This window comes from Oikopleura dioica, chromosome PAR, assembly GCF_907165135.1.
Source record: "Oikopleura dioica chromosome PAR, OKI2018_I68_1.0, whole genome shotgun sequence".
NCBI lineage: Eukaryota > Metazoa > Chordata > Appendicularia > Copelata > Oikopleuridae > Oikopleura > Oikopleura dioica.
The window spans coordinates 6,688,533-7,182,781 of record NC_137293.1 but is presented as its reverse complement, the minus strand read 5'-3'; the positions used below and the strand labels follow the sequence as shown (position 1 = coordinate 7,182,781).

At 42.0% G+C, this 494,249-nt stretch overlaps 147 protein-coding genes, 11 long non-coding RNA genes and 2 other non-coding genes across 182 annotated transcripts in view; 85 read left to right on the top strand and 75 right to left on the bottom strand.

Annotated features, from left to right (window-relative positions):
• Window positions 1-662, top strand: part of LOC145702255 (uncharacterized) — a 1,032-nt gene extending 370 nt beyond the window's left edge. Inside the window, exon 2 of the mRNA XM_081779475.1 lies at window positions 1-662. This exon is cut by the window's left edge and continues 108 nt beyond it. Coding sequence (XP_081635601.1) covers window positions 1-662 — 662 coding nt within the window.
• LOC145702258 (uncharacterized) lies at window positions 573-5,265 on the top strand. The gene is made up of 5 exons (XM_081779478.1): window positions 573-1,054; window positions 1,100-1,227; window positions 4,712-4,748; window positions 4,939-5,061; window positions 5,171-5,265. The coding sequence occupies exons 1-4, from the start codon at window positions 707-709 to the stop codon at window positions 5,014-5,016; spliced, it is 591 nt and encodes a 196-aa protein (XP_081635604.1). The 5' UTR covers window positions 573-706; the 3' UTR covers window positions 5,017-5,061; window positions 5,171-5,265.
• On the top strand, window positions 5,175-7,182 carry LOC145702259 (coiled-coil domain-containing protein 186-like). The gene is made up of 6 exons (XM_081779479.1): window positions 5,175-5,576; window positions 5,616-5,899; window positions 6,091-6,280; window positions 6,343-6,464; window positions 6,515-6,983; window positions 7,031-7,182. Exons 2-5 carry the CDS (start codon window positions 5,708-5,710, stop codon window positions 6,554-6,556), a joined length of 546 nt encoding a protein of 181 aa, XP_081635605.1. The 5' UTR covers window positions 5,175-5,576; window positions 5,616-5,707; the 3' UTR covers window positions 6,557-6,983; window positions 7,031-7,182.
• On the top strand, window positions 6,907-7,538 carry LOC145701554 (V-type proton ATPase 16 kDa proteolipid subunit c-like). Its single transcript, XM_081778768.1, has 3 exons — window positions 6,907-6,983; window positions 7,031-7,220; window positions 7,335-7,538. Exons 1-3 carry the CDS (start codon window positions 6,907-6,909, stop codon window positions 7,536-7,538), a joined length of 471 nt encoding a protein of 156 aa, XP_081634894.1.
• A 561-nt stretch (window positions 7,539-8,099) lies between these two features.
• Window positions 8,100-8,645, top strand: LOC145702266 (small nuclear ribonucleoprotein G-like). The gene is made up of 3 exons (XM_081779484.1): window positions 8,100-8,236; window positions 8,285-8,365; window positions 8,419-8,645. The coding sequence occupies exons 1-3, from the start codon at window positions 8,167-8,169 to the stop codon at window positions 8,496-8,498; spliced, it is 231 nt and encodes a 76-aa protein (XP_081635610.1). The 5' UTR covers window positions 8,100-8,166; the 3' UTR covers window positions 8,499-8,645.
• Window positions 8,646-8,715: 70 nt separating this feature from the next.
• Window positions 8,716-11,094, top strand: LOC145702247 (RUN domain-containing protein 1-like). The gene is made up of 6 exons (XM_081779466.1): window positions 8,716-8,886; window positions 8,935-9,742; window positions 9,789-9,979; window positions 10,021-10,173; window positions 10,219-10,349; window positions 10,397-11,094. Exons 1-6 carry the CDS (start codon window positions 8,761-8,763, stop codon window positions 10,515-10,517), a joined length of 1,530 nt encoding a protein of 509 aa, XP_081635592.1. The 5' UTR covers window positions 8,716-8,760; the 3' UTR covers window positions 10,518-11,094.
• A 19-nt stretch (window positions 11,095-11,113) lies between these two features.
• On the top strand, window positions 11,114-12,455 carry LOC145702254 (iron-sulfur cluster assembly factor IBA57, mitochondrial-like). Its single transcript, XM_081779473.1, has 3 exons — window positions 11,114-11,277; window positions 11,347-11,676; window positions 12,001-12,455. Exons 1-3 carry the CDS (start codon window positions 11,118-11,120, stop codon window positions 12,420-12,422), a joined length of 912 nt encoding a protein of 303 aa, XP_081635599.1. The 5' UTR covers window positions 11,114-11,117; the 3' UTR covers window positions 12,423-12,455.
• A 2-nt stretch (window positions 12,456-12,457) lies between these two features.
• On the top strand, window positions 12,458-13,724 carry LOC145702257 (glutathione S-transferase kappa 1-like). Its single transcript, XM_081779477.1, has 3 exons — window positions 12,458-12,731; window positions 13,119-13,487; window positions 13,529-13,724. The coding sequence occupies exons 1-3, from the start codon at window positions 12,494-12,496 to the stop codon at window positions 13,600-13,602; spliced, it is 681 nt and encodes a 226-aa protein (XP_081635603.1). The 5' UTR covers window positions 12,458-12,493; the 3' UTR covers window positions 13,603-13,724.
• Window positions 13,725-13,852: 128 nt separating this feature from the next.
• Window positions 13,853-15,211, top strand: LOC145702265 (uncharacterized). The gene is made up of 3 exons (XR_014134301.1): window positions 13,853-14,462; window positions 14,686-14,761; window positions 14,802-15,211. It is a non-coding gene; the product is annotated as an uncharacterized LOC145702265 (long non-coding RNA).
• A 14-nt stretch (window positions 15,212-15,225) lies between these two features.
• On the top strand, window positions 15,226-15,997 carry LOC145702261 (uncharacterized). The gene is made up of 3 exons (XM_081779481.1): window positions 15,226-15,583; window positions 15,626-15,751; window positions 15,792-15,997. Exons 1-3 carry the CDS (start codon window positions 15,312-15,314, stop codon window positions 15,889-15,891), a joined length of 498 nt encoding a protein of 165 aa, XP_081635607.1. The 5' UTR covers window positions 15,226-15,311; the 3' UTR covers window positions 15,892-15,997.
• Window positions 15,998-16,016: 19 nt separating this feature from the next.
• Window positions 16,017-16,827, top strand: LOC145702263 (protein SYS1 homolog). Its single transcript, XM_081779482.1, has 5 exons — window positions 16,017-16,131; window positions 16,194-16,344; window positions 16,390-16,446; window positions 16,488-16,618; window positions 16,662-16,827. The coding sequence occupies exons 1-5, from the start codon at window positions 16,063-16,065 to the stop codon at window positions 16,719-16,721; spliced, it is 468 nt and encodes a 155-aa protein (XP_081635608.1). The 5' UTR covers window positions 16,017-16,062; the 3' UTR covers window positions 16,722-16,827.
• A 28-nt stretch (window positions 16,828-16,855) lies between these two features.
• On the top strand, window positions 16,856-21,280 carry LOC145702250 (protein Aatf-like). Its single transcript, XM_081779470.1, has 5 exons — window positions 16,856-17,255; window positions 17,316-17,602; window positions 20,340-20,600; window positions 20,690-21,028; window positions 21,072-21,280. Exons 1-5 carry the CDS (start codon window positions 16,865-16,867, stop codon window positions 21,225-21,227), a joined length of 1,434 nt encoding a protein of 477 aa, XP_081635596.1. The 5' UTR covers window positions 16,856-16,864; the 3' UTR covers window positions 21,228-21,280.
• On the bottom strand, window positions 17,855-20,104 carry LOC145705096 (degenerin-like protein asic-2). Its single transcript, XM_081782550.1, has 12 exons — window positions 19,884-20,104; window positions 19,737-19,841; window positions 19,579-19,694; window positions 19,345-19,534; window positions 19,240-19,294; window positions 19,050-19,181; window positions 18,752-19,006; window positions 18,477-18,674; window positions 18,344-18,434; window positions 18,198-18,299; window positions 18,039-18,156; window positions 17,855-17,994 (listed from the first exon to the last, which is right to left on the bottom strand). Exons 1-12 carry the CDS (start codon window positions 20,016-20,018, stop codon window positions 17,902-17,904), a joined length of 1,590 nt encoding a protein of 529 aa, XP_081638676.1. The 5' UTR covers window positions 20,019-20,104; the 3' UTR covers window positions 17,855-17,901.
• Window positions 21,279-23,663, top strand: LOC145702249 (dynein regulatory complex subunit 3-like). Of its 2 annotated transcripts, none has more exons than XM_081779468.1 (8): window positions 21,279-21,376; window positions 21,421-21,579; window positions 21,622-21,845; window positions 21,886-22,423; window positions 22,462-22,485; window positions 22,952-23,200; window positions 23,244-23,384; window positions 23,456-23,663. In XM_081779468.1, the coding sequence occupies exons 1-8, from the start codon at window positions 21,314-21,316 to the stop codon at window positions 23,564-23,566; spliced, it is 1,509 nt and encodes a 502-aa protein (XP_081635594.1). In that variant the 5' UTR covers window positions 21,279-21,313; the 3' UTR covers window positions 23,567-23,663. The 2 variants fall into 2 exon arrangements, with proteins under 2 accessions (XP_081635594.1, XP_081635595.1); XM_081779469.1 differs by having other exon boundaries at window positions 22,462-22,486; window positions 22,956-23,200.
• Window positions 23,664-23,687: 24 nt separating this feature from the next.
• On the top strand, window positions 23,688-25,417 carry LOC145702253 (uncharacterized). The gene is made up of 3 exons (XM_081779472.1): window positions 23,688-23,769; window positions 23,812-25,166; window positions 25,214-25,417. The coding sequence occupies exon 2, from the start codon at window positions 24,134-24,136 to the stop codon at window positions 25,160-25,162; it is 1,029 nt and encodes a 342-aa protein (XP_081635598.1). The 5' UTR covers window positions 23,688-23,769; window positions 23,812-24,133; the 3' UTR covers window positions 25,163-25,166; window positions 25,214-25,417.
• Window positions 25,418-25,952: 535 nt separating this feature from the next.
• On the top strand, window positions 25,953-30,942 carry LOC145702246 (uncharacterized). Its single transcript, XM_081779465.1, has 7 exons — window positions 25,953-26,203; window positions 26,297-26,427; window positions 27,275-27,576; window positions 28,560-28,688; window positions 28,785-29,129; window positions 29,203-29,719; window positions 29,790-30,942. The coding sequence occupies exons 1-7, from the start codon at window positions 26,195-26,197 to the stop codon at window positions 30,211-30,213; spliced, it is 1,857 nt and encodes a 618-aa protein (XP_081635591.1). The 5' UTR covers window positions 25,953-26,194; the 3' UTR covers window positions 30,214-30,942.
• A 6,495-nt stretch (window positions 30,943-37,437) lies between these two features.
• LOC145702264 (uncharacterized) lies at window positions 37,438-37,804 on the top strand. Its single transcript, XR_014134300.1, has 2 exons — window positions 37,438-37,671; window positions 37,718-37,804. It is a non-coding gene; the product is annotated as an uncharacterized LOC145702264 (long non-coding RNA).
• A 216-nt stretch (window positions 37,805-38,020) lies between these two features.
• Window positions 38,021-39,243, top strand: LOC145702260 (uncharacterized). The gene is made up of 4 exons (XM_081779480.1): window positions 38,021-38,275; window positions 38,424-38,600; window positions 38,660-38,822; window positions 39,050-39,243. Exons 1-4 carry the CDS (start codon window positions 38,206-38,208, stop codon window positions 39,144-39,146), a joined length of 507 nt encoding a protein of 168 aa, XP_081635606.1. The 5' UTR covers window positions 38,021-38,205; the 3' UTR covers window positions 39,147-39,243.
• LOC145702248 (uncharacterized) lies at window positions 39,221-43,606 on the bottom strand. The gene is made up of 6 exons (XM_081779467.1): window positions 43,223-43,606; window positions 42,727-43,176; window positions 42,492-42,673; window positions 41,874-42,426; window positions 41,409-41,827; window positions 39,221-41,354 (listed from the first exon to the last, which is right to left on the bottom strand). Exons 2-6 carry the CDS (start codon window positions 43,016-43,018, stop codon window positions 41,217-41,219), a joined length of 1,584 nt encoding a protein of 527 aa, XP_081635593.1. The 5' UTR covers window positions 43,019-43,176; window positions 43,223-43,606; the 3' UTR covers window positions 39,221-41,216.
• Window positions 43,607-45,186: 1,580 nt separating this feature from the next.
• LOC145702252 (phosphoribosyl pyrophosphate synthase-associated protein 2-like) lies at window positions 45,187-50,290 on the bottom strand. The gene is made up of 10 exons (XM_081779471.1): window positions 50,186-50,290; window positions 50,044-50,137; window positions 49,931-50,000; window positions 49,725-49,880; window positions 49,331-49,473; window positions 46,362-46,496; window positions 46,093-46,165; window positions 45,760-46,048; window positions 45,522-45,718; window positions 45,187-45,482 (listed from the first exon to the last, which is right to left on the bottom strand). Exons 1-10 carry the CDS (start codon window positions 50,250-50,252, stop codon window positions 45,378-45,380), a joined length of 1,329 nt encoding a protein of 442 aa, XP_081635597.1. The 5' UTR covers window positions 50,253-50,290; the 3' UTR covers window positions 45,187-45,377.
• A 267-nt stretch (window positions 50,291-50,557) lies between these two features.
• LOC145702245 (uncharacterized) lies at window positions 50,558-61,166 on the bottom strand. Of its 3 annotated transcripts, XM_081779464.1 has the most exons (13): window positions 61,077-61,163; window positions 60,552-60,614; window positions 57,518-57,670; window positions 56,550-57,029; window positions 56,125-56,502; window positions 55,718-55,858; window positions 55,355-55,523; window positions 55,220-55,311; window positions 54,915-55,140; window positions 54,791-54,873; window positions 54,551-54,602; window positions 52,134-52,216; window positions 50,558-52,089 (listed from the first exon to the last, which is right to left on the bottom strand). In XM_081779464.1, the coding sequence occupies exons 1-12, from the start codon at window positions 61,101-61,103 to the stop codon at window positions 52,137-52,139; spliced, it is 1,944 nt and encodes a 647-aa protein (XP_081635590.1). In that variant the 5' UTR covers window positions 61,104-61,163; the 3' UTR covers window positions 50,558-52,089; window positions 52,134-52,136. The 3 variants fall into 3 exon arrangements, with proteins under 3 accessions (XP_081635590.1, XP_081635586.1, XP_081635589.1); XM_081779460.1 differs by lacking the exons at window positions 50,558-52,089; window positions 52,134-52,216 and adding an exon at window positions 53,746-54,090 and having other exon boundaries at window positions 61,077-61,166; XM_081779463.1 differs by lacking the exons at window positions 50,558-52,089; window positions 52,134-52,216; window positions 60,552-60,614; window positions 61,077-61,163 and adding exons at window positions 53,746-54,090; window positions 58,195-58,393.
• A 3,900-nt stretch (window positions 61,167-65,066) lies between these two features.
• Window positions 65,067-70,566, bottom strand: LOC145702242 (M-protein, striated muscle-like). 2 transcript variants are annotated; one of them, XM_081779457.1, is made up of 10 exons: window positions 70,468-70,566; window positions 70,215-70,394; window positions 66,582-70,176; window positions 66,359-66,541; window positions 66,203-66,316; window positions 66,067-66,159; window positions 65,862-66,022; window positions 65,688-65,818; window positions 65,564-65,643; window positions 65,067-65,521 (listed from the first exon to the last, which is right to left on the bottom strand). In XM_081779457.1, exons 1-10 carry the CDS (start codon window positions 70,482-70,484, stop codon window positions 65,267-65,269), a joined length of 4,809 nt encoding a protein of 1,602 aa, XP_081635583.1. In that variant the 5' UTR covers window positions 70,485-70,566; the 3' UTR covers window positions 65,067-65,266. The 2 variants fall into 2 exon arrangements, with proteins under 2 accessions (XP_081635583.1, XP_081635584.1); XM_081779458.1 differs by lacking the exon at window positions 70,215-70,394 and having other exon boundaries at window positions 70,468-70,557.
• A 92-nt stretch (window positions 70,567-70,658) lies between these two features.
• LOC145705552 (actin-related protein 2/3 complex subunit 1A-like) lies at window positions 70,659-73,046 on the bottom strand. The gene is made up of 6 exons (XM_081783038.1): window positions 72,969-73,046; window positions 72,133-72,611; window positions 71,970-72,085; window positions 71,805-71,922; window positions 71,474-71,651; window positions 70,659-71,434 (listed from the first exon to the last, which is right to left on the bottom strand). Exons 2-6 carry the CDS (start codon window positions 72,161-72,163, stop codon window positions 70,777-70,779), a joined length of 1,101 nt encoding a protein of 366 aa, XP_081639164.1. The 5' UTR covers window positions 72,164-72,611; window positions 72,969-73,046; the 3' UTR covers window positions 70,659-70,776.
• Window positions 73,047-73,825: 779 nt separating this feature from the next.
• Window positions 73,826-74,690, top strand: LOC145705551 (furin-like). Its single transcript, XM_081783037.1, has 3 exons — window positions 73,826-73,936; window positions 74,142-74,361; window positions 74,422-74,690. The coding sequence occupies exons 1-3, from the start codon at window positions 73,928-73,930 to the stop codon at window positions 74,688-74,690; spliced, it is 498 nt and encodes a 165-aa protein (XP_081639163.1). The 5' UTR covers window positions 73,826-73,927.
• Window positions 74,691-74,886: 196 nt separating this feature from the next.
• On the top strand, window positions 74,887-77,653 carry LOC145705550 (furin-like). Its single transcript, XM_081783036.1, has 7 exons — window positions 74,887-75,221; window positions 75,261-75,374; window positions 75,534-75,721; window positions 75,761-75,925; window positions 75,971-76,481; window positions 76,532-76,765; window positions 77,217-77,653. Exons 1-7 carry the CDS (start codon window positions 74,889-74,891, stop codon window positions 77,400-77,402), a joined length of 1,731 nt encoding a protein of 576 aa, XP_081639162.1. The 5' UTR covers window positions 74,887-74,888; the 3' UTR covers window positions 77,403-77,653.
• Window positions 77,654-79,472: 1,819 nt separating this feature from the next.
• Window positions 79,473-82,623, bottom strand: LOC145702350 (uncharacterized). 2 transcript variants are annotated; one of them, XM_081779573.1, is made up of 4 exons: window positions 81,298-81,424; window positions 80,501-80,624; window positions 80,056-80,362; window positions 79,473-80,009 (listed from the first exon to the last, which is right to left on the bottom strand). In XM_081779573.1, exons 1-4 carry the CDS (start codon window positions 81,364-81,366, stop codon window positions 79,718-79,720), a joined length of 792 nt encoding a protein of 263 aa, XP_081635699.1. In that variant the 5' UTR covers window positions 81,367-81,424; the 3' UTR covers window positions 79,473-79,717. The 2 variants fall into 2 exon arrangements, with proteins under 2 accessions (XP_081635699.1, XP_081635698.1); XM_081779572.1 differs by lacking the exon at window positions 81,298-81,424 and adding an exon at window positions 82,244-82,623 and having other exon boundaries at window positions 79,475-80,009.
• A 3,938-nt stretch (window positions 82,624-86,561) lies between these two features.
• On the top strand, window positions 86,562-88,801 carry LOC145701553 (endoglucanase E-4-like; the record flags this gene model as incomplete). The annotated part of the gene is given in 10 exon segments (XM_081778767.1): window positions 86,562-86,673; window positions 86,716-86,796; window positions 86,843-86,961; window positions 87,309-87,549; window positions 87,620-87,690; window positions 87,743-87,762; window positions 87,836-88,157; window positions 88,348-88,476; window positions 88,521-88,632; window positions 88,674-88,801. Coding segments are annotated over 10 exon segments (1,275 nt in total), but the record flags the coding sequence as incomplete, so codon positions are not given.
• Window positions 88,802-97,412: 8,611 nt separating this feature from the next.
• On the bottom strand, window positions 97,413-103,825 carry LOC145703226 (uncharacterized). Of its 2 annotated transcripts, XM_081780557.1 has the most exons (8): window positions 103,743-103,825; window positions 103,365-103,544; window positions 103,172-103,248; window positions 103,012-103,120; window positions 99,504-99,624; window positions 99,299-99,371; window positions 98,218-98,636; window positions 97,413-98,041 (listed from the first exon to the last, which is right to left on the bottom strand). In XM_081780557.1, exons 1-8 carry the CDS (start codon window positions 103,792-103,794, stop codon window positions 97,747-97,749), a joined length of 1,326 nt encoding a protein of 441 aa, XP_081636683.1. In that variant the 5' UTR covers window positions 103,795-103,825; the 3' UTR covers window positions 97,413-97,746. The 2 variants fall into 2 exon arrangements, with proteins under 2 accessions (XP_081636683.1, XP_081636682.1); XM_081780556.1 differs by lacking the exons at window positions 103,012-103,120; window positions 103,172-103,248; window positions 103,365-103,544; window positions 103,743-103,825 and adding an exon at window positions 99,672-99,997 and having other exon boundaries at window positions 97,415-98,041.
• Window positions 103,826-104,324: 499 nt separating this feature from the next.
• LOC145705913 (adiponectin receptor protein 2-like) lies at window positions 104,325-105,795 on the top strand. The gene is made up of 9 exons (XM_081783413.1): window positions 104,325-104,353; window positions 104,433-104,499; window positions 104,587-104,621; window positions 104,666-104,799; window positions 104,842-104,953; window positions 105,024-105,146; window positions 105,189-105,399; window positions 105,448-105,584; window positions 105,660-105,795. The coding sequence occupies exons 1-9, from the start codon at window positions 104,344-104,346 to the stop codon at window positions 105,785-105,787; spliced, it is 957 nt and encodes a 318-aa protein (XP_081639539.1). The 5' UTR covers window positions 104,325-104,343; the 3' UTR covers window positions 105,788-105,795.
• A 108-nt stretch (window positions 105,796-105,903) lies between these two features.
• On the top strand, window positions 105,904-107,311 carry LOC145706088 (cilia- and flagella-associated protein 161-like). The gene is made up of 5 exons (XM_081783602.1): window positions 105,904-106,082; window positions 106,391-106,631; window positions 106,682-106,794; window positions 106,849-107,033; window positions 107,076-107,311. The coding sequence occupies exons 1-5, from the start codon at window positions 105,971-105,973 to the stop codon at window positions 107,223-107,225; spliced, it is 801 nt and encodes a 266-aa protein (XP_081639728.1). The 5' UTR covers window positions 105,904-105,970; the 3' UTR covers window positions 107,226-107,311.
• Window positions 107,312-107,518: 207 nt separating this feature from the next.
• On the top strand, window positions 107,519-109,001 carry LOC145705311 (uncharacterized). The gene is made up of 4 exons (XM_081782769.1): window positions 107,519-107,791; window positions 107,982-108,060; window positions 108,111-108,441; window positions 108,591-109,001. Exons 1-4 carry the CDS (start codon window positions 107,687-107,689, stop codon window positions 108,886-108,888), a joined length of 813 nt encoding a protein of 270 aa, XP_081638895.1. The 5' UTR covers window positions 107,519-107,686; the 3' UTR covers window positions 108,889-109,001.
• Window positions 109,002-109,106: 105 nt separating this feature from the next.
• Window positions 109,107-110,840, top strand: LOC145705309 (uncharacterized). Of its 2 annotated transcripts, none has more exons than XM_081782765.1 (6): window positions 109,107-109,305; window positions 109,381-109,545; window positions 109,593-110,136; window positions 110,177-110,315; window positions 110,397-110,585; window positions 110,628-110,840. In XM_081782765.1, exons 1-6 carry the CDS (start codon window positions 109,185-109,187, stop codon window positions 110,757-110,759), a joined length of 1,290 nt encoding a protein of 429 aa, XP_081638891.1. In that variant the 5' UTR covers window positions 109,107-109,184; the 3' UTR covers window positions 110,760-110,840. The 2 variants fall into 2 exon arrangements, with proteins under 2 accessions (XP_081638891.1, XP_081638892.1); XM_081782766.1 differs by having other exon boundaries at window positions 109,176-109,305; window positions 109,365-109,545.
• Window positions 110,841-110,861: 21 nt separating this feature from the next.
• LOC145705310 (leucine carboxyl methyltransferase 1-like) lies at window positions 110,862-112,245 on the top strand. The gene is made up of 4 exons (XM_081782767.1): window positions 110,862-110,942; window positions 110,993-111,579; window positions 111,625-111,901; window positions 112,121-112,245. The coding sequence occupies exons 1-3, from the start codon at window positions 110,882-110,884 to the stop codon at window positions 111,895-111,897; spliced, it is 921 nt and encodes a 306-aa protein (XP_081638893.1). The 5' UTR covers window positions 110,862-110,881; the 3' UTR covers window positions 111,898-111,901; window positions 112,121-112,245.
• LOC145705312 (cytochrome b-c1 complex subunit 6, mitochondrial-like) lies at window positions 112,174-113,045 on the top strand. Its single transcript, XM_081782770.1, has 4 exons — window positions 112,174-112,316; window positions 112,537-112,644; window positions 112,695-112,768; window positions 112,809-113,045. The coding sequence occupies exons 1-4, from the start codon at window positions 112,253-112,255 to the stop codon at window positions 112,875-112,877; spliced, it is 315 nt and encodes a 104-aa protein (XP_081638896.1). The 5' UTR covers window positions 112,174-112,252; the 3' UTR covers window positions 112,878-113,045.
• Window positions 113,046-113,105: 60 nt separating this feature from the next.
• On the top strand, window positions 113,106-114,194 carry LOC145705307 (electron transfer flavoprotein subunit beta-like). The gene is made up of 4 exons (XM_081782764.1): window positions 113,106-113,382; window positions 113,430-113,615; window positions 113,661-113,838; window positions 113,885-114,194. The coding sequence occupies exons 1-4, from the start codon at window positions 113,119-113,121 to the stop codon at window positions 114,016-114,018; spliced, it is 762 nt and encodes a 253-aa protein (XP_081638890.1). The 5' UTR covers window positions 113,106-113,118; the 3' UTR covers window positions 114,019-114,194.
• LOC145705306 (uS5 assembly chaperone PDCD2L-like) lies at window positions 114,194-115,612 on the top strand. The gene is made up of 4 exons (XM_081782763.1): window positions 114,194-114,409; window positions 114,560-114,792; window positions 114,869-115,112; window positions 115,229-115,612. Exons 1-4 carry the CDS (start codon window positions 114,241-114,243, stop codon window positions 115,555-115,557), a joined length of 975 nt encoding a protein of 324 aa, XP_081638889.1. The 5' UTR covers window positions 114,194-114,240; the 3' UTR covers window positions 115,558-115,612.
• LOC145705305 (uncharacterized) lies at window positions 115,607-117,082 on the top strand. The gene is made up of 2 exons (XM_081782762.1): window positions 115,607-116,434; window positions 116,481-117,082. Exons 1-2 carry the CDS (start codon window positions 115,659-115,661, stop codon window positions 117,049-117,051), a joined length of 1,347 nt encoding a protein of 448 aa, XP_081638888.1. The 5' UTR covers window positions 115,607-115,658; the 3' UTR covers window positions 117,052-117,082.
• Window positions 117,083-117,117: 35 nt separating this feature from the next.
• LOC145705304 (enoyl-CoA delta isomerase 1, mitochondrial-like) lies at window positions 117,118-118,256 on the top strand. Its single transcript, XM_081782761.1, has 4 exons — window positions 117,118-117,421; window positions 117,463-117,639; window positions 117,754-118,015; window positions 118,064-118,256. The coding sequence occupies exons 1-4, from the start codon at window positions 117,128-117,130 to the stop codon at window positions 118,147-118,149; spliced, it is 819 nt and encodes a 272-aa protein (XP_081638887.1). The 5' UTR covers window positions 117,118-117,127; the 3' UTR covers window positions 118,150-118,256.
• Window positions 118,257-124,975: 6,719 nt separating this feature from the next.
• On the top strand, window positions 124,976-129,071 carry LOC145703020 (uncharacterized). Its single transcript, XM_081780326.1, has 7 exons — window positions 124,976-126,332; window positions 126,390-126,728; window positions 126,773-126,880; window positions 126,927-127,204; window positions 127,294-127,742; window positions 127,782-127,920; window positions 128,711-129,071. Exons 1-7 carry the CDS (start codon window positions 125,019-125,021, stop codon window positions 128,910-128,912), a joined length of 2,829 nt encoding a protein of 942 aa, XP_081636452.1. The 5' UTR covers window positions 124,976-125,018; the 3' UTR covers window positions 128,913-129,071.
• A 42-nt stretch (window positions 129,072-129,113) lies between these two features.
• On the top strand, window positions 129,114-129,946 carry LOC145703021 (uncharacterized). Its single transcript, XM_081780327.1, has 2 exons — window positions 129,114-129,293; window positions 129,336-129,946. Exons 1-2 carry the CDS (start codon window positions 129,114-129,116, stop codon window positions 129,594-129,596), a joined length of 441 nt encoding a protein of 146 aa, XP_081636453.1. The 3' UTR covers window positions 129,597-129,946.
• A 171-nt stretch (window positions 129,947-130,117) lies between these two features.
• On the top strand, window positions 130,118-132,792 carry LOC145705905 (uncharacterized). The gene is made up of 5 exons (XM_081783405.1): window positions 130,118-130,263; window positions 130,485-130,594; window positions 130,636-130,895; window positions 130,939-131,206; window positions 131,255-132,792. Exons 1-5 carry the CDS (start codon window positions 130,121-130,123, stop codon window positions 132,775-132,777), a joined length of 2,304 nt encoding a protein of 767 aa, XP_081639531.1. The 5' UTR covers window positions 130,118-130,120; the 3' UTR covers window positions 132,778-132,792.
• Window positions 132,793-132,814: 22 nt separating this feature from the next.
• LOC145705919 (zinc finger HIT domain-containing protein 1-like) lies at window positions 132,815-133,756 on the top strand. 2 transcript variants are annotated; one of them, XM_081783420.1, is made up of 3 exons: window positions 132,815-133,297; window positions 133,341-133,476; window positions 133,527-133,756. In XM_081783420.1, exons 1-3 carry the CDS (start codon window positions 133,120-133,122, stop codon window positions 133,732-133,734), a joined length of 522 nt encoding a protein of 173 aa, XP_081639546.1. In that variant the 5' UTR covers window positions 132,815-133,119; the 3' UTR covers window positions 133,735-133,756. The 2 variants fall into 2 exon arrangements, with proteins under 2 accessions (XP_081639546.1, XP_081639547.1); XM_081783421.1 differs by having other exon boundaries at window positions 133,341-133,477; window positions 133,534-133,756.
• On the top strand, window positions 133,733-136,290 carry LOC145705908 (arylacetamide deacetylase-like). The gene is made up of 8 exons (XM_081783409.1): window positions 133,733-133,864; window positions 133,909-134,363; window positions 134,467-134,575; window positions 134,622-134,706; window positions 135,332-135,471; window positions 135,514-135,745; window positions 135,791-135,922; window positions 135,967-136,290. Exons 1-8 carry the CDS (start codon window positions 133,787-133,789, stop codon window positions 136,083-136,085), a joined length of 1,350 nt encoding a protein of 449 aa, XP_081639535.1. The 5' UTR covers window positions 133,733-133,786; the 3' UTR covers window positions 136,086-136,290.
• A 67-nt stretch (window positions 136,291-136,357) lies between these two features.
• Window positions 136,358-137,223, top strand: LOC145705916 (uncharacterized). The gene is made up of 4 exons (XM_081783417.1): window positions 136,358-136,587; window positions 136,632-136,796; window positions 136,841-137,040; window positions 137,082-137,223. The coding sequence occupies exons 1-4, from the start codon at window positions 136,374-136,376 to the stop codon at window positions 137,187-137,189; spliced, it is 687 nt and encodes a 228-aa protein (XP_081639543.1). The 5' UTR covers window positions 136,358-136,373; the 3' UTR covers window positions 137,190-137,223.
• A 585-nt stretch (window positions 137,224-137,808) lies between these two features.
• Window positions 137,809-139,729, top strand: LOC145701552 (tissue alpha-L-fucosidase-like; the record flags this gene model as incomplete). Its single annotated transcript, XM_081778766.1, has 8 exons — window positions 137,809-138,201; window positions 138,245-138,472; window positions 138,535-138,703; window positions 138,745-138,834; window positions 138,883-139,094; window positions 139,136-139,336; window positions 139,381-139,491; window positions 139,535-139,729. Coding segments are annotated over 8 exons (1,467 nt in total), but the record flags the coding sequence as incomplete, so codon positions are not given.
• A 311-nt stretch (window positions 139,730-140,040) lies between these two features.
• LOC145701551 (receptor-transporting protein 1-like) lies at window positions 140,041-141,240 on the top strand. The gene is made up of 6 exons (XM_081778765.1): window positions 140,041-140,163; window positions 140,210-140,306; window positions 140,389-140,519; window positions 140,560-140,886; window positions 140,928-141,041; window positions 141,082-141,240. The coding sequence occupies exons 1-6, from the start codon at window positions 140,062-140,064 to the stop codon at window positions 141,238-141,240; spliced, it is 930 nt and encodes a 309-aa protein (XP_081634891.1). The 5' UTR covers window positions 140,041-140,061.
• Window positions 141,241-141,273: 33 nt separating this feature from the next.
• LOC145705910 (uronyl 2-sulfotransferase-like) lies at window positions 141,274-142,953 on the bottom strand. Its single transcript, XM_081783411.1, has 7 exons — window positions 142,777-142,953; window positions 142,315-142,673; window positions 142,162-142,270; window positions 141,962-142,077; window positions 141,660-141,867; window positions 141,535-141,614; window positions 141,274-141,489 (listed from the first exon to the last, which is right to left on the bottom strand). Exons 1-7 carry the CDS (start codon window positions 142,928-142,930, stop codon window positions 141,388-141,390), a joined length of 1,128 nt encoding a protein of 375 aa, XP_081639537.1. The 5' UTR covers window positions 142,931-142,953; the 3' UTR covers window positions 141,274-141,387.
• A 1,127-nt stretch (window positions 142,954-144,080) lies between these two features.
• On the top strand, window positions 144,081-145,564 carry LOC145705918 (neuronal calcium sensor 1-like). Its single transcript, XM_081783419.1, has 6 exons — window positions 144,081-144,187; window positions 144,226-144,319; window positions 144,362-144,474; window positions 144,825-144,932; window positions 145,086-145,180; window positions 145,348-145,564. Exons 1-6 carry the CDS (start codon window positions 144,124-144,126, stop codon window positions 145,462-145,464), a joined length of 591 nt encoding a protein of 196 aa, XP_081639545.1. The 5' UTR covers window positions 144,081-144,123; the 3' UTR covers window positions 145,465-145,564.
• A 9-nt stretch (window positions 145,565-145,573) lies between these two features.
• LOC145701550 (surfeit locus protein 4-like) lies at window positions 145,574-146,870 on the bottom strand. Its single transcript, XM_081778763.1, has 5 exons — window positions 146,698-146,870; window positions 146,493-146,656; window positions 146,152-146,449; window positions 145,727-145,920; window positions 145,574-145,686 (listed from the first exon to the last, which is right to left on the bottom strand). Exons 1-5 carry the CDS (start codon window positions 146,840-146,842, stop codon window positions 145,600-145,602), a joined length of 888 nt encoding a protein of 295 aa, XP_081634889.1. The 5' UTR covers window positions 146,843-146,870; the 3' UTR covers window positions 145,574-145,599.
• Window positions 146,871-147,547: 677 nt separating this feature from the next.
• LOC145705926 (late histone H2B.2.1-like) lies at window positions 147,548-147,952 on the bottom strand. Its single transcript, XM_081783429.1, has one exon. The coding sequence runs from the start codon at window positions 147,941-147,943 to the stop codon at window positions 147,581-147,583; it is 363 nt and encodes a 120-aa protein (XP_081639555.1). The 5' UTR covers window positions 147,944-147,952; the 3' UTR covers window positions 147,548-147,580.
• A 186-nt stretch (window positions 147,953-148,138) lies between these two features.
• LOC145705924 (late histone H2A.3, gonadal) lies at window positions 148,139-148,606 on the top strand. Its single transcript, XM_081783427.1, has one exon. It carries the CDS (start codon window positions 148,180-148,182, stop codon window positions 148,549-148,551), a length of 372 nt encoding a protein of 123 aa, XP_081639553.1. The 5' UTR covers window positions 148,139-148,179; the 3' UTR covers window positions 148,552-148,606.
• Window positions 148,607-149,305: 699 nt separating this feature from the next.
• LOC145705920 (histone H1-like) lies at window positions 149,306-149,985 on the bottom strand. The gene has a single exon (XM_081783422.1). It carries the CDS (start codon window positions 149,932-149,934, stop codon window positions 149,440-149,442), a length of 495 nt encoding a protein of 164 aa, XP_081639548.1. The 5' UTR covers window positions 149,935-149,985; the 3' UTR covers window positions 149,306-149,439.
• Window positions 149,986-151,364: 1,379 nt separating this feature from the next.
• Window positions 151,365-151,710, bottom strand: LOC145705925 (histone H4). The gene has a single exon (XM_081783428.1). It carries the CDS (start codon window positions 151,675-151,677, stop codon window positions 151,366-151,368), a length of 312 nt encoding a protein of 103 aa, XP_081639554.1. The 5' UTR covers window positions 151,678-151,710; the 3' UTR covers window position 151,365.
• A 184-nt stretch (window positions 151,711-151,894) lies between these two features.
• Window positions 151,895-177,598, top strand: LOC145705922 (histone H3). Of its 2 annotated transcripts, none has more exons than XM_081783424.1 (2): window positions 151,895-152,343; window positions 177,588-177,598. In XM_081783424.1, exon 1 carries the CDS (start codon window positions 151,916-151,918, stop codon window positions 152,324-152,326), a length of 411 nt encoding a protein of 136 aa, XP_081639550.1. In that variant the 5' UTR covers window positions 151,895-151,915; the 3' UTR covers window positions 152,327-152,343; window positions 177,588-177,598. The 2 variants fall into 2 exon arrangements, with proteins under 2 accessions (XP_081639550.1, XP_081639549.1); XM_081783423.1 differs by lacking the exon at window positions 177,588-177,598 and adding an exon at window positions 170,109-170,120.
• LOC145705094 (uncharacterized) lies at window positions 155,993-156,437 on the top strand. Its single transcript, XM_081782548.1, has 2 exons — window positions 155,993-156,096; window positions 156,143-156,437. Exons 1-2 carry the CDS (start codon window positions 156,050-156,052, stop codon window positions 156,435-156,437), a joined length of 342 nt encoding a protein of 113 aa, XP_081638674.1. The 5' UTR covers window positions 155,993-156,049.
• Window positions 156,614-158,795, top strand: LOC145705907 (kelch-like protein 38). Its single transcript, XM_081783408.1, has 9 exons — window positions 156,614-156,753; window positions 156,929-157,057; window positions 157,098-157,239; window positions 157,282-157,437; window positions 157,483-157,742; window positions 157,892-158,169; window positions 158,214-158,383; window positions 158,428-158,561; window positions 158,602-158,795. The coding sequence occupies exons 1-9, from the start codon at window positions 156,629-156,631 to the stop codon at window positions 158,729-158,731; spliced, it is 1,524 nt and encodes a 507-aa protein (XP_081639534.1). The 5' UTR covers window positions 156,614-156,628; the 3' UTR covers window positions 158,732-158,795.
• LOC145705904 (uncharacterized) lies at window positions 159,032-163,575 on the bottom strand. 2 transcript variants are annotated; one of them, XM_081783402.1, is made up of 7 exons: window positions 162,822-163,575; window positions 162,617-162,777; window positions 161,916-162,573; window positions 161,426-161,870; window positions 159,693-160,793; window positions 159,578-159,631; window positions 159,032-159,468 (listed from the first exon to the last, which is right to left on the bottom strand). In XM_081783402.1, exons 1-7 carry the CDS (start codon window positions 163,548-163,550, stop codon window positions 159,362-159,364), a joined length of 3,255 nt encoding a protein of 1,084 aa, XP_081639528.1. In that variant the 5' UTR covers window positions 163,551-163,575; the 3' UTR covers window positions 159,032-159,361. The 2 variants fall into 2 exon arrangements, with proteins under 2 accessions (XP_081639528.1, XP_081639530.1); XM_081783404.1 differs by lacking the exon at window positions 159,578-159,631 and having other exon boundaries at window positions 159,037-159,468.
• LOC145705923 (succinate dehydrogenase assembly factor 3, mitochondrial-like) lies at window positions 163,597-164,078 on the bottom strand. The gene is made up of 2 exons (XM_081783425.1): window positions 163,930-164,078; window positions 163,597-163,881 (listed from the first exon to the last, which is right to left on the bottom strand). Exons 1-2 carry the CDS (start codon window positions 164,040-164,042, stop codon window positions 163,650-163,652), a joined length of 345 nt encoding a protein of 114 aa, XP_081639551.1. The 5' UTR covers window positions 164,043-164,078; the 3' UTR covers window positions 163,597-163,649.
• Window positions 164,115-165,625, bottom strand: LOC145705091 (uncharacterized). Its single transcript, XM_081782545.1, has 4 exons — window positions 165,522-165,625; window positions 165,166-165,475; window positions 164,556-165,122; window positions 164,115-164,509 (listed from the first exon to the last, which is right to left on the bottom strand). The coding sequence occupies exons 1-4, from the start codon at window positions 165,579-165,581 to the stop codon at window positions 164,115-164,117; spliced, it is 1,332 nt and encodes a 443-aa protein (XP_081638671.1). The 5' UTR covers window positions 165,582-165,625.
• On the bottom strand, window positions 165,680-167,856 carry LOC145705915 (protein lifeguard 4-like). The gene is made up of 5 exons (XM_081783416.1): window positions 167,708-167,856; window positions 166,471-166,565; window positions 166,273-166,422; window positions 165,961-166,231; window positions 165,680-165,916 (listed from the first exon to the last, which is right to left on the bottom strand). Exons 1-5 carry the CDS (start codon window positions 167,778-167,780, stop codon window positions 165,759-165,761), a joined length of 747 nt encoding a protein of 248 aa, XP_081639542.1. The 5' UTR covers window positions 167,781-167,856; the 3' UTR covers window positions 165,680-165,758.
• On the top strand, window positions 167,880-172,531 carry LOC145705903 (ATP-dependent RNA helicase A protein-like). Its single transcript, XM_081783401.1, has 6 exons — window positions 167,880-168,058; window positions 168,189-168,419; window positions 168,461-168,882; window positions 168,928-171,516; window positions 171,563-171,726; window positions 171,772-172,531. The coding sequence occupies exons 1-6, from the start codon at window positions 167,977-167,979 to the stop codon at window positions 172,196-172,198; spliced, it is 3,915 nt and encodes a 1,304-aa protein (XP_081639527.1). The 5' UTR covers window positions 167,880-167,976; the 3' UTR covers window positions 172,199-172,531.
• Window positions 172,640-173,607, top strand: LOC145705914 (serine/threonine-protein phosphatase PGAM5, mitochondrial-like). The gene is made up of 3 exons (XM_081783414.1): window positions 172,640-172,845; window positions 172,889-173,232; window positions 173,277-173,607. Exons 1-3 carry the CDS (start codon window positions 172,673-172,675, stop codon window positions 173,531-173,533), a joined length of 774 nt encoding a protein of 257 aa, XP_081639540.1. The 5' UTR covers window positions 172,640-172,672; the 3' UTR covers window positions 173,534-173,607.
• Window positions 173,690-175,261, top strand: LOC145705909 (co-chaperone protein HGH1 homolog). The gene is made up of 8 exons (XM_081783410.1): window positions 173,690-173,856; window positions 173,897-174,027; window positions 174,069-174,288; window positions 174,325-174,615; window positions 174,656-174,737; window positions 174,818-174,881; window positions 174,927-175,009; window positions 175,083-175,261. Exons 1-8 carry the CDS (start codon window positions 173,713-173,715, stop codon window positions 175,205-175,207), a joined length of 1,140 nt encoding a protein of 379 aa, XP_081639536.1. The 5' UTR covers window positions 173,690-173,712; the 3' UTR covers window positions 175,208-175,261.
• On the top strand, window positions 175,315-178,378 carry LOC145705906 (uncharacterized). Of its 2 annotated transcripts, XM_081783407.1 has the most exons (9): window positions 175,315-175,457; window positions 175,511-175,612; window positions 175,758-175,889; window positions 175,952-176,526; window positions 176,740-177,003; window positions 177,047-177,152; window positions 177,198-177,451; window positions 177,500-177,649; window positions 177,798-178,378. In XM_081783407.1, the coding sequence occupies exons 1-9, from the start codon at window positions 175,332-175,334 to the stop codon at window positions 177,799-177,801; spliced, it is 1,713 nt and encodes a 570-aa protein (XP_081639533.1). In that variant the 5' UTR covers window positions 175,315-175,331; the 3' UTR covers window positions 177,802-178,378. The 2 variants fall into 2 exon arrangements, with proteins under 2 accessions (XP_081639533.1, XP_081639532.1); XM_081783406.1 differs by having other exon boundaries at window positions 177,500-178,378.
• A 21-nt stretch (window positions 178,379-178,399) lies between these two features.
• LOC145705917 (ropporin-1-like protein) lies at window positions 178,400-179,669 on the top strand. The gene is made up of 6 exons (XM_081783418.1): window positions 178,400-178,528; window positions 178,603-178,772; window positions 178,816-178,928; window positions 178,974-179,056; window positions 179,101-179,190; window positions 179,238-179,669. The coding sequence occupies exons 1-6, from the start codon at window positions 178,407-178,409 to the stop codon at window positions 179,302-179,304; spliced, it is 645 nt and encodes a 214-aa protein (XP_081639544.1). The 5' UTR covers window positions 178,400-178,406; the 3' UTR covers window positions 179,305-179,669.
• Window positions 179,670-179,880: 211 nt separating this feature from the next.
• Window positions 179,881-181,260, top strand: LOC145705912 (2-(3-amino-3-carboxypropyl)histidine synthase subunit 1-like). The gene is made up of 4 exons (XM_081783412.1): window positions 179,881-180,220; window positions 180,262-180,504; window positions 180,549-181,055; window positions 181,096-181,260. Exons 1-4 carry the CDS (start codon window positions 179,970-179,972, stop codon window positions 181,208-181,210), a joined length of 1,116 nt encoding a protein of 371 aa, XP_081639538.1. The 5' UTR covers window positions 179,881-179,969; the 3' UTR covers window positions 181,211-181,260.
• LOC145705927 (uncharacterized) lies at window positions 181,245-183,882 on the top strand. Its single transcript, XM_081783430.1, is given in 11 exon segments — window positions 181,245-181,349; window positions 181,395-181,594; window positions 181,638-182,035; window positions 182,080-182,368; window positions 182,415-182,539; window positions 182,585-182,588; window positions 182,590-182,693; window positions 182,775-182,965; window positions 183,007-183,207; window positions 183,252-183,419; window positions 183,465-183,882. Coding segments are annotated over 11 exon segments (1,794 nt in total). The 5' UTR covers window positions 181,245-181,301; the 3' UTR covers window positions 183,531-183,882.
• A 34-nt stretch (window positions 183,883-183,916) lies between these two features.
• On the top strand, window positions 183,917-185,334 carry LOC145705900 (serine/threonine-protein phosphatase 4 catalytic subunit). The gene is made up of 9 exons (XM_081783399.1): window positions 183,917-184,004; window positions 184,045-184,182; window positions 184,222-184,323; window positions 184,363-184,425; window positions 184,465-184,561; window positions 184,609-184,694; window positions 184,739-184,857; window positions 184,906-185,031; window positions 185,081-185,334. Exons 1-9 carry the CDS (start codon window positions 183,942-183,944, stop codon window positions 185,208-185,210), a joined length of 924 nt encoding a protein of 307 aa, XP_081639525.1. The 5' UTR covers window positions 183,917-183,941; the 3' UTR covers window positions 185,211-185,334.
• Window positions 185,335-185,726: 392 nt separating this feature from the next.
• On the bottom strand, window positions 185,727-186,531 carry LOC145705902 (uncharacterized). Its single transcript, XM_081783400.1, has 3 exons — window positions 186,164-186,531; window positions 185,957-186,118; window positions 185,727-185,919 (listed from the first exon to the last, which is right to left on the bottom strand). The coding sequence occupies exons 1-3, from the start codon at window positions 186,518-186,520 to the stop codon at window positions 185,734-185,736; spliced, it is 705 nt and encodes a 234-aa protein (XP_081639526.1). The 5' UTR covers window positions 186,521-186,531; the 3' UTR covers window positions 185,727-185,733.
• A 776-nt stretch (window positions 186,532-187,307) lies between these two features.
• On the bottom strand, window positions 187,308-194,168 carry LOC145701549 (WD repeat-containing protein 64-like). Its single transcript, XM_081778762.1, has 20 exons — window positions 194,033-194,168; window positions 193,679-193,970; window positions 193,345-193,413; window positions 193,122-193,247; window positions 192,686-193,080; window positions 192,423-192,639; window positions 190,430-190,517; window positions 190,190-190,390; window positions 189,931-190,105; window positions 189,796-189,890; window positions 189,670-189,753; window positions 189,563-189,624; window positions 189,082-189,517; window positions 188,749-189,038; window positions 188,464-188,709; window positions 188,262-188,423; window positions 188,062-188,217; window positions 187,780-187,815; window positions 187,577-187,738; window positions 187,308-187,533 (listed from the first exon to the last, which is right to left on the bottom strand). Exons 1-20 carry the CDS (start codon window positions 194,134-194,136, stop codon window positions 187,363-187,365), a joined length of 3,567 nt encoding a protein of 1,188 aa, XP_081634888.1. The 5' UTR covers window positions 194,137-194,168; the 3' UTR covers window positions 187,308-187,362.
• Window positions 194,169-194,441: 273 nt separating this feature from the next.
• LOC145704879 (uncharacterized) lies at window positions 194,442-201,190 on the bottom strand. The gene is made up of 4 exons (XM_081782344.1): window positions 195,434-201,190; window positions 195,171-195,358; window positions 194,875-195,129; window positions 194,442-194,831 (listed from the first exon to the last, which is right to left on the bottom strand). The coding sequence occupies exons 1-4, from the start codon at window positions 201,069-201,071 to the stop codon at window positions 194,592-194,594; spliced, it is 6,321 nt and encodes a 2,106-aa protein (XP_081638470.1). The 5' UTR covers window positions 201,072-201,190; the 3' UTR covers window positions 194,442-194,591.
• Window positions 201,191-207,652: 6,462 nt separating this feature from the next.
• On the top strand, window positions 207,653-213,763 carry LOC145704880 (maltase-glucoamylase-like). Its single transcript, XM_081782345.1, has 7 exons — window positions 207,653-207,929; window positions 207,994-209,126; window positions 209,228-209,497; window positions 209,541-209,641; window positions 209,684-209,956; window positions 209,996-210,149; window positions 210,225-213,763. The coding sequence occupies exons 1-7, from the start codon at window positions 207,695-207,697 to the stop codon at window positions 213,720-213,722; spliced, it is 5,664 nt and encodes a 1,887-aa protein (XP_081638471.1). The 5' UTR covers window positions 207,653-207,694; the 3' UTR covers window positions 213,723-213,763.
• A 293-nt stretch (window positions 213,764-214,056) lies between these two features.
• LOC145703011 (GTP-binding protein 1-like) lies at window positions 214,057-215,842 on the top strand. The gene is made up of 4 exons (XM_081780315.1): window positions 214,057-214,461; window positions 214,502-215,369; window positions 215,412-215,582; window positions 215,628-215,842. The coding sequence occupies exons 1-4, from the start codon at window positions 214,172-214,174 to the stop codon at window positions 215,823-215,825; spliced, it is 1,527 nt and encodes a 508-aa protein (XP_081636441.1). The 5' UTR covers window positions 214,057-214,171; the 3' UTR covers window positions 215,826-215,842.
• A 2,189-nt stretch (window positions 215,843-218,031) lies between these two features.
• On the top strand, window positions 218,032-218,475 carry LOC145704924 (uncharacterized). Its single transcript, XR_014134523.1, has 2 exons — window positions 218,032-218,177; window positions 218,215-218,475. It is a non-coding gene; the product is annotated as an uncharacterized LOC145704924 (long non-coding RNA).
• Window positions 218,476-222,459: 3,984 nt separating this feature from the next.
• On the top strand, window positions 222,460-223,302 carry LOC145703874 (uncharacterized). The gene is made up of 2 exons (XM_081781272.1): window positions 222,460-222,918; window positions 222,962-223,302. The coding sequence occupies exons 1-2, from the start codon at window positions 222,509-222,511 to the stop codon at window positions 223,227-223,229; spliced, it is 678 nt and encodes a 225-aa protein (XP_081637398.1). The 5' UTR covers window positions 222,460-222,508; the 3' UTR covers window positions 223,230-223,302.
• A 370-nt stretch (window positions 223,303-223,672) lies between these two features.
• Window positions 223,673-224,626, bottom strand: LOC145701548 (uncharacterized). The gene is made up of 4 exons (XR_014134276.1): window positions 224,498-224,626; window positions 224,304-224,387; window positions 224,150-224,235; window positions 223,673-223,723 (listed from the first exon to the last, which is right to left on the bottom strand). It is a non-coding gene; the product is annotated as an uncharacterized LOC145701548 (long non-coding RNA).
• Window positions 224,627-225,689: 1,063 nt separating this feature from the next.
• Window positions 225,690-230,919, bottom strand: LOC145701546 (glycine receptor subunit alphaZ1-like). Its single transcript, XM_081778761.1, is given in 15 exon segments — window positions 225,690-225,747; window positions 226,932-227,037; window positions 227,083-227,127; window positions 228,324-228,391; window positions 228,436-228,490; window positions 228,712-228,745; window positions 228,900-229,004; window positions 229,071-229,111; window positions 229,172-229,250; window positions 229,328-229,368; window positions 229,593-229,652; window positions 229,792-229,908; window positions 229,968-230,056; window positions 230,612-230,699; window positions 230,883-230,919. Coding segments are annotated over 15 exon segments (1,023 nt in total).
• Window positions 230,920-246,284: 15,365 nt separating this feature from the next.
• Window positions 246,285-262,598, bottom strand: LOC145703716 (protein O-mannose kinase-like). 2 transcript variants are annotated; one of them, XM_081781110.1, is made up of 10 exons: window positions 262,419-262,598; window positions 257,946-258,039; window positions 257,697-257,824; window positions 250,224-250,357; window positions 249,617-249,867; window positions 249,015-249,228; window positions 248,568-248,696; window positions 247,947-248,104; window positions 246,863-247,023; window positions 246,285-246,602 (listed from the first exon to the last, which is right to left on the bottom strand). In XM_081781110.1, the coding sequence occupies exons 1-9, from the start codon at window positions 262,451-262,453 to the stop codon at window positions 246,940-246,942; spliced, it is 1,227 nt and encodes a 408-aa protein (XP_081637236.1). In that variant the 5' UTR covers window positions 262,454-262,598; the 3' UTR covers window positions 246,285-246,602; window positions 246,863-246,939. The 2 variants fall into 2 exon arrangements, with proteins under 2 accessions (XP_081637236.1, XP_081637237.1); XM_081781111.1 differs by having other exon boundaries at window positions 246,285-246,612; window positions 246,874-247,023.
• Window positions 262,599-266,209: 3,611 nt separating this feature from the next.
• Window positions 266,210-267,268, bottom strand: LOC145702772 (inter-alpha-trypsin inhibitor heavy chain H3-like). The gene is made up of 3 exons (XM_081780038.1): window positions 266,811-267,268; window positions 266,458-266,768; window positions 266,210-266,413 (listed from the first exon to the last, which is right to left on the bottom strand). The coding sequence occupies exons 1-3, from the start codon at window positions 267,229-267,231 to the stop codon at window positions 266,324-266,326; spliced, it is 822 nt and encodes a 273-aa protein (XP_081636164.1). The 5' UTR covers window positions 267,232-267,268; the 3' UTR covers window positions 266,210-266,323.
• Window positions 267,269-267,461: 193 nt separating this feature from the next.
• On the bottom strand, window positions 267,462-268,516 carry LOC145704232 (uncharacterized). The gene is made up of 4 exons (XM_081781676.1): window positions 268,021-268,516; window positions 267,877-267,976; window positions 267,593-267,834; window positions 267,462-267,551 (listed from the first exon to the last, which is right to left on the bottom strand). The coding sequence occupies exons 1-4, from the start codon at window positions 268,147-268,149 to the stop codon at window positions 267,516-267,518; spliced, it is 507 nt and encodes a 168-aa protein (XP_081637802.1). The 5' UTR covers window positions 268,150-268,516; the 3' UTR covers window positions 267,462-267,515.
• An 18-nt stretch (window positions 268,517-268,534) lies between these two features.
• On the bottom strand, window positions 268,535-271,672 carry LOC145701545 (uncharacterized). Its single transcript, XM_081778760.1, has 2 exons — window positions 271,591-271,672; window positions 268,535-271,548 (listed from the first exon to the last, which is right to left on the bottom strand). The coding sequence occupies exons 1-2, from the start codon at window positions 271,625-271,627 to the stop codon at window positions 268,535-268,537; spliced, it is 3,051 nt and encodes a 1,016-aa protein (XP_081634886.1). The 5' UTR covers window positions 271,628-271,672.
• An 831-nt stretch (window positions 271,673-272,503) lies between these two features.
• On the top strand, window positions 272,504-273,729 carry LOC145702473 (uncharacterized). Its single transcript, XM_081779705.1, has 3 exons — window positions 272,504-272,750; window positions 272,788-273,395; window positions 273,435-273,729. Exons 2-3 carry the CDS (start codon window positions 273,147-273,149, stop codon window positions 273,726-273,728), a joined length of 543 nt encoding a protein of 180 aa, XP_081635831.1. The 5' UTR covers window positions 272,504-272,750; window positions 272,788-273,146; the 3' UTR covers window position 273,729.
• A 1,941-nt stretch (window positions 273,730-275,670) lies between these two features.
• On the bottom strand, window positions 275,671-277,037 carry LOC145703669 (uncharacterized). Its single transcript, XM_081781054.1, has 3 exons — window positions 276,923-277,037; window positions 276,348-276,601; window positions 275,671-275,955 (listed from the first exon to the last, which is right to left on the bottom strand). Exons 1-3 carry the CDS (start codon window positions 276,985-276,987, stop codon window positions 275,843-275,845), a joined length of 432 nt encoding a protein of 143 aa, XP_081637180.1. The 5' UTR covers window positions 276,988-277,037; the 3' UTR covers window positions 275,671-275,842.
• Window positions 277,038-279,427: 2,390 nt separating this feature from the next.
• LOC145704378 (uncharacterized) lies at window positions 279,428-280,681 on the bottom strand. Its single transcript, XM_081781830.1, has 3 exons — window positions 279,937-280,681; window positions 279,771-279,884; window positions 279,428-279,690 (listed from the first exon to the last, which is right to left on the bottom strand). The coding sequence occupies exons 1-3, from the start codon at window positions 280,009-280,011 to the stop codon at window positions 279,544-279,546; spliced, it is 336 nt and encodes a 111-aa protein (XP_081637956.1). The 5' UTR covers window positions 280,012-280,681; the 3' UTR covers window positions 279,428-279,543.
• A 1,245-nt stretch (window positions 280,682-281,926) lies between these two features.
• On the bottom strand, window positions 281,927-284,156 carry LOC145701544 (uncharacterized). Its single transcript, XM_081778759.1, has 5 exons — window positions 284,075-284,156; window positions 283,329-284,011; window positions 282,696-283,031; window positions 282,098-282,655; window positions 281,927-282,055 (listed from the first exon to the last, which is right to left on the bottom strand). Exons 1-5 carry the CDS (start codon window positions 284,154-284,156, stop codon window positions 281,927-281,929), a joined length of 1,788 nt encoding a protein of 595 aa, XP_081634885.1.
• A 528-nt stretch (window positions 284,157-284,684) lies between these two features.
• On the top strand, window positions 284,685-291,284 carry LOC145704617 (uncharacterized). The gene is made up of 10 exons (XM_081782080.1): window positions 284,685-284,891; window positions 284,956-288,093; window positions 288,198-288,785; window positions 288,881-289,388; window positions 289,432-289,789; window positions 289,831-290,211; window positions 290,254-290,600; window positions 290,642-290,818; window positions 290,861-291,012; window positions 291,060-291,284. Exons 2-10 carry the CDS (start codon window positions 285,066-285,068, stop codon window positions 291,167-291,169), a joined length of 5,649 nt encoding a protein of 1,882 aa, XP_081638206.1. The 5' UTR covers window positions 284,685-284,891; window positions 284,956-285,065; the 3' UTR covers window positions 291,170-291,284.
• Window positions 291,285-291,286: 2 nt separating this feature from the next.
• Window positions 291,287-292,422, top strand: LOC145704647 (protein FAM3A-like). The gene is made up of 4 exons (XM_081782118.1): window positions 291,287-291,491; window positions 291,532-291,750; window positions 291,792-292,112; window positions 292,159-292,422. Exons 1-4 carry the CDS (start codon window positions 291,321-291,323, stop codon window positions 292,237-292,239), a joined length of 792 nt encoding a protein of 263 aa, XP_081638244.1. The 5' UTR covers window positions 291,287-291,320; the 3' UTR covers window positions 292,240-292,422.
• Window positions 292,423-292,507: 85 nt separating this feature from the next.
• Window positions 292,508-293,574, bottom strand: LOC145701543 (pyridoxal phosphate homeostasis protein-like). Its single transcript, XM_081778758.1, has 4 exons — window positions 293,172-293,574; window positions 293,011-293,127; window positions 292,702-292,964; window positions 292,508-292,660 (listed from the first exon to the last, which is right to left on the bottom strand). Exons 1-4 carry the CDS (start codon window positions 293,408-293,410, stop codon window positions 292,518-292,520), a joined length of 762 nt encoding a protein of 253 aa, XP_081634884.1. The 5' UTR covers window positions 293,411-293,574; the 3' UTR covers window positions 292,508-292,517.
• On the top strand, window positions 293,547-295,703 carry LOC145700961 (lysosome membrane protein 2-like). Its single transcript, XM_081778185.1, has 8 exons — window positions 293,547-293,699; window positions 293,762-293,780; window positions 293,909-294,080; window positions 294,129-294,516; window positions 294,558-294,698; window positions 294,782-295,161; window positions 295,220-295,384; window positions 295,425-295,703. The coding sequence occupies exons 1-8, from the start codon at window positions 293,657-293,659 to the stop codon at window positions 295,614-295,616; spliced, it is 1,500 nt and encodes a 499-aa protein (XP_081634311.1). The 5' UTR covers window positions 293,547-293,656; the 3' UTR covers window positions 295,617-295,703.
• LOC145700962 (uncharacterized) lies at window positions 295,686-296,552 on the bottom strand. Its single transcript, XM_081778186.1, has 3 exons — window positions 296,404-296,552; window positions 296,228-296,360; window positions 295,686-295,915 (listed from the first exon to the last, which is right to left on the bottom strand). Exons 1-3 carry the CDS (start codon window positions 296,475-296,477, stop codon window positions 295,775-295,777), a joined length of 348 nt encoding a protein of 115 aa, XP_081634312.1. The 5' UTR covers window positions 296,478-296,552; the 3' UTR covers window positions 295,686-295,774.
• Window positions 296,553-297,191: 639 nt separating this feature from the next.
• On the bottom strand, window positions 297,192-298,112 carry LOC145700964 (uncharacterized). Its single transcript, XM_081778187.1, has 3 exons — window positions 297,985-298,112; window positions 297,724-297,828; window positions 297,192-297,680 (listed from the first exon to the last, which is right to left on the bottom strand). The coding sequence occupies exons 1-3, from the start codon at window positions 298,078-298,080 to the stop codon at window positions 297,564-297,566; spliced, it is 318 nt and encodes a 105-aa protein (XP_081634313.1). The 5' UTR covers window positions 298,081-298,112; the 3' UTR covers window positions 297,192-297,563.
• A 135-nt stretch (window positions 298,113-298,247) lies between these two features.
• LOC145700960 (uncharacterized) lies at window positions 298,248-303,432 on the bottom strand. Of its 2 annotated transcripts, XM_081778184.1 has the most exons (11): window positions 303,228-303,432; window positions 302,874-303,084; window positions 302,611-302,806; window positions 302,473-302,561; window positions 302,103-302,429; window positions 301,934-302,031; window positions 301,545-301,665; window positions 300,738-301,007; window positions 300,346-300,525; window positions 300,055-300,218; window positions 298,248-299,394 (listed from the first exon to the last, which is right to left on the bottom strand). In XM_081778184.1, exons 1-11 carry the CDS (start codon window positions 303,242-303,244, stop codon window positions 299,208-299,210), a joined length of 1,860 nt encoding a protein of 619 aa, XP_081634310.1. In that variant the 5' UTR covers window positions 303,245-303,432; the 3' UTR covers window positions 298,248-299,207. The 2 variants fall into 2 exon arrangements, with proteins under 2 accessions (XP_081634310.1, XP_081634309.1); XM_081778183.1 differs by having other exon boundaries at window positions 302,874-303,432.
• A 2,358-nt stretch (window positions 303,433-305,790) lies between these two features.
• LOC145705035 (UDP-glucose 4-epimerase-like) lies at window positions 305,791-307,979 on the bottom strand. 2 transcript variants are annotated; one of them, XM_081782482.1, is made up of 8 exons: window positions 307,884-307,979; window positions 307,740-307,839; window positions 307,469-307,631; window positions 307,331-307,427; window positions 307,020-307,289; window positions 306,761-306,982; window positions 306,576-306,717; window positions 305,791-306,483 (listed from the first exon to the last, which is right to left on the bottom strand). In XM_081782482.1, the coding sequence occupies exons 1-7, from the start codon at window positions 307,975-307,977 to the stop codon at window positions 306,599-306,601; spliced, it is 1,065 nt and encodes a 354-aa protein (XP_081638608.1). In that variant the 5' UTR covers window positions 307,978-307,979; the 3' UTR covers window positions 305,791-306,483; window positions 306,576-306,598. The 2 variants fall into 2 exon arrangements, with proteins under 2 accessions (XP_081638608.1, XP_081638607.1); XM_081782481.1 differs by having other exon boundaries at window positions 306,586-306,717.
• A 23-nt stretch (window positions 307,980-308,002) lies between these two features.
• Window positions 308,003-310,492, bottom strand: LOC145705034 (splicing factor U2AF 50 kDa subunit-like). Its single transcript, XM_081782480.1, has 10 exons — window positions 310,355-310,492; window positions 310,203-310,263; window positions 309,922-310,155; window positions 309,721-309,881; window positions 309,406-309,677; window positions 309,271-309,357; window positions 308,968-309,047; window positions 308,779-308,875; window positions 308,521-308,692; window positions 308,003-308,477 (listed from the first exon to the last, which is right to left on the bottom strand). Exons 1-10 carry the CDS (start codon window positions 310,482-310,484, stop codon window positions 308,239-308,241), a joined length of 1,533 nt encoding a protein of 510 aa, XP_081638606.1. The 5' UTR covers window positions 310,485-310,492; the 3' UTR covers window positions 308,003-308,238.
• A 19-nt stretch (window positions 310,493-310,511) lies between these two features.
• Window positions 310,512-311,689, bottom strand: LOC145705031 (queuine tRNA-ribosyltransferase accessory subunit 2-like). The gene is made up of 3 exons (XM_081782478.1): window positions 310,957-311,689; window positions 310,774-310,914; window positions 310,512-310,730 (listed from the first exon to the last, which is right to left on the bottom strand). Exons 1-3 carry the CDS (start codon window positions 311,687-311,689, stop codon window positions 310,534-310,536), a joined length of 1,071 nt encoding a protein of 356 aa, XP_081638604.1. The 3' UTR covers window positions 310,512-310,533.
• Window positions 311,690-311,716: 27 nt separating this feature from the next.
• LOC145705032 (inositol monophosphatase 1-like) lies at window positions 311,717-312,951 on the bottom strand. Its single transcript, XM_081782479.1, has 5 exons — window positions 312,697-312,951; window positions 312,520-312,652; window positions 312,296-312,476; window positions 312,143-312,253; window positions 311,717-312,099 (listed from the first exon to the last, which is right to left on the bottom strand). The coding sequence occupies exons 1-5, from the start codon at window positions 312,943-312,945 to the stop codon at window positions 311,928-311,930; spliced, it is 846 nt and encodes a 281-aa protein (XP_081638605.1). The 5' UTR covers window positions 312,946-312,951; the 3' UTR covers window positions 311,717-311,927.
• A 24-nt stretch (window positions 312,952-312,975) lies between these two features.
• On the bottom strand, window positions 312,976-316,638 carry LOC145705030 (uncharacterized). The gene is made up of 4 exons (XM_081782477.1): window positions 316,545-316,638; window positions 316,401-316,504; window positions 313,239-316,356; window positions 312,976-313,191 (listed from the first exon to the last, which is right to left on the bottom strand). Exons 1-4 carry the CDS (start codon window positions 316,626-316,628, stop codon window positions 312,988-312,990), a joined length of 3,510 nt encoding a protein of 1,169 aa, XP_081638603.1. The 5' UTR covers window positions 316,629-316,638; the 3' UTR covers window positions 312,976-312,987.
• A 108-nt stretch (window positions 316,639-316,746) lies between these two features.
• On the top strand, window positions 316,747-317,607 carry LOC145704660 (uncharacterized). The gene is made up of 4 exons (XM_081782134.1): window positions 316,747-316,912; window positions 316,951-317,185; window positions 317,231-317,354; window positions 317,398-317,607. Exons 1-4 carry the CDS (start codon window positions 316,865-316,867, stop codon window positions 317,465-317,467), a joined length of 477 nt encoding a protein of 158 aa, XP_081638260.1. The 5' UTR covers window positions 316,747-316,864; the 3' UTR covers window positions 317,468-317,607.
• Window positions 317,608-317,765: 158 nt separating this feature from the next.
• On the bottom strand, window positions 317,766-320,558 carry LOC145704627 (bifunctional coenzyme A synthase-like). 2 transcript variants are annotated; one of them, XM_081782093.1, is made up of 5 exons: window positions 320,145-320,558; window positions 318,629-320,098; window positions 318,285-318,588; window positions 318,038-318,178; window positions 317,766-317,907 (listed from the first exon to the last, which is right to left on the bottom strand). In XM_081782093.1, the coding sequence occupies exons 2-5, from the start codon at window positions 319,580-319,582 to the stop codon at window positions 317,786-317,788; spliced, it is 1,521 nt and encodes a 506-aa protein (XP_081638219.1). In that variant the 5' UTR covers window positions 319,583-320,098; window positions 320,145-320,558; the 3' UTR covers window positions 317,766-317,785. The 2 variants fall into 2 exon arrangements, with proteins under 2 accessions (XP_081638219.1, XP_081638220.1); XM_081782094.1 differs by having other exon boundaries at window positions 318,629-320,093.
• Window positions 320,559-321,493: 935 nt separating this feature from the next.
• On the bottom strand, window positions 321,494-325,980 carry LOC145704620 (centrosomal protein of 131 kDa-like). The gene is made up of 10 exons (XM_081782084.1): window positions 325,679-325,980; window positions 325,359-325,636; window positions 324,472-325,318; window positions 324,099-324,425; window positions 323,671-324,051; window positions 322,648-322,808; window positions 322,368-322,601; window positions 322,191-322,325; window positions 321,680-322,150; window positions 321,494-321,634 (listed from the first exon to the last, which is right to left on the bottom strand). The coding sequence occupies exons 1-9, from the start codon at window positions 325,967-325,969 to the stop codon at window positions 321,970-321,972; spliced, it is 2,835 nt and encodes a 944-aa protein (XP_081638210.1). The 5' UTR covers window positions 325,970-325,980; the 3' UTR covers window positions 321,494-321,634; window positions 321,680-321,969.
• Window positions 325,981-326,008: 28 nt separating this feature from the next.
• LOC145704646 (thioredoxin-related transmembrane protein 2-A-like) lies at window positions 326,009-327,203 on the bottom strand. Its single transcript, XM_081782117.1, has 5 exons — window positions 327,111-327,203; window positions 326,959-327,069; window positions 326,732-326,921; window positions 326,486-326,692; window positions 326,009-326,440 (listed from the first exon to the last, which is right to left on the bottom strand). Exons 1-5 carry the CDS (start codon window positions 327,153-327,155, stop codon window positions 326,190-326,192), a joined length of 804 nt encoding a protein of 267 aa, XP_081638243.1. The 5' UTR covers window positions 327,156-327,203; the 3' UTR covers window positions 326,009-326,189.
• LOC145704619 (transcription elongation factor SPT5-like) lies at window positions 327,199-332,037 on the bottom strand. Its single transcript, XM_081782082.1, has 14 exons — window positions 331,811-332,037; window positions 331,556-331,733; window positions 330,417-330,612; window positions 330,120-330,372; window positions 329,866-330,077; window positions 329,633-329,824; window positions 329,307-329,588; window positions 329,080-329,260; window positions 328,827-329,031; window positions 328,466-328,782; window positions 328,160-328,424; window positions 327,876-328,119; window positions 327,570-327,828; window positions 327,199-327,525 (listed from the first exon to the last, which is right to left on the bottom strand). Exons 1-14 carry the CDS (start codon window positions 331,976-331,978, stop codon window positions 327,316-327,318), a joined length of 3,162 nt encoding a protein of 1,053 aa, XP_081638208.1. The 5' UTR covers window positions 331,979-332,037; the 3' UTR covers window positions 327,199-327,315.
• LOC145704666 (calcineurin B homologous protein 2-like) lies at window positions 330,956-331,536 on the top strand. Its single transcript, XM_081782140.1, has 3 exons — window positions 330,956-331,136; window positions 331,180-331,350; window positions 331,390-331,536. The coding sequence occupies exons 1-3, from the start codon at window positions 330,956-330,958 to the stop codon at window positions 331,530-331,532; spliced, it is 495 nt and encodes a 164-aa protein (XP_081638266.1). The 3' UTR covers window positions 331,533-331,536.
• A 42-nt stretch (window positions 332,038-332,079) lies between the features above and the next one.
• Window positions 332,080-334,128, bottom strand: LOC145704631 (G-patch domain and KOW motifs-containing protein-like). Its single transcript, XM_081782100.1, has 9 exons — window positions 333,987-334,128; window positions 333,656-333,945; window positions 333,464-333,611; window positions 333,270-333,419; window positions 333,038-333,225; window positions 332,915-332,993; window positions 332,639-332,846; window positions 332,421-332,593; window positions 332,080-332,375 (listed from the first exon to the last, which is right to left on the bottom strand). Exons 2-9 carry the CDS (start codon window positions 333,833-333,835, stop codon window positions 332,173-332,175), a joined length of 1,329 nt encoding a protein of 442 aa, XP_081638226.1. The 5' UTR covers window positions 333,836-333,945; window positions 333,987-334,128; the 3' UTR covers window positions 332,080-332,172.
• Window positions 334,129-335,541: 1,413 nt separating this feature from the next.
• Window positions 335,542-336,495, top strand: LOC145704656 (uncharacterized). Of its 2 annotated transcripts, none has more exons than XM_081782128.1 (4): window positions 335,542-335,844; window positions 335,889-335,962; window positions 336,024-336,165; window positions 336,206-336,495. In XM_081782128.1, the coding sequence occupies exons 1-4, from the start codon at window positions 335,721-335,723 to the stop codon at window positions 336,427-336,429; spliced, it is 564 nt and encodes a 187-aa protein (XP_081638254.1). In that variant the 5' UTR covers window positions 335,542-335,720; the 3' UTR covers window positions 336,430-336,495. The 2 variants fall into 2 exon arrangements, with proteins under 2 accessions (XP_081638254.1, XP_081638255.1); XM_081782129.1 differs by having other exon boundaries at window positions 335,889-335,968; window positions 336,030-336,165.
• Window positions 336,496-337,018: 523 nt separating this feature from the next.
• Window positions 337,019-337,524, top strand: LOC145701542 (uncharacterized). The gene is made up of 3 exons (XM_081778757.1): window positions 337,019-337,229; window positions 337,269-337,382; window positions 337,426-337,524. The coding sequence occupies exons 1-3, from the start codon at window positions 337,071-337,073 to the stop codon at window positions 337,522-337,524; spliced, it is 372 nt and encodes a 123-aa protein (XP_081634883.1). The 5' UTR covers window positions 337,019-337,070.
• A 528-nt stretch (window positions 337,525-338,052) lies between these two features.
• On the top strand, window positions 338,053-338,674 carry LOC145704963 (uncharacterized). The gene is made up of 3 exons (XR_014134534.1): window positions 338,053-338,112; window positions 338,165-338,278; window positions 338,327-338,674. It is a non-coding gene; the product is annotated as an uncharacterized LOC145704963 (long non-coding RNA).
• A 3,276-nt stretch (window positions 338,675-341,950) lies between these two features.
• On the top strand, window positions 341,951-342,955 carry LOC145703721 (uncharacterized). The gene is made up of 4 exons (XM_081781115.1): window positions 341,951-342,067; window positions 342,111-342,467; window positions 342,512-342,774; window positions 342,823-342,955. Exons 1-4 carry the CDS (start codon window positions 341,962-341,964, stop codon window positions 342,877-342,879), a joined length of 783 nt encoding a protein of 260 aa, XP_081637241.1. The 5' UTR covers window positions 341,951-341,961; the 3' UTR covers window positions 342,880-342,955.
• LOC145703722 (uncharacterized) lies at window positions 342,893-343,526 on the bottom strand. Its single transcript, XM_081781116.1, has 4 exons — window positions 343,462-343,526; window positions 343,316-343,420; window positions 343,150-343,270; window positions 342,893-343,095 (listed from the first exon to the last, which is right to left on the bottom strand). Exons 1-4 carry the CDS (start codon window positions 343,484-343,486, stop codon window positions 343,005-343,007), a joined length of 342 nt encoding a protein of 113 aa, XP_081637242.1. The 5' UTR covers window positions 343,487-343,526; the 3' UTR covers window positions 342,893-343,004.
• Window positions 343,527-343,631: 105 nt separating this feature from the next.
• On the bottom strand, window positions 343,632-344,781 carry LOC145704058 (uncharacterized). The gene is made up of 5 exons (XM_081781482.1): window positions 344,658-344,781; window positions 344,516-344,608; window positions 344,377-344,467; window positions 344,174-344,331; window positions 343,632-344,112 (listed from the first exon to the last, which is right to left on the bottom strand). Exons 1-5 carry the CDS (start codon window positions 344,689-344,691, stop codon window positions 343,919-343,921), a joined length of 570 nt encoding a protein of 189 aa, XP_081637608.1. The 5' UTR covers window positions 344,692-344,781; the 3' UTR covers window positions 343,632-343,918.
• A 647-nt stretch (window positions 344,782-345,428) lies between these two features.
• On the bottom strand, window positions 345,429-347,168 carry LOC145704355 (uncharacterized). The gene is made up of 2 exons (XM_081781807.1): window positions 346,064-347,168; window positions 345,429-346,021 (listed from the first exon to the last, which is right to left on the bottom strand). Exons 1-2 carry the CDS (start codon window positions 347,128-347,130, stop codon window positions 345,508-345,510), a joined length of 1,581 nt encoding a protein of 526 aa, XP_081637933.1. The 5' UTR covers window positions 347,131-347,168; the 3' UTR covers window positions 345,429-345,507.
• A 3,163-nt stretch (window positions 347,169-350,331) lies between these two features.
• On the top strand, window positions 350,332-350,403 carry TRNAA-UGC (transfer RNA alanine (anticodon UGC)). The gene has a single exon. It is a non-coding gene; the product is annotated as a tRNA-Ala (tRNA).
• Window positions 350,404-350,478: 75 nt separating this feature from the next.
• Window positions 350,479-351,466, bottom strand: LOC145704316 (uncharacterized). The gene is made up of 4 exons (XM_081781766.1): window positions 351,118-351,466; window positions 350,903-351,034; window positions 350,725-350,861; window positions 350,479-350,681 (listed from the first exon to the last, which is right to left on the bottom strand). Exons 1-4 carry the CDS (start codon window positions 351,410-351,412, stop codon window positions 350,523-350,525), a joined length of 723 nt encoding a protein of 240 aa, XP_081637892.1. The 5' UTR covers window positions 351,413-351,466; the 3' UTR covers window positions 350,479-350,522.
• Window positions 351,467-352,460: 994 nt separating this feature from the next.
• On the top strand, window positions 352,461-353,263 carry LOC145705019 (uncharacterized). The gene is made up of 3 exons (XM_081782469.1): window positions 352,461-352,718; window positions 352,761-352,935; window positions 352,980-353,263. Exons 1-3 carry the CDS (start codon window positions 352,552-352,554, stop codon window positions 353,211-353,213), a joined length of 576 nt encoding a protein of 191 aa, XP_081638595.1. The 5' UTR covers window positions 352,461-352,551; the 3' UTR covers window positions 353,214-353,263.
• Window positions 353,264-353,382: 119 nt separating this feature from the next.
• Window positions 353,383-354,934, bottom strand: LOC145705090 (carbohydrate sulfotransferase 13-like). Its single transcript, XM_081782544.1, has 4 exons — window positions 354,841-354,934; window positions 353,794-354,798; window positions 353,587-353,751; window positions 353,383-353,424 (listed from the first exon to the last, which is right to left on the bottom strand). The coding sequence occupies exons 1-4, from the start codon at window positions 354,889-354,891 to the stop codon at window positions 353,383-353,385; spliced, it is 1,263 nt and encodes a 420-aa protein (XP_081638670.1). The 5' UTR covers window positions 354,892-354,934.
• Window positions 354,935-355,346: 412 nt separating this feature from the next.
• Window positions 355,347-355,851, top strand: LOC145705082 (uncharacterized). Its single transcript, XM_081782538.1, has 3 exons — window positions 355,347-355,439; window positions 355,508-355,756; window positions 355,829-355,851. The coding sequence occupies exons 1-3, from the start codon at window positions 355,391-355,393 to the stop codon at window positions 355,849-355,851; spliced, it is 321 nt and encodes a 106-aa protein (XP_081638664.1). The 5' UTR covers window positions 355,347-355,390.
• A 2,245-nt stretch (window positions 355,852-358,096) lies between these two features.
• Window positions 358,097-359,496, top strand: LOC145703257 (endoglucanase E-4-like). The gene is made up of 2 exons (XM_081780592.1): window positions 358,097-359,108; window positions 359,153-359,496. Exons 1-2 carry the CDS (start codon window positions 358,147-358,149, stop codon window positions 359,493-359,495), a joined length of 1,305 nt encoding a protein of 434 aa, XP_081636718.1. The 5' UTR covers window positions 358,097-358,146; the 3' UTR covers window position 359,496.
• A 75-nt stretch (window positions 359,497-359,571) lies between these two features.
• LOC145702433 (uncharacterized) lies at window positions 359,572-362,080 on the bottom strand. Its single transcript, XM_081779657.1, has 5 exons — window positions 361,757-362,080; window positions 361,064-361,680; window positions 360,690-361,012; window positions 360,405-360,646; window positions 359,572-360,364 (listed from the first exon to the last, which is right to left on the bottom strand). Exons 1-5 carry the CDS (start codon window positions 361,832-361,834, stop codon window positions 360,056-360,058), a joined length of 1,569 nt encoding a protein of 522 aa, XP_081635783.1. The 5' UTR covers window positions 361,835-362,080; the 3' UTR covers window positions 359,572-360,055.
• A 1,418-nt stretch (window positions 362,081-363,498) lies between these two features.
• Window positions 363,499-364,040, top strand: LOC145704843 (uncharacterized). The gene is made up of 3 exons (XR_014134504.1): window positions 363,499-363,728; window positions 363,776-363,844; window positions 363,910-364,040. It is a non-coding gene; the product is annotated as an uncharacterized LOC145704843 (long non-coding RNA).
• A 273-nt stretch (window positions 364,041-364,313) lies between these two features.
• LOC145705046 (dystrophin-related protein 2-like) lies at window positions 364,314-365,789 on the bottom strand. The gene is made up of 6 exons (XM_081782493.1): window positions 365,595-365,789; window positions 365,198-365,554; window positions 364,862-365,154; window positions 364,627-364,813; window positions 364,455-364,580; window positions 364,314-364,412 (listed from the first exon to the last, which is right to left on the bottom strand). The coding sequence occupies exons 1-6, from the start codon at window positions 365,787-365,789 to the stop codon at window positions 364,314-364,316; spliced, it is 1,257 nt and encodes a 418-aa protein (XP_081638619.1).
• Window positions 365,790-369,584: 3,795 nt separating this feature from the next.
• LOC145705045 (uncharacterized) lies at window positions 369,585-370,716 on the bottom strand. Its single transcript, XM_081782492.1, has 5 exons — window positions 370,536-370,716; window positions 370,193-370,491; window positions 370,052-370,148; window positions 369,738-370,001; window positions 369,585-369,695 (listed from the first exon to the last, which is right to left on the bottom strand). The coding sequence occupies exons 1-5, from the start codon at window positions 370,714-370,716 to the stop codon at window positions 369,619-369,621; spliced, it is 918 nt and encodes a 305-aa protein (XP_081638618.1). The 3' UTR covers window positions 369,585-369,618.
• A 115-nt stretch (window positions 370,717-370,831) lies between these two features.
• On the bottom strand, window positions 370,832-372,843 carry LOC145703327 (neogenin-like). The gene is made up of 5 exons (XM_081780673.1): window positions 372,178-372,843; window positions 371,616-371,902; window positions 371,287-371,572; window positions 371,044-371,244; window positions 370,832-370,999 (listed from the first exon to the last, which is right to left on the bottom strand). The coding sequence occupies exons 1-5, from the start codon at window positions 372,807-372,809 to the stop codon at window positions 370,924-370,926; spliced, it is 1,482 nt and encodes a 493-aa protein (XP_081636799.1). The 5' UTR covers window positions 372,810-372,843; the 3' UTR covers window positions 370,832-370,923.
• A 1,286-nt stretch (window positions 372,844-374,129) lies between these two features.
• On the bottom strand, window positions 374,130-375,126 carry LOC145704650 (uncharacterized). Its single transcript, XM_081782122.1, has one exon. It carries the CDS (start codon window positions 375,065-375,067, stop codon window positions 374,405-374,407), a length of 663 nt encoding a protein of 220 aa, XP_081638248.1. The 5' UTR covers window positions 375,068-375,126; the 3' UTR covers window positions 374,130-374,404.
• A 1,518-nt stretch (window positions 375,127-376,644) lies between these two features.
• Window positions 376,645-377,451, bottom strand: LOC145705040 (C-type lectin galactose-binding isoform-like). The gene is made up of 4 exons (XM_081782488.1): window positions 377,420-377,451; window positions 377,189-377,285; window positions 376,856-377,148; window positions 376,645-376,771 (listed from the first exon to the last, which is right to left on the bottom strand). The coding sequence occupies exons 1-4, from the start codon at window positions 377,449-377,451 to the stop codon at window positions 376,645-376,647; spliced, it is 549 nt and encodes a 182-aa protein (XP_081638614.1).
• A 236-nt stretch (window positions 377,452-377,687) lies between these two features.
• On the bottom strand, window positions 377,688-378,985 carry LOC145705038 (SET domain-containing protein 4-like). The gene is made up of 3 exons (XM_081782486.1): window positions 378,486-378,985; window positions 377,919-378,445; window positions 377,688-377,866 (listed from the first exon to the last, which is right to left on the bottom strand). The coding sequence occupies exons 1-3, from the start codon at window positions 378,953-378,955 to the stop codon at window positions 377,688-377,690; spliced, it is 1,176 nt and encodes a 391-aa protein (XP_081638612.1). The 5' UTR covers window positions 378,956-378,985.
• Window positions 378,986-379,042: 57 nt separating this feature from the next.
• Window positions 379,043-381,252, bottom strand: LOC145705036 (uncharacterized). The gene is made up of 8 exons (XM_081782484.1): window positions 380,666-381,252; window positions 380,457-380,607; window positions 380,209-380,426; window positions 380,029-380,164; window positions 379,878-379,984; window positions 379,625-379,839; window positions 379,293-379,583; window positions 379,043-379,252 (listed from the first exon to the last, which is right to left on the bottom strand). The coding sequence occupies exons 1-8, from the start codon at window positions 381,250-381,252 to the stop codon at window positions 379,050-379,052; spliced, it is 1,908 nt and encodes a 635-aa protein (XP_081638610.1). The 3' UTR covers window positions 379,043-379,049.
• Window positions 381,253-381,334: 82 nt separating this feature from the next.
• LOC145705028 (uncharacterized) lies at window positions 381,335-382,329 on the bottom strand. The gene is made up of 6 exons (XM_081782476.1): window positions 382,277-382,329; window positions 382,076-382,235; window positions 381,939-382,025; window positions 381,827-381,896; window positions 381,626-381,781; window positions 381,335-381,585 (listed from the first exon to the last, which is right to left on the bottom strand). The coding sequence occupies exons 1-6, from the start codon at window positions 382,327-382,329 to the stop codon at window positions 381,359-381,361; spliced, it is 753 nt and encodes a 250-aa protein (XP_081638602.1). The 3' UTR covers window positions 381,335-381,358.
• A 329-nt stretch (window positions 382,330-382,658) lies between these two features.
• Window positions 382,659-382,731, top strand: TRNAR-UCU (transfer RNA arginine (anticodon UCU)). The gene has a single exon. It is a non-coding gene; the product is annotated as a tRNA-Arg (tRNA).
• A 61-nt stretch (window positions 382,732-382,792) lies between these two features.
• Window positions 382,793-383,991, top strand: LOC145704651 (uncharacterized). The gene is made up of 6 exons (XM_081782124.1): window positions 382,793-382,931; window positions 382,981-383,116; window positions 383,165-383,242; window positions 383,470-383,647; window positions 383,687-383,771; window positions 383,814-383,991. The coding sequence occupies exons 1-6, from the start codon at window positions 382,881-382,883 to the stop codon at window positions 383,925-383,927; spliced, it is 642 nt and encodes a 213-aa protein (XP_081638250.1). The 5' UTR covers window positions 382,793-382,880; the 3' UTR covers window positions 383,928-383,991.
• A 126-nt stretch (window positions 383,992-384,117) lies between these two features.
• Window positions 384,118-384,610, top strand: LOC145704676 (uncharacterized). Its single transcript, XR_014134477.1, has 3 exons — window positions 384,118-384,293; window positions 384,336-384,395; window positions 384,439-384,610. It is a non-coding gene; the product is annotated as an uncharacterized LOC145704676 (long non-coding RNA).
• Window positions 384,611-384,643: 33 nt separating this feature from the next.
• LOC145704669 (prefoldin subunit 1-like) lies at window positions 384,644-385,537 on the bottom strand. The gene is made up of 2 exons (XM_081782144.1): window positions 385,362-385,537; window positions 384,644-385,193 (listed from the first exon to the last, which is right to left on the bottom strand). The coding sequence occupies exons 1-2, from the start codon at window positions 385,494-385,496 to the stop codon at window positions 384,981-384,983; spliced, it is 348 nt and encodes a 115-aa protein (XP_081638270.1). The 5' UTR covers window positions 385,497-385,537; the 3' UTR covers window positions 384,644-384,980.
• A 7-nt stretch (window positions 385,538-385,544) lies between these two features.
• LOC145704626 (splicing regulator ARVCF-like) lies at window positions 385,545-388,544 on the bottom strand. Its single transcript, XM_081782092.1, has 9 exons — window positions 388,423-388,544; window positions 387,958-388,354; window positions 387,711-387,912; window positions 387,495-387,668; window positions 387,227-387,451; window positions 386,950-387,180; window positions 386,749-386,902; window positions 386,487-386,705; window positions 385,545-386,408 (listed from the first exon to the last, which is right to left on the bottom strand). Exons 1-9 carry the CDS (start codon window positions 388,456-388,458, stop codon window positions 386,229-386,231), a joined length of 1,818 nt encoding a protein of 605 aa, XP_081638218.1. The 5' UTR covers window positions 388,459-388,544; the 3' UTR covers window positions 385,545-386,228.
• A 560-nt stretch (window positions 388,545-389,104) lies between these two features.
• Window positions 389,105-391,058, bottom strand: LOC145704645 (translation initiation factor eIF2B subunit beta-like). The gene is made up of 5 exons (XM_081782116.1): window positions 390,734-391,058; window positions 390,176-390,441; window positions 390,044-390,134; window positions 389,659-389,786; window positions 389,105-389,249 (listed from the first exon to the last, which is right to left on the bottom strand). The coding sequence occupies exons 1-5, from the start codon at window positions 390,993-390,995 to the stop codon at window positions 389,151-389,153; spliced, it is 846 nt and encodes a 281-aa protein (XP_081638242.1). The 5' UTR covers window positions 390,996-391,058; the 3' UTR covers window positions 389,105-389,150.
• A 221-nt stretch (window positions 391,059-391,279) lies between these two features.
• LOC145704654 (protein lin-7 homolog C-like) lies at window positions 391,280-392,554 on the bottom strand. Its single transcript, XM_081782127.1, has 4 exons — window positions 392,446-392,554; window positions 392,250-392,404; window positions 392,086-392,205; window positions 391,280-391,911 (listed from the first exon to the last, which is right to left on the bottom strand). Exons 1-4 carry the CDS (start codon window positions 392,508-392,510, stop codon window positions 391,670-391,672), a joined length of 582 nt encoding a protein of 193 aa, XP_081638253.1. The 5' UTR covers window positions 392,511-392,554; the 3' UTR covers window positions 391,280-391,669.
• Window positions 392,555-394,344: 1,790 nt separating this feature from the next.
• Window positions 394,345-397,386, top strand: LOC145704643 (uncharacterized). Its single transcript, XM_081782115.1, has 7 exons — window positions 394,345-394,455; window positions 394,534-394,639; window positions 394,688-394,966; window positions 395,331-395,435; window positions 395,483-395,577; window positions 395,626-395,715; window positions 395,763-397,386. Exons 1-7 carry the CDS (start codon window positions 394,348-394,350, stop codon window positions 395,838-395,840), a joined length of 861 nt encoding a protein of 286 aa, XP_081638241.1. The 5' UTR covers window positions 394,345-394,347; the 3' UTR covers window positions 395,841-397,386.
• A 46-nt stretch (window positions 397,387-397,432) lies between these two features.
• On the top strand, window positions 397,433-398,431 carry LOC145704664 (NADH dehydrogenase [ubiquinone] 1 alpha subcomplex assembly factor 2-like). Of its 2 annotated transcripts, none has more exons than XM_081782138.1 (3): window positions 397,433-397,676; window positions 397,745-397,862; window positions 397,984-398,431. In XM_081782138.1, exons 1-3 carry the CDS (start codon window positions 397,468-397,470, stop codon window positions 398,086-398,088), a joined length of 432 nt encoding a protein of 143 aa, XP_081638264.1. In that variant the 5' UTR covers window positions 397,433-397,467; the 3' UTR covers window positions 398,089-398,431. The 2 variants fall into 2 exon arrangements, with proteins under 2 accessions (XP_081638264.1, XP_081638265.1); XM_081782139.1 differs by having other exon boundaries at window positions 397,740-397,862.
• Window positions 398,432-398,467: 36 nt separating this feature from the next.
• Window positions 398,468-401,154, top strand: LOC145704624 (serine/threonine-protein kinase WNK4-like). Its single transcript, XM_081782091.1, has 7 exons — window positions 398,468-398,600; window positions 398,642-399,218; window positions 399,292-399,419; window positions 399,465-399,937; window positions 399,981-400,204; window positions 400,250-400,423; window positions 400,468-401,154. Exons 1-7 carry the CDS (start codon window positions 398,551-398,553, stop codon window positions 400,732-400,734), a joined length of 1,893 nt encoding a protein of 630 aa, XP_081638217.1. The 5' UTR covers window positions 398,468-398,550; the 3' UTR covers window positions 400,735-401,154.
• Window positions 401,155-401,395: 241 nt separating this feature from the next.
• On the top strand, window positions 401,396-404,697 carry LOC145704623 (uncharacterized). Of its 5 annotated transcripts, none has more exons than XR_014134476.1 (11): window positions 401,396-401,706; window positions 401,836-401,903; window positions 401,956-402,379; window positions 402,421-402,535; window positions 402,577-403,250; window positions 403,312-403,464; window positions 403,509-403,748; window positions 403,793-403,873; window positions 403,950-404,004; window positions 404,182-404,253; window positions 404,295-404,317. XR_014134476.1 is itself a non-coding variant. In XM_081782090.1 (11 exons), exons 1-10 carry the CDS (start codon window positions 401,422-401,424, stop codon window positions 404,210-404,212), a joined length of 2,097 nt encoding a protein of 698 aa, XP_081638216.1. In that variant the 5' UTR covers window positions 401,396-401,421; the 3' UTR covers window positions 404,213-404,253; window positions 404,295-404,697. The 5 variants fall into 5 exon arrangements, 4 of the variants coding, with proteins under 4 accessions (XP_081638216.1, XP_081638214.1, XP_081638215.1 ...); XM_081782090.1 differs by having other exon boundaries at window positions 403,950-403,975; window positions 404,295-404,697; XM_081782088.1 differs by lacking the exon at window positions 403,950-404,004 and having other exon boundaries at window positions 403,315-403,464; window positions 404,295-404,697.
• Window positions 404,698-404,763: 66 nt separating this feature from the next.
• LOC145701541 (uncharacterized) lies at window positions 404,764-407,827 on the bottom strand. Its single transcript, XM_081778756.1, has 9 exons — window positions 407,623-407,827; window positions 407,304-407,578; window positions 407,024-407,257; window positions 406,741-406,982; window positions 406,574-406,697; window positions 406,047-406,530; window positions 405,754-406,005; window positions 405,113-405,708; window positions 404,764-405,027 (listed from the first exon to the last, which is right to left on the bottom strand). The coding sequence occupies exons 1-9, from the start codon at window positions 407,816-407,818 to the stop codon at window positions 404,764-404,766; spliced, it is 2,667 nt and encodes an 888-aa protein (XP_081634882.1). The 5' UTR covers window positions 407,819-407,827.
• Window positions 407,828-407,937: 110 nt separating this feature from the next.
• Window positions 407,938-410,560, bottom strand: LOC145704622 (receptor for retinol uptake stra6-like). Its single transcript, XM_081782086.1, has 6 exons — window positions 409,302-410,560; window positions 409,108-409,257; window positions 408,748-409,061; window positions 408,493-408,703; window positions 408,167-408,452; window positions 407,938-408,119 (listed from the first exon to the last, which is right to left on the bottom strand). Exons 1-6 carry the CDS (start codon window positions 410,512-410,514, stop codon window positions 407,960-407,962), a joined length of 2,334 nt encoding a protein of 777 aa, XP_081638212.1. The 5' UTR covers window positions 410,515-410,560; the 3' UTR covers window positions 407,938-407,959.
• Window positions 410,561-424,639: 14,079 nt separating this feature from the next.
• On the top strand, window positions 424,640-426,234 carry LOC145701540 (fumarate hydratase, mitochondrial-like). The gene is made up of 5 exons (XM_081778755.1): window positions 424,640-424,717; window positions 424,797-424,940; window positions 424,984-425,886; window positions 425,934-426,048; window positions 426,092-426,234. The coding sequence occupies exons 1-5, from the start codon at window positions 424,640-424,642 to the stop codon at window positions 426,232-426,234; spliced, it is 1,383 nt and encodes a 460-aa protein (XP_081634881.1).
• A 1,006-nt stretch (window positions 426,235-427,240) lies between these two features.
• Window positions 427,241-428,740, top strand: LOC145701539 (complex I intermediate-associated protein 30, mitochondrial-like). The gene is made up of 5 exons (XM_081778753.1): window positions 427,241-427,402; window positions 427,447-427,552; window positions 427,625-427,732; window positions 427,780-427,938; window positions 428,681-428,740. Exons 1-5 carry the CDS (start codon window positions 427,278-427,280, stop codon window positions 428,738-428,740), a joined length of 558 nt encoding a protein of 185 aa, XP_081634879.1. The 5' UTR covers window positions 427,241-427,277.
• A 986-nt stretch (window positions 428,741-429,726) lies between these two features.
• On the bottom strand, window positions 429,727-431,869 carry LOC145701538 (uncharacterized). The gene is made up of 4 exons (XM_081778752.1): window positions 431,811-431,869; window positions 431,540-431,683; window positions 430,321-430,630; window positions 429,727-430,274 (listed from the first exon to the last, which is right to left on the bottom strand). The coding sequence occupies exons 1-4, from the start codon at window positions 431,867-431,869 to the stop codon at window positions 429,984-429,986; spliced, it is 804 nt and encodes a 267-aa protein (XP_081634878.1). The 3' UTR covers window positions 429,727-429,983.
• A 1,057-nt stretch (window positions 431,870-432,926) lies between these two features.
• On the top strand, window positions 432,927-433,223 carry LOC145704679 (uncharacterized). The gene is made up of 2 exons (XR_014134480.1): window positions 432,927-433,047; window positions 433,092-433,223. It is a non-coding gene; the product is annotated as an uncharacterized LOC145704679 (long non-coding RNA).
• Window positions 433,224-433,632: 409 nt separating this feature from the next.
• LOC145701537 (uncharacterized) lies at window positions 433,633-435,609 on the top strand. Its single transcript, XM_081778751.1, has 5 exons — window positions 433,633-433,740; window positions 433,841-433,900; window positions 433,948-434,238; window positions 435,300-435,482; window positions 435,526-435,609. The coding sequence occupies exons 1-5, from the start codon at window positions 433,633-433,635 to the stop codon at window positions 435,607-435,609; spliced, it is 726 nt and encodes a 241-aa protein (XP_081634877.1).
• Window positions 435,610-435,860: 251 nt separating this feature from the next.
• Window positions 435,861-437,034, bottom strand: LOC145701535 (uncharacterized). Its single transcript, XM_081778750.1, has 3 exons — window positions 436,338-437,034; window positions 436,096-436,280; window positions 435,861-436,048 (listed from the first exon to the last, which is right to left on the bottom strand). The coding sequence occupies exons 1-3, from the start codon at window positions 437,032-437,034 to the stop codon at window positions 435,896-435,898; spliced, it is 1,035 nt and encodes a 344-aa protein (XP_081634876.1). The 3' UTR covers window positions 435,861-435,895.
• Window positions 437,035-437,536: 502 nt separating this feature from the next.
• Window positions 437,537-438,350, top strand: LOC145704653 (uncharacterized). The gene is made up of 4 exons (XM_081782126.1): window positions 437,537-437,664; window positions 437,707-437,920; window positions 437,963-438,104; window positions 438,146-438,350. The coding sequence occupies exons 1-4, from the start codon at window positions 437,571-437,573 to the stop codon at window positions 438,311-438,313; spliced, it is 618 nt and encodes a 205-aa protein (XP_081638252.1). The 5' UTR covers window positions 437,537-437,570; the 3' UTR covers window positions 438,314-438,350.
• Window positions 438,351-438,867: 517 nt separating this feature from the next.
• On the bottom strand, window positions 438,868-440,884 carry LOC145704633 (cyclic nucleotide-binding domain-containing protein 2-like). Its single transcript, XM_081782102.1, has 8 exons — window positions 440,756-440,884; window positions 440,345-440,527; window positions 440,134-440,304; window positions 439,773-440,091; window positions 439,630-439,725; window positions 439,177-439,354; window positions 438,987-439,127; window positions 438,868-438,943 (listed from the first exon to the last, which is right to left on the bottom strand). Exons 1-8 carry the CDS (start codon window positions 440,874-440,876, stop codon window positions 438,890-438,892), a joined length of 1,263 nt encoding a protein of 420 aa, XP_081638228.1. The 5' UTR covers window positions 440,877-440,884; the 3' UTR covers window positions 438,868-438,889.
• A 1,839-nt stretch (window positions 440,885-442,723) lies between these two features.
• On the bottom strand, window positions 442,724-445,060 carry LOC145701534 (uncharacterized). Its single transcript, XM_081778749.1, has 8 exons — window positions 445,038-445,060; window positions 444,443-444,675; window positions 444,097-444,402; window positions 443,967-444,052; window positions 443,717-443,914; window positions 443,185-443,238; window positions 442,875-443,135; window positions 442,724-442,829 (listed from the first exon to the last, which is right to left on the bottom strand). Exons 1-8 carry the CDS (start codon window positions 445,058-445,060, stop codon window positions 442,743-442,745), a joined length of 1,248 nt encoding a protein of 415 aa, XP_081634875.1. The 3' UTR covers window positions 442,724-442,742.
• A 1,608-nt stretch (window positions 445,061-446,668) lies between these two features.
• On the top strand, window positions 446,669-447,745 carry LOC145701533 (uncharacterized). The gene is made up of 3 exons (XM_081778748.1): window positions 446,669-446,885; window positions 446,931-447,355; window positions 447,408-447,745. Exons 1-3 carry the CDS (start codon window positions 446,677-446,679, stop codon window positions 447,743-447,745), a joined length of 972 nt encoding a protein of 323 aa, XP_081634874.1. The 5' UTR covers window positions 446,669-446,676.
• An 8,478-nt stretch (window positions 447,746-456,223) lies between these two features.
• Window positions 456,224-467,973, top strand: LOC145701532 (uncharacterized). Its single transcript, XM_081778747.1, has 10 exons — window positions 456,224-456,752; window positions 456,816-457,005; window positions 457,048-459,482; window positions 459,527-459,757; window positions 459,826-460,728; window positions 460,786-461,246; window positions 467,060-467,230; window positions 467,272-467,551; window positions 467,598-467,763; window positions 467,804-467,973. Exons 1-10 carry the CDS (start codon window positions 456,275-456,277, stop codon window positions 467,943-467,945), a joined length of 5,457 nt encoding a protein of 1,818 aa, XP_081634873.1. The 5' UTR covers window positions 456,224-456,274; the 3' UTR covers window positions 467,946-467,973.
• Window positions 461,569-466,561, top strand: LOC145704641 (uncharacterized). 2 transcript variants are annotated; one of them, XM_081782113.1, is made up of 7 exons: window positions 461,569-462,560; window positions 462,758-463,055; window positions 463,103-463,436; window positions 463,480-463,636; window positions 463,709-465,846; window positions 465,889-466,211; window positions 466,252-466,561. In XM_081782113.1, exons 1-5 carry the CDS (start codon window positions 462,537-462,539, stop codon window positions 463,781-463,783), a joined length of 888 nt encoding a protein of 295 aa, XP_081638239.1. In that variant the 5' UTR covers window positions 461,569-462,536; the 3' UTR covers window positions 463,784-465,846; window positions 465,889-466,211; window positions 466,252-466,561. The 2 variants fall into 2 exon arrangements, with proteins under 2 accessions (XP_081638239.1, XP_081638238.1); XM_081782112.1 differs by lacking the exons at window positions 461,569-462,560; window positions 462,758-463,055; window positions 463,103-463,436; window positions 463,480-463,636 and having other exon boundaries at window positions 463,789-465,846.
• Window positions 467,974-468,024: 51 nt separating the features above from the next.
• Window positions 468,025-470,185, bottom strand: LOC145701531 (tubby protein homolog). Its single transcript, XM_081778746.1, has 9 exons — window positions 469,619-470,185; window positions 469,454-469,576; window positions 469,211-469,297; window positions 469,034-469,167; window positions 468,869-468,987; window positions 468,542-468,616; window positions 468,399-468,493; window positions 468,241-468,354; window positions 468,025-468,198 (listed from the first exon to the last, which is right to left on the bottom strand). Exons 1-9 carry the CDS (start codon window positions 470,183-470,185, stop codon window positions 468,103-468,105), a joined length of 1,410 nt encoding a protein of 469 aa, XP_081634872.1. The 3' UTR covers window positions 468,025-468,102.
• Window positions 470,186-470,277: 92 nt separating this feature from the next.
• Window positions 470,278-470,941, bottom strand: LOC145701530 (uncharacterized). Its single transcript, XR_014134275.1, has 2 exons — window positions 470,807-470,941; window positions 470,278-470,433 (listed from the first exon to the last, which is right to left on the bottom strand). It is a non-coding gene; the product is annotated as an uncharacterized LOC145701530 (long non-coding RNA).
• LOC145701529 (uncharacterized) lies at window positions 470,806-473,817 on the bottom strand. The gene is made up of 3 exons (XM_081778745.1): window positions 473,713-473,817; window positions 472,161-473,600; window positions 470,806-472,117 (listed from the first exon to the last, which is right to left on the bottom strand). The coding sequence occupies exons 1-3, from the start codon at window positions 473,815-473,817 to the stop codon at window positions 471,698-471,700; spliced, it is 1,965 nt and encodes a 654-aa protein (XP_081634871.1). The 3' UTR covers window positions 470,806-471,697.
• A 222-nt stretch (window positions 473,818-474,039) lies between these two features.
• Window positions 474,040-475,168, bottom strand: LOC145704642 (uncharacterized). The gene is made up of 6 exons (XM_081782114.1): window positions 475,099-475,168; window positions 474,922-475,052; window positions 474,812-474,876; window positions 474,601-474,768; window positions 474,305-474,559; window positions 474,040-474,261 (listed from the first exon to the last, which is right to left on the bottom strand). Exons 1-6 carry the CDS (start codon window positions 475,158-475,160, stop codon window positions 474,049-474,051), a joined length of 894 nt encoding a protein of 297 aa, XP_081638240.1. The 5' UTR covers window positions 475,161-475,168; the 3' UTR covers window positions 474,040-474,048.
• Window positions 475,169-480,857: 5,689 nt separating this feature from the next.
• On the bottom strand, window positions 480,858-482,364 carry LOC145704678 (uncharacterized). Its single transcript, XR_014134479.1, has 3 exons — window positions 481,964-482,364; window positions 481,131-481,505; window positions 480,858-481,072 (listed from the first exon to the last, which is right to left on the bottom strand). It is a non-coding gene; the product is annotated as an uncharacterized LOC145704678 (long non-coding RNA).
• Window positions 482,365-482,554: 190 nt separating this feature from the next.
• Window positions 482,555-484,384, bottom strand: LOC145704638 (uncharacterized). The gene is made up of 3 exons (XM_081782106.1): window positions 484,298-484,384; window positions 483,620-483,971; window positions 482,555-483,393 (listed from the first exon to the last, which is right to left on the bottom strand). The coding sequence occupies exons 1-3, from the start codon at window positions 484,361-484,363 to the stop codon at window positions 482,819-482,821; spliced, it is 993 nt and encodes a 330-aa protein (XP_081638232.1). The 5' UTR covers window positions 484,364-484,384; the 3' UTR covers window positions 482,555-482,818.
• A 1,218-nt stretch (window positions 484,385-485,602) lies between these two features.
• On the bottom strand, window positions 485,603-492,321 carry LOC145701528 (uncharacterized). Its single transcript, XM_081778743.1, has 12 exons — window positions 492,238-492,321; window positions 491,217-491,290; window positions 491,113-491,174; window positions 490,155-490,284; window positions 489,275-489,329; window positions 489,028-489,093; window positions 488,631-488,733; window positions 488,121-488,164; window positions 487,817-487,930; window positions 486,828-486,931; window positions 485,725-485,844; window positions 485,603-485,666 (listed from the first exon to the last, which is right to left on the bottom strand). Exons 1-12 carry the CDS (start codon window positions 492,274-492,276, stop codon window positions 485,603-485,605), a joined length of 975 nt encoding a protein of 324 aa, XP_081634869.1. The 5' UTR covers window positions 492,277-492,321.
• A 192-nt stretch (window positions 492,322-492,513) lies between these two features.
• LOC145701527 (uncharacterized) lies at window positions 492,514-493,993 on the bottom strand. Its single transcript, XR_014134274.1, has 3 exons — window positions 493,876-493,993; window positions 493,370-493,423; window positions 492,514-492,728 (listed from the first exon to the last, which is right to left on the bottom strand). It is a non-coding gene; the product is annotated as an uncharacterized LOC145701527 (long non-coding RNA).
• Window positions 493,994-494,249: the final 256 nt, after the last annotated feature.

Below are 494,249 nucleotides of genomic sequence, written 5' to 3'. Positions count from 1 at the left end.
ATGTTCCATATTCTGAAGCAAAGGAGCCAGGAAATGATCCAGCCCATGACTCTTCTGAAGTAGCAGTGGTAGAGAAGGCAAGAGATGACGAAACGAAGCTAATCCCTGACACTGAATCGATTCCCCCGCCTCAAACTGAATCCGAAGAAATTAAGAGGATACCAGAAGAGAAGCTTTCCGACCCAATCGTTGCCGATTCTGAAAAAGTCACTGTAAATCACGATGAAGCAGAAGATGTTGTCGATCATCCACTGTCTCCCACTCCTCTAAGACCAGATTCGCAAGCGAAAAAAGAGCCGGAAAAGAACGCCGCTATTTCCGATCAATCCAAATCCAGCTCTCCAGAACCATCCCTTGCCGAACCCGTCAAATCCACCGAATCAAAGCCGCCTCTCGCCGATCCTCTTTCCATGGACAACGAAGACCTTCAGCACGCAGGAATCATGGCCGAGCTATCTCAGCTCAAATCGGAACTGGCGAACGCGCACGCGAACATCTTCCGCCTCAAAACGCAAGTTGAAAATTTAAACGAACTGAAACCCATCGCCGAGCAGTTCGTCAAAGTCTCTGGCGGCAGCAAGGATCCCCTTTCCTGGTTTCAAGCGTTGAAAAAGACGACGCTGAGCGAGCGCAAGCCGCTACTGTCAAATCAAACGAACTAGTGCGTAAAATCCAAAACCTGGAAAAAGAACGCAACGATTCCGTGATGAAATATGCAATGGTCGAAAAACGAGTGCTGGACTCTTCGAGGGCCGCCGAAAACGCCACGAAAGAGGCGGCAAAAGCAAAGGCTAATGAAGATAAGATGAAAATCGAAGCTGAAAAGTGTCGGAAAACGGCGGCGCAGGCGACAAAGGACTGTAACGCGATGAAGGAGCAGTTCGTTGCCAACTCGAATGTACTCAAGTGGACGCAGGAAAAGCTGAAGAAAGAGACGCAATCTTTGGAAGAGGAAAAGGCAAAGAATTCGAAGCTGATGCGGGACATCAAAGAGTCCAAAGAGGAAACTGAACAAATTCGAAACAACACCCAACAAATCATCGCTACCTATCAGGTCTGAAATAAAAAATACGAGCAGAGACGCAATTAAATGTCCTAGAATTCGGAAGAAGTTCGCTCAAACTCGCTCGATGGCGAGTTAAAATCACTCAAGTTCAAATACGAAGAGCTCCTTGAAGACAATAAACAAAAAACCGAGAAGCTCTCCGAAATCACGGAAACGCTAGCTAGGGTTCGCACGCAAATAAATTTCTTGATTTTCAAGTTGCTTTAAACTCGTTTATATGAAAATTTACAATAGTAATATTGCCATTTTGAAGAAGTTAAAATTCTTTAAAATATATAAAAAGGGTTTTTCAACCCTTTTTGCTAAGAAAAAATATTAAATTCGTCTTTAGGCACATTTCTAGTGAAGCGGCACTAACGAGTACTCGATATATTGTAGTAAATGCCGTAACGAACAATCTATGAAAGTTTGGTTAAAATCGGTTGGTACTCCTAGGCGCCGTGGCTCTTGAAAATATGAAGCCTGCAAGTCTTTGATATTGTCTTGGAGGACCCCCTTGGAGGACTTCATCTGCTGGAAGACCAATATTATGAATATTCAATATATGGCCGTGCTCGGCCGGTATATGGCCACCCATGGTCAACTTTGGTCAAGTTCGGCCGGAGGACCCCGGAGGACCTCCTTGGTGGAAGACCATCAGCTTGAAGACCAATATTCAAAATTTTCAATATACGGCTGTTATATATAGCCCCGTTCCTTGATTTTTTAATTTAAGGGGCTTGACGGCCCTTCGGGCCGTCTCAGCCCCGTTCCTTGATTTTTTAATTTAAGGGGCTTGACGGCCCTTCGGGCCGTCTCAGCCCCGTTCCTTGATTTTTAATTTAAGGGGCTTGACGGCCCTTCGGGCCGTCTCAGCCCCGTTCCTTGATTTTTAATTTAAGGGCTTGACGGCCCTTCGGGCCGTCTCAGCCCCGTTCCTTGATTTTTAATTTAAGGGGCTTGACGGCCCTTCGGGCCGTCTCAGCCCCGTTCCTTGATTTTTAATTTAAGGGCTTGACGGCCCTTCGGGCCGTCTCAGCCCCGTTCCTTGATTTTTAATTTAAGGGGCTTGACGGCCCTTCGGGCCGTCTCAGCCCCGTTCCTTGATTTTTAATTTAAGGGCTTGACGGCCCTTCGGGCCGTCTCAGCCCCGTTCCTTGATTTTTAATTTAAGGGGCTTGACGGCCCTTCGGGCCGTCTCAGCCCCGTTCCTTGATTTTTAATTTAAGGGCTTGACGGCCCTTCGGGCCGTCTCAGCCCCGTTCCTTGATTTTTAATTTAAGGGGCTTGACGGCCCTTCGGGCCGTCTCAGCCCCGTTCCTTGATTTTAATTTAAGGGCTTGACGGCCCTTCGGGCCGTCTCAGCCCCGTTCCTTGATTTTTTAATTTAAGGGGCTTGACGGCCCTTCGGGCCGTCTCAGCCCCGTTCCTTGATTTTTAATTTAAGGGCTTGACGGCCCTTCGGGCCGTCTCAGCCCCGTTCCTTGATTTTTAATTTAAGGGGCTTGACGGCCCTTCGGGCCGTCTCAGCCCCGTTCCTTGATTTTAATTTAAGGGCTTGACGGCCCTTCGGGCCGTCTCAGCCCCGTTCCTTGATTTTTAATTTAAGGGCTTGACGGCCCTTCGGGCCGTCTCAGCCCCGTTCCTTGATTTTTAATTTAAGGGCTTGACGGCCCTTCGGGCCGTCTCAGCCCCGTTCCTTGATTTTTAATTTAAGGGGCTTGACGGCCCTTCGGGCCGTCTCAGCCCCGTTCCTTGATTTTAATTTAAGGGCTTGACGGCCCTTCGGGCCGTCTCAGCCCCGTTCCTTGATTTTTAATTTAAGGGCTTGACGGCCCTTCGGGCCGTCTCAGCCCCGTTCCTTGATTTTTTAATTTAAGGGGCTTGACGGCCCTTCGGGCCGTCTCAGCCCCGTTCCTTGATTTTTTAATTTAAGGGGCTTGACGGCCCTTCGGGCCGTCTCAGCCCCGTTCCTTGATTTTTTAATTTAAGGGGCTTGACGGCCCTTCGGGCCGTCTCAGCCCCGTTCCTTGATTTTTTAATTTAAGGGGCTTGACGGCCCTTCGGGCCGTCTCAGCCCCGTTCCTTGATTTTTTAATTTAAGGGGCTTGACGGCCCTTCGGGCCGTCTCAGCCCCGTTCCTTGATTTTTTAATTTAAGGGGCTTGACGGCCCTTCGGGCCGTCTCAGCCCCGTTCCTTGATTTTTTAATTTAAGGGGCTTGACGGCCCTTCGGGCCGTCTCAGCCCCGTTCCTTGATTTTTAATTTAAGGGGCTTGACGGCCCTTCGGGCCGTCTCAGCCCCGTTCCTTGATTTTTAATTTAAGGGGCTTGACGGCCCTTCGGGCCGTCTCAGCCCCGTTCCTTGATTTTTAATTTAAGGGCTTGACGGCCCTTCGGGCCGTCTCAGCCCCGTTCCTTGATTTTTAATTTAAGGGGCTTGACGGCCCTTCGGGCCGTCTCAGCCCCGTTCCTTGATTTTTAATTTAAGGGCTTGACGGCCCTTCGGGCCGTCTCAGCCCCGTTCCTTGATTTTTAATTTAAGGGCTTGACGGCCCTTCGGGCCGTCTCAGCCCCGTTCCTTGATTTTTAATTTAAGGGCTTGACGGCCCTTCGGGCCGTCTCAGCCCCGTTCCTTGATTTTTAATTTAAGGGGCTTGACGGCCCTTCGGGCCGTCTCAGCCCCGTTCCTTGATTTTTTAATTTAAGGGGCTTGACGGCCCTTCGGGCCGTCTCAGCCCCGTTCCTTGATTTTTAATTTAAGGGCTTGACGGCCCTTCGGGCCGTCTCAGCCCCGTTCCTTGATTTTTAATTTAAGGGGCTTGACGGCCCTTCGGGCCGTCTCAGCCCCGTTCCTTGATTTTTTAATTTAAGGGGCTTGAGATCGGCGTTGGACTCTGAGGTGATCAATCTCAGTTATGTCCCCAACCCCACCCACACCCATTCGAGGTTTAAATACAAATTATTCAAGTTTTTTCTTTTATTATGGTTTTTATTTAGTTTTTAGAGTTTTAATTTCTTTATTTGCGGATTTATCATCTTGCTTCGACTTTTTCGACTCGAAAAAATCATTTTTGATTTTTTAAAATGATATTCTTGGTTTTCTCAGGCTTAATTTTGCAAAAATGAAAAAATCGATTTTTCGACCCCTATACCCTTAATTTTTCGAAATTTTTTTGATTTTTCTTGATTAGGACCTCAGAAATATGTCCACAAAATTTCATCCCTCCAGATCAAGTGCAAAAAGTCCATTTTTCCACTGGCGCAACCCCAGTGATAAGACTTTCAGGAGTGATAAAGAAGGGTTCCTGCGTTTCGATTAAGTTAATTTTTTAAGAATGACCCATTCACGGTGATTTGATTTATCTGCGAAAATTTCAAAATCAGGGTCGAAAAAAAAATTTTTCGAAAAAAGTTACTTGAGCCAAGATCTCGGCGAGCGGCGGCACTTCAGCACACGAGCGCCACCCATCCATCGCGGCGCGGCGCGCACACCGGCGATTTTTCGCCATTTTCTCGACTCTAGAACTCGGGTTCTAGTGGAGATTTTAAATTCTGATTTCAGATTTGAAATCAGTGGAATGAATAAGGGGGGGACACTAAAAATGGTTATTTGTTAAGCATTTTAAAATTTTAAAATTATTTGGGTGCGAACCCTAACGCTAGCCAAAGTACAGTCAGATTATGACGACGCTGCGGCGAAGGTAATTGGTTGTAAAATGCACGTCGTTCATTACCACCGTTCGTATTCATTTTTTATTGAAAAAAGCATGAAAAAGAAAAAGATAGAATCATCATTTGCATGAGTCATTTTGTCTGTCAGGATTCTTAAATAAACTTTGAGAATCGGCTCGTTCGGAATCTCAATTTTGATTATTTTTGAACGACAAAAAGGCGTCAGCTTTTCTCTCCCAGGTTACCTGTCTCGAAGAGGAAAACGCAACTGTGTGCGGAACGAAATGCTATGGCTAGAACGCTCAACGGGCAAAAGAGGATTTGACCGAGCTTGGAGCTAAGGTAATTTTGAAAATAGGTTGAAATCAAGGAAGAGAACGACTCTTTTGTCTTGTCTCCGACTTGTTTATTGATCGACCAGATTGTTGTTTATTCACGTTTTTATTTGCAGTATGCGCAAGAGCAGCAGTTGTTAAAAGAAGTCACGGCCGAGCGCGACAATTTGCTGGAAGAAGTAAACGGGGCAAAAGAATGCGCCGCAGATCGCCAGCAACAAGCTGAAACGCTCAAAACCCGCGAGGCCGAACTCCTTGCTTCAGTCCGCTCATTGACAGAAAACAACGGTACCTTTCGACAGGAGCTTGAAGAGAAATCAAAGCGGCTAGAGACGCTGGAAAAGTCAAACGCTGAATACGAAGAGCTCAAGGGGATTCATGAAAAAGTCACGACTTCGCTGAAAGAGTTACGGGCTCAGTACGAGACCGAGAAAGTCGGATCTGTTGATGAGCTTGCAGCGGCGAAAAAAGCTGCTGAAGATGCTAACAGCAGAGTCAAAGCACTAGAAAAGCAGAACCAAGGTAAGCTCCTGCTTAAGCTCGATGTTTACCCATTTTTAGCCATCAAAAAAGAACTCCGACAAGCGCTGAAGAAAAACGAATCCTCCGACGGGGAACTCACCAGAAGCTCAAGTCGTCTAAGTCTGGATTCAATGGGCGAGCAGCAGGGGCGTCCTGTGGTCGAGCCACAAAGCCCAGCAATGAGCCGGACGCAGAGCAGAACGCAAAGTCCCCGCCCGAGGCTCGACACTGCCACTAATGGCTTCGACGATTACGGACTCTCGAATATCGACAAAAAAGAGCTGATACATCGACTTGTTGAAAATCAAAAAGTCAATGTCAAGGAATGGATTAACTTTTGCTCAAGTTTACAATGATGTCGTATTGCGAAAAGCCCAAAGGTGCACTATTTATTGATGCCACCTCCACGGCTGAAATTAATCGATTTATCTGGCGCCTCTGGATCCCTTTTCCTCTCAGCATTCTATCAGAAATTAGTCATGTTTTACTTAATTTATTCTAATCCAAATATAAGAGAAACGAAAAGATCGACTTCCTGAATGACCACGTGAGTCAGCTGACGGAAGAGCTGAAAAAGAAGACAAAACTGTTGCAAAGCTTCATGCTCAGGGAACAGCATGGAAGGATGAAGCCTCCTGGGGCGGAGCAAGAACTTGCGCAGAGGGTCAATAGACTTCTCGCTGGAGCACATGTCGTTGCACCAGGTCAGTAGAATAGAGCTTGGAGAAGATGTTTTGGAGCTTCAAAAGTTGACATTTTGTTTCAGATAACTTGGACGTGGTCCTGGAAGTTAACCGTAAACTTCAATTAGTTCTGGAAGACACTTTATTAAAGAATATGATGCAGCAGGACAATATAAAGATGTTGGGCGAGGAAATCGATCGCCAGGTAGGTTATTCTATCGATTTGGGTGTGACTTATTCGCCCGCGTGTTTTAGCACAGCTCCTGCCGCTGCAAGCCTAATAGGATGCATCGCTGACTCCCTTCTTCGAAGTTCTTCTCCAGCCAAAACGCCCAAAGCACAACTACTGTTTCGTACCTAGAGAAATTTGACCGACCTGCTCTTGCCTCGCCCTTTTAAGTTTCTATGCTTTAGTTTCTCTTTTTTCAGCACGATTTTCATCGACCTCAAGCAACTTTTGACAACCTCAAAGTATTACTTTCTTCTTTACTATTTCTACTATCAGTAATTCACCAATTCCGAATCGCTAGTTCAGTCCTTCTGGTGTTATTCCTTTCAAAGACCGGTATTCAACTTATTTATTTTATTCTGTAAATTCGAGACGCATCTTCATTCAACTACCTATGTTCACGCAATCTTCCTTTAGAATGAGTGTTTCCCCCGAAAGACCGATCTACTCCCCCTTCTTCTCCGTTATGGGAGCCACCAGCGCTATGGTCTTCAGGTAACAACTCAACCTTCTTTTGTTCCCTTATCAAGCATTTTCTTCAGTTCCATGGGCGCCGCCTACGGTACCGCGAAGTCGGGTGTTGGTATTGCCGCCATGGCCATCATGAAACCAGAATTGATCATGAAATCGGTCGTTCCCGTCGTCATGGCTGGTATCCTCGCCATCTACGGTGTCGTCGTTGCCGTCCTCATCGCCAACACAATCAACAAAGATGGAACCACCATGGCCAAGGTAAGAAATCTCTAGAGCTCGCTACTTCTCTAGATGCAAAATAAAAGAGCTGCTCCTGAGAAAGAGAAGTCAATAGAGATTGATAGAGATAAAGATATATAAATATTATGTGAGGACTTGACGAATATGGGAGCTGGTCTTTCGGTCGGCCTTTCCGCCATGGCGGCCGGTTTCGCCATTGGTATCGTCGGTGACGCCGGTGTCAGAGGGACAGCCCAGCAGCCAAAACTCTTTGTCGGTATGGTCTTGATGCTTATCTTTGCTGAAGTCTTGGGTCTGTACGGTCTTATCACTGCTCTCGTCATGATGTACGCATAAACTTATCTACCAAGGTAGTCGCTACTCTTCCTTGACTTCGAAATTTGAGCCAAATTTAGACTTCATCACTCCCAAAACTCGGGATGTAAAACGCAAAATTCATCGAACCAAATCACCATGCGACGATCTCCAAAGGTGGTTCATTTGTTCTGGCTCATACCTCCTAGAAACTTTCCATCTGCCATCTGAGCACATCGTCCTCTCCATTCAACTCTAGTTTTCATCTCTTGCTTGTAAAATATATATATTCCTCTTCTTGTTACTGCAAAATTCTATTTTATTCTGAATTACGTTCAATAACAGTCTTTTAATAGCCCCTAGTAAAACACACACATGTCACTACTGAATAACTGTACTTTCAAAAACGAAAAAAAATCAAATTAAAGTTAAAGCCGTCAACTCTAGTTTTGTTGGCAGTCAAAGTCGAATAGGGCAAGTCTTTACTTTTATCAAGAAAACCATTTATCGATTTATTATGACAGTATTACAGTATACTAATTATAATTATTGTGAGACTCTTTTTTCACTTTTCATAACCCTTCATCGTGCAATTTAAATTCGAGTAAAAGCTAAAACGATCGTTTTTCTTTTTTTTCAGATCGCTTAGAATTTTGATTTCATCACCAAGATGAGCAAGGCACATCCTCCAGAGCTCAAGAAATTCATGGACCGAAAGATGTCCATCAAGGTCAATGGAGGTACGAGACAGCCTCTCTTTTTTGTTACGTGGCGAATTTCAATTTTAGGTCGAAAAGTGGAGGGCGTTCTTCGCGGCTTCGATCCCTTCATGAATCTGGTTATCGACGACGCCATCGAGTACAGAAAAGGTTCGCGCTTTGTTTATCGATTATCTGTCCAATTCTGACAAATACAATTTCAGATAACTCCTCCCACACCATGGGCATGTGTGTCATCCGGGGCAACTCCGTCCTCATGATCGAAGCCATGGAGCGAATCTAACCGCATCCGAATAATAAAAACCGCCTCTTGTTGACATTTTATTTTTGCACTGTACTCAAGTGACCGGGTAAGCCACTCGCGATGCTTGAGATCAAAAACCAGTTCATTTCAATAAACAAGTCCTCCAAGAGAGAAAAAATAGTAAAAGCTAGAGAAATCCCCGAAGATTTTGCTGGGTGAAGATTCTTTGTTGACTTCTTGTTTGTTTGTCCCTTTAATTTGCAAGTACAGTTACAATTTTGATGCAGGCTTGGAATTCAGAATGGAGAGAGAACCACCAGTGGGTTGCTCAGACTCAGAAAATGAAAAAACTAGGCTTGAGATGCTTGAGTCGGAGCGAAATGACTTGCAAAAATCGATGATAACTTTGACTTCCCGTCTTGCTCAAGTAAATAGAGTCTTAGTTGGAAGAGCAAGGAGTATAGATAATTTTAAGGTCGAGTTTCGTCTGAGCCAAGCTCTCAACAACCCTGAAGCAGATCGCGACTGTATTTTAAAAGATTTGTCTGATTTTGTCTCTTCCTCGACCTCTTCTCTTCCGCTCAACTCCACTAACGACAGTGGAGAGGACTCGTTAACGAAGCTATCAATAGCGCTGAAGGACCAACTCGATGAAGTAGAACGATTAGCCGCTGGAAAAGGACTCAACAATCATATAACCAAAGATATCATCCAAGGACAGCAGGAGTCTCTTCGAATTTTAAGCGAAAAGCTCGGTTTGAAGGGCGAAATCGCCACCACCGAGCAAGCAAAACAAGCAGCCGATGAGGCGATGAAAAATCTTCTGATGCCGCAGATCGAAAAAGAACAACTCGTCGACCAGTTGCAGACGAAGGTCAAGGATCTGGAACGATTCATCGAATTCATGCAGCAAAACAAAGAAGAGAAAGATCTCGACTTGCCGGATCCAGCGAGGCAGAAGGCCAACTCGGGCATCATTACAAAGGGCGTCCATGCGTTGATAAAAATCGGTACATTGCTACCCTACCTCCTCGTCAAAAACCTCACTTGCGGAAAGGCGAAAATCGCGTCCAAGTACCACGACCCTCCAGATACGCCTGAGGAAGATCAGGATACCGTCATGACGAGTGCGCCCAAACCGCTTGATCCAAAAGAAATAAAGCCGAAAGAAATTGAAGATTTAATTCATACTGTCAATTTGGTCAAGCTCGCTTATCAACGACACAATATTGCGAAGGGTAAACGATCAAGGGGATCTGAGTGTGAGCATATTGCGACAATGGGTAAGATTCTTGCTGCGTTTCTTGATTATCGCTAATCTAAACCTAGATCGACTGGTATCAGTTGTTCGCAAGCAGCTCTCAAACTCGATCGCGGCAATATTTGCTCACCATTTCGACTTTGGCTCCTCGTATTTGTCCTCCGCGCTTTCAACAATTACTTATCCAGTTTACGGCTGCTTCAGAGACAAAGACTCCAACTCGCACGCTGAAGACGACTCCTGGCAAATTTTACTAAAAGTATAAATTTCCATGTCATCATTATTTTATCAAATACGTAGTTTTTCGAAGTTCGGGGAGGAAATATCATGACAAAAGCGCCTAATTCAGCATTGCGACATGCATTTGGAATGAAAGATCCGCTTCTAGGCCGAAACGAACACGAAAGATCGCTTCTTGAGACCATTCATAACGTCAAAACTTCCCATGAAAAGGTAGCCCAGCAGCTCTTACTCCCTTCCTCTACTCCGCTATTTTAGTTTAAAGCGTACAACTCTTCGATGTTTCGCGCAGTAATCTGCCACGGGCTCAATGAGCGTTGTCTAACTGCTTGGCTCTACTGCGTTTTCAAAGCACTAAATGAAGAGTATCAACCGGACGCTTTTCTTAGGTAACTTTCTTCCTTTCGAAAGAAGATTTTCTTATCATAAATCTCAGGCAACATGGATACGATCAATTCCTCTCTGTTCTTCTACCCCTAGAAAAGCTCCAAAACGGCTTCGATTTGCCGGCCAATCTGGCGATCAAAAATTTGAACGATATCAAAGACGCTTACTGACAATTGAAGCTACTTTACCTCCTGTCTTCAACAACATTTCATTCTCTCAACTTCATCCGAATTCTTCATCGGGCAACTAGCAATTCCGAATGTTTACCTACCTATTTTTATCACTGTACACTGCATCTTGTCTGACTTTTTCTTCACTTCTTCGCCAAAAACGTTCCTACTTATCCTCTTCAAACGATCATTCTTCCTTCACGCGAATCCATTCAGATTTTCTTTTGCAAAAAATGGTCTTGGGTCTTCTGACAAATGTCCGATTCATCGCCGGCGTCGGACTTGGAATTTTCATCAACCAAGAGCTCGGAACCGAAAAAGTGCGCTTCTATGTCAACAACCCCCAAGTCGCCATCGACGATGCTACTGAACATCTGAAGAGCTTCAGGAAAAATGAATAAAATTACTCTCCTTTTCATGCACCAATTCATGTTTTTTTTATCTAAAATGAAACTTCCTCACTCTTCAGTTCTTTTCAGTTTTAGAATTCAACTAAAACTGTGTTGATTTATAATTGATAATGATTATTGATATTTTATGATTTTGCTGATATAACAAATAAATAAACAGAGCACAAAGTAAATCTTTTCTCCCTTTGAGATGTTGAAATCGGCATTTTCGCGGCTTCCAAAGAGATATTCCTCCGCAAGAGCTGTTGATTTGTCAGACTGGCGGTCGTTAATTTCTGTTAGGGGCAAGGATGCCAAGGCCTTGCTTCAAGGAGTCATCACAAATGATATTTCAAACTTGCAGCATGCCGGTGAGTCAGCAGTTAATCTTGAGAGACGCATTAATTTTGAAAAATTGACAAATTAACATGCCAAATTAGGTTCAATGTATTCCATGTTCTTAAACGCAAAAGGAAGAGTCTATTTCGACGCGATTTTATATCACTTGAACGACGATGAAATTTTAATCGACTGCGACAAGACTCTTTCCACGAAGCTAAAGAAGCACTTGTCGATGTACAAAATCAGACGAAAAGTGAAAATCGATTTTGTCGAAAGCGAATCTATTTGTCATATTCTCCCCGGAAGCGAAGACCTTGATTTTGGATTTGTCGACCCGAGGCTGGAAAAAATGGGAGCAAGGGTGCTTTCCAATCCGAATTTACCGACGATGTCATTGGAAGAATACCACTCGCACAGATATAGACTCGGTAAGCGACTTTTGACATGATATTTTGACTTTTAATACGTCAAAATAGCTTATCTACCGAATAAATATTCAATAAGAAAGGGTTGTTTTGGGGGTGAACAAGGAAATAATTTAAATATTTGATCAGTTAGGCTCAGAATGAGCCTTTTTCTTTTTTGAGTTAATGATTTAACAACGACTGTATTTATTCAATTAACCAGATTATTCAAGTTGAAACCATGGTAGTTCCAAAATTCATGAACTTTTAGTGGAAGTGGTACGCTGCGCAAATATTAGCTGGGCGTTTCCAAGCTATTTTTTGCTCTTCTTGATTCATTCAATTCAGGAATTCCAGAGGGCGGAGAAGAGATTCCATTCAACAAAGGCTTCCCGCTCGAGTGCAACTGCGATTTAATGAGCGGCGTCTCCTTCCACAAAGGATGTTACCTCGGCCAAGAACTGACCGCGCGCACTTTCCACACTGGCGTCACTAGAAAACGAATCGTTCCATTAAAACTCTCTCCTGGAAACGAAGCAAAAGATATTAAAGCAAAAAGAAGCGCAGGAAAAATTTTAACAGTCGATTCTGATGGGAATGGATTGGCCATGTTCAGAACTGATAATTTTGACAAAACGGTGAAAGTTGGAGACGAAGAAATCGTCGTTTCAAAGCCGAGTTGGTGGGAGAGAGAAGGAGACTCGCTGGAATTCGGAATTTCAAACCATTTAAAGCATCTTGACTATTATTCATTTGCTGAAAATTTCTAGCCTTGAAGAATCTTCAATACTGATAAAACCTGATCTTCAAAAATTAAAGCTCATATTTTTTCAGAAAAAAAATGGCTCTCCGAAGAATCGCACTTCACTACGACTGTATCAGTCCCTACAGTTGGATCGGCTTCGAACTTATGATGCGCCACAGTCGAATTTGGAACGATCCTTCTGTTCAAATCGAACTCAAGCCGACTTTTCTCGGTGGAATCATGCAGGGATCGGGTAATAAGCCTCCTGGTGTCGTTCCTGGAAAAATGGTCTACATGGGAAGAGATTTGATGAGATTGAATGAGTTCACAGGAAGTAAGTAATTTTTCATTCTGGGGAAGCAAATTTTGTATCTACTAAATTTTTATTCAAATAGATAGGAATCTATTTACCAGCTGGTATACCCAGGTGACCTCTTTTCAACCAAAATGGTGCGTTCCGAGGCGCCCTCTTTCGGAAAATTTCCGGATAAAATCCAGCTCTCCTTTTTAAATTTCAATCACTCAAAAATTTATGATGATAAAAATGATGCAAAAGACTGTGGATTAAAATGAATGTCTTGGATCTCAATCTTCGATCTGAGAATTTTTTAAAATTGTAAAATAAATGCCTTTTCTTGTACTGTCAAGATAATTGTGTCCAATAAAAATGATAGAAAAATTTGAAGAATATTTTTTGTATTGCAGCTAATTGTGATTGTAGTGGAGTTGAACATGCTTTCCGACCCATTCACGACCCTCTTCAAAAAGGGCTCCATCAAAGCCATGCGAGCCATCACAGCCATGGACATGAACAGCCCCGAAATCGTCGAGCGAGTTTCGACCGAGGTCTGGAAGAAAATCTGGATCCACGACCTCGACATCACCGATGAGGCCGTCTTGATGGATGCATTCGCCAAGGCTGGCCTTTCGGAGGAACAAGGAAGAGAGTTCTTGGGACTGGCGAGTACGAAAGCGGTGAAAAACAAGCTCAAGGAAAATACGGAAGAAGCGCTTGATGCTGGTTGTTTCGGAGCGCCATCCTTTATCGTCCGACAGGAAGGGGAGGAGGATAAGATGTTCTTTGGACAAGGTAGCTTTCTTGCTTTCAAAGAGGGGGTAAATGCTTTTCAGATCGAATTGAACTGCTCTGCCATGAGTTAAATCTGCCATACCACGGCGCAGCGAAAGAAGGCAAAATATTCTGAGCGTCGTTTTGCTGGCGCTAGAAGTTCCTTTTAGTCCTCACTGTGTCTTTTTGAATTATTTATCGTTATTCTTTTTCGGGAGGAGATTCACCCGCTGATTCAAATAAAAAATAATGCTTCTATCTTCTCTTTTCTTTCTTTTTCGTTTTGAACTTGCAGCAGGCTTATCTACAGGGATAGTCCGAAAACACACAGAGAAAAACGAAAACGATTTTCCATTGACCAATTTCGAGACTTTGAAAAAAGTACCTCCTTTGATAAAATTTAACTCATCTGCAGGGGAAACGTCATGTATGAGAGCAGAAATGAGGATTGCCCTTTTTCTTGGGCAATCTCAGTTTTTAATAAGCGCAGAAAACGTCTCCGGAAACTGCTCGGAGTTGACCATTGGCTGGCCTTCTCATCCCTTTCCGGATATTGGGGAGATTAAACTTTTGTTCAAACTTGACGAAAGAAAAGATGCCCTAAGATTTGGTTCTTTTTTTCCTAGAATTTTTTTTTCTGAAACAGGCAATTTTCAAAACCAACCTGAGCCACGCTGGATTGCGCTACATCGAAGTGAGAATCGGCTCCGACACATTTTCCTCCGCGATCAACGATCAAGAACTCGGCGCGCCACTTGGTTCAAGTTTTGTTTGCCGAACTGGCTTTGAATTTAGTTAGGGCTGCTAACCTACCAAGAACAAACCAGAACAAAGGAGGAGCATTAAACTTTGATAGACCTAACTTGTCGCGATTAATATTTACTCCTCTATGTTCGATGTATTCGCAGCCCGTGTAGACTGTGTCCTAAAGACAGGCAAATGTGCGGCCTCATGTCCGAAGCTGTTTTTATTCAATTCAGCGACGTTCACTTCCAGGTTCGAGAAATTATTCATCGCTACTACTCGTAGTGCCGTATCCCTTCATGTGCTTCTTTTTGCTAATTTCTTGTCTACTTTTCAAAATGGAAGAAGTATGATTGGTGCGTAAAGACTCGTAAACTTGTGTCGAAGCTTATCTTGTAATTCTCATCGGTTTGAAACGTTTCAGAATACAGATATTTATTGTTTTTGCTGCGTCATTCTCCTCAGAAAATTTTAGCCTTTTGAAATCGAAAGCAAGTCCGGCTTCGACCCCAACACTTACTGCCTTGGCGACATGAAGCTTATTTTTCCTGGTTTGCTGATTTTTCCTTCCGAAATGATAATGCGTTTTAGTTGTCATAATCTGCGTTGCAATTGGATTCAGTGTGCTGACAGCGCTGGCCTTGTACAATCACAGTCAGAAGCAAAAACTGACGACGGAAGTTTTTCACGAACTGTAAATTTATTCTGTTGCCAAAGAAAAATATATTCATAAAGAATTTATTCTAAACTTAAGTTCCGTATTGTTGTTCATATCATTTTATTGAAAGGTTGGAGAAATAACGAATTCAAAATTCCCTCTGTTTCATTTTATCCCATTTTTCATCATTTTTGTCACTTTTCCTCTTCTTTTATTTGAACAGTCCTCATAATTTTAAAATTCAAGATTCTCGACGCCACACGCTTTTCTCAAGAGATCATCCTATCACGCCCCACTAGTTTTTAAATAACCTCAATTATTTTTTCTAAAGACACGTTGCTTTACTCATTCAAGGAGTTTATTATTTACAATTTTAGGACCCCAATTTGACTATAAAAACGTTTTACAAGTCCTGCGCGTATTTGACAATCAAACACTTCAGAATGACGGAAAACGACAGCGGGACGGGATGGTCGATTTTAGGCTCGGATTCAGAAGAAGAAATGGAATACAAGCCCGACTACGTGACCCACCTCTACGCTCTCCAGCAGAACAATGGATACGTAGACCTTCAATGCTCAGATCGTCGAACAATAAAGGAACGCCACATTCAAGGCGTTCACATTGCTACTGTCCAAGCGACAACTTCCAGATGCGTTTTTAGCCCAAAAGTGCAGCAAGCAAAGCCGGTTACGAATATCCTCAGACCTGTCAAGTAAATTGCCATCGTTTTTTGCTCAATTCTAACTCATATTAGGTTCAGTCGTATTCCTGTAAACTCGTCAAAAACTCCGACTCCAAAGTCAAAACGCGGGCGCGCTACTCTCCTCAATCCTGGCGACAAAGTCCGATTAATGTTCGACTCCTTCCAGAAAAACCACTCGTAAGCAGCATCAATCGGCCATTTCACCCGATATTTTCAGCCCCGTTCAAAGCCCGAATCAGATAAAAGTCAGCACTGCCGAAAAGACAGCCAAGATCTCCAACGAAAAGACTTCTTCATCCGAAAGCCCCCTTTTTTAAAACTCTTTCATCCCATTTTCTTCACTCTACTCCTTTGTTGCTACACCGAAACTGTTCAATTTTGTCGTATTTTACTATTAATTTTTGAATTATTAATGTTATCATTCACAAAATCGATCAAAAGCAAACCATTCAGAGACAACATCTGCTCGGGTCTCACTCGTGGTGACCATGGGTAGCTCTTTTCGGAGCTATGTGTGGGATCCGCCGCTCATTCTCGGCCAAATGGCCACTGTACAGGAACGCTTTCACAGATAAAAGAAGAATCAGAAATAGGGCAAGTTTGTGAAAGCTGAATAAAGTGCATTTACTACGTCTCGCTCGGTTTTATGCTGACCCTCGCTTCTTGGCTCTTCGGCCTTCCGCCCAGCTTGAGCTACATGTTCGATTCAAACATTCTTCATTTATCTAACTACACCAATACTCTTGTTGTTTGTTGTCATGCTATTTCTGGTAGGCCAGTTTGAGTAGCTCAGAAAAAAAATTGGTTTTCTTTAGCGCTTGGTGGTTCTGTTGCTCTGTGGTACTTTGTCAAACGCGCCAAGCAATGTCTAGGTAACAAAATGACCTCTATTTCTTCCCTCAACCTTTTCAAGACTTTACCTGTACAATGCACCTATTTCACCTTATCGGCTGCTTCATCTACCGCGGCTTTCCTACCACTGTTTCTTGGTGGCTAATTCAACTCGTTTGCATCACTATCATGGTCGTCATGGGCGAGTATCTGGTAAGAAACCAACCTTCCAACGCTTCTTATTCCGTCTTTCTAGTGCATGAGAACGGAAATGCGAGAAATCCCGCTGCTAGGAGGTACTAGGCACAATGTATGACCTCATTTTTTATATTCTACTTTGTTCAATTACAATATTTCTTCTTTTCTGTGAAAAAATAACCTTATAAACATGCCACATACTGAAAAATTGAAAAATTTGCCAAATAAAAGAGCTCCCAAAAAAAATATCAGAAACTTAGAATGTCAAGTTCAAACTTGAAGGACTTTCTAAAAGAGTTTGATACTTCCGAGCAATTGCTCCCTGGAAATATCGACACGGAAAAGGATGAATCGGAAACGGCGGCGATCGTAACCGAGAATGAAAAATCGCATTATCTCAGTGTTGGACGCTCGAAATTGAGACCTGTGGCGGAGCCGACAGATAAAAAATACGCGGGAAAGAAAGTGACAAGAGAAGAACTCGAACAAGATTCGGAAAGCGACGATGATGAGGAAGAGGAGTACGACGATGATTTCAGCGACGAAGAAGAGGAGGCAGCCATGCTCGCGAAAATGAACAGTGGAGCGGCAAAAGAAATGGAAAAGGAACAAGAAGAAGAGGAAGAAGAAGATATGTCCAAGTACTTTTTAGGGAAGGGTTTTTAACAATTCAGTTTGAAGAAAGTAGGTTCCCTAAAAAACCGTTTCTTAGTCCAGGGAGAGCCAGGAGAAGATGAAGAAGACTACGACGAAGAGGAGGAAGAAGACGACGAGAATGAAGATGAATCAGACTCTGGTGTTCCGAAAGAAATCGAAGGAATGAGCCTTGAAGACCTACAGAATCGACATGATGCTGACGACGAGAGTATTGCTTCGTCGGATGCTGGTGATATTGGCGCGCTAGAGGATTTGGATATTTTTAAAAGAAGGGAAGAAGAAAAGGAAGCCTCGTCGACGCAACTTTCAGAAGCAGAAATCGGAAGGGGGCTAATTTCACAGGTATTTTTTTTTTTTGTTTGTTGTGCTCGTAATAACTGAACGCATCATTGAATTTAAATTTTATTCCTTCTAGACCTTACACAGTTAAAACAGGAACTTTAGATTGCGTTAGAGCATTTTGTCAGGGTTGCATATTTTTCCGAATTCAGATATTTAAAGACATTTTTTTTCAATCTCTGGCGCCTCCAAATATCACAGATAGATCTTATCTAAGCCCTTATTTTTCCAGGTCAATGCATAATTTTCAGGATTCGGATGAAAACAAATTTATTCCAAAAGAGAAACTGTTCGGTAACGTTTTAAAGCGTATTCAAGCATTCAATTTTCGTTTCTAACTCGCGGCTGCGTTCGTGCTCACTACTTTCCCTTGAGATCAGAGACTCTCGAATCGCCTGAAAATTCGTTGATTTTTGGCCTTTATTATTGATAAATTTACCTTTTTGCCGCTGTGCCACATGTAAGCAAAGAGCGTTTCCAAGATGCTGATAACGCTTGCTGCCGATAAGCCTAGCATCAGCCCCACTGTTCCTCCAATGTCCGAGAAAAACTCAAAGCTGGAAGATTTTCTTTTCATTTTCTTCATTTTTAAGTTTACCTGGTGTACTCAGGAAATTCAGTTTCCAGTTCGGTTTCGAGATCGGTTTGATAAAGCAAGAACGAGGTGACCTTTTTTCGAGCTGAGTCTGTGTTATTTCCTCTTGATAAATTATTCTCGCTCAAGGAGAGCGGCTCAACCCTAACTTGATTTCTGGAGGATCGACAGCGAGCCGATTATGCTCCGGTGTGTCAAGCCGCAAGTTCGCATACTGCATATTCGTCTGATAGAAAACCTCTTGAAGCATTTGTTGGTTTCATAAGATTGACGAGAACGTACCGTAGTCGCATTCTTCAGTGCAGTTGCATCGCATGTGATTGAAAGCTGTAAAATGAGTGGAAACGCAAAATGCGTGTTCAGTAAAAGTGCACATTTTCACTGTTTGCTGGAGATTTTTCCAGCCCCAGATTTCATCGGCTCCGAAGGGGCCTGTGAAATTTTTCGCCATTTCTATCACGTTTTTCGGGAAGTAAGGGGCTTACGATGGGTTGAAAGACAATCCCAGTTTTCGCAATTTTTAGGCCGTATTTTGAACCCATATTCTACGCACTTGCAGCTCTTGATCACGAGGTCGATCAAGCACTCGTAGATGCAGTGTTTCTTTGTGTAAAGGTTGAAATACTTGAGAACATCCGATTCCCTTTTCATGCAAGTGCTGAATGGGTACGGAAGCTTCTTGTGCTTCCTTTGTCTGATGGAGACGATTGGAACTGAGCCAGGGTTGAGGATGACGCTGTCATCCGGGTCGAGCGTCTCCTCGTGACGAGGACTGATGTAGACAGTGCAGCCATCTATAAAGTGTGCCCAGCCTGAGTCCAGATTTCACCACTTGAATTTTAAATGCCAACTTGCCTGACCCCCAGTCGCTGGAGTTATACTGCGCGACAATTGACAGTGAGCTCTGTCTGCCAAATGCTGCTGTTTGCTTGTTCGGGTCCTTGAACATTTCGGCCGTTGTTTCCATCTGTTTGCAGACGCCATAGACTGTCTATCTTGAGTTCCTCTCAGTTTGTGCTTATCGATCAGTTTCTAATTTAGAAACTTTCCTGGACGTCTTTCCATTGCTTTTTGCACGGCTCGTTCATGAAACGGCAGGACTAATTTTAAAAAGTAGCTTTGCTTAATAATTTATTAAAAAAGCACTCACTAGGATCTCTAATTCTGGCCGAGTTACTTGCATAAACTTCTCGAGGTCGATGGAGTCCAGAATGTTGTCATTAGAGTCTGTTATTTCGTTCCAAAACGATGAAAAGTCTTCGCCGTGATTGTCTCCGTAGAAACCGTACAGAAAAGTTGTTACGTTGTGGACATGCTCGCTGTAGACATTAATTAAAGCCCTTAACAAAAAAAAACAGTGTGTGCTTGGAAGTACTGAATGTACTTCCGTGAGTGCATGGAGTTGAGGCAAATGGTAATCTTCGGAAACTGATTTATCCGATTGTCATGTGCGACGCTAGATTCGAAGGTTTCTTTCGTTATTGTTGGGTAGTTGTAATACTGAATTCATTGAATAATCTTTTTTCCTAAGTGAGGCCTTACTTTCGTGGAACACATTACTACATTATAGACAGTAACAACGATTCCAGCGAGCAAAAGAATGCTCCACCATGTCTTTCCAAGTGGCGCTCCTTTTCCGCTGAAAATCTTAAACCGATTATAAAGGAAGTATCAATGATTCGAGTTTACCCAGATTATTTTGGTCTCCGCAGTTTCCAGTATTTGCTTGTCGCACTTGCACGGCTCTCGAATGAACTGTTCTCTCTTGATGTACTTGTAAATGCTCGCTGATCCCCTCCGAAGCCTGGACCGAACGGGCTTCATTTTTCCCTCGTTGAAAGTCGAGTACTTTTGGTAAAGGATTCAAATTTCAAGTGAGATTCTTTCAGCTCATTTTGAAGCATTTACGTTCCTCGTCTAGGTCGCTTCCCTCCTTATACGGATTCTCTGTTATCATAATTAAGTTTCCAGCTAATTTGCTCAGAAAAAAATGAGTTCAGTTGTTCTTTTATAATCAAGTTTAAATGCATACTTGGGATCCATTTATTCTGATCAATTATTGACGCTTCCAGCCTGCGTAAAAGGCTAAGATCTTTTACTCTGGGATCAATTTACTTCGATTTTCTTGATCATCTTGAATTTCAGATCGAACTTCACGACCAACTCGTCCAACTTCGCATCCGCCTTCAAAAACTGCTCGCTCTTTCAGCTCAACTGCCACCACCAGAGCAGATGGAACAGTTTAATCTCGAGTCCAGCGCAGCCATCAAAGCCAAATATGCTCAAGTCCAAGAAAAAATCCTCGAAACATTCGTCAGCATGGCCAAAGTAACGAAGAAACTAAACGAAAGTAGTGCGGAAGTCAAATGTGAGCGATTTAACTCGGATTCAACATTTTCTAACAAGGTAATTTCGTTGAGGAAATTTCTGAAGCAATTTTCATAATAAGGGGACTACAACCTCCTATTTTACAATATTCATCATTGATTTTTCAGTTCTGGGGGGTAATTACGAATCAACGACAAACTGTCTTCGCAAAAACTTGGGAATCAGTCCAGCACAGTGGCGGGAACGATCCGAACAAGGCGGTAAATGCGATTATGGCTGACCCAGATCGACTTCTTCGCCGTTCACGGCTGCGAAAGTCCTTTACAGCTAGGCGACTTGGAGTTGAAGAAAACGATGCAGAGCAAGACGAGGAGCATTACGACGACACGGGGCTTTATCAAAGCATTCTGAGGAACCTGATAAACTCAAAGGCGAATTCGACGGATCCAAACAACACGACAGAGTTGAATAAACATTGGTTGAAGCTTCAGAGGCTTGAGAAAAAGGTTCTGTTGATCTTTTTCAGCTTTGAAATGACTGAAATTTTAGACGAAAAAAGTAAACGTAGACACGAAAGCTTCGAAAGGCCGGAAAATCCGCTACAATGTTCACCAAAAACTCGTTGGCTTCTTCCCCAAAGCTGACAAGGCCGAGTGGACACACGAAAGACGAAATCAGCTGTTCCGCGGCGTTTTCCAGTTTTAATTCTGTTTCATCGTTTCTAGAACTGTTGACAAGAAATGGTCGAAATTTGAAAAGTTGCTCAGTTAGTTTTTTTCAGCGCTTCAAATATGTCGCAGGTCGAGCCCGATGTGATCTGTCATTCCATGCTCAAGCGAGCAGTACATGATCAGGTAAGCTCTTTTCAGGAAAATCGAGAGACTCACTGAAAATTTAGGGGCCGCGCGGCGAGGCTGGCAAAATTGCCGAAGAAGAGGGGATCCCCTTCGCTTCAGTCAAAGTCCTCCGTCTCGACTTCCAAAATATCATCAGAATCGAGAATCTATGGCAATTTACCAGTCTAACGAAGCTGCAGATAGACAATAATAAGATAGAGGTAATTTCATCAATCTAACGCCAAACTAACGCCATCAATTAGCGAATTCAAGGGTTGGAAAAATTAGTGAACCTCGTTTGGTTGGATCTGTCTTTCAACAAAATCAGCAAGATCGAGGGACTCGAGCACAATACGAAAATCGTCGACTTGTCCCTCGCAAATAATCAAATTGAGCGAATTGAAAACTTGGACGGGCTCACGGAGCTCCAGACTCTTTCTCTTTCAAATAACAACCTCACGGTTATTAATGATGTATTTTATCTCAGGTACGCTCTAATCCGTTTGTTAAATCACCAAACGTTCTAGGCCTATTCGTTTCCCTGCGCTCCGATCCTTGGCATTGTGGGGCAATCCTATCGAACAAGACGAAGAAAACTACCCGCTAATGTCACTGGCGATTTTGAGCAACATTTCCTTCCTCGACTTCAAGATGGTCGACGACGCTCTCAGAGAAAAGGGCCTCGAAAAATACGAAATCAAGGTTCTGGAGACGAAAGACAACGAAATCAAAGAAATAAAAATGCGCGAAAAAGCGGAGCAAGAAGCGAAAGAGATTCAAGACAGAGTCAATGCGTTCGTCAATCACGTGCCGCAGCTCTTCGACCAAATGTACGAAGAAGACGTGGACGGAAACATCATCAATCAGATTCCAGAAATCATGGAGGTCGTCGAAAATTTCAAAGAATCAATCAACAAAGTCTGCGACACGATCGTTCAAGAGGGACTCGTCAGGCTCAAGACCAGAACTGCGGAAATCGACGACTTGTTGGAATCGAGAAAGGCCGCCATCGATAATGCTAACAAAAAGGCTACACTTCTTGTCGACGAATTCCTTGCACTTCAGGTTTTCCCCCCTCTTATATCGTTTTAACTCGTATTCAGGAGGCTAATGCAACATCAGACGACCCAGGGTGGCTATTTTGGATTTGGGGGTTAGTTGGAATTGGATTGGATCCAATCCAATAAGGTTTGGATGGAATTTGGATGGCCAGGGTACCGGATTTGGTTGGGGAAAATTGGGCAATTGGGTGAAATTGGGGGAATCGGATCCAATAAAAAATATATCTCTAAACTATGCAAAGTAGGGTCATTTTCATGATAAAAATGAACATTCTCAGATAAAAAATCATTGTTTTGGCTCTGTTGATCCTCCTTTCGGATAAAAACTTACTGTTATCTTTCTTTTCAAAGTACTAGAAGCCTTGGAAAAATTGGAAACCCAATTAGATCCAATTGGAATTGGGGATTATTGGGAAATTGGGTAAAATTGGATTGGATTGGATTTTGGATGGATAGCTTCCACTCAAAATTTATTGGATGGAAATTGGATGGCCAGACCCCGAAATTTTGTCCAAAATAGCCACCCTGAGACGACCTGTCGAAAAAGATCGACGAGCTGGACTGGGAATTGATGGAGATCGAAGTGACACTCAACGAAAAAATAGACGAAACCATCAAAGAGTTCGAGCGATATTTCAGCGACATGTGCGCCAGTTTTTTGGAGTACACATCCGGCCAGTACACCAAGATCAGAGAGATCCAGGCGCTGCACAACGAGCGAATGCAGGAAGACTCACAAGTTCAGCTCGAGCGGTTTATCAAAAACGATGTTCCTGACGATGTAAGTTTTCTTTTCCTGGCCCAGTTGTTAAATGCATCTTTAGTTCTCCGAAGAAGTTCGAATGCGATTCGTTGACAAAGAGACAGTAACAAATGCTCTTGCCTCCTCTCATGATGCTCACATGCTCGCGATTGATACCTCAGAAGATACGCTCAACGCGCAAGTTAATGCTAAACGTGAATCTGTAAGTACTGGCTCAAGATTAAGGATTCAACTTCCATCCATTGAAGACATAGAAGAGAACCGTTTTTTTAGTTTATGAAATGGATCCAAGACACCGAGCTGACCAGATCTCGCTGCCGTTACAAAGAGATTGCGAACTTGCTGGACCACTTCAGAGAGGAACTATTCAATTTGGAAGACTGAAAACCGTCTGTCTTCCGAAAATTCAACCCTTGAAAAAACCTGCATATTATATTTTTTCTTACGACTCCTTCGGAATATATTTTATTTTTATAATTTACCTGTTGTCTTAACCACATGTTTCTAGAGCTAGATAATGACTGTGAGAAGTTCGAGCTTTGGGGAGGTCAATAATTTCAAGTCGATTCTCAAAAATCTTGATTTCGGTAAAAAATGGTTGAGAAATGGTTGAGTTAATGATTATTCAGATAAGCAGCGTCTGAAAAAAGAGCTGATAAAAGACCACGACGAGAACTCGCTGAAGATTCTTGAAGCGTACAAAGCTGCCAGACAAAAATTGCGCGATCAATTCAAAAGACTTCAGCGAGAAAATAGAAACCGGGCGAAAAAGCGACACAAAATGATTTGCTCACTTGAGAAGGCAAAGAGAGCAATGAAGAGATCTTACGCCGAGGCGACAGAGACCTGCGACGCTGAGGCTGAAAAAATGGAGGATCTATTTGGCGAGAATTGGGCGAATTACTGCGAAGAAATCCTGGCGCCTGATGGAAGAACATTTGTGGCAGAGGAATGTTCTCCTACTCTTGGGTTTTTCGAAAGAACAAGCGCTATGAAAGACCTTTGGACTACGGAAGATTCAGAGGAGATGGAGAATGTTTATATGGTACGAGAAAAGGGAAACGAGAAAACTTGATGCCTTCAAGAAAGCGTAATAGAAAAGCTCCTCCTGGGTTCGCCAAGAAAATCAACGAAGAAGAGCAGGTATCGGTTGATGAATCCTCTACTTGCGATACGAAAGATGAAATTACTCGATCCCCTCTTCGATCCATCGACACAAATGAAAAGCTGACGGTCAGCTTGACCCGCAAGACTCCATCCTTGCCACCTGGTTTTGAAAATAGCTCATTGGAGAACCACAGTGAAGAAGAACCGGATGAAAACACACCCTCTACGAATCCAGAAGATATCATCAGAAAGATAATCATCGAGAAGACTACGACTCCATCTCGCTCAACGCTCAAGGCTCCTCCTGGACTCAGCAAGCCCTTCTACAACCGTGGCTCTCTTCCAAGCACTCCCAAGTTTCTGAAGGAAGTTTCAAAGCGAACCCCTCCCGGTTTATCAGTAGACGCAACAGAGAAAGATGAAGAGGATACAGCGCCATCAACATTTACTCCTCCATCGTTTCTTCAGCCAATAGCATCAGCAGTGCCAATGTTTGGCCAACAGATGAACCCTCTTTTTGGCACTTTCGGTAGCTTCACAAATTTTGCTTCAACGCCAATGCTTCCTTCATATGTCGATCCTTCGACTGCCTTCAACTTATACAATCAACTTGGAGCCAAGAGCTCTGAAAAGGACTCTGAGCCAGATCCGATAACATGTCAGTGGAACGCTTTAGCCACCGACCAGGGTATGAGCGAAAACGCTTCAAATGCCCCAGAAAGTGGAATAGAGACTTTACCAGCAAGCAATCTTGAGACTTCCGCATCACTGACTGTAACTCCTGAAACGAAAGAAGAAAGAACCGCTTCCAGACTGACGAACAACTCGATTGAGACAGACCTCAATCCCAACGCACCAGAATTCAAGCTCTAAAAACGTAAGGTTTTCATTAAAAATCATTGGTTTTAAATAACTCTCCTTCAGAAATCCCACATCCTGCCAGCGTGGCCGCCAATTATCTAACGCAACATCGAAATAAACGTCACTTTCCTCACTTTTACATACTTTGAATTTTCACAACAATTAACTGCCTGAATTATTATTGCCAATATTTTCGATGCTCTGATGTACATACTGTAAAGTTGTGAACCAGATCTACTTCAAATAAAGTTTCCTTATCGATCGCCAATAAAATTATACCACCGATGAACCTATTTTCATGATCATCGATTCAGCTGTTTTTCTTGTTTGCATGAAGCATGAAAATGAGCATTTCAAGGGCAGATAAGGACGATAGACGGACTTAGATAAAAATCGCTGTTGATTGACTTGAATTCGAGGGTAAATCCCGGATCCGGAAGGTTCAATTGAAGTATGGATCAGGCCACTAGAAACGAACTACTCCGGTAGGATTTTGCAACGTTAATCAAGGCATTATTTAGTAAATTTCGAAGATAAGAGCCGATTTTTCAATAATTTCTAGTCAAAAAATCTATTTTGAAGCAAATTAATGGAAATAAATTCTTGAATTTCGCTCAAAAAGCAATAAAATTACACCAGAAGCGTAACTGTAGGAAGACAAAGACAGTATTCATGCTAAACATATCGCATTTTAATGAAAATAAGCATTTTTTAGGGGAAAAATTGAAAAAAATAAATCCAGAAATTTGAAAGAATTAACGCTAGAATCACGTGAGAAACCGAACTTCCATCGATATTTTTCTAGATTGGTCCTGTTTTCCCACTCGCGATCGAACCAAATTTGCAAACTCGTCACTTTCTAAATAGAGCGCCCACGACCATTCCGCCCACGCGTCCCTCCGCCTCGCCAACTCAAGCTCCAACTCAGCTCAGATCTCGATTTCTCCTTTTCGAGTCGACACAAAACGCGAATTTCTACGAATTTCCGACAGCAAGAAACCTGATAAAGCAAAACCGACCCTTCCAAAGTCACTGGGATATGCTATGACAGTGGTAAGTGATTTTCCCTTATAGCTGAAAAGAAGAAAAGCTTCAAAACCAGAGATATCGTTTTTTTCCCCGCGTTTTCTAGCTCGAATTTTATAGTGCACATTACAAGTGAACAGAGAGACCGAACACGTGATGAGTGTTTCGAAAGTTTTCGACGATTTGGACCCGATTTTGGACCAACAAGGCGGCCTAAAGAATCCTGATTCTGCTGTTGAAGAGCTGATAAGGTACAGAACGCTGAATATTACAGTCACTACTTTTTACAAAATAAAACATACAGTCCCCTTACAGTCAATCCCTCCCCATTTTGAAATTGAACAGAAAAGAGCAAAATTATCGACCGAAAAGTGGAAAAAATAGACAACTGCGCCGCGAGTCTGGTAAAAATGTACTACACCGCATTTGAAAAACACCACACTTCCTCGTGAGCTGATCCTGCTATTCGTTGGTGTGGTAGCATTTGCTTTCTTTCCCAGAGAAAAACTGAAAAGATGGTTGTTTTTGAGCGCTTGTTACTGTATTTACTTCGGCAGGAACTTGTTAATTTATGCCCAGCAGGAGTAAAAAGACAGATGACTTTTAGACCTTGTGTTTTCAATATTCCTTTCAAATTGTTACAGTACAAGGTGAATACAGTTGGCAGATTTCCCGACGAGCTAAGCGCCCCTGGCACGTGACTGTACCTCGTCGCCGCCCTGTATCTTAGCCGGGGCACAAAGAGATGCATTTGTAAATTATTTATTCGACTTTCGCATCGTCTTTATCTGTTAAACGAATTAGAGGTTTTCCGAAAGTTATCATTTCAAAATCCATGCTAAGGTCGACCCCCTTGTAAATTTAAGAAGTCCTGTACTTTTAGTAAACCTTATACATAAATAAAGGCCTTAATTTTTAGGAAAACTTTCGCCAATTCAGTAGAAATCAATAGATCAGTTTCTAGTGCTCGAATTTTACGCTCATCAATTTCAAAACGATGATAGTAATTGACAAATCTAATGAAAACAACCCCAGAACCCAACATCTCTCCCTTCTTTGGAACCCAAATTTGACCCAATGAATTAATAATTTATTCAGACTGATGGACGCTGTGCAAAACGAAGACTTTGATATTCAACTGTGTTATCTGTTAGTGCTCGCTGAGACTAAGACTGCCCAAATTTTGACTGCGTTTCTCAATAAAGGCGGTTGGCCGACGCTAGCTCGTTGGTTGAACGGCTATATTGAACAAAAACACTTTGTTGGAATTCGGCAGATGGTCAAAACGTACCGTAGTCTGCCAGTGACGCACTCCCTCCTCAAAAAGCCCATCGAGACGGGCAAGATGCCCGGCAAAATGATCCGCTCGCTCAGAAAGCATGACGACGAGGTCATAAAAGGAAACGGTTCACTTCGCGCTCCAGAACCTTATCATCCCTTTTCCACTGTTGAAAATGACTGTTACGCATTTGACACTTTGACTCTTAGCATGTTGCCAAAAACTAGAATTTTAGTTGATCCCCGCCAGACTGGAATCTTGTTGGACAATGGAATCTCCTTCATGTACTCCTTGATCCTTTTTTTACTATTTTCTTGATTGTCGATCGAAGCAGAGCTGCTAGAAATTGCCAAACGAGCATAGTTGCCATCAAAAACTAAAGAATTTGACGATGATGTCTTTGTAAATTCAAGCTTCGGTCGACAACTAGAAAATCCTCCACGGTTGATTATTCCTATCCCGAAAGGAAAGTTGCATTGATCCTTTTTTTGTGTGAATTGCTACTTGCAAGAGATTAATATTCAGCTAAAGAGATTCGCGAGAATAAGACAGGCCTCAGAAAATAAAGGCGTGATGAAGAATTGTTTCCCAGTTCGGAGCGCATATATTTGTTTAATTGATAATTTGACGTAAGCATTTCCTCAACGACATATCTACTGCTTCAAGCATAACAATGAAAATTTCATCCTTGAGGCAAATCAATTTTCCTCTAAAAATTCAGGGTCACTGCTGACCTTATCGCAGTGGAAATCTTATCAACCGTCAATGTTTTAACTCCCCTTAAAGCGTTTAATTATTTACTCATCGACATTAGCTGCATAATCAAATTGAAACGATCAAGCAGACATAAATGCCCCAATACTAATAAAGGCGTAGAAATATTCTTCCTTCAAGAAAGCGGTCTCTCAGGGGCATTACTGGCATACTGTGACTCTAGTAAGTCAGCTGACAGTTGAGACATGAACTGTGCTCATGTCATTTGAATGTCACTTTCAAGGAGTCATCTCTGCCCCAAAAAGCCCTATAAAATTCTCTATCAGTCGCATTTTTAATTATCATCAGTCCCCAAAATAACCTTCGAGCAAAAAGTGAACCTTCTATCAGCCGTTTCGAGTGAAGTCTTTGAACTATGGAACCAAATAATCAACGAGGAAATGGCACGCAAAGAAAAGAAAGCCAAGATCAAGAAAGAAAAGAAGGAAAAAGAAGCTAAAGAAAAAGGACAAGTTAAACGTGAGTAAAATTGTTGAAATAATTAGCGCTTTTAACTGGAGGGTTGTTAGGATTTCTGCTAAAATACAGAGTAGTTTTTGATTGTTGCGTTTGTAGTTGTGGATAACATGATTGGAAACATGTTTGATGCTGCGCAAGATGAAAAGAAAAAGGCAAAAATTGACGAAAAGAAGCGCAAAGAAGCCAAGAAACGCCGTCGAGAAGAAGAAGAGAAGAAAAACTCGCTCCTGAACAACATTATGAACGCGATGCCTGGCAAGAGTGACAACCCAACAACCTCGGAGACAGCTGCCGCGGTGCCCAAGACGAGTAGCAGCCCCGAACCTGTGCTGGAAAAACGACCGCGAAAGCCTGGTGCAAAGACTGTCCGATGGACCGATCAAGCATCAGCTCGACCGCTCGAAATGGTCCGAGAGATTGAAATTGACCCACAAGAAAGAGGTAAGTGTGAATGCAAAAATATGACCCTAGATAAGAAAAAGTAAATAAACCATTTCGCTTACAATTTATTTAGCCAATGTGAACTCCGAGGCATTCAAACGTCAACTGAATCTCGAAGCTTTCCGGGAAGGAGAACATCTCCACTCGGATGCTCCTGTGAATGTCTTCCACGGCGTGAACCAGGGCGACACAAAGCCCAAACGTCAATGGCGCTCTCCTCGAAAAATCTCCTCGTTGATTCCCGATCAAGCGCTGAAAAACATGGACCGCTTCTCCGCGAACTCCGACGAAAAGCTCAAAGCTGAAGAACGTACTAAAATGCAACTGGCCCGATTGTACGTCGCCTCCGCTATTCCTGACTCTCCAAGTGAACCGGACATTCGCGCCCCAGTGCCTTCTCGAGACAAAGTCAAGATCATCCCTCAGCTGACCGAGGAGCAAGAGATGAAGCCAGATATCAAACCACAGCTCGATCTCGAGGACTTGAATAAACCAGTCATGGATTTGTCCAGCGTCAATCTTAACTTTGACATCAACACGATTCGTGCTGCAGTTTCCACCGCTAATTCTTCCAATCATCAGAGCTACCCGTAAGTTTTTACCTTCTGCCCTCCTCCTTGATTTCACTTTTATATTTCCATTAACTAAAAAACTCTTCAGGCCCCGAGTCTCTCCCCCAAGCCAGAATCGCTACTCAACCTCTCCGCCGATCGAGTCCAACCGTTTCGGCGGCCGAGGACCACACGAGCCAACTCCGCCTCGTCGCCACTCTCCTGCTAACAATCGCTACGAGCCGTATCCAGATCGTCGTGGTTCCCCCGGTCGAGGTGATCATCGGTCTGGCTTTGTCGATCACCGAAACCAGGGCGGCTTCAATGGCAACCACCGTCAGTATGATGATCGCCGGGATTTCGATAATCACCGCCGAGGAGGACCGTACAATGACAATCATCACAATCGTCATCAGCAACATGGCGGTGGACATCGTGGCTACCGAAACAGCCCCCCTCCTCGAGACAACTGGGGAGGCCCTCGGCGATCGCGATCTCCTCCACGGACCTACATTCGCGACTACCGCCGCTAAAGTATTTACAAGGCTCTGTATTTAAAACAAAATGTGCCCAGAACCGAGATTCTTCTGTTCAACTTTTTTATACGTCTTAACGACCACTCTATTTTTTCAAACTTTCAAACTCGCGTCTGCTTCAATCCTTCTTCAAATGAATCTTGTGCAAACAAACTCACTTCTTACAAGAAAAAAAACTCGAACGGTGCCCTAACTTATTATTTGGAATGAATAAAATTTATTCCATAACCAAAAATGACACAAAAATGAATATGTTTCCCGGGACATATTTTTTTATTGATATCAGGATAAATTTAGTTGCATGGTTTATCAAGTTCAAGTTTTTTATTATTATTTAATAGTTTTCAAACAACAGTAGTCTTTCAACACTCAAAATCGCAGACCTTTCTCAACAACCCACTGAAAACAACATCACAAACTTCTGTGCAAATGCCCTCCTCAAGATTTTTTTCACATAACAAACTTTGACCTGAAAACATAGCGTTTAATTCATATCCCATCGATCTTTAACTGTGGATAGATATATTTAGATGACTAACTAATAAGTAATTAATACTGAGCTAGTCTTTCCCATCGTTACCAAAATATTCAACTACAATGCAAAATTCATAGTAACAAACTTCACCATTTTTGTCTATTTACAAGAGAGGCGTTTTTTTATCTCCCCAAGACTGTACATTGCTCCTTCTTACAAAAGAAAAACTTGCAAATAAACAAGCTACTATATAATAATCCAAACGCAGCGCAAGTGTCTAAAAACGCTTGTTCTGATAGTCTTCACTTTTCCTTTGAATTCTGCTTCTAAAGCAAAACCAAGAGTGCTATATCTTGAGCGCGCTAAGATGACAGAACGGGTCAATTTATTAATAACTTATGCATTTGTCTTCAGTAGAAGCTCGCTCAACTAAGAATAATTTGGGCATTAGCCTGTGACTTCTAAACACATTTTCTCATTCTTCTGTAAAGCATATACATTTTATGACACAGTATCGCGTTAACAATTCATCTAATTCTCTCGTGGCTATACTACAAACATCTGTTAAAAGGGTACTGAAAATGTACAGTAAAAACTCTTTCATAAGCCCAACAATAGGGGCAATAAAACGAGTATATTCCTTTAGGGATTGGATAATCATCTAGAGCTCTATTCACTACTCTAATCTTCCTCAGATTTTACTCAGAACTTTTAAGTCTAAAGATTATTTCAATCTTTTTGGGGCTAATTTATTCATTTTCTCATTCAACTTTGCTCCTTTCTCACTTATTTATGAACGAAACAAGGGCAGAACATGACTTTGATTGATAGAAGACCGCAGATACCAATGTATCTTTGTACAGTATGTATTGTTAATTAAAGCAAGAAGTGAGATTTGAAGGGATCCCTGGAGGATTAGGCCTAGTGCAGGCTCCAATGAGGAGGGCGCGGGAGACTGGGCTTGCTGGCAGCAGTCTGAGATCTGGTACAGATCAAGACACGAATCATAAAGATAATCGCGACGAAGAGCATTCAATCTTGTGCAGCCAATCTTTCCAAAGAGAGAGAAAGAGAAAGCTAAAGACTCAGCTTGAAGCAAATTGCTTTGGCAAAAGGGTTTATGACTAGGGATATCGCACAAATTTTCAGGTACCCGAAAAAAGGGTCCAGATCAATTTTCAAATTGATGAACTAGTAGAACTTTGGACGGCGATTCTAGAGGTGCAAAAATCTTTTCATAATTATTAGTCATTATCGTAAAAATGACGTGTCAAAGTGTGATTTTTTCGATCTTGGTGAAGCTTTCAAGATCTTTGATTTTTTAAATGCTAGACTAACATTAATTTGAACCAGAATTCCAAATCTGCAAAAATTTTCACTGACGCATCTTCCAATCGCTAGAAATGAACTTCCGGGAGTTGTTTTTTTCTCTCTCGACGCTTGTGGCGCTTTTCTGTTTTCAGCTGCGCGCTGATTGGTTGACGCTCCTGAAAGCCTTGTTCACAAAAAGGGTCGGTGAGCATTACTAAAATGATGATTTCTCGGGACTGGAGCGTTAAAATTCCATGATTCTTGGACCAAAATAATCCTTGAAGACCACTCTATTTACCATTTATTCAAAAATTATGGAAGATGACGCTGTAGAGAGTTTCTGAAGGTTGTATGTAAAGTCAACTCTGGCCATTACGAGCCTTTTTCGTCGGGAAGCATCTGTCCAAGAGGTGAAAGAAGCGTAACTTTTGCTTGCTATTTCTCGAAAACTGTTCTCTCAAGGAATCAGCAAGAGATAAAAGCGCATCTTTGAAGTTCTTTTCTGTTGTGGAATCGGCGAGGCAAAAACTGCGCGCAGAAACGAGAAATTGCGCCAAAGATTCTTTCCGAATTCTTTTTGCGGTCGAGGACGATGAAGGAACTCGTTGTGTCGAAATGTGATCGACTCTCAGTCGAAGATTGACACGCTGGAAGACCTCCGTGCGTTCTTACGAAAACAAATGTCAATGCTCAAACAGCTGAAAATGAAGATGGGCTCGGTTACCAAGGAAAAACAATCGGTCCAGTCTGAACTCTCGCCGAATCTGTATCTCTTCAAAAATGCCAAGAAGAAATTGAATGTCTGAAGCATATGTCGGCAACTAACGAGGAGATTCTTAGGGAAGCAGCTCGAACAAGCAATTTGAACAGATGGAGTTCGAATATGAAGAGCTCAAGCTCAAATTCGAAGATCAAAACGAAAAGATGGACAAGTTCCGCGACATGTTCGCGCATCGCCGAACGTGAATCAAACCTGTTCAACAAAAAGAAAGAGAAGAAAAGAAAATCAGTTTCACGCAGAGTTGCAGATTTTTGAAAATTTTTTCTGAGCTGAGCCAGCAGAGCTGAGGTCAAGATTGAGCTGAGATGAGCTGAGATGGCCCTTTTCGAAAACAACTGAGCAGAGCTAGACTTTTTCAAAAAAATTGAGCTGAGCTGAGGTGAGCTGAACCTCACCTCAAAATTGCTGAACTGAGCTGAGCCTTCGCTTCTATTCGGAATGCAACCTTCCAAAGTCGAAGTTAAATGGTCGCTCATTTTGCTCCGAAGGAGCGCAAAATTATGCATAAATCCTTCTAGATCGGCGGGTAAATCAAAACCATAAAAGAGGAAAAAACTAATATAATATGAATTTTTAAAACCATGGGTGTGGGCGGAGTTGGGAACAAATTGATCAACTCAATTTGATCAAATGTTGATCAAAAACAACAAATTGATCTACTCAGAGTTCCCGGCCTTTGTCAAGCCCCTTAAATTTAAAAATCAAGGAGCGGGCTGAAACGGCCCGAAGGGCCGTCAAGCCCCTTAAATTTAAAAATCAAGGAGCGGGGCTGAAACGGCCCGAAGGGCCGTCAAGCCCTTAAATTTAAAAATCAAGGAGCGGGGCTGAAACGGCCCGAAGGGCCGTCAAGCCCCTTAAATTTAAAAATCAAGGAGCGGGGCTGAAACGGCCCGAAGGGCCGTCAAGCCCTTAAATTTAAAAATCAAGGAGCGGGCTGAAACGGCCCGAAGGGCCGTCAAGCCCTTAAATTTAAAAATCAAGGAGCGGGGCTGAAACGGCCCGAAGGGCCGTCAAGCCCATTAAATTTAAAAATCAAGGAGCGGGGCTGAAACGGCCCGAAGGGCCGTCAAGCCCCTTAAATTTAAAAATCAAGGAGCGGGGCTGAAACGGCCCGAAGGGCCGTCAAGCCCCTTTAATTTAAAATCAAGGAGCGGGGCTGAAACGGCCCGAAGGGCCGTCAAGCCCCTTAAATTTAAAATCAAGGAGCGGGGCTGAAACGGCCCGAAGGGCCGTCAAGCCCCTTAAATTTAAAAATCAAGGAGCGGGGCTGAAACGGCCCGAAGGGCCGTCAAGCCCCTTAAATTTAAAATCAAGGAGCGGGGCTGAAACGGCCCGAAGGGCCGTCAAGCCCCTTAAATTTAAAAATCAAGGAGCGGGGCTGAAACGGCCCGAAGGGCCGTCAAGCCCCTTAAATTTAAAAATCAAGGAGCGGGGCTGAAACGGCCCGAAGGGCCGTCAAGCCCTTAAATTTAAAAATCAAGGAGCGGGGCTGAAACGGCCCGAAGGGCCGTCAAGCCCCTTAAATTTAAAAATCAGGAGCGGGGCTGAAACGGCCCGAAGGGCCGTCAAGCCCATTAAATTTAAAAATCAAGGAGCGGGGCTGAAATGGCCCAAAGGGCCGTCAAGCCCCTTAAATTTAAAAATCAAGGAGCGGGGCAACGGGATGTCTCAGCCACGTCCCCTTTATTTCTGAATTTGAGGGCTCGCCGGCTCTTCGGGCCGTCTCAGCCCCGTTCCTTTATTTTTTGAATTTAAGGGGCTTGCCGGCCTTTCGGGCCGTCTCAGCCCCGTTCCTCTATTTTAGAATTTAAGGGGCTTGCCGGCCTTTCGGGCCGTCTCAGCTCCGTTCCTCTTTTTTTGAATTTAAGGGGCTTGCCGGCCTTTCGGGCCGTCTCAGCCTCGTTCTTTAATTTTTTAATTGAAGGGGCTTGTTTGCCCTTCGGGCCATCTCAGCCCCGATATTTTACTTTTGAATTTTAGGGGCTTGCCGGCCTTACGGGCCGTCTCAGCCCCGTTCCTTCATTTTAGAATTTGAGGGGCTTTCCGGCCCTTCGGGCCGTCTCATCCCCGTTTCTTAATTTTTTTATTTTTGAACAATTTTTTACGGAAAAGTGCGCGAATCTTAAAGGAACGGTCTCATACGCAGTTTTATTATTTGTACTCAATTATACAGTATAATTTATACTGGATCAGTTGTCATAGCGGACTTTTGCCAAGAAGTCTGTTGCTGAAGTCTGATAAAAGCTCCAAAAATATGCAATTTTATGGAAAATAGCATAAAATAGTAAAGAGAAAAGAATGTGAGTCGGGCTAGCTTGGCCATGCAGCGCGCGCGCCCCCGTGCGGCCGCCTCCAAAATGACGCAACGCCGCTCAGAATTCACCTCGGAAAACTTTAAAAAATCATATTTTCAAAATGCGAGGTGCGTCAGTGAATTTTTTTTCAGATTTGGATTTCTCAGCGCAATATCTATAAGGAAAAAATATAAAATCATTAACGACAAAACAGTCCTCGTACTGATCCGAAAAATGAGCTTTTTGAAGGCAATTTTTACGAAAATGACTCATTATTATGAAATGATTTTGGTAGCATTGAAATCCTCGTCCAAAGTTCTACTAGATCATCTGTCTAAAATTTGGTCTGGACCCTTTTTTCGGGTACCTGAAAATTTGTGCGATATCCCTATTTATGACCGACGGCCGAGCATTGTTTACTACGCTCCGACTACTACCCAAGTTCATGGCCACATACTACTAAAAAGGTGAGAATACGACAAAGAAGACTTTTTACTTAGAAATTTTTTTCCTCAAGAGAGTCAGTCGATTAAAAAGGTAAAATAATTTTCATAAAAAATTGGATCAATTACAGCTCTTTTTAAAATATACAGTAGCTCTCTAAGGAATACAACTTACTGTAGTCCAAAAGGATGTACTAACCCTAACCCTCTTTTTTCGCCATTTTTATCACCCGCACTAGATTATTACTTTCTAGCGTTTTAACCTTTCCTACCGACAGCACGCTAGTCAGGTGATCTTTAAAAATTCTTCCCATTTCACTCATTCGTTTTCCTTTTTTACTGCTGCTAAAATTACAGCGTTGCAAAAATTATTATTCACTAGCCAAACGATCCCTGCGAAGCACCAGAGTGCAAACACCTCCAGAGACTAAAATTTGCTTTGGCCAAGCAGTCAGAAAAAGAAAGGAACTGGAAAAAGAGAGAGAATTCCAAGAAGAAAGCGATAAAAACTATCAGTCAAAATGACGCCTGACAAGTCTCTTCGGGGACTTAGGTACACTACTTTTGCCATCTTAGGTAAGAAAAAAGCGAGCTTCTACATCCTTGGCTCGCAACCTGAGTAGAAAACCTGAGTCAGGGTCTGAAAGATCAAAAATGAAAAGCCGCGTAGCGGCTTCGCCAGAAGTTTAAAATAAGATTGAATGATAATTTTTCGCGGCTTTTAATTTTTGATCTTTCAGACCCTGACTCAGGTTTTCTACTCAGGTTACCCAGCCCAGTCTACGTCACAGCTTTGAAATTAGCGATAACTTCAATTAACGATCTTTGTTAAAAAAACACGGGGAAGAGTAAAACCTGTGCCATAAAAAGCCATCGATCAAGGTTGATTCAAATTTTACGAATTTCATTAATTGGCAATAAAACTGCTGGATTAGCGCCAAAAACAAGAAGTGAATGTCATTCTTTTAGGAATGAAACAAATCAGGGTCCAATAAAAGCATGTCGAGTTCTTCTTCATTGGATTTATTTCTTACTCCTTCGCCCCTGATTTGACATTTAGTTAGTAGCATCATGAGTTCATCTGGTTCATGTAATCACGGTCATATTTAATGCGCATTATGATGAGTAGTATCGATCGCTTCATTTTTATCCGTCGGGCTATATTAGTAATTCAGAATAAAAAGAAGAACGCTCGCGCAGAATTGATAAAGGGTTAATGACTGATGAGTTCTCATCAATTAAGTTTTTTATTTTTAAAAGACCAGTTTTACTCCCCAAAAATTCTTTCCTAGCCAAATTTTAAAACGCCCCTTTTGAAAATTCAAGCGTCACTTTTCCTTATCACGTGGCAATAAACGTCTTGTTAAGCAATTACAGTCACGAGCATCGTTTCACGCCTGTGCGTGCAGTTCACCTCGGCAGATGTGGTTATCACACCGGGAGTTTCGAGCTCCTCCTGTCATGGGCCGCTTACTCCGTATTTTTACTGGACGGGACTGCTCTTTCTTCAGCTGATTTTGTCGACTACGAGCATGGTGGCTTTGGATAGAAAGGAGATTTCTTTGTTCACGCTTACTTCTTATTTAAGGCTTCTGAATTTAATAATCAAGAAAATACTGATATTTCCCTGTATTTGTCGAAAAAAGTAGAAGTGTAAATTTGCTCCGGTCAAATTTGACCTTTATTGTCAAATTTGAGTTTCAGCCAAATAAAAAATTTGAAATTCTGAAGCTTTTGAAAGTCCGCTACTGGCTTGGCCGTCGTCTATTTTGTCATTTCCGCGTATTTCGGATTCTTGCTTGTTTCGCTGAACAAATTGGACGAAGATTACATCAGCTTTGAAGACTATGCTTACGAAGACTTCGATTTTCCCAAAATCCCAATTCAGGAATTGGTTTCTTTCTTCACTTCTACAGATTTGGTTGTTTGTTGTTGAAACCACGAAACAGTGTTTCCAGTACTCGTTCATGCTGACGCTTAGCTGGACAATGATGATGACGAGTCTGTGCGGCGTGATGGGCATTTACGCTTGCAACTGCGCCAAGAATGCGATTTTAATGAACCGCCGAGTGTTCTCACTTACACGTGATCTGCGGGCTCACGCGGAAAAGCCCGACGACTTGAAGATTGATATTCCACCGACATACGATGGTAAATATTTAACGCCTCGATTCCATCAAATCATCAATTATTTCAGAACTGTTCCCGGACAAACCAGCTCAGAATGATCAGAACCCACAAGATCCGCCGCCCTTTAGCGCCACCTGAGAATTCACCATGAAAACGGCCATGTCTTCATCCTTATCTTTGATAAAGAAAATTTCAAGTTCAATAAAAAAATTTATCTGTAACATTATTCTAAGAATAAATTGATACGAAAAATCTTCAAAAATGTTAAATCAAAAATTGCAAAATCTTTTCGAAATACAGTCACTGAGTACTGCATGGCATGAGTAATTCAGAAGGTCAACCACTAGCTTCGCCCTCCGGGTAGGAAAATTAACAACTGGTTAAAAACAGATCCGAGGAGATCCGAAATTCTGATTTTTTGAAAAGCGGAAATTTTTACTTTTGTTGAAAACATTTCGAGAGCCGCTCTCAAGTGAAAAAGATCCGGCTTTATTTAGCAGCAGAAAATCAAGGAGGAAAATAGAGGAAAAAGAGGATTTTCGAAGAAAGAAAACAATGGTACTTTGGATAAGGCTTTTTGTGCTTGTAATTGGAATAAGCGGAAAGAGAGCAGCAGATTCAGAAGGTACTGTAGTTGGTCTGTACTCAATTAAAACCGAACTAGAACTCATTTAAAATTAACACCCTTCCAGTCTGGATATCTTATTCATAGGAGAAACAAAACGCTCTCTCCCTTAATCATTTCTGGACAAAAAGAGATAGCTCAATTTCAGACATGGCAGCCAACCGATTATCAACCGAAGAAAAAACTTCTATTAACCAGGCGCAGGAGGAACTGACCACAGAAGCTGGCAATGATGATGAACCGACGATGATGCCAGGCGTTCCTCAAGCACCGCAGAATCGCGATTATGCGGACTATGAGGAAGAGAAACGTCAAGATCAGGAAAGGGTCTTATGAAAAGAAATCGGAAGATTCAAAGAATTTTCAAATGACCTTCGAAGGAAATAGATTCAAAGGAACCATCATTCAACGAGCCGGACGAGTTCAAAAACGTCATCTCGCCCGATTCAGGAGATTTGAGCTCTCTTCAGTACTTTGGCGCGATCATTCTCGCCTTCACTCTAGCCAGCGTGGTTATTTTCTATGTTTGGAGATGGAGGGCGCAGAGGTAAGATTCTTGTCCAAGCGCTTTCTGGCAAATTGATTTGTCAAGAGATGAACTGTATCTTCCGTTAGTATCGCAGAACCTCGACAATTGAAAAAGAGTGCATAGCAGAATAGGTTGAATCAAGCGCTGCTCTAGGGATTAGATCTTGCAAGGCTGGGTACTAATTGTTTTCCTGCGAAACTAGAGCTAGAAAGGGCATCATCAACAACATTTATTCCGGTTTTCAGAACGAACAACCGTCTCTACGAACCGACCGCTTCCTCCTTCAACAACCCAATCAGCTTTCCTGGCACCCGTTATTCTGATGACTCGACGCAACTTTAGAACAAATGTTTTCTTTGTTATTTATACACAAAAACGCAAATCTTCAACATTTTAAAGTTAACAAATAAATCGATAAATCACAAGAGCACTTTTTCAAATGAATAGTCACTATCATATTTTAGTAATTTATTAGTAAACAGGTCAGTTTAAATAGTGAGTGAATATAATAGTGAAATTTTTAAAGTGTGCAAAAGAGAGAGATCAACATTTTAACGGGTGTAGGGCGGCGACGGTACAAATTTGCGACGCCGGTACAAAAATTTTTGTACCGCCGGTACAAGCCAAAAGTAAAATTAAAGAAAAACTGTGCGCTTCGCGCTCGAATTGAAGGGAACTCCTTACTGGTATTATACCTATAATAGGCTTTTGATATTTCTTGCTAAAACAATGGGAACATAGTAAATTAGTACCCCAGAGTTCGAATCTGAAGTCAAAAGTTCGGATGACCCTCGGTTCGCCGGGATTTTCCCCTCATCCTCGGTTCGCCGGGACTTTTTGGCCCAAATCCCGGCGAACCGAGGATGAACATTTCGATGTCTCTTGAACGCTAATTTTTTTGTTGATTTTGCTGGGAATATTGTGATCGTTCATGCCCAGTCCTTCAAAAAGTACAAGGCAGACATAAAAAAAGAAAAAAAAAGAAATTATCAAATCCAAATGTCCCTTACCTTCAGTAACCCTAACTAACCCTAGCCTATCCCACTCGGGTGATGTTGTTCTGTCATTTTGCCCAGTGCCCCTAACCCTTACGTATATCTATATAAAGTGAGCGACAACAGGTTCATCCTAGACCCATCTTGATAAATTTTCTAGAACGTTTTTCTTCATCCTCGGTTCGCCGGGACTTTTTGGCCCGAATCCCGGCGAACCGAGGATATCCCGGCGAACCGAGGGTATCCGAAAAGTTCATAAAAAGTTCATTTTCGGGGTCAAATAGGGTCATTTTTGAGTGATGACTCATCATTTTTGTGATTTTCAACCCCTAAAATCTGGGGAACCCCCCTAGGAACCCCTATTTTTTGATGTATCTGACTCAGTTTTTTGTGCTCTTTCGAATGAGCATGCTTACAACCCCGTAGCTTGGATGGCACGAAAAATCAATTTTTGAAAACTTTGGGGTACTTAAAAAGTACTAAATTTAAAATTTTTGAAATTTATTTTTGTTGAAATGTTGTCAGAGCACAAAAATCTATACGATAGGTGAAAATTAGCTTCCTACGACTTTCAGATAAAAAGTTGATTTTTTGTGCGTTATGCCTAGCTATACCGTATAGCTGAGGTGGAGTTCTGTCCAAAAATGAGCGTTATAATGGGTGGAAATAGGTTTTTATTGTCAAAAATATGATTATTTGTACCGGCGGAGAGCTTCATCTCCCCAGCCTGGGGAAATGAAGCTCTTAGGCTAATGAAGCTCAAATTCTACTTTTAAATATTTCAGAAAAAACTGCTTCTTTAACCGTGAGTTACGATCCGTGACCCTATAATGAAAACAAGAAAACGGTCAAAAAGGCTGAGAGTGGCAGTAAAAAACCTATTTTCTGGTAGACAGAACAAGCATATTGGATACAAAAAAAATCCTCGAGTAAAATCGGACAATTCCGGAGATTTGGTGCGTTTCAGCGAAAAAAAAACTTCCGGAATTGTCCGCTAAGTCTGTATTTCGTTTATTCTCTGAGTCTTGGTTTAGCGAAAGTGAGTGAGTGAGTGAAGAGCAGTTCTGAGCGTTCCTTTATATAGGAAACTAAACTCAAATGGTTGAAAAGTAAAGTTACACGAAATAGACGTTAATCGCAACAGATAAGAGTAGAACAGTATGATAGTAAATAAGTGAGATTGAATTTCATCAATGTTGTATCCATTGTGATGAGAAAAGATAATATGAATGGAGCATGAAATAATTTGGTTTTATAGAGATAACTGGAGTAGATTAAGATTGGTAGTATTTATACAGTTAGATATTGAGATAAAGATGACATGAGCTGAGCGGGCTGATTTCAATTCCCTCGTTTGAATATAGTCGTATGATTTTGAGCCAGCGGCGCGCGCTGAACAAAGCGGCGCTGGAGACCATTAAAATCCGTCATATGAATTACGAACCATATTTTGTTTCGTACCAGACTTTTGTCTATTTAACCATGCCAGCGCTCTTTTTTCATCACCATCGTCGCGTCTAGCAGCTTTTATAACTTGTTCTTCTTCAAACCCCATCTAAATCGCAAAATTAAAGAATAATTACTCATTTTTGCTGATATTAAAATTTACCGCTTTTAATTTTTGGATTAGAGTTGCTATCGCAGGCTTGTAACTCAAAGTGATTGAATAAGCTTGAGGAAGAAGATACCATGTTTCACTCTTCATGTTGAAGTTTTCATTTACATATCTTGCTAGGACCATGCCGTTATCATCACAAATAACATAATCGTTGTTCAAACGATGGAGAATTTCCATCATTTCGAAAGAAGCGTAGTATGGCCGGTCGAGTGGAATTTCGATTTGATTTTTGAAATTTTTATATCCAGATTTTAGATCCTTGATGAGAGTATTTTGGAGAACGTACTTATAGTGTTCAACTCGGTCAAGCAGCATTTGGTGTATCAAGACAGTTCCGTCGGATCTCATAAAAGCGCCGGTAACAGTCAGTGGACGGGTGAATTCCAAGTCGAACCGATTGTGAAGGAACACTTATCAATCATAAGTTTTGGAAAACGAGTGATAATGTGACCTTACCTTCTTCAAAATCGAAATCAGCTTTTGATTCCGATTGATTTTTGTCGACCGAGTGGTCTCCGTTGTCGATCATGTGCCACCCAGTTGGATGAAAATAAGTTTTGAACTTGATTCTTTTGAGAAGCGTTTCGATTTCAGTGTGTTGAAAAGACTGTTCTTCTTTTTTGGGGTTGAGAGTTAATCCGGCCAAGCTGCGGGGATAAACAATCATTGTGATTGCTGTCAAAACTCTTTCCATCGAAAAAGATATTTTCATTGTATAATCGTCAATACCCAAGTCATTTTTGAGTGCCCATCTGATAAGATTACTGACTGAAATTGGCACACAAAGATTCGTGTCTTTTTGGTCGACAATTCTCTGCGTCAGATTCTTAAAGTCTTGGTTCATTTGCTTCGTGTATTGACCCTTCCAATTCGCGAGGACTTTCGATTTCGTTAGATTCGAATCGAGAGCGAAATCAAATGAAGTGTTTTTCAGGGAAATGATTTTTGAAACGCTTTTGATTTGTTCGATTGACGGTTTTCTTGACAAGAACCATTCCGCCTTGCAAAACTAAAATAATAAGATTAAAAATATTTTACAAGTCAATTCTTCGTTTTTTTATCAAAAAATAGTACCTTCAGCTCGTTTTCGATTTCTAATCTAATATCATCCGTTTCAATTGGCATAAACAAAAGACTCCAAGCGGTTTTCCAGTCACAAAGGGTCCAAATGTGCACTGGAAACTCAGGTGTTCCGCCTTTGCCACTGGCTCTACTGTCCAACTGCTGAATTTGCGTAAAAGCCGCTGTACCTGCCCCTAAAAAAAATCGGAAGGTTATAATGTTTTCATGTTCAGAAAAATAAACTAACCAATCTTGAAGGGCGCATTAAATTTGTGGCCTCTCCTTGTATAACCCATCTGTCGAAATCTCTCGCTTTTTGAATATACTACGATGATGCCGAAATCTGTCCACACGGGTACAATACCAGAGTCTTCCTTTTTTAGGAGAACGTTCTCCGGTTTTGCATCAAGATGTCGGATCCCTACGTCTTGCAAATATTTTAATCCCTCCATGACTCCTATTGCTATTTCTTTTCTCTCTTCTAATTTCAAACTGTTTTCTCTTAGCCGTCTTCTCAAATCACCATCACATTTCTCCATGACTGTGATCCAGCCAATACAATCCCGTTTCTCTTTATCTTCTTTCAAAAAAATCTCAATATTTGAGAAAATTTTTATAACATTTTTGTGAAACGGGATCGCACTGTTATTATTCTCGTCTCGATCGCCCGGATATCTTTTTTCTGCAACTTCGCACTCTGAATTTTTATTTTTCTAGCTTCGAAGTTCAATTTAATAAATTACCTCCAGAAAGATGAATTTCAAATTGGAGCTCATCCGAATTCTTAATTGATCGCCCAGTATTCGAAGCTGCTGGAAACTTCTCCGTAAAAAGGGCCGAGTCGAAACATTGGACTCGAACGGCGACATCCAACTTCCCAAAAGTTTCGTTTAAGATAATTGCTTCTCCGCCAGCATTTATTTGTTTCTTCTTCAAAGTTGGATCAAGAGGGGCTGACCGGACTGACAAGAGTGTAATATGGGCAATGTGAGGTGCGAAGTCCGAAAGAATGAGGCAAGTGCAGGTGGGTAGGATTAGACACAAATGTAGGACATGCGAGGAATATTGACATTGATTCTTCTGCTTTAGTCCGAATGTTTTGAAGAGAGGCTTATTTATCCGTCTTATTTAACCCTGCCCCGCCAAATGCACCTCAGGAGGTGCATTTTTCGATTTTTCAAATTTTCAATCGTCCATAATTTCTTCTACATAATATCATTTTCTTTAAATAACCATCTATTCAAGAGAACCCTTCAGTATCCTAGACATACTATGAGAGTCAAAGTTCAACCCTAGTTAAAGACCACAAAAAACGGTGTCGAAAATTGCATTTGGCGGGGCAGGGTTAAAAGGCCAAAACTAATGCTACCTAAGTTATTATATTAATACGGAAATACATTTTAAACGTATAAGCATTATATAAGGACATATAATATCTCATATTTAAGCATATTAAACAACAAGAGGTAACTGAGTTGGTAGGAAATTTCTTATTACTTCGGTAGACATTCTCGTAATTGCGATTTTCTCCGAGATTTCGAAAAAAATGAGAGCTCTGGGAGCTTGACATAAAAAGCATTTCTTTTCCCACTGCCTTTGACCCACTGTGGCCCGGTCGTTAAATGAAAAGGCTACAAAGCATGAGGCCTCGAGTTCGAATCCGAGGCCTTTATGCTCTCTTGTGCTCGATGGGATTGGCTCGGATGAGAATTCACAGCTGTGACACAGCTCACTTCACACGGTGCCTGAAAACCTGCCTCAGAAAAAAGCTTAAAATTTAAAAATCTAGGAGCCATCAAATCTCCATATTTGCAGGTTATCCGGGGGTTGAGCTTGATCGGATTTAGCAGCTCAAATCACTCATTATGTTTGCAGATCAGCCAAGCCATCAAGTCACCGTCAAGTTGAGCCGAGGTGCTACCTCTGCGGGAGTTAGCACATGGCGGTTGGCCCTCTGCATCTCCGTGCATTCATCTGTCTAATCCTCCTTCCTTGAAGCTTGTTCACCTTTATTCTCCCCTACTTAGCACCTTACATTGAACATATTACACTCTGGTCAGTACGGTCCACCCCGATCAAGAATCCATTCTCCCTCTTCTCTTTTTAACTTCGATTTCTCAAGTGTTTTTCCTTTTAAATCTGGATTTCGCTTGAGAATTTTCTCATGAAACTTAGTGACAATCCACTTTTCTCGAGTTTCCCAGAAGTTTTCTCGGTAATGAGTTGTGCCTTCTCCATCGTCAAAAGTAACCTCGTCCCATTGAGAACTTTTATCATCTTGAAACTCCATTCTCTCGACGGACAAGATTAGTCTGTCCAAATCGTCCCTCGTTGTTGTTCTCTTCAAACGCTTATGAAAACCGTCAATCCACTTCTTAATGACCTCTCTCGTCAATTCTTTTGGATGCCCCGTTACTTTCGTCATTTTCGAAAAGTTATATTTTCTTACAAATTTTTCTGAAAGCTAACTCTACTGAATAATGTGTTGCCGAGTTATAGCCGTTTTGCCGAGTCAGATGAGAATCTATACGCTGCATCGTTAAAAAAAAGTAGTTAAAAAGTCATGGGAAACCTATTCATCTGCGAAACACCTGCTGATTTACGTCTGCTTCCTGCCATAAATTCGGATTAGCGTAAAAATGAAAATCCTCAATAATAAAACCACATTCCACAAGAGCATTTTTTCGTGCTCTTGGTCAAATTCGCAACTGGAGCGAATTGTGTTTATTCTAATCGTTCGTTTCGTTCAGTAAAATTCTAGTTCTCAGTTTTCAGGCACTCAGTCAGTAAGATGGTTGTAAGTTGTGTTGCTTAGCATAAATACGGTGTTTTCATAATTTTTATGAATTGATAGAATTTGAACTTTTTTGAGAAAAACCTTCTTTCACAGTCAAATATTTAATCGTGTCGGTCGACGCCGGAAAACATGAGGCTCATACTTTCTCCGTGATGAATTCTTCGCATTGCTTCGGACAAAAGCAAGGACATGTCCACGACCGTGATCTAAGAAAGCTTTCAAAAAGAGAGAATGAGAAGACTGACCTTTCCAGACTCCTCCATCGGAATGGAGTTGGAAACAATGATCCTGTCGATTTTGGAATTGTTGATTTTCATCAAGGCTTCGTCGTTTTGAGATTGTCCCAAAACAGCGTGCGTCGCAATTACAATCACCATCTTCGCTCCGTTTTCCTTCAACAATTCAGCGCAGTTGATAAATCCTTGCGGCTCATCCAGGATATCTTAGCTTCAAATAGAACTCTTCAAAGTTGGAAGAAAGTACCTTCAACAATCAAACAGGTCTTGCCACAAACATCTCCGACAACATACATGCTCGGTTTTACCTTCTCACTGGGCATCGGCGAGTCCACGTAATCATTAACGACCAAGTTCATGCTCTCCGTTCGCGTTCGTCTGGAAGCCGTGCCCGAAATCGTTCGACTTCGGGTTCTGCTTTGCTGGGAAAATGAACGCTGTCGTCCGTTCTTCAAGTCCTTTTCGTCGAAAGACTCTTCTTCGTACTCGTTTTCCAGCGAGCCGAGCTCTGGCGGAGGAGAACCTCGTCCGTCCATCTAAAAAAGACAGTTCATTCTAGCTTCATTGAAATTGTTCTTACATCTCGATCATGCTCTTCGTGAAAGTCTTTTCCGTGAATAACAGCAATGTCCACTCGTAGTCGCTCCGCAAAGCTAATAAAAACAGTAAGCTTCAAAGCCCGTGAAAATGATGACTATCTTGAGACGATTGTTACGAAGTTTCTAGAACAGAATTTTTGAATTTTTTCTTTTTATAATCCCGTTTTATTTTATCAGTAAAAAGAAAATCCATCCCTTTTTAAAGTAAACAAATCTGTTCTAGAAACAGTAATTACTCCCAAAATTCTACCTTTGCGCCCGTTTGGCATAAGCAGGAGTTCTAGCAACAACACAAGCATCAGGCATTTGTCGCATCTGCCTATCCAGTTGGCAGGGAAGCCCGATGTCGATTTCCAAGAGTCGCTGGATCAGGTACGGCGACGCTCTGAAAATATTCATTATTTCTTCTTCAGGTGAAATCTTTGTTTCGTGGAAGTCACGTTTAAATTCGTGGAGACACGGATAAAACGCTATCTTTCTAAAATTATGTTGTGATATGTGTCTTGGCGAAAAGAACATGTCGCAGGGGCAGAAAGACGCATTCTTATCGGGAAAATGGAATGACTACTCAAGCAATTCTAAATTTGTCATTTGCGAAATGAAATTGGCGACTTTCTTGGACTTTCAAAAATAAAAAATGCAATAAAATTCGAATGGGCCGCTATTCAGCTTCTGATTGGGCGTTTCAGCATATAACGGTTTCTGATTGGTTTTAGATTTCAACTTTCAAGTTTTGTTGCATTTTTACTGATTTGCTCCGATATTTTAAATTCTATGCGCAATGAGAATTTCTAGAACCGAATTGTTTACACAAAAATTATTTTTCAATTTCTTTTTACTGATAAAATAAAAGGTGACAATCGATGTACCGCATCTGCGGATGTACCGCATCGACGGATGTACCGCATCGGCGGATGTACCGCGCTTGCGGTAGGTCGGCCGATGCGGTACATCGGCCAATGCGGTACATCGATCGTTTTTTTGCAAAAATGCGGTACGTCGATCGTTTTTTTGCCGAAATATTTCTAGAACGCGTTTTTTAGCTAGTGAGGATGCGGTACGTCGATCGTTTTCACTCATAATGCGGTACATCGATCGTTTTTTTGTGAAAATGCGGTACATCGGTCGCTTTTCGCATTCAAAAAGTGATAAAAGCTTTCGACTCTTACTTATGAATTTCTGGTCGACCCCCTGTCAGCCGAAGATTACGGCCAAAAATTTTAAAGGTGTAAAGAAATTTTTGAAGACTGAAATTTTCGACTACAAAAATGATCATCGTCGGTCATTTCTTCTTCAGAAATACCTTTGGTAGTACCGATAAAAAAAGCGTAAAGCGTGCGGGCGAAGGGTTGTTTGTTGCGGACCCAACGCCGCGATCACACAGGGTGCACTACCTGCGCAACCCACTGTACTTATTTGCCAAGACGCTTTTTTATAAAATATTAGACAGAATCTACTTATATTATTATTGGCAATAATAATTTATTGCTCATATACTCGGTTTCCTGAACGTCGTTTTTCATTTTTTTCGAGCTTTCCTCAAGATTCGTCAATTAGTCAACAGATAGAATTTATCTTAGAGAGATCCTCAAGAACGATAAATTGAATATTAAGTACTAATAATAGAAATACTTTCACTTATGATTACCTCTACTGTCACTACCATAGCTTTTTCTGAACAAGAAATGACCATTATTTTGCTCCAGTCTTCAAAAATTTCTTTACACCTTTAAAATTTTTGCCCGTAATCTTCGGCTGACAGGGGGGTCGACCAGGAATTCATAAGTAAGAGTCGAAAGCTTTTATCACTTTTTGAAGGCGAAAAGCGACCGATGTACCGCATTTTCACAAAAAAAACGATCGATGTACCGCATTATGAGCGAAAACGATCGACGTACCGCATCCTCACTAGCTAAAAACGCGTTCTAGAAATATTTCGGCAAAAACGATCGACGTACCGCATTTTTGCAAAAACGATCGATGTACCGCATTGGCCGATGTACCGCATCGGCCGACCTACCGCAAGCGCGGTACATCCGCCGATGCGGTACATCCGTCGATGCGGTACATCCGCAGATGCGGTACATCGAGTGCCATCAAAATAAAAGGGGATTGTAAAAAGAAAATTTTTAATTTTTTCAAATAAACAATTCTGTTCTAGAAATCAAGTCCAAGAATGGTTGGTAAATTAGCTTCTTATTCGCCGAAAGGTCGAAAATAGCTTTCTGATTGGTTTAAATAATCCTCAAGAAACGACGAATATCTTATTCTTTCCCAAGAAAAACCACAAAAACGCTGCTCTTATCAATATTTGGGCGCACTCGTCTAAACTCTAGTTTTAAAAGCTCAATTTCTATTCAAAAATGAAATTCCACTTGACAAATGTCACAAAATCGCCAGAATTTCAAGCGATAAGCCCAATCCCACAACAACTTGTTATCACAGAAGCGCCAGGTGTCCGACGATAAGAAAGCCATATAAAAACTAACTCGAAATGGTTGAAAATCGACGTAACGGATAACGATACGACGCAAGAAAAGACGAAGCAATAATGAAATTGACATTTTTCGCACTCACAGGATTCGCCAGCGTTTTCGCCCAAGAGAATAGCACCGATACTAGCGTTTTGGACGAGCGGGCGAAGCTGTCGAAGTTTAAGTGCAATGGAGAGCCGCTTCCACAGCTCGCCTGCGACGGAGAATGTCAAAAGGGATTTCCAAAGTGGGAGACGCGATCTGGCCCGCCCTGTGTTTATGAACGGATCAAAATGATACACGATAATGAGCTACTTTGGGTGTCAAGGTCCTGGAAGAGCTGATTAATAAACGAAAAGCCGCTATGCGGCTTCGTTTCTGAAAAGCCGTTAGAACCCTTTTTGATCCACAAAAGAACGCTGAAAACCCCGAAAACTTCAAATGCCGAGTGGTCTGCGGGCCGGGCTACATGCCCATGCAGCGAAGAATGAAGTGCCACGGCAAAAATGGATGGAAGCGAAACCCTGGAAATTGTAAGAATTCAACCCTTAGCGCTCCTTCATCTTTTAGTCATTAAATGTCGAGTCAAGAACCAACGAGTGATTGGAACTTCGAATGGATTCTTGGATGCCCTTTCCGACTCACAATAATTGACGAAGAAAGTGTCTTACAATCATAACTGTACATAATACTCAAAAGTTATTTCATACTCAAATACTGAGCGCGAATAAAACCCAACTCTTACCTTAAATTTTCGACGGGGCAATCGAAGTATCCTTGAATTTCTTTCTGATGCAAGTCCAGCGTTAAAATATGATCGAAGCCGGCTTTTGACAAAGATTGGGCGATGAGTTTCATCACGATCGAGCCTCGTTTTCGCATTCTGCACTAGAAACTCGTCAAATATCAAGTCGCAAGAGAGCTAGGGTTGAGAAAAATGCTCGATAACTTGCGGCTATTCATTGAAAAAGACAGTTTCGGATAGGAAAAGACCGAGAAGCCGCTTGCGGCTTCGAGTTAAAAGAATATTAGCCGCGCGTCTTTTATACCCGAAGGCGCAAGCGGCTTCTCGCTCATTCTTTCTTCTCCAAAACTGTCTTTTTTCAATCAAAAGCCATTTATCCACCAGAGTAAGTTACCTGTTTCGAATAGGGCAGGTAGGGAAGCACTCCAATAACGGTCTTTGCGCAGGCAGACTTGCAAGCGTACGCCATCAGCATCATTTCCATCAAAGCATCGTTGACGTTGTGTGAAACGGTCTGGATGATGTAGGCATCCGCCCCTCGCACAGATTTCTATTTTGAAAACAGGTTAAAAGACGGTCTTTTTCGCGGCTTTTTTGTACCTCGATGTCGACATTGGTCTCTCCATTGGCAAAAGAGAACGTTTGCGAAGGCGCAATTTCAATTTGAAGCCTGAAAAGTCGAGTTTAACGCCTATTCTTCACGAAAAACGAACCTGGTAGCGATCTTGGAGGCAAGTTCTCTGTTGGTATTGCCCGACAAGAGGATCATATTTTTCTTTCCCGCCCGACGACGATTCATTTTCTCGTCTAAATTTCCAACTCAAATATTTATTCTTCAATTCCCAAAAGAATTACCCGAAAGCGGAACAGACTGGGCACAGACTACTGTAGCAATCTGCTTGTTACTGTTACTGTTAGTCATTTTTACAATTTCTGAAGAAAAATTCAAGCATTTTTTCAGCGAGAACTTCACAAATAAGAAAGAAGGGCAGACATTAGGAATTTTCCACTTTTCAAAAAATTCTCTCTTTTGGGAATTCGTTACTCACGGCGGTGGGTGGAGCTTCAGAAATTATGACTCATCGAAAGAAGAAATTCATTTCAAGAAACTAGAAAAACTCGATTCCGGAATAATTTTTATATTTTTTCATAAAATAAAAATTGACTTGATTATTTGAATCTCGCTTGTCATGTTTGTTAAGACTTCTTCCTGCAGAAAAACTAGAATTTTACAGTTCGCGTAATTTTATTAAATGACCTGGCTTCAGATAATTTTTGAGGACGAAAGGTAGATTTCACTATAATAAGGTATATTTGACAGTATTGCCCGGGTACATACAGTAGGGGCGGGAATTCTAGAGCAGTAGAGAGGGAAGGTAATCTTTTGTCGCAAATTTAATTGTTGAAATTTTGAATTTTCGAATTTTGAGAATTTAAATTTTGATAAAAATAAAATGGAACGCATGGTCTATTTGTCACGTGTTTGTTTGAGGCGAACTTGATGAAGACAGGCGCTTTTTTCGTTATTCAAAAAGCCTAGAAAAATAAAAAAGACGGGTAGGGAATGTTAGCAACGCGCAAAAAGTATAAATTAGTACGATTTTGAGGATCGAGCAAAAATAAAAATTTCTCTTCACTTTCTTTCGTTTTTGATGTTGTTAAAAACAAAATTGTTGAATTAAAAATTGTGCCAGCGAAAAAAAAATGAATGTACAGAATGTTTGGCGATGGTTTTTGATGATGATGAAGAAACAGTTAAATTTTAAACTTTAAACAAGCTATTTATTATTAATAAACAAGCATGAAAATTTTTTATCAATAAAAATTTCTTTCAAAGAGTTTTGATAAGAAAACACAGCTGATTTTTCCCGGGAAATTTTTAGGACTGAAGATTTTGAGATTTATAGAAGTATTTTTTAACCCGGGAAAAAGCCTGCTGGAAACTGTATTTTCTTTAAAACTCTAGAATTCGAAAGAATTGAAAATTGGCGTACCCGAAACTTTGTAAATTTGTTCAAATTTTGGGCTACTAAATTGGAACTTTTCAAAGTTTCGACTGCCCGCGGCTATTCTCGCGTTCTGCCCTCAGGCGAGTGAAAACTAGAGTTTAGTCGAATGCAGTCAGAAGTTAGATACCCTCAACAAAGTTTCTGTGTAATGAAAAATAGTAGATTGATAGGTCGACTACAGTCCGTTGTACAGTAGTTTAGCCAAATATTTATACTTAGAAAAAAGGGCGGAATATGTTCATTTTTTGGAATTTTGAATAGCTTGAGTTTTGAAAGTTCAGATTTAGGAGTTTTTTTGGTCTAGAATGGGATGAGTTGACAGCTTAAAAAATGGCACGATAGAAAATAATAAAATAGATAAAAAGTTAATTAATTATAATTGTTGGTCTTTTGCTTTTGTGAAGGAAAAGTTGTGGTTGTGGAGTCGAACTAGAACTAGAACTGGCAGTGTAGAACTGGTCTTTTCCTCTTTTGACAGAGGCTGCACTGTTAGATCTATCGCGTTTTGGGATTTTGTACTTTTGGGAAATTGGAATTTATCCGGGTTTGCGTGTGAGCGTTTTTTGCGGTTTTTAAAATAAGGGGAGGGAGCGGGGAAATGTTGATTTTTATACAGGGGAGGATAGATAGTAATAGTCGTTCTCGTTTTTGAAAACAAGGAAGAGATTTTTTACGAGACTCAAGCGGCGAGTTTGAGGGAAGATCGTTTGAACTTGCCTGGACGACGATTCGGATTCATGGAAGGCGAATCTGAAGGCGAACAGTCAGCTACAGTTCTAGGAAAGTTGATTTACCATTTATTCGGCAACGGGGGCGGGAGTCGTGACTTCCTCCGTCGATTCTGTCTTTTCTTCTTTTTCCTGAGCGGGAATTTCGCCTTGAAATTTTAGTTTTAGTTTTAGTTGTTGAAAAATATGGCCTAAGCAAGTTTTTCCAGTGCGGTATTTTTACTGTGAGAAAGCTCTGGTAGTTATAAGTATCATTTTTAGAGAAGAAAAAGCGTGTGTCAATGAATGCGTGTTCCTTCGCGCGTGCCCAAAATGGTGAAAAAGAGACAAACTGGCAGCGTGCCCAAAGAATATACGCCGGCGGTCTTTACCGTCAATATACAATATACTCGGACGCGGGTGGAGTCTCAACGGCCGCCCAGCTATAAAAGTAATAATAAGCGACGAAAAAAAGGAGGAAAAATAATCGATCGGCGCGACAGCAGGAGTGCTTGTAAATAATGCACTAACGCTACCAGGCGGCTTTACGATGCGTCTGGGGGTATTTACAGTCAACTGTGGTCGAAGTTTTGGAGCAGATCGATTCCACCGTCGAGCAGGAGTCAGCGGAGCAGCAAATCTGAGCCGACTGAGTAGCCTCAGATGACAGCCCGCTGATCGCGTTTTCAATGCTTAATCCAGGATCAGCCAGCGCTAGCCGCAGAATCAAATGGACATGATTATCAACCTCACTAATGAGCTACTTTCCCACTTTTTTACTGTAATTTTCAAGCAATCCCCTTTTCAAAACCATTCAAAATTCAAAATATAAAATACGAAAGCCAATATTTTTATTGAAGAAAAATATCGAAACCGCGATAACTAAATTAACCCTTCGTCTTTGACAGTTGAAGAGCACTGGCCCTTTTGAAGTGTGTATGAAATATCTACCATGAAAAAAATGGCGAGCCCCTTGAAATTTTCACATCAAACACAAACAGGATTAAAGTGTAATCCTATAAATAATTCGAAACCCACAATTTTAGCAGTTCCCAAACAAGCAAACTTCCGTTTGTGCTTGATTCAAATATCAAAATACCCAACTTTGAGTTTCAACCGTCAAACACACTTGAAAGGTCAATTCCGATTGGGATTGTTAATTTGACCTTGAAATTCGGCTATTTCTACAGTACAGGCTTGAAAATCAGGGGGCAATGAAAGTAGGCCTCCTGTAGCGCGAGGCTGGTGATCCTCGACCCTTTTCCTTTGTTCGATCAGCTCCTCGATGTCACAGGCACCCGCTACGTGAGCAGGGGTTGATGGGATAAAGAGCTTTTCTTCGCGCTCCTCATCGCGATCGTCCGCGCTGTAGATTGACCCGTTCGAGTTAAACCTCAACACGGGCATCGCCATGGGCGGCGCCTGATCGAAGCCACACGCCGCATTCGACAGATCCGGTACGGACAGGGACTCGAACAGCTGCACCTTTTCGGGCACAGTCATCTCCGACGGCGAGCTTAGTCAGGGATCGAAAGATGGCGAAATATATCGAATATTTACAGTCAGAAGGGACAGGCCCCAAAACGAGTGCATTTAATTTGCATAATGCGATAATCAATGATTCTTTTTGGGAAGCTGCCTGTGTGGAGTAGTGAACTAGTGTATTAGTTGTACTAGTGTTGATCTGATATTAGTTGATCCGAGATGAGAAACACGGGTCTTAGTTATAAATCTCGATCCCTTTCACGAACTTGGAAGTGGCGAGGATTGTTAGTCGGTGTTGAATTACCGGAGTCAACGAGGAGATCCGACAGCGACGCCGTGACTTGTGACGATTCTGCCACCTGTTCGGCTTGAAACGTCTGTGTTTCTTGGCTCTCGCTTCTCATGCTCCCCGAGAGGGCAAGAGGAGTTTCTTCCTCCTCGACGACGGACTCTTCCAATTTAGCTTGGAGGGACTTGACGTAGGCTAGCAACGCTTCGAGGTCGGTTTGAGAGCCGACGGAAATCTTGGTGAAGGTATGCACGGAAGAACCACTGATTCCTAGTATTGTCCAAAGTTGAGCGCGGTTGAACTCGCAATTGAAAAGAGACAAATAGAGTTACATCAGTAGTCCGTCCAGTAGCGAGATAGGTGGGTTAGGTGGATTTTGATTGTGGACTGAGCGGACTGACCGGTTAAAAATTCAAACCAAACAAACTTCTTTCCTGGAAAGAGGGGTGCAACTTCAACCAACGACAGCTCGACATCAACATCAATTTCAACTTGGCAAAATCCATCAAATAGTATTTTATGCCTGACATAAGATATTCAATAGATGGAAGTGGGTGGAGGATTAAGTTGTGCAGTTCTTTGTCCGAAAAAGTAGGCGAATGCCAAATCACGCTCGATTATGAACACGATTTGCGTATTTGGCTTTAAAGTTTTTGGTAAAAAAACGGGCTTGATTGGAATACATTCATTGACAACACGGTAAATTCGTGCAATTTTCAGGCCGGTTTACCTGACTCCTCCGCGACCGGCGCCGATTCCACTACTGCTTGTACAGTCGTCGCCTGAAAATGTACAGTCAGATCAATATATGAATATATGCGCAAATAAGAGGCAAGTATGAAGATTTGAAGATTTGCTGATTGCGGAATAATCAGACTCAAACATACTTGCCCTGGTCTCTTTAAATATGTGCATATATAGACAGTTATTACTGTACATAGCGAATAACTGCCAGGTGAATGATAATTACCTCGCTCGGCGTCGTTTCCTCGGGAGTAGCTTGAGTTTCTTCGACCTTCTCTTCCTCAACTTTCTCCTCGCTCTTTTCTACAACTATTGAACTTTGAAACAAACATTTTTGCGTGTATCTTTACCTGGCTCACTGACGGTCTTAGCTGGCTTATCCTCGGCTTTGGTTTCGTCGGTGGCTGCGTCGGTCTTCTCTTCGCTAGTTTCCTTCGCTTCCTCCTTGGCCTCTTCTTTCTCGACGGGCTCGGCAGTCTCAGACTTCTTTTCTTCGACCTCAGCCGCCGGCGTTTCCTCGGATTTCTCCGTCACATCGTCGGTCTTTTCAGCTTCGTCAGAACTTGCTGGTTCTTTCTAAACAAGCAGGATGATGCGATGATCAAATATGATGCAGATTTCTTAGATGTTCTTTTTGATTGCGGGTTTTTCTTACCTTTTCTTTCTTGTCCTTAGATTGGAAGGGACCAGTGATGTTTCCAAAGATGCGTTTCAAAGTATTAGCTCGTTTTTTGCCCTCTGGTTTTGCTAAAAAATGATGAAGAGCAAGATAGAAAGAGTAGTCATTCACCTTCCGTGGATTCCGCTTCCTCCGATGGCTCAGCAGCGTTAGCATCGGTTGCACTGGCAACGGCATCGTCAGCGGTTTGGGCGGGTTGTTCGATCGCCTCGTCGTCAGTTTGGTCTCCGGTCTTTGCCTCAGCGGGGGTGTCAAGTGAATCGGTGGTCGTCGCCTCCTCCTAAATTTTGAATTCAGTTCAAACGCATCCTGCTGGCAGGGCTCTAATCACATTTCACAGTGAGTTACGCCACTCAAGGAAAAAAGGATAGTCCGAATACACAGCGGCGCGCTCGCCCGTGACAGATTCGCGCGGATTAGGGATGATATATTGACCTTTTGGGAGTTCGAAAAAATATCTTCACTTTTTCTTACCTTTTCATCTTCAGACTGAGCGCCGGCTTTCTTTTCTGCAGCACCCTTCTTGCCGCTCTTGCGTCGTTTCAGGCCGCTGACGAGCTTCGAAAGTGAACCTTCTTTTTTGCCCTCCTTTGCTTTCTTGGTCTGTTCCTTTTCCTAAAAAAGAAAGGTTAACAATCTCGAAAACTGAACAAGATGAAACATCGTCATTTAAATAATACATTGACTAATTGAATCAAGATTTCAAATATTCAAATCAGCTTTTCTAGTTCAAAAAGCAGATCAAGGGAAAGTTGATTTCCGTTGTTTTTCTTTGTTACCTCGAGCAACGAGTAGAGATACATGCTCGTGAGTGGAAACTGAACCTTATCAAGAATCAAAAAAGGCCTGTCTTATCGGATAAGTTTGTTTGTTTCTGTTACCTTTTCTTCCGTTGGCTTGTCCTTTGCCTCGCCCTCGGTCGTATCAGCAGTTGACTCGACTGTGGCTGGCTCAGCAGCAGGAGTTTCTTCCGTTTTAGCAGCGGCGGAGTCGGTAGTGGCTTCTTCAGTAGCTTCAGCAGCTTCTGGTTTCTGCGCATCGGTGTTTTCCGCGTCAGGAGCAGCAGCTGCCGAAGCATCTTCCTCAGCCTTCGCTTCGGTTTCCGACTTCTTGCCGTCCTCGGAAGCGGCCTTTTTGGTATCCTTCTTTTCGGGGCTGACGAAGTAGCCTTTGATGTTGTCGAACCAAGTGTTTCGCTTGCCCGCGTCATCCGGAGTCTTTTCCTTTTTCTTCTTTTTATCGGCCTTTTGCTCGTCCGCCTAATTTATGGTCAGCTAATCAATCAATAATTTATTTAATTTATTACCGCTGGTGCTTCTGAAGTGGTGCCTTCCTCCTCGGTAGCAGTTTCTTCAGTAGCAGCAGCAACGTCTGGCTTCACCTCCTCAGCATCTTCCTTAGTAGCTGGAGCATCGTCTTTCTTTTCGGCAACATCAGCTTCTGGAGTAGCTTCGGTGGTGCTTTCTTTCGCCTCGGCTTCGACTTCCGCTTTGGTCTTTTCTTCGTCAGCTTCAGTCTTTTCCGCAGCCTCTTCGGTCGCTTTTTCTTCCTCGGAGTTTTTAGGAGTGTCTTCAGTTTTCTTTTCGCCTTCTGCTTCCTTCTCCGCTGCTTTTTCGGAAGAAGCCTCCTCGGTTTTCTTCGCCTCGTTGGTTTTCTTTTCAGTCTTCTTTTGCTTGTTGAAAGAGAAGCTGGGCATCAGCTGTTTGAAGTTTTTCTTCTTGCCCTTGCCCTTCTTCGACGGAGACTTGTTCTCGTCGGTTTCTACGCTGTCGCTCGTAGTCGGTTCCTGATTTTGAATGTTACAAATTTGAAAAGAAAGACAGCCTTCTTCCCATAAGTCAACTGTAAAAAAGCAGCAGCATATGGCGGCACGGCCGCAACAAAAGGGCGCAAGCATTGATTTTTTGAATAATTAGCCGTCAACCGATGTCTAACATAGAAAAAACGCCGCCATTGTTGACAGCACGTACACAATTTAAAATATTCAGTATTCGCAGTTGATATAATTCAGTAACAAAAAAATCAAATTTGGAAAATTGAAAATTAGTCTTCCTTGATTTCAACGAAGAATTTTTCTTTTAGCTTTTCAAATGTTTCTAATTTCTTTTAAAACCCATCGATTCTCAACTTTGACAATCGCGGATCTTCGGGAAGATACTGATTGACCTCTTTGACATTAATTTATTAATCTGGATCGCCCGAAAAAGTACGAAGCTGGACAGGGATCAATCAACCCCTCCCCCGCTCTTTCTCTTTTGAAGTGATCAAGCTTACCTGGTTCTCTTTTCCGTTCTCCTCTGAAGTAGCAGGCTCGAGCGGCTTGGTCGGGGCCTCGGCCGCCTTGGGAGTGGTCCCGTTTGGTGCATTCTCTTTGTCTGCTTCGGCAGCCATGTCAGCCTTAGTTGCGTTGACGACTTCTGATTCTTCCTGTAATTGAAAATGTTATTCGGTGCAAATCTGTATGAGTATGAATGTGTAGGGCTTGTAGTACGGTCGGGGAAGATCACGCGCCGGAGGGCAGAACGCGCGCCGCCGCCAAAGGGATGAATCGCAGGAGAGCGAGCGCGCTGGCCCGCCCCCACGAGGACAATTCTTCGGAACGCGCCGCGGGGCAACTCGCCGATGACGTGGCCGGCGCCGACGACCGTCAAAATCTGAGAAGCCAGCGATCAGGTGACCTGGTGGTGGCTTGGGCGCGCGCCAACTATCGCTCGATGCGGCGCGCTGCTTATCACGGAAATCGCATCAAAAATTTAAATGCGAGCTTCCAACGGCTGAGAACTATTCCCTGGGGAGACGAGTTACTGGCTAGCGATTACGAGAATTACTGATTGACAAACCCTAACGCATGTAAAATCAAAATTATGCTCATCAAATCGTCAATTATGAAGAAAACCTTGATTAAATGTTTTGAAATCCATGAATTAAAAAGCTAAATTTGAAAAACTTACCAATGGGGTCACAGCGGGAACAGATTCAGAAACCATATTTGTGTAAAATTTTAAATCCGCTGTTTACTGTAATAGTATTTCTCTCTATTTATGATTCAATCAACCTCTCTTTGAAAAGGACTTATTTACTTCTTTAGTTCGAAAATGAAAATAATGAAAAATGCGCGTTTTGTCCGACAGGTTGCGTCCTGCGAGGAACAACGGGATTTTTCGCTGCAAAAAATTAAATCGCGGGGGCGCCCGATCGCGAAAAAATCTTGGGTGGCGCGAGAGCGAGCGAAAAAATAACGATACAGCGAAAATTTCAATATTTTTGATGCGCGCCAAGATTTTTGCTTTGAATTTGGCGCCTTGCTGATGATGCGAAATTTATGCTAATTTCACTGAGTCAGCAAGAATTTTCTTTTGAAAATCATCAAAGAAAAAGAAGGTCAGTCAATTTGAAATTGACGATTTTCAACGGGTTATGGAAAATGAATACGTCAATCCTCATTATTGACGGCTAATTAGTAATTACTACATACATTGTAATTACTGTATTCAAGGCTGAACTTCTATTCTCAATCTTGAATTCATTTTTAGCAAAAGAGCATTTTCAATTCCTAGTTGAGAATAGAAGTTCAATTTGGAATACAGTAATTAGCCGTCAGTAATGAAGTTCGTTGCCTATTGACGTATTCAGTTTCAATAAACGTTCAATAACCCGTCGAAAAAGACGTCAATTTCAACTGACTTCATTCAAACGAACTAAAGCGATAAAAGCCTGAGTATTTTTTACAACTGAAATTTCATCGCTAAGTCCTTTTCAAATTTTAATCTTGAATAAAGAATAAAGGAGTGGTAGGTGATTGGCAAAACCCCGCTGTGATCCGCATTCAGCAAATTAGTCCCCGAGATTAAATTTTCTTCTCAGGGGTCCTCCAAGCGAAAAAAATCCCCTGCGAAGATCTCTTTTTATGACACCCATTCCAAAAATAGGCTTAGATTACTCGCCTCTCCCAGAAATTAGTGGGAAACTAATTCCATGAAATCTTAGGGGTCAAAATTTTAATCCAAAAAAGGACAATTTTTTGCAATTAGAAATCCGCCATAATATTTGAATTAAAATCGAGAAGCCTCTTGCGGCTTCGAGGCAAAAGACGAAAAAGCCGCGCTAAGCGCGGCTAAAATTTTTCATCTGATCGAAGCCGCAGGCGGCTCCTCGATTTTTTAAAATCAAATATTAGGGTTGATTATTAATCGCTAAAATATTGTCCTTTTTGGAATTAAAATTTTGACCCGTAAATTTTCAAGGGAAGAGCCAGTTCTTTTGACAGTTCAATTCAGAATAAGGTTCAAAGAAAATAAGCTGGACTTACAGTTTTGCGACAAAGCTTCATTATAAATCTTTTATTCCGTGCTTAGTGGGCTCTGGTGTGTGTCTCTGTGGTTTGTGATCTGAGGAAGCAAAAGAAAAAGATCAGAAGCTCGAATTTATCGCTTATCGATACTGAACCACGGCGAGGGATCACACTGCCGCGGATGACGTTGGCGCGGAGGAATTTGTCTCTCTCCTCGAAAATAAAAATAACTCGACCTACTACTCGTCGTAGTAGTTGTTGAATAGTAGAAGATAGCAGAACAAATAGCCCAAGAATGGGGATAGATTACTACCCGAGTACTTGAATACTCAGAGCTCCCCTGTATTCTCATACAGACTCGTGCCTAAGAAAAACAAATATCACTAGCCAACACTATTGAAATTTATAAGGCGGAACTCATTATTGTGCCAAAAAGAGTGAAAAAGAAAGAAAGTAAGAAAAAAGTGGAAACCTAACCGAGCTTGAATGAGTTTTTGAATTGATCCAGAACTGAAAATAAACACCCAAATGTATTCAAAACAAAAAGGGCGTTAAATTAACCCTTCTGCGCGCTAAGGTCAATCTGAGCTCGGCAACCTGTGTAGAAGACCTGACTCAGGGTCTGAGAGATCTGTAATGAAAAGCCGCATATATTTCTAAATTCTGGCGAAGCCACTTTGCGGCTTCTTTTTAAAATATAGCCGCTTTGCGGCTTTTCATTAGAAATCTTTCAGACCCTGAGTCAGGCTCTCTTCACAGGTTGCGGAGCCCAGATTTTGCGAATAAATGTAGCTAGTTCAAAAATTCAGAATTGAAGACTGAAAATTTTGAGCTGCTTCTTATCAAAACTTATCATTACAAAGGTGGCTATTCCCAAAACAGGACGAGTCGAGATAATCGCCTTAGAAAAAATAGCAGCTCATCTGAAGCTTTCATCCCTTCGACGGATTATTATTATACCTGCGTTCCCCTTGATTAGCTTTTTTCCTTCTTCCTTTTTTTGATTAGACAACTTACCAGTTTTTTAATTTTTCCTTGGAGACCAGGCTCGCCGAGCTGCGCGTCCCCAGGGGTGTACCCCTAAAGTTCATTTAGCACAAGTTCAGTAGCAGTAGCACAGTTTCAGTAATCACACGCTACGTAGACGGCCTCCGAGGACAATAATCACGCCTGAGGCCAAAATCCAGATGGCCAGCGGCGCGATTTTAATTTTAATTTTGCTAGATGAAAATTGCCACACTTCCGAAATTAGCCGCCATTGATAGTATTTTTTATCGCCATATGTTCAATTTCGGGCCTACTTGAAATCAACAAGGACTTCTTTTTATCCAAAACGGGTCTCGAAATGGCTTTTCCACGCAAACAAGTTAATTTAAAACGAGTAAAACTTCAGTAAACCTATTTTTTCTGCTTGATTAGCTGGATAAATATCACAAAAGGCGGCCTTTACCGAGAAAATTCGGTGACCCGGATAAAGCCCTGATTTGATCCCTCTAGCTTAGCCCCTATTATGGCGGGTTAATAAGTTCTTCCCAGTCGTACCTTGGTTGTCGAAACGGCGTTTCCCATATTCGCACTAGGGTTGTTGGTTTCGCCTTGGCAAGTCTAAAAATAAAGAAATCGGTTAGTCGAGAAGAGGAGCGCAAGGTGCTTGAGACTATTTAAAAACGAGTCTCTTCTTGAGTGAGTGATAACAGCAAGAATAAGCAAGGAGAAAGAATAAGGGTGGGAGTAAGTTTCTTATCAAATCAATGTTTTACTATCAGAAGCCTGTGAGTAACAGACTTCCTTCTTTCGAATGAGAAAATTAGTTAAATTATTTTATCATTGAACTGAAAAAATGAGTCGAAAAATGAATCGGGTCAATCAGTCAAAAAAGAAAATCAATAATTTTCATCAGGAATTATTCTGTTACGGGCGAAAAAGGGATGACTCATGAGTTGACGGATTAGGCGGTAATTTCAAATTTATGCGCTCGGCGGAACATTCAAAAAGGCGGCTTTTTGATTGATTCTTTTAGAATTTTAATAAAAAAGCTGCCGAAAAATTCTGAAAAGGATAGAAGAATTGGGAGAAATTGGAAATGAATAATTTGAATTTCGTAAAATTATTTCCACAGTTCAGTTATTTTCTTTTGCAAATTGCAATTTTCAATTAGTGTGCCTTGTGATGCTGATTAAGAAAAATATGCGTGGGAGCGACACGACTGGTATGTCGATCGTTTTGCTTTAGCGATCGGTTGGTGGCGTCTCCTGATAAGTACGGCTCATCGTCTGCTCCTGTCTCTTTCTCTCTCTTTCGTTCTGCGATAACTGATAAACTGATAGGGGTATTCTCTGTCTCCAAGAATCGAAAAAATAATGAAAAAAGAAGCTAAAAGGAGCCGCCCGCGTTTGGAAAACATTGTCGACTCGAGGCCGGAAAAAATACCTCCAGCAGGGTTGCTCTTTTTGGATTGAAAAGACGCCCGCCCGATTCTCTTAATTCAATTTATCGTTCAATTTTTCAACCCTTTTTTTTATCGAAGCCAAATTCCGAATTCCACAATGAATGACATTGACGAATGAAATTCCATTTTTGAGGGTGATTTTTCAATAGCAGTTTTGTTTGATTTTAATAAATTTTGAGGCGGATTGAATTTGATGAATCACTATTGCCTTTTTCGCCTGAATTCCGATCCGAATACAAAAATTCGAATGAATTTATTTCCCAGTCTTTAATTTTGATTCAGAATCAGGCTCAAAATTAACTACTGGGAAGTATATTCATTCGAATTTTTGCATTCGGATCGGAATTCAGGCGAAAATAGGCAATAGTGATTTAATCACTATTAATACTAGTAATTTTCTATTTGATTCGTAAATTTAAAATAGAGGGGTGATCATTTTAATGGGAGGTCGCCATTTTAACGGATTGAATATTCCTCGAAAATGTTCCCATTATAACGGCTTCCCAAGCTTTTGGCTAGAAAATCCGTTAAACTAGGATCCTTTTGAGGAATACGAAATCCGTTAAAATGGCAGCGTCTCAGAGGTATTTGCCCGTTAAAATGCGGACCGCGTATTTTAATATATTTCTGTTAAAATAGAGTAAACCCAATTTGTCAAAATAAAAATCAGACAGAGTCCATTAAATCTGAACTTATTCGCTCCGCCGTGATTGAGAAAATGACCTTTTCTTTAATCGCCCATCACGACCTGAATGCATTCACGGCGCAATTTATCGGTCAGCAGAGTCGAAAAAAGTCCGAAAATATTTTTGGACAGAGGCCAGGAATGAACACTTCATCCCTTCACGAGCTCTTGAATTTTTTTAAAAATGAAGTTAACAAAGTTATCTCCCTTCAAAAACCGTTAAATATTCAATTTTAGGTAAAATAAAAAAATTAAAAGGAAAATTCTAGTGAAGAAATTTCTTTTGAAAATTATAAAAAATAACAAAAAAAAAAATAAATTTGATGAAAAAATTTTCGGTTTCTTCTCCTTTTCAATTCTCTCAAAGCCGTTTTTCTCTCTCTTTTTTCATTTCAATGTTAGAATTTGAATTTCCGTTTTCGATTTTCAGGTTCGTTTTGGCGGGGCTGGGCTGGGCGATTTTCTGCTTACTGTCTCCCGCTGACAAGATCAATGGTGTTTGAAAAAAAATTTCACGAGCCGCTGCCAGCTAAAAATACACCCGCCATCGATAGTTTTCAAAATGAAAAGCACTTTTTTCCTCTTGAAATTGAAATATTCGGATATCTAAAGCCAAATCGCTGATTCTCTCTGATTCATTCATTTTACTACAATCAGATTACTGGGGGGCCTGTCCTGCCACCCTGGTTTTTTCAGAATTGCTCTGTGTCTATCAGTAATGCTCAGCTAAAATAGATCTCTAATTTAGGTTTTGATTCTGAGACGAGAATTGGGAGGGAGGGCGTAGTAGTAATGAGTGGAGAATTTGCACTCGTCTGCATTGAACGGCAGACGTAGTAAAGATAAGGCTCCGGGTCAGAATAATATTAGCCAGGAATTTGAAGATTTGCGCAGATCAAATGGCAGATGGAAAGGGGGCGAACGCTGGTAAGTTATTTGGGGCAGGGGGTTACTGTTCTTGCTTAGTGTTTATGAGAGCGGGTTACAGTCGATTTACAGGATTATTTTCATGTTAAAAGGTCCTTTTTTATTTGTTCCGAGGAAAATTAAGGGGATAAAACATTGATAATTTTATTTATTATAAATGATACTGTTATCGACCTGACTGTACTACTGTATATTATTAGGGGTATTTAATATTCTATTTTATCATCAAAAAGATTTTCTTCTGTAAATTTTCATCAAAAGATCTCTTATTTTATTCTCTTCAGAAGGAGTTTTCAAGATACTCTCTCTTTGTGTGTTGTTTCATAACAAAAAAACCGGCTGGTCGAGCGCCGCTAGAAACGATTTTCGAAAAAACGGTCGCGCGCGTTGGTGGTGCTGCCTGGTGCCACTACCGCGGGCGGCGAATTTGGCGCATGAATTGTGAGCAAGCGTGATTAACGCATGCTACTACTCGAATCGGAGTAGAATTTATGCAGATGCGTAAATTGCTGGCTCCTAAAAATGTGTTATTTGAACTGATGAATAAAAAAAATGGATAAAAATAAGCACTTGATTCTGTAGAATGACTGTAATTCTCGTAGGGAAATACAAAAATACACACAATCAAAGACGGATAAGAGCTTGGATTTATGGCCCGTGAATGATTAGGATTTTTATGAATTGGATTCGATCAAATAAACGCAATTAGAAAATAATCATTCTCTGATTCTCTGAAAATATTTCTTAGATTTGAACTGACTGATGCAAAAACAATTCTTTTCATCTTCAAACACTTACTTCTAACTCTTGTTTTGTTAACTCTTGCTCCTCTACTTGCCGCTCTCTTTCTCAATTTTCTTTGTTGTCTTCAATTTGCTATGAGCGAGAAATGTGTTGAATTCTCGTTTTTCGTTTTTTTTCCGTGAACAATAAAAGCCTCGCAAGAAGAAATGCTCCATTTGTACGAACGAGGTCCTGATGGATTAATATTTAATTCTATAAAGGCAAATCAATACATTTATGCATTTCAGCTTATCCCCATTTCTGCCTTTGCCTTTGCTTTCTTTTGTCGTCATGGATTTGTTTTGCCATAATCTGCCGCAGATAATCTTCCTCACACCTTCCACGAAAAAAAAAGTGTCTTCCGATACCGCTAGAGACTCATCCGACGGCTCAAAAAGACCGCCTTGATGAGCTCTATCTAAATCTAAAAGAAAAACTTCTGAAAAATGGTACTAGAAAAAAGTTATCGAGAAAAAACCACTTTTCGGCTACTTTCAAGCCTCCAAAAATGGGTACCCAAAAATTTTTTTTCCAAATTTTTTGAAAAATATTATTTTATAGACCCAAATTTACAATCAAGGAAAGTTTTAAGGAAATCAAAGGACCATCCCTTTTTTTTGGCCAACCCTAAATCTGCGAGATAGATTCTATCAAGCTCCTGCTCTCTCTTTGTACATACAGACATAGATAGTAAATTATTGATTTGTTGATTTTATAATATGCAGGAGAGAACTCAGTTTGTTGCAAATGTACAATCAGCGCACGAATTTACAGGCAAAGTAACAGGTGAACATTCTTTTGGTGATATGAAAAGGATAGTTTATGAAAATTATTCTACTAGGTAAACGTAGGATTGCTTAGGGTCAGCTGAAGCAGCCCAATGGAATTTTACTCAGCAGCTTGCTCGACAGCAGCTTCTTCTTGGGCAACTTCCTCAGCAGCGGGAGCAGCTTCCTCGACAGGGGCAGCATCCTCAGCGGGAGCGGCCTCTTCAGCGGGGGAAGCTTCTTCAGCAGGGGCGGCTTCAGCTTCTTCAATGCCGGGGACCTCGCCAGATTCGCCTTCGGCCTCGGCATCAGCCTCAGTGTTGGCAGCATCGATTTCGGCTTGGAGGGCGGCCTGCTGTTCGGCGAGTTCTCGTTGCTATCAATTATTTTAGCTTCATGTGATTAGGCTTGATCTTACCCGGGCAGCATCGAGAAGAGCCTCTCGGTTCTCTTCTTCTTCCTTCAATTTCTGCGAAGCGTAGAAGATGGAATCGAATGCTAAAATTTATGACTATCATTTTGTCCCTGATAAAGAGTCTTACAAGAGCCAGTGAAGTCGTAGTGGACCTTGGTGTCAAACATTCCGAGTGGAGTGGTGAAGGAAGCGGTGTATCGGCCCATGTCCATTTCGGTGAGAGGGTTGATGGTAAGAGCGACGACACCAGTCGAGGGGCTGAATTTCATGCTTGTTTGATGTTTGTAAAATCAATTCTTACGTGATCTCGACTTCGTATTTGTCGGCCTGTTTGAGGGGCTTGGCGTTCTTGAGCCACGACACGCTGGTATCTTCCGAGAGGTTGGAGATGACACAGAAGAGTCGGCAGCCACCGACGAGCTGTTCGGGAATAACAGGCTGTCGGAAGTTGAGGACCATATCCTTTAAAAGAGTGTTAGGAGTGAGACAAGGAGGACTTTGATTACCTCCATTGGTGGCATTGGTGGTGGTGGAGGTGGTGGAGGAGGCTGGACTTCCAGTTTGGCAGTACATTGTCCACCAGGATTGTAGGCAGTGACCTGAAAATATGGATGAAAGAAACAAGGAGATTATTAATTGTACCTCTCCAGAATCTTGGTATCGTGGGCAGTAGAGTCGGAGGGATCGAACGCAGCCAACAGAGACGATTTCGACTCGTTCGTTGTCGGGGTCGAGTTCTTCGCCGTTGAGGAACCACTAAAAAAGGTTTAGTCTACTAGAACACATTTTCAAAAAGACCTGGAAGTGAGGCTGAGCCCACATATTGACGGGATTGAGCTTGACAACACATCGGAATTCGACGTATTCGGCGGTGTATGGAACATCGATCTCGTCTTCGATGTACTTGTCGAAGAAAATGGGGACCATGCCGTCAACGCAGACGTTAGCAGTGATTTCTCCACCGAAACCGCCGCAGTAGTACTACAAACCTGTAAGATTTAATTAAATTGAATGTTTTTACCTGAGCGATATCCTCGTACTGAATATCGTGGATGATGAGGGATCGAGCGCCACCTTGGCTGACAACTTCGTATTTGCCATCCTTGATGTCTTCCTCGGTGATTTCGATTTCACCTTGAGCAGTGATCTTCTTCCACTTGACAACAGCGCAGTGCTTGGACAAGTTGCAGTGGAGAACGACGGTATCGCCCTTGTTGGCAAAGGTGTCGCCGAAGTACTTGACGAAACGGACGGGAGCAATTCCATCAACGCAAAGATCGGCAGTCGAGCAGAATCCATTGTATCGGCAGACGCAGTGGACGATGCAAGGATCTTCGTTTGTGACCTTGTCGATGATGAGCATTCGAATTCGACCAGCAGAGATGATGTGGAACTTGCCAGTTGGCTCGATCTTAGTCTCCTTCCAGTTTCCGAGATACCAATCAACTTCGGTGGTCTGATCCTTGACTTCGCAGAGGAAGAAAGCTCGGTCGCCGGTGTTCATCCATTGGTCCTGGATTTCTCGAAGGAATGGCATCTGTCGCTCGAGCTCTTCAAGATCCCGAAGTCGCTGTCTTTCAAGCTCCTCAAGTCGTCGTCGCTCGGCGTACATGGCATTCTGTCGGTCGATCAGGTCCTGAAGAGTGTCAACACCGGGAGTAGCGTAGCAAGATGGGTTGCTTGGAACACCTTCGCCGACAGTAGAGACTCCTCGAACGCGGAAGAAGTAAGTTTGACCAGGCACAAGGCCATTGACCTTGTACTTGCAGTCAGCAGCCATTTCAGGAGAATTGACTGGAATCCAGAGATCAGTGCCTTCTTTGCATTTTTCAACAACGTATCCTTTGAAATCGCCGTCGCCGAGATCCTTGGAGGCTTCCCACTTGAGTTCAACCCAATCTTCACCGATGCCAGTGAATTCGAGCCAATCAGCGGGTCCAGGAGCAGCTGGATCATCAGTCCAAACTCGGCCTGGAAGGTTAATGTAAGCACCACAACCGACAATGTTGGCAGCCTTGACTCGGAACTGGTAGTATCGCTGAGGAGTAAGACCGTCAACGGTGAAGTGTCGCTGAGTAAATGCTTTGTTGTTGACTTGCTTCCACTTGCCACCGTATTCTCGAACTTCGAGATAGTATCCGATGATTGGCGCGCCGCCATCTCTCTGAGGCTCGTCCCAGGAAACTTTGACGGAGGTTTTGGTAACATCAGGTTTTCCATCAAATCGCGAGACACGGAAGAAAGACAAGGCGTTTCCGTACCAAGCTGGGGGACGAATTCCATCATAAGCAATCACTGGCTCAGATGGCTCGGAAAATCCAGACGAACCCTTGGAGTTCACAGCTCGGACTCGGAAAATGTATTTCTCGCCCATATCAAGCTCGTTCACGATGTAGTGGTTCATGGCGATCGCCTTCTCGTTGCAGAATTCCCAGACACCAGAACCGAGCTTTTGCTTCTCCAAGTAGTAGGCGACTTGTTCACCTCCAGATTTCCCTGGTGGAGCCCATGTGACTTCAACATACTCTCGAGTAGCTTTAGCCCAGTTGACGGATCTAGGAGGAGTAGGAGGACCTCGGTATCGACCTTCAAAGTCAGTACCATCTGTGCAAACGGAATAGCACTTTGGAGCATCGGCAGAGATAACCTGAGCCTCATCAGAACCAGAATCCTCTCGCTCTTCATCCTGTTCTTCGTCTTCCACTTCCTGTGGCTCACCGCACCAGACAATTTCCGTGGGCAAGGAGGACTCAGAAAATCCGTAGTGATTCTTTGCTCGAACTCGGAACTGGAATTGCTTTCCGAGTTCCAATCCGGAAATAGGGTAAGGCTCTCCAGCAACCTTGATTGGAGCAGAATTGAAGGTGCTCCATTCATTCTTCTTAGCAAGAGCATATTCGACAAAGTAGCCGTCAACATCGCCCTCGACAGCGTCAAAGGCAACGCAGATGGTTCCATCGAGAGTAGTGGAGTGAACCCGAACGTTTTCAGGAATTTCCGGTACAGCTGGCTCTTCTTCCTCATAAACTTGAATATCTCCAGCCTCTGGAGGCATCAAGGAAAATTTATCCTCAGCGATTTCAGCAGCGCATCTGGCAGCACCGGTGTCTCGACAGGCGACTGGCCCGATGGCTTTGCACCACTGAGACTTACCCCATCGGTTGACGGATCTTACTCGGAAAAAATATGCAGTTCCTTCTTCGAGGCCAGTGACTGGGTATCGCATAAGAGAGATGAGCTTGGTAGAGAGCTGAGTCCACAAAGCAGAACCAGCAGCTGCGTACTCAATGATGTAGCCATCGACTTCAGCACCGCCAAAGTGACCAATGTAGCCAGGTCGTTTCCAGGTAAGCATGATATGGTCTCGAGTAGTTTCGACAACATCGAGATTGGTTGGTGCAGATGGCGGACCATGTCGGCCTCTGACGTAGAGGAACATCTTGGAAACAGCAGCACCGCAGCTATTGTAAGCTCGGCAGCACCATTCACCCTCGTAGTCAGTGAAAGCTCGGAGAATCGAGACGGTGGCTTTGATGCCATCAAAAGAGACTCGGACACGCTCGGGTTCAGTTTCGATCGACTTCCCGTTCAAAGTCCAGAAGACATTTGGTGGGGGTTTTCCTTCGACATGGCAAGCAAAGGTAATCGCATCGCCTTCCCAGACAGATTGATTGTAAAGTTTGGTAGCAAATCGTGGGTATCCAGGAACATTGAGTTCTTGAACATCTGGGTAGTCTGTAGGCTTTTTGATGTTGTAACCAGACTTGATGTCGTAGTAGCCATATCGACCACCATCGTATCGTTTGACAACAAGAGTAGCATAGCTAGAAAGTTCACCCTTGAAGTTCTGAACAGAAACTCGATAAGTTCCAGCATCAGCAATCTGGCATCGAGAAACTTCAAGAGTATTGACGCCATTTCGCTCAGTGATCTTATACTTTCCAGCAGCATGAAGCTCTGGCTGAATTGGGATCATGTTGTGGTACCAGGTGACAGATGGGGTAGGTCTACCATCAACACGGCAAGTAAACTTCACAGTCATATTCTCCCAAATGGTGTGCGATCGAATACCGTGTTCGAACACTGGTGGTTTTGGAGCAAGATATTTGATTGTAACTGGCTCGTAAAGAGCATCTTCTTTCGGTTCCGCAGCTGGCTGATCCTTCGCAAGAGGGCCCTCAGAACCAGCGCCCTCAGCTTTTCGTCGTCGAGTTCGCATCTTGTACTGAGTAGGCTTGGTGTCTTCTTCATCGTAGCTTGGGTAAGCCTTTCGATTAGCAATGTAAGAAGCAACATCCTTGATATCTCCCTGGTGTTCAGCAAGATCTGGAATAACGTTTGAGTTGCCAGTTGGGATGTCGTATCGACCCAGTCGAGTCGGCTCAGGGGTCTTCCCTTTGCCGGCCCAGGTGTAGAATTTCTGTCCAGGCTCGGATGATTTGGGTCGGTTGTACTGTTGAGTGATGTTCAAGTAGTGTGGCACAACTGGCTCAAGAGCCTCAGCAGCGCGAGAAGCGGCTCGATCCTGGCTCTGGAAAGCTCCAAGAGATCCCTTGAGGCGGATGTCGACGACGCCATCGCTGCCGATATCGGCAGTGCCCTCGACGGGGACAGCCCTGAAAATTGCGATGAGGAATATTGGGAAGAAGTTTACCTAGCAGCGGAGCCTCGAAGATTCAGAGGAAGAGAAACAATGGACATTGGTGCTTTGGAATCGAATGCGCCGGCGCCTGCGATAGTTGTTTCCCCGAATCTCCTGTCCTGAGCTGCTGCTCGGGACGAGTGATCCCTCTTTTTATAGTCGATGACCCCTCCCTTAGCCGGGGTCAGAGAACTAATAATTTATTTTTTTATCAATGTCGGGCTATTTTTTGCTCTCAAATCAAATTCTAACGGAAAAAACTTACCCAAACTGTCGTGGCATGATCTCTGAGGGACTAACTTAACCCAACGTTATCATCCTACAGGTCGCTGCCTCCTACCTAGTCAACTGCTTGCCACCTTTTCTTGCTTGCCTGAGTCACAGCTGCGCTCGGTGAGAGACCATCGTGGCCAGCGACAGAAATAGCCGCGGCCACGATTATAAATGTTTTGGGTTTTCATACGTTTATTTTAGGTCAATTTATTTTTGGAGAAAACATGTTGAAAACAGGATGTTTTTTCTTCTTGATTGCAGAATTTTGATTTCGGGAATGAGAGAAGAAGGAGGGAAGAAATTAGAGCTTCATAGACGAGAATTTCGAAGCGAGGGCGTTGACATTCCACTGAATGATTTGGCCATCAGCGCCGCCAGTAGCGAAACCGTCGGCGGTTCGGGAGACGGAGAGAATGGTGTTCTTGTGCTTCGTCTTGATCGTTTCGGAGCTGGTAGAAGAGGCCATTCGGTCCATTGCTTGGAACATGGCGCGGCCTGAAAGAACTGAGCCGCCGCTTTTCTTGTCCGAGTCGTCGCACTTGTTGGAGAAGAAGAATCCAGGTCCTTGCAAGTTGAAAACCATCGGATTGCAGTCAAATCCAACGGCGACCACAGCATTTGGCGAGATCCAAGTGCAGTCGGTAAAGGGTAAGAACTGGGTCTTCGTGGCGATCGACGATTCCATCCCTCCTTGGACGAAGGACACGGTAGAATCGTGGCCAATAAATGCGAGTCGCTCACCATCGTCGCTGAAAGAACAGCCATGAATCCAGCCGCCGACGCCAGTGCCGAACTCGCCCATCAGATTCGCGAAGGACATTTTCTTTCCCCAGCTCGTTGCCGCTGGCTTTTCTTCGATCTCTTTGAGATAAGTTGAGAAGACGCGGCATTTGAAATCCGACGTTCCTGCGGCCAGGAGAATGTTGTTTGGATGCCAGGAGAGTGAGAGAACAGATGATCTGATGATTGTAGAAGAGGAGATATGTGAAATGACTTACCGGATCGGCTTTTTGATGTGTTTGCAGACCCACCAGTCGTTGCTCGCTTCGTAGTAGCAGATAGAAATGAGACGGGCGGCCGTTCCGATCGCGAACTTGTTTTCTTGGGGCGACCATTTTACGGTAATGGCGCCTCGCTGGACTCGGATCAGAACCATCACTTGTTTCCATACTCCTTCTGAATGTCACGAGTAAGGCTCTGATCAGCACGTGAACGTATTATTTACGTGTTTACGTAATAACGAGGAAGTTAAAGAAGGAACAAGGATGCTCAAGATGCTGCGGAAACAGCACGGCTTTCTTTCAATCTCTTTCCATCAAAGTGAATTACCGTTATTTTGCTTCCAAACATAAGCGTTTCGATCAGCGCCGCAAGAAACGATCTGGTTGGATTTGGGCGCCCAGCTGACTCCTGTAACTTTGCCAGTATGTTCTCGCAGCTCATCGGTCTAAAATTACAATAAGAAGCTATTATTTTTTGAGAAAAGAGTTTTACCTTCGCCCATTTTCCGGCACCAGTATGTTTGAAAATGTAGATGACAGGATCATTCAGCGACAGTGCAACTTTTGAACGATCGGCGTTGAAGGAAAAGCAGGAAATTGGGCGAGTGCCTAAAGAACGAAGAGAATAGAAAAATGAGATGAAGGGGAGAACTTACTGAATTGGGATTGAAGAGCAGTGGCAGCCATGGTTGTTGGTAACTACGGACTATGGTCAGTCGACGCAGTCTAAAAACGGAAGAAATTATTCACAACTTTTTCTCTATAAAACAAGAACTCCACTGTTGGCAGTGCAAAAACAAAACAAAACTGGGCTATTTTGGAATCAAGAAAGTCTTCTTCTTTTCTTCTATTTTTCACTCGTTGATAATTTCGTTGAGCGTCTCTGTAAGGCTCTCCAAACGATTCGCCTTTTCGAGCATTATTTCATTCTCTTCCTTTAGCGTGTCGTTTTCTTTCTCAAGACCGGAAACGTCGTCGTTGATTGTTTCCAGCAGCTCTTTCAGATCTTCGTTTTCTTCCAAAGTTTCGTTCAGCGCTTTTTCCCGCTCGCTTGCCAGTTCTTTCCAGTAGGCTTCATTTGCTTCAGTAGAAGTCAGATCGGGAGTGGAAGGCTTTGGCTTCTTTATCGCGAAATCTAAAAAGGGAAATGAGAATTTATCAAAATTCAAAAAAATAATGAAGAACGAAGATAAATCGTAATTTTCAATAAAGAAAATTTATCTCTCGAGTTTTCTTTGCGATTTTCGGTCGTATATGGCTTTTTGAGCCAAATAAAAGACCAAATTCAATCAATTTTGCCCAAATTTGATCAAAATTGGTTAAATTCGCGTTTTTTTTTGCTCAAAAAGCCAAATCAGGCCGAAAATCGAAAAGAAAATTCAAGAAAAATCGAAAATTTGGCTATTACTGAAACTTTCTTTGAAGAAAATGACGCTAAAATCTTTCTCTAGTTATTTTTCTCAAAAAAATAATTTTCCATTTTTCTTCTCACCTGTGATTCTCTTCTGCTTATTCATCTCCCCGCCCTCGAGTAAATATAATAAAACTTGGTGAATAATTCTTTCTTCGCGTTTTTCCAGTTTTGGGAATTTCTATTGGCTGCGTGGGTCCGTGGCCAATCTGGCTGGATCGATCCTTTTGGCGCTGCGCCCTCGCTCCAGTTCCACTTTTCTCCTCCGCCTCCAAAATCCCCTAAAATTATTCACTTTTCGCGCGCCAATCGATTTCATGCACTAAATTTCACCGCCAACCGCCAAATTTTAACTACAATTTTCTCAGTTCTAGTCCTGGATTTCTAAAAAAGAGAACTTCCTTGAGAGAATTTTAATAAGAAAATGATTTATTCGAAGAAAATCTTCAATTAATCTTCTTCATAATACAGAATAGGATTGTAGAAAAACATTCCTTTCACCATTATTTTCCTGTGATTTTGCTATTTTTAGCGATTTTTGGCCCTTATTTGATCGTTTTTGACGAAATTAGCCACATTGCCTGTTCATTATTTTCGTCAGTTCCTGCTAATTGCTCGTTATTGCATGTTTCTTATTAAAAAATGATCAAACTTAAACAACAGTAAATTTAAAACTCAAATATCTAATATTCTATTCAGTCTATCAATAATTAACTTTGCCTTCTCCTTTATCTCCCTTACATAATTCAGGTTAAATTCCGTCGGAATCTTATCCCTCTTGAAAATAACCCTAGAACGACCAACCCGTAAAAGCAGTATCTTTTTTGGAGATAAGATAAAGTCTCTCATTTACCCACGGAAATCCAACCGCTCTCATTCTCATTCAAAAGGTCATAGACAAATGGAATTGAAAAATTCTCCCTCTGGATAAATTTCTTCGCGAGTAAACAAATAGCAAGCAAATACTCGTTCAGATTAGTGACTGGGATCGGACCGCCAAATGACAAATTCAAGACCAGAGACGTAAACACAGAATTATTATGAAATGGGTAAGTCGAAAACCCCACTACAGGATAATAAATTCGATTAATCCTTCTCGAACTTGGAAGTTATCACTCGAAACATGCCTCAAGTCCGGTCATTTTCGATGTTAAAAACATGTTCATGAGACCAAGTTTATAATTGATTTTGCTGATTACATAGATTTCAATCTTTAACACGATATATTGGCAATTTCGATTTATTCAATTTCAGGTTTTTCTGTTTCAACTCAACATAAGCCTCCTTCACGGGAAGCTAACAAACTCGTTCGCCATCGAAATCAACCCGGAAAACGGAGCTGAAGCGGCTGAAGAAATCGCAAAGAACTTGGCCGAGAAACATGGATTCGATTATCTCGGACATGTCGTTGGAAATATTTTTCATCTGCGTAAGCGACGGTTAAAGCGATCCGCAACTGGCGAATTTTCTCAAGCTTCGGATTTCAAACTAAAAAAGGAGTTTTTCTTCTATGCTTTTAAAAATCCTATCGCAGTTGATTTATCCACATCCCCAATCGGCAAGGAGCCAAATGTGCTTGGAATCGATCAGCAACGAGTGAAAAAACGCGTGAAGCGGGACCTCCTCGACACTGACTTTTCTCCCAATGATCCGCTGTACGAATACATGTGGTACATGAACCCGGACTTTGAGGACAGAAACGAAAACGCAGTTACGAATGTAGACAGCGATATCCGACATATGAATGTCACCGGAGCGTGGGCCCTAGGAAACGGTTTAAAACGGTCATTTTTCAGTAAATGAAAGGAATCCGTTAATTCTTTCTTCCATCACGAGTTTGGCGACTAATCATTTAGATTCAAAACCGTCGGAAAAGGATACACTGGTCAAGGAGTAGTAGTCACTCTCCTGGATGATGGGATCGAACGGGACCATCCGGACTTGATCAAAAATTATGATGCAAAAGCCTCACGTGATATCAACGGCGGAGACGATGACCCAATGCCTCAGTACAACAGTGAAAACTCGCGTATCAACTTCACCGACGTAAATTCCTACCGAAATCCGACGGAAACTCGTTATCGTCTGACAGAGCAAGTTATTGGCTACAAGAAGGAAAGTAATCGTCACGGGACTCGATGCGCTGGAGAAGTTGCCGGTGAGTTTGGCAATGGAGTTTGCATCCCTGGAATTGCTTATAACGCGAAAATTGGGGGGATCAGAATGCTGGACGGAGATGTAACCGATTTGGTTGAAGGGCAGTCGATTGGTCATAATCCGCAGTACGTGGACATTTATTCCGCAAGCTGGGGGCCTGATGATGACGGCGAAACAGTAATCCGGGCGTTAAATGATATTTTATGATTCCCTTAGGTCGATGGACCAGATCGAGCAGCGCGCACAGCCTTTCACACAGGCGCAATGGACGGACGTAAAGGAAAAGGAAGCATCTTTGTCTGGGCATCTGGCAACGGAGGCCGATACCAGGTGTGTTACAATTTATATACAAAGATGATTGCCAGATGATTTTTTCCACAAACGTAGATATAGTTTGCCGCTCTTTCCAGCTAGCTGCGGGCTACCTGGGCTGCCCAGCCAAGTCCACATCTGTAAACGATGTTTATTTGACGTATTTTTCTTACCTAGGACAACTGCAACTGTGACGGATATACGAATTCAATCTACACCGTCAGCATTTCATCGACCTCGGAGAAAGAAAACGTGCCCTGGTACTCTGAAGCGTGCGCATCTACTCTCGCATCCACTTATTCTTCCGGAGGAATGGGGGAGCGACAAATCGTTACCACAGACTTGAGAAAGATCTGCACCAAAAAGTAAGCACTCATACCACTCTTAATTTGCAATATTTTCAGTCACACTGGTACGTCAGCATCCGCTCCGATCGCTGCAGCAATTCTAGCGCTTGTTTTGGAAGCTAACCCGAATCTAACTTGGCGAGATGTTCAACATCTCATCGTTCATACTTCCAAGAAACGCTTGCTGAAGACGACGGACTGGGCTGTCAACGGCGCTGGCAGGTAAATTCAGTAACTTTCGACTTCGAATCCAAGTCATTTTTTCAGAGATTACTCGCATCATTATGGGTACGGTCTGATGGACGCTGGGGCTCTAGTCTCGTTAGCCGCAAATTGGACCACTGTTCCTGAACAAAGAAAGTGTTCGACTCCAGTTATTACGAAAAGAAAGCAAATGCTCTTCAGCTCGAGCGTGTTCGAAGAAGAGTTTCAGATCAACTCGGAGTGTATCAAGGCGATCCACTACACCGAGCACGTCCTGGCTAAGATTTCGTTGTCTTACCCAAATCGTGGTAGTCTGCGAATCACGCTCGTCTCTCCTAGTGGCACAGTTTCCAACATTCTCGACAGGAGACCGCACGATAAGTCGATGAATGGCTTTACCGGATTTCACTTTCTCACCGTTCACATGTGGGATGAGCGGCCTTACCTAGCGCCGGAGAAACCTTGGCTGATTAGGATTGAAAATTTAGTCGGAGGAAACCTTGGTGGAACGATTGATAAATTTGAACTGATCGTCCATGGAACTGGAAAAGATCAGTACGAGCTTCTCTGCGAGGTATGGAGATTCTCTTCTTCGATTTTACGAATTTTTCAATTAATTTTTAGTCCGAAAAAGCGCAAGTCTTCGACCCAACCCAACAAGCCTGCTTCTCCGACTGTCCCCTCGGAACCTACCGCTCAGACACGAACCTAACCCAGGAGCAAGCCTCCCCCACCGCCGCGCTCAACATTTGCAAGCCATGCAACCCAAACTGCCTCATTTGCACTGGATCCGCCGAAGAAGAGTGCATCTCCAAAAGTTCCCGCTCCAGTTCACGCCCATTACGCAACCCAGGAGCGGTTTTCTTCGTTCTTTTCGTGTTATGTTTTGGTGTTGTTCGTTTTTAGTTGTTAACCGAGCTCCAAGTGCTGAAGTATTTGCTCGCTTTTGGTCGAAAACTAGCATCGCGAAAGCTTATTTCGTCCTCAGTTACGGTTCAATTTATGTCCAACTCTCAGTGTTGTAGAAAATTCTAATGAACCATTTTCCAGGCCTTGAGTTTGTCGAATCAACCTTGAATTCGAGCTCGTTCCGTAAAAGCTTTAGGAGCATGAGACTTTCCCGATTTCGCGATCACAGAGCCCATTGCATGCTTTTTAAACGACTATTTCCAGCACTTATTGATACTGAACTAATTTCGTGCATGTAAAGACTCTTAGAGAATCTCGATTGATCATAATGATCTTCCATTTTTTAAATGAAAAATGGACGATTTCTATTAAAAAATAGAAAACCTCTTCTCCAGCCGAGCCTTACGACATCGTACCCCTTCCTGGGTTCGACTTTGCAGAGCCCAAGCTTGACAAGCTGGTTGTTATCATTATTATTTCTTCATTCTTCACTTTCGCGTTATTTTACTTTATGAAAAAGTCGAAGCGTACTACACACCGTTATCGCCAACTGAGCTGCTCGGGCGCTCGGAATATTGCACGCTGAATCAACTTTCGGTTGAAAATTTGAGAAGGAGAATTTTCAACTGTGCATGTATCTCAATGAATGTCTTCTTGTTTACAGTAAAGTATAAAGTAGTAAATAGTTTTCGTGGAAAGAGCTAAAACTATGTCCACTTTTGTTGATTCAGTTTTGTGAATTCAAACTTTCAAGCTTGATTTTGTTTATAAATATAATTGAATACCTGCTCGTTCAAAATGCTGCTACACATACCAATATAATAAATGAAAAGTAAAAGACGACCAACTTTCCATTTTCTTGTGGAACTCCGGTGCTTCTATCTAAAGCCAAGCTAAGCCAGCTAGTCAAACTAAGTTTGCTTCGAACTATTTCCGTAGGACTGGGCATGTCTGAGGATCAACTCGTGATAGATCATATCCGGCTTTTATCGAGCTGCTCAAATGGAATAATTTTTCAATCATCCAAGCAGGGATGGATAATTTGATTTCAAAATGTTTTTCCATTTTTCGGAGGGATGGAATTCCAGTTTTTCCATTTTTTCCATTTTGGAATGAGAAATCATTCCATTTTCAACTTTTCCCAAAAAAAGTCAGCTCAATTTCGGAATATGGGATTTCCATTTTTTTGGGATTCCAGTTATTCCAAAGTGAGAAATATGTATTTTTGGAAAATGGGATTCCAGTTATTCCATTTTTTAATTCCAGTTATTTCATTTTAGAACTCTGATCTGGCCTCGGAATTCTGACCTGTCTAAAAACCTGAAACAGGTCCTGTTTCCTGTTTTTTGGACCCTGTCCTGTTTCCTGTCTTGCATTTCGAGACCAAAATAAACCTGTAAACAGGCCTGTTAACAGGAAATACAGGAAATACAGGAAAACACGCCTGTATACAGGAACAGCCCTGTAAAAGTGAAACAGGCCTGTTAAAAAATTGCAGGAAAACAGGCGAGAAATGGGGAAGATCAGGTATTTTTCGTAAAAATTTTCTTGGAATTTCTCTCAAATATGTTATAAAGAACCTTTTATAGTTGAAACTGTCTATAGACATGATAATAACGAGAAAAAAATTCTTAATTTTGATTCTTCAAGAAAAAATTAAAACCCTGAAATTTGAGTTTACAGGCCTGCAAAGCCTGCGAAACCTGTAAAACAGGACCTGTTCCTGTGTTTTTTATCCTGTCCTGTTTCCTGTCTTGCAAATGGGCCAAAAAATAAAATCCCTGTTCCTGTCCCTGTTCCTGTTTACAGGATTCCGAGGCCAGACTCTGATCTGCAAAATTGGCGAAACATGGGATTTTCAAGTACTGAAGGGCCGTTCCTCCCCCTTCTCCGTCTTTAAATTTTAAATGAGCTTGACGGCCCGAAGGGCCGTTTCCCCCCTTCCCTGGCTTTAAATTTTAAATTGGCTTGACGGCCCGAAGGGCCGTTTCCCCCCTTCCCTGGCTTTAAATTTTAAATGGGCTTGACGGCCCGAAGGGCCGTTTCCCCCCTTCCCTGGCTTTAAATTTTAAATGGGCTTGATAAAGGTAGCGAACGTTCACCTTATATGTTCGGAAAAATGGGTTCTTTCCCCAACCCCGCCCTCACCTCTTCTTTATAAAAATGAAATTAGTTCTTGTTGAACAATTCTTATGGTTTATTTTTTTAGATCCTTCTTATTTTTATTTATTTGAGTTCTGCCGAGGTAAGGGGTCCTCGAGCGCTAAGTATTCGCAATGAATAAGTTTCAAATGAAAAACGGAAAATGGAATCATTCCTTATTCCATTTTTCAAATCTTGATTTTTTCGTTGCCCTATCAAATTCGGAATTCGGAATGAAAAATTATTTCTTTTTTCCATTTGAAAAAATTGGATTCCAAAATGGGATTCGTCTTCATTCCGATTTCGGAAAAATGGAAAAACTGGAATCCCGCCTTTTAGAAAAATGGAAAAACTTTTTGAAATCAAAATATCCACCCCTGCATCCAAGTCCCAGACAAATTTTAATACTTGAAGATTAGCCGCCAATTCCAAATTAAGGCACTGCTAGTTTTTTAAACGACTGATCACGAGGATCAGTCACGAGGACTGGAAACAGAATATTTCCCGATCTTGAGCAAACGAATAAGAAATTATTAAAATGTGCGGATAATATATTTAGCTTTGAGCGAAAGAAAAAATACATTATTTATAAAATAATATGTACAGCAGGGTTTCTTCAGAAAAAAGTGATAATTCTTTGGCTTCAGTTTTTCAGGTTTTAAAAGAGTGAGTCGAGCTTTACTCGGTTAACCGTCATTGTGTGAGGAAAAAGTAGAAATAAGAATAAATTAAACGAGTGAAGTGTTGAATGAAAAAAGTCTAGTAGTCTACGCGCTGGAAGATTTTAACAGTGCGGACGTAGTTCTGCTCGGTCAGAATTAAAGTCAAATGGAGCTCGCCGTTGATCAGCTCCATCGTCGTGATTTGCGGTCCTTTTGTGCTACCCATGTTGGTAGACGTAACTTTCTTCCCGTCATCGTAGGCGACGGCGTTGACTGTGTCTTCGAAGAAGTTCTTGTACTGCATCATTTTGCCGTTCAAGTTCCACGGCCACTGTTCGTTGTAAACTTGAAAGCCGAAAGAGGTGACATAAATCCGTTGAGAATACTCCCTAGAAACAAAGAGTTAATCGGCAGAAAGGATGAGTTTAAACTTACCCTTCGCTCGTTTTGGTAATTTCCATGTTGGGATTGAACTTGTGCGCCATGTTGATATGCATTTGCGTGTTTCCTTCGAGCGTCATGTACTCTTCCATGTTTTCAGTCCGAACTTGTTTCCATTTTCCGACGAGGGAGTCCATCAATCGTTCATTCTTCGCCAGAGCAGGAGCTCGGAGATTCACGTCCTCATCATCGCTGAGAAGATACGATTCTTCGCCAGATCCTTCCGCGACGTTTTGACAGTGGTACAGTTCGTTTTCCAGTTGCGAAATTTTAGCCTCCGCGAGTTCCAACGCCGGTGGTCCTGAAAGATGTGTTAATTGGGATCCTATAATTAAGAAAAAGAGCGCGATTTAATAGTCGTCTGACAAATCGTAAAATAGACGATTTTGAAAAGACTATCTCATGATTCTCAGAATAGGCCGACTCAACCAATACATACCATTCATTTTAGTCATGAGTATCAAAATCGTAATGACGATGGTACACGTGACTGCAAGTCCAGCGGCGCAGAATGAACTCGTGCAGAATTTGAACTTCTTCTTGAGCGAAGAGGAGGCCATTTTCTGAAAGAACAGAGTTAGACGTTTTTCAACCCTCTTTCTTCCCAACCCTCTCATTTTCGAGAAGACTGGAGTTCTCCTCATTTTCCTCTCCTGCCATTTTTTGGTTCAGAAAAATTTTGAAGCTATTGAAGCTTTTTGCTGTCACGAGTTTTGATCAGGGGAGGTTTCAAATTTGAAAAGCACTGTGATCTCTGGAAAGAGAGCCACACAAAGGGGACCTCCTTCTGAGCATCTCGCACTCTCATCACGGTCAACGCCTTTGTTGTGCCTCTCACAGCTCTGCTAATTGATAAAATGCTCGACGAGCTTGATAAAAGCAAAACTGCTGAGTTGGGTTTATTTCTGACGTAAACTCTTATCTGTTCAGAAGTGAACCGGCACGTGACCGGGCCCCGGTGGGAGTGGTCCTGGTCAGAAGAAAGAGTGGGTTCGTGTGACGAACTCATACTAATTAAACTCAAACTATAAAAGAAGTAATTTGCAGATTTTGAAGGGCAGTAGTTATGGCCACGGAATCGCAAAGCTACCTTTTATAGACCGGATCTACAAGAGTAGACCTGCTAATTTTCCTTCGGAAAAACATTCCCAGGAAAAAAAACCCGAAAAAAGACGGCCAGACTTGGGCAATTTAGACTTCAATGAGTCTTAATTGTCATTACAATCAGTAATTTACCTTACGAGACGTCGTAAAACTCAACTCAAAGTCATTGACCTTGATGGATTCAAAATTGTCCTCCTTCATTTTTTGTTTTCTCTTTCTTAGAAACCCTGCTATGGATTCTGAGCTGACCCCATTCAGTTGTTCTTGAAAAAACTTTCTAGAAAATGAAAGCCATTCAATTGAAGGCAAGTTGAAGCTTCTCTTGAGATCTGGCGAGTCGAGTAAATTGAGTAGGCTTCACTTCGACAAGAGCTTCGTTTCGACAGAGCTTCACTTGGACAAAAGCTTCACTTTGACAACATTTTAAGAAGGTCCTTTTTATGAATTTGATAAACGATACCCAAAGCGAAAGTAACAGTTTTCATAAAATTGGCAAGTAACTTACATTAATATCCGATAAAATAAATTTATCGGTGAAAAAACTGTATTTGTTTATTTTTAAATCAAGAAAAACATCTGATAGTGTCTATTATCCTTAAAATTTCGCAATAATTAGTTATTATTTATTACGTTATTTATAAATAATCGTTTTTCATATTCGCCTAAAGGTTGTCCAAGTGAAGCTTTTGTCAAAGTGAAGCTCTGTCGAAATGAAGCTCTTGTCCAAGTGAAGCCTACTCAAGTAAATTCAGTCAGTAAATAGGCTAATTAGCACGAGGGATTAGACTCGATTGAGTCTACAAAAACGAACTCTACTGATGAAGGATTTTCAAAGGGAGCGTAGACTCAAAGTTGACGCATTTTTAATAAACGCGCGCTCCCAAGCGTAGGTAATTTAGGGGAGGCTTAATTAAATGCAAATTAGTAATGTTATTGTTTTTGATTTTACAAATAAAAATAGCCCCCAGTATCACCTTCAATTTTGCCAGCAGGTCACTGTAGATCAGCCTGTGTTGAATTAAAAGGTCAAGGAGAGGAAGGAACCTTACTTAGAAGCTACAGTAGTATTGTTACTTACGTTTTTCATGATGAAGTCGTATTTATTCCCAACCTCTATGTCTGCGTTTGTAAAGGACTGCGTCTCGTTGTCGTTTTCTGTTATTTTCAATTTCATATTTTTTGCTTTGTTTTGAAAATTTATTTATTCAGCGGTTCTCTCGCTTTTTGGACTTGGGTTTTGTCGTTTTTTTAAGCTGCCTCAAAAAATCTCTGATCTTGATTGTGCGCCTTTGAGTCTTTTTAACGGCGCTGGCGGGAGGGCGCAAAAAGCATGTTTCCTTGCTTTATGGAGGACGCTGCTCGTGGTGCACCTATTTGGTTTATGATTAGGCCACGCGGAAGTGTTATTCCTGATTGTCGTTTTTAGCCTTCTCTTTATTATTTTCCTTGTTGCTGATGTGAACTTGTCAGACTTTCTTTCTTTTCTTTCAAGTTCAACAAGCTATTGGATAAACAATGACGCTACCTTATTGAAAAAGAAAAAGACATCAAGGATCACAAATTAAAAACTAATTCAGACATCACAAGGGAAAATAAGGAAGAAAGCTACGTAAAATTGGTGATTAGTAAATGTCCCGAAAAAAAGGCAGACAAAACTCGAGACGGTTCGGTATTTTGCCCGGGGAAATTCTTAGAAAGCTTCTTTTCTAGGAAGTCTTATGATAGAAAATCTGTTCATCGTTATCCAGATTTTGATCAATTTATGTCATAAAAAATGGGCCAAGCCAAGCCCCATTTCTTTCATTTGAAAACACAGCAACCGGAAATAAATCATCCTCAAAAACAATCTTTTTCAAACTCAACCAGAAAGTTAATCATGGAAAATGATGTGCAAAAGAGTAGTAGGAATTTCTTGAGTAATAAATTTACGAATGGCTGTTTGAAAATCATAAATCGACAAATAAAAAGATTCTGATTAGAGCATCACAAGAGCCCATCAAATGACTAAAGCGCTGGGCCGTACTACAATGTAAATTTATTCAAAATTACTCAAGTTTGTCAAATGAGCACGGCCATATTCTCACCGCGCCATTAGCATACCAATTGATGAATCTGGTGAATCACAAAGCGCTCCCTGAAGCCCCTAAAAGGTCCTTACCCTGAGATAGGAAAAAGCCAAATAATGAAAATGTGCCCACATAAATTTCATAAAACGAAATAGCTTAGAATGCTCTCGAAATGACCATTTACTGATTCAGCTACCGCCTTGGGGGAAGGCCAATGCTCCTTCCGAGTAAATAATCCCTTTTTTTATGACACAATATATTTACAATTGGCCCATTCCTTTTTCCGTTACATGAAGTGTTTATTAAACCTTTTAATCTTCATTTTTATACATCCAACTCATGGCGGTTTTACAATTTATGGAGCAGGAGGACGCTCGAATTCCAGAGAAGTCGAAACGCGGCCATTTAAGCCTGTGAGAGCGGATGTAAAGAGGGAATTCGGAATCAAGAAACCACTCATTATCGAAAGGCCTCCAACAAAAGCACCGAACGCTGCTGCTCCGCCTCCAGCTCAGAGCTCTAGGTCGTTCCCTTCACGAAGTTTTAATTCGCAGAATCAGGCCCCTTCAAGCAGCGGACCGAGTTTTCAACGATCTTCAGGGCCCTCATCAAGTTCTCTCGTTTCAAAAGTATCGAAGCCATCATCAGGTGGTGGTTGGCAGCCTTCAAGTTGGTCTTCTGCAAGAAAACCGTCGAGTCCTCATCATGGACCGTCTTTCAAAGAGCTTGGAAAACTTGGAGGAGGAATCGATCCAGCCAGATCATCAGCTTCTAGACAAACTTCCAGTTTTTCCAGCCAAGAATCAAGTTCTTTCAGCTACACTTCCTCTGTATCAGAAGCAAACGGATGGAAAGGGGTATCTCAAACTCAACCAACTGCATCATCATTCGACCGACTAGATAGATTCATTCCGCAAGAGAATATTCGAAGCTCGAATACGGTCAATGCTCCCTCAGCTCGTGAACCGCAGGGTCTTCCAGAATGGAACGGAGCCAATCTCTGGGATCAAGGAGGAACACCAGCGCCCACAGGACCATCTTGGAGGACGACTCGGCCCACCATCCCGCCGACAACTCAAAGTACGAAGATTTACGCACCAACAACTAGAGCTCCTATCTTTTTTCAAACGCAGAAGTTTCAATTCGATTCTTCGTCGCGCTTGGAAAGTGCTAGAAGACAATTGCTCCAGCAAAGTCAGCAAAACGAACGAATGGCAGAGGCGCGAAACTCCGATACATTCCTTGAGCGATATTCTTCTGGCCCGCAGCAAACCGCTGGCTTTTCTTCGAATGGAAACGGAGAACGCAGCTTGCTAAACTATCAGGATCGTGGTTTCCTATAAAAAAAGCGTAATAATCAGCAGAGTTACCTTCAGAAGAAATGATTTTGACGTTATTTATTTAGGAAACCATGATTAAGAATTCCTACCGTTCGGATGATGTTCGAAGTGGAATGGTCTCACAGTCACGAGGAGAGGTCCGAATCGAAAAGCCGCCAGAAGTTCGAACGACAGGAAATCCGTTCAACGCTGAAGTTTCCGACCAGTGGGAAGGAGAGACAGAAGGAGCACTATTCCATGCCATGGGAGAAAAAGACAGACAGGAGTTCAAAAATAAAAATCCTGACAAATACGTAGACTTGGACGGCGACGGCGTGCTTGAATTTGACCCTGACATGCCAGACTATCCCAACTACAAATTTTTTACAGAGACGAGATGGGAGTCAGATACAGACGGCGGATACATTGGCATTCTTTACGTCCCTGTCACTCGAGATGTTGATGGCTGGTCAATGACGCTGAAGTTTTCAATGCCGATCTCGAAACTAGAAAATTGGGAATACGAGCCGACAGTCCAAAGCCCGTCCGATGGAGTAACAGCCATGCTGCACAACAACCACTGGAACGGCGTGCGACTTCAGGGAACAATGATGCGAATGCGAATCATGGTCGAGTTCGATCGAACTCCTGGGATGCCTCCTGGAATGATTCCTCAACCGGCCGTAGCTCTTTTGGGGACAATTTGGTATCCCGACGGATCAAACGCTAACTACGACGAGGGCATTTCCCGAAATATAGTCAGTTACAACGAGGGCTTCTCAAATTTGCCCAAGCCAGAAGGGGCCTCATCTGTAAAGTCGTATACAGATCCAGTCAATGACAGAAAGCAACAAGCTGATTCTCAAGCCGAAAGTATCAAATGGAACAATGCAGCTATGTTTAAAGATAATTACAGATCCCAATTATCCTGGCTCGACTCATCTTTATTTGGGCGTGACCCGACAGAGGCTCCACAGCCGAAAACAACTGCTGATCCGTACGCAAACTTGAGCTCAAACCTGATCAAGGGAATGTCTGAAGGAGGCAACAACATCAACTTCAGTGGAAATCTTGCCGGTGTATCTGGAGTTTTCAATTCACGAGCGCAACAAACGCTAAATGAAATCAATCAGCGACTGAAGCTACTCGAAGAAAGCACCCAGACAGAAATTATCATGAATTCCTTTGGTGAAGTAAGGAAAGGGGCCAATGGAGAATCTGAATATTTCAGCTTAGTCTCAACAGCAAAATTTTATTGATTTTTTTTCTCAATTCATGGAGAGAATGAAAAAGATATGGCCCCGTAAAAGAACAACGCGACCGACAACAACAACGACTACCGTGCCAACAACAAAGAGGACCTTTACAAAGTGCGAAAAACGCAGCATTGCGGAGAAAATGCGATGCAAAACGGTATTCAGTAACTTGATTCATCTCCGTAACTAAGAATGATTCAAGCCAAGCTGTTTTCGACACGCGTGCCTTGAAAATGGGGATTTCAGCCCGAGTCAGTGCTGGCCAAAGATGAACCTATGTTGGTGTGTGACAATAGACGGGCTGAAGTTATCGACGACTATCAGAAGGATGTTCAAATTCGACTCGTCTAGTTGTCAATTGACGTATGACCCCACTGGAATTGGCAGTTCCAGGGCGCAGTCAGTGCTTTCTTCAGAAGGCTATTACAAGAGTTATGATGCGCATGGCTCTCCAGAACATCCCACTCCTTCTCATGTCGTCTCGGAGACATCATCTGACACCCAAGTTCAAGGAAAGGTAGTTACATAGCAGAACCTACATTTTGCTGATCAAACATAATTTCTATCCAAAAAGAGTAACTGAAGCTCCTACGCCTCGTCCTACTGTCAAGTTTGAACGGTACTCTTGTCATGATTGGACGTCCATTATCAAACTTTCTTCACTCTTTTACTTTTCTCAAATGTCTGGAAAGGGAATCGGCTGTAAAAGCAAATGTTTTAAAAGAGTTTGATTAATATTAAAAACAAAACACTAATCTGAAGCCGCCGTCAAGTTGCCTATCGATCATCCTGTCCGTTGGCGGCTGAGCGCACACGAAAACGATGGTCGACCATGTGGGGTGGATCTTAGTGGAGGCTTTTACGACTGTAAAACCATTATCAATAGCCTTTCAATAACAATTTCTTAAGCTGGCGACTTTATGAAATACACCTTCCCGTTGGCGTGGACGATGACGATGCTCTCCTGGGGCGCAATTGAACATAGGAAAGGCTACAACTTACTGATTGAAAGCGACATTAATATCAATTCTAACAGCCTCTCAAAGATCAACACTTGAGAGTGTTGGGCGTTGGGCAGACCTGTCGAAAATCATAACGCATGGAGCAGAATATTTGCTCAAAACAAATCCGTCCCCTAGAGAGGTCTATGCCATCGTAGGAGATCCTGAAATTGATCATCAATACTGGGGACGGCCCCAGGAAAGGTTTTCTACTCAGTGCTTCGCCTATCATTTATAAGGAACTTCTATGATTTCCATTGCCTAATGATCATGGCCTAATGATGATTCTTTCTTTTTCTGTGCTGACCTGACATAACTTTTCCGTTTCAATTTATGACAGATCTGATAGGTTTCCCAGTCAGTGCTTCTTCAGAATATAATTTTCCGCGATCTACTTTTGTCAGTAAAGACGACACAAATCCCGGAAGCTGGAGCTTAAAATCATCATCTGCGTCATCTGAGGTTCTTACTTTATACTAGCGCAAGTTTTCCATGAGATAGAGCACTGAGAAAACCGCCGGACAGGACCAAAACAGTGTTCGCCCATGCCTGAAAGTGACGCAGTGGACTCACGGAACGGACCTTGCTGCTGAAGTAGCTGGTGCGCTGGCTGCAGCTTCCATGGTCGTGTCGGATGAGACCCTGGCTTCCAAGTGTTGGTTTAAGGCTAAAGAAATTTACGATTATGGCGATAAACACAGGGGCAAGTACTCCGATGTAGTTCGCGAGGTCAAAGATTAGAGTTTGATAATCTCTTTGTAAATTTCAAAATAACATTCTTGAACAATTTCATTTTCTTCAAACTTCATCAGATTACTACCCATCTAACGATTACACTGATGAGCTGGCTTGGGGAGCATTGTGGCTTTACAAGGCCTCAAAGGTATTTTGACTAATAAAGGCATTTGACGAGGTCGATTCTAAAATATTTCAAGACTGAAATCGACAAAATAAAGTACATGAACAGGAAAGGATAGAAAATGAAAAAAGAACCCTATTTCCATATTTGACTTTCTATCTCCTGAAAGAGCGAAATCCGCATACTCTGTATTCCAACTCGATAAAAGAGTCGACTCCTTTAACTGGGACCAAAAACATGCTGGAGTCCAACTTTTGATGGCAGAGCTGAATCCCGACAATGCAAAGTATAAAGCGGATATCAGTACATTCTGCGATTATAACATGCCAACTGGAGGTGCAAAGTACACTCCTGGAGGACTGTTGTTCATCGAAAAGTGGGGTGTTCTACGCCATGCGCTGAACATCGCATACATCTGTCTCCGAGCTGGGACGCTGATGGGAATGGACTCGATACGTCAGTCGAATTATAGAAAATTTGCCATGTCGCAGGTAAAGTGGAATCACTGAGACTATCCTCGCCAGCTGAGTCTGTCGGTCTGCCGGTCATCTGCAGACGAGTCATTCTCCGATAGGCTTGGAAATGCCGCAATATAACCGCTGATTCCGAGCGGCCGAGGGGAGTCCTAGACTCAGCTGTGAAGAAAGCGTCTATAAATAGTGTCTATATGTTCTAATTCAGCTTGACTACATATTGGGCGGACAAGGAAGAAGTTTCTTGGTCGGCTATGGAAAAAACTTTCCTGACCGTCCACACCATCGGGCTGCAAGCTGCTCTCTTATAGGACCATGCAGCTGGGAAGCATACAGGGTAGGAAAATATTCTTTCCAAAGTTCAAAATACATTTCTTTCAGAACGATCGACCTAATCCACAAGTTCTCCTCGGCGCGCTCGTCGGAGGTCCTGATGAGAACGATATCTTTGTCAATAACCGAACAGACTTCGTGAGGAACGAAGTTGCATTAGGTACATTCATCCCTTGAACTGCCCAATAATGCTTTTTTGAGATTACAACGCAGGAATAACGTCGATAGCAGCGCTGATGCTGGACCTTGAGCGCGGCAATGTCGGCTGAAATCCTGGAAGAGACTGTATTGAATATTCTTTGCTCGGGACTTAATTTAATAAAATTGCACTCTCCTGATCTATAATTAAATCCCGCCCTCGTTGCACGAGCTAATCAGGCTTAATGAAACAGCTCCTCTATCTGCAGACTGCACAGTCCTCCTCTTGAATGGTAAATTTGCCGATCATAATAAAAGGAAGCCCGTTTGAGCTTTTAATTGGAATGAAAAAAGCTCAGACTGGAAGCGTGTGTATTTAAAGAAAGCTCATCTAAATCCTACATAAAACTTTTCCGTCACTTTTTGAGCCACCCAGATTGGGCGAAAATTCGCTCTGGCTTTAGAAAAATCATTGCGGATTTGTCTAACCCGGGCGCCACTGATATAAGCTACCAACTGGTGCGCTTAGCCTGATCCCGCTGGATATGGCTCGAGCTCATACTGGCTCTGTTGAGATCATCGCCAAAGAATGGAGAAAGAAAGCAACTCACCTAGAAATATAGATAGTGAGTAGTAGGGGGCTCAAAGCGGCTCAAGAAAAGTGTACAGATATCTGCCAAAAATCGTCATGTTCAGCGCTAAGCAAGACGAGTTTTCGCATGAAGCAGCAAGTTGCCAAGAGCTCAGCTGGTTGTCGTAGCGGACCCTCTACACCTGGCGCGGACCAGGCGAGCGCCGAGTTCTACATTCAAAAGCATTCTATAGCTCGTTTCTTCATTTTCCTTCCGACTCATCGGAAATCCAAATCGAGCACATTTTCAAATGATATAAACAGGATATTTGGCTTTTATACCAACAACGCTCATCCTCATTAAAAAATCAGGAATCGGAAACCGGACAAGTTATCTTTTACTGCTCGTAAAACTAGGCCTTTAAAAAGACCAAGGACACGGATTAAATCCTGGTTATTTGATAAAAGAGCCTTTCAATCTTAATGAACCTGGGCTCGGCAACCTGTGTAGAAAGCCTGAGTCAGGGTCTGAAAGAACTGAAGTGAAAAGCCGCGCAGCGGCTTTTTTTTAAACGAAGCCGGAATTTTTGATTGATTGAAAAGGTAAGATTATCGAAGCCGCTCCGCGGCTTCGCTTCAAAATAAGCCGCTGCGCGGCTTTTCATTTCAGTTCATTCAGACCCTGACTCAGGCTTTCTACACAGGTTGCCGAGTCCAGTAATGAACAGAGAAGGAAGAAAAACGGTAGGAAGGTTGAACCTTTCTTATGAGCATTATTCTTAAGCATTATGTTTGCTGATCTCGGTTTTAGGCTGGTGAGTCTGCAGGGCTCACGCCGGCCTTCTTGGGCATTAATTTTTCAAGTCTGCTAAAAGTCTTGAGCTTTTAGAGTCGAGCGACGAATTAAAATCTAAAAACGGCATTTGGGCGACTTAGCGGTGATGTATCCGAAGCCGTCTGCGCCTTGTTTAGATCTCCTCAGAGCTCGCTGCTCACGGGTAACACAAGCTGCCCAGCATTTGCAGCGAGCTCGCTGCTGGGCATTATGGAAGGCGACTACTTGAAGCAACGGACAAGGTTGCGATGACACGGCGAAAATATCGTGTGGAACAGAGCTTGGCCTCGCGAAATTGATGGAATCAATTTTATATATATTATATATTTTTATATAATATAATATCTAATATATTTTATAAATTATGTTTATTTAATATCGAAATATAATAAAATAATATTTAATATTTTAATAAATTAATTAATAATATTAATATATAATATTAATAATATTCAATATTATTGTTTAATATTTAATATTATTATATTTAATAATTATTTAATATTATATAATATAATTTTTGGTTTCTTTGAAATAAAGTACTGAAGTTGAACATTTTATTTCTTCGAAAGTGCTTTTTATCCGGAAGTAATAGGAAAATCCTGTCATTTACACGAAATTTACGATTTATAAAGATTAAAATTGTGTCAGATTCTTTCCGAAAAGCGTAAATAACATAAACCACTATTTTAAAATTGTGAAATGGCGAGAGAAGAAACTTGGTATGGAATGAAAAACGGGCTTCTTTGGCAGTAAAAATGGGCCAACTTCCTTGGGACAGGTTTGATTTATACACTGTTCGTAAACATGTCCGCACATCTAACTAGGCGACCTTCAAGTTCCGCGGGATCTTAGAGCGTTTTAAGCCTCTCTATGAAGATTGACAAGATCCGGTGATATATGAAGGGAAGTTGCGACAAACAGGATTATCATCGTCTTGTTCGAGACACCCATTTTGTCGAAAATCGAAAAAAGAAGGCTCTATCTTTTTTTTCGCAATAAAAATACAATCGTCGATTCCTCGTTTTCCTCGTTGAAAGAAGATCCCGAGCGTGTGCCAAAGCCAGATGGAAGCATTAGGAACCCAATCCCGTCTTAATCGTGGGGATTATTTCTTACCGGATCTGGAAATAGCGCTTGGGCAAAGTAGAGTGTACTCTTGAGTTTCCAGCAAGCAAGTGGATTATTTTCGCAGTTCATAATTCAAGCCGTAATGAATTGAATCGGGGAGCGCGGAAATTGTAGATTCTTGCGAAGTTGCTTTGAAGACACTTTTGCCCGACTCAATCTGGCTCAAGTGGCAGGTCTGCTAAATCCTCACCGGTGGTTGTTGAGCGACAATTGAGAGAGAGAGAGAGAGAGTCGCCTCCTTCCTCCACGATTCGAACGGCGGGTGTGGTAAAAAAAAAGTTTCTTTCTCGTTCTCGTTCTTTGCTGTGACCGAATTTGTTTTATGGTGGTTAGGTGTGGCGGTGGTGCTTAGGCTGAAGCAGGTACTGCGCGCAAATCCGGCGCGGATGATTTCGATTTCGCTGGGCTTGATCCAGATAAGCCACGGCGTATTTCGGCAAAGTATCAGTTGACTAGAAGCCTTCGTCGAAAGCTGAGTGACCCTGGTATTAGCTGGGGCCCCTGCCACCCCTGAGCAAGGCCAGGACGCTAAGTAGGAAGATTATGTTACGTACTATTCAACCTCTCATCAGACTCAACAAAATTGCGCCTCTAAAAATTTCGCAAATGGATTTCGCATCTTCGATCGCTTGTCTGTCAACAATTGCTCGGTAAATTCTCCGCTGGGGCTTTCTAATTGCATTCAAAACATCCTTATCAGTGGTTTGCTTTTTGTCCCTGTGGGAAAGTTCTTCATCGCTTCATATCCGGGCAAACTTAGCTAAATACTTCAAGGTCAATCATTTGGGCCGCGAGCTTGGAGAAGCTCTTGGTAAAGCAACTTCTGAAAAAAAGAACTGAGACAGCTATTTCTTGCCTCAATCATCGATAAGCCCTAAGATAACAAAGCTCACAATGGCTCTCTCTTTTGTAGCGCTTTTATGAGAGTCTCTTGAATCTCATGAGGAAAAGACTACTGCAATCAGGGTGGGAACAAAGAGGAGAATTAAGTTCTAGTTCATTCAATACCCAGAGCCATCCAGGAAGTGCTTTACGTCATCGGAACGTCGGAGCAACGAAGATTGTTAAAAACTTTAGAAGCGAGAGCAGGTGTCTATTCGCAGAGGTGGTTAGGAGGCCGTGGCAACATATTTCACGCCCGTTGGTCGTTTCTTCTCTTTTGCGCCGCTCAGCGAGGAAAAAGATTAATTAGCGGATTAGCCAGGCAGCCAATCGCTGCCCAAAGTAATCCTCTTGTGAGAATTCTTCTCTAGTAGGGAGAAGGGATGCTACTAGTAGATTGTCTGCCGGACAATGATACGAAGTTTTATACGAAAATGAAATATGTTTGAACTCGTAAAAATGAAATCGCATAATATCATTAACAGCCCAGATGGAAACATTAACAGCTCAAGACGGTTAACTGCTGACCTTGGTACTTTCTCGGCCATCTGCGTTGTTGTGGTACACACGCGCCCGGGGGCACAACGCCCCATCATGTTCAACTGTCACTATTACATTGCGCCGTGTTTGGGTACTGTCAACAGTCTTATCGAGAGCTGAAAAACTTTTCGCTGCTCGTGGGATCGCGCAACTCGCGATTTTGTTTGGCTAGTTACGATACAACTAGCACGGGGATTGCTTTTTGCCTCGGCTTGGGCACGCCAGAATCTGCGCCTCAACTTTGGCACCTGTCTTGTTCGCCGTCAGGAAGAACGATCTTTATTTGTTGTTTGTGCATGTGCCCAAGTTCTGCGTTTTCTTCTGTGTGCCCACGACAGATATGTCCACTGATAGTTAGTTATTACGAATTCAGAGCTTTTGAGCTGGATGAAGAAAACGCTGGGAACTCGAGTGATCGACTCTGAGTGATACAAGACATGCGCAAACATCAAAACAGCGCAATGTTTGCCAAAACTGAGCTTTTGGAAAAACTTGGAGGATAACTTGCGCATCAAAATTCGCGCTAATCAAAAATTCCAAAATCAAAATCCAAAATTGAAAATTGAAAATCGTCGTTGTCTTTTGACTCCCACCGAGGTGGAATTAACAAACTCAAACGGAAGTTTTTCGCCACCTGATTTGTAGTACCTGCAGAGCGTCGCGTTTCATCCTTTTCTCCTCCACCGGCTCATTCCAAATTTAATGAATTGGGCCTGCCTTTGATTTTGCCGCCGTCGGCGCGCGTTCTTCCAGTTTGTGTTTTCTGAGCCTCGAATCGATCATTTCGCCTCGTTTGGGTACCGACCCACGGGATATACAACCAGCCAGACCGTAACTTGTTTGGTTCGTAATTGATCTCGTAATCTCCATATTAGCACACTTTTCAAAAGGAACAGGATCCAAAAATTTTCTTTGGCCGGAAAATGATTTTCGACGAGCATTATTTCTTTCAACCTTAATTCTTCCTAATTGACTGAATGGCTATTTCAACGATCGTAGAAAGAATCGATCATAAAGGAAAATAATCATAAAGTTATTACAGTCTGGGCTCCGAAAACTGTGTAGAAAACCGGTATCAGGGTCTGAAAAAGCTTAAATCTAAAGCCGCGGAGCGGCTTTTGTGAACGAAGCCGCAAAGCGGCTTCGCAAGAATGTTATCATAACTTGAAATGGTAATATTTGCGAAGCCGCTTCGCGGCTTCGTTTTTAAGAAGCCGCTACGCGGCTTTTGATTTATGCTCTTCTAGACCCTGACTCAGTTTTTTTACACAGGTTGCCGGCAAATTGACGGAAAGTCAAAGCAGTACTAAAACTAGAAGAGTTATTTGCTCAACTGCTTCTGTTTCGAGTTCATAGGAAAGCGGGATCATTGCAATTTACACTTGTTTTTCGGATTGATACGCTCCGGTTTGGCTCTTTTTTCGTTTAGTCAGACAACAGCAGTATCGGGCTATCTGAGATCTCATGCCCGTCGGTCTGCATACACGCTTCTTGTTAGACACTGCGACCCCGCAGAACTCCAAATTGCTTTCGATTGCTTCAATCATCGGAATTCGAATGATTGAATAAGAAGAAAAGGAAGTCGTAAGTTAAAGGATGACAGACGGAAGCAGCCCCGACATCTGCAGCGAGAAAAACAAAATATATGTGTTCGACGCTTCAGAGAAAAGTCAAAGGAGCTTTGCTACTTATGTCCAAAGCTGCTGGCATTTCGATTGATTTTTTCGCGTTTTTGGAGAAAAGACGACTTTCAGCACGTTTATTGCTTCGAAGAGTGACAGCTCTAGTAAATTTAAGTCAGGAGACCTTTGAAAAGCCAGGCATAAATAAAGTTTCATATCTGCCTTGTTAAATCGGTAATGACGTTGAGGAAAGAATGAAGTGGGCAGCAGACATCAAAGATGAGATTATCTCAATAAAGTTAAGTTTTTTTTAGATCGGTTATTTAAAGAAATAGGAAAGGACAAATCAGAACGTCATAATTTATTGAAAAGGCTTCAATGAAAAGCCGCGTGGCGGCTTTTTCTAAAAACGAAGCCGCAAAGCGGCTTCGCAAACGTTACCATTTCAACCAATTAAATATGCTAGCGTAGCCGCTATGCGGCTTTTATTTTTAAAAAGCCGCTACGCATTAAAAATCCTTCAGACCCTGACTCAGGTTTTCTACACAGGTTGGAAAGACCTGAGTCAGGGACGAAAAGACCTGAGTCAGGGTCGGAAAGACCTTGAATTTCAACCAATTAAATATGCTAGCGTAGCCGCTATGCGGCTTATATTTTTAAAAAGCCGCTACGTATAAAAGATCCTTCAGACCCTGACTCAGGTTTTCTACACAGGTTGCCGAGCCCAGGGAAGGATTGTTACTGGAAATCAACGAAAGCGTTAGTTCTAAGAAGGCGAAATCCCTTTTCTTTGTCGGGGCTTCCTTCCCTTTCAATTAGAGCTCGCTTTGACCGTGGATTTTGGTTCTTGCTTGTTCGAGCACTATCCGACACGCTTTGATGTGTTAAATCCGTTCTTCACGCCCTTGCGCGGTTTGAGCAAATCTGTTTGTGCGCTCTTGTTTTTCTCCTTCTAGGTTTGAATTGAAAGCGTTGTGCGCAGCCGACTTTGAAATATATATCTGCCTTTGGAGGAGCGATAACGATGCTGGCAATTAGGCTCAGCTTCGATTTCGAAGGGCGGGGTACTCCGTCCTCTTTCGTGTTAAACTGTGTTTACTTTTCACCCTTGACAAACTTTTGAACAATATTCTTATGAAAACAAAACGCAGAAGTGCCAGGCGAGCCGCTTTGAAAACGCCGCCGCAGCAAGAAAAAAGAAATTACTTTGTGGAAAGAAAATTAATTAGAGGTTGAGGCGAATTTTACGCCAGCTAGAATTTCGGGCGAATTTTTTTAACAGCTGTTTTCATGGATTTTGGGAGACAATACTGATTAGTGAATCTGCGCTCGGGAATCTGTGTAGAAAACCTGAGTCAGGAAAGACCTGAGTCAGGAAAGACCTGAGTCAGGGTTTGAAAAACCTGAGTCAGGGTCAGAAAAACCTGAGTCAGGGTCAGAAAAACCTGAGTCAGGGTCAGAAAAACCTGAGTCAGGGTAAGAAAAACCTGAGTCAGGGTTGAAACGACCTGAAATATAACCCTGACTCAGGTTTTGTACACAGATTTTCGAGCCTCGTATTGAATGTGTTTTACTTTGAAACTCCTTATCAATATATAAAGACTAATTTGGCAATCAAAAAATCATGATCGATAAAGTAAGATTCGCGAAGGCACGTTCCACGGAATCGAGGAACGAGCCGATCAAAGGAAAAAATCGTCTGGTGGAAAGAAAATGGCTTTAGACACCGATTCGCCGAAAATCCCCTGGTAACAATTAGGAGACTAATAAAGGCTTATCTGACCTACGGAGAAATTAATAAAGAACTATGGGACTGGTCTTCGCTCCTCGATTGACAAAAACAATCATGAAATGACCTCGCTCCTGGTAATGAAGGCTACAAGCAAGCCAGTACGAACAACAGCCGTCCAGACTACTGGAACATAGTCGTTGAAAAGAGCCTTTTTCAATTTTCAATTGTGACATAGAATTAGTTTCACCAAATAGTACCCTCGTAAGAGTGTTAATTTATACTTTCCTCGGCTTACAAAAATTTGTCCCGGGAAAGTGTTTAATCCGTCACGGGATTATGCGAATTTCCGGAAGTGTTGATTCTATCTGCGCCTTCGTAAATCGAGCACACCATCTTTGTATAATGCGGGACTCCTTGTTTGCAAGTTTGGCTGGCTAAATCTTGAGAAAGAAAAAAAGAAGGGTCAAGATTTGGAGCGGCGTGTTTGCTGAGACACTAGCGAAAATTGCTTCCGGAAAGTAGTTGTTTGAATCTACACCCAGATTTTGGTCATGAAAAAGACTGTTTATTTTTATAAAAGTGAGAAGCCTTGAAGCCGTAAAAACCACCTTTCTGCTAAAAAACGAGTTCTTCCTTTACGAAATCGATTTGGTGTCAATCAAATGAATGACTTCCTAGCGACGAAACGTTCTAGTTCACAAAGGGCTCTCGTAAAAGTACTCTCAAAAAAATGTTATCAAACGGGGGCGAGAGTCTTGTGGTCCTCCTTCCCGATCATCGTCTCGCTCCAGCCTCGCATCTTGCTGGCACCTTCCGTTTTTGATCTCACGCGTGTCCATCTGACCCTACGCCCTGTCCTCTTTTACCTCACGATGTGATCACGTGAGTTCGAGCGTGTCTCTCGCGGTCTCTATAAAAACTAATATGGAACTTGAAGGGATTAAAGTATTAGCCAGTTCACGTATCTTTCAATTATCAGTACTTTCATTACGCAACTCAGAACCCTTATCAGAAGACAGCATGTACCTTCTCTTTAGCAAAAGTCTTTCGTATAAATAAAATTTATTTATAGATAGGAAATCATACTTTGAAGAAATTTCGAAAATATTTTCATAGAGTAAAGAAGTTTTATTTCGACGGAAAAGTAAAATTGTCTATTATAAATAATTTGCTAAACTATTTTACTTTTCCATCTTTACCAGGGCTTCTAGTTTAATCGCGAAGTATAGCTAGCTCCTTCGGCCACTCCCACCTAGCCTAGCTAAGGAAACACTGTCTCCCCTCGCTTTTACAAAGCCCGAGAAGCGAGGCAGAGAGAGAGAGAGAGAGAGAGGGGCTGATCAATATTTTATTTTTTAACAAAGCCCGTCTCTAATCCTCAGGAGCCATAATGTCTCAACTATTGCTACAAGTTAACCCGTGGATTACGGAATTTTTCTTTGCAAAAAATACAAGATTCACTTTTTTTTTGTTAATTTTTTGCTTTAATTTTATTGTTCTTTTGAAGGTATGTACAAGAAGGAGCAGGTTTGTTTTCTTTGTGCAGTTTCTGCCGGGGTAGAAGTTGTAAAAGGATTGGAAAAGACCGAAATAAATACTGTTTTTTTGACTGTTTTGATGTGTGAGATTTGAGTCAGTGTTGCAGGTAAAGTCGTGGCTATTTTTCAATTTTCCCGGGTTTTTCGGATGGATTTTTTAAAGCAGATTTAACAGTCTTTCTTCATGAAAAAAGATAACGGAGGAATAATAATAAACAAAAAATGGGAATCACTGCTTATTCGCTATTCTGATAATGTTCTCGGATGAAATTTCGTTCGTGAGTTCTATCTTGTTCCGTTGGCTGCTGCACCGTTCAAGTTGTACTGTCCCAGCGTCGGGCTGGCGCTGAGGGTCGAAGCAGCTGAGTAAGGGGTGGCTAGAGAAGGGTAGTGAGGTGGGGTGGCCGCGCTGGCTGGCAGGGCTCCAGCGGCACCACCGACCGGCGCCGACGCGGACGCTGACGAGGTCGCGGACGGCACCAGCGTCGCGGACGGTGACGACGTGTTAGAAAGTGAACTAGGCGATTTGCGCAGCGATTGACCCAGCAGATGCTCGCTCGGTGACAGGCTCGGTCCATTTCTATGAACTAGTTACATGTTAGTTTAAGAAAGTCAAAGACACACACGCCAAACACGAAACGAAAAATACAAGCGAATTTCATCAAGGTCGACTCTGAAGAGGACCTTTCTTGTTAAATTAAAACTACTTTTTTAGTACTACTAGCTTCCTACTGCAACATCAGTTGTGCTTCGTACCTATATCCGAGTGCGGCGTAGGGACTTGCGGCGAGTCCTGTCGGGGAGGAGGTCGAGTAGCCGTTCGAAACAGCTGATCCGAGCGAGTTGAGCGACATTGAAGGATTCGTCAGGCCAGCTGCTTGGGAGGTGACGGCCATGTTGTGCTGGAAAAGCTGAGTCGGGCTCTGAGCAAGTGGGTTTGGGATGGAGGGCCAGGGAAAGGAAACGCCAGGTGTCAGCGACGTTTTCAAGCTTCCACTGAGGCTGCTGGGAGACATGCCGGGCCAGGCGTAGCCGGTTTTCGAGTAGTCGCCGACGCTGCCGTAGAGGGAGGGTTCGTAAGTAGTCATGCCTGGGAAGCCGGGAAATCGCTGCATGTCGTTCATCTGGTTTCGCTCTCGCTTTCGCCACTTGGCTCGTCTGTTCTTGAACCAAACCTGAAAGCAGAAATTAGAAAAGGTTATTCAAGAGAAAATTAATTAAGAAAATAACGAAAAGGGGGACAAAATAGCGCGGGAAGACAAGAACAGAAACAATTTTAATGAAACAGCGCCTTTGAATGAAAGAAAAGTGGCCCCAATTTTCTGCGCGAAGTTGCTCTTTATCTCTTTAATCCGATGATGGGCACGGGATCAAATCGCGTACGCTTTTTTCTCTCCCTCTCTCTCTGCCATTCGTACGAAAAAGAGAAAAGGCAGGATTTTATGCTGCTTTTCTGTTTTTTGGCTGATCCCCTATTTCCGCCTGTTGACTTATCAATGAGTTCATATTGGCCTTGCGCGACATTTCGTGCAATATACAAAATCACAGCTCAGTGTATGGGCCACTATGCATAATTTCACGATTCTGATTTCGAACAGAAAAAATGTAAAGCAAAGTACCCTAATTTTGCTCATTTTCGCTATTGACCCAGGTGAAAATGGCCAAACAAATAAGCAAAATATGCCAAGGCTGCTTCATCTAAGACATTTTCTAATTCAAATTTTGACATCGAAATTTGTTCACGGATTAGTTGGGCACGGGTGAGACGTCACTTATGGTCTCGAAATTTTGAAAAAAATCTTTTCTTATCAACTTTTGATTTTTGACTTTTACTTACTCGAACGCGGGCTTCAGTCAGGTTCGTCCACATAGCAATTTCTTCCCGAGTGCTCATGTCTGGATATCGATTTCTGAAGAAGAGATTTAGTGGAGTAGTCAGGGCGAAAAATAATCAGTTATCGCATATCGTAAAGACTCTATGCCCTGTTTTCTAGCGCCATAAAACGGCTACAAAACTCTACTTTACAAGATCTTTTTCTTACCTCGCGAATAGACTTTCGAGTTCCTGGAGTTGTTGAGAAGTGAAGTGGGTTCGCTGACGTCGCTGTTTCTTTGGCTTGTCGCTGTCGCCATCCTTGTCTACGTCTTTGTCTGCGTCATCTCCTGAAATCCGGGTTAGTTTTCTGGAAAAGAAAGGGCAGGGAATTAACCTTCGGGAGGAGATCCGGAAGGATCAGAGTTTACTTCTGGGTAAGGCTCTACTCCGAGCTCAACGCCGTGAATCTCGGTCTTGACGTCAGACACAAGGCTGTCTGGCGCATTTGGGATGATGCTGCTCATCTGGTGGAGGCCCTCGATGCTTGTGCCCTCCATCATTTCTGGCTCTATTTCTGATGCGGGGAAATTGGGCTCTCTTTTTGGAAGTTTCTGTTTTGTGCTCTAACAGTGGCGAGTTAAGTTGTTGCTTGTAGCTTGGATAAAGTTGGATTTGAGGGATTTTTATCTGCGATCCTCTATTTCAGGAGGTCGACAATTGGCCTGAGTGATTCTAATAAAGATTCTTTAGCGCCGAGACCGTGGCTCCAGCGCGCCCACTTTGGTGGCGGCGCTGTCGCCATTTTTTGTGCATTTCAAGCAAGCGCCACTGGCCGCCCTTCTCGGCGGCTTCAAAGGATCGTGGCGGGTTACAATGCTCACCGGAAGGCGTCTCCTGCTAGGCACTGCACTTGCACTGTAGTTATCTGTGGATGATCCTTGGGTGCACCTGCGAATTCAATTACTATCGAAGGGGATATAAAAATCGTGTGCAAATCGAATTAATTCGAGGTTTCCTAAATTAATTTCTCTCCCACCGAAGACACGCCACACGCCCGGGGCTAAATACCAGGCCTAATCACAGTGTTCCACGGGAGCTATCCCCTTCTCCAAATGATCGCTGAATTTATGACCTTCAGAACGCCCCGAGGAAGCGGAGAAGGACTGACCCATTATGAAACCTAATTAAGCCCATAAAATATCTCAATTATTGCAAAGCTTGGAACAAGTGGTGTAATTACTTGAACAATTCGAGTAAGTGTGCCTCACTACCATTGTCAGAAGAAGTTGACAATGTCAGAGTTCTACTTCTTTTCTCTTCCCAAAATTGGTAATTCGCGTTTTAGCGAAAAGAGACAAAAGAGTCATTTTCACAGGGAAAAAAAGTCTCTTCTGCAAGACTCTTTTCTCAGAGAAATCATCATTTTATCGGCAAAAATGAGGCTTATAAATGGTAAAAGGACCGATTTCTTTGGCTGAGGACGGATTCGATGAGTTAAAGTCTCAAGGCCACGGTGCACCGGAGACATCTGGATTAACTGTTCACCATTGTCAGCCTTACCATAAATCAGAGGGGTGTTGAAATAATAGTTTGCGGGCTTGAAATAGATCCTTCAGATTTAGCAGAATCCTGGCCGATATCAACGCATCAAATTTGATCCCGGACTGATCCCCGTCTTAATTATTTCGCCGTTTACTGCCAAACAACTAGATCCCTGCCAGTTTTGATTTTCACCCTTCTTCTTTTTCTTTGAAGGTACCTTTTTTGACCCCACTCACGAGTCAATCAGGAGAGGAGTAAGTTTGGCCAAAGGATAAGCCACAAATCATCAGAAACGAAAAAAGAGTGAATCAGTAGCGTTGTTTTTTCGGATTCGGAAAATCGAAAAAAGATCAAAAGTGCGTTTTCATGTCTTTCACTGGTAATCCTAACTATTGTGTTGACCTCCCAGCGGGACTCCGCTCCACATACGGCCCAGCAGGTCCTCCTCCTCTTTTACTATCTTCCTAGTTCAGGCTACTTTGCGTATAGATTATTCCTTCAGGATAAACAGGATAAAGGAAACGCTCATTAAGTATTTATATCAAAAGTCATACGTCTTTAGTCTGCCATTCAATTTAACTTTCATGAAAGGGCATTACCAGGTTTCAAAAAAGAATAGGAAGCGAATCCGACGGATTTCAGAGCAGATTTTCTGATTTACCAAAAGAATAGACACTTTTCTTAGCTACTAAAACTTTCTGGCGTCAAAGAACGCTTTTATCATAAATACGTTTTGTTATATAAGATTAAGGGGCTTCCGATGAACTCAAATTTTTACGGAATGAATATTGAAAACAACGAGGATTCTCAAGAGTTTTTCCGGAAGGTCAGTTTTTCGCCTGAATCATTATTAATCCGATTCAGCTTGGAGAAAAAGTTCTTTTTCGATTCCGAGAGATTCATACATTTCGTAAAATCCTGAATTTAATCGCTGGAAAAAGAAGCATTGCCCGGTTTTTTTTTCTACTTTCTGGCAAATGAATTACGTGAAAGAGCACCAAGAGAGGAACAGGCTGGTTCTCCTTTGCTATTGACTCTACCAGCCGCGACAATGAGGGTAAAAATCCGGGGGGCTTTGGAGTAATCCCCAATCTAAACTTGCTTTTTCAAAAAGCGCCAGTTTTTTTTATTTTTTGGTGCGCCCCCGAACGTGTCTAATTTTAGCACTCACTCAAACGTAAAATTTACCGATTTGTGAAAAAAATAATTTTGCCAGGCAAAAAATCTAGGGCGCAAAGCCCTCAGCTCAAAATAGAAAAAAATAATTTCAGAATCGATAATTTTCTTCCTAAATACCCCCAGCCAACAAAAGTAGTAAATCTCTTTCTGGCTTAAAACCGGCTCAGAAGGCGTGTTCCCTACCAACAGACAAGCTCAACAATAAGTAGCTCCGATTATTGTTCCTATTTTTCGCGTCTTGCAGTTAATCTCCTAGCACTTTGGTGGATACCACCAACTTGACCGAGGAGTAGAGTATCGAGAGAAAAGTAGAGTCATTTGAGCTTCGACTTGGCCATTTTGGGATTTCAGGATCAAGTCTGATATCCAATTTTTCAAGTGTAAATTTGATATGCATGTAATTACGAGCATTTTTCTCAAATTAAAAAGCTTCCTTGAACTTGAATTCGGTTCTTTTACATTCCATTCTGGGCGGATTCAATTCAGAATAACACGAAACAAAGCTGCTGGGGGGAGGGGATCAACTTCTGACCGGCAAATCTGTTAAAAAAATCTTGCTCTTGAACCGTGCGCTTACTCCGCCGACAGGTACTCTTAGCAGATCTGTAAAAAGCGAAAGTTTTACGATCGTTTTTTCCGTCTTTTCCCAGTTGGCGAGGAGGAGCTTGGCCTTTCTCAATATGCCAGAGGATTATGGCGGGATAGAAGCTGTCACCGTCACCCAGATGTGTTTTGACATTTTGTTAACGCCTAATGGGTACTTTCTATTGCTAGTTTGAAGAAGGGACCTTCGTTTTATCTCAAAGTAAATTTTGGCAAAGACGCTAATTCACTCGAGTTGCGACTTGCGAGCGTTATAATGATGGCTTTAAGGTGGATATCCCGACAATCCTTCACATGGTTTCAGCTAAGACCCTACGAGGTTATAAGTGCCCCCCTTTCCTTCATACTGCCTTGCCCAGAAGTAAAAAAATTGAGAAAAAAAGACAAAAAATTCGAAAATTTTAATATACCTTCATTGTCGATGGGAACAGTCTCGATCACGTGATGACTGGAAGGCGATGGCTCGCGAAGAGCATTGAGAGAACTGCTGGTCGAAGGCATCGTGTAAAGAATTTTTATCTGAAAAAAGAGAAAATAGAAAGAGGGAGAGGAGCTTGAAAAGGATCTTACCGGAATGGCTGCTTGACATTTTTCCTCTAAATCGTCGTAATCGCGCTCATCTTTAACATACACATTGCTGACATATTCTACGAACGACTGTGAAACCCTTTCTGACAACTAGAGAGTTAGAAAATGACAACTAACATACTCAAGAATTAAAATACAATCCATGTTTTCTTCCAGGAAAGAATGAATTTCAAGCCGCTTCCTTGGGGGTTGAGCTCGTGCTTGACGGTCATTTCCTGGCCCTGGTCGCCCGCGACGGCGGCGTGATCCAACGGAACATCAGCTGTTGTCAGCGGAGTCACGCTGTACACCGACGTTGGCACTGTGATCACGTCCCGGGTCGAAATATAAGTTGTGAACTCGCCGTCTTCGACACCTGATAAAATTCAAAATTATTCATCAATTCAAAAGACTAAAAAAACTCAAAGAAAGCAGGTGCTCAATTCTGTTCAATGATTGTATCATTTTGTCTAATTCACTAATTTTGCTACTGAGTTATTTATTAAAGCTGAATTCTCTGAATAAAAATTTACAAAAACTGGCGTCAAAGTGTCGTGAAAATTCGCCTCTGTACCTTGAATAAGGGCGGATTCTTCGTTGTCGGAGGATGTTTTGTCACTGTCCATTTTTTTCGAAGTTCTTTCTTTCTTTTCTGAATTTTCTTTGTTTCATAACAAATTTCTACGATTATTAATTGATGAGCATGAGCTCGAAATCGAATCGGTCGTTTAGGAACGACTGTAAGTTTGACTGTAATTAGGAGATTGTAATTGGCATTAGATGGGTTCATAAAGTGCAACTGGCTGGTCAGAATCTAATCCATCGGCTTTAGTTTTAATCTCGAGAGGGCTTTAACAGTAATCCAAGGCTGCGTTACAGTGATCTCTGTGCTTGGATCTCCGCATTTACACGCAGATCAAGTGCTTAAAATGCGCTTAATATTAGGCACTGCCCAGAGTTGTCTCCTCAAAGTTGGGAAGTAACAGCCCCGGCCGCGATGAGGTGTCATCGTCGCCTCGCATCCCAGACTCTCTTTTTTCTAGTGGAGAAAAAAAAATGTGAAAGAAGGATGTTTCTTGGAATGGAAATCCTCAAATCTCTAGAATGACATTTTATTTGTTATGTAACTCGGCTAGTTTCCTCTATCGATGTTGCGCGAACGGAGCCCACCGTCGATGGAAGAAGTTTGGTTGAATATTATGGTCGCATATTCATTTTAAGCCGATTAACCTTTAGTTTTTGACAAATATTCAACCAACTTGAGATGGTTCACCGGAAATAGAAGAATCGACTGGGTCAGCTGAGCAGGAGGAATCCTCAAATATAGACATGTAAGATCTTCCGTAGATATTTTTTCCCTTAGTGGATAATCAGATGAACTTACAGCATTAACTGCTGGAAATTCTAACTCTTTTCAGCCGAGAGGAAGCACCAACAGATTGGCTACGTTTACGTAAGTTTTAATTCCGTGCTACGTCCTTCCTCATTCTTCTCCAGTGAAATATGATGAGCTCGAAGAGTGGCAAAAAGACAACGAATTCATTCAAAAATGGTACCGAGCGCCGATGCATTCTTTCAAATATTCCTTGCTTTCGTGTTTCCGATGGCATAACGAAACGATCAACATTTGGGTAAGAAAATGAGCTGTTGGGTTAAATAAAGCTGATTTTCAGACGCACTTCTTGCCCTCGGTCTTCTTCGCTGTTTTCATCGTGACGCACTCTTCCTTGTCTTCAGAAAACTTCGTGAATCAAATCGAAGAAAAACAGATTATCGGACTTTTTGGTCAGGTCTGAAATGCAAGAGAAAATGACGAAAATATATATTTTGAATACTTTTTTCATTTCATCGACAGTTTTCTTCGCCTGGTTATGTTTATTTCTTTCGGCATTGTTTCATACTTTTCTTGCTCATTCAAGGAAGATTTCGTCGATTTTTGGAAGGCTCGATTTTTGTGGAATCACTCTTCTCATTATGGGTAAATCTGTCAAAGACGGCCAGTTATGTAAGCAGTTTTCAGGTAGCTTCATTCCCTGGATCTACTACAACTTCTACTGCATGCCTCAGTCCCAGCTCAGCTACATTTCGTGCCTCTCCGTCCTTGGACTATTCACGATGGTCTTTACCCAGTGGCAACGATTCAGTACACCAGAATACCGCGTTGTGCGCGCATGTCTTTTTATTGCTCTGGCCATGTCTAGCATGATTCCGATCTTCCACGCTTGTGCCAGGTAAACATATGTTCCAGAAGAAGAAACTTTCCAAATTTCGACTTTCAGAGTTGGTGTAGTAAACGCCTGGGAGGAATGTCAGCTGAAATGGATCGTGATCATGGCGGCCTCATACTTGTTCGGAACATATCTGTACGCAACTCAAAAGCCGGAAGCGGATTTCCCCGGAAAATTCGATCTTTTTGGTAAAGAAACTCACGAGTTTAGCTTTGAAATCACATTCTTCCACGGGTCACCTCGGTCTAACGATATTCTTTCAGGATGCTCTCACAACATTTTCCACATTTTCGTCGTCGGCGGGGTCGTTTCTCATTTGATCGGAGTTACCAACTTGCGAGATTTAAGACAAGCACTTGGTTCTAACTGTACAGATCTTCCTGATCAATAAATACAAAGAAAAAACAAGAAAATCAACCGGAAACCGCGTTTTTTAGCGATTTTAGAGGGTGATTTAGTAGGTTGTTTTTGAAAATCACGTGATCGAAAATTCAGTTTTTCTAGAACATGGGCTGTTGTCAGGGATGATTTTGAAAAAATCGTCAGTTTTAATTTTTCGTCTAGTCGATTGAATATGAGTGGATTGGCATCTGGGGCGCCCGAACCGGGCTGTAGAACCTACAACCCACAAGTTCGAGTCGGCAATTGGAATGAAGACATTTGCCTCGAAGAAGACCTGCTCAACGGTAAGTTTCAAGGGTTTAATTTTAGAAAAGAGCGAAATTGATGAATAAAAAATTCAGAATAATGCTCATAATTTTGACTTAAGTTATTAGATTGTCGGTGTTGACCTCTCATGAATGATGATTGAAATTTATTTTTGGGACGCGTTTCGGTCTCAGTGGACCTTCGTCAGCCCTAAGTACAGATTTTAAATGAAAGTTCAAAAACAGGAAAAAACAGTCTCTCACCTAGAGTGGACAATTTCGAATGAAGGCAGAGATTGAGTTATTAAGTTATTAGCTTCTTCTTTTTTGCCAATGCTTTTATTCAGATTTTTTGGAGAGAAAAGCTAACGGCCAGCTTCTCATCCAGACACGAGCGAAACTGGCGGACGTTTATCAAGCGCCAGTAGCGCTGAGCGAGAGCAAAGACGGACATATCCACTTCGGAGACACAGTAATGATTATGAACACAGGCGCTGCCCCGAACCAAGAAAAAGTCTTATCAGTGTATGCAGAGGATAAAGAATACGGAACCCTCTCCGCCAGCGATAAGTTGACGCCAGTAGCCAGGTAAACAAAATGCACAGCGGGTGTTCTAGAGACTCATCCCTTTTTTCCAGGAATACGTTCGTCATTCGACCTCAAGATGAATCTTTGAACGGTAAACCTCTACGATATGGTCAACGCTTCCGAATCGAGTCCGTCATCTCACCGAAACATTGTCTTAATTCAGGTTAGTTTTTAACCCGTTGGGTCTAAGATAGCTCAATTCATGCCTTTATTTCAGAACATATCCGTATTGTGGCATCAAGCAGAAGCTCAGCCAGTCAGATTGTGTTCCTCTCCACGGAGCAGTCATCTAAAAATCTCTGGGTAATAGAATCATTCGATCCCAGTCTACGACTCGAGCATGAAGACACTCCAGTACCCCATGGAACGTCACTCATTATCAAGCATTGTCTTACCGGTCAGGTACAGTCACTCACAGTTCTTCGCCTTCTGATGATATTTTAGGCCCTTTGTGCGGCAGAAAAAATCGTGCGCACGCCATTTGGAGTGGAAAAGGAAGTCAATGCAGCAACAATTAAACAATGGCACAGAAACCAGAAACATGAAAAATGGAATAACCACTGGCTACTTATCGCCGGCAAGCCACAGAACTAAGAAGGAACCTTCTGTGCAAAGTATAAGAGTCTACACTGTAACAAACTAAACACACAAATATACAACCAGCTTGACGAGCTTTTTTCTACATCTACGTTGTCGTTTTTGTTTGCTGTTTGAGTTCAGCGGTTGTTGTGAAGGAGAAGTTGCTCAGTGCGTAAAATGATTATTAGTGCGGTTGTTGTCTAGTTACCATCTCATTTCTTTTTACTCTGCTGCGGAAATGAGTGGCCCTATTTGGCTCTGTTTGCAATCCTATCAGGTCTCCGCGGCATAAAAATTTTATTTTAATAAGCGAGCAAATGTCCAGTCTCTCATAACGGCGGCGAGCCAATTATACTGGCTTCACACTCGACGGACTCTACTACTACTGCCTCTTTTTTACTAATATAAAAAACGGGCTCAGCGTGCGCAGAAACAATTATAGACAAAGGAGTTTCACTATCCAGAAACAAGTAAAAATGAATTCTACTAACGAGAGAGATTGCGCTGATCCTTTGGTTCCTGTTCTCGCAAAAGACCCGGAAATGGTGAAGGAGAAGATCGATTCTGGGAATCATTCAAAGGTAGATTGAAATTAACAAGGATATCCCTATTTTAACGGATTTAACATTCATCAAGACGGTCTTAATATCCGTTAAAATGAAGACTCCCTTGAAGAAAACGTTAAAATAAAATCTCTTCATCCTTGCTTCTTTACCCAAGATCTCCAATTTGCCATCATGGATGAGTGATTTCTTATATATATATTTTCAGACTCGTGGGACGATTAAAAAGCTTCTGAAAGTACTAGCTCTGATGGTGCTCATAACGATGGTCATTCTCGTAACGAACAGTAAGCAGTGAAAAATAGCTGAATTTGATTTTCTAATTCTGGACTTGTAGGAAATCCTAAGATAGAAGAGCAAATAAAAATGCTTGAATCACGAGTCGCCGAGCTGGAATCAAAGGAGGCCTATTTGCGCAGCGATATTAACATAAACGTCGACTATTACTACGATGAGGAGGGGTCAGGCGAAGTGGAAATAACAGACGATGAGGATTTTGACGAGTTCGAGTTGAAAAACTCGATCGTTCGAAAAATGATCGGAACATGGAAGCAAGTAAAGCTGGTTAACATGGAGGCTTACTTGGAAAAAGAAGGGGCTAACATCGTTTACCAGAAACTTGCAAAGTTCTTCCCGCCGACGATGATTTTTTTCGAAAATGAACCTGGGTATGTTTATTCATATTGGGCTCCGTATCCTGTGAAGAAAACCTGAGTCAGGGCCTGAAAGAACGAATTCAGACACTGACTCAGGTTTTCTACACTGTGTACGGAGCCGGGTAATCCTCCTTGATTCCAATTCTAAAATCTTGCTCTAGAAAGTTCGTCCAGGCGTTCCAAATGAAACTGGCAAGCTACTACCACGAGTTCCCCTTCAATCTGGACGGCACAAAGATCTCCTTCATCAATCACGAAGACACAAAATGCATAGCCAGGGCAAGAGACGAAGGCGACCAAATTTCCATCGTCGCCGAGGGAGGAAGGAATGGACCTCTCCTAACTTGGCTTTACTTCGATGAGCAGGGGAGAATCGTTATGAAAACGACGCTGCCGGATTTGGACAACATAACAGCGAAGAGAGTCTTCGAGTTTGTCAGTGATTCCACTGAACATTAAGCATGAGTCTGACTTTCAACCTTTCTTTCCAACTGTTGCTAAAAGTTTTAGCCTAAAACTGCTGATTCGCTAGTATGATATTGTTCAATAAAATGTATCCAATCAGAAAATAAAACGTGGTCTACAAATCGACTTTCTCTGCAAGTCTGATTTCGAGTCAAAAATTCTAGAAATGACAAAAATCTGAGCGGCTTTAGCTTCGTAGGCGCTCCAGCCAATCAGCGCTCCGCTTTCTTCTCAGGGTCAAAAAATAACCAAAAAAGAAGGGAAAGAGAAATCAGAATAGACAAAAGAAGATGCCGAACGACAGAATCTTCATTGCCCAGTGTGGACAAATGAACATGAAGTTTTTGAAATTCGACCGAAAAGACGAAGCGGAAGTTCATTTTTTCCGATTTGAAGGCGAAGTTTTTTCAGGTAAAGAAGCAGTTTCCCGGCTTTCCGCCAGATTTTGGAAAGTGTAAAGAAAATTAAAGGGCTTCTCCTGTGTAGTTGATCCTGTTAACCAACCGATGATGCTGAAGGTCTTCGAGAAGCTTCCAAACGCGGAGAAAATCACCGTCGACGAAATCATCGAGGAGCAGCAGAGTCTTCCGAAATTGATTCAAAAAGGAGAAATCGGAGAAATAGAAGCTCATTTCGAAGAAAATCCAAAAGGTACTCGGGTTTTTTCTTCTTAGAATTATCTTAAATCATCATTTCAGAAGTTGACTACGTCGCTCGTCTTGGCAAGTACCAGCAATGCTCGTTGCTCTATCTTGCCGTCAGTTCGAACCGCCAAGAAGTCGTCGAATATCTTTTGAAAAAGCGGCCGAAGACTCTGAACACAAAGAACGGAAAAGAACGGGAAACAGCTCTCCACCGCGCTGTGCGAAGTCTTCAACTCGCCACGGTTACCTCTCTTCTTGCCTCCGGCGCGAGCATGGTGACCAAAGACAAGCACGGACTGAAGCCGGTGGATATTGCGATGAGAATGTACAAGGAATCGAAGAGCGCGGAAGTAAAGAAAACGGCGGAAAAGATCGTCAAGGCACTGAAAGGAAATAGATTCAACCGAACTGCGAGGCCTTTTAACCCGGCTGCAGCAGCGTGGGAAGAAGCAGCGATGAAAGGAGCGGTGAACAGGATGATTGCGGATTTGAGGAAAGAAGTTCGAATAGAGAAAGAACTCGGGGAAAGTCGAAATGACGATAGTTTTGAAAATCCGGGCATGGCGATCGTCAAAAATAACCCGCTCATGCTCGACAGGTAAAGGTCATTCTACGAAGCAGGATTAATCCGATTACAGATATTTGGAAACTGGCGACCCCAATTTCGTCAACGACAGGGGCTTCTCCCTCCTTGAAATAGCCATGCAGTGCGCAAGAACTTCCGAACGAAATTACTACACAGAGCTTTTGCTTGAGAAAGGCGCCAATCCTAATTTAGTAAGTCAAAAAGTGTTATCTTGTTTATTCTATTATTGTTGCGTTATTTTTGGAAAATTGATGTTATTTTTTTATTTTTAGACTTTTCGATTTGGGCTGACTCCTCTGCACCGTGCGGTTCAAGAGCAATCGCTATTTTTAGTGAGGATCTTGCTGAACCACGGAGCCGACCCGACGCGAGAAGACAAACAGGGCCGTATTCCCATCGCCATGGTCGACAAGATCCCAAAGCGCATCAAGAACAACGAGACTATCGCCAGTCTTGAAATGGTAGATTCTCAGCCTTGCTCCTTCTTTTGAACCCCTTTTTAGATTCTCTGCGCCGCGCAGCAGAAAAAGAACCTCGAAAACATGCATCACAGCCTCGAAAATATCCAAATCAAAGAGCCAGAAGCAAACGCCGACGATCTATCGCTCAAGAATCTGAACTTAAAACTGCCCTGAACATCACACCCCCTATTATTGTCACGCTCACAGCTTCACATTGCCACTTCACTCTTCACTCACCCCCTTACTCGTCGTCTAATCGTTGATTTTCTTCAGAAATCGAAACTCGGAATCATCGAATGAGCGAGGAAGCCATTCAGGCGACGGCTGTGGACGCCATTTCGTGCAAAATTTACGCAGGTTCAAAAAGAGATCCTGGAAAAAACTGTTCTGACGCGTTGTTCCTTCAGTCAAACATGGCTACTACGAAGATGACGCACTTCTGAAGCTTCTCTCTCGAGGAACAGATACAGAAAGGAAGAGCCCAGAAATTGCGCGTGGAACATGGGCACGTGTTCAAGGAACGCGTCAGGAATTGCGTCGCTTTTACGAGAAAAATGCGTCAAGAAGAAAAGTTGTGATCAATTGCGGCGCTGGTTTTGATACGACCTTTTGGTGGGCCAAGAGCGAAGGGCTATTCAAGGATGGAGAGGATCTGTGGTTTGATCTGGACATGGAAGCGGTCGTTCGCCAGCGAATTCGACGACTAAGAATGCCAGCTGCTAAATCACTTGTCAGTTCGTTGCAAAATCTGAAGATAACTGACAGTAAACTCGCCTCGGACGCCTATCAAATACGAGTCCTCGACATGAAGCGTTCGGAAGAAAGTGCGAAATTGATTGAAGAAATCAAGGAAGAGTACCAAATCGACGACCAGACAGACGTCTGTCTCATATTCGAATGTGTGCTAGTTTATATGCCGACGGAAACGTCTGGGCGTTTCCTCAAAGCTGCAGCGGACGATTTCGAAAACTTGAAGGTCATTTCTTATGAACAGGTGTGGAGCCTTCCGTTTTCAAAATGAATCTAAAACGGTCTCTAGCTGAATTTAAATGATCGATTCGGAACAGTGATGCTTGAGAACTTGGTCCAAAGAGGATGTGGCTTGGACGGAATCGACGCTTGTTTGTCGAAAGCAACACAGATCCAGCGATTTGAAAGAGTTGGCTTCAGACATGTAGATTGTAAGGACATGTACGAAATCTATCTTGCCCTCGAAAATCGAGAAAACATTGAAAGAATCGAGTTTCTTGACGATGTCGACATTTTTCAACAGCTGCTCCAGCACTACGGCATCACAACAGCGGAGAAATAGAAAGGTAAGAAAGAAAAGAAGAGATTGTTGATAATTCTGATCACAGTGATGAATCAGTGAAGCGAAACCTGAATTCGAGTCCTCAGAAGTCGCATTTTGTAGAAAAATTATGCTTCTTTTGAGGTGATACTTGATGGCAATATACTGAGAAGATCTGAGTGATATCGCAATCATCTGAGAATCATCCCATGTTTCTAGATATCAATCTAATCCTTCTTTTTAGATAAATAACAACAATTGCTGCGTGAGCTTGCTACTGAAGACATCCTGCACATTTTCGTTCATATATTCTCGTGTAAAATTTAGTTTGTAAAAACTTTGTTTTGAAAGGTTTAAAAATCGGGGATGATTTAGAATGAACAAGGTCGAGGAAAAGCAAACCTTCGCTCCCAAGGAAGAAATCGAGGAGAAGGTTGTCGGTAAGAAACTCAGAATCACGCGATGTTTTATTTTGGGAGGAGAAAATTTTAGCAAAGATAGATTATTTTAAGCTCACGGAAAATGAAAGTCACACATCTGGGGGATCTTATTATAACTCTTGGCGTTAATGCTTTTTCCAATCAGTGCCTTAAATATCTCGTCTCGGAGACGTTCTTCCTTGACTTTCATAAAGAAACTTATATAAGATCACTTTCTTAGTCCCCGACATTGTCGCTGATGATGACGACGACGAGGAAGACGAAGAAGAACTCGTCGACCCCATCGATACCATCCGAGAACAGTGCTCTCGAGACGCCGAATCCAAGGGTAAATATTAAAATCCATGTTTGCCAGCACTCTTAACATCTCATTTTTAGCTCTTCTCGCTGAGCTCCAGGCCTGCACTGATCGAGTTGAGTCGCGAAACATGACCGAGGAAACCTGCCAACAGGTAGCTAATCAATGCTAACTCTCCTCCAACCTATTTTTAGGAGCAATTCGATTTCCTCGGCCACCGAGACCACTGCGTCGCCCACCATATTTTCAACCACCTCAAGTAACTTCTTCTCTTCCCTCTTTCTGTTAGAGTTAAAAAGAAAAGCTACTGTCAAATATATATTCTGGTTTATCTTTTTCTAAACCACTCTCTTGATCTCTCCCTCTGCATCCAAGTTTGCAAACTTATTTATTAAAAGTCTTTAGAATAAAAACGGGCTTTATCTTTCCAACCATAGCCTATGGTCCATAGGATTTAAATTCGAAAATCGTTAGTTTCTTTAATTATTTGTTTCGGGAAATAGAATGGTTCGAGTTGCTGTCGGTGTTAAGCGAGTCATTGACTACGCTGTCAAGATCCGAGTCAAGCCTGACGGCTCCGGCGTCGTCAAGGATTCAGTCAAGCACTCGATGAATCCTTTCTGCGAAATCGCCGTCGAGGAGGCCGTCCGACTCAAGGAGAAGAAGATCGCCAAGGAGATCGTCGCCTTCACCATCGGCCCAAAGCAGTCTGCCGAGACTCTTCGAACTGCGCTCGCCATGGGCTGCGATCGAGGCGTCCACGTCAATGTAATTTTATTCGATTCGTTGTTGCGTCCTCACAGATGCGTTTTCAGGTTGATCAAGCTCAGCTGGATGCTCTTACTCCTCTCCAGATCTCCAAAATGGCTGCCAAGATCGCTGAAACCGAAGCAGCGGACCTTCTTCTCATGGGCAAACTCGCCATCGACGGTGATTACGGTCAGACCGCCGCTATGACCGCTGCCATTCTCGACTGGCCCCAAGCTACCAACCTTTACTCTGTAAGACGTGAAATGATCATCCTCTCTTTCAATTCCCATTTCTAGCTCCAGCACAATGGCGATAGCGCTACAGTCGAGCGAGAGATCGACGGTGGCCTTGAAACCAATGAGATCAAGACACCAGCTGTTCTTTCCGTTGATCTCCGAATCAACCAACCCAGATATGCTACTCTTCCCAACATTATGAAGGCTAAGAAGAAGAAGGTCAAGGCCGTCAAGCCTGGTAAGCCAGAAGAATGTTTTAACTGTCTTTCTATAATTTTCTTTAGCTGACCTTGGCGTGGACGTTGCCCCAACTTTGAACGTGATCAAAGTCGCGGAGCCACCAGTCCGAGCTGCTGGAGAAATCGTCGAAGACGTCGACACGCTCATCTCCAAATTGAAGGACGCTGGACGTATCTAAATTGTACTATCCCCTCTTCATTCAAGTATTTATTCGCCCCGTGGTACAACTCGTTCAATTCGGTGCCTACGCGTGGCCCCCTGATTCCCAACTTTTCCCAGAATAAAAACTTTACGTCGCTAATTGCGCTCGAAAGCTCTCTGTTAATGAAAATAAATGAAATTCCATGTTTTTAAGATTGTGTTATTGAGTGTTTGATTGAGAGAGGGTTCTGAGCAGAAGATGGACATCAATCCGGTTCTGTTCGGTGTCCTCGACGTTGAAGTACAGCAGCAGCAGGGCGTTTATGACAATGTTTGCTTCGGGAAAACTATGTGGCTCGCTGAGTCGCCGAGCAAGGATCAGTTGAAGTGTAGAGAGTGTGGGGAGGTGTGTTCTCTTCTAGTGCAAAGTAAGAAATCAATTCACGATTCATGGCTTATCCAGGGCGTCAAAGGAAATCCGTTTCTCTCAGCGAGCTTTTCGTGAAAGCTTTTCTTACGCCCTGGAAAAAGACCAGTGTCTCTAGATTATGATTCACAGAAACACAGACTTATTTCAGTCTACTGCCCGTTTCCAGGCGCGCCGAGCAGTCAGCATCGAAAGATCTTCATCGCAGTTTGTCCTACTCACCACAAGTGTGCATCTGGTTGGAAAGTGATCAGACAGCTGAGGACTGAAGAACCGGCACAAGTAATCGCCCAAGATGCAGTTTTCGGCGATGACGGTGATGATGACTGGGGAGTAGAGGAAAACGAGGATGAAGCGGTATCCTGGGCGGCCACACAGATGCAGGTTCTATGCCGGCATTTATCTATGACTACTATGTTTATACAGATTTTATGCTAAAACATCATGTCGATTGTAATAGGGCCTTTCGATCGCAAATCAAAATTCGTCCGCAATGGAGAAGGAAGAAAAAAGAGAATCATCAAGCTTCAAGACGATAAAAGAAGGCCTCTTCATTGAAGTTTATGAAGCAGAATCGTCAGAGCAGAATTACGCACACGAAAATGAACTTTATCAAAAGTATATGCTGGAGGAAACGATGGGAGGGACGAATCAAGCTGCGATGGAGTCAAATACCACATCCGATGAGATGGAAACGGACGATGGTAAGCTCATGTTAATACTCATACTCTAGCTTAAACAATTAATATTTCCATCGAGGAAACGGACGATAACGGATTATAGTTATTTCCGTAATCGAATAAAAATAATCTTTCCGTAGAGGAAGACGAAGATGAAGTGGTACAGGAGTTTCTCGAGGGGCTGCGTCAGCAACCAAGCCAAATCTTACGATACCAGGTGATGGGAAAGCCGCTCAGTTTGGATCCGCAGCAATACAGTAACGGAGCGGCTGTGCCAAGATGTGATACGTGTGGAGCAAGCAGGGGATTCGAACTACAGCTCATGCCGAGGCTTGGAGACATTCTAGGAGCGAATTTTTCGATTGGCACTGTTCAGATCTTTACTTGTTCAAGGAACTGTTCGCTCGAGCAAAACTCGTTTGAGCATGTCGTGATTCAAGATGAGCCCGACTCGGCCAAGTTCAAATAATCCACTCTAACATCACTACTGTATCTACTATCAATCAATATCATATTGTATCGGTCTACATCGACTCTCTTCAAGATCATTTTCTTCAGAAAAAATAAATAATGAATGCGGAAACGCTCGAATTTTTCAAAGAAATCAGCGATTCAAGAGCCAAAAGAGCGAAGAAACGTCCTCGAGCTGAAGAAGTAGTGCCAGATGTTTTGGTGCACAATGTGGCGCGATATTTGGGAGTTGAAGATCTTGGAAGAATGATGCAAGTGTCGCAGCAGTTTAATAGAGTGATCAGGAACAGTTCCGACTTGTGGAATCGGCATTACGAAGAGATGTCGATAGAGGCAATTTTGCCGATTGGAAAAACGAGAGTGAGAGGGTACGAACGATTGAGACTGGCCCACGCTTGGGCGAAGAAAGGATTCTTGCGGCAGCGGAACAAGTTCAGATTAGTCATCGATAAAAAAGCAAAGGATCAGAACTCAGAATCTCACAATTCAAATTCCAGCGCGATCAGTTTAATCAACACCAAGCATCTGCTAATCATGGTGATGAACAACAAACTCTACGAGTACCCAAAAGCGCATCTCCGCGAGCACACAAGCTTCCAGCCAAAACTCATCGCGCAAATCGGCAAAGGATTCAGCAAGAAGTTCACCTCGCTCGACTATTGCAGCAAGTCGAAAGTGTTGCTGAGTGGATTTGACAACGGAGAAGTTGGCGTGGCAAGACTCTCTGGAAAAGCAAAGGACGGGCGGGGTTTTATGCAGAAAATCATTGGAGAGGAGATTAATTCTGTCTCCTGTGTGGAGCGGAATTTCTGCGTGACTTCGACAGACAAGTTGGAGATTTTGAGATTGAATGAAAAAGGCGACTGGCTAGACAGGTATCATCATGATTTGCTTGACCTTCAGCTAATCATCATATTTTAGATTACTTTCTTTGGATAATCAAATGAGAATCAAAAAGGGAAAGTTTTCTCCCGACGGAAAGAAACTGGCAGTAACGCTTGCTGAAGGCTATCTGGCATTTTATGACGTCGAGTCTGCAAACTCCAGCAAAGTCGACTTGCTCAAGCAAGTAAGAATGCTGACCAATGCTCATTCCTTTGGCGAAGTGGAATTCTTCTCTGACCATGAGATTCTCACTACTCGTCATAACACTGTCCGCCTTTACGATACGCGTTCAAAAGAGCTAGCGCAAAAATACGAAACACAGAATCCATATGAATCCAGAACCGCGGCGGGAAAAGTTTTTGAGCTCACCTCCATGTCTTCCACGAACTTTGGTCTAATGGCCGGCTCTACTACTGGTGACGTGTTTTTATGGGACCTCCGTAATCCTCGATCGCACATTCGAAAGTGGAATATTGCAAATGAGCTTTCAAACGAACGAAGACGGCTTCACACGCAATTCAGCAACTTGGTCATCACCAGCATTGAAATGGACGTCTTCGGCGCCTATTTTATCAGTCCTTATAGCCTCAACTGGATCGATATCTAACTACCTTTAACACTACTGCCTTTATCTTGGACTTAGCTTCATCGTTCTTTAAAGTTTAAGGCGCTGTTTTGATAGAATGTTGTCTCGGCAAGTCCTCAACCGCGTGGCGATCTCGCGGCTTTCCTCGGTCAAGGTCGACATGATGCCACACGGAGTCGCCTCTCTTGCTTTCAACGCGCCGCCAGTTAACACGCTGAACAAGCAGCTCCTCTCCGATATCAAAACATCTGTCGATCAAGTCGTGGCCGATGGCGCGTCTGCTATCGTCTTTAGCTCTGCCAAGCCAGGCGTTTTTAGCTCGGGCTTGGACATCTTCTCGATGTATGGCAAAACAGACGACGAGCTTCGTGAATTCTGGCAGCACGTCCAGGTTCCAATCTTTTCACAATAGAAGATCTTGAGTGTTTTCAGGATATGTGGCTGTCCGTCTACATGTGCCCCATTCCTACTATTGCTGCGATCAATGGCGCTTCTCCAGCTGGCGGCTGTCAAATCGCCATGTCATGCGATTACCGCATCATGGCCAAACACCCAAAAATCGTCATCGGCCTTAACGAGACCGCGCTCGGTATCGTGGCCCCCACATGGGTACGCTTGAAGCATTCATTATTCATCGCCGCTAGCTTCGTTATTAATCTGCAATTAGCTACTCTAGCATTAACAATTCACCCAAATACATTTATTCAATTATGCAAAATTTAGTTCGTGGATACGATGATCAACACTATCGGACAACGCGAAACGGAATGGGCTCTCCAACTTGGCCATCTTTATTCTGGAGAACACGCTCTGAAAATCGGCCTTGTGGATGAGCTCGTCGAGCCAGACGACATGATGGAGCGAGTGATTGAAAATCTCAAGCTCTGGCTAAAAGTGCCACCGAAAGCGCGAGCGATCACGAAGCAACTCCTGCGTCAGGAAACTGCCAATAAACTGATACGCAATAAGGAACAAGACATTGAAAGTGAGTTCTAATTCAATTCGATCCTGCAAAGCATGATTAAAAATTTAGCCTTTGTCAAATTGGTTTCTCAGCCGTCTGTCCAGAAAGATCTTGGTCGATATATCGAAATGATGAAAGCCAAATCTAAGAAGTAGTCAATTCTGCATTCATACCTGTTCAAATTCAGATTATTTATTCTCAGTTTCTTTTTTATACATTCTTTGAAAAAGGATGAAATAAAACATGTTCTTTGGGTTCAGAATTTCATGTTACGATGTAATGATCGAGTCTGCAGATTCCTCAGTTCAAAAATCAGAAAGTCTCGGTTTTTAAAATTGCAGAGGTTCAAGTCCTCAATATTGAATAGATGTTTTATTAAACCGTTGGAAAGCCAACAGCTAAAATATCAAAGACTATCAACAGAGAACTCAATAGAAAACAGACAAATGAGCGGGCAGAAAGATTCATTGAATTTCTCTACCGAACGGAATTCGAAATTCCGCGTCCATCTGGCAAGGGGACTTTGGCGAGTGGAAATTATGAACCTCTAAGTTTCAACTGGGGTGCGCCGAATCATGTTCTGGAAAACATTAACGAAGAAAGCAACTTCGGAAATTTCGCTGGAAAGGAGCATGAAGAAACGCGTCATCGGAAAGTCTTCATCTTCCAACCAGAAGAACTCGATCGTACCCGCTACCGGAATATCTACGAGCGGCTTGACGAAGCAAAGAAACTTGCCAGAACGATTCCAGGATTGAAAATAACCAGCTTTGGCATTTACCCTGTCAATATTTCCGAAGATTTCGACGAGTTTCTCCCGATCTTAGACGATAAAGACTGGCAAACGAGGTTAAAAAATGACGTGATTTGGGACGAAACTGACATTTTCTTCATCAACGTTCCTCGGTTGTCTCCGACCCACTATCTCAACTTGGCCTGGCTCTTGAACGAAGGCTACATTCCTGAATCTGAACAAGTTTTGACCTCCTTGGCCAGAGTTCGAAATCCCGCGTTTGCCCGGGGGAAGATACGGGCACGGGCAAGAAAGTGAAGATTCCCGAGGGCAAAAGCGGTCACGGGCAAAAAAACGAATTTTCCCGCGGGCCAAGCGGGCACGGGCACAATAAAAAATATTCCCGCGGGCAAATTCGGGCACGGGCAAGATTCCCGCGAGCTTTAACGGGCACGGGCAGATTCAATGCACCTTATGAAAAAGTGTTTAAACTATTTAAATAGCGTGGAAATAGACACCAAATACTTGAGGGAGTATATTGAAAACTAATCTGCATACAGAACTGTTATGACGTGCTATTTTTAAGGTTAACGAAGTTTTCCAGCCCATTTCCGCCTTGTAGACTCCCGAACATTATACCTTTACTAATCAACAGAAAATTTTATGGTCAGCTAGCTCAGTTTGCCCAAGATCTCCGTTTCTCCAAGTTGGGCAAACGGCGATTTGGGAAAACGGCGACTTGGATGCAGCATGCACAATGTGCATTGTACATCGTCCATGAGTTTATTTTTGCATATAGATGTGCTTTTTTAAGGTTAACGAAGTTTTCCAGCCCACTTCCGCCTTATAGACCCCCGAACACCATACTTTTTTAGAATCAGCAGAAAATTTCAAAAACTTTTTAAAATTCTAGAGAACTCTACTTCCGGTCGATTCTAGAGCCGGTCAGCTCAGCTCAGCTAGCTCAGTTTGAGAAATCGTCAGCTCAGCTCTAAAATTTTCAAATATGCCCCAGCTCAGCTCAATTTTTAAAAAAAAAACAGCTCACCTCAGCTCAGCTCAGTTTCAACCTCAGCTCAGCTAGCTCTGCTCAGAAAAAAATTTCTAAAATTTGCAACTCTGGAAAAAAGTTTATATTAATTGATCATTAGACATTATTTGGCTTTTTTAATGTCAATCCTGGCTTCTTCAACGCCAATCCTGGCTTCACCAACATCAATCATGTTTTCTCCAATATCATCGACACTATATCAATTATGGCTTCTCCATCGCCAATTCTCGATTCACCGACTTCAAATATGGCTTCATCCCGGGTTCTTCGACGTCAATCCCGATTTCTCCATCGTCGATCCCGACTTCATCCATCTCCATCTCGGCTTTTTCAACGCCAATTTTATCTTGAAGAAGCCATGATCGACATTCGAGAAGCGATGATTGACAACTGAGAAGCCGGGAGTGACGTTTGAGAAACTTGGATTGAAGTAAGTGACGCCCGGATCAGCATTGAAGAAGCCGGGATTGACGCTGGAGATGCCAGGATTCAAGTTTGAGCCACCAAGATTGACGTCTGAAAAGCTTGAATCGAAGTTGTTGAAGCCGGGACTGAAGTTGGTGAAGCCGGGATTGACTGTGGAGAAGCCAATACAACAAAGTTATATGATCAATCAATTTAAGTTTGCCCAAGTTTGCCCAAGTCGCCGTTTGCCCAACTTGGGGAAACGGAGACCATTCGGTCGTAGTTTCTAACTAGCTCCTAAAACTTGCGATTTAAAAATCCGAATTGATTCAGGGTCGTTTTTATTTTATTTTCTTATTTTGAAAAATAGGCTTGAGATTTAGCAGTAGAAAAAAATGTTCCCCCGGGCTGCCCTCGGGAATATTTCGTGCGGGAACGCGGGCAAACCGCCCGTGCCCGTTTATGCCCGCGGGAATCTTCTCATTCATGCCCGTGCCCGTATCTGCCCGCGGGAAAATTTGTTATAGTGCTCGTGCCCGCTTGGCTCGCGGGAAAATTCGTTTTTGTGCCCGTGACCGTTTTTGCCCCCGGGAATCTTAAAAATTCTGCCCGTGCCCGCCCGCCCGCCGCCCCCTTGCCCGGGAGCCGCAAAAATTTCGAACTCTGTCCTTGGCGTTCGAGAAACTGAAAGTGCAAATTTGGGATCGCGAGCGAGTGCTGCTGGAGTTGTTTCGCTACCGCTCCCTTGAAAATGCTTTTACCAGTGATGTCATCAGCGAAATGCATTTGAAGCGGTTAGATAGCGTCGATGTGCGCGTCACTGACGAGGAGGCAGATTGTCGCCGCGTCTATGCGAACCACTTCAAACATAAAGCTGAGCAGCGGGGTCAGAGTGAGCGGCGCGTCGCACACGAAATGCGCAAAAAACTCTTCCATGATATCAGGATTGGGTCTTGCAGAAGTATTATCTCTAATTCAAGGGCATTCTTCTAGAAAGACATTTAAAATTTAAACTACAGCCTCTCTACCCACGGAAAAGACGTTCCAATGCCAATCTCATTAGCAAATTAGAGGTTTAGTTATCAATTACTTACCTAACCACATATTATCAATTCACTAAAACTTGAACTTAAAACTTTCTTTCAGAAGTATAAAATCGAGCGAACTCCGATTATAACTTGTATCGGACCCGTCAATGCAGGAAAATCATCTGTCGTTAACTATTTTGCAAATGAAACTCTCCAGGGTCGGATGGAAATAATTTCGTTGGAGTTTTATTCAGTGTTCGATTTGTAGCAGATTGAGTCGTAAATTTATAAACACTATTTTTACAATGTCGCTCTCGTCTTCTTCCCCTTATTATCTTCAAGGCAGTAGTGGTATATACAGGAGAAACTCCCTGCTCAGGCTTCAATCTTGAATCAATATTAACTATCCAATAATAGTGTATGATATATCACTGCAAAAAGCTCATGACGAGCCTATTAAGTAATTAACTGAATGATGGAGTTAATTTCTTTCTCATTATTGAAGCCTTTGCTATTAATATTAAGCACATCATAACTGTACAGAGCACGCCTTTGCCGGACTTTATAAATCTTTGATTCCTATTTTGATGATTCCTTTATCTTGAGTTAAGGGGCCCCTTCGTTCTAATTTGGCCCTTACGAAAACAATCCGACTTTGAATATTTAAAATTAGCAATTCGAGTTCAATGGCTATCGCCACTGCCCCACTTTAGAATAATTATCAAGCCCAGTGCCCATAAGAAATAGGCGCTCAATTCGTCCGATTTTCTCCGCTGTTGATTCCGGCCCGCCTGACCGGTTTTGTATTGACAAGCGAACACTCGCCGACTTGTTCGGATTTGGAATACAGGGCGATCCTGCTGAGGACAGAATTTGCTGAACTATATCAGAGGGTCCCGAGGGCGAGTACGTGTGCCCTTGCTCGCGTCCATTTTTATTAAAAATGTAGTTTCGTGTGTATTCTTTTGACCCTCTTTCCTAAACACAGCGTTGACATGGTGAAAGCAATAAGGCAACATAAGCTTCCACATAGAGCGAGCATTCGCGTTGCTCCTTGCATGAAAGTGAGTACATCCTGAGATTGTTATTTTTAATTACGATTGAAACAATCTCTTCCTTGATTTCGAAAAAGTGCGCTCTAACCTGTGGCTGTTCTTCCGTTGTCAGAAGAGCCGTTTGCTCAACAGGCCTCGGCGTGACAGGAGAATTCTCTTTATTTGCAGCTGTTGAGTGTTCCACATTCGTGTTTTCAACATCGACTTGGACCGACACGGTCATTTTTCCTTCGCAGGAGTCATTTATTGTTTTTTTCTCTCTCTGTCTTGTAATCTGGATTGTTTCTGACTCCTCACTTGTTTCTCTGCTCTTCAATGGGTGTCATAAATGAAGAATTAGCGCTCGGAGTAATATAGAAGGTCGTCTAAGCGGCTTTTCAGAACAGGGCGAGCCACTTTCAACCGCCCATTGCAACCTGAAAAGGTACATAATAAAGTGAATGGCTCTCCGGAGCTCTCCGGAGCGCCATAGATATGCAAGAATCAGCTCGGATAAAATATTAATTTAGGCCTTCTCGAATGAGGTTGTGAGTACTCGTGGCAATTTTTTCATTACGTTTTCATAATAGATTCTTTCATAAATATTCATTTCCTACTGATAAAGTTCGACTGCAAAAAAAAAAAAGACTTATAACGAAGGTTATTAAACTTCAACGCCCATTATAAAGGAATCAGAATTATTTCCATCCAAGAAAACAGATCGACAACTACTTCTTTACCACTCTATCAGCTAAGGATTGGTTTCAACTGTTCCAAGAGTGCAAAATTACTTTTGCATATTTCTTTAAAGATACTTAAAATGCTTTAAGGATACTTAAGAATACTTTAAAAGAAAGATACTTAATGTTTAGTACCGTCTCTTGAATATTTGGCTAGCCGCCTTACTTTTTCAAAAACAGTTCTCTGTCAAAAGCATTTTCAACTTGAAAAACCAAGGAAAAGATTCACAAAGGCAGCATCGGCGATAATTTTGAAGTCATCTTTGTGGACACTGTTGGTTTCATCCCTTCATTGGCGCGTTTTATTCTGAGTCAAGGTCCTTTCGATGCTTATCATTTGAAAGCTCCCTTGACACGACAAAGTCTGCAGTGAAAATTGAAAGAGTCTGCAATTCAGTCGACCATTCAAAATGGTCTTTTCTGTATATTTTTACCCGGGCTCAGAATAAAGCGCGTCCTTGACTCCGATAACTGCCGAGATTTACCGTCAAACTGCGATTTCAATATGCATGGCAGATGTCGTCATCGCCTTAGGATTGGATTCTGACGAGCGCGGCTAAAAACATGCGCCGCTATATGTTCCCAAACATTAATTTCGATAGCAGCTCGGAACTCGCTCTGACTTCTAAACAGTTCCAGGGCGAGCTCTAATCGAACTTGTCCGTTACCGCAGCGGCGAACTGCCCAACAACTAATTTCAAGTGAATTATTAACGCGATCCGACCTCAAGATAATTTGAAGTTTTTCATATTGAGAGTGCTTCGTAGCTTGATGAATATAAGAAGCATGAATTATTAGTGATTGGTGGAACTAGATACTTGACAAACGAATTATATCTACAATGTAGATTCTACATCCTCTTTAAAAGGGTCTTTATTGTCTAATTAAAGGTGCATTATGAAATCATAGAAGACTTACTGTTTTCTATGTCAACTGGGAGGCAGTGCTCTTGGAAAAATTCCCCCACAAATTACCCTAGAAGCGACCCCGCAAGACACCCATATTCAATTTGGAATGTTGTATTGTGCTAATTACCAATTAGCTGAGAATCACCACGAACGCGTGTGTCTTCGTGTATTATTTAGAATTAGATTCTTAAATTTTAAAGCGCTCAGAATCCGAATGTCAGATGACGGGACTTCCTTTCAACATGAGTTCCTCGCTAGAATTATTGAAGGACTCGAGTGCTCTGCGACCAGGGTTTTATATTCGCCCGTAAATGCAAGTTCGGTGCAAAAAAGTCTTCGAGGTCGAGTTTTCAAATGGTCAAAAATACAAGTTTTTTCCAATTAAAAACTCATCAAATAGATTATGATATTGCAATATTGTCGGATAACGACTTCGAAAAGTTGGATAACTTTCTGGAAGAAGCCGTAATGGTAAGGCGCAGGATCTATTGATGCTCAAGTGTTCTTCAGAATTCAGCGCATGGATATTTCAAGATACACGTCGATGTAGGAAAGAGTTTAGACAGACTTTAGAGCGAGTGATCTATTTTTGATTCCCTTTCAATTTTCAAATGGCTTCAAGTTTTGTACTGGAGAATAATTCAGTGCTTTTTCGTGTTCCGAATTGCAAAAGACGTGTCTAATCTCAAGAAAAGATGACATTAATACTCTCAACTATAAAAACACCTATTCTATCCATGAGATTTCAACAGATGAGGATTTGGGAGCATTTGAAATAAAAGCATCGCTGGGGCGAAATCAGGAGAGGCGCTTGGCACAGAACCAACGACTTGTGCTGGAGAAGGTGACTTGATAATGGAGAAGTCAGAAGTTAAGAATTGCATAAGTCAAAGAAGACCAGGGGCCGTTGAGTCAACGTTAATGCTTTACTCACTCTGGCGACTTCCGCGTGACAGCGCCAAAAATTGAATTCTGAAAATTACTTTGTTTTTATTTTTTATTCTTCCTGCTAAAAACGAATATACAAAAATGGTACTTTTTCGCTACAAAAAACGGCATTTGGAGACATGGAAGATATCAAATTAGAAAATCACGAAAGATGTTTCAGAGTAATCGACATCGAGAATGGCGAGAAAACGACAGAGAAATTCGCGATCGAGCTCTACAAAAAAACCGAAATTGGAAGCAGAGGTCACCGTGATTCTCAGCAGCGAGGATGAGCAAAACCGTGTTCCTGTTGATGAAGAGTGCATGATCGTCGGCGATGACATTCCAGACGAGTGCATGATCATCGAAGACAAATGCATCCCTCCAGATCCTGAAATCCAAGACGCATTGAAATTTCACCAGGACAAGAAGGAGAAACGCACGCCGAAAAATGAGCAAAAACAGGCTCCGAAAAAAGAGAAAAAACGAACTCCCAAAGTCAAAAAGGAGCAAAAACGAGTAGATAGCGATTCCGATTCAGACAGCGACTGGGATCCAGAAAAACCCTCGACAAGCAAGCCATGCCAACCAAATCAGACGAGATTAAAATCGAGGCGTTCTTCTTCTGCTGCAACGATGAAGAAGGTCAATGCCATTTTTGATGATTCCAGCGATGAAGATGAGGAACCACCAATTCCTAAAGCTGCAAAGCCTGCATCGATCAAGCCAGTGAAAAATCGTGTACCGATTGAGTCTTCTGACGATTGTTCTGACATCGAAAACTTGACACTGAATGAGAACGACAAAGTTTCTCCATCAGAGCCTGCAAAAATCCCAGAAACACCAGTGAGAAAGCCTGAATCACCGAATCTGCCTGAAACAGAAACATTCCCCGAAACAACGCTGGAAGCAAACAGCGATTCCGATGCAGATGATATCAAGCCAGAGGCTGCAAAAAGGCTCGACACTCCGCGTCCTGAAATTGAAACGGAACCAAGCGACTCCGAAAGTGAAGATTATATCAACCCAAAAACACTGCCAAGCGACGTTTCAAATAAGAATAACAGTTCTTCGCCAGAGAAAATGCCGGTTCTGCAAGAGAAAAACTCGAGAAACTCACCTAAAGAGGACGACAAAAAAGAGCTCAAAATAAAAATAAAGAATGAGAAAAAGATCAAAGATGAGAAAAAGATCAAGGATGAGAATCGAATAAAAAAAGAGGGCGAAAAGCGAAGAGTAAAGGAAGAAAAAGAAAACGCACGAAAAAAAGAAGAAAAGAAAAGGGCGAAAGAAGCGAGAGCGCGCGCTCTTCTCGACTCCTCTGATGAGGAGGATGCAGACTCTGCAGAGCTTATTGAGACGCCTTTGATTGACACTCCACCAGAAGCGAGAGTTCAAATGTCAAATACTGATAGAGAAGGTGAGGACAAAGAGGATTCGCCAGCAGCTGTACCGGCGGAGAGCCATGTTCAAGAGGAAATGCCAGTTCCAAGCAGAAAACGAAATTTCATGGTATGTTTTTAAAAATCCTCGTTTTTCTTGAATTAGTTGTTCATAAAAGATATTAAGCCGGCGTATCGACCATCAAGCTCCGAGGAAGACGAAAGCACTTCTACGGATGAAGAAATTAAAAAAGTTGTAAAAGAAAAAGTAAAGGACGAAAAAGAAGAAGCAGACTACCTCAATAAGCTAATTTCGGGAGCTAAAGGCCGTCGAAAAACCGCGAAATTGGAGACATCACCGACTTCTGTCAAGCAAGAGAAGAAATCACCTGTGAAAAGCGAAAAGCCGAATCTGGATTTGCAATCTTCCGATGAAGAATCTTTCTTCAATAATTCCTCTAGCATCCCCAATCAAGAAGAGCAGAACAATGATCAACCCAGTCAAGAACCGCCAGAGTCAACAAATGTAATTTTTCGCAAGATAACCGTAAAGATGAACATTCATTTTAGAGCGATTTGGGGACCATCAAGGATCTGCGAAAGAGTCTTCGAGAAAAGTCGCCAGGAAAATCACAATCGCCACCAAAGTCGCCTGGAAATTCAAGCCTCAATGTTTCGGTAAAAATCAGTACGGAAGTTCTCTTCCTTGATTCTTTTTTTTTAGCTCAATGACTCAGTTATGGAGCAGATCTTCAACGAGGCGAGCAAGAAAAAGACACGTGGCAAAAATCGCTCTGGTGCTTCATCTCCTGGATCAGCTAAAAGCGGTCCCTCAGTTTCCAGGCAATCGTCCAACGATTCCATCGCCAATGAGGATGGCGAAGGCTCTTCTAGTCGTCCAAAAACAAGAGCTAGGCGGGGAAGAAAGAAGAAAGATCCTGCGCCAGAGGTTTCAAAGGATAGGAAGTCCATCATGGCTCAACTGAAGAAACTCACTGCCGCGTAAGTATTACTTACCTAGTCTTAGAAATATGAGAAAAGAGGCGCATCCTAGAATATTTCCCTGCTAGAATAACCACCCTCTATTTTAGCAAGAAGAAAAAGGCTACACCTAAAAGAAAGGGCAGGGGCAAAGCAGCAGCGAAAAAGCAACAGCCGGTTGGGAAGGACCAAATCAGCGTATTCATGCCTATGTTCGAAGAATGGGTCAATATTGATGTCACGAAAGAGACCTCTGCTAAGGCGATAATGCAATTCGTCGAAATGTCGAACCCGGATTTCAAAGGAAAAGAACTCCGAATGTATTTCTTCTCCACCGACGCCACTGATTATTTCGAAGAAAAACAAGTGGACAGAATTTGGCCGGAACACCAAATGTCCTACATTGACTTCCAAATAACTTCGAATAACAGGCAGGTCAAGATTCTAGTTTTCGACAAGAAGAATAGCGCGCAAACAAACGTCATTAAAGAAGTCCCTGTCGTCGAGAAACTCACCAAGCCAACGAAAAAGCCAAGAGTGGTGGAATCCTTCCATATTGGTAAGACTTCATTAGAGAAATAGTAATCAATGCTTCTAGTGTTCCAAAAAGGCGAAGGTCGAGACGATGTATTCAAAGCATATGGCGATGAAAACATGACGATTGCTGAGCTCTTCGAGAAGACAAAATGGCCAAAAGAAGGCGTCAATTTCGAGTTTGATGGCGAAGATTGCACCAGGCATCGGGTTTGGAATTCAAAGAAACATTCCGTGTTCTATTTTATTTCGTGTTTTTTCGCAAAAAAACGGTTGTCGATAAATCAAACATTCAAGCAAATATCTTTTTTTGAAATTCAAATTGTGAAAAAGAGCGCGACCCTCTTTGGAGGTCGGTTAGTTCGATTCGAGTTTGATGATGCTGTAGCTACTCACCTGACTTTTGCGGAGTGTCGAGTGCTAGTTAGATCGAACCATTTTTGTTAGAACTGATGGAAAAAATGCCAGAACGAACCATTTTTTATCGAGTTTACGATTTCTTTTCCAAGCTGGATTTCTTATTCCATCGACTATTGATTTCTCTCAAAGAAAATAATTAAAGAGATAGAGGTAGAATGTACATCTTCAACTATCAATCGATGGGAAATACAGTAGCCAGCAGTTTAGGGGGCTTTTGGCGGTAAATTCAGCGAACCAAGATGATTTTCAACTTTGAAATGAGCGGCGGCGCGCGTGGTGCGCCATTGGGCGCCGCCAAGAGCTTGGAGTAAACGGACGTTTCTCCCGGCGCTATTCTAACAGACGGGTAGCTTCAGTCCTCACGAGGTATCTCCCTTCACGGCCGACTAAGCAACAAGACGCTCAGAAGAAAGAGTCTATCGAAGAGAGCTCGATTGATATTTTCTGACAGCATTTTCTTTAAATTTATTTTTTCTTATTTCGCAGAAATTTACTAATTGACCCAATTAGTAGCTAAAAAAAGACACAACTTCCTGTGATAAAAAAAATCAAGTCCCAAACCCGAAATCAAAGCGATGATGTCGTAAAAGAGCTGGATATGGAATCTGGAGACATTATAGAGATTAGCTATCCTCAGGTTCAAGAAGAGGATGAGCCAGAAGCTGAAGAAGAAGCTGATGAAGAAGCCGAGGAAGAAGCCGAGGAAGAAGCCGCTGATGCTGCTGAGGAAGAGGGAAAGCCCGCTCGAGCAAACAGCACATGCTCAGCTTCATAAGTTCTAACACACTCCTTAGCTCACAATTCATCACTATTTCCCACATTTTTTTTGTTAATTTTCAAACTGCCAAACCCTGTTTCTATATTTTTTTTATCTTTTACGGACAGCGAACCCATTGAAAAACACGCTCAATCAATATTTATAACAGTAACTTTAGCTGACGTAGCTTTCATTTTACTTTGTTCAGATACGAAATCGATGGGCGAGAATGAGCCGGTTTTTCGACCAATTTTCGGAAATACCTCATTAGTGCGCGCCCAGAGAAATAGCGAAAGGAAGAAAGTGGAAAAGGTGCAGTGCCTCTTGTGCAATGCCTTTTTCCGATCGCATTTGGAAGTTGCTCAGCATCTCAACAAAACTCACAAAGATTGCCCGAAGGTAAGTTTTCATCCCTTTATTAACAATCAACACCAGTTCTAGTGCCATATAAAGCTGAAAACCGCGACAGAGCGCAAGAACCACCACAAATTCTGCTCCCGCCGCTTCGGCCTGCGAATCCATCGACCCCAACGGCCCGAGCAGCCAGCAAATGGCTCTCTCCACCCGCCAACGCCTGAAAAGAAAAAGTTCTACAATTGTGTTTTATGCAAGAAGTCGTGCGCTTCCCAAGACGGCCTTCGTCGCCACCAAAAGAAATGCTCAGCCCGCCGGGTCTCCAAGTCCTGGTGCCTCAAACTTTAATATTTCGCGTCTTCCATTAGTTCAATCTCAAAAGTCTCAATTTCAAAAATCTCTAAAATTCATTTTCAAAGAACAAATCGACAGCCGTTAAAACTTTCTTTTTTTCTTTCAAACGTACATTGTGAAAACGTTTCATTTTTTATCTATTCTATTATCGAATTTTATTGTCTTCCAGCTGTGGCTTTACCAAACAAAAATGCTGCAATTTTAAACTGCAGGCACTTTTTAAATTTATTAAGAGCCGTGATCATCCGGCCCTCGTTTTACAACTCTTTTCGACATGTTTTTTTTCAAATCTGTTCAACTGCTGCCCAATTTTAGTCGAATAAATATATTTATAAAAGACAAGATTCATCGTTTCTGCAAAGTAAATTGCATCCTTACATCGCAGATGGTTGATCAAATGCCTCGTAGATTCATTTCCTTCAGTTTTAACTTTGGGACTCATCCAGGAAGGGATATTTCCATTGTTCTAGATACTATTTATAAGAGTTAAAGTAAAATAGTCGACGTTTCAGAGAACAATGCCGCCTGTAAAGAAAAATCTCAAAAATGGGTTCAACTTCTACATGGACGACTTCATACCTCAACTGAGAGAACAGGGCATTCGAATCAATCACAAACAAGAGGCAGTTCCATATTTACTAGCTGATTGGAAGGCGCTCAGGCTCGTGTTCTTTCTTGAGATTTGTATTCAAATCGTCCCAAGTTAGGGACATATTGTTGGTAGTTTTAATTACAGTAGCTCAGACTGGGGCGGTAAGATTTCCTCATATTAAAGGCTAAGTGCATTTGCTAGACCAATCATCATCACTGATAATTTCTTTGAAAAATAAATAGAGTTAATTAAAAGCCAATTTTTACTTATGGTTCGTAACGCGAAAAAAGCAAAGCTGAAAAGAAGCCGTACGAGGACAGAGCAGAGGAGTGGAAGATCGCGACGCACGGAAGAAACGCCCGTCCTGACCACGAAAAACTCAATTGTTTCGGACTTCCAGGTGATGAAGAAAATGATGGAGGCCCTTACCATTTTTTTCAGTCGTGAACCACGTCGACTACGACGAAGAAACGAAGAAAAACGACGCAATATCGAGTCAGGTGACGAGCGAGTATGTGGATTCGTTTCTCTACGAAGGCAGTGAATTGCTCTTCATTCACTTCCAGAGTCAATTTGACGATCCCGACGAGCAGGGTTTCCGTCCAATGGAAATGTGCATCATGAGTTATTCCTTGCAGCACGGAATAGTCAACTTCTATCACGAAATAATCGACCCTGGTCCTCCACCTCTCGGCATGATGGTAACACAAAAAATGCTCTAGCCCTCTATCGTTGCTTTTCCAGGCGGAATGTCGGCAACACGCGACTCAAACGCATCACATCGACCCGTTCAATCCAGTCAACGGGGACGAAGTGGCTAAACTCATCAACGATTACGGCATCAGCGGAATTTGGTGCAAACTCGTCGATTTTCTCCACGAGAGTCAGATTAAATCTGACGACGATATTTTGTACCTCCAAGATGACCAGGAGAATCTTTTGATGAATACGTTCTGCGTCGAGGAGCAAAAAGGAAGATCGGAGTATTGTACTCAGTGGCTTCAGACGCACGGTAAACACAGCTTGTTTTCTTATTGATCGAATAATTTACTTGTTTCAGAATCGGTTTACACCGATCTCTCCCAAAACTCGCCCGAAAACGAAAAGTATTTCACAACGCGGCTTCCCATGCCGATCGACTTCTTCGAGATCATCAAGAATCTTTACCGGCGAAGAAATGAAGAGAACCCCGGAAATCCGCATGAAATACCGACTCGCGAAAAAATCCGAGAAATGTTCGACAAACCTCTTTTCTCGCGAAACCAAATTCGCTGCGATTTTCATCACGACATCGACTGCGATTACTGCAGCCAAATGGACTGTTACCGGACTGCGTATTTACTGACGGATCATCTGAAGCATCTTGGATATTTGGACGGAATCGAAGACCTGAGCAATCACGAACCAGAGTCGAAACTGAGCAAGGCGCGCTGTCAATTTACGACATTCAAGCATGAGCCAACACAGCAGGCAATCAACTACGAGAGGAGGCAACAGCAGCGCCAGACTGACATGCTGAACACGGGAGTGCCCAGTCGGCATCAGCAAAGAATTCAAGCTCTACCGGATGTTCAGCTACGAGGAGCGACGCCTACCAATAGGCAACCATCTCCGCTAGTTCAGAACTTAGCTGGAGAATCTGTAAACGATCAGAAAGCAAACTGGAGGAATCAGAATGAGCATGCTGCGGCGTACAACGCAAATGAATATGATGAGAGTAGTACTCAGTATTATGAAAATAGCGAAAGCAATCATCAGCATTATGATTACGATTATGATGGAAATTATGAAGAAGTTGAGGTTGATGATTTTCAATCAGGGAATCATCATGTTAATCATCATCAACAACAGCAAGGAGAGTATTATGAGAATGGAGAGGAGCGCTATCAAGAATATGATGATGCTGAAAATTACGGAGGACAAGAGGAGAGTCAGTACACTAATGGAAATCACGACTTTCAATCGAATCATCATCAGGAAGAGAATGAAGGAGAATATTACGAGAATGAGCATTATCAAAATTATGACCATGAAAATCCGAATTACGAAGAAAGTGAAAGCCAGTACTATCAGCCAGAGACTCAAGCGGAAAAGTACTACGAGGAAGAAGAAAACTACGAGAATGAAAACGAACACTTTGCTTATGAAGATCGAAATCGAGCTGGATTCGACCAGATTCCAGATTACGGCAGTTCAAAGTTCAATACGAGCTTTTCGTCGGACGAGATCTACAATGGCACTCAACATAGTATGATACCAAGCAGAAAGAATACCTCCAAAATAAAGCGTGAATCCGACGGCACTGATCACCAGTCTTATTCTCGACTTGAATCCTCTGTCACCAATTTGCAGTCGAATTTCAGCGAGCGATACGAAGATCCTACCGACGAACAGCTGGGTCCAAATGGCGACTACAATTCCAATCAAAGAAATTCAGAATTCCAAAATAGAGAAAGCGAAAAGGGCATAGAAAGAAAATCATATCGACCAAGGGGTCTGTCTACATCATCATCCTCATCGAGTAACTGGATAATAAGGCATCCATCTGGCGGTGGCCGAGGAACGAGTTATAACCCTTTATAACCTTTTATAACTAAAGAATAATTCTTTAACTAAAAGACCGGTTTTCAACTCCGAAAAAAGCAAGACTGCGACTAGAAGACACAGAAAGACTGATCCGAATCGAGGAAAACAAGGTGTCCTCCTCTAAAAGTATCCAAAAGCCCATTCCATTTCCAGACCTGCAAACCTCATCACGCATTTCAATTGGCCGTGGACGGGGTCGAAGAACTCGTTCTACCAACTATTGACCAAATTCTACACTCACACCTCTCCTTCACTTATATTTCACTGCTGCACTTACACAGACAAATACACTGTCAATTATCTACTCTTTTGCTCAATTTTAAAAAGGCAATTTTGAAGATGAAGCGAAATCGTCGCGACGTAAGAATCCTGGATGATTTCGCTCGGCAGAAACGAACGGATAAGTTCGTGGAAAGTCTCGATCGCGACAATTTTCAAGGCGACAGGGAAGGCGTTCTAGCGCAAATGTACGAGCAACTGGACAAGGAACGAGCGATGAGAGCTGCTGAACGAAAAGGTAGGAGCGTGAAAGATTCAGCCGCTTGAAAATGAAATTGTAGAGGCAGGGGGTCCAATGATAAAACGACCGAGGCTGGAGAGCAAGAAGAAGACGAAAACAATCAGAGGCGATCATTTCAAAACGAGATTCCGAAAGACTTTTGAAATTCTCATGGCCGAGGAAGAGCAGCGAATAAAGTTTGGTTCCCTCTTTTTTCTTCTTTATCACTGAAAACCTTTTGAACCAGAAAACAGCAATCAAATCCGAATCCCGAGGAGCCAGCCCCGTCATATTTTTCAATCGCCGCTCCTCCAGCTATTCGCCCTCCGATGAAACTTTGCGCCGTCTGCGGCGACTATGGGAAATATAAATGTGTTGTTTGCGGCGCTTCTTACTGCAAAATCAAGTGTAAAAGTACTCACGAAGAAACCAGATGTATAAAATGGAACTTATAAACCATCACTGTCCAGAATCTAATGCCCTATCTTGAATTTGAGTTGTTTCAGAATGGCAGAGGAGGAAAATAAGGAACAGGAAGTCGAGGAGAAGCCCGAAGAGGGAGCCGAAAATCCCGAAACTAAAAAGGTACATCATTTGTGACCGTTTCAGTCTTCACCAGATTGTTTTAGGAAGGTAAGAAGAAAAAGAAGAAGCCAAAGAAAGACGAAGGAACAGCGTGGTGGGAATGGGCGCTCATCTTCGCCGTCTTGAGCTACAAGTGCTACACTCCACTGCCAGAGAACATCGAAGACCGCTACCCTCGCAGTGCTGGCCTTTTCTTCGGAAAAGCGATCTACAAAGTCGGCCACTACATCCGAATCATTTCCCCGTCTACTGAAGTTGCGTACCTCAGATCGGCATTTTCCGGCATTGCCTCTCTTCATCAGGACGTCGAAGGCGTAACTAACGATTTCATCGAACGAAACAACTACAATCTCTACACTTTCACTCCACCAAACGCCAAGTCTTCAGGTAACCCTGCGATCTTCTACATCTACGGAAACGGTTGGAGTTTTGCTGACGTCGAGTACTACAGAACTTACCTCCAGAACTTGGCCAAAGAAACTGGATCAGTTGTTATCAGGTTGGCTCGAAAGACACTACCGTAAAAATAAGTCTTTTTTTACGGCTTTTTTCCAAGAATAATAATTTTGATCGTAAGCATTTATCGAGCCATTTTGATAAAGTCCAAACTACCGCCAAGCGCCAGAGAACGCGTTTCCTGCGCCCTTTGAAGATTGCCTTGACGCCGCGACTTACGTTTTTGCCAATGCCGATGCTTTGAAAATCAACCCGGTAAAGTACTTATTCTACTGATAAGCGACTTATCTTGCTATCGTAGAATAATGTCGTTCTTTCTGGAGATGGAACTGGCGCTGCCATGGCTTTGTCTGTTTCGCTGACTATGGAGAAGAAATTGTTCAAAAGTAAGTCAAAAATTTAATGAAAACACCGTTTTGAAAATGGTAGTTTCAATTTTCTTTGATAAATTTGAAGGTTTATTGACAGTTTTTCATTCTAAAAACTTGTATTCTTTTGCGAGTCGAATAATGCTTATAAAATTGACGAGAACCATGACGAATAGGGCGACTTTTATAGCTGTCCAGCTGTAGTAAGGGTCTTGCGCATTTTGGAACTGTGTCATTGAACTCATTTTGGTCTAAATTTTCGTCAACCAAGGAACATAAGAAAGTTTAGTTACTTACAACTAACTTGGAAAATAACAAACTAACACGATTCATAGTTTTTCAACAAGAAACTATTTTTGTTCTAGAAAGAATGACTTCAATGGTAATTTATACTTGTGCTTTCTTCGTTGAAATTCAGTTTATTACTGTCAGTAAGGAACTTCTTGCTTGCTAACCATAAAAGTCCGATAAAATATAACTTGCGGTGATGTTAATCCCGTTGTTTAATCACGATTTTACTACTTCTGACACCATTATGTAGTGAATTTTTGACGGATCTTGCTTGGACATCTCGCTAACAGCGAGATAGAGCATGTTCCCATAACTCTTGAAAACTCTCTGAAATTAACGCTGTTCTTTGTAGCCGTCTCGGTGCAAAACCCAGCCACTCAAACGCTTCTCTGGACGCTTCCCTCGCACTCTTTGAGCCGTTACTTTGGCCTTTCTGAAGTTCAAACAGCTTGGTACTGGTCCATGTACGTCAACGGCGAGAACAGTCAAAAGGTACTGTAAAAACTTTCCCCCGATTTTAATCATTGATTCCAGCACCGAGAATTCGTAAAGGGCGCGGCTTATCTTCAAGCCAAGAAAAAGCACAAGACCCAGTTCGCCTTGGCCGACCCCTTCAAATACTTCGACGAGGGATCCTTCAAAAACCCAGACGGTAAGAACTGGAATCCTCCAGCTGGCGACTTCATGGCACAAGAAATTCCCGATTGGATGCCAACGACTGCTTCAAAATTGGTCGACTACCGCGCCGCTCCTCTCTTCGCATCTGGTAAACAAAAGCTTATTCTAGGCGCTTATTAATTCCCTCCCAAAGATGCGCTTGTCCAGCAAGCTCAAGAAACACACTTCTTCTTCGCCGGATACGATCCCCTCAAGGACGAAGGTCTCATGTTCGCCGAGCGACTCAAAAGCGCCGGAGTGAAGGTTCACATCAACGAACAACAAAGTAAGTCCTCCATGATTCCAACAATCCTAAATCATCTTCTGTAGCTGCCTTCCACGCTGACTTTGTCTGGTCAAAATACTTCAGTGGATACGATCTGAAAATGCCCTCTGCAGATGCCCATGCTGAGGAGTATTTTAAGCATCTCAAATCACTTCTCAACTAAAAAATTGAAAAATTGAGAACCATCTTAGCGTCAATTTATCTTTCTTTTTCTCTACCTTAGGTCTCATTTATCGGTTATTGTGCAATTTAAGTTCTATTCCAAATGTAATTGAAAACGAAATTATTAAGTTCAACTGCTATTCAGTACTGTCATCATCTGTCTGTAAATCACGTTGGAAACTGTTGCTAATATATTATGTCTTGGATCGCTGGCTCTTCTTTGACTACTGGACAATGACCTGCTTTTCAATAAAAAAGGAAAAATTATCAAAAGCCATTTTTGAGAAGTATGAGATCGGTCCAAAGACTGAGAACGAGTACGCGTCAAGTCGGCATTGTGCCCTTGTACGTCCCTCAGCACAACTTTATTCTGAACTACATTCGCAAACAGGGAGCCAGGACGAAGATGGGCATCTTCAACTCAAAGGACAAATACAACGTTGAATCAAGACTCCAGCAAATGGGCTGGAAAGTGCCCGAGTTTGACTTGCCGACGATGAAAGGTTTCTTCGAAGAGATTTTTACGAGGATTAACCGGTCTTTCTAGAGGGTACTAAGTTTGCCTTTTCAATGCTGGTGGAGTCACTGAAAAGCTCGAATCGTCGGTCGAAAAAGGACTTGAATAACATGTTCTACTTCGGTGCTGACGATGATTCCCTCGCGCAGGTTCAGAAAGAGTGGAAAGAAATTTCTGAGAAAGATAGGCGCATTGGTAAGCCTTCGTTTCCTCCCTCTTCTTCAACTGATAAAATATAGTGTCGCTAATCAAGCCGGAAAACATGCACATTGTCTCAGCGCGACTGTTTCTCGAATCTGCCATTCCACGAGAAAACAACGCCCTTTGCGCGGAAATCTACATGAGAAGTATAATCCTCTGCGAACTCGAAGAAAAGCCCACCTATGTCGTTCTGCCTGAAGATGCCGATATCTACCTCTACGGATTTGCTGTTGATTTCGTAAGCATATTTTCTTCAATATGATCTGTAACCTCTTCTAGGTCTACGAGTATGCGAGAAATGAAGATGGAAAATTGACATTTGGAGAGCCTGAGTGGAAAATTCAAAATATCAGAAACTGGCCAAAAATTCTTCCTCCGAAAAAGTGATTCTTGCGTTTGAAGACTTCAAATAAAAACTCATTCGAAAAAAAAACTATCAACTCAATTCGCTTACAGTAGGCGAAATTGAAGGCCTCTCATCTCTTTTTATTGCAAAAATCTACATCTCCCAGAATAAAAATGATGACCCTTCGGTCAGGACTCCGTGTTTGTGGAAAAATTCGGGGCAGGCAGGCAGTTTTATCAAATTTGCAATTTTTCGTGTTGTAAGCCGCAACAAACATCAGCTTTGGAACGTGCGGGATGACCGCGCCCGTGGCATTTTCATGGACCGGACGGGGCTGGGCACCAAAAAAAGCACTATATTTTGATTTACAGTACAAAAAGAAGAAGAAGACAGCAAGTCACAGAATGTGGCTCTGTCGCATAGAGATATTCATTTCGATAGCAGCTTTCGCGCTGTGCTATTTGCTATTTCAGGTAAAATATTTTGAAGTGAAAGTTTTCAAGGAGAATTTTTAGGGCTACAATTTTAACCACAATGCCTTTGCTCATTTGTATACCCACAAGGAACGGCTAACTTTCATTGTTTTTTAAGAAAATATCGCAAAAAACAATTTTATCAAGTGTCAATATTTTCTTGAAAACGAAATTTCGTCTCATAAAATTAACCGCGGAAAAGACCTACGAGCCAACTTTATCAAGTCTGTCAACGCATGAAGCTCCAAACTGGTGGAAAGACTCCAAACTTGGAATTTTTATCCACTGGGGCCTCTATTCCGTGCCTGGATTTGCACCGACCGATTTCATGTTCAGCGAGCGGGAAAATGTCGACAACGTCACCTGGTTCAAACATCACCCTTATGCGGAGTGGTACATGAATACTTATCGAATCAAGGGCTCTCCATCGCGAGAGTTCCACAAGAAGCACTACGGCAAAGAAAGCTACATGGATGCTTTTGTGCCGCGATTCAATAAGGCGATTAGCGACTGGGAGCCGAAGGACATGGCGACTCTCTTCAAAAATGCAGGAGCCAAATACGCCGTTCTCACCACAAAAGTAATCATGACCGGTTTAATTTTGAAAATTAATCTATTTCAAGCATCACGATGGATTCACTTTATGGCCTTCGAACGTCCCCAATCCGTACAGAACTCCAGCGCACACAAGGCTCGACCGAGATCTTGTCGGAGAGCTTGGAAAAGCTCTGAAAAAATCCGGGCTGAAATACGGTCTTTACTACTCAGGAGGACTTGATTGGTCGTTTCCCGGTTCTCTTGATGGCGACTGCAAAAATTGCTGGTATCGACCGCGAAAACCACAAGCTTGGGTTCCGAATTTAGATTATCCTCGTTGATGTCAGTTTTCATCGAAATTACGGCTCTGAATTTCTTAATGAACCTTCCATCAGATCCTCAAGAGTACTCAAACTACGCAACGTCGCATTTGTACGAATTGATGGAACGCTACAAGCCCTGTATTTTATGGAATGATATCAATTACCCAGATTACGAAAAAGATGAACGACTTTACGAAGTATTCGCGCATTTTTATTCCAAAGGTTTTTCTTTCCAAACAACTCTTATTTTGACCGAGTTTTAGTCTGCCCTGGACATGGCGTCGTCAATAACAGATGGAAGATTCCAAATGGGTTCAACGGAGATTTCATGACGCCAGAATACAAAATCATGGGTAACTTTTGAAGTAAAAATAGTTCAAAATTTATATCTTCATTTGAAGATGTTGTGAATACAACGCAACCTTGGGAAACAAATCGCGGCATCGGCTTTAGCTTTGGCTACAACAGAAATGAAGGGGAGAAGGAAACCATGGCCAGTATTGATATCGTCAGAATGTTGATCGACATCGTGAGCAAGGGAGGAAATCTGCTTCTCGATGTTGGTCCGCTTCCTAATGGCTCTATCAGTGCCATTCAAGAAAAACGACTAAAAGTAAGAGCAAAATAAAGGCTTCAATTTACAATCTTTTGAAGGATCTCGGCTCCTGGATGTCAGTCAACAGCGAAGGAATCTATCACACCCGACCGTTCCTTCCAGACGGGGCGATTCCAACTGGTAATTTTCGATATGTTCGCTCAAAGGACTACATGGCTCTCTACGTCCACGTTCTCGACTGGGATCATCAAGCAGTCAACAATCGAGTCATCGAAGTTCCTATGAAACTCAAGGGATTTGTATGAAAGCCAAAATTTTCAGTCTCTATCAAATTATAAATTAGGTGATCGTCGAGCAATTCATCACACCGACGCACAAAAAAGAGCTGCATCAAATTCAAAACGGCGACAAAACGGAAGTCCACGGAGTTCACTTCCCTGAGAAAAAGATGCCGGTTTGCCTTTCAAAAAATTTCCTTCCGAAAAAAATGTTTTTAGATCGTCTTCCGAATTTCCACTCCGAAGTTGCTTCGAAAAGTCATCACCATTACTGGCTTCTGAAAAAGCCTTCAGTAGTGTTTCCAGAGTTCAGCCACGCCAGCCACCCATTTTACTTCAATGTGCTATATTATTCTTTTTAACCAACAGTTCCATTATGATATCAGTACGCAGATTTATACCATGTTTGTAGAAATAAATCATTTATTCAATCATACATCGTAAACCGTGTCAGGGCACTATAGTCGAGAATGCAATGTGAAGTTTTCAGTAGACATTTTATTTTACAATTTAATGTGTATAACACGCGGTATCTTAAACGACAGAATCGACGTCGAGTCGCATTTTATTTTTTCATAATATCATCACATCTCTCTTTAAATTTTCAAATTCATAAAAACTTTGCACGTCTCTCCAAAGCCCCTTTTTCATCCGTCTATGTTATTTTAGTCGTTTCCTGCTGCTTCCTTGGGAGCATCGAAAACCTATTTAGGCCAAAAAGCGAGAAAACAGAGAAAAAATAAGAAATGGCAGAGGATGAAAGCTCTCAAACGAAATCCGCAGTAGACCTGCTGGTTTCATCAAAAGAGACTGTGAAAAAAGATATCACTCAATTTCTCATGCCTCAGGTTTCTAACAGAGGAAACAGACGATTTTTTTACTGTACGTTTTCAGTATTATCTCGCTACTGTTCAACAACAACAGCAACTTCTCCTCCAGCAACAGCTTCTACTCCAACAGCAGCAACAACTCCAAGCTCAGCAACCGTACGGTACGTAGAGAAAGCACCGCCAGGGAAAATCACCTGTTCGGAAAACAAAAAGAGAAAGATAAACCAGACTTTTAAAAACCAGCTGAAGCGAGTGGCTCCGCTTACGGAACAGGCTCTCAACTCACCACTCAGTCACAGAGTCAGACTCAACCGATTTCTTTCAACTCATCGACTCTCACTGATTACCAAGCGAGTCATCCCTTTTATAACCAGGTCGTTCTCCATTGAATCTTCAAGCCTTACCTTCTTGTAGAATTATCTCTATATGCCAGTCCAGATTGATTCAAATTTAAACCAGAAGAGCTACGAAGTAACAACAACGATAAACGGAGAAAGCTACGACGATCTCATCAGAATCGTCTGGCAACGCGAATTCAATCAGTTTTTCTGTCAGTTGCCAGATTCGCCCATCGCTAAATGGAACTTCTACGAATCATCGACTCCAAAGGACGATTCCTACGGGATGGTTTTAAGGGACTGGGCAAAAGTGCGCTTCTGCTGCCCAGTTTGCGGAAATGGCTGGACCTCGATGAGAGGAATGATCACCTTCAACATTACGATTCATACTTCAATTGTTAATGTAATCCTTTTTCTTTGTCAATTGTTGAAGATGATTTTCAGGGGCAATATGTGAGAGTTGGAGTTATTGTAGCAACAATGTTCGGGCAAAAATGCCAGAAATGCATGGAAGACCGATTTGAGACGGCGATGTGGTACCCTGAGGAAGTCACAAAGGTCCGCTCTCATTTTTTTTTTCAGCAAAAAGAGTTATTAGGTGCTGCACAACCTTTACGTTCGCATCCGCCACCATTTCTACGGAGACATCGACCTGATTCCCCAACTACGCGTGGACCGCCGATCCGGCAATCCTAGAAACCGACATCGCCCCGAACTTTGCCAAGCCTGTAAAAATGGAAAATGCCGAATGAAATAAAATGTGATAGCTTTACTCAAGTGGTATGAGGATACATTTATATGTTATACAATATAAATTATACAAAGGCAAAAATTGATATGGGCAGATTTGGGATGCAGGCATCAGAATATAAGATTTTTGAACTTTTGTGGAACATTCTGTCATTTAGAGTGGGGCAACGGCGTTGTTGCCGATGCCGTTTTCTTGGAGGCGCTGGTGGAAGACCTGCTTCGCGAGGTTGTAGATGTCCATGTCGTATGAGAGCATCTAAAATCGCTAATTAGGGAAGGCGGCATTTTAGTAGCTTGTTACCTCTTCCAGCTTTTTGGCAGTTTCTTCTGTCATATTTCCATGCGACTTGGATTTGGTCAGCTTGACGAACTTCTGGACGTCTGAATTTTTTATGAATGGGAAGTTCAAACTGAAACTATATTTACAGGGTCCATGGTAAGCATCCAAAGCTCCTTTGTAAAACTCGGGCAGAGTCACTTCCAACAGCTTGAGAGTCGAGTCAAATTCTTCCAACACACCGATTTGCCTGTATTTGAGGATGTTTTGCTTGCTGAGCTCCGTTGCTTTCTTCAGTTTTTCATGGTCGGTGAATCGAACCCACTTGCCGTCGGGTTGTTGTTGATGAGTACGGTGCTTGATTAAAAATTTTAATAATTGAGCAATCTGCTAACCCGTGATTAAGACTCCATTAATCGATCAGGTAGTTAGAGAAACGGTAATTACTTACATCCATGCAAACAGGATCCGTGCCGCAGAAATACTTGTTGAAAACGCCGATAGAATCGACGCACTCATACTGGCCCTGGGCGACGCAATCGTCAATTGATCGTTTTCGGTCTTCGTGTGAGCCGCTTTCAATTAGGATTTTAATCTGCTTATATTCGCTTACCCCGAAATATCTCTCTGTAAAAATCTATTGAAAAGAAGATCCCGCCCTGAACGACTTTCTCTTTCCTTTTTGAAGTCCCCATCCGAAGCGTGAAAAGTAATAAGTGCTCTTGAATTGAGTCACTGGGTGGCGAACGACGTTGATAAACTTGAAAAATGGTTTGCAAAAATGAATTTCCGAGGAATTCAGACCTGTGGCTGGGGATAACCTCTGTGTGTAAAATTCACCCAAGTGTGGTGCTTCAGCAGAACAATCTTCTTGTCCGGATGCTGTCTTCGCAACTTGGCTGCGTGATGAACAAGTCGCTGGTTGTTGTCAATGTCGCACTGGCTCACCCGATAGTGGTCGAAGAAAAAGTCATTCTTGTCCGACAAGACTTTGAGGATGTATTTCATCGTTGACGAGCCGGATTTGGGGAGCTTGTTGTGAAGCAGGAACTTTTTGTCTTCAGCAGCGAAGTGGATCGGGTCTTTTTCTTCGATCTCTTCGGAGTCTTCGTGGTAGAAGTTGTCAATGTTCTCCAAGATGTCGACCCTGTCCTCGCCTGAACCTAAAAATACTGTCAATGCAATCAAATCTCCTTGCTACAGTAATCCAGGATTTAGCTACTATCTCTGCTAATCCTTATTTTTTCATCAGTAAATCTCGCTAACCTTCACCCTCTTGCAGCAGAGCCAATTCATCGCTCACTTCTTTCAGGGTTTCGCTGGCTACGTCTCTTGCCTTCCGGGAGCTGTACAAAACTAGAACAAGAATGACGACAAACGCAATGCGCAAGAGCGTCTTGCTCAAGATAACAGTCCGCATTCTTCAGCGCTGCGGTACTTTTCTCTCTTGCTTTATCGCTTCAAAAAGGGAGCGGCAATATCCTGCATCGCGAATGCGAAACAGCCCCCGGCAAGTTCCAAGGCTTTACGACAAACGTCGCAGAACACTGATAAGGTCACGAAGCACCACTTGGTTCATTGTTTGCAAACAACGAGCAAGCTGCTTATTCTGTGCTAAAAGTTTTTACATAAAAAAATCTGCCAATGATGATTTTCTAGCATGAATATTTAAACGAATGAAATTAATTATCAAACATAAATTATTCAAAAATGTACTCGCTCTTCGAGAGAGTTCAAATCTTGACTTTTTGTTGAACTCTTTGACTCTTGCTTGAGTTTGAACCAGCCATAAACTGTTTTTGAGAAACGTAACGTTGTAGTTTTAGTAATGAAAAGGTTATTTTCGACGAAGCCAGCGTTCAGAGAGTCTTTCAATGGCAAAACTGTGACGACAAACACGTGTTCAGACACGATCCTAAAGAATTTCTAAAGAAAAAAGATTCTATCAAAAGCCATTTCCAAGAAAAAAAATCAATAGACACTTTGATTTTTTCTTTCAAAACTAGACTTTTTCAAGACTTCGACAACTTTTTCAGCCATTTTTAGCAAGAGAAGATGGCTCTTGAAAAAAAAATACCAAGACCTTACTTGTAAGATCGATAATGTCTGTGTGCCAGTGCAGATGTCACTTGGGCTTAGTGGAAATATCATTTCCAGCATCGTAAAAAAACTATTGGCGAACTCGTTTGCCGATTCTTTCTCTCTCTCTTCGGTGCGACTGTAAAAAGAGGAGAGCCCTCAGGTGGTTGTGTTAAATTGTCCACTCGTCCTGCTCGAGTCCGACCGGAGCTTTTAATCAGCCTCAATCATTTCACACAGAGAGAACTGTAGTCGCGCAAAAAGCCGATTATCTTCCCCGGCATCCAGTTTATAGCTTTCCCAGCCCATATCGTTTCTTATGGAAGGATCAATACAAAAAAAGAAAGAAAGCGCTATTGTCTGTTTTCGACCAAGAAAAAAATAGTTGTTCCTTCCAAAATTACGCACGAGTCAGAGAAAGAAAGAGAGCTTAACAAATATTGAATATACCGTGGAATTCAATTATTTAATTGACGAAATGAAAACTGAACATTTGAACAAACTTTGAGCAATTTTTTTACATTTAGAGAAATTATGGGAGCGAAGAAAAGCAAGCTCAATCCCGTCGCCATTGCAGAACTAAGTGCTAAGACAAAATGTACGTCTTTTGAAAAAGTAAAATTCTCGACCTTTTAGTCGGCAAAGAAGAGCTGCAACAATGGCACAAAGGATTCCTAAAAGATTGCCCGACGGGAAAACTTTCCGCTGCTGAGTTTAGCAAGATTTACACGTAAATGCAATAATTATTTAAAAAAAGCTATAATTTTGCTAGGCAATTTTTTCCTCAGGGTGATCCACAAGCCTTTGCTCGCTTTGTTTTTGATGTTTTCGACGAGAACAAAGATGGAACAATTGAGTTTGAAGAGTTTATCATGGCCTTATCAGGTAAAATAGGCAAATTCGATGCAAGTAAAAGTCAGAATAAATTCATACGAAGTCGAAATTTTTATAATTTTTCAACCAATCAAAACGTCCAAGAAGAGCGCGCGCCCAATCAAAAGGCTTAAAAATGGCGCGCGCCCAATCAAAAGGCTTAAAAATGGTGCGCCCCCAATCAAAAGGCCTGAAAACGGCGCGCACCCAATCAAAAGGCTTAAAAATGGCGTTCAGCCAATAAGAATGCTTAAAATTGGTGCGTGTCCAATCAGAAAGCATAAAATGGAAATATTATATTTTGACAATCCTTGGCCCTATTTTTTAAAAGTTTTTATCAATAATCGTAACAATTTCTTTAGTAACTTCGAGAGGAACGTTGGACGACAAATTACGCTGGGCATTCAGACTGTACGACTTAGACGGAGATGGTTCAATTACGCGCGACGAAATGCTGGAAATTGTGAAAGGTATTTGCGCATTTCGGATTACCAAAACAAAGAAATCTACTAAAAGGTTTACTTGTCAGGTTTATCAAGAATTATTCACTTTTCTTGACAAGGAGCCAAATTGAAGAACTAATCCCTTCTACATATTTTTAATGCCGCTCGATAAATATTTAGCGATTTACTCGATGGTGGGAAGTACAGTTGCGCTGCCGGAGGAGGAAAATACGCCTGAGAAGAGGGTCGCTAGAATATTTGCCTTGATGGATAAGGTATTTTTTACCTGGGCTCGGCAACCTGTGTTGAAAACCTGAGTCAGGGTCTGGAAAATCTCTTACGAAAGGCCGCGATCTTTCGGACCCTGACTCAGGTTTGCCACACAGGTTGCCGAGCCCAAGTTTCGATACGAAAAAAGGACAGCTTTATATTCATCTCCTAGAATGACGATGGGTACCTGACGATGTCCGAGTTCATGGAAGGATCGAAAAAGGACCCGAGTATAATTCAAGCGCTGTCACTTTATGATGGGCACAGGTTCAACCTTTCCTGCCTTTGAGAGTTCTCAATTAATAATTCATCGATTCACTTGAACCTTGAGAGACTAATCTAAATCTAAAAGAAAAGAAAAAGAAGACGAAAAGTGATTGGAAAATACTGTTATACATTTATTGTACTAATTTTAAAATAAAAATTAAATTCCTTTCTTCTCATAGTCCAGCGAGAAGTGGCCAGGTCCAAGCGCGATTAAAATTTTCAGCCCTCCAATGACACTCAATGTCTAAAACAGTGTTACAGTGAGTTGCAGTGGTTCTTCTTACCTGGAAGAAATCGTAGCGCTTGAAGTCGTACATCATCGACGTGTCTGCATGACTCCAGAAGTCGTTGACGAAGAAGTTGAGGCAGCCAAGCCAAATGATCAGAATTAATGAACATAGTCTAGTTTTCCATCCAGCGACGATTAGCAGGATGAAGAAAAGCCCGAAGGTGTCGTTGAGGACTTCTTTCTTGATTCCTTTAATTCGGGTCTGCATAATATATTCGAAATTAGGCTCGGCAACCTGCCTTGAAAACCTGAGTCAGGGCCTGAAAGATCTTTAGCAAAAAGCCGCATAGCGGCTGCTTTAAAACGAAGCCGCAAAGCGGCTTCGCAAAGTTAACATTTCAATTTATTTTCAAATTCTTCGTTTCCAAAATGATCTTTCAGACCCTGACTCAGGTTTTTGCCGAGTTCAGTAGTCAAGACCCTTCCCTATTAAATCTTCAAAAGCATCTTCGTCATTCTTGAAGTTTTCAGCCGCCTGAGACCAGCCCCAGAAATGCAGGAGCGTGCAAAACAACAGAACAAGAAAAATTCTGCCAAAGAATTGAAGCCCACTGGACGGACTGTGCTCATCGAGGACCGGAAGGCCAACGGGCGTCTTTTGCTTCTGTTGTTGAGCGCGACGGTCTTTGTGCTCGGCGAGGAGGAGGAGGAGAGCGCCGATCATGGCGAGGTGGCGCATCAGGAATTTGATGTCGAAAATGATCGAATAAACAATCGTCTTGGAAAAAGTCGAAAAAAGAATAAAGAAAGGGAAATCAAACCTGGATGATGACGATGAGCGTGAGTAGCACAACTGAAGGAGTGACTAAAATTCGGAAGAGCACCAGGATCGCTCCTAAAACTTGCCCGGCGAGATTGATCCCCACAACGACTGTAGCTATTTCCGTCTGCCAGTCCCACGTGTTTCCAATGTATTCCGTGTGCTCTACAAAATAATAAACCTCCACCCTTTCTTTCTCAATTTACCTGTCCACTGATGCCACATTCTAAAGCCATCCTCGATAAAAGTCGAAATCAGCAGCAGTCTTCCGATAAAGATCAAAATGTCTCTCGTGTCTTTGAGAATATCGCCGGCGACCTTGTCTAATTCACTCAAAATCCCCATTTTCATACTTTTTGGTAAAAAGGCAAGCTAAGTATGGAACACAACTCTGACACAGGCCGTGGAACTTGCCCTCCGGGCAGGTCGCGGACCGACAGGAACAGAGTCATCCCTTTTTTCTGACCTGAATAAAGAGGCTCAAACATGGAATATTTGAAAAATGTTTTTGAAATCATTTTTGAAATCAACGATGATTATTTAGAATAAATCGATGATACTGTATGTCGCATACTGTAATTACGATCGCAAAAATTATCTCAAACATTGATTACAATCAATAATTAGGACTAATTTTCTAAATTTATTTTTAAAATTATCGCTCAGAAGAAATACCGTGCTTTTCCGGATAAAAGTGCGCCTAGAACTGAGAATAAACGACGATTCGTATCAAATTCCCCTTCATTCAAGAGTTCAGTGATCCGTATCGATCACGAAGTGGCGGGGCGGGAAATTACAAGCTTTTTAAATCTAACCGGTTTTCGCGCGCCCGCGAATAACTGCTCCTGCTTTCAAAAATGAATTCTAACGACAACTTCAGTAAAGTCACTCATCACTTTATTTGCAATGTAAATTTTACATAAAGATTTTCATTTCGTAATTAACTTTATAACTGGCCATATTTTCATAAAGAGTGCACAGTAGATTATCATTTCATAGAATAAGTTCAAAAGAATCAAATGTAAACAGTGGCAGTTTTGAGAATTTGTGGCCCTAAAAAGGGCCGGGTTTGTCGAAGTAAATCGAAATTTACTTGGAGGAGGTGTACTTGGTGACGGCCTTGGTACCTTCGGAGACGGCGTGCTTGGCCAATTCACCGGGGAGGAGAAGTCGGACGGCGGTCTGGACCTCTCGGGAAGAGATGGTGGACTTCTTGTTGTACTTGGCGAGTCGGGAGGCCTCGTTGGCGATTCGCTCGAAGATGTCGGACACGAACGAGTTCATGATGGACATGGCCTTCGAGGAGATACCGGTGTCGGGGTGGACCTGCTTGAGGACCTTGTAGATGTAGATCGAGTAAGACTCCTTTCGCTTAGCCTTTCGCTTCTTCTTGTCTCCGGCTGGGGGAGCCTTCTTGACGATAGCTTTCTTCGATCCCTTGGTAGCGGCCATTTTTGAAAATCAAAATTATTCGAGTTTGAATAAAATGGTGGCGGATGGCAGCTCGAGCGCTCTTTTATACGCTCGGGTGGGAAGCGCGCTGGGAAAGACAGCCAGGTGTCGCCAATGAGCCGTTTCTCAGCGCGCTTCTCACCCACGCTTCCCACCCAGGCCTATTTAAAGCGCTCCGGACTCGATTTGAGCACCACACTTTTTGTGAAGTCAAAAAAATCGAATTTTGAAACAATATGTCCGGAAAAGGTAAAGGAGCTAAGGCCAAGGCGAAGGCAAAGTCCCGATCCGTCCGAGCTGGTCTCCAGTTCCCCGTCGGTCGAGTCCACCGAATGCTCCGAAAGGGCAACTACGCTGAACGAGTCGGAGCCGGTGCCCCAGTCTACCTCGCCGCCGTCCTCGAATACCTCAGCGCTGAAGTCCTCGAATTGGCCGGAAACGCCGCCCGAGACAACAAGAAGACCAGAATCATCCCACGACATCTTCAGCTCGCCATCCGAAACGACGAAGAGTTGAACAAGCTTCTCGGCGGTGTCACCATCGCTCAGGGTGGTGTCCTTCCCAACATTCAAGCCATCCTCCTCCCCAAGAAGACTGGCGACAAATAAATTTCTCTTCACTGAGAAATTCACAAACCCGGCCCTTTTTAGGGCCACAAACTTACCAAAAAATACTTGTCTTTGACAACTTTTCACTGCCCAAAAGATTGACTAGGAATAAAATAAATCTTATTATAAAATTTGACTCATCAAAACTTGAATTTGAAAGAAACTTAGCCAAAGAATCAATTCGATATTCAAAGAGAGTATCATTTGACTAGGCAAATAGCTACTGTAGTTGAAAAGGTAGAATTGAGTTGATTGGTGGTGCTTGAATTGAAAGTTGTCTTCAATGATTTCATTATCGCTCGTTTTTCGAAGATTTTGAACAGGAAGCAAGCAGGGAGCCATTTCTAAAGCACGTTATCCGTCTACATCTTCAGTCGAGCGTGTCACACAGCGGCACGAAGTATCGATTTTGGCGTTTTCGTTGAAGCCCGCGGCCTGGCTAGCAACTCGATTTCGCGCGCAACGGGGCATCCCTTCGATTTCCAGCAACTTTCAAAAGCTGGTTTGGTTCAAATGAAAAGATATCATTTTGTTTTCAATGATAATGTAGTCGTTTATGATTTCATCTCATTCAGAAACCTTTAAGTCTTTTACCGTCACTTTTGCAAAAAAAACTTCCAAATAGAAAATCTACAATCCTCAAAAATGGTCAACGAAAACTCGTAAACTAAAACAAAAATTATTAATTTTTGTAAAACTTTACTGCTAAGACTTGATGCAAATTGCTAGTAAAGAGTCATGAAAAGCTGAAGTAAGAATTGAATACTTTATTCTTTATGTTTTAGTGAAGGCAGTGGAGAAAGAATATTTACAAAGAAGAGTTTTTTTGGAATTTGTGGCTCTGAAAAGAGCCGTTTTTTTTGTGGATTTTTTTGGTGGTTGGAGAAGTTACTTCTTGCCAGTCTTCTTGGCGGTCTTTTTGGCAGCTGGCTTCTTGGCAGCGACTTTCTTGACAACCTTTTTGGGGGAGGCGGCTTTCTTCGTCGCAGTTTTCTTGACGACCTTCTTTGCAGCGGGCTTTTTGGCGGCGACCTTCTTGGCTGCTGGCTTCTTGGCGGCAGTCTTTTTGGCAGCGGGTTTCTTGGCGGCAGCGGGCTTGGCTGGCTTCTCTTGCTTCTTGATCTTGAAGGAACCGCTGGCACCGACGCCCTTGGTCTGGACGAGGACGCCTTTCTCGACGCCGGTCTTGAGGGCCTTCTTGAAGTGGTGGGATCCCTTCTCGACGCCCTTGTAGTTGGCGACGATGTACTTCTCGATGGCCTGTCGGGAGGAGCCGGAGCGTTCCTTGAGGGCGGCGATGGCAGCGACGATCATGACGTTGAAGGTTGGGTGCTCGGCCTTCTTGGCTGGAGCCTTGGTTGCTTTCTTTGGTGAGGCGGGCATCTTCTTGCTGTTGACGGGTCTTCTGGTGACGGAAGAGGTGCTGTAGCTAAAAACGCTATTTGGTTATGATCAGGAATGAGCAGCCTCCGTAGTATAAATAGTCTCGAAGGTGCGGTGCGGGAGACAACTTTCGAGCCGTTTTGAGTTTGGCGCCCAGCCAGGGTGCCCGCGCGCGCTCTTTTTTTCCGTTGGCGCGCGAGAATTCCGTTGGCCCGCGCGCCGGCTCGAAAACGCGGTCACCTGATCAAACGATTATCGGTTTTTACGGTTGATTTCGCGCCATGGGGAGCTATGTTTGAAATTGCAACGGGAATAATAATCAGGGAGGGATAAGTGCTTCTTTGAGGAGAAGTGAAAGGGACTTCAAGTTACAGATTGAGGGCTGTTTTCTTATTGAAAGATCATTTTTATATAGTTTTAGTCTTTTAGAATGCTAATATTAATCGATATGAAAATCTATTATCACATGGTTGCATCATATTGTTAATTTACTGGCAAGCTGACTGTATAATTCTACCGATGTATCAGTGATACAGTATCACTGAAATTTGTATACCTTTCTTGTTGAAAAATTTGAAATGAAATCTGAAAAGTCTCTAATTTAGGGACCCTAAATAGCCAGAGTACAGATTTATTATTCAAATTTACCGTGAGCAATCATTCTCAAGGGTGAAAAATTACGATGGATTTCTTTGGAAACGCACAGATTTTCATTATTTCTTTATTAGGTCCTGAAATCAATGACAATCAACACTGATTTCAATATGCAATGAATCGACATCGACGTCCTGTTATTTTTTTCTAGAGGTAAAAAAGAAGCCCGTTTAGTTCGAAAAGTCTCTAGATTTTTTGTTGATGTCAGGGCTAAATTTTTACCCTCAATCAAGTCTTCGGCTTTCCGAAGTCCAAAGGCCGCGTATTTGAGGTAAAATTTTAGCGACGATTATTGATAAATAACATTATTTAAGGAGTTTGATCCGATATTCGGATCGAAGAAAACCGTGGTCGTTTTGATGTTTTATCAAAGCGATTACTTGCCAGAAATTGGCAGCTAAAGGATTCAATTCCTCGGGTTTCCCGAAGACTGAAATCGATTTACCCAGAAAAAACTGGAACGGAAAAGAATGGAAAAAGTAATAAAAACCTATCTTTCTGTGCAAATTCAAAATTTTTCTTACAATAAACTCGAAAATAATATCTAAATTGGTGTGTCTTCCCTGCAGAAAATATCAATAATTTCGAGATGAAACTCAAAAGTAATTTATTTATCACAATTTAATTAATGTATTAGCATGGCTGCTACTTTTGACAGAATTATAAACGAGTACATTTTATAATTAATGATCCAGTTGTCAGTGGTTCAGGTTCAGTTTGTTTGAGGTATTTGTGGCCCTAAAAAGGGCCTGTTTTTGAAGCTTGCTTGTAGGCGACTTATCCACCGAAACCGTAGAGGGTTCGGCCCTGTCGCTTGAGAGCGTAGACGACGTCGAGAGCGGTGACAGTCTTTCGCTTGGCGTGTTCGGTGTAGGTGACAGCATCACGGATGACGTTCTCGAGGAAGACCTTGAGGACACCTCGGGTCTCTTCGTAGATCAAGCCGGAGATTCGCTTGACACCACCTCGTCGAGCAAGTCGTCGAATGGCGGGCTTGGTGATTCCCTGGATGTTATCACGAAGGACCTTTCGGTGACGCTTGGCGCCTCCCTTTCCGAGTCCCTTGCCTCCTTTTCCTCGTCCGGACATTTTGTCTTTGGTTCACAAGTTTTACTTTGAGAATGACTCGCTGCGGCGCGGCGTCGCGTTTATATTTGGCCGGGTCGTTCGTGCGGGAGACAACCCCACGCGCCGTTCGCGATTGGTGAGAAGCGCGCTGAGAAAGAGGGCGGTAATGAGACCCGCCCCGCGCGCCTATAAAAACGAGCCCGAGCCGCTGCGCAACTCACCTCGATTCTATACTCAGGCAAAACCACCAGTTAGAAACATGGCCCGAACCAAGCAAACCGCCCGAAAGTCGACCGGAGGAAAGGCTCCACGAAAGCAGCTCGCCACCAAGGCCGCTCGAAAGTCCGCCCCAGCCACCGGCGGCGTTAAGAAGCCCCACCGATACCGACCTGGAACCGTCGCTCTCCGAGAGATCCGACGATACCAGAAATCGACCGAGCTTCTCATCCGAAAGCTTCCCTTCCAGCGACTCGTCCGAGAAATCGCCCAGGACTTCAAGACCGATCTTCGATTCCAGTCCTCCGCCGTCATGGCCCTCCAGGAAGCCTCTGAGGCTTACCTCGTCGGTCTCTTCGAAGACACCAACTTGTGCGCCATCCACGCCAAGCGAGTCACCATCATGCCCAAGGACATCCAGCTCGCTCGACGAATCCGAGGAGAACGTGCTTAATTTCTAAGTGCTTTCGCCTTACAAAACCGGCCCTTTTTAGGGCCACAAATCACCAAAAACCAAAGCCACTGGCTTTTTCTGCTACAGAACTCTGCCCGAATTCAAATAAAATCGACACATTCCTTTAGGTTTACGAAAGTTTTGGTTGTTTTTGGAAGGAAATTGATGTCAGGGTTTTGCGCCAAATTTACAAAATGGCGCGCAGTTTGAAAGATCGTTAGTTTTCGAGGTTCAAAATAGGGATGTTTCGGTTAGAAAGCGCAGGATCTGCGCCACAGACAAACCAGATCTTGGGTCGGGAACTATTGTTGAAAACCTGAGTCAGGGTCTGAAGACCTTAGATGAGGTCTTTTATAGGAACCAAGTTGCGAAGTTCAATCTTTTCACAAAAACTAGCGGAGGCGCTTCGCGCCTTCGTATTTAAAAAAAGCCGCTGTAGCTGCTTTTCATGCAGTATCTTCCAGGCCCTGACTCAGATTTCTACACAGGTTGCCACGCTCAGATGATGATAGACTAATTTGACAATTGAATAATCTGAGATTTCTTTAGCAACGTTTTAATTTTTGACAGGTCCTTCAAGACGAAATTTACTTGGAATCAAACGTATTCTAAATAGATAGACTGGCGTATTGGAGAGATCTGAGTCCGATAGATAATCAGTATTAATGACGAAGGCGCCGTCGGATAGGAACAATGGTCAATATCGCCTTCGATTTGTCGATGAATGGTCACCTGTACTTTCTTAATTTATGATTTATTGAGTATCGTTCTGAAGCTCGTCTTCGATCCTATTATTCACTGGAATATATTCATGCGCGAGGATGAATGACTCCGAGAAGATTACAGACCAGGCAGCTAATTCCTTTCTCTTTTTCATTCCCCAGGCTATGAATGGTTGCATTTGCTGCAACCTCAGGTCGGCGCCGATTTTTTTTATATAAAAATTGATAATTTTATAATTTTAATTTTCACAATTTTAATTTTCAATTTAATTTAGTGGAATCGGAGAGAGAATTGCGACGCTCTGGGCAGAGAGAAACGACTGGAATTGTATAGAGTTTGAGTGAGAAACAGTAAATCAGGGCTCAAGAACCTGAGTTGAAAACCTGAGTCAGGGTTCGAGAAAAGCTTTGAGAAAAGAAGCAGCTCCGCTAGAATTGATTTAGGCACTTTGCGGCTTCGTTTTTAACAATTCGCTGCGCGGCTTTTATGAAAGCTTTTCTCGAACCCTGACTCAGGTTTTCCCGTGAAAAAGAATTAATTAAGATAGTATCCCATTTAGTTATTTTTAATAGGAAACATAATTAAAAATTTTTGCGAACTCTTGAAGACTCGATACTTCTATTTTGCTTTGGCTGGGGAAATATGGACGGTAAAAGCAGTTTAGAAACACTTTGTAAAGGTGACAAATAAGTTCTTTTCTGCATGCTTAGTTTTTAAGTTTCAAGTATCGTGCCATTAGGGACCACAATTCAAAGCAATAATTTGGCGTTAGCGACAATCATTGCCAGAGAAAACATGGAGGACTCCAGCGAAGACGAGCGGTATATGATCGGTAAGTTTGGATTACTTCTGTCATCTGCGTCTTATCCGAAAATCAATTGCTATCCCGAAAAGAGGATGAGAGCATGTTGGAGTAAACTGTTAAGTCCAGATTTAAATAACTCGCATCTGTAGCAGACTTGGACGCGATGGACTGTATGATGGACAGGGGAATGGACGACGAAAACGGAGCGGTAGAAGACGACGAAGACGACGATGGCTCGGATACAGAAGCAGATGATGCGGATCTCGTGGATTGTTTCTTTGACGACAAGGGTATTAAGCATGCATGGGTTCTTAGTAAGAAAAGTAAGTTTTTGAAGAATCTCAAAAAATACTTTGTTCCAGAAAATCATGAACCAAAAATGGATTTGAGCATTTAAAATTGTAGATATACATATTGAAGTTATATCTATGTCTATATTGATTCTATGACATCTTGAGAGCTTTTAAAATGTCACTGAAACCCGTCTCTATTGACAGGAATGCATTTCGGTCTGAGTTCGGCAACTGTCGCCGGGCAAAATATGTAGAAAATGTGAGTCAGGTTAAGAACATCGTGACTGATTGAAATACTTATTTTGTCGAAGCCGCTCTGCGGCTTTGTTTTAATAAAATAGCCGCGACGCGGTTTTTCGTTTAGCCTCCTCCTTACCTGACTCAGGTTTTCTATACAGGTTGCCGAGCCCAGAGTCTTGGAGTACTCCGGTATTGAGAACCAATATTTCAGAGGGGGATCAAGTGCAGCATTCTGACGACGATGGCGGCGACGGAAGTCATGATAGCGACGACAATAGTGACTATTATGGAGGATACGACCCAGCTGTTATTTACTTGTAAAATTTCTGATTGTAATTTTTGCGAATAAATTCGACTCACGTTCAAACAAGCATCGCTCTTTTTTTCCTGATCTAATCGGATTGAAGATGCCTGATCTACCAGCTCAGTCAGGATGATCCGGCCGTCAGGGCCCCTGGCCAGGTTTTCGGTTTACTACGGATTGGGCTCAGTTAGTTGGTTACGCACTACACCACCAATTGTAACGGTACTTTAAAATTTACTGCACCGCCAGCGAGCAGCGTACGATGCGACTTATTTGACTACGCCCTTAGTCCCTTTGACCGGTCGTTGATTCGTGAGCTAGGGTGGTTTTTGAAATGCTAGATCCACTTAATCGCAAAGTTCAAATAGTTGTATTCACGGGTGACACTCGTCTACGCGCTAGAATTGGTCGAAATTTGCCCGTTAGAAAGAAAATTCTAGCGGCAGGTTAAATAAAGAAACCAGCGTTCTTCTGAAAAGAAAATATGCGCAGCGTAGATTCTAGTGCTTCAAGAAATGCCGAAATCGTTTGTTGAAATCAATGCAAATTTAATCGACTTACCATTCTCTTGCAGCGCGTCTTGGCGTAAATTGGTTTGATACGGTGGTGCCTGAGCGGGCAGTGGCGGCGTCTGGCGCACCCTAGAAGTGATGGGACGTGTATCTTACACCACCAGCAGTCTTGCGCGTTTTTTCACAATCACTCTCACAACGCCGCTATCTGTTGTTATTTCCAGCCCAAAAAACTAGGAAGCACCTCTTGATTCTAGCTCCAGCACCGAAAACACGCCCAACTCAATAACAACAACACTTGTATTTTTGCACTTGAAGAGAAAACACGAACAGAAAAAAGAGAGAGAGAGAGAAAGAGAGAGGAAGAAAATGGGAAATGGGTCCAGCTCAGATTTTGCGCTGGACAAGCCGATTTCGTCCAACAAAAGATCAGTCTCGACGATTGGGAAGATCACTTCTTTCAGGCCTTCAGGAAAATGATTGAAAAATTTTTTTTCGCAACTTGAAAATTCGAACAAGATATAAATCATTTCATAAGGACTGGATGATTTAAAAAGAACAACCTCTTTACGCTCGATTCCGATCGGCCACGAGCACGGAAAAAGGGATGACGATTACGCAAGCCAGTTTTTGCACAATCTTCGCCTGTTCCGCGCGCGGCAGGTGATGACCGACGTCACTTTCAAACTCGGCGACACGACTATCCGATGTCACCGGGTGGTACTTGGTGCCCTCAGGAACGGGGCTGAAAAGGGCTTATCCCGTTCTCGTTCTGGGTCAGAACACCTCTTTCAGCCTTTTTTGAGCCCGATTCTGCTCGATATCTTCTCGAAAAAGCAGCACAGCATGTCCGCGGAACGAGTAGACCCAGACACTTTGGCCGCTCTAGTCGAGTTTGCATGTCAAAAAAGACTTGTCAATTTTTAAACGACATTTTAGATTCGTGTACAATTCTGAAGCCCAGTTTAACAACGAGTCGCTAACAAAGCTGCGCGATGCAACGCAAAAACTCGGGATCAGTCAATTGTCGAAAATGTTCGACAAGCTGATGCACAAGTTAGACGCCAAGAATTCGCGGAATGACCAGGTTACTTATGCGTACCGCTCAGGAAGTATTCCTGGGCTGCTTTCCGGCCTCCGGCATTTGCGAGAAAGTGGAATTCTGACGGACATAACCCTCAGAGCAAAGGAACATTGTTTGAAAGATAAAGCTTACTTTATGCATTTACAGTAAGGGCAATTCGGGCTTTTTCCATCAAAAAACTTCAAAATTGCGGCTTTTTTGGTCATTTTTTTTCTTAAAAAACCCACCCTTATTGCAACCCTGACTGTAAATACCAAGAAACTTTTCTCAAACAGAATCAGGATGTCGACTTCTGCGCGCATCGAGTTGTCCTGGCCGCGGCTTCCTCCGAACTCCAAGAAATGATCAAGAAACTGGACGAAGACAATAACAACAACAACAATAACGAAAGCGGAGCCAAAGGTTCCCTCAACCGCCTTCTCATGATCCCAAACATCTCCTCCGCCTCCCTCAAGTGCCTTATCCGGTAATCACAATTTCCCACCAAATGCAAAGGCGCCAGTGCCGGTGCTGACCTTTCGAAATGTTCAGCTGAGTTTCGTTTTGCATTTTGATATTTCAAACTGTCACGAGGCGCTTTTGCAGGTGTCGAGCGGAATTTTAAGAATAACAATTTTATAATAATAATTTTGTTAATTTAGCTACATGTATGGAGGCGAGCTTTCAATCGACAGAATCACAGTTATTGATTTGCTCATCAATGGACAGAAATTTGGACTTACTTTTGTCGCCCAAAGTGCCGGTCGGTATATTGAAGAAAATTGCATCAGGTAAGACATGTTTTGTGAGCAGTAAGTTGAAATTTTCTAGCTTGAGCAACTTCGTGACCTTGAAAAACTGGACCACACTGTACACGCATTCGAAAAAGCTGCATCTTGGAAGACTTCGAGGAGAAATAAGAAGATTCTGTGGAATTCACCTTGCTGAAATTTCGAAGCAAGATTATTTCAAGGTACCAAATTATCAAATCAACAATGCTTATCCATCAATCCAGGAATTGACGTTAGAAGACGTCATTTGGCTAATGCCAACTTCCACAAATCGCCAAGAAATGGACCTTTTCGAAGCTCTGACCGGATGGCTACGGTACTCGGTCAACACTCGCCAGCGTCATCTTTCTAGCGTCATGGCGCTCATCAAGTTCAGAAAGGTCAAATTTCCCGAAAAAAAGGACCCAAACTGATATTTGTTTTAGATGAACACACGCGAGCTCGTGGAAGTCCAAAGCAGCGATTTCATCATCGCGAATCCAGAATTGAAGGCGAAAATCATCGCCGCCAGCCGCCGCAATAGCTCGGCGCAGGCAAACGAGCTGAAAAGCACGATCATCTGCGCAGGTGGCTGCGGAAAGGATGGTTTACAAAACCAAATCTATTACCGCGACGAGCGCGGTTGGCACTCACTCACCTCGCTGCCTGTGCGACGCAAGAATTTCGCTATATCCGTTATTGACAGGTAATTCTTGAATAATTTTGACCAACTGTAAACAGCAATTTTGTCGTGATTAGACACTTTATGGCAACAAATTTTCTACAAAAGTATTCACTGACCTAGATAGCTGAGTCAGTTGAAGCTTGTTTTCATCAAAATACTGTAATTTTTAGCGATGTATTCGTCGCTGGTGGACTGGGAATCGACTCATCAACGCTCGCAACAGCACATCGATACAATTCTAAAGAACACAGCTGGGAATCGCTTCCGGCAATGAGCAAGAGACGAAGTCATTTCTGTCTGCTCCCGCTGAATGGTAATCTTTACGCGATCGGTGGGATGACAGATCAGTGGTCAAGTACGGACACGACGGAGGTTTACGACATCAGGAGACAGCGCTGGAGAAAGGGCTCGGTTTTGCCCGCTGCGAGAAGTCAATATGGAGCCATAGGTTTGAAATCAACAAATGAGCAATTTGAATAGAAGTCTGTTTAGTTCTCAAACGAACTGGAGAAATAATGGTGACTGGTGGAGCTGGCAGTGAGTCCTCTGTGCTTCTTCTTTCCGGTGATATGTGGATCAAAAGAAACTCCCTTCCACAACGTGTTGCTCCGAACCACTCCCTGGCGCAAGTTCATAATTCTATTTATTTGGTCGATACAAAGGTAAGGATACAATAGATCACATTGGCTTATTAGTTCAATTCTAGTCCCCAACGCTTTTGCAATACCACTCAAGCGTTGACGAGTGGACGATTCTGAAGCCCCCACCACAACTTGGATTTTCGTTATGCGTGTCGTTGAGGAATAGTCTTTTCCTGGTCGGTTCCAGGGACAGCGGAAGGTAAACAAAGAGCGTGAAAAGGCTTGCTTATGAATTTTAGTGTTGCCCTGCTGACCTCGCTTGACAAGCCCTCGCATCCCGACGGCGCCTGGAAAGCTCCAGAGCCCGTTTCAGTCCTGCCCCGCGATAACTTCCAGCTCGCCATCGTGAATATTTTAACTACCAACTAGAGATTCTAGCGCCAATTCTTGCCCCTTCTTTCGACCCAGACCTGCTCTGAAACCTCAACCTTTTTCATTTTTCTTTCTTTTTTCTATTCTATTTTCAAACGTTCAATTTTCATCTTCCTGCCTTTTGAAACAAACAATTTTATGAACCATCGTATACCAAGAACACACTCGATAACAAAACAAAACATATTCAACATCTTTTTTTTTACGCGCAGAAAGTAACGCTTCAAGACGTTGAAAATGGCGGATTGAGTCGATATGAATCTGTTACTGTATTTTGTCAATATATGATAATTTATAATTTTTCATTCCCAATAATATAATTAATAAGCTGGGAGTCAAAACAACTACTGAATACAACAAGTATGCTACTATCAATCTTAAGATGATTTTAATAATAAATAAGTCCGATAGATCGGCTCTAATAAACGACAATTTTTCTTGGAAAACGTTTAAATACGCTTTGAACAAAGGAGAAAAAGAGTAGTAATTAATTCTGATTAATTAATAATTAATAAGGATTTCGGTGAATTAATACGTGAAACTGAACTCTACCTAACGTACGAGCTAAACATATATAAAATGTAGAAAACAGGAACGAAGGATAAAAATGATTAAAAATAGAAAAAGTTACTTTTTTCGTAAGAATACTTTAAGGAGACCCGGGTTGTCTCTGTGCGGGTTGAACTTGTAGTCGTGCTGGCTTAGGTAGGCCTCAACAGCTTTGCGCAGTTTCGCTAGAATGATAGTTATTACGAGTCCAAGCTCAAGTTCTTTTTCGAAAGGATAAATGAAGAAATGAGGTAAATGGTGATAATAAATGATTGTAACTTGGTTTTTTCTTACAGAGAGTTACACAAGTGCACTCAAAGGGGTTTGTTGGCTTCATTCTTTTGCGAGCTATGGAGATGAAGAATGAAAATAATGAAATTGATGAAGAAAAAAGGGATGAAATTATTACCTTTATTGCCTTTGGAGTGACGTCCCTGGCCAGTAATTATGAAAACGTGGCTGTAATGGCCTTGCGCGGTGACTTCAGCAAGGAGCTGCTTGAGTTTCTTGATCGCTTCGTCGCGGTGAAGACCGTGGAAGTCGAAATAGTTAGCTTCAGAAGTTCCAGCGAAGCGCTCGTTGTTCTTTTGGAAAAGTCTTTCCGCCGCAGTTTTTTGCGCTTCTTGCCAGAGATTGTAATAATGCTGCGCATCGTCGCGTAGTTTTGCCGCTTCTCCGCCTCCCGCGGCGTCTCTTCGTCTTGCTGCGTCCATCGCTCGTTTCTTCAATTCCTCCCACTTTTGACGATAAAATTCTGCTTCTTTACGATTCTCGTCGTATCGTCTAGTGTGATTGATAAATTGTGGCTCGTGTGGCTCAGCAGATCCCGGACGGCTACTTGAAGTAGATTTCGTCTTTTGACGGGAGCTTGTTGGGAACTGCTTGTCAAACAGGAGAGCAAGCGTTTTGACTGTAGTCGTGTAGTTGTAGTTGTTGTCGCGGAGATAGTCTTCTAGGCGATCTTTTGGCATGCTGGGGAAGAGTTTTTGGAGCTTTTCGAGGCTCAGCTTTGTCGAGAAATGTCCCTTCTTGCCGTCGCAGGTGCTCCAGTCGCCTTGAGGTTTTTGCCGAGGCTGCTGACCAGGAATTAAAGAAGGGAACTCTTCATTCCGTGCTTCCCGTTCTTCGAGCTCCTCTTGTTGTTCACGCATCTCTGCTTCTTGAAGCGCCAAGGCGAGCTGCTCATCACTCAGTTCCTGCTCTGTGCCCCTAGGAGAAGCGTCCCCAGAGGAAGACGGCCACCACTCCATGATTTCTCTCGCTAGCTTCATTGGAATGTGGAACTCGCCGCTCAAGTTGGTGGTGCTCTTTCCGAACCGCTTGGCCAGCTGCTCCATGAGATCTTCTCCACGGCGAATCACAAATGGCTCGTCGTTGTTGTCGTGAGAAGTTGGCGTCGACGTCTCCGATCGGTTCATCGAGTCGATGACGTCTTGGTTGAAATCGAAGTCGTCCTCTTCGACATCATCTTCCATGTAGAGGCTGGAAAGGATGCTGTCGATCGCGCGCTCTGAACATTTCGTAAGGTAAGATTACGAGAAAAACGTTGGATAATCTCAATCTGATTCCTAGATCAAAAACTCACTTCTATCCGGGGAACGAGCTTGGAACTCTTTTATGTATTCAGATCGGTCAAACATTTTCTCTCGAGGGTAAAAATTATTCAACATAATTGAAAATTTCAAACAAGCAAAGTTTCCTGTTTTCGACTTTTTGAGCTTTGAATCTTGAAATCTGTCACGCGCTCAGCAAAAGGGGGATCGGAGATCGACAGAGAGCGCTAATCCCGTCTATCGGAACTGATAGCCAATTCAATTGAATTCAACAAGAAAACGGTCAAAATTTCCGTGAGAATCAATGTGAACAAGACTCGTGATTGATAAGGCGACCCCTTCCTTAGTTGGACTGAACATTTTCATGTTTTCGACTTTTCTCGTAAAAATAGAGTAAATGGAAAGTGACCTTCAAGAAGGATAGAATCGATGCTCTGATAGACCGATGAACATTTCCCTTTTTATAACTGCAAATAGAACACGTGAATCACGTGCTTTTCCCTTCTCAGCCTTTGTCCCTTTTTTCATCACGCGACGGAAAATTTCATCAGAAGAAAATTCTAGATGATGCTGGAAAAATAGAGCGTACCTTCGTTAAAACAACATTCGGACAAGGTGTTCCTCAACTGTTCGACGGATAACTTGGGGAACATCTCGCGCAGCGTTTCAATCATGCCAGGCGAAGTCTCCTCGTGGATTTCGCCCTCTACAGCTTGGCCTGACCAGTCTTGCATGTTATTCCACGAGTTGCCTTGGAACAAAGCGCCTTGAGCTGGTTCGTAATCGCCAGTCGCGGTGATAACTCGCGACTTCGTTTTTGGCACTTCGCCGGTTTGAACTCCAACGTCGCTTTTATTCGAAGGTGGCTTTTGAAGCGGCTGGTCGGACCAAACTCCACTTTGGGAAGCGGATTTGGTTAGACCGCCGGAAATGTTCCAATCAGCCAAACTCGACGAATAGGGAAACTCCGTCTCATCGTCGTGCGTATGAGAAGAGCTGTTTCGGTTTCGATTTCGTCTTCCGAAACCAATTGGCTACAAAATCTGCGTTACTTTCCCTTCTGAATCACGTAACAATACCTGCTGACTGCTAGAATCCTCAGAATCATTGACTAAGGTCTCCTCTGATTCTTGTTCGATGAGCAAATCAGTCGGAATAAGTTTCTCTTCATTTCTTGACGCTGCGCGGGAGTTTAAATTCATCAACTCTTCGTTCGAGTTTGACTTGGACACTGTTCTCGATCTTCCAAGCGCTTCTTCTTGATCGGCGATGGGTGGACAGCGGAATCTTTCTGGGTCATCAGCGGGTGGAGGAGCCATGGACTCGCGGACGGTGTCAGGGACGTTTACCGCGTTGGCTTGCATTTGGAACTTGGGTTTATTCGAATTTGGAGCTGCTGGGTTGACAGGTGGCTGTACTTTACTTTGGGGCGGGGAGGGGATTGGCATTCGCGAATGGGGCATAGCGGGGTTCATTGACATTGTTTTTAAACGCTGGGGATTCAGAGGAGCCATGGGACGTAGGGGCATTCTTGGAGTTACGTGGCGAGGTAGACCGAGTGGAGGGCCCAGCAAGCGGGCGCCGGGGGAAAAGACGATAGGATGTTGAAGAGGCACTGCGAAAGGGGCACGGGGCTGCATTCCAGTCATAAGGGTGGTGCGCGCGATTTTGACAAGCTCGGTCGTCGTACACATCTCCCAGCTTTGCTTCATGATTGAAATTCGTTGCTGAGGAACACTAAACAGCATTAGGACGAAAGACAAAGTCGGAGAACTCCTACTTGTGTCGATTTCGCCGAGCGAGTTCGCGAACATTCAGTTTCCAAACAGTATTCGGTTCTTCAATTGAAATTCGGTATCGGAAACTGAGAGCCATTTTTGCGTAGGGAAGCATCTGCCAGATTTCGGTATTTGTATTGTCAATTATCACGGCTTCGAAGCACTGAGTATTGATGTAATTTTCTGATAAGAAGGAAGTGCGCTCACCTTTTTCATGAATTTATCCGCTTTCTGGCGGCAAAACTCGTGCGCTTCGGACAAACGGGTCGGGTCAAAGTTGTAGTTGCCCCGATTGTCCATGAAGAAATCGTCGGCCGAGCAGATGATGCCTTTTTTGCCAGCTTCGTTGTAAGATTTTACGATGCTTTGGGCCAGTGTTGATTTTCCGGAGCCTGGGAGACCGCGCATCACGTACAAGTTGTAGCCGTCTTTGATTTCGACTTGGGAGCGGAGTTGCGAGGCTGGAACTGGCTCATTGGAATTGCTGCTTGGGGCCGCTTGAAAGTTACCGCCAGTTTTGGCTTGTTGGGCGAAGGAGATTGTTGGGGCAGAGCTACTAGTTTGCAGAGGAGTTGGAGCTTGGAAAGGAGGCGAGTGATTCGGCGGTGAGTCTGGCGGCGGGTCAGCTTTTTTAAATGGATCTTCTTTGTTCGCACTCGGCTTTTCCAAGCTCTCAAGGATCGCTTGCTTCTCCCGCTCTTCCCGCTGACTCATCTCGAGAACACGCTTGAGCTCCTCGTCCTCATCGGAGTCCTGCATCATACTTTGCATTTGGGGCTTTTCGGGCTCGGCTGGCTCGACCATTGAGCTGAGAAAAGCAGATGCAACGTCGACATTGCCCTCGCAGTTTTCTAGCGTATCCCGGATGCAGCCCACGTCTAAAATGTGGAATTTCTTGGAGAGCGTTGTCAACTTTTCGTCAAAGTCCGTCGCCATCAAAGTTCCTTCGTCATGTCTGAAAGTGAATGTTTGAGATTTAAAGTAAATGAATCAGAAAAGGATAAAATTAGTAAGAGCAATGGGAAAAGGAAAGGTTTAAGAGGGTTTCTTCTGTCCAAATGGGTCTTGCATGGCGAATTGCGGCGCCGGCTTTGTTGTCTCTTTCATTAATTCATAGAGCTGCATCTGCTGGTCAGCTGATAGATCGTTTTCTAATAAATCTTCGGTGATTCCTTTTCCAATATGGCCTTTTTCGATGTCTTCGCAATACATGGTCCACTGGTTAATAAACTCTTCGACAAATTGGGGCTTCGCGTCTTTGTGCTGTCTATTCAAACAGAAGATAATTTATCACTCAAGTTCAGAAGAAATCTACCTAAACTCGACTTTTGTATAAACATCGCCAAGCTGTCTCATGTCGGGAACAAGCATCGCGTTGCATTTCAAAACCCGCTTATAAAGCGCTAAAACTCGGTGGCGTTGGATCATTCTAGGGTCAATATTTGAATGCAGCGTTTTTAAAATGTCAGAATTCAACATTGAATTTTGGAACAGGGAACTTTATATTTTGATGGAAAGAGCAGAAGAGGCGGCTTTGAGGCTCATGCTTGAACTTGAACTTTGAGCATGAGGCGTCTTCACAGTCTTGGCAGAGCAGAACATCAACTGCTGGAACACAAACAACGAGCAACAGGAAATCAACAAAGCATGGACGAAACCGCGCGTGTCGATCGTCATCCAAAAGCCGATGCCAACAGGGTTGAACATGCAGAGCAAGTTGCAGCCAACGTAGATTGTCCACATGTAACCATCGCATAGGTCGAAGATCGAGGAGGCGTAGACGATGCAGAGTGGGATCACGCCAGAGAGTAGGAAGCCGCAAACGTCTTCTAGTGCCATGAAGACGTAGGCGGACAGAGGGGCGAATTCCAGAAAGAGTTGAATAACAACAAGCACTAGAATTAACAAAATATAGTTGAGATTTCTGTTGAAAGTACTTACGGGAAGAAACGCATGTGAATATAGTCCTCACGTTGTAATTTTTCTGCAAAAGGTACATGACAAAGAAGCGGCCGAGCATATTGGCTAGCCAGTACCAAATCACATTCGTTGCACTTTCTTCAGAAGAAACCTGTAAAAAGTGGTCGCATCTCGTAAAAGGGTGGAGAAACGAAAACGTCACTTGATAGCTGGTTGCGGCGAAGAAAAGTGTAATGATGTAAAACGAGAGGAAAACGTTTGACGGCTTGATTGGCTCGTTAACTATGCTGCTGTTGCTCATTGATGTCTTCGGAATGTCGACCTTTTCGTAAGTATTCAGGCAGACTTGGAGCAGTTGCATCAGAACAGCGGCGAAAAGAGCGTACGCTGGGAGGATGAATGCGTATTGGAAGGAATTGAGGACATCCGGAAGAAGAATTAGCTTCTGATAGTGTCTCGGATCGTTTGGACAGGGCTGCTCTAGAGTCGGATCGAGGAAGATTCGGATGAGCAGAGCGCCGAGGATGGAGCCAAAGGTGAACAATGCGTGAAAGCCGAGAATGTAGCGGCCAGGGTTTAGTGCGTGATCTGAAATAACATTGAAGTAAAGATGGTGAAGATAAATGCTTACTCAAAATGATCATCTGTCCTATCGAGTCAATGAGTCCATGAATGACGCCGAATAAAAAGCTAACGATGAGTAGAACGGTGAGACTGGTGATGCTTGGCGTCCAGTAGAGTGCGACAGCAGCGACAAAAGTTGCTGCGGCGAAGAGCTTGTTGGGATTGGCTTTCTTGGCGAACGTGCTTCCGAGGACACCGCCGACGAAGGCGCCAAAGATGCGACACGTGAACATCCAACTCGTCGTGCCGAGACTAGAGTCCACATTGTGGGCGAGGACGGGGATGGAAATAGATGTTGTAGCGATAAACAGACCACACTTAGGATGAAAATTGAGCACTAGAATCTTGAAAAGCTGCTCTTACCAGAGTCCTAACCCAGGCTATCCCCAGGAAGAGGAGTGTACGATCGAAGCTGTTGCTCATCTAACCAAAACCAAGTCTGCAAAAGCCTCATTCTCTGCATTCTGAAAACAATATTCTAGAAGAAAGAGAAAAATACTTTTTTGAACGTTGAATTTTTATTACATGAGATAATAATAGAATTTCAATAGATTGGTTGACAGAAATTACGATAGGTATAATTGTGATTGGGGAGGATATTTATTTGCGATCGTTTCCGAGAATGCGGAGAATATGAAGGAAAAGGTTGAGAATGTCGAGATAGAGATTGATGGCGGCAAAGATATACTCTTCGGCGGAAAGTCTTCGCATGAGCAGGTGAGTGTCGTAGATGATGAACAGGGAGAAAAGAGCAGCGCCTAGAAATTTGCTCGAAATTTGTCAGTTAGATTGGATTTAGTACCTCCAAAAGAAATGACTGAATCGAGAATCTCCGTCGGGAAGAAAATGTGCATGAGGCTGACTCCCATAAGAATCCAGAGGAAGGAGAAGAGAGCAGCGCCCCATGAAGAGTAATCTTTCTTGCTCTGGAGGGTGAAACTGGTGAGGAGGCAAAAGACGGAAAGTGTAATGAGACAAGCGCGGATTACAACGGTAGCTTGGTAGTAAGTCACCACGGTGGCGATGGAGATGGCTTCGAGGAATGTAAAGGCGCCGAGGAGAATGAAATTCGTCTAAAAATGGGCTAGGAAAGGAAGCTTTGGAAAAGGATTACGGGAAAGTTTCGTCGATGAACCATGAGAGCAATGAGCAGGCCAAAACAGGCAAGACCGGAGATGCCGGGAATTGCCGGATTTGCTTGTAAGAACAGTTTGACAGGATCAAAGGCCATGCAGATCGCAGAGACTCCGATAGTCATCAGAATCTGAACATATAGATTAATTCGCTCCTGTTCAATTAGTGAGAAAAGTACCTGAACGGTGAGGATTCCATAGACTTTACGAAGGAAGCCCTTTTGGATCTCGGCGGAGGAGGAAAGAACATTGTTGCCATAATTGAAATCATCCTCTGAAATTTAATTCATTTTTCAAATTTTTATTTTTTCTCTCTTGAAAGTACCGATAGATAGGCTTACCGGACTAAATTTTGGCCCATTTTTCTAGCTTATTTGGGGGGTCATATGATACAGTATTAGAAAGCCCAGAAGCTGGGCTTTCATTTGGGCACCATATCAAGGGGTTTGGGTCATGCCCGGAAGGCAAATTTTGGGACTGGAAGTTCCAAATTCGGGACAAAAACTCTTCTACCGATTTTTACGATGGGTTTGGGATATCTAGAGCTTTGAAAAATAGGTGACATAGAAAGCTTAGACTCTGAGCTTTCTTAACCCCTGCCCGCATATCGACCTACGCGTAGGTAAATTTTCTTTTAATCGCAATTATACTTATGGAAAAACGACATTTGTTCACGTTTGACATTTGACATTTGATATTTGATCATGTCCAGAAGATAGCTCAGCCTTTTATCTTTCCATTCAAGTCCTTTCGAAAATTTTATCACGACTCAAAGACCCTTAAAGGGCCCGACCTACGCGTAGGTCGATATGCGGGCAGGGGTAACAAATTTTCCGTGCGGGCAGGGGTTAAGAGCCAATAAAATTTTGCCGCCCGTTGGTCTAGCGCCCTCTAATGGCCCTAGAAGTTGAAATGGACAGTGCTTTAGTCTGGAAACTTCAGGTTTCGACTCAAAATTTTCGAATTCTAAACCTACTTATTTCGTTTCTTGAACAACTATAAACAATAAATGAGTCTTAGAACATTGAACCACGGTTGATCTGGGAGGTTGTTTCTCATTTTTTCCCGAGTTTCTGTCGAAAAATACCCATATTCCCAAGTTCTCTGGCCACTAGAGTGCGTTAAACCCGAGGGCGGCAAGCTTTTATTGGCTCTAAAGAAAGCTCAGAGTCTACACTTTCTAATTCACCCACTCTCCATTGCCCTTGAGATCCCAAACCAATCGAAAATATCGATCAAAGAGTTCTAGTGCTTATTTGGGAACTTCCGGTCCCAAAATTTGCCTTTCGGGCATGACCCAGACCCCTTGATTTTGGGCTCAAATGAAAGCCCAGCTTTTAAGCATTCCAAATATGTGTCATAGGACCCCACAACTAAGCTAGAAAAATTGGCCGAATTTTAGTCCGGTAAGCCTACCGATAGAACTTCTATTCTTCTGGGGATTCTCTTTGTAATCAATCAGCGGTTCTTCCATTTCTCCTTTCGCCATTTTCTTTTCTTCAATTTTCAATTTCTCGGATTGCTTCGAAAATGGTTCGGTCTCGAAGGGAAAAAGAAAGTCGCGCTCGGCCAATCGGCGCTCAAATCTGCGTTCCCAGATTACTCACTTTCTCGCCCATCTTTCACTTCCTGGAATAAAGAGAAGGGAAAAAGAATACAGTAAGAGATATTTCTAAGAAGAAGAAATGACAGATACGAATGTGAAAGCCTGGCTTAATTCTTGGCTGCAGAGAAAACAAATCCACCCTAATTATGACATAAGACCTGGTAATACAAAGATAACTTTAGAAATAATGAAAATGTATTTTTTTATTAACTTTTGAGTCTATTTTTAGTCATATCAGTATATTTTAAACTAATTCGATCTATTTTTATTTAATAAAAATCGTTATTTTAGCTCCCGGTCGAGGAAAAGTTCGTTTCAAGTGTGAACTTCGAGCATCAAGCTTTGGCTACATCGGAGTTGGAAACGCTGGCTCAAAGAAAGATTCTCAAGCTCACGCTGCTTTCGATTTCTGCCAGTATCTCCTGCGAGAAGGACATGTTAACCAGTCTGAATTTCCGTTTACAAATGCTGGAGTTGTCCCCGAACCTAGTTTCACCGCCGATAATTCTCCTGGATTCAAAGGTAGGCTTTCTTATTTGCCATTATCTTCTTATTTTAAAAAGGAGGACCGGTGTCACTTCCAGGCGGAAAACAACTGCCTCACACGAAACTAGGAGCGACTCCTCAAAATCAAGAATCCGGGCATTTCGGTGGCTATGGCAAATTTGGCGCTGGGGCTTCCGCGAAAGGACAAATGCTCGCCGACTACCAGAATCGACAGCAAATGCTAGACCAGCGAACAGCAGATCAAACTGCAAATGCTGAAGGGGTCGATTTGACTGCGAAAATCCACGGTGGATGGACGCTCGAAAATGGGCGACAGCAACTGAACCAGTTCTGTGTGGATAATCGTATTCAAGCACCACAGGCGAGTTTTCGCGCTGTTGGGCCTGATAACATGCGTTCTTTTCTTGCGGAGATGACCTTCTACGTGCCCAAGCTTCGTAGAAGCCTCCAGGCGAGAGAGTCTGCTTCTACTAAAAAGGTACCACCTCTATCTTTGCCCAACCCTTTCTTCAGCAAATTTTAGTCTGCGGAAAGATCTGCTTCCCTCTCCATCGTCCGTCAGCTTTATCACCTCGGCGCGATTCCAGCTTATACTGGCGAAGCAAAGAAGAAACAGTCTGAAACAGAGTTCGACCCGATCGGCGGCGATTTCAATGACGACCTAGCAGCAGAACTGAAAAGTACAGTCAAGGAGCTGGGCATCCAAGTCGCAGATTTCACCAAAGATGGTTCGCTCAATGTCGAAAGCATGGTTAAATTCGAAGAGCAAGAGCCTGTTCCTGGCGGTTGTATTCCTTGGTGTCCTCCGATGCCCAGTTGGAATCCTTGGACTGGGTCGAACATCGAAGAAGGGCCTTATGTGTCTGCCTCGATGGAAGAGATCAACGCTGATATTGAGCAGCAGGAACAAATCCGACTCTCGCAAATAGACCCCGCCATCGCCGAAACACGAAACAATCTGCCAATTTTCAATGCTCGGCAACAATTGCTCGATACCATCAACAACAACACCGTCACAATCGTCAAGGGAGCAACCGGAAGTGGAAAGACAACACAACTACCTCAATACATTCTCGAGCAAGCCTTGGAGGCCAAATGCGGTGGCGAATGCAACGTTATTGTCACCCAGCCAAGAAAAATTTCAGCTGTTTCAATCGCTGACCGAATCGCAAAAGAACGAGGGGAGGAGCAAGGTCAATCTTGCGGCTATTCGGTGCGCTTCGAATCTGTCTTTCCGAGATCACACGGTTCGATCATGCTCTGCACGGTCGGAGTGCTTCTTCGAAAGCTAGAATCTGGCCTCCGAGGAGTCAGCCACGTCGTCGTTGATGAAATTCACGAGCGAGACTTGAACACAGACTTCTTGCTCGTCGTCCTTCGAGACATTTACGCAGAGTTCCCGAATGTCCGAATCATCCTCATGTCAGCAACAATCGACACTAGTGCCTTCTCAGAATACTTCGGCGGCGCACCTGTCGTTGAAGTCTCAGGAAGGACGTTTCCGGTGACACAGTACTTTTTGGAGGATATTGTGCAGATGCTCAACTACAGCCCGGAAGTTAAGATCATGAATTCAAAGCAGCGAAAGAGAAAGAAGCGCAACGATGAGCAAAACGAAGAAAATGCGGAAGATCAGGACGCGCTTATTCAACAAGACAAGACAAACTGCAACGAACTTGTTAGCGAAGATTACGCTCCAGAAACCCGACAGGCCGTTTCTCAAATGAGTGAGGCACTCATCGATTATGGCGTCATCGAACAACTGCTTTCGTACATCAAGAGTTTGAATGTCCCCGGCGCGATTCTAGTTTTTCTTCCTGGATGGGCCTCGATATCTGGACTGATGAGGCATCTGAACAATCATCACATTTTCGGCGGACCTGGTTATCGAATCCTTCCGCTTCATTCTCAAATTCCCAGGGAAGACCAGTACCAAGTTTTTGTTCACCCACCAGAAGGAGTCACAAAAGTCATCCTGTCAACTAATATTGCCGAAACTTCGATAACGATCGACGATGTTTCGTTCGTAATTGATTCGTGTAAAGTGAAAATGAAGATGTTTACTTCTCACAACAACATGACAAATTATGCTACCGTGTGGGCATCTCAATCAAATATTGAGCAGCGAAAGGGTCGAGCTGGTCGAGTTCGTGAGGGTTTCTGCTTCAATCTCATCACAAAAGAGCGCCACGATCGACTGGACGAGCAAGCTACTCCTGAAATCTTGCGAACTCCGCTTCACTCGGTCGCTCTCACGATCAAGCTCCTGCGTTTGGGAAGCATCGCTGATTTCTTGTCCAAAGCTCTTGAAGTCCCTTCTCTCGATGTCGTCATTGAGGCTGAACACACTTTGAAGGAGCTCAACGCTTTGGACAAAAATGGAGAGATGACACCACTCGGCCGGATCCTCGCCCGACTTCCGCTGGAGCCAAGACTCGGAAAAATGCTTATTCTCGGCGCCGCCTTCGGAATTGGCGACTGTATGACGACAATTGCCGCGGCTTCTTGCTTCAACGAGCCTTTTCAAATTGAAGGTAAACGAATGCCTGGCAAGCATCGTCAATACGCGGGTGATAGATTCTCTGATCATGTGGCTTTGCTCTGTCTGTTTGACGATTGGAATCGAATACGAGAGGGCGGCCCAGACCGAGAGCAGAGCTGGTGTGATGCCAAACAGATAAATATGTCGACAATGAGGTGCACTTGGGAAGCGAAACGGCAACTGATGGAAATTCTCTTCAATTTCGGCTTTCCCGAGGAATCGCTAGTACCCAAAGGAATCACGAACAGCCAAGAGGACGAACGACTTGATGCTGCGATCACTCTACTCGCTCTGGCTCTCGCACCAAATGTAGCAATTCATACCGATGGCCGAAAAGTGATTGTTGATGGGAAGCAAGCGCTGCTTCACAAACATTCGGCCAACTGCCCCTTCGGCAACAAAGGAGTCGTCTTTCCTCATCAAGCGTTCATGTTTTCGGAAAAAGTGCGAACCAAATGTGTCACTGCCAGGCAAACGACAAATGTAACGGCTGCTCAACTTGTTCTTTCGTCGAAATCTGTGGCGGTCTCCGATGGAATCGTTACCGTCGATGAGTGGATTCCAATCGCGGTAATTACGAGAGATTATTTTATTGAAATATCATCGATTCTTTCAGATGAAGCCAGAAAATGCTGCTTATCTTTGCTCGCTGAAATCGGAAATTGACGGAATCGTCATCACGAGCGTCAGTAATCCAGAAAATGTGATATCTTTTGGAAATGAAGACAAGATGCTCATCGATATCATCACGAAAGTATCCTCTCCTCTCGCGATTCCAAGGTTTTTGCTTCTTTTCAAAATAGTTTTTCACTTCAATTTAAATAGCTCTTCTTCACTGCAAGATTGTCATCAATCAATCCGAGGAATGGACCGATTTGAGAGTTTTGGCATGGGTGCTCCACCTCCGAAGCAATTTGCAAGAGGTGGTTTCCAAGGTGGTGCTTCTGGTGGCAGCCCTGGAGGAGGCGGACGGTCTTGGACTCCGCAGAGAGGTTCTCCAGGAGGCAGCTTTGGAGGAGCCCGTGGAGGTGGCAACTTTTCAAGTCCAAGGCCGATGGGAGGAGGAAGAGGTGGCATTCTTCCCGCTAACTTCGGCATGGAACGAAGAGGCGGTGGATTCGGCAACAGAGGCCGAGGATTTGGTGGTAATCGAGGCTCATTTGGAGGCAACAGAGGCTCGTTCGGTGGGAATAGAGGCGGAGGCTTTCGAGGTCGAGGAGGTTTCGGGGGCAACCGACAAGGATACTTCTAAAGGCTCCTTTCTGATGATCCACTTACAGTTATCTATCTTATCCCGTGCGGTTCTAGCTGCCCGATGGTAAATCACGAACTTGAAATGAATGAGTTGTTAGTAAAAAACAACAAAAAAAACGAGGGGAAATTGTGATTTGCCATCGGTTCGTTAGAACCAAAGTTTCGGATGATATTTTGACGGTCTAAAAATAATGTCCGAATCTTTACTTTCTTCATTTATCCTCTTTCTCAGTTAGTCACAATTTTCCTGCCACTTGAAGACATTCAATCAACGTCTGATTGATTGTTTTCCTTATCCAAAAATTGAAAACAAGATTCATGTTTTTCTTTACCGTGAAATTCTTGAATCGCCTTTTGGCTGACAGCAAAATTTCTTGTCAACCAAAGGGCGATTTGAAAATTTCAAAAACCTATTTTTTTTTCTTTGACAAACCAAGTCAAGACATCCAAAACCAGTCAATTTCGTTTTAGAATGAATAGGCGAGTTCTGTCGATCGCTTCTGCTGGAATTGCAACTTCATTTGTCACTTTCCGAAATCGTCAGAAGAAGAGACCAGTTGCAGCCAAGGAATACCTGCTTAGTCCGAAATTAGAGCACGATTTTGACCTCAAGTGGGATAAACTTAAACCTCGATCTGGATACAGGTGAAATTTTAATCAAAGAAGATTTTGTATTCATGCTTTTTAGAGATATTTATTTGGTTCGACACGGGCAGTACCACGTGAAAGAAAAGAAGCGCGAAGACAAGCTGCTAACTGAACTGGGCCACAAACAAGCTCATGCGACTGGCGAGTGGTTCAGAAATCGTCAAATCAAACCAACCGAGTTCATCATTTCTACAATGCCAAGAGCGAAACAAACTGCCGAAAACATTCTCGCAGAAATGGGCGATTTAGTCTCAGAAGATGTCATTCATCGAACAGAGATGGTCGAGGAAGGAGCTCCGCCGACTGCACCGATTCCCAAAAGGAAGCACTACGAAAGCGACGAATATAAAAGATATTTGCATGCTGATGGCGGCCGCATCGAAGGTTTGATTTAGGTGTAAGCTCAGAAAATGACATTTCGTATTCAGCTGGCTTCAGAAAATACATCCACCGTGGCTACGCCTCCGAAGAGAAGGGCGAGAATCAAGTAGCAATAATCGTCTGCCACGCAAATGTGATCCGCTATTTTATGATGCGCCTGATGCAAGTCGATGGCTCTGCCTGGCTCAGATTCGGACTCAACCACGGCTCAGTCACGCATGTTCGTATTTTCGGAAATGGAGACGTCAGAGTCTACTCGATGGGCGACAATGCTTTTATGGACCGATCGCTTTTCTCAATCTGAAAAAATATATCTTCCTTTCTGTTCAAAATCATCTAAAAATTCCTATCCGCAATAAAAAATTCTAGTTACATTTAGTTTCGTTTTTAAAATGTTTGCCAAGGCGCGTTTCTAAGGCAACTCATCCTAATTCACAAAACCACGATTTTATAAAGTTAAGAAAAAGCGCAGAAAACGGGAATATGGGGGAAGAAATGATCGACGATCTGTGCGCCATGTTCAAAAAAGACGTACGAGCTGATGTCCGTCTCACCGCTTCGAATCAAGTTCTAGCGCTGACGGGCAGTGCTGAGGGCCGCCTGTTTATTCGCCAGCATAGGAAACTGGTGAGACAACGGCTAGTGTTCTCTTTCCTAGAATTTGTAGGTAGAACTGATCTTGTCGAACATTGCCGAGAGCGGTAGAATACAGCTGGACGCGGTTCTAGAACTCGTCAATTTAACAACAGACGAGCCTTTCTGCGAAATTTTATTGAATCAATACGAAGTCGTTGACACGTGAGAGCCTTTTTAATCAACATTCCTTTATTTGATTCTAGTTTCGTAAAACAAATTACAAACGCAAAATCTATTCATGCCGATAAATTTTGTTCGATTCTCTCGAATTTAACACGGAACAGTCGGCACGCAACGCTGGTCTTTGAGAAAATTGGAAAAGAAGGATTAAACTTGCTGTTTGGCATCTATCTCAAGATCAGCTACAACTCAGTTGGGAATACGCTCGATTATCTTGGACAGGTGCTCGCCAATTTGACACAGGTATCCACTTTCTCATCCCCTTTTCTTCATTCAAAGGTGCCAAATGGACGTCTCTTCTTCCTCGACAAAGAAAAGCTCAACATTCAAAAGCTGCTTCCTTTTCTTACGCACGAAAACATCGTCAGAAGAGGCGCAGCAGCGATTCTTTTGAAGAACATCTGCTTCGTTTCCGACGACAACAACTGGCTCCTCGGCCCTTCCGTCGACATTTTACCCGCGTTGCTATTGCCCCTCGCTGGAGGACCGGAAATAGCGAATTTGGACATGGATGACATGGATAAACTACCAGATGATTTGCAGTTTTTAGAAGAGACGAAAGAAAGAGAGGTTTTTTGTTTCTCCTCGGCAAAAATAATCATCATTGTAGGTTGATCCTGATATCAGAAAAATGCTTGTAGAAGCTATTCATTTACTTTGTAACAAAAAAGAAGATCGTCAGTATATTCGAGGTAAAAGAAACGCCCTAAAATTGATGTGAAACAACCATATAATGACCTTCAATTATCATTAACAAACTTTCTTTTACCAGAAAAGAACACTTACGTGATCCTGCGCGAGCTGCACAAGTTTGAAATGTCCCTGGAAGCTGAAAGGTAGAACAGTTCATTCCACAGTTCACGATCAAATTAAAATTGCAGTGAGAATAATCGAGCTATCCAGCAGCTAATCGATTTATTGATCGGCGATGACCCCGACGTAAGCGAATTATCAAAAGTCGAAGGAAAAGGTCTCCAAAAATTCCAAAATACTGGAAATTTCAAAAATGAAAGTGGATTTTTCGCGATCTGAATTAGTTCCTGAGGAGTTAAAGGCGAAGCTAGAGCAGACGGACAAGGAGGAGCTGGAGAGGATAGAAAAGTACAAAAGAGGAGAGCTCGAGGAAGACGACGAAACCGCCGGAATCGTCATGATGAAGTGAAAAAGTTCAAGAAAAGAAAGAAAAGAAGATCTTTCTGTTCGAGCCTGTTTTTCCCATTTTAATCAAACAGAGTTCACAGAAAAAGAGAGACTGATTTGGAATTTTTGTTCAGTGGAAATCGTATATGTCAACTGCGCCAAATAAATCACCCTGTTGTAAATGTTTGCGCTGGTTTCCTCGGGATGAACTAACTGCCAAGAACTCTTTCTGCGTGCGATGTGCTAAGAGCCCTTCAGCCAGGGGCGCAAAGGTACAGTTCTAGAATTCATTATTGATCGGGTTTGTTGACGGGCGTTATTCTAGTGCCGCTGGTGTAGGGGCAACTTGCCGCTGCCTGAAAATGGAAAAGAACCGACCTCTGTGACGTGCGAAAACTGTACCAAGTTGCAGCTCAAATATGGCCCGGTGAGTCCCACTTTCTGGTAATTTTCGATCAATAGATAAACTGGTAACTTTTCTCTTAACTTTTTCTTCATTATAATTTATAAAGTTTCCTTGATCGTTCTTCCTTGATTTCAATAATGATCACTTGAATAGATTTTTGTTGTAGCCGGTCCATTGTACGCTTTGTAAACTTGAAGCGAGTTTCAAAACGAAGCGCGGTTCCAAAGTCTGCCGCCGCTGCGACTACTGCATTCAAAATTACGGCAAGCCCAAGTCCTGCGAAAAGTGCAAAGTCAAGGTAATGTATTTGTTGCTTCTTTTATTGAACAGCATGGAGCAGTTATTGAGCAATTTTATTAGGCCGCTTGGGAAGGTGGAAAAATCGAAAAAATCAATGGGCTGACACTGTGTTTTATTTGCACCTTCAGAGAAAAGAGAAAGACCAAATTAGGAGTCACATCTTCCAAAGAGCAGGAAAATACAAAGCCTAAATTACAAAATGGAGAGATCAAGCCACCAAAAAAGAGTTCCAGCGACAAGTCAAAAGAAAAGGCGAAGGAAAAATCGAAGAAAAAAGCGGTCAAACATGTTGATGATCCAACAGAAGTGAAGACGATCGCCGCTCCTATTACCTCAGAATCAATCATTGAAAACCTCAAAATCTCGGAAAAAGAAGTCGTCGAGACGATGCAAGTGGACGAGCACACCAGCGCAAGTATGCAGGTGAACGACTTGTTGTTGAAGATCAAGGAGATGAACGCGGAACTGGCGCGGCGCAAGAAGCTAATAGAAGAAAAGGATGTTTGCATCTCGAGTCTCAAGGGCACGCTGACATCGGCGACGAGCGAGCACGAGCGGCAGCGAAAGAACTGGGAGTCCAGGCTCAGCGAGCGGATTTCCGAGTTCAAGGGAAAAATTCTAAAGCTGGAAACAGAGTAAGTTCATGTTTCAGTGAATCAATCATTTGTTGAATCAACACATTTGCTGAAAGAACAAGCGATTTCTGATTATTTCCTTCGCCCTTTATTAATAATTCACAAAAGAGGCGAGAAAAGAAAGATCCCTCGAGAGGGGCATCGGATAAACGCTAACTCGGTTAAAACTAAAGCTGAAAAAGGGGAAAACTCAAAATCAAATGATGAATTTAGGAATGCCAAGCTGCGCAAAGAGAAGTCTGATCGCAAGAAGAAAAACAAGACGAAGAAGATGGCGAAGCAGACGACCATGATACGCAAAGATCCAAACGCAGTCAAGCTCGAACTTTTCAGCAACAGCCTCAAAATTCCCGAGCGATCTTCAAGCAGCAGGACAGGCACGCCAGAACCAAACATGAAGAGAAAAACTGACAGCGATTCCGAAATTGCAAAAATGACGATCAAAACGTCCAAAACATCGCCTCAGCTAGACTCAAGGTACTAACTTCAACCAATCCTCTTTTTTACCAATATTTTGTAGCGACGAGTCCGAAACTGAAAATAAAAACCCACCAAAACGCATCAAAACCATCGATTCAGACGATGACGACGACGAAGAGGAGCGAATTCCAAAAACTGAAAACAAGGTCAGAAATTTGTAAGAATTGACTTTTCCCAACTATTTATCAAAGAGTGACGATGACGAAAAATCAAAGCGGAAAATCAGCTCAGACTCCGACGATGATGATGTGGAAGCAACGCTGAAAGCTATCGACGAAGAGGAGAAAAAGTCACTTGAGGAGGCGAATAGAATAAAAAACGAATATGCAGCATCTCAAGCAGATGATAGTAATGTAAATGCTTCTTCTAAATCGCCTTCGCCCGAAGAAGCAAAGGATGATCCTCAGAATATCGATGAAGCTGCTGCTGAATCTCCAAGCGACAAGTAATAAAATCGATAATGTCCCCAAACCTAATATTTCTTTCTCTAAAGAGCGGATAGTGAGCAAGCCACTGGGCCCCAAACACCTCCTGACAACCCTCCTGCTGAAGACAAGGAGGAAGAGGAAGGAGTGAAAGACGAAACCGTGCCGATGTTATCCGACAGCTCGGAGGACGAAGATGATGACTTGATCGACACTAGGTTTCGATATTAGTGGGTGCACATACTATCTTTCATCATTTGGGTGTTCATTGGGTTGAATCGACAGAGAAAAAGACTGTTGATCGAAAAATTTCACACTCCGCAAAAACTACTCATTTGTATTTTTAATTTATTCTATTTTCAAAAGATGAGCCTTCAAAAAGCCTCCTACATGGACCAGTACGAAAAAAACACTTTCAGTTAAAGTACACCATCTATTTAAAACGTCAGTTACACTACAGTTATTCTCAAAAAATCAACTTCCAACGACGGTTCAAAAACTATCACTATGCTCTTAAAGATCTCTCTTTGCCTATAAATCCTAAAGATTCCAGATTCCACAAATTTCTATGTTTCGAAAGGTTCTTGTATTGTATTATTTTTCTCCTTAAGAGCTCCTTTTTTCATGACAACTTTCTTTTTACTATGTGAGCGTATCTTCTTTATTTTACAAAAGTATAGTTTTTCTGCTTTTTCTGTTTCCGTGGATTCAATTCAGTTTCCACAAGAAGTTCTTTCCTATTTTCAACTTTACCAAAAATTAATACCGTTTCCCCAAAATTCACTATTCAAAATTTTTTCTTGTTTGAATGTTTCTTCTTTTGTTCATTGCAGCTTAAAACTGCACCAATTTAAAACTACTTCGCGACCTTTTGAGTTTCTCTCTTTTCTTTTCAAAATTGCAAGTTTGCCACAGTTCAGAATTTAACATGGTTTTTGAACCCTTCACTTCTTTGACGCTTGAGTTCTTTAGAAAATGCCTTTGGAAGATACCATCTACTGTGCACAGCAAATCAACATTCCAGCTGAGCTGCCCGAGCTCCTAAAGCAGTACACCAAGGCTGCTATCAGAACACAGCCCAAGGACATTATTCAATGGTACGTCAATTAAAACAATAAAATCAAGGAAGACTAACAAGAAACGTATCTTTCCCATTAATCGTCTCTTTTAGGTCCGCCGCGTACTTCTCGGCGCTTTCTTCTGGCGATACTCTTCCCGTCAAGCGACGACTGGAGCCCTTCAGCTCGGACGGAATCACAATGGGCAACCTCGAAGTCCTCGTCCAACAGTACAAAGGCCAGGAGCAAGAAGTATCAAAGAAGGATCTCGAGCAGAAGTGGGGTAAGCAAACGTCTCTTTTGAATCCATTTCATTATTTTTATAGTTGATTTGGGACTCCCAAAAGAGCAGCTTGCCGAGTTCTGCATAACTGGCAGTTTTGGTGATGTTCTCAAATTCGACAACTTCACCGGCGTCGCCTGTCTTCACATTGGTCAAGTAAGAACTCTTCTCGACTTTCTCTTTAGTTATGGCTTCTTTTAGCAAATTTCGGAAGCCCTGAAGCTTATTTGCCAACTGTTGAGCAACGATCCTCCAGGATATGCCGAAAGAATCGAGTACCAAAGGTAAGCAGTTCCTTTTTACGGTAGAAACAGCTGTCGATTTGTAGATTTGCTGACATTTACACATTTTTGGCTGGCCTTAGTGGAATCCCAAGCGCTCAAGTAGAAATGGTGCTGCATTATCTCAACCAAGAAGCGTAAGCTCCCCTCTCTTCCACCTAAATTTTTATCATTCTGATTCTAGCGGTAAACAAGGCGGTATGGTGATGCCTCGAAACCTTGCTACGGCCGAGTGCCCCTCCCTAGGATAAGGCCCTTTCCTTCTGGCCCCAACCGAACTCGTAAAAAAGTGATGTTTCAACCTGTTTCTAGCTTTTTCTTTGAATGGCAATGCGAACAAAAAATCTATCTCAAAATAAAAATTCGATGAGTACAATTCGAAAAAATATATTTAAATAAACCAAACCAAGTATCTTCAATTTCAGTTACTGCTTTTGATATTTTTTCCTTTTTTTTATTCGTTACTGTTTTCATAATCCATCAACTTCAAAATCTCATCTAAGCAATGTTCCTTCATTCGTTCTTGAATTCCAAGTTTCTATTTTTCATTCAAAAGAAAGACAAAAATCCTGCATGGAAAATGTCGTCCATCTGTCATATTGTTTGTACTATCGTAAACATATATATTTTTGATACAAAAACACAAGTGCTCGGCTCTTTTTAAAAGACGGTAACTAAGAATGACGTGCGAGGGAGTAAATGAAAAGGGAGGAGAAAAGAACTGCTGTAAGAAAATAGTGAAAAAAGTTGCCGCGCCGCGGAGGCTCGGGGCAAATGCGATTCCAGAGGAGATTTTATTGAATAAGTCGTTGAACGATGCGATTGCAGCCACTTTGCCGAAGAATTACAATTTTGTTACGGATAAAAATTGTCAGAATAATAAATTTCATTCTCCAGCCTCTTTATTGTAAAAGAAATGATTGTCAATATCCTGGTAGAGATCCACAAAACCATATTCAAAATCCAGTCTTTGAAAACCGAGGATCAAAAGCGAGTTGCCCTTCAATTTCCTGAGGGCTTGTTGCTCTTTTCCACAACGATTGCTGAGTTGCTTGAAAAGTTCACCGGATGTATTTGCATTATCATGGGCAATGTGACGTACGGAGCCTGTTGTATTGACGATATTTCGCCGCGGTTGTTGGGCTGCTCTTTGCTTGTTCACTACGGGTAAGGAGGCTGCAGTGACAGAGTTTTTCATTACTTTTTAGTCACTCCTGTCTGGTGCCAATAAACAAAACGACGATCCAAACGCTCTACATCTTCGTCGACATCGAAATCGACAGGGCGCACTTTATCAGCTCGATTCGAGCAAACTTCAAGGCCGGTACAAAGATCGCGCTAATCAGTACGATTCAGTTCGTTGCGACGTTACAGACCAGTGCGCAGGAACTAGCTGAATATGAAATCGTTCTACAGCACAATCAGCCCCTCAGTCCCGGTGAGGTACTTGGGTAAGCAATTATATACTTTCTTCCCCAATAAATTGAATTCGAAGCTGTACCGCGCCGTCCGTGGGTGATTGCGAAGCTCTGATCTATCTTGGCGACGGTCGATTTCACCTGGAAGCTGGCATGATCGCCAACCCAACTGTTCAAGCGTACAGATACGACCCATACGATCAAAAATTCACCCGGGAGAATTATGACCACGAGCTAATGAAAAACAATCGGCGCGGGCAAATTGAGCTAGCGAAAAATGCCAAGAGTTTTGGAATAATTCTTTCGACGCTGGGACGACAAGGAAATCCGAAAATCCTAGAAAATGTCATTCGGCTTATTGAAAAGCAGGGGAAGGAGCACTTTACGATCCTGATGGCGGAAATATTCCCGGACAAACTGGCGTTGTTTGAGGACATCGACTGTTGGATTCAAATTGCTTGTCCAAGATTGTCGATTGATTGGGGACTTGGATTTGAGAAGCCGTTACTGACGCCGTTCGAAGCTGCAGTAGCGCTTCAGGAAGCTCAGTGGCAGCAAGATGTGTACCCGATGGATTATTATAGGTTTCGTCTCTTCGTGTTCTTGTCATTTGATGGTTTTTAGTTATAAATCGCTGGGAAACTGGACGAACAATCATAAAGACAACAATTTGAACCACCCTGATCATCGAGAAGAAAAAAGGCGGCAGAGAAGGGAGCATCGCAAGATCAAGTCTTGACTGTTTTAGTTTTAATAATTAATAAATGAAGTTCAAAAGGAAAATAAAAGATTGGTGGTTTGATTTTGGTGCTTTAGATTGAAGTCGTACGATGCAAGCCAGTGCGGAAATTTCGCACAAAGTTCGTCTTGCAATCAAGGTACCGTGCATCTTTCTTTTCAACAGTTTCAAATCGGTGGTTTAGACGAAGTTAACAGAGCTAGGCGCGTATGTAGACGATGAACTGCCAGACTATGTACTCGTGATGGTCGCGAACCGACGAGGCCGCGCAGACATGAAAAAGGAATTAGAGCTATTTCTCGGCGATGCGACGGACAGATTTTGTACCTGGCTTTTTGGCGTTTTAGATCGACTAAAAGATGCGAAGAAGGGCCGGGAGTTAATGTGAGCAATAAGCAAAGAGGGTTTATGTTAGAAAATGATTCAGGGACAAAAAGAAAAGCGAAAAATTGGAAGACAAGGAGCTCGACGACTTCAGCGAAGACGAAGAAGAAGAAAAAACGAGCAAAAGCAAATCAAAGCCGAAATCGCCCACTCCAGAGCCAAAAGAGTCGAAAAAATCTTCCAAGAAACGAAGCCCAACGCCAGAAAAGTCCGTCAAGTCGAAAAAGAAAGAAAGAGCAGCGTCGAAATCGCCAGCGCGAAATGGAATGCCATCTTGGTCGCCTCAGCGCAAGAAAAAAGAGAGCAGATCCAGAAGCAGATCGAGATCCAGGAGCAAGTCAAGAAGCAAGAAGACAAAAAGACGCTCTCGCTCAAGATCCGATTCTCGTTCGAGAAGAAGCCGAAGTCGTAGCCGCGATCGCAAGGAGAAAAAGAGCAAAGGTAAATTGTAAAGTGAAAAGTTTTAATGAAATTGTATTCTCAAGACAAAAAATCAAAAAAAGACCGGAGAAGATCGCGATCTCGTTCGCGGTCGCGCAGCAAAAAGGACAAAAAATCCGACCGACGAAAAGAACTCGAAGAAGAAGAAAAACGTTCCAAAGCTCGGGAGAGAGCGCGAGAAAAGGGCGTCAAGAGCTCGATTGTCGTGAAGAGAGAGGAAGTCAAAGAACGACCTTCGGAAGGCGACAAAACCGAAAAGTCGGCGAAGCCAACTAGTAATTTAATTATTCGTGCAATCAATGAATCTTCTGGCACCTCGAAGAAGAAGCTCAGGTACTTATTCAAAAAAGTCTAAATATTTGAACTACTGTAACTGTAGCGGTATCACACGCTCGATCACAGTATCAAAGCCTGGCGAAACTAAGGTCGTGACGAGAACGATCGAAAAAACTGGCGATAAGCGACGAAGCAAGACCAAGGATGAAGGGCGAGAGCCTATTAAAAGTACGGTTGTTTTCTTCATTTACATTTTGATTTTTCGTCTTTTAGTCGTGAAAAAAAGCTGATTCCCGTGTGTTTGTCACGAAGAACGGCGGCACGGACAAATCGAAGCGAGCTTCATCCCCTAAATTCGTCGTCACATTGGAGGGCAAAAAAGGTGCGGACTTGAAACATTCTAGAGCCGTCTTACGTAATCGCCCTCTTTTATTGATGATTGCTCTTCATTTTTGAGCTTCAGGTTCGACCGCTGCGCTGAAGACCAAAACGAAAAAGAAAGTCGAGGAAGAGAACGAAGAAGCTCTTGTTATTCACCCCGACGACTCCGACGATGAGTCGAGCAAGTTGCTCAAGACTTCGGAGCTCACCGACGAAGCCCAGAAAATCAAGCAACTTCAGAAGACCACGCTTCCTCAGGAAATGACACCCACGGTAATAATCAACAACAAAGACCATCTGTCTATTATTTTAAGCCAATCGTTCCGACGATGGAGATAAATGCCGCGCTTGACTCGTCTGATCAGGACAAGAGAACAATCTTCGTCTCCGGTCTCGACGTCGCCACAACAGAGCCAGAGTTGAAGGAGCATTTCCAAGTTTGTGGCACCATCCTAAGAGTGACTATTTTACGCGACCGATTCACCAGAGTTTCCAAGGGCTGCGCTTATATTCAGGTTCCTCTTCGATCAACCATGCATTTGATTACAGTTCTTTTCAGTTTGCTTCTGTGGAGCAACGAAAAACTGCCGACGTATTTGATATGACTGAAATCCACGGAAAAACGATAAAAGTAACGCAGAAAATAAACCGAGCAGAGTTGCACAGTGCTCCTCCAGCCACTGCACCGGCCCCTGCTTATCACAAACCCTACAAGCCTCATTTCAATGTAAGTTCTATTCCTTGCTATCAAATAAGCTAAAGCCTATTTTAGTCAATAAAGCCTGGCGGCCACAACCCGTATTCGTGGACGAGAAGCGGCTACATGCCCCCGCGCTGACAATTCTACTGCTCCAAATCAGGCGCTCCTTTGAAGCCTGACACAACCCGTTTTCTATGACTTGCCCACTATTTAGCACTATTATTATGTCGCCCCATGTTTTCCCGATTTCTATCCCGATTTGAAACTATCGATCCAGCTGTACCCAAAGTTACTGTATTTCCTTAATTCAAGGATCATTCGATTGTCCTGAATACTCCCGCGCTGCTTTTTTCTTTCATTCTTTTCAACTTATGTGTTCACTTAACTTTAATTTTTCCATTTTTGGAGGGCAATTTTCAATAATCTAGTGACCCTTGGGACTTTCTTGTTTGATAGTCGAGTAGTGAAATTTACTGGTAAACGGCATCGATACGATTCATTCGATTTGACTAATTTACGAAGGATTCTTTCAGATTTTGTGGTCAGAAAATGTCTACCACGTCGGATTTGGACCGTCAAATCGAACAGCTCCGAAGATGCGAAATAATCAAGGTACGAAATTTTCCATGATTCTCGTTTTCACCAATTCAAGGAGTCGGAAGTAAAGCAGCTTTGCGCCATGGCTCGGGAAATTCTTGTTGAAGAATCAAACGTCCAGCGAGTCGATGCCCCAGTTACTGTTTGCGGAGATATTCACGGACAGTTCTACGATTTAAAGGAACTCTTCAAGGTTCGAAAACACCCATTGCTCCAAACTAACGAATTCTAGGTGGGAGGAGATGTGCCAGAAACAAATTATTTATTCCTTGGCGATTTCGTCGACCGAGGCTTCTACTCTGTCGAAACTTTTCTGCTGCTTCTAGCTCTCAAGGTAAAAAGTTCTTTGTTTCTTCATTTTATATTTTCCAAGGTTCGATATCCCGATCGAATCACTCTCATCAGAGGAAACCACGAGTCCAGACAGATTACCCAGGTACAGCCAGCTTGATTCGAGTCCATTTTTATCGAGTAGGTCTATGGATTCTACGATGAATGTCTCAGAAAGTACGGATCCATCACCGTCTGGAGATATTGCACAGAAGTGTTTGACTACCTCAGTCTCTCTGCAGGTAGATGAAACATCTTGTTCCTCATTTTTCAATATTGCATGTTTTAGTAATTGACAACAAGATTCTCTGCGTCCACGGAGGCTTGAGTCCTTCGATTTCCAGTCTCGACCAGATCAGAACTATCGACAGAAAAGTAACTGCTTTCAAAACTCATTTGATGCTTATAAAATCGTTCAGCAAGAAGTTCCCCACGACGGCCCAATGTGCGACCTCCTCTGGTCCGATCCAGAAGACACCACTGGATGGGGCGTTAGTCCCAGAGGAGCTGGCTTCTTGTTCGGCTCTGATGTCGTTCGGTAAATTAAATGAGGATGAGGGGTTTCTTTTATCGCGGATTCTTTCAGTGAATTCAATCGCACAAATAATATTGATCTGATTTGCCGCGCGCATCAGCTTGTAATGGAGGGATACAAATGGCACTTCGATGAGACTGTTTTAACCGTTTGGTCGGCGCCGAACTATTGTTACAGGTACTATTGAGAAATCAGGAACTTGAAGATGGTAAACCGTTCATTTTAGATGTGGAAACGTAGCGGCAATTTTGGAACTGGACGAGACGCTTCAAAGAGGCTTCACAATCTTCGAGGCTGCTCCGCAAGAAGTGCGCGGCGTCCCGGCGAAGAAGCCAGTTCCAGACTACTTTTTGTAATTTTTCTAACAGTAGACTTTTTTCATTTTTGTCGATACTACCTTGTAGTAACTAGTTGTTTTCAAGTCCTCCATTTATGACACTTGTAATGCTTCATTTATACAAGCAATTATTTTACTTAAAATAGTATGAATGAAAAATTAACTCTAATTTTTGTTCAAAAAAACAGTTTTGTTTTGGGCTTCTCTTCTAGGCTAATTATTCGAGATTAACAATTGACATGATTAAACCCTTTCTTTCGCGCGTTTTTAAAAACCGTCTTCCATCATGGAAGAGCATCGTCTTTCGCTAAAAATGCTTTCTCATGTATTTCTTTCTCTCATGCAAGTTAATGTCAATTCAGTAAAAATAACATGTTCATTTTTTTACTCTCGGATCATCCGAGTCGGATGTGAGACAAAAAACACACACTTTCAACCCTCGAAATCCATCCAGAAAGAACACTGCCCGTGGTCCCTGTTTCAAAAAGTTTAAAAATCTTTGAAAAAACTAATAAAAAAAAACTTGAATCAAAAAGACGAATTTATACGTTGTGATAGTTGTTCAAGAATTTGGCAAGCTCTCGCACAGTAGAAGTATTCATGCGTTTGGTTATTTGCAGGTTAGCTGGGTTGTGATCGTTGAGATATTGCTGCAGAGTAGCGGTCGTTTTCCACTCCCATTTGCCGATTTTGCACTCGTCTCCCCAGAACTCGCCGGTAAAACGAACCTGAAAACTGTTTTTGCTGCTTATAATCAATTTTTACCTTTGCGCGGATTTTATGAAGCCACTTTCGAATGGCTTCTGTTGTTTCGTCTCCCCAGTTAGTTGTTGAAACCTCCAAAGTGCCAGCTCTGTGGTGGAGAAAATTATTAAGGCCGGTAACGAAGCTCCTGTCGATCGCATCAGTAATTGGCATGTTAAATCCCTAAATTAGATATGACGATTGGCGGGGATTTCGAATTAGTCTGACCTGGTCGCGAAGATACCGCTTGAAGGATTTCAAAGTTCCCGTCCCGAACATTCCACATGGCTTCATGTCGTAATATCCGAGCTTGAGCAAATAGTTTTGAAGAGTTCCGATCGCGAGTGAATCCCATTTATCATTTATCGGAAGCCGGCCATTTTCAAGGAGGAAATCTTGCAAAACTGCGATGCTCTGGCTCGTGAATCGTCCGTTTTCTGGCAAATCTGGCCCAGAAGTATTCTCGTTGAGGAACTGAGTCAAGCTTATTCTCGTTGCATCGTCGAACTTGCCCGTTGTTTCGGATAAACGATACTTGAAAGAAAACGCAGATCCTATTAGAAAAAAGAGAATAGTGCCTCTCATGCTCCTCTCAGCTTTTGAATCTATGCGAGGTCTGTTCTTTGCGCATCCTGATGTCTTGAAAAGTTTGTTTATTTTGGCGCTTGCATGTCTTGAAGATAACTCAAGGTCAATAATGTAATCGTTTTCCAAACAATCATAAGTACAGGGTTCACTTTTTATTGAAATCTTTATTACAGAAGCTTCTCCGAAAAATCTTTATCGAGAATAACTCACCGGAATCGAGCTAAAAAGAATTGTTGCTTTTGAAAGTAAGACGACCATTTACCTAACTGAGCTAAGTGTCGAATCAGAAGACTCGTCGGTGCTAGAACTCTCGGTCGAAGATTTCGCGTGATAATCGTAAATTCCGAGCCCCATGTTTGAAAGCATCTGCGCGTCGAAAGTGGACTCGTACGTCGACTACAAAATAGAAAGTCCTCTACTTTTGCTACTGGCGTTACTGTTTCCGTCGAGCTTATTCTCGAAGTCAGACTTTCCTTTTTCACTAAAAAGGAGACTGGGAATTTCGGCCTCAGAGCTTCCGTCAGTCCAAGATAGAGGCAAAGAAAAAGGCTCAGACCAGCTATTAATGAAAGAAGAAAAATGATAAAAAGTTCAAGTCCGCTGAGCTGTGTCATCTAATCTCTGAAAATGAAAGAACCTGCCACTCTTTCTGTCAAGTCAGTCGAAAATTTAAAATTGCGGAAATTATCTCCGGAAAATGATGATCTGCCTGGAGCAATTTTCCTCCCTCTTTCTGTTACCGAATTTCAGTAAGAAGAACTCTGGATCATTTTTATTGAAAAATTATTTATTTGTGTTATAAAAATAGAAGTGGTCTGTACAGTTTTCAGTGGGCAGAATTATTCGAATCGAACATGGTAAGAATGGTTCGACTCTTTTTTTAATGCATAAGGATCTTCAGTCATGCTCGTGGGCTTCTCTGGCTCTTCGACGTCTTCTTCGCCGATGTCATGGATTTTAAGAGAACGCCATGCATTCGAAGCTGGGTCCTTCTTCGTGTCTACCGGTTGCTAGAAACACACATGAAAATATGAAAGAGTGTTTGTTTCTCACTTGAGAGAGCTGTCGTTGCAAACTCAATCTTTTCCCGCTGGAAGAGCTCAACGTCGATCGGATTTCTTTGAACATGTCTTCGTTGGAGAGCTCGTATTTTACCCGATTTCGCCAAGGCTTCGCGTTGCCTGCTGATGGTGGTGCATCTCCGCCTTCCATTTTCTAAAATTTGTTGGTTCATCGTTTTAGCTATAAATTCCAACCTTGAGGCTAGGAAAAGTCGTTTCCATAAGAACATAAAAAGTTCAAGTCCGCTGAGCTGTGTCATCTAATCTCTGAAAATGAAAGAACCTGCCACTCTTTCTGTCAAGTCAGTCGAAAATTTAAAATTGCGGAAATTATCTCCGGAAAATGATGATCTGCCTGGAGCAATTTTCCTCCCTCTTTCTCTTACCGAATTTCAGTATCAAAAAATAATTTATTTGTGTTATAAAAATAGAAGTGGTCTGTACATTATAAAGTGGGCAGAATTATTCGAATCGAACATGATAAGAATGGTTCGACTCCTTTTTTAATGCATAAGGATCTTCAGTCATGCTCGTGGGCTTCTCTGGCTCTTCGACGTCTTCCTCGCCGATGTCATGGATTTTAAGAGAACGCCATGCATTCGAAGCTGGGTCCTTCTTCGTGTCTACCGGTTGCTAGAAAAAACGCATGAAAATATGAAAGAGTGTTTGTTCCTCACTTGAGAGAGCTGTCGTTGCAGACTCAATCTTTTCCCGCTGGAAGAGCTCAACGTCGATCGGATTTCTTTGAACATATCTTCATTCGAGAGCTCGTATTTTACCCGATTTCGCCAAGGCTTCGCGTTGCCTGCTGATGGTGGAGCATCTCCCCCTTCCATTTTCTTAAATCCGTTGTTTCATTGTTCTTTTTTTTAATTCAACCTTGAGACTTGGAAAAGTCGTTTCCATAAGAACATCATCAGGCGTGTACGGATGGCCCCAAGAAGTCTCCTCCATCAAGTCCCACTTTTCTTTCTGACCAAATGTTCCGACATATTCGCCATCAAAAGTCCACGCTCGGCAAGTCGCATCAAGAGACGAAGTCAAGATGATCTCTCGCTGATCAACGGGAGCAGTTAAAGTCACACAGTCGACATGTCCTCTCCAAGTAGCGCTGATGGGCGCGACCTGAGAGCTTGAGCTTTGAAGACATAGAAGAGAACCTACCTGAGTGTGCGAAAGCTCGAAGGAAAAGTCGTACAGATCGAGAATGAAAATGTTTCCATTAGTGTCGCCACAAAATAAAAGCTCTCCGTCTTCTGTCAGACTCAAATGAGAAATGGGATGATTGGCCACTTGTGTTGCAGCGATCAGCGTCGGTACTGGACCGAGAAGATTGTAGAATAAAATTGAACCGTTTTGGTGGCCAGCTACGAGTATCTTTTTCTTTTCTTGGTATCTGGCAAGGCAAGTGAAAAATGGACCGTTCTCTTCGTCTGAAGACTCTATTTCCGGATCTAAAGAAAAGGATAAATAGCTTTCTAAAAAGAGTTCTCCTACCCATTGACATGCGAATTTGTTCCTTTTGAATTCGATTCAAGACTTTTCCAGAGACCATGTTCCAAATGAGAATTTCACCGTCAAAACTCGCCGTCGCCAGTAAATTGGTGCCGACTAGAGCCGCCGATATTATGTCTTCTTTGTGCCCTCTTCGGACATCGTCGTCCCAAAGTCCAAGTGGTCTTACGTCGATCACGTGCTTTTTGTCAATTTCTGGGTACAGATTGATCCGCCTGTCCCACCCAACGCTCAGGAAGTATTCGGACTGACCAATGGTGACCATGTGAAGAGAGGCGACTTCTTTGCCATGTTTGCGAGCTTTGAGATTCTTGAGAAGTGAGCCGTTGTTGTGATTATAAATCCGTGCAGTTCCATCTCGGCAGCCTATGATCAGACGTCTGTGCGTATCGTCAAATGCGAGACAAGATATCGGCGTCTGAAATCAACGAAGAATAAATCTAACAAACACAGACGCTGTTACCTTTATATTGAACTCGAATGTCTTTATGCCTGTTTCTAGGTCCCAAACGCGCACCAATCCAGCTACGAGTAGAATTGTTGGAATTATGAAAATAAGATAGACAATACCTTCATCGGCGGTGACAACTTGAGCGAATGTTTGATTGTAAATGCAGCTCGTGACTGGAACTTGATGACTGAGTTGTACTTTTCCTAAGAAATCAGGGTGATAAATCGATTCAAAGAGTAACAAACCTTGTAAGTAATCGATATTTCTTGAAGTGACTGTAGGTCTTACGGGTAGAAGATTCACGACATCTGTCGCCACGACTAGTGTTTTGAGCACATTACTAGAATAAGTCAAAAATCTTGTCGGAAGTGCCGTTTTACCTGAAGCAAACTGAAGTGAAATCTCCATTAACCCCGTGCGCTTTAGGATTCAACGTCAGCAGCCTCGTCTGTTCTGCTACGTCCCACACCATGATGACTCGATCTTGAGAGGTGGAAACCAATCTGTTCAATTTTCCATCAATTTGAACGTAAGAAACTGGCGCGGCATGGCCTTATTCAGAGTTTTCAACTGCTTTCTAACGAGATTATTCTCTAATTGCAACTTTTAAACTCATTTCTTTCAAGAAGCTAGAGGGTTTTTGAATCGAAAAGGACTTGGAAGGCACGGACCAAAGGCGAATAACTCGATCAATGCCGCCAGTTGCTAGCAGATTGCCCCTAGCAGTGAAGGAAATCGCTTTTACTCCTTTTAGAATTTTAATGAAGTTGAGCGCTGGCTTCTCTTCTCGTTTAAATTTGCTGCTGGTCGGTCGCGAGTTTCGTAACGTAAAGTAATCGCCTAACATTTGGTATAATTCAATACGTAAAATGGCTTTACCAAAGTCCGGCATTGGCGAAATGCAAACAGCAGTCGACTGATCATTAGAAGCGGAGATAATGGCGTTGAGGTTCTCCGAGTAAATTACCTAAAAAGAAGAAAGAGTTAGTTACAGTCAATGTAATAAGGAGTAATGGAGCGGCATACTGGAAATGATCTCAATTTTCGCTAAAATTGATCCTCTGAGCGCCTTATCCATCACTGTCACTTTCTTCATTCCGCCTATTTGTCCGAGAATATCACCAAGTGCGAAGTAGAGAAAAGGCCCTTTAGAAATTTCTAGTGCAAATCGATTTCGACCGCGGTTTTTCTTCAAGATGCAACAATCACTGAAAGACTGAATTTTGAATGCATCTGGCCAGCGGAATTCAAAGCGCAGCTCATTAACAGGTTCACCGATTTCAAGACGTCAATTTCATCGCCTTTCTGCACAATCGTTGCTTTTTTTTAAAACAAGTCCGCCTTTACATAAACATTTTAAAAAGGAAAATATGGGTGATGGTTGAAAATATATTTTGAAGATAGACAGTCAGACTAGAGAAATAAAAAGAGAGTCGATGAAGAATAAAGTGAATTCGGCCAAGGCATTAAAAGCTAATCAAAGTGAGTCTAATTATCGCCATCGTTGTATAATGAATGTATAAATTAAATTGGCGCTGCGATGATATAATGAAATGGGCCCTTAGGGCAATCGCAGATCCGCCCTGCGGCTACATGCCTAAAACAAGAGAGAGAACGTTTTCAAGTTTCAACCATTCGTAGTTTCGTATTTTTGGAACCGCAGCGAGGCATGCATCAAAGTCAAATCGGACAGCGAGTTTGGCTTTGACGAAGAGTGGAAGAGACATAAAGCCAATTGTTCTCAGAAAGAACGCCTCTCGATATCGGAATTATATCAAAACGCCCCGTTTAAGGTAGGTTAGTAGCAAGAAAAAAAGATTGTGGAATCCCTTTTAGTTCGTACCAGCATTGCACAGTTCAAATTCAGAAGTTATGCCACTGCCGGGAGAGTTTTTCCAAAGCAAAAGTTCAGTGCAAAAGTCCGACTCTGTTTTTGGATTTGATCGAAGCTGGAGAGAAAGACATAATATCGCCGATTTGAGAAACTCGAGCATTTTCAGTAGAGCTTTTCATGGCATCGTTCTACCTCGTAAGTCAAAAAAAAACCTCCATTTCATCAAAAAATCTCAGCTCGATTCGATGACGAGTACAATTCGGTGGACCGCTCAATAATCCGCTACCCAATTTTCTTCCCTTTTCTCGTCACACTCTCTCTCGCTACAAACTTCTTCAAACACTACGACTACCTTGTCATGGAAAAGCACACGAAGCTGTATGAAATCTGGAGATTCTGGACCTACAGTCTCGTCTGCGAAAGTTGGACTGGTTTTTACATTTCTACTGCCTATCAATTATTTGTCTGCTGTCCCTACGAAATTGTTTTCGGATCTAAAAGCAGCATTATTACCTACAATCTTGGCATTCTCCTAGGTAAGCTGCTGACAGAGCGGAATGTTCTGATTGCTCTTTTAGCCAGTATATTCTTCATGCTACAGTCGAGCGATAAAATTCTAATTGGAACGCTTGGCGGCAACCTTTCCATCGCCATTCCGCTGATTTATCTCGCTCTACGAGGGTTAATTAAAGCCGACATTATGCAGAATATAATCCGCATTCTCTCACATATCCTCTGGATGGGTAAGATTCCTCTTCAAAGCTCTACTTTCTTTCATTTCTAGCTGGTTGGATTTTCGCTAAAGTTCGAAAAGATCAACTCTGCGAGCTCTACAAAACCAAGCGGTGCGATATGACTAGCTCTGGAGCCGTCGCTGGGATAATAATCGGCCTCACGGTCGGAGTCGGACTCGTACTACCGAAACCGTGGAAGCAAAATACGTATTTACAAAGCTCATTGATTTTTATACTGTCGCTCGTTGCCTGGTTCATTTTAATCATTTTCCTGCTCGACGATTAAAATTGTATAAATTATTACCTCTGTGACCCAGTCGTCGTGCGCCTTCCATCGAAAGAATTTAACCGTCGAGCTGCCGAGTGCCTCGCTCAGCGTGACGATCGGGATCTCATCGTTTGTTTTATTCTTCCACTCGCGGATCGTGTCTGCCAGACGCTTGATAGACAGCACAGAGATGCAGCCGAGACCGTCGCAGAGAATAATGATGATTTGACCTTCGACGGCGTAGCAATGCACTCTTTAATTCGGTTTAGTCAATAGGTTAGGGTTAGAGTTAGGGTTACCTGAGAGGGACAGATTCGAAATTGGTAATTCTGCAGTAGAGTTCGAGCGAAACAGAATCGTAGATGAGAATTTCGCGGTCGCCAGTGAAAGCAAAAATTCTGTTCATGGAAGAAACGAGAGAGCAATCCGTGACCCAGCATTTCGAGCGATCTTCAGTGATACCCAGGCGAATCGATTTATCTATCGTCAGGTCTTTCGCCTTCCAGCAGAACATCTGCCCGTCTTTGGAGACCGTCATGATGTTTCCATCGCCAATGACTCTGAGGCGAATGATTTCTTCTCTGTGCGCAGCATGGGATTGCTTCGCTGGAATGACGAATTTTATCGTAGCGCCTCGCTTGCCCACCGCTTCTTTTTCCGCGTACTCGAGCTGCATATAACTGCAAAACTCGTCCTAAAACAGCTGTAAGGAGCAGTTTTCTCTGAGTTGTGACTTGCCCAGTCAATGAAGCCATCTGCTGATGTGTCGATTTTCTTGAAAAGGCGCTCGATTTGGCTTTCAGCGTTGTTTATGCCCAAAATCTTCTCGAACATCCGTTTGAACTCGTCAATAGACAGACCCTTTTTGAAGCGGTAAATTTTCAAAATAAAGCTTTCAGAATAAGAAAATGCGAAATTTCTTCCAAGAATCTTTTCCTTGATATCAATTTTTACTTACATCTTCTCCACCTTGCTCGAAAGAATCGTGAATCTCTTGAAGTTGATCCAGTGAGATACTGTCTTCGATCTAAAAGCAATTACAGTCATTTTGAAGAACAAGCCCGAACCTTATGAAAATCGATTTTCTCCTCTTGAGCATTATCTTTGACCCTTTCGGGTTTTCTAAATTTTCTCGCCATTTTCAACCAGAATATCGGAGCTGTATCCGAATTCTGGGAACTTGGCAACTATTTGTACAATGACAAATGAATCAATTTAGTATACAAAAGAAGGCGCCAGGAGCGTGTTAAGACAATTAAACTGCACTTCAATCAAAACGAAGAGAGACTCACCTTTCCTCCAAGCCGGGACTCCTTGGTCTGAATGTTCAAGCGCTGAAGAATCGCCGCCACTTTTCCGGCATCTGTTGGATCTGTCACGGAGAGTCGACGCTCGCGATCGCGGTGCAGGGGATTTCCGACAACATGGTTGACGATCTGGTCTGTTTTGGCTTTTTGGGCTCTCTCTCGACGAGATACTGGACGATCTCGGAACTCGTTGACTGTTTGAGGTCGGTCAAGACTCGGAGCTAGTTTTCCTCCATCTGCTTGGGTTGGAAGTCGACCGGTAGCCGACCAGGATCGGGTTAACTTTTGTGGACTTTCAATTCTGTTGTTTTATTTATCATTTGTTTATTGATTAAAAAGTTTTCCTGGGGGATGAACTCTGTAAGATCGAAATCGTCATCCGATTCGAACTCGTCTTCTTCAATATCTCTCACTTCTTTTACCCCTGGTTTAAAAACGACCATTTTACTGATCTATTCTAGTTTTTCATTATTTTGGAAATCTATTATTATCGATTTAAGACCTGGGTCCCCATGGGAGTTTTACTTTCTTATTGAATCAGCAGCTTCAACGGGAGGAGCCTTTCATAATCCGCCTTTGTCTCGCTGAAATGGATTGTTTATGAAAGAAGCTTGCGGAAATATGCTCTTCAGATACCTGAATGACAAAGCTTGCAACTTGCCAAATAATAAAAAATCATCTAGAGATTCTTAGAGACACTTTAAAAACTCACTTTCACGGAATTAAAAACGTTTATTCCGTTTCGTATGCAGAAGAAGGTAAGGAAAAGAAAAAGTTTGAAAAAAATATACAGAAAAAATCCCTCTCTGAAAAAGTTCAGAGACAGAAGAAATGTCCATTATCCAAGAAATCGTGTGTCAGTTCCGCGCGTTTTATCCTCGTCCATGTTTTTGTTTGTTTAGAAAAGTAGATCCGTTGTGGTATCGTTGTCAATTGATACAGTCGTTGCTGTAGGAGCAGCTGGCTCAGTTGATTCGCCGAGAATGTCCAGACTGTCGTAGACGTTCTCTTGTTGAGCTGGTGCTGCTGGAGTTTCTACGGGGGAAGCATATGTGTCGTTGAAGCTTTCTGTAGTTGTGACAGTTGCTACTGGCTCGCTTGCACCGCCGGGGCTACCATTGTCGTCGTCTGCGTTATCCTGAAGGAGATTCTCAGCTGTAGATGAAAACGAGCGAATTTACCTGAAGAGGATTATCATGTCCATCCACAACTCCATCGACGTTTCCAGCATTGCCAGGATTTTGGAAGCTCTGCTGCTGATGACCAAGTGGGTTGCCCTGCTTAACGATGTAAAGACCAACTGCACCGACAACAACAATGGCGACGAAAACACCAGCGACGATGGCTCCTACATTTGCACCAGATCCTTCTGGTTTTGTTGTTTGAGTTGTTTTCACAGTCTCGTGTGTAGTTGTTGGCATTGGAGTTGGTGGGCTCTAAATCTCGAATGAACTCTAAAAATTCAACATTTGCTTACGTTAGGAGCACAGCATTGTCTATCACTAGGACCTCCGCAACCCAGTTCTGGCTTGATGAAGTTTCTACACTCATTTCCTTCGAAAATGCACTTTCCGCCAGCTAAAACGCATTCTGTATCTTGCTTGCTCCACTCATCTTCTTCCGCCTTGCATTCTTTGGGAGAATCAGTGCAAGATTTGCAGCAAACTGCTCCGGGTAATCGCATGACTTATCAAATAATAAAATAGATTGTTTTTTATATTTCATGCGAGTTAACCGAGCCTTGATCATTTCCGCCGTGGCCATCGTTGGAACAGATTCCTTCGACGACACCTCGATCGCAATTGTGAACCTTGCCACGTGGAATACATCGGCCTCCTTGTTCCAAGCATTCGACATTGTTGTTTGGATGGAAGCACCAGTAGCCGGGTCCATCCTCGACGGGGCTCCAGCAACAACCGTAGCCGATGCATTCGTCCTGCTGGATTCCATAGTATCCACAGTCATGACGCTGCTCAATTGGAACCGAGCAGAAAGACATCTGAGCTGGTTTCTTACAAACATACCCCTTCCAGTTATTACAGGTGACATCGTTCCAAAGCCCTTGGCTGTTCATAAATGCACAAGGTTCTGAAATGCCAGATGCACCGCCGTCGTTTGGCTCACCAGGCATCCAAGCTGTGTAGGCTAGTGCAGATCCGTCAGACCACTCAGAAAATGCATTTGATTCATCTCGTCGAAGTCCGATCCAAAGATCCTCGTTGCTCTTTGCTGCAAGTGCTCGTCTCTCCTCATCATCTCTGATCGAAGCAAGATGTGCTCCTTGACTGACGCACCATTCTTCGGAAGTTTCCCAGTACTCGGTAGCCTCCCAGCCAGTTCGGAAGATGTAGCAGTATCCGCCATATCCCCACCATTCTGGGTCACATCGTTCTTCGCCCGGGTTGTCGTGATTTTCTGGTTTATAGTTTTTCTCTAACTTACAGATCGATTTAGCAGCAGTGTTACAGTTGTCTTCTTGAACCCATCTTCCGCTACCCTGCATTTTGACACAAGATTTGTCTCCAGCTGGTTCGACGGGGGATCCATTTGCCCATTTTGTGAAAGAGACAGGTCGATTGTCCTCCCAGAGCCAGACAGTTCCATTAGTATTGACGACATTCTTGTCAGTGTAAAGACCAATCCAGTAGCTGTCAGATGTGTAAGATCCCTCGTTGATAAGAGCTGTAAGGTAGGCATTGTCATGAACGTCCAGAATAGTTGCAAGACCAGCATAGCCAAATCCACTTGCGGAATTCGCGCATGAAGCCTTTGCTGCTTCGTAGTCCATTTGATTATCAACGACTTTATAGCAGTGATCGCCAAGCGGCTTGTAATCTGCTGGGCAATTGTGGGGATTTGGTGGACTTGGCGCCGGAAGTGATGGATCCTTGAACATTGAGCAGACAAATGGTTTTTCATCGAGACAATTAGCATCGTTCCATCGACCGTTGTTTTCTGCAACCATCATTGACAAGCAGTACTCGTTGTTGTTAGCATTATTTGGTTCTCCATTGGCCCAATAGCTAAAAACCCAGGGAGTTTGATCAAGCCAAGACCATTCTCTTGCTTGATTAGCATCGCCTCCTAGCCAGACTGCCCCGTGAGAGTCATATAAATGGCCGAAGACGAAGTTGTCGTAAGTTGCATCCGGGACCGATGCCAGCTCAGCGTACTGCCCTTCTGGAGCTCCTTCTTGTTCTCTACATTTGAAACCAGCCATGTCAAAAGACAAGTGCTCCTCGGTAGCTCCTCGCTTTCCGGAAAACTTATAGCAGCGATTTTTAAAGTCGTACCAATCTTTCGGACATCCACCGTTTCTCTCGGGCTCTGGAGGCGCAGTTGGTGCTCCTTGTGGCCATCGCTGGCAAATAAAAGGGAACGAGGTTAGATAGTCTTCAGTGAACCATCGTCCGTCGTTGTGCATGACAGTTGCATCGTAAAGATATTGGTTGTCTTTTGGATTTCCTTCAGCGTAATTGTCGTAGTCGACGGGAGAACCATCAAGCCAACGCCATTTCGTCAAGTAATCAGAGTAATCGTATTTGTATCGCAAACCGATCCAATAAGCTGGTTGATCATAACTTGGGTCCTGACGTAAGATCTTTGTCAACTGCGACAGCTCTTCTTTATGATGAATTGAGATCAAAGTTCCTCCGTCGCCAAGATTTGCGCACTTGGTGTTAGCTGTGTCTTGATTTCCAGAATCATTTGGAACTACCATCACGCACTTGATGTTTCCGTCAGCTCTATGCTCAAGCTCGTACCAGGTCTCGCCTGGATTAGCAGTTCTCATGCACTCTTGACTTGGCTGGATGGTTGGTGGATGAGTTGGCAGTGGCTCTGGCTGTTTACCTCGAGTAATTCCGCAGATCAAACCAGCGTGTGAATTGCAATAATCAGAGTACCACTGACCTTGAACGTATCCCGAATAAGTCATCGCGCATTCTTCATCTGGTGCATTCTTCTCAGGTTGCCCAGCAAGCCAGTTAGTGTAGTCAACCGCTGTAGCATCTGTCCATTGATATCCCCGCTCACCTCTGTCGTTGAAGCCGATAAAATAAGAATCTCGAACATTGAGTCCTTTTCTTTCTTTGTCCTTGATGAGTTCGATCAATTTAGCATTTTCGTCGTAGTTATGAAGAGAAACAAGATTCGCACCCATTGATCGACAGAAAGCATCAGCTTCACCAAAGTTGACTCCATCATCGCGACCATCGATTGGTTCGTTCACGTACGAGTGGATGAAATAGCAATCGTGGGATTTAGCTTCACCGTCATCCCATCCGACCCAGTCAGCACCGCCCAGACATTCCGGACCAGCAATCGGCTCACGAGGAATACACGGAGGTCGTTCTTCTTCTTCAGCGGGTACTTCGCAGATGTAGTGTTGCTTATCATAACAACCTCGACCGCCGGAATTGTCTGTTGGATCCCAGAATTCGCCCCAATCGGAATACCACTGTCCGTTTTCGCGGCTCATGATCGCACATCCTTGGTAGAAAAAGTCCTCACTGCAGGGCAAGAATTCATGATCTCGGTTGAAATCATCTGTTCCAGAACACCATGGACCGCCAATGTTTTGATACCAAAGATCTTCAGGATCATCGACGCAATCATAGTATGTTTTGGTCAAAGCAGTACCAGGAGCCTTGTATTTGAATGGGAAAACACACTGAGTGCTGATTCCAGGTTCACCAGTTTTCCAGTTTGTGTAGCTTGGGCACTCTCCGGAAGCCCAGAGATATTCGATTGTAGTTCCATTTTGGCCAGAAGAGTAGCTTTGTCCGTGAAGACCGATCCAGAAGTTGGTGTGATCGTTAGCATGAACAAGTTCAACGACCTTTGCATGAAGCCAAGCGTTTGTAGCACTATCAGGAACAGTAACGAGCGATGACTGACCTGCAATCATGCCATTGCATTTGAGTTCAGCGTGGACGTAGATCTCTTGTTGCATCATGAATTTGTAGCATTTTGTTCCGAATCGAATCCATCCGTCAGGAGGACAGCCTTCTTCCTTGTCGACATGATTAGTAGGAGCAACTGGCCGCTGGCAAATATAGTTTGTGTTTCTGTTGCAGTCATCTGAGTGCCAAAGGAAACTTGCTCGGTAAGCAAGAACACATTCGTTGCCAGAATGAAAGCTTGGTCGATTTCTGTCCCAGTTGGTGAAAGTAACTGGAGTGTCGTCAACCCATTTTTCGTAGTAATTCGGATGCCCATTATCAGTCAATCCAAGCCACACATGATTCAAGTCATCATTGTTTCTGATCATGGCATAAATAAAGTCAGATGTTGCCTTATCTGGAATCACAGCCAGATCGCCTCCGAGTTCAGTGCAAATTGCTCTTGCTTCAGACCATCGCTTTTTGTTTCCATTTGCACGTGCTGGTTGGTAGTAACACATGTCTCTGTATTTGACCCAGCCTTCTTCGCAACCGAGGTGATCGCTTTGGAAGATCATTGCTTGGTCTTCTGCATCTCTGTCATTTGATTCGATTCCATGCGCTTCTGTTCCAATGAAATCCGCCGTGTTGTCGATGAATTTGAGCGATACGGTTCCACCGTTGTGAGCTTGAACACGACTGTCGTGAATTGCAGCTTGGCAGACGCTTGATTCCAGCGAGTACTTTGTCGTTCCATAAACATTGACCGGAGTGACCTGATCGCAATCGTGCGGGCATTCAACAGTGATGGCACTTCCATATTCTGCCAATGACTGTCCGTTATCTTGACATCCGATTTTACCAGACTGTGAGGTTTTGCATCCGATGATGTCGATTCTCATAGCAATTCTGTTCTTCCAGCTAAGCGGTTTGACTTTAACATAACGAGCAGTAACTGGTTGTCGGAGAATTCCTTCGCCGATTCCATGGCTGTCGTGGTTGCCACGGAAGCGGACGACAGCGGTTCCTTCGTGGTTTAGATAATCGTGCCAGTCATTGAGGTTCTTGTCGGAGAAAGCAAGACTGTATTCTGTGACCCAGTTTTCTCCAAGTGGATCTCCTTGAGTAAAGATACCAGTGATTCGCATAATAGATCCGAGATCAACCATCAGCCACTCGTTAACAGTAGCGGTCTCGGCAACCCAGACCTTTCCAGTTTCAGTTCGCTGGCAAACATATGGCATGACTTCTTTGCAATCGCGTGTTGTCCATTTGAACTGTTGATCAACAGACATGCAGACACATGCATTATTTCGACCATCATTTGCAACCCAATTCTCATAAGTAAGAGAACTGCCATCATCCCAAAGCCACTGGCCGGATTGTCGAGAAAGACCAATCCAGTAGCATTCACCTTGTCCGGGATTTGAAGAAGTTTGGACTTTGCTTTGGACACTTTGCTGATCATTATCGTTGAGAATTGCTCCAAGAACGCCAGCACCTCCTTGTTGATTTCCGCATTTGCCCTTCGCACTGTCATATGAAGATTTTTGTGTGTAAACTTGGTATGTTTTCTTGGTCGGCGTGTTACGTTCTTTGCAGTTGTTGTTGTCGTAGCATAGTCGAGCGTTTTTAGCCTCAGAGCCAGCTACTTCTGAACTTGCAGTGATGTCGGAATCGGAGATGATGTTGATTGGGCTCTCTCCGTTGACAATTCGATCTTGGCAAACACCAAGTGAGTGCATACAGCCACTTTTGCAGCCGATCAGTTCAACTCGCAGAGCAGCACCTGTTCGCCAGGTTTTTGGAATCACTCGGATCTTTCTAGTGAAAACTGGGTAAGGGAAGAAGTTGGTCACAATATTGTCCTTGTCATAGTTTCCATCGAAAGTGATGATTTCTCCTTTGCTGTCGTAGAAGTATTCCATGCCGCCATCGTGCGTTTCGTACTGAACTTGATACGTTTTCGTGTATCGCTTCCACTTCGGAATGGCTTTGAAACCAGCAAGACCCTGGGTCATGATTCCACGGACTTCGGCGATAAATGGCTTTGAAGCAGTATCAGAATCATAGAACGTCACAGCCCACCAGGGATTCTTCTCGCTCTCTGCAGAAACCCAACCTCCAGCAGCATCGTTGCCTGGTTTGAGGCCGTTGAGATCGATGAGCTTATTTGGCTGGTTTAGTCGCCCAAATTGTGCTCGAGTGTTCCATTCGTATCCTTCCAAAGTTGGAGAAGATGAAAAGCTCTTGGGAGCGATTTTGCCTCCGTATTCGACTCCGAGATGACCGTTGCAACAAGAATCGTCCTTGCAAGTTGGGAAGGAGTCCTCTGGCGGTTTGTAAGATTTTGAACGCTTTTCGCAAATTCCTTTGAGTCTAGCTGTGCAAGCAAAGTCCTCCCATTTTCCATCGATAGTTCTGAGCATGACGCAGTCATCTGAGCCTTGATTTTGTGGCTGTCCGTAATCCCAGTTCACGTAATTCCAAGGCATGTCGTTCGACCAGCCCCACTGACCTCCAAGATAACCATTGTCGGGTCGATCAGGGAGCAATTCGTTGTCGGGAATTGAGGGGAACCATTCTTCATGCTCATCGTAGCCACCGATCCAAAATCCTGGAATATATTGTAAGTTTTAGTTAGTCAGATTTATAAAAGTCTCTCACAGGGTCCAAACGACGGCAACTTTGGACCCTTTCCTTTTTTTCTTTATTGTCTATGGTAAGTTCATCTTTCTCTTTTGAAATGATAATCGCACCTAGCAAAAATGATCGGTAACTCGCAAAATCATGCGAAAAGCAAATCAAAGTAGTTTCGAGCATTTTTTGGCAAGTGAAAGATAACGTAAGCGTTAAACAACTTAAAAAATGAAATGAATGATTAATAAAAATCTTAATTTCTCAAATCAATAGCTTTCAAAATGTCGATAAATCTTTTAAAACTTTATTTAAACTGAAATTAATCTCTCTTCACTTCTTCATTTCCAGATTCTCCTTCAATTTCTTCATTTCCAGATTTCTTCTTCCATTTCTTCATTTCCAGATTTTGGATTTCCGCAAATTAAGAAACCGTAAAGCTCTGATCTTCTAAATCTACTGGAGTTTTTATAAAAATGGGTGTGGGTGGGGATGGGGACAGGCAGAGTCAAATACCTATTTAATCGGCGGGAGAGTCTGTCAGTCCGAAAATCGGGCCTTAAGCCGCTGTTTCTAAGCCATTTACTGTAAAATAGGCAGGCGGTACTCATGATTGCTCTGATGATGCTCTAAGCCATTTACTGTAAAATAGGCAGGCGGTACTCATGATTGCTCTGATGATGCTCTAAGCCATTTACTGTAAAATAGGCAGGCGGTACTCATGATTGCTCTGATGATGCTCTAAGCCATTTACTGTAAAATAGGCAGGCGGTACTCATGATTGCTCTGATGATGCTCTAAGCCATTTACTGTAAAATAGGCAGGCGGTACTCATGATTGCTCTGATGATGCTCTAAGCCATTTACTGTAAAATAGGCAGGCGGTACTCATGATTGCTCTGATGATGCTCTAAGCCATTTACTGTAAAATAGGCAGGCGGTACTCATGATTGCTCTGATGATGCTCTAAGCCATTTACTGTAAAATAGGCAGGCGGTACTCATGATTGCTCTGATGATGCTCTAAGCCATTTACTGTAAAATAGGCAGGCGGTACTCATGATTGCTCTGATGATGCTCTAAGCCATTTACTGTAAAATAGGCAGGCGGTACTCATGATTGCTCTGATGATGCTCTAAGCCATTTACTGTAAAATAGGCAGGCGGTACTCATGATTGCTCTGATGATGCTCTAAGCCATTTACTGTAAAATAGGCAGGCGGTACTCATGATTGCTCTGATGATGCTCTAAGCCATTTACTGTAAAATAGGCAGGCGGTACTCATGATTGCTCTGATGATGCTCTAAGCCATTTACTGTAAAATAGGCAGGCGGTACTCATGATTGCTCTGATGATGCTCTAAGCCATTTACTGTAAAATAGGCAGGCGGTACTCATGATTGCTCTGATGATGCTCTAAGCCATTTACTGTAAAATAGGCAGGCGGTACTCATGATTGCTCTGATGATGCTCTAAGCCATTTACTGTAAAATAGGCAGGCGGTACTCATGATTGCTCTGATGATGCTCTAAGCCATTTACTGTAAAATAGGCAGGCGGTACTCATGATTGCTCTGATGATGCTCTAAGCCATTTACTGTAAAATAGGCAGGCGGTACTCATGATTGCTCTGATGATGCTCTAAGCCATTTACTGTAAAATAGGCAGGCGGTACTCATGATTGCTCTGATGATGCTCTAAGCCATTTACTGTAAAATAGGCAGGCGGTACTCATGATTGCTCTGATGATGCTCTAAGCCATTTACTGTAAAATAGGCAGGCGGTACTCATGATTGCTCTGATGATGCTCTAAGCCATTTACTGTAAAATAGGCAGGCGGTACTCATGATTGCTCTGATGATGCTCTAAGCCATTTACTGTAAAATAGGCAGGCGGTACTCATGATTGCTCTGATGATGCTCTAAGCCATTTACTGTAAAATAGGCAGGCGGTACTCATGATTGCTCTGATGATGCTCTAAGCCATTTACTGTAAAATAGGCAGGCGGTACTCATGATTGCTCTGATGATGCTCTAAGCCATTTACTGTAAAATAGGCAGGCGGTACTCATGATTGCTCTGATGATGCTCTAAGCCATTTACTGTAAAATAGGCAGGCGGTACTCATGATTGCTCTGATGATGCTCTAAGCCATTTACTGTAAAATAGGCAGGCGGTACTCATGATTGCTCTGATGATGCTCTAAGCCATTTACTGTAAAATAGGCAGGCGGTACTCATGATTGCTCTGATGATGCTCTAAGCCATTTACTGTAAAATAGGCAGGCGGTACTCATGATTGCTCTGATGATGCTCTAAGCCATTTACTGTAAAATAGGCAGGCGGTACTCATGATTGCTCTGATGATGCTCTAAGCCATTTACTGTAAAATAGGCAGGCGGTACTCATGATTGCTCTGATGATGCTCTAAGCCATTTACTGTAAAATAGGCAGGCGGTACTCATGATTGCTCTGATGATGCTCTAAGCCATTTACTGTAAAATAGGCAGGCGGTACTCATGATTGCTCTGATGATGCTCTAAGCCATTTACTGTAAAATAGGCAGGCGGTACTCATGATTGCTCTGATGATGCTCTAAGCCATTTACTGTAAAATAGGCAGGCGGTACTCATGATTGCTCTGATGATGCTCTAAGCCATTTACTGTAAAATAGGCAGGCGGTACTCATGATTGCTCTGATGATGCTCTAAGCCATTTACTGTAAAATAGGCAGGCGGTACTCATGATTGCTCTGATGATGCTCTAAGCCATTTACTGTAAAATAGGCAGGCGGTACTCATGATTGCTCTGATGATGCTCTAAGCCATTTACTGTAAAATAGGCAGGCGGTACTCATGATTGCTCTGATGATGCTCTAAGCCATTTACTGTAAAATAGGCAGGCGGTACTCATGATTGCTCTGATGATGCTCTAAGCCATTTACTGTAAAATAGGCAGGCGGTACTCATGATTGCTCTGATGATGCTCTAAGCCATTTACTGTAAAATAGGCAGGCGGTACTCATGATTGCTCTGATGATGCTCTAAGCCATTTACTGTAAAATAGGCAGGCGGTACTCATGATTGCTCTGATGATGCTCTAAGCCATTTACTGTAAAATAGGCAGGCGGTACTCATGATTGCTCTGATGATGCTCTAAGCCATTTACTGTAAAATAGGCAGGCGGTACTCATGATTGCTCTGATGATGCTCTAAGCCATTTACTGTAAAATAGGCAGGCGGTACTCATGATTGCTCTGATGATGCTCTAAGCCATTTACTGTAAAATAGGCAGGCGGTACTCATGATTGCTCTGATGATGCTCTAAGCCATTTACTGTAAAATAGGCAGGCGGTACTCATGATTGCTCTGATGATGCTCTAAGCCATTTACTGTAAAATAGGCAGGCGGTACTCATGATTGCTCTGATGATGCTCTAAGCCATTTACTGTAAAATAGGCAGGCGGTACTCATGATTGCTCTGATGATGCTCTAAGCCATTTACTGTAAAATAGGCAGGCGGTACTCATGATTGCTCTGATGATGCTCTAAGCCATTTACTGTAAAATAGGCAGGCGGTACTCATGATTGCTCTGATGATGCTCTAAGCCATTTACTGTAAAATAGGCAGGCGGTACTCATGATTGCTCTGATGATGCTCTAAGCCATTTACTGTAAAATAGGCAGGCGGTACTCATGATTGCTCTGATGATGCTCTAAGCCATAGTACTGAAACAAGGTTTTCGAAAAAGCTCTGATGATGCTCTAAGCCATTTACTGTAAAATGATTGCTCTGATTTTGACTGTAAAATAGGCAGGCGGTACTCAATTGCTCTGATGATGCTCTAAGCCATTATTGAATTTTGAGGGTTGAAATAGTACTGAAACAAGGTTTTAAAAAGCAAATAATGTTTTAAAAAAACCTTATTTTTTCGAATTTTGATGACCTCTAGTGACCCGAAGATGAACTTTGTTCGAGTTTCTGACCTCGGAATAAAATTTTTAAGGGTTTAATTAGTACTTTCACGTGTAGTTAAACCGCAAATAATGTTCTGAAAAAAACGCACTTTTTCGATCTTTTTTCGAGAAGATGAACTTTTTTCGAACTTTTGACCTCGGAATCGAACTTCTAGGTACTAAATTACTATAGTCCCAAAGTTTCATCCAAAAAGGGCTACGTTATCGACCACTTATTTTTTTCAGCGGGTACCTACTCGACAATTGAAAAAGAGTGCATAGCAGAATACGTGGAATCAAGCGCTGCTCTAGGGATTAGATCTTGCAATGCTGGGTACCAATTGTTCTACTGCGAAACTAGAGCTAGAAAGGGAACAACCATTTATTCCGGTTTTCAGAACGAACAACCGTCTCTACGAACCGACCGGTTCGTCAATCAGCTTTCCTGGCACCCTGATGTATTCTTTGTTATTTTTACACAAAAACTTCAACAATTTAAAGTTAACAAATAAACCAATAAATCACAAGCCCCCTCATCACAATAAATCTCAGCCCCCTTCCCTTGCTTTCAATTAAAAATGGGCTTGACGGCCCGAAGGGCCGTCTCAGCCCCCTTCCTGGCTTTCAATTAAAAACAGAATAAATACGCTTCGAAAAAATGTCATCGTCGGGATTCGAACACCGGGGCTCGGCGAAAATTTTGAATTTTCAGGTTTTTGGCTCTAGAATTTTTCGGCCGCTTCTGACCGTTCGATGAATGGCATATTTGGAAAGCATTTTTTACGCTCTTTCGATCTGTACCTATTTCAAAGATGGGGTGGGATGGGGTAACAAATGGGAGCCAAAAAACATGATTTATTCCTAAAAAAACAGTCACGTGGGAAATTTTTCGAAAAAAAAATTATTTTTTCTTGGACTAAAAAGTTGTCCCTGGTGTACCTTATCAGATTTGGGCTGAAAGAACAACAAAAATTGATGACCAAAAATGACCATTCTGACTTCAGCGGGTACCTAATTGTCGAGGTTCTGCTTTTCTAACGGAAGATACAGTTCATCTCTTGACAAATCAATTTGCCAGAAAGCGCTTGGACAAGAATCTTACCTCTGCGCTCTCCATCTCCAAACATAGAAAATAACCACGCTGGCTAGAGTGAAGGCGAGAATGATCGCGCCAAAGTACTGAAGAGAGCTCAAATCTCCTGAATCGGGCGAGATGACATTTTTAAACTCGTCCGGCTCGTTGAAGGATGACTCCTTTGAATCTATTTCCTTCGAATAGGGGCTATTTGAAATTCTTTGAATCTTGAAACTTTTCTTCAAAAATGCCCTTTCCTGATCTTGTCGCTTCTCCTGTTTATAGTCCGCATAATCGCGATTCTGCGGTGCTTGAGGAACGCCTGGCATTATCGTCGGTTCATCATCATTGCCAGCTCCTGTGGTCAGTTCCTCCTGCGCCTGGTTTATAGAAGTTTGTTCTTCGGTTGATAATCGGTTGGCTGCCGTATAGAAGACTTCTTTCATCTTTCGCAGGACAAAAGCATTTAGAAATAAACAGTCTTTGCAGTTAGATTTTCTCACAAAGGTCTGGAACACTGATTTCAATTGCGCTGTCAGAAGTTGAAAGAGCAACCCGTTTCTTGACTTTGAACCACTCGTTGCTCGACACTTCAGTGCATTTCAGTTCAGTGCCCACGTCAAACACAACGGATATACCGTTACGTTTGTAATCCGTTTATAAAAGACAGTAAATTATGCAATAATGATCTAATAAGTTATCATTTTTGCATTTGTTCAGGTTTCCTTTGAACTGTTGTTTTCAAATCATTCGTACTTCCTTCACCCTGTCATAAGATAAGTTGATATACTTGAACCAGGAGACAGGAGCTTCACATGATTTCCGTCATCGAAAGTTCTACCTCTTCACAATCGTAAGACCACGATGTCCGTGAGAATTTTTTACGTAACTTTCAGGTAGAAATTCCCGTGGCATGAGAATCGACCATAAAGTTTTAAGTTCTTTCATAGGTCACAATAAACTTTCATGTCTTTTTGTGGCCAAAGGATTATTGTGATGGTTTTCGTTTATGATTTCTCGGTGAAAAAAGTCATTGATTTCTGAATTATGATGTTCCAAATTCCAGCTTAAAAAATAATCCTTGATTTTAATGCATTGAAAATTCTGGCGACATTTTTCTGAACATCATGATTTCAAGTTCAACGGATCATTTAAAATGGTATATAAAATCATATTACGGATGTCAGATACGGAACTCCACGATCGAGTTGTTTCAATAAAACTCAACAAAAATGCAAATTTAATCCCAGGAGTCACAGAAAATGACCTTTTATAGATATGATAACATTTCCCTTGAAGCAACAGTCGATTGCCCATGATAACTTCAAATTTGGAAAGCAAACGGCGTTCATTTTTATTTGCCAAAGTGCCGCGTTGATGTATAAAACCGTGGTCGACTGCCGCTCATCAGAAACAAACTCGAATTTCGCAATTTTTTAAACAAAAGCAAATCAACATGAAGTTGTCGAGCAGCCTCTTGGCTGTGACGGCATACGGATCGTTGAACCAGCTGCAGAATCGCGAGAATGATACACCGACGATAGCGGATAATGACCGATTCAATTGCATGCCGGATCATGGTTCGGATCAGCAAAAATGCGAGGCCAGAGGATGTCTTTGGGAACCGTCTTCAATCGAAGGAGCACCCTGGTGCGTGTTTCCGCAGGATTATGCTCACTACAAGTTGGATTCTGTAACAGGAAAGTTAGCCCTTTTCCATCTTGTTTTTTTGTATAAAATGGACAAGAGTCTAACCCAAAAAAGATGGTTTTACGGAATGGGGATCAAAGCAAGTCCAAACCAGAGAATACTCCCTTTCTCTTGAATCATCCGCGACGAAAGACAGCTACCCAAACCAGCAACAGAAACTCAAAATGGTAATCTACGATGTAGATCGCACTACAGTCCGAGTTCGCATCACCAACGAAGCTGATGATCGATTCAAAGTTCCCGTCCCTATCGCCGAGCCACTCAACCCAGGAACTGACATGGACAAGGACAACGAACAACCAGGGTTGGATTACATCGTTGAAACCGCTCAGCCGGGAAGCAGATTCTGGGTGAAGATCACTCGACGATCCACGGGCGAGGTTCTCTTTGATACCTCCGTAGCGCCTCTCCTCTTTTACGATCAATTCCTCGAGCTCTCCGTGAAACGCCCTTCGACCTACACTTATGGCTTCGGCGAGACCGAACAAGGCGCCTTGAAGTTCCAGGACAACTGGCATGCCCAAGGAATGTGGGCGCGAGACAACGGCGTTGGAACTGGCGACAATCTCTACGGCGTCCAGCCTTATCACATGACCTTCGAGGACGATGGAAATGCATCCGGCCTCCTGTTTTTTAACGCCAACGCTATGGAAGTCATTTCAACTCCCAAGCCGGCGATCACGTACAGAACTATCGGTGGCGAGCTTGATTTCATGCTCTTTACTGGTCCAGGACCTGAAGCCGTCACTCAGCAATACACTCACTACCTCGGAAGAAGCTATCTTTTCCCCTACTGGTCGCTCGGTTTCCAGCTCTGCCGATACGGTTATCAAAACACCTCGGAAATCATCACCGTCGTCGAAGAAAATCGCGATGCGGGAATTCCCTACGATACGCAATATGCCGATATTGATTACATGGAACGACAGTTGGACTTCACCCTGAGCGAGGAGCACTTTTCTGGGCTTCCTGACTACATTGACTACATCAAAAAGGAGTACAACATGCGATTCATTCTCATTTTCGACCCAGCGATTTCGGCAGGAGAACACGATCCAAACCAAAATCAGGCGGAATCGTGGCGCGATAAAGATGGAGTCATCTACCCGACTTATCAGAAAGGTCTTGACAAGGATGTTTACATTAGAGGAACAGACGGAGAGATCGAAATGGGCAAGGTAAACTTTTCGTTACCCCTTCTTACATAACATTTCACTGGTCATCAAACTTTTTCAAAGAGGCCAAGTTCGATGAACAAACAGTTAACACAGCACTTCAGGTCTGGCCCTACTGGCCCGGCATCTACCTTGAAGATCTCGTTCAAGATGGAAATGGCTGGGACGAAAACGTTGCCAAATTTCATTCAAACGTTGCTTTCCCTGACTTCTTCGCGCCACAAACTGCCGAATGGTGGGATGAAGAGATCCAAGTCTTCACAAAGAATTTCTTCAAGAACGGAACTGGACTTTCCTACGATGGCATCTGGATTGATATGAATGAGCCAGCGAGTTTTACTGCTGGTCGACCAGAGCTCAACGGCGGCACTCAGGTTGTTTTAAGAAAGAATCTAAAAAAAACTAACTTCAAAAAAGGGACTTGATGGCTGCCCAAATAACAATCTCAACCGACCGCCCTACATTCCAACTTCCTTGCGAGAGGGACGCGATCCGGAAAATGTCAGTCTTTTCGAAAAGTAAGATCGCTATTAAATTTTCTCTTTATAAAAACAACTCAGGACAATTTGCATGGATGGTCAACAATACAACCCGTTGACTGGTGAGATGGAAAATCACTACGACATGCATAGCCTTTACGGATACTCCGAAGGTCAGCCTACTCTTGATTCTTGTGAGAAAACCCTTGGAAAACGATGTTTGATCGTTTCTCGATCCACCTATCCCGGCTCACAGAAAACCATCGGCCATTGGCATGGGGATAACTCTTCGATCTGGCGCCATGTGAAGCAGAGTATGGTTGCTTCGATGCACTTTTCTTTATTCGGATTCAGGTGGATTTTCATGTCGAATTTCCAATAAACTTTGCCTAGCTACACTGGCCCAGATACTTGTGGGTTCTTCTCAGAAGCTGAACGAGAAATGTGCGCTCGATGGATGGAGCTTGGAGCTTTCTTCCCTTATTCGAGAAATCACAATGGCTTGACTAACAGACGACAGGATCCTGCTTCATGGGATGAAGACTTCGTCGAGCTTTCAAAGGAAATGGTCTTGATAAGATAACCAATAACTTGAAAATGTCAAATTTTGATCATGAAAAAGTCTGCTCTCACAAAACGATACCGAATGCTTCCATATTTGTACACCCTTCTCTACCGAGCTCACAAGCACGGTGATACTGTTGTTCGCCCGCTCATGAACAATTTCCCAAGTGACAAAACAACCTGGGACATCGACGAACAAATGCAGTGGGGATCCGGCGTTATGTTCTCGCCCGTCCTTGAGGAAGGTCAAACTGTCAAGCCAACATACTTCCCTGAAGCTCGATGGTACAATTACGATAACGGCTTTGAAATCGAACGATCTGCTGATGGATGGAATAATGTTGCTGCTCCTATTGACGTCATTCCCCTTTTCTTCCAAGGTGGCTCAGTTGTTCCCGTTCAAGTTCCTTCCCAAACGACAATGGACTCTCGAATCAATCCTCTCGGCCTCATCGTCAATCTCGACGAAGATGGTAAAGCTTCCGGCGATCTGTACTGGGATACAGGAAACTCCATCGATCCAATCAACAATGGCGAGTACACTCTCGTCGAATTCGAATTCCACCACAACCAGCTTCAATCATCAGTCAAGATGGGAGAAATCGACACTGAAATCCACGAGAATTACGGAACAGAAAATCCACTTGAATTTACACATTTCGAATTCAACGGTCTTGATGGCGCCGTCAGCGATGTCATCATCAACGGCGAAGCTTTGGAGAAAGCAGCATGGCAACAGGAAGAATCAAACAGACTTGTCATCAAAGACGGCTTCGTCAATTTGAGCATCATTCAACAGTTCGATATTAGCATTATCGTCGGAGATGTCAACGATCGAATCGACTGCACTCCAGGCCAAGAAAACATTGGTCCGAATGAATGCGCTGCAAAGGGTTGTACTTGGTCAGAATTGCCAACAACTTCTGATGCTCCTTGGTGCATTCATGATTCTTCAAAAGTCAATCATGGCTACACTGCCTCTAAATCTGGAACTTTGTCTGGTGCTAGCGAGACTTTTTCACTCTCCAGACCCGCTGAGCTCAATTCTGCCAGAAAATTCTCCGAGCCAGTTGCGAATCCAGAAGTGACAATGGTCAAGCTATCGAAAAACGCTTTCCGAATGAAGATTTTCGCCGAGGGTCGCTTCGAAATTCCAGATGAAGCAGACATCCATCAACTTCCATTTGAAGGCAGCACATCCGAATCAGACTACTCCGTCGAATACGGAAATCAAAATGACAGATTCTTCTTCAAGATAAAACGAGACGAACAGACTTTGATTGACTCTTCTCACGGACCCTTGATCTTTGAACATCAATATTTGGAAACTAGCTTTGCTCTTGGTTCATACAACTGCTACGGTCTCGGAGAGCATAATCACCGACGATTTAGACACACTCTCAACTGGCAACGATGGGCGATGTTCACCAGAGATGTAGCTCCAATCGACGAATGGAACTTCTACGGAGCTCAGCCATTTTTCATGTGCGGCGAAGGCAACTCCTTCTTTGGCGTCTACTTCCACAACGCAAATGCTCAGGAGGCCCAGTTCTCACCCAAGCCTGCAATTACCTGGCGATCAACTGGTGGTATCTTCGACATCTCTGTCGTCGTTGCGGATTCGGCCGAAGAACTCGTTCAAGCTTACACATCACAAATCATCGGAAAGCCATTTTTGCCTCCTCGATGGTCTCTTGGATATCAACTCAGTCGATGGGGATATGACTCGCTTGATAAAATGAAAGGAATTGTCGAAGACATGATCGCAGCCAAAATCCCCTTTGACGCGCAATATGGTGATATTGACTACATGGATGCCAAGAAAGACTTCACTATCGACCCTGTCAACTACAACGGCCTCGCTGACTTTGTCAAGGAACTCCATGACGTCCACAACATGCATTACATCGTCATCCTCGACCCCGCCATCGCTAACATCAACCCTGACACTGGCAAAGAGTACACAGAAGCAGAGTATCCCTCTTACGCAAGAGCGAAAGCGGCTGATGTCTGGATCAAGAATCCCGATGGGACCCCAGCTCAAGCCGAAGTTTGGCCAGGACCAACTCTCTTCCCTGATTTCACCGACATCAATAAAACCGAGCCTTGGTGGACCGATGAGTGCCGAAGATTCCTCGATGACGAGGGTGTTCAGTACGATGCTCTGTGGATCGACATGAATGAACCAGCGAGTTTTATGACTGACAACGGAAACCTTCAGTGCCCGGATCAGTGGAGCAACCCACCTTTCACTCCTAACGTTCTTGATGCAGACAAAGGTCTTTTCTGGAAAACCATCTGCATGGATGGAGTCCAAGCTTGGGGAAAACACTACGACGTCCACTCACTTTACGGCCATTCTATGGCTCTCGTTACCGACAAGACTTTGAAAGCCCTCTACCCAGATAAACGATCATTCATCTTGACAAGATCTCAATTCGCCGGTACCGGACGCGTAGCAGGACATTGGCTCGGAGATAACCAAAGTCAGTGGCGCCAGATGCAATGGAGTATCACTGGAATGCTTGAATACTCACTCTTTGGTTTCTCTTACACTGGAGCTGACATTTGCGGCTTTTGGTTCGCGGCTACTGCACCAATGTGCCAGAGATGGCAGCAACTCGGAGCGTTTTACCCTTACTCGAGAAATCATAATGGAATCGGTTGGGCCGATCAGCATCCAACAATGTTTGGAGACGATGTCATCGAATCGTCCCGAAATGCACTGCTCATCAGATATTCCCTCCTGCCGACTTTGTACACTCTCATGTACGAATCAAACCAATTCGGAACCACCACTGTTAGATCGTTGATGGCAGAGTTCCCTCTGGATAGAAATGCAGCTGATTGTTCTGATCAATTTCTTTGGGGAAGTGGCTTCATGATCGCTCCAGTAATGGAGGAACACGCCGTTAGTCGAGCAGTTTACTTTCCAGCTGATGCATCGTGGTACGACTACCACAGCTACGAAGAAATCGAAGGTTCTGGAAAGACTAAGTTGATCCAGGCAGATATGATGACGATTCCACTCTTCGCTCGAGGCGGTACCTTCCTTACTTCGCAATCTCCTGAAGTCACGACTGCTGCCCAGCGTTACAATCCAATTACAATCACTTACTTCATGGACAAGATCAACCCTACGCAGGCAAGAGAAGGAGGACTCTTCTGGGATGATGGAGAATCACTGCTCAAAGAAGATGGAGACAATTACATGAAATTCAACTTCAACCCCTTCAATGGCGAGTTCACTTCCTCTTGCACAGCTGCGCGATGCGTATCCGGCGGCGAAGACGACCTTGATATCGAAAAATTCGTCATCGTTGGTGTTGAGCGACGATTGACCACCGTCCTGGTCAACGGTCAAGCCGTGAGCTCCACCTTCTCCGGAAATACAGTCACGATCGATTTGAGCGGCATTAAGATCAGTTCCGAATGGTCCATTGTCAGCCCTGACTTGATTGAAGCAGCTGAAGAAGACGATGATGAAAACAGCGCTCAATCGATAGGCACTATTTGTTCTGCTGTTCTTGCAATTCTAGCTTATTTCCTTTTGTAAAACCCGTATTCTGATTTGTAAATTAGCATTGAAACTCACCGAATAAAGAAATCTTTGAAAAGTCTTCCTTGATTTCATGGCTTCGCTGGTAGAAAAGCATCATGAGGTTCAAGCCTTCAGCTTCCAATTTGCAGATTCTGTTTTCTTTTCTGACTCATTTTGACGAGCACACAATCCTCGTCACTCGTCGCTTTCATCATTTCAATTTACCATCGTTCTTGCTTCCACGAAATCTTTCATCATCCATCGCGTTGAAGCTCGATCGCTTTTTTCTCATCCCTTTTTCCTATAAAATGGCAGCACGGACAGAACACCACCAGGAATTGGAAAAAATCGATTTTTCCTTCAAAATTTCCAATTTTATCGATACTCGTCCAAAAGACTAACTCAGGCAAAGACGTTATTTTTTTGGTGAATCAGCAAAAAGTATATTTTTTAAATAACCAAAAATGGGCACAGGAAACATGCTTCTCTCATCGTACGAGTGGCAAAATGAGAAAGGAATTGAAGATTTTACCAGCGATCTTCAGTCAGAATTAGAGATAAATGGCGATGTTCTTTTTGCCGTCGGAAAAGACGAAGAATTGACAGAAATTGAGCTTGAAAGGACGCTTGAGAAAATAAAGAGCATTTGCGAGAACTCAAATGCTACTGCTAGTGTCTTGGCTAAAAAAGAAAAATCAGCAACTGTCTTTGTCAGGCTAAAGAAGACAGACGATTACTCATTCTTTGAAACAAGGTAAGAGTGAAAGCTAAGCGTCTAACCAAGTCCTCTCCAGAGTTTGCACAGTCGGAAATGTAGACGCCGGAAAGAGCACCCTCCTCGGAGTACTCACACACAACGTCCTCGATGACGGGCGTGGATCTGCCAGAACAAAGCTCCTCCGTCACCGACACGAGAAAGAAACCGGCCGAACAAGTTCTATCGGTCAGCAAATTCTTGGTTTCGATGATGAAGGAAAAGTCGTCAATCCGAGCGTTCATGGCCAGCTTAACTGGGGAAATCTCTGCCAAAACAGCGCCAAAATCGTCAATTTCTACGACCTGGCTGGCCATGAAAAGTATTTCAAGACCACCGTTTCTGGAATAATGGGCAGCGCTTCTGACTATTGCATGCTGATTGTTGGCTCTAATCATGGACTAACGGGAATGGCGAAGGAGCATCTCGGCGTTGCAGTTGCTCTTGGTCTTCCGACATTCGCTGTTGTTACGAAAATCGACTTTACTCCTCAAAACATCATCAAACAAACCATTTCCGGAATGGGAAAGGTCTTCAAATCAACTGGTGTCCGTCGCATCCCAATTTTGATCCAAAACGTGAATCACGTGATCCTCGCCGCCGAAAATTTCAATTCCGTCAAAGTCGTCCCAATTTTCAAAGTTTCTTCTGTCACCGGCGAAGGAATGGAAATGCTCAAGCTCTTTCTCAACCTCGTCCGACCTTCGCGAGAAAAATCAACTTCTCAAAGCTCAACATTCGCTGTCGACGAGATTTTCTACAAAGTCGGAATCGGCACCGTCGTCGCTGGAGCTCTCAGCGGCAAGCCGATCAAAGCTGGCAGCACAATGTCGCTCGGACCAGACGAAAATGGAAAATTCATCCCCGTCGGCGTCCGTTCAATCGAGCGCAAATATCTTCCTGTTTCTGTAAGTACTTCGAGTTCGGAATCCGTCTTGACAGTTCAATAGAGCTTGAATGATGGAGAATCAGCAGCTCTCGCGCTTCGAAAAATCAAGCGCAGTGAGATTCGTAAAGGAATGTTTCTAATACAAAATATTCCAAATCCAATGGCTTACCGTCATTTCCGAGGAAGCATAACTATTCTGCACCATGCTACAACCATCAAAAAGAACTATCAGGTAGAGCATAATGCTCACAAGTCCGTCCTCACTCAATTCATGTAGGCAGTCGTTCACATCGGCTCAATTCATCAGTCAGCAAAGATTATGTCGATGGATAAACCACTCTTGCGCTCCGGCGATGTTGCTACTGTCCACTTTTATTTCCTAAAGCGACCTGAGTTCATCCAAACCGGCCAGCTCTTCCTCTTCCGCGAAGGAAAGACCAAAGCGATCGGGCGAATAACCGAACTTCTTGAATAAATTTCAGCTTCTTTCAACTTACTTGTTTGTTTTTGAAAAAACCGCATCAAAATGTCTGGCGAAATAATTCAAAAATAATTCAGCATTAACAATTTACGCAGAATACTTAATAGATAATCGACTGCTTAGGAAGAAGTGGTTATATATTTATCCAAGGGCGCCCAAACAACTACATTTTAACTATTCATGCGGAGCAATAATCGCTGCTCAAGAGTCCTGACGGGAAACATACTCTCTAAAAAGAAGAAAAAGAGCGACTATGTTTTTCAGAAGCATCTTTCAATTAACTTTTTTGAGCATGGAAATTGCAGCAAATAAGCAAAACCAGAGGTCATTCAGGCAACAGGAACTGATACTGATGAAAACGCTGGCTGAAAAGCTAGCGAGCTGCGACTGCGAGAGTAAAGCTCAAAATCGACATAACTCTCATGAAAAATGCTCTTGCTGCTGGTCGACTGGTTGTCTCTGCCCGATGCCACCGAGGGTCGTGAAAATAAAAGATTCCTTCATAAAATTCGTCAAACAAAAACATGATTTAATGTATCGATTCATAGAATTGCCCAAAAAAGCAGAGGAGTACAAGCAAAACATACAAGAACTAAGGTGCTCTAAAATTTTAAATCATCGAAAATTTACTTCAATTGATAAAGATGGCGAAAACGTCTGATTCTTGAAAACGCTGCGAAAAACTTGAAAGAAAGAAACTGCGAAAAGTGCCATCCTTTTCTAAACACATGTGTGGCGGAAAGAAGACGGGGATTTGCAATTGCAAAGAGCTTTGGCAGTCATATGGATTTTTATGAGTACGCAACGAGTCCAAGAAAAATGGAAGAAAATCAAATTCCTGAGTGGGCGCTCGAGGTAAGTTTTCATTTCGGAAAAATGATTCATGAAAGTTTAGGAGCCAGAGAGCATCTCATCGACAAAAACAACTACTACCACTTCAACAACTTCAACGACTTCGACGACCACAACAACATCAACTACAACGACTTCAACAACTACAACGTCGACAACGACTTCCACCAAGACAACAACCACTACTACAACAACAAGTACACTGAAAAATATTTGTCAATCACAATCTTCATGTAATCCTAACTAACACAATCTTGATTCTTGTAACTAACACTGTTGCCGTTAGCAACTACCACAACAACTACAACGTCAACAACTACAACCACTAAAAGGAGACATTATACAAAATTCTCAGACCCTTATTTAAAAACAGCTTCAACGAAGAGATTCAAAGCCACGAAAAAGCCAAAGACAAGACCGACAACGACAACGACTACGACGAGAACTTCCACTTCTACCAAACCCGTTGTCCTAGTTCCAAAGGAGAGGATTAATAATAAATAGCGACATGATGTTTCTTTTCTGCTAATAGAGCTCTAAATGTTCAATCCAAACAGGCGCAACACGATTTTCCAAATTTGAACAAGTTTCCGACAAGCAACATTCATATTGAAGACTTCTCTGCTTTGAAAACAGTCTCGACAGAGACTTCAACAACCACTACGAAGCCTACCACTTCATCCACGACAACAACAACGACAACTTTGACAGTGACAGCGATGACGTTCAAGCCGTCTACGATGCAAGCAACATCAAGAAGACCGATTCAACTCAGTCTTCATCAACAACAGAAACAACTAAGTCTTCAGAAAAGCAATTATGTAGATCTAGACTATATTTTCAAACGCAGAGGAGATCAGGTCGGGCTTTGGCAAAAGTAATCCCTGATGATTTTCAAGCAAAGTACAAATCCCAATCAACAGGTTGTCAAAACTGCAACGAACTATCCCAGCTCGCCACGAACGATAAGCATTATTGATGCTCCGCCTCTGGTAAGAAATCCCTCAAAAACGCCTGCTTACTTTTAATCATAAAGATGTATCGATCCGCCAATATCATAAAGCAATCCCCGTCTTCAACTACAAGCATGCCAGAACCATCTGGTCTTATGGGCGACTCTCCTACATCCTCTGCAAATTCTGTCACTCTTCATATTCTTGCAATCATAGCTACTGTAGTAATTTTGTCCTAATTGTCAATATAAATAAAATGTACAGTCAGCATCGAAAACTTATTCTCCTCGTTGATTCCAAAGCGCATGACCATGATGATATCACTTGGTCAATATTTATACAAGTATCAAAAGTGGTATTCTCCTTCAATTTTTCTCATTAAAGAGATATGAAATTCGCTGCTCTCTTTATAACATTAGGAATTGTTTCTAGCTTCTCATAGCTTTTGATAAATAGACTGTTCAAGAGCAACAAAAAGTCATGCCGAAAACCGAAGCGCAAAACGTAGTGAATGTTCGAGGCTCTGGACAGAGACACAAGCGTAAGTTTTTTGAGAAAAAGAGTGTCCCTATTTTCAGTTCCTGAGCATTTCAAACAAGTCGAACGGCCAGAAGAGAAAACAGAGGGCTTGACTGGTGGCCAAGGCGAATTTGGCCAGGCATGGGCCGAAGAAGCTCCAGAAGAGTGAATCGAATTCGAAGCCCCATATTCAAAATATATTCAAAAAACTTTTTGACTCTTTAAAATTGCAGATTCTAGTCATTCTAGTCATGCACGCAAAAAATCGTAATCTATAAATGCTCGCTGCAAATAGCTGTCTATTTGGCCCCTCACGTTCAGATTACACAAACGAACATCAAACACACATTTCCACTTCAGCATAACATTTCATTTCATTTACTAATCTACAGATTGAAATTTCCAGGAACAGCGTCGCAGCTTATCTTCGCCAGTTTACTCCAACGACATCTAACAATGTTGAATCAGTTTAAACTTTTTTTGGGAAATGAGAGTCTGAGAGTCTGACGCTCAAGTTTGGAATGTCTGGCAATAGAAATAAATTACGAGCCGCGGAAAGCCGGTTGGTAAAAATTACTGAATTAACTTACCCCGAGTTCGTTTTGCACTTGCATTTTAAGCGTTTTCTAGGGCGCGTTTCCATGCCGTTTTCACAGCTGAATCGTTATTAAAATTTTCTTTCTGAAAAATGAAAAAATGAACCTGAGAAGCAGTCGCGTTCCTGGAGAGAAGGCCCCATTAGAAGCATCCAAGTTATTTTTAGCGCGCGTAAAAACGACTCCTCTGCTTTCAAGAATCGCCGGCACCGGACATCCCCCATCGTCTCCGTGTGCGTTCGTGTGCTTTTCCATCCATTCAATCGTCGCCAATTTTGACTTCTTCCTTTCTTTTTTCGCCTTTTTCCGATTTTTCTTCTCTAAAAAACAAGATTCAGGCAATCTCGGATGATTGGGTTTAATTACGTTTATTGATGGAAGGCGCGACACAATTGACCTTTCCGACTTCGAAAATAGATTTTCCATGGAACCAGGTTGGGTAAGGCGGATATAAGGGTGCAGAATTGATTTCGACATTTTCCAGGCATATATTTTCTCCCCAATCGAATCGGACAGTATTGACGCCTGTAAATTGCGACTGAATGTCCGTCGTTCCCAGGAGTTTTATCCAGACATTACTGTCCGCGTTCGAATTCCATCTCGTGGCGACATTGCTCCAGTATGATTTTGTCATGTTCCTCGGTATTCCCTCCTGAATCGGGTGGTGTAGAAATAGAGGAGACAGTGTTGGGAAAATACCTCGTAGGACATCCACCACGGAAGGCGCGCTCGACTTGAGAGGCTACTTTGGCAGAAGTCGAGCTTGAGTCGGATAAAGTGAAACTTCCGTCCTTCGGCAGCGCAAGTCTCATCAAACAGCTCCTGTACGAGAGAAAAATGATAAGATAGTGAACCAAGTTTAGAACAGTTAAAAAGCCAGCGCAGTAATAATATAATTTAATTACTACTAGTACTAATAGTACTCTTTTGAAGCATTTTCAATTCCGCGGATTACATAGATTTAGAAAGTGGTTGGCGTTTAACTGAGGATTAGCGCATACCCGTTTGCTTTTAGAGCGATCAAGTTTGTTGCCACATGCACGCGAGAACCATGCACGTCTTTCTATAAGGGTCACCGTTATGTTTCTTCAGAACTGGATTAATAATTCTGTCGGCGACCCCGTAACTGTTTCCAGCGCTATCACGAGGAAAGCTTTCCAGCAGTTGAATTTTGAAAGTTCTTGCTCTCAACGGACTCTTTTTTCGGATCAATTAAAACTGCTCAGTAATCTAATCAGTAATTTTGTACTAATACTTTTGAATCGCAATGAGAAACGCGAAGTTCTCTGCCGCGATAAGGCACGATAAGGAGTCTAGTGCTCGCGAAATCCGTGTGAGCCACTTGTCCTGTGATAATGAGATCGGTGAGGCATAGATTGGAGTTTTTTCCACTCCAGCGTAGGCTCAGGTACTCGAGATCGCTCATTTCAACTGGAACTCGCAATCTAGTGGACGTCTCATTACCGCGGCTCAGGTTGATCGTCTCGAACGATAACAAACCGCCACAGATGCCGAAAAATGATGCTTCCAGTTGTCCTTGAGGTGCTCTTTAAGAGAATGAGTGCTTATCAAAAATAAGTACCGGTCAAAGTTCAGTCAATTTTCAAGGACATCCAGAAACCCTTCGGTCCTCAGAATCATAACATAACTAAAATGACCGAAAAGTTCAAGTTAATTATTCTCTGTTAGAGCATTTTCCTTTGTAATCTTCAGCTGTTTCTTGGCAAGTTTTCAGCCTTATCTCTTCGAACAAAAATGCCAAGTTACCAACAACAACAGTCGCTACTAGAATTAAGCCTATCTGCATTATCTCTGATTTACCCGCTCTGGCTTCGAGTTCCAATCGCGGAAGACTTATATGTCCCTGCCTTGACGGGCTCAAGAGTTCTTGTCAGGACCGTTTCGCCAAAGGTTACCAATGAATTCCCGGAAGAATTCATTCTTTGATTCGAACGAGTTTTTGAAGGAGGCCTTTTTGAAGAAAGAGGCCTTGCGTTGAAATTCTAAGAAGCTGACAAAAAGCTCAAATTACAGCATTAGTGCTTGTTTAATCTTTTAGCGCTTATCTTAACGCCATTTTGGTGGTTAGAGTATTTTCATGGAAGATCGAAAATCGAATATTTGAACATTAGAAACGTTCAAATAGAACGGATTGCCACTTCGATGTTATTCGAAAATGTCCGATTCGGAGGAACAGCGTTTGACAAAAATCATTGAAGAAAGTAAACTTGCAATCAAGGATGCGTCTTCAAAGCTTGATCGAATCGCGAAAGAGAAAGGAGAAGCGGAAATAAAGGAGTTGCGGCAGAAAGTAGAAGATCTTGTTGGCTTCGAACTTGAACAATCTAACGAAGAATTGGAAGCAGGAAATATGAAACAAGAAGAAATCTACGCAAAAATAGTCAAGAATCTGGAAGAGATCAGTAAAATTGAGTGGAAAATAAGACAACGAATCCCCGATTACAAAAGTGAGCACGAAGATTTCAAGAGAGAGAAAAAGGAAGCTTTAGAAAAGATGTACAAAAATGGCTAGAGACGAGGAAAGAACACGAGAACGCCGTTCTAAAAATCTGTGGCCTTCAGCAGTAAGACTTTTATTAATATCGATATTATAAATATCTCGTTCTAGTTTCAATGTCTTCAACTCTCATCGTCCCAAAATAACAGCATCAAGAAGCCCTGAGAAAAATTCGGAGAGTGAATCGCCAAGTTTTTCTACAAAATCTGGTGGCTTTTCTTTTGGAGCATCAGCCTTTGGCTCATCTGGCACTAATATGTTTGCTAAGAGCAGTTCTTCGTCTGTCAAATCAAGAACTTTGTTTGGTGGAGCCAAATCTCCCTGAACCATTGCACAGTGAGTCTCAGCATTTAATAGAAATAAATTGAATATAGCAAAATGCCATTTTGGCCTAAACGTGTTTTCATTGAAGATCGAAAATATTTGAGCGTAAGAAACGTTCATATCGCACAGATTCGTGAAATCTAGCCAAAAAATGACGGCATTCTAAAGCAAATATCATTTTCTTTCAAAGAAAATCTCAGAATAAATCACAGTGAGCGCAATATGACAGACTCAGAAGAAGATTGCTTGTATAAAACCATCAAAAATAGCTCTCAAGAAATCCGTAATGCTATCGCAAGACTCGAAGAAATTCAAACAGAGAAAGATGAAGCTCGCATTAGAAATCTGAAAGAAACCACCGACGATTTAATGGCGAATGCGTTTAAGAAAAATTCTGAGAAGATGATCATCGCGCATCAAAAATATATAGAAACTCTAGCCGAAATTATCGAACATTTGGACAAGAGAAAAGAGTTATTTGAAAGATACTGCCTCCAAGATGATGATAATTTTGTTGAAAATACGAAGAAATCTCTGCAAGAAGCCACACTCAACTGGATTGAAACGAGAAAACAAGAAGATAAGACTTTGATTGATATATTCGGATCGCTTGAATTCGGGACTATCAAAAAATTCGAAAAAATCGTCACGCAACAAAGCGATGATCGCGGCAAATCAGTTGATGCCTTCAATATGTGTTACTCAAGAATGGAACATGTGCACGAAAATCCTTAGAAGAGCTCAGAATCGAGGACTATCTATTTGGCTTGAAATGAGTTTCTTTCGATAGATTTTTCAGAATAAATATCATTGAATGACTCCGTTTTTGTTTACTGATTTTATCTTGTAAGACGCGAATTCAAATTTGCAAATACTACTCGAGAGACGCTTGCATTTTCCTTCGGGTTAGAGACCATGTCAGACTCAGAAGAAGAGCGTTTATCAAAGCTTATTGAAGAAAGCAAGCTAACGATCAAAGATGCAACATCGAGACTTGAGCAAATCGCGAAAGAGAAAGGAGAGGCTGAGATCTTGGGAGTGCGCGAGAAAATAGAAAATCTTATGGACGTTGACCTGAAAGAAAGTCGCGATGAAATGAATTCCGCCCACAAGAACCAAGCTGAGTCTTGCAAGAAAATCGTGGAGTCTCTTGAACAAATAACAAAAATCGAAAAGAAGATCAAACAACGCTGCTCAGATTATGCAAGTGAACATGGAAAATTCAAACAGCAGAAAAAAGCGGCGATTGCAGAGGATGTTCGAAAGTGGATTGAGCTCAGAAGAAAGCAAGAAAACGAAATTTTGGAAATCTGCAAAATCGAGATGTAAGCATTACTTTTTCGATAGATTATTTTAACTTAATTTTAGAGTCAATGCCAATCAAAATAAACCGAATTCTGGAGGTGGACTTTTTGGATCTTCGAGCCAACGTCAAAATCAACCGGCGCCTAGAGGATTTTTTGGACCTTCAAGTCCAGCTGCTTCGAACAACGGTGGTAGCCTGTTTGGAAGTAATTCAACAACAGCCTCAAACAGTTATGGGTTTGGAAGTTCTACGTTTGGTAGCAACCAATCAACTCCAAAACCATTTTCTTTTGGTGGTGGACATTCATCTGGTGGAGGCCTTTTTGGATAAATTCGCAACCAATTCGATGTGATAAGAAAATATAGAGATTTATTACTGATTTGGCACTGAATAAAAAATACTTTTCAAAGCATCCTTCTTCTTATCGAATAGCTCCAACTCGTTCGAGAACTGGATCCGTAAATCGTGTATCGTCAGTTTGCTGGTCGTACTTGACGAACTTTCAAGAGGGCTCTTTATCTTCCCGCGTCAAGGGACAAGTCCGTTAGGATCTGATAAGGTGAGGAAATATGAACTTGAATAATGAGTCCGAAGTAAAGCGCCGCGGCTTAGCCCAAAATGAGCAAACCGCGGCGGTGCTCACCAGGCCGGAATCTCAAGAGCCCAGCCTCGCTCCCTCCCGGAGCAGTTGCATCCCGAAGCTCGTTCACTATCACCAGGTAGTATACCCAGTAAAAAGCTTGCGCAAGATTTTCATCTTTCTTATCAAACTTTCAAAGCCTTGAAAATTTAAAAATCTTGCCTGAAAGAGTTCCAAAACTCAGCTAAAAATATAAAACTGTTATTTTAAAATCAAAAAAAAAAACGCCTGAAAGATTGCTAATGAAAAGCCGCGTAGCGGCTTTTTTAAAAACGAAGCCGCGAAGCGGCTTCGCTAAATTACCTTTTTCATAAAATCTCAAAATACTCGCAAAGCCGCTTCGCGGCTTTGTTTCTGAAAAAGTCGCTACGCGGCTTTTCACTAACTATCTTTCAGGCCCTGAGTCAGTTTTTTTTTCACCAGGTTGATGCACGTCAAGATTTGTTTTACGCTTTTTTTATCTTTGTTTTTGACAATAAGTTTTGCTTCTAAACTACGTTTATATCGAATAAAGAGTGAGGGGACACGACCCTGCTTTAGGTTGTTTGGAGTAAAGAGGGATTATCTCCTGGATTTCAGTCTTAGGGAAGTTTAGGGCAAAAGGGTTTACCGGGAAGAGCACCCGAGAAGCGCGGTCCAGCCACTCCGCCAATTTGCGATAGTACTCCGCTCCTTCTAGCGCTTCCAGATCCAAAACTGCAAAAAAGTTGAAACTTCCAAAAACCGCAAACGGTATTTTTGTTTAGATGTAGCGAGTATCTTACGTGAGGCCTTTGTAGTTTGATGTTTGAGTTTATTTTTGATGTTGTGTTTTACGGCGTTGGTGAATTTCATCGCGGGCGAGAGCGCTAAAACTGGTTACACAAACGTTTGATATCTAAACCCTCGCATCGTGTTTAGAACTAAGCGCAGATTTTAGCTAATTCGCTTTAAGCGAATAGCAAACACAAATACTTACTTTCACGCAGGAACGGACCCAAGAGTTGGAGATATGTTTTATTTAATTAGAATCACTAGTTTTAGTAAACCAGACATTTTGAGGATGATTTTAAAGGAATTAACTGTTTGTCGGGCTCGCGAACCTGTGTAGAAAACCTGAGTCAGGTTCCGAAGTATCTAAAATGAAAAGCCGCGTAGCGGCTTTTTTCAAATTTGAAGCCGCGCAGCGGCTTCGTTAGAATTATATAATAGACTCGAGTAGTCCAATGGCGAAGCCGCTTTGCGGCTTCGTTTCTGAAAAAGCCGCTTCGCGGCTTTTCATTTTAGATACTTCAGAGCCTGACTCAGGTTTTCGACAGAAGTTGCTGAGCTCAGAATCCACTCTTTTAGAGAAAAATTCTCCCCGAAAATCGACGTTATCGATGTCTACCCCCTTAACTCTCTCTTGATAATTGTTTGATCATCGTCTGAAAAGATCCAGCATTGAAAATTTGGCAGTCTAAAAAATGCTTCTACCATGATTTTCTTGTCCATTTTCGTACATTGGCGGTTCCGGAATCTGCTCATTTTTAGCGCTCCTTTGGGTCAGCAGGTGACTTGTACCGGGCGAAAAGAAATGTGTCCCGCGGTTGACCTTCCTAGGATCAGAAGAGAAGAATGTGTGAAACTTGGTCAGCGGCTTTGCATCCGTTACAGGAAATTCTGAAAGCAAGCTGAATTCGAAGGGCTCGAAAACGTGTTCTCGCATGTTTTTTCCCTGGAAAACATACCGCTTATATTCGCTTATAACCTGAGGCTAGAAACCTGTGTAAAAACCTTAGGCAGGGTCTGAAAGATCATCAATGAAAAGCCGCATAGCGGCTTTTTTAAGAACGAAGCCTCAAAGCCGCTTCGCCAAAATGATCTTTCGGACCCTGACTCAGGGTTTCTACACAGGTTTTCAGTTTAGCTGACCAGTTAAAATTACAGTTAAGAATTTAGACTGGGTCGATGTTGGTATTTGTGTTCTTAGTTAGCGCGTACCCGTAATCATGTTCGTGAAGGATTTCGTCTTCTTGCTTTGGTGACGGGTCGCGAGAGATTCGTCGCTTTGCTATTTTGCTATTTTTAAAATTATTTCGCCGCGGTGATTAGTACAAAGTATTATGTAGTAGCGACCCCGTGGCTTAGGCTGATCGAGCTCGGCTCGCAGTAGCTCAGACTCTGCTCGGTTAAAGTTGCTCCAGCGGTGCCGAACAGCGCCCATTCCACTCTTTTCCGATGAATTTGCTAAAAATAATAATCAGGAAAGATAATTTGGCAAATTTTTATGCCAAAATATTATTCAAACAATGACTTTATTACGAATTCTAGCAGCCGGAATTTCGGAAAACGCAATTTCCGATTTTCAGACGGAAAAAGGGCCTTGTTTCGGTGCATTTTTCAGGAAGCCTGGCTCAACCGCGATCGATCTAAAGTGCCAGGCGATTGCGATCTGGCGGATTCCATTTAGTCTCCTGCTGAGCGAAATTACACCCTTCGATGGCACTTCGCGTATTCTAATCGCATCTGAGTCTCCTCGCTTTTTAACATGTCAGCTGTCGAAAAAATGGTTAACGCTTCTGTCAAAAGATCATCCAAAAACAGAAAGAAGAAAAATAGAAAGATGAAAATGTATTCAAGATAAGAAATCGGGCGCGCAATTGATTGGCAGGGGACATTTCTAATCTGAAGCAGGAAGAGGTCACATGCGAGAATGTCGCTTTATCGTAGACTGACGCCGAGGTTCGAACGTATCTCCAAATCAAAGGACGCATATCAGCTCGTCCGTTTGGGTCAAGGGGGTAGGAAATCGCGCCTTCAGGCTTTCCCTCCGTTTCTCATCAAATTCAATTTTGTACGCTGATTTACAAGTTTCTCCCTTGGTAACCCTATCTTCCCCAAACGGGGGCTCGACAACCTGTGTAGAAAACCTGAGTCAGGATTTGAAAGAGCTTCAATAAAAAATAGTTATGCTGGCGAAGCCGCTTCGCGGCTTCGTTTTTACAAAAGCCGCTACGCGGCTTTTCTTTAAAGAACTTTCAAATCCTGACTCAGGTTTTCTACACAGGTTGGCTAGCCCAAATTAGTCTAAAAGAGGCGCTCTGGAAGTAAAAATTTCAAAGAAGAGCCATTTTGAGGAAACTTTTTTGTTGTTACAAAGCTGATCGAATTCGTTCAAGGTTGCCAAAACAAGCGCTGTATGGGCAGTCTTAGAAGTCGATGGGGTTTGCCAAATCTGGTCAATTCTGACGCAGGATTTGTCACTGAGCGCGCGCTCAGCTCCGAATCTCCTCGCCTGACAAAACCATCTTTTTGCCATCTTGCAAGAAAATTTCCGTCATTTCTGGAATTTTAGAATGACTACTGCTAGTACTTAACTGTGCACGTTTTCATACTAATAATGACTTTACTGGTGAATTGACTTGGGCGGCGTTTTACGTAGGAAATACGGTGAGCGGCTTACCTCAAGAATCCCCTTATGTTGCCGAGAAATGAAGTTCGCGCAGGCGTATTCTAGCACAGCGGCGAATACATACGCTACAAGATTGGATAAGCAAGATGCTTAGCAGTCCATTATATTACCAATACAAATGACCATCCAAATATCCAGCGCTTTAATGTACGAGACTTTTTCAGGGATCATGTCAATTGTCTGACCCAATGATGAGGGCGATTATTTTTTGAAAAATAAACACTACGTTTTCATCCTGCTCTATTTTGGTTAAAAAGAGCCGCTTTCCTCCGTTTAGGCTGATCATTTGACTGAACGGGGAATTACTGTAAAGCCGGGTTCAGCCGAAAATGGTACCGTTTGACGCGCTGGGTTAAATTAAATACGTCTTTCTTGCTCATTTTTCGCAAGTTAGATAGATTTTTCTTCTGTAATCTATTTTAGAAGAACTTTCAAATTAACCATGAGAAAGTTCTTTTTAATTTTATCTGATTCGCGAATTTTAAATTGCCCTCTGCTGGCGTCTAAATTGAACCGTGATAAAATTAACTTCTGATAGCCATCTGGGCTTTTTAGACTGAACATGATTTTTTCTGCGTTTTTTTTTATTCTATAAGCGGCTCTGGGACGGAGCCACGTCAAGTCACAACAATCTTTTAGGCTGGACTTTGGCTGAGGTAAAATAAATTGAATCACCCTCATCCGTCCCGATTTAGAAAATACAAAAATCCGAACTTGTCTACATCACTCCGGCTAACGTCATAATAAATGTTCCAAAATACTTTTGCATAAATTGAGCTACGTCTCTTTCTTCCCCGTGTTATATTTGTTTTTACTTGTATTTGTTCTTCTAGTACTACTGCTAGCTTACTAAACCGCTTTATTATTGGTCAAAAAGGTAGAAAATTGGGCTCGGCAACCTGTGTAGAAACCTGAGTCAGAGTTTAAAGAGCTTCAATAAAGAGCCGCGTAGCGGCTTTTGCAAAAACAAAGCTGCAAAACGGCTTCGCCAGAATAGAATGGTAATTTTGGCGAAGCCGCATAGCGGCTTCGTTTTTGTAAAAGCCGCTACGCGGCTTTTTATTAAAGCTCAACTCACGTTTTCTGCACAGGTTGTGGAGCCGTGTTATTACTAGTTTTTATGCAAAATATATTTTTCTATCCCTTATCTCTCATTTTGAATTGATACGGAGAGGTTTTTGATTGAATTGTGAAAGAAATTTAAAGAATGCTCGCCAAGGAAAACTGCGGCTTCCGGAGCGAGGCTCAACCACGTTTTTAGCTTGATCCGGCAATAATGCTCAATGTTAACCTATGCTAGCCAGAGAAAAGCCCCGGAAAGCCGGCGCTGCGCTGATTGAGATCCCGTTGCCTTTTGGGAGCGACGATGAAATTGATGCACGTTGGCTCGTGATTGTTAAGACCGTTGTTATCCCCAGACTAAAAATCCGGGTTAAATCAAATAGTTCCTTCTAGCTTTTTACCTGACTCTTGCTGGCACAGCGTCGATGGAGATCCAAAACGAAACCCAGCTGATAACTGGGCTCGGCAACCTGTGTAGAAAACCTGAGTCAGGGTCTGAAAGATCTCTAATTAAAAGCCGCGTAGCGCCTTTTGAAAAACGAAGCCGCTTTTTAAATTTAAAAATCATTTTGAAGGGTAAATTGCGAAGCCGCTTTGCGGCTTCGTTTTTAAAAGCCGCTACGCGGCTTTTCATTTAAGCTCACTCAGGTTTCCTGAACAGGTTGTCGAGCCCAAGCTGAGGATGACGATCAGGGCAGAAGGGATGAAGCACTTGGAAGTTGCAAAAAGTTGTAAGGAACAATAAGTAAGATAAGATAAAAAATAGAGTCTGGCTCAGCCGCCTTCAGAGGTAGATTGGACCCTCTATTGGTCTGAGTGGATAAGCATCAATTTCCGCATTAGAGAAAATGATCCTTGCTAGTACCTCTATCATGTAGTAGCCCATTTGACGAGCGAGGATGAAACGCGCCTCGATGCAGGTAAAGTTGCCAGTGTCGTAAATCTTCATGCAGTTTGCGGTGCGATACCCCTAAGAAGCGCCCGTAACGAAGGGTAAATGAGGCCTCAAATGTGAGCGTAATTTTTTAACACATACCTTCAACACAAATTGGGGCAGCTCGATTCGCTTTGATAGTTCTAAAATCGACCAATGGTCATCATAAACAATATTACATACGCTCATCGCATGTTACTTACCCACTGCCGCCAACTTCGACCATGTAAAGTACAGATCACTCATGTCGTACCCAAAAGATTCGATTTGAATATTGCACACCTGAAAAATTCAAAAATATTCAAAGCCGCCAAGTAATATTTTTACGATTTCACATGATTTGATCAATTTCACCCTACCTGGACGTCCATCGGGAATCGCTCTAGTCGCATGTGACAGGCTAACCAGAGTTCAGCAACCTGTGTAGGAAACCTGAGTCAGGGCCTGAAAAATCTTTCATGAAAAGCCGCGTAGCGGCTTTTTTCAAAACGAAGCCGCATAGCGGCTTCGCCAAGATTCTATTTTGATCTCATTTCTAGTTTTGATAAAGCCGCTTCGCGGCTTCGATTTTAAAAAGCCGGCTTTTCATTTTAGATCTTTCAGACCCTGACTCAGGTTTTCTACTCAGGTTGGCGAGCCCAGAAGCTAGCGTTGCTGATAGCCGCATTGAGACATAAACATCTCCTAAGATGTCGTTTTAAGGGTGTTGACGATTGAATTATGTTTGAGTTTTTTAGAGATTTAGATTCCGCCCTGTTTGAAAATAACATGGATTGGATAACCCTAGGTAGACGGAACTGCTTTGGAAATAAATCTTTACTACCTTCGTGGTCGATTCGTAAAAGTTTGTTTTCCGCCGTTATTGAGTGAAAATTCGCTTGCTTTTCGTTTGAAAAGAAAATGTCTGGCTTCCAGATGTTATGGAGCACTTCTGGCGACACTAAAGGGATGAGAAAGAAGAGGAGGTGTGGGTTTTACCGGTGAGCATTGTGAGTGGACTTCCCATTTCTTTGAACCGCAATCGCTCGTCATTCCATTTCATTCGCAGGAAGAATGTGATCCGATAGTCCATACTGGTCTCTTGCTATCTTTCAGGGTCAGATTGAGCAAAATATCTCGGGGTAGAAAAATGATCAGCAATTTTTCATGCGACACGAGTTATTTTCGACTTTCAAGTACGAATTTTTTCGACTGTGGCTATCAACTTGTCATGTCATTTGACGGGTCAATTACTAGGTCCGAAACATGTCATGGCTGCAGCTTTTCCGCATTTCATGATGTTGCTACAGTACTTTAGAGCTAATTATGACAGTAGAAACGTGTACTAAGGGAGCAATTAGTGAAAAACGAGCTCGAATTTGAAGTTGACTTCGGCTATAAAATCAAGTTTCCTGGTCAAAGTCGAGCACTGTACGATTACGTGCGATTACGCGCGCCATTTCCGGGAGTCTCGACTGGCTAATGAGCTCTCCACGTGTTTGGCCGTGAACGGAACTGGGTCCACCGCAGTGCCACTCTGACTCCAGGAAACTTTTCCGGCATGATTTTCCTTTTGCGGCCGTAAACGAGCCTGCTCAACCTTCAATCATTTCTTCTCCCATTAAAATTATCGGCTCGTTGACTGTACAGTCTGACCCTGTTACAGTGAGTCAAATGAAGAGACGTAGATATTGAGGGATACATTCAATCGCGCGTGCTTGTCGTAAGGTCGTATCCGCTTGTCGTAACCCTCTGAAAAGTTCAACTGCTTATCGCCCCTCTTTTTATGCCTCTGGTTACTATCTTGAGTAACAAGAGCCAAAAACCACGGCAAGCATATTCCACCTGCCAAAAGAAAGCACTCCTAATTCAGGTTCGGAAAGGATCAAATATCGTGAAATTTGCTCGATTTCGCGCACGTAGCTTAAAAACTACCAATGTCTCTGTGGTTGGCAACATCGAATTGTACCATTTAAGATACTGTCCAGTTAATTTTGCGCTAGAAATCGACATCGGTGTTCCAAAAATTTTGGAGGCTCGACATTTTGTGGTTCCATAATTGATGGAAACTCGAAAGATCGTTCAGTAGTAGAAGGGCTAGGCTCTGCATCTTTTGCAAAAATTCTGAGTCAGAGTCTTAGAAATCTCTAGTGAAAAGCCGCGTAGCGGCTTTTTTAACGAAGCCGCAAAGATTATAATCACAGATTTAAGCTTCGCGGCTTCTTTTTAAAAAAAAGCCGCTACGCGGCCTTTCACTAGAGATCTATAAGACCCTGACTCAGGTTTTACACAGGATGCCTGAGTCTATCTTCGGGTCAGACGATAACCCCTCGCTTCGCAAAGTTCAAGGAGTTTATCTTCTTTAGAAATTTCTCCTTCTTACGACTAGACGGGATGGAAAAGTGGGGATGCCGGTAGTACCCCCAATTTCCGTTCTTGGGGTGCTGTTATGTTTCATCGCGTCATAATAAAAGTTACGCTGGCTTCCTCCCCGTCCTCCTCCGAGCCCTCTCACGCGGAAGGCTTTCGTTCCGGACGATTTTTCGAAAAGCCGGAAGCTTCTTTGATTGACTGAGTTTCTAACAGCAACAGAGTACTAGTATAAGACGGATGTGCTTTGAGGTCATAATCGCGTTTGTCGAGATGTCTCCGTGGACAAGAGTTTATGTATCGCGAAAATTTAGTGTGCCTTGAATAACTTGAAAAGCGGTACTTACTCATCAGTCGATTGAGAAATTCAGAAGGACTTTCGTCATCGTCGAATCCATCTCCCGTTGTTTCCTCTCCATAATTCACCAGACCTGAACAAGAACAACGTGAAACAAAGTCTCTAAGAAACACTTCTGGGAAACAAAATTTGCCAAAGCAAAAATTCAACAAGGGCAGATTACTTTTGAGAAGCACGCATTTGGCATAATAAAAATTCACCTCGCTCGCTTGGCGAGTTTCAGAGCATCTGCTTTTTGACAAGGTTCTTTTTTATTAAAAAATCTAAAAGTCTAAAATAATGAGCTTTCACGAAAATGTAGACGTCCGTATAAATGAGATAATTTCGCTCAACAAAATATATTTTTATTTAATAAAACCCTTATTATATTATATTATATTATGTTATATTATATATGATATATAATATTATATATATATATATATATATATATTAATTATATATATTATATAATATTATATATATATATTATATATATATTAGTATAGAAACGAATCTGAGAAAAATTTCTAAATTAAAGAATCTCCGTGAAGTACTAATGACTAGTAGAAAGAAACGTCTGCTGGTAGAAAGTAGCAGCTTCTGGGAACCTGTCTCCGCTTCGTGCCAAGGTTTAATTAAAGTGAAAAGTGTTTACGTCAGAAGAGAGGCACGTTAGAGCAAGCCCTTGTGAGTTGTGTGCACAATTTTCTGGGAATAATAACTTTTGTGCAATTAGCACTCTAACTCGCGCCGCCGTACTCATACGCGGCGGGTAGATGATCCGGGGCTTTTAGCGTGAAAGCGACGACCACAACGAGCACTTTTCACGAAAATCGTGCGAAAAGCTACCTCAGACGCTGCTTTCTAGAGCAGCGTGAAATTTCAATAACTCTTCGAAAATTTCTAAAATCTTAACTTTCGTCGATTGCGAAAATTTCTTTCTTACCACAATTAAGCTCTTTTTATTCGAGCTTTAAAACGATAATCAAAATATGAGCTCGGTTTTGGAAGAGCACGCAGTAAGAGTCGCCTTCCGCTCAGTGTGGAAACTCTCAAAAAGCAGCAGCGACGGAATTGACTTAGGCAATTGAGTACCATTGAGTCAGCGGTCGACCAGTTTCTAAACTAAGTGAGCGAAAATCAGCACACGAAGCTGCCCAGATTCCGGAACTCACTTTCTTCTTTCCTTTGGTGATGGAAAATTCATTGGTTTTTGGAAAACGAACATGTCACATGTCAAATGTCTATTTTGAAAGAATAAAAGACATCATCGACATCATTAGGTGACGACACGTTATTTTTATAAACGAGATAAACTAGAATTCTTCCCATTTTATTGTTCCTTGGATAAAGCTGATTCAAAAATACAAAAATATAATTTTTTAGGTCACGTGGTCAGCAAAAATACAACAAAAACACATTTAAGGGCAGTTTTTTGAAAAAATTGCATTACTTGTAAGCTGATCAGCCTGAACGAATAGCTTCACTGGAAAGAGCGTGCTTTGTTACCCTAGAATCCACCTTCAAAACTATTGCCATCGGTCAGGATGACTCGTGATCGACCAAAACTTTTAAAATCTGGAATTCATATGGCGGAGGACCTTTTGCTGGAAGACCAGTACTCGTGGAAGAAATCTTTGGATATCAAGCAAGATGAATAAGCCTTATTTCTTCGATATAATCATTCAAAATTTTCCCGGATTTTTCACACCTCCCGGACACGCCTTGGAGGACTCTTCAAGTGTAAGACCAACTACTGGAAGAACAATTAAAATTCGTCTCGGGCCGTCTCAGCCCCGTCCCTTGATTTTTGAATTAAAGGGGCTTGACGGCCCTTCGGGCCGTCTCAGCCCCGTCCCTTGATTTTTGAATTTAAGGGGCTTGATTTTGATGTCACATCATCGAAAAAGCCAGCAAAACTACGTATTAAAATAACCACAGATCATGTAAGCCGGTAAACCAAGGCATTAGCGTTTTGTTATCATATTTGTGGCGATCGAACAGTAATTATAATGTTAGCATGTGGTTCTAAGCCAGTTGTCAGCTCAATTTGACAAAGAATTTCGAGTTCATCCTCACCTTTTGGTCGAGGCGAAGAGTTGATTAGCTCCAAATCTTCATCGACCGACGAGACGGTTCTGAAAGAAATTGTTACTTAGGGAAATTTCTGTTTCTGTAAAAGGAAGAAAAAGGAGGAACCAAGTCCGGAAAACCAAAAGGCGAATATTTCGGGCAGCGCGATATTGGACCCGTGGTAGCACGGCTTTTCGAATACCGCTTGGTCTACCACTGGGAACCGCGGAAATGCTTCAGAAAGATGCTCTAATAAAAATTGCTGATTTTCTTTTGTCGGAACATGGTGGTTTTCAAGAGGCATGAAAGAGGAGAGTGGCTTCTATACTTTTGTTTATCAAAAAATGTTCATTTTCGGTAGCGGGTGGCAATTTTTTCAAGATGATCACGCTGCAAAGTGACACTTTTTCCATAACTTTATCGAAAATCGAAATTATCAGAAAGAAAAGTTTACCTTTCAGGTCAAATGGCAGGGGGCCCGAGAGACCGCGTGATGTAAAATATTTTAAAAGGGGGTGATGTTATCTGCTAGATAAAAGCTTTGAGGGAGATAACTTAATTTTTCGCAGTCTTCACGTTTCAAGCAAGGATTTTTCGGAGACGATGTGACACTGTGGTTCGATCGAGATTCTGATAGCAATCTTTCAAGTCCTTCTGGACTAGTTTCTCTGAAGCAGATGGGAATGGACACTTGTGGAGCCCTCTGTACGTAGCGCCCTCTTTTGGATCGAGCTGTAAATTTAAGGACTTTCTGTCAGCCTCGATGTCATAATTTATGACTCAAAAATTTACTAATAAAATGAAACAAGAATATCAATTACCGCTTGAAGATTTGGATCAACGATGAAATGAATCAAGAACGTATTTTTTTGGATGTGTGAAATAAAAATTAGTAAATAAATGCGAAAAAAAATCGTCATTTTTCGCTCTCCCAATATTACTAATAGGCTATTAGTGATAGCATCAGCATGAGAAGCATCATCGCGGTAGATACTTATCAAGGATTGGATAAGACTAGTAGCTCTTCGCGATTTGAAGACGTACTTGCTGGCTGTACTCAAAATGGAACTGCTGATAAGTGCCCTTTTGAATGATAAGAACACGCCCTGAATTCATTAATTCATTATGACTTCAAACGCGGTTTTATTTTGATGTTACTTTTTATCGAAAAACGTAGCCAGAAATCACTAGTTTTCTTATTTTGAAGCTCTTTTTCTCCGGAAAAGTGAGTATACTCATGCTTATTAGTAATAATGTGTCTGGTGAATACAAAGTGCTCGCCACATCTCTGCGTATCCAGCGTCACTTCCGAAAGACTGAACCCCTTTTTGAGAGCTGGGCAACGTTGGTGAGCCGGAATTTCGCCAGAATCCACAATAGCACAGAATTTTACAATTCCGGAATTTCTCGAACATCAAAAAGAAGCGCTCCATTCGAAGCTTTTGGAAATTATTTGTCAAAGTCACGAATTCCTAAGAGATGTTTTCTAGCGCTCGATTCGTAACTCAAATAATAACAAAATGATATCTCTTAGTTTTTTAAATTCTTTTTTTTCTGGAATTTTGGCGCTAGAATCTTTCTAGAACAAAATTGTTTATTTTTTAAGAATTTGAAATTTTCTTTTTACAATCCCCTTTTATTTTGGTGACAATCGATGTACCGCATCTGCGGATGTACCGCATCGACGGATGTACCGCATCGGCGGATGTACCGCGCTTGCGGTAGCTCGGCCGATGCGGTACATCGGCCAATGCGGTACATCGATCGCTTTTTTGCAAAAATGCGGTACGTCGATCGTTTTTTGCCGAAATATTTCTAGAACGGGCTTTTTGGCTAGTGAGGATGCGGTACATCGATCGTTTTTTTGTGAAAATGCGGTACATCGGTCGCTTTTCGCCTTCAAAAAGTGATAAAAGCTTTCGACTCTTAGTTATGAATTCCTGGTCGACCCCCTGTCAGCTGAAGATTACGGCCCAAAATTTTAAAGCTGTAAAGAAACTTTTGAAAAGTGAAATATTCGACTACAAAAATGATCATCATCGGACATTTCTTCTTCAGAAATAGCTTTGGTAGTAGCGATAAAAATAAAGCGTAAAGCGTGCGGGCGAAGGGTGCACCAATGCCGCAATCACAAAGGGTGCACTACCTGCGCAACCCACTGTACAGTACAGTCTGTACTTATTTGCCAAGACGCTATCTTATAAAATATAAGACAGAATCTACTAATAAAACTCTTTTTTTGGTTGACCCTCGGGTTTTTCGACCCCCCTTAATTTGCCTCAGAGCATCAGCTAACCCCTTATAATCAATAATAATTTTATTGCGAACGGCGTTCGCAAAATTACGAACGGCGTTCGCAAATTGCGAACGTGGCCGCCCTACACCCGGTCATATGACTTCGTCAAGGTCACAATACCCAGTCGAGGCAACGCAGTAGAGTCTAGTCTTTCAGAAAATGTATAGATGCTACGGCAGCCCAGCTACCACATAAGGATTTTGAATACGGTTGGGACAAAGTCAGGGTCAACCTAAAAAAACATTGTTAATATTATTATTGCTCATATACTCGGTTTCCTGAACGTCGTTTTACATTTTTGTCGAGCTTTCCTCAAGATTCGTCAATTAGTCAGCAGATAGAATTTATCTTGGAGAGATCCTCAAGAACGATAAATTGAATATAAAGGACTTATAATAGAAATATATCTGAACAAGAAATGACCTTAGATGATCATTTTGTTTCAGTCTTCAAAAGTTTCTTTACAGCTTTAAAATTTTGGGCCGTAATCGTCGGCTGACAGGGGGTCGACCAGGAATTCATAACTAAGAGTCGAAAGCTTTTATCACTTTTTGAAGGCGAAAAGCGACCGATGTACCGCATTTTCACAAAAAAACGATCGATGTACCGCATTATGAGTGAAAACGCTCGACGTACCGCATCCTCACTAGCCAAAAAACTCGTTCTAGAAATATTTCGGCAAAAAACGATCGACGTACCGCATTTTTGCAAAAAAGCGATCGATGTACCGCATTGGCCGATGTACCGCATCGGCTGACCTACCGCAAGCGCGGTACATCCGCCGATGCGGTACATCCGTCGATGCGGTACATCCGCAGATGCGGTACATCGAGTGCCATCTTTTATTTTATCAGTAAAAAGAAATCAATTTTATTTTTAAAGTAAACAATTTTATTCAAGAAATCACTAGAACGCCAAAAATTATATTTAAAAAACGCCACCAAGCGACGAATTTTCTTGCAATATGATTGGTTAATCAAAACAGAGCCACCTAGCGTATGAATTGCTCTTATTTTGATTGGCTTGTGGGCACTAGAATTTCGGTTCAACTACGAATCAACGATTTGAGCAGTTGATTACTCAATGCCGAGATAACTTCATTAACTCGGTAAATATTTTCACCAAACAGAGGGTATTTAAAAATTAGTTTCACGTTTCGCCCCCGCATGCAAATATTTCTAGTGAGGCTCGAGCAAGCTTATCCAATTGGGCGCAGCTGGCGACATCCGCAGATGAACGAGAATGGAATAATTTTTGTTTTTGGCATAAACGTTCGCCTCTTTCGGCAATTTGAGCGAGGGACCCTTCAGTGCTCGCTCTGGGTAAGGCGAAAATGCTCTTTGAAGCAATTTATTCAGAAAGAACCCTTCATTTTAGAGAAAATTTTGCTTCGTTGATTTCCGTGCACGTTTTTCAATAGTCCACTTATGATCGAAAACCCGCAAAATGATGAATAGTTACGGTCGGTTTCAAGCGACTGCGGCTTTTTCAACGCGATCGACTCGAGGTGTTCACTCTGGGATAGTTGGGTCAAAGGCTTGCCCACGAAATCTTGTTTAGGTCCCGGGAGCTATGAAGACCGCAAGAAAAATGATTATTGCTAGCTAAGATTTTCATTTTGAATATTTTCCGCAACCCAATCAAAAATAAGAGCCATTCGGACGCTAGATGGCTCTATTTTCATCGACCAATCATATTGCGAGAAAATTCTCCGCATGATGGCGCTTTTCAATTGTAAATTTTGCGCAGTATTAATTTCTAGAACAAAATTGTTTACTTTAAAAATAATGTCGATTTCTTTTTACTGATAAAATAAAAGGGGATTGTAAAAAGTAAACTTCCTAAAGAAAGTAAAACAAACAATTCTGTTCTAGAGAAGATTCATTGAAGGAAATCTTTTTGGAGCTTTTTTTTGAAGCTTTTTGGAGAATAGCCCCAAGGATGAGTTTATGAAACGTTTGATTTAATATCCTCTTCGGGATGAAAGCTTTGGTTGTGAACGTTTTAAAATGCCGAAATCCCATCCGGCTGAGCGTCCTCAGTCGACTGTGTTGCGGGCGCGCCTTTGGGTTTGAAGCTGGATTGGAAAGCGTCGCCGCGATCGAACGTTTTGGAGCGCGATGAACCCCCACTTGCGCATAATTCAGTAATACTAACCGCCGACCAGTGGTTAACGAAGCTGACGCCTTCGCCCTCCGCAATCCCTTCATTCAATTAGTCAATCAAAACAACTCTTCTTCTAACGCCCTGTTTAAACTCACCCGTGAACTTTTTGATGTTTTAGTCGACTTCAAATTGACGCTTTTTCAAGTTTCAAGTAATAGTACTTTGATGACACGTGTTTCTTACGTAAGCAAAAGACTTAATACAAAGCGGCCTTCTTTTGATTCGTCGAACCGTTAAATCGACCAATAAGAAGGCTAGAAAGGCTGTGTCGTCAAAAAAGCCTTTGAAATGATCTGATTGGTCGACAAAACTGCGCCATCTTCTGGACTGTTGATTCTGGAAGAATTCAAATTTTGAATTGATAACGGATAATCCTCTTGACTCTTCCCCATTTTCTCTGCTCAAAAGAGGCTTAACCCAAAGCCAAAGCTTCTTTTTTATCAACAACGTGTATCCTAAAAGTGGACAAGCGAAAATTTCGCACGTGTGAAATGACGCCAGGAGATGTTATGTCACCACTAGAACTTGCGATAGGAGCTATCAACAGAACCGCACTTGATATGGCTTTAGTTTCTTCTCAGTATCAGCGTAAAACAAGGAAGGAAAAGATGTTATCCTTGTCAGGACATCTTGGGCACCAAAGGAGACGAAAATTCAAGGAAGAAAAAGTAGTTAGAAGTGATAAGGATCGTTCAATCCTAAGACACGTCTCAAGCACGAAACAAAACAGAACTTCGAATTCAAAAGTTGCCAAGAAAAAAACTCGAGGGACTCTCAAACTCTTGATTTTCCACCTCATCTGGTTCTAGAGCCAGATGTTTCTCAGAAACTTATTCGACTTTCAGACTTTCCCTGAGTCTCTGAGAAGCCCTAAACTTTAGAATAATTCTTAAACAAAAAAGTATTTTCGATTAGCATTTTTCGGATTTGGCACTTTTTTCCAGGGAAGGTCATTTTGATCATGATTCATGATGCTTTTTTTGAGTTTCTAACACGCTTGAATCGTGTTTTATTTTTGTTTCACAGGTGTTGTTGGATTGTTTTTGGGTATGAAATTAATCAAATGCTCAATTTAGCGAGAGGTTGCTTCTAAAAACTGGGCCTTGCTTTGGGCCCTTCCTAGAATTGAACCGCGTGTTTTGGGCGACTACATGTCGTTTAGAACACGAAACCGAGCGCCGCCTGTTTTTCCAAAAACGAAAAAATGATTCCCCTACAAGCCCGATGACGACAGCGACAATCAAAATACACACACGAGTTATTTTATCATACTCGAAAGTCAGCGAGTTTACGAATGAAAGAATAACGCACTTAGAAAAGAAAGTATAAGTATAAATAAATTCTACAATCATTTAATTAGAGCTAATCCAATTTAAGCAATATATATTATGTAGATGCGACTATCAAGAAAAATGCCTGTCATCCTTTTTCACGAAACAATTTAGCTATCCAAACGACGTGGGTTCGGCAACCTGTGTAGAAAACCTGAGTCAGGCTTTGAACAACAAGTCAAGGCTTCTTTTTTAAAAAAGCCGCTACGCGGCTTTTCATTTTTGTTGTTCAAAGCCTGACTCAGGTTCTCTACACAGGTTGCCGAGCCCAGAATACGACTGAATTAATATCGCTGAAGTAACAACTTAAACCTTTGAAGAGCACCATCAAGAGGAGAGCTCTCAAATATTCAAAATAAGTGAAAGGTCCCAAAATAGCCCTCTTTTCTTAGGAAGCAGCTTCCAGCGGCGCGAATTTTCTGCTGACTATAAATGCTCTACTCGACCCCAGTGGCCTCAAAACCAGCTCGGGCATCTGGCCCCGCTCTGGCCACAGTTTCGCCAACGAGGCTGCTTTCCCGTAATTGGGTTTTGGTCGAGCCTTGATGAAGTGAACCGGACACACGTACTGAATAATGCGAGGCTCAAAAAGTCAATGCTGCTTGTTAAATTAAACAACGCCCATTGAGTTTTATAAAAGGAGGAATCAGCAGACAAGAGGAAGCGGCAAGATTCAAGTGTCCGAGTCCTTGAATTTAGCACTACTTATACATAGAATATTGAAGAGAATACTGAAATACTGGGGTGAGGAACCTGTGCAGAAAACCTGAGTCAAGTCCTGATAGAGCTCAAACAAATAGCCGCGTAGCGGCTTTTTTAAAACAAAGCCGCGAAGCGACTTTGCCTCAATTTTAGATTAGATTGAAAAGAAGATGTTGCGAAGCCGCTCCGCGGCTTCTTTTCAAAAAAAGCCGCTGCGCGTCTTTTCGTTTTAGCACTTCCAAAAACGTATTTCAAAGTCAAAGGTAATTTCTCCCTCATCATCAAAATCCCCGATCATCACCGATCCCAACTTTCAATTCGCGATCCACAGTACGTGCGTTATTTTGCTAGGCACCGTGCAATTTGCTCTCCGTCGAGAGCAGCCGTCAATTCGTTCCGGACTCGAGCTGGCGTGGAACTTGAACGGGCGGAAATAAGCCCTTCGCCCTTGCGCAAATTGTTATGAAAGAGAGTCTGATCGTTGGTGCCGGAGTCGGGCTAAGCGCGCCCGAGACTTGGCTCATGTGTGTATGTTAGTAGTGTGTGATGGGCGGAGCTGGCTTACCGTGGCGGTTGTTTGAACGCCAAGTGTCCGGCAGGAGATAAATCTGTCGCCACGCAGCGCGAATCGAACTTAGGCAATTTCGAGATAAGGAATTATGGAAACAACGTTATGTAACAGAAAGTAAAACTGCTTGAATGTACTGGACACGCGCGGGAGAGCAAAAAGTTCGCGAAATAATCAAATTAGTGTCCAGCAAAAGACAGATAAGAAAAGACTGGCAGGTGTTGGCGATAAACCTAAGGAAGCAACGTCTTATTACCGGCGGCTAATTAGTTATTACGCTGGTGGCTCCACCAACTTCAACAATTTCAAGTGGAGCGACTCGTAACTTATCTGCATTTCGCCACCCATAAGTTGAGCACCAGCGATTAGCATTTCTTTTGCATTTTCTGTACATTTACTTACTGACGTGCAGATTAAAAAATCTACAGTCGTACACCTTTTTAATCTCTTCTCATGTTTTGACTTCTCAATCAAAACTAACTGTACATTCCCAAGCCAGGGTAATTAAAAATCCTAAAATGAAATATTGAAAAAGTTCAAAGATTCTTGCGTGTCTCGCTAAGTGGCGTTTGTTGACGGATAAAGCGAGAGCTCTGAGCAGATATCGTTATCAGTGATCACAAACCGGGATATGCATGGTTGTGACTACATCGCTTATCATCTTCGCGAGCCTGGCGAATTAACTACCTTGCTCAAAACTTGTTGTACTACTGTTTTCTATTGCATAACGAACATTTTACGACGTCGTAACGTCAAAAAGAGACGTTTTCTTCGAAGATTTTCGACTGGAATAATGAGTTTCGGGTCAAAAACTTACGATCAACCCTTGAAAATGAACAATTTAGGGCTCTATATTCAAAGAAAAACCCACAATCTTGGATCCACTCGGAAATATAAGGTATTTAATCATCCTCTGATATGCTTACCTTGAGTTTACGCCGTTGATGATTGTAATTATGATGCCAAAGAGAATGATTCTTCTTTCAATAATTTTCATTCTTTTGATAAAAAATATCTCTGAAAAGCGTCCAAAAGAGACGTTGAACAGCTTCTTCGTGGCCCAAAAGAAAAAAGAGATGAGCTAGCAATAAGCTACTGATGCAGTCGGACTCGGCTACAGTCGAGTAGCAACATGAGTGAATGAATAAAACAGGTTTGCGGTTTGTATGAAGAAGCGATGGACAAATAACTTCGTCCCTTCTTTTGCCCCTGCGGTTACTGTAAAACGCGGCCTGCTCAATAATGAAGATCAATTGGAAGTTGCCTACGTTTTTGAAAAAGGGTTGTAAGCTTCTTAAGGAATGATACTGTGTACAAAAACGACAGGCAATTAAGTGGATTACCGGAATGAGATCCGATTGATCGACATTGGGAATGCTGGAGCTTTCAATTAATCAATCAAAATTAGTGCAAATAAACATTGAAGCAATTAAAAATTTGAAGTAAAACAAATTTAAAACCAAGGTTTAGAATTCTGAACAGGAAATGAAAAACATTGTAAAACACGACTTTTTTAATCGAGCTTTTTCCATCCTAAAGTTTTTTTGATTTTCAAGATCAAGCTCAAGTTCTCTACCACACGTTTAGTTGTGCTTGGTAACCTCCCAAAACCCTATTAGCATGGAGAAGGGACCCGTCTAACCACCCGGGCAGGTGCGTTTCTGAGCCTGATTGACTTATGAATGGGATATTCACCCGGCAATTCTATGAAAACGCAAAGAATTTTTGCTCTTCCCCTTTTCCCAATAGCAAATACTCTTTCCTGAAATTGGTGAGCCACGGAAATTGCTCACAATTTTTAAGGTTTTAGCGCTCTTTCGTGTATTGAAAATAAAGAAACGAAACGAGAGTTTGTTTTACGAAGTTTTCGCAGAAGAGTCACAGCTTGATCTGAAGGATAAGCTTAATTGAATGAGGAAGTTATTCTAGCACCACGACGCTTCCTGGCTTAGCTCCTGTTCGCGCTCGAAGATGATCAGCAGCAATAACGCAGATGAAACGCAATACTCGGCAAATGACGTTCCGGGAGAAAATGCCGTCTTCACGGAACTTGTCTTTTCTTCTATTCAAGGCGCTTACTGCTCATTTGCGTGTCGCAAATCACCTGCACGTTGGGACTTTGTGGGGCCCAGCTTTTTGCGTCTGTTTACTCTTTTGGTAACTCAAACGCTTTTTGAGACGCAGAGAATTAATCGATCATCATCTACAAAAACAACTGAACTACAAAAAGAGTGTCATAAATATTCAGTTTCATGGAGAAACCTGTGTAGAAACCTGAGTCAGGGTCCTTTCACAATCCTGACTCAGGTTTTCTTTACAGGTTTCCAATAAATACCCCTCCTCATTTAAGCGCTTTTAGACCTTTTAGAGGTAGTAATTTAAAATTTCTGGATGCGATAATGGTCTTTTCAACCGAAATTTCAGGGCCTGAAAAAGCTTATTCTCATGAGTTGATGATAATAGGATGTATTTAGTCGTAACGACGTCCGCCCTCGCGAATAATTCTCTAAACGTGTTCCAACTGAATTATCGAGAGATTCAAAATACCTTCTATAATTTACAACAACAAACAAGTCTTGCTCGCCATTATTTTTTAATAAGCGCTAGAACTCCCTTTCCAAGCAACACGAAAAAAACAACTCTCAGAACATCGCGGGGCGGCGCGCCAGACACTGAGGAGGATTCTTCGAGGGTTGAGCCAACAACGTGCGCTAAGTAAGTGACCTGCCGATTTGAAGATTGCCAAGCCGCCGGATCGTGTTTGACTTCGCTCCTTCTCTTCGATCGGCGATTAGCTTTCCCCGCTTCATTCACGAAAAGGACACGATCCCGATTCAACTGTGCATTTCAATTTCCAACGAACGGAATCACGAGAATTCAAAGAATAATCGTATATTTCCAATTCCAATGTGAGTTTGAGTTTTCCTCAAAAAGTAGCTTCGCGAAAATAGTTCCTTTGCGAACTCGTTCCCTGCGGTCTGATCCCTGACTCAGGATTTCTACACAGGTTGCCGAGCCTAGCTCAGGTTCGGGATCTTATTTTCTCGGCGTGATTTTACTGACACTTCTAGTGCTGTTGCGTTTTAATCACTTTTTATCAGGTGGCCATTTAGTACGCTAAGTAAAATCAGTTGTTCAGTAGTCAGCTGATATTTGACTTTAAAATAAGACTTGGTGTTTGGAAGCATACGGAAAAATGAAACTATTTCTAACTTAGTTAGTTGATATTAGAAATTGATTGAGAAAATAAAGAGATGTCGCAAACCTTTTCCCCCTTTTTTATAAAAGAAGTTCACTGACAAATAAAAAACAACTGTTCTATCTATTAAAATCTTTCGTATTTTTTGTTTTTTTTAAACGAGAACGCAAGTGCTAACAAAACTTTTCTCGACACAATAAGCCGGACCAATAATATCTAACCACTAAGACAAGAAGATAAATGGGACGATTTATGATCGGATTGAACGCATTATTTTATTTATTTTTCTAGCATGTGTCGAATCCTAGTTGGAGACGTGCGAGACTGGACAGTTTGAAACGCAACCGATATGAAAATAAATCTCGCCCGATATGCAGCAGCTTACTACTGGCTTAATCCATGTTTGCTTTGCTCCACAATGCTTGTTCCGGGCCTCGGCCTGTTGCCATAATTCGATCTAAAAGACGAGTGCCTAATTACGTCGCCAAAAACAAGATAATTTGATAAACCCAGATTGCTGGGAAAGATTGGGAAAGTAGCAGATTGTAAAGTAAACAATCGTCGTTTTGATTATTTTGATTTCGATTAAAGAAGATTAAAGACGGTCTCTTTTTAGGGATAGGAAATCACAAGAAGATCTGTTTGTATTCAAAAGATCTGGATTTTTCGCTTCGTTTTTTCGACGCCCTGAAAACAACTGGTATTTAAGGGGTAGATGTCAAGAATCGGATTTCCTTGCAGTCTCTTTTCTTCCAATTTTTAACATAGTAACCCCTTATTTTTTGCTCAAACTTTATTTCAGACAACTATCTTTTTCCTATGGAGTCCAAAAATAAGGGTGTCACTATGTAAAATTTTTGGAGAAAACCTGCAGCCAAATCGCGATTCTTGACATCTACCATCTTAAACGTGCAAAAGGTATTTCAAGTGAACTCTCTCGCTCAACTTAGAATTCGAAAAGCCTTAAATAACTGGCTCTAGAATCGGGTGATTGTACCTTCTGTGCATCGCAGCGCGTCTCATTTAGCGAATCCTCGGCTACGTTAAATCCTTTGTGTTTGTTTTGAGACACTAAAACAACTGTATTCAGGACTGTATTTTGAGGAGGTAACTCTATCTCTCTTCACATCAGTCAATCAATTTAGAAAGTTAATTCACGGGGCGTGACCCCAATCACAAAATCACCGAGGGCTGAGGCTGCAAGCCTGACAAGGTCAGTAAATTTGATTTTGCTCGTGCAAAAGTCAGCACTCAGGAAGACTCTTGCCGAGGAATTAGGACAGGAAATGAGCAATAAAGCCGGGGAATTTTCACGTTGAATAATTTTTCGCTTCCTTTTTTGAATATTCAAAATAGGACAGCTGGTGAGAGCTAGGACTTTATTCACGAAGGTTTTGGCTAACCTACCATAATCTATCATATTTTGTTTTCTACGGATGCAGCTTTGGCTCATGTGAGAAACTTGACTCGGTTGAAAATTATGAATTACTTGGCGGTCGATTTGTTATCACCTCAGAATTTCTCAAGGCTACAATTTCGTCTTCATCAGTCGGTCAAAAAACCAAAAGCTTTCAAAAGTAAGATGAATAAGTGGCGAGTCTACAAAAAATCGACAAAATTTTGGTCAATTTTGGACCAATTAGATGCCCGATTTCGACCAGATAGCCAATCAGATTTCAGAAAAAAATCGAATTATGCGACTTATTGCGAATTTCCCTGAATATGCAAATAATTAATAAAAGAGACAGTTTTTTGTTTTTTGAATATAGGCAAGAAATTGAATAAGTTTATTCGATGAACAGTCTTATAAAAAGCAACTTTCTTTTTGCAAAAGAAGCAAGCTTTGATTCTTCGTATATAAATACTTGTTCGTATTCGTTGGTTTTTTCCTCTCGTGGATCCTATCGTTCACGAGTTTTTACTTACATACTGTAGCAATACAGAACAGATTGCCTCCAGACGTCAGTGTTTGGCACTTCATTTGGAACTTTCGTTTTGGCAAATTTTGTTTTGAATTTTTGGAAATGAAGGAAAAAAGATAAGAAAGTTTGTTTTTAGCTTGGGCTTTTTCAAGCCTCTTGCTCTAAATATTTTTAAAAGAAAAAATTTACAAGTTAAGGGTTTTCGCTTTTTGTGATTATGCACCAATCAAAAGAAGGTATGAAGGTATTTACAAGGCTCCCTTAAGGGAGGGAGCCGTTAAAAATGAGTCCTACCCGCAGAGTAGAAAACTGGGGTACTTGAAGCTTGTGGAGGTGAAAAGGGTGAAACGGATTCGGCCTTTTTCGAGAGATAGTTACAGTGTTACAAAATTTTTCTCAAAAGGGTTCAACCCTCTTTCGGGTCGTGAATGGCAAGTCTGAAATTATACTCAAAGATACGTTAAAAGGCCGATTGAAGATAAAATGGACCCATTCACGAGCAAGAGCTTTTGGCAAATATTTAAAAGGCAAAAGACCTGGATTTGGAATCCGCAAATTTCTATTTACAAAAATTACGAGCATTTCAAACTCTGTTGTGGGGCGCGTGAGCGATCGAAATTTCAAGGGTTCGGGGTTTTCAAAGTGGGGGTCTGTCTTTTTGTGTGTTTTTGACTTTCTTTTTTGGGTACTTGGGCTTTCAGTGGGGTCGAAAAGTGGTCAAATGAAGGTGAATTTCGGACCAAAATTTGGGATGGCGTCAGAAACCGACAAAAAATTCAACAAATTTTGCGTGGGCGGCTATTCGGCTGCTGATTGGCCGATTAGCCGAATCCAGCCTTCTGATTGGTTGAAAATTACCACGCAAAACTTGTCGAAATTTTTGTCGGTTCCTGAGACAAAAGACGTCCCCCAAAATTTTGGCCGAATTCTGATTCATTCAATATCGACCCGAATCCTTTTCACTGCATGAAGAACAGGCATTTGGCACGAGGAACTTTTGTTGAAGTTGAAGTTGATTCTTTCCATTACCAGCCAAGTTCCTCGATGCGCCTTGTCATCCTTTGCAATCTGCTGACGACTGTCTTCGCCGTTGGTCTATTTTCCGGCTTCTGAAGAAAAAGATGAAGAAAATCAGCAAATAAAATAGTCAAAAAAAGGAGAGAAGGCTTCTTTTCGTTTGTCAGAGAAAATAAGGGTGTCGCCACGTTAAAAAGTGTGAAAGAAAAATGTGTAAAAGTTCGTACTTTCTTTTGACCTAAATCTCAATTTGCTCATATTGTCTTGTCTGGCCGAAAATACTTTAGAAAACTAGCGAATTAGGACACGCTTTTGGCAGTCGGCTGAGTGCTCCTCTCCGCAAATACATTTCCGTCCGGGCAAACGAACACCGTGACACCACCGTAAAGCCGCAGCACCACGTACCCGATGCGGTGCCTTTTCCTTTTCCTCTTTTAGAATTATTTGCATGCGAGATTATTGCTAATCAGAATTTCGCGAGTCAGAAAAACGAGCCGAGCCATGTTCTAATTTTCAGACGGCTTATTAGGTACACATTTAACGTGATCGCTAATTTAACGAATTCGAGTCACTAAAAAAGGTGCTGAGAAAAAACTTGCTCGCCAATTATTTGATCTTTTATAAAAATGTTCTCGAAAACCTGTGTAGAAAACCTGACTGAGGATTAAAAAAGGTTCAATATAAAAGCCGCGCAGCGGCTTTCACAATAAAAGCCGCGAAGCGGCTTCGCCAAGTGATTATTTGAGTGTATTCAAAAATTCTAGCGAAGCCGCTGCGCGGCTTTTATATTGAACCTTTTTTAATCCTCAGTCAGGTTCTCTAAAATTTCAAAATTTGTTTTATTTAGTAAAAATGATCCCGTATTTGATAAGTGGTCGATTCTTTTCTTCAACGTGACTTGCGAGTTAAACGCTCTTCTCGGTCAATCCCGGGGTTAAGTGGTCATTTAGGAGATTAATTAGCGCGCCGATTGAATATGACCAGTCAGTCCGCGAGTTACACAAGCTTAGTTTACCTCTTCTAAGCAGTCTTCAAGCAGGGGCTTCAGGCGGGCAACGAGTGAGAGGACTCTTTTTCCAAGGCGGCTCTCGACGTTGATGCCAGAAGTGAGCACTTTCTCCACCAAAAATGGGATCTTCCACACGTCGGATTTTTCGTCGACAGGGGGTGACTATTTTTGGTTATCAGATGAATAAAGTTACAAAAAATTTTCAAATACAAATTTCTGGAAACCTTAGTCAGGGTATTCAAAAGCCCTAGAGAAAAGCGGTTTTTAAATCAAGCCGCGGAGCGCCTTCCTCAGAAATTCCTTTTATCAAATTGAAAACTTCTGGCGAAGCCGCTTTGCGGCTTTCTTCATAAAAGCCGCTACGCGGCTTTTCGTCAAAGTTATTTCGAACCCTGGCTCAGGATTTCCACTCAGGTTTATTAGGCTATTTGAAAAAATCAGCTTGTTTTTGGACTTTTCTTTTTCTCATTTCCGTCTCCCGGAAAAAGAAAGAGAAAAAGCCTAAAGACTGTTAACATGTTATGGCTACGGCGAGTGACATTCAAGAGATTCTAAAATTAGAGCTGGCTCACGCTGTTCACCCGAGCTAAGCACGTGCGCTAGTGTTTCACTTCTGAGAGCCTTTCTTTAGTTCGATGTTTCCGGTGTAGTCTTCCACTTTCCCTTTGAGTACAGCGCGCAACTCGGCGGGATCGATCTGCTTCGGCAACTTGCCGGGCCACGGCCAGCGTCGCTCAGGAGCTTCGAAGGAGTGATCTTGAAAAGAAGCAATTATTCATAATCGAAATTAAAAAAGGTCTTTTTTCAAAAATTTTTAAAAAATTATATTAAAAATTTTTAAAAAATTCTTTAAAAATTTATATTAAAAATTTATATTAAAAAAATTTTTTAAATTCTTTTAAAAATTTATATTAAAAATTGAAAAAAATTTTTGAAAAATTTTTACAGAATTCAAATTTTGGATTTGAAATTATTTAGACGTAACGTAAGAATTGTGATACAATAACATATTTACAACATTTCTACGAGTCGATCGTGCGGTTAGACCGCGCGTTTTCTTATATAACGACTTACCCGCTGTGGCATTAATGTTCGATCGACCAACAACGCATTGCGATTTTTGGTTTGTCTTCGAGTCACCGGCTGGCAGGTCGTCGACGTCGTTGAGGACGACTCGGAAGTCGCTGAGGACGATGAACTGGGCCAGGGCCTGGCCGACGGTGTTCATGTCGCAGTTGATGCGGCTTCCACCGGGAGATTCGTGGACGTATTCGAGCGCTTCGACAACCTGAAAATGTACTGTAAGAAAAAGAAGTGTTTAAAAAACGAGACCAAGTACGTTGGGGCAGGGCGGCGGTTGATAACGGAGAAGCTATCAGCGCTTTCCCGTAAAAAATCAAATGCGGCGCAGGTGGTTGCGGTGCCGCCACGTCCCCTTTGTTCCAGCAAGTTTTTGCCTCCATATACCGCGTGAAAATTCAAATTCAAACCCGCCACCGAGCCATACCGATTACTCCACGTGAATTTTTAGTAGGGAGGTGTGAGATCATCGAAAAAGAGGGAAAAAGAGCAACTCCTAATTTATTCTAGAGCGGATTTTTGAGCTTTTTGACGTCAAAAATTATGAATAAAAGAGGAAAATAGTGTTTCAGAGCAATTTTGATCCCGTAAATTACCTGTAGAGCAGTGTCGAAACGCTGCAAGAGCGTAAACTCTTTGTATTCTGAGCTGAGCAAGAACTGGCGGAGATCGCCGTACTGTCCGAGCTCAGTGATCATGACGGTCGTGTTTCCAGCGAGGCAGTATCCGATGAGTTGGGTAATGCGCGGATGGGGCTGCAGCATTTTCAAATTTTCGAATCCAAGACGAACGCGATTGACGATCTTTTCAGATGTTAGCTTGTCTTCGCGGGTTCGGATGAAGGCGACTAAGTGGAGGATTTTTATGATGGAGATTTAAATATTCTATTTATAAGTACAACAATGGCATTCCTTATTAATGTTCTTCAATGTAGTTATTCTTTCAAATTATATAAAACTATACTTCGAAACAATTTTATGGCTCCCTGAAAATATTTATTTGTAAAGCCATAAAAATATTTTCTGGATTTCAAAAATGCGGAATCTCCGGTATGCGCCCAAAAGCGGCGTCTTCTGACCACTAATTGCGCCTTGGCATGCGCTACATTGTGCTCATTCATAGAACTAATCCATTGCTCAGAGCATTTTTCGCATTTTTGCTTGTAACAATTGCAAAAACTTGATGTTGAGTCAATTTCTTTACCTGGCACGCCGTCAAGTGTAGCTTTGGAGAAGCTTTTTCCAAGTCCATTTCCAAGATTGGTATGCGTCACGACGATCCTTTCTTCTATGTCGTCGCAGGCCAGCCACTGATCACAGCTTTCCATTTCAGGAAGTCTAAAAAAGAAGATAAAAATGAGAGAAACATTCGTATATAAAAACACGGGCGAGGTGATTCACGCAAATCAAGTTAGCAAAGAGTTGCGCTGCCCTACATCGCTGCATGCATCCATCTGCGCATCATTGAATCACTCTGCTGCTAACCGAATGCGCAACTTTCTGCTGATTCGATTTGTAGCGCAGTCATAGATAGATTCCAAGTGCTAGAAGTTCAAGATATTCGAAGATTCAAAATTCAAGAGTTTCTATCGTTCTCATGCTTTTTCTCCAAGAAAAAGCTGTCAAATTTGTAGAAAACCTGAGTCAGGATCGGAAAATGCTTTGATGAAAAGCCGCGTAGCGGCTTTTTAAAATACGAAGCCGCGAAGCGGCTTGCCAAAGTACCATTTGAATCTATTTTCAGACTTTGGCGAAGCGGCTTCGTATTTAAAAGCCGCTACGCGGCTTTCATCAAAGCATTTTTCGATCCTGACTCAGGTTTTCTACACAGGTGTAGTGTAGAATGTACGATAATGAATTGTTGAGTTTTCGGCATCAATCATACTTTTTCTCGGTCGAAAATCGGAAGTGTAAAACGTGGCTCGAAATTACTTTCACGGCGGTATTAAAAAACGGTCTCGTGGCTTGAGTTTGAATTTAGCGGAACCGTGGCGATTGTCGCGTCGGATATGACGATCAAGCACCTCAAGCAGTTTTTAGAAGTGCGCCTCTGATCTGGCCGGGCGGCTTCAATTTGTCTTCATTAATTTTCACAAATTTTTCAACCCTTCAAGCTTTTTGGCGCAAGAAAACGCGCGCATTTGCGCAAGGACGAAGACAGATCGCAAAAGGCTTGTTTTTGTAAACTTTAGTTAGACTGTTCTGTTTCTAGCGAGAAGGGGATGAAAGGGGAGAGTGTTATATCATCGGAAAGCCGGCGTAGAATGAGATAACGTGTTTGTCCTGGCTTGATAATATTAGGGTCAAGTTACAACGTGTCCGGGCTTAGCCAGGCGTCCCTCTAAAGCGCCAGATTTGTATTTGATTCTTCGCCGGCCGAATCAACGATTCAGCTGAATTTCGCCGCGCAGCTGAGCCGAGGCGCGCCAAGCCGGATTTTAAGGGTGCAGCCCCGACTATTCCCACTTTATCCGTCTCAACACAAATAACGACCAAGAAGGAGAAGAAAACGTGCAGGACTTGTAAAAGGAACTTGTAATTGCGGAAAGTTTGTTTTAGACAGTTTAAGACATAACGCCGTGTCCGTCTTTTTAACAAGCGATTGAAGTTGATAAACTTCGAACTCAAGCAACCCTTCATTTCTCAAAGAAAAACTCATGAAAACTCATGAAAATCGTGAAAACTCATGAAAATCGTGAAAACTCATGAAAATCCCTGACCGGAGAAAATTTGTTGATTTTTCTTAATCTCGGACTAAGACGGAATAGAGAATTTTTCTATAGAGCAGCGTGTAGAGAAAGCGCGACTTATGCAAAGTAGCCAGGCGGCGAGAGTGACAGTTTCTAAATCGAGAAACCAGATTACAAAACGTAACACAGATGCGGGTCACAAAGGCCACAAACAAAGTCACTCGTTAGATAGCAGCCTGAGTTCCAACAAACGTTTCAAACAAATAAGTAGAAGGCCATTAATTTGCAAATCTAAAAAGACTCTAAAAAATAAGTCGTTTTGCCTGCTTTTTTTATCAATTTTGCGCATGATCTTTTCGCGGCTTGGCTCGGTAGATTTCGCGAAATTAGGAACCAGTGCTGGAACGGCGACGAGTTTCACATCGAGAGATGACAGCTGAGGTTTTTCGGTGAACAGAATCGCGGAAAATCAGCGCCAATAATGAGCACATAACCGTCACCCGGAAAATTTGGCATTTGCATCCTACTATTTTGATCCTACTAGGCGCGTCTTGGATTAAATGGATCTTCGATCAATTAAAAGAAAAACGGAAAACTATTTTCGATGTTGACACCCTTAATTGAATTTACCGAAAAAGCCAGGTATTTTTACTCGAATCGAAAATACACTCATTTCACATTTTTGCCACTTGTTGCAAGAAGAAAAAGAGTCGCGAAAATGGAACCTTGGAATTTGAAAATAAATCACTGCGGTAGTGATGAAAAAATTCAATTTCTAAATTCCAGCGCCGCATAAATAAAAGTGATTTGCGCGACCTTGGCCAGCGAGGGGTGGCGCGCGCTGATTTAACCTTTTTGCCCTTTTCAAGTCAGTTTTTTGATTCTTTCGCTAGAATTTTAGATTTAGGCATTTAAAGTACCAATTCATTCAAAAGACAATTCTCCTCTTCAAGTTTTTAATTGCCAGTGGGGCTATTTGTAGGCTTACCGGACTGAATTTCGACTCATTTTTCTAGCTTGATTCAGTGGTCATGTGACACAAATAAAGAAAGCCTAGAACCAGGGCTTTCATTTGAGCACCATATCGAGGGGTCTGGGTCATACCCGCAAGGCAATTTATGGGACCTGAAGTTCCGAAATGTGCACTAGAATTCTTTAGAAGAATTTTTCGATGCCGGGCCGGCCTTCTCGGAAGTCGAGAGTCAGTTATTTAGAAAGCTCAGGCTCTGAGCTTTCAGTAGAGCCCAAGAAATCTTAGTGCATGGCAATTTTTGGCCATCAGCGATCAGTTTAATTGTCAATTTACTTCCTATTTTGGCCATTTTTTGGGAGAAAGTCATCCATTTCAGTGAAATTTCACAGCAAAAACAAGACGTCAAGCGCTCGCTGAAGGCCACAAACCGCCATGCACTAAGATTTCTTGGGCTCTACTGAAAGCTCAGAGCCTGAGCTTTCTAAATAACTGACTCTCGACTTCCGAGAAGGCCGGCCCGGCATCGAAAAATTCTTCTAAAGAATTCTAGTGCCCATTTTGGAACTTCAGGTCCCATAAATTGCCTTGCGGATATGACCCAGACCCCTCGATATGGTGCTCAAATGAAAGCCCTGGTTCTAGGCTTTCTTTATTTGTGTCACATGACCAGTGAATCAAGCTAGAAAAATGAGTCGAAATTTAGTCCGGTAAGCCTAGCTATTTGGTCGTACGTAGCCGCTCTCATTTTCAAAATCCGGGCGAATCTTGCTCATCATCAATTAGCTCAACGCGTTTTTCGAGCTCCTCGTTGGCTCGTTACACCCCACCTTTAAAACATCCGCTTTTCGGTTTATTTAATTTTGCGAGTTTTTAGCGATGTGTGGATAAAAATACCGAGATCATCTAAGACTGTATGTTACGAAGAACTCGTAAATTTGAACATCTTTCTGTGTGGAACCTGTGTGGAAAACCTGAGTTTTTATTGAAGATCTTTTGGATCCTGAGTCAGGTTTTTACGAAGATAAAGTGGCGTTGTTTTGAGCTTGCTTGACATTGCAAGAATAAAATTAATGTAATTTTCATTTGCTAGAAAGCAAAAACAACAAATTCGAATTAGGAAGAAGCCGAACCTTATTACTCAACTGTAAACAAAACGCAGCTTGACAATAATCGAGTCGGCCAAGGGGTTGAACATAATACGTGGTCACTTGGCGCCGGGATAGAATTGATTTCAAATATTTATCTCGTCACCTCTCTTTCGCCGCGTTCCATTTATTCCAAAAATTTAGACGAAAAAAGGAATTCTAGTGCTCCTACTGTATCTTCAAATCTTGCTAAGTCAACTTTTTCGGGCGACTCTTTTTTTAAATGGCAATTTTGTCATGCTGGCGAATAAATCAAGTACCAGAAATTCATGTCGTGCTAAACGTGTCACCCTTTTTTTCTCTGCTCGGGGATAAGTCGGTGATAAGCAACTCTTCGTGACTTGCAATTTAAAGTTATATGTTAATGCTAGCTCGCGTGCATTTTTATGAGATTAAAAGATTGTAGCGCGATTTTTTCGCTGTTCCATTGAAAGCTTCCAGGTTTTGCGAGGTAAGTTAGATTCTGACTGGCCAGAGTTTTAAATTGATTGAATTGGCACTTGAAACGAAGCTTCGCGGCTTCGTTTTTAAAAAAGCCGCTGCGCGGCTTTTCATTTGAGATCGGTCAGACTCTGACAAGGGTTTCAGCACAGGCTTTCGAGTTCTGTAAGCTCTGGAATCTCGGCAAAAAAGGGATTTAGCGAAGACGAAACAAACACGATTATTTTTCGTCGAACAAACATCGAAAAACCTATTTACTTGCAACCAACTTTGGTCAGCTCAGAAGTTTAAATTCGCCCTGTGAAAATGTTTGGCGCAAATTCTTGTGCTGCTTCCAGCTATCTCGACGGGCTGAGCTTTTTACTTAGAGATGACCGCAGAACAGGTAGGCATGGTTGCTAATGCCGCCCAGAAGAGAGTGGATTTTCCCGGATACGGACATGCGCGCAAATTGGCTCATCTTTTCTAATCCAAAATTTATGATTTAGGATTTATGGATTTATGGATTTAGGATTTATGATTTGCTCGAATCATCATTTTTTCGGATAAAAATCAGCCTCGAGGCTCGAAAAACATTTTCGACATTTCAATTCCGGAAATTACGGAGCTCAAGAATGCCTGATCGACGATCGTTTTGCCGGTCCCAGGTTCTGTGTACTCCGATTCACGAGAATTTAGCTATCCACTGGCCATTAAAATAGCAACGCGCATTTTTGTATAGCTCTGGTGGCGACCCCTTCTCCAAAAAAAGATGAAAGAAAACGTCGAAAACGTGACTCAACATTCCAGCTCAGGTACCACTTCTCTTGCATACACGTCACTGCAAATCAACTCGAATCATGATCGATTTTAAAAATCGAGAAGCTGGAGACATGAAGCTGCTTCCGCTGAATAAAAGAACGAATCTTGCATTACAATGTCTACTTCCGATGTTGCGATGTATCAATCCATCCTCTGGAAATGTTATGCAAGTATTTTGAGGTATATATCCACGTGTAAGGAGCATAGTCAACCGGTAATTGACTGTTTCCGACTCAAATTGCCAATCAGGCCTGAAGAGAACCGCGTTTGTTTACCGATCAACAGAAAAGAAACTGACCATTCTTTCCAAATCTCAAGCTCAAGAACTCGAATTTTGAAATGCACATTCTGAGACATATCGAGACATTTCGAAACATTTTAAGACATTTCGAGAAATTTGGAGACAAAATTGCCAACTTACAAAGTTGCGGCTTTTTTGCTGCAAATTCTATTGCCTAAAATGAGATTTCCGACGTAGCGTACTTGTTGGAAGTACAAGAGCCGAGGAACCTTTCCCCCTCAATCCGCTTTTTTCCACGTTCTGGGGTGTTTTTGGGTTCTTCTCTGTCACCACAGAGACATGTGTCCTCGACTCTAGTGGCTTTTTCTTTTTCGATTTTTTCAGGATTAGGCAGTCTAAGCCTCCAACTCCTGTCAAACAACAGAGCTGAATGGAGCCTTCGTTTCGCGTTTTCAGGCGGAATCCGGAAAAGATGAAAAAGGCTGAGCTACCAAAGTACGTCCGGATATCCAAACAAACAGGACGCTCTCTATGTCTCCTGCTTGCATCGTGGCGCGGATGAAGGATGAACTTAAAATTGCCGCCTCGGACTTGAGCTACGAACAGATACGGAATCAACCACGCGATGATTTTGAATCGCTGCTAATGCCCCGCGACCGCGATCCAGGCGCACGTGGATTGTCTTTTTGAACGAAAAAAAATCGCAAGTAAAAAGGCGTCTTTCAAAACTCATTAATTTTCAGCGCGACAGAGAAAGAAAGACACATGTTTCTAATACCCCTCCTCCCTCTCTGTGAATCGCGAAAACGAGTGGCAATTATTAAAAAATGCGTGCCCATTTGTTGAAAAAGGAGATGGAGAAATTTAACCTCCAAAGCCTCGAGGTGAAGAGGGGCCGCGAGCCGACTTTTCCAGCTCATTTTCCACGATCGAAAAAGCGGATTATCCATTTCACCAGGAGTGTAGTAGTCGGAGTGCCTCCACCAAATAGCTGATTTACGGTGTTTTTTCACTCGAACTTCAAGTTGCTCCAACTTTTTCTGGAGAAAAAAAAAAACCGAGAAAACGGGCGAAAAAGAGGTCTGAATTACTCAATCCTCGATGAAGATCTAAACTTTAAATGATCTATGATCATAACTTCGCCAACTCACAAATGTCACGAGTCAAGTAATCGCACAGTAAAGTCCTTGCAGAAACAAAGTGCTGGGCGATAAACGTCGTTAAACGCACGTTCTCTATTTCCCACCCCGCTCGCCCGGAATGGCCAATAATCAAATCGGTCTGTTAACAAAGCGAAAAAGCCACTGATCGGCTGGTTTGCGACTTCAACACGATTTGATGTTTCCCCGACAAGGGTGGATTATTTAGAAGGCCAAGCCCGAGGACCAAGACGGGCGGCGGCGCAAAAAAGCCCTTTGCATTAGTAGTGGTTCAATACAATCCGCTTTATGTGTCACCGGGGCTCAACAATTTCAAAATTTGAAAAATCAAATTTGCTATCGGAACGAACAATTTAGACTCAGTACTTCGCTGCCCATAAAAATGTTAAAGACCCTTAAACGACTTCTTATCTCCAGCAGCTGATCGGCCTCTCAAGAATCCACTCTGGCGACCACGTGATAGACCCTTAGCGGTCAGCTAATGCTCTAAGCACAGGGAAAGGAATAAAAGAGACGCCCTGCTGGCAGATGGTTAACGTAAGTTCCTCGGAATTTCCTCGCTCACCCTCTCAACCGGTTAATCTGACAAAGGTCACAAACTGGTCGCACTGATTTGGATTAGACGAATTTTTGATTTAGCCTTCTTACAACAGCGGCCTTTTTCTCTTATGCATTAACCGTCATTTTCTAGGTAGGATTTGGCTTTATTGATTCAATCTAAGCTTGGCAACCTTTGTAGAAAGCCTGAGTCAGGGTCTGAAAGATCTCTAATGAAAAGCCGCGTAGCGGCTTTTAAAACGAAGCCGCGAAGCGGCTTCGCAGCATAATCATACCAATCTATCTTTAAATACTGGCGAAGCCGCTTCGCGGCTTCGTTTTTAAAAAGCCGCTACGCGGCTTTTCATCAAAGATCTTACAGACTCTGACTCAGGTTGCCGAGCAGAAGATTCAAGTTACTGAATAAGCGGATTCGCGAAAGGTAACGCCTAGATCTAAATTCAAAATTTCTGCTTCCTAAATTTGAAAATGCTCTAAATTGTGGCCCCCGCCCGAATTTGTTGCTATTTACAGGATTTGAGCTGGGACTCCACCAAAAGTGAATTCCGAAAACGGTTTCGACAAAAGAGGATTGCGGGTATAGCGACACACGCGGCCCTGCAGACTGCCAGAGGAAGTTGCCAAATTGCTGACGATTGCTGAGATCGCAGTGGAAACACAGTTGTTACCTGTAGTAGCCGAGCGGGCACTGGTTTGAGTCTTTTTCAAGACGCAGGTCGAGGGAGGAGTTGACAGCTTGGGCGACTTCTTTGTGGACCATCCTTATCTCAGGTCCCTTGTGTTCCATTTCCAGCGTCTAAAAGAGTCAGATAAGTACATGTCCATCAGTTGATAGAGCTGCTTAGAAGCTGCTAAAAAGCTGCTTTGGTACTTAAAATAAAGCATCATGATTAGATACACCCGGGAAATAAGCATACCTCTCTCCTATGAAGCTGCCTGATCGGCTGATCTGTCGAGATAAGGCTACTTTTGAACAGCGTTCCAAGAATCGCCAAATGGCCTATGAGTAGCTATCGATGGAATTTTCAATTGAAGAAAGTCGATTGAGTAAGACTAGATTTTTAGAAAACGACTCGAGAAAAAGAGTCCAGGTGGACGGTAGTTTTCTTTTACTGTTCCCAGGTAACCCGGTCCGCGTGTTAAGGCTGTCACCTTCTATTCCCCTTTGTTTAAAATCGAGACAAGCTACAGCAAAACTGGGAGGAGGGGATCAAGCGATTCTCAATTTCCGAAGGGGCGAAACTCAACCCGTTCCAGGATTAAGCGCGGCCTAAAATCGCCACTGACTGTTATTGTCGCCAACCGGATACCGTTTAGCTAAAATGCCCACGTGCTTTCCACGACTTTATTTTTCGACTTTCGATTTAGATTTTTCGATTTTCTAAATTCGAAAAATCAAATTTTCTGGCGAAAAAGAGGGAGATTGAAAAAAGAAAGGTCTGAGTAAGATTTCACTGCTAACGAGCAGTTGCCCAAATTCGAAATGTGGCCCAAGAAACGCAAGAAACAACCGCGCCGAATGCAAGTTGTAATTTTATAATTTTCGATTTCATGCGCACCAGAATTGAGTTAAGCTCGCGATCGAGCTCCTTGTTTAGATGTATTTTCTAACATTGTCAATTTTCAATTGGAGGTCACGTGGGAGGAGCCACGCGGAGCTGAGTTGAATTTTTGAATAAAAAAATTGAAAGAAACTCGACCCCACTTGGGCCACTTCTATCGACATTCCTTTTCCGCTGGAAAAGAGAAGAGAATCCAGTTGGGATTTTACGCAAGTACCGAAAGCTCCTTTGAGGTTGATTCTTTTTGAACAATGGTCGATAGTCGCCGAAATATGCTGTTCAAAACTTGACCACGTGGTTAGTTTCAGAAGCAACTCAAGTTCACTCAAAAATCGCTGAGCTGGGCTCGCAATCCTGTGTAGAAAACCTGAGTCAGGTTTTGGAAGCACTAAAATGAAAAGCCGCGTAGCGGCTTTTAACTAAGCCGCAAAGCGGCTTCGCAAGAGTTTAAACTGGATTAAATTAAGTACTTTTGCGAAGCCGCTTCGCGGCTTAGTTTATAAAAGAAGCCGCTTGCGGCTTTTATCAAAGTTCTTTTATGACCCTGACTCAGAGTTTCCACATCAAAGCAGGATTTTGATGCTGCTCAAATCAGGAAAGAAAAGTCTTATCGTTTGCACTGAAAACACTTTCTCTCCCCATCTGCGACTCAATTAGTAGTGTTACTGGCAAAATGCAAAAACAGCAAATAAAATCGTCTAATCTACGTGTCTCCCGAAACCCCTAAAGGAAGCAGACTCACTAGTGAAGCATATCGCAAAAGTTTTAGCGTTCCCAGCGCTTTGCAAAAGTTAGACGGAGTCAGGGGTCGCGTTTTTGGGAAAACAGCATCAGAGAAGTACTTATCGCTCTAAAAATTCCGCGGCGGCGCTGGCCAATATTTTTAAAAAGGAATTTAGTGAGTTGGTCTCTAAATATATTAACAAACGTTTAAAAAGAAAGGAAAAAACCTTAGTTCATGAAAAAGCTCAGTATTTTTCAGTTGAAAATGGATGAAAAAAGCCCAATGAATGTTTATCAAAAACCCTGTGTAAAAAACCTGAGTAAGGATTTGTCGTTGAAATCTAAAGCATTGAGATCGTTATTTTGGCGAAGCCGCTTCGCGGCTTCGTTTTTAAAAGCCGCTACGCTGCTTTTCAGTTCAACCCTTTCAAATCCTGTCTCAGGACCTGACTCAGGTTTTCTACACAGGTTGCTTGTTGCCGAGCTCAGTCTAAATCTCCTTCGTAACATTTTTTCATAACCCAGAAAAAATGGATTTTTAACAACACCTCCCGGAACGATTAAAACCTTGGTAACCAAAAACCCCAGCAGAAGTAGACAATCAATCACTCTCAAAAAATAACCCACATGAGTATCGTGTGGAACAAGCTCTCTTCGGAGAATACACCAGTCAAAAAATCTGACTTCAAAAAGAAAGTTACAAAATTTGAACTGCTCTCAACAACATCAAACTGATGCTCGAAAACCGCGAAATCGAAAATATCAAAAACGAAAAAACATTGATTGATTACGAATTTTGTGTGTTTTGACATAAACTGAGTTGTAAAGTGATGGTTGACTTCCGGGCACTCAGATTCAACCTGTGTAAAAAGCCTGAGTCAGAGTTTAAAAGAGCTTCGAAGAAAAGCCGCGTAGCGGCTTTTTTAAAAACGAAGCCGCGAAGCGGCTTCGCCAAAGTTTCGAGATTGACTTTAAAAAAGTCAATTTTGGCGAAGCCGCTTCGCGGCTTTTCTTTGAAGATCTTTTATACCCTGACTTAGGTCTTTACACAGGTTTTTTGGATATTTTGAACTAAAGATCTCAAAATGATTTTCGGTCATTTTAAAAGGCTCCTATTTTGAAACTGATTTTCAGCATCAAAAGAAAAAGGATGTAACACTAGAATTGCTCTACGCGGCAACAGACAAGTTATAAAACTGTGCATCTGAAAGAATAGACGAAAGTTTGTTTTTGAGCTTAACTTTTTCTTGAAGCAGCTCTTGAAAGGCGAGCTCTTTAGAACGTTGCAGTTGGCAGATGAACTCAAATTAGGTCGAGAGAGAGAGACTTTCAGTGTCGATTGTTTTTTTTACGGCTACCGTAAGAAACTGGATTTGGCGGTGGATAATTCCCCCTTGAGCCGGATAAATACGGCACTAAGAAGGTCTCACGCGGGATTATGAAATAGAGATGACTGCTCAATATTTATGGATCATCAAACTCTTCCTTGAGCAATGGCTTCCTCGCATTTTCTGACTTTTCTATATGAAAAAACTGATTCGGGATTCGCAGAGAGCCGGAAAATCGAGTAACCGGGTGGTGAATATTTCTGCTACTAGCCGGATGAGCTGAATAATCGAGTAACCAAAGCTTTACGCTTTTTTCTCAACCTCGCTTGCCGCTTGAATTCTCTCTAGAATATTTTCCTCTCCTCCAAAAAATGATGCGGAAAAGCGGGTCATGTTGGGCCGGATTTAATCACCCGCTGAGTGATACCAGTACGTGTCGCAGTTTTTGGCGATTAGAGTGGTTACCAGCTCGTAACAACCGGATAGTTTGATAAAAAAGCGAAACTGATGACTTGGAGAGGCTTTCTAATTAAGCTAGTGGAATCGCGATAAAGAAAACGCTTATGACGCCCTTATCAGAAGCTCGTTTCCGATTGTACTCCTGAGCTCCTTCTGATGTGGAAAGACAGAAATATAAGAAGAGAAAATCTACAAGAGTTTCCGACAATAACGAAGCTTTCCATCGAGCTATCTGCCACCTGATTGGTCGAAAAGAAAGAAGAGCCAATCAGAGGTCTTGATGATTCTTGATGGAAAGATTTGTTATCGAGAGAAATTGCTGTAAGGATTTTTTTCAACGATTTTTCAGAAAGAAAAAAATGATTAGAAAGTAGACATTCTAGCTTGAAATTGAAATCGATGAATAGGCAACATTGATTCTGACAAGAAGAGCAACTTGGCTTATCTGTTGAACGTGCGGTGATTTGTGACGTAGCCCGTTAATTTATGCCAGAAGTTTATCTCCGCCTCTTTTGAAATCAAAAATAAGTTGGCGAGAAAATAGGTCTCCACGTTTCTCCTTGTTCAAATGGTGCAACAAGAGAAACTTTTAATCCAAAACTGAGCTTCTTATGTCGCTCCCGCCACTCGATCTCTTTAGCTCAGCCAGCTGGATCTTCTTCCCGAATCAGATTCATTTTGAAATTCCAAAATATTCTTTAGGAAAATTATTCTACTACCGTTTTCAACTAAAAAAGAAATTTTTAATCTTGGAAAAAACGTAAAAATTTTACAAAAATACGAAAATTTTGACCAAAATTTTGGTCAAATTTTTTACCAATCAGATGTCTCCATGGGGCTTTTAGGCTAATCAGACTTCATAATTGTCTTTGTAATTTAATTTAATTTTCGATAATTCCTTATTTTGAACTTTTATTTTTCAAAAAACGAAGAAAAATTTAAGAAGGGGAAGAGATTTTCGTCAGCAACTCATCATGGTAAAATAAGACGGACGCATATCGATAGTGGAAATTCATCATCGTTGGCGAGCGGAAGTAGCGTAACGAAAAAAACGATAGAAGGAAGGCAATTTTTGAAGAAAAATCGTAACGCTTTGGAGGATTGATCGATTAGGAAGACTTTTTCTAATGATTTTTTAACCAAAAATTAAATCAAAAATAGTTTTTCGAAATAATAAAAAATAACAGAAATATTTATTTTTTGTCCCTTTTTAATAATCTTTCTGATGAAAACTTCGCCCAAATTTTCTCGAAAAATCTTCTTTCTCAAATTTTTTCTCTTGACAAAAATCATAAAAAATTATTGAAAATTCCGTGACAAAAGCCAAGTAGCATAATTGCTAATCTTGTCCATGGTGAAAGCTTCTATTCTTTTCTAAATCTTCGTTTTTCAGCCGTCGTAGTTTCGTTTTTATCTCTAGTGTTTCAAGAAAAAAAGGAAGAAAACGAGTTTAATAGATTCGGCACCAAAAATAGATTCTTGCTCTTGGGTTATTGTCAGCGCCGTGTCGAAGGGAGCAAAAGATCGCCGCGGGCGATTTTCCATTCGCGAGCGCTCATGATTCTCGCCCCGCTCGCGCCAAGCTCCGCAGCGCCGCCCTCGCCACGTTCGAGCGCAAACGGCTCCGAAGCGACACCTCTGTGAAAGTTGACCTTTTCATCGAACTTGGTGGATCATCAGAGCCTCCTTTCCTCGGTCAACTACAATTCATACTTTCACTTGAGCTATTTCTTTTATGTGCAGTCGTAACTGATCCCGGGCTAAGAAAACTGTGTAGAAAACCTGAGTCAGGTTCTGAAATAAAAAGAAAATGATCTGAATGGTCATTTTGCGAAGCCGCTTTGCGGCTTCGTTTACGAAAAAAGCCGCTCTGCGGCTTTTCATTAAAAAAACCTAAACCTAACCCTAATCCTGAGTCAGGATTCCTGACTCAGGTTTCCGAGCATTTATCAGCTCAATCTTTTTATTCAAAAAAGAACGGTCTGAAAATCGCTGTCTTTTCCGAAGAAAATCTTTATTTTCTCAGATTGTTTACTTCCACTGAAGAAAAAGAAGCCCGCTACTGAAAATTAGTGCCATTACAAAACATAAAAGTATCGTGAAGCACGCTGCTCGTTCATATTGATACTCTGCAATTTTACAGCTGCCGACTAACGAACAAAAAAGCGCCCCTAACCACTTCTAATGAAGTTCTCATTATCGCCAGTTTCCCAGCCTCCTCAGACTCAACTAATACCGTCGCCGCAATTCAAGATGCTTCAAAAGGCTTTTTCTTTCATCGTCGAGATTTTCGACTCGAGAAGCTGCTTGCGGCTTCGAGCAACAATAAAGAAGAAGCCGCGCGAAGCGCGGCTATTTCAGTTATTTGCTTAGAGCCGCAAGCTGCTTCTCGAGTCGAGAATTTCAACGATGAAAGAAAAAGCTTTGGAAAGCTGTTATTTCAATCCGAGCTGAGGATTCCGGTTTGACAAGGCTTTCTGGTAAAACATGATCGCTCTGTTTTGCCGCGTCCGTCGTCCCGGCGCATCTGACGCGCTCTGTTGTTGCACAAAATAAATCTCCTTCTTTCCCCCTTTTTTGGATCTCCTGCGAAGTTGAGGATTATGAAATGAAGATCGTTTGAGCACGTTTGCAAAAGGCGCGAAAATATTTATCCAAGCTAACCATCTCAAGCTGCAGCTATCAATTCAACACAATTTATTCTATCTTCTAGTAGCTGCTTTCTCACGTTCTTTTTTCTGGATTTTTGAACTTGTCATGAAAATTTCTTTTGGAAAATATTGGTCAACGAAAAACTGAAAATAGGCATATCAATATTCAGAAGAAAGACAGGCGCTTATCCGTTTTTCAAGCTCTTCCCACGATTACTTACCTTCCTGTTCCAGTTTTATTCAGTCAAATTTAGTTGGGCGGTACCATCAACCTGATTTTCAACATGAATTTAAGTTGACTAAATTAAATATTTAATATTTGGGCTAAAATATAGGGGAGGTGTCAGGAAGCGATAAAAAATCCCGAAAAATTTTGCGTCGAAATTTTCAACCAATCAGAAGCCTGAACTCGGCTTCCAAATCAGAAGCCGAGTAGCCGCCCACGCAAAATTTGTCGAAATTTTAGTTGGTCAAGAGGCCAAAATTTCAAAAACTTTCTTGAAATCAGAAACTGAACCACTTTACAATCCATTTTTTAACAGACGAAAATGACCCAGAAACCGAAAAAAATGACAATAAGTGGAAAGCGGGGCAAGTGCGCATTTCCTTATCAGTTGTAACGTTTCTCAAGTAGCGGGCAGTCAGCCTGACCGGTACTCACAGCCAGCCATTTCGGAAAGTGACGCGCCCGGACACGCATTGTTAGCATTTTTTCTATTTGCAGTAATTTGCAGAAAACTGTTTTCTTGTGTTTATTTCTAGGTAAAGATTAGATGCTGGTAGCGCCTTAATTTTTAGATGATTATCAACAAATCCGCGAAATGATTTTTCATGTGAATAAATTTGGCCCAAACTAAGCGTCCATATATTTTAAATTCATAAAACTTGACAAGCTTTTCAGCCGAGAAAGACCAACTTGAAAAATACTTTTTGATTAAGTAGGCTTCCTCCCTCAGATTAACGACATCCAACGAACCGGAAAGCTTTTATGATGAATCGGCGAAAATGAATTAAAACCTTTAATTAGTTTTCATCGTAAAAACAATTATCCGCTGCACTTTGAATCGGCACAATTAGTCTCAAGGAAGAAAAAACCAAAAAATAAAATTTCAATGAGATCTGAAAATGAGAATACACCCATTAACCTTGAGAATAATCAAACAACGGCGGATTTGAAAGATAGAAAATCGAAAAGATCATGCCTCGAGAAATGGGAATCGACGCCCACTGCGTGCAAAATTATTGCTGTTTTATTGTTCATAATTTTCTTGATTGGAATAGGTCTTATATTCGGTAGCATAGGCGTTCGGGAGGTGAACGAACAGCCAGTAAACCCGAGCAGAGTTCTAAATTCACCTCACCCAAGATTCACCTAGGTGAAGGTGGGTGAAGGTGAAAATTTTTCACCTCACCTCACCTCACCTAAAATTTTCGAAAATTGACTTTCACCCAACTTCACCTTGAGGTGAAATTAGGTGAAAAGTTTTCACCTCACCTCACCTCACCCAAAATTTTTGAAAATCAATTTTCACCTTTTTTCACCCTGGGTGAAATAATTTTACGAAACTTAATCTTCACGAAAAATTCTTTTAAAATGATAGAAAGAGCCATATTTGCCGGTGAATTGAGTATAAAATCACTTGTCAGCCATCAAATACCTTTGGTCGTCATATTATACAATTATTCATCGATAATACTGCGAAGCTTAGCTTAACCTATCAATCACCTAAAATCTTTCACTTCACCTCACCTCACCTAAAATCTTCAAAAATCGACTTTCACCCAAATTCACCTTTAGGTGAAATTAGGTGAAAAATTTTCACCTCCCCTCACCTCACCTAATTTTTCTCGGGTTTCCCGAGAATTCCACCAGTAACAACAACTGTTCCCATCGACAGCTCAGATTTGCCTCGATAACCCGACTCTCCACCATTTATATGACCAATTCAAAATAAATTTCCAAATAATATCTCTGTATAATATACAGTGTATATCTTTGCACAACCGCACATCTCCTTAAATTATTTAATAAGTTATTTCTACATTCATAAAAAAACTTTGTCTTTTCAGCAAAAAGAAAAGTCCTTGACTCGCGCGGAAGCCCAACTTAGAAAATACTTTTTGGGTTTAATTGGCTTCCTCAAGTATTTCCTCGTTTTCAACGTTTTCACGTGAAGTACTTTTTTCGAGTAGCTCATCATTAGCCAAGAATTAACTTGTTCTTTCTCGAGTCATTTTTCTTCAAAAAAAGCTTGATGATAAAAATTCAAGTTTATATAAAAATATGCACCTGGATCTTACTATCACTCTGGAGCGGCAAAACCGCATTTACAGTAATGAAAAACAGTTTCAAGATCAAGTATTATCGGAAAATGATATTACTTTTTTTTCCAAAACAAAGTCTACCCGTCAAAAAATATCTCTGAAATCAAGGAAGAGAATATTTTGCGTATTGCTTTTTGTAATCTTTTATATAAATAAATATGCACACGGTTTTCATCGTCATTACAGAGATCGTAACTCATTCTCAGATGAAAATTTTACACCATTTTTTTTTCGTAGAAAAGATTTTTCAGAATTGACTGAAGAAATCGAGAAGTTGGTCTTCTTCGATGGTCCAGCACTCCGAGTTTCGGTGGAATTCTTCCCATTTAGCGGAGACCTAGAAATTTTGATAAGACCAAAGATGGATCAAGGACCTATTACCTCGAATCCGTCAATATTAACAGTAGCTTCGGTTTCGGAGTGCTGCTTGATTGTGTAAGCGTTGTTGTGAACGAACTGCCCTAGAACACCTCGCGTCTTTTCAGAGAGACCCTGAGAAGATTGGATTCCGAAGGAAATTGTTTCTCGGAAAGCTTTCTCTTTGATGAGAAAATGAGGGCCGTTGTTGATCTCAAGAGTGATCTTGTCGCGAGCGCCGTCTTCCGACCACTGCTCGGTGTATTTGATGTCTCCGTACTCGATGATGCCAGATTCGGTTGGCTCTTTCAGCGCTTCTGCCCATCCTGGAAGACCTAAAAGTGGGTTAAAAGGGGGGTAAGAGGGGGTTGTATTACCTTCAACATGGACTCCGTTTTCATCGATGCTCATGGTAGCGCCAAGAGGAGACATGATCGTCAATCTGGTCATGAATCGCGTCTTGCCTTGTCTTCGAGAGTCCACGCGGGCAGAAATGAAGAGATTCGACTCCGGGTCCATGATGAGCGTCATTTCCGAATCAGCTGGAGGGTTGTAGTCGAAGCAAATTGGCTCCGTCTTTGGCGCGGCGACCATGAAATGAGGGTCTCCATAAGCGCCTCCAGTTCCGAACTGGCCGTTGTCGTTGTACGCTCCTTCCTGAGCTTCAGTTGTAGCGTAGTACGTCGTCGTCTCGTAAGCAGGCGTCGTCGTTTTCGGATAGTTGTTGTTCTTGTTCTTATTCCGCTTTGGTCGCTGAGCAGAAGCAAGAGCAGCGAGAGACAAAACAAATAATTTCATTATTTTTTCAAGTTTTTTTTTTATATTTGATGATGAAAATCACGAACTCGATTTACTTAAATACGCGCCCGCTGTCAGTTAATTGATTAGAGGGATAATTAGGTTATCGTTTAAAAACCGCGATTTTTCACCGGTGGAGATTTTTTTTCATAGACATCAAATACCAATAATCGTAGAGGTGTGCGTATAACCGCAGCTGAATAATACTTCCGTGAGAGGTGAGATTGAATTTTTTTTATTGCAGAGAAGGAGATTTATTGAACAGAATTCTGACTGAGTATCAGTTAGCTGCTGAAATCGTCGATTCTTCGTTTGTAGCTCTGAATGTTTATGATAAACTTTTTTTTGGAGGATGAATTACCCCTGGTGAAGATGTCGCGGACGAAGGAGGAGTCATAGCATTTGAAGCCTGGGAAAACCGAGAAAGAGGTCGGGAAACTCGAATATTTCGTGAGAAGCAGAATTTTCTTGATTTGTACCAATAGATCGTCATTGTAAGAAGAACAATTCCAAGAAGAAGGAAGACAACAATGAGAACAATCTTCCACGGTTCAAAGGGACCTTTGCAACCGTAATCGTAGAAGACTTTAGCTGTATTCAAATCTAAATACAATGGTGAGCTTGATGCCAATTTATAAATTTTACCGGTTTGATCTCCTTCGTAATATGATTTGACAAGATTCAAGTTGCAAATTTCTTCGATGGTTTTTCGCTGTGAAGTGCATCTTGCCTCGCATTCGGTCAGCTAAGGATAATTTTAATCTGAAAGTCGTTGAAAAATGCCCTTACATCACAAACATCAGTACATTCGTAATCGAAAATCTTCGAAGAAACATTTACTTCGCTTTCTTCACTTATAAATGCTTTTATATCTTCAGTGACAACATAAACTTCGCTGGTTCCACATTCCATCGTCATTCTGCCCTTGCATTGAAGACTGTATATTGAACTGTTTTTGAGGTAAAAATATATTTGAAAAAAACAAAAAATATCTTATCTTTGAACCCTTTCCTTGGGTCGCTCGAAGACATCCTTGACAACACAGCTTCAACAGCCACATTTTCATCAATCGTATATGTGACATTTTGTTTCTTCAATTCTTCAGATATTCGTTGCGTTCCACCCTCATCAAGGATTTCTTGGAGCTTTGCAGCTGGATTTTCAAACAGTTGATTATTCGCCTCAGAAGGATCCTGTTCGATTTGCATTTCGAATAATACACCAAGAACGTCATTGCCAGATGCACTTTGTCTTTTCACGATTCCGTTGGAGAACGGACCATTTCGATTCTTTCAAGGATAAATTATACAGTCAACGAGAAATATAAAAATAAATTGAGGTCATTTAGCCCCTGTTCCTGTTGAACTTGCACAAAAGCAAGGAGAATCAAATCTGTTAATCCTGGAATGTCCGTCTTCAGTCCAGCCATTATGGAAATCTCAAGAACTGCCCATAATTCTACTGATTCCTCACTAGTTATGTCTTCGTACGCTTCCTCGTATTGGATACTTATTCCAATGGTGACATTTATGCCAACTGTTACAATGCTTTCTCCTAAAATAGTGGTTGAGTTCGTTGTTGAGTTAGGGCTCGTTGATGGTGATTTTGTTGTATTTGATGATTGGCTAGTGCTACTTGGTGGATCTGAATTTGTTTTTGTTGTGGTTGTTGTTGTTGTTGTTGTGGTGGTGGTAGTTGTGGTTGTTAAGTCTTGAGATTGAGATAGAGTAGTCAAGTTCTGTTCTGGTTGCACAGTCAAAATCGTTGTCGTTTCAGTGCTTTTTGTTGTTCTGTTTTCTGGAGATGATGTTGTATTAGTTTCAACTAATAACGATACAGAAGTTGACGAAGTTGTTGTTGCAGATGATGTTTCAGTTTCAGGGCTTGCTGTAGTTGATGTTGTCATTGAGTTCGTTGTTGAAGTGGTTGTTGATGAGGAAGATGGCGATCTTGTTGAACTTGTAGTTGTAGAAGTTGTTGTAGATGAGATTATTGTTGTTGTTGTCGTTTCCGCAGTTGTCGTAGATTTTATTTTTGTCGATGTGCTGTCTGCGACAGTAGTTGTCGTTGACGATAGAATGTTTTCTTGAGTAGAAGATGAAGAAAAAGTTGTCACTGCAGTTGGTGTTGTTAAATCTGGCCTAGTACTTGCTTCCGTTGAGAGTGTTGTTGCAATTGGAGATGAGCTTTGCGCATCATCTGTTGAAGTTGACATGACTTCTGTGGTTGTGGAATTACTCTCGATATTCGAGCCTTCAGAAATAATCGTAGTTATCGTTGAGGCGGCTGTTGTTGATGAAAGGACAGCAGTAGAAGTTGTTTCTTGATCTGGAGTAACAGAGTTCAGAGTTGACGTCGATTCTGGAGATGGCGTTGACGGTCCAGGTGCGACTGTTGTTTCAATTGTGTCTTCTGAGTCGGGGCTCTTTGTTATCGCCGGCATTGTTATGTTCTCCATCAAGCCAGAGGCCATTGTCGACAGCGTTTGAGATGTGGTTTCATAATCAACAAACTTGCTTGATGTCAGAATTAATGAACTAGTGCTATTATTTGAGATATTTGGATCAATTGTTGTTGATTCAAAAGATGATTCGGATGATGTTGTAATTGATTCAGTTGTGATTGATGATTGTGTAGCTGGCGTGGTTGATATTATACCTGGTGGCGACTCGGAAGATGTTGAAGTAGATGCTGTCAGTGTTTTCGAAGCGGTAGTTGTAGAAATGGATGTACTAGTCGAGGATGATTTTGTTGTCGAGGATGATGTTGTTGGCGTCGTCGTTTTTGTTGTTGTTTTTACTAATTCTGCGGTTGTTGATACAGTATCAGGTTTCGCGGTTGCCGGACTCAAAGTACTTGAAGTACTTCCTGTCTCACCCGATGTTGAATTCGTAGTTGTCGAAATGATAACTGGTGTTGTTGTTTCAATAGAAGAAATTGGTATTTCGGTGGTCGTAGATGTTGATGTGGTTCTTGAAGATGTTGTATTCGAAATTTCGGTGGAAGTTGTTTGTTCTGAAGTAGTTTCAGCACTTGAACTTGTTGTAGTGGATTTTGATGTAGTTGTTGTTGGTGCTGTTGTTGTTGTTGAAGACGTCGTTGTTATTGAACTCGTGTCTGTTGAAATGGTTGTGGTTGAAATGGGTGTGGTTGAATTACTTGTATCACCAGTAGTAATGTCTGTCGTCGTTGGCGTGGTTGTAGATGTAGTCGTTGTAGAAGTCGTCGTAGTTGTCTCAAGTACTCCCGGCTCCTCAGTAACGATGTCAAGATCAGAATCAAGCTCTGGAATGAAGACTTCCATGTTGACAATTTCAAAGGGAAGATTTTGTCTCAATGTTTTCATTACAGCATCCAGTGTTGTCTCAAGTTCTTCCGTTTTAATCGTTGCATTTGAATCGACATATTCAGAACCAGTCAAATTTAGAGTAAGAAGAGCGCTCATCTGTATCAATTCATCTTCAACTGCCCGCTTCCTCCGAGCGCGAACAGTATTGTTCAACGATAAATATGCGTCCATCTTTATTTCCAGTTTCATCATCATCTGTGCTAAGGGCAAGCCAGTCATCGCGTCGTCTAGTTTTTCTTCGAATATCTTCTGCATTTCTTCGAGCGACGGAGTTATTTCTGGAGGAGACAAAACAAAACTCAGCTGAATAGTAAAGTTGTTTATACTGGCGCTCAGCTCTTGAGTGTAAGAGCCTGGATCAACGATCGGAACGGGCAAGCAAACTCTTGAATAATTATCGTCCATTTCGTCGAGGAGCACACCGCATTGATCGATCTCGAAGGAATGAAGGCAAAGCTCGCCTTGGTCGCTACAGGGATCGTACGAGCAAAGAGGAGCGCAATATTCGCCAAGTGGATATTCGGCAGCGATGAAAATCTCGGAGGAAGAGCAGTTTGCTTCTCGGCACATATCTTCAATTGTGGCTCCAGGGGGTAGTGGTGGTGGGGGAGGAGGAGGTGGAATGATCGGCGGTAGGATCACTGGACGAATCGGTTTTTCTGAGGATGACTCGTCCTCCATGCCGATAAAGCATGAAGGTGGCGGCGGGGGAGGAGGAGGAGGCGGACCGACAGGTGGAATTGCTGGCTTTTTGGAAGGGCTTCGAATTTTATCGGAAAACAGGTGGAAAGCAGGTGGAGGAGGAGGAGGTGGAGGATGGGGTATGAATCGAGGACGACTTTCTCTTTCTAAATTAAGGGGAGGAGGTGGTGGGGGAAGATGCATTCCAACAAATGGCATTCTCTTTTGAAGAACAGGAACATCAAACATATGATCGTAAGAGTCGAACATAGGGCCATCGCCTCTCGCTACTGAACGGTTGGCTTTTTGTAGTTTTTCAAAAATCTTACCTTGGGAGAAAACCCCCACGAGAAGGGGAAGAAACATTTACGGTAAAGAAGTGCTACTCTGACTTGATCTTCTCTCAATTTGTTCCGGCTGAATGATCCGCGATCCTATGCGGGCTCGCTATATGAATACAATGCGTGCTTGACGTAACAAAAGCACCTTTCATGAAACTTTTTCTCAGTTATTCTTGCGCTCAAAGAAGACGACACTGCTTGCGGTTTTTGCTACATAAACATGCTTTGCTTAAAATAACTTTTGCTCTTTCTCCTTGTTGTCTCCAATACCGAGTCATTCATGACTTAGACGAAATTTATTGAGCTCTTTCCGGTTGACCTAGATTTAATATTTCTCAAGTCAGTCTGAGTTGCATCTCCGTATTTATTCAAAGATACCAGATCCATGATGGAATACTTGTATAAGTCAATATTAAGCTTCTACGAACGAAGCAAAGCTAGAGGAAAGAAATTAACAAAAAATGAATCAATCTACTTCCTGCGGAGTTTATTTCCCTAGCTTTTCGAAAGAGAAAAATATGAAGGAAGCGTATTATCGACAAAAGTTTTGCCTCGACTGGAAAATAAAAGCTACTGTGTGCATCGTGTATTCTTCAATTTTCCTGATTATGTTCATTATGATTGGCGTTGGGTACAAAAAATATATTGACGAAAAACAGGAACATTTCCTCAAAGAAAAGAAATATAAAGAAAGAATCATTGTGGAAATGTTTTAGTGGTTCAAAATTTTCGAAACGGTGAATGCTGATGGAAATTCAACTGCTGAAATGAATGTTACTGTCTTTCCAAACGGAACAATGATTCGATAATAAAACTTCAGTTCCTGCCCTCGAGCACGATAAAATTTGACCAACGGGCCGTAAAGATTTTTTGCGGCCTTTGTCAGGCCTTCAGCCGTGTTTATTGCAGGAGTCTTTTTTTTCGAGAAGATTTATTGTTTTCAGCGAGTTTTACCTACAAGCGCTACTTACCCTTGAGTTTTTAAAGCAAGGGAGAAGCTCACGTTTTCGTCTGAGCCACGAGGGACTACGCTACTTTCTCTTTCTTTGAATGGGATCTTGAGAGAACGAAGGGATGAATTATGCAAGAGACGCGAAAATGGATTCCAATTTTGATTGTTCTTTTTATTGTTTGTTTAGCTTACACAGGTACTTTCAATCATCGCTTCTTTCTGTTCAGTTTTAGTTTGGTTCCTGCGGAGAAAAATAGCCTCCTTGGTCGCTAGAAGAAGATCCAATTCTTACGAGCAAGAACCGCTGCTGTCCGGAACGTTTCAAATCGACAAACAAATTTCCTTCGGCCATTATGGCAGGATATACTCGGGAACATACAACAAGCAACCAGCTTGTTTCAAGATGATTTCCAACCAAAAAATCTTCGAGAAGGAGCATCATATAATGGCCAAATTAAGGACCAGATCAAGTCATACCAACATCAATTTTTCAAAGCTTCTTTTCAGTGATCTCTTATAAAGAAACCATGAAAACATCGTTCATCTGATCGGTTCTGTTGCTTCAGAAAAACACGCGACCCCGTATTTAATCATGCATCTCTTCACAAAAGGAGATCTGAGTAGATTTCTATCAGCTGCTGGTCAGGAGTATTCAGAGATCTTCAAAATTGACGCAATCAACGACATTCTGAAAGGGATGAAGTTTGTGCACGAAAATAATATTTGGCATCTGGACTTGGCCGCTAGAAATTGCTTAGTAACTGATGAAGGGCGAATAAAAATAGGAGACTTTGGTAATGCTTCCTTTGCGAAAAGGGGCAAAAAAGATCTTCCATCAAAAGTAAGTCTCCTTCTTCCACTCTTATAATTATTGCTGAAGGTCAACTACCGATGGATGCCCCCAGAAGTCCTTCGAAAACAGACAATCACGTGGAAAACTGATGTTTGGAGCTTTGGAATCGTCATTCACGAGATTTGCCACGCTGGAAAACTGCCCTGGCAAGATTTGCCTATTCTCGAAGATCTGCCAAAAGCTGCCGAAATCATGGAAAATGAGCCACTGCCTGGAAGCAATTTAAATTCAGACGTTGATCAAATGATGAAATCTTGCCTTGCCAAGCTGAAAAAGCGCCCTTCTTTTCAAAAACTTTCACTTTTGCCTTTGCCAAAATAAAATGCACTACTCAAAAAAATAAGCTTTCATTTTCTTGTTTGTTCTTTGAAAAAATTCCTGGCGCTAGAAGTAAAATTTCGTTTCCCAGTGAGCCAGCGCGCTAAAAAATTCGCTTTCACTTCGCTGTCATCAAATGTGTCATTCAACTGCATAAAATTCACCGACCCGACCCGGCAGCTGCCCTCAGGAGAAGGGACTTCTCCTCTGGGAACTTTCGTGCTTATCACTTGCTAAAATTTTCAATGTGAAAAAATGATTTTTTTTATTTTTTGGAAATGATATCCATACTTTTGCATAGCGTTTGCGTGAATTCGAATGACACGAGATCTTTTAAAAGATGATGCAGAAGAGAAATGGTAATCAAAGAGAAAAAATATAAAAAATGAACAGGTAAGGGACAAGTTCTTATTCCTCGCCTGAATTCGTGGCTGTGTTTTGGAGTAACGACTTTGACCTTACAGATCTTCAACTCTTGGGACGAGTGCTCGACGAGCCGCCAGACGAAATGCTCATCAATTCAGCAATGACGATGGCGGCAGCGATTATTGACAAAAATATGACGAGTCCTTTGACGTCTTCGCGGGTGCATTTCAGTTCTCTGTGCCGAAGACTTCCTGAAAAAATCAACTTCAAGATTCTTTTCGAAGACTTTTCTTATTCGACTTTAATAAAAAATATTATTTAATTATTGCTAATTTTAAAGGCAAATAATAAAATTGGGTTACCGTTGATTCTAGCCGCAATCTTTCTCTTCGCGTTGCTCCTCATTTTGGGAATGGCTTTTAAAATTGAAAAAGGACAACTCAGAATGGAAAGAGGAGGAGGATCGATAGAAACTCTGGTGCTTTGACTTGGAGCGTGATTGCATTAGTGTGCAGTTCGAGTGATGGAAAGCGCGCACGCCCGCGAGAGGCCCCATCAAAATTTAATTATTTTCGACTTCGTCACAATAGAATCCGCCACATTCTATCTCTGCTCAATGGCCAGACGTACAAGCCGACAGCTGTTAAATATTCACGCTAATTGAACTGTACTCCAACGCGAAATTAGCAATGCCAAAGCACGAAAAAGTCTTAAAAATTCATCGACAAATACCTCAGTTCGCCTTTTTTCTGACTAATTATCACTAGAATTACGATTTTTTTATCAAAAAAGCTGCTAAAAATCGAGAAGCCGCTTGCGGCTTTGAGTTAGAAGAAGCTAAAGCCGCGCATAGAGCGGCTTTTTGTCCTTTTCACTCGAAGCCGCAAGCGGCTTCTCGATTTTTAGCAGCTTTTCTGATAAAAATCGTCATTCTAGTGATAATTTGTCAGATAGAAATGAAAAATTACTTTATAATTGCAATTTGTGGGCTACTGAACACCAATATAAAATCGATTTATAGTCAGAAAATGTCAATAACCGTAAATAATCCCATCGCCTGCTCTCAAATTCAAATCCTGCTTATCTCTTTTCCTTGCCTGTTTGTGATTTTCTCCGTTGGAAAATGTCTGACTACCGGATTCTGTTTTTGCGAGATCTGTTTTTAAAGCAGACTGAAATCAATCAATCAAGAGGAGGTGAAAAGTTGAAATTACTTCCAGGCCGCAGCCTCGGGGTCGGAGTAATTGTGCTCTAATTGAGGATTTATGCCCTGTTTCTATCCTGATTCTGAATTGGGCAATTTACTCAGAACGGCTCGGCTTCTGCGCTGCAATCAACAAGGAAAAGTGTCCTAACTATAGCTGGGCTCGGCATCCTGTGTAGAAAGCCTGAGTAAGGGTCTGAAAGGTCCAGAATGAAGAGCCGCACAGCGGCTTTTTCAAAAACGAAGCCGCAATGCGGCTTCGCCAGAAGTTAAAAAACTATTGGAAATTTCGCTTTTTCAGATCTTTCAGGCCCTGACTCAGGCAGACTACAGGTCAAAACAGGTTCCTGAGCCCAGCACTGAAGTTGATGGATTATTCTGTATCTAGAATTTATTCTGTTCCAGGGACTCAAGGCGCGAGCCTTGTAATAAATAGAGGTTGATGGAAATCTTTTTTAGTTGAACATTTTAGACGAATTGAAAGGTTTTAAAAATTGTCAAAACATGATGTTTGCTTTGAGATTTCTTCGAGCGACGAATTGGAGATTTACTTCTGGGACTGGAAGAACTCTCGGTACTTGGTCTCTCGCTCCTTGGCGGCCTCGGCTTGGACCTTCCAGGCTTCGTGCTTGGGCTCCCACTCGTAAGAGTCTTCGATGTCTCGGCTTTATGGCAGTTTCACAATTGTACGGAATGAATTTCTAAGGCTTGAAATAGGGGGGACAAAAGTCGACTGTCAGTCAAATTGAGACGCCGTTTCAAGAAGAAAATTCTAGCCGCGCTCTGTGCGGCTTCTTTAATTGGGAAATCGATGTCGCAACCTGTGTAGAAAACCTGAGTCAGGATTCGAAAGAGCTTTAATCAATCGTACGTTGAGCAAAATCGAACTCATTCAAACCCTGACTCAGGTTTTCTACACAGGTTTCGACTTAGATATTTCCAATTAAAGAAGCCGCACAAAGAGTGGCTCATATTTTTTCACGAATTTTAAGTCGAGAATCATCAAATTCAATCGACAAAAGAAGAAGTTTTTAGATAAGAAAGAGTGAAACTGTTCCTGTAGACGGGAGAAGGGAAGATCTTGGCGGCTCGCTGCTCGTCGAACTTCTTGATCATGCCTTCAGGACAGATCTGGAGGAAGTTATTTCGGAAATAGCCGCAGACTTCGGTGTCCTTGCCGAGCTGCTCTCGGACGTGGGTGCATCGGTAGAAGTCGGCGTAGTGGACCCAGCACGATCTCCATCTGTTGGTGTTCAAGAATCGGGGGTCCTGGGACACAGCGTATCGACCCATGATGTTGACGTGGCTGAACGATTTTTTGATAATAGTTATTTCATAAAAAGAAATTTCGGGTAAAAGAAAAATCTTGCTTATCGAAAAAAAAATTTGACATAAATTTCTTCCTTTTTCTCAAATTTCACAGATGAAAATTTACCGTTCTTCGACTAAAAAGATTCAATTATCAACAAAGCCGCGCGCGGCTTTTCTTAAAAGCCCTTTAGCCTCGAAATCGACAGTTTTTACCCAAAATTTTCGGCTCGAAAGTGATTCAAAAAGTCTTTTAGTTTAAGTAAATAAAATTTTCTTTCTCAAAAAATTCTTTTTATCAAGTAATTTCTAGGCTTACCGTCGAAGAGCTGGGAAGTCAGAGCCATACTCGGACTTGTTGTAATAATTGGCGCCTTCCGACATATCTAAAAACGCGAAAAATTAACAAAACTTCTTCCGTGGACGAAGAGGAACAGAACAATAACCGATTCTTCTCTGCAAAACAAATGCTTTCGGCCGTTTCTAGAATCGCCAGTGATTTTTCCTTTTCTCTTTCAATTTTCTCGCGTTTTTCTCGTTTCGCCGAGCGCGAGCGGCCAATCGACGCCGCGCTAACCTACGCGCTCTTTTTTTCATCGAAGCTTGGAATTCAAGATTTTTATAAAATAAAGCGATTCTAGCGTTTCCGAGAAAATAAGTCCGCACCTAAATCCTCAGTTTCTGAACTTTATCAAGTCAAAAAATTAAAATTTATTTTAACTAATCAAAATTATCAATAATTTAATAATTTTTTTTTTAAGAATTATTTATTAGCGATAATTGATTGCAGTAAATTACGGTCGTTTTTTCAATCCATTTCCATGTTTGCTCGTTATTTTCTTAATCTCTGAATCTCTTCTTTTTCTCGCTGTGGCTGAAAAGAACTTACAACTTGTTAAAATTCTGAAATACTTGAAGCTGTGCAAGGTGGAGCGGACTGCTTCAAAACTGCTGTGCATGAAAATCGGATATCTTCTGAAGATGAAAATCGAAAGGCAGGAAAGCTCAGGGTCTTAGAAATTGAAGAAGGGTCGAAGATCAAGGTCTCACCCTGTCATTTTTCGTCAAAGAAAGGATGGTTTCATAAGTACTCGCCGGGCAAAAATCGTTAAGAATTTCAATTTCTTGTGAGCCATCGTCATTTTGCGCAACACATCGTTTCAATGCGAAGCTGAAGAAGGATAGCAAAGGATCATAGAAGAAAGAATACTTGAAAAGAGTCAACGAGTCGGTTTCAGCGCTCAAGGTCAGCTCTTCTCCAATAGTCAAAGCATTCACATTCGTTTCTAGTCTTGGATCCAAACTTGTCTTTTATCAAATTTCATCACCTGAGGATTGACAGCTATCTGAGAAAAAATTCCTATATCGAGTTGTTGAAGTTTTCCTGAATAAGTTCGGGAGCTGCCGTAGCAGAAAAGACATGTTGCGACTTTTCGACCTTGATTGTTGCTGACTGAACCTCGATTTGACTAAAAAAGAAGAAGAATTTTAATTGCAATTCGTTCGATTTCGCGCTTTGTGTTTTCTTGAGCGGGTAAACAGGCCGCCAATGCCGCGCCTATTACCTCAGTGTGCAAGAAATTGGGATCGCGTCCATAACGATGATGTTGTCATACTCGTCTGCACAAAGTTCAATGTGGAATTTCTTTTTCTAGCGCTACTACGTCACCCCGGCCGAATCCGGTTAATGAACGGTCATAGATGTGGTTGAGAGGATTACTGAACTCCTGACTAGAACAATGTCTCCATTGGCCTCGATTTTTGACTCGTCGAAGAGGGTGTAGTAGTAGATATGGAAGGACATGACGGTTTGAGCTTTGGAAGGCCCCTGAAATCAGGACCCCAGGGGATGGGCTCGGCAACCTGAGTCAGGGTTGTAAAAAAGTAAAATGAAAAGCCGCGTAGCGGCATTTTTTTAATCGAAGCCGCAAAGCGGCTTCGCCAAAGTTACCAACTCAATAAATTATTATAACTAGCGAAGCCGCTTTGCGGCTTCGTTTAAAAAAAAGCCGCTACGCGGCTTTTCATTTTACTCTTATACAACCCTGATTCAGGTTTTCTACTCAGGTTGCCCAGCTCAGCCTAGGGAATGATCCTCTTAGTTTTCTTTGGCCGATCCTGAAGAATCTTCAAAGATATTCACTTGACCACAACGATCTCCCTCAAATTTGACCTTGAAAGCAGTCCCATCGTTTTGAAACCTGCACTGGTCGGGAATATGGCTCTGCATATTCGCCGGAGTAAAACCCGCAACGAAGTATTTGTCGATAAAAGAAGGAAGATCCGGATAGTTTGCTGCTCTAACAGCCTCATCAAAGGTGAAAACATAAGAGCTCTCTGACAATCCGCAATTGAAATTTATAAGATTCTGAGCGTCCAAAAAAGGTATAAAAAGAAGCAAGAAAAACATCATTCACGATTTTTATTTACGGAAAAAGATATGTACAGAAAAGATGATGATGGAGAAGAGCCGACCAATTTCGGGAACAAAAGGTGTCAAAATTGTACTTGAGTAGGACGCAAGACCATAATTATGATCATGACAGAAATCACAACCAGTGTCAGGCCAAAAATGACGTAGCCGACCTTAATATTTTTACACTACAGTCGGGATTATCTCGGTACTTACCATTCTAGTAGCGCGTTTCTCGTTCAGAAAAAGTCTCTCCTCTTTTTTCCCTGGCAAGTTTGGATACTTTGCAACACTTGACTTTTTTGTGCTCCAACACTCGACAAATAATAAAAAAAACTAGCGCACACGCGAGTTCGATTTTTCCCCTTTATCTACTACCTTTTTTCGCTATAATCTTTCAATACTATCGATTTTTTCTTCAAACAGTTTGAACATTTTTTTTGTACAGGAGTTTATTCTTACAATCAAAGAAGAAGGGAATGGTTGAATACGAAAGATGAGGTGTAGAAAAGAAGAGGTAAAGAGCATCAAGCCTTTACTACGTACTGAGATTGGTCGGTTACTTGCCAGCTTGGCATGCAGTTTCCAGGGGCGACTTTGTCGATGGATTCGATGGACATGGTTCTTGCGGGACCCATTTTGTACTTTGCGCAGCCGAGGGGAGTTCCAACAAACTTGAAAAACAGGTTAAAACCGTCTTCTTGGGAAAGAAATTTAAGCCTCTCGAATTAGATGAAAATAGTAGGATTCACACCTGTTTAGCTTTATGAGTCGTCTTTGTCTCCACTGGAGTCGTGTAATTATGCCTTGGCTCGAACAAATGAGCGGCTTTCTCGCCTAGTGCGTTCCAGATCCCGGATACTGCTGACTAGATTTGAATTTGAATTAATAAAAAACTGCCCTTGATTTTTTCGCCAAACCTTGAATCTTGGTAGTCTAATAAACTCTTCGCTATCTGACGATGAATCTCGAGTGTATGAGTTTCGACGAGGCATCTTTTTTTGGGATTTTCTATCACTATTTTTAATTGTCTTTCTCTTATCTTTGGAATCCCGCCTTTGGAGTAGAATCCTAAAAAGGTTCCTAAAAAAGAGCTTAGCCTACTTTCTTACCGCTAGGAGGCAGTCAAGAGCATCAGTAGCATCTTGCATCGCTCCATTAAAATCTTATGATAGGTTCAGACCATTTTTCTTACCATATTTCTTCATAAAGATCTCTTTAATTTCTTTCTGAACCTCTAACTATGTCATGATTCTCTCTCTGACTGAGTTTTCTTTTGAGCCAAGAGCCCATCGTCCTGTGGGACTGACCTCGACTCATTCCCTCTTTCTCTGAAGAAATTAAAAGTTTCAAAATTTCACCGTTTCGTGCTCTGCCAGGTTTCGTCTGAGCCAGGTATTCCGAGCACTAGCTGTTTGACAAGAGCCGCAGCGTGAAATTAGCGGAAAGACGCGCCGTTTTAGTAAACCCAATGCAGGAATTAGGTTTATTAGAAAACCAAGACAGGCGGGTCATTAAAATCAAAGGCTTGATGTGTGTCTAGCCACAGCGAATAATGCAGTGCAAATTTAGCCTTACAAGCGGCCGCATTACAGAATTTTCCATGCAAGTTGCGTCATTCCTGCCTTCAAAAAGGGGCTAAAAAGTGCTAAAAAAAGAATCTGTTTCAATAAAATTTTATTCTCGACGATTTCTAACTCGGAGAAAAAGAGGCAGAAAAGAACTCGGCTTCAGAAGAGCTTGATGATCTGCTCGTTGGTGAACTCTTTGCGACAGATTGGGCAGATCTTCTCGGGAAGACCGGTCAAGCACTTGTGGCAGGATCGATGGCCGCAATGAAGGGTACATTCGTGTCGCTCCTCTTTGTTGTAGCCTTCCAAGCAGACGTTGCAAGCAGGTCCTTCGTCTTCTATGAAATAAGAGATTATTAATTCTCAACGCATTTAAAAGAACCTGAAATACTCAATTCTCGTAAAGATTTGGTGTATGCCATAAGGTATGCGTCTTTCAAGCACCCTTTCATTCTCTCAATGTCCTTCTTTGCCCATTCGAGATTCTTTTTTTCCAATTCAACATAGTCTTCTGCTTGTTTCGCGGCGATTTCTGCATTTTTGAGCCTTCCTTCACCTTTCTCAACGACGAGTTGCGCAGCTTTTAAATTTTGGTGAACCAACGAGACGTATTCCTGATTGTCTTTTAGGTTTTATTGACGTTTTCTACAAAAAAATGCATCCGAGACAACAGTCGTTATGAATTTCTTAAAAAACCTTTTGCCTAGAGCCTTTTTATTTTGTTTTGCCATCGCTTTATCACAACATTTTCCGATCTTGAACTCTCTAAAAGAGAGATTTTTGGCTTCACAATTCGCAGCTGGACACTTCAGCTCTGCATCAGATGGGATGAGCTTGACGGATGCCCTTAGCTCTTCCGCATTCTTGACAACTGTACAACAAAAGTCGAGACTTTTCAAGGTTCAAATTATAATATCACTACGCTCTGAATTGATCTTTAAACCCTTCCAAAAAGTACACATTATTTGTCCACTCGTAAATACAGCCATCTCTTTGGTAATACTTTTGCAGTTAATTCCATATGGTTGGCATCGCCCGACACTCCCATAGGAGTGGATAAACTCTGGTGGTATCTGTTCCATGTATTTATTGTATGGAAAAAAAAGAAACCCAAATGGAGCCAATTTCACGCAATCGATGACAGCAAAGAGAAAAAAGGGAAAATCAAAATGAGAAAAGGGGCGATAGCAGCCAATCTCGATCAAATGAATGCGCAAATCTCGAAATCAATCCGGCTTCGACTCCTGATTCAAGAAATACAGTAGGTTTTCGAGAGAATGCTGTCAGTTGCTCATCATTCGACAATTGATTCAAATACTGTTGGATTTAGTCAGTATTTTTATTGATCAAGTAAAATAAGTACAGTAGCAACGAATTGTTGTTGAGAAACACAGGCAAGCTCAGCAAATGTATCAAGATACCAAGGTCGAGGTAGTTCGTGTTCGTATGTTACGTATCTTCGCTTTTGCTGATCAAAAAGTTATCAAAAATCACTAAAATTGTTAACTACCTTCTTCTTGATTGTTCTAAGAAAATTGCCGATAAACTTCTTGTCTTCAAAGTGCACAAGTCTCAAATGATTGGATTCGTTCCTCAAGTGTCTGATGAAATGTCGGTAGTAGCTGTAGGACTCTTTCGAAACATGTCGCTTGTCAAATTTTTTGAATCCTTGGAGTTGCACTTTTGAAGGCAAAGAAGCGTGGATTAAATATTTCGTATCTTCGTCCAACTCGACTTTCGGCAACTTCAATTTCGACTGGAAGCAGACTTCGATTTCCGGCATCTGTGGGTTTTCATCCTTTTCAACTTTTTCGATGGTAGGCATGGTTTGGACAATTTGGAAGTTCTTCTTGTCATCAATTCTGCTTTTCGCGCGGAAATTGATTCGGGCCTCACTCATTTCCGTGTCGATCAGATTCTTGAGAAACTCCTCGTTGTTTTCTTTGTTCTTTTTCGCTACCCATCCGTGGCACCAGGCTTGCCAGGGGACTTCCTTGTCTGCGACGCTGGATACCATGCAGATGTAGATGATCGCAAGTGCCCAGATGTCGATGAAAGGCAAAAAGACCTAACTTTCACGTTAGAAAAAGATGAAGGGGGGAACCAACCTCAATTTTATCCTTTTGGATAGCATCAATTTTCTGAAGAAAATAAGGAAAGCTTTGATTGACCAGAGCGCAGAAAGATTCTGGAAGTTGCAGTTCGCAGAGTTTGCTCTTCAATTCCCGGATAAGAAGAGATCCTCGAGCATTGTTGCTGTCCAGCTGATCGAGCAATTGCGACAGGGGATTTATCAAGTGATGATGGACAAAAGCCAGTGTGACTCGATGAAGCTTGTTTCTTGAAACCAAGCTTTCTTCGCTCATTCCTTGGTTCAACGACATCTTTTTCAGAAACAAATCGACGCTTTTTTTAGATACAGAGGGGGTCAATCTTCTTGAATTCTAAGAAAAGCAATGTGGATAAACGGATGCTGCGGTGTCCGATTTCATGCTCTGTCGAAACTTAAGGGATCCCCCCCCCGTTTTGGCCATTTTCAACTGGAAATTCAGCCGATTTGGGCTTATGAAATTGGGCGTATAATAGCTCTACAGAAAGCTCAGGTGCTATCCGCTATTCTCTAGTACAGAGAATTGATTTGCTCAACGGAAACCTACCACCAGGGGGGGATCCCTTAATGACCTTGAGGTCTCTGTATCCTTCCTTGTTGGAGTCATGTGAGAAGGCAAGAATTTTCTCACCTCGTCGATGAAGCAATGTTTGAAAATGGACTTGAACGAAATCGGGTACCCAAGAACTCGGAAGCCAAGAAAGATGATTGCTTGAACATCTGGCAGGGAAACTCGCTGATAATTTGCCGAAGGGGTCTTTCTCTTGCGCTTGAGTTTTTTCACTCGATTGAGAGCGACTTGAGCTTCTGGCTCAGAATCGGAAGAAGTGAATTCGAAGTGAGTGGTGTTCCCGGCAGAGTAAATTCCAAGCTCGACGTCTTTCGGCGTCTTTTTATACTGCATCGGATCGTAGCTCGTCTTTTCGAATCCATTGAAGCCATCGTTCTTGATCGCTCGGTACATGTGCAAATCGCGGTCGCGAAAGTTGACCGGGTTGGAGTCGGAACCAAAGCACAACAATCGGCCGCGGAGATAGGTGAACCACATTTCGCGCAAAAGTAGAAGGATCTTTGAAGAGGCAGATTCATCTAGCTGCAGATCTCGGCAAATTGAGAGGGCTTTTCCTCGGAGAATTTGCTGCAAAGCTTCGATTGTCAGCCACGGACGATTGCCCTGATCCCGGTTTCGAATAAAGCTAAGATCCTCTGACTTAGCTTCGGCCCGAGAGACAGTAGCCTTCATTCGATAACTGCTGACATTTGGATCTTCGTCGAATTCTTCCACGACGATGTCTGTATTTTCCGCCTTGCATACTTTTCAGTGCGTCAATACTGCAAAACTTCATAAATGATCGATTTTTTCGCACTTTCCTGTACAAATCCACAGGCCATCTCGTTTCTTGTATTTCACAGAGTCGCAGTTTTCACAGGGGAAATTTTTGTGCGTTTCAATTGCCATTTTTAAATACTTTCTAGTGAAAAATGATATTTTTACAATAAAAATCTGGATTTCTCAACTTACCTTTTGAACCTTCCTCTCTTTCTTCCGTTTTCTCGATTCTCAGAAATTTACACTGCAAGTCCTGCTGAATTCAAGTCAAGATGGTTCGTGCTCGGATTCGTGAGTCACAAATTCTTTAAAAAAATCTTCAGGCGCGCCGATTGGCGGAGCCTTGGAAAGCGCGCGAGAGTTCACTGCCTTTTCGGACTCCCCCTTTTTTCATAATTACATGAACCTGCATGCAATTTCTTTTTGAGTAAGAAAATCGATGAATGTTTGACAGAATAAGAGATGGCTCCAGAAATCGTCGTGAGCAAGATATTGAACATCTTCTGGCTCATTAGAAAGAAGGAGAATTTGGCGAGTCAAGAGGACAAAGAAAATACTGAAGGAAATGTTCAAAAAGACTTTCGTACTAATACTAGCACTTGATGAGTCGTAGATTTATCCGTAGAAAATATCACTTCTGAGCATTGAAAAAAGATGACGACGGAATCGCAATAGGTTCGAAGACCTGTCGATCCAGTGGAAACTCCTTCACGCTTTTCGCCAAGCTCGGTGTCCTCTTCCAGCCGAAAGATTCCATCATCCCTCGAACCATCGACTTTAAGGAATACCCCCAGAACTCCGCCAGTTTTTATTCGCTTCTCAACTTTTTCAAGCGCCAAAATAAACTCGTCAGGAACGGATTTTCTTTATTCTTTATCTTCTTTTTTTTAAGAATCAAAGTTAAAAATCTTTCGAAGCAAAGAACAACCTGCCTTTGAAAAACGCGATGCTCGTTTCGGCCATACCGTCGTCCATTTCGCCTGCTATCCATCGAAGAAAGAGTCAGATGAAAATCTCTGGGTGATAACTCCAGATTCGATGAAGATGCTCAGTCGCAGAGTTGCGTCTCTGCAAGAGAGCGGAGTAAGAGCTACCGACTCACCATCGATGAGCCAGATTGCTTCTTCAAAAAAGAATACGCCGAAAAGACGCAGGAAAGTTTTGATTGTCTCCTCGGACGAAGAAGATGATGGATTCCCTACGATGGTTGCTCAAAGGTCCCTCATCCCAAAGACTGCCGATCTAAAGCCGATCCTTCCCAAATCAGTTGTCGTCCAAATCGCTCCGTCGGTCAAGCAGAGTTCTGAAGATGAAACGAAAAGCTTGGAGAATGTGCCTGAAATGGAGTACGAAGAGCAACTTCCAGCCGAACAGTCCGATTCTCCACCCATTCAGGAAGATGCTCCTACTTCTCAAGATGAGCAAGTCGTTCCAGATCTGCAGACTGAAGAAGCGCCAGGCAGAGCGGAGTCTGAGAAGAAAGGGGAAAATGAACAGAATGAAGAAGAAAATACCGAAGCTCCCACGATGTCTACGTTGACCTCGATGGAGTCATCCTTGCCCAGACCGACGATTGATCGAGAATCTGAAAACGACGAAAAATCCAATGATGGGCAGATGGAAGACGAACCATATGAAAACGTCATACAAGAAGAAATCGTTGACGAGACCGGCATTCTTGATGAAAATACCGAAGATGCTGCGATGACGTCTACGGTTGCTTCAATTTACACTTCCTTGCCGAATCGAGAGGCGGATTCACAGTCCGACAAAGACGAGCAAATCGAACAAGAATCCTTCGGAAATGTAGTCGAAGAAGAAATCGTTGAAAAGAGCGCTGTCAAGGGCATTTCGCAAAAAAATGCTGAAGCAACGGTTGCTCCTATCGATTCTTTCTTCCCGAATGCAGAAACTGATACGCAGTTTGACAAGGAGGAGGAAGGTTCAAAAGACGAACTAATTGAACACGAGTCTTGTGAAAATGTAGTCGAAGAAAAAATTGCCGAGGAGAGCGATGTCCTGGAGAATGCCTTATCGTTTTGGGATGACGATGAGAATGCTGAAATATCACAAAAATCTGATGAAGAGGCAAAAATTGGCGCGATCACATCCTCAACCGCCGCGATTTCTGTTGAGAAAAGCGCCATTTCCCCAGAAGATCAGAGCGATAAAACGGTCGCTGAAGTGACCCCTTCGACCTCGATTACAGCCGTGGCAATTTTCCGAGAACCAATTCTCGCGAGATTAGCGAAAGCGTCTTTGGGAAATCGAGATGTAGAGAAGCAGATTGTTGTTTCGGACGTTGAAAATACTTGTGAGCGCGAGCCCGTTGAAGAAATTGCAGCTGCTGCCGGAAACAGCGAAAACACCATCGCGACTCGTGAAGAACAAACTGTCGAAGAGGAAATTGAAACTTTTCAAGAGAAAAACGCCGTTACAGAGAATCTTCCGGGATCGAACAAAGAGGAACACATTCTAGAATCATCAGCGATTGCGATTTCTAAAACGAAAAATATTGAATCTTCTCAACAGTTGATGGTGAACGAAAACCAGCAAGCAACCGACAATGCGTCAACTGACGAGGAAGAAATCGAAGAAATCATTACTCCCGAAGCCTCCAACTTAGACCCTCAGCCGGCTTTACCCTGTCTTGGCGTAGGAAACATTCCAAGATTCGCTACACATCCATATCCGCCTGCTGCGTACGCTCATTTGCCGAACTTTCAACCGCAACGCCATCCATCAATTCCTCCTTCTTTCCACTATCAACGACCTCCAGCAGCGCATTTTCAGGGCATTCATCCAAACTTCTACCCTCCTGGATTTGACCATGCTCTCTTCATGTCAATGTATGCCAATGCAAGAGCTCGATTTCCTCAGAATATTCAACCCAGACCTCCGTACCAGCCACCAGCGATGCGAACTCAAGCTCAACAACCTGCCCAGCCACGCGCTTCTCGCCCAGTCGCCGTTGTGACCCCTCTTCAGCAACCGTCGACATCAACAGCGAATCCTTCCGACGACGAAAGTCTACCTCCGCTCGAAAAAGCAAGCAGCACGGAATCCTCACCAAAGAAAAGAAGCTCTCGTCGTTCGAGCGCTCAGAAAAGCGAGATCGTCAGCCTCTTGTCTAGCGACGAGGACGAGCCTCCTCAGAGGGCATCCTCTGTTACTGCAAAATCTATTCCTCCCTGCGCAAAACCTAATCCGTTACGCGAAAACAAAAACCCACTCTCATCACAAGCTCGTTCAGATAAAAGAAATCAAGACAACAAAAACGGGAAAATATTGGATGCAAGTGACAGTAGTGACTCAGATCGGCCGCCGTCGCCTATAATCACAACTTCCATCAGTCGAAAAAAGAGACTCGAAGCTTCGACCATTTCCGACTCCGTCGACGGCGTCGACAAACAACCTGCTATGCTCACACAACAAGAAGAAAACGTCCAAGCCGAAATGGAGGATGCAGTGGCGAAACCAAAGAAGAAAAAGAATAAGGGAGGGCCTAAGAAAATCGCTGCGGATGGAACGGTCATTGCACCAAAGAAGAAAAAGAAGAACAAATTACCAACTGGAGAAGCAGCTGCATCATCTTCAACTGAACCTGCTTCTTCAACCATCTCCACGAGTCCAGCGGCCGATCCGACAAACAAAGAAAACTCAGAAGAAGTCATCTTGACCGGCGATCAAATAAATCAAAACATCCTTCCTGTTGAGAAACAAGTGCCGATCACGACAACTCAAGAAGTTTCTAATAAGCGCGTGCTTTCTTCTCCCGAACTGCCCAAAAAGAAGAAGCGGAAGGCATCTCCAGTCACCGAGAAGAAAAACGACGGGACGATAACTGGTGATCCTTTCCGAAAAAAGCTGATTATTCCCCTCGTCCACTGTGCTCTTCCAGATTCAATGCGCGAGCGAATTGCAGTCGAAACCGTCGCGGATCCTGAGCCTGAACAAGTGAAGAAAAAGAATCGTCCAACTTTGAAAAAGTCATCTTCAAATAGCGAGCCTTCCAAGAAAAGTCTTCGCCTTGCCAACCCGAACAAATTAAAGAGCAAACCTAAAGGTAACTTTTTCATATAAATTGGTAGCAATCACCATATAAATAATCTCCATTATCTTGATTATAAAAGAATATTAATTGACTACTAATTAACAATTGTATTTAAGAAATAGAGATCAGAAACGAAGAAGAGATGGCTGCTATAGTTGTCCAAGAGAAACCAAAATCACCAGTGACCCACTTCGAGGATTTCTTAGATGAGCCCACTGCAAGTGAGGCTTCTCAAGAAGAAAATCTCTCGCAAACCGATGACGACGTTCCATTAACCGATTTGCTTGGAGTGGACGAAAACAACGCCGCGCCTCCTAAAACTCCCGCGAAGAAGTCGGTTGAAGCGATTGACCTGACCCTGGACGACTCGCCACCTAAGAAAAAAGCTTCAAAACAACGATCGCGCAAAAAGATATCTACACCTGTTGAAATTGACTCGAGCGACGATGAAAACTCCCAACCAAAGCCGAAGAAGAACAAAACCTCGTTAGAGATCCTCGAGGAAAAGCTGAAAAAGTCTAAACAAGAGCGAGAGCGCAAGACCAGCTCGCCGCCCGAGAAGGACAACGGTAAACCTCCACTGAAAAAGAAGAGGAAAATCACCCCTTTCTTCACGAGGGCCGACATCGAAGCTGAAGAGCCGGATCAGGAGCCAGCTGCAGAACAGGCGACTGTTGATCAAGAGGCCGCCGACCCAGTTTCAGGTAATTTCACAACAACAGTTAGAATTTTTTCACGCATGATTTCTCCGCGGAGGATCACACGTTTCATAAATAATTTTCCTAAATAATGATTTCAGAGAGCGCCTCCAGCGCCCCACTTCCTGAGGAAGACCCAGTTACGAGTTTAAATCAATCCGTAACTGTGGAAAACTGGAGCGAGCGTTCTCCAGAGAGAAAAGAAAGCTCCGAGCCAGCTCTCATGTCCCCAGATATAGAGACACCAGGTACTTCTGGGCTCCCCATCGCTTTGAACGAACAGCCTGCGTCACCTGCTCTGTCATTGAGTCCCAACGACGAGCCTGGTCCATCCGGACTCTGCTTGAGCCCGAACGAGAGTCCGGAAAAACCAAAAGAGCAACTCACCTGCGGTCTCACTGAAAAAGAGCTGCTGAAATACCGGCCGACCAAGTCGACAGAGGATATGACGGAGAAGGAGCTCAAGAAGCATATGAAGCTTAAAAAGGCGAAAAAGAGGCTGAAACGAGAACTTGCCGAGCGCGAGGAAAATGAGAAGAAAAGGAGAAAGGATGACGAGCGAGCGAGAAAAAATGCAGCTTTCAAGGAAAGAGAGGAAGAAAAGAGACGGTAATGATTGCTCTGTAGGTTTTTTATGTAAATATTATTTTAGGCAAAAGATCGAAAAGCGAAAAAAGGAGGAAGAAGAGCGAAAGCAAGAGGAGGAAGAAATCAAGAGGCAAAACGAGGAGAGAGAAGCGGCCGCGGCAGAAGAAGCCAGACGAGTTGAACAGGAAGCTCTCGAGCGGGCCGCAGAGCGACGGAAAAGAGAAGAGGAAGAAGCTGAAGGGAATGCAGAACCCAAAGAAGACGAAGATAAAAACTTCCACGAGTTCTGGTTGACCATCAGCTACAAGAGCGGTTGCACTGGACAACGTCTTGTTGAGTACACTTCTGATGAGGGAAAAGTTTGGCTAGAGAAGCAGCTCCTTCTTTCGCTGAACGACAAGATAGCGAAAAAGAAGAGAAAGGTATTTCAAATTGTTCTCAATATTCTAATAACCATTTTCAGTACTGGTGCAGCTTCGAACACATCTACCCACTAGAGTTCGGAAACAGCAAGCTTGTCGGTGTTACTGACATCCGCACAGATCGGAATCCAAAACTCGGCCAGTGGGAGGTCAACAACGTTTACAAAGTCGTCATTGGCCCCGACACGATCCTATACGACGTTGAATTCAAGAAGTATCCCAAAGGCTCTGTCGTCAGTCAATACGGAGGCACCAGGAAATCAATGGAGACAGCTCGACATTGGCTCGCGCATTTTGAGATGGATTTTTATCTCAAAAATCCCGAAGACAACAAGGAGATGACGCAACGAGTCAAGAACATGATCCTAAGGCATCTCCAAGACGAGTCTACGCTGGAACGATACCATATCGCGCGTCAACAGGTAACTTAAAATAACCGTTTGAAAACTAAAAGAAAATCACAGTGCATGGCGAACAGGAGACGAGAGGGGCACTTCGCAAAAGAACATGCGAAGCCATGCAAGGATTCCGACTTCGACAACTCAAAAGTATCGATGAGAGTGATCGGCGAAACTGGAGAGCTTGTCGAGAAAAAGAACTACAAGAAGACTCGGGAAGAAATGCTTGCTGCTCTCGACGATATTGACTCGTACACATCCATCTGCAAGTTGCCTAAAACAGAGCAGATGCTGACGAGAAGTAAGGCCAACAACGAATTCGACGATGTCGCTGTGTTGCCCGGAAGTTACAACCGTCAAGTGGTGGACAAATTCGCAGTTCGCAATGAGTTGTTCAACCCTGCATACCTCAAGTAAGTCAATATCGGCAGTACAAGATCATATCTCCCGTTAGGCACAAGCAAGAGCAGTTGAATTACCTTCGGAATCGGGTAAAAGCAGCTGATGACGAGCTCAAGCGAGCGGAGGAGTACTTCAGATCCAACCAACGTCATTGGAAAGAGACCAAGCAGTACAATCTTGTTCGTGAGCACCGCTGGGCACGAGATAGAAAATCCATGCAGCTCAAAATGTAAGCATTTATCCAGTTGATCGTTATTCTAATAATTTTCAGCTTGCAAAAAAGGCTGATGGACGCAGAGCGATTCATGTTTCCAACACACAAAAAGGACGATTTCCCGACCGACGCTGGAAGTCTCAAGGACGACACCAGAGACATGATCTTCATCCAGCAGGGCATTTACGGGCTCCGCGACAAGCGAGAAAGTGAGTAGCTACAGTTGACTTCACGCGTGGACAAAGTTAACTTTCAGGCATGCGGGACTTCCAAATGATCTCCGAACGGGAAGAAGTTCGCCTAGAGAACATGAAACGACCGAAGCAGATTCCTCTCGCCGAGCGACAAGAGTTCAAGAAGCAATAAAGCCACAAATTACCTCACTGTACATATTTTCACATCACTGATAAGTTTAAAAAACTCTATCATCGTCTAATTTCACTGAAATACCATCCTGCCTTAATATATTTTTAAAAATGAAGAGTTGCTCGTTTATTTATTTTGTTTGCTGTATAGAATGGCAAGGAATAAGAATAGCCTGATACGAGTCGGGCTCATAATTGGGATTTTGATCATGCTTGTTCTTTCGATGAAAAACTATTTGTCCGCGATGGAGACGCTGAAAAAAGCGGATTTAGTGGCGATGGAAGAGGCTGACGCTAGCAATAAATATTTGCAGAAGCAAAAGGTAGATCTTTTTATTAGATCAATTTATTAACGAAAAATAGAGTTTAATCGACCACGAGGCGATTCAAAAAGTCGAGGAAGAGTGGGATCGCGAAATGCAACTCATGGACAACTCGAACCTCAGCTTCGACGAGCATGCTTGCGGGTTGAAAGAAACTTGCGATGCGAATTCAGAGTATACTTTTCGAGTTATCTCCGGCGCTGCTAGTGTCATTGGACCCAGAGTGTGCTGGGAAGGCACAGATATCATGAGATCAAAGGTACAAATGACCGTTTTATTCTCTTATGACAACTTTTCCAGCTGAACAATGTGGATAGAGGGATGAACGTAGTCGTCATCAACTTGGAAACAAAAAATCATCGTTACGCGACGTTCGATTTGTACGCCAAGGACTCGACCGATTTAAAAGCATTCCTCAATCAAATGGTCAACGGAGAAGTCATCATCATCGCTTCGTACGACGATGCCGCTTTCAGACTCGATTCTGAAGCGAGAACGATCTTGAGCTCGTTCGGATCCAGTGTGGCTTCGAGCATTGCTTTCAGAGACGCGTGGGTCTTTCTTGGAGCTAAGGGAGTCCCTGGCTTTACCGCCAAAGAGAATCATTTGAAAAATGACAAGGTAAGCATTCCCTCCCTATTCTACTATCAATAAAATGCTCTTCTAGTCGGCGAATAAGTACGGAGACTGGCCGGAAGCAATCGAGATATCCGGCTGCATGCCCTTTCCAAAATCAATAGCTGTCTAAAACTCCTTCAAAATGGATCTAATGCCGTCGACTTTCTTCATACAAATTAGCCTTACTGACTTGCATATTGCTACCTTAGTTTACTTCGTTACTCGCCAGTGTTTTTGCTTTCATTGAGATTTTCATTGTACATCAAAGTAATTTACACAACTATCATTTAAAATTTTCTGTATATAAAATGCCAAACTTTACAATAAAAAAGTAAATCAACAAAAAAAGTGAACTCAAGGAAAAAGAACACTTCTCGGAGAGAACAAAGAATTGAAGAGAAGTTTATTCTATTTTGTCACATTTCTTGCACCAAATATTTTCGAGCCGACGCGAATAACTGATGCGCCTTGCTCAATTGCAGCTAAATAGTCGGTGCTCATTCCCATGCTCAACGACAGGTCATCAGGGGAAATTTTCAACCTTTCAGCGACTAGGGATATTTGAAATGAAAGAATAGCAGGATGAATTTACCTTTTTGTTGGAGTTCTCGAAGCTTGGTAAAATCTGCATTCGGAACATTTTCTTCTGCCGCTTTCTTCGAATTTTCAACCGAGCCAATTGTCATTAGCCCTTCTAGTTTCATAAACTTGGACTCGTTTTTGACAAATTCTGCGGCGCGGAAGAGATCTTCTTCTTCCAGAAACCCTCCTTTGTTTTCTTCGCCGCTTGTATTGCACTGAAGCATGACATTGACAGATGATGTCAGTCGTTTATCGACATTTTCAATTATTTCCCTATTTTGGAACTTTGTCATTGAAAGAAACGAGGGAATTCACTTGCATTGAGGCCAATGTCTGGATTCCGACTAAATTTGGAGCTTTAATTATCGAATTAATGTTTTTCTTCTGAATGCTTCCGATAAAATGAAATCGGATTTCAGGACACAACTTGAGATAGCTTGAAAGTGGTAAAAAAAGAAACGAAAAATTGTGATTTCAAGCGTTTCCTTTGAAAGTTCAGCTGCTTTTACTTTGAGTTCGTTTGGATAGTTTTCTCCAAAATCACGCTGCCCTGCTTCGTACGCCTCGATCAGGTCCTCGTTCGGCTTCGTTTTGGAAACAGCGATGAGGGTTGGAATCCGTTCGATTGAGTGTTGTTCGCAGTGTGCGGCGATTTCGCTTCTCAGAGCTCCCAACCGCTCAGTTATCGAACTCATTCTTCGACAAGCCAATTTCAACATCAATCAATAAACAAATCTCAAAATTAAACAGCTTCATAAATTAGTTTCTTCAGTAAAATTTTTGAACAGAAATAAACACTGTAAAGCTGGGAGAGCAAATTTTGAAGTTCAAACTGAAGCAAACATCCTTAGGCCCGATCTGGCCAATCAAACAGGCAGTATTTTTTATTTCACTCTGAGTAAAAAGCCGTTATTCCTCTCTGATCCGATAAAAATGATTTGAGAAATTCAAAAATACGAAAAAAAATGCGGTGTAAGAAGGCCTTTGTCTCTGTGTGCGTGTTTTCTGGTTAGTGCCTAAATTAACTTTACAAATATTAAAATAAACGATGTTTAATAAATATTATTTAGTCTGCTTTTTGATTCTCAGGAAAGGGAAAGTTCCTTAATTATATAATAAGTTTATCGCGTAAAATTTACTTTGGCCCTAGAAAACTGAACTCAACGACGAGTTCAAGCCATAAATGACTAATTTTTCAATGAACAACTCTCTAAAAGCGCAGCAACTTACTTGAACAAGACATGGGATCGTATGATCGACGATGTTCTGCGGGTAAAAATGACGATCACGCCCGAAAATAATGAGATCCTGGACTTTTGGGCGGATCCACCGATGCATTCGACTTTTGATATTTATGTCTGGAATGTGACAAATTCAAAAGAAGTTTTGGTAAATTACATATCTCCAAATTACGTTCCATATTTTTTTTCTTTGCAGAGTAACGGAAGCAAGCCGATTTTGGAAGAAATCGGGCCGATCCGCTACCAAAACGTCGTCGCCAGAACAAATGTCAGTTTCACAAGCGACCAGAGCGTCATCTACCAAAACTCGTTAGCATTTATTCTCGACGAAACCTCCCCTGTCCCCGAAAACTCAACAATTGTGACTCTCAACGTGCCTTATGTAATCATTATGAAGCAATTGGACATTCTGCCTAAGTTCGTTCGCGGCCTTATAATTTCCCTGATGAAGGGAAATAAATACGATGTGTTTATGAAGAGGACGGCTGGGGAAATCATTTGGGGATACGAAGATCCAATTCTGGAGAAACTTCACAGTCTAGTTCCATCTTTGTGCCCAAAGCCTGGTTTTGGCTGGTTCATGGGCAAGTAAGGCTAGTTTTGGGGAGAGTAAAATGCATTTTAGACATGAACAACTCTTATTCCTTCCCATTTGATGTCGAAACAGGCGAAAGAGGGATGAAAAACTGGACCTACATAAAATCATGGAAAGGGATGGAGAAGCTGGACATTTGGGAAAGCGCGCCTGCGAATTCCATCATAGGAAAGGCGCCGAGATAAAAGCTCATTTGAGCAGAAATTATGCTGCATAATTTATTCAGGAAAACAGTTTTCAGCCTGAAAAAGGAACTGACGGATTCGCTGTGCCTCCTTCCGTTGAAAAAGGTCAAGAACTAAACGTATTCTTTGACGCTACTTGTCGATCATTCAAGCTTAAATTCGTGGAGCACGCGACTTCTCGAACATGGATCTTCAAATCCGATCCAGATACTTGGAAGTCAGTCTACGATGTTCCAGAGAATCAAGGCTACTGCGTCGATGGCAAGTGCTCAAAACACGGAATCATCAATATGGAGAAATGCACTGAAGTCGTTCAAGGAGTCAGCGCGCCCATTTTCGCCTCGCAGCCGCATTTTCTTGCTGGCGATCCTAGTTTAGTCGCTGATTTTCAAGGAGTTCAGCCGAAGGAGACGCTCCACGAGTTCTATTTTCTCGAAGTTGACCCTCTGGCACGGCTTGAAAACCTGACTGTATTTACCTAAGAGAGCATTTTCAAGCCATAGAAAGACCGGATTCATGCCGAATGTCAAGCGAAGAATGCAGCTAAATGTCGGTTTTGACCGAAAAGTATTGAGCAAGAAACTCAAGCTGAACCAAAGCGATGATCAAATCATCTTTCCCACAGTTTGGTTCGAGCAATCAGTGGTGCCAAAGAAATTCTTCGAAAAACAGGTAACTCAATATTGCTTTCAAATCCTCCGACATTTCCCAGATGATCACGAGTCGGAACCTGATCATCTTCACACTCAACCTCTCCACTACCCTCTTCATAATCTCCGTCGTTGGGCTCCTCTTTTCCGCCCCTCTTATGACCAGTTCTTCTGCAAAAGTGACCGCTTCCGACAATCACGAGTACCAACAAGTTTCCGAAAATTCCTCCCAAGAAACTCTTCAAGAAAACTGATTTCTGTAATTATTTCTTTTTCACTGATTCTTTCCTTCAAAAAATTCAAAAAGAAACTTCCGAATACAATTCAAGTTCAATTTTCAATCATGTTTGTTTGAGCGTACAGAATTTACAGGAGCAGGAGGAGTCCTCCTGAGGAGGACAGTCTCTTTCTTTCAAATATTTGATTCGGTCTTATACAAGTCTGGGTTCTTCTGCATGTCTTTGAACATGAGGCCGATTCTAGCGGATAGCACTGGCTGGCCTTTCTTCGTTCGCATCTTCATGATTCGGTTTCGTTCTTCGCGCTCGTCAAGCTGAATGATCCGATAAATAAACTTATCATTATAAGATTCGTTAATTAAAAAGCGTGCCCTTTGCCGCTCAGTAGCATCATTATTATACTACCAGCGATAAGGAGTTTTGAGCAATTTTCCTTTTTCAAAGAAAAGATACAAGATAAGCGACGATATTGGTAAATCGCTGATGATTTGATAAAAAAAGAAACTGTAGTGTGTAGCGAGATTATCGGTCTTGCACCCGAAAATGACTGTTTCTTTGAAAGATAACCAATTGGTTGGCCCGTATGGGGGCTCAAACTACCATCTGTAGAAGGGTTTTATGCTCACCTTCTGTTGTTTTTCTGATTCTTTCTTTGCCTTCGCCGCTCGCTTCCTTTCCTTCGCTTTTTCTCCGATTTCTTTTCGTTTCTCCGCAGCAGTTTTTGAGAATTTCGATGGTCTTTCTTCTTCCCTTTTCTTGCTAAATATCGAGTTGAAGTTGCAAATTCGAGAATATAGCAAACCTGAATTTGTTCTTTTTGAAATTTGGCTTCTTTTTGAACTCTTTCTTCACCGGGTTCGTCACTTGTTTTCCCATATTCTCACAAAACTCTATAAAAGGCACAAATTAATTTTTTCATAATCGGACTCTTGGGTACTTCCAAAAGTTTAGATCAGCACATTTTCAACCCTTCAAGCAAGCCTTGAAGGCTTGTTTCGGCCCTTTCGGGAGCCAATCGAAAAACAAAACGGAACTACGGGTAAAATGATCAACTGACTCCAAATTCGAGTCGACAACTGAGAAAAAAATGAAGATTTATAAAATGAAGATTTGGTGAAAATAAATATCATAAGGCAATATAATGAAAAGCAAAAAAAAGATCTTGTAACTGCTCTGTCGCAAAGCTCGAAAAAATAAAGAGCAATTCATAAAATATAATTATATGAATCATGACAAATAAAATGAAAAACAATAGATGCAATGAATTTTTCAGTATCGCAAAATTTATAAAAGTATCTTACTGTAACATAATGCCGAATAAAAGCAATTCACAAATGATTTGGGCTCAGCAACCTGCGTAGAAACCCTGAGTCAGGGTCCTGAGAGAGCATCCAGCGACACGGCTTCGTTTAATTCTAGAGAAGCAGCTTATATCCTTTTCAGGACCCTGACTCAGGATTTCTACGCATGTTGCTGAGCACAGCAAACGACTGGAGTTCTTTATCTATAAAATTCTGCAAATAAATGCCCAATAAACAAACAGAGAATGAATAAAGATGACTTCAAAGAAAAGCACCTTTTGAGATTGGATTTTTACGGAAAGATTGAACTTTATTGTTAAAATTTCTAATCGTAGAGCATCTTTTAGGCGATGCGAATAAATAATTTACGGTTGGACAAGAATAGAGTTTCTTCTGAGGGAAAATGCAAAGTGAACTTAGGCGGTGAGGAGATCGAAGGGCGTCTCGTAACCGTGGGGGCCGAGCTTGATGCCGTAGGTGCTGATGTGGTTCTCGATGATTTCGCGCTCTTCGGCCTTTTGCTCGGCGAACTTCTCGTAGCCGGACTGCCACGAAGCAGGCTTTTCACGGGTTAAAATGAGGAGACAGGAGTAAGGATAGAATGGGGAAGGCAAGCGGCTTTCTCAGGCGAAAATAAGTCAAATTTGAGAAAGCCGCGCGGCTATTTGTTGAATTCTCGTTTGATTTTAACCCTTTCCTCGTGGAACTTGTGTTCGTCACCAAGATGGAGGATACCTCGCTCTCGAATTCGAGCCCACTGGGCCTTCTGGTCGGTGTTCTGAAAATGATGGTAGAAAAGAAGATGGGATGGCGATTCTTACGGTGATTCGGTCGATCAAGGCGTTACCACCGGCGACTCGGAAGGTGTAGAAGTGCCACAGGTAGAAGGGAGTGGCGAAGGCCATGCCGAAAACGACAGATCGGGCCTAAGAGAGAAGGATTAGTAGGATTTTGATAGCGTTTTACAAATATGCTCTTGATTAATTATGCTTAGAATTTATGAATCAATCAGACAAATATCGATAATAACTTTGATTTTACAATTTTGATAATTAAAATTCATCATAATCTTCGTAACTTACGATCTGCTGGGTGAGATCACCACCAAGGTTCTTTGGGGCGGCGAGAGGGCCGTTAGCCAAGGCAACTTTACCAAGCACCCTTCGAGTGACAAACATTCTATTGAAACAAAAATTAGTTTCTTGATTTTCTTCATTCTTTGCAATTTTTCTTGAAGAAAGTTCTTTTTTTCGTCATTTTTCTCTAGTTTCTTTTTGGTAGAATAAAGAAAATCTCTAATAAAAATGAAACGATCGAGCTGCAGTAATTACAGTAAGTAGGGAATCGGTAGTAACGTTAAAATGGCTAAATAGCGCTCGAAAAAAAGAAACTCGAGTGGTGCGTTGTGATTGGCCACAGCTCCGCCATTCTTTGCGCGGCGAAAAAATTTAGTGTCTTGGTTCGATCTGCCCTAGAATTTGCTAAATAGAAATGATTCTAGAAACATACTTTTTTAAAAGAGTTCTCCAAAAAGAAAATTCGAAATATGATTTTAGATATGATAATAATTATTTTTATATTTGATTAGGGACTCTTATTATCCTCTAGAATTTTCGCTAACCGAATCTTAATCTCTCTGAGAACCCTCAAGAAAAAATAACAATTAGGAAATCCTCAATAAATTCCGTTTTTTCTTCAATAAAAACTTCAATATCGGCGGTCCTCTTCCTTGATTTCCGCATCTCCAATAAATTCAACCAAGTGCTCATTCACTAATTACAGACCTATTCAAAGAGGGTCAATTAAGCGAAATTCTCAATTATATAATTATTCTTTTCCGTTTCAATAATCAATCTGTGGATCAATTTTTTTCGCTTTTTATTTAAAAAAAAGAGCAAAATAGTATAATAAGGGAAGAATATGTAAAAGTAAAAAAAGTGAAGATACTTTTCTGTGGACAAATGTCCAAATTTTCAAAGTTACATTACAGGAAATAGTTTAAAATTTAAACTTTTTGAATCGTTTTTTTTTCTGCACGATGAAAATGAATTTACAAGTTGATTTTTGAACGTAATGGAATGGGGAAAAATATATAAAGAAATAAGTAAAGAAAATTAACTTTCGCGACAGTAGTGACTTTCTCCAACAGTAGATTCGGGTATTGCAGTATTACTGTATTAGCAAGGTTTAGCGTTTAGTACAAGCTTCGCGTAGACGGTTTTTGAGTTTAAAAAATAGACAAAATATGGAAAAATTGATAAAGAATGAAGTTTCGTGGTGGCTAGTCAGTTTGAAAATGTGTGTTTCATTTCTGCTTTGACATTTGATCGCCAATGGCGTCGACAAGGGCAGCAATGTCGCAATCGTCAACGTCCAAAGTCGTCATTTTCGGGAGAGGTTTCTGCTCGGTCATTTTTTGCATGTTTTCGGGCTTTTTCAGTAGGCTCACGAGGTCGCCGACGGTATTTCCAACTGGATCGTTTGGAGTGTTCCTGAAAGATGACAGTTAGAACAAAATTATTTTGCGCTACATAAAAATGGAATGGGAGCGAAATTATATTCACGGCTGATTTGGTACAGCTTGATAAGGCCGTGCCAGTACAAAACACTACACTAGCCGATTTGACCATTATACATATGTATAGCGAAATATAGAAATAGTACGCACTCTAAAAAGAAAGTGAAGATAACAATTTCACGCTTCGCAAAGCGTGTTTTGATAGAAAATACAACTTTAGGAAAGAAATTAGAATCATGAATTCGAAAGGACTCAATTTTCTTATCTGGTATGATAGGGGACCGAAGGGGAAATTTGATATGAATTAAATATATAAGATGACTTTTATTAACATTCTACTCCGCAGTGGGTGAACCCGTCAAAGTAACAATTAAGGGTTTACCATCGCTGATTTTATGGGCTTGGCTCGACAACCTGCGTAGAAAACCTGAGTCAGGGTCCTGAAAGAGCTACAGTAAAAAACCACATACTAATATATATAATATGCGGCTTTTTATTTAAGCTTTTTCAGGAACCTGACTCAGGCTTTCTACACAGGTTGTCGAGCCTAGCCCATAAAATTAGCGATGATAAACCTTTAATAGTTACTTTGATTCAGTAGAACCCAAATAAAGGAAGGAATAGATAGACTTACTTTGCGCTATTTTCCAAAGCTTCAACTTTGTTGGAAGTAGCCATGAGCTCCTTAGTAAGAACATCGATTAATTGCGCCTGTTTAATTTGCGATTTCTTCATTTGGTCGACTTCCATCGCTAATTTCATTCGCTCCTTAGACTCGTCGAGTATCTTCACCTCGCACTAAAAGAAAAATAACGTTACTTGTGTACTAATTAAATATTCAAAAATACCCCCCATTTGCGTATTCACTTTGATAGCCAGATTGATTATTAAAATAAAAAGAAAAGTCCATTTGGAGTTTACTTACATCGGCGACAAATTTGACAAGTTGCGTCTGCGTGGCTAACAAGCGTGCAGTGAAGGAAGCTGGCCGCTGGGTCACGGCACCTGTCACTTTGTCCAGCGATTCCTCGATTTGTCCCAGCAGCTTTGAAGCTTCCGAGTCTCCGATCTCGACAGCTACTGACGCAGGGGCGCTTTTTTCGTCCTGAAAAGGTTGGTTACTTTATCTTATGATTTACAGCTAGGTTTGACAACCTGTGCCCAAATCCTGACTCAGGACCCAAGATAGCTTCAATGAAAAGCCACGTAGGATGGAAATTTTTGGCGAAGCGCGGCTTTTCATTGAAGATATTTTGGGTCCTGAGCCAGGATTTGCGCACCGGTTGTCAAGCTCAGATTTCTAGGCCTCAAAATCACCTGATTTTGTTCAACTTGATTGACAGGCTTTTCTTCCGATTCGACAGAAATATCAGAAGTAGGTGTTTGACAATCGCGTTCCGTAAGATCCGTCAGATCCCCTTGAATCGAGCTGATATCGCTGGGTGCATGAGTGACGACCATTTTTGCCGCAGTTCGAGCAGACATGCCAAAGTGCGAATCGATTTGAACGGAAGCATCGAGCTCTGAAGTTCCACAACCGGAAGGATTGGGAGCCGTGTTGTCTTGGTAAAGCGCTCTTCTGATCGCCTGAAAGATCAAATTCAGACGAATTTCTTTATTTTATGAAATTTACGCGCAAAATAAAGTGCGCGCTGGTGAATTCAATTAAAATTTCTGCGAGCTTATTTTCATCACAAAAATAGAAGCGCTTGTTTTCCCACGACCTCTTGTGAATTGAAGCCATGTCTTTCCAAATTTGTGAATATTCAGCAACTTCTATTCAATTTGTCATAATTGTACCTGAAGCCGTTGCAACTCCATTTCAACTTCCTCTTTGGAAGGCATGTGCATTGGGTCCATGCTGCGGATTTCCGACTTGGCCGAGTTAATATGCTTTGATTTCATGAGATCCTTGCGTTTTCGAAGCTCCTCTTTGGACAATCGAAGCTGGCTCAGATCAGAACACGTGCTCTAAGCAACAAAAATCACCACCAGAAAAAATACGCCGGATATGATGATTTCAACCCAACAGAACGCAAAAAAATCAACAAGGAAAGGCAATAACAACCTGCTCTGCAAAAAAAGGACCTGCTTTGAAAAAAAAACTGTTTTTCGTATAAATACCTTCTTCTGATCCGGACTTGAGTGGGCTAAAGTCTGGCTGGGTAGACGAAGTCGTTTAGCAGCATGATCAGAGTCGAGAGCTTCATCTCCGCAGGATCGTTTTTGCCCAACAATTGAGGCGCTGAATTAGGAAATGAAGAAATAGTTGAAATAATTGCTTTATTACACAAACTATTTACACCATTTTTATTCCTAGTTGTTACTAGTCTCAGGGAATGGATAAGGATCCATGTTACGCCTGACTGCGCCATTTCAAAATACCGATTACCGAATTCGATAAAAACAAAATTGAACGTGAACAGAATGCGGACGCTCAAAATGTCCACCTGCAAAATTGGGTTCAAGGGGCCGAAAATTTCAAGCTTTGGATTTTCTATGATGCAACTTACTTTGGTTGAAGGATGGAGGAGTAGTTTCTTTCCAAAGACTCTGTTCGCAATCGATTGTAGCTTTGGAGCTTGTCGAGGAGAGATCTCATGTCAGCCGTCTGAAAAGTGGATTAGCGAACTTCCGAAATGACCAACCAAAAAAGGAGAATTTGCGCAAAAGAAAACTTACGGCGTTAGTCTGGGAGGGTGATTTTTTAGCCTCTGAGTTGCTCGAGTTAGCGCTGGAATGGCCGGAATCAGCATCAGAGGAAACGTCCTCGATCTTGATGGATGCGTTGGAATCGTTGAGTTTGCTCGTGTTTTCAAGAAATTCAAGATGCGGGCGGAAAAGCTGATGCGGTGCTGGCAATGCGGGAATCTTGCTTGGACTGGTGGTGGACGGCAGAGTCGGGCTGGGAATAGTTCCGGAGCCGCCGGAGAGAGAGGTGTTCGTTTCGATGAGAACCCGCAGGCGGGAGATCCTCTCCGGTTCGAGCGGAATTCCTTCGCTTCCATCCTGAAAGATGCGCTCAATAGATGCTCATTCTGAAAACTCGTACCTGTAGGATCTTCATCAATTTATCCCTGAAACCGCGAGCTGTACTTTCTGGCAGAGCAAATTGCTTCGAAGCTTTTCCAGTCCCATACTCTAAAAATTCACCAAGGTGACCTTCTGCTTTCGAGTCAAGGAAACTTACCAATGGAAAAGGCGCCGATCTCGATTCTCTGTTGAGGAGTGTAACTCGCGTAATTTCCACGGCGCTTCTTCCCATTAGGAGTGTCCAGGTCTGCACTTAGTCCAGCTCGGAAAGGTGCGGGAAGAGATGGAATTTCGGGAAAGGAGGAGGTGGAGGAGCGGGGAGGGCTTTTGAGGTGCGAACTTGTTTCCGCCAACTAGGATTAAAATTTGAGGCTATTATTCTTGAAAAGTTATGGAGAAAACTTATCAATGATAATTTACCTTTCTTTGCAGCTGTTGTTGCGCCGCTGCAGCTTGTTTTAGAAAATGCTGGACATGGAAGGGCCTGTGAGCGTTGGAAGCGCCTTGGGCGAGTGGGTTGAATCCTTCCCAGGAAGAAGAGAGCCCTGGAATGCCGGGTAAAAAGGGCACCCGGCCTCCATTTGGCAGCCCTTGTTTGGCATGAGCATGTCTCATCAAAGCATCTTGTAGGCTAAGGATTGGGCTCCACATCTCTCTTTTCTCTGTTTTGATTTCTAGCGGTGATTTTTGATTGATCCCGAAAAAAGCAGAATTTCTGAAGAAAAAAAAAAGCTTTTTTCCGAAGAGCTTTCAACTTTCGAGTGAGCCCGTCGCCTGTATCCGTCGTACATTTCGTTTCGTATCTCGAATTTGAATTTCTTGGCGTCTGACCGACGACAAAAAAAATATGTCTCTGGCTTAAAAAATTACGCTGCCGAAAAAAGTATCCGAAGCGAAAGAAAAGCACCAGCGGCGCTGTGAATGTTATGCTCAGCGAACGAGCTTTTAACAAGATGTATCTTCGAAATTAGCGTTAAGAAGACATCAGTGCCAGAATCGGCAGGGCGCAGTTAGTATCCGATTGTTAGGGCGCCGCCAATGGACCAAGCTCTGCGGCGCCAAAATCACTCAAGATTTTTTCAAAGGGAGGGCCAATGGTAAAAGTGAATGGCTCTCTGGCTGATATTGAACCGCTAATTAGGTGTTTTAACATGATAAATTCATCAATCAAACTTGTAAATTTTAAATTATTCTACTATAATAGTCAAATAGTAATACTATTAATTAGTTAGCATGTTTTTAATTTAATGAAGTTAATTAAATATTTCTTTAACTAAGTTATCATACAATTAGTCTTTAATTAAACTGGTTATATAATAAAAAATTCTCATTTGAATACTAAAAGCTATAGTAAAGATATCAACAAATTGTCATAATCTCATTACCAATCCTTATTCCTCGATTTTTTTTCGATTCAAATAAAAAAATAACAATCGTGACGCTTTCCTGATCATAAATTTTATCATTCAAGCGAGAATTTTCAGCCTGAATATTTCTAAGTACCAATATAACAGTGTTATAAAAAAATATAAAAAATAGATATCTTACATGAAATAAATTATGTGCGCAATAAAATATATCTAACGTAAGACTGTTATTACTGTTACGCCTTTCTATTTGAGAATAAATGTAGCACAAGATGTAATTTAAAGAGGAGAGTGTATCTAAATAACTAATTTTGTCGAAATATTTGAGCGATTGTAAAAAATAATGAAGAACACGCTGCAAAGCAGATTTTTCAATTTGGCCTCATCAAAACGGCGAGTTTTATTAACTCGCCGCGGAATCGATACTACAGTAGTAATTTGCTCAAGTCTCAAAGAAATAGACTTGAGGACAAATTTTAAATTAATCAAAAACGGATAAAAAATCTATTTAAAAAAAGCGCCAGAATTGGCATTTTTTGCGAAATGGAAATTCCAAATCTGAGCGACTAAAAGAAAAGAACGGCTCGAATTCATCATCTGTTTCGCAAAATTGTACAAAATTCTTGGCGGTGTAAGGGCAGATAATAATTCTAGTGCCAAAATTGCGAACCGGATGGCGAATGCGGAACCCACCAGCTGGGGCCAAAAATTTTTCGTCGTTATTGAGATTTTTTTTCAAGGAGATTCTCATTAAAGGACTTGACTGAGGACTTTTTGCTGAAGTTTGAGGGGTGGTCTTATAATATTAACCTTTAGTAAACGCTCTTCAATTCGGATTTGTTTTCGAAAACAGTTTTCAAGGCGATTATTTAGATCAAAAATGGCTGATTTCGTTGAACAGAGTATTACTTCTCAAACATAATACAATTTACGTTAAAGCTAAAGATTCAATTTGTCGGCCAACTTTGACAAGAATATTTCCAAAACAAAAACATATTGGAGCTGAGCGCTGAAGCTCCACCGAATTGATTTAACAAAATTTGTAAAATTTAGTCCGAAGATTGATCCGCCATTTGAGGGGACAGGCGTTTTTTTCGAAATTTTCAATTAGCTTTTTACGTTTTTACGGGAAACTAATACAGTAGATCTTTTCCTGGAAGTGGCTTTTCTCAAAGCTTTTTCAGAAATTTACGGTTCTGAAAAAGCTTTGAGAAAAGTCATTTTCAGAAAAAGATCTACTGTATTAGTATAATTTATACAGTAACTTTTGGATAAACAAGCAGATCATTTTTCCGCGAAATTTCCTTGTTTTTTCGTCCTCTCCCACCGAAACACTATTCTCGGTGGGATATTGTTGCCACAATCGCCAGCTGCGGTGCGATTTTTCCCCTTTTCGGCGAAATTTTCCAAATCTCCGTGAATTCGGCCTTGAATTTCACCCTCCTTCAAGCAAATTGTTTATCGCTAGATGCTTATCAAACTGAGACTTTGAAATTGATTTCAATCAGAGTTCGCTTTTTCTATTTATCCTGCTACCTATTTTCTGCGCTTGAATGCCCTTGCTGGAACTCCTTTTTTCCTGCCTGTTCTGGTTCTGTTGGGTTGAAAACGTAAATAATCCGGGATTACTGACAAGTGACTTACATCCAACGCAGGCTTCGACTTGGTCTTTTTGAGGCCTGACTTGGGGCGAGTTTGAGACATTCTAAATGAATGCTATTTTGCTACTGCCTTTCTGATGATGCTAAAATGCTTTAAGACAGTATCTCGACACAATAACATAATTAATAACAAATTTGTAAACTGCGTTTCTGAGAACTGGACTCGAGAACCTGTGTAGAAAACCTGAGTCAGGATCATTTGAAAGAACTCTGATAAAAAGTTGCTCTTTCAAACGACCCTGACTCAGGTTTTCTCCACAGGTTTTCGAGCCCAGTCTGAGAGATTCGTTCAGATTTAAATTGATTTAATTAGAATAAAATTATCTATTTATTTAATCGATCCGCTAGAACAGAGAAACTGAACCAAGAGTTGAATTATCAGAAATGACGAATTGAGAAGTTGGTCAATTTGAGAATTATGAAATTTATTCAGTAGTATTGTATCGCCGGGAATGTAACAAATCAATTAATTGTAATCAAAAAGCATTAGTGAGGTATCGAAATCGAAATGATCAATTTCTAGTTATCTACAAAATACAGGTTGCATTCATGTTGCCAAGAATGAGCTAAAAGCTTTCTACTTTCTAAATAAATTAATCAAATAAATAGTTGAACTATATAATAGTAGTTGTTGAGTGTTGTACTTTTCGGAGCTCGTGGATCACTTCATTGAGAAAATGAAGCCGCAAATTAAATAAAAATTAAAATAATTTTCATGGGCATAAATATCGGATAAGTAGCACCTTACAGTCTTTTGTACTTCAAGAATGTTTGGCAATTTAAGAAAATTAACAAAATATAATCTCTAAAGCAGATTGGGAGAAGAAAAGGGTTGAAAAACCGACTGGAATCAAAGATGGTTGAATCAAGATTTTTTTCTGAATAAGGCACAAATCTAGTGTTCGATCATGAGCATTTTTTTTTCTTTTTCGCTGGTTGTGAAGAATAAGGTGAGGTATTTGTACAAAATAGAGAGCGATTGCAATTTAATCTTCTTGGGGTCTAGGAACAACATTTAATATGATGATGGGAGTAATTTTTGGTACATCAGCTTCAGTTTACAAGAAACCGCGTCACTGATTGATTGCTTTAACCTTTTCAAACCTTGGGTTATCAATTAGTCGTTGTTGTTGTCAGTGTATCCTTGAGGGTTAAGTCGTTGGAATCGCCACAAATCTGCGCACATTTTATTAACATCCTGCGTCGCCTCCCATCCCAGTTCTTCTTTAGCTTTTGCTGAAAAAACATTAAACTTTTCCCAGTCCTTTTCAAGTCAAACCTGGAGAGCACCACATCCACGCGACGTCGCCATCACGCCTTGGTGCGAATTCTGTCTTGATTTCTTGACCAGACGCTTTTCTGAAGGCATCGACTATTTGAAGCACGGAGGTGCCAGTTCCAGTGCCAAGGTTGTAAGCATGGAAGCCTGATTTCCCGAAGACCTTGAACGCAGCGAGATGCCCCTTTGCCAAGTCAACAACATGGATGTAGTCCCGCACGCCTAGAAATCGTTAAAAGTGCTTGAGAAGTGTTGCTACCTGTTCCATCAACAGTATCATAATCGTTGCCAAAGACATTCAAGTGCGGCCTTCTTCCCACAGCGACCTGGGCGACGTAGGGCATGAGATTATTGGGAATACCAAGAGGATCTTCTCCGATCAAACCGGAAGGATGAGCTCCGACGGGATTAAAATATCGCAAACTGACGGCGCAAAGAGTAGGGTCGGCTTTTGTCGCGTCTTGGAGAATCTCTTCGACGAACATTTTTGTTCTTGCATATGGACACGAGCAGTGTCCACGAGGAGCGTCTAAAACAGGTTAACGGATAGGTAAAGGGTTAAAACAGTACCCTCGACCCACGGCAGGTCCTCTACTGATTTGGCTGGTTTGTACACAGTTGCTGAACTACTGAAAATTATCCTTTTCACTCCACATGCAGCCATGCACTAACAAAAGAGAAAGAAATAAAGAAGCGCAAGTAACTCACCTGCAGCAAATTGATCGTTCCAGCAACATTGACGCGGTAGTAATCAAGGGGAATGACATTCGACTCCCCAACAGCTTTGAGGCCGGCGAAATGCATTACCGCTTCGCAGCCATCGAGAGCTTGGGTGACGGTTTCTTTGTTGGTCACACAGCCTTCAATGAATCTTAATAAATTTTCATTTGAATACGTAAAATGAGTCTTGAGAGTTGATACGTAAAATGTCTGACAAAACGAGGTCCTAATAACAGGAATGGTGCATTGAAGTTCTCACCTGAGATTAGCAGCGACGCTGGACCCGACGATTTCTTTGACTTTTTCAAGTGATGGTGGAAAGCTCTTTCCATTTTTTGGTCTGGAAATGTTGGAGCAGTCTAGACAGAAGTTTAGTTACTGACGTGGAAAGAGGGGAGCTTACCGTCGAGGACAACTACTTCATGTCCGGCTTCGAGCGTTTCCACCACAGCATGGCTTCCTATAAACCCGCCACCACCTGTTATCAGTACTTTCATACTAAAAGCGAGAATATGAGGGGGATTTCTGATGATTAGACTAATCTGAGTTAATTCTTTTTTGTTGCTAGGGCAGTAGATCGTTTCACTTTAAATTTTCCTAGAATTGGTTGAGTCAAAAACCAGCGATAATAATAAGTTCCACAACAAAAAACAAGAGGAGAAAGAGGAGAGGATCAATAAGAGAGTAAGGGGCCGAAAGAAAGGAAAAATGAAGCAAAAACTGACTGCGTCAGGACGGATTATTCGATGCTTCTTTCTTTACTTGAACACTCGTCTGTGGTAAAGATCAGGATCGTAAAATGACGTGAGAACAACGCGGTTGGCGAATTTTCGACCAGACAGAGCATTCATTGCTGCATTACAGCCCTCCAAATTGACGAATTCTACGTAAACTTTTCCGACGCCAGACGCATCCTGTCCCGCCCGCGGTCGCGGAATCTCGATTGACTTAACAGGGCCAAACTTGCCACATTCTTCCTTGACATCCTCGGTGATATCTGAACAATGACAATATCTGAATTCCCAAATTCTCTCTATTACCTTCGTATTCTTCATCGTCAAGCAATTCTTCTTCCGTAACCATATTCATCAAGCAAAGGATCTCTGTCGCAGTCGCCTGGCTTTGAACATTGTGCAAGCCGGGAACTTGAAGTGTAACACGATGATCAAGATTTTTCGGCGCTGCGGTCTCAGTTTTTCCTACGGAGGCTCTCTGAAATCACAAAAGTCAAAAAGGGTCATCGTAAAATCGATCAATCAAAAGAACCAGAGCTTATCCATCTATCATTCTCTATTTACCTGAACAATGAGCTTCTTGTCGCCCAACTGCATGCCATTCAAGCCGGCAATAGCAGTATCTGTAATCTGCGGATCAGCATATTCGCAAAATGCGTATCTGAAAAAGAGTGTAAATAAGTTTCGTGATCACGTAATACAGTTATTGCATAACGCTCATAAAACAAGTGGAAGGTCTATTTATTTGCTTACCCTTTCGACAAATTGGTGGCGGTATCTTTGACGAGATTGAATGCTTTGAGCTGTCCGAAACTGGTGAGAATCTCCCGAACCTAAAAATGCCCGAAAAGGGCAGAAGTGAGTGGACGGTGGGCACGATTGAGACGCCTTTCGGTCGGTCGTCCTTAAAAATATATTTATAGAGCATTTTGATCTAACTTGAAGCAATCGCTGAAATCTAAAAGAGTCCCTAAAATGTCCTGAAAAGCGGCCAATTTCTCGAAGCAAGAAATTTTTGACACGATACTTCGGATACTTTATAACTTTGATGAATACCTGCTCATCCTGAAGGTAGTTGGGAAGTCCACCGACGAAAATTTTGTTAGGAGAGTCCTCAACTTGGCCAGCAAAGTCTCCTCCGGCCTAAAAAGAGTTGAAACACCAAAACAAAGCTTTGTTTTTGTTGCTTACCATATTGGGCAGAGCTTTGTAGTCACTTGGTCGACGGATTTTGAGCGACTGGCCCATGAAGTTGATGCCATCAAAAGCGAGCGCAGCAGATGCCTCGTCAACGGACCTGATTTCCAAGAACGCGAAGTTCTTGTCCAGGTTGATCTGAACAGCGAGTACAGGATTGCCTGGACCAGTGGCAAGACCGGCCATGTGCATTTGCTGGTTGAAGAACTCCATCATTGCTTCTTCAGTTGCACCGAACGGAACTCCACCAATGTACAGTCGCCGGGCTAGATAAGCAGTAAGAGCCCGTAATATTCCCTTTCTTGTTACCTTGTCGAGTGAAGTAACCACCGGCCATTGGATATTGAGCAGCAATAGTAGCAGTCGGAGTAAGACCCAACTGAGGAGTAGGAAGCTGTCCAGCTGCCTGCATAGCCTTGTACTGTGTCGGAGTCAAATGTTCAAAACCAGCTGGTGCCTTGTCCCAGTACCTGAAGAAAGTTAACTTTTGACGAACGAAAAGGTACTTACTGATAAGGTCGGTCAAAGGTAAGCTTTCTTGGCTCCCTATCCCTGGATCGCTTTCGATCTCGATCTCTGGAGCGCTCTCGTCTGTCCCGCTTTCGGTCTCGATCACGTGATCGGGATCGCTTCTTTCGGTCTCTCGAGCGTGATCGTCGCTTTTTTCGGTCGCGGTCTCGGCTTCGCGATCTTCGTTTTCGATCACGGGATCTGCTCCGTTTCTTTCTATCTCTGCTTCGACTCCTACAAAACTTACGATAGTATCGTACTCAAATTCATTCTGAGAGTACCTGTCTTTCGATCGGTCCTTATTCTTTTCTTCCTCAATTTTCTTCATCAATTCGTTGATGTCTTGAAGGAAAAAGATGTTAAAATTATCAAGAAGAAATTGATAAAAACGCATATCAATTCAATACTTTTATATAGATAGATGGATGAGTACCGGGCTTTAGTTCTTGAGAGGGAGCATCTCCATTCTCAGCATTTCCATTGCCATTGGATGCTTCCATTTTCTCCGCGCCATTTTCTTGCTGCGGCTCGGGATCGGTCTTCACTTCGTTTTCGGTTTCCATGTCTGAACAAAATCAACACTAATACGACATAATTACGATTTTGATAATTCTAGAACAGTTCTAAAAGATTCCTCAAGCTTTCCTCGCTCGAGCAAGAGCGAATTAGTTCGATAAATTTATTCATTTGGTCTAGGTTGTGTTTCATCAGTAGAATATGCGCGAGGATTTCTTTCACATTCGTCAGGTGATGGATATATGCTCGGCTGAGGTCTACCGGCGAGTCGGGTGAGAGTTGACTCTTGTCACCTGAGAATAATTTGACTCTGAGCTATTATTTCTTTTCGCAAACCTGCATGATCATTTTCTGCAAGAGAAATCATCTGAGGCACTCTTGAAGGCTGTGCGGTAGTGGGCAAGATCATCGCTTTATGATTCGAAGCTTGCGTGCTCGCAAATTGTCCGCCAAAGATGTTCACTCCCGCTAGTCGACCTATAAACTCTTTTGAGAAAAAGATCAGAAATCATCCTTTACCGAGGACAATTTCCTTCGGCTTTGCGAGATCCAGACAAATTCTTGCTCCATCGGGGAGCATTTTCAATCTTTTTTCCAAATTATCAAAATCGATATCTTCGTTGACGTTTAATCCACGAATGGATAAGCCGCAAACTGTTCCTTCATAGTTTTTGAGGAGTTCTTTCAAGTTTTGAACATGTATTTCGAACTGCCTATCATCAGGCAAGTAAATGACTGGCACGACAATATTCTTTTTTGCCATCATTGGAAGTTGAATTTTGAGCCAGTTTTCCGTCCGCAGCTGAGCCTTTTCCCACCTTTTCTTAGACAACTTGACACGGAAGTCGATATCGTAGTCAGACAGAAGCTCGGTAACAGAACAATTTCCAAATTCCGCCAGCAGAACATATTCTTCCGGCGTTGTCGCGCACTTGCCTGACGGCGCCCAAAGAGGAGCGGCTTTCATCGTTACTCCTCCAGCGCGTACCTCGTCTTCTTCCAGACGGGTGGAAAAACGGAGCTGCTCGTGTGGCATCAGATAAGAATGATTACTATTTTTTCCTTCGTTCGTGAACATTAGCTGCTGAAGATTCTTAATTGATGATTTCTTTGCCTGTCTGGCAGACTCCACAAAGTCGTCTGATCCGACTCCCTCGATCCCGTCCGCATGACCGAGATCTTTCGTCAAATAGGGAAGTTGGCCATTTATGGTCGGATTAACAATTTCCACCTGAGAGCCTTCAAAAATCATTCTTAGAGTATCAACGGGTTAGAAATCTCGCAGAAACAATTACTTTTATTCTAGGGTACATTCGAAGTTTGAAGAAAAAAACTTTTCAAAAAGGACAATAAAGAGGGTTGATATGCTGTACTGCTCAAGGCTCGAAGTCTTCGCTTTGATCAAGTCAGAACAGCAAAGGTTTGGTTTGACATAAAACAACAAGATGGAAGCTTTATCGGAGAAAAAAAGAGAGTGATAATATTTTATTCTAGTCTTGGCTTTCAACGCCATCGGCAGGGACTTCGATCGGTTTTAATTTCGAAGCGACTTCTCGCGCCAGCTCTGGAGTACACGAAGCGATGTACTTTCTATTCAGGTAGTTGAGAGGTGTAGATCCGTCCATGTTCATAACGCAGCCACCTGCTTCTTCAAGAATTATACTACAAACATGTGAGATCGAGAATAAAATCAAGGAAGACTAACCTAACAGCGCAAATATCCCAAATATGCATCCCTGTTTCAAACAGCAGATCAGCTTGGCCACTAGCAACACAACAAACGTTTGGTCCACATGCTCCCAGCGCTCTGATCCCTCTGAAAGATCGTAAACATCCGCAGCGAACTTCGAAAGAATACCTAGAGGGAGTCATGATTGTTGATTTCATGTTTTCGAGAACGATGTCCATTCTTTTGTCATCTCTGCTGCTACCGAACTCTGTGATGATTAAAGAATTGCGGACTTCTTTTGTATCGTTGACAGTTATCTTTTCGCCATTTTTAGTTGCTCCGTTTCCTTTTCGAGCAGCAAAGAGTTCATCTTTTTGTTGTATTTAATTAAAACGATATAAAAGTAAGTGTACCTAAGATCGGATTGTAAGCAACACCAACAACTGGTAGTCGATCAACCATGAAGCCGATAAGAGTAGCGCAGTAAGGAAATTGCGAGATGAAATTAGTCGTGCCATCGATAGGATCAATCACCCAAGTTGGGGCCTAACAGAAGAAGATAGAAATTATAGAAAATGGTTTTAATCTACCTTCGTCAAAACAATATTCTCAGAGGCAGACTCTTCTCCGATAATCTCATGAGTCGGATACTTGTTTTTTATCATTCCAACGATCGTTTCCTCAACTTTCTTGTCATATTCAGTCACGAGATCTGCCGGCCCAAGTTTCTCCTCGATATTCTTTTTTCTGTAATAGCCATCCTTGATGATTGGACCGACAGTTTTTGCGCACTCGATGGCAAAATTAAGAATTTCTTCCAAATCCAAATCCTTTGCCATTCTGAATAAACTCCAATAAATGAGTATTTACAGAATTATATTCTAAACAAGAGGAGAGACTAGCTTTCCCCGAAGAGAATCAGGCGTTTCCCCGATTATAAGTTCACAGGAAACGGATTTTAAACAGTGGTAAGGCATCGTCTCCAGTGCATCTTCCTGATCATCTCTAGTTTCTTTCCACGTGACCATTATTGAACCCTGGTCCTCAGACATTTCCGGTGGCTCGAACAGCTCTTTTTCAACGGTCTGAAAAGAACATTAAACCTTAACTAACCTAACTCGAATCGCTCTACCTCAAATAGACATTCTAAAACAAGGCCAGTTTCGCTCCAATAGACTTCAACAGAGTCTTCAGAGATATTCACGATAGGTCCAGTTACTAATACCGGCCCCTTATAATCTTGATTTTTGTAAAGCATCCAAGTGAATAGACGATCCAGATCTGCCTGCAGTTTCCGGTTGCGGTACTTTTTTAAATTCGATCGACGCAAGTGTTTTTCCAGCTCTGCCAGGTCGTATGAGGCAGTTTTGGATTCTGAGATTGCATCGTTGAGCTGTCTGTGAACAAGAACATCAGGAAAGCGGCGAATAGGCGAGGTAAAGTGCGTATACTCTTCGAGAGCTAGGCCGAAATGCTGTGCATTAGGTTCTTCTTTATTGAAGATCCCATATCGCGCCTCTGTAAAGCATCTGATGAACATAAGCTCCAATGCTTCTCTTGTTATACTATCGAGATTCTCAGCAGACTCCATCAACTTTCGAATACTATATCCGTCCATTGTCGCGTCAATTTTAGCTGCCACTTCCGGCATTGAAGCAGACAGGAGTCGGGAAAGTTCCATGCATTTTTCCTCGCGCAAGGAATCATGGAAGCGAATAACAGGATGATCGACCCGCTCCATGAGAAATTTTGCGCATTCACTATTTGCAAGAACCATGAATTCTTCCACTAATTTGTTGGTACTGAAACTGGTTTCATTGTAAATTGAAGTTGGCATTCGCGAAGTCTCATCAAAAATGAACTTTGGCGATTTCGTCCCAATATTCGTCGCTCCATTTTTCATCCTCTTTTCTCGAAGATTCTTTGCGAGATCACTCAGGTTTGAAAGATTTTGGTAGTAGCTACATTCGGAGTTTTCGGTACTATCAAGGAGCTTTTGAGCCTCTTCGTAGCTAAATTTTCGGCGATTGTTTATTAATCCCTTGGAGAATCGAGTCGGTTTTACCAGTTCCCCATTTCTGTTCATAGTGAAAATAGCGGTAAAGGTCCTTTTTGGCTCACCCGGCGTGAGAGAGGCAAGATCCTCGAAAAGTACCTTCGGGAGCATTGGTATGACAGCTTCTGGTAAATAAATAGAAGTTGTTCTGTCAGCGGCAATCTCATCGATTTTCGAGCTTTTGTCGATGTAAAAGGAAACGTCGGCAATGTGCACACCGACTTCGTAAGTATCCTCGTCGATTTGTTTCAAATGGAGAGCATCGTCAAGATCTTTAGCAGTTTCTGGATCTATCGAAAAGACAAGCTCTTTGGAAAAATCTTCTCGGTTCTCTTTGACAAGATCCAATTCATGATTAAGATCGGAGAAGATATCGCCTTGGCTGTCTATATCAGAATAATCGAATCCCCACTCAGACAAGAGCCCGAGAACAAGACTATCAACCGAGTCCGATTCACCAATGTTTTCAAGAATCTCGACCGTCGGTTCTTTCCGGAAGCCTGCTTCCCATGTCAGATTCACTTTGTATACATTTTTGTCGATGAGAGTTTCTTTCTTTGGAATTTTGACTCTGTTCAACTGCGAGTTCATCGGACGAAGCTCGTTCTCCGCTTTATCGTAGATGCCGACACAAGTTATTGGCTCTCTTTCGAGGACTTCGAGTATTTGGGCTCTTCGGTCATCGGAGAGGAATTTGACGCGATCGTTGACCAGAGCGCCGCGATGAAAGATGTACCTCTTGTTATCATCAGTCACGGCGAATAAAAAGCTTTCAGAGAACGACTCCTCTACAGTACCTTCTCTGATCTTTCTAGGAACAATTTTTGACGCAACCAAATGGCCTGATTCATTATCGTAATCTGCATTGACGAAAAAGACGGTGTCCTCATGATTGTCTTCCTTTTCGAACTCGAAGTACTCTGGTAAAATTTCAGATGAAACGATGATATCAGGAAACCATTCGCCAACTCTTTTTACATACGGTTCAAGAATTAACCTTTCCAAATTGGATTTGTTTGGCTTCAACTGAGCAACAATTTTTTTATTGTCAAAAGAGGTCGAGATCACTCGGCCTCGTTTACGGCCACGCGCTTTTCCGATAATTTGAACTTCAACTTCCGCTCCGTGAAAGGCGTTTTTCAGATCATTTTGCATGACGACGATATCTTTTTCTTCTTCGCCAGATGAGGTTTTCCGAACATAGCAAACTTCACTTGAGCTTTGAGGAACATGAAGAACTCCTGTTAATCTTTCAGCTGTGCTATCATTCCGAATGAGGGTCGAACGATCCGCAAATTTGGCTGAGGCTATCTTCTCTGAGCTCTGAAGTTGCAGCAAGGCATCTGACGCGTCTTTAGGAGAGTGGAACTCTGCATAGATCAAGTTGAGCTTATCTCGTTTGAAGAACACTGTATCTTTCGGCCTCGGCGAGATATTTTTGACCGTCTTTTTCGGACTACCTTCTGTTTCAATTTCCAGAATATGATTTTTCATCGACGGTAGAATTTTATATTCACGATTTCGATCTGCAAACATTTCGTCAAACGCCTTTCTGGCTTCCGCGACGCTTTTGAATGTAAAATGAGTGCTTCCATCTTTTAGTTTTCTCACTTCTTTTGGCTGAATAGACAGTTTAGGGCTTTCCTTCCCCTTTATCGTTAGAGTAGGGTCTTTCAAGTTATACAAGAAGTTCTTTTGAAAGCTCGGAGCCAAGCCAGCGACTGTATTTTTCTTCCCCCACAGAGCTGACACATGAAGTTTATTCTTCCGCAGATGCCCGAGTACTTTCATCGCTTCTTCTTGAGTTTCGAATCTGATGCACGCATGTTGATGCTCTTCGCTTGAAGTATTTTCTGTTCGTTTGTGAACTACTTTTATTTCCGGCTGGTAATTAAAATCATCGCAGAAGAGATTGACAATATCAGCGGGCGAGATTTTTTGCTGGAAACGGACGATTAGTGTTGTTGTTTTCTTGTTAGGCGGTCGGGGAATGTTTGTTGTTCTATTTTTGTCCTTCTTGCGGAATTCATCGATGCTCCACTCTTTTGAAAAGCCAACAGACTCATAATTATTATCTTCTTTTTCGATGCCAGTTCTAGCTCTGGAAATGACTTCTGCCGCCAAATTGAAAGTTGGCAACTCTATCTTCGAATAGATGAAGTCGTTCTGAGCATTCTTCTTTTTCTCGACTGGGCTGAAGTCTGAGAATGTAATCCAATTCAATCCATTGCTTCTTACCAGTGAATGTCAGTAAATGGAATGTCAGAGCAGAGATCGACGACTTCTTGTTTACTGATTGGTTCTTTTGATTTGATGAAGACTACTTTATGCTTTCCCCATTGCTAGAATTGTTTATAAAGGGGATTTGAACCTTGTTGTTACTTTGAAATGCTTCTGAGCTGTCCTTTTGATGTCATCAACAGCAGTCACTTGCCCCGCGTATCGAATAAATCTAAGCAACGACATAACTCGACGTGAATCTTAAAAACGAAGCGTGTGATAAGTTCTGTGAAAAACTTGGCATTGAAAAAGGTTTGCAAATTTGCACGGATCGACCCCTGTGGCCCACGGCCTGTGGGTAGAAATTGTTAACAGAGGGCGGCACTCGAGAACTATAAGTGCGAGGAGCAGACGCTAGAATTGAGATAAGCTACTCAGATCAGAAATTTCTGACGCACTTCAATTTTGAATTCGAAAAAAAGATGATGGCCCGAAATAAGAACCAAGGATCTAAGGACCCCTTTTTACAGGTATTTCCGATTACAAGAAGATTCTATTTCGTTTTTAGTATCTTGTCGGTGGGGTAAAAACATGCCGAAAGATAATGACCGGCGAGGAAGAGGAGCAAAACCGTGCCATCAAGTGGAGAAAGCATGAGAGCATCCAACGAATGGATACTGCCATCCCAAACACTTTCAAACGATCTGGAAAGTACGATAACTTCGTGCAGAATACTACCGGCTACGAGGTCGATCATCAGTGCAGACCCGTCCAATCAAATGTACTCGACTACATTCAGAGCAGTATGAAAATATGATATCAAATCCGATTGACATTTAACTTTCCAGCTGTCGATGGGGGAAAGAATCAGGAGGAGCTACCCATCGTGGATGGATTATCTAAATTAACTTCATCCGGCTATCGAGAAAAGAATTTCGGCGGTTCTAGAGCTCTTCTTGAACAAATTCACGGGTAAATAGCTCATAAAATATACACATAAAGACCTTTGTCTTAGAAAATCGGAGCCTAATTCAACTGATTCCCTTCTATCTCAAGTTTCTGAGGAGCTTAAATCCCTTGAATAAAAATGCCCGGATCGACCACGAAAACAAACAACGACCTTTTATACTACGACTTTTGTAGAGATAAAAAACGAAGTAACAACTGCAAATGTACATTCTTGAATCAACTGTTGAAAATATTCAATAAATCAAAAAGCTGCTAACATGTTGATACTCCCCTTCTTAGCACTCTTGTGACGCTTGTGTTTTTCTCCCAGTTTGTTCTGTTGTACCCCGCCCTTAATTTGCAGCAGAATCAAATGCCTTTATGTCACATACCGTAAATGAACTTTGATCAATCAGAAGTAAAAGAAAAAAGAAATGAACAGAAATTTGAAGTGTTTATTGCAGACGCTTTAGCAGTAAATCCCACGCTTTCTCGCAATAACGCTGAGTTACAGTTGGTTCCCAAACAGTGGATATGACAACATTTGACTTGGTTACGCGCTCGTTTAGATTGACTTTCGTAGGGTTCATTCAAACTAGTACTGTCACTCTTTCTAGGTCTAAGAGACTATCATGATACTATCATGCAAAAATTTATAATTATTTGCCCTAATAAAGTATCATACTACGATAACGATCCCCACACTTGTGCGGAAATGATTTTCCTCGCAGCTTCTTCGCTCTTCCCATCGCGCTCAACACATCTTGCCACAGACTCTTCCACCGGGACATATGTCGACCAGACCTCGTTTACAAATGAATCCCAACCTGCTTCTAATAGGACGGCAGCTGAAGACATATTATATCATATAATATCATATATCATCACATATCATTATATCATATATATCATATGTCACATATTTGAAATCAAGGAAGAGAGCTTTAAAAGTACCTTCTAAGACAATTACTTTCGATCCAGAAGCAAAAGCTTTTTGGATACTCTCCACGGCGAGTTCTTGTATCGCTGGCCAGACGAGCTGTTCCAACTTCTTTCGCTCCTCGGGATTGCCAAAGACCTTGGCACCGAGCTTCTTGCGGTCGATGAAAGTGCTGTCATCGCATAATATATCGCGGCCAAAATGATCAAGTACGGGCTTGTAAGCGGGTCCTTCTCGATGCTCAGAAGTCTCTGGGACGTACGCCAAGTGCCCGAGTTTGTCAGCATCTAATCGAAAAGCCCCAAGCTTTTCTAACCTCTGACTGTGTGATTAGTTTACATTAGGACAATGAGGTTACCTTCGCTACAGATGTTTTTCCAGAAGCGATAGGACCAGTCAAGCCGATAATGTAAGGCGCATCTGAAGAGTATGGGATATTTGGAGGAAATCGTAGAGTTCCAAGAAGCTTTGCACGGCCGGCAGAGGAAGAAACGTCTCCTGTTATCTGGTCAACACTGTCTTTATGTCCAGATTCAAGCATCTTCCCGTCATTGTGAACATGAAAAGATAGATCCTTGAGCCCCAGTTTGTTCCTTCCGCTGTTTATTGATGGGATCGCGCCGATGACTTCTTCGGACACAACAATACACTCAAGATCAGCATCAGTTCCCGCTGGTCCAACAGGATCAGTGATTCCGACAACTTCGACTGTTTCGAGATGACTTTGAACAGAGTCAATGAAGAGTTTCACCGCGTCGACGCGTTTATCAATTGGCTCGATGAGTTCCTTCAGCAGCTTTTTCTCCAACAACGGACCTGAAGCAATACCAATGACGATTCTTTGCCTTGCGAGAAGAAGAGCTTCGGAGATAAGAATCTTGTGGGCAACATGAAGTCGATCGAAAGTGCCACCAAGGCAAGTCGAGTTGTAGCGTGGATGTTCTCCTTTATTGACGAACAGTTCTTCATCGTTGTTTTCAGCAAGATCAGCATTGAGAAAGATAGCGTTGTATTCATCAGCTAGCGACTTGCAATCAGTAAAAATTTCATCCGTCTGGGTAGAAGTAGACTTTGAAGAAGGGAGAAGAACGCGGGTATCTTCTAGTGGAATGATTGATTCAGAAGCGGAGTAAATTTGAGAAAGAATCTTGAAGACATTTGAATCGACTTTGCTTTCAGTGAAATTGTCTGATGAGTAGTTCGGTTTGATAAGCAAAGGGCCGGTGATTTGTTCCCGAGCTGGAATTTTTGATAAAATTGAGGAGATGCTCTTTACTGAAGCAAGGTCTTTCAGAAGGAGCAACCGACTCATTCTTAAAACGAAGATTGAAAGGATTTCGATCTCTACCACTTTAATTCAACAGGTTGAGATATTTTCAAAAGCTGCTGGCCAAGCGAACGCCTTCTATAGCGTAAACTTCGTTGAATATCTTCCATTTTGTTCATTCTATCTATTTTCGTTATGTATCCACTAGAGCCGCCTTTGATTTTCAGCATCGCTTGCTCTTTTTTGAACTTGTTCATCAATAACTTATTTCGTTTTTCGAAGAGGCTTTCGAGGCCGATTCGTTCTCCACGCTGGAAAAATTGGAACGTATTGTAGCAACTCGGTCCAAAGACAAGCTCAAAGGCGACTGTATTTCCGACAGATACTTCCTTCGTCACGGGAAAATGACCAAGAAGCTCTTCTGATGAACCCTCTCTGATAATCAGCGGCTGCATCGCCTGGATTTGATCGAATTCAACTGGAACAACGGATTTCCTCGAAATTTCTTTCACTTCAGAAGTTTCTGCTGATATGAGTCGCTCCACGCGAAGTTTATCTAGTCTTATTGAAAGTCAAGTGATGCTAAAATGACTTTGCAAAAGTTTACCTTTCGTTTATTTGCATTTTCGTAATTGGGTTCCTCCCAGTGTATAAATAAAGGTGAAACAGCCCGAAAGCTGCGCTCATGAGGAAGAAAGACTCGATTTCTCGCATTTGAATCATGAAAAGAGGAAGTTCCGTAGCCATGAATAGACAACTTTTAGCAGCAAAATAGGAGATGATGAGCTTCAATCCTTTTGAGCCATAATAACGGGCAGATAAAGAACGTTTGGCGATATTTACAAAGTCTCGATCCGCCGTGTAGAAAGTTTGCCAGCTCTTATTTTCCAGCATTGCGGTCTTATCAAGCTCCGTGTTTTGAGCAATTTTCGGGAGTTGAGAAGATTGCCTGAGACCGAAACGATTAAGATGCCGACAGATCATCGTCTAAACAAGACTCTTTCTTATTTGTTGACAGTGAGCTTTTTATTATTGAATTCAGAAAACATCTTCATCATCATCGTCATAATCATTATCTACTGAAGAGTGAGAATCGGCACTAGAGTCAGCGCCCTTTTCACGCTTCAAAACTCTTCTTTCGATCATTTGTTTTCGCTCTTCTAAGATTTTTTCTTCGTACTCTTCTAGTGTTAAATGCTCTCTTGCTGCTTGATTCTCAGTTGTGCTGAAAATCGAAGTAGAAAAAGGAGTTAAAAAGGCTGTTTTACCAATATTTCAAGTATCCTCCGTATTCACCGACAGCTCCACTATCTTCAACCATATTCTTCCTCGTTTCATGAAGCTTTGAAAGTCGTATCCTGGCAGCAGGATGAACGGGGAGCACTCCTAGAGTTCCAAGAAGTTCAGCAACATCTTGCTGAAGAGTAACACCAAGACCGATGTAATAGAGAATTTTATTAACATCGAGATTCACGACTTTTTCATTCCAAAAGTTAGGCTGCATGTCGAGCTGGCCAAGAAGCTCTACATCCCATTTTCGCCCGGAGAAGATTTCATCTGCAGGGTGACCCACTCTGCGATCATGGAGAATAATATCGAAAATGTCTAAATTAGGAGTTTCTTTACTCATAAAAATCCTAGACAAAGTTACCTCTTTTCCCGCCACGCTCGTGCTGAGTTGGTCCCTTGCATGTCTTTCTGTGTATGGAAATAACATAACGTCGAGCAAAGTATTTCATATCTGTCTGGAAGTCACGAACAGGATTATCTTCCAGACCTTTCATACTGTCCTTTGACCGGGCTCGTCTGATATTTTTTCATTTGATTTTCAGTTGTTCTAGTCATAACTGCTTTTTGCTGCGAGAAAGCGAGCGCTGGTATGGCTAAAACTACAGCAATCCTGGTCGATTAAAGAATGAGCCCATTTCCTTTCGCCAGTTGAAATAATCCGACATATCTTCTATTTCTCGCGGGACATTTTCCACCGCCCCAAATGGGTCCAGATGCGGAGCGAGTCTCGGAGTCGGAACAGGTCTGATTCCTGCAAAACTGTGATCCTTCCCGTGAATTTCTCCGTGCGTATGCTCCCAAATCGACCTTTGCTCGAAGAATTGAAAAAATCATTGTTAACGTTGCTCTTACTTTTCAAGTTGTTCGCCTTTTATGTATCTTTTTGCGGGCATATATCTTTTTAAACAAGTGAGTCTCATTTTCTTTTTCTCTGAAGAGTCTGTTTTATTGAAGTTTTTAAATAAACAAATAGACAAAATAGATTTTTCATCACAGTATAAAAATAAAGTAAAGTAAAAAACGTAAAATCATCATTTAGGAACTTTTAAAGTCGTTATTAACAAAAAATATAGACAAATGGGAAAGAATGGAATGGAAGAAATATCATGCAGAATGGTTAAATAAGAATTGGACCTGAAAAGTCACTTTTTCGCGGTCTTTTGTCGCAGTAGAGCATTTTGCTTTTCTAGCATTTCTTCCATGTAGTTTGCTCGGCGTTGCGCTTGCTCGGCGACTTTGGTAAGGCGCTGGTTTTCCTCGTCTCGTTGTTTGATCGCGTTTTGAATTCGGTCAGTTAGATGGCTGATTTCTTCTTCTCGGAGACTTTGACAGTTTTAAAGAAGCAATCAACAAGGACTCTTACTTGTCTTTTTCTTGAAGCTGAAGCTTGTGCCGCGCTGAAGTTTCTGAAGCCTCGTGTTTCAGTCTTTTCAGCTCTTTTTCCATCAAAACTAGTCGTTCTGCGAATTCTTCTCTGATGACGTCTTCTACTCGATGCCTAGATCTTTGTTTGAAAACGAGTTGGATAAAACATCAGTACCTTTCAGAAAGTAGTTTTGTAACTCTATCTTGTTTCTGCTCCAACTCAGTAGCTGTAATATTGAGTCTGTGTCTCTCCGCCATGAGTTGTTCGCTGAGATCGTTGACATTTGATCGAGCTTCGGCATATTTCTTCAGAGCTTCGTTTTCTGCTGCCTCGGCGCGGTCGACTTCTTTTTGCATCTTTTCTTGCACGCGAAGGATTTTATTTTCTGCAGCTCTTTCTGAGTTCTCGCTAGAAAAGATGATTATCAACCAGGTTTCTAAGGGTCGGGAATTACCGATTTTCTTCCATTTCGCGTTCAACTCGGTCGACAACGCGTTCGATTTCAGCGTCTCGTTCAGCTTTGACTTTGGCTCGTAATTTTGATTCTAGCTGTTTTGATTTTTCATCGAATTCCTTTTCTAGCTCTGCTCTGTACTGGTTTATTCTTTGTTCTGCCTGAAATAAATAAGTATTTGGTATTTTTTATAATTAAATATGGCGCGCAAATATATTGAGTACGCCTTATTGGTTCTGTACTTTCGAGTCACGCTCGCGCGCCCCGGGTATATAAACGGTTGGAGACAAAAATAACCTTCACATTATAAATTTTAATAACTAAAAATTAGCGCTTATAATTCATAAAGCATTAAAGAGATTAAACTACCATGGAGCAAGGAAAAAAGATTGTCATCAGCAAGACAAGGCCCGATGGGACCTCGACCAAGGTCAATTTTCAAGGACTTGAACGAGATGAAGGTAACTATGTAAAATCTGACTGATGCTTTTTTTGTATTTTATAGTCAAGCAGCTGCTGCAGGATGCGAGGGGACTATTACAAAATAGTCAGAATGCACAGAACTCTGCGAGTCAGGAGCGTAGAACAGAGAAGTCGACGTCCAGTGGTTCGTCTGGACAAAGTTCCAACCGTTCGCAGGCAACTGTATCTCGTCAGGCTTTCTGGAAGAATTGGAGTCGATAAGGTCGGAAACGATTTTTGTGGCTTTTTGGAATACTTTTTTCAATCATTAGTCAGAATTCAGTCATCATCATTTTGCTGATTTTAAGATATTTTTACTGAAATTTTACCGAAAATAAATTTTCGTTTCGACATTGATGATTCCAATTCTTCTAGGAAGCCCAAAAACAAACAATATCCAAGCCGCTTTCAATAATAGTAAATATCTTTATTTTACTGGTTAATTTTTATGAGGCCTTTACGAGTATTTAGGATTTTCTTCAGAAGCGCAAGTAAACCTGCTTCATCTTGCCAGCATTTTTTTATTTTGATATGTGTCAATAAATATAATTTGCGGCTTACTTTTTGTTGTTCAATTTCAATGTCAACTTCTTTTTGCTTTTGCATATTCATCAACTTCGCCTTCCACTCCTCCACATTCGAAGCCATATTATCAGCATGCAGGGTCTCCAAGTTTCGGATCTGCGCCTTGTGCGATTCCTTCAAATACTCAAGATGCTCCTCTTGACGCTCGATCTCAGAGCGCTTTTCGTACTCTAACCGGTCTCTTGCTACCTGGTTCTCTTGCTCGATTGTTTGAAGTTGTCTTTCTAGGTTTTCTCGGGCTCGTTGACGCTCTCGTTCGGATATTTGGACTTTTTCTTCTTCGTGGGCTTGGCGCATTCGTTCAGTTTGGTCCGACCATCTTCTAGCTGCTCTTTCGTCAGCTGCTAAGAGTTCCGCCTTGGAAAATATATATATAAGGGGTGGATAACTGGCTTGATAAGTACCTTATGCGTAGCTTCAACATTTCTCAACTCCTGCTGATGTCTCGCAATAAGTCTGGCAATTTCAGGCTCTAGCCCTTTCACTGTCAGATCCTTGATTTCTTTTTGTTTCTGCTCAACCCACTTGTCCCTTCTTATCTTTTCCGCCGAGACGAGCTTATCTTTCACTGTTACAAGTTCTATTTGATGTTTTTCTTTCATCTCGTTGATCGTTTTTTCGCTTTTAGCGGAGTCTTTTTCGATTTTGGCGACAAGTTTCGTCACTTGCTCGGCGAGTTGCTCTTTGTCCTTGATAAGTTGGTCGATGAAATTGAGCTGTCGTTGATGTTGCTAGAATTGTGTATGATTATATGACTGTAGCTAGCTTATGAGTTACCTGAGAAGAGTTTGCTTGCAGCCTAGCCCGTTCTTCGGCGAAAAGTTTTTCCTGATTTTCAAGGCTCGCTGCCGACTGCTCCTTGATCTGTTTGATCGCAGAATGAAGCACTTGCAGTTGATTTTCCATCTGCTCTTTTTCGAATTGAGTCTCGTTGATGAATAAGTTTCCCAGTTTCTCCGCTTCTTCCGCTTTTTTCTTCCAGGCTGGATTGTCCCCAGCGCCATCGTGCCCAGCAGCCTTTGATTTTTGCTCGAGCATTCTCAGTTCTTGGTCCATATTCGCCAGTTTCAGGTCTGTAATTGACTGTCCTACTTCAATGTGCGTTTGTGGAGCTTTGGATGGTGTTTCTAAAGTGGTCAGCGCGCTCATCAGGGCTTTTAGTTTGTCATCGACGGAGTTGGATCGAGCAGAGCTGATTGGCGATTTTGTCACCGAGGATTTTAATGCTGTCGCTTTTGGAACTTCAGCAGCGAATTTGACTTCCGGCTCCCGCGGAGAGTAGAAAACAGGCCTGGAGAGAGTCGATATTGATTGAGGAGAGGAAGTTGGCGATAATGAGTTTTTCGAAGAAGCTCGAGAGCGCGGCCTCTTTGATTCAATTCTTGCCGAGAATTTGATATCAGAAAGAGTGCCATCAAGATTTTCACTGTAGTCTCTTGCCGTCTTTGGTTTCGGAGTCAGCTCCACATTCTTTGGTCGAGGGCGGGAGCGCGCACGAGCTGTTGAAGGAGCTTCCTTTCTCGTCATTTTTATACTTGTCGAAGAAGGTTTTACTTTTTTAACTGTCTGTTCTCGAGGAGTTCTTAAAATTCCCCGAGCATTTTTTCTCCTTGCAGCTTCCGCTCTAAAATAGGAGGTGTAAATAATCAGTCGATTTCGCATACCTTTCTTGCTCTAGAAATCGTCTGAGTCCTTCCATCAATCCTTTGTTAAATTTTCTCTGTCGGTACCAAAGTTGAATTCGCCCAGCCGCGTGATCTCGCTTTTCGAACTCAGTGATGCAGCTACTTTCACTACTCACTCGCGGTAGCTCTAAGGTATCCTCTGTAAGCCGGATTGAATCGATCATCGCGGGTTGTTTGATGTGGAAGCTCCTAGATACGGACATGCGAACAGACGTGGGCGATGAACTTGGAGTTGAGCGAGTGCCATTTGATGAAGCCTTATTCAATAATTTATTAAAAAAGATTATTTTTGAATCCACCTTGGAAATTATTCTAGTTTGCTCGTGCTCTGAAACAGGACTCTTCGGACGAGCGAGCCTCGCTGATTTCACAGGTGTCTTATCAGACTTTTTCGGTGCCGCAGGCTGTGCCCAAGCAGGCTTTGGTTTCCCTCTATTCGTATTCCTAGCTGTCGAGCGGGAGGTAGAACGAGATGAGGGCATTTCAAAGACACCGTTCATCTTTGGCTTTGTTCGCTGCTTAGCAGACACTGGGGCCGATTTGATCCGCATCGAAGACGCAAAAATGTTGTTCGTCGAATCCGAAGTCATATCTTCATTAGATTCTGCAAAGATGATTTTTAACCTCTGTCACATGTGTAAAAACATTTATTTTGCTAAGATTGGCACACACATTGAAGAAATAATCAGAAGTATGCGAGACTGAAGTGTTCCTTCATCTCACAAGCAGTTATTGGCTACACGCGAAAAAGTACTTTTAAAAAATAAATAAAGCAATTCGATTTATCCTAATAATCAGGCCATGATCATTTTAATCATTTTTCTTCTGTTCGGGCTTCTTGCCCTTCGAGACTTCGTTGTAAACTTGATTGAGATGGAATGCTTGGATCATATTCTCCTCGGTGAAGTGGAACTTTTGCAACTTTCCGCTGCTCTGGACGACAGGTCGTTTTTGCAATCCAGCGCCGTCTTGCATCAAGACAACTGTAGGAAGCTGTTGAGACATGGAATCAGTTCTGATTTTGAATTTCTTGGCGATATCCTCATGTCGCCCAATATCAACTAAAATATGGATTTGGAATCAAGGAAGAGGATATTTTCAACTACTTTTGCCGAATTTGAAGCCTTCGCAAGCGTATTTGCGGCTGAGCTCAGAGAAGACAGGAGCGACCTTCTGGCACTGAGGAGACCAGGTGGAGTAGAGGCAGATCAGCCAGTAACCTTTGGAGCATTCTTGGAGGTCGTTGAGGTATTCGACAGAGTCGGGAAGCTTGATTCGATCGTCGGGGAGGAAGTAAAGTCGGATAATACAAACTAATCAGGAATAACGATAAACTGAACAAGGTCACTTACGGATAATGTAGAAGAGGCCGAAGTAAATGTTCATTCGCCAGAAGAGATAAGCACTTGTGAGTTTGGCAAACTGAAGGGCAGTCGAGTAGGTCTGATACCAACTCAAGGCACTGCGATTTCTAATAACGATGATACAGGAGAGGAACATGAAAGCTTCCATTTCTCGCCAGTCAAAGTCACAAGGAGTATTCTAGCAATTCATAAATGGTTCTTTATGGAATAGTAACCTCCGTGCTGGGTAGAGATTCGCATATTCCAGGAGTTTTGCGGACAATAATGAAGAGTGCGGAGAGGAGGATGTTGCAGAAGAGAGCCGCTGTTACTTTGGCAGAGATTTCCTTTCGAATGATAATTATCAGATAATAAGTCTTTCCTGTACCTTGTAGTTTCTAAAGACGAAAAATAGCGGCGTCAAAATAGCCATGCTTCAAAACGACTTCTAAATAAGATCTTTTTACGAATGGACGTTTTTAGCAAAAGTGCTTGGGCAATGTTTAAAATGTGCCTAAATATAGATGTCAGCGCCGAAAGTTTGGGTCGTGAACAGTAGAAGGAACATAACGAGTAGAAACATTCGCTATAATTTAACTAGAGCCAGCAGTTCCAATTTTGCCGAGGAACTTGAGCTGGAGAATCTTGAGTTGCTGATCGGCATCCATTCGAACGATACCGTCATTGCCGTCGATAGAGATGAGCTCTCCGGTGTGGCCTTGGTCGTCGCCGTGCAACACCTTGACCTTGTGGTTCTTTTGTGGCTGCACAGGCGAAAGATTGTCGTTTCCAACAGATACAGTCTTGGTCAAAGTTTTATTCATTGTTTTCTTTGAAAAATTCCTACCTGGTCAAGATCTGGAACCCAAACGGATGAAACATGTCCACTGATAGTTTTGATGATTCCAGTCTTTCCACGATAACCTGCATCATCATGAGAGTCCTTGATGGTTACTTCAATGTCTTCCGAGTGCCAATCCACATTGTTGATATTTCCGTCGCCTTGGCCGAACATTGGCGACATTGAAGGCGAGTAATTCATTGGCGTGAATGCATTTGGTGACGGGCTGACGTCGTAGCCACCTGGTGATGGTGTTGGTTTGTAACTAAAGGATGTTCTTATTGCCAAGAAAAAGCGAGAGAAAGCTCTTACCCTGGAGAAGGTGTAGGACCAGACGATCCATAAGCTGGTGAAGGAGTGATAGTGTCCGAGTAAGGACCGGGTGATGGGGATGGATTTATGCTGTAAGGAGTAGAGCTCTGGTCGTAGCTCGGTGTCTGTGGAGCATACTGTGGTGAAGGAGCATAATCGGATTGGCGACTCTCGAATGGTGTTCCAGGAGTTTGTGGAGTATCGTAACTGTCTCCGAAGCTGTCGTCTCTCGGTGTATTCGCAACTACGAGCATTTTTAATTGCAAAAACTCCTCGTAAAATACCTTTGGAATTCCAAGGATTTTCTTCTCCACGCGGAGTTCTTCCGCCATCGTACTGGGGTGTTCTCCCACCGTCCCATTGAGAAGGAGTTCTTGAACCATCAGCACGCGGTGTTGTAGATCCATAAGCTGGAGTTCTTGCGCCACTGTGATAGGCAGGAGTGTGCGAGCCATGAGCAGGTGTTCTTCCGAAAGGAGTCGAGTTTCCTCCAGGTCCTCTGCCGCGTGAATCCACGTGAGTCAGATTGGTCTTTTTGACTGTGATATGCTAGAATATCTGTAAATCAGAATTCCATCGTTTATCTCTACCTTGAAGCAGTCAGAGTGCAATTCAATCTGGCAGTCGTTAGGTGTAGCATCTCTGACAATACCGATGTGACCCTTGTATGGCCCTTTAATGATTCGAATGGTCTGACCGATCATTTTCGTGTCACGCTGCGACCTCTGAGCAGAAGCAGCAGCACCGCCGCGCTTTCCTGGAGTGCCTCGACCAGGAGTTGCTCCCCCGTCGTTTCGCTGCGGGGATTGAGCAATTCTTGGCGACATGGGGACGAGATTAGAGGCGATTGCGCCCGAATTGGAACCCGCCAGCGAAAGATGTCGAGCTCTCGCAACAAACATACCACCTAACAATAGATTTAATGCCTCGTTAGACGCAAATGACACCGACCAGAATCAATGTGCTTTCGATTGTAGATGAAGCAAAAGCCTCTGTACAAATGCTTGACTTCTCCTTCTTTCCCGTTATGTGGCCCATCAATCACCTTGACCTTATCATTTCGCCTAACTGGATTTTGCTCGCCATCGAGTGCGACCGCATTGTGCGAGTCTCTCCGTCTCTGAATCGTCGCCGATCGGAATCGCTCCACTTTACCCTACAAAGGAGCAATTAAATTTGCTTCACAATTGAGAAATGGAATTACTCTTTGGTTAAGAATTTGGAACGCCTCCTTTTCAAGGCGGACAATGACTCCAACATTTTGCGCGTCAATTTGCACCATATCTCCGAGCTTGAATTTTCCCATCTTGTCGACGCCAGAGGATTTCTCTGTGCATGCCTGAAGATCTTCTGGGCGCACTTTCAGCTCGTGCATTGTCGTGTCACTAGAATTCCGCTCTATCAACCGATAACCTCTTTTCATCAGAATACCTGAAGACAACAACGACAGTATCCTCAACTCTAACAACCAGACCAGTTTCGTCCTCATATCTTCCCGTAATGACCTTGACATGATCTCCAACTTTGAAATTTTTTCGCAGCTCATTCGCTGGAAACTCTAGCGCTTCTTTTAAATCCTCGTGCTTTGGCATCATCGTGATTTTGTTGCCAGAAATGGAGATGATTTTACCCTCCAAATATGCCAGTTCTCCTTCAGCAACAATGACCATATCTCCCGGCGCAAAGTTGTGCGAACGGCCTGATTTATTACTCCTACAATTGTTTTAAAAATCACGGCCTTTTCTAAATGCATTTACATAGGTTCAAAATCGACATCGGCTCTGTTGGGATCATCTTCGAATTTTTCCAACTCGGACAAAGTTGGCTTTACTCCTTCGATTTGAATCAGGTCCATCTTGAGCGTCTTGTACAGATAACCTTTTCGCGAGTATCGAGCTCCTTCGAAGATGAGGAAGTCACCATCGTTAGTGAATTCTCCACCGATAGCTCTGAATAACAAATTCAAGCGGTGAATAAGCGGACAATCTACCGAATATTATCCTCATTGAAGAGCTTTTGTGGTGGCCTCGCGTTCGCTCTACTTCTCGATTTATTCTCACTCGCTCGGAAGCCTCGGAACTTTTGCATGTCGATACGAGGCACCATTTTGACGCAAACTTGATTTTGCGAATCCTCAACATAATCTACTTGCGCCAAATCGTCTTTGTAGATTCCTCGTTTCATTCTCACCCACATGCCTTCCTACAAAGCTTTTAAAAGAAAATATTGATGCTCTGATCGTACCTTGAGAGCAGCTTGGGTCTTGATGACTCGCAAGACATCCTTCATTTCTGTGTTGGGAACCATTTGCTGCTCATAGACGCCAGGACGCAAGGCATTGATGCCTTCCACAGCTTGTTTGACATGAGTCCGCTTGAATGCTTCGATGTAGATGAATCCCTTGGCCGATTCAGGAACGACAACGGACTTGATCTGCAACGGGGATTCCTTGCTCTGTTGGAAGATGAACTTCTTCATCAACTTCAGCGCATTCTCCCTGAAAGACATTGATATTAAACGACATTTTTCAATAAATTTTACCTTTCTGTGCCAATAACGCATTTGACAATCCACAAGTTGGGGTCGTGGACGTCAGGAAGAAGCTGGTTCTCAGAGATATCATTGTCGACGAAACTGTCGTACTCCTGTCGACGATCAGCGGTTCCAGCTGGAGCGGCGTAGCGCTCCTCGAGCCGCGCCAAAATCTCAGCTTCGTCAACATCCTCGTATCGTTGTTCTAGATCATTATCAGTTATTCTTACTTCGGAATTTCATTTCAAAGAGAAAATAACGATGCTTTACGAAGCGCTCTTCTCTATTCTTATTGTCACAGTGTTGACTGGGCTTTTGAGCATTGGGAGAAGATCTTCGCGGTATTTCCCAAAAAGTAATTAAATCAAGATTATTAATTAGCCTGATTGATTATCGAATGTTTAGCTTCGTTATCTGACGGACACTTTTACAACTCCTACTACGCTGGGATCCGAGAAGAAGTTATCAAGCAAACTGGTTTCTCACCCAAAGATGTCGATTACCTCTTCCGGAAAGGCTCTTTTTAATGAAATAAGATTAAAAGTAAAATGGTCAAGCCTTACAGACGGTTCGGCTCACTCGATCGATGCCACAAGCGATATTTGGACACGATGGATTTTCACGGGATAAATGGACTTTGTCACAATGTCCTTGGCGAACAAGTCATTGAGATGTTCCTGCATACAGATACTGGGCACTGTGATTTCATGCGCTTTTGCAAAGTTATCGGTATTCGCCGGGGCTGTTTTCTACTCTAGTGAACTTATTCTAGCGACCTTCCGAAAATCGCGAAATCCGGAGGAAAAGAAGGAGCTGATCAAAAAGAAAATTGCGCTTATTTACGAAATGTTCGATGTAAACAGCGATGGTCAGATAACACGCGACGACATTGTCATCTTGCTCCGGCATATGATGGGCAATAAAGTCTGCATTTCAACCATTAGTAAGTTCATAAAAAACCGGAAAATATTATCGATTTCAGAAAGCATCGCTCAACGAATGATCTACGAAGGAAACACGCGAAAGGGGAACAAAGACACGAGCGATTTCACCTCCATGAACATCGAGCAATTCACCAGTCTCCTCGACAAAGAATACGTGTACACCCACATGTCCATCAAATAAATTATTTTAATTAGATAACTTACGATTGAGACGGGAGTTTTTGTAAATCTCTTCCTCAAGATTTTCCGCTTCTTTTTGTTCCGTTTCGAAGCCATATCCGTCTCCCTCGCTATCTTCGTCAGACGAGGCGACGTCTGCGCCGTCGTCGAAAAATTCCCTCACTCTGTCTCGTCGCTTCTTTCGCTTTTTCTTCGGCCTCGGCTAGAAATAAGCAGTTTTGCAGACATTTTTCTTGTTTTCCGACAAAAAGTTTCTATATAAGGAAGATGCTGCCTTACCTCTTCGATCTCTTCCTCCTCTTCTTCTTCTTCCTCAGCCTTGTCCTCGTCATCATCGTCGGAGTCCTCGATCGCTCTTTTTCTAGTTGGCTCCGGCTCAGAATCAGACCCAGACGAGGCCAAGTTCGTTGGGCGCTCGTCATCGGAACTAGCGTCCGAGTCACTCATTATTCAACTCTGAGATTTGAAGATTTGTTTTAATTTTCTGTTGCGATAATTGTATTCATTTAAAAATAGGCACGGAAAAGGCGCAGACGAAAATGGGCAGGTTTCAGTTTAAATTTGGTAATTTTAATAAACTAGTCACAATAAATTTTCTTGTCAATAAAGAATAGTAAAGCAGAAAGAAGGGAAAACTTTTTTTAATCTTCGAAATCGGCAGCAAGAGCATTGAACTCGCAAACATTGTCAAATTTGAAGCGCTCGACGTCGCGCCGCAGGTTGAAAAGCTCGAGATGAACAGTTTCTTTTTTGTCGTCTCGGTCGATGATCTTGCCAAACTCGCCCTTCATTGATCCAGCAATCACCATCATTACGGAACCGGTTTTCTTTGGGATCACAGTTTCTAGGGAAAAAAAGGTTGGTGATGGATAAAGGGGGGAAAACTCACCAAAGTCTCGTTCATCAAATTCAGAAATCCTGTCAGTTAGCAGACTTCTAGCATGAATTTCATCTCTAGCCACACTTTTTCGAACTTCGTACTTTTTCTTGTAATGCTTTGAGTCTTTGTTGCCGACAAACTTGACAATTAATCCATGATGGCACCATTTAACTCCTTCTGGTCTGAATAAAAACTAAATATCTAACGAAAAAAAGTTCAAATCTTACTTGACAGCTTTTTCCTTGAGCTTTTCGACTTTTCGCGCTCTTTCGTCAGCTTTTCTCTTCTTTTCGATTTTGTCCTTGTTGGCGAGGGAGATATCTTTCCCACAGTCGTCGTATTCTTTCTTCGAAACGACTTTTGTGAAACCTTCGAGGACCTCAGAAGGCTCTCCATGCTTTCCAAGGGCCCATTGGACGGTGACACGGCCAAGATCTCCATCTTTTTCAAGGTTTAAAACCCGAAAAACTTTGTTGATTCTATCAACCAGAATAGAGTTTAACCCGTCCCTAAAGAAGTGACTTTTCCATATCTTCCTTTGTAAGGCCCATCGATGATCTCAACAAATGCTCCTTTTCTCATCTGAAAAACATGGTTTAGCTAAAGAATTTCGGTAAGAAACAAACCTCAAGATTATTTTGACTCTTATTGTCTTCCCTTATTTGCGCCTTTTTCATGGCAGCAGGAATTGCTCCAAGACCAAGTCCCTTTGGTCTGACTGTTGGTCGAATTTCTTCAATTTTTTGCTTGTTTTTGCCGATTCCTACTTGTTCTTTCCAGCCCATTCCTCGGAGCATCCCAAGACCAAACTTTTCTAAAGGAAATATTTAGCAGAATGCTTTTCGAACAAAATCTTACCAATAGGAACTGCATCATAATCGTCTAAATTTGAAACATCCGCTCTAGCATCAACCCTCAATGTTCCAGTCTCTGCTTCCTGACCTTCTGGCACTCTGTTAATCGCCATCAATGGAATATTCAAATTATCTCCCTTGTTTTCTTCTTGAACTAAATCAACCGTTAGTTCCCCAACCGACTGAACCCCACTCTACCTTCTAGGAATCGATTTGCATCCTGTAGAACTGCTTTCGCAGCTTCATCCATAACTTCATCTTTGAATTGTTTTTTGTTCGCATTTTCTGCTCCAAGATCTACCCCAGCTTTTCGCTTGTTTCCTGCACCTCCTTTCCACCGATTTACCTGAAGATTTTTAGAACCAGTATAATTCTACCTTGAATTCAAACCTTGATGCATGGAATGACCAAATCCTCCTCCTTTTCTTTGATTTTCAAACCCTTTTCGTCAATATCTTTTATCGCGACAGCGTCATTTTTCGTTGATTCAACTTTTTCAAAAGCATTGGTTTGCAGTTTCTGGATTTTTGCCCCCTTCTTGCCTTGGATTTTGAAGCCGCCTTTCAGCATCTTCAAAGGTCTTTTCGATGCTCTTTGTAGACTTCAAGCGTTTTCGGGTAGACGTGGCTCAATTGCTTCGCTAATTCAGTTCGGAACTCGCCCAGAACTTCGAGTTTTCCCTTGAAGAAGTGATGATAGATCGTCCTCGATTATGATTTACCTTGATATGCTCGTTGCTCTGAAGCGCTCGGTCCAGGCACTTTTTGGTGTACAAAGATGGATTCTGTCCCTTGTCGATGTAGTCAAGAACTTCGACTGGAACGTTTCTGTTGACCTTGTTCTTTGCTTGATCGATGTCTTTCAGGCCTGTTGGAAGGGGTTTTCGAAAGTTTCTAGATAATATCTACTGTTTATGAAACTGATTATGTTCGAGGTTCAGTTGTGAGATCCAGGGCTGGTAAATTCGCGTCCTAAAATCTGTCGAAAATTTTTAGTGCACTAAAATTAGTGCGCGAATTTATTTTGTCGAGACTTTAGTGACTTTCGCGTCTCTTTCGCGTGTGTCTCGAAAAGTGTCGAAAATAAGGGCTGCTGATTGGCCCGCCAATGAGCGCGGGCTCTTTAATTCTAAAGAATACGTGAGTTTGAGAATTTCAAACTTCGCAAATATTAGAAATTCAAAAAGTTTGGTTTCAAAAAAGTGGATTGGGTAATTGAGGGCGAGAATTTGAATATAAAGTCAAAAAAGACTTTGTCAATTCATTTGTTAATTTTCTTTATAAATATAAAGTAACAAATATAGCCTATATTATATAGGGAAAAATACAATTCAACTTTAGTTTGCAATTCTTTTTGTGCTGGATTTGAATGATAAGCTTAGACTTTTAGCCTAAGATAAGCTTTCTTAGGGAGGTCTTCTCCCTAATTTTTTTTATTGAAGGGCCATCCGCAGCTTGTTATTCCTGCTTTTTCCCTTTCTTGTCAATCTTCTTCTTGTCATTGTTCGACTAATTTCGGTGTCCTCAAAAGTCTGCAGCTGGAGGAGCCTTGTGCGAATTGTTGATATAATTCTTTATTAACAAAATAAAATTTATTATATATTATTATATACGCGCTTTTTCTATTGTTCCTTTCTAGACTCGCTCAAAGTGATTGCAGGATTGGTTGCCCCTTCACCCGCACTTTAGTGGGCAACTACCTGCGCAACTCACTGTAAGAAAATTTAATTTTTTAAACGATGGGGTTGGGGACAGAACTGAGATTGAAGGGCCGTCAAGCCCCTTAAATTAAGAAATCAAGGAAGTAAGCGTGAATTTAGGAGGAGACCTCCCTTCTAAATTATGAAATAAATATGATTCTATGAATAAAGATACTGAGAAGAGCTCTTAACGCCGGAACGCATGAAATAGATTTTTCCCGGAACGCATATCGACCCATTTTTGGGTGAGAGGCCGTAGACCCGTTTTCTTGTTTACATCAACCCATATTTTATCATAAATATGATCTTCAGACCCCGAACTACAATATTTGATAACAATTTCAATAACAAGTTGACTTTTATTTTTTTCAACTTATTTGTTACTAAATAAGTAATATTTTTCAAATTAAATTGTGTCATATTTACGATGCATTGATTTTTATATATCTAGCAGTTTCAGTTTGAAGAAATTCTTCCCTGATCAAAATCGTCTTCCATGAAACTATCATCCGGGAAGAGATCCGGGACTATCATCCTATTGGATGATGAGAAAGAGCCTCTTTTTTCGCGTCTTTAGTGCTGATCGGCTCTCGAAAAGTCACTAATTTCCCCAAGAGGAAAAATTAGTGTCATTTTAGTGCACTTAAGGCGCGAAAGACGCGAAAATGTCTCTAAAAAATAATTAGTGCGCTAATTTTTTTTTCTTCGAGAGAAAATAGTGCGCTAATTTACCAGCCCTGGTGAGATCCCTGAAAAATGGTGATAAGAACTGGTACACCGGACAATCCAGCTGATATGGCTGGATGGCTTCCTGATGTGCCCATGCACAAGGTAGAACTTGTGCAACAGCTTTCAAGATGGATTGAGACGTACCAAATTTGTAAGGGGACAAAATTTGGGCCAAATTTTATGGAATATTTTAAGCTGGAGGGATTCAAAATCATCAACTACAAGCATTTTCGATGAGCGAAATGGTCGAAATGCTCATGACTTTTACGGAAGGTGTCCAATCTTTTGAAAAAACTATCAAAAAGGGATGATTGGAGACTTTTTTGAAAGACCGAGGACGAAGATAATAAGGAAATAACTTACCACGAGTGGCTAGGAGACGATCAAGAAATCGAGAACAAGTACATTTGCCAATTTACCGGCTGGGACCCTGAAGATCTCGTCGAAGCTCAAAAAAGAGCCAATCGAAAAGGTATTTTTACTTTCTTTTACCGCTGTTTAACACTTTTTAGCTCACGGAACAGTTCAAAAAATCGTCCTGACAGTCGTTTTTCTGATCATTTTGGTAATCGTAATCGCAACCCTTATGAACATGAAGAAAAATGTTTGCTCTGGAGATGACTGTACTAAAACTGTCGGAGAACGGGTCAATCGGCTTATTGAAATCTTCAGCAAGCCGTTTTTGGAACGAGCGAACGAAAAAGGTCCTCCAGTCAATTATCGAAATCACGAGTAGACTTTCTTTTCTTACTGGAAATCAAACAATAAAAAACTGTATAAAAAAGCAATAAAACCCTTTTCCTTTGACAACTTCTTCGAGTTTTCTGTTCAAAACTGTTTGGCTATTTGGTTGAAAATCGTGGACGATGATTCCGATTTGACGAACTGTTTCGACGAATGTTTCTAATTTGTGTTCCAGTTCTTCGCAGCCGGCTTCGGACATTATTTCATCTCTTTTCGTTCTTCCCACGAATCTCTGAAAATTCGGAAATAAAGCGTCTCTAGAATCGAGAAATTGAAAAAATAGTGGATCGATCTGCAAGGGCGCGCGCTCTGGCCAATCAGCGCGCGGCTGTTTTTGGAATGCGAAATTTTCTTCTTTGAAGCGAAAAAAAGTGTCATCGTCGGGATTCGAACACCCCGGAAGAAATACCAAAAATCATTTTCGCTCCACGACTGACAGCGATAATCTTATAATATTAACATTTAAAATATAATCCCTTTTTTTACGATTAGAGGAGTCTAACTGCCAGAAACGGCGTTGTTTATTTTTGTTCAATTTTTTTTTTTTTTAGTAAATTATCATGTCCTGCTATATTCAGAGCTTTGAAGTAAAGAAACAGGCGATCAAATTGGGAGTGAAAATATACGGATTTGATGTTGAAAATACCACAAATGGGTACGAGGTTTGAGAGAGTTGCGTTTATATGTTTTAGCGTTGCTGTTTCGCATATTAACGAAAATGCACATGCTATTGAAGTCTTGCAAGAAGGCGACATAATTCTATCCATAAATAACACGCCTTGTAGTACGCAGGTAAAAACACGAGACGCGAATTTAACCAAGACTTTGAAGGATGCCAACTTTGTCAGAAACACTCTGAAAAATACAGATGGAACAATTCATGTTTGTGTTCGACGGACAAGCTCGTACTCTCTCTGGTGCCAAAGAGATGATCTTACAACAGAGGTCCTTTTCTAGTCCGATCTTACTTGTACTGAGTTTGTTTTAGGAGTTCGCAAAAGGGCCCATGAGCGAAGGAAAGAAGAAAGCAAAACCGAACTGGAAGGAAGTGTGGACTCCTTGTTTGATTCGTGGTCAAAGATGTTAACTTGTATTTATAAAATTAAAAATATCTGAAATAATTTTGACCAGAAGGCCAGTGGATTGGCGGCATTGTCTTTACTATCTTCCTAATAATTCTTGTTTGTGTTTCAATTTTTGTTGGATTCTAATAAATTTTGAGTTTAATAGAAAGTCGAAAGTCTTAGACTAAAAAGCTGCTCTTGCAGGTTCAGTCGACTAAAATGTTATCCTTCAAGATTTAATCCTCTTCTTTTACGATTCGCTTGTTTTAGCCCTTGAAGAACCATAGCGAACTCGTCTTTCCTCAAAATTAGTATGTCCTGTTATATTCAGCATTTTACAGTAAAGAGAACTTCGATAAAGCTTGGAGTGAAAGTTTTCGGATTTGACGTTGAAGATTCCCCAAGCGGGTAGGAAAAATGGTCAATCAACAATCTATTTTGTATTTAGTGTTGTTGTGTCGCATATAAACGAGTTTGCACAAGCTATTGTTATGAGTTTGGAATCAGCAGATAGAATATACAGAGGGCTTAGTCTGATGATTCCAAGATTAGAGGTTCTTCGAGAGGGCGACATTATTCTTTCTATTGACAACACGCCCTGTAGTACTCGGGTAAGAAAATTTTTCGATGTCGAGTGGGAAAAAAGTATCACTTTCTTCCTAGCATGCCGATTTCGTCAGACAGCTTCTCAGGGAACTGGATCACACGGTAAATATCTGCGTTCGACGAACAAGCTCCTACTCACTCTGGTGCCAAAGGACAGATCTCACAACTGAGGTAAGTTGCAGAGCATTTTCTTTCCCTGAACAACTGTTTCTTTCCGAGGAATTCGCAAAAGGACCGGAGCAAATACGTCGCAAAAAACACGCCGAAAGAAGGAAAAAATGCGAGTGCACACGCCTGATGAATTGTGGTCAATAATGACCTGTCGATCATCGAGTACCGTTATTAACCCACACTAGCGTAGAAGTAGTAGGCCTTTTTACGAGCACGATCATTTTGACCATAAACTTAGTGGATGTGTGGGGGCGCATTTGCTTTTTTCGTTTTAACTATCGCCGCCATCATCGTCCAATCTCTTTACAAAATCGTCTGAAAACATAAAAATGTTTCAATAAAATTAATTTGCCCTTAATCTGTTACAGTATTTCTTTATTGCTTTCTTGCATTTCATGACATAAATTACTAGCTTCAGCATTCATCTTTTGCTTTCTTCTTTCGTCCAACTTCAGGAACCATTTTGGCCCAATTTCAAATGCAAATGGCAAGTGCAGAATGAGTGGCTAATAATTATTAGAGTAAACTAAATATAAATTATACATACCAGAGCACCAATAAATCCACAGATCCAAACGCCTTGCTTCAACGCATCAAAATTTGCTGTTTTTTCATAAGCAAATACTATGGGATAGCCAAGAAAATTGAAAAAGGCTCCGATAAGGTCCTGTGAGCAGAGTTGCAAATTTGCTGAGCTGAGTGAGCTGAGCTGGCTGAGTGAGTTGAGCAGTCGCTCAGCTCAGCTCAGCTCACTGATTTTCGAAAATGAATTTACCTGCTCAGCTCAGACAATAATCACTCAGCTCAGCTCAGCTCAGCTCAATTATTCTCGAATATGATCTGTTCTGCTCAGCTCAGCTCAGCTCAGACAAGTATCATTTAGCTCAGCTCAGCTCAGCTCAATGATTTTAACATAATTTCACTACTAAAAAACAGTAAAAATTGGCTCAAATCAGCTCACTCAGCTCAGCTCAGCTCTAATTAGGGTCTGCTCAGCTCAACTACCTTAAAAAAGGTCTGCTCAGCTCAGCTCAATGACCTCTGAAAATGGCCAGCTCAGCTCAGTGAGCTCCGAAATAGGCCAGCTCAGCTCAGCTCAGAGAATTTCTCACTCAGCTCAGCTCAGCTCAGCGAAAATATAGCCAAATTTGCAACTCTGCCTGTGAGGTTATTCCAAATCCATGAGTATCGAATGGAAAGCAAAGCATTATGATTTGATAGTAGTAGAAATACGGCGTTGCTTGAAGCATACCAAAGGCAACAAAAAGAGTCCACATTCCTTCAAGTGTATGAGCGGTTTCAAGCCCAACAATACACAACGTCAACGCCACCAAATGAAGGAAAAAGGGAATCAAGTTCTTGTCGCCGCCGGAGAGTTTTTTTTGGGTGAAGGTAACCAAGAGTCCAAAAGAGAATTTGAGAAGGCAACCAAAAGCAATTCTGGAGATGTTGAATTGGGTGTTGACCTGAGAGACTGTTGAGCCCTTTTCGAGGATTTTTTCATCATTCTTCTCTTAAATCGAACCTGGTTAAAAGCCATCAGAAATCAACTTACGTATGATCTCCGTCATTAATGCCAGAACAGTATGATTTATGAAATTGCCACAGGCGAAGACGGACATACCCGCAAAGTAGTTGGGATTGAGGAAAACTCGGTATTTTTGCCAAGAAGAGGTTGAGTCTTCCTCGATTTCTGATGAGTTTAACATCTTTCTTTGTGAATACTCAATCAAGGGAAGCTTTTGTTTCAGAATTTCTGATGTCGGATTTCACTTTAAACTCAAAATTCAGCGAAAGCAGCAGGGTTCCCAAAGTAAGTTAAGTCCCAAGTAGTTATAAAAAGAAACCCGGACCTAGAAGAGTGATGAATGATGTTTTTGTCTTCACATTATACCAAGGCATAAATACAACCGAAAAAACCATGGAAATTGCTGTGATTGAAGCAAAAATCGAAGCCATATTCTGTGGAGTGACGCCAAATTCGATGTATAAATACTTCCATAGTTCGGGAACAAAAGTGCCCAGAGTGTTAATGGTCATCAGCAGCGACATAAAAATGCTGGGATTGTCGAAAAGTCTTCCTAGTTGAAAATATACTATAAGTAGAATAGAAGCGATGCCATATTGCAGCACCCATCCATACAGTAGAACATCTGAGACTCCCGGTCGAGCATTAGCGAGGAGAACGTAGGAAATTGTCAGAAGTGATTTGGTGATCAGTATAGTCGGTCCAAATCCAAGGTGATCTCTTAAAACTCCTCCAATAAACATAAAAACTTCACAAAGACCGCCACCAAGAACCATAATATTTTCAATCGCTGCGCTTTGACTTGGACAAAATCGATTTGTATCACTGAGTTTATCATCATCGTTAACTTCACATCCAGATGAATAAAAGCCATTGTCTCGGTAAATTTCATCCAGAGCACTCCAGCCAAAAGTTATAAACTAAAGAAAATCCATATTCTAGCGCTCATTTATTATCATCGATAGGCGATAATGATAATTTCAGACTAAATGTTCGTACCTACAATTCTTTGTACTTACAATTGATCAAGAAGAGCCCAGACGAAAATAAATAAGTACCAAAGTTTCTCACAACTCTCTTTTTTGGCATTTTGAAATTTGATTATTCAGATAATCTCAAAACTAAAGAAATGGAAATGGAATGAGTTCTTTATATTTCCGGGAATAGGTTATTTGGTTATTAAGATAGACATCAGGATGAGTTTATTAGTACTTCTATCAATGTAAGCTCGCCGAAAATGGTAATCAAGATGTTAATCAAAACCGGAAATTTCTCCGAAATCAGAGTTGCAAATTTGTTGAGCTGAGTGAGCTGAGCTGGCTGAGTGAGCTGAGCAGTCGCTCAGTTCAGCTCAGCTCAGTAATTTTCTAAAATGATCTGATCTGCTCAGCTCAGCTCAACTCATACAATTATCACTCAGCTCAGCTCAGCTCAATAATTTTTGAACATGATCAGTTCTGCTCAGCTCAGCTCAGCTCAGACAAGTATCACTCAGCTCAGCTCTGCTCAGCTCAATGATTTTAACACAATTTAGTTACTAAAAATACAGTAAAAACAGCTCAGTTCAGCTCACTCAGCTCAGCTCAGCTCAAATTAGGGTCAGCTCAGCTCAACTACCTAAAAAAAGGTCTGCTCAGCTCAGCTCAGCTCAATGACCTATGAAGAAGGGCAGCTCAGCTGAGCTCAGCTCAGCTCATTGAGCTTCAAAATAGGCCAGCTCAGCTCAGCTCAGCTCATAGAATTTTTCACGAAGGTCAGCTCAGCTCAGCAAAAATAAACCAAAATTTGCAACTCTGTCCGAAATTAGGCTGATGGTCGCTTTATTTTCTGTTAGTTTTGTCAATGCGAATAAGGGACGGGCAACACTCACTGTACAGTTTTGCTTTATAAAGTAAGAGGGATGAGATGCAGGATGGGAAACAGTAGGTATCAATGAATCAGTAGGATTCAGGTATCAAAAGAACCTCAAAGTAGGCATTCTGAAGAATCCGCGGTGTAAAATCATGTTCAACAAATTTATCGACGATAAAGGCAAAACTTGCCAAGCTGATGCGAGGAACGCTCAGCTGTCAGGTGCCAACATGTTCCATGCAAATCGCAAAGAAAAAAATGAGCAGGGCAGAGTCATTTCCGAAAAAGCTAGGTCTCTGGAAGCATGAGATTGTTTTTCGTGATTTTTTGCGCGGCGGCGTTGGTCGAAGCTGGAAAAAATAAAAAGAACAAAGAGGTTGAGACTCAAGAAACTAAAGAGAAGACGAAAAGTAAGTTTTTCGTTCGTTTTTCGCTATTATATCAAAATCAAAGGGGAAAAGCGGCGGGAAAAGAAGGCGAACAAGCCAAAAGAAGAGCCCGAAATTGACCCCGACGATCCGTTGATTGTCAAACTCTTCGACGTCGAAGCCCGAGTTACTGCCTGGAATGACCAATTTGGAGCCGATGCTCTTCGAAAAGAAAGAATTACGCGAAAGATTTCCAACACAATGCGAGATCTCATCGCCAAGACCCGATCTGCAGCTAGAAATAGCAACTGTCGGGAATCCATGACTTCGATCGGCTTCAGATCTGGCAATAAAAAGGAAGTGAAGGCGGAAGCGCAGGTTTTGCGCAAAATCGATGATATTACAAACACTTACCAAGCCATCGCTGATGAATACATCGCAGGTAACATCCTTCTTTCCAACTCCTCAAATTCAACCCTTCTCTAGGCTGCCCTGAGTACAACAAGATCATCAACCTTTCGACAGTGCTCCAAAAGCGAATGAAAAAATCCTACGATCGCGCTGTTCGCAAAGAAGCTCTGAAAATTCTCGCTGAAAATAAGGCCTCAGAAATGCTGGAAAAAGAACAAGCCAAAGCTCTGAAAGCACAGAGAGCGGAAAACAAAAAAGAAGCTCAAAGTTTGCGAGAGTCTAAAAAAGCTAACAAGGAAGAGGCACAAGCTGAGCGAGAGAGAAAAGCAGAAAATAAGGTAAAGAAAACTATTCGATGCTCTAAGATTTCTAACATTTTTTTATAGCAAAAACGAAAAGATCTGAAAGCTGAAAAAGAAATCAAAAAGGAACAACGTGGCTAGACCATCGTTTAATTATAATTAAAAAAAAGCTTTTATTTATGTATCAATTTCGTTCCGTCAAAAACTGTATGAAAATAAATCCTTAGATGTTTGTAAACCGACAGTATTTTTCGTGATTACAGTGACTACACTAAGACACATTTGGACTTGCACTTCTCGGTGAATACACAATTGTAGCGCACTCCACACTCATTTGAACCAAGTTCTTGACGAACGCTAGAAAAAATTATTGTTCCAGACTCTGAAATCCAGAGTGCTTGATTTAGGTACCATTTGATGTAGTTGTGGCGCCAGCAAATCAGACAACCAACTCCGACTAGCAGGCCGATTAGTGCCGGCAATCCAAGACCGAGGCCTAACATCAGGCCGACGAAAACCTTCCCCTTCTCCGCTAGAAAAAAGTCTCTCATAAAGTGAGATATGGAGTGAAACTGACTTAGCTCACAGGTGTAACCTTCGAGATATCCGTTTTCTACAGTTGGAACATTCCAAACGCAGACTGATTCTGTATTGTGCGGTCCGCAGTTGTACGGACAATACCCTTGAACAAATAGAAACAAGATAAAATGTTATGGTCGGTACTTGTGTCGCCCCATGAATTCCCCATCTCCCTTGTTTCTCTGCGAACAGTTGAAGAATCCTGCTGATTAGCCTGACTTCCTTTCAAATTTTGTTATGAAGAATATGATATCTTTGAATTCAAAGAAGCGTAGGAGCTTCTTTGTCCTAAGAAATAACGTAAAAAGGTAGAAAATTTATTTTATGCTGAGTTTTACAGATAATTGAATTGAGGGTTAGAGTTGAAATTTGCAAGTGTTCTAGTGAACAGTTATTTGAATAGACAGTCGAAATATAAAATTATTGAACATGCTTGGAAAAAGATAAGAGTAGCTGGTATTCCTCTTTGTCATGAAATTGACGGTTTTGTTGGCAGACAAGACTTGTCTTAATATCTTTGTCAAGATTTTCGAAAAGAAATTCTTCCGAAAAAAAGTAATGAGCTTTTGAAAATCTTTTCCTTATTTGTCCTCGTAACCATTTACTCGGAGTCGGAGGAAGAGGAGGAGGAAGAAGAAGATGACTTGGGATCAAAGTCAGTTGGTCTAACAACGTTCGTGTTCAAGATGTTCACACGGCCGATTCCTTCTTCATCAGAAAGGGCGGAAGATGGACTGTCGGAAGCGACAGGGACCGCGCTTTCGGGCACGACGCCGTATGTCAACTCGTCGCGTGCTAGAAAAGAAACGGTAAATGTTCATTTTCCCACCTGTTAATTCTGAGTGCGTTGACTTACGAGGTGGAGTTTTGACTCGTGGAGGTGGGGTGGGTGTTCTTGGTGGAGGAGGAGTTGGGGCTCGTTGCTCAGGTTCGGCGAATTCAGGATCAAAACAACAGCAGCCACATCTATCAGGAGAGTTCTTCTTCGTCGGAACAACTCGCTTGTTTCGTCGGCTACGAGATGGTTGATGGTTTTGGAAGGTCGAAAGTCAACTTTACCATTTCAGGCAACAGCAGATCATGATCAAAACAAAGAGAAGAAACGCCAAAGCAGAGAAACCAGCGATGAGCCCGATTCTTGCGTTTTCATCTTTCAAAGAGATTTTTTAAAAATCAGCATTGACTGATTGTTACTTACTCAATCTGCAAGCATAATCGGTGTGTTGACTGGCCGCATTTTTCGTTATGGAAGTACATGCATACGCGTCACTGCAAGTCTCCGGACATTGAGCTAGAATAGTTCTTTATGCACTTTTCCTGTCTTCTCGATTATCTCTTACTTGGATCGATGTTTCTGGACTGGCCGCTGCCCATCTCCTATTTTGATCTCTAAGTGCTCTCTCGTAGCAAATAAGATGGTCTTGGGCGAAGTTGGGCACTCTTATTCGGAATGAGAATTTTTATGATCTAAGCTCGTCAATTGCCAGCAGTCCTATTATTCGGATAGGCGTCAACCTATTTCGTCTTCAACAGCTCAACGCTCATCGGATTTGGTGTAGGAACGGAATCCTGCTTCGAGATGAACGGCTTGAAATCATAGAGGAGTACCTACTTTGTTCTTCCATTGAATCAGAGTTATTCGTCTAAAGTACTCCCGCTAGGGGTTTACGACCTAAGTCTCTTATTTTTTATTTAATTGCGATTTTATTGTTTCGGTGGATGACACAAAGATTTAGCAGTAATATTGCTTGCTATTTTTCAAATCGGAAATTTGGTTTGTAAATTCGGTCTAGATAAACGCTTTTCCGATCAATCTTTTTGTGGATCCTACAGGAATTTATGTCGAAAGAGTCCGATGAATTAGATATTGTTGAAATGACATCATTCATCACCATTTTTAATGCTTTTATTATGATAAATAATTGGCAAGGAATTTTTATCAAAAATAAATTGTCTGTAAGATCATCTTACTATTAGTAGTTTCTTAAAGATGGACCAAATCTCTTGTAAAAGGTTCTAGAAACAAGAAAAATATTTGGAATAAATTTAATAATTATTAAGCATTGGTTCGCAACTGTAGTAATCTCTTATAAATGAGCAAGCTCAGGCGCTTTAAAAAATATGTATATTTATTCAGAGAAAAAAGATGATTTGCATTTTGACAATTGACAGAAAGTAAGCAAAAATTGATCAAAAATCTCTTCCATCCATTCGCACGCATTTGTATTGACCCCTGGACATACAATAACATTTGCCTCGTCTTCGTCTGTTGTTGCCTTTCTTTCCATACATCCATTCGGCTGATCCATATGGGATTGTCGTATTGTCTGGTTTAACGCAATCATATTGATTAACATCGCATTGACCGCCATACTTGTCCATTTGACCAACACTGAAATACTTTATCTCTGTCGCTGGGTTAGAGTTTCCTCCAATGTAGAACTCAAGATTCGCGATGCGGCTCGGAACGTCGTCAACGTAGCGCATTCGTTCCAAGTTGTTCCAGAACAACGATTTTGTGTATTTGCCTGTTTCAGGGCAAAAAGTTTGCCTTATTTCGAGATTCGCATCTGATTCTGGTCTACTTGAGCACATCCAAGTCTTGTACATTGGCGAAGGCTCCTCTCTGTCGCGGACATGAACATGGCCCGGGTAGGGATTGAAAAATTCTCCTTCAACTTCTGTATTCTCAGACATTTTCGGGCTATTTTTAATTATATTTGGTTTAAATATCAACTTTACTTACATTATAATTTCGTAGTTGTATGTATAAGCAGGTCGATGAATTCGAAAGAAGGGAGTTGACGGATTATCATTGTCTACAATAGTTACCAAGTCTTCAGCAGGGTCTGCTTTGCTGTTTTTGCACTTGAAAGACACTCCAATAGACCACTCGTTGCTTCCTGAACATTGAAGATCCTGTAGAAACATTGGTTGTCCAACTGTTAGTTGCCTTCGTCTGTTAGATACAATGTTCTTGTTACAATCGTAATTGTATCGACAGAGAAAAGGTAGTTTTTGTAGACAGTTTTGCATTTTTAATTTCAGATCACCATCTGAGTTTCTACCAATTTGAACACATTGACCGCCGCCTTTAATTGAACTTGGCTCATTCACATCCCAGTCATCGTCGCTTGGTTCGAATTCTCTATTGACTGTGTCGACAAAGCTGTTGCCAAATCTTCGAAGCCCAGTCCATTGATCTTGATCAGTATAGTTTCCGATATCGTATTCAAGATTGTAGGGCAAGTAGCCTCCTCTCTCGTGGCAGTAAGCAGATGCGTCTTCAAAGTTGGCAGTTATGTCCGCAACCTCGTATCTTGAGAAGTCATCTCCATTTCGGATCCTCGCTTCTGGAGTGCCTTCTTCAAATCTACACAATGACATTCTCTTTTGATTGTCGCACTTCTCTTGTGTCATCGTATTCATTTGTTTTTCAGTCCACTTTTTTCTTCTTGTCAGTCGAAGATAGGTACAAAACCCGTTGCTTGGTTGAACATTTGGTTCTAAATACCGGAAATCGGTGTAAACATCCGTATCTCCGTTGGTAGCAATGAAAGGATCAGATTCGTTTGCTCGAGTGTATCCAAGACGCACGAGCTTCCATCCGACTTCTTCTTCGCTAAAAAGCGCGAACTCCCCTTCATTTTTGAAATACGCCATCGTCCCCCCTTGGTTCTCACAATAGGCTTGAGCATCAGCTTGGTTACTCTGAAGTCGAGTTCTCCGCCCTGTTCTTCCTTTTATCATCCATGTCTCGTCAAATACAACTGCCTCGGCTAATTGAACAGATAAAAAAGTAAAAAGTTTCATTTTTCGTGTTTTTTTCACGATAATGCTTAAACAAGAATCATTCCGCGTAGTATTTATGAGGTGAAAGCTCAGATGGCGATCGAGAGCCGATGTTGCGAGAGCCAGAGTCGCATCAAGAGCAAGTCACGAGGATAATGAGCTCTATACTGCTCTTTTTATGTTATTCTTATTTAAAAAAATTATTTTGAATGGTTTTACACGTAACGTTGGATAATTTAATTGAAAAATTTTAGATTATGGTAAAGTCTTCAGATTCTTCGGTAGATGACTAAACAACCTTACTTGGTTACTTTTTAGCAAGCTTCTTATACATATTATGCGGCATATGAAAGTCTGGATAGATCAATACCTTCTGTAGCATTATTAGCTAAAATATGCTTGGATTAATTTTGGACACTTACTTGGTCGGCGCTTCTCATTAATCTTGTCATTAAATCAAATAAGTGATTATAGAGATTAAAGGGGGACTCGGCCAATGAAAGATAAGTCCGTTCGCCGACATTTAGCTCCTGTTTTCAAAAACGTTATTGAAGTTTTTTCATCCTCTCGAATTCAAATGTGCTTCTGGTGAACCCGTACAAGAATTCCAACATTCTTTACTTCTGAACCTCTTGAGATTCGGAGCATTCTTAACCCCACGAGTCCAACTGGAGGGCGTAACCCCACGAGTCTAATTCGACATTTTTTGTCGAAATGCCCTTCCCATCAAGATACTCTTCTGAAACTTTATACCAAGACTAAATAAAATATGCTAAAAAAATCGGAAATTTGGTTTTTTTGAAGTGATCAAGTTCTGATTTGCTCGAGCTGAGCGGAAATGAACGGCTACTGAGAACCAGGCTGAGTACTTATCACCTCTATTTTTGGTCACATGGTGCTTAAGGCGTGTGTAAACAAACAATACATTTTTTAGCTCGTTCTGGTTATTGGCAAATTAGGGCAGCTGATTAAAACCGGATTTCGATAAAAAATGTCGACTTAGACTCGTGGGGTTAATGTTAGTTATTTCATTAACATAAACACTGTTTTTCAGGTTTATTCCCATTTTTTCAGACGCCTTTTATTTACCACACGCTATGAGCTACCCCCTTATCATAAACAGGAAAAATGATCCTCGATATTCTCCAGTTCATGAGATCGAGTACACAGAACAGAGTCTAGGCATTCTGAGAATAAATAGTTGTATGGGGTTTCCTTCTGAGGAATGTGATCAATTTTGTGAACCTGGTTCACAATTTCGGTCAAAAAAGTGACTCAAATTGACTAAAGGCGCGGTTGTAGAGAAAGTTAATAACGTAAAAAAATGAGTTTCTCTTTGAAATCAGGCGCGGAGCGCATACAGACCCCTGATTTTATACTTTTAAAAATTTTGTGAACCGGGTTCACAAAGATTGCGCCAAATTTTCTACACCCGTAAAGCTAAAAAACGAGTGGAGGACTCTCGCCCAAGTGGACTCCCGCCCAAGATGGACTCCCGCCCAAGTTGGGCGAGAGTCCTTTTGGGCAAGAGTCCATGTGGAAATTTTCAACAATGAGAAACAGAAAGTTGGGCGAGAGTCGATCTTGGGCGAGAGTCCTCCACTCCAATTGAATAATGACTATTCAATGATAAAAGAAAGCAATGAGCTGTATATAATAAATATGGAATGTACTTTATATAAATTAAAGTTAGGGTTAGGGGGCACTGGAAAAAATGACAGAACAACCTTACCCGAGGGGGATAGGCTTCAGTAACCCTAACTAACCCTAGACTAGACCCCGGCATCTTAGGACCTAAGGAGCGAAGCCCCTTGGTAAGGGGCAATTAGACTTGATAATTTCGGCTGTAAAGTGGTGCAGTAGGACTGACCTTCTCTTTCAACCTAGTCGAGGAATAGCACTTTTTTGAGAGTTCCAGTTTTATTAGCGAAGCGCAATATTTCCACACATCAAAGAATTTATGCTTTCTCTTATCTTGCTGGACAAACCGAAATTGGAACTCTCAAAAAAAGTGCTAATCTTCGATTAGATTGAAAGAGAAGGTCAGTCTTACTGCACCACTTTTCAGCCGAAATTATCAAATCAAATTGCCCCTTACCAAGGGGCTTCGCCCCTTAGGTCCTAAGATGCCGGGGTCTAGTCTAGGGTTACTTAGGGTTACCTTCAGTAACCCTAACTAACCCTAGCCTATCCCCCTCGGGTAAGGTTGTTCTGTCATTTTGACCAGTGCCGCCTAACCCTAACTTTAATTTATATCAAGTTCATTGCATATATATTATATACACCTCATTGCTTTCTTTTTTCATTGAATAGTCATTAACAATTGGAGTGGATGACTCTCGCCCAAGTGGACTCTCGCCCAAGATGGACTCTCGCCCAACTTTCTGTTTCTCATGGTTGAAAATTACCACATGGACTCTCGCCTAAGATGGACTCCCGCCCAAGTTGGGCGAGAGTCCTTTTGGGCGGGAGTCCACTTGGGCGAGAGTCCTCCACTCCTAAAAAACAGTCTTATAACTTATAAGACTGATTATTATAGTATCAACTTATAAGTTATAAGTTGATACTATTTCACGTGAATGTGCCTCCTCAGGACCTGAGTCTCATATCGCGATAAACTCGTATCGCAAAAATCCGTTTGAATGCTGTTATCAATGTTATCTATGAGTGCGGTGGGTGGTGGGCACGTTTCGTTCCTCTGCACGTGGCTTGGCGCCTTCCTCCTACTTCTACTATCTATAGGCTTATTAGATGAAAATTTGGCCACTTTTTCCAGCTTAGTTGAGGGGTCATATGACACAGATTCTGAAAGCTCAGAAGCTGAGCTTTCATTTGAGCCCCATATCGAGTGGTCTGGGTTATGCCCTGACTTCTACCTAACAAGGGTTTCTTTAGGTACCGCTCGTAGCTGATTTTTACATTTCCGGCTCTAGAATCGTAACCGAAAATGATTTTTGAGGATCGGTTATGGTCACGTTACTAGATTCTTTCGACTGATTCCAAATATATATAGTGTTCTAGGTCTTCAAAGTAAGTGGGAGAAATAACTACCTCAACTTTAAAAAAGCGCGTCATTGTATATTTTCGAGCAAGATCATTATTAAGCAAAGTGAAATTGCCTATGTAACATGGACCACGTATTGATATAAATAATACCATATAATTATCAATTATTTAAATATGCATGTATTTATAATCGACAGTGGAATCCGCAGTACCATCGGGGATGTAGCTCAGTGGTAGAGCGTTCGCTTTGCATGTGAAAGGCCCGGGGTTCAATCCCCCGCATCTCCACGATTTTAATTTTTTTATAAATAAAGTCAGGTGTTACTAATCTTGCTGATTTATTTTTATGCTCTTATTCTGAAAATTTATCTTTATTTTTAGGGTATAAAACAGGTGATGTAAAAGAGCTATGCACACAAATACGACATTCGCGCGTTCATCAACAATAAATAAACAAGAGTACAACTCGAGCAGACCAAAAACATAGCATTGAGTATATTTCCCGACTTTTTCTCAACCAAGAGAATGGGGCCGATTGACAACAACGAGGAGTCTCCCGGCGAGCTCTGAAGATTATTTTAATCGTAGAAGAAAATTGTCTTTTCTTACTCTTCTCAACCGACTCCGAGAGAGCACTTGTCGATCTCCATTGAAACCGGCCCAAGTTGAGGTACCAGTACAGCCGGCTGGGCATTCGTTAGCCCGGCAAGCTTTTACGATAGCATGGAAAAACACCTCATCAGAATCTGCAAGTATTGATAGTATACGAAAAATAGAAAGTGCGTACCTTCAAACATGAAAACAGGTAGGGACACCCTTATTTCCTGCTCCGAGGGTGAGCTCAGCATTTTGACCTTGCTGTGCTGCTCGCAGGAACCCATTACCCACGCGAAATACACATCTTGACTCGAGCTCGCCACTTAAAAAGTCAATTACTTTCTCAATTCTTCTGATAAATTAGAAATCTTGACACTTACTGAGTCATGACTGAAGTCAATTTACCTGGTGAGGCCCAAAGATGAACGAGGTGCATGGCGACATCGTTTGGAACTTGCTGTACAAACTTGACGGAAATGAAAATTTCCTTTTCTCCTTGAAGCACAAACTGAGGCTTTTCTCCATACGGATCAGTAAACTGGGCATCCTTGAATAGCTGAATCTCGACGGTCAGGTCGATGTTGGAAACAGTCTTGAAGTAGGAAGGTCCTCCACTGCGCGCAAAATTGAACCCCATCGGATCATCCCCAGGAGCAGTCGTCGGCCATTCGCACTCGATTGGAAGTGTAATCTGTCGCATATGAAAAGGGTCGCTCGTGCTGATATTGTTACTGTGCTGGATATGCGGCTCGATTTGCCAATTGGCCAATGGCCATGATGCAGACGTTATTTCGTCGCCTGTTTCTCCTTGATGAATAATCGTCTTCGTCCCGCATGTGTAATGAGAAAGGCCATCTTCGGGAATCGGTTCGCCATATTCATCATATTCTGGTTCCTCATTAGCGTGTTCTTCTTCTGTCTCTTCTCTCGAGCACCAGAGCCAGAAATGCCAATCCTCTGGCATTCCTTCCAGCGCTCCCAGGTCACGTGCTTGACATTCGGGATCGCTGCTGTCGATGAATGTCAACATCGGCACATCTTCTTTTCTTATGTCGATGCTTTCGAGGTAGGGCTCTGTCATCCAGGCGCACATCTAAATAGAAGTTCCTTCTTTTCTTCCAAAAATTGATCCTACCTTGTCAATTTTACACTCAATATAGACCCCACTCGTGAGGGACTTGAGAACCTCCACATCGACATCGCCGAAATCCGCCTTCGCTTGACCAAAAAAGCTTAGTATAAAAAAATCCAAAAAATATAGATCGAACCTCATGTTACTAGTAGAATAAAAAAGCGCTTGTCTTTCAGATCTAAGTAGAGCAGTTTACAAACTTGATTGCGCTCAATTACTTTTAAGTGCGACTTTGACATGTTGATTTTCGAATTGGTCTTCTTCTCGAACTTTCGATAAAGACACTAAATTGCTGAATTAACCTTCCCTAAATTTAGGCCTCTTTTGGCAATTCACTGTAATTTGTGTAAATTGTACTGTAGTAATGTCTAAGCGCTTGAATCTGTCGCTTTTCTAGATGATTTTTCCAGCATTTAGCGAATTTTCCGCCGATTTTATCAAAGATATTTTTATTTTATTAAAAAATAAAAAAACATGAACTCCAACGACTTTTATTTTCAAGCTGGCAGATGCGCTCGCCGGGAAAATTTTTCGCCAGGAGAGTTTTCGTCGTGGCGACGATACGATTGTCATTCGGCACGTTAGAGAGCTTATGAACGGAGTGTTTTATTTTTTTTCTCCAATTTTTTATTGCCCCAATCTACACCTATGACCTAGCGCTTTTGGTATTTCTCTGACTAACAATGGGCGCGCTTTTTAGATAAGAAATGAACCGGGTACACGAGTTGAGGCAAAGAGAAAACCGAGGAAGTCAACCTCTTGCTGCGTCATCGCCAAGGCCTGGTCCTCCTTTTGGAGCTCCTACGCCGCTATTCACGGGACGGAGACCAGTGCTGATGGATAAGAATGGCAGGGATCCATCGCTCGATATTAGGTAAAAAAATAATTTGAAAGGTTTGGTTTTATTTCAATTTAGTTCGATTCCGATGAGTGGCGAAAGAAGAGGACGTCTCGAGGCAGAAGATGTCCCAAGCGTGGAAACCTTCTCCGCGGATGGAATCGAGAGCCCGACGATTGTCCAGCAATCGACTGGAAATGTGCGTCAGTACATCAGCAGCTTAGTCGCCAAGAAAAACAAGTACAAGCGCATGGTAAGTTTATTCCCTTCTTTTCATGGCCTAACCATTCTTTTTAGGCTCTCGAGGCGAAGAAAGCATACGAAGAGCTGTCAGCCCTCGTGACTGAAAAACTCCCTGTCGTCGACGCGCTCGAAGCCGGCGTGAACAAGATGCACGACACCGTCGAAGCGATCAAGCAACGACAGTATGTCTTCTTCACCGTTTTGTCGCTCCTTGCGGTATTTATTTACGCTGTCTTCGTAGAAATGCGAGCAGCCACTGCCACAACCAACGGCAGTCCATATGTCTGAGAGACTGGGCCTTCGCTGGTTGTTATCACTCCTTTTCACTCCTTTTTTACCTTTCACAGTTCACGAAATACATTTTATACGGAAGTCCATGGTCTTTTATTTTCGAATAGAATCAGTAGAGTCAGCAGGAAGTGAACTCTTCTGACTCAAACTACGTCAACAATCAAAGTTAATTTTGAAAATTACTTCCATCAACAACATCGCCTTCTAACTAACAAGAGGTCAGCTAAGATCACTACGTTTGCAAATACAAAGCTATCTACACAAAATGGCAGTGTTTATTTCATAATTTTACAGAAAATTTGGAAGCATATTCAGTAGCAAATTTCATTCAGAAATGTCTTTTCAAGCATCGAAACAATAATCTTATGACTCTATCTGTGATCGATTCGATGCTTTCCTGATCTTCAAAATTCATCAGTGCTCTTGACATCTTCTGTTTGTTCAAATCAGCTGGTTTGTTCGAGTTCGAAGCTCGAATGACCCGTTTGACGAGGTCAGGGGAATAACCGAAGAGAACAAAGTCTTGGTAGTAGTTCTTAATTTCAAGTTTGTCTTGGTTGAGATTCCCTAGTCTTACGATGTACAATTTTTTGACGACATCAGAAGAAATGTCTCTGTAGTAAAACGACGCATCTTTTGATTTCATCGGAGATTGCTTGTACTGCTCCTTCATTTTCGGCATCTCATGTCCAAGTTCTTCCCAAACTCGAGGAAAATCTTCATCGATTGTCTCCAGGTGCGTTATCAGCTCGTAAGGAAAGTGGCAGGGGCTACAGTGATAGTAAGTGCTTCTCCAGTGGCGATTTCGAGTAAATTCCGATGGATTCGCGGCTAAATGATTTACAAAAGCTGGAAAGCTACTTACATATCCATCAGGAGCAGGTTCTTCTTCAAAAACGTTGATGGACGCTTTGTAAAGATCTTGACGAGACTCAGAAGCGCTGGAAGAAAACTTGTCTCGCCATGCAGATAGGACGCGTTCGAAGGGATTTCTTGTGTTGAGGACAAAAAGTTTGGTCTTCGAAATGGCATCTGAAGCGTCTCGATAATCGCTATTCTGAAGCCTAGGAAGAATTCCACGTCCATGCCGCCCCCTTAGCTGGGCAAGAGCGTCTTGAAAATTGGTCGTACCAGCTTTTGGTGGAAGGCAAATCGTCATGTTTGTTATGTCTTCGTAGAAAATATTCACTTTGTGGCGCACATCCTCTAACTTGGCTCTCGATTCATCTGGTTTCTTACTTGCGCTTGGTCCTCTGCAGACATTTTTCGGATCAGATTTCATGTATTTTCTGTTATAAATATCTTCATGAAATTTCAGCAGTTTATCGAAGTCGCCTTCATCGACGAGTTCTTGCATTTTTTGAAGGTTTTTGCAGCCGAGCTCCAGTATTTGGCGCCGGATGGAAAAACGGTCTTCTTTTTTTTCGATCACCTCATCGGTTGATCTCTCCATATTTACAGTATTCATCTGTCCTAACGATTCGCTCATCATCTCGTCATCGAGAGAGCGACGCATTTTTCCCATTTTGAGATCCATCTTTCCCATCAGCATCATTCCCAAAAGTAGAAGAAGCAAAAAGAGCTAATAATCCTTTTAATTTTTTGATGAGTTATTTCCGCTTACCTTTAAAAACGCGAGCTTTCCGCTGGTTTTTGCCGATTCTTGCCGATTCATGATCTCTGATTTTTTGAATTGTTCTTTGATCTCTCAACTCTCGAATTTATAGAGCCAGCGATGTCTAAAACAGAGATGTGACTTATCTAACTTGTTTTCTCTGAACATCCACGTTGCGCCAGGCTAGTCAAATTTGCTGTCAGATGATACAACATCATCAACTTGTCTTATTCTTCAGGAAACGTCGGAAAAACGATGATGAAGCTATATTTGTCGATGTGTTTTTTATAACTGTGTTCCAAAATCAAAACCAAAGCTCCCACAAATTCAAGGGCAGGTGGACTTAACCGCGTCCCGAATAAAACTTGGATACGTACGGAATTCTAAATTAATCAAATTTTGCAAACTCGACTACATGTAGTAGTTCTCTGCTAATCTCAATGCTGCTCAGGTGGCGCTGTCACTGAGCGGTATGAAATACGCATGCGCGGAAATGATAACTTGAGTGCTTGTACCTAACTTTCATTTGAAAAGAAGAGAATAAGAGAAATAAAAAAGGATGGCTTTGGTCAAGCTCAAGTTTTTCCTAGGCTCGATATTTGTAGCTGGTAAGTACACTCATAAATTATGAGTCATAATCGACCATGAATCGATATATCATTTTTATTGTATTAAGCCTTTACGCCACCGAAAATCTACACTGGAACCTTTCTCCACTCCGACTCCGGTTTCCATCCCTATCTGACCAACGACTTGCCAGAATTCTTTTTCCAGCGCTCGGGCTCAAACCAAACAGAACAGCGAACAAACGAGCGGCGACCTGGAAACTGCGGGGATATACCGCTGCCTGAAAACGGATATCTCGGAAGCTGCTCAAAAGATATATCGGAATTATGGGCTTGGTTGAGAATACATGACGAAAGCGGTTTAGCACGTAGCAATCGTCAATTGATCTTATGCAAGTCATGAAAAAAATTGTAATTTCAACCGGAAAAAGGCAACGTGCGCGATTCACTGTAATTCCGGACTGTATCAAACGACTCGAACTAACAATCGGCCATTCAAAGTGCGCTGTACTCCTCAAGGACCGGGCTCGGCAACCTGTGTAGAAAACCTGAGTCAGGGTCTGAAAAGCCGCCAGAATTTAAAAATGGATTGGAAGGGTAATTTTGCGAAGCCGCTTAGCGCAAGATCTTTCAGACCCTGACTCAGGTATTCCACACAGGTTGCCGAGCCCAGACAAAGGATGGCAAAGAGTCGACTTAGAAAAAGATAGTACGGAATTCGTCTGCCGAGGCCCCTGTCCTGCAGGAATCGATCAATCAGGTTTGAAAACGAATAAAAATCCAATTTCCGAAAGTGATTCCAGGAGTGCCGGTTCAAAAGCGCGTGTCAGTATTGAAACAGCTTGGCTACAGTGAACCTGCCGCTGACCGCTCGCTTATCTTGCTCAAAGGGCTTGTAAAAACTGCTTATACAGGAGCAACAGGTTGGTACGCCGCTTTCAACTTTCACAACCAGCTTCCGGAAAACGTGAGCTTTCAATCGGAAGATGTCCGCGTAGCGCACATTTCGCTCGATCGCCATTTTGTCGTGTTTGAAGCTAAACCGGGGCGATTGGAAGCTGTCAACGGGACGACGAAAAATGTGCAGATTTTTAAAGTTCAAGTTTCGGGAATCTCGCAGTCCTCCCACGTCTCTGAGCCCGGATTAATCGACACTTTCTTTATCCCACATGAGAACATTCCAACCGGTCAATGGACTCAGGGCGCGAACATGGAATGTCAGGATCGGTTTTTTATCGCTTCTCGTAGACGCTTTTCTTTCTAAATTTAATAAGAATTTTGATAAAAAACCTTTCTTGAGCTCGAAAGAAAGGGGTTAAAAGATCCGGCAGAAGAGAACTGCGTATCTGCTTTCGTGAGTAACTTTGAAAAATGCGACGACTGTAACTCCGGCCTGGTCCAACTACCCTTGGAACAGCCGATCTCAGAAAATTACAGAGTAGAGTTGCTGTTTCTCGGAATCGGTGGAGCCGGAAGAGTCGAATCTCCCAATGGGCGATTCTTGAATCCCGAGTTTGAATACCAAGGATGGTCTGAAGAAGAAAATGCGTCAATCTACTCTGCGTATTCGAGAGAAAACTTGTGCTGGAACAAGGTAAGTCTTCAATACTTTTGATAATTATAAGATTTTTTCAAAGGCGATTTCATTTGACCTCACAGCTTCCGCCTTGTCGACTGGCTTTCCGTGGGCTGAAAAAGTTAAGGACCGTTTTCTTGAAAATCTGAAAGTAAAAATGCTCAGAGAGATTTGTTTGGATTCCGCGGAGATTATGACCGCCCCGAGGTGATTTGCAAATTTTCACGTAAAATAAAAACGGAGGGTGAAGATCTTGGGATTTAGACGTGCACTTTTTGCTTTTTTTTCGAGAAAATACTGTAAGGCTAGAGTTTGCTTCAACACCGACGAGTCTGTTTATAATACGACTACTACTACCACTACCAGTACAACCACCACCACAACAACTTCGACGACTACGACAGTTACTTCAACAACAATGACATCCACAACGAACACTGGAACAGGAACAACAACGACATCAACGCCAACATCTACATCTACGTCAACGACTTCGACTTCTACAACCCCTCTTACCCCACCAGAGCTTACCTGTTATCCTCTAACCGCCTCTCAATACACGGTAATTCAACCAAGCACATGGCAAAACTGGGAAAACGGCGTAGTAGTCTCAAATGTTTTCCAACTCGTTCTGGTCATTCCTATCTCCTCTGAAGTCGTCTTCTACGATCTCAAAATCACCTTTCCGTTTTTGACGCACAGCGTGACGACTTGGGGTAACACCGCGAATTCTCCTCTTCCCGAGGGAACTCTCTCATCAAAATCAACTGCCTGGAGCTTCAAAACTCTCCACAATTGGACGACAGGAACAGAGTTTCGCATCACTCTTGAGGGTCAGGTTGATCTATCTGATTTCTCCGGTACAATTTCATCGACCGTCTTTCTTCCAGAATCCATCACGCTTTGTCTCCCCGACCCAGTTGTTCCGGGCGACAATGGTCCCTCAACAACATCAACAACTTCCACCAGCACTACCACTATCAGCACCACAACCTTATCCCCAGGCTCAACAACTACCACCACTCCATCAACTCTTGACTGCTCAAAGTCATCTGGAATCGTTCCATCCTCTCCAGCGCAAACCTCAATTCCACAGGCCACAAGTCAGCTCGATTATGCCTCCGCTCTGACTCAGAGCCTCTGAGCAGAAACATCTTTTTCTACGAAGCGCAAATGTCCGGCGAGCTTCCTTCTTGGCATCGCGTCAGCTGGCGAGGCGATTCTGGGCTCTTGGACGGCTGTGATGTAGGCAGAGATCTAACCGGTGGATTTTACGATGCAGGAGATTACGTCAAGTTCAACTTTCCGATGGCATTTACTCTTCATGTTCTCGCTTGGGGACTGGACACTTTCAAAGCTGGTTACATTGCTGCTGGCGAGTACGAAAACGCTAAGAGAATCGTCAAACACGGCTTAGACTACTTCATAAAATGCCACGAAATGGAAAATAACGTTCTCTGGGCACAAGTTGGCAATGGTTACGTGGATCACGCATCGTGGGGACGTCCTGAAGAAATGACAATGGAGCGCCCTTCTGCTAAAATCTCGCAGCAAGCTCCTGGATCCGATTTAGCTGCACAAACAGCGGCCATGTTTGCAGCTGGCGCACTCGTTTTTCACGAAACTGATGCTCAATACGCTGAGAATTTGTTCCTCCGTGCAAGATCTCTTCTTGATTTTGCAGCAACTTATCAAGGAAAATACTCAGATTCAGTCCCTGCTGCACGCGATTTCTACAACTCTTGGTCAGGCTACAACGATGAAATTGTTCTCGCCGGTGCCTTCATCGCCAAAGCTTCACGAGTCATAACTCCCAGTTCTTTCCAAGCGGACTTGAACAAGGCTTTGACCTTGGCATCGACTTTTAGCATCGGTTCCGGAAGTGAATTTTCATGGGATGACAAATCGGCAGCGGCGAATCTGGTCATGTACGAAGTTCTTTCAGCAGATAATCAAGCAAATCAGGCTTCAACTTTTGAAGCGAAATTTTCCGGTTTTGTTCAAGCACTCAATTCGAAGCCTAAAACTCCTGGAGGGATGGTTCATATTTCTGAGTGGGGATCGGCCAGACACGCAGCCAATGCAGCCTTCTTGATGAAGACCGCAGAGTCAATTGGTCTCAATTCTGGATATGGGTAAGCAACACGCATATTTTTTACGATTATTTTTCTTTCAATAGAACCTGGGCAGAAGGGCAGCTGAACTACCTCCTTGGTCAAGGACCAAGCGGAACACCGATTGTCAACGGCTCTCCTGGCTCTCTTCTTATTGGACACGGGTCAAACTTCCCGAATACTCCTCATCATCGCTCGAGCTCATGCCCTCCTTATCCCCAGCCCTGCGGATACGACATCATCAACTCCCCCGACTCCAACCACTGGACTCTCCATGGAGCTCTCGTCGGCGGCCCTCGATCACCTACGGACATTTTCAACGACGACCGAAGCGATTATGTAACCAATGAAGTCGCATTAGATTACAATGCTGGCTTTCAAGGACTACTGGCTGCGTTTGTCCAGTAAAGCAAAAAAATATCGCCTGTACATAAATAAATATAGCATTTTTATTATTCGTAGGAAAATAATTTTGTCGCAAAGCATTGTCGTTGAGGAAGATCAGCATGTAGCACTGTTTCTTGACTTCTGGATCGTTGGAAATCATCATTGAGAGATTCACACAACGCGAAGTTTTCGTCGAGAGAGACATGAGTTGGAGCGCTTGGATTTCCACGATACGTTTCGATGAGAGATTTTTGTTTTTGTATGCAGGCATCTGCTTTTTCCTGGGTCAAAAGCAGGTGTTCAATCAGATTCCACAGCTGATCGTTTTTATCCAAAAGCTCGTTGGCAAATGCTTCGTTTTGTTCAACTCTCGAATTGCTCTTTACTTCTTCGTTCGGGCCTCTTTCATGATTTTCAACAATTTTTTGCTGTGGTGAAAAAAATTTTACAAAGTTTTTAAAAGAAATTTTCATTTTAAAATTGCAACTCAGAGGAGTTTTGAACGAAATTAGCTGTTTCTTTATTAGAAGGGAAAATAGCGTCACAATGTAAAAATGGATAGGCTTTGCACAGACTTGAGTTTATACAGCGGATCCCTCGTCTGAATCTGAATCGTTGTTATTCTGGGCGTATGCATCCAAGTCTTGTATAGATAAGTTGAGAGTAGAGGTGATGTAGGACCAAATGAAGCGAGCTAGGCTCGGAATGTAGGCGATTATTCTAGCGGAAGCGATGAGAGTTTCAACTAGGTTTTCTTGACTGATGTTAGTGCTTTGTTCGAGGACTCTTTTCAGCGGGCTCATTAGGCGGCGATATGCATTTTCTTGATTGAGAGACGTCGCGTTTGGCGCAAAGAGGTTTCGAAGGTCGGTTTGGAAGTTGGAAGTAGCCTACAAAGATCGGTAAAGAATGTCATTTTCAACTCCTTACGTCTTGGAATTGAGGCGTATTCGAAATCGCAATCAAATCATTTGTGATTGAAGCGATCGCTTGTTGTCGTCTTTCTTCGGCCTCCTCTTCTATTGTCGTGTTCAGTTGACCTTCGTCGAATGTAAATAGAGATGACTGTGGTCGTGAGTTTGTGACGGAAGCGGGAGTTGGAGGCACGATGTCTTCTGAAGCGCTGACTGTGCGGGTATTCAATGGCATCGGAGCTGTCCCAGTTGCCTCAGCTGAAAGAGGGGATGAATGATGAAGATCTTGAAGGAAACTTACCGGAAGAATTCGATGTTTGAGAGCTTTGTCTACTCGATCTCGAAGATATTCCCTTGGAAGAAGGGCCAGACGCAAAATCCGTCATGGAAAACTCCTCGTCGAACTTCTTTTCCAGCGGCAGCTCGTAAGTAGAACTCGACGGTTGGCGGCCATAAACACCTTGGACATTGTCGGACAATTTCTGCGCTGCTGCGACTAAATGCTGCTCGATACGATCCGATGTTTTCTGGCGAGTTCGTTTTGGTCTTTTGTCGTCTTCTTTTGTCGATTGGCTTCTAGTCACAGCGCGAGTGTGATCTGTTGTCGGGTTTCTTGTAGGATGCCTTGTGGGAAAAAATGAGAATGGACTCATCGAATTGATAATTTTTATTTACCTTGATTGATGCCGTGAAATCGTCCTTTGAACAATATCGCTCAATCTTTGTTTATTCACATTTCCAGTGCTTTGGTGAACTTCGACGACCTTTTCTCCATTCGCCGGCGAAAAAACATCCTCTTCCGGTCCTGATCGTTGACCATTTACATCAGGCGACCTTGGTGCGGAGGCATTTTTACTACCTCTTGACTGGCTTTTGTTACTATTGAATCCAAGTCGTTTTGAGACAGCTTTTTTCGCGTCTTTGAATCTTTCGGCGACGCTCTTCTCCGACTTCGCCGGGCTTTGCGGGGTTTTGCCTTTCTTGCGTTTCGTTGCATTTTTTGTATCAAGCGGGAGACTGATTCTAGTAGTAGCTCCGTTTGTGCTTTGAGTCAGAGGATGAGTTTGACTCAGGTCTGAGTTTGCTTTCCTTGGACTCGTCTGACCAGGACTCTTCGCTGCTCTGGCTAATCGATAAGATCTTCTTGCTGTACTTAATCTGGCAGATTCAGTCAGAGAAGCAGTACTCGTCGTTTCTGGATCTTCTTGTTCCTCGATGTCAGAATAGGAAACTGACAGTTCTGCATCAGAAGACTCATCGGCAAATAAAGCTGAATTGAACCTGGTTCGTGTCTGAAGTGATTATTCAAATGCTTGTTTTATATTTATGTTCAGTTGTTAATTAACGTAATTGATAATTTATGATTACCGTTTGCTCGACAATTTGCCTGGTAACTTCTCTGAAGATGTCTTTTATCTCTGAATTCGGCTTTTCTTTTTTCTCCATTATTTCAAATCGTACTATTTGTGACTCGTACTCGTGTCCCTGCGCGAGCTACAATTGAGGTGCTCAAAACAAAAGAGCATCAACGGCTAAATGTTAATTTGAAATAAGAGTCATCTGCTCCGTGTATTTATGGTGCCCCCTCGTGAGTCACGACACCTAGAGGCGAGCTACTTTACTCCGGATGGAACACCAACTTTACATATGAGTAGTTTTCTAGGGCAATAAAGTTGATGCCACCTGTGGAAAGAAGGGCTAAATTCGAGATGCATCTGAGTGTAGCTAATTAATTTTTGAAACATTCTGACTAGAATTCAGAAATTCAGTCGCCTTTTTAAGGGTGGCACAATCAATAGAAGCGATTGAAAAACGCCTAAAAAGGCTGCTTCGTTAAAAGATAACGAGAGTCTTCATTGACTCCTGAAGACAAATAATTATTATTGTCGATAAGAAAATATTTTCATTAGAAAACATAATATTATTGTCAAATTTATCTAAGTAGGAAAACGTCGTGTTATGAAGACATAAATCTAACACCTTCAAAAAACCCCAAATAGAGAGTGACGTAAAGCAAATTTATTCAAAAAAAATTACGATCTAGTATTTATTTTGTCCTGAAAATCACATGAGCAAGCATGTCCGAAAAAGGGAAAGCAAAGAAAGGCAATTACGTAGTAGCGAGTGCGTCAAGTGCATGAATGGGATCGTTAAACTACGGTAGTAAAACTGCCCCGAACTTTTTTTTCGAGCATTTGCTAGAGGAAATATTGATAACTGCTACACTGTAGTCGATTCTAAGTTTAAAAAAGGACACTGCTTACAGTAATTCACGGTGTTAGGAATGGCTTCTTGCCAAGGTTGCCGCCTAAGCGAGTTTTTGGAAAGCTGCTCGTCTAATTGAACACAGTCGTCGGAATGGCAAATGAAAAATTCATCACTCCGACGGGATTTTATACTCATAGGACCTGTTTTTTTCTCTCTAATGAACACATATGGTATCTGCATCGATACTGTATCGACGCTACAGCAATCTTATGGCACTCATTATACCAAGTCAACCTTCTGGCATCGATAATTGAATAGAATGGGGGCTTTATGCACCATAAGTTATGGTTCATAACTTATGATCCATAAGATTGTCCATAAGTTATGGTTTGGACAAGGGTTAGGGTAGTATGACCTCGAAATTCGGCCAAGTATAATTAAATTTTTTATTTTTCCTAACCCGGGGGCTTCGCCCCCCCCGGGACCCCCCTAGATAGAAGTACGCAGTTCCTAACCCAAATGCCTAACCTAGGGGGCTTCGCTCCCTTGGAGCCCCCCTAACACTAACCTAAAATGGGGGTGGCCGAATTTTGAGACCAAACTACGAAGGGTTAAGCCCTTACCATAAAGGCTCCTCATGACGAGCGCCTCACCAATAATGACAAATCCCGTTAAATTGATCTGAACTTTATGCAAATATTTTCCGTTTAGCTGGCAATTAAAATTCTACCTGCTGAAAGTGCATTTTTAATTACGTTTGGAAATGATTGATGACTGCATTGTAATGGCTGAGCGCTGACAGGCACTGCATGAAAAAAAGGCGAGCGCAGCCTGGCGAGTTCGAAATTATTAAAGAGTTAATTAACCCGCACAATCCCACTGGGGGCTCATTACCGATTCTGATGGTCACTGGCGCCACCACCTGGAGCAGGTTAAAAATGGCCTCGACGTGGCCTTCCTCATCACAGATCGCCTTACCTACTGTAACACGAGATTTTAAAAAAAAATCACGAAGATGAGCACCAGTTCTTTCGAAGTTCGTCTCAATGAGCCCTCCCGCTCGCCACCAGAAGCTCTTCTCAGCCCTAGAACTCCTGTCGATCCAGCAAAAGTCATGATGCGCCACGAAAAGGTAGCTTGTTAAAATTCTGTACAACTTTCTTACTGGATTTGTTTCAGAAACTGACCCAAGCCGATGGCCGACGAAAGTCCCAAATAGAATCTGTCGTCCAAAAACAGCAGAAACATGTAAGAACACTCCCATTTCTTTGAGAATCAATCCAAACAAAAAGCTCATGAATGCTCATTTTTAGCTCGAGCACGCCGAAAAGGTTCGAGCAAAGGCTCAAGAAATCAAGAAGAACTCTACCTCAAGCTAATCTACTAGCTCTTTCACTATTTTTTTTACTGTCTCTTTAGTTAGAATAAACAAGTTTTCCATAAATTTTTCATTTCTCGGTTTGATTTTAGTGACGTAGATTGGCGGCAGAGTAAATTCTGCATGATCATCGAAATAAAGCTGTTCTATCTTGTCAGAGTTTGGCGGTGCGCTCCCAAGAGGCCACTTGTTATCTGAAATAAGTTTGCGGACGTGAGTAGGTACAGCAGTACAGCAGTCGATAAGTCGGGGAAAGCGTTGGATTCATCCAGCAAAAGCCGGTTCACAAGTTTATTTAAAAAGAAGAATCTGTGTCAGATAAAGCGCAGTTGCCTGAATTTACGGGCTTTGTTGAGGATTAATCGGAAGATAATATCGGTAGTCTAGCTTGATGTTTTTCTTGCGCAAGAAAGGAATTTTGTTCTGAGCAGTTCGCATCTGAAATTTTCGTATTATTTATTGTATTTTTCTGCAACTTACAAAATCCCGGATGTTTTCTCTTATTCCTGTCGGATTATAATACTCGACCAAGGGCGAATGAACGAGCTTCTTTTCATTAGCCTTGCCATACAGATAGCATTCTTGACAAAGATCATGTCGGAATCGCTGAAAAGAAATCCATATTCTTCTTGATTCTACTTTTAGACTCTACCTTGAGGGATTTGTATCTAAAGCCAGTGAAGTCTTTATTTCTACAGCACTGGCATTTGACATTATGAGTGACTTTCTCGGCTGCGATCGTTCGGTGAAGAATAGGAAGCCAAACTATAGACTCAGGTTGAAGAGAACACCAGTTCATGAAGTCGTCCATGTGAAGAGTTGGACTCTTGGGGTTCGCTCTGAACATAATCGAAATAGATACTTGAACATTTCAATTGATCATTCACCTGTGTTGAAAGCAGCTTTCGACAGTCGGATCCACGTTGAGCTCGTTTCCAACGAAGGCGACGTGTTCGTTAAGATGGTATGGAATTTGAGACAGAACGTAGACAAGAGCTTTGAGGCCTTCCTTGTTCATCGTTCTCTTCGCACCACTGGTAGCGGTGAAAAGATATCTGTACTTTTGCTCCAGCTGTGCGCCACACAAAGCAACGAGGCCAACCTTGACACAGAGAACTGGAATGGTTCCTTCTCGCTTAGGGTTGAAAACGGAGAGCAGCCAATTGAGAGTCAAGTCGGCCTTGAAAAATTTACTAACAACTGAAAATGTCTCTAATTTTTACCTGATAAGCGCGCCGCTTAGAATTTTCGTACAGATCATAGAGAATCTCAGCCAAAATTATCACCTCGATCGTTGCAGTTGGATCAGGAGAAACAGTTCTGAATGCCTTCTGCATATTTTCAATGTTGAAGTTGTCCGAAGTGAGCTTCATCTGGATTTTGCGGAGCTTGATGGCGGTCCGATAGGCGGGGAACCGAATTTCGTTGAGAACTTGCAAACCAGTGATGAACTCGGTGAGGTCTGGGTGAGTCCATACTGTCTTCTTTCTCACATGATCAACGTAGTAAGGAACTCCGTTGTCTTTTTCTCGACGTTCCCAGTCATCTGGCCTGGTGTTGATGGCGTCACTCGTCTCGGGCTAAACACGAGTAGACATAATTTTGAATTGATTTGGTTACCTGGAGTCTTGAACTCTCGGCACTGCTTCTTGCGTTGAGGGAAATATCTGGTTGGAAAGAATCGTCAGGTGAGTCTGGCTGCGACATCACTGGCTCTTCTGGAATCATGTCCGTGACTCGTTCCTCCATGATGGCCGAAGCTGGGCGAGAGGCAATCTTTGAGCTTTCGTTGTCCGTCGTGAGTTGATCCTCCATGATGGCCGAATTCTGGAAAAAGTTGCTACCTCAAGCTTTTTCTCCTTATTCTCTTATGAGAGAAGGGAAAATGCAGCGATTAATTTTTTACCATTCTTCGTGCAAATATTTAAGAGGAGAGATTGTTTAAATAACTATGAAAAAAAACAAAAAAGACGAAAATCTTTAACGGGATTATGAAAATTGTTTATTCATCCTTTTATTCATTAGAAATCTTGATGACTTTCAGTGAGTATTTAGTCTTCATAATACGTCTCTTTTAATCAAGTAAAGACGGAACACTTACTCAAGCCAATATAAATTATTCAAGCCCATTTTTGTCGACTTTCTGAAATTCTCATTTCATTAATTGAAATTGAAAATTGTTCCAAACGCGTTAGATGGGCAAAGATAGGAGAAAAAGCTCAACAGCGAAGGATAAACGCAACTCAAGACTATCCGTTCTCGATAGAATAAATGAGTTGGACGAGATTGAGAACTCCTTACGTGATGCCTCGGACATTGACGTTCGCAGAAGAGAAAGTATTGCAGATTTTCAAATCGACAATATTGAAAAGTAGATGCTTTTTTCTGAATAAAAAAATATTGATATCTTCTTAGTCTGAAAAAAGAAACTCGTGGGTACTGGATCATTGGAAAACAAATTGAAATCAACAAGGAGATTGAACAAAAATTCAGAACTGTGGACAAGGAAAGTGTTGTGCTCAATGAAAAGTTGCTCAAATTCATGGATCAGCTACAGGAAGGGGTTAGGATTAGGCCCAACCCTTAGAGTTGAATACTAGGCTCGGCAACCTAATTAGAAAACCTGAGTCAGGGTCTGAAAGAGCAAAAATGAAAAGCTGCGTAGCGGCTTTTTTTGTAACAAAACCGCGAAGCGGCTTCGTTTTTAAAGAAGCCGCTACGCGGCTTTTCATTTTTCTCTTTCAGACCCCGACTCAGGTTTTCTAATTAGGTTGCCGAGCCCAGAATGAATATAAACGAAGTTAGTTTCACATTATGAATCCCTCACTACAGGAGAAAGTAAAGACAACCAACATGCTGAAAACACATCTGCTCGAAGCCCAGTACCAAAACTTGGAGTTGCTAGAAAACAAGATGCGGCAGAAAATGGAAAATACGAGAGAGTACTCAGAAGACCAAGTCGAAGATTTACGAAGCGCGATCGCCGCAGATGCTCAAGTAGAAGAAGCAATAACAGGCATGGGTTCATTTTTGAAGCGAAATTTGTAAGAAGTAGAAATGTAAACCTACTCAGCTGGAATCTTTCGTCATCTCAAGGTGCGGCGGCCTCAGACAAGGCTTTCAAAGAAGATGAAGTGTTTGATCACATTTGCACTTTCAGAGACTTTTTCTTTTCTAATGACACTTTTAGCCTCGCATTGAAGAAGCGAAGCTAAACCATCAGCGAGTTTATGCTTCGGATTTCACTTCTTTCATAAGCTTTTTTTATCTATAAATTGAGATCTGAAAATAAGAGGACAAAATGAAGAGCATACGACAGCTTTTCACAAGACCAAAAAAGGACTTGAAAGATATTCACAAGCAATTATTGCTCGTGCAAGATGAAAAAAGAGTACTAGAGAATCAAATAACGATGAAGAATGCAGCCCTTGAAGAGCAGAAAAGACAAACGAGACAACTTGCGCAGAAGTTAAAAATTTTAGGAAATTTATTGAATCAAAAATTTCAGAATATATAGAAATAAGTTATATGATATTACCTTTTTGCTTCAATATTGTCTTAACGCGCGAGCGCACGGCGCCCCTTTTTCGGGGCAGAGCCCGTTTATCCTCGATTTTTTCAAGTTTTCATCATCGAAAATTTTCGTTACCCCACCTTGCTGGGGCTAAATTTTGTCGACAGTGTGTCTATTATGTCTTGTAGAAGACTTTTTTTGACCTAACAATTTACTGGTTTTGCGCTAGAATGTTTAAATGGGGTTTGCCCCGAAAAAGGGGCGCCGTGCGCTCACCGGGAAAAAAATTTTGTGCGCTCCCGCGTTAACCCGTTCAAAAAATCGAGATCTTAAAGTTACATTTTTTAATGAAGTTCGTCAGTGTCACAATTGAATTGTTTCAATTTTTGCTAACTTCTCACGAGTTTCTCATAGATTTTTTTAAATGAAAATGATAATTTAGTCCCGCGGTAAACTTTTATCATCGACTTACGCCATCTATCAGACCACTTGACCTGAAAATTTATCCAGACTATTTGTACCTACAACAATTTGTAGATTGAGAGCGAGATTAAATGAAGCTGGGCCGTTCTATTATCAAACAATCTCATCTTATTTCCACCCATTTCAATAAACATCGAAGACGAAAATAACGCGATCATGAGCGTTATGAACAAAGACAAAATCAGCATCACGAAAAAGGCCGACTGGCTTTTGAAGAAATGCCTCTTGGAACTTGCTCTTGTGAAGCAAAACTTTGACAACCGAGATCAAAAGTACATTTCTCGGACTTCCATGAATGTAACCCTTTTCTCACTGGTTTTTACCAAAATTGTTTAGTCAAAACTACAGCTTGCCATGAGCTGCGTAGAAAACCTCAAGACTTTGGTCACTCCCGCCCCAAGAAAAATACAACAAGAGAGCGATAAAGCCATCAGCTCAATTCGCTCCTCATCGAAACCAAAAATCATGAGTACTTCAATCACGAATATTTCTTCCTCAAAAATCGATGAAAATTATGTTCCAAAGAAAAAATTCCGAAAACGAGAATTGCTTTCTGAAAGCAACAATAGGACTGTGCGCCGCAAATATTTTCTTCATATTTTTTTTAATTTGAAAGCCCAAGAAAAGACTCCGCCCTGTTTCCGTCGCTGCTAGCGTTGCTGAAACTGTCATCATCAAGAAAAACGCCAGATCAAGAGTACTTTTCTTCGTGTTTTCTTCCAATTGAATGATTCAGATCCCAAAAACTACGAAACGAGGGCGATTTATTAGTCTCCCGAATGAACTTCCTGACAACCGGCTCGACGCAAAGCGAAAGATTTTAAACCGAATGAGATTGAAAACTATGACCGAATAAATTGAAACATGTGTTTTTTTACAGTAATATTGGCTTTATTAACAGCAAGACGTGATAGATACGAGGGCAATTTTTGTTCTGCTCTGCTATATTTATAAAATATATATCATAATTTTTTATACTCACGTGGTAAATGTCCACAAAGTTTCTTGAAATCCTTGCAGCAATCGTCAAACAGCAAGCAAGAGGAGTCACAAAAACGGGCGATACTGGTTATGTCGTCGAAGGTCGCCAGAAGGAAGGGGCGAAGAAGGGATTTTGTAAAAATTACAAGTACTTGATCCCTCGATTTTTTACATGGCGACATTCGGCGATATAACCAGTGCCCCCACAAAAACAGTCTCTTTTCCACTCATCATTTGGACTTTCAATCGATGTCGGTTGCTCTTCGCAAGGAATGCCGAACTTATTCAGTAGCTTGTCGTTGCATCCAAAGCATTTCAGCTCTGTTCCTAGACAGCACATCTCCTCTAGTGTCTCTCCCCGAGTCTTACAGAATGTTTTACCTCCTGTAGACCGTGTCTTGATGTTTCCCTGCGCAAAATCGCTGGTTAAAAACAGAAACTTCAAGCTCAACATCATGTTCTCTTGACTCTTCCGAATTGCTTTGGAAAAAATAATCGTGGAAATATTATACTAAAAGTGGATGACCCTCGATTTTCCGGGATTCTCCCTTGATCCTCGGCAAACCGGATTTTTCTTGCTGATTTCGACAGAACGCGACGTTCAGTGGGTGAGAGTGAGTGATTTTATTCTTTTGTATTTCCGAATAAAAATCAGTAACAGTGGCTTTATTTACAGCTTCCGGCAGGCATTGGCATCATAATCGCGTAGTACAGTTCTAAGCATCGCTCCGGCGAATAAAGAGCTAGAATAAAATAAAATCTGATCCTCTTCTATTGAGACTCACATTTTGACTCGACTCCATTTTCACTGATAACGTTTTTCTCCAAACCACAGTAGCCAGAATAGACAACATCTCCAATTTGAAAAGCAGAGTTGAGTTTTCGATGATTCTCCACCATATTTCCCAAGATCTTCCACTTCCCATATCTATACTCAAAGACATCGTTTGGCGAGCTAGTATGATCGCGTCGGCCGCCAAAAGCATAGATGGAGTTTTCATCGGCAGTCAAGGCCATTCCATAAAACTCAGCTACTGGGGGACTCGCGCCTTTCAAAAGTTTCAAGCTCAAAGTAATCTAAGCATTTATCTGATTATACCTTCAACCCAGGCCTTGTTCTTTGAATTGTAAATTTCGACTTTACTGTGGCAATCTTGATAAGTATTTCCGCAGCCTCCGACAACATACATTTGATCCTATACGAAAAATAATGATCGAATTATAGGAAAAAAAAACGAACATTGAAAGTGATCATTCCGGCAAAATCGTGGCTTTCTCTTGTTCGGCCTTCCAAAGGGAATGACCCGGATTCTGGGGTAAATGAAGCGCATCCTTTTTGCGGCTCTCCGTAGAAGCAAAGCTGAACAGCTTCCTCGTAAACCGTACAAGATCCATACATTCCGTTTATGTGAGGAACTGGTAGTTGCTCGGCCTGCTCTCGAATTCCGCAATCTTCTATTTTTGCTATCATTCGAGGTCTGTAATATCCTCCGAGGACAAAATAAGAGCCTTGGAACTGAACGACACAGCTGTCTTCCACTAGAAAAAAGAGCTAGAAAATGAAAATGAAGCGTCGTAGAAACCTGCTGGGTAAGAATGCTCAAAATTTACTGTATGAAGTTGATCAGTGAGAGTATTGATGACTAGCGCGGGCCAGTAACCTGCTTGGTACGTATTGAGTACAAGTAAATCTGTATCAGTTGCTGTTGCATTGAGCGCGTTGGAAGTTGCGGCTAACTGTATCAAAAAGCTCTTGAGTTTCATTTTAGTCAGATTGGCCGACTATTTTACTGTGACAATATGAGCATTTGGTCAAATCTCATGAAAATGAACTTTCAAAGAGTTTTCGACTTTATGAAAAATTCTGTTGAAGTTGAGATTAGCTGTATTAGAAAAATTTCGGTGGACATGAAAGCGGGAAGTTTTTGAAGGAGTTTTGTACAGAATCTGATTGATCTCAGCAATGCTTGGTTAAATACGCATACCGTCCACGGGCTGAGCGCGGACATGTTCTTGTTCTCGTTCTCTTCTGAGTTGGGCCTTCCGCCTAAACAAGGAAAAATCGGGAAATTTATGATAAAGGGGGCGTACCTGTATTTCTTCGCGTAAGTTCCAGCGACGATGAAGATTGCCACTACGACGAAAGCGACAAGAATTCCTCCGACAAGAAGCAAGTAGTTGTCACCTTCTGGTTCGGAGACTTCGACGACCATGAGGATTTCAGCCTCAATATCGCCGAGGAAGTTGTGTGCCTTGCATTTGTAGTTTCCCTGGTCCAAAATGTCCAGGTCTCTAGGATCAGATAAGCTCTTAATTTGAAATGTAGAAACCTACCTTACTGTGAGAATCGACATTCCCTGCAAATTCATCACATTTAGCTTGTCGATATTCGTGGAAGCATCAACTTTGGTGCCGTTCGGGTAAAACCAAGAAATAACTGGCGGAGGTTCGGAAGTGATGTTGCACGAGAGCTTTGCGTATTCGCCTTCTACTTTGTTGATTTGCGTCGAGATTCCAGTGATTTGCGGCTTAGTTCCTTCAATCACTTTCAAATTGACTTTTCGCTCAACTTTTCGAAAGCTGATTGTTTCCAAGTTGCACCAGTAGGAACCAGTATGCTCTGAAAATTAAGCTATTCTCGGGAAAAGACGCTTTTTTCTCACCAAGAGTGAGATTCTGAATGAATAAATTGCCGTCAACAGTCACGTCTGGATCGGTATCATTTTTATCCAGCCCGATTTTGTCGTTTATCCATCTCACTTTTGGAACCGGGTCTCCAGTGAAATTGCAAAAGAGAGTTGCGTTTTCGCCAATTGTATAGATCGTCCTGTAGGCCTCGGAGTACACATCATCTTCGTTTCTCACGTGACCAGCGTTGATTACTCTTGGTTCTGTGCAATTTGATGGGCCTCCTTCGACACCTCGGCAGATGAAGCCCAAGTCAACGAATCTAAATAGAAATTTTTAGATAAATGGCTTTTCTGGGCTAAGAATCCGTTGTCGAAAACCTGAGTCAGGCTTTGAAAGAACACTTATGAAAAGCCGCGAAGCGGCTTTTTCAAAAACGAAGCCGCGAAGCGGCTTCACCAAAATTTCGAGATAGACTGTAATGGTATTTTTTGGGAAGCCGCTTCGCGGGTTTGTTTTTGAAAAAGCCGCTACGCGGCTTTTCAAAAGTGTTCTTTCAAAGCCTGACTCAGGTTGCCTCAAGTTTTTGCTTCTTACCTGACGTCTTCAAACGCCAAGTCTGACCACATTCTGAATTCGTAATTATCGCAATTGCAAGGCATCGGATTCTTGGCCATTTGAAATCGTTGGAGTTTGATTTTGTTGAAGTGCCACCAGTCGACGTGGAAGATCTTGTTGTTTGTGATCGTCAGCCATGTTAGCTGCGGCATTTCGCCAAAGTCTTTAGGGATGACTTCGATTTGGTTGTGGTCGAGATGGAGGCGGTTGAGCGATTTGAGCTGGAGCCAGATGCCGTCGAGGAAAGTAGTGAGGTTGTTGTTGGAAAGAAAGAGGGTGGTGATGTTTCCGAGATTTTGGAAGGAGTTCCGATCGATCTCTTCGATTTGATTCTCTTCCAGATGAATCACTTCCAAGAGCGGCCATTCTAGCTTCAAGCCGAAGTCGTGCTGGTGGATTTTCTTGATTTTGTTGCTGTTCAGCCTTAGGTCCCTGATTTGCTTCGTGTTGTATCCATAAGGAACATCTGTTAGTCCCCCACTGTCGCAGTAAAATAAGCCAGTATCTTTGGTTCCATCGGCTTTTGATGTCTGACCACAGCTCCTACATCCTTCTGGGCAATAACAATCTATCTTCGTTAAAATCTCTAGTAGAATTAATAGTCTTTTCATGGTCGGGATAAATTCTCTAGAAATCGAATCATTGAGAGGTGCAAGGTTATGGTGGTGGTGCTCACTCAGTGACTGGCGTGCGTCATTTGGTGCGATGGCCCTGGGGCACACATTATTCCAGTGAGAGTCAAGTGCATGCAGATCCGATCTCTAGAACGAGAAATCGGCGGCCATAAGATGAGAAGTTCGACTGTCTACAAGGAATTTTAGATCGGTCGACAATCACAAACATTCCAGCACATACGAATAAGTTTTTTAACTATATTTCTTCTGTTTTATCAAGAGGACTCTTTGGCAACCTGACTTTTAATGGTCGGGTTATTTTCATGAAACAACGCACAAGTTCTGAATTTTCGCTGGGAAAATTCATGAGCTTGTGAAATCTTAACAATCGTTCTCGGATGAGATTCTCCCGGAGAATATATCCGCATTGGAAATGGGAGTGACAAGGCAGACTCCCATAATCTTTCGGGAAACAAAAGATATGTCAATATTATATCGGATTGTACCTGTTTGACTCGATTCCCAAATGCCTGCTCCACAATAAAAATGCTTTTTAACATCATGAGAACAAAGAACTAATTGCCACCAAAACCTTGACCGTCAGACATCGTCAAAATCTTTTCTTTTCTTATATAAGATTCAGCAATGTTCCCACGAGTTTATCTTATATAAGTGTTTGATCATCGTTATCCCAAAATCAGGCTTTGCCATTTGAAATTTTATGACCTTTGTTCAGTTGAAATTTCAACAAGGAAAAAAGGTCCTCCGCTGGAAATTTGGTCGATGGACGTTGATCAGTCCAGGGTCTTGCGAGTTGCTACTTGGCGCACTTCTTGGCATTTTACTCGTGTGATTCTTGAGTAAATAGTAGCATGAACTGGGCACGACTTTTCTCCGTGATGGAATCGTACGTTGAAGAAGTTGAAAACACATTAGTTGGGTGGCGCTATTTTCCTACAACTCACATGATTACGGGACTCTCATTTAATTACGTTTACGGAGATTAAATAGCTTAGGGACATGGATATATTGAGCTTTAATCGTGTAATTATGACGGTAAGGCTTGGCAGCCTGTGTTCAAACCCTGAGTCAGGGTCGTGAAAAGGCCTACGCGGCTTTTTCAGGACCCTTCCTCAGGTTTTCGACCCAGGTTTCCGAGCCCAGTTTGAAGGAAAGTTGCGTCAAAATGCACTGATTAGACACTCGATCATCAGGGCTTAGTACCTAAAGTGACCAGGTTGTCACGCCCGCTTTGCCTGCTGATAATCATCGCTCCTGTCCTCAGAACTCATAAATGACACGATAGTTTCTTTGAGTGTAAAAAGTATTTCGCTATTGAAAGTGAGTTCGTATTGAATTCAAAAACAATTCAAACAAAAGGTTGAAAAATGAACAGGCTAGAAAATAATTGTAAGCATTTGATAAGGCAGCAGTTGTTTATAGGGCAGGAAAGGTTTGGTCAAAAGAAAGCGTTTTTTGGCATCTAATACATGTAGAAAGTCCAGACTTGGCTTCTTTATCTTTTCATCATTCTTCTATGCTAGTGTCGTGAGGTGAGTTTTTCCATTGTGTTTCGAGCTCCTCGCTTTTTCTCAAGAGGGTGTGGCCTTGCCCGTGGCTTGAGCCCGCCGTCGTGCCATGTCCTGGAGCTGTGCCATCACTTGGTGCCAGCTGGGAAGATACTTGGGCAAGGAGTGAATATGTCGCCGCGCGTGCTTCGTCAGATGATCGGATCGCATAAACCGCCGCATGCAAACTGGACATTGGAAGGGCTTCTCGCCAGTGTGGACCTTTCTGTGGCGGCTGAGCTCGTCGGAGCGGGCGAACCGCTTGCCGCAATCTTCCCAAGTGCAGTGATAAGGGCGCTCCCCGCTGTGCGTGCGCAAATGCGCTGTGAGATGGGACTTCTTTTTGTAGGACTTGCCGCAGCCGGGCTCGGTGCACTGGTGAGGCCTGAGGCCTGACCGGGCAGGTTGTGCGACTGGTGGCTCGTCGGTGGAAGAGCTCATCGAGTCGTCGCAGATTTCTGGCGTTCCTACGCTGGCTGGTCGATAGAGCGGGCCACAACGAATCACTGACGTTCTGATCGGGCGGAGATACTCCTCTCCGTTCTCTTCCATGTCTTCCGCGTCGGAACGGTCCATGCTGCTGGAAGAACAGATACTCTCACTGCTACAAGTAGTAATGCTGCTCGGCGACGCTTCTCGGAGAAATAAAAGACCTCTAGCTGCTTCCAGACGGTTGTCGATTAACATTAGGAGGAGTCCAAAGTTCAAGTAAAAAGAAAGTCAACTTTTGCTCTCCGGTTTTTTGTCTAGAGATAGTTATGGGCGGGAGAGGCGAGACGACCTCAAATTTAAAAAGGGCTGTGACGCCCACACCCGCGTGATCGACGCATGCTCACGGTGTGCTTCTACCTCTCTTGGCTACTACGATCGCCAAGGATCTGGGCGGGGCAACCAACCGAACACAACTTCTTCACCTTTCGAGCTTTCCAACTTTTCTCCCCACCTTGAGCCCCCTTGTGGGGTGTCAATTTGGGGCCATGGGGATCCAACAGGGGATGATGTTCCGATGACGTAATTTTTATGTAACAGCGAACGTAGTAAGTAGGTGTGACTGTAGCGCGAAATTGAGTGACTTGTCCGACTGAATGTCAGCAAGAAAAGGGTTGGAAACGCATCCAGCAAGAGTTCCCTTCACTATGGCACTAGAAATGGGGTTTATCGCTCTTTAGAATGACCCAAAAACCTGCCGTGCATAATCCATTGACGAAAGAGTCCGTAGATGGCCGGAGGACTCGGCCCTGTTACTTTGTAGTTATATAACGGCACAAGCCGCACCCATTATGCGCACGCAGCGAGCGCCTGACCAACACGGAGTCATCCAGCGGAAAGCCCCGGCCGTCTGGGAAGACTTGGCCCAGCTACCCTGAAAACACCCGTTTCCTGAAAAACAGGGAACAATGAAAATATTTTCGAGGGGTCAGACGAGAGCGCAGTGGCCTAATTGACGGGTTCATTGGGTTTTAGCGTTGTTTTTGGAGCTAAAAACCGATAAAACAGGCCCCTTAATCTCGCGGTCCAAAATTTAGACTTGATAAAAATCTTCTTTAGACGTTGTTTGATGATCTAATGTTCACTGATTGACCTAAATTCTGTCAATTCAGTGATCATCAATGGAGGAAATGAAAGGCATTTTCGATGAATATCGAAATGTCACGCCATTTTTACGCTGAACAACATTAAAACCAAGCATTTCAATAAAGACTCCAAGGGTCAAAAGACGACTGCTGATTGAGAAATCGATTCAGGACGTCTTCATTGTTCCACTTCCCATGAATGGTACAACGCATGAACATCACGATTTGAACATCGAACTGAAATTCAGTCATTATGATAAATTCCGAATTGAGAAACTGATGAACTCATTGATGAAAAATTTCGCTAGAGAGGAAACAAATCAAAGACCATAAAAATTGGGCGCTAATAAAAGTGAGTTTGAGACTTTTTCTGATCACTTGGTTTGATGATATAATTTGGAGCAACAATTAGCGCCTTACATAACTGCTAGTCATGCTAGTCAGTTTATGCGTTGACGACTTTGATGATTGTGAGGTCAACGAGTGTGGATCGTTAAATAAAGAAATATTTTTTTTAGATTTTTTGGTATGCAGTGGAAAATAAAGAAAATGAGTTTGGATGGTGGATGAGTTTTCACATTGGAATCATGAGGTCTTGTTCGGTTATTTCCGTCGACGCGGTTCCTTTTCCAAGCTTAAAAATGTACAATTTTAACCATTCGAAAGTTCATCTCCTCAAAATCGATGGATTTAAATAAGCTTAGCTCCTGTGGTACTATCGTCGTCCGTTTCTCCGGGAAAGGCACAGTCCTCGACTTGGCAAGCAAATGGGTGACGTTCCGATTTGCAGCATTGGTCTTCCCAAGTAACATATCCACTGAAAAATCATTCAATTAAACATCATCACGGAAAACATAATTTATGTTATCGATCAATCAGTGTGTATCATCGCTGCCCCTACCGTGACCCCATGAGCGCGCAGTTCTGCTCCCAAATGCCGTAGCGCCCGCGACAGCAGTTATCCGGTTGATTTTTATGCCAGAAGCCGGCTGGAGCGGGTTTACCGTTGCAGCCCATCCAAACGCCTTCGTTTTCCTTGTCGTTGTAGCCGATCCAGATTTGGTCTTCGGTCCAGTTGCTCGCTTTTTGAAGAAGATACTTGATCTCAAAGGCTTTTGCTGGATACTCGATCGTGACAAGCTTTCCTCCCTTCTTTTTACAGCATTCAAGAGCGTCATTCCAGGATTTATGGACCTTTCAAGTTATCAAGAAGAAGAAAAAAAAAGAGAGATACCAAGAAGACTTTTACACAATGCCCGTTTTTATCAACGACCCAGTCTTCTTCCGGCTTCCGACATTGTCTAACTTGTTCGGATTGCTCTAGCAATGTTCTTAGATGTCGGTTTTAGGGAGACATTCAGAGACATTTGTAGACATTTGAGACATAGCAAGAGTCTAATCGTTCTCAAAAAGTAAAACCGTAGCTAGAATAATGGCCAAGCAAGACGTTTTGCTGCTCTAGAACCGCTTGACACGAGGTAATTCCATGCTCAGCATCCTCATGATCCTCATGATCTTCAGCTAGTAAGAACCCAAATTGGGCAAAAATCATCGACAACTTCATAATTTTTTGCGAATTCCGAGTAGTCTTTCGCAAGAACAGAAGACGTCTCTTTCTTGTTGGAGGACTGTTAGAGTTAAACACTTGAAAAGCTCGCTCTTTAAAAAAATTCTAAAGAAGTTGGTGAAACAAACAACTCCTGGTCGCTGAAGATACTGTATTTGTTGAAATTTCAGAGTTCAGGTTTAAAATATGATAAAAGATTGAATTGCTGGAAGCAGCGTTCTATGACTGTAAGTTCGCTCTCTATCAATCGCGTCACTAAAAATCTTCTGTACTCATCTGGCTCATTGAATTTCCCGAAGCGGGTGAGTTTGAGTTCAAGATCAGTGCGTCGCTGATTCAGCAGGTCTGAAATTTTATGAATAAGAATAATTACTACCGCTTTATTTGGTGGGCTAACCTTTTAGAAAGAAAAAATTCGGGTCCGAAGATCGTAATTTTTCCATGTTAATTTCGCATTCAGCTGTCAAATAATCATCACTGGGTTTCCCATGAAGCATAGATTGAGGACCATTTTCGTTGATTGAAGCGAGTTGTTCAGGGAGAGCAGCATCGATTTCTTCCTTCGAAAAGAACAAGATTTCGCCCTTGGCACTTTCTAGCGCCATTCCGTAAATTGCAAGAAGCATGAGATTTTGATGAGTATGAGGACCGTACGTCACGAAGAGCTCTTCGTCCTTTTTGAGATCCCTAGCTGCGTAAATCGTAAGACTTGAGCCCGGAGGATTAAAGTAGTGAGAGTTTGGCGTCGTTTCGTGATTCCAGACATCGTAAATCGGAGCCAGTTTGTGACAGTTTGAAGATTCGAGAAACCAAACAGGCCTGGAAGAAGGATCTGGAAGAGCGTCGGACAATTGCCGGCTCATAACGAGATTCGCGGCAAAATTGAACTCGTTGAACTGGATCTCATGGTCAGCCTTTCGCGCTCTGGAATTTTCATGATTATGATTCTATCCAGCACTTCTACCTTTGATATCGGATTTTCATGAGTTCTTGAGCTTTATGCTTCATTCTCAATACTTGAGGCGATAGAAATTCATCGTATTTTTCATCCCAATTCGCGAGAATATAGCGAAAATCCTTGGTAATTGCATCAAAGAACGGGTGGAGTTCCGAGTCCTCTTCTTCCTTCAGCTCATAATAAATGTACAAAATTAGTGTGTCGACGCAATCAAGTGTCGGTACTTTCAATTTGACCTTCGTCTTCAATTCCCGTATCGCTTTCTTTACTGTGATCTGATCCTCGTACTCAATATCCAGCAAAATCGAGCCCCGTGGAATGTCCTTTTCCGCAAAGACACCTAGCTGCCCATATGGCGTAATCTTCATCCGGACTAGCTCCCTCGGAAAATACATTTTCTGCCACTTTTCCAGAGCATCAGCTTGCTCCATCGTCACTGTCGAGGACAATCCAGGCAAAAGTAAAGCGATTCTCATTTCTCTTGAAACATTACAACAATTTGCGTCAAAAAATAGCTTGAGGCGAGAACAGGGTTGATTTTTAAACTTTATTTATGTGGACCACGGAAAATCAGATTTTGGGAACGACTATTCCAAGGATTGCGATTTGGAAGACGCTTGATACAGCAGCCAAACCTATCGCTACTCCGCCAACAATAGTCAGAATGCTAGCCACTGCGAAGTTACCATCGCTTACGCCGTCAGTTACGTATTTATCTTGATAGATAACGTTTTCGTCGAACAGCTCTTTTGTAATCAGGGTCGTGTTGATTGCTAAAAATCTTTAAAACCCTGCCAATTGTCTTAAAACCACCTTGGAATCTGCTGTCATATCCCAAGTACTCAGCCATATTCAGGTGCATTCCAACGCCTCCAGAACCAATGATCCCGCTCAATTTAAACTTTGCTTCGTCCAACGTCAACTCGTTCGACTTTGAGAGCTTCGATTTCTCAAGAAGATAGAACTGGATTTGGAATTTGTCAGCTTGATCGAAATTGAAGATTTTAAGCCTGTTAATTCTCAAAAACCCAACTCCGGCAGCCCTGGCTAGTGTCTCTCGCAGTCGTTTTTCGAACTCAATTTTGAACATGTCTCGGACGACATCTAAAAAATCAAAAGTGAGAGATTTTTTCTCTAACCCTAACCTGGTCCAGTTCCATCAACATCAGTCATGTTGATTTGCAAAAACGAATGCTTTTCTCCCGCGAAGCATTTCGAAGCAGAATCAAATGCATTTGCCGGAAACGATTTCAGCCCTTCATCGTAGTAATAGATAGAATAGTCGACGTGGTGGTGGTGCCCGTCCGGTGTAACTGGATCTGCGGAGCGAGTTCTCAAAAGAAGCGGCTGCTGTCGCCGACTAAAGAATCAAAGTTTCCATCTTCCAAAATTAACTACCTTTCTTGATGCGTGTAAAACTTCCACGAGCTATCGGAAAAATACCAGTCAAATGTGTATTCTTTCTTGTCTACAGTTTTCTCAGCAGTCCATGAGTTCGCTAAAACCTAAATTTTTGATAAAACAATCAATCGAAAATTCTAGCCCTTACATTTCGAACAGTAGAATTTCCTTTGAACCAGTAGGCTTGTGGATCATCAGTTCCCCAAAATTCAGCTGGCGATTTCATCGAAACCAACCCACCGTGAATTGTCGTCGAGCTTCCTGGAAAACTGTCGTCGGATAAGCTAAGAAGGACGTTAAAATGTGCTCTTCCGATGAAAAAAGAAACCTCCAGGACGAACAATTTCCATAAAGCAAGTCGGTGCAGTAAACAACATCTCCTTCATAGTCATTTGTGCATTCAAGCTGCGTCTTGCCGAAAAACGAAATCATGTCGGCAAAGCCATTTGTCGAGAAGCGGTATTTTGAAAGCTGAACATCTTGAGAATAAGTGATGTCGAAGTCGTAGATTGGAAAGTCGTACTTCTCAGAACCATAGATAATGTCCTTGTCAAGATTATTTTTCGCGCATCAAGCTAAATTTTGGTAAAAACATTGAATCTCTTCCTTGATTTCAGCCATCGCGTGGAAGTTCTTGCTCTTGAAAACTGGGATCTCAGGCTTGTGGCTTGTTTTGCAGGGCGTCAAAGCGGGTATTTGAAACACTTCCACGGGTGGTTCCTCCCAGCTTAAATTTTTTATGTCAAAAGAAAAAAATGATTGAGAGCTGTCAGACTCAGTCAGACCGAAATTTGAAGATTTCGAAAATCTCATGATGGTCAACTCCTGGAAGTCGGAAGCTCAGTCGCATGGGTCGTAGAGGAATGTTTTCACTGGATGTTTGAGCGGTGATAACTTCGATGCTCCCGGTCGATTTCGAGCTCGAATCTTTCAAGTCGGCCTTCCACTTCCAAACCGGGATTCCTCGGACTGTTTCGTTTGTCTTGACTTTTGTGATTCCCTCGACGCGGTTTTTGGAAATCAAGGACAGAGGAGGAATGAATTGGTACTTCTCGCCATTCAGTTCAAACTCCGGCTCGTTCTGCCAAGCTCTTGTTGTGCAGTCGAATTCATCATGCAAGAGATGAACTTTTTCATTTGGCTTGTCCCAGAGAGCAGTCACATACGCGCCGTGAATCTTCCGAGACATGACCTTTTTTGGATTCGTTTTCGTTGCATCGTAGCTGTGATAGAACTGCACAAAATCTGACCATTGAACATCTGAAGGTCGCGACCAGACGCCATAGAGGCCGTAAGAGCCTTGGTAATCAGGCCAAGCATCTGGCTGCGTTTGCGCCCAAATTTGAGGGAGAAAAAAGACTGCTTTCCACATCTCTCTTGATTTTTAAATGAGTTTAGTTCAAGCCGCGCCCGTGCATATACGATTTAACGAGAAAGTGCGACTTTTGTATAAATTAAATATTTATTTACAGAATTGTTTAGAGCTCAGTCGACATTGCAGATAACGAATTTGTAACAGAGGAGTTCGAAGTTTGCAGCATTCTTTCTAGTTCTGCTATTTCGCGCGTTGCTTCAAGTAAATTGCGTTCTCGGCTTTTCAAATTGACATCGAGTTCGAATCGTTCTCGTTTGAGCGTTGCGTTTTCGTCCAGCATTGATTCGCGTAATGTGTTGCTTTCGTTCAGTTCTTGTGCTTTTTCGCGAACTAAAAAATGGTTTCCGAAATTCAATAAAGAATTAAGTACCTGTCCGACTTAGGCTCAAAATTGCCTGCTTGAGATCTGCCATTTCTCCAATTATTTCGTCGTTTTGTTTTCCCTGGGAAATGATTTCTTGCTCAAGTCTTATTGCTTCGTTATTTTGAGCTTTCAATTCGTCGAGTTTTCTTTGCAACTCCGAGCCTTAAAACTCCATAAAAGGAGGGATGATAAAGAAGAAGCCAGTACCTTCGGTCCTTAGTCGACGGAGTTCTGTGTCAAGATGAGTCGCTTTATTCTCGTTTTCTTTCGCTATCGTCTAAAAAATCTCATAGCCACCTTCTTCTATCAAGAATCAAACCTTTGTACACTCAATTTCCGTCTTCAGCACACTTTGCCGCGCCTCAAACTTTTGCTTCATCCCTTTCAACTTTCCACTCGTCGTCGTCTGAATTTTTTCCTATTTGATTCTTCCTCGTTCGTGATGTAAAAATTTACCTTGACTTTTCTGGCGATGAGGGTGATTTCATTGTCGATATTTTCCAATCGGTCGTGGATGGAAAGGGAGGAGCTTTGCTGCAGAGGCTGCGGCTTCAAACTCTCTGAAAGTGAGGTTGAACTCAATTCGCCGGGGAGATTTGAATGGAGAACTTCAGTGCTCGACAAGGGCTTGATTTTCTTTCGCTCAAAGATATTTACCGATGATTTTTGCTCAAATCCAGAAAAGCGCCACCACTAAGACTTTCAAGCATTTTGATTGGCTGCGATCAAAAATGTCTCCATATATGGAGACATTCTTGTTTTTCGGGGGAAATGGCAAAAATCATCGGTAAAAGAACATGACAACTGTTATCAATTGAAACAGTTTTACTGATAAAAACTGTTCGTTACAGTAACCTAAAGCCCTTTCCTTAGTTTTTCCGAAGATGGGATCGAAGGCTGGCTCATCTTATCAACTAAAATATCAATTTCCTTCCCACAGAAAACAAGCCTTTTCCAGCGTCTATTCTAGAAACGTAGCGAACCATCGAAAGTATACGGGTGCGGTATTCATATTGGATTTTTGCTGAAGGCTCACCATGCCTTGCTGGCGCAATGGATAGCGCGCTGGACTTCTAATCCAGAGGTTCCGGGTTCGAGTCCCGGGTAGGGTAAAACTTTTTGTCCGGCCTGTTTTTTGCCGCCTAAAAAATTTCACGGGAAACGGTGATTTTTTCACACCTGCAAATCTAAAATCTCAACTGCCCTATTTTTGCGAAAACGCCGCACTCCCAAAATAGTCAAAAATAGTGAGCCACGCAGGATGAGACAATTTTTGAGAGCTACTAGAGGAAAACTGAATCGTCAAAGCTTGGTAAGGCTTTTTTGAAATAATAAAAGCGTTTGGAAAATGAATAAATTAGCGGTTTGATTCGCCCCTGACCCGATTTGGGAAGCGCTTTGCAGTGAGAATGGACGACTTTGACCGGTCGATTATCAGCGCTTCTTTGACCAAAGAAGAGCTCAAGAATGCTTTCAAAATGATGGACGAAAACAACGGTTGGTTATTCATTCATTCATTCGTTGTTTATTCTCACCCTTCTTTAGATGGGACCATCGACGTCCGAGAACTCGCCCGGCTTTTTGTTTATGACCCGACTGCTTGCGAAAAGTTCATCTCTCACGGTAATTCTTCTTGGAGCCTGGACTGGGCAACATGTGTAGAAAACCTGAGTCAGGGTGTCAAAAAAAGAGACTGAAATGGTAGCTTTGGCGAAGCCGCTTCGTGGCTTCGTTTTCATAAAAGCCGCTACGCGGCTTTTCTCCAAGCCCTCAAAACCCTGACTCAGGTTTTCTACACAGACCTCTGAGCCCACCTTGAGGGGCAAGGAGGGATGAGAGTTTTTCATTAGTGATCGACTCCGTGGATGTGGACAATAGCGGGACGCTGAACTTCACGGAATTCCTGATGCTCATGGTGAAAACGGAAGGTCTCGAAGGCGTGAGACATGTTTTCCAAAGCTACGATGTGGACAACTCGGGAAAGATTACCTCGAATGAGTTTGCTGCTTGGATGCGTCGTCACGGAAGGTAGACTATTTGATTCAGAACGACTGTACTAATTGCTAGAATAATCGAGTCGGAGGAGATCGGCCTGATGATTCAAGCTTTTGACGACGATGGAGACGGAGAAATCGACTACAATGAATTCCTGGTAGAAATTGAAAGCCCCCTAACAGAATTTAACCCGTTTTAGCTCATGGTCTGCCGGCGCATTCTCCGCGACAAGGCGACCGAAGTCGACATCAATTTGGAGAAGCCAGCCAAGCCGGAGCGCAAAAGCTACTTCGCCTCCCGCTTCTTCACGTAGAAATTTATTCAGCACCTGTGCCAAAGCTTCTTCTGATCATTTAACTGCCAAATAAAAGCACAACGAAAATATTGAATATTGTTAGAATCGACGGCCCTGTATTTCCTCGGAGGATGAGTAAAGTGAATATTAATGAAGCCAAGCAGTCAGACATGTTATAAAAAGAGTCTCAATCATGCATATTCAGTAGATTATAATTTCATTGTCTCGGTATCCCCTTATAAACCGTCCATGAAGCAGAGAAAAATTGCGATTGACGGGATGAAAATACTGATTTTTCTGATAGCATCGTCGTTTGCTCTCGAAGGAAGATACTATCCGATTGCGAAAAGGCTGCTTTCTCAAAAGTATATTGATAAACTTGAGGTTAATAGTTCAAATTGGGTTCTTTGCTAAATTTATTGCTAGAAACTGAGAAAATACAAGATGCCAAAAGACTTCTCCTTGACTGATGATGAAAAAGAAAAGGTTGATACTTTAATTCTTTCCCATCCCTCATATCGTCGTTCAGATAAAAGCTAGAGTTCGCCAAACTCGAACGAGAATACAACACCTTTTCGAAAAATACCGAGAAGAACGCCACTCCCCTCAACCTCTTACGCTCTCTCATTCTTTGATGAAACCATCCAGCGAAACTCATCAAAAATTATTCGAACATGCAATAGGCTGACTTACTAATAAAAAGCTTGAAAACAGTAAACAAGCTTGATTCGTGGTCAAGTTCAAATTATATATTTTTATTACTGTATTTCAAACAGGAGATACTAGTAAGAAATAAGTTGAATAAACAGAAGATTGCTGCACCGCCGATAGGTGCGTTTTTTGGCTACACCAAGGAGTAGGAATAAAAACTAAAATAGGAGAAAATAAGGCCTAGGAAGGAGCTAGTAGAATTTTGTCAGAAAAGGAAGCAGCCTGCCCGCGGTAAGTCTTTACTTTGGATAGGCGTTTTCAGTTTTAGATTACAGAAAGTAACAATCCTTTTTCTAAGAAAGAAAGGCAAAACGAAATGAAATAAAATAGATTCGAAGAAGCGCTGAATAATCTTAAATCTTAGTTGGCAACTTGCTTGTTCTTCATGAGCTCTTGAACGGTTTCTTTCATTTCTTTCTCCTTCTTTTCGAGGACGGTCTTCTGCTCTTCAGTCTTTTCGATCTGCTCGGCGATGTTCTTTTGCTGGGTGGCCATGCCTTCGTCGATGTCCGAGCGGGACTTGAAGATGAAACATCGGCCTACAGAGGCGTACAGTGCGGTTTCTGGAGCGAGCTAAAATGAGTTTTTGAAAATTCAGCGATGACTAAATTAGTAGTAGAGATATGGGGACACAAAAATGGGGGTTCTATGAGGATTTTCAGCCAATCAGAGCTCAGTGTTTGTCGAATGAGCGAATCAAAATTGACCCTAACCAAATCAAGGCTATAGAAGCCGACTTACGGAGCTAATTTCTTTGTTAGTGAGCTCAACCCGTTTTTGAGTCTGTTTGAGAGCCTGAATCTTGGCAGCACAATTGGCCTGCTGCTGTCGGAACATGCGCATCTGGCCCATTGACTTTTGAATTTCGGGATCCATGTTTTTCTTTGTTTCTCAATCTGAAAACATTACAAGTTGAATTGAAGATAAGCAGGAGTCTTTTCTTTATTTTAAAATTGCGGAATTGGAACTTCGTTAATTGGAGCGAGAATAAGTCAGAAGTAAGTCATCATAAAAATAGAAATAGCTGTTAATTGTCTCTTCAAATTCAAAGGGAATGTTGGCGGGTGCCCTAAGGGCCGGGAACGGAACAGATGCATGTAGGATTGAGTATTTGCGGAGGCCCGATTATTTAGAAGTTATATTTAGTTTGCTACTAGATAAATTAAGTGTCGAGCGATATTTCATATCGCCAGATACAGAATCCTTCAGTTTATTAATTATTCACAACCTGCATCACTGTACAACTGACCACAGTAATAATAAAGGACGATATCAAGGAGGGTATGCTGAGATAGAAATATTAAGTAAGACACAATGCGTGGAAAAACACATGATAGTGGTTGGGAAAGAAGTTGGGTTCTGAAACAAAGTACGTTAAATCTGGCAAAATCAAGCTCATTTCGACAATTTGGCTAATGCTTGAAAATTCAAGGAGTTCAGCTGATTCAGCCAGAAACTTAAAAAGAAAGGAAGAGAAGAAAAAAATAACAAAAAAAGAAGAAGTCAATAATAATTTAAAAAATAATTAATAGCGGAATGAGTTGGCGGTGTTTGTCTGTAGATACTTTTTGATTCTATACAAGTACAATACTGTATAAAGTAGATAAATTATACATTCGTATCAGATATAAGTTTTTCTGATTCGGGAGAGAGGCCGTTTGTCGTTGCCTTTGATTTTCTCATGGTCGCCTCGCCAGCCTGGACGGTCGGTTTGAAGTCCTTCTCGGTTAGTTTCAGCTTTTTGTACTGCTTTCTCATGCTCGAAACTTCCCAAGCAACGACAAGGACCTGAAGGAACAACATGAGCTTCTAGAGACAGTTGTTTAGGATTGAAATCAAGGAAGAGAATCTTTTTCATGAACCGACCTGACCAGCTGCCTTTCTGAGCGGATCGCCAAATTGCGCGTTTTTATTAATGTTAACAATGGCTTTTAGTGCGTTTGTCGAGACCATTAGCTCGGCATTTGGTTGATTGAGGTTGATGAGGAGACGGACGAGATAGAGCGCAGCCACGGCGGATTTGGAAGTGTAACTTCGTTGGTGGGCGTTCGTTGCTTGCTGCAGATACGTTGGGTCGACAGGAATCTTGAAAAAAGAATCACCACTTGAGAAAGGCGAACAAGGTTACCTTGGAAGCTATATGTTGCATGCCGTACTTTCCTACAACTTTCTTATTGTCCAAATCTTCCGATAAGTTCCTAAGCGCGACGATTGCCGAGTGACACACTGTAGCATCAGTACATTCGACAAATTGAACCAAAACGGGAATTCCATTTATATCCCTGGAAAGAAGATATCTTAGCTGAGAAAGAACAAAGGGAAATCGTACCTTATGTAAGCTCTGAGGTATAAAGAGGATCGGAAATTATCGGATGTCAGGTTTTGGATGATTCCTAAGGCGGCTTCGGTGGTGATCAGATTCGTCGATTTCTTGAGCAGGTGAATGATATTAGCGGCGAAACTTGGCTGGAAGATGCGCATCGTACCACGTGATTGAATGTCGTCTTCAGGAATTTCGGGCTTTTTGTAAGTTGCTTCCACGCGTTTCGTCGTGAAACAGCTAGTAATTTCAGGGTAATAATAAAACAAAGACGGTGATTGCTAACCTTGCTTTGACAACAACTTGGGGATTGATGCAAACAGGCTGGTTGACTTGCTTTGCCGCTCGATAGGTCAAGTTCCTCAGCGCGCAAATGACGTTTTCAAAGTACTTGGAGTCGAGAATGTCATTACTGTACTTCGGAATGCCACTGATGATGTCACACATACTGTCCATCAGACCTTCTACGCTTCTCATTCGATCTCGAGCGCTGTCCGGTCCGTTCGGAGGGCTGAAAATAAGAATAAAAGAAGCAGGGGCGAGCTAATATTTACCTGTATGATGAGAGATTGCGGAGGATTCCGGAAACAGCTGTGAACGCGTCGGTATATTTAGACGGCGGCGGACCAGTAGATCCATTAGCCATGTGCCTCGCCCAGGGAACAAGGATACTCGTCACAATTGTCGAAAGAGATTGGTCGAGCATCGGCGGCTTCAGAAGTTTATGGCTAAACAAATGATTACTGGTAAATCATCGTGTTTTTTCGCACCTTGACAAGTTCCACAAAGCGCCGGCAGCGTGGACCTGAACAAGACTCCACTGATTGACCTGGGCCGACTTTTGATCCTCCAGTTTGGCGGTGGCTCGACGGAGAGCCTTATTTAGGGCACCAACACCTTCGGCGACGTTGATCGAGATTTTGTTTTGATCGACTCCGTACGAAATGTTTCTCAGAGCGCCGGTGGTATTTTCTAAAAGACAAGAATAGGGGCTCAAATTGTTGCATATTTTCTCACCGACTATTCTTGGATCGTCATTTCTTTCCTCCAAAATGTCAATCAGCTTGGGAATGCCACCGCAAGTCCTTATCAGGTTCTTGTTTTCCTCCTTGTCAAACGACAAATGCTGCAAATAACCAGCCGCGTTCGCTTTCACATCTCGATTGTGATCGTCAAGCAGGGCGATGACGGCTTCAATGCTCAGGTCTCGGTACTTGTCCGCCGAAACCGAGGGCATTCGCGGCTTGCCCTTCAAAAACTGGCTGCTTATCGTTGCGGATTCGTCGTAAAAGTTCGATTCTGCGACGGAAACGCGTTCTTGGAAGCCCATCGGTGCTACTGATTTTGGAAGCCCGCTGTAGCCAGTTAGGTCACTACGATTGTCGACATCTTCCATTAATTTTTCATATTCGGCCTAAAAAATGATAAGGAAAATTGCTTCTTTCCGTGAAAATTTCAATCTTCCTCCAAGAAGTTAATTACCTGATCGAATTCTTCTGGAGTCATTTGAACCGCCATTTTCTCTCAATCACTGTCTCATACGATTCGTACTCAAATAGGGCCTTCTGAATAAATCGATTCTCTGGTTATAAAAGAAAAACCGGGTGAAAAAGGGTGACAAATAAGAAACAGAAAAAAGTGAAAGGAAAAAAGGGCGCGAGTAGAGTCTGAAACAAAAGAGATACGAGCGCTTGGCCAAACATGCTCGTATTCAAATTTCAGTCGAGCAAAAAAGAAAGAGCTCAAACATTTGTCCCGGACCTCTCTCTATTTTCACGTAGCCGGGGCAAACATGCATCGCGCAAAAAAATTTTGACGTTTATTTTTGGCGAGCGTAGTAAAACTGGGAAGTCCCCATCATTTACTCATTAATCTTTCGGTAAACTGAAGGGTCATAAATTTCACTCAAAGGGTGCTCTTTTCCGCAAGTATTAATCAATCCCTTGTCGGTGTTCTTTTAGCGCCGATGATAAGTTATCGAGATTTGAGAATTTAAATATTTTTTGAAAGGTCGTGTATCAATTTTCTCTAATTTTGCCAAGGATGATGATCACTGAAGTGGAAAAAAGGGGATCTTTACTTAGGATAAGCTGGCTTGAAAAACAAAGGTTTTTGAAAAGGGATGAGCTGCTGCAGCTATTCAGGAACAATTGAATATTGATACTGGCAATTCTGGGAGTCTTTTATTCATAACTTAATTAGTTTTTATGCTATTGCAATGAGTCGCCCGGGTGGTAGAGCTGATTGTGGAGACGGTAGGTGTCGTTCGGTGGGAGGCCGCCTTCCGAGGTGATAACGACTGATACCAGCTAGGGAAAAATATGATAAGGGGATGGCTCGCAATTTCGGTGTTTTGTGTATAATCCTCTCTTCCTTGATTTCAGAGATAATAATTGAAATTCTACCTTCTTTTTTCTCTTTACAAAAAATAATCTGACTGTAAATCGCTATTCACTGCGCACTAGAATCAACGACTGACGCTTGAATGGCACGGTATACTAACTGAATGAGAGTATTTGCCAAATGATTTGCCCTTTGCAAACATTTCTCTTCATTAAATTATTCATGAAGGTGATGCAAGTTTTTTGATTAAATTTTGCCGCTAAATATCGATTATCTAGGAGTGAGAGGATTTTTAAGAAATTAGGAATGAGCGTACAATTATCTACGCATCGCCTACCACCTGCTTGTTTTTTGATATTTTGATTTCAGACTTACGTTAGATTTGACCAAGTCCCAAGCTGGTTTAATTTCTCTAGGGTGATCTGGTTGAACTAATTCGCACTCGTCTTCGGGATAGTCGGCTGATATTTTATGCAGCGGGCAGAGAGCCAAAACTGGCACAGGTCAGAACGCCTCGGGGATGAAAAAAGAGCGCTGATGAATAATCCAACTAGAATTTTTCTGCGGCGCGAAATTCCACAATTTGGTGGAAGGAAATTTGATTTCATTGATCAAATTCAATATGAAAGAAATAATATTTTCAAACAAGAGTCTTTAATAAAAAATTTAATACCTTATCTAACTTTTGAAAAGTGTATGACGAAAATATGCATTGAAAGCATCATTCTCTTTGGAAAAGGTCTGACCCTGCCTGGAACAGCATGAACTCGGGCGGCCAGACAGAGCGCTCTTATCCCAGCTGGAGTTCGCATTGATCCGTCGGGCAGAAGCGATGAAGCCGGGATGAGAACCTAATTACATAAAAAACACAGGCTTGAGTCGCAAAGTGAACCTTTTGCACAATAGGCATGACAGTAAACGCAGCTCCATCGCCAATTACGACAATTTGAAGCATTTTACTTTCGACTTGTTTTCGCAAAATTCGTTGATAATCCATCGCATCGTTGGAACTGCCGGAAACGAGGAGGGTGATGGGCGTTTTTCTCGACTTGGAGGCGACGGCTTTTTCGATGAAATTTGCGACGAGCGCTGAGAATCCCCAGATGAGAATTCGGTCGTGGGGCTTCAGGTAATCAGCAGAGTGCTCGGCGATTCTCTCTGAATGAAAAACGGTTCGATCAATTTTCTGCTTTGAGGGGAAAAGAGAGAGAGGGGCACGTAATTAGTTCAAAAGTGCTCCTAACCAAATCAGCCCGAAAATGAAGCTGTCGAGGAATTTCTAGGATTCAAATTCTACCTTGGTTCGGCAACCTGTGTAGAAACCTGAGTCAGGGTTTTCAAAGAGCTCTAGGCTGAGCTTGCCGCGTAGCCTATAAGAGCGGTTTCAGAAACCTGACTCAGTTTTCTACACAGTTTTCCGAACTCAAACCCAGTCTAGAATGCAACTTACCAATGTGCGATTCAATATCATCTCTGAGCCCTCTGACGGATTCCAAGACCTCTTCCTTGATTTCAGTCAAATCCATCTGATTAACCTTTTTCGTCTCCGCTGGCCTTCCACAACCCATCAGCGCGTTTGCCAACGAATTCTGATCCGTATCGGAAAGCTTTTTGGCAGCTTTTGTCTCACGCACAATTTTCTGGCAGCGCCGGATTATGTTGAAGTGGTCCGCGCTGTTTTCCACCATGTGGTAATTTTTCGTCTTTGGCATTTCTCCGATCAAGTTGACAAGTTCGTCCACAGTGCTCCTTTACAAGGGTACGCAAAAAATAATTGAAAGGAGGTAGATCCACTAAAGATCAACGGGCCTGGTAATGCCCACCAAACCTTCCAATGATTGACTACCCCTAGTCCATTCATTCTTCCTCAGCCCCAAAGCCACCAATCCTACCACCTCATCACAAACTCCCAGGAGCCTCTTATATCCAATATCCTTCACAACCATCTGAAAACAACAATCGTTCTATTTACAGTAATCTCAATCGACAACGCCCGTACAGCTTCACATATTTTATTATACGCTTTGAATAATCGAATTGAAAGTCTTGAACATGCGGAAAAAAGTGCAAGTGCTCTATAAATTTCAAACTCGATTGAGTTAAAACTTTCTTGAACATACGAAAACAAACGAAAAATAAAGGGGTTAGAAGTAAAATAGAGGGAGTTAAATTGTACTGGCTTGAAAATGGGTAAAAGAAGAAAATTGAAAGTCCGAAAGAACAGTAGGAAAAAAATAATAAAAGGAAAAAACGACCCGATGGATGGCAGGAGTTGGTGGTTAACAAAATATAAAAAAAAACATACCGATATAGAATAATATAATAATTATTAATAAAATAGTAAGAAGAGACGAGAAGAATAGAAGGTCATGGTTGTTCTGTTTTTTCATCGTTGGTTTTTCCTCGAAAGTCTGAGCTCTTCAAAGCGCCTTTCCATGTTTTCCAGGACTTGCGGTGCGTACAGTACCACCAGTTTCACGGGCCCTTTCGCTGCTTTTAACAGCTCGACGACGCGGTCATGTGATTCGCCATCCACGGGAGTTCCATTCACCCAAAGAAGCTGATCTCCGCGTTTCAGGCCTCCATGTCGAGCGGCAACGCCTTCTGGTATGATACGGCTCACGTAAACTGAATGCAAGAATTGAACTATTTGCTCTACTGACGGTTCGTTTGATAATGATTCTTGCCATCGAGGCTCTGATTGGATGATGAGAAGGAAGCCCCTTTTCACCAATCAGAAACTTGATGAGAGGGTACGTTTTCATCAGTAGCTACAGTAGAAAGTCATTCTTCTATCGGTACCTGGGCAATTCTGCTCCTTCCCTCCCATGACATTGAATCCAAGTCCTTCTCCAGTATTCGGCAATTCAATAACTCTCGGATGGCTGTGCCCTTCCGCCGCGGCAAAAGCAGCTACAGTCGCTACAAAAATGTTGAAAGAGCTCTAGAATGCGTCGAAACTCTACCTTTGGCGGTTGCGATGGCAGCAGCTTCCTCATTTTCATGGGGAATATCGACAGTATCGTGAATTGACTGGTAAACATTTGCGATCGCTTTGAGAAAGTCGGATTCGAGAACTTCTTGCAGCGCTTTTAGTTTGTCGCAGGGGAGCCCAGGATTGCTAGAAAAGGGGTTTATATGGAAAAGACACTCTATCCATACCTCTGTAGGACTTTGAGAAGATCCACCGCTCGATTGAGATCTTTTTCTAGCTGAAGATCTGGCATTCTAAAAATCACTACAGTCTAAATTTCCACATCAAATTCAGGGTCGATAAAAGATCATTTCTCATCCCAACTGTCTTCAAATTGATTTTGAGAACTGAATAATCTGAGTAGTGGGAAGTGAACTTATCAAAGATGAAATAAACACTGATGTCTTTCTTCTTTGTTCTCCTGGAGAGATTGAGACACTAAACACAACACGAAGCGACAAATTTTCCTCGTCAAAATTTTAGAATTGTAACGAGAAGGGGATTTTTTAAGAGAGCTCGTTACGAAGTGATTTTGGGCGAGGATTTCGGGATTCGGAAAACGAGAATGAAGAGAAAAAAATTTTGCTAGAAAAAACGGTTTTCATGCAAAATGGACATTTAGGGAGCCATTAACAGGTGCAAATGGCAATTTTCTTGATCTTTCTCATCTGAAAAAGGTCCAGAAATCAATTTAATCGCTAATTAAGGCAGATTTTTGGGAAAATCTTCGGAAAATATGCCAAAAGTAGCGATAAAATTGATAATTTGGACCTTTTTCAGGACGAAAAAAAACAAGAAAATCGCCATTTGACTGTCAATATCAGATAATATCAAGTTTTCAACAAAGAAATCTTCAGAAATGTCGCTTTTAAGCGCGAATTACACGCATTTTTATGCAAATACCGATTTTTTCGTACGAAAATTCAAAAGAGACGGATAAAAAGTACTCTAAAAAGGGAAAAAATTGGATAATGCGTTGTGCGATTCAGTAAAGCTGGATGTAATGATTGTTGTATTTTACGTGTGTTTTTGTAAAATCCACTTTCTCGGATCGATAATTGAGCGGCGTCGTAGTAATTGGCTTTTTTCTCATTCTTTATCGAGTAGGGCGCGCGCTTCGGCCAATCCCAAACGCCCAAAACGAGCAGAACTCAATATGAAAGTGACGATTTCAGCAAGCAAATAAGAAAGATATGAAACCCTTTTTTCGAAGCACCAGAATGATTTGTTAGAGAGCATGCTGGAAAGTGAAGAAAATTGAGAGAAAAATCAAGAAAAATAAGAAAAAATAAACCGAAAAGGGCAAAATAAGAATTTTCGAAGAAAATGACGAATGAAGAATGATAAAAATTGGAATTAAATAATGACTTAAATGATTAGCTCACTCACTATAAAATGAAACGAAAGTCCTATGTACAGATCCCTTCTTCTGAAATCGAATGTTTGAAGTTCAAACTTTGAACCTAAAAATTGTGATTTTAATTATTAATAAAATGAAACAACTGCATAATTAACAGCTTCGAAATTAGAATTCAGATCCAATCATCTGGAGAAGAACTGACTGCTTTGAATTAACGCCGGAACGACCCATTTTTGGGTAATACGATTTTGCTCATCAAAAAACCCATATTATATTTGATATACGCATATAATATGACCACGCTCAAGTTATATTTTTGTAGCTTAGAGTCCGGTTATAATATATAAACCCGGATTTTTATTCTCTTTATGCCCAAATCGCGGCAATATTGGGTTAAAAAATGGTCAGAAATTGGCAAAAATGGCCATGCGTTCCGGGGTTAATCACTTTCCAAATTTTAAAATTAAAATGAAGCGTAAAACAGTACTTTAGAGATAAAGTCCATCCCTTGAATATTTCCTAATCTTTTCAATTGAACTCTTATCTTTGACGCCTGTTACGTCCCTTCTGAAAATATTTAAACCGATCAATTTTTATGAAATTTCTGAATAAAATGAACTCCTTAGATATCCAAATATTCTCGTTGACCAGACCAGGACTAATAATTGTATTGTATTTTATGATTACGCTCAGTTTTCAGTAATTCAAATATTCAATTTTTAGATCGAAAATGCGCTGCATCTTGGCGTTGTTGTCCTCGTTAGTTCTCTGTCAGTTCGCCGATCTGGAAACTCGCGGTGGGGATGAAGATTCGATGTGTCTCCAAGAATGGCCCAAGGAAAGGCGATATTTTGAAGAATGAAAATAGATAGATTTCAATTGAGATGTGATGATATATGCGAATATCGTTTGTAAGCTAATCATCCGAGCTGCAGAATCAATCAAAGAAGGAGCCACCTTTTTGAAGACCGTAGAGAGCAGCTCCAGGGATGATTGCGACTCGCGATGCTGCGGGAATAAAGGTAATTTATTTATTTCAAAAGAGAACTTCTATGAAAACCCTTTGGTAGCTTGCAACGTCGCTGTTTACACCAAGTTCGGGCAGTGCTTTCTCTTCGACTGTTTGAACAACGACGCCGAAGATTTCGTCTGCACCTTCGAGCAGCACACTTCCTTCAACACTCTGGTCAAGACTCCTGCGATTTTGAACGCATATGCGCGCTGGGGACTCCAGCATTCGGCCGAGCAAATCGTCAATAGTTCCACAAAGAGCGTTCATAAGGACATCGTCGCTGATGTTGATGACGAAGGTGGATGCTCAAGACTGGCTTGGCAATGTGACAACAAAGGTACGAATCGACAGTTTCGAATGGGTTCAAAAATCTGAGTCAGGGCGCTTTAGCCTGGACTACCTTTGTAGAAAACCTGAGTTAGGTTCCGAAGAGCTTGAATGAAAAGCCGCGTAGCGGCTTTTTTTCAAAACGAAGCCGCAAAGCGGCTTCGCCAGAATTTTATTAATAGACGGAATGATAATTTTGCGAAGCCGCTTGGCGGCTTCGTCTCTATAAAAGCCGCTACGCGGCTTTTCATCCAAGTGTCGTTCAGACACCTACTCAGGATTTCTACACAGGTTGCCGAACTCAGCCTGTAGAAGACGCTATCGAAAGCGTTTTTTTATCTGCCGAGTTTGATTATAATATTTCTCATTTATAGTTAATTGCATTCCCGCTTGGCACGTGTGCGATGGAACCGAAGACTGTCCAGACAAAAGCGACGAGCTGAACTGCCCAGCTACCGACACTATTCCTCAAGATCAAGGTAAAATATACCAATCAACGCAGAAAACTAATGAGTTCATTTTTCAGCGCAAGAGTTGCACGTGCTCAAAGACGTCGGCGAGTCATTCGAAGAATCAGCGCAAACGAAGATCGAAGAAGAAAAGAAAAAGACTGGCATCCAGGTTCATTTTCTTTTCGAGGAAACAATGGGTTGACGATGTTTTCTTTAGATTATCCTGCCACTCTGTCTCGGCTTGCTGCTGCTTCTGCTGGCTTTGATTGCGGTTTACATCAGATACCGACAAGCCCGTCATAAAGCGGTAAGACCTAGTTAACCGAGAGTTCAACTTCTGAACTTTTGATTCAGGGACTTTGCTCCAAGAGCCAATACAAGCAACTGCCAAAGGAGGACTCGGACTATCTCATTAATGGAATGTACATGTGAATGCGTTCAGTGATCGCCCCTTCTTTCTTTTTCGCAAACGCACTTTTCGACTCAACTACACTGTACTGTCTCTCTCACTACTGTCAGCCAGGGATCCCAGATTCTTTCGTTTTGGCGCGCGCCCACTTTCTGATTCACGCAGTGGCCGCAAAAAATCCTAGCGCGCGCGAAAAAAATGCCGCGTCCCCATGAATGACCACCGATAGCGGGCGATGAATTGAGAGCGCCGCGGCGCAAGCAGACGATGAAAAATTGTCGCCTCGCTCGATCGAGACGCGCGTCCGATGAGTTTGAGACGCTCGCCCGGGACTGCGCCCAAATATGCGCTCATTCAAAAAGTTATCTCTTGAAAACTAGATGAGATATTCAAGATCCGAATGTAGCTTTGGTATGGTACATATGCTCCAAATTAGTGAAGGAACCAGCGTTGGTAAAAAAGTATACTTCACTCGCCCTTCAGAATGAAGTATACTTCATGAAGTATACTTCAGGGCGTTGAAGGGCGTGAAGTGTACTTCCGCCCTTCCCTCTACTTCAACCGCCTTTCCGCCCTTCACTCTACTTCAACTTGGTTCTGTCGGCCATCAGAATCCATCCGCTAGAATTTTTTCAAATTTTGCGCTTATTGGCTCTCAGACGCCACGATTTAAATCACGCTGATTGTGGCAGATGAAGTGGCGGCTAAAGTTTTCGATAAGAACCGATAGCTGAAGTATACTTCAGCGCGTGAAGTATACTTCAGAGCCATTTCGTACTTCACCGCCCTTCAAGAATGAAGGGCGCCCTGAAGATTTTTGAAGGGGAAGTATACTTTTTTCCAGCTCTGGAAGGAACAACAATTTTAATTTTCAATTTGTTTGGAAGTAATTAAGCTGAAAAGTTCTTATGTGCAGTGGAGTACACCTTTCCGAGTTTTCAGCCATTTTTACATTTTCGAAATGAGTATGAAATCATGTTTTGGGCGTTTTTATATGGGGAGATCAGTACTTTATTAATCCTAGTTATATCTTCAATTGAACAATCTAAATTTAGCGCACGAGTTTTGTTTGAGCTCGGCGCCCTGACTGCATCGAGCGCTCGCACGCCGCTCGCCCGTTTCAGCGTGAAATCGGGGCGCCGCACTCAATTCATCGCCCTATGATAACGCGGCGACTTTTCAAAATCGGCTGGGCGCGCGCAGGCGCAAATCATTTTCGCGCGGCCGCTAATCCTTTGCGCTCGCGTCAGACGGGGCGCGCGTCAAAACGAAAAAATCTGGGATCCCTGCTGTCAGCTGCCATTTTTTTCTTCAACTCGTCATTTTCTATCCTCATTTTACCTGATCATTTGTCCCTAGTTCTTGTTTTTCTCCGAATACGCCCGTTTTTTTTGGTCTTTTTTAAACACTAACTCTTCAATTTTCGTCAAATTTTTGTTTCTTTCCCTTTTCTGGAATCCTGAGTCTCAAAACTTGAGCTGTAATCATTTTTTTCTGCATGTTGTCTTGTTTTTGTCCGATTGTTTACCTATTCAAATCACCAATTTCTGTCAAAAAAGCATCTTCAATTTTTCAATACATTTTTCAACCCTCATTTACGATCATTTTTAGACAATGTTTGTTTCGCGACAAGTTTCGTTCTTTCGGAAAATGTTTCGGAAAGAGTTCCTCCCCGACGCCAAATACGTCGTCGGCCAAGACCACTACGGGAACGTGTACTTTGAGGTGCCCGCCGCGCGTCGCATGAAGCGCATCAGCTCGCACGGGTTGACGCACGACTCACCGCCAGAGAAAATCGATGCCTTCATGAAGGGCCAATATCAAAACAAGACCCCGACCGAATGGCAGCATTGGCTACGGTAAGAGCCTCTATCGCTTGAAATTACGAGAAAGAGTTGTATTCCAACTTGTTTGTACTTCAGTTTAGCCACGCGCGAGCAGATCCTCCGAAAGAACATGAAATCTTGATGAATGAGCATGTCAGAATGCGCACGCTTCAAAGAGCTCACGATAAAGATCTGAAACATCAACAGTGGAAAGAGGAGGTAATATGAATACTATGAACAGATTTCTTGGCCAATATTTGTCAGCTTCATTCGAAGACATTAAATTCTAGTCGGCTTGTTAATAAATCGTTTTTACGGTGTTCTCATCGATTTTGTTCAGAAAGAACAAGAAAAAGTACTCGAAGAAAAGTATGGAAAACAAGAAAATTATAAATCTGAGCAATATGTCGATCCAACAGCTGAAACTGAAGAATGGAAGCCTTAACAATTTTAACACCTCCCTTTTCTTATTTAATTTCTTTCAGAACTCTTTCGTTACAAAAATATTTTGCTTGATGTGAATTGGAAATGTGAGGTTTTTTTCTATGTCATTTCGATGCCCATGTCCTCTGATTTTCCAACGGTACGCATGAGTTGTGCATTGTTGTCTTTATAATTGTTGTGATTATTTTTACTTTCCTGTCTAAGACTTTCCGAACCCGAATCTGAACAAATCCCATAGATTCGATTTCCAAATGAAAGAAATGGGCAACATCGGTAAAGCTACCTAGTAGTTGTCGTTTTCGTTTAATCCAATTTTAATTTTAATTGAGTTCATTCTATTCCGACTCGGCACGCCATTCATTTATGTCTTGCGCAATTTTAGATGTTGTATTCCTCGTTGATTTCCTCATGATCTTGACTCTTTCTAAAAGGGATCTCGCAAGGACCTCTTCCTCCTGAGAAAATGGCTCCACAGCAGCCTCCCACGAGAGAACCTTCACAAGACAAAGACATGTAAGTTCTACCTGCCTAGTTCTCCTTTAATTTTGTTCCAGGGTATCAGCACCATCCGAAACAGAAGCCGAAGCCTCAGTAGCGATGCCCGTTCAAGCCGCTGCTGATGAAGAAAAGCCCCTTCCAGTGGCTCAAGTTGCCGAGGAAGGCGAAAAAGAGCGATCTCTCCCGATCGAAGAAGAGGAGTCAGAAGTCGACCGCTCGCCTGATGGACGCTTCATCCGATTCAAAAAAGAAGTCGGCCGGGGCAGCTTCAAAACAGTCTACAAAGGTCAAGACACGAACAGTGGCGCTGCCGTTGCCTGGCTTGAGCTTCAGCCACATAAGATCACCAAGGAAGATCGCGAGCGATTCCGAGCTGAGGCTGAGATTCTCAAGAAGCTCAAACACACCAACATTGTTCAATTTTACGACACATTCGAAATGGCGAACAAGACAACTGGACTTCGGTCTGTCGTGCTTGTTACAGAACTTATGACGTCTGGAACACTCAAGACTTATCTGAAACGGTTCAAAGTCATCAGATCGCGCCCTTTGAAAAGTTGGAGCCGACAGATTCTCCAGGGTCTGAAATATTTACACTCGAGAAATCCAGTTGTCCTCCATCGAGATCTAAAGGTACCTTTATATATGAAAATATATCAGAGAATGAATTTATATGTGCGCTTAGAGTATGCGTTAATTTTGTTAGTGTGACAATATCTTCGTTACTGGCACAAGCGGAGTCGTAAAAATCGGCGATCTGGGACTGGCAACATTCAAGCGCCAGGAAGTCGCAAAATCAGTCATCGGTACTCCTGAATTCATGGCCCCCGAAATGTAAGCGTGAATGAAAGACTGGGTGTTAGTTGAACTCTGATTCAGGTACGATGAGAACTACTCTGAACCCGCAGATGTGTACGCATTTGGCATGTGTTTGCTAGAAATGGTGACGAACGAGTACCCATATGAAGAGTGCGCTAATCCCACTCAAATCTACAGACTGGTTGTAAAAGGCACCCCGCCCAAAGCGTTTGAGAAAGTTGAAGACGAGCGCATCAAGCACATCATCTCGCAATGCATTGAATTCGAGCCGTCGAACAGAGCCACCGTTGCGGCGCTCTTGGACAACGAGTTTTTCGACGACAAGGAGTTGAACGTCCTCGTTGTGGGCAGGAATGGCGGCGAGTTGAAGCTGAGACTTGTTGTTTATGAAGGAAATATGAAAAAGGCGATGCCAGAAGATGAGGCGATCGATTTTAACTTCACGATAGGTCAAGATACCGCCTATCAAGTGGCCCAGTCAATGTCAGTCGAATCCACGCTGAAAACAGAATTTGTACCGCAAGTCGCAAAAGGTAAAAGATCATTCTTCTCGCCGTTAAAACTACCGATCTTTAGCCATCATGGACGCTGTGGAAAAGACAAAGAAAAAAGACCTGGAAGAGAAGGAGAAAAAAGAGCGAGAAATTCAAGAAAATTCCTCAGCTCCAAAATCTTCCGATCAAAGTCAAGACGATTCCTCGAAGAAGTCCCCAGCAGCGACTCTTGCTGACTCTGGAACACAAGACGATAATGATCAAAAAACAGCTGATAAGAAACCCGAGATTGTTAAACCAGCAAAGGTGGGAGAAGGCAAAGTCGCCTGAAATTATTTTATTTTCGTTCAGGTTGATGGGAAAACCGAAAAGGCGCGGAGGGCGAAGAATAAACGCCTGGCGGTGACTGTTATGGATGTGAAGCCACTCTTTCCTGAGGGACAAGAGGAAAACTCAGGCGAAAATACTGGCTGGGAGGTTACTGTCAGGGTCACTTCTGGAGACGTAACCACTATCGTTTTCAAAGTACGGCTTTCTGCATTCTATTCTATTTCCAATTCAAAATCTAGGTCGAGCGACAGCGCCAAGAGGACGAAGCAGCCACCCAGTTAGCCAACGAAATCATCAACAACAAAGTCGTTCCGGACAACAAGCGTGAGAACATCGAGAAGTTGCTTTTGGAAATCATCAACCGACTTTTGAGCGGCAAATTGACAAATGAGGCGGGCGTAAAAGACGTTCCCGCAATCAAGTGGAATGGCTGCAATCGCGCCGATGATGAGAAACGAAACATGGAAATTGAAGTCGAGGTCGATTCCGTCAGGAAAGAGTTTTGAAACTTGAAGTTATTCTTTGTTGATTGCACTTTTCGGACTTTTGAAAAAGACACGTTCCTCCGGCCAAGATCAAGTATAATGCGAATCTGATTCACCAGCAAATGGACAATCTAAAAACGCAAGGGATCATCGTTGAGCACGAGTGCGAGCACGTGTTCGAGGAGTTTAGCCGCATCCTTCGCGACTCACTTGAGAAGATGGGCACGGAAGACGAGATCGCCGAGTGGAAATCGAAAGAGAGTATTGGACTGTCGTACGCAGCTTCAAGAGCGAACGAAGTTGAGAACAACCATCTAGCGGGTGATCAAAGACCTAAATCGTTGCATATCGACATTACACCGCGAAAGAGAGAAGTAGCGGAGAGGGCCAGTGATTTGCCGTCGATTGACGAGAAGAGCGAAAATAAAGAAAACCAAATCGGGAGGGATTAAGAGGATTTTATCAAGAGGATTGAGCCTATTTTGGGAACGAACTAAATTGTTCTAATCCACAACCTTTTAGAATTGATGGATATTCATTTTCGACCTAAAGAATAAAATAGAGAAAAATCCAAGTTTGCGAGGATAAAATCGTCCCCAGCCGCACCTTGTTTTTGATTAACCAAGACCGCATCTTAATTAAATCGTTAAAATTTATCACCAACTTTTGCCTATTCCTTTATATCAAATTGATATATTGCGCGAAGAAATGGTATCCTTGAAACTCAAAAATCCCATCAAAGCAAACATTTCCAAAGAGATCACAAAACCTTTGCAAGAAAATGAGCCATTAGCGAAGAAAATCGATGAGAGCGAATCCGGGCTGAGCAAGCCAGAGCCGGTCATTCAGACGAAGGGTCGCTTCGAGATCAAATCGAACGTCGAGAAGATTGATGTGAAAGAGAAAGAGGTCGAAATGATCAGCACCGTTCCAGCTGCGTCGGTACCCGCTGTGTCTGCCAAGGCGACGAATATGAACGACGGTGCCACACAGGAACGGGCCATTCCATGCTTGTACGTATTTAAGACGTGTTACCTACTGATCGATACGCGATTTTCCGCTCTCTTGGGACTCAGGTGTCCGTTTTACTTTTTTTCAACTCGTGGTAAGCCCTCATAAAAGACGGATAATGAGGAGGAGTGTGCTAAAACTGTGCACAAAGAAGAATCCTACAGAGGTGTTAATCTGAGGTTCGACCCCTACGCCTATTGATGGTCATCATCTTGAAAACATATCATTTAGTGACATCAAAGAGAAGCTTTCAAACATAAACAACAATTCGAAAAAAGAAGCAAAAGAGAAAATGGCATCGACGACCTCGCAATCACAAGCGCTAGGGCTAGGTACTCTTCATCCTGGGATCAATTCAGTTCACAGCAACACATCCTCCAACGCCGATGATGAAACTGATGGCCAGAATTACAGGGAAGATATTACGTCGAAAATCGCGTTCGGAGCGTCGAGATCTATAAAAGACTTTGTGTCTGAGATGACGGAAGCTTATACCGAGTATACTGAGAGGCAAAATGAAATGCTCGAGGAACAGATGGAACTTTTCAAGAAGAATATGGCCGAGCAGGCTGAAAGAAATAACGCAGAACTGAAGAACAAGCTTGAAGAGATCTTTTCAAATTTTGATAAAAGGCTCATATGCGCCCTTGATCAGGTAAATTTTGAAGCTATTTTCTATTTAACAAGATTCTTTAGTCAAAGAAGAAAAAGCGTCCTCGGAAGTCAATAGATGCTCGCCGCCAGTCTGATTCTTCAGAAGAAGCTTTCCGTGCAGATCAAGCTCGAAAAGCTGAATCGCATCTTAATCAAAGTAAACATTCCAGTTCAATCATGGAACTTATTGAATTCTAGTTCAAAGCTCGATGCCAGAACGAGCGCCGAGTATTCCTCAGGCGGAAAACTTCACGCGGGCCTCGCCTTCAATGAGTCAAATTCCCCAGCAAGCAGATCTCTCCACAGTGCCAAGCATTGCTCAATATCAAACAGCTCCGAATACCAGTTTCCAGTATTTCTCACAAATACCGCCTAATCCACAGACCACGATGCCTACGCTGCCGTATGTGATCCCGACGCAGGTTTACCAACAGTCTCTTCCGAAGATCACCTCTGCTGCTGATCACTTTGGGCACGAAGGAACCAGAATTGCGAAGGAACTAGCTCGAAACTTTCAAGTTATCAGTCCACAGATGATTAACCAGATGCCGACGCAAATTATGGGAACTAACATGGCGATGCCACAAATGCAGCCGGTCCCGCAGCTGAGCCAGCAACAGCTACAACAACTCAATCAGTACCAACTGCAATCTGCGTTGTTACAGAACAACGCCATCGTCCAACAAGCTCAACAACAACAGCAAGTTCCACAGCAACAGCAGCAACAAGCGCCAAACTCCCAGCAACAACAACAACAGCAACAGCAACAACAAGCTCAGCAACAACAACAAGCTCCTCCACCTCAACTTCAAAATCCGCTCATTCAACAACAACACCAGCAAAATCCACCACAGCAATCAAGAAGTATACCTGTAAGTCTGTTTGAACAAATCAATCTTGATAGCTGATCATGCACGCTTCTAACTTACTTAGCAGGATCTTTCTACGTCTGGCTCTGTCCACAATCATCCAATAGAAACTCCAGCTGATCGAACAAAGAACTGGGTAAACCAAATCAACCCTGTGGAGCCGATCCAACAGGATCAAATGCAACCGCAACAGCAGCAAGCTCAACAACAGCTTCAGGTAATACGCCCTTATCTTACTCATGATGATGTAATCCCAAACAGCAGAACTCTGTTCAACAGCAGCAAGCGGCGCAACAACAAGCTCCCCCACCGCAACAGCAACCGAACCAGACCCCACAACACCAACAACAACAAGCTCCACAACAGCAGCAAGCGCCGCCGCAGCAGCAGCAACTATCGGCCGCGCAGCTGTCTCAAATTCACGCCCAGACTCATGTTCTTCCTCAATCTCACCAACAGCCCATCACTCACGCACATCTCATGAGAAGACAAATGGACCCGGTACACTTGAACTCTGGCTTTTCTTATCTAACCAATTTTCCTAGAGCCAAGTTGTCTCTCCTCCAGCAACATCAATGGGACAACATGGTCAAATGCAAGCAATGCACATACCAAACGGTTATCAGGTAATTCATCCGAAAAACTACGCAGTTTTTAACAATTTCTTGCCACTTTATTATCGTAAGTAATAAACAAATTAAGTTATTTGGAGATTATTTCCAATACTGGTACTGAAAATAACTGGTTCGCTTCCAATGTATGCGCAAATCAGATTTATCAAAACAAACAATTTCAAAATACCCAATAATAATCACTTTCACACAACTTTATAACAGTCATCTGGCTTTCTACTAACAACTATATGTTGACACTAATAAATTGCGTTGATACTTTCTTTCGAATATATATCCGCTTTGATTTTTGCATATTTTAGTTGCCCACGCACAACTTCCAACAACCGCTGATGGTTCAGCCTCAAGGGCAGCCGATGGTCCCTCAACAAAACGTAAGGAATCGATCTTTACAATAGCTCTGATCGTCTTTTAGATGCCCACGTACCAGCACCAGAAATCGATGCCAGACGGCGTACCCGACCATCACTAAGACGCACCAGCAACTTCCCTCCAAGAACTCCCACTCTCTGTGCTAAACTTGAACATAACAATTTGAATACTGTATTTTCGTCCAGTTCCCATTTTCACCATCATCGTCAACAGATGCTTCCTCCTCCTTACGTTTAACTCACGACTCACGACATGTAACCACCAAAAACCCGCGTGAACTCTTCATGTTCCAGTTTGAAGCTCAGTTTGCGGAATATGCAAAGTTATTTATGAAAATTATGAAGCGCTGCCTTACAGTTCAATTACAGCAAAAAATAATATTTTTATTCGATATTCATTCATTCTGCTTTTTTTTCGAATAATAACAAAAGCAATCATTCAAAATCCGTGGATTATATTTGAATCGATAAAGGCAGTTAAAAATAATTAAAAAGAAAAGTTTCTGTGAGAATTTAAAAATCGAAAATATCATCGCTGAAAGTGTCTTCCTTTCTTTTTGCTTTGATGATCGTAGGTCGCTTTTTATGATGTGAGTTGCTGCCGGATCTGGACGGAGGCTGCATGAGTTTGGAGCAACCAGCTACGGAAGGAGCGAAGGATTCGTCTTCCATGACGTCGATTTTCTCGTGGAAGGTCCTTGGCTTCTTGAAAGACTCAGGGACGGAAATCATGGTCGAAGCGACGGAAGGGGCCTTCTTTACTTTCTCCGAAATTAGCTTTCATTTGGTAAAAACTGCTGATAATTTGATAAATTTCAACTAAAGGCCTTTTATACAAGTGGCAGTTACACCTTTCCTGAGCCTTAGGAGGGCTTTCGACGAATCGTGGAATTTTTGAAGGCTTTTGTTTCTTCACTGGTTCAGGAGGTGCGTTCCAACTTTCATCAGAATCCGGGTTCGCGTAAACTGTTTTCTTCTTTTTCTTTTCTCCCTTTTCTTTCTTTTCCATCTCTTTTTCTTTCTTCTTTTCCATCTCCTTCTTTTTCCTCTCGTCGTAGTTTTTCTTTGCTTTGGTTCTTCTGACAAGAGTTTCGTTGAGTTCTTCTATGTTCGCCTCTTCCTGCTGCTTGTGCTCCTTGATGTACTCTTTGGCGTGAGCAATATCTTCTTTCAAAGATTTGAGATAAAGCCCTGTTTCAGCGACATCAGCCTCCATGTAAGCAAGAAGCTGTTCCGGCGTTGCAGCGCTATCTTCTTCTGGAGGAGCGAGTTCGTCTTTCACCTTTTGCGAGAGCTCTGAATCGCGTTTCTCTAGCTCTTGTTTTCGCTTATTGAAGCCGACGCTCAAATCATCAAGGGACTTTTCTCGATCTTCGCGTTGCTTTTTGATTTTCTTTTCAAGATCTGCCTTCTTTTCTTGGAGTTTTTTCAGTGTTTCTTGCTTTGATTCTTGCTCTCCTGAAATTTCAATTGTAGTAAATTACGTTCATGGTTGAAGATTACCTTTGAGCTTGAGGACGGACGCTCGTCGCTTTTCCTTCTTTTCGATATTTTCTTTCATTGACGCGAGCTTTTCCGTTAATCTGACTTTTTCGCCTTTGAGTTCTTCTTCTTCCTTGACAAGTTGATCGAATTCCGAACTCTGAAACTCTTTTTCGCACTCTAATTCGTCGACTTCTTCCTCAAGCTCTCTCAGTTTTTGAGCTTCATCGGCGAGAAGAAGCCGTTTTTCCGCTAGTTTTTCTTCGCTGATTCCTAAATTTATCTTTGAAAAGATGATTTATACGCAGATTTACCTCTGCCCATAAATTCAGCAAGCTGCGCCTCCAAATTTGAAATCTCTTCCTTGATTTTTAGCTCCTCAGTTCTGACGTTGACAGTTTTCATCACCGTTGTTTGAAGATGAAGTCTGCTCTCCTCGAGTTCGTCCTCCTTGTTCTTTTTCTCCAAGAGTAGATTTTTCTTTTTCTGTCTGAGCTCTTCCAACTTTCGATCAGATTTTTCCTTTTCTTCGATGAGCTGATGATCTTCTTTCGAAGCATTGACGAGCTTGATCTCCATCGCTGCCGCGTCTCGGCGAAAGTTCTTGATCTTTTCTCGAATCTTTCGAATTTCTACTTCGCGTTTGGCGAGCTCTTTGACTTTCGCAGCGAGATCGTCGAAGATTGGGTCGTTTTGGTGAACTTCGAGGACTTCTTCCATCTCGTTCAGTTTTGCTTTCAATGGGCGGTGTTTGCCTTCGATTGCGAAGATTTCGTTGTTCACGGCTTTGATGTCTTCCTTGGATGGGTTTTAGTGAAGGAAAAAAGGCAAGGTGGATTACCTTAATTTGGTTGCGTTGTTGAGAGAGAATATGTTCCTTTCGCTGCGTCTCTTTTATTTCCGTTTCCAAGGTGTTAATTTTCTCGTTGATAACTTCTTTCTCTGCGTTTAGTTCTTCGAGTTTTCTGAAGGATAATTATTTTCTTAATATTTTTTTTGATTTCATACTCTTGGCGTTCTTTGATTCCGAATTCCTCCTGGACTTTTTCTTCTACTTGATTTGTGATTTTCGCCATGATTTGCTCGATGATGTGGTCTTTTTCCTCGATCGCCTCTTCTTTTTCTTTATTTTCGTCTTCGATGACAGCAATGAAGAGTTCCTTTTCAGCGAGAACCTTCTCGTGGCTCTCCTTCAATCGTTCTTCCTCTGCGACTGCAGCGCTGTGGGCTACTTCCATCGCGTATTGAATCTGAAAGAATTGCTGCTCTGAAATCTTTTGGGTATTATTACATTTTTGATATCTGCTTCCATCGCAGATATTTTCTCTTTTTCGCCTTTGAGGGTTTCTTGGTGTCCGACGAGCTCTTCATCTTGGGCTTTTGACTGCTCTTCCAGGACTGTTTCAAGGTTGGATTTGATGGTGGAAATTGATTTAGCAGCATTTTCTTTCTCCTCGATTTTGTCATTGATGTGCGCTTCGACTTGCTCGCGATCTTTGATTACGTCTTGGACCGATTCGTGAACCTTTAAAAAAATTGTCTGAAAATGTCAAGCGTTGGTGAATTTTCACCTGAGCGAGTTTGGTATTCTTAGCTTTTAGCTCGCGCTCAAACTCGCTGAAAAGATTGTCGTTTCTTTCAGCTTGGCGGGAAAGCTCTTCGTTTTTCTTGCCGATGAGAAGTTTCAGTGGATCAAGTTTCTTTTTGAAATGAATAAGTTTGGAGTGCTTTTCGGCGAGGATGTTCTGATAGAGATTTTCTTTCTCGTGGAGGTCGATCTTTTTCAGGCTTTCTTGGATTTCTAGCTCTTCGTCGGCCTGTTTGATCACGCTTGTTGCTTCTTCAACTGAAAAAGGTGATGAATTTTGAGTTTAAGTTTGTGGTACTTACATTGCTTCTGAACATCCTTCATCAAGTTGTCATGATTCGCCGTGGCTTCTTTGAGCTCATTTTCCGTCGCGTTTAGCTTCTTTTCTCTGACGAGCGCTTCGTCCGCCAACTCGTTGTGCTTGAGCATTTGCTCATCGTACTGCTTCTGCGAACGGAATTGATTCAACTGCAACTGGCATAATTTGCGAGGCTCCATTTTTTTCTCTTTTTTGAAACTATGAATGACTGCGGATTCCTGCCGAGGATAAATAAGACTGATTCTAGAAACGACTAAATTCACGGATCAGAGAAATTTATCAACAGTAAATAGCCGTTTTATTAATTGCAAAAGTAGCAGTTATAGTTCGCTTTCTTTAGTGGAAACTTGACGGATCGATTCGCTCTGAGATACTCGGATTCGGAGGTTTGTGAAATCATCATTTGGAAGTGCTAATGAGCTTTGGGACGGGATATTAACAGGCGTAAGAAATTCTCGTGGCGTGTATTTTGAAGAGCTCCTGTTTGTTGAAAGACTGTCAAAATCAATTCATTAGAGGGTGCTCACCTGGAGATAACGGAAGATACTTCATCCTTGATTCCATCGACGACTTTTTCTGACACTGGAATGACCTTTGAATCCCCTCTTACTTTCCTAACAAGCTTGTTGAGTCTCGAATTCTCGGCTTTTGCTTCCTCTTCCAAAATTTTCTGATCAAGCAAAAGTCGTTTCAGAAGTAACCGTTTTGCATGAGCTCTTGTCAACCTCAACTCTTCATTGCAAATCAAAGAGTAAGCCAAATGCCATCGGATTTTGGCTTTTCGACTTGCTGGATCTTTCGTCTTTTTTGATTCTATACAAAAGTTCAGGAAATTAATCAGTTCGAATAATACCTGATTGAATAATGGTCAGAAAACATTTCAAAACAGCATTTGTATGAAGCATATCCATCGCTAAATAGCCCAAATAAGCCCGGTAAGCTGCATCCCATGCTTCTGTATGACTAGGAAGAGATGGAACATCCATTCGTTGAATAGCCAAAAGACCGAAGAGAATTCCATATCCAAGGCGAAGCAGTAACGAGCTCCATCCGATGAACATGTTCTACAAATGCTTATTTTTATTGATCCCTTTATATTGAAACTTACATTGAAATAGAAAAGATAAGAAGAAATATTATAAACTCTTCTGTTATCAATAGAAGCGTCCACTTCCGGGTCTTGAAGAACGATGTATTTGGCCAGAACCCATTGCAAAATGAGAACAACAAAGATCCAAAAGAAACTTGGAATGTACTCAAAGAGAATGTAGATCCAAAAGTCTCTAATTGGAACAATCGGGAAAGTGACAGGAATCCAGACTAGCCATGCAACGAGCAACATAATCAGCCAGAAGGCAAAGAGTTGAACTGCATATCCCCAAGTCAAGTAGGCGGCTTGATAAGCCTGAAACTTTAAAGAACCTAGATTTTATTTTAAAATTCTCATAGGCATTAGTTTTTGACGGACCTGTGAGCTGCAGTTGTGGGGTACAATCTTCTGGAATTTTTAGTTTTCCTTGCCTGAGAGCAAGAAACTGTCGCTTGTGATTGTTTAAGAAACTCCAAGTCGACCACCAGGTAAATGCCGTGGCGAGAGCAGATGATGCCGTGAACGAATCTTTAAAAATATGAATATCTTCAAATGCTATCATCTGCACTTACATGTAAAAGCTTTGATGTACTGATCAGCACAGTCGACGTACATCTTCATCGCTGTTTCGTTGAAAATGCTTTGTGGTTCGATAAAACTAGCCAAAGTTACTGCCACTGCATACATGTTCTCCGAGCTCTGACTGATATTTGTCAAAAAGGGAATGATTGACTGATTGATCGCAAAGAACATGATCACCAATCCGAAATAGCCGCAGATGACTGAGGAAATCACTCGATTATGAAATCTGAAGAAGCTTTGTCCGTCGTAAACCTTCTTCCGCCACCAGTTCGCACAACAGCAGCACCAGTATTTACAACAGCAATTTTTCGGCTTGTATTCTTCATCAGAAGGCTTTCTGAACAAGCTCTGGACGTATTTGTAATCGTAGCTGTCTTGAAATCGACCGACAAAAGTGGCCTTGGCCTTTGCTGTCCAATTATCTACTTTTCCAAGAAACCAGGCAGTGATCCCATGTTGTTTTCGGACTTCGGAATGAATCGAGGAAATGCTTAGCCAGGAGAGCCTCCGTTCTACTCGTCGTTCGAAGCAGTTGAACCAGAAGACCATGTTCGCGTATGACTGCGTCAAGCAGAGGATCAGCCAGCCTATGTACTGGAGAATGATGTATTCAAGAACAACTGTGCTTGAGAAGCAGTCGATATCTCGGACGATCATGTTGGCCAGAAAAGTGTACGTATAGAAACTTCCAAAGGAGAAACCAAGCAAGTCGAATCTCGGCACTGACATTACTAGCGGTGCGTATAAGAAGCTGTAGAAAGCCATGATGTACAATCGTAAAAGTGTGTAGTTCATTTCTTGAGGATTGAAGCCAGGAAAACTCGGTACGAATATTGTCCTTGGATCGACGGACATTCTGCAGGTTGTGTCAGCCATCACCATGAAAATAGCGATTTTGATGATTCTATGAATTCTAGTATTTTCAGAGTGCAGCGTGTCGAGAGTTTCAGGCATTCCAGGGCGGCCCCAGAGGAAATTTGGCCAGAGACGCACTCGAACGGTAGAAAAAAGGAAGAGAAGGTAAATAACTGCGCAAGGAATCATCATCCACTTGAGAAACACTGCGTAAGAATAGCCCGGGATTCGTCCGTTTTCGGAGTCTATGCTGTTTGAGCATTGGAAGTATTTTTCATATGCATCGATTTCAATGGCAGTATGGTTGTCGAGGATTTCAGTCGATTCCAGATTGTTGATGTATTCCATTGTTGAATTATAAACTTCCTCGATAGCTTTGGAATTGTTGTAAATATATTCTTTCAAAGATTCTTTTTTGCTCATTCAATTTTACCTCGATAATCAATTTCGGGATAATCACCTACTCTTCCAACTCGAATTAATTCTCTCTTTCTAACTAGATCCATCAAAAAATCATAAATAGGGCTTGAACCTCTCCCTATAGCTTCCAAAAGCTCCTCGGTATCCATATCGAGAAGATCGCCAACTGTCGTGTTCTCGTAGCTTCCCATTTTTCATCCTCTTTTTCGATGTTTGACTAGGAATTTGCCGATTTGAAGTCCAGAAACCGGGTAGAAAATACTACGACTGCTTCGCTTGTTTGACAGTCGGGAGTCATGCAAATAGAACTGCTCAAACATATGATTCCACTCTGCAATTATGAGACTTGCAAAAATATACGTTCTCATTAGAAATTTTAAAAGACACCATCCCCTTTTTTTGCACTTTATTTCATTTGATATAGCCAGCCCCTTCGGCCATTTCCCCGCGGGGATTTGGCTGGAGGGGCTTTTTTACGTTCGGAGAGCCTATGGCCAAAATTGACCAAACGTAAAAAAGCCCCTCCAGCCAAATCCCCGCGGGGAAATGGCCGAAGGGGCTGGCTTTTCGACATTCAATGATTGAAACTATTTCTCTTATCCAAGTCTTGGTCAGAAGATTGTCAACCAAGATACAGATAAGAATTTTATTGGTAATTTGCGAATTCCACTTGAATTGATCTGATTCCCTTTTCTTTCTTCCTTTTATTCCATCAACGACTTTTTCTGGCACTGGAATGACCTTTGAATCCCCTCTTACTTTTCTAACAAGCTTGTTGAGTCTCGAATTCTCGGCTTTTGCTTCTTCTTCCAAAATTTTCTGATCGAGCAGAAGTCGTTTCAGAAGTAAGCGTTTCGCATGAGCTCTTGTCAACCTCAACTCTTCGTTGCAAATCAAAGAGTAAGCCAAATGCCATCGGATTTTGGCTTTTCTACTTGCTGGATCTTTCGTCTTTTTTGCTTCTAAAAAAGAAAGTACTGGAAATTGATCAGTTCGAATAATACCTGATTGAATGATGGTCAGAAAACACTTCAAAACAGCATTTGTATGAAGCATATCCATCGCTAAATAGCCCAAATAAGCCCGGTAAGCTGCATCCCACGCTTCTGTATGGCAAGGAAGAGATGGAACATCCATACGTTGAATAGCCAGAAGTCCGAAAAGAATTCCGTGCCCAAGTCGTAGCAGCAACGAACTCCATCCGATGAACATGTTCTACATTCATGTTATTCAATTTTTATAAATCTAAACTTACATTGAAATAGAAAAGATAAGAAGAAATATTATAAACTCTGTTGTCAATAGAAGCATCTATTTCCGGGTCTTGAAGAACGATGTATTTCGCCAGAATCCACTGCAAAATGAGAACAACAAAGATCCAAAAGAAACTTTGAATGTACACGAAGAGAATGTACACCCAAAATTCTCTTATTGGAACAATCGGAAAAGTCACAGGAATCCAAACTAGCCATGCAACAAGCAACATTATCAGCCAAAAAGCAAAGAGTTGAACTGCATATCCCCAGGTCAAGTTGGCAGCTTGATAGGCTTGAAACTTTAAAGAACCTAGATTTGATTTCAAAATTCTCATAAGCGAAAATCTTTGACAGACCTGTCAGCTGCAGTTGTGGGGTACAATCTTCTGGAATTTTGAGTTTTCCTTGTCTGAGAGCAAGAAACTGTCTCTTGTGATTGTTTAAGAAACTCCAAGTTGACCACCAGGTAAATGCCGTGGCGAGAGCAGATGATGCCGTGAACGAATCTTTAAAAATATGGATATCTTCAAATGCCTCTAATTGCACTTACATGTAAACGCTTTGATGTACTGATCAGCGCAGTCGACGTACATCTTCATCGCTGTTTCGTTGAAAATGCTTTGTGGTTCGATAAAGCTAGCCACTGCATACATGTTCTCTGAGCTCTGACTGATATTCGTCAAAAACGGAATGATTGACTGATTGATCGCAAAGAACATGATCACCAATCCAAAATATCCGCAGATGACTGAAGAAATCATTCGATTATGAAATCGGAAAAAGCTTTGACCATCGTAAACTTTCTTCCGCACAACAGCAGCACCAGTATTTACAACAGCAATTTTTCGGCTCGTATTCTTCATCAGAAGGCTTTCTGAACAAGCTCTGGACGTATTTGTAATCGTAGCTGTCTTGAAATCGACCGACAAAAGTGGCCTTTGCCTTTGCTGTCCAATTATCTACTTTTCCAAGAAACCAGGCAGTGATCCCATGTTGTTTTCGGACTTCGGAGTGAATCGAGGAAATGCTTAGCCAGGAGAGTCTCCGTTCTACTCGTCGTTCGAAGCAGTTGAACCAGAAGACCATGTTCGCGTATGACTGCGTCAAGCAGAGGATCAGCCAGCCTATGTACTGAAGAATGATGTAATCAAGGACAACTGTGCTTGAGAAACAGTCGATGTCTCGGACGATCATGCTGGCCAGAAAAGTGTACGTATAAAAACTGCCGAAAGAGAAGCCAAGCAAGTCGAATCTCGGAACCGACATTACTAGCGGTGCGTATAAGAAGCTGTAGAATGCCATGATGTACAATCGTAAAAGTGTGTAATTCATTTCTTGAGGATTGAAGCCAGGAAAACTCGGGACATCAGAGCAGGGTTTTCAACGAAAAATTGAGTTTGAAAATTGAAAACAAGGAAGAATCTGAAAACAAGTTCAAAAAACTTCAGCCCCCTCGGCTGCTCCCTTTTTAGGGAGTGGCTGAGGGGGCTTTTTTGCGTTCGGTCAACTTTTGATTCGAAAAATCAACTGACCAAACGCAAAAAAGCCCCCTCAGCCACTCCCTAAAAAGGGAGCAGCCGAGGGGGCTGAAGTTTTTTGAACTTGTTTTCAGGTTCTTCCTTGTTTTAATTTTCAAACCCATATTTTCAGGCGTAAGATTTTCCCGTGGCGTTTAGTAAGTTTTTTGTGACGCTAGCACGGAGCAAGCGTTCGGCTCGAAAAACCGCCCGCTTGCGCTCAAGCATAATTTTTATATCTTAATTTTTTCAATCTTCAATTCCTTTTTTAGAAATTGATTTTTTATTAATTATTGAGAGACTTTTAGAATGTCAAAATTAATTTGTGACTTGTGTGGATATGAAACCCCACGAAACAGTTTCAAATTCAAGAGACATCGGGGCGGAAGGGATTGCAATAATCGGCAATTATACAATCGTTTGGAAAGAAAAGGAGGTAAGCTATCATTTTTTTTTGCAGACAAATAATTAATACAATTTATATGGTTTATTGTATCAATAGATTTTGTATTCAAAAATTTCGTAAAATCTAAAATTAAAATCTTTCTTAAGAACTCCCGGAATATTCCTGCCATAATTGTCGTCGTGTCTACAGCAGCAAATATCACTGGATCGAACACAAGCGAAAATTACTATGTGGACCAGAAGAACGTGCTCATCGTGAACGAACTAAAGAAAGCGTCAATGAACCAGATGGGCTTAGTGACAACGAATCTGATCCGGTTCCGGAAAAGGTTTCCAAGCCATCCGAAAAGTTCAAGGACATCACGCCGAAACGCCCGAAAAGTAATTTACTATTTAAAAACAGTATTAATTATTATTCAGGGCAACGTCGACAATCCGAAGGTCTCGATGGAACCGATCTACACGGAGGAAAGAAAAAAATGGCCACAACTTCGGTCGAAGGTAAAGGCGCTGCTAGAAAATAATCAGGGAAAATACCAATTTTTGTCGATGCCGAGGGACTTTTCTTTGATAAGTTTCTGTCGAGAACAAAATTTTCGAGTCAGATTCGCTTACTTGCACCAAGTGACATTTTCCTTCTTTTTCTTTCCGCTCTCTTCCTTGTCTTCAATCACAGATTCTTCTTTCTTTATTACCATCATCCCCTCTCCTCTTTCTAAAATTCCAGGAACTTTCTTATTTCTAGCTGTTCCGGAATTGACCCCGTCAATCACTTTAAAAGCGTGACACGTAAACGCTCGATAAATATGCCCGCAAGTGTTAATGCTTTATTTTTCCTGCTCTGAAACGCAGTTCTGAGTGGGCGAAGAAAGTAATCTCTACTTTCCGTACTGTCAGGCAAAACAAAGCAGATCACTGTTCAGCCACGTCCAGCGTATTTTCAAAGAATGAGCCGTTTTAGCTCGTCATTAACGCATCAAAAATATTATCGATACGACGTCGCCTAATGCCCAAGAATCGAGACGGAATTGACTGGTTTGGGAGTTGAATATCAACTTGGATTTACTGATTTTTAGCTCTCTGCTCTTCCTCTTTAAATTTGATTTTTTACCTCTGTAGCTTCTATCAGTCTATTTTCTTCTCGTCTGAATACCAGAAAAAGGTCTGAAAATGTATGGCTGAAGCATCGATTACAGACTCGTCAGGCGTTTTATCCCCCTTTTGGAGACGAATTATTTCAAGCCCTTTTATAGAATAGAATATGGATAGAAGTAAGAGATAATCAAAGAAAAACTAAAATTCAATAAGAATTTGAACTTGTTCTTTCAAAAAAATCTTGAGATCATCTGAGAGACGCAGATCTAGCGAAATAGTGCTGTAATATTTTGAATTTTCAAAATTTTGGTGAAGGAGTAGATTATTAAAATATGAAATGTGACATGTTCCGGAACTACGCTCTGTTAATTTGGCTCGGCCTTTTTCACTTCCCCAATTCTTAATCGGGCGAAGGAAAAGTGACATTATCTGACATTTTAACGAACATATGCTTTAAAAGGTAAATTTAGGAATCAGCGAAGAGAAGATCAAGAACTTTCGCCGAGACGCGGCTGCGATGGAGATCAAGCTCGTCAATGCTTCGAAAGAAGATCATCAGCTCATCGAAGAAAAGGAAAAATCTGATCGCGAGTTGGAAGAGCTTGAAATCAAGGAAGAGATTTCAAATTTGGAGGCGCAGCTTACCGATCGGTTGCTTCTTGCCGATGAAGCTCAAAAATTGAAAGATCTTGAGGACGATAAAAGAGACACTGAATCAGGTACCCAAGATAAGATCTATGATTTCATTTTTTAATTATTTGTATTTAGGCAGATATGATGAATTGCAATGTGTTAATTTATACCGTGTTGGCGACGACATAAGCATCCGACTAGAAGAAGAGCCATTGGAGATCTCCTGCAAAGATGGCGTCGATGTCATGTCGAAAATCAGGAAAGGTCTACATAAAGCCGACGAGGGCTGGATGTTCAAAATACCGAATGCCGGTTTGGATATGGATGACATCGAGTTCAGGATGCCCTCGAACATAGTTAAAGTCTACGTAGGAAGGGTGTCAAAACTGAATTTAAGCTATTTTCAAAATAAGCGATTTAGCGGTTTAAATCAGATCGGAAAGAGCTTTCTTCGACCTATATTTTCGATAGGATCGCACGTTTCCCATTTTCCAAGGACATGACAGCTTTTCCCGCTGAGCTGATACTTTCCTAAAAATGAAATTACATTTTATATTAAAATTACTACTGACTTTACCGATAATTTTGCCATTTTTGAGAACTTCTAGCTTGTAAGATTCTTCTTCGCATATGCTAGTCCAAACAGGCTCTCTGTAGGAAAAGCTTAGGGCCGTTTTAGGATCTCTAATCCCTGGCTTGATTTCCACCTTTGATAATTTGGAATTAAAACTTCCTCGTGTTATATAAAATTCCTAAGATTCGACGTAAAAATATATAGCCTTTCCTAATCCACCCTTTCTTCCGTTATCGGACCCTTCCAGCTTTCCGACAAAAGCATCTGACGTAAAATCAACTTCTGTTCTTTCTTGCTCTTCATCGTCTTCCTCCTTTTTTGGCTTGCGTCTTTTACGGTCCAGCTTTATCATGCTTAATACAAACAGATCGAAAATGTCATCTTTCGAGCCTCTTTAATCTTTCCTCACAAGAAATTGTATGTCTCTGTAAGCGAGTAAAGTTAAGGAAAGTGGTCGAGCAGTAAGAGCAAGTAAAGTCCTTTGTGTGGTTTCTCTGCCAGTGGCGATTCATAGCATCTTGTGTTCGAAAAAGTAATGAGCAGTAATCGCATTTTATGCTTTTCGTGTCAAAGTGTGTAAGTAGATGCTGGCTAATCATTTTTTCTGAAGTCGATAAGGACAGTATGGACAGGATAGAAGTCGGTTTTCATGCACCCGATAGTGTAATTCCAATCCATACGCATCCTTGCATTGGTAAGAACAGCTCTTGTATTTGCACGAACGCTTTGGGTCTACTGTAGGTGCTCTATTTCCCGTCCCGTGAAAGCGCGAGTAATGTGACTTGAGCCATTTTTGGGAATATGCAACGAATATTCCCGAATCGTTTTTGAATTATCAAAATTTTCCCAAATCACAGAAATAATGACCGCGGTTAATCTTTGTCTTCGTATATAAATGGGACGGAATTGAGAGGCTTTTAAAAAATTAATTGTTCACTTGGAATAATTGTGGTTTGATGACCTCGCCAGCGGTTGGTATTTTGACAGATCAGAATATTTAAGGGAGTGTTGGGATTCTAAACAAATATTTTATTCATCCTTGTTTCAATTTCGTCTCTCTCTTTCCAATTTGTTTGGCCGATTCTATTTTATTAGTTTTTATGCACTGGATACTCCTTCATGTTTCCATCGTTGTAAGCAAATTAGAATAAAAGAATATTCCCTCACCGTAAAGACTCTCAAAAACAATTGAACAAAAAATACTAAATTTATTATTTTTCTAAATGATAAAAGTCTAAATTAAAAGAAGCAGAATTATTTCGTTCCGCACAAATAATCTTCTGGATAATCCATCCTCGCTAGCTGAATAAGTTATGCTAGAGCTCAGTCGATCTTTAGCTGAATTTTAACCGCTCTCACGCTCGTCTCCTTTTTGATTTCTTTCTAGGAAATTTCCGGTCAATTTGAACTACGTCTATTACGGTATTTACCTTTTGACTACTCACTTCTGGAGATTCTGGCGATCAACGGGTCTTATTCTGCTGCTTCTCGTTGATCTTAGCGATCAATTGACTCTTCAATTTCTCTGTCGTTGAATTGGCGACGACAGTTTCTTGCACTGGAAATGCATTTTGAACTGTTGTTATCATTTGAATTGGTTCGGCATAAATTGGAATTATTGAGGATTGATTGATGATCAGGGTCTGGGTTTGAGCTTCTTCTGAAAACTCTTAAAAATGGCGGAGAAGCTTTGGACTGACCTTCAATAGGAATTTGAAATACTTGAGCAGGTTGTTGGTAAATTGTTTGAATTATCGGCTCCGGGCGGATACAATTGGTATAATAGTCGAACTCCTTCATTATAAGATCAGTGATCTTTTCACTCGGGCTAGAGATGTATTGAAATCGAACGAAGAAATTTTTTCAAACCTTCCAACAAAATTTTCGTCCTCAGAGAAAAATGCATTTGAATAGTCTTGAACAGAACTGTCAGGGGTAGAACATGATGGAATTTTTCGAACATCACTTCCTCTCATAAAGTCCCAATCACCTGGTAAAGAATATGGGGAGATACATACTTTGTAGTAGATTTACCTATACTTTCGAAATCCATGGAATCGGGTGTGTCTGGTCTATGTGGCGGGGCAGTGTCTATTCTTAGGGTCAACTTTTGGAAGAGATTTCGGAGAACAATGTTTCCTATATATTAATTATGCTACCTTTCTTTTTCTTAGGTAGAGTAGATGCTTTCTTATAATAAGAAATAAGATAATATGAACAATTTGTTCTTTTTTATAGGCTCAATCTCGATTTTCTTCTTTTCTGGGGGCTTCTGTATAGCAAAACTCAAATTCACTTTGTTTGACGATGAGGTCTTGTTGTTGTTTGATTCTTGTTTGTTAGTTTCTTTCAGAAAGATCTTCAGAGTCTTCTCTCTTCTCGTTCTTTTGAAGTATTTTTCCAAGAACTTGAAAATGGCAGAAAATAAAAACTTCGACACCCTCGTGAAAGCTTCTTCAGCTTCTTCGTTCTCTTCCTTCCTTTCAGCGTCTTCGATTCGACCTCGACGGCGACGAATACGACGAATTCGACGCAAAGACGATTTCAACGACGACGACGACGACGATTCCGACGATACCTTTCCATCGGATCAAGAGAATCCCCCTCCATCGGATCACGAGAATCCCCCTCCCTCGGATGACGAGAATCCCCCTCCATCGGATGACGAGGATCCGCCTCCATCGGATCACGAGGAAGAAGATGGTCATCCTCGAAGACCGATAAGAGGCATGGGCTTAAAGAAATTTAAGTTTTATCTTAAAATATGTAACATTAAAAAAGCCCGGGTTCTAGCCGTGCTGCGTCTAGTTGGCAAGACAACACCGGTTGTGCTAGAAGAAGCCGTGCTGAATGCCATCGATGGAGAACGAATTCGTCTAGGGGGAGATTTGGTAAGTTTTTATAAAGGTTTATTGCAGATCGATGCATAGATTTATCTTCTATGATTTTTGGTGCAATTTTGAAAAACTTGAACCGACGGAATTCAATGTTGACTTGGCGCTTGGTTCAGTAGAGGCAATCGATGCTGAAAGTCCTGATCAGTATATGCTGCGATCAAGGAGGACTGACAAATCATTCTAATTGAAAGCTAATGTTTCCTCAAGTCGAACTAACCGCGTATTTTCTTCACTTCCATCAGCTCCTCGAGCTGGTCAATCATTATCGCACTGCCTTGGTCGGAGCAGAAGTCACTTATCTTGGTTGTGGTTCACGAGTCATGCTGGACATCACTGCTAATAATCCAACCTAATTTTACCAGAATCCAGTTACAGTCCGAAAGTTATCATCGCCGACCTGGGAAAATTGTCCATCTCCAATACTTTCAAACTCAGTGACGAAGAAGGAACGCTACACTTCGAAGAATATGCTCAAAATGGATTTCCGGAGAAGAAAGTCTTGCTCGATTGCATCACAGTAGGCTTGAAGGAAATGGACATTTGGATAGCTGATCGAATGGAGTTGAGCGACGCTGGAGAGAGCGACCTCAAGTTCAACGGATTCAAATTTGTCAGACATCAGCAATCGCTCCTCAAGAAACGGGTAGAACTATCCCTTGCTATCGAAAGAAATCTTCAACAGAATGTCGACCGGTCAGTTCCCAACATGCACATCAATGGTACTCTTAGCGAGGCATACTTCGGATTGAATAGAAGCCAATTCTGGGTCGTTCGCGACTTCCTCGAGCACAATCTCGGTGAGATGCAGCTAATATACGAACGAACATCTGTTCCAGTGAATATTGAAGAAGCGATGACAAAAACCGTCATGACTGGGGAAGTCTTTCGGAATCTAAAGTTCAATCTTGGGCTCAAGAATGTCACAGTCGAGCTTGGAGAGGCCAACGGCGACAAACTTGTGAAAATGAAGTTCGTCGATTCTACTCTGAATTTCGAAGCTTTGTCGAACAATCACAAGCACACGAATCTTGTCTGCAAAGCCTACAATGCTTGGGACTGCAGAGAACTTTACAATATCCATCCTTCATTCCAGAAGGTCATTGCGGCTGATTTAGAAGACGATGATGTCTGCCAAATTGAAATCGTTTTCAAAGCAACGCCCGACGGTGCTTCCTTCAAGCTTGTAACGGAAAAGACTAGAATAATTGTTCTGCAAGAATGGTCGAAGCAAACATTGAACTATCTACTGGAGCATCCGATTGATGGCTACGGAGATGATTTGCGGAAGATCAACTACGACCTGATTAAAAAGTGGAAGCAAGAACCAAGCGATCCAAAGAACACTGTACTGTACCAGTGCAGAGTCTTTGGGTAAGCCATGGCGGAAGGTACCGACGAACACTCAAGATGATTTCCTATTCGCCAGGGGCCATCAAAAGATTCGAGAGTACCGACAGCAATCACATCGCATCTGGATTAAAGTTTGCGACTACACAAGTCTTCAACCTATTGCCGTGAACAAAGTTGGTCTATACTTCCGACACGCAGTACATCCTGGAGGAAAAATGCCAATCCGAATCCTTATTGAAGTCCGACTAACCGATTCAGCAAGAAAGATGGTGACGATTCGTTCAGCTGTTAAGATTTCTTCGAAACATTCTGAGCCCCTGGAAATATACAAACGCTCAGATTATGCGATAGATGATATTTATGAAATAACGCCTCTTGGACCAAGAGGCTCTTGGTGCTGTTCAGCCTCAGGAAGAACTGTACATTCCGCTGCAGCATGACGATGGTCAGTTCGTAGTTCGCCCCGTCGGAGATCTTTACAAAATATCTGAGTCAACAATTAACTGGAGAGACTATCCAAGAGGAATGTTTTCTATCGACTGCGACCCTCACAGAGTTTCCGACCGTAAAACATCTTTTCAAGTTGAAATAAGGTCGTTCGATCTTCCTCAAGGCCAAGAGCTGACAGAAGAAATCCGCAAGATTTATAAAAAGCAAAGAATTATAACACTAGATTCGTCCTACGATCACTTGAACTTTCAAATGCCTGGCAATAATATTATCATTTATCCTGGAATCAAGATGAAAAATTTGCTGCCCTGTGAAATTCAATTTCAACTCAGCGGATTTGAAGGCACAATTCAACCACATCAAGAACAAACGATTTATTTTTCACCGAATGAAATTAAATTCCGAATCCGTCTTGAAGAATTTGAGTCGAGCTCTGAAGTCAATCTCTCTCACAATCGAGATATGCTTACTGAGATGAGGATCATTGACCAAAATCGACGACTTCTTATCCTCAACGTCAGGCTGACGATCGAACCCACCATCCAAATTCACATCAGTTCCCGCTACTGGCTAATCAACCACACTAGCTTGCCGCTTGTTCTCCACCAAAGCCAATCTGGTCTTGACGCTGCTGGTCAGTTCGATTAGCATGATCTGCTAGTGCCGGTCTTTATTCGTGGGTTATCAATAGGTGTAATGGTAGAAAAATCAACCCCACGATCACCTAGTCATCAACATCGATCTGCAATAAATCCCACAATTGCTTAAAAAATTGAAATAATTCGATTTTTTTTATCACAAATCAGAATTGAACTTATTTTCATTTTGTAGGGAATCGAACTCGAGGCATATTTGAGGTTCGTGGATGCCAACAGGCCTCCACGGGAGAACAACGGCGGACGAAAGTGCAGGAAGTGTCGCGGAGAATTGGAGCTCGGGATCTGGCATGCCGATGACTACTCATTGTGCGTTGGCTGCAAAGACGCATTTTTAGCCCGCAACGTAAGTAAATAAAATAAAAAATAGTTTTTATTAGTTTTTAATTAATGAAATGATTAATTAATTAAATATGCAGACAAGCGACGTTTTTTTGCGCGACCGTTTTCGATAAAAATAGTTTTTCTGGTGCCATTCGTTTCGGTGTAATCGCAAGTGTGCTGATAGTTTTTGCTCCTAGATGAATGAATTTGAAATGGGAATAGATTTCGACTTACCGTTTCGCAGTCTTTTATACAGAGAATGCAGACTGTTTTGAAGGTTAATGGAGTTTCTGTATGACAAGCGACGGTCGGATCTAATACGGTAGGTGGGCAAAACGGGCTTTTTCTGATGGGAATTTCTCCTTGCAGACTAAGCACATGAGTTCGTTGATAGGTTTTGGAACAGGAAGGGTTAAAGCTGAGGAGGGATTAAACAGTGGTGTGACACCACTGGTGTCATTGAAATTGGGTTGTTTTGCGGTGAAGAATTAGAAGTTGATACTGCTGCGGATTGATTGCCAGAGAAAAAGTCCATCGAGTAATCTTAAAATTGAAATCAACGAAGAGAACGATCAGAAAATATGCTACTAGAAAGATTGGCCGGTAGTTTGCTTATTCTTTTTCCTGGCATTTTTCGTTCTCGAATTAAATAAAAGGACTGCTTGTGTACAGTGAGTTTCTGTAATGCGTTTCGGCTTGCTTTTCGTGCAAGAAGCTTTTATCGCAAACGAAGCAGTAGAGCTTCTCGATGATTTTATATTGAGCAAGGCAGTTTTCTGTCATCAGGCAGTTCCCCCCAAGGAAGCCTAGCATTTTAAGTCGGTAACTTAATTTAACGAAATTATTGGAAGTGAGTGCCTTATTTTCACCTGACGACCACAGCGATGCAGTCTCCGATCGCAACAAGTGGTGCTGCATCGTAACTAGTTTAAATTTTAGTTTTTAGTAGTGTTTCAATAGTTACAGGTATGCTCCTCCGCAAAGAAAACTACCACCGTAGAAAAAGACCATAACTGGTTTCTTCTAGACTTTAGTTTAAATCAAAGACGTTCAAAGTCAACAATTGAAGACCATTGTAGATGATTGAAAGTTTGAAGGAGTATATACACTGAGATGTAATACTTCGTCATTGGTTTCCGTTTTAGCCACCTTTTCTGTGTTTTTATCACATTTTTTTTTATAAAATCTTAGCCATATTTATTGTCGGTTATGACTTAAAAAACCTTCCAATTTGTCGAACATTGGGCGATTAATAAGTCTGTCCTTCCATCTGATCAACTTTGTCGATGAATCCGTCATACTGAGGGCACATTGGAGTGTTTCCAGTCCCATCTATCGTCTCGTCCCATTTACCGTAAGATACCGGCTTTGCTAAGCGTTGGCTCTTGGCAAAGGGGATCTAAGATCCCGGATCTTATTGACATTGGCGACTTCCAAATGCACCTCCCCATCTAAGTAACAGAGATTATCTTTATGTTTATGATAATTATGATAAAGTTGTAATTCTACGGTTAAAAAATATCTTCTAAGTGACTAAATTTTGCCTAGCTTTGTTTGCAGCTCCATTTTGTCGACTTTTCCTTTTGTCGTCTTTATTCGCTTCTCAGTGCTGCTCTTCGCTGCCTGAGCTTATTCAATTGTCGCTGGCGACAATTTTTTCTACAGAAAAGATCTTTTCATGATCTCTTGAGGGCTGCCATCGTTCCGTGTCAATATTGGACGCAGAGAATCGCTAATAGGCTAAGTTTTGAACACTTGACAAAGTGCATCAATAGGCACATGCTCTGGACTTCCTTCGGCGTTGATGTCAAAATTTATCCTATTCGTTTCTCGCAAAAAGAGAAGTCTTTCAGTTATCACGGGCCGTGATTCACGGCCTTCTCAGTTGTTAGTAAAAGCGGGTTGTATCTGATCTGCTTGGTGGTGAAGCCCGCCTCGTGGAGCAGAAAGAAAAGTTGTTTATCTAGATCCGTGTATCGGTTCGAAGTTGCATCAATCGAAAAAAGCTTTGACGTCAAACAACTAGGATTCTGAGTTGAGATGGCTTTTGCGGACTTAGGAAATTGCCTGGAAACCCTGTAACAAAGGGAAAAGAATCGTCAGCCTCGTTCCTTTAGATTCTACTAGTGTAAAGTCGTGCATGTAGAAGATTCGGGCAGTGGCCTTTATATGCTCAGCATTTTCTAGGAGGATGTCTAAACAAACGTAAATAATCGATTTGAATAAAGATCTGAGATCAGGATCGAGGAGAACCATCTTTCGCAAGTCATCGTCGGAAAAGTAAAGGGATACATTTTCTACTAGATCACCAAGATTCTTAAAAGTGTCGATTGCTTTCGGCATTCTTTGCGGAGTTTTTAAGCGCCACTTTATCATAAAAGGGATTGTTGATTTTGTCCAGCGAAGAGGGCTTTAATTGGATTCTGTATTTGCCCGTTGAGCGCTTGAACTGTGAGAAGTTAGATCGACTTTTTTACGAACCTGGTAATCCTGGAATGCCATTTGGAAATCCTGCTTTTCCGAAAATCTCCATCAACGAAGCAGATCCATTGCTGTTCTCGTTCGTATTATTTGTATCAATCTCGATCGTATCCTCACTTTTGATCTTCTCCTCGTTGTTGTCAGCCGAGCATTCCTGCTTAAAAACGTCGGAACAGGTCGAATTTGAGTCTTTTGAAATCGGTTATAAAATTAATAACATGTAGTCAATTAAAAAATAATATAGTCAATAATCAATTGTGGGAAAAGGTTCTTAGGTTTTTAGATGGTTAAAATTACGAACGTTTAGGAATTGGAAGCTCAAGTTCCGGCCGACGAGCAAATTCCCGCTGAGGGACCTGCTGATGGAGAAGATCAAGACGTTGGACAAGATCAGGAACCATTTCTGGAACCGTTTATGGAACCAGATCTGGATCCAGTTCACGAGCCAGTTGAGGAGCTAGTTCAGGAGCCAGTGGAAGAATATGAGCAAGCGGTAAGATTTATATAATATAAAACTGAATTTCAGTTTCATCGCCATCGTGATAAATTGGCCATTTTAAAATAAATTCTAGGCGGCTGGCTTCCGAACCGAGACCGACACCATGGGTGAGATGCAGGTGCCAAACGACAAGCTCTATGGCTGCCAGACTGCCCGATCGTTGAAAAATTTCCCCATTGGCGGCGAGGGCGATAAGATTCCCCGACAGATAATTCAGGTAATTGATAATTAAATTATTCCATTTGTAACCGCTTCACTAGGCTTTTGGTTATCTCAAGAAGGCCTGCGCCGAAGCTAACCAGAAATTTGGACTCGATGCCCAGCTCGCAGACGCCATCAAACTGGCCGCCGAGGAGGTCATTTATGGGACGCTTTACGACGAGGGTCACTTTCCTCTTTGCACCTTCCAGGCTGGCTCTGGCACCCAGGCGAACATAAACACCAACGAGGTGATTTCCAATCGCGCCAATCTCATCCTCGACAGCGAAGTCGGCACCAATTTCCCCGTCCACCCCAACGATCACGTCAACAAGTCTCAAACCTCCAACTCCACCTTTCCTACGGCCATGCACGTCGCCACCGCTCTTGAAATCAAGAACGATCTTCTCCCAGCCCTCTTGAACTTCCGACATGCCATCTACGAGAAGCAGAAGCCTTTTGAGCACATTGTCGAAATTGGCGGAAATCATATGATGGACCGTACTCCATTGACTCTTGGAAAGGAATTGTCTGGATACGTTCAACAGCTCGATAACGGAATCGCCCGTGTTGAAGCCACTCTTCCGAGAGTATACGAACTTGCCATCGGTGGCACCGCTGTTGGAACCGGTCTCAACGCTGGAATTGGTTTCGCAGAGGCTTGCTGTGAGGAGCTTTTCAACTACACCGGTCTTCGATTTGTCTCCGCTCCCAACAAGTTCGATGCTCTCCCCAACCATGAGGCCATGTTTGAGGTTTCCCGCGCTCTCAACGTTGTCGCCCGAGTCATCCAGAAGATTGCCAATGGTATACGCCTCCTCGCTTCTGGACCACATTGTGGTCTTCCCGAAAAGGAGAAGGTTAACCCAACTCAGGTTGAAGCTATCACTATGGTCTGTACGCAGGTCATGGCCAATAATATGTTTGTCAACGCTGGCGATAACTTTGAGCTCAACGTCTCCACGGTAAATTTTATTCTATTATCAACCCCTTCATAACACTCAATCAATAGCCAGTCATAGCGTCGAACGTTCTCCGATCTGCCAAGCTCATCGGCACTGCGTGCAATGCCTTCGTTGATAACTCGATCGATCCGCTTCTCAATGAGTCTCTTATGCTGGTAACAGGTGATAACATTTCCAAGTAACCCATTTTTCAACCCTTTTTCAGCTTTGCACCTCCACTTCGGACAAGATAAGGCCGTCCACATCGCCAAGAACGCGGATAAAGAAGGAATCACGCTCCGAGAGGCTGCCAAAGAAGACGGCATCACGGACGAACAATTAGACGCTTTGGTTGGCCAAACCGAATAAGCTGTTCAACGATTTAAAAATTCTTTTTTCGAAGCTGAGTATAGAAGAAAAAATATGAAATCGATTTAAAATCACCTCAAGACCTATTCAATTTCGTTTCAATATTAATATATTGGGTTTCGCATACTCGCTTACACTTCTTTAAAAGTATCTATCACTCTTCGCTCTTCCGTTTATGGGTGAACGCACACTCACATGCATAGTTCCATCAAATACATCCCGCTCCATCAATTTTCCACGTTACACTTCAAGCAATGCTTGACCGGTTACTAATTGGTCTCTCTTTACTGCGCCATTTCTGTACCTCAGGACTTGATCCTACAATAAAGTACGCATTAATGAATTCGCGGCTTCCCGTCGCCGTCTTCTAACTTAGCGTTACCGAGTTACAAAAACCACTAATTAGAATGGACGACGGAGTTGATCTCGGGACGCTAACTTCAGTACATCACCGCGAAGAAAAACAACGACATCGTGAAAAAGATCGAAAAGACGCGCTCAGAGGACATGAAGCCAGATCTGCAGGCGGAACGACTCGCCCGGGACGCTGAAGTCCTCGCCGAGCAAAAAGCCAAGGCGAAAGACGCAGCTGAGAAAGAAAAGGCCTTCAAGCTGCAATGCGAGAAGGAAAGATACGAAAAGTCATACGATAGACTCTTTGAAGATGATCCGCCCGCGACGACGAACAACGACTCCGACAATGATTCCGACGATTTTATGTGAGATTGAAGATGATTCATCTTTTCTGCCTGGATCGTTTTGACCTCTTTAGTTCAGTTTTATGTCCAACTCAAGAAATGTTCACTAGGTTCCTTTGTCTGGCCCAAAGGCAGGACCACACACTTCCGCCCATTTTCAGTAGGTATCCTCGCTTGCTTTTATAGCTTGTCAAAGAAGAATAAAGGATGATCAATGTTGTCTTCCCAAATTTGCCCAAAAAACGAATAGCGAACTCGGTTGAACCCAAATATGACTAGCTGTTGACGTAACTGTTCGCGAGTCCGTTTTTGCCTGCCCTGAAAAAACTGAAATTCATTTTCGAGATGAGAATAACAAAATTTATCTCTTTTTGTTTTTTGAACATTAGAGCGAAATCGGTTGAGATGAACTTTGACTTTTTGGGACTGAGATGGTACGCTGTCAATGACAACGTCATGGGAGGCGTCAGGTAAGAAGGAGAAGAGATAGGAGGTGTTATGTAATCGATTCTAGCGCTGGATATGTCGAGAAGCTGGACAATATGCTCAAGTTCTATGGGCAGTTGTCGTCCGATTTCAACGGAGGTTTCGCCAGCTGCCGGACTCGATTTGAACCAGGAAAGGGCGATAAAATGATACTTTCAAATTGAAAGTTTCAATAATGGAACTCTTCCATTATCGCTGAAAAAGGAGCGCTTGCTGGATTCGACGGAATTGAAATAAACGTCAAAGGATCCGAAAGAACCTTCCAAGCCCGATTTCATCCTGTTGAAAGTGACGCTTACGGAAGATACGCTCAGGTTCGTTCCCTACTTATTTTTATTCACGAGCAAATTTCCATGTCTAGGGATCATACACTGCCAATTTCAAAGCCACCCCAGAATGGACAACCGTCCGAATTCCCTTTGACTCGACTGAATACAGCTGGAGAGGACGACGACCATCTGGAATGCCTCCAATTGATCCAGCCCAGCTGAAGGGAATGGGATTTCTCATTGCTGACAAGGTTTTTGATTCTTCTTTCGAGCTCTTCGTCGACTCTATTTCTGGCTACAAGAATGAATAAAACTATCTCAAAAAAGATTATGTCGACTTATTAAGTACCATTGACAAGAAAATTGACCTAGAAAAAGCTGAAGAGTAAGCAGGTTTCGGTGCCCTAAAGCAAGGTAGCTACTTGAGGGGAGTAGCAGCGTATCATAGTCCTCTGATAGAGATAATGAACTTCAACTTTTTGGAAAATACATGGTTTGCCGTCAATGATACTGTTATGCTTGGATCAAGGTAGATAAGAACAAAGATAGAGGGCTTTATAAAACAATATTCTAGCGTCGGCTATGTAGAGAAAATGGACAAAATGCTAAAGTTTTACGGAAAATTATCGGATCATTTTTTCGGTGGTTTCGCAAGTTGCCAGACTCAATTCGAACCAGGAACGTTTGCAGGATTTGACGGCATCGAAATGAGCGTCAGAGGCTCTGAAAATCGTAACTTTCAAGCGCGCTTTTATCCCGTTCAAACCGACATGACCATGAGTTACGCAAAGGTAAAAGGCAATATGTTACGCTCTTCTTATCATTAGCTGTCAGGGATCATATATTGCCAATTTCAAAGCAAAAAAAGACTGGACGACGGTGAAAATTCCTTTTGATTCCGCCGAGTTCTTCTGGAGAGGCCGAAAAGTGTCCAAAATACCGCCAATAGATCCTTCCCAATTGAAAGGAATCGGATTCCTAATTTCTGACAAGATATTTGACTCATCTTTTGAACTGTTTGTCGAGTCGATTTCTGGATATAAAAACGAATAAACTATTTTATGAGAGCAATAAAGGTAGCATGGGGGAGGAATTGACCAGATGGCCTACTTGTGGCGACCTGCAGGTTCGGATTGATCAATATCGGAAATCATCTGTCCTTAGATCTCTTTCTAATTTTGCATATCTAATGTTGATCGGACTCGTTCAATTAGCTCCTACTGTGTTCAATAGTAGCCATTGCAATTTGCAATAGTCGCTAGAGAGAGGGGTGAAAACCGGTTTATAAGCGCGCAACAATTAGTACCGAATCACTATACAATTGTTCCTCAAGCGTTGAAATCATAGAAGAGAATTAACGTCACTGTGGGAAATTTAATCTGCGAAAAAAGATGAGACTCGAAGTGGCCGCTCTGACTGCCGCCGAAGAAAAGCGTCTGGAGTTTATCTTCCCAGCTGTGATGATGTTCCTGTATGTTGTCATTACAGGCCTTTGTATCATGGCGATGGTGTTTATCTTCGTTAAATGCGTCGTAATGCCGAGCCGAGAGGAGGATCATAACTTATGATTCATAAGCCGACTAAATCTACTATCTATGGAAATTGGAAGCAGCGTGATTTACGGGTACTGTACGATTACGTCCCTCGAGGAAGCAGCGTTACGTCCTCGCCTGCAACGTCACAATACGGCGCGGTTCTACTCAACGACTCCAGAAGCGAAAGATCCATGGAAATTTTGAGGAGCTATTTCAAGAACTCAACGCAAATACCCGTCGCGAAGATTTAAACACGTTGATAGTAAATCTGCCACACTGTAACTGCTGTAAATATTGTCACTCCCTGAAAGTCAGAACAGTAAATCACTGAATAAATACTACTATTCGTAATAATGATCTATCGATTAAATTTTAGGTAAACGAGAGTCGATTTTGAAGACTTTGCTCATTTTTTATTACAATATACAGTTTTAGATACAAAAGAGACAGACAGGTATACGGTAGGCAAAATAGGGAACACAAATTTTACAAATTGAATTTCAACAGAATTTAGTTTCTTTTTTGAACTTTACTGAAACTGGCTTTGATTAAAAATATGTCCACAAGGTGGAGATAGCAAAGATTTCTCACTTCTATTTGAAACAAGAGAAACTTTCGATACAGAGTTGGGTATCTGTAAATGCTGCTGGGAAGCATCTAAGGTACTAGCGAGAAAAGTCATCGAGTTTTCAAGCTGCTCTGTATTCCGGCGCTTTTCGAGGTTTCGTTCGATTTGCAGTCTGTTTGAGGATCATTTTTTATCAATTAAAAACGGAGGAAAAAAAGTCTGATCCTTTCCTGTCATTTTTCTTTCTCTTCCAAAGCAGAACAGACCCAAAAGCAAATCCAGCGACAAAAAGCAACAAGAACAACGTCGACATCCATTCTTTCAGCTGAAGACCCCCGTTTGTCGGTAGATTTTCCGTGCTTCTGGCTAGTTCTCGGCAAGTTTTTCCGACCAGTCCGCTTTTACAGACGCATTCTGGCTCGGTGTAAATTTCATGGACGCAGCAGTACCCGCCGTTGCAACCGTTCATTTCTAGCGACGTTTCCTTAACAAAATTAATTGAAAGATTCAAGGTAATATTCAAGCCTTACCATTGAGCAAAAGTTCTTTTCGCTCGATTTACAGACGTCCAAAAAATCCGAGTGAATGTAATCCGCTTTCTTCTGCTTCGTAATCGCCACTCTTTCATAATCATTCGTCGCTCCAACATGGGCGTAGTAGATTCCTCGATGCTCTGGCTCGAGAATTTTCAGCGTCCACTTTTTGCCCTTGTCGCAGTTTTTCGTCTTGAAGCGAGAGTCGGAGTCGACATCAATTTTCGTCCCGTTCCATTCTTGAACATCCCAAGTGATCTGGTGAAAACCGGGAATGAACGACTTTGTCGTGGAGATTTGAATTTCCCTGAAATATTCAATTTTTCAGAATTCCTAGCAAAATGAGTCGCTTCCGGAGAATTGGGTGATTCACGCTAGAAAGTGTTGTTTTTCCAAGATCTTTTAAAGCCCGCTTCTCAAGGGCCATTATCGCAAGATTGTGTCAAACGCTTGAATCAGCGAGTAAATACTACACAAACTATGGTACAATGACCCTCATTTTGATACTTGAAATCAAGGAAGACAAAGACCTTGCCGACTCCCGATGAGTGTCGAAAGAATCCTTCTAGCAGAATCTTGATTGATCTATTTTTTAATTTGCCGCTACAGTCCAATTATATCATAAACAAGAAAATTGATAGTGAAAGTTTTTCTCGCAAAGTTCAATTCAATTTATCCCTTTTTTATGACTGTTAAAATCCGAAATACTAAGAGTATGCATCTATTAATAGTATGAATATATAAACTACTCATTAGGTTTTGAACAGTCATAGAAAGAGATAAGATAGAACAATGAGTCCGTGCAGGGTTTCAAATTTTTGAAAACTATTTCTGAGCTGAGCTAGCTGAGCTGAGGTCGAAATTGAGCTGAGCTGAGCCGAGCTGGCCTCTTTTAAAAAAACTGAGCTGAGCTGAGCTGATTTTTTTTCAATAAATTGAGCTGAGCTGAGCTGACGATTTCTCAAACTGAGCTAGCTGAGCTGAGCTGGGCGGAGCTGTAGCTCAGCTAGCTCACAAAATTTGCAACTCTGAGTCCGTGAGAAAAGCTAAAACTATCAATTTTCTATTTTATGATGTCATTTAATAACTGCCAGATGTAAACCAACATTCACTTTTGTTGATTCCCTGACGATATTTATCATGTCAACACATGACGGATTTTTTTTACATTCACTTTTTCATTGTTTTAGTTACGACGTAACAAGTATCGACTTACGTTATCAAGTGAGGACTCTTCTTCGACTTTTTCGGCTTCTTGAGTTTGAAAAGTTTCTCTGGCGTTTTGAGACAGTTCTTTTGCTTTCGACATTTGAGGACCTTTTGAAGCTCTTCCAGTCTTTCTTCTCCGTGGAAATCGTTTCTACGAAGATTTGGATTGATTTTTTATGATAAGGGTGTACCTTTTACAACTTTCAAATCCGCAGAAGTCACGATCACGCCCTTGAACTTTTTCGTCGCTTTTGTTTCTTGGGCAAACTCAGACATACTTTTCACAACAATCTTTTTCGTCTTCCCGTCGATTTTTTCGATGAATTTTATCGAACATCTTACTGTCTCTTCTCCTTATTAATTAATGAAGAATCTTCTTTTGAGGACCTTTATTTTTTACCTTTTTTATTTTTTGAATTTTTACAAGCAACAGATTTGACCGGAAAAACTCGTAAATTTTTTCGTTCCAAGCTTGGGAAATTCTCTGGAGCGGGGATTCCTCGCAAATTTCAGCAGAAAAAGGCTTGGAAAAATGCATAAAAAAGAAAATACACGAACGAGCTTTGCCATTATCGAATATTTGGTTTATACGGATGAAAGGGGCGACTACGTTTGAATACTACTAGCAGTGCAGCGCCATCGGCTCTCGCTCTTTCTCTTTTTACGTAAGGGAAAAATCAAACTTATAAAAATCTTCAGGTAGACAGAAGTCGTCACGATTAATGAAAACAAAGCTGGTCCCTCAGTCTGACGTAGTATTAGTACTATTCTTTTCCATCGACACGTGATTGAAAGCGTTTAAAAATATGGGTTTCTCAACCAGTCCATCGACCAGGAAATAGGGTTGATGCTGGAAACAGTGCTAAGTTAGGACCCCTAACCAGAGTTGCAAATTTGCTGAGCTGAGTGAGCTGAGCTAGTTGAGTGAGCTGAGCTAGCTGAGTGAGCTGAGCTAGCTGAGTGAGCTGAGCTAGCTGAGTGAGCTGAGCTAGCTGAGTGAGCTGAGCAGTCGCTCAGCTCAGCTCAGTGATTTTTGAAAATTATCTGATCTGCTCAGCTCAGCTCAGACTATGTTCACTCAGCTCAGCTCAATGATTTTAAAAATAGCTTAGCTCAGTTCAACTAGCTCAGCTCAGCTCAACTAGCTCAGCTCAGCTCAGCTCCGCTCAATTACCTCTGAAAAAGGCCAGCTCAGCTCAGCTCAGAAAAATTTTTACTGAGGTCAGCTCAGCTCAGCAAAAATAAAGCAAGATTTGCAATTCTGCCCCTTAACAATAATTTTATTGTTACGTTGTTTCCAAATCCTAAAAAAGGTCTAATCTCGCTAACTCGCCTCTAAAGTTCACCGTACGAGCAAGATAACTACCTTGACGAGTCCTCAAGCGCAGAAAATAAAATATTCGAAAATGAGAAAACTCAAAACAAAGGAAAAGAACTGTCTGAAAGGCCTCGGCGCTGCAATTTTGGTTATAGGGATTTTATTCGCAATTTGGTTTACTCAATTCAGAACGACAAGTAAAAAAATCAATCAGAGACTTCTTGAGAGAAATTATTTTTAGTTTGCGATCCAGATCCATGTCTGAATAGGGGCTTGTGTGATTTGGCGAATAGAAATATGTCCAAAATTGTGGCCAAATGTAGCTGTCCTGACGAATTCACCGGTAGTTTCTGTGAACTGGAGCCTTGTGCAGGGACGGGTCAAAGTTGAGGGGGAGGGGCACTGACTTAGTCAAAAACCTCAGGTTAGGGTTAGTGTTACGAACACTGGGTTAGGATTAAGCTTTTTCGCAATCTTTGAAATTTCTTCGATTTTCGGGTAAATTCCGACATTCGTGACATTTTTGACATTCCTGACTAGATGAATATCCCCCTTAAAAATCTCTTTTCTTCAACGATTTTTTTGGTTTTCCCTTTTTTTGTAAGGAAAACCAAAGTCAATCAAACAAATTAGAGCTAAAAACAACCTTTTTATCATTTTAAAAACCGTCCCACCCAGCTGAATTTGACCTTGGTAAAAAGAAAAACCGTGCAAAAACAACGGATTTTGCTCGGTCAACAACAAAACTTACTCCTTCGAGTGCGCCTGTCCAAATTCCCATTATGGCGAAACATGCGAAACGTCGTTTTGCCAACCAAATCCTTGCGAATCAAAAGGAGTTTGCCTTGTGGACGAGGAGAAACCTGGCTTCGTTTGCGATTGCGTTCCAGGTCGGCATGGGAAGTTCTGCGAGGAACGGGCTTTGAGTTTATTAATTTGAAACGATGTTTGAATTCAGAGCGAATAAAAATCAAAACCCGTTAAAATTAGATCGACGTTTGTAACCCAAATCCGTGCCGGAATAATGGCGCCTGTAAGAAAACCAAAGAGGTACAGTGTGTATTTGGAACAGCAGATTCATCAAAAATTCATTTCAGCACGAACCAAGACCTGAGGACGAGTTCACTTGCGAATGCAAAACTCGATTCCACGGGACACTTTGTGAGCATGAGCGCTGTTCGATCAATCCGTGTAAAAACGGTGGAAAATGCCATGTTTATCAAAACAAGGAAGTTTGCGACTGCCCTGACAACACTGTCGGCAATTTCTGCGAAAAGAAACCTTGTGATGGGAAGCCTTGCAAACATGGAGGAATTTGTGGGACCGATAAAGACAAGAAAACTTTCAAGTGCAAATGTCCTGCTGGATTTCATGGCAAATCATGCGAGGTAAAATAAAAGGTTTTTTTTTCGTATTTTTGAGCGAGAATAATTTATTCAAAGAAATCTTGGCTGACAGAGGATTTTCTGAAAATACACTATCGTAGAACTAAATCGAAATATTACCTTGAATTACCTTTTTTCCCTCAAGAATCGCTAAAGGCTCGTTCAAGCATATCAGAGATATACTGTCGGCGAGCCCGTTCTTCTTGTTGTCGTTGAAAAATGCGAAGCGTGATGAGACCAGCAAGAAATCTTGCGGCTTGATCATCTTCGTCGTCTTCTTCCTCATCTCCTATAAATATCTTTCATTGTCTATTAGGAGATTATAGTACCTAAGCAAGCAACAAGAGCAATTTTAAAAAAGATAAACAGTGAAGCCCCGATCGCGTAGAAATAGACGATAAACAATAAATTATACCAGTCATTCTCGGAAATCGCCCAGTAATCATAACCGTAGAAGATCCACAGTAAAAGAAGTGTGACGTAGCCCAAGAGACCAAAAGTTGTCATTATCAGCTCGTTCCGAAATTGAGAGTATCTTCGGCAGCAGCAGCATTTGTAAAAAATTGCAAACGGCCTTTTTAAAAATGTTAAAATTGTAAAATTAATAAATAGAGTTGAAATATTTTTGCTTTCTTTCCAGAAAATAAAATTGATAAAGACGATCGGTAAGCAGAGGATATAGAAAAACCAGAAAAGAAGTATCCCCATTTTTTTGCCGCAGCCAAGGCTGCAGAAAGATCTTGATCCCGAAAGGGAGAACTTAAAAACAGCCATCGAAAACTTTTCTGAAAATAAATAACAATTAAGAGTGTACTCTAAAACCCTCCGTTACAGCCAAATCTCTATCTCAGGTCTGAAATTTTTCATGTCTTCTATTTACTTGCGGAACTGCGAGGAAGACTGACCTTATAAATTTGATACTGCAGAAAGTACTAAAATGTGAGATTTATAAGGTCGGAATTCATGCCCACTCTCTGAGAATCAGAGTCTGAGTTCAAAGACCTCGATTTGAAGAATGCAAGGGACTGTTTATAAAAAAGCTTTTATTCATTTATTTTATTAAGAAACATCGCTCGATCAAGGTCCTGACAACAACGGGAATGTACGACTTGAACGCAGTTGGAAAAATAAATCAAGAGGGACTTTCCTACCCAGGAAAACAAATCGAAGAAGCGATCAAAGATGCTGGGATCGCTGTTTTCAAGAATAAGGCGTACTTTTTTGGCGGTCACGTGGATTCGATTGCGGTAGAATTGAGGGCTTCTTTTTCCAAAATAATGTCTTTTTCAGATTTTGAAATTGGAGGGAAGTCAAATAAAAGCAAGTGGAAAAAAGCTTAAACAAAGGATACTCTCAAATAATCTTCTTACTTAGTAGTTGCGTGCTTGGTTACTACTTGGTAGTTTATCGATATTGCGTACCGGCCCGTTTGTTCTTGTTTGTATTAGAGCTTGAAATTCAAACCCGCTTCAACTCATGTTGAAAAACAACGAGCTATGCTGAAATTTGAGACTCGTTAAAGCCACAAGTTCTCGTCTGGAATCCAAGTTGACTCAGAAGGAGACGAGGGTAAGTTCAAAGTGCGAGAATATTCTAGCGTTTGAGGTACCTGCGAAGGAGCGTCATTTTTTCATTTTGAACAAGCATTTATTATCAGTATTTATTCAATTGGGAAAGGCTCAGGGTAGTCTAACGATCTGCTGAGTTCGAGTTGATCGGAGAAACCAGCCGGGCAGGGATCGGCTTGAACAGCGCAGTCGGACAAGACAGTACTTCCATCAACAGCAAGAGCGCAAAGTTTCAACGAGCATTGCTTAATTCATTTTTATTTTTTCGACTTCCAAAACACTTTTCACTTACCATTGAAAGCTGATCGGGTTGTCCTTCAAAAGCAAAAGCGGTGAAGTCAAAAGTAATGCCAGTTTCGCCCTGTCTTTGACCACCACGGATGGGCTGGTCGTTGGTGGCAGAAACCAGCTCGTTGTAGCACATTTGGTCGACGATTTCGAACTTGCCTGCATTAGGCTTTCCGAATTTTTTATACGCTTTGGTCGGTTTTTATTTGAAATTAACTTTTTGATTAATAAAAATAAAACCGGTGCCTGTGCAGTCGGTGAGGTAGTAATCAACATTTGTCGGGATATTCTCCAGTTCGAAGATTCGAACAAATACGGTCTCACCAATAACGATAGCATTATCGCTCGTGATTTCTGTGTTGTACTCTTGATCGTGGTAGGCGACCATGTCGAAGTAGTCGCCGAAGGTGCCGTTGTTCGAGATGCCAGTGATGTCGATTTCGCTGCCTTGCAAGTGAAGAGGGTTGAGTTCGAGCGTGACTGAGTCGTCGTAGGTGCAGCTGACGGGGAAGGAAAGGACTTTGGTCATGATGATGCCTTGGACAGTGAGGGCGGCGGTGTTGCCGCTGAAGGAGTTCTCGAAGACGATTTTGCCGCCGTCTTGAGTGACTTGAGTGTTGCACTTGTCAAGCTTGATCGAAGCCGTGTAGACTCCACCGCTTTTTGAGATCGTAGAACAGGATTCGTCGAAACCAGCGATGGCGGCAGATCCTTCACTGTCGAGATGAACGGGGTCGAGATTCTTGTAGATGTGCTGGTGAGTGAACTCGACTTGCATAAGCCGGTTGTCGCAAGTTACAGAGACTCCGATCGGCTTGCAGTAGTTTCCGGAAGCGCTGGCAACGAATTGCCAGGCGGAGTTGGGGCAGTCATCTTGACCTTGAGGCTCTTTCGCGAGGACGGATGTGAAGAAAAAGGTTGAGAGGAGCTTTTTACGGTTCATGATTTCTCTTTTATAAAATTTAGAATAATTTTTTTATTTTTATTTTTCGAAATAATCTCGAACCATTTCTTCATTCGTTTTCGTGGTGTTTTCGCACAGGGAATATCTCTCTGATGTAAAACAAATCTAACCTAAACCGCCGCTCCCAGGACCCTTTTATACCGAGATCACTAAAAATAATCCCCGGGCCGACTCGATTACTTGGAAGTTTAGAAGGTCCACGCAGGCGAGAATTACCTTACATGCCAAAAACGGCGAAACACACGTCTTTCTGTCTGACCAAAGATGCCAGCTTCGGCGAAGAAACTTAGCACTACTAGGTTTAGTAGACTAGTTTTGTTGACTCGCCGTGATTCAATCAGTTGAACTTACAAAACTGCTTCTTTCGATGGAATGGACTACCTTAAGGACCCCCCCCATTAAAAATTGTTGACGAGGGTGGGGGAGAGGGGGTCCTTAACCATTAACCCCAGGGTTCTGAAAGCATCAATTCAGTGTATATTTGCTTCGGCTGGGGAAGTTTTGACGAATGCCAAATGTTCAACGGCGATCGAGTGAAGATTTATGAAAAGAAGACGAAAATGTCTCATAGACTCGGTTGCGTCGGACTCTTCAAAGGCGACATAACAGGTAATAACAGATTTAAGTCGCAATCGTACAAGAAGTTTATAGCTGTTGGATCGGCAGACCTAAATATGGCACATTCCGTCGAGCAATTAAAGACGACAACGACATATTCCAGGGGAAAGGGAGGATATGGAGGATGGTGGAGAAAGAGGAGAAAGCGATGGGCAGACGAATACGATGATCGATATTGGGGCGGATCCAGATATACGACGACAACTGTCAACTGGGAGAAAGTCAGCGACTTTTTCAACAACGATGAGTATCAGCCTCGATAGAAATTTTTCATAATTTTATTTTTCAGACCTTCGCATGGAAAACAATGCATTGGTTTGGACGATGAAAGCATGATCGCTCTTGGAGGATTCGATAATGGCGGAAAGTCAATTTATATACTCAAGAACAATTGGGAGCAGAAATGGGTCCAGCTATCTTCCTTTCAACATGTAAACTTATTGAGAAATATTGTTAACTATCTTATCTCTAGGCCTACTTCAATCCTGCTGTTGCTGCTTTTGACGATGTCTACCTAATTGTCGGCAGAAACAGCGTGGAGCGACTTTACTATGATAGCTACACGAGCAAAGCTGCACTAAGTTCCTTTGTCCTGCCTATAGATTTCAAATCAGAACATTATCTTGCATACAATCTTTAGAAAAACGTCAGTATATTCTGTCAATAAGTTGATAGTATTGAACCATCATATTAATTTTCTTCAACAAGCTTTATAAAAAATAAATCTTTCGAATCTTAGTTTAATCATTTTAGTTGCATCATCTCGTCACGAGATTCTCGTGCATGTCAAAATATAATTCATCTTAAATGAAGTCTAAAATTAATTTATGCATCATCAATTTGGAAAACTGCAGTTTAAAAAGTCTGAAATAAGAGGATAATTGTCTGGCTAATTGGCCTGAGTTAATCAGCTGCAAAGAGGACTTCTACTTTAGACAAGGCCTTTTGAATAAGACCATATTTTTACTGAGAGAAATGAGCTTCCATCTGTTTTTTCTTTGGATTGTTCTTCAGCTCTGCGAAGGAAGGTCTACTGTGTTTCGTCTCTTTGACAATATGGACGACGAATGGACTCTTTCGCTTGGAAGAATTCTTTCTCAAATTTCAAAGCAAGTCGATGACAAAGGCTTAATGATTTATGGCTGATAATAAATTTCAATCCGAATTTCATTGAAATCATGGAGGAAAACCAAGTTTGAAATATGCATGAGTTTATTTAGGCAACAGAGAAACTGAGTGGCTGGAGCTTGATTCTGTGTGATCTGGGAGCCTAAAATTTTTGTTATGAAAGTTGTATTTTTTGAAAGAAAAACCTTCATTGCCCCAGCTAAAACGGCGGCTTTGTACATTTGCCACTCAATATGATGATTTCTTGATCGCTGAAGATCGTCAAACGACGGATACGAGTTCGACATTATCGTCAGGAGGCTGTTCAAGTCTGCGGAAATGAATCGCTATAAAGATAATGCTTGTTTAAACTAGAGAGACAGTTAGTAAACGCACTTGAAATGTTTTTCTTTTTATCTGAAGGAGTTCTGTCCCTTGAGAGGTCACGAGGGCGAGTCGGGGGTTAATTTGATTCTCTGTGTCTGTCAAGCTGTCGACTGCGGCAACATCGCCAGGGTGAAGTTCTTTTGCCACGAACCATTTTGAGTCGTTGCTTTTGCCCGCTCTTAGCTCCCTGAACAGCGGTTATAGACAGAGTCGCAAATTTTTGAAAATTTTTTCTGAGCTGAGGTCGAAATTGAGCTGAGCTGAGCTGAGCTGGCTCTTTTTGAAAAACATTTGAGCTGAGCTTAGCTAGCTTTCTTTAAAAAAAGTGAGCTGAGCTGAGCTGACCGTACCTTCAAAATTCCTGAGCTGAGCTGAGCTGTAGCTCAGCTAGCTCAGATACCTCAGCTCAGCCAGCTCACAAGATTTGCAACTCTTGTTATAGAAGTCAAAGCTATCTCTTACCTGATGATATTTGAGTCCATTTCATGCATTGCTCGCTGTGAACTCCAGTCCCTCGGAGCCATTCCACGTGACTGCAGTGGCCGGAAAGCATTTGAACTGAGCAAACAAAAGATCAGAGTTTTTATCAAAATTTGCGTTTGTACCTCTGGACGATTCCACCGCCGAACTTCCGGTGAATTAGATCTTGCTTCATTTTCTCGCGCCGTTTTCTTCTCAGTTTCTTCTTGTGCGAATGAAGGTGCATTTCAATCTCGTCCATTCCCTTGGCGACGACGCAAAAGCCACTTTTGACGATGTAAACCCAGTCGTCGTTCCAGAGGTCTTCCGAAATCCAACTGTCGGCTTTGTAATTTCGAATGATCCAATCTTGAGGTCTGTTGAGTAATTCTTGCGTCGGCCAGAGTCTCAGAACAGATGATCTGGCAATGATCTCTCTTAGCTGCGTTCCTCTTTGGTTCTCAGCTGCGAAAAAGTAAGATATTTTGACATTTATAAGAGCATTACCGATGGTAATTTCATCGAAATATTCTTTGTGCAATGAGAGCAACTGGACTTCATCAGACTGAGTCGTCAAAGTACCGCCTCGAAGTCGGTTTCCGATAATTTCGTCTTCGCCGATTTTTTCACCTTTTCCGATGACAGTCGATTCCGTTGCATTTCTGTAGATCAGTTTTCCTGAAAAAATGAATAAATGTTGATCCAACTGTTTGATCACCTTTTATAACAATGTACAGAAAATCAGCTCGATGCCGTTCTTTGAAAATAACTCTGTTTGGTCCGTATGTCTCCAAGAATGCGTATTTGGCGAATTCATACTGTACTGTTTTTGAATAGAAGGTGAATTCTTCCAGCGCTTGGAGGCCTCTAACGACTGCAATGATGTCTTCATCTTGCCTCACTAAAATTATCGTCGTTAGAGTTTCCAATGGCCCATTGGCAATGGGTAAAGTTACCCTGGGCTCGGCAGCCTGTGTAAAAACCTGAGTCAGGGTCTGTCAGGTCAATTGGAAAGCTATTTTGAAGCTTTTTGGCTTCGTTTTTTAAAAGCCGCTACGCAGCTTTCCATTAATGATCTTTCAAACCCTGACTCAGGTTTTCTGCACAGGTTTCAGAGCCAAGAAAATACCATCAGGCTTTGAAGTAAGAATATGTTTCTGCTGTCGATTTAAAATCTCTGTCCGCAAAGTCCGAGATCTGAAAAACGATGTGTCGAATTGAAGAGAGTTTTTTCTGACTTTTCTTTTCATCTCTTAGATTTAGGAACTCTATGTGAAAAAAAAAGTCGCTGGAAAATACTTTGAGTCGTTTTTATCGATATCGAGCTTGTGCAAACGCAAAGTGACAGCTTTCTATCGTAAACTGAATTACTGAAATTGGCCGACTTTATCTCTCCGTCAACACAACAGAAGCAATCGAGCCTCCTGTATTAACGTAGGTGTTCTATCGTTTTTTGATAAGAAGCGTTCCCACTCTTTTCCTGTTGTTATTGATTGCCACGAGTCGCTGGGAATCACGGATTCTAGCGCTTTCTTACAGGCGATGCAGACTCTTTTGATGGTTTCTTTTTTGAGAATTTCTCGAATTTTTGAATGTCGATTTTTCGCGAACAAAAGACTTTTACGCACTTGTATAAATAAAATATAAATTTCCAAATTTGAAATTTGAAAAGTAAGTGACAAATTGAATAAATAAAAAAGCCAAAATTTTATATCATAAAATGTTTAAAAATGACAAAAAAAACCATTCCCACAAAGCAATCTGAGCGTTTTCAAATTTCGCCGCCATCTTTCTCGAGCCTTTTGCGATCGCTGAAATCGCTGAATGTCGACAACTGTCATTTTTCTCTGCATATTCGGAAGACGATCGCATGTTCGGCTTCCTATAAAAATTGAAATCGCTCTCCTTCGATTCATGTTTTGAGGTACTCTTCTATGTCTTCAATTTCGAAGCTTGGTTAGTAGAAGACACTGCAGAAATAATAAACGGTGGTTATGGAAAGGCTCTTTTTGTGGAGCAGATTTCAAGATTATGTTTAGTTAGTCTTCGCGGGAAAGTTGTTAGAAGCTATGACTGCCGCTCTCAGAGTGTCAAGCGCGTTACCCTCTGAAACGAGCATTTTTGAGATTTGAGACGCCTTTCCGATTGTCCTTGATATCGAGCGGACCTATTTTGACGGCTTGAAAATTTCAGTGTCGGAATTTTTTCAGTTTATTTTCAAAACCGAGACTTGTTTTGAAAAGAGGTCGTTTTTTCTAATTTTTTCTCGGCGGGATAAAGTGGCTTTGGTGCTCTTTTTTTCGGAGATTTTTTTAATTGAAAATTTCTCGAAATCGATAATTTTTGTTATTTTATCTCTGACCTTGGAAGCTCAAAATTACGCTCCAAAAACTTGTTCTCTGTCAACAACGACTACTTTCAGAATATTTAAAAGGTCAAAAAACGTTTACAATTCTTCTGAAAGCAAGCTTTGTGAGCAAATCTCGTCGATTATTCCGAAAGGCAGTGTCAAGTCTAAGTCAGTGTTTTTCTCAATAGTAAGGCCGGCTGTTTGTGAACTCATAAAAGGACCAGCTGGATTATGAAAGAATTAAAAGAACTCCACAATTTAATTAATTGTGGTTTTGGTTTTGCAGTGTTGGTTCCTATTCTAGCGCTTTTTCCAAACACTGCTCCTCTCTTCAGTTAGCAAAAATTCCCATTTTCCGGGAAGAAAAAACTGATTTGCTAACTGCCTAATTGTCTCTTCTATCGGCACGCTCACTCGCTTCTTTTCTTTATGCTTACGAATTTCTGCGCCTGTGACTTTGGGGAGCTTGTACTCGATTCTGAATAAATTCAAAGAAAAAATAAGCTTCTTATTAAAGCAATTGTTATTACCGCAAATCCGGAAGACTTTGCTCAACAAACTCGACTCTCTGCCCGTCTTTCCTCATCAAAGAAAAACTCGCGCGAAAAAAATCGCTTCTCACGTTTTTTGAGAAGAAAGGCCTTGATATTATAAATGCATTGATAGTATAATGCAACCACTTTTATTGTTCGAAGAGCGTTTTTTTTCGCAGCATAGTTTTCAGCGAAAACATAGTAACGACTCTTTTTTCATGGCACGGGAGTATTTAGCAACAGGAGGAGTAGGTCTTTTCGTCCGAGGTCGGGTCGAAAGCCAGGGCAATTTTGGTATTTGATCTGGTAATCATGGCGAGCTACAGGCAAATGATCCCGAGATTATGATTTATCCACTCGCTTACCTCTGCGTCTTCATTTTCCTGCATGAGCCTCGAGAGCTTTTCAAAGGCCTGGGGAATATTGAAGCCAGTTCTGGCTGAAACCTCGATCATCTCGCAATCAAGATCATCAGCCATCTTTCGCCCGTGATCAGCCGTTACCAGGCGATCTTTGGCGAGATCGACTTTATTTCCTACGATCATTTTTTGAGTAATATCATCCAGGTCATTCAGCCATCGCCGAACATTCAGCAAGCTTTGTGTATTGGTGACATCATAAACAAGCTAAAACCAGTCTTTTTATTGTCGAGAGAAGGAAGGTAATGGGACAAACCAGGACACCATCAGCCTTTCTAAAGTAGCACCGAGGGATTGAGCGAAATCGTTCCTTTGGGAATAATTTTAGTTTCGGCTACTGTAGAATCTACAGTGTAGATCTTACTCTTTTATTCTTTAGTTCGTGGCAGAGTTGCAAATTTGCTGAGGTGAGTGAGCTGAGCAGCCGCTCAGCTCAGCTCAGTGATTTTTGAAAATGACCTGATCTGCTCAGCTCAGCTCAGACGATTCTCTCTCAACTCAGCTCAGCTCAATTATTTTCGAACATGATCTGCTCAGCTTAGCTCAGAGAGTAATCATTTAGCTCAGCTCAGCTCAATGATTTTAACACAAATTTTCTACTTAAAACACAGTTGAAAACAGCTAAGCTGAGCTCAGCTCAACCAGCTCAGGTGAGCTCTAATAAGGGTCTGCTCAGCTCAGCTCAACTACCCTAAAAAAGGCTAGCTCAGCTCAGCTCAACTCAGCAAAAATGAAGCAATTCTGGTTCGTAGGAAAATTGAGAAATTCTTTTGGGACTTTTGATTTACCTGGCCTGCTGTGTCCCATATTTGCAGCGATATAAGTCCCCTGGCAGTAAGCTGAGCTTTCATCCGATAACTTATGTCAATAGTTGGTTCCGTCATCGTGAACTGATCTCTTGTGTATCGATTTATAATCGAAGTTTTGCCAGCGTTAGAGTCGCCAAGCATGATCACTTTGTACAGACGATCGGGAGTTTTTATCGACTGTTTATGCGTTCTTTAAAATATTCAGCCAATAGATTCTAGGGAAAAAAACGCATTCCTGTGCAGGATGGCTGTAAACTTCTGTAAAACTCAAACTGGCAGAGTGTGATAATTTGTTCTTCAAACTGTCAATCGTCCCTGAATTCATTAAAAATCATAAATGACCAAGAAGTCCGATGAACCTTTGAGTCTGTCTTCTTCATTCAAAGCTTCAGTAACTAATTTTTCGCAAAGTAATTGGTGGTGCTGGAGGTCAAATTGCGAGTTTTTCAGTTGATTTTGCAGCCTCATGTTTTCCAGTTCTAGTTCTTTGTTTCTCAAATGCAGCTCTTCTTCCTTGATGGTCAGTCTTTCCAGCGTTTCGGAGAATTCTTCGAGTTGGTCTTTTTGCGTCGTAGTCAGGCCTTTTAGATGGTCAAGTTCTTGCTCAATAACTTCTTTTTCCTTCGAAAGAATGAAGACTTCCGTGTTTTGCTGATTCTGCTGCTCTAGAATTTGTTGATTTGTGAGCTCAGAAATTATTTCTACCTTCAAGTTTACGGATCAGCTGCGAAGTCATTTCTCTTCCAAGACGGTCGCGCTCATCAGAAATGAATGTATTCATCTCGTCATATAGCTTCTTCATCTGCAGCTTTGACAATTTTCTGCTTTCCAGAAGAATGGACTTGTCGCACGCCAAGCTTCTGATTTCCTTCACTGCGGAAGTAATGAATGCGTCGAAAAGTCGCATGAGAGTGGGCTCGGTTCGCTGAATTTCGACCCTTTTTCAAGAGTTCAATACTTTAGAATTAGAATTTATAGCGATCTACAGTGACTTCATTCCAATCAATTATTCCTACTACTACTCATTCATTCCGGTCATTTTTGTTCACAAAAAGTTGGCGTGAATGTATACCCATGAGGTTTGTGCGGGATCAATACGCATTAGTGACTCGTTACGGTCGCGAGAGAATGAAGAAAAGCTGTTGAACCCTGTCCAGAAGTGGAACAACATTTCATTTTCGCCGATGAGTTCCGAAGCGTTGATCGAATGCAGATAGTGTTGCCACTGTTCCCGGGAGCAGGCTAGCTCGGATTCGCTGAAAAATCTTCCTTGATTTTAATCAGAAAAAAAAATAATCACCTAAGTTCGGAAACATATTCCATCCTGGCAAGTTGCTTCTTCTTCTCCTTGCTTTGTTCTCTTTTCCGATTGAATATAAACGAAAACGGGCGCGAGAGACTGACTTGTGACCGTCCAAGAACAACAGGAAAAAATAACGAGATGGCGCTAATGCAGCTGAAGCGTAAGAAGCCCTCAACCTCTTCTTTTTTTTCGCGGCCTGTTAATTGACGAAAAAACGGACTGTTGTTTAAAATTGCAGAAAATCAAACTGATGGATGGACTACAGTGTAATCTATATAATTCGCACTTTAATGGACACTTAGGCAATTATCGGAAGCGAATTTAATTAATATTCATGCATCGACGTGCATAGTGTATTTTGTTGGCCATTAGGGAGGTCCTAATTTATGGAGGATAAACGGTATTCAGAAGGCATTTGTTTGACTGGTAGGCTTACAATGATTTTACGCGGCTGATTTTATAGCCCTTTCCCTTTCTTATTGTCTCGTCATTGTCTCCAGATTTCGTTCAATTATTTTAACTTCGCGATCTTTTCAAATAGAGAACAAACTTCTGCTATGCCTTCCACAGCCAGCATACAAATTCTAGGTAATTTGCAGTTAACACTCAGGTCTTGAATACTCAGAATTCATAATTTGCCTCTTCTGTGGCCTTTTCATCACAATCGTCTTCGTAATCGGAAACTGGAGCTTTGAAGAAGATGGCGATGAAATTTGGCGATACGGAATTTGGAAAAAGTCCCTGACAATCGAGGGGAAAGATGGAGGTTACAGGAGTTACGATAAACTTCAAGTTGGAATTCCAGCTATGGTTACATCTTCGGGCGACACTGGAAAAGTCGCGAAATGTCGCGGAATGTCGCCAAATGTCGCCGATTATTTTTGAAAACAGAATTTTCGAGAAGAAATTTGGTTTTCAATGCATAAATTTCAAAAGAAACTTTTGGACATTCGGCGACATTTGGCGACATTCAGCGACATTCGGCGACTTTTCCAGGGTACCTTACATCTTTACAAACAAATATTATCACAAACGTATAACTGTAACTGTAAAAAAGAGGGCATAATCGCCGTACGAATATTTCTCCTCCTTTCGTCCGTCTGCTGGTTTCTAGCTCTATGCACCCAGCTTGTTGGAATGTCCTGCACAAATTGCCTCCAGCGAAACATGAGAAACAAACGATTATTCTGCATCTTCTCGAGCGTGCTTTCTGTCGTCAGCGGAGCATTTTCGATCGTCGCAATTTGTTTCTGGATGGTCCGCTACGTCTTTGACTTTGAGAACACTCATAAAGAATTGAAAGCGGAAACTCTAACTGGAACGTTTGGAGTTTGGGGAGCAGACTTTAACGAACAGAAATTAGAACCTGTTATCTATGCTGGTAAATAAAGAATGATAATTGTTTTGTTGATGTATTCTAGCTCTTGTTTTCGCGATTCTATTGATAGTCAACGGAGTGCTAATTTGGTGGAGCTCGAGAACATATCTCACTCAAAAGAGCCTTGAAAAGGCCACTGAAAGAAACTACCAATCAAATGAAAATTTCAGAAATCCTGCTTATATTCCCAGCTCTTTTGACAACAACGACTTATAAATTAAACGAAACTTGATTTATTCTGATTCAGATGATTGAGAAATGAATGTTCGATTTCAACTCATCGGTTTTCTACTACACATCTGCTGCGGAATATTCTTCTTGGTTTGTCTTTGCTTGGACTTTTGGTCGAAGCAAAATCCAGACACCACTGCGGTGACTCATGTTTACGGGCTCTGGAGTAAGTGCTCGATGCGAGATCGTGGAATTGGTGGGAGCTCTAGCTCTGCTCTCTGCATTCCCTATTCTGAGTAAGTTTCTACTTGAAATTTAGACTTGTAAGAATCTTTTCAAAGGATCTTTACGATGACCCCGCCCTTCATCAAATCTTCAAGAGGGCTTGGAATTTCATCAATGATTTTCTGGTTTTTCGCGTTCATAATTGGAATGAACAGTCTTTTCTCCAACCATCTTCCACTTCGACTCGAGCCAAGACTTCGAAATTCAAAAATATCATTTCTTACGTTCGGCGTTTTCAACTCTTCAGACGCGTATGAGAGCGATTTCAACTTGTTGATATCAACGAAGAGATTTTTCGGCATTTTGGCTGGTCTGGGCTGTTTAATAAGCGGTATTTTCTTTTTTGCTTCGGTGATGACTTGGTATTACTACATGGTGCTGAGGTTTCGCGAAACGTACGATTCCCTAAGTCCTTATATTGGACTCAGAGAGCCAAGAGCGGATAGTATCACCATGGAAGCGGATACTGGTTTTATTCTAGGTAAGATTCAATCAAAATCGATCAAAATCGTCAATTAAAATTTTTTTCCTAGGCATCGTCTCATCCGTTTTGAGCTTCATTGGCGGATTCTTGATGATATCTGGATCACTCTTTCGAAAAAACGATCATCTCAAGCACATCTTACGAGACAGACAGTCCGACAGAGAGTACGCTGACGCTCCTCACAATGAAGGTTTTCAAAATCCAGCTATGGACGAAGAGCTCAACGAAGATGTCTTCGGCGGAGACTATATTCCTTCGATGACGACTAATTTCGACAGAAATTATGACGTCTTCATTCCGAGTGGTCTTGTCGAGGATCACGATTATGTAAATGTCCACCCAAACAATCATAATCTGAGAATGAGTTTTAATCAATCAAATCTGTAAATTAGAATAAAACAGTTTTTCATGCTCTCATTTCTAATGGAAATTCCATACATTATGTATATTATGAGTTCATATCAGCGATATTGTTTCGCGCGTGTCCCGCGTACGGTTAAATCTGATTAGCCTAAACATTCCAAACTCGCAGGTCAAGCCTGACAAAAAGACTCTCCGTGGGAATACTTGTGTGGGATTGTTCTAGCGCCACCTGTATTCTTTATAAAAATAGTCAGCTTGCTGGAAATTCATTTCTATATCTTGTCATAAAATGAAGCTTTTTTCCGCTTTTTTTCTAGCTACCGCAGCTTCGGATGAAGAGTCGAGAGTCGTTATAGGAGGAGACTGCTTGAGTGTCATAACAGAGGTTCGTTAAACAGACAATCTGAGTATTTATTTCAAAAAATTAAAGCTTCAAGAATTGAATCCAATCAAAAATGGGTTTTGGAATTGCAAGAAAAGAGTTGGTTTTCCGCCATCGAATGCTGGTTTTGATGATGCTGAAGCAAAACGCTGGGTTTGCAATGGCTATTGCAATAACGATGAGGATGATTTTGTCGGAGGCGAGCGACCAATAATCAACGCAAATTGCCTCAGTCAAGAATTTATGCCACCTCGATGACGTTCCAAAACTCTTCCCAATCGAGAACGGATCATGGGATTGCAAAGATCGAGCAAGGCATTTAGATAAAAATAAATTTAGGAGGTATAATATTCGCGTATGTAATGCGAAGTGTGACTCCTTCTCAAGAGGCTTAAACCAAGTTATTGTTTGCACTGAAAACGGATGGGAGAAAAGACTGAGATCGAAACGCTTTGGTGGTCAGTATCCAGAAAAATGCTAAAAGAAAAATACTCAAGGAGCTTTTTTCCTGAAATTCTATCGTCGATATATCTGGTGAATAAATTCGAGAATAAAATAGCCTCGTGCGTGTTGAATCTATTATTTATACTATAAAATAAAATATGTGCAAGGCAAATAATCATTACGTAAATATATTAATCGGAATGGATTAAGAAATAATTTGTTTTAAATAAATAAAAATTTTATTACAGAAAGTTTTTGTCAAAGAACAAGTTCGCGCTCCATATCTCCCGGCGAGGTAATGATATTTGGAGGTCGGCGAAGAGAATTGAAAGAAACGGCGCTCAAGTACTCGTGCCGATTGCTGACAGAAAGATTAGCGTTGGAACTCGCATCGTTCATGATCGGCGTTTCTTGAGTGATTTGTTGATTTGCCATCGGGGTCATTGGCTGGGGCAGTGTTGCTAGGGAGTTTGATTTCTTCTCCATTGGCTTGAATGAAAACAAGTTGAACCGTCGGGAAACCAAATTCAATGTCGCAAGAAATATTATCGCGAATAAAGTAGCGATGGAAAATGAAGCTTGCATGGTTGTTTTATGAAAGTATTTATGAAACGAAAGCAATATGAAATTATAAATGACAACCTTTCCTAAGAATCCAGCAGAGCTAAAATTCTTATCTGATGATTTTGAGCAGAAAAATCGCTCAAAAGAGAGATCATTTTTGCACTCTTCTGTGTTGGAAATATCGGAATTAATTGACCTTAGAACATCATCAATGTCGACGAAGTCAATGCTGTTTTCAGGAAATATTTCCAAGTTATTTATTTTCCCGAAAAACGGCTGAATCAGCTTTCCTCCAATATTTATTGGTCCATAAACACCTCCACCGAAAATCATCTGGAAGGGTTGCTCAGGAGGTCCTTTTAGAACCGTTTTCCCGCCAGATTGAATAGATATCCGGTCATTAAAAGAGATCGCGAAATTCTTGAGCTTCATAGATTCGCAGCCAGAAGACTTGAATTGCGCCCCAGTGTTTTGATAGATTTTGAAGCCGCATTTGTCCAAAGAAATGGCAATTCTGAACTTTCCATCTGAAGAAAAAGAGCTAAATATCACTCTTTCTACATCATCATACATGTCAATCTCGTAATCCACTCTTCTGATCCGTTTATAATCATAACTTATTCCAACAGCGCCACCAAGAAGCTCCAATGGATATTTCAAAGACTTTGACCGTTCTGGTTTCTTGATGCTGCAGTTGTCGGAGGAAATAATGTCCAAATCAGTCGTTTTACATTTGAGCTCAAAGGTTTCTTCTTCCCTCTGCGAGCAGGTTGATCCACAAGAAGGAAGGAGCAGAATAGAGTCTATTATTATCGGCTCCTTGTTTTCGAAAATAAAAGCTTCAATCGTGGTCTGGATGGAGGGATCTATCAAGCGAACTGTTCCATCTGCAAGCTCGATAAACTTCGAGTCTCTTGTCAGAACCAATTTTTGTTCAGACGGCTTCAAGTTTACTGCTGATTGCGAAGAGATTCCTATTGCAAGGATCGAAGATTTCCCATCGCCATATAATCCCTTCTCAATAATCAGTGCTTCAGAAGACGAAGCTTTCTTCGGCACAATTTGTCCAGTTTTATTCCTTTCTAGTTTCGAATCTGCTTTGAGGATGACCCGATCATCAGCGGGGCAAAAATCGAAGCATTCAATAATTTTTCTTGGCTCTGAGATTTTATTGAAAGTGACGATCGTACTTGCCGTGACTGTCGGATAAGTAAAGCTGACAGCATCTATTCTGACGGATATTTTCGATGCATTTCCGTAAGTTTTGAGGTTGATACTTCCGTCTTTGTTGATTTCAATGGAATCGCTTTTCGTCGAGAAATAGCTTTGAAATTTCGTCGGAAGAAGGTTGACGCGTCCGGTTGTTCCTTGAAAGACGTATCGCTCCTTCTCAAAGTCCATTTTCGGAAAGTAGCCAGCTGTGATTTCAAATTTTATCGTTCTTATTGTCGATGACACCAAACAAGCAAAATCGACCGAGATTTCTTTGCCAATGGACTTTTGAAATTGAATTTGATCAGAAATATTAAGAAAGAGATTTTCCCCGTTCAATTCCAAAAACTCAGGAAGCGAGGCAATCCAAGAGCTGGAGCTGCAGGAACCAAAGGAATACAGCTTCACGGGTGTGGAGGAGAACGAAAGTTTGTAGCTGATAATCGGGTCTCCTCTTTTACAAAGCGTCAACGATAAAGTCGAATTTTCGCTGGTTTCAGTGTTGATGATTGATAAGTTGAATGTTCCAGGAGTGCGCTCGTAATTATCGTTGAACTTGAGGACATTGCTCTTTATGTAGAATAATGGACATCCATGATCATGATCAGTGAATAAATCAGACGCAGACGTAAATGTGTAGAGATCGGTCTCGTTGAGCCCTGTCCAACTCGTGATTAGTTCTGCCATCTTTTCAGCCGAATCTTTGAAGGAAATGATGACATCTGTCTGCGTTTTGTGCAACCCATCAGATGCCGCAACAGAAATGACGATGCTGTCCTCTTTCGGAACCTTTTTCAGTTCGATTTCGCCGACTTCGTTAACTTTCACAAACTGGTTATCCGACGAATAAGAGAGAATATCATTTTTGTCTGCGTCATATGCTCTGATTTTGCCGATAAACTTTCCAATTTCTTTCGTCGCGTTGAAAACAAATTTTGTTAGAAATCTCGGTGCTTCGTCATTTATATCTTCTACCAATATTGTCAAGACTGCTTGGCACTTTTCTCTGGTCATCTCGAGAAGGATGAAAATAGTTTCGATCTTCTCAAAGTCCAGTTCTTTTTTCAAAAATAACAATCCGCGAGAAACGCGAAAATAGGCTCGATCGCTGTCATTTTCGTGAATTATCCTAAATTTCTTTCGTAAATTTAAGATTTTATCGCCGATTTTAGCGTTTTCGGCCACTTTTTCAGAGTATTCCGGGGTCTCACAGCTTCTTGCAGTAAAGCCACTAAATTTGGAGAGCTTCTTCTCCACATTTATTCGAATTGGAGTGATAGTTTCTTTGGCATTATCGGAAGCAACCACTCTTATTTCGCCTGTAGTTATGTCTTCTGGATACTTGAGAAGAGTTAGTTCGCCAAAGTTGTTAATCGAAAAGCAGTCAGAAAGATCGAAGGGCGTCGAGAAAATAGAACTCAAAAAGAACGGATCGGGAGTGTCGTCATCTTTGAGATCGAGAACGGCGATGATTTGGCCGACTTGGGAAGCGCTGATGCTGATGGATTCAGGAGCGTTGGAAATGTAAGGCGCTTCGTCGTTGACGTCGAGAATGTTGAAAGTGACTTTGATCGTCCTTGACCAGCTTGGGTACTTCAGATTTCTTTCGCTGAAATCGGCCGGTATTGTCTTCGTTGTCTCACAGTCCAGTCTTTTTCTAACGATGATCTCCCCTATAGAATTGATAGAGAAAACTTCTGAGTTAATGTTTTCAAAATGAGATCCTTCTGTGAAGCTCAGACTAGCAATCATCTCCCCGACTTCTACTGATTCGCTCACATTAAATTCGCGATAAAGTTGCTCAGAAATTTCGTCTTTCTTTGGTGCTTGTTTCGACAATCTTGGTGGAGGTGGCGGAATAAGTCGTGGCGATTGCTCGTCGATCAGGCTAATTGAAAGGACTTTTTCGGTGATTGTTTCAGTTTTCTCATCGATTGCTGCGAGTGTTATGTTTCCTGTTAGAGAAGTCTGAAAGATTGGTGAATCTTTTCTCCTCAGAATGCCGAAAAGTGGAGTGTACTCGAGAAAAGAGGAAAGCCGAGCTGGTGAGGAAGATTTGATGAAATGCCGTCGTCCAGAAATGCTGTGGATGCCGAGCAAGGAAGAATCTTTAAAATTCGAAATCTTCGTTGTCGAAAATTTCGAAGAATTCGCAGCTGTTGGAGTTATTTTCAAGAAGAATATCCGCTCTGATTTCGAACCTCCGTCGTCGAGATAGCACTTGAATCCAAAGAGACCCATTTTCGAAGAAAACTTTGCTCCCTTGTTCGTCGATATAATACCAGTTGACTTCTCGATCATGATGAAATCATTTTCTGGAACAGTGAATTGAAATTCCGAGTCTCTATCAAAAGCTTCAACTCTTCCAATAACGCCCCTGTAGTCTTCCTGGACGATGAATATGAAGTTTTCAGCCGTGATGAATGCAGGTGCCTCATCGTTGATGTCGACGACTTCAATTTCAAGCACCGAAGAAGCCGAGAATTCCCCACAGCGGTAAAATAAAGAAAGCCTAAATTGCTTCTGCGTTTCAAAATCGAGCCTCTGTCTCAATGAAACATGCCCCAAATTTGCATCAATTTCGATAATATCCGTCGCCGTCGAATATCGCGCTCCTGGACATCTTCGATCCCGTCGCAAAGAAAGAAGAAATGTTCCGGGCTTGACGTTTTCTGACACTTAAGAAGGATTTCCAAAGCTCGATTATTCAAAAAAAGGAAAGTGCTTTTTTGAAATCCTTTCCTTTGATCGTATAAATTGGTCGATCAAATCCGGTCGCGATGAAATTTAATTCCTTCGAAACAACTCTGATCGAAATCTTCGCCAAATTATAGATTTTGCCCGTAGTGCAGTAGACATCCGCTGTATAAAGCCCAACCCGGGTGGATTTCAGGCTACTTTCTGGGAAAATTCGTCGATTCTTCACTTTCAAAAATGGTTGTTGAGGAGAGTCAGAGTCGAAGTTCCTGAAATTCGCGAGAAACAAAGTCGTCAAATTCGTGTTGATTTCCGCGAATGGGACGTCTTCGGAATCCGTGAATATTGTAATCATTTCCGGCACGATTTGACAATTTCCAGCGACTTTTTCTCCGACTGGAATCAGCGTCAATTTCGCAGGAGATGATCCCACACTGAGAAACACTTCTTCGGTATTCTTCAACTCGCCGGTAAAGGAGAATCTGCCAAAGGAGGACAAAGAGTATCTTTTGCTGAATGAGTCTAAGTCGATTTTCTTTCCACTATTTCGCCCCTCACCGTCGAATGATTTCAATGTAAATTTATTCCTTCCCTTTTCAACGGGAATCACTGATGGATGAATAAAACTCGCGCCAAGTCGCTGATCACTGATGCTTACTGTAATGTTTCGAAGGGAACAGACCGTAAGGGACTCCCATAAACACGCGCGCAGCAGAACTTTTCGAGTACTTTCGAGTTTTCGATTTTCGCCATCGAAGCGTTTTCCCATGAGCAGATTGCCATTCGCGATCCAAAACGAGTTCGTCGAGTAGCGAACGTTTTCGACCCACAGAATTTCCAAACGCGTTGAAATCGGCTCTTTCGAATATTCAATTTTTCCAACGACAAAGCTTCTTTCAGATTGATAATGAATCTGGACGGATAAAGAGCTTGTCTTGATTTCTGGCGCGATTTTCTTACAGTAGCTCAGATTGATTTTAATTTCTTCTCTGAGTTGAATCTCCTCGTTTTCTTTTATTCTCACAATAACTCTCACTGCGATTGATTCATAAGAAGAGTATTTGAGCAAATTTTTCGTCCAAATCCACCCAGATTTTTTGTCAATTTCAAATCTTGAGTTTTTCTCGACGAATTTAAACTCTAGTTCCGTCGACTTTGATTTTAGGTTTTTGACCTCCAATTTTCCAACAACCTGTTGCTGCTGATAACATGTTTCCACAGAGAAATAAGTGTTGGCTATCTTTGGACCGGACTCAAAATCGTCCGAAGTCGGTGAAATTTGAAGAATCATCGTCGAAGATTTCGGAGGAATCCCCCCATCGTAAGCCTAAAATCAATTTACTACAGAGAAACAGCTCATTTTCAAAAAGCACCTCAATTTCTATTAATTGCGTTTCTTCGCCCGGGTCGATCGAGGTTGACCGCAGAATACTCCCTTCAATTACAAATAGATCAGTATCTTCAGTAAGCCGATAATATATTTGGCCATTCCAATTTTGATCTGCGTCTGTTGCACTCAAATTATAAACAGTCTGATTTGGGGCCCATTGAATAGAAATAAAATCGTAGGGTTTGAGGAAAACTGGGAAGTTGTCATTTTCATCCATGATTTCGACTTTTTCAAGCTCGAAAAATTTTACCAAATTTTGGGCTCAGCAACCTGTGTAGAAAACTTGAGTCAGGGTCGAAGCGGCTTCGCTAGAATTAAAAATTGGTCAGAATGGACCATTCTTAATGGTAATTTGGGCAAAGCCGCTTCGCGGCTTCGAGATTAAAAAAGCCGCTGCGCGGCTTTTCGTTTATGACTCTTCACACCCTAAGTTAGGTTCCCTTATTCAGATTTTTTACACAGGTTTTTAAACTTGGTCATTATTTTCGATGAGCAGTGCCTGTAATAAACGCCGTCAACGTCACAACTTCGCCAATACTGGCTTCAATATGAAACTGATATCGACTTGAAAGAGGGTATATTCTGAATTTGTTGATCAAAATCTGAAACGTGTCAATATTAATGCGCGGTCAATATATTTTATCCGAGTAATTATTTTTTTCTAAATTATGCAGAATCATCTCAATATCGATTTACGGCGAAGAGTATCCAGATGGAGGCTCGATTGAGCGGATCATCCTCAGCAGAACCCTTTCCTTTGAGCTTCGCGGTCGAACACGCGTAATGAAACCAACTGCCCAGCGCTTTTATTACGTATTACAAATTATACCTCATAATGAATCTCGATTCATTTTGTAAAACTTTCCTATTGAAATCAAAGTCAGGAGAAAATATGTTCATCGTAACTTCTGCGCATGCCGGTCGGACTTTAAGCGAATCTCCCTCCAAAACCGTCCCAATTTCCGAGTTTTCTGATATCTTGAACAAGTAGTTTTCTGAGCTGACAAATGGATTCTAGCAACTTTCTCGGGTAGAACCAATTTTTGGAACAGATTTTTATGGAAAGGGTTTTGATTGGCCGGTAGGCCAAATACAGCAATCTTATTGGTTATCCAAAAATTCACTTCCGAAAATTGGTTTAGTCCACTTTCTCCGGGGAGCACTTCAAATTATCACTAGAATTTCAATTTTAGAAAATGATCAAGGAACTAAAATCCACGGTCCTGAAACTGTACTGACTGAAAGCCAAGTTCAAGAAAGCTGCAAGGAAGATGATAATCATATCTTGAAAAAGATTTATGGGATGTTTCTTGAACAAAATTCTCTTCAAGTGAGATAATGAGTTTTTCCTCTTTGATGATTTCGGCCAGTTCGATCGAGCGCCACCGAGCCGACTTTACTTAGAGGACGGCCAGTTTCCAAATTAGAGGCTGCTAATTACTGCTGCTTTTGGTTATTCTTACTGTACTGGAATTAATCAGCGAAGGAAGATGCTTTTAATGAAACATGTAAGAGGGCTGCTAAGTTACTGTATTTACTCGAAAATGACTGAAAGAAGTGGAATCAAGGAAGAGAATGTGGGAAAGACAGACACTCATGTATCGCCGCTAATGTCGATTAGAAGCAGTAAAATACAGTAAATCAGGAAAGAAAAAAATTCTCAAATGCTTGAAAATATCAAAATTGTCGCAATGAAGTGACCTTTATCTGACCGTGCGCGTGTTTCCTATCGGTCCATAAAGTGCCCAGGTAAATAGTTTCATGCTCAGAAACGGCTGGCTGGTCTTCAGAAGGGAAAAGAAACTAAAAAAAAGATAGTAATGCCCAGTAATTTTCTAACTGCCGTGTTGAAAAAGATAGAGAAATGAGAATGTCAAGAAAAACTAAAGTACAGTTTGAAGGAGAATCTCCTCCAACAAGTGCGACAACAGAAAGCGCTGCTGATAAAATTTCCCATCCTTCAAATGCCGGATTTTCTGATCCACAAGTCGTAGAAGCTCCCGAAGATTCAACTGAGCAGCAGGCAAAAAAGGCAGATGACGAGAAGACCGAGCCATGGAACATTGCAAAAACAGAACCAAATATAACAGAATTCGCTCTTCCGTCGTCGAAATCGCATCGAAATAGGATCATTTTATGGCACACTTTCAATATTCTAATTGGGGTTTTGTGCGTCGTATCGAATGCGCTTCAGTACTTTTCTTTTGCTGAGATGAATAATGAGTTCCATATAGCGAGCATAAGTGAAGATACAACACCTGGCGGTAGTGAGACTCGCTCTCGAATACTTGGCGGTTATCAAATGGAATATAGAAGCTCAAGAAACGCAGAAGATTTTACAGGTACTTTAATCTCTCGTATATTTTATGAATTTATTGAATTGATTTGATGACACTTATGTTCAGAGTTCAAAATCTTGTTCGCGGTACTCCTCATCCCAGAATTCTACACATTTTTATATTGCCTCTACTTTGCGATCTTCAAAAGACCGCCATTCCCCAAATTCCTACAGATCCTAGTAACTTGTGTCACCGAAATGATATACGCCGTTGGAGTGGGGTTTTATGTGTTTTATCTTGCACCGGATATATCAAGGTCAGAAAAGCGCTAGAGCTATCTGTTTGACGATGAATTAAGGACGATGAACGTGGCGGTCTTAATGTTTCCCACAGCCGTGCCCTTAGTGTTCTCTTTATTTCAAGATAAAACAGTTGAAGAAGCTAAACAAGCGGCGGAAGAAGCTAACGCTGGTAATCAACAAGTTCAAATCGAGGAGAAAAAAGGGGTTCTGAAAAAATGTTGTGAACCAATCCTTTCTGTTTTGAAAAAATTCGCCCCTTACGGCCAATGGATTTTCTTTACGATTGGACATGTGATGATGTTTTTCGACACGGACGACATCGTGAAGAGCTTGTTCGTAATTCTTTGCGTGAATATGATGTCCGTTCCAAACTATATCAACTTTTCAATTTGCCCGAGTAATTCTGTAATTGCAACGATCCATTCTGTTGGCCGAGGAATCAAAAAGAAATCTCCAGATTCAGGGGCAAATCGAAGCCCTAAGAAATCAGAAAATAAGAAGCAAGAAGACCCAGAACTTTCGATCATCATTTCGCACCTCTTTGCAACTCCGATGAAATGCATCATTCTCGCCCTCATCGTCTTCCTTCCTCACGATAATCGGCCCTCATATGAGCACCCTGGGGACAACTTCCAGCTCTGGATGATCGTTTATGCAATCAGCACAGTAATGACATCATATCTGCAAAAAGTATCAGTAAAACTTGGCCTTCAAAAATCTGGTCTAGCTGTATCCGGAGCCTTAGGACCCCTGATCGCGCTTTGTGCGGTATTTTTTCAAGATGCTACTCGAATGGAATCGCAAATTTTTCAAGGGGAACTGGAATACGAGAATGATCATTTGCTTTTTACGGAAGTTTATCCACAAGTCCCTGGTTATCAGAATCGATCACTTTCTGATACTACTCGGGAATCATCAACGATTGAGACTTCCTTGATCATGTCATTTGTCACCGGGCTCTTGGGGATCTTGCATCTACTCTGCCTCACTCAATATATTTGGACGCCGAGAAATTTCATCTACCCTCTTGATCGACACGTGTTTATGCTTCCTGCATTTCGCCCCGTTGGAACATCCACATTTTCGCTTCTCAACAGAAGAACCATTGATATCATAGAAGAGCAAGAAAGTGACGCTTTCAACAAAGAGTTCAGTTCTGGATCGAAAAAGACAACTCGGGTTTCCGGAAGAAAAACGAACAAGTCAGGCATGTGGTCAAAGGGGCAGAAGAATCCTTACATCTTTATATGCACAACGTTGTGGCACGAAGAAGATTTTGAAATGGCGACTCTTTTGAGATCGGTGGTCAAACTTCTCCGCCACGCGCGGATGAAAAAAAATGATCCTTCTCAAGAAAATCAGTATGAACTCGAAATGCACATTTTCTTTGACAATGTTTTCGTCAACAAACCGACGGACAAAGAAAAAGAAGAAGTCAAAAAGGATAAACAAGAACGAGAAGAAGTCGAGAAAAGTGATAAAAATGAAGATAAAAAGAAAAGTAAACCGAAAAAACTTCCAACAGACGACTTTATTGACGCGAAAGAATGGATGCAGCTGAACGAATGGGTAGTTCAATTTCAAACCGTATTCAAAGATGTTCTTTCAAAGTACGAAGATAACGAATACATCACACCCAAAGCGCTCGAAGAAGGAAAAATCATCAGAACTCCTTATGGCGGTCGAGTGGTTTATAAAATCGCCGGCTATGATTTCGTCATTCACCTGAAGGACGCCGAACTCGTGCAACGTGGAAAACGATGGAGTCAAGTGATGTATCTCTACTACCTGATCGGCTGGAAGATTGATGCCTGTGAGCTTCGAGATTCTGATAATATGAGAGTAAAGAAATCAAAGTCTTTCGTGCTGGCTCTTGACGGCGATGTTGATTTTGAACCTGATGCATTCGAATTAGTCCTTGATCGCTGCATGAGAAACGATAAACTTGCCGCTTGTTGTGGCGCGATTCACCCTAAAGGATCAGGTTGGCTGGTGGCTTATCAGAACTTTGAATACGCGGTGGGTCACTGGCTCCAAAAAGCAGCGGAACATGTGTTGGGTTGTGTTCTTTGCTCGCCAGGATGTTTTTCGCTTATGAGAGTGAGTTATTTGAGTGAACCGAATGTCATGGCGATGTACAAGTCTCTCGCGCTGAATCCGATGGAAAAGCTTCAATATGATCAGGGTGAAGATAGATGGCTCTGTACTTTGATGCTCTTTTCCGGTGGACGAATAGAGTACGAAGGATCTTCTCACTGTAATACCTTTGCTCCAGAAGATCTTCCAACATTTTACAAACAGCGGCGGCGATGGGGTCCATCAACGACAGCAAACATCTGGAATCTCGTTGCTCAACAGAAACTAGCTAGAAGCTCTAACCCGTACATATCTGTGCCCTACATTTTGTACCAATTCACCGTCATGGTATTTGCTCTTATAGGCGTTTCGACGACAATGATGATGGTAGCGGAAGCATTTTCTCTTGGAGTTGGTAAGTGGCTTATTTAATAAGAAGAAACATAATCATACTTATAGGAAACTCGATTCCTAGATGGGTTTGCTATTTCATCGTAATTTTTCCCGTCGCAATTTTTACTATGGCTTGTTATTTATCAAACGACGGAGACTTTCAAATTCAGCTCGCCACCTGGTTCTCGCTTGCATTTTCTTTTCTGATGGCGCTTGTGTTCATAGGAATTTTTATAGAGGGCATGACTTGCCCTTTCTCCCCAAGTTTCATGTTTTTTGTGGCGATGGCTGGAATACACATAGGAAAGTTCAAAATGTTTCTCAAAGAAAAAAGTTGCTTTCATGGAAATTTTGAACTGAATCAGTCGCTGCGATTCTTCACTGGGATTTTTATGCTCTTCTCTGTGGGGTGGTTTACTTCCTTTTCATTCCCTCTTGCTTCATCTTTCTGCAAATCTACTCGATCGCGAACTTGAATGACTGTTCTTGGGGAACCAGGCAAGCAGCAAGCACAGATAAGAAAGTTGAAAAGACCTTTTGGCAACGGGTTACCGGGAAAAATCCGGAGCAAATTCGAAAAGAGGAGGAAGAAGGTCTTGATGGAACTAACTGTGCTTGTTTGATTTGCATGGACTCGTATGATATAAGATCGAAAGAAGAAGGCGAGAATAAGAGTCTGTTGAAGAAGGATGAGGCGAATACTAAGGATAAAGCAAAAACTGAAGAGCCTAAAAATGAAGATAAAACGAAAGAAAAGAAGAAAAAGATTCAAAATAGCGGTAAACTTAAAAGAAAAGCTCGTCCAGAAACTTACTATGAGTTTGTTCCAACTCGAGAAAGAGAGACTTTTCCCGTTGAAAAAGAAGAAGATTTAGAAAAGCAGGGGATAATGAAAGCAAAGATTGAGGGAAAAATAAAGTACGCAAATAACAAAAATGAACGACGAAAGAGTCAGCATCAAACAGCTGTTGGGGATGAGTCATCGGCTGCTGAAGCAAGCGATAAAGTTTTCCTAGAACCAATAACGCAAGAACGGCTGTATGGAGGATTCACCATCAAAACATTGAGATCCCAAGATGAAAGGCATTGGTGTCTCTTCATGAACAACCCTCGCGTGAAAGAGGAGAATCGCAAAGAAAAGAAACCGAAGGGAGAGTTTAGAAACTGGAAACTGGAGGACGTCAGGGATAGGGAAATCAAACTGTATAAGAAATTTCAATCGAAATATCTTAGTTGGGTCCTTGGTGATGGATCTCCGTTTCACAAAAGTAAGATTTGACCTGATAATTTATGTAAAGACAGAGAGGCAAATTGTTTATTTTCAGATTGCAAGGTTTACACATTGAGCAATCCTGAGCAAGAGTTTTGGGAACGAATGCAAGACCCAACTGATGGCTTCATTGGGATCAAAAAGAAGGGAAGAAACAGCAAAACAGTCGAAAAGCACGAAAACAAATTGGCTGAGGAAATGACAAAGTTCAAGGATGAGAAGTTCATGTATTTTATATTCATCAATATTCTTTGGATAATTGTCTCTTGCACCATTTTGAAGTACTCTTACTTGCTTGGACATATTGATATTCCAATTAATAATCACGAGCAGTTTCCTACTTGTGGAATGAAATTCGAGGATGAAGATGAAGATAACCAGCCTTGCGAAAATGAGTCTATTTGCGACGACTGCATTCCACTGCCAAAGTTTGGTGGTTTTCATGATGCTCGAAAAGATCGTGACTATTGTCTTCCTTGCTGCAGTTATGAAGAACAATATATATTCCAGGGTTCGGTATTTTGAATTCGCAAAATTATTCGTTTTTCATTTGAATTTCTATTTATTCGTTTACGAATATTCTCTAATGAGCGAATATGCAAAACGAATGAAAACGAATTTTCTCGGAGAATTTTTCAGAAATTCAGCGAATTTCTCAAATATTCGCTTTGCCGCGCGCTCTGATTGGTCGGGCTCAGGGTTCCAATTCTGGCTGAGCGCTGAGCGATATCGGAGCGTGAGCGAGCGATGAGCGAGCGAGCGATCGCTCACGCTCCGCTCACTCAACTGCTTTTTTTAGAGAGTCGCTCAGTCGCTCGCTCGCTCAAGTTGAAAACATACCATTTCTGAGCGACGTTTGAGCGAGATTCGAGCGACAACTGAGCGAGGTTTGAGCGACGTTTGAGCGAGATTTGAGCGACGCTCGAGCGAGATTCGAGCGATCGAGCGAAAATAAGAATGCCCATTACTCACGCGCAAACTCTGCGCTCCTATTGGTCAGCGCAGCGACGAATGCCCTGAGAAGAGAAATTTCACCACCGATCGCGTGAGTTTAGAATATCCCTCTTTGATTGGCCGGTTTCTTAAAGCTCTACGCTTATTGGCTTATTGCAAGTTGAAGAGAAAATCAAGACTCACGCACAGTCTCGACTTTATTTCCAAGAGAAATTTCTGCCAAACATGAATAACTGTTCAAATATTTATTAAAAGAGAAATTCACTTTATTATTTTCAGAATGAGTGACAAGGGTGAGCCAGGGGCCCTCAAAAAGACCTCCAGAATCCCCAGAAGGTTTAATTTTTGATAAAATTTTAATTTTTTTTTGTTTCCGACAATATACGGTTGGCGTGTTAGGTGACCTTACTTAGGTCGTGGGCTTGTCCCGCCGTCTACAACTATTGAGTCAGAAACAATTAAACATTAAACCCACTACCCCGAACCCATTTTATATTTTCGACTCGACTAAAAATTAGTTATGTTAGCTCACAATATCCGTGATGGCGTGTTAGGTCGTGGGTTTTCCCCGCCGTCTACATCCGTTGAGTGAGTTAATATAAAATATTTTTGGTCAGTCCTAATTTCAACCCCTTGTCAAACCCATAGTTTAGTAAATAAAATTTAAAAAATCATTAAAATTTTATCAGTGTTTTCGATAAAATCGTAAAAGCGCACGGCGAAGAAGGAGAATTCGCGGACGGATGTTTTTTCGACTTTAAAATCGACATCGTCTTCGATTGGCTCCTTCAACTGAAGCCGTACTTCCAACATCCTCCATCCCGAGCCAAGGCGGATGAATTAATCCGAAAAATGATCCAAAATCCAGGAACTCAAGTAAGTCAATTGATCATTCTGAATAACCCGCAGTGCGGCTTCTAGCGCTTCAAGTACTGTGTAAAAAGCCGCGAAGAGACTTTTAAGACTACTTGTACTGCGGCTTTAGGGACAGTACAATAAGGGCAGAAAGCCGCTCAGCGGCTTTTATAATAAACTGTCCAGTAATAGGCGACTCTGGCTAACCGATTATTAAGATCGAAACTGAGTCTCTGACTCGGTATTTCCTCATGTTCCGACGATTGCAGCTGAAGAATATGTTCGCGGTTATCAAGATGCGAGCATACAAAAATCCTTCGGGTCTTCCCCTTCATGACGAAATCGAGGATGCCGATGAGGCAGCATCCGATGCAGCTCTATCCGATGCGGCGCCTTCTAGCAGTGCTAGTTCCAGCTCCATCGAGACAATCGTTCCCTGCACAAAAGCTACATTCAAAGAACGTGAACGAGGAAAGAAAAATGAAATTATCAATATGGGGCGGGGAATGCCTGTCGGTAAGAAAATTCTTCAAATACAAAATGATTATCAATTCCCATTTTAGTCTTTTACAAAGACGTACGGCCTCTTGACCCCGCTTCCCGAGAATTCACGTGGGAAAAGTTCATCATGTATGAATATTCAAAGAAGAAGAGTTCTGAGTCTGGGCTTTCATTCGAGAACCTGGAAATTTGGAAAGAAAAGAATAAAAAGGACTCAAACTGTCGCAAGATAGTTGAAGGATGGAAAAAAATGAAGACAACTTACAGTCCACTGGGAGTAAGCGAAATGGTTCTCACTTACTTCCCGCGCCTTTTGAAAAAACCATATGCCCAAAAACTCGAGCATTTCAAAAATCTGCTTCGATCGCATACGCCCGTCACAAAGGAGGTCTTCGAGTAAGTTGTTAATCGTTTTATGAAAAACTAATGAGTATATTAGTAAAAAAGCCTCGTCTTTCGGCTTGGAACATCAACTCAACTGGGATACGGAGAAAAAGTTCAAGACCGACATAAAACAAAGCATCGACTATTGGAAAAACATGATCCTGGAGAAGCGCGCTACTCCAGCTGTCGGCAGCCAGTACACACTAGACATTGTAAGTTTTCCTAAAAAAACCATTTTCGAAAAAAATCTGCAAATATTAAAATCTGACCCTGAAAATTTCTAGCGAACCGAGTCCAAGAAGAAACGCTCGGCACTGCCCGCCACCGGCCCAGCAGCAAAAAAGAAAGCACTGCCTTAAAATAACTGCCCCTGTGCACAAGTGCCTTTATTATTGAAAACTGACATATAGGATAATAGAATATCTTATGAGCTAAAATTCAAGGAGTTTTTCGTTTTATCAACTATTTTTGAAAAAGAATGAGTCGGGCTAAAAAACGAAAACTTGACGTTCGTTATGTCAAATTCGACATTTCCACGAATGAAACTTTTTCAAGGTGGCTCACAGGTTTCACTCAAACATTTCCCTTTACGCCGCAAGAGTACGAAAAAGAAATGGACGCCGAGAATAATTTTACCTATTATCTTCGTTGCGTTGGGCCATGTCGTAACAATAACGAGCCATTCTCTGTCAAGGAATCTGAAAGTACTGGCATCAAAACAGGAAACGGTACAATTAAATCAGTTTTGTTCTATTTACTTTTATGTGTAGTGGGGCGACATGCAAAACGGTATCATGCTCCTTTGACCAATGATTCAAATGAGAAAGAAAGAGAGATGGCGAAAGTGCAGGAGGACCGCGAGCAGGCCGCAGTACATTTTCGACCTCGAAGAAAGATATCAAAGAAAGTGATCGCCAAATTTTGCGACTCTGCAGTGTCGCTTGTTTCCGATAAGCATGTTTCTTTCCGTCTTCTTGAAAGGTTTTCAAAATTTCTTTTGTAAAATTGTGATTCAATATTTAGTGAACAATTCGAAGCAATCATTCAAAATGCTTTTGTCGCCGGGGGAGGAAATCCTGATGACTCGAAGCAGCTTGATGTGTCCTACAACAAAATAAGAACAATTTTGTTCACCTCACATCTGGAGATGCTTAATTTTCTCCAAAAAGTTCTTCCTATCTTGGCGAAGCGAGGTGCGATTTCGCTAGAAATCGACACGAAGTATACAGGGCGAACGACAAGTGGAGACCTTGAGGTTTCCGCATTGGGAACATTACTTGTCTTCTACGATTCTACGACTGATAAAAGAGTTACTTATCTTCTCCAGTATGCTCCCATCACCGATAAAACAGATGTAGCTTGTGCGATGGAAGTAGAAGAGGCCCTTGCGGAATACGGAATCAAAGATTATCAACGACTGCTAGGTGTCATTTGCGATGGAGGGCAGCGTGGAGTTGCTGAGTACATATCTATCAAAGCAGCAATTTGCGGTGCACATTCGGGAATTCGTGCTTTCGATGGAATGATTCAAAATGCCGAAAGCTACGCCTCTCTCGATTCCGATCTGCACAAAGACTTTTTGAGCTTTGTATCGCATTGTCGCAATGGGCTGTTTTTCAAGGAGAAAAAGAAGCTCAAATTAGAGCCAACTGATTTCTCCTCTGTCAATCAATATTTCGCGCATGAAGATATCTCTGAAGACGAAAAAGAACGGATCTTCAAGCTTCGACATGATACCAGCGAAATGACAGCCGATGAAATTAAGAAGAGAGCAGCAAAAATACAAGGATTTCCCTTAATAACGAGTGACAACGGAATTCGCTGGAACAAAAAGGAGGAAAATTTGAAGGTGCTCGTTTCTTGGTCACCTAAGCTTGAAGATCTATCGAAATCAGATCATCCATACGCCTACCTTATTCCGCAGCGCGTTTCCTTTCCTGATCTGGATTTCATTAAAAGCCTCTCTTTTCTGACCTCCGACTTGATGAAATATGTGCGCATCCTCGAGCATTCTGAGTCAAAGGTTGTTTATTTTCCACGGTAAATACTAAAGGTGTTAAGGTAAGCGACCAGTTGCTTATCTTTGAAGAGATGCTGATTTACTGCACGAAGGAAAATGATAAGCGGCTTACATCGATCCGACAGAAGCAGTTTCATGCAAAGCTCCGCCAAGGGCTATTTATAAAACTGATGAAAATGATTTTCGGCGGTTTTTACGAAAGCGAAGAATCATTTGTCGATGGCAAAGAACCAGCCAGGGCAACGGATTTGAATCTTGCTTGTCTTTACTTAACACCAAGCAAGTACACGTGCTCCTTTCGTCGTCTCCGAAATGAACTCGCTAAAGGGGACGCTCCAATTTTTGCAAGAAACATCAAACTGGTCGAAAAAAATAGTGCCGAGTTCATGAAGAAAGGAAAAGGTTAATTTTTGGACGTTTAATTTGTACTTATCAATCATTAAGATTTTATCTGGCATATGGATAAGGAGCTCAAGGAAGTTGATGACAAGGAGAAACAAACTACGCCAGAAGGGAGTGGAAGTTCATCTCAGCTCAATCCGAACGATGACTTCAAGATCGTCAAGTCCGCAGCATCCTTGACTGTCAGATTGAGCCCACTGGAAGAAGAATATGTGCAGTATGAAGGCAAGATAGGATCGGAAGAATGGGAAGAAATAACTGGTGGAATCGTCGAGACTTCACCTCACTTCATTCATAAAAAATTAACTGCCTTCTGGAAGGCTATGAGCACAAGATTCCCCCGCCTTTCAGCAGCTGCTCTTCAGGTTCCACTTATATAATTGTTCGGTTCTGTAGTGATTTTAGTGCATAAATTGCCCTGGCTCATCCTGTGATCTCGAAAGAGAGTTTTCTCAAACAACTCGCGACTCGATGGATCCATGCCGCAACAGATTGAAAAACGAGACTATTTTATTTATACGTCAGTTCAGGGATGCACAAAAACTGAAAACTGCCATTCTTCAGTACTGCCGAGAAAATAATATTAAATTTGAATAAAATACAAAATTAAGAATCATTTTTGTCTTATTGAATCTGCCTTAAAAGTTTTAAATATCGCTCCATTTTTCGCTCGAGCGCCGCTCAAATATCGCTCAAAAGTCGCTCAAAAGTCGCTCAAATCTCGCTCAGATGTCGCTCAAATCTCGCTCGCTCAGTCGCTCCGCTCGCTCAGCCGATTTTCGAAAAAACTCGCTCAGCAACTCGCTCGCTCAACCCTCGCTCAAGTCTCGCTCGCTCATCGCTCGCTCAAATACAAAATTTTTTGCCCAGAATTTGAACCCTGGTCGGGCTTTGACGTTGCGCAGCCTATAATTTTATTTTCACCGCCCAAATAACCTTATAGCTCGCGGGCGCCACCCTTTTCTCGCCCGCGGCCCTGGAGTTCAGCCAATCCAGGGCTGTACGCTCAATTTCGAGCGAATATTCGCCCGAGTAGGCGATTCGCGAACAATCGCTCATTCGCTTAAGAAAAGAGCATATTCGCTGCGTGTATTGGCGAATTTTTCGACGAATTCAAAATACCGAACCCTGATATATTCAGACTTCAGGATCAGTTAATCGTTCTTCTTGAAAATTATTATAAGTGACTTGAAATTAGCTCATCCATTCCAAGCCTTTCAGTCTTTTCTTTCTCTTCATTTACCTCGTCATCATCTTTACCCAGACAATCTGCATGCTTTGGCATCGAGTCTCGACACTTTTCCATTACATTGCGTATATCAATATTGCCGATGAACAAAAATATGCGAAAAACAATCAAGAATATAAAAAGAAAATCAAAGAGGTAAGGCACCAAAAATTATTAAGCATTTCAAGTTATTTAAGAACAACAAATTAAACACGAAGCAGATGATTTTGCTTGACAGCGACGGCGACAGCGATAACGATCCGAAACCGGAAGATGACGACTGTCAAGATCCAGACTTCAAAGATTACTGTGTTCTGGACGCAACAAACTCGACGAAAAAGAAGTCGAAGAAAAAACTAAGTTCTGGCAACAATCAACAAAGAGTATCAAAGAGACGATCTGGAGCGAATTTCTTGTCCAACGTAACACAAGATACAGAGCTGTCTGTTCTTCCTTCTGTACATTCATCAGCTTATGGTACTGTAGAAAAGCTTCTGAACTCAAGGTCACGAGGATTTTTTAGAATCTCCCCAAGCAAGAACCTATCGAGAGTTGAAAGAAGACATCGTCGAAAAGCAAAAAGAGTTCGAAGCTCAGATGGACTCGTCACGAGCATCAACAGATTTCTCAAATCCTTATGAACCCGGCAACTTCGATTCTTTATACGAACGAGGGCGTTCCACCATCGAGTAAAAATGAATTCCTTTTTAAAAATGAATTTTCTTTTAGTGATTATTCCGATGCCCCGTCAACGCCATTTTCTCAGATTGGTCAAGGCGGACGAAGAAATGTTTCTCCAGCGATTCCTAAAGAAAATGGTTTCGTCTTCCCGAAAGTTGAAGAGAACGATTTTTCATCATCTTATACCTAACATTGTTACATGCAAAAATTAAATGATATTGAATATAAAAATTTGAAGAATTTATTTCTTTAGTAGCAAAAATAGAATAAGCTCTTTGGGTTATACAAAATTAGCTTTGCAAAGTAGAAAATTAGAGAAGAAGAATCAGAAAGAGATATTTTAACAGTTATTCACAGGCGAGCTTGTTGTCAAAACTCGACAAGGCAATGGAGAAGGCTTGAATTGCACAAAGGGGGTAGCGGTAGTCCATCGTAAACACGTCCTATTGTTCCGTTAGAGTCAGAAATTCTAAGTGTTTCTTTACCTCATCGACACGGCCAAATTGCATCACGATATAATCGGGCTCCTTTTCATGAATAATTTGAAAGTTCTTGACCGAGGCTTGCGTCACGCGACCATGAAAGTTTAACACGTAGCTCTAGAATTTCAAAAGACCGATCAATTCGTGAGTCAGCATTTTACCTGAGAGTCCTCGTTCCAAACAGGCGACTTGTTCTGCAAAACTGTCACGTTGTCTCGCAACTTCGAGTCGTACTTCGCAGTGAGCGTTTCTTTTTCTGTAAAAAGCGCCATATTATTTTCTACATATGTTAACTCTGACATACCGTTTGTCGGTTGACATTCAAGTCGTTCGCAGTCCAAATCCATGCCAGGGATAACAACTGTCATCTTGCGCGGGCCTAAATTCGTGTATTACTTTTGACTTTTTTTACTAGTCTTTCTGAATATTAAAATCTCAAGAAGGCATTTTAACGGTTTTAGTGAAGGAAAAAATGCTTTTGTTCGAAGATTTATCCGAAAAAATTGACTCCGCAAAAGAGAAAGCTTGCTACTATTTGGTACTCTTCCTTGTTTTCAAAATGAAAGCTGTGGTTTTATCTGTTTTATGTGGAATCATTTTCGGCTGCTTTTTAATAAAGACTTTTGATTACCTTTGAAACCGAGGACATTTGTCTCGTAAGCGATTGAGACGAGCTCACGCCGCAGGGCAGATGGGTCTATCAGAGCTCCGGGGTCGGAATACGCGTTTCCATTGTCGTAACTCGTGAATCTGAATATATTCATGTGAATTTCAGGGCCATTTTGGCATCTCAAACCGGGTTCCCATCATGTTACTCCTGACTTTTGCCACAAAGCTTTCAGATTTCTTCGTGAGCTCAGTTGGATCGGTTGAGATCAAGTACGCGGATGTCTTCGTTTTCTTTCTTTTCCGCCCGGCAAGGAGGAACATCTTAAGAAGAAAGCTGAGGAAATCGGATTTGATGGAAATTTACCTTTTTCTGCCCTTCGCGTTCCAAATGAAGGTAGTAGATAGGATAAGCGCGGTTGTCAATGCCCTTGCGATCTCGACTTATCCGGCACTAGAAAGAACATTTTTACTGTTTGGATTACAGTTTGAAGAATTCCCGAACTAAAGATTGAAAGAGAGAGCCCATTGAATGAGGGGAGACAATTGAGAAAGAAACACCCTTTGTTTGATTTTTCAGCACGTTTTTATGGCCGCCGAGTTTTCTCACCTTTATTTGCTCGTCCTGGGGTGCGGGGCGAAAGACGAAGTCGTCGATGTCGTCGATTGTGCTTGGCGGCGAAGTTGTCATGACGGACATCCTCGATGCGGGGCGGAAGTCAGCGACGGGGCCCTGTTTATTGGATAAAACTCACTGTAATAAAATACAAAGAACATTGATCAAGGTGAGATTTATCCGTTCCTCAGGTTGGACGGGTGCCAAAAATTCATCAGAATTCGAAACGTCTTGCGTGGCTTCGTCAATTTCTAGCGCATTCTGACGGTCTTCGTAGTATTCATCTCCTTTGTACAGAATCGTGTCATCTCTTTCAAGCTTCGGTCTCGCTACTGGCTGTGCTGCTGGAGGCGTCTCCACTTTCGGAAGATCGATTTCAGGCTCATCTGGCTCGGGAACTGGAACTGGAACAGGTTTAGGCACGCGTTTTTTCTTCTTCTTTTCGCTCTTTGGCTTTTCTGGCTGAGTCTTTGCTACTGGAATTTCTTCGACCTCTTCGCTCGGCGAGACAACCAACCGATCGACGACAGGGGGTTCGTCGAAGGGTGTCTCCTCGGGCTTTTTCGTCTTTGCAGAGCTGCCACGAGAAGTTGGCTTGATATCAGCGCCGTTGGAGATGACCTCGATTACTTCTGGCTCATCAAAAGCCGGATTGTTGAATGCATTCGACGCCGTGACTTTTATTGGTTGCAAAAATAGTCCTATTGAATTCGGATTTCCTATCATTCCTCAAACATATCACTAGCCAAATTTACTCAATTCTGGTCAAATAAACAAATCGAACGATGTCAGCATTACGCAAAATATGATTAACTTTATTATCGCAACCAAGTCCCTTCGGCTTGTCCGGGCATGCTCACCGGTGTCATCGAACGATCAGCTGTTTGGGGTCGGCGGCGGCCAGCGGCGGACCGGGGTCGACCACCTGAGTGAAATCCGCCCATGCCTTTTTGCCGTCGACGGTTCATTTTGTCCTGAATGAAATTTTGAGGAAAAAAAGGTTGAAAGACGCTATTAACAAGAGAGGTTTATTAAATCAGATTTACGGACTTTCTTGCTGAAAATTTCGGTAAAGAAAAAAGTGAATTTTAAGGGTATCTACCCCGAAAAACGCGGTTAGATATTTATTGTTAAAATTAGCCAGAAAAATGTTTCAAAATATTATTTTATTAATAAATTCGATAAAACGATTAATTAACCCGTTAACAGGCGCGTGGCCGTCTCACGGCCACGCGTGGAAATGAGTAGCCAATCGCGTGCCCAGATCCGTGATTTCACTCAATCACAGACAAGCAAAAGCGTAGGCGAAATCGACCACCCTGTTAACGGGTTAAATAAATTTCTTACCTGAAGCTGCTGCTCAGATTGTTCCAAGCGCTGCTTTCTAACGTCGATGTCGGCCATTTTGAGAAAATTTCTCTTTCTTCACTTCCTTCTTCAAAAAATTCTCTGCTTTGGCAAACTCCTTGTTGTTTTTGTATCAGCGTAATTCTAGAATTTTGCTGTGTGACTGTATTAATTTGCTGCTGAACTGGCCCGTGGCGAGTGCATTCTAAAGCTAGTAGAGTGAGGCAGCCTTTGAATAATAAATATTCAAACACGATCTGAATATCCGGGCACCTTCGAGCGCCCACGCCAGCGGCGAGAGAAAAAAAAATTAAACGCGGGCGGCGCGTCAATCAATTCCACTCTCAATTGGAGACACGTTCACTGTCCAAAAACTCGCGCCCCGGGGCAAAACTAATTGCGTTGCCACAACTGACCTCCCCGATCGCAAACAATGCCCTTCCGCAAATTATGCTGACGACCTGTTCAGTCATTCGAACAGTGTTTACCGCTAAGCTACAGTCTTTTTCCTACCCATCTTTTGAGAGTAAGCTAGAATATTTACTATGACAACGAGTTAAAAACCCGACAAATCTCATTGAAATCAGATTTTCTTCCTTGATTTCATCATTTTGAACAAGGTGAGAATATGTTCAAGTGGCACTTACCCTTTTGTCCTTAGCAACGTTTTTCTGCTTTCTCAACTTTTTTGAATGCCCATCAATGATAGAGCATCAATTAATTATTTATCCACTTTGAGTAGGGAGGCATTTATATTTCAAGCGCTTTTTTGACGTCATCCGAAAGTACTAGGAGAGTAATACCCTTTTAAAATTTGATTTGCTAAAAGGTGCTTGAAGATTAGGGCGGAAGTTCAAGCTCATCTATTTTTTCGATTCGAAAGCGGAGGATCTATTGATTTTCTTGGAGGATAAAATAGAAGATGAGCTGAAATTTGCATTTGAAATGCCGAATTTGTTGTGGAATGATATATTTATTTGGTTTGTATATAGTTGTATAAGATTTACATATGCATGCATTTGACATGAAATCGAAGACGAATCCGGCCTCGCAAACCATGCAAGTATTGTCGAAAAGGTTGCACGAGCAGTTCTTTTCTCCAACACCAAACTCAGCGTCACAGTTTGGCTGGCAAGTCGCTTCACATTGCTCCCAACTCATAGTTGTCGTTGTTGAGATTGACGGAGTCGTAGTTGTCGTCGTCGATGTTGTTGTAACGTCAGTGGTAGTGAAGGACGTTGTTGGAGCAAGAGTTGATGTTGTTGTAGTTGTTCCAGCACAAGAGGAACCAGATGATGCCAGCTCAGAAATCTACGAAAACAATAACACCCAATTTCTCGTTGCTAAAAGTTACCTTGATACCACCATCATGATCTCCTGTAACACAAGCATTGCTTCCGAGAGGAATTGATGACGAACCATCAGCAATTGACCAAGCTCCATCAGCGGCGATGCTAAGAATGAAGTTTCCATTTTGCCAGCCTTCGGCGCCTTTTTTGAATCGCTGATTGTTAGAAGTAGCCCATTCGCCGACCCATCTGTTAAAAACGGGAACTTCAATGTCCCAGAAATTAGCAACGCCGCCATTTTGACTTGGCGAGTAGTAATAGTTCAAGAAGCTAGCGCAATTTTCGCTGCCCATGTACCACATACCGTTTGGCATGGGCCAGATGTACTTCTCCGCGCCGACTTTTTTGAAACTTGGAATATTTGGAGTATCAAAGCACCAGTCAGCCTGGTCCATTCGAATGAAGGTTCCCGAATCGAAACCAGTTGAAGCATCACCTCCGACGAGCGAGATTGTAAGAGACTTAGGGTATGCACCGTCAGCCATCTTAGCATAGGTACCAGTCCAGTCTTGGCTATCATTGCAGCCATTTTCAGTGACGTAGAAGGTATCTGGTTCACAAAGCGCATCACAGAAAGCTGCGTCTTCATCAGAACCATCAGCGCAGTCAGCGATTCCGTCGCAAGCTCGGCTCTCGAGATACTGAGCGCCACTGTTGCAAGTTCGGACCTTGATGAACTCTCCTCCTGGCTGACCACAAAAGCCTTCGTACATCTTCGCGAGCTGAAGAACATCAGTCGATGAAAGTCGCTGGACTCGAGGCCACTGAACCGGCTCGCCAGCCAAATTGGTAATTGTTGGCAAGTCGGCTGCATCAGCTTCAGCTGTTTGGAAGGAGTAAGCAGAGTAGTGCATGACAGACTGGCCATCGTAAGGACTTGACATATCGAACCATTCGGAAGCAGTGAGCTTCTCGAAATTGTGCTGCTTGTCTTCTTGGATACGATCAAAATGAATTGTCACATGTTGATCTCGATCGGCTCGTTCTTGCTCGTGATTGAATCCAAGAGCGTGGAGCATCTCGTGGTTGACGACATAACTCGCGAGGCAGGTGCCACCAGTTCCAGGTCCTTGACCAGGGGCAAGGTTGAGCATCTGTCCATTTGGAAAGGAAGGATGGCCACCTAGGTAGCCAACGTATGAAACGCATCCGCCAGTTGCACTATCCTGAATGTCAATCCAGTGAGAGTGAGCTTGATCAGTCGAGTCGTCAACAAATCGAATGCATCCACCAACATCGGCTGTGATCATGTCGAATGAATCGGAGATGTACTGCTGCGAACCGGCGATCGAAGTGTGAGCTCCGTTGGTAAATCGGTACGGAATGAGGAGGTATGGTCGACCCTCGACTCCATCAGTATTTCCGGGCCATCGGGCCACATTACCGGCTCCTCGAGTTTGAGTTCCGGAAGAGGTGTGGCCGAAGGGTTCAGGGTGAATTTTCGCCTGTTAAATGTTGATTTATTTTTCTCAAGTATAAAATTATAAACTTAAAAAAAATCTGCAAAATTATAAAAAAAAATCGTCATAACATTTCCTTCGTCATATCGACTCCAGCCTTGAGCGCTTGCTCCTTGGTCCAAATTCGATCATTGTCCATGTAGTTCAACGGGGGCATTGGTGGTGCCAAGATGGGCTCACCGATCGGACCAACACCCGGCATTTTCTCTTATTTCTTCGTCAGAAATTGTGAATGAAAAGTAAAATTCTCAACGAAAGACTCTCAAAATATTCACCAAGGAAAAGGTCAGGATGGTTTTGTCAAAATAATTGATGATCAAGATTTCCCGGTGAAATATCAACATCTGAGGACACGGTATAAATATTGACAAATAATTGTCTATCGCAGCTGTTATCAAATAAAAATATATTCAAGGGATTTTTTATTGAATGATTATAATTGTAATTTTGTCCGCAAGAAGGAAAAGATCGACTTCGTGATTCTGAAATCAGTCTTCTTCTCGTAGATGAGAGCTCCAGTGATGAGCGCTGATTTCACCAAGAACTTGGCAAAATACCACTTCATGTATGCAAATATTTCTTTTCCAACAGCACTTTCTTGGAAATATTTCTGCATGTATTCGATATCTCCTGTCTTGTTGTCATGCTTAAATTGCGTGCTTAGCTCAAAAAATCTTCAAAAATCAAACCGGAATCGGGATGTTCGGCACAGGTTTATCAAGAAACTTGCATAAGGGCTCCCATCCTTCCTTGATATTCCAGATGAGGAGCCTTTCTTTTGGGACGGTTTCTTTGATGCGACGAATGTGGGCTTCGTAGTTGTCCTCCATCGCCTCCCAATAAGGCATGATCAGTTTGTTTTGCTGCTGCCACGTGAAAACTTTCCAGTCGGCTGGAAATGTTGCCACGAAGCAGTTGCGAAAAAAGTGATTTCGCAAGATGAACTAAACAAGACTCAAAATTCAATCAATTCCATGATACGCACCTCCATTATCTTGACCATGTTTTTCATTCTCGGACTCGTCCAACCCAAAGCATTGAATCTATGAAACAGCCAAAACCCAGGGTTTCCGTAGCGCTCTGATTCTTGCTCCATAAATGAAGTCAGACTTTTTCTCCAGACTTCTATGTTGTCTCTCACAGTCAGGATAACCTTTTAATCTTATTAAATTTCAATTGGTTCGAATAGTTCGTGCCTTTGCATTTGGCGATGCATGATAAAGTTCTTCCCAGTAAATATTGCCCGGAACGTCTTGATTCGCTTAACAAAAATAACTTCCAAATCGCCTCTCTCAACACCACAAACCCTGAAAGCCATGCTTCCTGTATTCTTCTATAACTCGTCGAATAGGACATCGCCCTTCCAAATATTCAACCCAAACATCAGATAAAAATTCTTGGGTTTCAATGACGTCTGCTACTTTGTATCCAAGCGTCCTGAAGTAGAATCATAGTAATGGTCTACTTTTGAGTATTAATAAACCGGAGACAAGAGGAACAGCTCTTCGAAGATGTTTTCGGAAAACCGGCGCAAATGATCTCCATTCTCTCAATTCTCTCAGCAGTCAATTTCAAAATGAGGTCAAAAGGCAAGTCTAACAGAAGAAGCAAATATTGACGATTGAACGACTCACTATTGGCAAGTTAGAAGCTGCGGAGAACGAAAGAAAGAGCGAAGGTCTGGGGATTTTTTTTGTATTTTTCTATTAACAGTCTCCATTAGTTTCAAATCTGCACAAAGCTCGATAGCCATCTCGAAAGAAGCATTTTGAGTCTTCCAGCTTTCCATTGCCCGATTTATTCGTATGAACGCAATTTTCCCCTTCACTGCCATTATATCGCGGTCTTCCCCATTGCCAATCCAGAACTGTCTTTTCCGGTACGATCTCACGTTCCCTCACGTTTTTCCAGGAATCGCCAGAGCGAAAGAAGCCGACCCAGAAAGCATAAGGCCAGTGTGAAGCAGCTTCTCTGAATTTTTCGTGCTCTTCTTCGTTCTCATAAAAAGCAAGTTCTCCGCCAAGTTTTGAGCAAGCTTCTTTTGCTTCGATTATTCGGTAGAATCCGCCATCGTACCAGGAGCTATCGTAAGATGAATAGTTTTCTTCCCAGAGGATTTGATGGAAATGGACACAGGTTCTGTTGCTATCCTCTTTCAATTCCTTGGAAGCAAAAGATATTTATACGGTATAAATTATACCACTACATCACTAGATTGATTTCTACCTGGAAATTGATGCTCGTAGAATAAGACATAGTAAAATTTCGATTCAAATTGTGGCCGAAGCAAGATTTCTCTGAGAAAGAAACGAGCAAGATGAGCAGTTCTTTCATCTTGCTCAAGGTAAGAAAGGTCTTGTACTTGGGGTTATCGTGAGAAGATACAGAAAGTATTATTTGAACAATCATTCTGAAGCTGTGGAAACTTTTAAAATCAATCACGAGCAAAACAATCAACTGAATTGCTCAAGGGCTATTTATTTAAAAATATATTGATGTTGGTGAAGCAGTTTTTTGGTATCTTTAACAAGTTTCGAATCTTCAAGGAATCTTCAAGGTCCCTCGGTAACTCACTCCGCGTTGCTTCAGTTATTACAGACTTTCCATTCAATTCCTAAAATAAAATGGTTGAAGATGCGTATTCAAAAAAGTATTGAAACCTCATTTTCCGCAGCAGCACGGGAAATAATTTCTGTAATATTTTCGATGGCGGCTAGATAGACACCAGTTCGCTCTTTCTTCTTCTTTAGATTCCAGTCGGCATCAAGCCTTGCTTTCGTTTCTCTTGAAGAGCAATTTTCGTATTTTTATTGCCAATAAAGCAGCTCTTCTTGCAAATCATCGTTTCTTTAAAAAGCTCGAAAATAACTATCACAATCATCTATTCAAGAAGATTCAAGCTCGTGCACTAGAATTTTGAAGCTGAAGACTTTCCGAAAGGTTACGTCGCTCTTCTTCTATTGCTTTGAATTGCTCACTTTCTCGGACGTACTTTTGAATAAGCTCATTGCTTGTCGAGTTCTTAAAGAAAATAATACTCAAGGAAGGCAAAAATATTTGCCTTAGGTTCTGGTTGTCTTCCATCGTCTTCTTGGCATTCTTCAAGTTGTTTCTCAAGCTCATATTTTGTGATTTTGTTTTCTGTTTCGCATTTTAAGGAAGCCTCTTTGTGGTTGCTCCTCAGTTTTCGAAGCAGCCGTTTTGCTACACGTAGAAGTTGTTTATTATCACTAGCATTTTCTTGTATAAAAATATACCTCTTCGAAGCTCCATTATCAAAGAGGTAACCTTCGGTGACAGATGAGCGCAACTCAGAGGGTTAACTACTTCAACTGCCGATTCTCCATCAGTTGAAGTGATATTTCCAATGAACTGCTCGTTCAATGCAGAGCAAGCACTAGAATTTTCGATGAGAAAAACGAGCAAAACTAACAATCTCTTCATCCTAAGATAAGTGATTTTTTGGAATGATTGGAATGCAAGCCTTATTTGAAGAAGAAACGGGAATTAGAAAATCACACAAATTAATCAGAATTTACACAGAAGCTAACTGGGTTCAAACCTAAACATTTATTCACAGTGATCGTTTTTCACTAGTCTGTACAAAAGCATTCTAGTACATTAGTATTTAAAAATAGACAAATTACAAGTTTAATCAGACTTCTTTTTTTGTTCTCTGCTTCCTTTTTCTTACAACATCTTCAAAGTTAGTATTTTTCTGACGTGGACCTAAGAAAATGACGAGTCCACAAAGTAAGGAAATTCCGTGGAAAGCTTTTCTTTGTTTTCATAATCAGAGACAATAAATCTCTACTTGAACAACTGCTCTAAAAGTCATAAATTAAAGAAAACTGTCCTATAGAAAAATACTCAATTATGCTCGAGCAAGCAGGCCAAAATGGACAAACTACAGTTTGGAAGTCGCATTCATTGCAATCACACTTTTCAGTCAATTGATTTTGAACACAGAGCCCATTTTCTTGCAATCGCTCTCGATGCCAAGTTGTGTTCGGGGCAAATATTCTGCAAAACAAAGTCTTTTCTACCTCTTCCTCTTTGTTGATGCCATCAATGATTTCCACACAGCTGTCAACGATTTGAACCTGTATTAGTTCGAGAACAGAACAAATCAGATTTACAAACTGCATTCCAAGAAAAAGCAAACCCATTTTCGTCGACCAAAATTTGTAGGTTTTTTTCAGCTTTTTCTGCTTGTTGTGGAACTCTAGCCATTTTTTCAAACCAATTTTCGGGAACAACGTTGAAGCAAAAAACTCGATCATTGTTGCCAAGAAAGCAATAATATTTGAAAGCAAGGAGAGCCAGAAAGCAGCGGTAATTTGACTGCCTGGGATCATATTTCGTCCCATCTTTTTATAAGATTCAGAAATTTAAAACTTAGCCCGTTGCCGTGCGCGTGGCAGTTTCGCTGCTACGACATGCCCGGAGGCTCGAAATACGGCATAGTTATTGGCGTGGAAAGCATTTTTAAGACTACCGCTCGCCAACGGGTTAAGATTTCATGGTTAAAAAAGGCTGATTTTACGAATCCAACATAAAAATAAAGCAAAAACTTTTGAACATTGCCAAAGATAAGCATCAAAAGGCTCGTTTCAACAACAAGACTGAATACTTTCTTCATTATCGAACTGTTTCTTCTTTCCAATTTATCCTTGAGGAACACCAAGCTTATAGTAACAATGAAATTTATTTGCTTCAAAACGCTGAAAACTTATGAAACTATTAAAGACAAAATGAGGGTAAGCAATTTAATTTTACCGATCAAAAACGTTGAGACGATTTGATTGACAGCAACTGCGACTTTCGGATCTGTATTGTACTCGTACCAAGCGTAAACGTCAGGATAAATGTCAAAAACCCTCATAAGGCCGAACATAAATGAGTGAAATAATGTAAACCTTCCTTCTTTCCGGATATTTGCAACTATAAGGGCGATTCCGCCAATAATGACAACAATAACAGATGTCAATTGCACCGCGAAATACTTTTCTGTTTCGGGAGAATAAGGAACGATCTTAAATAATTCCAGCTTGTAAAGCTTTTCTTTCAGATTGTCTTTAAAAATGACTTCGTTGACTTCGATTTTTGACCGAAGACTAAAAGTGACGGTCAGCAGCTCGGATTGTTCGAAGCATAAATCTTTGGGCTTGACAAGTGCAGTGTTCAACAGATTGCAATAAATAAAATCTTTGCGGAAAACGTAACTTGTCAAAAGTCATTTTGCAGAACTTCAAGTTTGAGGATCAAGATTGACTTTTTCCTTGAATTTTTGTTCTCAAGCAGTTCTGCAGCATCTTTGCAAGCGTTCAGAAGTTCAGAATGATCTTGGTCTCTGTAGAAAATTGCTCGGACTTGGACTTTTATGAGGGTTTTAACGATCAACTTCCAAGAAGCACTGAGTGGCGCGAAGCGGCGCGAGGCGGCACGAGGCGGCGATATTCAGTTACTCCCGTTTAAATTTGTACCAGTCAACCAGGTAGACAACCTTTTCCTTGGTTTTCACTCAGCTTTTCATTTCTCGTTTTTCCGGTATTAACAGGATTGTAGATGATCGCTCGGCCATTCACATCTTCACCAGCTCTGTAATTCAGTTCTGTAATAAGAAATGTCCCCGGTTCCGAATATATGACCAGCGAAGGTGGCCCCTTCACAATGTCGATCTCAGATATTGCTTCGTTGATTGCAGTTCTTGCCATTTTTTCCAAAGAACTTGCATTCTCTGCGAGATCACAACCTATTGCGTCCCTGGATCCTTTATCAATTCCATTAAAATCAATCTTGACTGGGTCGCTACACTTTTTGCTCACATTGAAGGGAATCAGGTATTTCTTATTCAGCTCGAACCCAGCAGCGATTGTAACAGAGACATCATAGTCTTCTTCTTCTGAACGTTTTCGTTTCTTACCGGTTTGGCGAGCGGCAGAGAATCTCAATATCAATAAGCCGTTGAAGTTCTCTTCGTCTTCTCCAGTAAGATTTGTATACATGGCGGAAAATTCGCTTGCAAGAGAAGAATTGGCAGCAACAAAGCTCTTGTAGACATCACGCATACCATCATTGCCTTCGTCATAGTCTATATTCGAGCTCAATTCAAATAGTTCATTTGAAATCAAGCCGGGTATCAATGAAAACTTCATTTCGATGATTATTGAGTATTCGATCTCAATGAAATTGTCATTCACAACATTATCGATTTGATCGTTTTCTGGTGTTTCTGCTGACCCTTCTGCTGATTGCGAAACGAAAGGACTAATAAGCACATGTAAAAAGACATAAAATATCATTCTCTTTCACGATCAGACCTCTGATAAATTTCGATTAAATTGTTACGATTTCGAGCGATTCAGGGATTCCTTTTTAATAGCATTTCAATCATCGTTTATTTCAAGGAGCTCAGGTAATTATTTATTTGATATTTTATTATCCATGAAAAGCGGAGTCCAAAATTATTTTAAGCGAATCAGATCTTCGAATTTTAAAACAGATCTAGGATGAGTCTTCCATGATTCCGATCTTAAAAATCTCATGAGTAGATCGTCTGTATCTGAAAGCGTAATCAGAAGGTCTTGATGGGGGTGTATGGCGCTGAGGTTATGCATGCATAACCAGGTTATGCAAATGCATAACCAGGTTATGCACTCTTAATAAAAATCATATTAATTGATATGTAACAGATAGTTCAAGTGCGCTTCGCGCCTGATCTTAGAGAAAACATCGTTTTTAAGTCTTTTGGAACCAATTTAGCCTCAAATTGCTCCAATTTAAATCGAGAATGCATAACCAGGTTATGCAAAATCCATGCAAATGCATAACCTGGTTATGGCATAACCTCAGCGCCCGCCACCCGTTGATGGGTCCGTTCTATTGAAAAATTCGAGGAGCAAATTAGTGCGAAAGTGGTTTCAGCAACTGAATCGTAAGCGCTTGTCATTTCCTCGAGAATTATGGACACAATCTTGTTGGTACTGTTCTATGTTTGTGTGATAAGGGCTTGAAGCCAGAAACGATTTGTGGTTGCGAAGCGAGCAAGTTCAACTTTGCGCAGCCGATTTGCAAGGGGTTTTTTTGATCTACGAGAATGAGAGAAATGTCCGCGGCTTCTGGCCGAACAATTGCGTCGGGAAAAATGAGTGCCGATGCTGGAAATAAAGCGCTATTATTTTCGCGAATACGAACCTAATATTAAAAACAAAATCAGATTTATTTTTGAATCAGAAAAAAGTAAAAAATATGGGTAGAATCAATAGCATAATTGACAACATCGAGATTTTTGTGCTATCTTCTTCTGGATCTGGAATCTCAGAGATGAGATCAGGGTCGTCAGCTCTTATCGTCAGATTGAATCCTCTACCTGGTAAAAACCAGTCGCTCCTTGTGTTGAAATCCAAGTCGAATTGAGTCATATTCGGAGAAGAGTTTATTATAATTGGTTCGGGCTAAACACGTTTATTTTATTAGATAGTTCACGCAATTTTGCTTATTTTTTACACTTACAATGTCATGTCCACAGTATTTTACATCATTTATTGACAGATATACCGAGCAGGGTGGAAAATTGTAAAATTGGAAATCGTGAAATATTAAGGTAAGCATTAAATTCGACTTGATTTGAGCTATACAGTTTATCCAAAACTCGTAGACTTGCGGGTAGTTTGGGGAATGAATTGTAATGTAATCTTTGTCGTTTGTCAATTCCAAACTGTTGTTCAGCGAACCTGAGCAAATATTATAGGATCCACGGTAATGAATATCAGTGGTTGTTTCGCTTTTTATGCTCAACTGAAATTTTCCTTCGTGATAAGAATTATAGAAACGTATCAATAATGATGCCTCATTTCCATCCAGTGCGGGCTTTACAATTTTCGGAGGCTATTAGAAATTATCAATAACTTAAGGCGGGGGGATCGACGAGAATCGGGATTTTCGTGACCAAAAATGTGGGAAAACCTGATAAGATAGGCGAAATCTGAATTTATTGCCGAATAAAAAAGAGTTGAAAAAATTAACCGGCGAAAAGTAGAAAAATTTTAGGCCAGAATAAATCGGTCCAAAATCCCGTCAAAGTAGGGCCATTTTCGCGAAAATGTACCAAAAATGTTCATTTTTTTTTTACAATTTTGCTAATTTCACCCCCTAAATGTTATTTTCATCAAATGATTATAGGCTCAACAGATTCGTGAGAATCTGTAGATTCCAAAATATATGATTTATACGCAGACCACGCGAAATTACGATCACCCTTAAAAAAATTCTCGTCGACCCCCCTCCTTAATGACTTTTATTTAATGAAGTTGTAATCCTCAAGTCCAAATTCTTTAATGACTTACAATTGAATTGAAATGGCCGCAAAAGTAATCGTTACCGACAAGAACATAATGGGAACTCCAATAGCAAGAATGGGTACTTGGAGAGGGGTTAGCCATTTCTATATCGTGAAATTGAACAACCAAACTTTCATTCGAGTAAAAGTGTAATTCGCACCAATGTATCTGAGTAAAGTTTTTAGGATATCCTGGTGACTGGATATAAATAATGTCTCCTTCTTTTAAATAAAACTTCGGGAAAGGAAACACTTCGAACTCGCAAATATCAAGTGATGATTCGAGATAAATATGTTCAGGATAGGAAGCTGTCGACGCAATATCTCTTGTTTGAGTTTTTTCGTCAATCACATGATTTGAAATTTCGCTTGACAGCGTTGAAAACACTGTCGAAACGAAAAAGAGAGCAAGTTTTTTCATACTTTTTTGAAAAAGATGGTCAAAACCAGCAGATTATATAGAATTGAAGTTTGAGGAGCACTAAACGTAGGAAACCTTTCCTAGGGAAATCTGGAGTTTCCACCGTAATATTTACTCATTTCAGGCGTCATTAATGCATTTGATCTTTACATATGAACTCAAAAAGAAAAACGACTATTTGAAAAGATTATTTGAAAGATTTATTTACAGGGTTGAAAGTATGAATGTGTACAAAATTGAAATTGAAGCGGTGTTCTTCTAAGTGTGTCGTCGTCCAGTTGGCTCCTCATTTGCAGAAGAGAGTCCTGCTGACGCGGCTTTTTGCGCCACCACGCGACATTCGCCATCCTCCGTTATTTCTGCATTTTAGCTCGTGCTTTGATGTCATGCCGGCGGGGCAGTTAAGTTTACAAGTTCTAATGTGGCTATTCTTTTCCGTGTTCAAAGAGCACACGAGTTCGGGCACACTGCCGTCCTCGAGCGGGTTAATAGTAAATTGCTCATACGCGGCGGGGACTGAGCAAGAATTGCAGTCAAATCTACCGCGTCTAATGTCAGTCCAGACAAATACGTCATCGCCCTCTTCGAGCATTTTATGGTTTTTAATACAAACTGTAGTGGCCTTAGTGTTGTAGAGGTCGTCGCAGACGAAGTTGCACCGCCATCGGCGCAGCTCGTCGGTGTTGTTTTCGCAATTCCAGCTTCCTGAGTCGAGGTTTTTTTAAATATAATCTTCCTTAAAAAATGCTCTCTTTTTTGAACCTCTCCTGAGACATCAGCACTATCTGGGAAGACCTGGTAGATATCGGAGCATGGGATTCCATCTTCGTTCTTTGATTTAGTCGACAAACTTGTGGTCGTAGTCGTAATCGAAGTTGTGGTCGGCGTAGTAGTGGTCGTTGGCGAAGTTGTGGAAGAGATAGTGGTGGTTTCTTCGATTTCTCTAGCAGCAGAATCTCGACAATCGCAGGACCAGATGTAGGCCACGGAGGCACTTCCCTCTCGCTCTTGATATTCTTAACGAAAAAAGTAAGTTTTGAAGTGCTTTTACAACTGTATTTTCCCATCCCTACAGACTGTGTTTTTGATTTTGAAAATCTGTACTAATGCTGCTACGAGAAGCGATTTCCGGTAGACTCTCAATATTCCTCTCCACGGGCGGGGATTTCCAATTTCGAGGGCGTGGGAAAATTCGGAAAAAGGAGAGTGTTGATTTGAGAAATGAGAGATTCTCTAACTAACCTATATTGAAGTCGACTTCGTCGTTTCCTGGGTTGAAGGAATTCTGGAACTCCAGTCTGAAGAGGTAGTTTCCGTCCGCGTCGTAGCCGAGTTCGATGATGGATTCGGCCCGACCATCGATTGGTGCTGCAACTTTGTCAAATGAAACTCTGGAGGTGAGAGCGATGACGACTGAGCTTCTTCGAGCATTGAAGTTGTTCGCCCATTGTCTGGAAATCGAACGCATGTTGTAGTGGACGCGAATGTTGAAGCAAGCTCTGCAGGTCCAACTGTTGGTTTTCGACCATTTATCGCTCAGGTCGTGGCAGGTGTTTGACTGGCCACCAGCTACGCATTCTTCCAGATCTGAAACCTGAAAAACATGATGAAAAATTAAAAAAAACGCTCGTGTTTCCCAATTTTTTCATAAAAAATGAATTTTATAGCGTAAAATTTAATAAATTATCTAATAAAATCGCTCTTTTTTATATCGTAACCTTCAAATTCAGACCCTTATTAACCTTTTACTATGAAATAAAGACCCTTATTGAATCCTAATCAGAAAAATTTATTCATTTTTCTTATCCTAAGTCAACAAATAGGACCTTTTTCTAGGCTTGTTATTTTCTCTTTAGTCGTAGTTTTCAGAAATTCTGATTCTTGAAATTTTCAATTCATCGGTTCAATTCTCTTTAGTACCTTTGCAGGAACAGATGCTGCGGCGAGTGAAGCGAGCGTAACAAATTTAGTAAAAAAACTCATCATCGAGCGGGTTTATCGTCTCCCTCCCCGTCTAGTTTCTTATATATAACGGAACGCGCGCTCGTGCGGGAAAATGGTGGCGCTCGTACTTCGTAATCACGATCTGTGCGCTGGTGCACCCGAATGATTTTTCGTGGCGACGCGCCTACTTTTTCGCTTTGACAGCAAAATCAAAATGCCATTATTTCAATTATAAATAATTGAATAATTATGGCAATAAAGATGATGAAAGAAGCGATTCAAGGATCAAGTGTTTTATTCAAACAAAAATACATTTTTTTCGAGGAAATTTTTTGACAGTAAAGAAAAATTGAATTACTGTATTTTTTTATAAATAACTAGCTCAAAAATCTGTGTCGAAAACCTGAGTCAGGGTCTAAATGATGCTTGTTATTTCTTTCAGATCCTGACTCAGGTTTTCTACACAGGTTTTTGAGCCAAAATCTAAGAGCTACGATTCTAAAAAAAGCTGAGACAGCTGTGAGATACCGGTCAGTTAGAATAAATTGTTTTTAGAGAATGCTTTTCTTTTGTCACTAAATATTTGACTCCAAGGCAATGACCAGCGTAAAACGTGTCGCTTGAAGAATTATAAGCTAAGCTGTGCTCTAGTAAACACCAGAAACAATTACCGAATGTTTCAAATAAATAGTTGAAATTTGAAATTTTGAGATTTCGAAAAACATTTTTTTTCTTTGAAAAAAACTTTTGAAAAAAGTTCGAAGCGGTAATAAGGGCAAAGTCGGAAGTTGGCTGATTGCTTTTTTTGTTCTTCTTTTCAATGATGATTATTTGCTTTTAGAAAGTTGGGCTGACGGGGAGAGTGGAGTGGCTTCGGTGACCTTGGCAATTTGTTGTGACGGTTAGGGTTGGCTATTATGAGACTGCTGCGCTCATCAGCGAAAACAAGACAGCTCAGGGTGGACGACGCGCGATTATCAACAAGGATGATCCCGGATGTACACGGAGGCTAATCGCACTCTCCAATCATGTGATCGTGAACTAGAGCCACTACCATTGGAACTTACTACCACTTTTTCACAGAAATGAGCCCTCCTTATCATTAGTTTTGCATTAGACAAATTATTATAAATTATCACCAAAACAAGTTGGGATCCTAGAAATAAGGTCAACTACACTTGAAGTCTCATCAGATTTTTTTTATTTCGAAAAGTTCAGAGAAAGGCAATAATTTCAGAGAAAAAGTTTTGAAATACACAGTCGAAATTTAAGGGAGGGGGGTCATTCAATATCGTCTTCCATAAGGGTCTCCCAGATCAAAAGGCTTGGATCTGGGCTCGGCAACCTGTGTAAAAAACCTGAGTCAGGATCTGAAAGGGCTTTTCATTAAAGATCTTTCAGACCCTGACTCAGGTTTTCTACACAGGTTGCCGAGCCCAGGCTTCGATCGTGTGTCGCCAGCTGGTCCGTTTCCGCCAATTTCTGGGAATCTTGAAGGAACTCGAGGTGGTGCGTAGCCGGTTCTAAAAAGCAGAGATTTAAAAGGCTAAGAGGAAAATACAATTTGTGATAAAATAACCCATTCTGACCGGACTTTTGCGCCTGACCCATGTGTAGCCGAAGGTCGCCGCTCCTGGCCACGATGATAATCCGTATTTGTTGTAAACGGCGTTTAGAATAAACGCGAAATTTGCCCGGTTCTGGATTCAGAACAAATTCAACCTCTGAACTTCCACGTGGCCGGAAACACAGTTTATTTCCGAAAACACAAATTAAACCGTTTGCTGCCGATGTATTGCTGAGCGGGGGTTTTATGTAACTTGGTACTACCAAGCAATTTTCAAGGGGCAAAAAAGCGTCAACGACAATCACCTGCGGGGAAAAAGTGGGAGCACTTGAACTAAACCCGTTTGTCTTGGCATATGACAGGCAAACGTTTTCGTTGATCAATTTCTTGGTAGTACCAAGATGATAGTACCATAGCTATATTTTCAATTAAGTGTTCTTTGTTGGGCAATTGAAAAGTTATCAAAAGCAACTAAGGCGTTCCTTGTTTCAGAGTTAAATGTAGACAAACGGATTCGGATAAGGTTGGAAAAAAGGCAAAAATGATCGAAAAATGGCCGAAAATAGCCGAAAAATGGCCGAAAATGGCCCAAAATTGGCCGAAATATGCCCTTGGTTTAATTTTATCTTCGAACAAAATGGGTTAATAACTTGATTTTGAAATTTTGAGTCAAAATTGAGGCCAAGTTCGCCCCTTGCTAAAATGTCAAATTCGCCACTTGAAATTTTTGTTTCTCTCGATAACTTGTCCGCCTATACAAAGATATTGTCCTGTTGTGCAAAAAATGTCTAACTTTCGAAATTGTTCATGTGAGTACCAAGAATTTGTTTTTGACAGACCCTTCAACTGGCAAGCTTATTTCATGCTTTGGAATTTCAAGCTGATTGATCCTTCATTTTTTTATGCAAAAGTTGCTGGGTAAGATTTTTTTTCATTTACCTGATTTCCTCAATTCTGTTGACAAGATCCTGCTTTTCCCTCGCGTGTTCCCTCGCCATTTCGTTGATCTGTCGTTCGAGCATCGCCGTTCTCATCCTCTCCGTCTACATGAAAACGAGCGGTTATTTAGAGATGCCGAAAATTTCCTCATCATGCATCCCGGACCCACGTTGAGTAAATACCACGGTCGGTTTAAGGGAGACGCTTCCCACAATTAGTGAAGATAACGCTAGTTAGTTAGTGTGCAGCGCACTGTGTGTAGAATAATAGCGATGGGGGCTTTTACGGTATTAGAAATTCAGGCCTCAGCGGTTCGGGTCTGGAAGTGACCCTTTTTTGTTACGAGCTCAAATTCAAAGCTATTTATTGTTTTGCTAGTTAAGGACCCCCCCCCCTTCAGCTTTTTTCGAAAAATCAATTTTCCATTTTCAATTTCCATTTTTCGAAGGAAAAAACTGACGGGGGGGTCCTTAATAAAGTTACGATGGGCCCGTTAGTTGGGCTCGGCAACCTGTGTAGAAAACCTGAGTCAGGGTTCTGAAGAGCTTAAATGAAAAGCCGCGTATGAACTGGTGATATTGCGAAGCCGCTATGCGGCTTCGTTTGAAAAAAAAAGCCGCTACGCGGCTTTTCATTAAGGCTTTTCAGAACCCTGACTCAGGTTTTTTACACAGGTTGACGAAGCAGACCCGTGATTGACGCAAAAACTTGCCCCTGAAATTTCGAAGGTTCTTGACCTCTGTTGACGTCTCAAGAGGGTCAATTGGTAAATAATTAGTGGGGAAGAATTAAGTGGATCGAAAAAAAGAACGGCAACAGTTTCGCGTTTAGAGACTCTTCTAATTCCCCGAAAATGATTTCCCCGTGTTGAGTGCCCGCGACCGCAGAGAAGCGTTTATGATTTTTTGTTCAACTCGACGGTATTTTTGTTTCTACCAGGAAAACTGTTCTAAAGCTGCTCATTTCAAGGAGCGCTTGAAAATACGTGCCTCGATTTCCTCTTGCATGTGATAGCCAGGAAGAGCTTTTGAATTGGGCGGAGCGAGTCCAGGGACAGCAGAATATTGCGGCAAAGCGTAGTTCCCAGGAGTGTACTTTTCTCTTGACTTTGTTCTCAAAAAAACTCGATCTAATTTGATGATGCGGTAAGGTAAAACTCGAACAAGTCATCAGCTATCGGAATAATAGAGCGTTTCACATAAGATTTCGGCTAGAAAAGGACATTTTTAGTCGAATTCCTTGGAATTCGAATTGACGGTAATACATCCCTAGAACGGTATTTGAACATTTCCTGGTTTTGGTCGCGTGCATCAGCCGGTCCACGTCGTCTTTCCATCCTAGAAACAGAAATTGATCAAGATTCTTATCAAAAAATGGATTTTTTATGAAGACTTTTTAATTACGAGGGGGTAGACCCTTAATTCCCTGATCTTTCTTCGCCCATTTTCTCCCCTTCAAATTATTGGAAGATCCTTAAAGTCCTCCTAATATTTTGAAACCATCTGTCCACGGTTACCCTCGTCCTTATCACCCCATTCGTCCGATAAGCCTGCCCAGGCAGAGATAAAACGTCTGTATTAGAAAGTTTAATTATTTTCTTTGTTGACTTGGGTCTCCAGCCGAGCGACGGTGATAAGAGCCAGCGGGGCACCTTCTTTTCTGTGTCGATAATTAGAAACATACACCATTGCTAAGTACCCAAAACACGGGTAACTATACTTCCGGGGTACCAAGTTTAGCATTAAGTTTAATTTGTCTTTGAGACAAAAATGACATCAAAAATGGGTTGAAAAAAGGACTTACTGGTATCAACGTTGACCCTCGTTTTGGCAAATAATTCTTCTAGCTTTGAAATGATCCTCTCTTGCTCTTTGCACAGGTCTTCCAGTTTCTTCTGGTCTTTTAGCTAGAAAACTTTGTTACTCTTCATGCTCCTGTAGTCAGAATTCAGGCATTGAAATAATAATCCGTGCGTTTTAAACGTGCCAAAAATTCAGAACAGCTTTTTATCGCTTCCGATTTATCCAAAACACGACTACGACTAAGGACTACTGTTGATGTATGGATGGTGTAACAGGCGATGATGAATTTTCGGTGTCTAGGGATTATGCGTTTAGATATTTTGGGTTTGGCTAAAAGGAAATTTCGAAACTTTTATTCTTTTCTCCGATTTGATTGAATTTGAAAACATTTTTTTTACCAGCTCGTGTTTATTGCGAGTCACTTTTTCGGGAAGATAGACGAGTTCGGTTCGGATCATGTTCAACTGTATGTAATCATTACTGTAAGTACCTTGAGGGGAACCGTCTTTTAGGAACCTAAGGTAGGCAACTTCTAGGAGGACCCCCAGACGGGGGGGGGGACTAATTTTCAACTTGGGGGCTTCAACTGGGGGTACCACTCCCCTTACTACCCTAGGTCTTAACTACTTAGTAAGTAGTACTTACCCTTCTTGACATCCGGTTGAGCTCTTCAAGATGTTTGTCTGACTGATCCGAAGCACTAGAAAAGTGGATTGAAATCTATTTGAATGAATATGAATCATTTTCGTTTTGATCCAAGATTGACCTTCAGCTTCCAGCAACGATTTGAAGGCATTTACTGAGCAAGATTGATTTAAAAATTGCTGTTGCGTGTTCACGAATTTCAAAAATTCACCACGAGAACATTGAAAGCATTTGAATGAGCGATATTTTGAAAATGACTTTCTAACAATTTTGAAAAATGTTACAAACACAACGTCACGATTAGTTCGAAAGATAAACCGCTGCAAAAAATTATATAACAATACTACTACCGCTACTATACTATCTAAAACAAGGTGTTTATGAGCGGCAATACCGCTGGCAGAGTCGGCAACCTTTGTTCAAAACCTGAGTCAGGGGAAACTGAAAGAACTTGAATGAAAAGCCGCGTAGCGGCTTTTTTGAAAAAAAAGCCTTTGCGGCTTCGCCAGAATAAAAGTTAGAAAGAAATATTAATATTAAGAAAATTATTATTAATTATTAATTACAAAAAATTTAATTGATAAAAAATATATTATATATATTATAAATATAGTATTACAAAAATAATTCTAGATTTTAATTAATTAATAATAATTAATTTAATAATTAATAAACAAAATTAATATTAATTTCTAATTTTTATTCTGGCGAAGCCGCTTCGCGGCTACGATTTCGAAAAAGCCGCTGCGCGGCTTTCCATTCAAGCTCTTTCAGACCCTGACTCAGGTTTTTGAGTCTAGAAGATCATGTCAGAACTCAAAATTAATTTCTCTCGAATTTGAGTATTACGCGTAAATATGATCGTCAAAATAATAATTACCGCTTTAGCTCATTAAGCAGGTTGTTTTTCTGCCCTTCTCCGCGTGTTATCGAGTCCGAAACTTCCCGCAGTTTTTCTTTTAGCTTCTCGTTTGCTGCCAAACTTGTCTTGTACTTTTCGCGCATAACCACTAAGAGTTGAATAGTTGTGTGAAAAAACGTTTTCAGGCGTCGCAGGTGGAAGAAAATAGCAAATTATTCGCTTGACAAGGAGTATTTAGAGCAACGTGTAAGCCCATCGAGAAAGTCAAAAGCCAGTTCATTTGTCGAGAAATTCGCGAAAGCGGTGTTACCGTAGCCACGCGTTTTAGAGGAAAGCTGCTTTTAGCTGGTGACACCCAAAAGCGCGGGTAAATAAACATCCGACAACGCAAAAAGTTCAAAAAGGTGATTTGCTGACCGGGCGAAAAGTACTGTTGAATTGCTGTCTGAAAAGTACTGGCAGAAAATTTGAATTTTTATGAAAAAATTTTTAAGGAAAACAAAAACACGACGCGTAGGGGATGAGATATGCCATCTGTGGTCTTTCGTGAAGCAGAGCTGACGACGTGCATAGCAAATCTACTTGTTTGTTGAATTTTAATTTTTAGCTGTTCACTAAGCTTTTTGGCCCCTGGAGGACTAAAAGATCTTTGCTAAGCCTAGGCCCTAGGGTTGCTAAAATAGCCTGAATCAGGGTTCCGAAGGCTTAAATGAAAAGCCGCGTAGCGGCTTTTTTTTAAATCGAAGCCGCAAAGCGGCTTCGCCGGTATTTGAAGATAGATTCAAATAATCATGTTGCGAAGCCGCTTCGCGGCTTCGATTTTTAAAAAGCCGCTACTAGGCTTTTCATTGAAACTCTTTAGAACCCTGACTCAGGTTTACCAAACAGGTTGTCAAGCCTTGACCTTTAAAAACCCTCTAAGCTGAAGCCCCTCCCTCTTAATTTTGTGAAATTCTCATTCCCTCCCGCAACTTACTAAAACGCGAAGCAATTTCATCCGGCGCAGCACCCTCCAGCCCATCGTGAACCAGCGTATGTCTAAAACGAACTTTGCTCCTTTGGTCAGATAGCTTTTGTTACCTGAGCTGCAAATCGCGTTGCATGCGGTTGAGCTGTTCTTCAAGCTCGAATTTTTGATCTTCGAGAGTTTCTCTATCTTTTTGGTTTAGAAATACGTTACGATAAGGGGAAGTTGTTCAGCGCGATCGATCGGTTTTTGATTGCGTAGAAGATGACTTGAAAATCCACGATTTATTATTCTTCAAAAAGTAGCCATTTTAACGAATTTTTACCAAAGTTTCTAGAACAAATTTGTTTATTTTAAGAATTAAAAATTTTTCTTTTTACAATCCCCTTTTATTTTATCAGTAAAAATAAAATTTTTATTTTTTTTAAGTAAACAAATTTGTTCTAGAAACTCTCATAACGCCAAAAATAAAAAATAGGGGGTCCCCTAGTTCATCCTTGACTTTTAACGTGTGGTACCCTAGTTCATCCCGCCCATGCAGTCTTTTAGCTGGTTTGTGCGCTTTTTTCGAGATTGTTGAAGAGAAGAAAGACTGCGTGGGCGGGATGAACTAGGGTATCAAACGTTAAAAGTCAAGGATGAACTAGGGGACCCCCTATTTTACATCTACGAAGGAGGAAGCAAAAATCCGTCAGAATGGAAGCATCCTAATTTTTCTGTTAAAAATAGCCCTTCGTTTCTACCGGGGAGGGTTAGGGTTAGGAATCTACCCAGGTAATATCTGAACGCATCACTAAAAAAAGAAAGTCATTTTCAAGTGGACCTCCTAGTCGCCTGTCCTCTCAGTTCTAGTGATAGAACTTGACGAATACTTGGAAAATGAAGTTAAAAATAATTTTGCAAGTAGTAGGTCAGATACTTCAATGTTGCAAAACACATGACAGCGAGATCATTTGTCATCTTTCTCAAAATTAAATACACTTGATACAACACGACTTGCCATTGTCACAAATCTCTGCTAAATCAAATCTTATTCTTGACCCGTAAACGGGCTATTATTTCGCCATTTAGAGGGTCCAAACAACAGCCAGCAAAGCAACCTTTTTGGGGAAAGAATTTTCGTAAACCTTTGCTGTGTTTTCTTTCCGCTAGAAGATCTGCGGACATTCTCATAAGAGCTCTCTTTGGAAGGGACTTAAAATACTTTCACATGGATCTGGATAGCGGAAATCTTTTATTCTTCACGACTTTTAAGGATCTTGTCCACGGCGAGCTGAAGTACCTGATGAACCTCACATTCCGCTTTTGATAAAACCCTAAAAACGTTTTCTTTTTAAAAAAAAGAAGCGGTGGAATCTCTTTCTCAGCGAATTTAATAACAGGGGCGAGGAAAGAATGGTATTCTATTTTCTAAAAGAAAACCCCCTGCCTCCCTGCTCGCTTTGAAAATGTGATGATGAAGTCCCTTTCCTGTTGTCGCTCATGTTCGTTGAGCGATGCGCGGCGAAGCTGACTTGGTGAAGGAGATAGATCACGGACCAGGTCGCGTCCGGGTTGACCGCTCTGTTCTTCGTACGCTCTCGCTAGTAAGTCTGACACGGCGCTGTCGGTGGGATACGGAGCATCTGAAAATCATCTTATTTTTAAAGGATTTTTTTGGGTGCTTTTTTATTGATAATTTTCAATTTTGGCTATAAATTCGAGTTTATTTCACAAAAAAAGTGCAGCCAGGGTCAAAAACCTGTGTTAATAACCTGAGTCAGGGTCCTAAAACAGCTCTGCGCGGCTTTTTTTAAAACGAAGCCGCAAATTAAAGGTCCACTCTATTTCCTAGTATCAGATGCAGAGCTTTTTCAGGACCCTGACTCAGGCTTTCAACACAGGTTACCGAGCCCTGTAGACAGATTTTTGTCTAGTCATGATTCCCATCCCCTTTTTTAGAAAAAACCTTGATGCAGAACAAATTGATCTCGCCGCAACAAAATCACGATTTCCAATAAAAAATAAACACCCCCGACCAAATTCAATTTGGTCACCATCACATAACATTCACCACCAGCTCAGAATCTGATCATCGCTAGAGAAAATATTTTCTCGCTTTCTAAGGTACAAAGTCGGGTTCACCCACGTTGCAAAATACTGATCCGTTCGCGAAAAATATTCAAATTGAAGCCGCCGAGTCGGCTTTTTAATTAATCCAAGGGAGGAATTGATCGTTGCTTCGGCTTATTCTTACGCAGGGCCCTCTTTGTTTCTCATATCTTACCTTCAACTTGATCTCTTCGTCCTTTTCGCCTCCCGGAGGAGTTGCCCATTCGAACTGAAAAAAAAATAATGAAAGTTAATCTCAATCTCGATTATCAAGACTCTTCAAAATATTTCCTATTCTTTCCCTTTGCACTTGACTTTTCAAGTATTTTTGGCTATTCAAAGGACTCTACAGCGGCTTCTTTCAATAACGATTTTTTCCATCCTCCATCTGATTGGTCGAAAGATTTTATTTTTGATCGACCAATCTGATGGAGGATGGAAAGAGTCGTTATTGAAAGAAACCATCCTCTATCTGATTGGTCAATCAAAAAAAATTTTCGACCAATCAGATGGTTGATGGAAAAATTCGTTATCGAAGACCGCTCCTGTACGAATTCAATAACGATTTTTTTCATCCTACATCTGATTGGTTAATCAAAAAAAAAATTTTTTCACCAATCAGATGATTGATGGGAAAATTCGTTATCGAAGTCGGCTTCTGTAAGAAATTCGGAAACCTACCGAACATGTTGCTAGAACACTAGAATATTTCTCTTTTTCTCTTATAATCAAAAAATCTGTATCAAAAAAGTTCCAAGCGCGACAGTTTTCGGCGTCTCTTGGCGCGTGTGTATTCTAGTTTCTATATACTATTCTGAGATTCGCTTAGGCACACACATGGTTTTTCACACACAGGAAACATGGCCGAAGTGATCATCACCTGAGTAACGGGGTCGGGGCAAGTTCCGGTTTTTACGAATCAATAGAACGTTTGCCCAAGCAAAGTAACTTACGATTGAGCAGGGAGACGACGTCAATGGACAATAGCTGCCCGATTGTTGCGGGCTCGAGCTTTTGAACCGTGCTTAAATTTAACGAAGTTTGTGAAAACGAAG

Coding starts and splice junctions, on each gene's coding strand:
- LOC145702258 (XM_081779478.1), top strand. CDS start 707: ATGAAATATGCAATGGTCGAAAAACGAGTGCTGGACTCTTCGAGGGCC. Junction 1,228..4,711: donor GAAATCACGGAAACGCTAGC/TAGGGTTCGCAC, acceptor CCTAACGCTAGC/CAAAGTACAGTCAGATTATG. Junction 4,749..4,938: donor ATGACGACGCTGCGGCGAAG/GTAATTGGTTGT, acceptor AACGACAAAAAG/GCGTCAGCTTTTCTCTCCCA.
- LOC145702259 (XM_081779479.1), top strand. CDS start 5,708: ATGGGCGAGCAGCAGGGGCGTCCTGTGGTCGAGCCACAAAGCCCAGCA. Junction 5,900..6,090: donor ATCAAAAAGTCAATGTCAAG/GAATGGATTAAC, acceptor TCCAAATATAAG/AGAAACGAAAAGATCGACTT. Junction 6,281..6,342: donor AGCACATGTCGTTGCACCAG/GTCAGTAGAATA, acceptor ATTTTGTTTCAG/ATAACTTGGACGTGGTCCTG.
- LOC145701554 (XM_081778768.1), top strand. CDS start 6,907: ATGAGTGTTTCCCCCGAAAGACCGATCTACTCCCCCTTCTTCTCCGTT. Junction 6,984..7,030: donor ACCAGCGCTATGGTCTTCAG/GTAACAACTCAA, acceptor CATTTTCTTCAG/TTCCATGGGCGCCGCCTACG. Junction 7,221..7,334: donor ATGGAACCACCATGGCCAAG/GTAAGAAATCTC, acceptor ATATTATGTGAG/GACTTGACGAATATGGGAGC.
- LOC145702266 (XM_081779484.1), top strand. CDS start 8,167: ATGAGCAAGGCACATCCTCCAGAGCTCAAGAAATTCATGGACCGAAAG. Junction 8,237..8,284: donor GTCCATCAAGGTCAATGGAG/GTACGAGACAGC, acceptor TTTCAATTTTAG/GTCGAAAAGTGGAGGGCGTT. Junction 8,366..8,418: donor CGCCATCGAGTACAGAAAAG/GTTCGCGCTTTG, acceptor ATACAATTTCAG/ATAACTCCTCCCACACCATG.
- LOC145702247 (XM_081779466.1), top strand. CDS start 8,761: ATGGAGAGAGAACCACCAGTGGGTTGCTCAGACTCAGAAAATGAAAAA. Junction 9,743..9,788: donor TGAGCATATTGCGACAATGG/GTAAGATTCTTG, acceptor ATCTAAACCTAG/ATCGACTGGTATCAGTTGTT. Junction 9,980..10,020: donor CCTGGCAAATTTTACTAAAA/GTATAAATTTCC, acceptor TCAAATACGTAG/TTTTTCGAAGTTCGGGGAGG.
- LOC145702254 (XM_081779473.1), top strand. CDS start 11,118: ATGTTGAAATCGGCATTTTCGCGGCTTCCAAAGAGATATTCCTCCGCA. Junction 11,278..11,346: donor TTCAAACTTGCAGCATGCCG/GTGAGTCAGCAG, acceptor ATGCCAAATTAG/GTTCAATGTATTCCATGTTC. Junction 11,677..12,000: donor CTCGCACAGATATAGACTCG/GTAAGCGACTTT, acceptor CATTCAATTCAG/GAATTCCAGAGGGCGGAGAA.
- LOC145702257 (XM_081779477.1), top strand. CDS start 12,494: ATGGCTCTCCGAAGAATCGCACTTCACTACGACTGTATCAGTCCCTAC. Junction 12,732..13,118: donor ATTGAATGAGTTCACAGGAA/GTAAGTAATTTT, acceptor TTGTGATTGTAG/TGGAGTTGAACATGCTTTCC. Junction 13,488..13,528: donor TAAGATGTTCTTTGGACAAG/GTAGCTTTCTTG, acceptor AATGCTTTTCAG/ATCGAATTGAACTGCTCTGC.
- LOC145702261 (XM_081779481.1), top strand. CDS start 15,312: ATGACGGAAAACGACAGCGGGACGGGATGGTCGATTTTAGGCTCGGAT. Junction 15,584..15,625: donor AATATCCTCAGACCTGTCAA/GTAAATTGCCAT, acceptor AACTCATATTAG/GTTCAGTCGTATTCCTGTAA. Junction 15,752..15,791: donor TCCTTCCAGAAAAACCACTC/GTAAGCAGCATC, acceptor CGATATTTTCAG/CCCCGTTCAAAGCCCGAATC.
- LOC145702263 (XM_081779482.1), top strand. CDS start 16,063: ATGGGTAGCTCTTTTCGGAGCTATGTGTGGGATCCGCCGCTCATTCTC. Junction 16,132..16,193: donor GCCAAATGGCCACTGTACAG/GAACGCTTTCAC, acceptor AGCTGAATAAAG/TGCATTTACTACGTCTCGCT. Junction 16,345..16,389: donor TTGTTGTCATGCTATTTCTG/GTAGGCCAGTTT, acceptor GGTTTTCTTTAG/CGCTTGGTGGTTCTGTTGCT.
- LOC145702250 (XM_081779470.1), top strand. CDS start 16,865: ATGTCAAGTTCAAACTTGAAGGACTTTCTAAAAGAGTTTGATACTTCC. Junction 20,601..20,689: donor ATTCAACATTTTCTAACAAG/GTAATTTCGTTG, acceptor TTGATTTTTCAG/TTCTGGGGGGTAATTACGAA. Junction 21,029..21,071: donor TTCAGAGGCTTGAGAAAAAG/GTTCTGTTGATC, acceptor CTGAAATTTTAG/ACGAAAAAAGTAAACGTAGA.
- LOC145705096 (XM_081782550.1), bottom strand. CDS start 20,018: ATGAAGCCCGTTCGGTCCAGGCTTCGGAGGGGATCAGCGAGCATTTAC. Junction 19,842..19,883: donor CGGAGACCAAAATAATCTGG/GTAAACTCGAAT, acceptor AATCGGTTTAAG/ATTTTCAGCGGAAAAGGAGC. Junction 18,435..18,476: donor CACTGAAGAATGCGACTACG/GTACGTTCTCGT, acceptor AAATGCTTCAAG/AGGTTTTCTATCAGACGAAT.
- LOC145702249 (XM_081779468.1), top strand. CDS start 21,314: ATGTCGCAGGTCGAGCCCGATGTGATCTGTCATTCCATGCTCAAGCGA. Junction 21,377..21,420: donor AGCGAGCAGTACATGATCAG/GTAAGCTCTTTT, acceptor CTGAAAATTTAG/GGGCCGCGCGGCGAGGCTGG. Junction 23,385..23,455: donor TTAATGCTAAACGTGAATCT/GTAAGTACTGGC, acceptor CCGTTTTTTTAG/TTTATGAAATGGATCCAAGA.
- LOC145702253 (XM_081779472.1), top strand. CDS start 24,134: ATGTTCTCCTACTCTTGGGTTTTTCGAAAGAACAAGCGCTATGAAAGA.
- LOC145702246 (XM_081779465.1), top strand. Junction 28,689..28,784: donor AGAAAAAGGACAAGTTAAAC/GTGAGTAAAATT, acceptor TTGCGTTTGTAG/TTGTGGATAACATGATTGGA. Junction 29,130..29,202: donor AATTGACCCACAAGAAAGAG/GTAAGTGTGAAT, acceptor CAATTTATTTAG/CCAATGTGAACTCCGAGGCA.
- LOC145702260 (XM_081779480.1), top strand. CDS start 38,206: ATGGTACTTTGGATAAGGCTTTTTGTGCTTGTAATTGGAATAAGCGGA. Junction 38,276..38,423: donor GAGAGCAGCAGATTCAGAAG/GTACTGTAGTTG, acceptor GCTCAATTTCAG/ACATGGCAGCCAACCGATTA. Junction 38,823..39,049: donor TGGAGATGGAGGGCGCAGAG/GTAAGATTCTTG, acceptor TCCGGTTTTCAG/AACGAACAACCGTCTCTACG.
- LOC145702248 (XM_081779467.1), bottom strand. CDS start 43,018: ATGGAGAAATGTGATGGTGATTTGAGAAGACGGCTAAGAGAAAACAGT. Junction 42,674..42,726: donor TAATGCGCCCTTCAAGATTG/GTTAGTTTATTT, acceptor GATTTTTTTTAG/GGGCAGGTACAGCGGCTTTT. Junction 42,427..42,491: donor AAATCGAAAACGAGCTGAAG/GTACTATTTTTT, acceptor TTATTATTTTAG/TTTTGCAAGGCGGAATGGTT.
- LOC145702252 (XM_081779471.1), bottom strand. CDS start 50,252: ATGACTAACAGTAACAGTAACAAGCAGATTGCTACAGTAGTCTGTGCC. Junction 50,001..50,043: donor GCCTCCAAGATCGCTACCAG/GTTCGTTTTTCG, acceptor TCGACTTTTCAG/GCTTCAAATTGAAATTGCGC. Junction 45,719..45,759: donor GACCTGTTTGATTGTTGAAG/GTACTTTCTTCC, acceptor TTTGAAGCTAAG/ATATCCTGGATGAGCCGCAA.
- LOC145702245 (XM_081779460.1), bottom strand. CDS start 61,103: ATGGGAAACGCCGTTTCGACAACCAAG. Junction 60,615..61,076: donor ACGCCGTTTCGACAACCAAG/GTACGACTGGGA, acceptor AATGAACTTTAG/GGGTACACCCCTGGGGACGC. Junction 54,603..54,790: donor AGGAAACGACGCCGAGCGAG/GTAATTATCATT, acceptor GTACATTTTCAG/GCGACGACTGTACAAGCAGT.
- LOC145702242 (XM_081779457.1), bottom strand. Junction 66,317..66,358: donor GGGCTCAGCCTCACTTCCAG/GTCTTTTTGAAA, acceptor AACCTTTTTTAG/TGGTTCCTCAACGGCGAAGA. Junction 66,160..66,202: donor GATACCAAGATTCTGGAGAG/GTACAATTAATA, acceptor CCATATTTTCAG/GTCACTGCCTACAATCCTGG.
- LOC145705552 (XM_081783038.1), bottom strand. CDS start 72,163: ATGGCTGCCACTGCTCTTCAATCCCAATTCA. Junction 71,652..71,804: donor TGTTTGGAAGCAAAATAACG/GTAATTCACTTT, acceptor CGTGACATTCAG/AAGGAGTATGGAAACAAGTG. Junction 71,435..71,473: donor CACATCAAAAAGCCGATCCG/GTAAGTCATTTC, acceptor TACAATCATCAG/ATCATCTGTTCTCTCACTCT.
- LOC145705551 (XM_081783037.1), top strand. Junction 74,362..74,421: donor AACTGGCGAATTTTCTCAAG/CTTCGGATTTCA, acceptor ATCCTATCGCAG/TTGATTTATCCACATCCCCA.
- LOC145705550 (XM_081783036.1), top strand. CDS start 74,889: ATGCCTCAGTACAACAGTGAAAACTCGCGTATCAACTTCACCGACGTA. Junction 75,375..75,533: donor GCAACGGAGGCCGATACCAG/GTGTGTTACAAT, acceptor TTTCTTACCTAG/GACAACTGCAACTGTGACGG. Junction 76,482..76,531: donor AGTACGAGCTTCTCTGCGAG/GTATGGAGATTC, acceptor ATTAATTTTTAG/TCCGAAAAAGCGCAAGTCTT.
- LOC145702350 (XM_081779572.1), bottom strand. CDS start 82,339: ATGAAATTGAAAATAACAGAAAACGACAACGAGACGCAGTCCTTTACA. Junction 80,625..82,243: donor ACGACTTCATCATGAAAAAC/GTAAGTAACAAT, acceptor CTGTTCTTTCAG/AAAATGGCCTCCTCTTCGCT. Junction 80,363..80,500: donor ACTCATGACTAAAATGAATG/GTATGTATTGGT, acceptor CACATCTTTCAG/GACCACCGGCGTTGGAACTC.
- LOC145703226 (XM_081780557.1), bottom strand. CDS start 103,794: ATGGACAGTGACAAAACATCCTCCGACAACGAAGAATCCGCCCTTATT. Junction 103,249..103,364: donor GCTCAACCCCCAAGGAAGCG/GCTTGAAATTCA, acceptor AGTCGTTCGTAG/AATATGTCAGCAATGTGTAT. Junction 103,121..103,171: donor AATGTCAAGCAGCCATTCCG/GTAAGATCCTTT, acceptor CTCTTTTTTCAG/ATAAAAATTCTTTACACGAT.
- LOC145705913 (XM_081783413.1), top strand. Junction 104,622..104,665: donor AACAGATTGGCTACGTTTAC/GTAAGTTTTAAT, acceptor ATTCTTCTCCAG/TGAAATATGATGAGCTCGAA. Junction 105,400..105,447: donor ATCTTCCACGCTTGTGCCAG/GTAAACATATGT, acceptor TTCGACTTTCAG/AGTTGGTGTAGTAAACGCCT.
- LOC145706088 (XM_081783602.1), top strand. CDS start 105,971: ATGAGTGGATTGGCATCTGGGGCGCCCGAACCGGGCTGTAGAACCTAC. Junction 106,083..106,390: donor CGAAGAAGACCTGCTCAACG/GTAAGTTTCAAG, acceptor GCTTTTATTCAG/ATTTTTTGGAGAGAAAAGCT. Junction 107,034..107,075: donor AGCATTGTCTTACCGGTCAG/GTACAGTCACTC, acceptor ATGATATTTTAG/GCCCTTTGTGCGGCAGAAAA.
- LOC145705311 (XM_081782769.1), top strand. CDS start 107,687: ATGAATTCTACTAACGAGAGAGATTGCGCTGATCCTTTGGTTCCTGTT. Junction 108,061..108,110: donor GGTCATTCTCGTAACGAACA/GTAAGCAGTGAA, acceptor CTGGACTTGTAG/GAAATCCTAAGATAGAAGAG. Junction 108,442..108,590: donor TTTTTCGAAAATGAACCTGG/GTATGTTTATTC, acceptor ATCTTGCTCTAG/AAAGTTCGTCCAGGCGTTCC.
- LOC145705309 (XM_081782765.1), top strand. CDS start 109,185: ATGCCGAACGACAGAATCTTCATTGCCCAGTGTGGACAAATGAACATG. Junction 109,306..109,380: donor TGAAGGCGAAGTTTTTTCAG/GTAAAGAAGCAG, acceptor TCTCCTGTGTAG/TTGATCCTGTTAACCAACCG. Junction 109,546..109,592: donor TTTCGAAGAAAATCCAAAAG/GTACTCGGGTTT, acceptor TCATCATTTCAG/AAGTTGACTACGTCGCTCGT.
- LOC145705310 (XM_081782767.1), top strand. CDS start 110,882: ATGAGCGAGGAAGCCATTCAGGCGACGGCTGTGGACGCCATTTCGTGC. Junction 110,943..110,992: donor TTCGTGCAAAATTTACGCAG/GTTCAAAAAGAG, acceptor TTGTTCCTTCAG/TCAAACATGGCTACTACGAA. Junction 111,580..111,624: donor AGGTCATTTCTTATGAACAG/GTGTGGAGCCTT, acceptor AACGGTCTCTAG/CTGAATTTAAATGATCGATT.
- LOC145705312 (XM_081782770.1), top strand. CDS start 112,253: ATGAACAAGGTCGAGGAAAAGCAAACCTTCGCTCCCAAGGAAGAAATC. Junction 112,317..112,536: donor AATCGAGGAGAAGGTTGTCG/GTAAGAAACTCA, acceptor TCACTTTCTTAG/TCCCCGACATTGTCGCTGAT. Junction 112,645..112,694: donor TCGAGACGCCGAATCCAAGG/GTAAATATTAAA, acceptor TCTCATTTTTAG/CTCTTCTCGCTGAGCTCCAG.
- LOC145705307 (XM_081782764.1), top strand. CDS start 113,119: ATGGTTCGAGTTGCTGTCGGTGTTAAGCGAGTCATTGACTACGCTGTC. Junction 113,383..113,429: donor ATCGAGGCGTCCACGTCAAT/GTAATTTTATTC, acceptor ATGCGTTTTCAG/GTTGATCAAGCTCAGCTGGA. Junction 113,616..113,660: donor AAGCTACCAACCTTTACTCT/GTAAGACGTGAA, acceptor TCCCATTTCTAG/CTCCAGCACAATGGCGATAG.
- LOC145705306 (XM_081782763.1), top strand. CDS start 114,241: ATGGACATCAATCCGGTTCTGTTCGGTGTCCTCGACGTTGAAGTACAG. Junction 114,793..114,868: donor GGGCGGCCACACAGATGCAG/GTTCTATGCCGG, acceptor CGATTGTAATAG/GGCCTTTCGATCGCAAATCA. Junction 115,113..115,228: donor TGAGATGGAAACGGACGATG/GTAAGCTCATGT, acceptor ATCTTTCCGTAG/AGGAAGACGAAGATGAAGTG.
- LOC145705305 (XM_081782762.1), top strand. CDS start 115,659: ATGAATGCGGAAACGCTCGAATTTTTCAAAGAAATCAGCGATTCAAGA. Junction 116,435..116,480: donor AAAGGCGACTGGCTAGACAG/GTATCATCATGA, acceptor ATCATATTTTAG/ATTACTTTCTTTGGATAATC.
- LOC145705304 (XM_081782761.1), top strand. CDS start 117,128: ATGTTGTCTCGGCAAGTCCTCAACCGCGTGGCGATCTCGCGGCTTTCC. Junction 117,640..117,753: donor GTATCGTGGCCCCCACATGG/GTACGCTTGAAG, acceptor TGCAAAATTTAG/TTCGTGGATACGATGATCAA. Junction 118,016..118,063: donor TAAGGAACAAGACATTGAAA/GTGAGTTCTAAT, acceptor TTAAAAATTTAG/CCTTTGTCAAATTGGTTTCT.
- LOC145703020 (XM_081780326.1), top strand. CDS start 125,019: ATGGCGAGAAAACGACAGAGAAATTCGCGATCGAGCTCTACAAAAAAA. Junction 126,729..126,772: donor AACCGCCAGAGTCAACAAAT/GTAATTTTTCGC, acceptor CATTCATTTTAG/AGCGATTTGGGGACCATCAA. Junction 127,743..127,781: donor GGTGGAATCCTTCCATATTG/GTAAGACTTCAT, acceptor CAATGCTTCTAG/TGTTCCAAAAAGGCGAAGGT.
- LOC145703021 (XM_081780327.1), top strand. CDS start 129,114: ATGGGCGAGAATGAGCCGGTTTTTCGACCAATTTTCGGAAATACCTCA. Junction 129,294..129,335: donor CTCACAAAGATTGCCCGAAG/GTAAGTTTTCAT, acceptor CACCAGTTCTAG/TGCCATATAAAGCTGAAAAC.
- LOC145705905 (XM_081783405.1), top strand. CDS start 130,121: ATGCCGCCTGTAAAGAAAAATCTCAAAAATGGGTTCAACTTCTACATG. Junction 130,595..130,635: donor CAATTGTTTCGGACTTCCAG/GTGATGAAGAAA, acceptor CATTTTTTTCAG/TCGTGAACCACGTCGACTAC. Junction 131,207..131,254: donor TCAGTGGCTTCAGACGCACG/GTAAACACAGCT, acceptor TACTTGTTTCAG/AATCGGTTTACACCGATCTC.
- LOC145705919 (XM_081783420.1), top strand. CDS start 133,120: ATGAAGCGAAATCGTCGCGACGTAAGAATCCTGGATGATTTCGCTCGG. Junction 133,298..133,340: donor GAGAGCTGCTGAACGAAAAG/GTAGGAGCGTGA, acceptor ATGAAATTGTAG/AGGCAGGGGGTCCAATGATA. Junction 133,477..133,526: donor GAGGAAGAGCAGCGAATAAA/GTTTGGTTCCCT, acceptor CTTTTGAACCAG/AAAACAGCAATCAAATCCGA.
- LOC145705908 (XM_081783409.1), top strand. CDS start 133,787: ATGGCAGAGGAGGAAAATAAGGAACAGGAAGTCGAGGAGAAGCCCGAA. Junction 135,472..135,513: donor ACGGCGAGAACAGTCAAAAG/GTACTGTAAAAA, acceptor CATTGATTCCAG/CACCGAGAATTCGTAAAGGG. Junction 135,746..135,790: donor CGCTCCTCTCTTCGCATCTG/GTAAACAAAAGC, acceptor TCCCTCCCAAAG/ATGCGCTTGTCCAGCAAGCT.
- LOC145705916 (XM_081783417.1), top strand. CDS start 136,374: ATGAGATCGGTCCAAAGACTGAGAACGAGTACGCGTCAAGTCGGCATT. Junction 136,588..136,631: donor TGACTTGCCGACGATGAAAG/GTTTCTTCGAAG, acceptor CGGTCTTTCTAG/AGGGTACTAAGTTTGCCTTT. Junction 137,041..137,081: donor ACGGATTTGCTGTTGATTTC/GTAAGCATATTT, acceptor AACCTCTTCTAG/GTCTACGAGTATGCGAGAAA.
- LOC145701551 (XM_081778765.1), top strand. CDS start 140,062: ATGGCAGAGGATGAAAGCTCTCAAACGAAATCCGCAGTAGACCTGCTG. Junction 140,307..140,388: donor CCAAGCTCAGCAACCGTACG/GTACGTAGAGAA, acceptor TTTAAAAACCAG/CTGAAGCGAGTGGCTCCGCT. Junction 140,520..140,559: donor GTCATCCCTTTTATAACCAG/GTCGTTCTCCAT, acceptor ACCTTCTTGTAG/AATTATCTCTATATGCCAGT.
- LOC145705910 (XM_081783411.1), bottom strand. CDS start 142,930: ATGCGGACTGTTATCTTGAGCAAGACGCTCTTGCGCATTGCGTTTGTC. Junction 141,615..141,659: donor GGATGCTTACCATGGACCCT/GTAAATATAGTT, acceptor TAAAAAATTCAG/ACGTCCAGAAGTTCGTCAAG. Junction 141,490..141,534: donor CTGCCAAAAAGCTGGAAGAG/GTAACAAGCTAC, acceptor TAGCGATTTTAG/ATGCTCTCATACGACATGGA.
- LOC145705918 (XM_081783419.1), top strand. CDS start 144,124: ATGGGAGCGAAGAAAAGCAAGCTCAATCCCGTCGCCATTGCAGAACTA. Junction 144,320..144,361: donor GAGTTTAGCAAGATTTACAC/GTAAATGCAATA, acceptor TAATTTTGCTAG/GCAATTTTTTCCTCAGGGTG. Junction 144,933..145,085: donor AATGCTGGAAATTGTGAAAG/GTATTTGCGCAT, acceptor ATAAATATTTAG/CGATTTACTCGATGGTGGGA.
- LOC145701550 (XM_081778763.1), bottom strand. CDS start 146,842: ATGAAAATGGGGATTTTGAGTGAATTAGACAAGGTCGCCGGCGATATT. Junction 146,450..146,492: donor CGCTCATCGTCATCATCCAG/GTTTGATTTCCC, acceptor ACTTTTTCCAAG/ACGATTGTTTATTCGATCAT. Junction 145,687..145,726: donor AGCGCTACGATTTCTTCCAG/GTAAGAAGAACC, acceptor ACACTGTTTTAG/ACATTGAGTGTCATTGGAGG.
- LOC145705926 (XM_081783429.1), bottom strand. CDS start 147,943: ATGGCCGCTACCAAGGGATCGAAGAAAGCTATCGTCAAGAAGGCTCCC.
- LOC145705924 (XM_081783427.1), top strand. CDS start 148,180: ATGTCCGGAAAAGGTAAAGGAGCTAAGGCCAAGGCGAAGGCAAAGTCC.
- LOC145705920 (XM_081783422.1), bottom strand. CDS start 149,934: ATGCCCGCCTCACCAAAGAAAGCAACCAAGGCTCCAGCCAAGAAGGCC.
- LOC145705925 (XM_081783428.1), bottom strand. CDS start 151,677: ATGTCCGGACGAGGAAAAGGAGGCAAGGGACTCGGAAAGGGAGGCGCC.
- LOC145705922 (XM_081783424.1), top strand. CDS start 151,916: ATGGCCCGAACCAAGCAAACCGCCCGAAAGTCGACCGGAGGAAAGGCT.
- LOC145705094 (XM_081782548.1), top strand. CDS start 156,050: ATGTCCGCGGAACGAGTAGACCCAGACACTTTGGCCGCTCTAGTCGA. Junction 156,097..156,142: donor ACTTTGGCCGCTCTAGTCGA/GTTTGCATGTCA, acceptor ACGACATTTTAG/ATTCGTGTACAATTCTGAAG.
- LOC145705907 (XM_081783408.1), top strand. CDS start 156,629: ATGATCAAGAAACTGGACGAAGACAATAACAACAACAACAATAACGAA. Junction 156,754..156,928: donor TCCCTCAAGTGCCTTATCCG/GTAATCACAATT, acceptor TTGTTAATTTAG/CTACATGTATGGAGGCGAGC. Junction 158,384..158,427: donor TTTATTTGGTCGATACAAAG/GTAAGGATACAA, acceptor GTTCAATTCTAG/TCCCCAACGCTTTTGCAATA.
- LOC145705904 (XM_081783402.1), bottom strand. CDS start 163,550: ATGGCGACGGACTTTGACGAAAAGTTGACAACGCTCTCCAAGAAATTC. Junction 160,794..161,425: donor CGAATGTTGTTTTAACGAAG/GTACGCTCTATT, acceptor CGAAATGTTCAG/AGCGCGCGATCGACAGCATC. Junction 159,469..159,577: donor GTGCACTTGTGTAACTCTCT/GTAAGAAAAAAC, acceptor CTATCATTCTAG/CGAAACTGCGCAAAGCTGTT.
- LOC145705923 (XM_081783425.1), bottom strand. CDS start 164,042: ATGATCCAACGCCACCGAGTTTTAGCGCTTTATAAGCGGGTTTTGAAA. Junction 163,882..163,929: donor TATACAAAAGTCGAGTTTAG/GTAGATTTCTTC, acceptor CTGTTTGAATAG/ACAGCACAAAGACGCGAAGC.
- LOC145705091 (XM_081782545.1), bottom strand. CDS start 165,581: ATGAGCAACAGCTTCGATCGTACACTCCTCTTCCTGGGGATAGCCTGG. Junction 165,123..165,165: donor AGGACAGATGATCATTTTGA/GTAAGCATTTAT, acceptor ATGTTATTTCAG/ATCACGCACTAAACCCTGGC. Junction 164,510..164,555: donor ATTCACATGCGTTTCTTCCC/GTAAGTACTTTC, acceptor TGTTAATTCTAG/TGCTTGTTGTTATTCAACTC.
- LOC145705915 (XM_081783416.1), bottom strand. CDS start 167,780: ATGGCGAAAGGAGAAATGGAAGAACCGCTGATTGATTACAAAGAGAAT. Junction 166,423..166,470: donor ATGGAATCCTCACCGTTCAG/GTACTTTTCTCA, acceptor CTATATGTTCAG/ATTCTGATGACTATCGGAGT. Junction 166,232..166,272: donor TTCATCGACGAAACTTTCCC/GTAATCCTTTTC, acceptor GCCCATTTTTAG/ACGAATTTCATTCTCCTCGG.
- LOC145705903 (XM_081783401.1), top strand. CDS start 167,977: ATGACAGATACGAATGTGAAAGCCTGGCTTAATTCTTGGCTGCAGAGA. Junction 168,883..168,927: donor AGTCTGCTTCTACTAAAAAG/GTACCACCTCTA, acceptor AGCAAATTTTAG/TCTGCGGAAAGATCTGCTTC. Junction 171,517..171,562: donor ATGAGTGGATTCCAATCGCG/GTAATTACGAGA, acceptor CGATTCTTTCAG/ATGAAGCCAGAAAATGCTGC.
- LOC145705914 (XM_081783414.1), top strand. CDS start 172,673: ATGAATAGGCGAGTTCTGTCGATCGCTTCTGCTGGAATTGCAACTTCA. Junction 172,846..172,888: donor AAACCTCGATCTGGATACAG/GTGAAATTTTAA, acceptor CATGCTTTTTAG/AGATATTTATTTGGTTCGAC. Junction 173,233..173,276: donor TGATGGCGGCCGCATCGAAG/GTTTGATTTAGG, acceptor TTTCGTATTCAG/CTGGCTTCAGAAAATACATC.
- LOC145705909 (XM_081783410.1), top strand. CDS start 173,713: ATGGGGGAAGAAATGATCGACGATCTGTGCGCCATGTTCAAAAAAGAC. Junction 174,882..174,926: donor ATGTCCCTGGAAGCTGAAAG/GTAGAACAGTTC, acceptor TTAAAATTGCAG/TGAGAATAATCGAGCTATCC. Junction 175,010..175,082: donor CGAATTATCAAAAGTCGAAG/GAAAAGGTCTCC, acceptor GATCTGAATTAG/TTCCTGAGGAGTTAAAGGCG.
- LOC145705906 (XM_081783406.1), top strand. CDS start 175,332: ATGTCAACTGCGCCAAATAAATCACCCTGTTGTAAATGTTTGCGCTGG. Junction 176,527..176,739: donor ATTCTAAAGCTGGAAACAGA/GTAAGTTCATGT, acceptor TGATGAATTTAG/GAATGCCAAGCTGCGCAAAG. Junction 177,452..177,499: donor GCTGAATCTCCAAGCGACAA/GTAATAAAATCG, acceptor CTTTCTCTAAAG/AGCGGATAGTGAGCAAGCCA.
- LOC145705917 (XM_081783418.1), top strand. CDS start 178,407: ATGCCTTTGGAAGATACCATCTACTGTGCACAGCAAATCAACATTCCA. Junction 178,773..178,815: donor GGATCTCGAGCAGAAGTGGG/GTAAGCAAACGT, acceptor TTATTTTTATAG/TTGATTTGGGACTCCCAAAA. Junction 179,191..179,237: donor CATTATCTCAACCAAGAAGC/GTAAGCTCCCCT, acceptor TTCTGATTCTAG/CGGTAAACAAGGCGGTATGG.
- LOC145705912 (XM_081783412.1), top strand. CDS start 179,970: ATGATTGTCAATATCCTGGTAGAGATCCACAAAACCATATTCAAAATC. Junction 180,221..180,261: donor TCTTTGCTTGTTCACTACGG/GTAAGGAGGCTG, acceptor ATTACTTTTTAG/TCACTCCTGTCTGGTGCCAA. Junction 180,505..180,548: donor AGTCCCGGTGAGGTACTTGG/GTAAGCAATTAT, acceptor TTGAATTCGAAG/CTGTACCGCGCCGTCCGTGG.
- LOC145705900 (XM_081783399.1), top strand. CDS start 183,942: ATGTCTACCACGTCGGATTTGGACCGTCAAATCGAACAGCTCCGAAGA. Junction 184,426..184,464: donor AGTCCAGACAGATTACCCAG/GTACAGCCAGCT, acceptor TTTATCGAGTAG/GTCTATGGATTCTACGATGA. Junction 185,032..185,080: donor GCGCCGAACTATTGTTACAG/GTACTATTGAGA, acceptor CGTTCATTTTAG/ATGTGGAAACGTAGCGGCAA.
- LOC145705902 (XM_081783400.1), bottom strand. CDS start 186,520: ATGAGAGGCACTATTCTCTTTTTTCTAATAGGATCTGCGTTTTCTTTC. Junction 186,119..186,163: donor AGCGGTATCTTCGCGACCAG/GTCAGACTAATT, acceptor TATCTAATTTAG/GGATTTAACATGCCAATTAC. Junction 185,920..185,956: donor TTCATAAAATCCGCGCAAAG/GTAAAAATTGAT, acceptor AACAGTTTTCAG/GTTCGTTTTACCGGCGAGTT.
- LOC145701549 (XM_081778762.1), bottom strand. CDS start 194,136: ATGGTCGTTTTTAAACCAGGGGTAAAAGAAGTGAGAGATATTGAAGAA. Junction 193,971..194,032: donor GAGTTCATCCCCCAGGAAAA/CTTTTTAATCAA, acceptor ACAAAAGTTAAC/CCGATCCTGGTCGGCTACCG. Junction 189,039..189,081: donor ACAAATTCGCATGTCAATGG/GTAGGAGAACTC, acceptor CCTTTTCTTTAG/ATCCGGAAATAGAGTCTTCA.
- LOC145704879 (XM_081782344.1), bottom strand. CDS start 201,071: ATGCCTTGGAATTACGTGAACTGGGATTACGGACAGCCACAAAATCAA. Junction 195,130..195,170: donor GACAATGCTGTGCTCCTAAC/GTAAGCAAATGT, acceptor TTCGAGATTTAG/AGCCCACCAACTCCAATGCC. Junction 194,832..194,874: donor GACATGATAATCCTCTTCAG/GTAAATTCGCTC, acceptor AATCTCCTTCAG/GATAACGCAGACGACGACAA.
- LOC145704880 (XM_081782345.1), top strand. CDS start 207,695: ATGAAGTTGTCGAGCAGCCTCTTGGCTGTGACGGCATACGGATCGTTG. Junction 209,127..209,227: donor GAGAGATCGAAATGGGCAAG/GTAAACTTTTCG, acceptor ACAGCACTTCAG/GTCTGGCCCTACTGGCCCGG. Junction 210,150..210,224: donor CTTCATGGGATGAAGACTTC/GTCGAGCTTTCA, acceptor ATCATGAAAAAG/TCTGCTCTCACAAAACGATA.
- LOC145703011 (XM_081780315.1), top strand. CDS start 214,172: ATGGGCACAGGAAACATGCTTCTCTCATCGTACGAGTGGCAAAATGAG. Junction 214,462..214,501: donor TACTCATTCTTTGAAACAAG/GTAAGAGTGAAA, acceptor AGTCCTCTCCAG/AGTTTGCACAGTCGGAAATG. Junction 215,583..215,627: donor CCATCAAAAAGAACTATCAG/GTAGAGCATAAT, acceptor CAATTCATGTAG/GCAGTCGTTCACATCGGCTC.
- LOC145703874 (XM_081781272.1), top strand. CDS start 222,509: ATGTCAGACTCAGAAGAAGAGCGTTTATCAAAGCTTATTGAAGAAAGC. Junction 222,919..222,961: donor GAAATCTGCAAAATCGAGAT/GTAAGCATTACT, acceptor ACTTAATTTTAG/AGTCAATGCCAATCAAAATA.
- LOC145703716 (XM_081781110.1), bottom strand. CDS start 262,453: ATGGACAAGATTAGCAATTATGCTACTTGGCTTTT. Junction 258,040..262,418: donor AATTATGCTACTTGGCTTTT/GTCACGGAATTT, acceptor ATTCCATCGATA/GCTACTCATAGGCCATTTGG. Junction 250,358..257,696: donor TGCCCGCTCGGCTACTACAG/GTAACAACTGTG, acceptor CTTCTTTTTTAG/ACTTCCTGAAATGGAAAGCT.
- LOC145702772 (XM_081780038.1), bottom strand. CDS start 267,231: ATGAAATTATTTGTTTTGTCTCTCGCTGCTCTTGCTTCTGCTCAGCGA. Junction 266,769..266,810: donor AAACGGAGTCCATGTTGAAG/GTAATACAACCC, acceptor ACCCACTTTTAG/GTCTTCCAGGATGGGCAGAA. Junction 266,414..266,457: donor TTAATATTGACGGATTCGAG/GTAATAGGTCCT, acceptor CAAAATTTCTAG/GTCTCCGCTAAATGGGAAGA.
- LOC145704232 (XM_081781676.1), bottom strand. CDS start 268,149: ATGACGATGGAATGTGGAACCAGCGAAGTTTATGTTGTCACTGAAGAT. Junction 267,977..268,020: donor AATGTACTGATGTTTGTGAT/GTAAGGGCATTT, acceptor AATTATCCTTAG/CTGACCGAATGCGAGGCAAG. Junction 267,835..267,876: donor TTACGAAGGAGATCAAACCG/GTAAAATTTATA, acceptor CATTGTATTTAG/ATTTGAATACAGCTAAAGTC.
- LOC145701545 (XM_081778760.1), bottom strand. CDS start 271,627: ATGTTTCTTCCCCTTCTCGTGGGGGTTTTCTCCCAAG. Junction 271,549..271,590: donor CGTGGGGGTTTTCTCCCAAG/GTAAGATTTTTG, acceptor ACCGTTCAGTAG/CGAGAGGCGATGGCCCTATG.
- LOC145702473 (XM_081779705.1), top strand. CDS start 273,147: ATGCATCTCTTCACAAAAGGAGATCTGAGTAGATTTCTATCAGCTGCT. Junction 273,396..273,434: donor AAAAAGATCTTCCATCAAAA/GTAAGTCTCCTT, acceptor TTATTGCTGAAG/GTCAACTACCGATGGATGCC.
- LOC145703669 (XM_081781054.1), bottom strand. CDS start 276,987: ATGTCGGAAGGCGCCAATTATTACAACAAGTCCGAGTATGGCTCTGAC. Junction 276,602..276,922: donor GACTTCCCAGCTCTTCGACG/GTAAGCCTAGAA, acceptor AAAATCGTTCAG/CCACGTCAACATCATGGGTC. Junction 275,956..276,347: donor TTCTCCCGTCTACAGGAACA/GTTTCACTCTTT, acceptor CATAAAGCCGAG/ACATCGAAGACTCTTACGAG.
- LOC145704378 (XM_081781830.1), bottom strand. CDS start 280,011: ATGCCTCGTCGAAACTCATACACTCGAGATTCATCGTCAGATAGCGAA. Junction 279,885..279,936: donor TTAGACTACCAAGATTCAAG/GTTTGGCGAAAA, acceptor ATTCAAATCTAG/TCAGCAGTATCCGGGATCTG. Junction 279,691..279,770: donor CGACTCATAAAGCTAAACAG/GTGTGAATCCTA, acceptor CTGTTTTTCAAG/TTTGTTGGAACTCCCCTCGG.
- LOC145701544 (XM_081778759.1), bottom strand. CDS start 284,156: ATGGCAATTGAAACGCACAAAAATTTCCCCTGTGAAAACTGCGACTCT. Junction 284,012..284,074: donor ACGAGATGGCCTGTGGATTT/GTACAGGAAAGT, acceptor CGCACTGAAAAG/TATGCAAGGCGGAAAATACA. Junction 283,032..283,328: donor AACATTGCTTCATCGACGAG/GTGAGAAAATTC, acceptor TGCTTTTCTTAG/AATTCAAGAAGATTGACCCC.
- LOC145704617 (XM_081782080.1), top strand. CDS start 285,066: ATGAAGATGCTCAGTCGCAGAGTTGCGTCTCTGCAAGAGAGCGGAGTA. Junction 290,212..290,253: donor ACCATATCGCGCGTCAACAG/GTAACTTAAAAT, acceptor AGAAAATCACAG/TGCATGGCGAACAGGAGACG. Junction 290,819..290,860: donor AAATCCATGCAGCTCAAAAT/GTAAGCATTTAT, acceptor AATAATTTTCAG/CTTGCAAAAAAGGCTGATGG.
- LOC145704647 (XM_081782118.1), top strand. CDS start 291,321: ATGGCAAGGAATAAGAATAGCCTGATACGAGTCGGGCTCATAATTGGG. Junction 291,492..291,531: donor AATATTTGCAGAAGCAAAAG/GTAGATCTTTTT, acceptor AACGAAAAATAG/AGTTTAATCGACCACGAGGC. Junction 292,113..292,158: donor ATCATTTGAAAAATGACAAG/GTAAGCATTCCC, acceptor ATGCTCTTCTAG/TCGGCGAATAAGTACGGAGA.
- LOC145701543 (XM_081778758.1), bottom strand. CDS start 293,410: ATGTTGAAATTGGCTTGTCGAAGAATGAGTTCGATAACTGAGCGGTTG. Junction 292,965..293,010: donor ATCCAGACATTGGCCTCAAT/GCAAGTGAATTC, acceptor GTTCCAAAATAG/GGAAATAATTGAAAATGTCG. Junction 292,661..292,701: donor TCGAGAACTCCAACAAAAAG/GTAAATTCATCC, acceptor AAATATCCCTAG/TCGCTGAAAGGTTGAAAATT.
- LOC145700961 (XM_081778185.1), top strand. CDS start 293,657: ATGCGGTGTAAGAAGGCCTTTGTCTCTGTGTGCGTGTTTTCTG. Junction 294,699..294,781: donor TGCGAATTCCATCATAGGAA/AGGCGCCGAGAT, acceptor CTGAAAAAGGAA/CTGACGGATTCGCTGTGCCT. Junction 295,385..295,424: donor AGAAATTCTTCGAAAAACAG/GTAACTCAATAT, acceptor GACATTTCCCAG/ATGATCACGAGTCGGAACCT.
- LOC145700962 (XM_081778186.1), bottom strand. CDS start 296,477: ATGGGAAAACAAGTGACGAACCCGGTGAAGAAAGAGTTCAAAAAGAAG. Junction 296,361..296,403: donor TTCAAAAAGAACAAATTCAG/GTTTGCTATATT, acceptor CTCGATATTTAG/CAAGAAAAGGGAAGAAGAAA. Junction 295,916..296,227: donor AATCAGAAAAACAACAGAAG/GTGAGCATAAAA, acceptor CGGATCATTCAG/CTTGACGAGCGCGAAGAACG.
- LOC145700964 (XM_081778187.1), bottom strand. CDS start 298,080: ATGTTTGTCACTCGAAGGGTGCTTGGTAAAGTTGCCTTGGCTAACGGC. Junction 297,829..297,984: donor GTGATCTCACCCAGCAGATC/GTAAGTTACGAA, acceptor CTTCTCTCTTAG/GCCCGATCTGTCGTTTTCGG. Junction 297,681..297,723: donor CCTTGATCGACCGAATCACC/GTAAGAATCGCC, acceptor CATCATTTTCAG/AACACCGACCAGAAGGCCCA.
- LOC145700960 (XM_081778183.1), bottom strand. CDS start 303,104: ATGTGGAGCCCAATCCTTAGCCTACAAGATGCTTTGATGAGACATGCT. Junction 302,562..302,610: donor GATCGGCGCCTTTTCCATTG/GTAAGTTTCCTT, acceptor GTGAATTTTTAG/AGTATGGGACTGGAAAAGCT. Junction 301,008..301,544: donor CAAGTCCGGATCAGAAGAAG/GTATTTATACGA, acceptor TTGATCTTTCAG/GCGATCAGAAGAGCGCTTTA.
- LOC145705035 (XM_081782482.1), bottom strand. CDS start 307,977: ATGAAAGTACTGATAACAGGTGGTGGCGGGTTTATAGGAAGCCATGCT. Junction 307,840..307,883: donor TGAAGTAGTTGTCCTCGACG/GTAAGCTCCCCT, acceptor ACTTCTGTCTAG/ACTGCTCCAACATTTCCAGA. Junction 307,632..307,739: donor AGCGTCGCTGCTAATCTCAG/GTGAGAACTTCA, acceptor AAATTTATTAAG/ATTCATTGAAGGCTGTGTGA.
- LOC145705034 (XM_081782480.1), bottom strand. CDS start 310,484: ATGGAAACCGAAAACGAAGTGAAGACCGATCCCGAGCCGCAGCAAGAA. Junction 310,264..310,354: donor CTCTCAAGAACTAAAGCCCG/GTACTCATCCAT, acceptor TTTTCCTTCAAG/ACATCAACGAATTGATGAAG. Junction 308,478..308,520: donor TGACGATGAAGAATACGAAG/GTAATAGAGAGA, acceptor GTCATTGTTCAG/ATATCACCGAGGATGTCAAG.
- LOC145705031 (XM_081782478.1), bottom strand. CDS start 311,689: ATGATTTTTGAAGGCTCTCAGGTGGAAATTGTTAATCCGACCATAAAT. Junction 310,915..310,956: donor GCCGAAGGAAATTGTCCTCG/GTAAAGGATGAT, acceptor AAGAGTTTATAG/GTCGACTAGCGGGAGTGAAC. Junction 310,731..310,773: donor TGCAGAAAATGATCATGCAG/GTTTGCGAAAAG, acceptor AATTATTCTCAG/GTGACAAGAGTCAACTCTCA.
- LOC145705032 (XM_081782479.1), bottom strand. CDS start 312,945: ATGGCAAAGGATTTGGATTTGGAAGAAATTCTTAATTTTGCCATCGAG. Junction 312,477..312,519: donor TGCTTACAATCCGATCTTAG/GTACACTTACTT, acceptor TACAACAAAAAG/ATGAACTCTTTGCTGCTCGA. Junction 312,254..312,295: donor ACAATCATGACTCCCTCTAG/GTATTCTTTCGA, acceptor ACGATCTTTCAG/AGGGATCAGAGCGCTGGGAG.
- LOC145705030 (XM_081782477.1), bottom strand. CDS start 316,628: ATGTCGTTGCTTAGATTTATTCGATACGCGGGGCAAGTGACTGCTGTT. Junction 316,505..316,544: donor CAGCTCAGAAGCATTTCAAA/GTAACAACAAGG, acceptor AAACAATTCTAG/CAATGGGGAAAGCATAAAGT. Junction 313,192..313,238: donor TTTTAGAATGTCTATTTGAG/GTAGAGCGATTC, acceptor TGTTCTTTTCAG/ACCGTTGAAAAAGAGCTGTT.
- LOC145704660 (XM_081782134.1), top strand. CDS start 316,865: ATGATGGCCCGAAATAAGAACCAAGGATCTAAGGACCCCTTTTTACAG. Junction 316,913..316,950: donor CTAAGGACCCCTTTTTACAG/GTATTTCCGATT, acceptor TTTCGTTTTTAG/TATCTTGTCGGTGGGGTAAA. Junction 317,186..317,230: donor ACTCGACTACATTCAGAGCA/GTATGAAAATAT, acceptor TTAACTTTCCAG/CTGTCGATGGGGGAAAGAAT.
- LOC145704627 (XM_081782093.1), bottom strand. CDS start 319,582: ATGAGTCGGTTGCTCCTTCTGAAAGACCTTGCTTCAGTAAAGAGCATC. Junction 318,589..318,628: donor GAAAAACATCTGTAGCGAAG/GTAACCTCATTG, acceptor TCACACAGTCAG/AGGTTAGAAAAGCTTGGGGC. Junction 317,908..318,037: donor GAGGAAAATCATTTCCGCAC/AAGTGTGGGGAT, acceptor TGAACCCTACGA/AAGTCAATCTAAACGAGCGC.
- LOC145704620 (XM_081782084.1), bottom strand. CDS start 325,969: ATGACTTCGGATTCGACGAACAACATTTTTGCGTCTTCGATGCGGATC. Junction 325,637..325,678: donor AAACTAGAATAATTTCCAAG/GTGGATTCAAAA, acceptor TTATTGAATAAG/GCTTCATCAAATGGCACTCG. Junction 322,602..322,647: donor CGCGAAATGGAAGAAAATCG/GTAATTCCCGAC, acceptor CATCTTTTCTAG/CGAGAACTCAGAAAGAGCTG.
- LOC145704646 (XM_081782117.1), bottom strand. CDS start 327,155: ATGGCTATTTTGACGCCGCTATTTTTCGTCTTTAGAAACTACAAG. Junction 326,922..326,958: donor AATCTCTACCCAGCACGGAG/GTTACTATTCCA, acceptor ATGAATTGCTAG/AATACTCCTTGTGACTTTGA. Junction 326,441..326,485: donor AGGCTTCAAATTCGGCAAAA/GTAGTTGAAAAT, acceptor TCCATATTTTAG/TTGATATTGGGCGACATGAG.
- LOC145704666 (XM_081782140.1), top strand. CDS start 330,956: ATGGTCAAGCCTTACAGACGGTTCGGCTCACTCGATCGATGCCACAAG. Junction 331,137..331,179: donor GCGCTTTTGCAAAGTTATCG/GTATTCGCCGGG, acceptor AACTTATTCTAG/CGACCTTCCGAAAATCGCGA. Junction 331,351..331,389: donor AGTCTGCATTTCAACCATTA/GTAAGTTCATAA, acceptor TATCGATTTCAG/AAAGCATCGCTCAACGAATG.
- LOC145704619 (XM_081782082.1), bottom strand. CDS start 331,978: ATGAGTGACTCGGACGCTAGTTCCGATGACGAGCGCCCAACGAACTTG. Junction 329,589..329,632: donor GATGTCGATTTTGAACCTAT/GTAAATGCATTT, acceptor AAACAATTGTAG/GAGTAATAAATCAGGCCGTT. Junction 327,829..327,875: donor GGTCCTACACCTTCTCCAGG/GTAAGAGCTTTC, acceptor AACATCCTTTAG/TTACAAACCAACACCATCAC.
- LOC145704631 (XM_081782100.1), bottom strand. CDS start 333,835: ATGCTGAAAGGCGGCTTCAAAATCCAAGGCAAGAAGGGGGCAAAAATC. Junction 332,847..332,914: donor AGTCACTTCTTTAGGGACGG/GTTAAACTCTAT, acceptor AAAAAGATGGAG/ATCTTGGCCGTGTCACCGTC. Junction 332,376..332,420: donor ATTTGATGAACGAGACTTTG/GTGAGTTTTCCC, acceptor TTTTTTCCCTAG/AAACTGTGATCCCAAAGAAA.
- LOC145704656 (XM_081782128.1), top strand. CDS start 335,721: ATGGTGATAAGAACTGGTACACCGGACAATCCAGCTGATATGGCTGGA. Junction 335,845..335,888: donor GATTGAGACGTACCAAATTT/GTAAGGGGACAA, acceptor GAATATTTTAAG/CTGGAGGGATTCAAAATCAT. Junction 335,963..336,023: donor AAATGCTCATGACTTTTACG/GAAGGTGTCCAA, acceptor CTTTTTTGAAAG/ACCGAGGACGAAGATAATAA.
- LOC145701542 (XM_081778757.1), top strand. CDS start 337,071: ATGTTGAAAATACCACAAATGGGTACGAGGTTTGAGAGAGTTGCGTTT. Junction 337,230..337,268: donor ACACGCCTTGTAGTACGCAG/GTAAAAACACGA, acceptor AAGACTTTGAAG/GATGCCAACTTTGTCAGAAA. Junction 337,383..337,425: donor GAGATGATCTTACAACAGAG/GTCCTTTTCTAG, acceptor AGTTTGTTTTAG/GAGTTCGCAAAAGGGCCCAT.
- LOC145703721 (XM_081781115.1), top strand. CDS start 341,962: ATGAGATTGTTTTTCGTGATTTTTTGCGCGGCGGCGTTGGTCGAAGCT. Junction 342,468..342,511: donor CGCTGATGAATACATCGCAG/GTAACATCCTTC, acceptor ACCCTTCTCTAG/GCTGCCCTGAGTACAACAAG. Junction 342,775..342,822: donor AGAGAAAAGCAGAAAATAAG/GTAAAGAAAACT, acceptor ATTTTTTTATAG/CAAAAACGAAAAGATCTGAA.
- LOC145703722 (XM_081781116.1), bottom strand. CDS start 343,486: ATGGGGAATTCATGGGGCGACACAA. Junction 343,271..343,315: donor AGGTTACACCTGTGAGCTAA/GTCAGTTTCACT, acceptor ACTTTTTTCTAG/CGGAGAAGGGGAAGGTTTTC. Junction 343,096..343,149: donor CGCCACAACTACATCAAATG/GTACCTAAATCA, acceptor AATTTTTTCTAG/CGTTCGTCAAGAACTTGGTT.
- LOC145704058 (XM_081781482.1), bottom strand. CDS start 344,691: ATGGGCAGCGGCCAGTCCAGAAACATCGATCCAA. Junction 344,609..344,657: donor GTCCAGAAACATCGATCCAA/GTAAGAGATAAT, acceptor GAACTATTCTAG/CTCAATGTCCGGAGACTTGC. Junction 344,332..344,376: donor ATCTGCTGTTGCCTGAAATG/GTAAAGTTGACT, acceptor ACCATCTCGTAG/CCGACGAAACAAGCGAGTTG.
- LOC145704355 (XM_081781807.1), bottom strand. CDS start 347,130: ATGAAACTTTTTACTTTTTTATCTGTTCAATTAGCCGAGGCAGTTGTA. Junction 346,022..346,063: donor TACAACTACGAAATTATAAT/GTAAGTAAAGTT, acceptor AATTAAAAATAG/CCCGAAAATGTCTGAGAATA.
- LOC145704316 (XM_081781766.1), bottom strand. CDS start 351,412: ATGCGACAGATTACACTTCCAATCGAGTGCGAATGGCCGACGACTGCT. Junction 350,862..350,902: donor ACCTGTTTTCATGTTTGAAG/GTACGCACTTTC, acceptor CAATACTTGCAG/ATTCTGATGAGGTGTTTTTC. Junction 350,682..350,724: donor CTCGGAGTCGGTTGAGAAGA/GTAAGAAAAGAC, acceptor AATAATCTTCAG/AGCTCGCCGGGAGACTCCTC.
- LOC145705019 (XM_081782469.1), top strand. CDS start 352,552: ATGAACCGGGTACACGAGTTGAGGCAAAGAGAAAACCGAGGAAGTCAA. Junction 352,719..352,760: donor GATCCATCGCTCGATATTAG/GTAAAAAAATAA, acceptor ATTTCAATTTAG/TTCGATTCCGATGAGTGGCG. Junction 352,936..352,979: donor AAAACAAGTACAAGCGCATG/GTAAGTTTATTC, acceptor CATTCTTTTTAG/GCTCTCGAGGCGAAGAAAGC.
- LOC145705090 (XM_081782544.1), bottom strand. CDS start 354,891: ATGAATCGGCAAGAATCGGCAAAAACCAGCGGAAAGCTCGCGTTTTTA. Junction 353,752..353,793: donor TCGTCAAAAAATTGTACATC/GTAAGACTAGGG, acceptor CTTGAAATTAAG/AACTACTACCAAGACTTTGT. Junction 353,425..353,586: donor TCGAATCGATCACAGATAGA/GTCATAAGATTA, acceptor ACCTCTTGTTAG/TTAGAAGGCGATGTTGTTGA.
- LOC145705082 (XM_081782538.1), top strand. CDS start 355,391: ATGGCTTTGGTCAAGCTCAAGTTTTTCCTAGGCTCGATATTTGTAGCT. Junction 355,440..355,507: donor AGGCTCGATATTTGTAGCTG/GTAAGTACACTC, acceptor TATTGTATTAAG/CCTTTACGCCACCGAAAATC. Junction 355,757..355,828: donor GAGAATACATGACGAAAGCG/GTTTAGCACGTA, acceptor AACCGGAAAAAG/GCAACGTGCGCGATTCACTG.
- LOC145703257 (XM_081780592.1), top strand. CDS start 358,147: ATGTCCGGCGAGCTTCCTTCTTGGCATCGCGTCAGCTGGCGAGGCGAT. Junction 359,109..359,152: donor GGTCTCAATTCTGGATATGG/GTAAGCAACACG, acceptor TTCTTTCAATAG/AACCTGGGCAGAAGGGCAGC.
- LOC145702433 (XM_081779657.1), bottom strand. CDS start 361,834: ATGGAGAAAAAAGAAAAGCCGAATTCAGAGATAAAAGACATCTTCAGA. Junction 360,647..360,689: donor TCAAACATCGAATTCTTCCG/GTAAGTTTCCTT, acceptor CCCCTCTTTCAG/CTGAGGCAACTGGGACAGCT. Junction 360,365..360,404: donor ATACGCCTCAATTCCAAGAC/GTAAGGAGTTGA, acceptor CGATCTTTGTAG/GCTACTTCCAACTTCCAAAC.
- LOC145705046 (XM_081782493.1), bottom strand. CDS start 365,789: ATGGAGGATCAACTCACGACGGACAACGAAAGCTCAAAGATTGCCTCT. Junction 365,155..365,197: donor CTAAGCGGCGCGCTTATCAG/GTAAAAATTAGA, acceptor AAATTTTTCAAG/GCCGACTTGACTCTCAATTG. Junction 364,814..364,861: donor GAAAGCTGCTTTCAACACAG/GTGAATGATCAA, acceptor GATTATGTTCAG/AGCGAACCCCAAGAGTCCAA.
- LOC145705045 (XM_081782492.1), bottom strand. CDS start 370,716: ATGAAACTCAAGAGCTTTTTGATACAGTTAGCCGCAACTTCCAACGCG. Junction 370,492..370,535: donor TGAGCATTCTTACCCAGCAG/GTTTCTACGACG, acceptor TCTTTTTTCTAG/TGGAAGACAGCTGTGTCGTT. Junction 370,002..370,051: donor GAACAAGGCCTGGGTTGAAG/GTATAATCAGAT, acceptor AACTTTTGAAAG/GCGCGAGTCCCCCAGTAGCT.
- LOC145703327 (XM_081780673.1), bottom strand. CDS start 372,809: ATGAAAAGACTATTAATTCTACTAGAGATTTTAACGAAGATAGATTGT. Junction 371,245..371,286: donor ATGTCGATTCTCACAGTAAG/GTAGGTTTCTAC, acceptor ATCTGATCCTAG/AGACCTGGACATTTTGGACC. Junction 371,000..371,043: donor ACTTACGCGAAGAAATACAG/GTACGCCCCCTT, acceptor TTCCTTGTTTAG/GCGGAAGGCCCAACTCAGAA.
- LOC145704650 (XM_081782122.1), bottom strand. CDS start 375,067: ATGTTAATCGACAACCGTCTGGAAGCAGCTAGAGGTCTTTTATTTCTC.
- LOC145705040 (XM_081782488.1), bottom strand. CDS start 377,451: ATGCTGAGCATGGAATTACCTCGTGTCAAGCG. Junction 377,286..377,419: donor GAATTACCTCGTGTCAAGCG/GTTCTAGAGCAG, acceptor CCGACATCTAAG/AACATTGCTAGAGCAATCCG. Junction 377,149..377,188: donor ATTGTGTAAAAGTCTTCTTG/GTATCTCTCTTT, acceptor ATAACTTGAAAG/GTCCATAAATCCTGGAATGA.
- LOC145705038 (XM_081782486.1), bottom strand. CDS start 378,955: ATGAGAATCGCTTTACTTTTGCCTGGATTGTCCTCGACAGTGACGATG. Junction 378,446..378,485: donor ATGAAAATCCGATATCAAAG/GTAGAAGTGCTG, acceptor TGAAAATTCCAG/AGCGCGAAAGGCTGACCATG. Junction 377,867..377,918: donor GAATTTTTTCTTTCTAAAAG/GTTAGCCCACCA, acceptor ATAAAATTTCAG/ACCTGCTGAATCAGCGACGC.
- LOC145705036 (XM_081782484.1), bottom strand. CDS start 381,252: ATGTGGAAAGCAGTCTTTTTTCTCCCTCAAATTTGGGCGCAAACGCAG. Junction 379,840..379,877: donor TTTTACACGCATCAAGAAAG/GTAGTTAATTTT, acceptor TTGATTCTTTAG/TCGGCGACAGCAGCCGCTTC. Junction 379,253..379,292: donor ATATGACAGCAGATTCCAAG/GTGGTTTTAAGA, acceptor AAAGATTTTTAG/CAATCAACACGACCCTGATT.
- LOC145705028 (XM_081782476.1), bottom strand. CDS start 382,329: ATGCTTGAAAGTCTTAGTGGTGGCGCTTTTCTGGATTTGAGCAAAAAT. Junction 382,026..382,075: donor TCATCGCCAGAAAAGTCAAG/GTAAATTTTTAC, acceptor GAAAAAATTCAG/ACGACGACGAGTGGAAAGTT. Junction 381,782..381,826: donor CCGTCGACTAAGGACCGAAG/GTACTGGCTTCT, acceptor TGGAGTTTTAAG/GCTCGGAGTTGCAAAGAAAA.
- LOC145704651 (XM_081782124.1), top strand. CDS start 382,881: ATGAGACAATTTTTGAGAGCTACTAGAGGAAAACTGAATCGTCAAAGC. Junction 383,243..383,469: donor CGAAAAGTTCATCTCTCACG/GTAATTCTTCTT, acceptor GTTTTTCATTAG/TGATCGACTCCGTGGATGTG. Junction 383,772..383,813: donor TCGACTACAATGAATTCCTG/GTAGAAATTGAA, acceptor AACCCGTTTTAG/CTCATGGTCTGCCGGCGCAT.
- LOC145704669 (XM_081782144.1), bottom strand. CDS start 385,496: ATGGATCCCGAAATTCAAAAGTCAATGGGCCAGATGCGCATGTTCCGA. Junction 385,194..385,361: donor CTAACAAAGAAATTAGCTCC/GTAAGTCGGCTT, acceptor AACTCATTTTAG/CTCGCTCCAGAAACCGCACT.
- LOC145704626 (XM_081782092.1), bottom strand. CDS start 388,458: ATGGCGGTTCAAATGACTCCAGAAGAATTCGATCAG. Junction 388,355..388,422: donor CTCCAGAAGAATTCGATCAG/GTAATTAACTTC, acceptor ATCATTTTTTAG/GCCGAATATGAAAAATTAAT. Junction 387,181..387,226: donor CAAGTTGTTGTCAAAGCAAG/GTTAGCAATCAC, acceptor TGAAATTACTAG/CTGTTTCACGACGAAACGCG.
- LOC145704645 (XM_081782116.1), bottom strand. CDS start 390,995: ATGCCAAAGACGAAAAATTACCACATGGTGGAAAACAGCGCGGACCAC. Junction 390,135..390,175: donor TCATGCCTATTGTGCAAAAG/GTTCACTTTGCG, acceptor TTATGTAATTAG/GTTCTCATCCCGGCTTCATC. Junction 389,787..390,043: donor TCTGGCCGCCCGAGTTCATG/CTGTTCCAGGCA, acceptor AGGCGTTCTGAC/CTGTGCCAGTTTTGGCTCTC.
- LOC145704654 (XM_081782127.1), bottom strand. CDS start 392,510: ATGCCAGATCTTCAGCTAGAAAAAGATCTCAATCGAGCGGTGGATCTT. Junction 392,405..392,445: donor CTTCTCAAAGTCCTACAGAG/GTATGGATAGAG, acceptor CCCCTTTTCTAG/CAATCCTGGGCTCCCCTGCG. Junction 391,912..392,085: donor GAAGGAGCAGAATTGCCCAG/GTACCGATAGAA, acceptor TCTTGCATTCAG/TTTACGTGAGCCGTATCATA.
- LOC145704643 (XM_081782115.1), top strand. CDS start 394,348: ATGCGCTGCATCTTGGCGTTGTTGTCCTCGTTAGTTCTCTGTCAGTTC. Junction 394,456..394,533: donor GTCTCCAAGAATGGCCCAAG/GAAAGGCGATAT, acceptor ATCGTTTGTAAG/CTAATCATCCGAGCTGCAGA. Junction 395,716..395,762: donor GACAAGCCCGTCATAAAGCG/GTAAGACCTAGT, acceptor CTTTTGATTCAG/GGACTTTGCTCCAAGAGCCA.
- LOC145704664 (XM_081782138.1), top strand. CDS start 397,468: ATGTTTCGGAAAGAGTTCCTCCCCGACGCCAAATACGTCGTCGGCCAA. Junction 397,677..397,744: donor GAATGGCAGCATTGGCTACG/GTAAGAGCCTCT, acceptor ACTTCAGTTTAG/CCACGCGCGAGCAGATCCTC. Junction 397,863..397,983: donor ATCAACAGTGGAAAGAGGAG/GTAATATGAATA, acceptor GATTTTGTTCAG/AAAGAACAAGAAAAAGTACT.
- LOC145704624 (XM_081782091.1), top strand. CDS start 398,551: ATGGCTCCACAGCAGCCTCCCACGAGAGAACCTTCACAAGACAAAGAC. Junction 400,205..400,249: donor AGATTGTTAAACCAGCAAAG/GTGGGAGAAGGC, acceptor ATTTTCGTTCAG/GTTGATGGGAAAACCGAAAA. Junction 400,424..400,467: donor TAACCACTATCGTTTTCAAA/GTACGGCTTTCT, acceptor TTCAAAATCTAG/GTCGAGCGACAGCGCCAAGA.
- LOC145704623 (XM_081782087.1), top strand. CDS start 401,422: ATGGTATCCTTGAAACTCAAAAATCCCATCAAAGCAAACATTTCCAAA. Junction 401,707..401,835: donor TGAACGACGGTGCCACACAG/GAACGGGCCATT, acceptor CCCTCATAAAAG/ACGGATAATGAGGAGGAGTG. Junction 403,749..403,792: donor TGAGAAGACAAATGGACCCG/GTACACTTGAAC, acceptor CAATTTTCCTAG/AGCCAAGTTGTCTCTCCTCC.
- LOC145701541 (XM_081778756.1), bottom strand. CDS start 407,818: ATGGAGCCTCGCAAATTATGCCAGTTGCAGTTGAATCAATTCCGTTCG. Junction 406,698..406,740: donor GGAATCAAAGAACGCCAAGA/GTATGAAATCAA, acceptor ATTATCCTTCAG/AAAACTCGAAGAACTAAACG. Junction 405,709..405,753: donor GTCCGTCCTCAAGCTCAAAG/GTAATCTTCAAC, acceptor TTGAAATTTCAG/GAGAGCAAGAATCAAAGCAA.
- LOC145704622 (XM_081782086.1), bottom strand. CDS start 410,514: ATGGAATACATCAACAATCTGGAATCGACTGAAATCCTCGACAACCAT. Junction 409,258..409,301: donor GTACATCAAAGCTTTTACAT/GTAAGTGCAGAT, acceptor ATATTTTTAAAG/ATTCGTTCACGGCATCATCT. Junction 408,453..408,492: donor TCTGACCATTATTCAATCAG/GTATTATTCGAA, acceptor ACTTTTGTATAG/AATCAAAAAAGACGAAAGAT.
- LOC145701540 (XM_081778755.1), top strand. CDS start 424,640: ATGGAACCAGATCTGGATCCAGTTCACGAGCCAGTTGAGGAGCTAGTT. Junction 424,718..424,796: donor TGGAAGAATATGAGCAAGCG/GTAAGATTTATA, acceptor AATAAATTCTAG/GCGGCTGGCTTCCGAACCGA. Junction 426,049..426,091: donor GTCTCTTATGCTGGTAACAG/GTGATAACATTT, acceptor ACCCTTTTTCAG/CTTTGCACCTCCACTTCGGA.
- LOC145701539 (XM_081778753.1), top strand. CDS start 427,278: ATGAGAATAACAAAATTTATCTCTTTTTGTTTTTTGAACATTAGAGCG. Junction 427,553..427,624: donor GGACTCGATTTGAACCAGGA/AAGGGCGATAAA, acceptor GCTGAAAAAGGA/GCGCTTGCTGGATTCGACGG. Junction 427,939..428,680: donor GATTTCTCATTGCTGACAAG/GTTTTTGATTCT, acceptor ATTTCTGACAAG/ATATTTGACTCATCTTTTGA.
- LOC145701538 (XM_081778752.1), bottom strand. CDS start 431,869: ATGTTCGATAAAATTCATCGAAAAAATCGACGGGAAGACGAAAAAGAT. Junction 431,684..431,810: donor GAAAAAGATTGTTGTGAAAA/GTATGTCTGAGT, acceptor AAATCTTCGTAG/AAACGATTTCCACGGAGAAG. Junction 430,275..430,320: donor AAAAGAACTTTTGCTCAATG/GTAAGGCTTGAA, acceptor AATTTTGTTAAG/GAAACGTCGCTAGAAATGAA.
- LOC145701537 (XM_081778751.1), top strand. CDS start 433,633: ATGGCGAAACATGCGAAACGTCGTTTTGCCAACCAAATCCTTGCGAAT. Junction 433,741..433,840: donor CGTTTGCGATTGCGTTCCAG/GTCGGCATGGGA, acceptor CGTTAAAATTAG/ATCGACGTTTGTAACCCAAA. Junction 433,901..433,947: donor CCTGTAAGAAAACCAAAGAG/GTACAGTGTGTA, acceptor AATTCATTTCAG/CACGAACCAAGACCTGAGGA.
- LOC145701535 (XM_081778750.1), bottom strand. CDS start 437,034: ATGAACCGTAAAAAGCTCCTCTCAACCTTTTTCTTCACATCCGTCCTC. Junction 436,281..436,337: donor CTACCTCACCGACTGCACAG/GCACCGGTTTTA, acceptor AACCGACCAAAG/CGTATAAAAAATTCGGAAAG. Junction 436,049..436,095: donor AACCCGATCAGCTTTCAATG/GTAAGTGAAAAG, acceptor AAATGAATTAAG/CAATGCTCGTTGAAACTTTG.
- LOC145704653 (XM_081782126.1), top strand. CDS start 437,571: ATGTTCAACGGCGATCGAGTGAAGATTTATGAAAAGAAGACGAAAATG. Junction 437,665..437,706: donor CTTCAAAGGCGACATAACAG/GTAATAACAGAT, acceptor AGAAGTTTATAG/CTGTTGGATCGGCAGACCTA. Junction 438,105..438,145: donor AGCTATCTTCCTTTCAACAT/GTAAACTTATTG, acceptor TCTTATCTCTAG/GCCTACTTCAATCCTGCTGT.
- LOC145704633 (XM_081782102.1), bottom strand. CDS start 440,876: ATGAAAAGAAAAGTCAGAAAAAACTCTCTTCAATTCGACACATCGTTT. Junction 440,092..440,133: donor TTTCGATGAAATTACCATCG/GTAATGCTCTTA, acceptor ACTTTTTCGCAG/CTGAGAACCAAAGAGGAACG. Junction 439,128..439,176: donor TAAAAAGAAAAACATTTCAA/GTGCGTTTACTA, acceptor TTATCTTTATAG/CGATTCATTTCCGCAGACTT.
- LOC145701534 (XM_081778749.1), bottom strand. CDS start 445,060: ATGGAATATGTTTCCGAACTTAG. Junction 444,676..445,037: donor GAATATGTTTCCGAACTTAG/GTGATTATTTTT, acceptor CTCTTGAAAAAG/GGTCGAAATTCAGCGAACCG. Junction 443,239..443,716: donor TATGGGACACAGCAGGCCAG/GTAAATCAAAAG, acceptor TTATTCCCAAAG/GAACGATTTCGCTCAATCCC.
- LOC145701533 (XM_081778748.1), top strand. CDS start 446,677: ATGAATGTTCGATTTCAACTCATCGGTTTTCTACTACACATCTGCTGC. Junction 446,886..446,930: donor CTCTGCATTCCCTATTCTGA/GTAAGTTTCTAC, acceptor ATCTTTTCAAAG/GATCTTTACGATGACCCCGC. Junction 447,356..447,407: donor GGATACTGGTTTTATTCTAG/GTAAGATTCAAT, acceptor TTTTTTTCCTAG/GCATCGTCTCATCCGTTTTG.
- LOC145701532 (XM_081778747.1), top strand. CDS start 456,275: ATGAGAATGTCAAGAAAAACTAAAGTACAGTTTGAAGGAGAATCTCCT. Junction 456,753..456,815: donor AAACGCAGAAGATTTTACAG/GTACTTTAATCT, acceptor ACTTATGTTCAG/AGTTCAAAATCTTGTTCGCG. Junction 459,758..459,825: donor TGTGGCGATGGCTGGAATAC/ACATAGGAAAGT, acceptor GAACTGAATCAG/TCGCTGCGATTCTTCACTGG.
- LOC145704641 (XM_081782112.1), top strand. CDS start 464,572: ATGCTTAATTTTCTCCAAAAAGTTCTTCCTATCTTGGCGAAGCGAGGT.
- LOC145701531 (XM_081778746.1), bottom strand. CDS start 470,185: ATGATAGGAAATCCGAATTCAATAGGACTATTTTTGCAACCAATAAAA. Junction 469,577..469,618: donor TAAATCTCACCTTGATCAAT/GTTCTTTGTATT, acceptor TCCAATAAACAG/GGCCCCGTCGCTGACTTCCG. Junction 468,199..468,240: donor AATTTGGCCGTGTCGATGAG/GTAAAGAAACAC, acceptor ACGGAACAATAG/GACGTGTTTACGATGGACTA.
- LOC145701529 (XM_081778745.1), bottom strand. CDS start 473,817: ATGCCGGGTGTTGGTCCGATCGGTGAGCCCATCTTGGCACCACCAATG. Junction 473,601..473,712: donor CCAAGGAGCAAGCGCTCAAG/GCTGGAGTCGAT, acceptor AACATTTAACAG/GCGAAAATTCACCCTGAACC. Junction 472,118..472,160: donor ATCATGATGGTGGTATCAAG/GTAACTTTTAGC, acceptor TTGTTTTCGTAG/ATTTCTGAGCTGGCATCATC.
- LOC145704642 (XM_081782114.1), bottom strand. CDS start 475,160: ATGGAGATCATTTGCGCCGGTTTTCCGAAAACATCTTCGAAGAGCTGT. Junction 474,877..474,921: donor CAGGAAGCATGGCTTTCAGG/GTTTGTGGTGTT, acceptor ATTTTTGTTAAG/CGAATCAAGACGTTCCGGGC. Junction 474,262..474,304: donor TGCCGAACATCCCGATTCCG/GTTTGATTTTTG, acceptor ACGCAATTTAAG/CATGACAACAAGACAGGAGA.
- LOC145704638 (XM_081782106.1), bottom strand. CDS start 484,363: ATGATGAGTTTTTTTACTAAATTTGTTACGCTCGCTTCACTCGCCGCA. Junction 483,972..484,297: donor CAGCATCTGTTCCTGCAAAG/GTACTAAAGAGA, acceptor CATGTTTTTCAG/GTTTCAGATCTGGAAGAATG. Junction 483,394..483,619: donor CGAAGTCGACTTCAATATAG/GTTAGTTAGAGA, acceptor TTTTTCGTTAAG/AATATCAAGAGCGAGAGGGA.
- LOC145701528 (XM_081778743.1), bottom strand. CDS start 492,276: ATGAGAATGTCCGCAGATCTTCTAGCGGAAAGAAAACAC. Junction 489,330..490,154: donor CTGCTTAATGAGCTAAAGCG/GTAATTATTATT, acceptor CCACTTTTCTAG/TGCTTCGGATCAGTCAGACA. Junction 487,931..488,120: donor TGATGCACGCGACCAAAACC/AGGAAATGTTCA, acceptor AGAACAAAGTCA/AGAGAAAAGTACACTCCTGG.